The following is a 576,716-nucleotide window of genomic DNA, read 5'->3' as shown; positions in this document are numbered from 1 at the left end:
TAGAAATATTAATATCCTCCACAAGTGCTGTAGATACCGTAAGCTTACAGTCAAATATACTCTCTTAGGTTACTAAGAAATGTGTTCTTGTCTTTTCATTACTTTCCATCAAATAAAACTATTCCTAATGCAATATTTAAGAAAGGAGTATAGGAGTTCTATTCACTCTCAGATATTTTTGGGTGGGAATTCAATACAAAACAACTTTTATATCACTTTTTAGCAGGCATTCTTGTTAAAGTTTTCTATTTTCCTTTCTGCCCCTGCCTACGCATCACTTAGTAAAGTGCATATGTAGCACATTAGTATTTTCTTATTCATAACTTAAGTGAGAAAGAACTTTTTAAAAAGTCCCTTTTTCTTAAAGCAAAGGAATTATCTAATTACACACTGAACTTACAATACTAAGTTCAGATAATTTAATTATAATACCAAACAAATTACAGTACTGTAAAATGTTTTATTTTAAACTAGTTTTTCATTACTTGGTTTTATATTTATGATTTTCTAGTGCTTATTAAAAGACTTTATTATTCAATTATAAACACCATGAGAATATAATTTATACTAAGAAAATACTATTATATTTATGATCCATTAGACACTTTTCTGCTAAGCCCCAGTTTTATAGAATTATAGTAAAATATGAAAATGAGAATACATTTATTGATGACACTGAAATTCTGTATTCACCCTCTCTCTACCTTCTTCCTCTAACTAACCAGACTTGTTAATTAAGAGGTAGAAGAAAGATTAAAAAGAGATTTTTTGTTTCAGAAAAACCTGCTTTCCCTACTTTATCTCTGATTTTTAATCAGTACTCTTTCTCATCCTTAGGTTTCTTATTATAAGAATTGCATCCTACCCTCCAAGGCATCAGCAACAATCTAGACTTTTTTTTTTTTTTTTTTTAGGAATAGCAGAAAATGTATTAGGTCAATCAGTCAAATGACTGAAGACATTTGGTCTCACCTCCACACTCCTCCTCACCCACCATGCCCACCCACTGCCACACAAGTACATCAACTTCCAACTCTGAGTCCCAAAGACTGTATTGAGGCCCTTAATGCAGTAAGCAATTTGCCTATACAATGATAAAGGTCACTATGTTGAGGTATTAACCAGTAGGAAAAGAAACCCAGATGTCATTAAGGTTTTATCTAAACCTCACAAAGATTACCAGTTTAAAAAAATACAAAATTAATTAAATCACTTACTCATTTCCCCTTTTATAACAACAAATAATTGATTTGACCTTTGCTTTACTAAATTGGCTCTTTTCTCCAAAACACTGAAATAACAACTCATCCAAAAAAAACCAAAAAACAAAAAATCAAACTGGTTGCAAATGGTTTCATGCAGTCAAAATCTCTAACCTAAATCAACCATACACTGTGTATGCTTTGTGTTTGTTTTGTGTTGTTTTTTTGTGTTGTCATTGTTTGAAGTAAGATTCAGACTAACAATTTGCATTTAGTTACCTGGAGTACATTTTGAGGAATGTTGAAAACTTTAAAAAATTATTCACTGCTCTAAGTCTGGTCACCTTTGAGTCACAACTTCAAAAAAAGCCAAAATTCATATTTAAAAAAATGTGCTTGATTTACTCTTCTTACATTTCACAGACTTCTGCATTTAGCATTCTTTGCCACAACTTTAAATCTGTCTCAGGCTCACATTCTTCAACATACAAGTATAAATACACCTAATGCACTTAATTCATATTAAAAAAACTCATTCCCCATATAAAATTAGCTGATTCTATTCTAGATGCATACATATAGAGAACAGTTAATTGCATTCTCGATAATTATAATATGAATAACTAACATTACTTGAGATTGTTACACTCAGCTCATCAAAGCAACACTTGGAGGTGGGCCTATTTGTTATCTTAATTTTATAGTAAGAGAACTAAGGTACAGAGAATTTAATAATTTCCCTGTATTAGTAGTCTTCTTGAGCTACTACACAAAGAAATACCATCGACTGGGGGGCTTATACAACAGAAATGTATTTTCTTACAGTTTTGGAAGCCAGAAGTCCAAGAGCAAGTTTCCAGCTGATTCAGTTTCAGGTCCAGCACTCTTCCTACTTGGAGACATCTGTCTTTTCTCACTGCATCCTCCCATGGCCTTTGCTCTGTGAAGGGAAAAAAAGGGGGAGAAGAAAGAAGAGAAAAGGAAACTCTGGTGTCTCTTCTTATATAGGCATTAATCCTGTTGGATGAGAGCTTCACCTGTATGACCTCACTTAAATTTGATTACTTCCTTAAAGGACCCGTCTTCAAATACAGCCACACTGGGAATTAGGCTTTAACACATGGATTTTGAGAGGACACAAACATTCAGTCCAGAGCAGTCCCTAAAGTTACACAGTTAATAAATAAGCTGTAGAACCATGACCGAAACCCCAGCAGTCAGACTCTAGACCTGAGCTTTTAACCACATTCACCCTTAACTGAGCTCCTTATAACCAAGATGTTACTGCACATTGAACAGATTACAAATTGTAGGCATTTTGTACCCACAGAAAATATATACCTATAATTTAAATTGGAGGGAGGCAAGGAGAAAAGCAAGCAGCCCCTATACTTGGCCCTACTCAGTGGCAGCTTCTTGTTCCATAGCGTTAAAGAAGCCTCTGAAGAAATAAGTTGTTCGGAAAATCCAGGTGTACTTGCCTTGTATGTCGTGATGGGTAAAAGGGGTGATGTGAAGTGTGAAGGCCCCTCAGGCCCGCAGTGGGCCTCATTTCCAAATGTCAGCCTCAGACTACGTCCTGGATCCCCGGGACGGGGAAGCCGCCACCTGCATGCCTGCTTCTTGGCCCAGCTGACGCCACTTAGTGATAGAAAGACAAGCGGGAAGAACGATGAGCCCAGCACGTAGGCGAAGAGGGCGAGATGCTCTTCTGTGATCTTCACGATCAGCTGGACTCAATTCCCAGAGTCCGCCCACAAGCTGCAGGTACGAGACCAGGACCGGAAGTTTGCGCCTGAGCTCCAGGCTGGGCACCTTCAGCCCGTCCGCTCTGCGAACGGCCTCTCTAGCCCCACAGTCTTGCCTGCTCCGGCCCAGGGGCTCCCGCAAGTGAAAAGTACCAGTGCAACCACATCTTGTTAGATACTTCTCTTTCCGGATTTATTATCCTGAAGACACAATCATTGCTATATTCATTGCTATTTTGCCTAACTTCGAAACGATCCCACTTTTTCTTTCATAAATTCATAAATGTTCTACAGGTGTTACATTAAATCTTCTTTTCAGCACATCATAGGATACGTGCTATATAGATAATGCCCAACCTGGATGTTTTATTTTCAAAGTGGTGAACACTGAATCATAGTTTCTCAAGTTGACTGAAATCATTATCATTGGCAAATGCATTCCTTTATTAGAAGTATTTACAGTATTCTTTATTTAGAAGTGTATGATTGCCTTTATTTCTATCAGTTCCCTTGGTCTTAAAAGCTTACCTATTTCTACAATTAAAATATATGCCAGTTCTCTCATTTGTGGAAAGAATTTAACAACACACAAATAAGTTAATTTCCTATGCCATTATTGAAAAGCCCTAACATTCAATGGTCATTAATGTATAGTTAAGTCAAATTGCCCTTCATCCTTTATAAATGTTATTGGCTATCCTCATTTCCTTTGGTGATTTTTGACCTTCATAATTTTGAGATATCTTCTCTAATTTAATTGGCACTGACATTAATTCCATAAAGAGAACTAGCTAATTTAAGGCAGCTGAAATCTTAACATAATTTTGAAGCCATTTTATTATATCCTGTAAAACAAGCATATGGTAGTAGAGAAAGCAATAGATTGCATTTCGGCAAGAAGGATTTAGGATAAATATATTCCCTGATGGATATTTCCCATTATTTTAAATTTTAAATTATACAAGTTATAAATATCCTTTTATAGAAATGTTAAAAGCTTTCCTTTTCCTTGGTATATAGGAATCTACATAGTGTGAACTGTGGGTGTCAAAAGTAATACTTAAATAAATGTATCCCTAAAGCTGGCAGGCCTGTAGCCAACACAGAAATCTAACAACTATTTGTAGTTGTAGTAAATGCATATTTGGACTTTGTCCCCAGTTCCAAATCCTTGGAATTTACTGAATGGTGGGGGGAGGGGATAAGAATATCTTTTGTTATTCATAAGAAGCACCTTTCAATCAGTTAAGGAGATAACTCTTGGTAGGCCTTCAGATAGCTTTAGGAGGGGAATGGTTGCCAGAGAATGCAATCATGTGTTTAGAGGATTGGAACTTTTAACCCTACCCTCAGAGCTCTGAGGAGAGAAAGAGGACTAGAGATTGATGGCCAGTGATTTAATCAGTTGTGCCTATATAATAGAAGCTCCATAAAAAACCCTAAATGGTATATGTTAACTCTACTGAAATTAAAATTTTAAAACTACAACAACTAACAAAAAAAAAAAAAAAAAAAAAAACACCCTAAATCACAGAGTTCACAGAACTTCCAATCTAGTGAACACATCCAGATGCTGGGAGGAAGCATGGAAAAGAGAAGTCATGAAGCTTTGTGCCCCGTTCCCATACATTGCCCTGTGTGTCTCTTCCATTTGGCTGTTCCTAAGTTGTATCCTTTGTAATAAACCAGTAATAACAAGTGAACTGTTTTCCTAAATTCTGTGAACCATTCTAGCAAATTATCAAACCTGAGGGGGGTGGGTATGAGAACCCCCAATTTGTAGCCAAGCCGGACAGAGTGTGGGTTACCTAGGGACCTAACACTTGTAAGTGACATCTGAAGTGAGGGCAGTGTTGTGGGACTGAGTTCTTAAACTTGTGGAGCCTGACACTAACCCTGAGTAGTTAGCACCAGAAGTGAATTGAGCTGGAAGGCATCTAGTTCATGTCTTAAGAATCAGAGAATTGGTTGTTGGTGTTGGAAAACGCCACAGAGCTCTTCAAACACCTTTGAAGATGTATGTCGTATAATGGGGTTAATTATCACCATAGCCACCCTATAGTTATTGTTGTCCAGCCTGGTCTAGGCCACCATTACCTCTTACCTCTCAACTCTATTTTCTCAAAAATCTCTTCTCTCTGGAGCAGCCAGAGTAATAACCTAAATGTATAAGTCACCTACTCAAAATCCTCTTTCCATGCTAAGAATACAATCAAATGCCTTACCATGTCATAAAATATCACAGATTCTCGTTTAATCTGCTTTTCTTCAACTCCTCTCCTCTCCTCTTTAGCCACACTGGACTCTTGTTCTTCCTCCACAAATTTCACCTCAGGGAATTCAGCCTGAAATGTTCTTCCTCAAATGGACTCCCCCCCCATGTCCTTCAGGACTCTGCTCAAATATCACATCATCAGAGAGCTTCTTCCTGATCAATACTATGAAAAACAACATCCGCTCACACAGTATGTCTCCTATTATTGTTTTTATTTTTTTATTTTACAATGAAAATACAAAGTACAAGATGGTCTCTACCCTACCTTCACCTAGAACACAAGCTCTGTGCTTATGGGCACTTTATTTTGTCCTTTCCTGTATCTCTAGCTCCGAGATACAACCTGTTACACACATGAATGAGTAAATATTATTTGGCAATAATATTGGGCAATAGTGGAGGTAGACTCTTTATTACCATTTTTCCATACATTTAGATTTAGTAGAAGTTACAGGCACATGACAGACAATGTATTTACAAGACCTAAGTCAGTGTTCTTAAAAAGTTGTATGGAGACCAGCTATATCACCTGAATTTGTCATTGTTAGGAGGAAAATTCTAGGCTCTATCCAAGATGGAAAAATCAGGATCTCTGAAAATGAGGACTGGGAAACAAACTTCCTTGGAGATTGCTTGCAAACTGCTGCCTTAGAGAATGAATTTCAAAAGTAAGGCCTCTTCATCTCTCATTATAATCTAGTCCCAAGCCCATTTCTATTTTCTTCACTTAGAGCGAAATTCCTACACAACCAATTCCATGATTTCTCCTGAAGACATCCCAGCACATACATTTTACTTTGTTCCTGTGTTCATTTCAGCAGTTATGCCTTGAAAATATTCCCAATCCCAAAGGTACCTATTGAAATCCTATTCATCCTTAGGAAGCCATATTAAATGCCCCCCCTCTCCAGGAGGTCTATCTGGAAAAAATCAATCAGTGCTCTCATAACACTTTCATCATCAATACTGTATATATCTATAAATTCGTGTCAATTTATGTATCACTGATATCATAGAGCCAGAAATTCAATTCTCAATATTTTTGTAAGAGAATCCAAATATTGAGATGGGTTTATGTGAATCTGGAATGAATTTTAAAAGGCTTTTATCAAATATGGGCATGACCTAGATTTTTTCCCCAGAGTTTATGAAAGTATGGGAAAGCGTAAGTTGTCATGTCTTCATTGCTGTGCTGAGGCACAGTTTCAGTATTTGTGAACATAGGAACAGAAAGGATGCCACATCATCTGACACTGAGCTACTAAGTAAGCTTAGACACCCAGATACCCAAGAATTTGCATCTTCTTCAAAATAATTTCTATCTTTTTAAGAAGTTCTCCCTGTGAAAAGTGAAACTTTTCTTCCAGTTCAGACAACTCTAGTTTGCTTGCTTTCAAATGAACAAAAAACAAAAATATTCAGTCTTAGGGAAAAAAAAATCTGCTAACACAAACCATTGGAAAGTTTAATAACTATTATTGCTCTCACTTTTTCCCTGAAGAAATTCAACACAATTATCGCTAGAATTTGCCCTAGATTTTTAGTCAGCTGCTGCAAGAGAAAAATAATACTGTCAACGAAGTTAATTAAAGCTTGTGTTAATAAACTGCTGCAGAGTGTAGCAAAAAATGACCAATAGTTTTCAGTTATTTCTCATTGACAGCAATTATATTTATTTTTAAACATGTGTAACCACAGTGACACCATCCATAATTTCCATGTTGGGTTCTCTTTCTAAGAAGACCCACTCACTTACTTCCTGATGTTTCACAGTATGTCAATCCAGACCCGCTATGAAGACGTTCTTTCCATGTTAGGACCAAATGAAGCCTCCTTAGATGACGATTTATTTCTAGGTGATCTGTTATCCCCTCAGTTTTCCTTTATTAATTTCAGAGGTAGGATGCTCTTTTCTTCTTCCATTTTTCTCCTCACAAATATTCTCTCAGTCAGGTAGGGCTGCCATAACAAAATAACAGAGACTGGGTAGCTGAAACAACAGATATTTCTTTTTTCACAGGTCTGGAGGCCACCAGTCCAAGACCAAGTCAACATCAGGATTGGTTTCTGGTGACAGCTCTCTTCCTGGCTTGCCCTTTCTCCTGTGCACAAGAGGAGAGAGAGAGTGAATTCTGGTGTCTCTTCCTCTTCTTATAAGGACACCAAATCCTATCGAATTAGCGCCCATCCCTATGACTGTATTTAATCTTATTTGCCTCTTTAAAGGCTCTATATCCAAATACATCATATTGGGGGTTAGGGCTTCAATGTATGAACTCTGAGGCGACACAAATCAATCCATTACACTCACTTACTAGGTTTACTTAAAAATCTAGAAATAAGTTTTCCACATATTAAGAACCTCAAACAAGTTATATCTGAGCTTGAAAACACTCCTTTTATGAGCCTATAGAGTTTTCAGCAGAAACCAAATAATAGTATAGAATTGTATATTATCATATATTGGAGTATTAGAATTTTGAAAGTTATAAAACTACTTTCCAATACCTGGATTCATTTATAAGACCCTTATTTCAGAAAACAGAGTTTCTCCATTTGGAGTTTTCTGCTCCATTATTGAAGTCACTGCTAATATTCATAGTAGAAATACAAGAAAATAACATTCCATAAATGAAAGTATCTACAAAATGAAAGTCAAATCACTCTGCCCAAATTCAAGGCTACTACAGTCCTGATGTGGGAAGCCTCACCTACCACCCTGGGGAGTCAGAGTCAGAACTTCCCAGGTTCAAATCCCAACCCCATTTATTTTTAGATGAACAATCTGACTTCTAAGTGTCCTTCTTGCCCTCAACTAATATTTTTCCCTCAACCTCTCCTTTCTAGTCATGCCAGTATATACCATATCCTTTACTTTGCTCATATTGCTGCTCTCCCCAGAGTGTTTCCTCCCCTTCTCCTGCTCTACAACACCAACTTTCCTAAAGCATCAGTTGAAGCTATTCCAGAGTCCTTGATTACCCCTGGCCATCGATAAACAGTTTCTAAACATTTATTAAATACTTCTCATAAATCAAGCTCTCTGAGATTATCTCATTAGATTCTACTCACTTATTCTGGCTCATACCAGTCTGTGTTTCATGTATGCATGCATCATCTTCCTAGTTAGGTCATGGACTCCACTCTTTTATCACACACAGCACATAGCAGAGTACACAGTACATAACAGATGCTCAGTAAATATCTGGTTTTTCTGTATCATGTCCGGTTTACATATCCAATTTATTTATGAGCATTTTAACTAGCCTCCTCATCCCAGCTCCTAGCTCTCAGAAAATAAGAATATTCTATTTTTGGATATCTAGCATAGTGCCTTAAATATAGCAAACACTCAAAAAATTATGGAATAAAGATTTCCTTCCATTATCAACATCTTAAGCAGCAGGCTAAGGACTCCTGGGAAAATTGGTAAAGTTGATCAGTGAACAATGCCTTATGCACTTCAAAATGTGTACAAATTCACAGAGAGTGGCTTAATAGAGACAGTAGCAGTTCCTCTATTGAGGTAGCTGGGAAGAAAAGAAGTAAGGGGACTGACTGAAGGCTTCAAGGGAAGCTGATGAGAAATTTTAGCACAGGCTCTAAGCTCCATGATTTTTAGTCCTCTAACAGGAAAGTCAGTTGACTGCTTAATTGTGAAAAGTCTGATGAGAACAGAATTGTGAAAGGATTAAGGTTAATCATCACATTTAAAAGACACTGTGAATAAAGACTGGCTCACCAGTAAAACTAAGACTATTGCATTTTTGTTACAAAACAAAAATGTGTGTTTTATCCTTATGTTTCTCACACTCATTAATTGATTCCTGGAATGTTCCCTTCTGTCCAAGTAGCTCTGGGAGGTCTAAAAGAATCATGATCCCCATTTTAAGTATAATTACTCAATTGCTATGTCAGCTGAAATGTGAATTTTCTAGGCATTGTCATGTGTTATTGCCCCATGAAGGGCAAATTCAAGCAGAAAGAAGTAGTTAGAAGAATGTCCTCAAGCATGGTTATTAAAAATGTGTCCACAGGTGCCTAGGTGTTTCAGTCAGTTAGGTGTCTGACTCTTAATTTCAGTTCAGGTCATAATCTCACAGTTCATGGATTTGAGCCTAGCATATTCTGGCTCTGCGCTGACACTGTGGAGCCTACTTGGGATTTTCTCTCCACCATGCCCCTCCTCACCCCTCCCACACATGTGCATTTTCTCAATAAATAAATAAGTAAATAAAACAAAAAATATATGTCCAGTTTCTATGTGTGTGTGGATGGGGGGAGATCTACCATAGTAGATTCCAGCACTATTTTGCAACTACTTCAAACCATCTATGAGGTTAATATTCAAATAACAGCCATAGCTACAGCCACAAAGCTGAGAGCCGGCTTTAAGGGTAAGCAGTGTGGAAAGGTCAGGCTACCCATATATCAAACTGTCATCAAAGCTGTCTTGCAAGTGCTCTAGCCTCTCAGCCCATTTCTCCCTGTTTCTCCCAATTTTATATTTTGTCCTTCTTCCATCAAGTGTCCTGCTCTTCTCTTTACTCTCCTTCCACCCATCAGAAACTGCTCTTGGGAAGAGATCTTTATATTTTGGTCCCTGTCCCAGAGACATTTATGCGTCCAATTCTCTTTTCTCATTATAGAAGAGAAGGTTTTCTGACATGAAATTAATTTCTGCACTAATGAGGTGATATTTTCTTTACACTAAGTTAAGTAGATATATATGCATGTTAAGGCTTCAGAAGAAAATCAGCATCCTTTCAAACGCTGATTGGGGTGAAACTACACGTCTCAAACATCTTCCTCAGTGAAACCCTTCTAGAAAGCTTCCATCTGCAGAGATCATCCAGCACACAAAGATTCAGATAGACTCTGAAAAAAATATAGTACTTTTAATAAAAATGAAAATGTAATCCCTGGATCTGGCCTCCAATTTCTCTGGGTCAGTGAAGCTCCCAAGCAGCAGGTACTTTGCTGAAACACTAACACCGCCAGGAAACGTTAAGAAAACTTCTCAGGTCACTAAAACTTTTAGGAAGCCTGGAGGTGTCTTTGATCTTACCTCTGCAACCACACTGAAGGCTCCTTTCTTAAATACATTCTTCAGAATTTGAAGAAAACTTCAAGTATATAAAATTCCCTTTGCAGCGTATCACTGGGCTATTATGTGTCATAGACTGACTGGATGTTTTATTTTTTAGTGTGGTGATCATTGTTTCATACAAAGGAATTAGGTTTCATACCCTCTTAGAGAGAACCCTTTGACAAAGAAGACAACAGATTTGTTTTCCCTAAGTTTATTTTGGTTTATTTTTCAGGGAGACAAAAAAAAAAGGCATTTTAAATGTTTTCCCACTCCTCAAGTATAAGAAATTTATGACTCTGATTTACAGCCAAAAGAATTAAGTGTTATGGACATCACTTTAAACCATTGTAATTTTGCCATTTCTTCATTTTGCACAGGGATCCACCATCCACCATGCCCTACCCCTCCAGCCTTATGCAACTCTTCTCTATCACAAGTTCAACTGTGAAAAGAATACAAATGCAGAGGCTAAGGGCTAACAATGTAAGATAGCACTTAACGTTATTTTTTTCTGCAGCAACATGCAAAAATCTGTGTTGTCTTGAATACACACACACACACACACACACACACACAATGTTTATTAACCGCCCTATATAAAGCCACAATGGTGAGATGTTCATAAACAAAAAGACACATGGAAAAATGCATTGTCTGCCTTTCTAAGTAGCCTAAGAGCATGGAAGATATTAAACAAACCTGGCCTTCCTCCCTATGCAGTTCTGTTCCAGTGCAAATCCTTTAAAAAGCAGTTTAGAGTAAGGAGCTCCATATCCTAAAGATAACAGTACAATCATTTCTTAGAAAACAAAACAGTCCGCTCAAATCTGTCAAGCTTATAGCACATAAAATTGTACAAATGTGATTACCTTTCAGTTTATCCATAGAGAAATGTCTGGAGGTATACTGGCTTCTAATTTCAAACTGGAAAATGGTGTCATCTATTTCTAATATAAGAATGTAGTTTCTATAAAAAGAAAAAGGTTTTCAACACTTAGACTCTAATGGGTGTCAATTTTTTTTCCAGCTAGTTTCATAGTATACTCAAAACCATCACTAATGTTTAAAGTGAAATGTTACATAGTATACATTATCAAAAACTATACATATAATAAAATTTTACATGATATATTATGGAAACTAAAAAGCTTATCAAATTTATTGGATCTATAAAATAAAGTTTCTTGTTTTACTACCTGACTTCAGTTAATATTTAAATATATGGTTTCCAATAGACATTTTATATCATTACTGTAGACCAAAATGACAAGAGTGTGTTTTAAAATTTAGAATTGAGAATTTTCTTTACCCAAAGTTTTCTTGGCAAAATACCAAGAATGAACTCAGATTTACAAGATAGAGGTCATATAAACTACTTGAGAACAGTCATCTTCACAACCAGAGTAGACTATTTGGCTCAGGCTCACCACTGCCCCCCCCCAACCCCCTACCAAGAGATCATGACCTGAGCTGAAATCAAGAGTCTGATGCTTAACCAACTGAGCCACCCAGGCACCTCCTCATTTTCTTTCTGACTGAAGGATACTTCCTCATCTTTTATAATCTTTTTTAAAAAGATGCTGATATTTTTTCTCTGTGTTCCCTATTACCAACCTGGGCAGGCTAAAACATTCTCTCTTACTCCATAACATCTCACATATTTTATTATTATTAAATTCATCAAATTATATTGTGATTATTATGCCACTTTTCCTCCAGTAGAGACCTAGCATAATTACAGGGCCCAGTAAATGTTAAGCTGATTGAATATAAATAAGCGAATGCATGAGACATAAGAAAGTATTTGTGCTAGAGAAGAAAAGACATTCTGCTACCACTGAAATGTGCACTATTACCAATATATTTTAATTTGTCTAATTATGCTTGAAGCTGGATGTCTTTTAATGTTTTTGTTTTGTTTGGTTTGGTTGTTGTTGTTTTAAACAACTTTACTGAGGTATAATTGAGATACGAAAGATATGTACATATTTAATGTATACAATGTGATGAGTTCGGACATATGCATATACCCATGAAACCATCACCACAAATCAAGGTAATAGCCATATCACCCATCTCCAAAAGTTTCTTTGTACTCCTTTGGGTATTTTGTTTTGTTTTGTGTTTTGTGGTAAGACTACTTAATATAATATCTACTGTCTTAACAAATTTTTAAGTGCACATCACAGTTTTGTGATGCTCTACACCAGATCTCTAAAACTAGTTCATCTTGCATGTCTGAAACTTTATACCAAGTAAAGAACTGTCTATTTCTCCCTCCCCTTGGCCCTGGTAACCACTGTTTTATTCTATGTCACTATGAGTTTGACTATTTTAGGCACCTCATATAAGTGGAATTATTCAGTATTTGCTGTACTGTGTCTGGCTTGTTTCACTTGGCATAATCTCCTCCAGGTTCATTGTTACAACTCAATAGCACAAAAACAAATAAACAAAGGCCTTGAATAGACATTTCTCCCAAAAGGACATAGAAATGACCAACAGGTATATGAAAAGATGCTCAACATTACTAACCATCAGGGAAAGACAAATCAAAACCAGAGAGATATCATCTCATATCAGTTAGGATGGCTATTACTAAAACAACAAAAGATAACAAGGATAGATAAGGATGCAGAGAAACTAGAACACTTTTTATGTTTAAGGGCTATTTTTATTGTGAATTATCTATTTATGTCTTCTTCCTAATTTCTACTCATTCTTTTTTTATTTCCCCTCTAACTTTAAGAGGTTACTATGTATTAGGGATACTAGGGGCACCTGGGTGGCTCAGTCGGTTGAGTAACCGACTCTTGATTTTGGCTCAGGTCATGATCTTGAGGTGGTGATAGAGTGTGGAGACTGCTTAAAATTCTCTCTCTCTCTTCCTCTGCCCTTCTTCCCCATTCGTGCTCTTTCTCACTCTCTAAAACAAAAAAATTAAAATAGATTTTAAAAATTGTTGGGATATTAACCCTTTATTTTTTTTTAGTGTTTATTTATTTTTGAGAGAGAGAGAAATAGAACATGAACGGGGGAAGGGCAGAGAGAGAGAGAGGGAGACACAGAATCAGAAGTAGGCTCCAGGCTCTGAGCTGTCAGCACAGAGCCCAACATGGGGCTTGAACGCAGGAACCGTGAGATCATGACCTGAGCCAAAGGCAGATGCTTAACTGACGAAGCCACCCAGGCGCCCTGGGATAGTAACCCCTTTATATGTGATATATCTTAAAATATTTTCTCCAAATTTATCAAATTCTTTGATTCTGTTTGCGATTTTTCCATGTATTTAAAAAATTTTTGTATAGTCAAATTTATCAAGGTTTTTTGTTTGTTTTTGTTTTTGTTTTTGTTTTTTTGCTTATTGCTTCTCATTTTACAATTGTTAGACCACTAGTATATATTCTGTTGGACAGAAGACAAGGTACTGTGCTTGAAAACTTGACCAAAACTGTTAGGTAGAAAAAGAGCAAGAACCCCAATAAAAATACGCTGGGCAGGAAATAGCAGCAAATACCTATTACAGAATGAATAATCCCAGACTGGGGAGCCCCTGCTCCTCTCTTCCTTTCCTAGCCCACACCCACTCTAGTTCCTGTGCTTATTGCTTTCTTCACAGGTAACGATTTGTGAAGACCACACAAATCTTGTCATAAGACCAGCCTCCCATTTGTGCCAAATGGTAACATAGTATTTACACAGCTGTACAAAGGGATTCCTCAGTCCCTAGAGCAAAACTTCAGTGGGGAACAAAACCAACCCAGAATTTATGTTGATGCTTCTATTACTTGAAGTGTTACAAAAACAGCCAGTGAAACCAGCAGCTTTTGTTCTTTCTCAGTACCCATGGGCTGAAAATCTGTCAATTCCAAATCATCCAGACCCCATTTTAACGTCCCTTGCACACTTTTATGATCTCAAAAATTGCCTCCAGAAGAGAAAATGGCACCACATCAATTTGATATCTGAAAGTTGAAAGAGATACCAGAGTTGTAATGGCTAATGTATTCTGAAAAGTGAAATAGTGTGTGTGTGAATACCCTGACCTTTCAGCATTTAGACTTGTTGGCATTTCTTTTCACCCTTCATCTTTAGAAATAAGGCTGTAGACAAAAACAGTGAGCCTTAAGTGTGCAATACAGCAAGGCAGATAAGATATTTAATAGAAAATTCAAAACTTATAATCAGCAATATGCCTATTGTAGTAAACTAAGGTAGAAATAAATTAATTTTCATCTTGCATCTTTTAAATCTCATAAAAAAGCAAAATTAGGCTACACAGGAATTTTTAGTAGGAAATTTAGATAAAATGTTTTTCTTTGTTCATATCATTTTATTTTACCATAACTTAAATGCCAAAATTTTTCATGAAAACCAATATTCTTTATTTAACCAAATGGAATGTTACATCATTTTATTCCATTTTTATCACTTTTGATGTATCAATCAGCATACATCTCTAGTTTGCATTCAAAAAGAGGAAACAAGTTAAGGAATTAAAATGAATTATGTAAATAAATTCTTTTTCAAAAGAGAGGAAAATTAGTAATTATTAAGTAGTTAATCCATGCCTGGCATATATATGCATGTGTGTATTTGTATGCGTGTGTTCTATAATCCCATGAGTTAAATATGTTTATCTCCATTGTACAGATTACAATAATGAGTTGTGATAGTAGTAATTAGCTCTCCTAATATCAGACAGGAAATAAGCAGCAAAACTAAAACTATAACCTAATTTCTCTGATTCCAAAGTGACACGCCTAATTTGAAAGAGTGGAGGGAGTTTCTTTTAAAGTTTTATTTGTAATTATTTGGTCTTTAGAGATGAATAATGAGTGGTTATCCAGTATATTTACCTCAAGTAAATGCCATTTAAGGGGACGATAATGTAACTCCATATTCATTAGTAACTGTAACAGCCAAATTACACTAGTTCCCAATTGCATTACACACTTACTCCCTGCCATAGCCTGCCCCCCCAACTTCAACATGGCTTCAGTGGACAGTTTCATGCATAATGCCTGAGTCCCACCTCAAACATAAGCTGCAGCATCTCTGATTTTTCTGGTTCAGGGAGAAGCTGGGAGCACCACTTAAAACTGTGCACAAGTATACCCCCAAATTTTAGAAAGTTCATTTCCCCAAAGGCAACTGCTAACCAAGGGTGGTAGGAGTCCAGGAAATGAGACTGACCCCAGATAGAGTAAATCCCATTTACCTGTGGAGGTAACCGACCCTCTCTAGCTTTTCTCCCTTCCCTACTTCCCAGGATCTTCTCCCAAACAAGCTACCTGCATCCAAATCCTTACTTCAGGCTGTGACTTCAAAGAAACTCAAATGAAAACATAAGTAATATTATAGTTTTTGGCAATAAGAAATACCAAATCTGGCCAAAGAGAAACCTCCTTATGTAACAGTCTTAGGACTTCATGAGTCAATAAGATGCAAGCTGCTGCCTCTCCAGTGACAAACAGAGGAAAGATGAGCCATTCAAAAACAAACACTGATGCTTCACATTGATCTTGCCAATATATATATTTTTAATTTGACACCAAAAGCAAGGGCAAAAAAAGCAAAAAGTCATCAAGTGGGACTACATCAAACTAAAAAATTTAATACCCAAGGAAACCACCAACAAAGTAAAAAGATAATCTATGGCATGGAAGGAAATATTTGCAAACCATGTATCTGATAAGGGGTTAATATGCAAAATATGTAAAGAAGTCATATAGCTCAGTAGCAAAAACATAGGAAAAGATTCCACTTAAAAAAAATGGGCAGGGGCGCCTGGGTGGCGCAGTCGGTTAAGCATCCGACTTCAGCCAGGTCACGATCTCGCAGTCCGTGAGTTCGAGCCCCGCGTCAGGCTCTGGGCTGATGGCTCAGAGCCTGGAGCCTGTTTCCGATTCTGTGTCTCCCTCTCTCTCTGCCCCTCCCCCGTTCATGCTCTGTCTCTCTCTGTCCCAAAAATAAATAAACGTTGAAAAAAAAAATTAAAAAAAAAATAAATAAATAATAAAAAAAAAATGGGCAGAAGAATTGAATAGACATTTTTCCAAAGAAGACATACAAATGGTGAACAGGTACATGTAAAGATGCTCAACATCACTAATCATCGGGAAACTGCACATCAAAACCATGGTGAGATATCACCCCAAACCTGTTAGAATGGTTATTATCAAAATACAAGAGATAACAAGTGTTGGCAGGGTGTGGAGAAAAGGTAACCCTTACACACTGTTGGCGGAAATGTAAATTGGTGTACCCACTATGGAAAACAGTATAAAGGATGCTCAAAATTTAAAAATAAAAGCTACCATATGATCCAGCAATTCTACTTCTGGGTATATAGCTGAAGAAAATAAAATCACTATCTTGAAAAGATATCTGCATCCCCATGTTCATTACAGCAATATTCACAACAGCCAAGACATGGAAACAACCTAAGTGTCCATCAGCGAATGAATGGATAAAGAAAATGTGGTGTATCTGTACAATGGAATATTTTTCAGCCATAAAAAGAAGGAAGTTCTGCTATTTGTGACAACACGGATGGACCTTGAGAGCATCATGCTAAGTGAAATAAGTCAGATCAAATACTATATGATCTCACTTATATGTAGAATCTAGAACTCAAACTCATAGGTACAGAAAACAAATTGGTGGTTGCCAGTGGTGAGGGCTGGGGGTTGTGTTGAGGGGGAATGGGTGAAGGTAACCAAAGATACAAACTTCTGGTTGCAAGATGAATAAGTTCTGGGGATGTAGTGTACAAGATTGTGACTATAATTAAAAATACTGTATTGTATATTTGAAAGTTACTACTTTTAAAGTAGACTTTAAAAGTTCTCATCACAAGAAAAATATATGTAATTATGTAAGGTGATTTGTAGTGATCACTTCACAACAAATACATATGTCAAATCGTTATGATGTACACCCAAAACTAATGCAATGTTATATAACAATTATATCTCAATAAAACTGGAAATAAAAATGTGAACACTATCTCTTAGTAAGCATGACAGGTTAGGATAGAACCTTGGTCATAATCAGCAGCTACTTTTGTCAGTACGTTACATCTGCATGTTTGGATGGATCGTTGAAACCTGAGCCAAGTCCTTGAATTCACCAGAATATATGTTGTTGCCGAGGACACGCCAGCTGTCATAGTCAAAGAGAAATCACCATCATCACATTCACAGCCAACTAGATCCCAACTCTTGTAATACTAGCTGTGTGATAAAGGACGTATGCTTTTACTCTCTGAGCCTCGGTTTCCTCTCCCAAATAATATTGAAAATAAAGCCTCTTAATTTTGTCATGAGAATGAAATGATACACTTTCATCAGATACTTTTGGTTTGTCTTATACATATTGTCCATTCCTGTTCAAATCTTTCTTGCTTCCATCTCCTTTCTCCAATTCCTTAAAATCGGACTGCCCAGAGTTCATTTTTATCTTCTCTTATTCTTTCTTGATGATGTCATCCAGTCTGATCACTTGAAATACCATCTAGATTGGTGCTATCTAGCAGAACTGTCTTCCGTGGTGCAAATATTCCACATGTGCACTATCCAATACAGCAACCACTAACCACATGAGGCTGCTTGAGCGCCTTAAATATGCTAGTGCATGCGGCAAGATGCTACTGTGTTGAACAGTGCAGTTCTACATAATGACTCCTGATGTATTATTCCAGATCATATACCTATCTGCCTACTTGAGATTTCCAATTGGAGATACCAAATATACATCACAAATTCTGCATGTCCAAAACTGAATTAATCTCCCCCTCAGTCCATCTCAAGTGATACAAGTCCACTTTCCAGTAACCCAAGGCACAAACTTTGGAGTTCATCTTTTACTCCTCCTGTTCTCTCATACTCCAAAGTATATCTAGGTTCTGACCTGTTTGCACTATCTTCTCTGATGTCACTAGGGTTTAGAGTCACCATCATCTTCCAAGAAGACTACTATGATCAAATCCAACCTTCAATCCCCTCTCCCTACCTGCAGCTATTCTTAACTTAGTATGCAAAACTACCCTGTTTAAAATTTTTTTTAATGTTTATTTATTTTTGGGACACAGAGAGACAGAGCATGAACGGGGGAGGGGCAGAGAGAGAGGGAGACACAGAATCGGAAGCAGGCTCCAGGCTCTGAGCCATCAGCCCAGAGCCTGATGCGGGGCTCGAACTCAAGGACCGTGAGATCGTGACCTGAGCCGAAGTCAGACGCTCAACCGACTGAGCCACCCAGGCACCCCTACCCTGTTTAAATATGTCAGCTCATGACTCTCCCCTGTTTAATACTGTGCAGTGACTCCCTGCTTCAGAACAAAAGCCAAATTATTTATAATGACCTTCAATTCCTGCATGGTCTTTGTTATTCTACTACTATAAGCCAATTTACTTACTGTGTTCCTGTCACACTGTCTTTTTGTTTTCTTGAACATAATAGGAGACACCATTCTTAGCACCTTACCTGCAGTAAGCCTGAAATGATCCTATCTCAGATATCTACTTGAATAGTGCCTTCATTTCCTTCCAGTTTTTGCTTAAATGTGTCATTTTTAAAATGAAACTCAACTAACCATCCTATTTAATATTGGAAATTATCCTATTACTTCTGACAATACTGATCTCCCTTATCATGCTTTTTTTGTTTTCTTTTTCTTTTGTAACCTTTATCAGTTAACACCAGCTGAGGCTGGTAGAAAGCCATCAGTATGTTCAAATGAAGGAGACTGAAGGTATTATTAGGAAAATAAATGGAAAGTGAATAAACAATGAAGCATACTGGAGCTAGAACATCAGGATTCTGGTACCACTCTAGGCTAAAAGGGCAAGGGAAGGAGCACCAGTTTTCTTGACCCTTGTGAAACCTACAGGAGTTTTACAGAGGTTGAGTCAGTTGCTAGAAAGCCCAGCCATTATCAATACTTAGACCAGTAGGAATACAGAAAAACTCTCATGCTCTTCCCAGTCTCTGATCTCTTTTTGTTGCTTCTTATTGGATGAACTTAACTGGAGGCCAGAAGATAACAGAGCCCATTCATTCATCTGTAAAGTCAGACTCTCAAAGCTCTGGGAAAAAAGAGAAAGGTTGAAATAAATTTAGAGAAGCAAAAAGAATATCAATCACCTTCACTTCAATGGACTGTGTATCTTACTTGTGTACTATTGTTATTTCTTTTTGCTTGTTTCTCATCTACATTCACCCCTAAAATACAAACTACACAAGGGCAGGAATCTTTGCTTTGTTTACAAATACATCTCAAGCACATAGGACACTATTGGGCTCCTAGTAGGTGCTCAATAAATATTTTTGAATGATTGAACATCTAGAAATGATAACATCCAGAAATTTCCTAAAATATGGTAAAAACTTGAAATTCTGTTTCTCTCCTCTTCCCCCATTGTCTAAAACTTCAGTTGGTTATGAAGACATGTAAATTTTACTTGTGTTATAATTCTTGCATCCACTTCCTCTTTTCCACCCCTACTGCTGCTTCCATTATTCCAGGCCCTCAGGATATCATCCTTGTGTCATCATAGCTTCCTAACTGGACTCCCTACCTCTAGCCTTCATCCCTTCAATCCATATTAATTAATCTGCCTAGATTCAATGCAAAAGAAAAAACCAGAAGTGAAAAACATCAAAAGTCACCTGTCTTAAAATTGTTGAACTCATAATAGATATAACTGAAAACTTAAAAATAGAAAAATGCACTAGGAAGAATAAATGTCAAATATGACTTTTAATAGGACATAATATCTACATGATATGGAAAATTCACATGTTTTGATAATAAGAGTTTTAATCCAGGGAGAACTCAATGGAGAAAATTCAAGATTTTTTTTTTTTTACCTAAATGCACTTATTCAATAAATATTTTGACTCTCCAACCTTGATTCATCTCTACCTCACTGGTTGCCCTTTGCCTTTACTTCTTCCCCTTTCTGCCTCCTCCTTCTCCTCCTGCCTTATTTCTCAACTCTGTTTTTGGACTTCTCTCATTCTACACAATCTCCCTTGGTGATGTCATCCATTCAGATATTTTCAAAAGCCACATATATAAGTAACTTTAAAGTCTTCGGTTCTCTCCTGAGTTTGCCAATACATAAAACTCAATATTGTCAAAGTCCCTTTCACTTCCTACCTGAACTATTATCATAATGGTAGATTTCTCTACTCCAGCAATTTGCCACTCTCAGGTCTCTCCTCCTTAAGACTAACAAAAGATTCTTTCTCAAGTGGAAATCACACTGCATCTCTCATCTGTTTAAAACCCTTCAGTAACAATATGGTTGCCTCCATGACAAAATCTAGTTTGAAAACTGGGCACACAAGGCCCTTCATGATCTGAGCCCCATCTTAGCCTTGGAGCTGAGCCTCCTTCACCCTGACGTCTGGTTGTTCCTAATGACTGACAGTTCCCAGGATTTACCAGATCACCATGCCTTTGCATGTGTTCTTCCCTTTGACTGTAATTCCTTCTGCTTTCACATACTTGGTTATAATCTACACTTTTTTGAGACTTCATAACAGGATCACTTCTTTTATATATTAAAAAAATTCTGAGCCATCAGGAATTCACCATTGTCATTTTCTCACTGTATTCAGCTGCTATAGCAACTGTTACCCATTTGTTTTATTTCATGTCTCTCTCCACTAAAATATAAATTTCTCTAGGCAAGGGATCGTCTCTATGCTGTGCTGCTTTTAGAAGAAGGAAAAAATTGCATGTTACATCACTCATTTCAGTTGTGCTAATAGCAGAAAAACCTGGAAACTCACTAAAAGTGTCAAACAACAGAGCAAGTCTTAATATGTAATACATCCACCAAAAGAATATAGCCACTAATATGATCATTTATGAAAACTATTCAACGTGAAAAATACACCTAACATCAATTTTGGCATACAGTGGAAAACATAATTCTATCTACATCTTGATTAGCACTACATGGTATTTGTATGAACACAGCGTCTATATGAAAAACCTGAAAAATTAAAACATTTTCTACAATTGAGCAATGATAATTTGGACAACTTCTTTCTTTTTTCTTTACGTCCGAGTTGCTATTTTATGCTATTTGCATGATAAAATAAAGAAAAGAAAAAAATGCTGAAGGAAGCACCGCAAAAATACATTTCATGGGGGCAGAGCAGAGAGTGGGGGATTGCAAAAATTTATTTTTGTCTATAAAGACACGATCTTCCTTATATGGCAGTTCTGAAAACATTTGTCAGGTTCCTACAAGTCAGTGAACCCAAGGAAATTAACTTACTGCTCTCCAAAGCCACACGTTCTATGGTAGATTGACTATAGAAATCCATAATGTCTGGGTGGGGTCACTTCCCCACAACTATACAAAGTGAGGAAAAGGAAGGAAAATCAGTTGTGAAAGTTCTGGTGTAAACTATTCAATCCAGAACATACTTGAGCATCTCTTTCATATTGATAGTTGCTATCTTAAAAATATTCTTTCTTCCTTCATTACTGTCCAAAGAGATATGCACAGGAAACATTTCTGAGGTGCTGAGCAGAAAGATATTGACTGAGTCAGGTTGGCCCCAGGTCTGTGTCTCATGTTTCTGCTGCCACAGCGAACCCAGCTTCTGCCCAGGCTATAAGCACAAACAGAGCTGGGAAAATTGTATCTTTGGCAGCCATCCCATGGGGTTAAATCCAATATACTCTCTAGAGTGCATAGGAAGCCAAAATTAACTCTGTGCCACTGACTTGTCGTTGCTTTTCACCAACTCATGTAGAGAATTAAATCTCTCTACTGGACCAAAGAACAGCATTTGTTTTGTTCAACAAATATTTGTCAAGAACCCACGGTGTGCCGGGCCTTATGTTGAACATTCATTATTCCATTTAGTTGAAATGAGAGGGCAGGAGTCAATTACTGCTGAATATCATGTATATTGCCAAACGACTCCTTAATATGCAGGCGGAGAGCTCTTCCTGGAACATCAGAGCTTGAGCACTCACAGAGCTACTCTCTGCCCCAAGGTAAAGCCATTCTGGGCAAATCATGTTCCTGGCTCAGTGCTTTCGACTCAGAGGAACTCAGGGATCCCGTGAGCAGGTGGGATTCTCTCTAAGCTCAACTCCACTTTCACCTGACTCATGAAATGGGTTTCCTTCCATTTGCTTAGGAGGTTGGCAACTAAACACACACACACACACACACACACACACACACACACACACACACCAGCACACACACACCAGCACACATGCACACCTGGATCAAGGTTATTTCCTAAAAACATCTTTCAAAAATACAGGTCCCTTTTTTCCCCAGAAGTATCTTCTACGTTTAACATTAGGAAATTATTTATACCTCACCCAAATCTTCGCAGTACAACTTAAATATATTTGTTCTTTTTATGCCTTTAGTCAATAGTACATGTTGATCATCACAATTCTTGCTGTAAAATCTACTTATACCCTTCAATGCAGCTAACTATAAAGTATTTCATTAGCCTCTTTTTGTCCGGGCCAAATACTTAGAAAATCCAGGTTGGGTCTCATTTTCAGCTTTTTGGTCCCCCTTTGGGCTCTCTCTGCTTTCGGTTCTCCTTAAATTCATCATGGTGAAGTAAAACTCATCAAATTGAGAGTCAGAAAAGCCAAGTTCTGACCTGAGTTTTGATGGAAATTTAACATGAAGCATTTGGCAATTCAAAAACCTCTGTGGCCTCAGCTTTCCTACCTGCTAATAAACGTGGAACAGAGCAAGAACCCTGAGATTACTTTAACTCAATCTTCTGATTAGCTATGAACACCACGGAGACGGTGTATCTACCCATAGACGATAGGTTCTAAGACCAATAATTTCACCATCCCCTGATTGATACCAAGTTCTCTTAATAAATTCCAGTACCTCTGTGCTCAAATAAGACTTCAAAGTTTTTACCCCTGGAAGAGAAAGAGGTAAAGCTGGCTTGAGTTCACACTTGGGAACATACAACTTATTGCAGAGCCTTCCTCAAGGGCAGTTTAGGAAAGCTACAAGGCCACTTAAGAACCAAAACTGTACTTGGTACATTATAGAAACTCAAATAAATATCTGTCCATTAGTGATGAAATCAGAAGAGGGACAAAGATGAGGGAGTGAAGGCAGTGAATGAAAAATCTTATGAGGAAGCCAACAAAACAGATATCTGTGTTCACTGATGTAGCTGAATGACTTGGAAGGGGTCCTATTGAGTAAATAAAAGAAATATAGAGCTAAATATTTGAAATGTAAATTTCTAGAACTTTCCAATTTTGTTAAGGGTATGCCCTGCTCCTATTAAACATTTTCATGTCCCAGAAATACGGTCACAAAACTTCCAAATAGACTTCTAGTAAAAAAATCTAATTGTCTGATCTAAACAACTTACAATGACAAATACATACTGCCTAAACTAGGGCCCCACTTTAGATTGCCAAACAGCTAAATGAAACTAGATATTCAGAGGATTGAAAGATAAGACACCAATTGTCTCCTTAAAACAGTAAAATAAAAAACAATAGCACTGATACAGACAGGTATTAGTGATAAGATAAGAAATCATCACAGAACAATGTTTTGGCATAAAAAAATCTGGTTTTGAGTACCAAGTAAATAGAACTTTTCAGGTGCCATAATAACAAGAGACCAATTTCTAGATTTTAAACATGAAGCAAGGTCAACAAATGCTTTGAAATAAGTTTAACCCCTGACTGAGGTTGTCAGAGATAATTTATATGAAACTCCCCAGGGATAAACGTTTACTCCCTTAAGAAATTATAGGTATTTTTATTTCGTGGCTTCGGTTTGGAATGACAAAAATTCTAGTGCAGTTTAAAGGGTTAAGAGTGTGTATTTCTTTAAACAATCATATCAAGGTATTTGTCTTTGTAAACATCAAACTGGGACCATTTTGAGGATGTTTTGTATTTTTCTGACCTCTTATAAAACCTGTGGTCTGGTAAATAGAAGTGCACAGCAGGGTAGGAATTTGCTAACTGGTAATTATAGAATAGCTATAGGGCTCAGACAGGATCCCATGATGAAATCAGAGAGCTTAATTTTTATATGAGAGAGAGCCACTACAAACTGAATTTTGTTATTGCAAGGACAATATACAAAGAGCTGTGCAAGACTGGAAATTGGAAATAAGACTTTTCATTAGAATCGGTCTGACCAAAAGGCATCGTGAACAGCATTCTTTAAGAACAGCATTCATTTAAGGGGCGCCTGAGTGGCTCAGTCGGTGGAGCGACCCACTTTGGCTCAGGTCATGATCTAGCAGTTGACGAGTTCGAGCCCCACGTTGGGCTCTGTGCTGACAGCTGAGAGCCTGGGGCCTGTTTCAGATTCTGTGTCTCCCTCTCTCTCTGCCCCTATCCCACTCATGCTCTGTCTCTGTCTCAAAAATAAACATTAGAAAAAAAAAAAAAACTTTAAGAAAAGCATTCATTTTCCACTGCCTAAAATACTTTTTGTTTTCTTTTTCCAATGGTAATTAAGTAGGTCTGTCTAAACGACTATGGAGGCATGGCGCACTTGTACACTGTCCTCCATGTATGGGATCACTGTACTGTTATCACTGGGCCATAAAGAGTTTCATGTCAATATGTCAGGTCCATGGCTTCATCATGTCCAGCATCCTTACTATGAAGGCCTGCTTGAGTTATCCTGGTAGCTACACAGGCCCTGCAGATTCTTTTCACTCCCTTGTTACTGTTTAGCACATATGCATGATGTGACAGGAAAAAGCATAATAATAGAAGGGGAATATAATGGAAAAGCCAAGAAAATAAGTTTTAAGACTACATAGAAATGCAACCACCATCAAGACCAGTGTGACCTTAGAGCACCTGAGTGGCTCAGTCTGTTAAGCATCTGACTCTTGATTTTGTCTTGGGTCATGATATCACGGTTCATGGGATTAAGTCCCACGTCAGGCTATGCACTGAACGTAGAGCCTGCTTGGGATTCTCTCCCTCTCTCTCTCTCTCTCTCTCTCTCTCTGCCCCTCTCCTCTCTCTCTCTCTCTCAAAATAAATAAATAAACATTAAAAAAAAAACAAAACCTTGTGTGACCTTGCCAAAACAGAAGGCAGACTTCAGGCACTTACCAAAGGTGCCCACTGGCCGTAAACTACATTGGTCACACTTCTGTGGAAATGGGAGAGGAGAACTTGGAAGACCAACTTCAATCCTTTAAAAGCACAACGTTCTGGGGACACCTGGGTGGCTCAGTCGGTTAGACGCCGGACTTCAGCTCAGGTCATGATCTCATGGTTCATGGGTTTGAGCTCTGTGTCAGGCTCTGTGCTGACAGCTCAGAGCCTGGAGCCTGCTTCGGACTCTGTGTCTCCCTCTGCCCCTTCTCAGCTCACACTCTGTCTCTCTCTCTCTCTCAAAAATAAATAAACATTAAAAAAAATTAAAAGCACAATGTTCTATCATTAGGATTATAAACACAAGACATCCAGAAGTTACAGAGGTGGTCTTTGTTATCTCTTCCCATTTTTCCAAAACGTCTATGAGGTTGAGAAGAGCTTTATAGAAATATGAAGAAACTCTGACATTCCATTCCTTCTGCATACACTGGCTGGAACTCTGTGTGCTTCCCAGCTGCCCATACACCCTGTTGCCTATATGCAATGTCCATTTCTCCTTAGCTAAATAGATAATCACATGCACTTAGATATAAAAAGAATGCAGCCAAGCTATAGCAAAGCAATCTTCAGTCTGGCCACTAAAGCCAGACTACCTGGGGTTGAATCCACTTACTAGCCATGTATCCTTGAATAATCTCTTTAAACTTCTTTAAGCTTCAGTTTCCTCATCTATACAACCTTTCTTATAGCATTCAGTAGAGTATTTAGCAAGCAGTAGATTCTGAAGTTCTAACTATTGCTGTCATTAATGAAATGTTCTCACTGTATCCAGACATTATTTTCCAAAGACTTTTAAGTGATTAAATAAAAACTGAGAAGGATTCAGATATGATCTGTTTCATTCATGTTGTGAAGGTGAGATTAAATATAATCTAGTATTTTTTAAATTGTAGCTATTTAGAGCTGGGATAAAAAGAAAAGAAAAAGGAAATAAATAGAGGACTTTAGGGGCAGATAAAAATTGATTTTCCCTGAACTAAGGAAAAATAATGTGATTTCGGAAGCTGGGTTTGTGTCATTCAGCAATAACAACACTTTCAGACTGTCTTCAGCAAATCATTTGAATTAATCTAGAATACACACTATTTGAAAGAAAAATATCTTCATATTCACCTTAAAGAGATGTTAGGAGAAGAAAATGAAGTATATGACATTTATCAGAATGATCAGTGTGTTAAAAAGTCATGGGAGAAATATTATGAAAGTCTTTCATTGATGATTAGACAAATAAAAGAAAAAACTAAGCAAGTGATTTCAGAGGAGAAGACACATAAATTTGCCAGGTCACAGTAGAAATCCTGCTGGCTTTCTCTGGTTTATCATTTGCAAGTCATTTCGGATTAGGAGACCTTCTATTCTTTTGAGCCACATGGAAACATCACTATGCCATTAACACTATGCAAATTTGATCTCAGCTAGGTGTGCCACACTAATTGCCACAGTTGCAGGCTTTTGGTGTTTTGTGCAAAATGATTATTGCTTTGCTTGCTTCCATAATTACATGTTTTCCAGATTGTAATTTCAGAGTTTATTGAGTAAAATTGTACATAAAAACAAACCGAGTGCATTCATCCTTCAAGAAAAACAGAACAAGTGAGGACAACAAAGGACTCAGAAGATTTCTCTGGACCCCTGAGATGGTAACAAGAGAAATCTAAAGTAAAATGGTTCTGCTTTTCAGTAAATGACTAAGCTGGCACCGTGATTCTTACTCTTGTGTCCTGGAAATGTAATGAGGCTTTCCAGGTTTCTCATCTATTCTCAGAGCTTATTTGTGGATATACACTGGTCCACAGTACTCTGTGGTTAGAGGAACAGTGGAAGACGGGAAGAATAACAATACCAGGAAACAAACCAGAAGGAATCAATAAACAATCAGGAAATAGCTTTAGGTTATTTGAGACTATCAAATCATTTGATAATAATACTTCAGACTCCTGTTCAAAACTCATAATAATAGAACTCCAGTTCATCTTTAAAAATAAAAAAAAACCATATAATAGAAAATGAAATTCTATGCTTAGGCAAATCAATGAGCTATTCTGCTATATATATGCTAAACTAGTATATATGTTTAGCTACATAAATACTAATATTTTGTTAAGGGGCTGAGTATTTGCCCCAGTCAATAAATTCAGTGACCCTACTATCTATTCACTTCATAAATACGTTCTGAGCACATAAGTCCCCTTTAATAACTGATTATAGTATTGAAATATTTCATGGATCTCTGTCATTTTTTATTCTTCTCATAAAAATCTTTGAAGGCTAATACAGTCAGTAAATTCCTTATATTTACTACCCACTTTGTGAAAAAGCGATCTATTCATTGTTATCACAATTTGAGGCAGGCAGTGTTTGCAAGTCATTTACCAGCTGCTGAGGTTTCCTGTTGCTGGCTTTGGCAGATGTTTGGGTTCCCGTGACTCAGTCAGTACCATCCCAAATACAAATCCTCACTGTCTCAATGCAGTTCCCACAAGACATGACACAGGATTCAAACCAGCCAATGTGTAATTGTTACCACAGCTAGGACTTCTGTTCTAAATACTCACCTGCTCCTCACCCACCCAAGCTGAAGAGCATAGAATTCAAAGAGTGCTGAGACCTGACCCAGAGATAGCCAAGCAGCCTTCCTTCTTTCCTCCCACTGAGGCCTCACCTTGGCCCAGGTTATCCCTTCATTAAGCCCTGCCTGGCAACAGACACACTCAGAACTTAACACTGCCACAGAAAGACGGGGTCAAAAATGTAGGAATAAGAAACATTTTCTCATCTTCTCACAAAGGCTCAGTTCTCTAGAATGGTAGCCCCTAGCACATGTCCTTCTTGGAACCCTTCTTTCTGATGTAATTTGTAGGTAACTCAGGCCTTCTGCTTTGCTGTACTAACCTTTCTAGAGTCTCTTAGAGCAGTTGTTGTGGTTTGAATTCATGAATACTGGCACACAACAAAAGTTGTGTGACTTTTTGAAAATCATTAAGCTTCTCTGTTTTAGTTTCTTTACCTGTAAAACAGAGACAATAAGAGCATAACCACTCATGGGGGTTGTAAAAATTACATGAGATAATGCAGCTAAAACGTGAGTGCACAGTACAAGCTAGCACCTCCCCCCACCTCCAGGTGGAATATGTGTGATATTCCTCAGACACTCCTGGCTGGCCAAGAACAAAGGAAAGGGGTTTAAGTCCTTGCCATGGTGATGTGGGAAACTAAGGCAAATGAAAAATTAAATTCCCCTACTGCCTGTAGCCCATTGACAAGTCCTTAAAACAGGCAGAGTGATCTCCCTCTAGGAGCTCAGCTGCCTCAATGATGATGACACTTTGCTAGTTACAAAAGAGAATCTTGGCTTAATGTTATCCTGACCCCCCCCCCCCAGGATCCTGTAAGTCTACTTTAACATATAAAAATTCCTTTAGAAACTTCCTTTATCTCACTTCCCCCAAGACATATGCTGGCAATCATACACCAAGCTTATGGCCCCCTGATACACATCTGAAATGTTTCGTGACTGAGGTTTTACTAAACAGTAATAAATGGAGTTTTCTTAATAACACCTAGCCCCTCAAGGTCCTGGAAACCTTGCTTCCAGAATACCTTAGAGACGTACTCTATCCCTAACCCCCTCCCAACCTGAAGGTATATAATCAGTTATCCATCACAACCCCAGTACAGCTCTTTCTGCCCACAGGTCCTGTCCCTGTGCTTCAACAAAATCACCTTTTTGCACCAAAGACATCTTCAAGAATTCTTTCTTGGCTGTCAGCTCCAAACCTCACCACCACCCCCAAACCCCATCATTTATGCTCCCTCATCAAAAGCACTTAATACTTAGCATAAGGCCTGAGAGATAGTAAGCAAATCTGGATGCCACTGATGTGTCTCAATAATGACATTGAGTAGCTGCTACTACATGCCAGGTACTATGCTAGGCACTTGAGATTTATAGATAATAAAAGAGTCTGAACTTCTTGAGAACTCATAGTCTAGAGCAGGTATAAGCAAACATTTTCTGTTAAAGGTCAGATAGCAAATCTTTCAGCTTTGCAGGCCATACAGTCTTTGTTGTAAATACTCAACTCTGCCACTGTAGCACAAAGGCAGCCATAGACAAGACATAAGCAGATGCATAGAGCTGTGTTTCAATAAAACTTTATTTACAAAAACAAGAAGTGGCCATGGTTTGGCTTGCAGGCTGTAGTGCATCAACCCCTGGTCTGGAGGGAAGACACACAATTTAAAAACATCGATCTATGGCTACAATGCAAGTATGCACAAGCCTCAAATGCACGTATAGAGGGAAGATTACCTCATCTAGCTCCTGTCGTTAGTTATTCATACCATTGGTTAGCACTTCAACAAGGTGGCAGAAGGAACAAGAAATTCAATGGGAGTAAAGTTGGATTTTATGACAGTTTCAATTTTCTGAGCTTCCTCTGCCTTATATCATCCTTGCCTTCAGAAAGTTAAGCTGAAAAAATTCAACTTTAACATTATGTCATTTCATTCAGCTGGCAACCTGTATTCTTCAGAAAGATTGAAGACAAACATCATAAAAGATTTTATCCATTTGCCACGATTCCCAAAATTCAGTCTATGCCTGGTGGATCAAGACAACAAGGTCTCGAGAACTAACTATAATAAAGCATTTTGCCATTTACCGACTTGAGTTTTGGCTATAGTAGGATCTAACTTAGGAATCAAAATATGTTCAGGAAGAAATGTGGTAATGCTACCAGAAAGTATAAAAATATTTTGAAGATCCTTACATGCAAGACCATTTATTTTTTAAGTGAGCATCTCAGGCTTATTAAAATGAATATTTCAGGGAGAATAAGACTTGAAATGCAACTCACAATGGTAAACACAACTGCCGACTGCTTGTGGCTTTATGTAATTATACTGGAAAATAGTTTGTCCCAGCAGCTGTCAGAAATTGTCTGAAGTGTGGGTGTATGAGACTTTTGCATAAAGCTGTGTACACACAACCCAGATGCCCCATCCTAGTCTCAGCCCTCCAGCCCTGAGCTTAAGGAGGACAGGAACAACAATCAACACTCAACTGCAATGAAAACAATATATGGTGTTTACTCTTTACTATGCATTTTCCTGTACTCTCCAATGCAAATGAAGCTTCTCCCAGAAAGACAGAGTCAAGGCCCGTAACCTGGAGTCAGTCTGTCCAGTTTCAGGGAGAAACCAGACATTTGCTTTTCTTCTTTCTCTTTTCATCCCTGCCTCAGAGGACTGGTCAATTCATTACTAGTTAATGCCCTTCATTTAAGGGGAGACAAGGGAAATGAAATAAAATCAAGCTGGAATCAGTCTCATTTTTGCTACTTGCTAACCACTCTAATAAAGGTTGCTAATAGATAACGCAGAAATTATTGCCTAAATGAACATGCTTACTGTCTGTGGACTTTATTGCCATACTAGCTCAGTATCTCTAAGTAATATAATCATAAACTGGATATCAAACCTCACTGCTGCAAAATTTTCAGTAGGTGGATGGGAGCTTTGAGAATAACTTGCTGCTTCTTGGGAAACAGGCACCTAAGATTTTTATAGCCCATGCCTGTAATACCATGCTACCCACCAGGGCTCAAATACCCATCGCTGAGGGGTTCCTTACAACCTTCTGAAATAAGGGTTAAACAAACAAACCAAAAAATTGTGCAAAAACTCTTCATTTATTTCTCATGTTCCAACACTTCTTTCAAAAGAAGTTATCATGACTACAAAAAAAAAAAAAAAAAAAAAAAAGTAAGGATTTAAATAAGCCTTTCCCTAGGTATAACATGATGTCTCTTATTTTGTTTTCTGCTGTTAACTTCCTTCAGATCATTTGTAACTCTAGGGAAAAAAATATCACCATTATTATTTCTAAAAGTGGTAAAAATATTGGTATATTGTGGCCATTGTGCCAACTCTGTTCTTTTAAGGGTTAAAGTGATTTTTTAAGGCATACCATAGAAAAGGTGGTAGGGAGAAAATAAAATTGGTTAGGGATGTAGGAATACTTCTGTGAAGAAGATAAACCAGAAAACCTATCAATTTCTCCTGGGATTGTTTCCTTTTTTTAAATATTGTTACTGCTGGAGCTTACAATTTCATACTCTCTGCTTCCTTATGCTTTGTTTCCACCATCAAATCTAACAGATAATAACATCCTTCTTACTAACAGGGAAAAAACAACATTTAAATTAGGAACTAGAGATATATCAACTCTGTTGACAGAAATTCTCCTACTAAATAATGATGCAACTAACTACTCATTGAATCTAAGTCCAGAAAACTGCTAGGAGTGAATTTTTTTCCTTACTAATAACACAGAGGATCTTGAAAGATATTTAATTCTTTATGCTAAAACAACCCTTCATCCATGTCTCTCTAATACCAACAATGAAAATTAAATACCAGTTCTCACTTTATTGCAACTGTCCCCATATGCACCTGCACAGGAAGACCCCTGGCTTTATTCCCACAGCTGGGAGACGCTAACAAGAAATCACATCCCACCGTTCTCCACCTGAAGACAATTATCAGCCAATAGAGGCACAGGCAAGAATCACATTCCCTAGGCAGGAGCCTCTTTCCTTATTCATAGAGACTTGGAAATCAATTTCAGGTCTGCTGCTACTGGGAGGATTGAATTAGCAAACAAAACAAAGAATATAAACAAATACCCATATAGACTCAAATTCACATTCTCATCTATCTGCTTGTAGAAAGAAGGATAACTAGAGATGAAAAAGAAAGAACACTAAGCGGAGGCATGAGATTGGGAGGATTCCAAGGTCTGTGTTGGGACAGAGGGAATAGCATGTGCAATGAACCAGAGATAACAGAACCAGATGGCCCTGAGCTTGAAACAAATCCAGGTTAGCAGAGGCTGGGAGGGAAAAGTGGGCGTGGCAAGAGAGGACCCATGAAAGGAACTGGACAGGTCTTCTATGGTAACCAGTTGATAGTTACCCTAAGGGCAATGGGAAGTGATTAAGCAGGCAAGTGGTATAACTGGACACACCTTTTGCAAGTCTCCTGCTACCCGCTGCCAGCAGAAGGGAGAGAATATTGAGCAGGAGCACATCAGCAGGTGAGCAGAACCATTAACAAAATACCAGAGTCACACCTCCCTTCCTCACCCTCTGATTCCTAAAGAGAAAGATTTGGATAGAATACTAATACATAAAAGCCATGCCAAGAGAGACACTCCATGCAGACTAAATAAATAAATAAATAAATAAATAAATAAATAAATAAACAAAATAAAAATCTGTCTTGTTTATGCTCTGAAGCATCTGGAATACCTAAACATTTCTATCTATGGTGCAGTAAGGGTCTACAGTTCCTCAGGATGGAAATGAGAGGCATTATCAGAACCTCATAGGATTTAAGGCACTTGAGGAGAGGGTACAAGAGAAGAGCCAAAGGGATGTTGGAAGAGGAAAGAAGAGAGGAGATCAAAAGTGGAAGAGACTCTCACATTTCTACCTGAACCCATATCTGTGTGAACTGAAAGGTGACCAGGAAAGAAATATAAAGAAATGCTGTGGCCCATCCTATGGACCCTTGTTTATTCCAGTCTGGCTAACATCAAACTTCCTTCTTAAAATGTACTGGGACCCCCAGGTGGCTCAGTCGATTAAGCGTCCGACTTCGGCTCAGGTCATGATTTCCCAGTTCATGAGTTCGAGCTCCATGTCGGGCTCTGTGCTGACAGCTCAGGGCCTGGAGCCTGCTTCGGGCTCTGTGCCTCCCTCTCTCTCTGTCCCTCCCCCACTCGCACTCTGTCTCTCTCAAAATAAACATTAATTTTTTTTTTAATTCACTGTATCTGTTCTCTCTTTTAAACTTCGTACACTTACATGGGGAGTCACATAGTAATCTTGGGAGAAATGGTGGGAGTTGGATTAGGGTATTAGTAAGACAACAGAAGGATGTGAATATATTTTAAAATATTTTTGAGTTAAATTTCATAACTCTCGGTGATTAATTAAAAGTGTGGAGTATGCGAGAAAGAAGAGATAATAATGCTACACACATTTGTGGCATAACCTATGGGTTGGACACAGTACCATTCAGTAAAAAAGGCAAAACAGCAAATTTAATGAGGCAAACTTGTGGAAGGAGATGATGAATTTTTTCTTGATAACACTAAAACCGCAGGACCTGTGAGACAACAAAATCAAGATACCCAAAGGACAATCTAGTATATGGGATCATGTCTAGGTGTAAAGATTCAGATACAAGTGCAATTTAAGAGCAATCAAATATATAAGGAGCTGAATGAGAGATAGGAGAGTAGGGATTGCAGAGCCACTGGAATGGCTCTGTTTACTCAGGGGGGTTGGGGCAGCGGAGGGAAGAGAAGGGAAGAGGAGGGGGAAACTTACAGAAGAACCCTGAGAAACCTCAACATTTTAGGGATTGGCAGAGGAGAGAGAAACATGCTAAGCGCCAAAGGAAGAGACACCAGAGAGAAGTAGTAGGGAAGCTAGGTAGCATGGTCTGCCAGAAGCCAGGGAAAAAGCTTTGCGAGAAGGAGAAACCAGGGGCACCTAGGTAGAGCCCTGCGTTGGGTTCCGTGTGCTGACAGCCATGAACCTGCTTGGGATTCTCTGTCTCCCTCTCTCTCTGCCCCTCCCCTGCTCATGCTGTGCGCTCTCTCTCTCTCTCTCTCTCTCTGTCTCAAAATAAATAAACTTAAAAAAATAAAGAAGGAGAAACTAGATAGCATTGCAGAAAGCATCTGAGAGGTCATCTGAGATTAAGGACTAACGTTCTATTGAGTTTATCAAAAAAGAGGTCATTGATCTTGGCAAGAGAAATTTCCGTCAACTTGTAGGAACAGAAGTCATATTGTGGGAGGTTCAGGAAGAGTGAATGAGAGATAAGGAGACACCAAGCACCAGGAACTACTTCTCCAGGCACTTTGTAGGTTCTTGGGTGCCTGAGACATATTTAAGCACACACTGATTGATGAACACATATTTATGACAATGTTATACTGTTTCAACTTATTACACATGTATTATATGACATATAACAAATATTAAGCAGATGAAAACCTCAAAAGAAAAGAGATTGCCTGATAAACGTTTGAGTAATCATAACTATGGAGAAATCCATTTTTATTTATTCTTTTATTTTATATATTTTTTAATGTATATTTTTGAGACAGACAGAGAGACAGAGTGTGAGGGGGGAGGGGCAGAGAGAGAGGGAGACACAGAATCCGAAGCAGGCCCCAGGCTCTGAGATGCCAACACAGAGCCCAATGCAGGGCTCAAACCCACAAGCCGTGAGATCATGACCTGAGCTGAAATCAGATGCTGAACCAACTGAGCCACCCAGGCGCCTGGAGCAATTAATTTTTTAAATTTTTTAATGTTTATTTATTTTTGAGAGAGAGAGACGCGGGGTGGGCAGAGAGAGAGAGGGAGACGCAGAATCCAAAGCAGGATCCAGGCTCAGAGCTGTCAGCACAGAATCCAACACAGGGCTGGAACTCGTGAACTGTGAGATCATGACCTGAGCCAAAGCCGGACACTCAACCGACTGAGCCACCCAGGCGCCCCCTAAGAAATTCATTTTTAAAATAAGCAATCACATTTCCGAAGTTCCCACAAGGTTCTGGAAGCAGAAGAGAAGAAGGAAAAGAGAGGAAGTAAGAAGGCTTACTTTCTCCCCCGCCTTTTACACAAATATTTGCCTTTCCTCCCCTCTCTGCATAGTTGAAGGTGGGGGATAAAGGAACTTAACTCCCCTAAGCATCCCATCCTGGTCTGGAACCTGGATGCATTGATTCAAGATTTAGGGCAGGGCTTACAGTTTTTAACTCATCAGCTTCACATCCTGAGGGTTCTCCAGTTTTCTTGTTCTCAGATACCATAATACTAGAGGGTCCCTCCTCCAGTATTTTATGCTTTCTGAAGAGACTATGATTTCAAAAAGCATAAGATGAAATAAGTAAAGACACACCAACACGGGAAGGTTCATAGAATACTCAATTTAGAAGGCTCACCTCTGATTGCCTGCAGTAGAACGGAAGACTATTTGTCCTGTCACCAGGATCCCTACTGTCTTCACAGCTCCTCTGCTCTAGTAATAGCCTGCCTAAGTCTCCCACTTATTATGATAGAACAAAGAGAGACATTTACATTCAAACATACTAGACTGGAATCACGTATACTTATGTTTTTCTGTGTATATAGGGTTTTTCCTCCCCATCACCAACTTGCAATTTCGTCTACATAAGGCCAAGCATCTTGCTGATGAATAGGAGATTCAGTCAGCCACCGTGCCGCTTTGTTTATTCACACTGTGAATATCAGCAAGCATCTGGACCATCGGCTGAAACCTGCCCTTCTCCATCTTTTGCTGGTTGCTATGCAGGCACGCCCCTGCCTGTTCTGAAACAAAACTAATGAGTTTCATCTTTCTTCTTTCTCTGTAAAATGTATATGATCCTGACATTAGGCAAATTGGAATATGTTTGAAGGAAAAAAGAAAGATTTGTTTTTGTCTTGTTTTTCCTCTAGTTCTCCCCATTGTACTATTCTCCTATCTGTGGACATGACATCACTACCAAACTATCTCTTCCATTTGAATAGAGTGTTTGAGTTTCTCACAATAAATGTGTAAAGAAGGGTAGAGATTATGCACTTACTGATATAAAATCTTAAGGTCAGAGAAGTTAAATGATAAGCCCCAAATCACAGAGTTGTAAGGCGCAGAATTAAAATAAAAACACAAGAAAAACAGAGGAGGGCCAACTATAATTTCTTTTCCCCACAACAAATCCAAGAATTTCAGGAAAGGAATGTTGAGAGGATCTTTCCAACAAAGATTTGTTAACTTTCCAATTAACAAAAAGGAAGAGAGCTGGAACAGATATTTTTAGATTACAGACCAAAAATTAAATTTATACTAATATTATTTGTATTAGCAAAATATAAGAGCCCACAACTAACACTAGAAAAATTGTTAGGTGTGGGGTGCCTGGGTGGCTCAGTCAGATAAGCGTCAGGCTATTGATTTTGACTCAGGTCATGACCTCACGGTGGTGAGATCCAGTCCTCCAGGTCAGGCTCCTTGCTGAGTTTGGAGCCTGCTTAAGACTCTCTCTCTCCCTATCTCTCTGCCCCTCCCCTGCTCACATGTGCCTTCTCAGAAAGAAAGAAAGAAAGAAAGAAAGAAAGAGAAAGAAAGAAAGAAAGAAAGAAAGAAAGAAAGAAAGAAAGAAAGAAAGAAAGGAAGAAAGAAAAAACGTTAGGTAAATTTTTGTACATAGACAAGATGAAATATTTAAAGCTGCTAAAATTAGGTATATAACAGTGTTTTTAACATGAAGAATCACTTAAATCATGTTCATTGGTGCAGCAACCTATGAAATGACATTTTTGGCATAGTTTCAAATGTGTAGGAACTATAGATGCCCAGGTAAAAGGAGGGAAGGAAATATATCATAATAGTACCAACCATTAAAGCTGAGTGATAGCATTATAAACCACTTTTTATCTTTATTTTTACACTTTTTGTATTTTCTAAATTTGGTTTTATTTTTTATCTTAAGCTTATTTATTTTTGAGAGAGAAGGAGACACAGAATCTCAAGCAGGCTTCATACTGACAGCGTAGAGCCCAATGTGGGGCTCAAATTCACAAACTGTGAGCCGAAATCAAGATTCGGATGCTTAACAGACTGAGCCACCCAGGTGCTCCTATATTTTCTGAATTTTATGGAATAAACAGTCCAGGCTGTGTGTACCCCCCAGATTTGCTGTCCCCCAGTCCCATTGTGGGACTGAAGCACTGATGCTCCTTTTCCTGCCCCCAGTTACTAGGATACTATGTGGCCAGCAGCTCTCAGGTTGATGCTCCTTTTCTTGCCCCCCAGTTACTAAGATACTGTGTGGTCAGCAGCTCTCAGGTGAGCGTTTCTCTGCGAACTCTCCTGGCCTGAAGACAGCTGCCTCACCCAAAGTTGCCTCTTTCCCAGGGACAGCTGACATTCAGTGACTGACACATTAGAGCATACAAAAGCCCAGACCCTCACTGTGATTCAACTCTAAAGCGCCATCCCAACTCCAAAGCTCCCTGTAAGATCAGCTGAGACTTTTTACAGTGGTATCACATATCTTCCTCTGCACCATCTTCTTACTTCAACCCAGTAGGAATATTGACCCCAATAATACAACCTAATGAGCTTGCTGTGTGAACATCCTCTTCTCAGTACCTTTTTTCCTGGGTGAATCTGAATTGCAATCATTGATGCCAGGAGTGACTCAAAGAAACAATCTACAAGATGGGATTTTCCTGCTAAATCACCTGCTGATAAGTTAGCAACAAAAACTTTATCCCTGGTGGTAGATGGAACACTGGCAGCACCTAGCATGCAGTAGTGGGGCAATTACTAAAACTTCCACTAATCATGAACTGAAAGGAAACTGGTAGAAAAGAATGCATTAGTGGCTATAAAATCTCAGCCCTTATGACATATGGAAGATAATAATTATAAAGACTATGAAATCACATGGCTGTTCCTGGGAATAATCAATTGCTTTGGTCAGTAAACCTTGTTATCCACTTTATATGGAAAGAGAAATACCCTGCTGTTAGAATATATACAGATTCATAGACAGTGGAAGAATGGCTTTGCTGGTAGAATAAGGCACCTGAAGATGAACACTGGAAGGTCATAAATAAGGTCTGAGAAATAGGCATATAGCTGGACCTATGAGAACAGGTATGAGCGTGAATAACTTTAATCACATATTAACACCTATAGAAAGTGTTCACCTCAGAAGAGGCATTAAACAGCCAAACAGAAAAATCTGACCAGCTGACATGAGCTAGCTTCTGTCATCAACCACCTAGTGTTGACACAGAGGATACATGAACTGAGTAGCCCTCGTGGCAAGGAGAAGGTGATGCATGGGCCCAATAGCACAAGTCCCCACTCGCTAAGGCTAATCTAGCTACGGCTGCTGCTGAACATCCAACATGCTAACAAAGAGACCAAATCTGATCCCCTTATATGTCACCATCCCTCAAGAAGTCTGTCCAGTCTCTTGGCAAGTTGATCAGGTTGGATTTTTTTTTTTTCACACTGGAAGGGGCAGCAAGTAAACTTGGCTGAAATCAGCTGACATTCCATGAGTTTTGCCTTTCCTGCCTGCAGGGCCTATCTAGTCTCAGTCTCCAAGAACTAACACAGTGTTTGATCCACTGACACAGGATTCTACATACTTTTCAGTGATCACATGACCAGCCAATCCACTGGTTCTATCACTTACTGTGCCATCTGGAAGTTGCTGACCTAGTAGGCAATGGAATGGCCTGAGGGGGAACAGCAAAAGCACCAGCTTACAAATAATACCCTGGGAAAATAGGGGCTCTTCCTCCACATTGTTGTATTACACCCTAAATGGTGGGTGTTGTGGATGCCATGGTGCCATGCCGGGATCAACTTTCAGGACTGGCTTCATCAACTCATTCCCCCACCTCCAGCAAGTATTGACAACTAATACCTCCCATCTGAATTTATCATTCAGAATCAACCTGGGCTGAAGAAGGTTACCTAAGCTACAGAGAGCTTCCCTCTCCTAGGTCACTCCTCCAAACTGCCAATTTCCAGAGACAGCTCACATACAAGAATTGATCAATGTGGGAGTTGTAATTTATTTGGAATCTGAAAAAAATTACTTAAAATTTACTAAAGACATAAAGGATTTATAAAACTACGAAATGCAAATTGTCTTGAAGATACATAAGGTAAGAATTCAAACAAAAGACATCTGCTTACCATAGTTCCTGCTTAGTCAGCTAGCTGCCTCTTTTTCCCTCCACGTGGGTCAACTCCACAGGGTCATTCCACTCCAGATCGTTCCACCAGATCAGTAGAGACCTCCATTGTGACTACATTATGGTTCCATTTCTCCTTCTGCCCATCCTAATTTCCTTCACTGTCTCACAGGTATGAGTCCAAGAGGACTCCCAATAAATTTCCTGTGCAAAAAATCTCAATCTGAATATTTTCCCCAGGGAATCAAATCAGCAACATGAGGTATTACTTTAGAAAAATATATATTTAAAATTTGTTAAAAGTATGATACTCTATCTATCCTCCTCTTTATGAAAAACATCCTCACTCAGGATACTATAAGCTCCAAGGCTACTTCAGCGTAGAATATTGAAGAGAGGGGTTGAGCAAGGTTGTCTGGTTTAAGATGAATGAATGACTTCTGGGTCAGATGCAAAAAGCGAAGAGAACAACCTTAAGATTTGGAAGCAATGAAGATCATACTCATGGTAGAAAAAAAATGAAGATAATCTGTAAAATATGCATGACAGTGGAGTTTAATTAAATAATTATTTTTTTCATGCCGAGCAAGATCTTAATTGATGATAACTTCTTGACTTCGTAAGACTTTGTCAAGCTAAGAAGGAACAGGGAGGGGATATAGAAAGAACAAGCTCATTTGTGGAACAGGTGGATAGGCAGCTAGCTGACTAAGCAGGGACTATGGTAAGCAGATGTCTTTTGTTTCGATTCTTACCTTATGTATCTTCAAGACAATTTGCGTTTTGTAGTTTTATAAATTCTTTATGTCTTTAGTAAATTTTAAATAAATTTTTTCAGATTCCAAATAAATTACAATAATGTTTCATGATTAACAAGCAAATGTTTATCTTTCTTTATTGTAGATTGTTTTGTATATTTTATTTATTTTTATGTATTTTAATTTTATTTTTAATTTTTTTAATTTACATCCAAATTAGCATATAGGGCAACAATGATTTCAGGAGTAGATTCCTTAGTGCCCCTTACCCATTTAGCTCATCCCCCTTCCCACAACCCCTCCAGTAACCCTCAGTTTGTTCTCCATATTTATGAGACTCTTCTGTTTTGTCCCCATCCCTGTTTTTATGTAATTTTCATTTCCCTTCCCTTATGTTCATCTGTTTTGTCTCTTAAAGTCCTCCTGTGAGTGAAGTCATATGATTTTTGTCTTTCTCTGACTGACTAATTTCACTTAGCATAATACCCTCCACTTCCATCTATGTAGTTGCAAATGGAAAGGTTTCATTCTTTTTGATTGCCGAGTAATACTCCATTGTATACTTTTCTTTATCCATTCATCCATCCATGGATATTTGGCCCCTTTCCATACCTTGGATATTGTTGATAGTGCTGCCACAAACATGGAGGTGCATGTGTCCCTTCAAAATAGCACGTCTATCCCATGGATAAATGCCTAGTAGTGCAATTACTGGGTCATAGGGGAGTTCTATTTTCAGTTTTTTGAGAAACTTCCATACTGTTTTCCAGACTGGCTGCACCAGTCTACGTTGCCACCAATGATGCAAAAGAGATCCACTTTCTCCACATCCTTGCCAACATCTGTTGTTGCTTGAGTTGTTAGTGTTAGCCATTCTGACAGGCATGAGGTGGTATCTCATTGTGGTTTTGATTTGTATTTCCCTGATGATGAGTGAGGTTGAGCATTTTTTCATGTGTCAGTTGGCCATCTGGATGGGTTCTTTGGACAAGTGTCTATTCATGTCTTTTGCCCATTTCTTCACTGGATTATTTGTTTTCTGGGTGTTGAGTTTGATAAGTTGTTTATAGATTTTGGATACTAACACTTTCTCTGATATGTCATTTGCAAATATCTTCTCCCATTCTGTCAGTTGCCTTTTACTTTTGCCGATTGTTTCCTTCACTGTGCAGAAGCTTTTTATTTTAACGAGGTGCCAATAGTTCATTTTTGCTTTAGTTTCCCTTGCCTCTGGAGATGAATAAGAACTTGCTGCAGCGAAGGTCAAAGAGGTTTTTGCCAGCTTTCTGCTTGAAGATTTTTATCACTTCCTGTCTTAACATTAGGTCTTTCATCCATTTTGGGTTTATTTTTGTGTATGCTGTAAGAAAGTGGTCCAGGTTCATCTTTCTGGATGTCACTGTCCAGTTTTCCCAGCACCACTTGCTGAAAAGACTGTCTTTATTCCATTGGATATTCTTTCCTGCTTTGTCAAAGATTAGTTGGCCATACATATGTGGGTCCATTTCTGGGTTCTCTATTCTGTTCCATTGATCTGAGTGTCTGGTTTTGTGCCAGTACCATACTGTCTTGATGGTTACAGCTTTGTAGTATAGCTTAAAGTCTGGGATTGTGATGCCTCCTGCTTCAGTTTCCTTTTTCAAGATTGCTGTGGCTATTCAGGGTCTTTTCTGGTTTCATACAAATTTTAGGGTTCTTTGTTCTAGCTCTGTGAAGAATGCTGGTGTTATTTTGATAGGGATTGCATTGAATATGTAGATTGCTTTGGGTAGTATCGACATTTTAACAATGTTTGTTCTTCCTATCCAGGAACATGGAATCTGTTTCCATTTTTGTTGTGTCTTCTTCAATTTGTTTCATAAGCTTTCTATAGTTTTCAGTGTGTAGATTTTTCACTTCTTTGGTTAGATTCATTCCTAGGTATTCTATGGTTTTTGGTGCAACTGCAAATGGGATCGATTCCTTGATTTCTCTTTCTGTCGCTTCATTGTTGGTGTATAAGAATCCAGCCGATAGGGGCGCCTGGGTGGCGCAGTCGGTTAAGCGTCCGACTTCAGCCAGGTCACGATCTCGCGGTCCGTGAGTTCGAGCCCCGCGTCGGTCTCTGGGCTGATGGCTCGGAGCCTGGAGCCTGTTTCCGATTCTGTGTCTCCCTCTCTCTCTGCACCTCCCCCATTCATGCTCTGTCTCTCTCTGTCCCAATAATAAAAATAAAAAAAAAAAAACGTTGAAAAAAGAATCCAGCCGATGTCTGTGCGTTGATTTTATATCCTGCAACTTTGCTGCATTCATGAATCAATTCTAGCAGGTTTTGGTGGAATCTTTTGGGTTTTCCATATAGAGTACCATGTCATCTGCAAACAGTGAAAGTTTGACCTCCTCCTGGCCGATTTGGATGTCTTTTATTTCTTTGTGTTGTCTGATTGCAGAGGCTAAGTCTTCCAATACTATGTTGAATAACAGTGGTGAGAGTGGACATCCCTGTCTTGTTCCTGACCTTAGGGGGAAAGCTGTCAGCTTTTCCCCATTGAAGATGATATTAGCATTGGGTCGTTCATATATGGCGTTTATGATCTTGAGGTATGCTCCTTCTATCCCTACTTTCTTGAGGGTTTTTATCAAGAAAGGATGCTGTATTTTGTCAAGTGCTTCCTCTGCATCTATTGAGAGGATCATATGGTTCTTGTCCTTTCTTTTATTGATGTGATGAATCACGTTAATTGTTTTATGGATATTGAACCCCCCTGCATCCCAGGTATAAATCCCACGTGGTCGTGGTGAATAATTTTCTTAATGTATTGTTGGATCCGGTTGGCTAATATCTTGTTGAGGATTTTTGCATCCATGTTCATCAGGGAAATTGCTCTATAGTTCTCCTTTTTAGTGGGGTCTCTGTCTGGTTTTGCAATCAAGGTAGTGCTGGCTTCATAGAAAGAGTTTGGAAGTGTTCATTCCATTTCTATTTTTTGCAACACCTTCAAGAGAATAGGTGTTAAGTCTTCTTAAATGTTTGGTAGAATTCCCCTGGAAAGCCATCTGGCCCTGGGCTCTTGTTTTTTGGGAGATTTTTGATTACTAATTTGATTTCCTTACTGGTTATGGGTCTGTTCAAATTTTCTATTTCTTCCTGTTTCAGTTGTGGTAGTCTATATGTTTCTAGGAATTTGTCCATTTCTTCCAGATTGCCCATTTTATTGGCATATAATTGCTCATGATACTCTCTTATTATTGTTTTTATTTCTGCTGTGTTGGTTGTGATCTCTCCTCTTTCATTCTTGATTTTATTTATTTGGGTCCTTTCCTTTTTCCTTTTGATCAAACTGGCTAGTGATTTATCAATTTTGTTAATGCTTTCAAAGAACCAGCTTCTGGTCTCATTGATCTGTTCTACTGTTTTTTTGGTTTCGATAGCATTAATTTCTGTTCTAATCTTTGTTATTTCCTGTCTTCTGCTGGCTTGGGGTTTTATTTGCTGTTCTTTTTCCAGCTCCTTAAGGTGTAAGGTTAGGTTGTGTATCTGAGATCTTTCTTCCTTCTTTAGGAAGGCCTGGATTACTATACACTTTCCTCTTATGACTGCCTTTGCTGCGTCCCAGGGGTTTTCGGTTGTGGTGTTATCATTTTCATCAGCTTCCATGTACTTCTTAATTTCCTCTTTAACTTCTTGGTTAGCCCATTCATTCTTTAGTAGGATGTTCTTCAGTCTCCAAGTATTTGTTACCTTTCCAAATTTTTTCTTGTGGTTGATTTCGAGTTTCATAGCGTTGTGGCCTGAAACTATGCACGGTATGATCTTGATCTTTCTGTACTTACTTAGGGCTGATTTGTGTGCCAGCGTATGGTCTATTCTGGAGAACGTTCCATGTGCACTGGAGAAGAATGTCTATTCTACTGCTTTAGGATGAAATGTTCTGAATATATCTTTTAAGTCCATCTGGTCCAGTGTGTCATTCAAAGCCATTGTTTCCTGGTTGATTTTTTGATTAGATGATCTGTCCATTGCTGTGAGTGGGGTGTTGAAGTCTCCTACTATTATGGTATGACTATCGATGAGTTTCTTTATGTTTGTGATTAATTGACTTATATATTTGGGTGCTCTCACATTTGGTGCATAAATGTTTACAATTGTAGGGCTTCTTGGTGGATACAACCCTTGATTTTGATGTAATGCCCTTCTGCATCTCTTGATACAGTATTGTGAAGTCTAAATTGTCTGATAGAAGTATGGCTATTCTGGCTTTCTTTTGTTGACCATTAGCATGATAGGTGGTTCTCCATCCCCTTATTTTCGATCTGAAGGTGTCTTTAGGTCTAAAGTGGGTCTCTTGTAAACAGCATATAGATGGATCTTGTTCTCTTACCCATTCTGTTACCTATGTCTTTTGATTAGAGCATTGAGTCTGTTGACGTTAGAGTGAGTACTGAAAGGTATGAATTTATGGCCATTATGATGCTTGTTGAGTTGGAGTTTCTGGTGGTGCTCTCTGGTCCTTTCTAATCTTTGTTGCTTTCGGTATTTCTTTCTTCCTTCCTTCCTTTCTTTCTTTCTTCCTTTTCCGTTTCTTTCTTTCTTTCCTTTTTCTTTCCTTTTTCTTTCCTTTTTCTTTCCTCTTTCTTTCTTTCTTTTTTCTTTTCTTTCTTTCTTTTTTCTTTCTTTCTTTCTTTCTTTCTTTCTTTTCCTTCCTTCCTTCCTTCCTTCCTTCCTTCCTTCCTTCCTTCCTTCCTTCCTTCATCTTTTCTCCCTTCAGAGAGTCCCACATAAAATTTCTTGCAGGGCTGGTTTAGCGGTGACAAACTCCTCTAATTTTTGTTTGTCTGGGAAACTTTTTATCTCTCCTATTTGCATGACAGCCTTGCTGGATAAAGAATTCTTGGCTGCATATTTTTCTGATTCAGCACACTGAATATATCCCGCCACTCCTTTCTGGCCTGCCAAGTTTCTGTGGATAGGTCTGCTGCAAACCTGATCTGTCTTCCCTTGTAGGTTAGGGACTTTTTTTCCCTTGCTGCTTTCATGATTCTCTCCTTGCCTGAGTATTTTGTGAATTTGACTATGATATGCCTTGTTGATGGTCGGTTTTTGTCAAATCTCATGGGGTCCTCTGTGCTTCCTGAGTTTGATGTCTGTGTCTTTACCCGGGTTAGGAAAGTTTTCTGCTATGATTTGCTCACATAACCCTTCTACTCCTATTTCCCTCTCTTCCTCTTCTGAGATCCCTATGATTCTGATGGTGTTCCTTTTTAATGAGACACTGATTTCTCCTATTCTTAAATCATGCTCTTTTGCCTTAATCTCCCTCTTTTTTCTGCTTCATTATTCTGTATAAGTTTGCCCTCTATATCGCTGATTCTCTGTTCTGCCTCATCCATCCTTGCCGCCGCTGCATCCATCCATGATTGCAGCTCAGTTATAGCATTTTTAATTTCATTCTGACTAGTTTTTACTTCTTTTACCTCTGCAGAAAGGGATTCTAATCTATTTTCGACTCCCACTAGTATTCTTATTATCGTGATTCTAAATTCTGGTTCAGACATCTTGCTTGTATCTGTGTTGGTTAAATCCCTGGCTGTCCGTTCTTCATGCTCTTTGTTTTGAGGTGAATTCCCTCATTTTGTCATTTTGAAGGGAGAAAAGGAATTAATGAGGTAGAAAAATTGAAATTAAATAAATTAAAATTATAAAAATGTTAAAATTAAACACACACACACAAAATCGAATAGATGATGTTAGATTCTAGGTGTGTTTTGGTCTGGGTGTTGAAAGTGGTTTGACAGATTAGAGAAAGAAAGGGTGGGGGGAAGAAAAAAAAAGGAATTCATTTGAGAATTTGAAAAACTGAATACACTGAAGTAGACTACAATGAGATGATGGGAGTATAATAGAACTTGAAACAATTTACACAAAAGTAAATAAAATAGTAGAAAATAAATTTAAAAAATATTTTTAATAAAAATTAAAAATAAAAATGAATTTTTTTTCTCTCTGTATTCAAGAAAAAGGAAAGAAACTAAAAAGAGAAAAAGAAAAAAAAGGAAATCGTTTGAAAATTTGAAAAAGTGAATATACTGTATTAGACTAAAATAAAATGATGGAAGTAAAATAGAATTTGAAAAAACTTACACAAAAGTAAAAAATGTAGTAAAAAAATTAAAGAATATTCTTAATAGAAATTGAAGGTAAAAATGAAGTTTTTCTCTTGCTGCATTCAAGAAAAAGAAAAGAAACGAAAAAGGGGAAAAAAAAAGGAGATCATTTGAAAATTGAAAAGGTGAATACACTGAAGTACACTAAAATAAAATGATGGAAGTAAAATAGAATTGGAGAAAATTTACCCAAAAGTACAAAATATAGTAATAAAAATTAAAGAAAAATATTTTTGTTTAAAATTGAAAATAAAAATGAATGTTTTCTCTTTCTGTATTCAAGAAAAAGAAGTGTAAAAGAGAGGAAAAAAAAGAAAACTGAATAGTTGGACCTCCTAACAGATTGAAATGGGACAGAAATTACTTCATTTTCACCTAGAAGTCAGTCTGTGTAGTGCTTTATAGTCCATAAACTAAGCCAGCAGTGAGACTTGTGTTCTTGAAGAGCAAAGTTGGCCCAGTTGGGTGGGGTTTGGTGTAACAGCTCTGCTCTCCACTAGATGGCGCTGCTCGCCTACTGGGGTGGATTGTTGCGGTGCTCGTTGGTGTGTATGCGCATGTGCGGAGCGGGGAAAATGGCCCCACTCAGCTACCCATCTGTTCTCCCTGATCAGCAATCGCGCACCCGTCCTCTGTCTTCAGCTTTCGTCCACTCCCTGCTTTTTCACTCGCCATGACCAGGCCCCAGGCAGTACCTCTCTCAAGTTTTGTCTCGGATGCGGCCACTTTCCCTGGTCTCCTACTTCTGAAGGACTGTGGCTTTGACCCGTTCTGCCCCTCTGCGGGAGGATCTCACCGAGCAACGGCCTAAAGAGCAATGGCCGAATGTTGGCTGCACCCAGGAATGCTATCTGGACCCTGGTGCTGCCGGCGCCCCAAGACTACGGCCAGGTGCCAGCCCACCCCAGAAAAAGTTCACGAGATAGTGTAGCAGCCGCGTTCCAGGGATCATGGAAAATCACAACACACATCTGCCACCAGGCTTCACCCTCAACAACCTTGTTCCAGCAGCAGCGAATGTGGCCGTTTTCTGGGGTCTGCTGGGACTAGGTGGCTTCATCAGTCTCTACCAAATGTCCTTTCAGCAGTGGAACCGCGTTTCCCCGTGTGGCCCGAGAACCTCCCGGACCCCACTGTGTTCCTGGGGATTCACCCTTCCTACCAGAGCACTGCCAGGTATCAAGCTATGGAGTTGCAGACTCCCCTTTTTTACAGTCTTAATGGAATTTAAATGCTCTCCTTTCCTTTCTCCCTTTTTAGTTTAGTCCCTGCAGCTGTTTCTAATTTTCCACTTTCTCTCCAGCTGCTTTTGGGGAAGGGTGCTTTTCCCGTACTCTCCTCCACCCCCCAGGCTCCGTCCTCTCTCTGCTTGCAAAGCACCTTCCTTCCTGTGCCTTCTCGCTCCCCAAGTTCACTTCTCCGTGCCGCGTACCTCCTGAATTCTGTTGTTCAGATTGCGCAGATTGTTGTGTTGATCCTCCAGTCAGTTTTCTAGGTGTGTAGGAAGGTTTAGTGTTGGTCTGGCTGTATTTCATGGACACAAGACACACAAAAATCTTCCATGATGTTCTGCCAACTTGGCTCCTCCTCCTGTTTTGTATATTTTAATTTGATTTGTGGCACTAAAAGTCTATTACAAGTGCTTGATATTTTAGGGTATTTTAAGAGAAACATGTTCTCTTTTTCATTTGAGGTGAGGGTAAATCAGTCAAAAGATACACCAAGGGTAGTGTGGCACAGTAAGGGAAAACATAGGGCTGGTGCTCAAAGATTTGTGTTCATGTCTAACTGTAAAGCCTTGGGTAAGGCAGTTTACCTCTCCAGATCTCAGCTTCTTGACCTATGAACCAGATGAATAGGACTGGTTGATTTCTAAGATTCCTTCCCCTAAGATACTATGAGTGTGGTATTATAAAGTAAAATGTCCTGCTAGAAAAGCTTACTAACCTAATCTGTGTATATGCAACCTTAAATGATTTTTTTAGGAAAAGCGATCGTTGTAAAGAAAGAAAATTAACATAACATATGAGATATGGAACATGAGAGAAATAACATTTATACAACCAGTAGATACCTACAAGTTTAAAAGTAGAAGCTTGGTAAAGAACAGCATGGGCTTCCACTGACCTCCTCTCAGAAACCCCAGGTGGGATGTAGCAGGCCATGTTTTTGATGAAGGCCAAACACAGCTGCAGGCACCAGTTATGCCTCAAATTCCTAGGGTTTGAGCACATGAATCCCCTCCTCTTTATCCCCTCCAAAGAAATAAGCCTCACAGACTCATGGTCCTCAGATTTCCACTACTTCCAGACTCCTTTTCTCAGCCTAGTTCCCTACTGAGGTACACAGCCCTGAAGTTCTATGAGAAGGGATACAGGCATCAAAGAAGCAGCAAGGGAAGATTTTCTGAATGAGTGAAGAGATTTGGGCTTCAGAGAATTCAAAACCTAAGCCTTAGACAACTCAGGAAGGCTGTGGTTCAGACTTTCAGACTGGCTTCACATAAAAATGTGCCCAGGATCCATGACAGATTTTTAGCAGTATGTAGCAAAGATGATTTCCTATCTCATACCCTACCCCCCAAATTTAAAAATGTATCACATTACTGACTAAAAATTGACAAAATGTGAGCCATCTGTTCTTCAGTGTACCCATATTAGCACTACTGGCCAGGATTTCCTTTTCAGGATATTTAGTGAGATATTCAGAACTGGCACTTAACAAAGTGGAACTGTTTGTCTAGTGTCCCCGCCTGTCTCTTCCATGTTCTTCGTCTCTGTTCTCAACATTAGCTACCCCAAATCCTCCTGCAGTCCCTTCTGTCTCTTCCTCTACTCAAATCCTCTTAAATTAACTCACTGGAAATTCTCAATATTGATATGTTTATGTATCTAACTGAGAACCTAAAGGCCTATCACATTTTAACATTGATCAAAGAGCTTAAGAGAAACAGATGAGACCCCATTTGGTAGAATAGAATGTTTATAGACATCCATGTTTTACTGTTGTGAGATCCCTGAAATTACTCACAGGAAATCACTAACTAAACTTATAGATCCACTTTAGATCATTATTCTCCCTTCTGCCCCTTTCAATCATAATAGGAATTCCATTCCTTTTCGTATCAAAGATGTTTTTAGAATCTAAGAAATCTTACAAATGGGAACCAATCTCCCATTCGATGCCTTTAAGACACAATAAAGAGTGAAGATTTCTGTAGACATACATTTGAGAGTGGTAGATCACAAACACTGTGAAGAGAACACAATGAAATTAATTTGTTGACTAGAATAATAAAATACTGGTAGACCTCCTCTCATTTGGACATGACATTTAACAGGTGTATAGAAAAAGGTGAAAAGTAAGCTGCCAAATAACATAACAGAATAACCCACCTGGCTGTGAGTCCTCGCAATTTTATACTGACATTGAATATATGAGAGGAAAAAATAGAAAATAATTTTTAAATTTCCCTCAAATAAGCATGAATAAATGGACTGTTTAGGGAAAACCTCAAACCAGAAGAACAGTAACAGTTTAAAAATCCTAACAATACCCAGAGCGATGACAAAGGAACTTAAAGTTTCAGGTTTATTGAAGATATCACTTCGTACTCACATGGAGCCTTCTGTGAATGAATAGCACTTGGTGTCCACATATGAAAATGCCTCTTTTTTTTTTTCCCATCTGCTCATTGCACACCAAAATAGTCATTTCCTGCAGGGGCACAAATCACATGGCTTCTAGAGCCAGCCTTCACATGCAGACTGCCTCCATGGCTGGAATTTGGGGCAAGCCTATAGAACATAACAAGGCTCAGCCACTGTACCCTGTGGCTTTGGTGATTATCAGATCTCTATTCAAACAAACACAGAACAGCAACTTGGTCAACAGAGTCCCTGATAGAATCAGCTCCAAGATAGAATTCTGTCAGTTAGTTTATTCTAGCTAAAATTATAAAATGTGTTATTCCCGTACCAATAAAAGGTGATATTATACATTAACTTTCGAAAGTATAAATTTATTTAAATATAGCAGTAGATTTTGCTGTGAGTCAAATTATTAAGGTAATTATTCTTTCTTTTAATGTCTGAAATTATGCTCTCATCAGTGTTACCCAAATTGTGTTCTACTAAACAGATGTTCTATAGGAGAAAGAAATAGTTTTCATGGTCACGTAAGTTTGGGATATATCCCCCCTGGTTTATTCACCCTCCTCATTGGAATATGAATTAACTCTAGGGAAGATTTTTTTTTTTTTTTAATTTAAGGATTTCCTTGAACATCTGGAGACAGATGCTTGTTATGTGGAAAACTTGGCAATACTGGATGACTCACAGTAACAAAAAAAAATCATTTTCCTCAGATAAGTACATTCACTTCATTTTGTTAAAATTATTTATTCCTCGGGGCACGTGGGTGGCTCAGTCAGTTAAGCATCTGGCTTCGGCTTAGGTCATGATCTCACAATTAATAGGATTGAGCCCCACCCCAGGCTCCATGCTGACAGCTCAGAGCCTGGAGCCTGCTTCGGATTCTGTATCTCCTTCTCTCTCTGCCTCTCCCCCACTTGCACTCTGTCTGTGTCACTCAAAAATAAATAAATTAAAAAAAATTTTTATTCCTCAATTTCAAAACATTAAGCTTGCATTTCCAAGATTTTTGTAATTTAGACAAAGAATTGTGATAATAGATTCAAGTTGGAGGCAACCATGCTAACCTGAAGCCAAACACAACTGGAAGAATGGAAGGGCTCTCAGCAAGGGCTCTAGAAGTGATCACCTCAGAGTGAGGACAGCTTCCCATTTCTTTACACAGAAGATGGAAGGACAGGTTATAACAAACCATTTCCAAATAACTTACAGAAAAATAGAAGCCAGTTAAAATGGTTGAAACTACTCTAGGGCCTTGCTGCTAGTAACAGAATTATCACAATAATTTCTTTTACAAAACTTCCTATTTGCTCATTCAACTGTGGCTGATTGCAAACTGACTTGAGAGATAAAGGGAAAAGGATAAAATTTAGCTCAATAATGAATTGATCATCAAGCTCTTAGTAACTTAGTACTAATTCAATGGCCAAATGAATGTTCTCTGGTTTATATTCGGTTTATATTTGAAGGCGAAGTATTTTTAAAATAATATTCCTTCAAAGAAAGAAGTGAAAACTATTCATTTCTTTTTAAAACTTTGAAAACAGGGGCGCCTGCGTGGCTCAGTGGGTGGGGCAACCTACTTCAGCTCAGGTCACGATCTCACAGCTCCTGAGTTCAAGCCCCACATGGGGCTCTGTGCTGATAGCTCAGAGCCTGCAGCCTGCTTCCAATTCTGTGTCTCCCTCTCTCTCTGGCCCTCCCCTGCTGATGCTCTATCTCTTTCTCAAAAATAAATAAACGTTAACAAAAAAAATAATAAAACTTTGAAAACAAAGATGAATAATAGGTAGAATATCAAAACAGAATTCAGGTTTTTTCCTCTAGATACTTTCAGAAATTGAAATTTCAGAAATTCAAAAAGTATACTATTTATTTCTTTTCTTTAAAATGAAATAGAAACAACTATGGAGAGGTTTGATGTAACTATTGTTTATTCTGAAAGAAAAATCGCTATGGAACATTTATCATGAAGCTAAAAACACCCATGGTGACTTGGAAAAAGCCACTGTTTTTCAACTAAAGGAGCTTCATTACACTTACCTAAAATATGTCATTGTAGCAATGTGGATGGAACTGGAGAGTGTTATGCTGAGTGAAATAAGTCATACAGAGAAAGACAGATACCATATGTTTTCACTCTTATGTGGATCCTGAGAATCTTAACAGAAGACCATGGGGGAGGGGAAGGGGAAAAAAAATTAGAGAGGGAGGGAGGCAAACTGTAAGAGAGTCTTAAAAACTGAGAATAAACTGAGGGTTGATGGGGGTGGTAGGGTGGGGAAAGTGGCTGATGAGAATTATGAGGGCACCTGTTGGGATGAGCACTGGGTGTTGTATGGAAACCAACTTGACAATAAATTTCATACTAAAATAATATATGTCATTGGAATCATTTGGTATTCCACTAAAATAATAAACTGAATAATTTACCTTTTACGTGTTTCATATGGGTCACGTATAAAGTTACAAAATGAATTTCATATTTTAAAATACCTATCTTCAAAACAAAATATTAAAGTCACACAATACTCTAAAAACTAACACAAAATCAGTTTTATAGGAAATCAACATAATGCATTTAATTATAGGTATTGTAGTTTTTATATCCTTTTTATTTTCCCTTTAAATTCTACTTAATTTGACGACTTTAGAAATAATCAGCTATCAACATAGAATAGACCCATTGTGCAAGAGAACCATTATGCTTTGCTTTAAGTGAACATTATTACAAACAATGATAACAGGGATATCCTATTAGAAATTCCCTGATTTTTTTTTTTTTTTACAAGTAAAATCAATCTGTGTATACTCTCAGGCCACTTATTCACATGATAATGTGGTTTGGATATTTTCCCATATCTGTGAAAAAAATCTATCTCGTTTTAAATAAAAATGTTGTCATATAGTCTATTGTTTGTGGTGACTCATAATTGACAGATATTTAGATTGTTTCCAGATTTGTGTGTTTATGGTCTTTACAAATGTGTTGTGATGGTCATCTTAGTAAACTACCTCTTCATGTTTTTGTTCATATTTTTATAGGGTTGAACTACTTTTTCTAAATTAAATTCATTAATTTATAAATCCTTTACTAAAGATAAAATTAGTCCTTTCTTATATGCTTTTCCAATTACTTTTCCCCATGGTTGCCATTCATGTTTTGACTTTAGATTTTTGTTTTGACTGAATGATTTAACCTTTATGCTCTTAAATTGACCAGTCTCCCTTCATGATTTCCAAATTTTGCATCATGCTTAGAAGACTTTCATACAGCAATATTCTAATGTTTTACTCCATGGCTTTTATGATTTTATCTTATGTTATAATGTTTGATTCATCTGCAGTTCAGTTAGTATGAGAAGTGAGGCCGAGATCTCACATTAGTTCTCCAAATGTCAACCCAATTTATTAAACATCACCATCTCTCCATTTATCTGAATCCTACCTTTATCTTATCTTAAATATTCATGTATTTTCACTTCTACTTCCACACTTTTCAGTCTATTCTTAAATCAGTAACAAACTCTATTACTCTAGATTTATAACTTATGTTAATATTGGGGGGTGGGGCGGCATCTGGGTGACTCAGTCAGTTATGCATCTGACTCTTGGTTTCAGCTCAGGTCATGATCTCATGGTTCGTGAGTTTGAGCTCTGCGTTGAGCTCCATGCTAACAGTGCAGAGCCTGCTTAGGATTCTCTCTCTCCCTCTCTCTGCCCCTTCCCTGCATGTACTCTCTCCCTCTTTCTCAAAATAAATAAATAAACTTAAAAAATATCTTGATTAGGGCCAGTTTTCCCCATTACTCTTATTTACAATCTTTCATCTTAATCTATTTATTTTTCCAAATGAAATTTAGTATCACATTGCAAATCTTCTTAAAAACAATCTTTCTGGTATTTTGAAAGGAGTATGTTAAATGTACAGATTTAAGGAAAATATACATTTTTATACCATAGATTATTCTTGTCCAAAGCATGTCTTTTTCTTTGTTTAATACTTCCTTACTATCCTTACAAAAGTTTTTTCCCTGTAAGTTCTACACATTGATTATTACTCCCAGACATTGTATGTTAAATGTTTTATTCCATTATGTTTTATTTTTTTTATTTTTTTTTATTTTTTATTTTATTCATTTTTGAGACAGAGAGAGACAGAGCATGAGCAGGGGAGGGGCAGAGAGAGAGGGAGACACAGAATCCACAGCAGGCTCCAGGCTCTGAGCTGTCAGCACAGAGCCCGACGTGGGGCTCGAACTCACAGACTGTGAGATCATGACCTGAGCTGAAGCCGGACACTCAACCAACTGAGCCACCCAGGCGCCCCATTATGTTTTATTTTTAATGTTAATAATATGTTTTATTTAACCCAATAGGTTTAGATATAATGTAATTAATATCTAATTAATATCTAGTTAATTATATTATATCTAATTAATATCTATTACATAATATCTAATTAATTTAGATATTAATGCAAATAATATAAAATATTATTATTAAAAATTGTTTTTCATATTAGGTGTTCAAAATCTAGCCTGTATTTTACACTTACAGCACATCCCAGTTTGAACCAACCACACTTGAAGTGCTCAAAAGCCATATATAGTTAGCAGTGATTGTATTGGATAGCACGATGCAGACAATTCTTTATAGTTGAGCATGGAATGTTGCTTTGTAGAAGTCTGAGGTCTGTCTGATTTTTCTCTCTTTGGAGGTGACGACATTTGTCTGAGGCCTGGATAATTATTTCTTCATTCTTGAAATTCATTGACATAACAGGGATATATACCAATGTAAAGAGTTCTATGCCTCATTTTCATGTTCATTCACTGTGCGGGTGTAGTTCTTCATTTCAGGGATATCTACGTGTAATACATCTTTATAGTAACACTTTTCTTGTGCCACTGTTATGTAGAATATATTGAAACTATGTTTTCCTAAATTGATAGTTTTGTATATAGGAACTTTTTTGGTTATTTATTTTTAAGCTCCTATTTTACTACATTATTTTATAATATTTTTTAGTTTTTTTTATTTTAGGGCATATATCTATCGTTTGCAAAATAAAAATTTGGCCCAGACTTTCCAATATTTATATGTTTAATTTTATTTTTTTCTAATTTTACTGGCTGTACTTCCAGAAAGATAATAAATGATAACAATGTAAAAGAGCATCTTCCTGTTTCTCCTGACTGTAGCAGGAATATCTCAGTGTTTCAATATTAAGCATGATGCTTGCTTTTGAATTAAGAGATATATTTATCTCATGCTAAGGAAGTTTCCATTTCCATTTTAAGAGTTTTTAAAGTTTTATATTAAAAAATAAATATTGCCTTAAAGCAACTGCATCTATTAAACTGATCATACCATATTCTTCCATTTTTTTAATATGGTTAATTATATCACCAGTTTTCCAAATATTAAGGTGTCCTTCATACAGCTCTATTCTATTTGCCAATAATTTGTGTTGCTTTTTTGCTTTCATGGGTTACTGTAGTCTGTCTTTGTTTCTCCCTTTCTGTTATCATTAATCAGACTTTGATATCAGCTTAAACTTTCTTTTTTTTATATGATATTAATTATTTCACAGCTTTGGAATTCTTTCAAAGTTCTAAAGTATTTGGAAGACTTCACCTGTAAAATCTGCTGAATGTGATGTTTATGGGGAATAATGAGCACTTTTCTCAGTTTTCGCCTTGAACTTTTGGATCATTTAGTTTGTCTACATCTTTTTGAGTAAATTCTGATAATTTATGAATTATTTTATTAGAAAAAAATTCATTTTTGTCCAGGTTTTCAAATAGAATTAGAGAATATTGTAAGATACCTTTAATTAGATTTCTCCTATATGTGCAGTTGTTTATTTCCTAACTTTCATCTAAAATTAATTTGTTTTATCTGTTTCATTTTAAGAACCAGCCTTCAAACTTATTTCTAGGTTCTGTTTTGCTATGTATAAACTTCTGCTTTCATTTTGTTAAATCATTCCTACTATTTTCCTTAGTTCCTACTTGTTAATCTTTGTCAGAAACTTGATTTGAATAATTAATGTACTTGTTAATCTTTCTTATGTAAGAGTTTAAGACTATGGTAACTGTGCTGTATATAACTGTGAATATATTGCATAGGTTCTAAAGCTTATTGCTTTCATTTTCATTATTTTACAAACATTGCAGAATCAAGGTTTTGATTTTCTTTTTGACCAATGAATTATTTAAACACAGAAATCCCATGAATTGTTATCAAAACATTTGTTACATTTTGTTGGTTTGATTTTATACTTCAAGATTGTTGTACTGGAGTTTTAAATATCTCAAATACCCAAACCAACCTCTTTTTAAACCATTACTGAATTTCAGATAACATTAACATATTTTGGAAGTATAAAATTTCTCTCCTATAAAATGAAAATTATAATACCTCATTGGTATTCTCTGTAGACCTTATTTAAAACTGAAGCCCCACAGATAGTGGTTCATATCTACCTATTGTGCTTAACTTTTCTCTAAAGCATTTTTTGCCACCTAAAAATTCAACGTATATTTTATTTATATGTTTACTTACATTTGTGTCTCTCCCAACTATAATATAAGCTGAACTGAATTTAAGAACAGACTCACAGATTCATGCTTCCTACTTAAAGTTAGTATTATTTGTCAGATGTCTCACAATGTTGGTATTAAAATTGTGTTAGTTATATAGCTTAATTCAAGATTTAGAATCTTTGAAATTTGAGTACACAAAGAAGATAATCAATGTGTGTGTGTGTGTGTGTGTGTGTGTGTAGTGAATAAACTTTAAGTGAAAAATCAGAAAGAAACATTTTGTGGAAGCATAGTGTGGTGCTCCCCCACTCAGATATAAAAACTGTTAGTACGCAATCTGACCTATAGCTGTTCATCTCATGCAGTTGAAGAGCAGTTACTCAATTTATGTTGGTTTCCTTTTTGTCAGTCAAAGGAACAGAATTGGCCTCAAGAGGCTCCTATCTCTTAAGCAGTTTTATATTTATGTATTCATTATAGAACCCAAAAGGCAATAAACATACTGTTTTCAAAAAGACAATTTCTCTGACTAGTCAAATTTTATTTTGACCTTGAACAAAACTCATACAGAGCCTCAAAATACATGCATAATTTCATCACTGAACCAATCAGATTAACCAGATCAAGATCTATAACTTGGTCATTTTACTTAAGAAAATGGAAAGTAAAAGAGATGACTAAGGTTACAATGAATAAAGTAAGAAGAGCTACACATATTTATTGAGAATTTCCTTCCAATTATTATCAAAGTTGTTGTGTATGTCAACTGAAGCCAAATTTCTCTATTAAAGAGAAATGTGCTGGATTCATTTGATTTGAAGTAGTACAATCTTCCAATAAAATTAATGCGTTTATAAACATTCTGAATTCAAATACATAAAGATCTGAATTATGCTGATCATCTACTCAGACGGGTTTTAAGCAGTGTCTTCTTTCTTTCTTTCCTTTCTTTCTTTTCTTTCTTTCTTTCTTTCTTTCTTTCTTTCTTTCTTTCTTTCTTTCTTTCTTTTAAAATTTACATCCAATAGTTAGCATATAGAGCAACAATGATTTCAGGAGTAGATTCCTTAGTGCCCCTTACCCATTTAGCTCATCCCTCTTCCCACAACCCCTCCAGTACCCTCAGTTTGTTCTCCATATGTATGAGTCTCTTCTGTTTTGTCCCCCTCCCTGTTTTTATATTATTTTTGTTTCCCTTCCATTATGTTCATCTGTTTTGTCTCTTAAAATCCTCATATGAGTGAAGTCATATGATTTTTGTCTTTCTCTGACTGACTAATTTCACTTAGCGTAATACCCTCCAGTTCCATCCACGTAGTTGCAAATGGCAAGGTTTCATTCTTTTTGATTGCCGAGTAATACTCCATTGTATATATATACCACTTTTCTTTATCCATTCATCCATCCATGGATATTTGGCCTCTTTCCATACTTTGGATATTGTTGATAGTGCTCCCATAAACATAGGGGTGCATGTGTCCCTTTGAAATAGCCCGCCTGTATCCCATGGATAAATGCCTAGTAGTGCAATTGCTGGGTTATAGGGTAGTTCTATTTTTAGTTTTTTGAGAAACCTCCATACTGTTTTCCAGACTGGCTGCACCAGTCTACGTTGCCACCAATGATGCAAAAGAGATCCACTTTCTCCACATCCTTGCCAACATCTGTTGTTGCTTGAGTTGTTAGTGTTAGCCATTCTGACAGGTATGAGGTGGTATCTCATTGTGGTTTTGATTTGTATTTCCCTGATGATGAGTGAGGTTGAGCATTTTTTCATGTGTCAGTTGGCCATCTGGATGGGTTCTTTGGACAAGTGTCTATTCATGTCTTTTGCCCATTTCTTCACTGGATTATTTGTTTTTTGGGTGTTGAGTTTGATAAGTTGTTTATAGATTTTGGATACTAACCCCTTCTCTGATATGTCATTTGCAAATATCTTCTCCCATTCTGTCAGTTGCCTTTTACTTTTGCTGATTGTTTCCTTTGCTGTGCAGAAGCTTTTCATTTTGATGAGGTCCCAGTAGTTCATCACTGCTTTTGTTTTCCTTGCCTCTGGAGATGTGCTGAGTAAGAAGTTGTTGTGGGCAGGATCAAAGAGGATTTTGCCTGCTTTCTCCTCAAGGATTTTGATGGCTTCCTGTCTTACATTGAGGTCTTTCATCCATTTTGAGTTTATTTTTGTGTATGCTGTAAGAAAGTGGTCCAGGGTCATTCTTCTGCATGTCGCTGTCCAGTTTTCCGAGCACCACTTGCTGAAGAGACTGTCTTTATTCCATTGGATATTTTTTCCTGCTTTGTCAAAGATTAGTTGGCCATACTTGTGTGGGTCCATTTCTGGGTTCTCTATTCTGTTCCACTGATCTGAGTGTCTGGTTTTGTGCCAGTACAATACTGTCTTGATGGTTACAGCTTTGTAGTATAGCTTGAAGTCTGGGATTGTGATGCCTCCTGCTTCGGTTTCCTTTTTCAAGATTGCTGTGGCTATTCAGGGTCTTTTCTGGTTCCATACAAACTTTAGGGTTCTTTGTTCTAGCTCTGTGAAGAATGCTGGTGTTATTTTGATAGGGATTGCATTGAATATGTAGATTGCTTTGGGTAGTATCGACATTTTAACAATATTTGTTCTTCCTATCCAGGAGCATGGAATCTGTTTCCATTTTTTTGTGTCTTCAATTTGTTTCATAAGCTTTCTACAGTTTTCAGTGTATAGGTTTTTCACCTCTTTGGTTAGATTTATTCCCAGGTATTCTATGGTTTTTGGTGCAACTGCAAATGGGATCGATTCCTTGATTTCTCTTTCTGTCGCTTCATTGTTGGTGTATAAGAATCCAGCCGATGTCTGTGCGTTGATTTTATATCCTGCAACTTTGCTGAATTCATGAATCAATTCTAGCAGGTTTTGGTGGAATCTTTTGGGTTTTCCATATAGAGTACCATGTCATCTGCAAAGAGTGAAAGTTTGACCTCCTCCTGGCCAATTTGGATGCCTTTTATTTCTTTGTGTTGTCTGATTGCAGAGGCTAAGTCTTCCAATACTATGTTGAATAACAGTGGTGAGAGTGGACATCCCTGTCTTGTTCCTGACCTTAGGGGGAAAGCTGTCAGCTTTTCCCCATTGAGGATGATATTAGCATTGGGTCATTCATATATGGCGTTTATGATCTTGAGGTATGCTCCTTCTATCCCTATTTTCTTGAGGGTTTTTATCAAGAAAGGATGCTGTATTTTGTCAAGTGCTTCCTCTGCATCTATTGAGAGGATCATATGGTTCTTGTCCTTTCTTTTATTGATGTGATGAATCACGTTAATTGTTTTATGGATATTGAACCCCCCTGCATCCCAGGTATAAATCCCACGTGGTCGTGGTGAATAATTTTCTTAATGTATTGTTGGATCCGGTTGGCTAATATCTTGTTGAGGATTTTTGCATCCATGTTCATCAGGGAAATTGCTCTATAGTTCTCCTTTTTAGTGGGGTCTCTGTCTGGTTTTGCAATCAAGGTAGTGCTGGCTTCATAGAAAGAGTTTGGAAGTGTTCATTCCATTTCTATTTTTTGCAACACCTTCAAGAGAATAGGTGTTAAGTCTTCTTAAATGTTTGGTAGAATTCCCCTGGAAAGCCATCTGGCCCTGGGCTCTTGTTTTTTGGGAGATTTTTGATTACTAATTTGATTTCCTTACTGGTTATGGGTCTGTTCAAATTTTCTATTTCTTCCTGTTTCAGTTGTGGTAGTCTATATGTTTCTAGGAATTTGTCCATTTCTTCCAGATTGCCCATTTTATTGGCATATAATTGCTCATGATACTCTCTTATTATTGTTTTTATTTCTGCTGTGTTGGTTGTGATCTCTCCTCTTTCATTCTTGATTTTATTTATTTGGGTCCTTTCCTTTTTCCTTTTGATCAAACTGGCTAGTGATTTATCAATTTTGTTAATGCTTTCAAAGAACCAGCTTCTGGTCTCATTGATCTGTTCTACTGTTTTTTTGGTTTCGATAGCATTAATTTCTGTTCTAATCTTTGTTATTTCCTGTCTTCTGCTGGCTTGGGGTTTTATTTGCTGTTCTTTTTCCAGCTCCTTAAGGTGTAAGGTTAGGTTGTGTATCTGAGATCTTTCTTCCTTCTTTAGGAAGGCCTGGATTACTATACACTTTCCTCTTATGACCGCCTTTGCTGCGTCCCAGGGGTTTTCGGTTGTGGTGTTATCATTTTCATCAGCTTCCATGTACTTCTTAATTTCCTCTTTAACTTCTTGGTTAGCCCATTCATTCTTTAGTAGGATGTTCTTCAGTCTCCAAGTATTTGTTACCTTTCCAAATTTTTTCTTGTGGTTGATTTCGAGTTTCATAGCGTTGTGGCCTGAAACTATGCACGGTATGATCTTGATCTTTCTGTACTTACTTAGGGCTGATTTGTGTGCCAGCGTATGGTCTATTCTGGAGAACGTTCCATGTGCACTGGAGAAGAATGTCTATTCTACTGCTTTAGGATGAAATGTTCTGAATATATCTCTTAAGTCCATCTGGTCCAGTGTGTCATTCAAAGCCATTGTTTCCTGGTTGATTTTTTGATTAGATGATCTGTCCATTGCTGTGAGTGGGGTGTTGAAGTCTCCTACTATTATGGTATGACTATCGATGAGTTTCTTTATGTTTGTGATTAATTGACTTATATATTTGGGTGCTCTCACATTTGGTGCATAAATGTTTACAATTGTAGGGCTTCTTGGTGGATACAACCCTTGATTTTGATATAATGCCCTTCTGCATCTCTTGATACAGTATTGTGAAGTCTAAATTGTCTGATAGAAGAATGGCTATTCTGGCTTTCTTTTGTTGACCATTAGCATGATAGGTGGTTCTCCATCCCCTTATTTTCGATCTGAAGGTGTCTTTAGGTCTAAAGTGGGTCTCTTGTAAACAGCATATAGATGGATCTTGTTCTCTTACCCATTCTGTTACCTATGTCTTTTGATTAGAGCATTGAGTCTGTTGACGTTAGAGTGAGTACTGAAAGGTATGAATTTATGGCCATTATGATGCTTGTTGAGTTGGAGTTTCTGGTGGTGCTCTCTGGTCCTTTCTAATCTTTGTTGCTTTTGGTATTTCTTTCTTTCTTTCTTCCTTCCTTCCTTTCTTTCTTTTTCTTTCTTCCTTTCCTGTTTCTTTCTTTCTTTCTTTCTTTCTTTCTTTCTTTCTTTCTTTCTCTTTTTCTTCCTTTCTTTTTCTTCCTTCCTTCCTTCCTTCCTTCCTTCCTTCCTTCCTTCCTTCCTTCCTTCCTTCATCTTTTCTCCTCTCAGAGAGTCCCCCATAAAATTTCTTGCAGGGCTGGTTTAGCGGTGACAAACTCCTCTAATTTTTGTTTGTCTGGGAAACTTTTTATCTCTCCTATTTTGCATAACAGCCCAACTGGATAAAGAATTCTTGGCTGCATATTTTTCTGATTCAGCACACTGAATATATCCTGCCACTCCTTTCTGGCCTGCCAAGTTTCTGTGGATAGGTCTGCTGCAAACCTGATCTGTCTTCCCTTGTAGGTTAGGGACTTTTTTTCCCTTGCTGCTTTCATGATTCTCTCCTTGCCTGAGTATTTTGTGAATTTGACTATGATATGCCTTGTTGATGGTCGGTTTTTGTCAAATCTCATGGGGTCCTCTGTGCTTCCTGGATTTTCATGTCTGTGTCTTTCCCCGGGTTAGGAAAGTTTTCTGCTATGATTTGCTCACATAACTCTTCTACTCCTATTTCCCTCTCTTCCTCTTCTGAGATCCCTATGATTCTGATGGTGTTCCTTTTTAATGAGTCACTGATTTCTCCTATTCTTAAATCATGCTCTTTTGCCTTAATCTCCTTCTTTTTTCTGCCTCATTATTCTGTATAAGTTTGCCCTCTATATCGCTGATTCTCTGTTCTGCCTCATCCATCCTTGCCGCCGCTGCATCCATCCATTAATCCAGCTCAGTTATAGCATTTTTACTTTCATTCTGACTAGTTTTTACTTCTTTTACCTCTGCAGAAAGGGATTCTAATCTATTTTCGACTCCCACTAGTATTCTTATTATCGTGATTCTAAATTCTGGTTCAGACATCTTGCTTGTATCTGTGTTGGTTAAATCCCTGGCTGTCATTTCTTCATGCTCTTTCTTTTGGGGTGAATTCCTTAATTTTGTCATTTTGAAGGGAGAAAAGGAATTAATGAGGTAGAAAAATTAAAATTAAAAAAAATACAATCAAAAAATATTAAAATTAAAAATTAAAAACACATACACAAAAATTGAATAGATGATGCTAGATCCTAGGTGTGTTTTGGTCTGGCTGTTGAAAATGGTTTGACAGATTAGAGAAAAAAAAAGGGTGTGGGGGAAGAAAAAAAGGAATTCATTTGAGAATTTGAAAAACTGAATACACTGAAGTAGACTACAATGAGATGATGGGAGTATAATAGAACTTGAAACAATTTACACAAAAGTAAAGAATATAGTAGAAAAGAAAGTAAATAAAAATATTTTTAATAAAAATGAAAAATAAAAATGATTTTTTCTCTTTCTGTATTCAAGAAAAAGAAAAGAGAAAAAAAGGAAATCATTTGAAAATTTGAAAAAGTGACTACACTGTATGAGACTAAAATAAAATGATGGAAGTAAAATAGAATTTGAAAAAATTTACACAAAAGTGAAAAATGTAGTAAAAAAATTAAACAATATTTAATAAAAATTGAAAATAAAAATGAATTTTTTCTCTTTCTGTGTTGAAGAAAAAGAAGAGAAGTGAAAAAGAGAAAAAAAAGAAAGAAAATTGAATAGATGGGTGCTAACAGATTGAAATAGGACTGAAATTGCTTTGTTTTCCCCTAGAAGTCAGACTGTAAATCGCTTTATAGGTCATAAACTAAGCAGGTGGTTAGACTTGTGTTCTTGAAGAGCGAGGTTGGCCCAGTTGGGCGGGGCTCAGTGTAAGGGCTCCATTCTCCACTAGAAGGCTCTGTTAGCCTACGGGGGTGGATTGTTGTGGCGCTTGTAGGTGCATATGCGCATGTGCTGGAGCAGTGAAAAATCATCACCCAGCTACCCAGTCTCTAGTATCAGAACTCTGTTCTCCCCGATCAGCAATCACGCACCTGTCCTCTGTTCAGCTTTTGTCCACTCCCCGCTTTTTCACTGTCTGTGACCAAGTCCCATGCAGTACCTCTCTCCCCAGTTTTGTCTCAGATGTGGCTGTTTTTCCCGGCCCCTTACTTCTGGAGGACTGCGGCTTTTACCTGTTCCACTCCTCTGCGGAGGGTCTCACCAAGCAATGGCTGAGTGTTGGCTGCACCCAGGAATGCTTGCTGGACCCTGATGCTGCTGGTGCCCCAAGACTGCGGCCAGGTGCCAGCCCACCCCAGAAAAAGTTTGTGATATAGTGTAGCAGCAGCTTTTCAGGGATTATGGAAAATCACCACACACATCTGGCACCAGGCTTTAACCCCAACGACCTTGTTCCAGCACCAGCGAATGCGACCGTTCTCAGGTAGCTGGGACCAGGTGGCTTCAACAGTCTCAACCAAATGTCCTTTCAGCAGTGGAACCACTTTTCCCCATGTGGCCCAAGAACCTCCCAGACCCCACTCTGCTCCAGGGGATTCACCCTTCCCACCAGAGCACTGCGAGATATTGAGCTGTGGAGTTGCAAACTTCATACTCCCCTTTTTTACAGTCTTAATGAAATTTGAACGCTCTCCTTTCTCCTTTCTCCCTTTTTAGTTTACTCCCTGCAGCTGTTTCCAATTTTCCATTTTCTCGCCAACTGCTTTTGGGTGGGAGGGGTGCTTTTCCTGTATTCTCCCCCCCCCCACCCCCATCTCCATCCTCTCTCTTCCCGCAAAAGCACCTCCCTGCCTACCGCGGCTTCTCGCTCCCCAAGTTCACCTCTCCATGCCGTGTACCTGCTGAATTCTGTGGTTCAGTTTGTGTAGATTGTTGTGTTAATCCCCCAATCAGTTTTCTAGGTGTGCAGGATGGTTTAGTGTTGGTCTCATTGTATTTCATGGACGCAAGACACAAAAAACTTTCATGCTCTTCTGCCATCTTGGCTTCTCCCTAAGCAGAGGTTTCTTGATCCAGGCTCTCAATTCTATCAGATTCTCAGAAGGTGGTCAGATTCTGTGGAGTTGATTTAAACCAACCAAACTATTCACTTTAGATAGGACTTAACTATCTCAAAAACACAAAGTCTGTAAACCAAAAACATTCATGCTCTTCAGTGACACCATGTTTCTTCTGGGTTCAAGAGACTGATTCTTTCAGCATCCATATTCAGTAAAACCTTGAGTTACAAGTAACTTGTTCTGCAAGATGAGCAAACATTTCTAATAAATTTTAACTTGATAAATGAGCGACGTCTTGCAATATGAGTAGTACATGACGGTGAACATCACATGATCACAACTAAGCCAACGGTTCTTCTCTTTCTCTCTGAGGGATTGTGGGTGATCTCCCATGCTCGGATGCTTGGTCTCAGGCCACAGTGTTTGGCAGAAATCAGTGATTTTTCAGAACATTGGAAGGTGCCCACAACTAGCAACTAGCACTAGTGTATTTTTTGTCACTTCAGAGCACCTACGAACAGTCCTTTGCTTTCCCATGCAAGAGTAAGCTTAAGAATGCTACCTGGAGAAATAGACCCTTTCCTCTGCTTCTTTATTGCCAGTTACATTAAACACATTATATGACAAGAGTTTATTAATATTGTACTGTAGTCCACATCTGTGCGAGTGTATACAAAGACTTCATGCAGAAAAAGATTCCATTGAGCCAATACATAGCAGTGATATCACCATTAGTGATAGTGAAAGTCATCCAACACAATAATTCTCCTCTCTCTTGTCTCCTTCACACTATCCATGCAGGTTTTCAAAGGTAAGTACAGGTTAAGTTGTTTTTCTTTACATTTTGTATTTTCTTTATTACTTTGTATTATATTACAGTTTTGTAATCATTTTTATTTATTTTTTTAAAAATTTTTTAATGTTTATTTATTTTTGAGACAGAGAGAGACAGAACATGAACGGGGGAGGGTCAGAGAGAGAGGGAGACACAGAATCCAAAACAGGCTCCAGGCTCTGAGCTGTCAGCACAGAGCCCGACGCGGGGCTCGAACTCACGGACCGTGAGATCATGACCTGAGCCAAAGTCGGACACCCAACCGACTGAGACACCAGGCGCCCCTGTAATCATTTTTATATGAATATTTTGGGGTTGTGGAATGAATCACTGAGTTTCCATTATTTGTAATGGGGAAATTTGTTTTTATATACAAGGGTTTGGGATTATAAGCATGTTTCTGGAATGAATTATACTCGCAAACCAAGGTTTTACTGTACGTGTTTTACCTTTATTACTCATTTATTGTCAATTAGATTGAGAAGCATCATGTTTTCTAACTGGATTTAGGAAACATCTCAGGACTACTCATTAACAAAATATTTCATAAAATGATATACTCTAAATTTACTCACTCATTCATTTCTGTATTTTCTTATTCATTCATTTATTGAATATGAAATGTCTGCTACACCACAGAACTTGTGCCAGGCACTGATGAAATAGCAGTCAAATAAAACCTCTGTTTTAAGAAGGTCACAGCCTGGAGGGGAAGACAGACATATAAAAAGATAAGTTACAATATGGTGTGACAAATACTTTGACAGGGTGCTACAGAGCATATTGTAGCTGTCTAATCATGTTTGTGTTCATTTCACTTGTTTCAATTTAAGAGGATTTTTGGGGGGAGGGATGAAGAACAAAGGTGGGACTTTGTAAATTCCAACTCTAACCTGTATTACAAAAATGCACTTTTTTTACACAAGAAGAACTATTATCCACACATATTACATTCAGCTACAGGAATAATTCTTCCTCTTGGCAAAAAATAACCCAAAGTTAAAAGTGGACCTTAAAGCAGAGAAGCTCATATTCAATGGGTCATATATCTAAATCCCCATAACCCAACTAAAGGTCATCAGGATCTCTAGCAGCTCCTACTTGGAACCAGGATTCACATTTTCATGAAAAGAGCAAAATTACCTTGTGGAATTAGATAAAATGAATTGTCCAGTCCATCTGTATTTGATACCAAAGGTTGGTGACACTCTGAGACTTCAATGCCAAAGACTGAGGAGCTATCCAAATCTTCCATGATTTGTTTTAAGTACTATACAGCACCCAGAAAGATGTGAGGAGTAAAAAATACAGAAGTGATTATTAAAAGGCCAAAACGTGTGAGCCACAGACGGCAGCAGGTTTTAACTGACCATGGAGCCAGCGTTCAAAAGTTTCCCAGACAAAGCAAGCAACCAAATACTAGAGTAAGGACTCCAAAGGCAATGTATGATGAAATGGTAAAACACATATCATAGCTGAGAATATATTTGGGCTGAAAACTAAACTGCATATCTTTCTGACCTAGACATAAATGAACAAGTTCATTTGAAAAGGTATTATTTTACCAAGTTTCTTATGAAGTAAGCATTTTGAAATTACCCTCCAAAGAGAGCAAGAATGATGCATTATAGAACACAAACATTTTCAAGTTCTTATTAGGTATAAGTTTTTTTCCTGCTTGAGCATAGTTGGGAATTATGCACCATTATTGTTCACTAACTACTAAAAAGAACAGAGCAGCAATAATTCTTTTGAATTTCAGAGCTTCAAAGTAACATTTCTTCCCACCATCATTAGAGATACTTACTTACTCATCAGCAGACTGTGTCCTCATTCTAAAATATTGCCTCTGTAAGCACAAGAGTTCCCAAAGGACAGTATCAATGGTTATTGACTTCAAACCACTGACGCAGCAAATGACATTCATCTGTTAAGAAGGGAAGGTCGAGAGATTGGCACAAGGTCAGTTTCGCTTCACAACTTAACGTGTGTACCATTTGCTGTCAATTTATTTCCATTTACCCCAAGAGGTTGACTAGCAGCCTTCTTCATAATCTCTCAATAATAATTGGGAAGCTAAATTATTTTCCAATTTATGTCACTTTAAGAATTCTTATTGATGATGCTGAATTTATTTTCTGGAGAGGATAGAAAAGTATCGTTCCTTGTTATTTAAACGTAGCCGTATCATTTCAAGTTTAAATAACTCTTCTTATTCTTTGAAGAAGAAAAATGATAAACAAATGGGAAAATGCTAATTCTATAACGTGGCGCTTAAAATGGAAATTATTTTAGTTTATCTTCAGAAGGCTAATTTTTAAATTATTGGAATGACTTCTAGGAGGATAAAAGCATAGAGTTTTCACTGCAGCTGCATTAACTCTTCCTAGACACTTGGATCCCATTAAAGCTATTCATCTACATAGTCATTCTTGCCTGAAATCTGAATATTTTGGACAAAAAAGAAAGATTACCACATATAATTTTTAAAAACTCATCTTTAATCACAAGATACCTCCTTCTCTTTTAAAAATAGCCATCTCTTCCATAAGCTAGGCAGGTTCATGAACATAGCTGTTCTCCAAAATGAAATGTTTAATGGAATCACTCATTTGAAAATTTTCAAACACAAGATTAGTTCCTTGAGGAAGGAATTTTGTTTTAATTGTCTTTTAGCCCATAATCTAGCACAGTTCCTGACATGTAGTTGGGTGCCCAATAAATGCTTTTTTAAGTAAATGAGACAAAGTGATGTTCCTTTGTCAAGTGTTTTTGACATAGTGAATAATAATAGCCAACAGTTATTGAGGGTTTATTATGTGCCAGGCAATGTGACCACTTAACATATATTACCTATTTTAATCCTCAATATGGTGACATCTAAACTATTATTATCCCCATTTTACAGATGGGGAAACTGAAATACAGAGAGGTTAAGAAACTTGCTCAAGATACACAGCTCCCATTTAGGTAGAACCAGGATTCAAACTAGGCAAACTGCCCTCCAGTCTTCTCACATAATCATGACATTATAATACCTTTCTGAATTGATGAGATCAAAAATTGAAACACATTCCAAATATTTTTAATAGTAGGTGGTTACCCATGAAGATTTCATGTGGTTTTAATTTGTTCTTATGATCTTAAAATAGTTTTCATTTTTTTATTTTAAAAATTCATTTTATTCATTTTTTTTTTGAGAGAGAGAGAGAAACAGTGAGAAGAGGAGGGGCAGAGAGAATGCGGGACAGAGGATCTGAAGCAGGCTCTGTGCTGACAGCAGAGCCCGAAGTCACGAACTGTGAGATCATGACCTGAGCCCAGACACTTAACTGACTGAGCCACCCAGGTGCCCCATTAAAATAATTTTAAAATAAGACATTGTATATCCTGGAGCTGGCTTAAAATAAATAACATATTAAATCAGTCAAAAATAGTTATTTGAAATTTAAAATGTTTGAATAATTTTAATAGTATTTACTAAAGTTATTTTTATTTTTATTCTAAAAATAATCAAGTTGTTTTGCTCTACTAAACTGTTTTTACATATCATTTTCTGAAGACAGCCAAAAGCAGAATGCATTATAGAATTGAGGAAATAAAATACACTGAAATATCTACAGAAGTGCAAAGGAACATAAGAGGTTTTGACTTGAATCACATGGATTCAGTCTACTAATTTACTTAATATATAGAGACAATTAAAATTAAGATAAATTACAGATAGAAAGTACAATTGAGAAAATGACTCCTGTGTGTAGGGGTCACAGCTGACAGTAAAGCGAGGTCACTAAAGCTGTTATGTGGTTGAATTAGATTTTAGTCTCCACCCTTATCTCCATTGACGTTTTGGGTCCTACAGATTAGTTTTCACGAGGTGAAGTGTGCCAGAAAAAAGGTAGATTTGGGTGCACTAAGTCCTGGAAGAGAGATGAGAAATATAAGACCTTGAGCCACCTCAACCCCAACCAGCTCCAAGAACAGCACTTGAGCCAAAGGCAAGCAGGGGCTTTCTCTCCATTTCTGTGACAGATACGTATGGCATACTGAGGACTCTTCCGATGCCCCTGGATTTGCAGGTTTTGAGGATCACGTCCTGCAGTCAAGGCAAGAGCCTTAAAAACGATAGGAAGCAAAAGATGCTGTGGATAACATCAGTGATTAATGTCTATGGAACACTTAACACATGTCAGGCATTCTCCAACTACTCCAAATGTATTCTCTCACGTAGTCTTAAAACAATCCACACTTCCCACGTAACAAGCTAAAGTTTAGAGAAGTTAAACAACTTGCCCAAGGTCACACAGCTAAACAGTGGCACTGGGATTTGAACCCAGGTTGTGTAGTACCAGAACCCACTCTCCTAAAAAGAGAAATCTGGAGGGAGAATGGATCCCTGGTAGACATGGACTTCATGATCCCACATAAAATTACTCCCCAGGAATTCCCAAGAATACTTTCAGGGGTATTTTGTTGGCAGTGGTAAGGGAATTTTCTGGGATACTGACTTCCTGCTTGAGCAAATAGGACAATGTCTCAGCAGAATTTGGGCATAGATCCTAATTTGGGCATAAATTAGTCCACAGACTAATGAAGCCCAGGGATATTTGGACAGTACATATTTCAGGTGTTTTATATTTTGGGGGAAGAAAGCACGTAGACATATTAGCAGTCAATACTGCTGCACATGTTAAAAATTTCAGTACTGAAGTAGCAGGCTAGCTAGAAAACTAAATAATATGATTCATCTAGACTAAGGATCTAGCTTGAAAGAAATGGGGCCAAGTGCTAATTCAATAAAGCATTTGTACAAAAACATAATGAGAAAATCTAACGTAGAAGAATATCCAGTGAATTTCAGTTAGCTATTGACATGAAAAGGAATAAGGTAGTCCCCTGCAAGTCTGACCAGATTGTGCTCAAAAAAATTCCATCTGTAAATCATTGTTCACTTGGGAAGCATATCCCTTAAAAAATATATTAAAAATGGTGATTGGATAGTGGGCCAGCCCATCTACAGAAATCTATTAAACTTGTAAAAAAAAAAGTACTTGAAATTCAGTTTCAGAAGCGCTTTGAAGTTTACTGCCATGTACTACGAATCTTTCCTTTTCACCTTAAATCATATTTGGAATAAGGCAGGACTTAAGTATAAATAAGTAAAAGATTTCTGTGGGGAAATGCATTGGGAAATCCAAGTTAGTCATGCCCCAAACACATTTCTTTCCCATCTCTTAAGTAGTGAGTATGGAGATTTTCTTGCTCATAGGTGAGGGTAGATGAGCTTGTAGGGCAATGACTGAAGGGAAATTATTTTGCCTTTGTGTGTTAAAAAGAGGAAAGCAGTCTGATTAGCCAAGTTCTACAGTCAAATTTTAAGAGTGCTGGAAGAAGAGCATAAAATTAGAGAGAGGTAGATTTAAATGACAGACTATGAGCACCTGGATCAAACTGGCCTGAAGCCATTACTTTTGAACATTTCAGTTCTGTGACAGGTAATTAAGTACCTAGTTTTGTTCCTCACTTTGCTCTGAGTCATTTAATTTGCAGTTGAATGACTTCCAACTAATACAGAAGCCTCTAAGAGTGTAAGAAACTGGGTGGGAGCTTATGTTGGGGTGCCCAGGAACGGTGTAGGGAAGGAGAACAGTATAATGGGTGATAATTCAGCCTTCAAATGGCACTTGGAGGCAGGTAAGAGGAGCAATGGGAGCTAGGAAGGCTATACTTAGTGGTATATATTACCTCTTTATCATATATCCCTCACTTTCCCCTTTTCAATCACTGGGATTTCCTAGGAAAAACTGGCATTGGAAGGAAAGGAGAATAGAACTAGTTCAGGAATCAGTATGCTGTAGGCTCGGGTAATAGGGTTTCTCCAAATACTGGAACCAAGTTTGCAGCTACAGCAGTAGAGTAGATGAAGGCTGGTAAGAAAAGTCCCCCTTGCAGCTATATTCTTTACAGATAGTTTTGTTACAGGGGTACATAGACATAGATTATTGGTAACTCAAGGACTGAAAGAAAAAAAGGCATAAGTGTAACCCTATTAAATGGTCAAATTACAAACAAATATGCAAATGAAAGCTCTTGGCCCAAGATAACTTAAACATCTACAGACAACAGGATCTCAAGACCTGATGTTTCAAGACTTTAGGTAACCTCGTTTTGTGTCACTGACATAGCTCAAAAGTCCACAGAAAATATGTGAACTACACAGAGGGGAAACCTTACTTTCCCAAACTCAAGAAGTAAATAAACATCTAGTCATGGGTTTATTATAATCCAACAGGAAGTCATTAACTTTAAGCATGGAAGAAAGTATGTCAACAGCAGAGATTAATTAAATTTGCAGCACTATGAACAGTCTTATACCAATTATTTGGGAAGCATTTTCCAACTACAACAAAGTAACCTGGGGAATAAAAGGAATAAGGAATGGGTAGGGAAGTTCCTCTGTAATGTAGGCTTAAGGAACATCCAGCAAAAAGCAGACATTTAAGGGAGGATGGAAAATTCTCAAGGAACTCTATAATGATGGCTCAAGATGAAATTATTATGTTTGTGTTACAATAACCTGTGAAGGAATTTTCCAAAACCAGAGAAAGAGTGAAATAACCAGGAGGAGAAACTATAAACATTTTTTAAATGCAAATAGAAAAAATAGGAGAGAAAACACACACAAAAAGGATAATTCCCAAGAATGAATTTAATAGACTTACCAAATCAACTGAATTTACTAATAGGGCTTTACTTCTCTAGTAAGAATGAGAATCACCTGCAATTACAAATTAAATCTCAATATAGCAACATTGCAGCATTTAAAAAAAAGAACATGTGATATGTATAAAGATGAGAAGTCCATGCCTCTGTGTTTAACTGCTAATTTGATTTGGGAAACTTTTGTGCACTTAATAATTACCCCCTTTATCCGTGTTAATTGGTTCCCTATCCCCACCAGCACCTCCCAACAGAGGAATAAAATGAAATTCTTCAGCGCTATGTTTAGAATTGGTAACACCTCCTATGAAGTTATACTGTCCTCCACAAATAGGAGCAATTGGAAGAAGCTATAACTTTGGCATTCTTTGGGTGGTGGAGAGGAATCCCTGGCTTAAAGGCAAATGTTATTTTATCAAATTTCAGGCATGGTTGTAGATTAAATCAAACTTAACTGCTAAACTTACTACATAAAGAACTAAAATAGCAGGAAGAGGTAAAAAATATTAACAGATTATCTGAAAAGAGATAAGGAAGCTGAACTTAGGGTTATGTAGTAATAATTCCAAAGACTATATTTTAGCACCTTAAAGTCTGGTGAAATCCTTAAAACCCAGTATAGGTAATGTCAGCAAGATGGCAGAATAGGAATTTTATATTGTCATCTCCTCACAATGCACCAATTTTGATAAGCACCTCTGGATGTGAGTATCTTTATGGAAGAAGTTCAGCAGAGAAGTTCCAGCACATTATTGGAGCAAAAAGCCAAAGAGCAGACTCAATGAAGAAGGAAAAGGGATCCGTTTCACTTTACCTATAATCACTCTTCCCCCAAAATGGCACAGCTCAGAGTGTCAAGAAAGACCTTCTCAGTCTGCAGTCCCTCCCGAGGGAGAATGTGAGAGGATATTGAGTGAGTGCCCAGATTTCCCAGTTGTGTGGGACACTGCCTAAGTGACTCACCTCCTTCTCATCCTACCCAGAATATTGAGGGGATCAGCATGGTTGAGTGGCTGGGAGAGGTTAGGATCAGGGAAGAGTAGAAATACAGAAACCAGAGCTTGGAACACAATGGAGGGCCATGTATCCCACTACTGCTTTGTAGACTCCACCAAGAAGTGTGCCCATGAGCTACTGGGGATGCTTCAATTGTGGACCCCCCAACTGGCCCATAGACACTCCCAAAGCTCTGTACCACACCTCACATTCCACCCAAGGTCCATGGCCATCTCCCTGAGTGAATTCCTGCAGACAGTAAGTGTGAACATTTGTAGATAGCTGGGGGGCAAGTGTAGAAAGCCAGCCTGATTGGGAATAACAGACTCAAAAACTTGAGCATTTCAGGGCACTGCTCTAGGAAAATCAAATGGGAGGATCTCAGCACTCAGCCCGTGTTTGCAGGACCAAAAGAAGGAATGTAAACTTAACAGCCAACCCGCTGCCACACACACACACACACACACACACACACACACACACACACACGAAGAAACAAGAAAGGTAGAACAAAAACCCTTGTGATTACATCTGACCCACTCAGACAGCCAGGATAACTTCCCTAGTTCAAGCTTTATGTAAAACATATTCACAGGTTCCAGGGATTTGGATATGGGCATTATTTGGGGTGCATTTTACTTACTACAAATAACAAATCATTAGAGGAATCATAACGTTACACTAGGAAATATTCACTTAATGCAAAAGAAGATAGTAAAGGAAGAATTGAGGAAATAAAAAGATGAAATATTTAGAAAACAAAAACCAAAATGAGAGATGTAAATTCAACCGCAACAATAATAATGTTAAATGTGAATGAATTAAACAATCTGATCAAAAGCAGAAAATGTTAGATTGGATTTTTTAAAAATGCCAGAAAATATGTCATCTACAGTAAGCACACTTTAGGTTTTAAAATACATTAGATTAACCCCAAAAAGCAATGCTTTAAAGACATAACAGACATCTAAAAAACAATTCACCCAAAACAGCAGAATTCACATACGTCTTAAGTGCACATGAAATATTCTCCAGGATTGATAGGATGCTAGGCAATAAAAAAAAGCTTCAGTCAATTTAAAAGGACTGTAATCACACAAAATATGTTCTTCAACCAGAATGGAACGAAATTAGAAATCAAAACAAGGGAATTTGGGAATTTCAAAAATTTGTGGAAATTAAACAACACAAGCCTAAATAACTAATGGATCAAAGAAGAAAACAAAAGGGAAATTAGGAAAAAAAACTTTAATGAATTAAAATGAAATGCAACATACTAAATTTATGAGATACAACTCAAGCAATTTTCAGAGGGAAATAGATAGTTATAAACACCTGTATTATAAGTAGAAGAAAGATCTCAATCAATAACCTAAGCTTCCGTCTTAAGAACTAGAAAAATAAAAGAAAACTAAGCCTAAATCAATGAGAAGGAAGTAAATAACAAAGATTAGAGCACAAATAAATAAAATTGAAAGGAAATAAGACAGAAAAATAATGTAGAATGAAACAAGAAATTTAATTTTTTTTTTAATTTTTTTTTTAATTTTAATTAAATTTTAATTTTAATTTTAATTTTTTTAACGTTTATTTATTTTTGAGACAGAGAGAGACAGAGCATGAACGGGGGAGGGGCAGAGAGAGGGAGACACAGAATCCGAAACAGGCTCCGGGCTCTGAGCTGTCAGCACGGAGCCTGACGCGGGGCTCGAACCCACGGACCATGAGATCATGACCTGAGCCGAAGTCGGCCGCTTAACCGACTGAGCCACCCAGGCGCCCCAAGAAATTTAATTTTTGAAAAAATCAACAAAAATGAAAAACTTTACCAAAACTGACCAGAAAAAAACAAAAACAAACAAAAAAAGAAAATCCAGATAACTAAAGTCAGGAATGAAAGAGGGACATAAGTATATCTTGCAGAAATAAAAAGGATTAGAAAGGAATACTACAAGAATTATATGCCAACAAATTTGATAACTTAAATAAAATGGACAAATTCCTTGAAAGATAGAAACTGCCAAACTAACTCAAAATGAAAAACAAAATCTGAATAGACCTATAATAAATAAGGAGATTAAATCTAATTTAAAAATTCACCATAAAGAAAGCCCAGGTCCATAAACCTTCACTGGTGAATTCTAGCAAATAACGTAAAGAGGAATTAATATCATACTTCACAAACTCTTCCAAACAGTAGAAAAGGAGGAAACATGCATTACATGAGGACTGAATTACCAAAACTAAAGACATTAGAATAAAAGAAAACCATAGACTGATAACTCTTAGGAAAATAGATGCCAAAATCTTTAACAAAATACTAGCAAACTGAATCTAACAATATATAAAAAGATTATACACCATAACCAAATGGGATTTATTCCAGGAATGCAAGTTTGATTTAACTTACAAAAATCAATCAATGTAATACAATATATCGATAGACTAAAAGACAAAAACCACATCATCATCTTGATAGATTCAGAAAAAAACATTTGACAAAAATCGAGCACCCCTTCATTAAAAAAAAACACTATAAAATTAGAAATAGAAAGAAACTTCCTCAACCTAATTAAGGACATCTGCAAAATAACTACAGGTAAAATCATCCTGAACAGTGAAAGACTGAAGATTTTCCTCTTAAAATTAGGAATAAGACAAAGATGTCCAGTCTTGCCATTTCTATCCAGCATAGAACTAAAGGTTCTACCCAGGACAATTAGGCAAGAAAAAGAAGTAAAAGTAATCTAGATTGGAAAGGGAGAAGTAAAAATATCTCTATTTGCAGATGACATAATCTTTTATATAGAAAATTATAAGAAATCCACAAACAATATTATAACTAATAAATTAGTTAAGCAAACTGCAGGATATAAAAGCAATGTACAAACACATTTGTATTTCTTCTATATACTAGCAATAAACAATCTGACAATGCTATCAAGAAGTCAATCTCATTTACAATAGCATCAAAAATATTTAGAAATAAATTTAAGAAAAAAAGTATCAGACATACACTGAAAAGTATAAAATAGAAAAAACTAAAGAAATCTAAATAAGTAAAAAGACATCCAATATTCATGAATGGAAGATTTGTTATTAAGATGAAAACATTCCCCACACTGATCTGTAAATTCAATGTAATCTCTTTCAAAATCTCAAGTTTTTTGTTGTTGCAAAATTGACAAACTGACCCTGATATTCATATGAAATTGCAACACAGAATAGCCATTAAAAATGAAGAACAAAGTTGGGGAATTCATACTTTCTGATTTCAAAACTTACTACAAAGCTATTATAATCAAGATCTGTGGCAGTGGCCTGAGGATAGTCATATTCTATATCAATGAATGCACTTGGGAGTCCAAAAATAAACCTTTACGTTTATGTGCAGCTGATTCCCTACCAGAATGGTAAAACAACTCAAATGGGCTTGAGGGATCTTTTTAGAGTTAATGAAAATATTCTAAAATTGTGGGGATGGCTGAACAACCCTGTAATATTACTGAGTCATTGAATTGTGCACTTAAAATGGGTGAATACTTTGGTATGCAAATTGTTCCTCAGTAAAGATATTTAAAAATCAACTGATTGACTTCAAATATATAAATATTCCTTTTAGACTAAAAAGACAATGCATAACGTAATTTGTGATTTTTTAAGGGTGGAGAAAAGAGAGTTAGGGGTTTTAGGCTTCTGTTAGTTAAAATCCTGTATTCAAATGCATATTTCATTTGACAGATTAAGAAACTGAGGAAGACTCTGGGAGAATTCCTTGTGTGTCAACCCATTCCAATGAGATCTTGGTCAGTGCCAGCATTATCTGATAGAGAAAGCCAAGAAAAGAATCACTGTGAGAAGCAAAAGGCAAAGATTAGAAGCAGCCATTCTAGGTTTGTTTCAGATCAGCACACATTTGGGTGTTTTTAATACTGAACATTTTATTAAATGCAAGCAGCTCACTGGGCTAGAGAGAATCCTGAGCTATTTGTGGCCTCCAGCTCCCTGGTCTGAAAAATTGGAGTGAATATCAGTTCATTCTACTTGAGGCTTAAGAACTTCTCTGAATTTATGAAATTGGAAACAGATACTTGAATCACTTGATACCATTATTCATCCATAACATGGACATAAGTGTTTTCAGTATATTTTCCCTTGAAGTTGAGTATTGTAACAGTAAATCCCTTGCATATTCTAGACAGATTCACCTTTTTATGAACCTAATACATTTTGTGAGTTTGTTTCGATTACCTTATCTCTAAGTCCCACCAATTCTGAGCTTTATATGATAGTTGCGGCATCATGTTACCAGAACCTGAAATTATGCTTTACTGGGATGTTCTGATGGCAAAGAGTACGAAGAAATGACTCCTCTGGAACAGTTCCAGGACAGCATGCTGTCAGGGCAATCTGAGGATAATATGCATAGTCCAGTGAAGGCTGCATAATTGCCTATGTGCTATTTTTAACTCACTCTCATGAGTTACACCATTGGCACTGATAAGCTATTACAATGTGCTCAGATACATATTAAAAGTGATTAACTGGGGCGCCTGGGTGGCGCAGTCGGTTAAGCGTCCAACTTCAGCCAGGTCACGATCTCGCGGTCCGTGAGTTCGAGCCCCGCGTCAGGCTTTGGGCTGATGGCTCAGAGCCTGGAGCCTGTTTCCGATTCTGTGTCTCCCTCTCTCTCTGCCCCTCCCCCGTTCATGTTCTGTCTCTCTCTGTCCCAAAAATAAATAAACGTTGAAAAAAAAATTAAAAAAAAAAAAGTGATTAAGTGTCATGAACTTAGTGACATAATATCTCAAAGTTTGAAGGTTGAGTGCTGCTTCCACTGTTTTTGCCTACAGTGCTGTTTACTCATCCTCACATCACCTCCATCACTTGGAGAGATGACAGAAGGAATGCAGAAAGAAAGCACATCACTTAGATCATTGCTAGGTGCCCAATTCAGTACAAAGCAAATGACTGCCAAGGGTTCTGTAGGTTCACTCTGATAAAAAGGAAAGTACTTTATTTTCACTCTAAACAATTCATTGATATATGCTTCTCTTGCACCTACAATAGACATGGTAATATTTATTTCTTTCAGAGACTTTCCTTCTATGGCTATTAAAATAGAGCTACACTTAAAAATCAACACAAAGTTCATTATCTTTGAATGAGCAAAATTGTTAATATGTTATACTCCTGAGCCCCCAGTCTAACGTCCTTATTCTGAATTTCCCTCATCCTTAAACCTCTCCCCCTCTACTTCTTCTCCCTTCAAGCTGGACAAATTTGAAAGCATGAGCCAAGTGGATGAGCAGTTTTATTTTAAGCATGTATGCATTCCCAGTTTCCCCGAAAAAACTCAGACTTCTCAACAGCAGTGAAGGAAAGAGGTAGTGAAATACTCATGTGGTGTTAGAAGGAAAATGTCAAAAGTGTCATGGGGAGGTCTAAAGGTCTCTGTCATCACCTAGAGTCTACTTTGTAGCTCTCTAACAGGTCTTCATGTTGGGGATTGACTTGAGTGGTCACAACACAAAACACACTAACACTGACCCATGCATTTCTTCATTGATCTTTTACCAGGCTTTATAAGACTCTTTAAATTACCATGTTTGAGCTACTTAGAAGATATAAAACCATCTAAAGTCTTGAGAATGAGGATATCCTTGCAACATTGTGCCTTTCAACTAAAACAAACCTCCTCAAGGTATGTGGTATTCTAGGATAGGTTAAGTTCAACCCCTCTGCCCACTCAAGGCCTAATGGGTCCTGAGTGCAACTCCAGCCTGACAGCATGGAGTTCCCGGGGTGCTCTGAAGTTATCTTTGTTGACTTGAACATGTGGAGCTACTAAAGAGAAGCCAGGACATGTCTCAGTGCTAGCGTGGGTGCCCGCAGTTCTGCACTGAAGTCCTAGCATGAGTAGCTCAGTCCCAAGCGCCATTAGTCAAGTAGGCTTAAATACTTTGACCTAGAGTAAAAGGAAGTAAACTCAGATATTTGGATTTCTAAGAAGAAAAGAAAACCCTACAATGTTTGCAAAGGCAGTAAATTAAGAGTATCAGACTCTGAAATAACACTGGATTAAATCCTAGCTCCCCGACTTTATGACCTTGAGCAATTGTCTAACCTTTCAATACCTCCCTTTGCTCAGCTATAAAATTGTGGTAATACAATACTCTTCTTCATATAGTTATTTTTATGGTTAAATGAGACTTTGTATGTAAACTGCTTATCCTAGAGTCTGGCACATAATGATTTCTCAATAAATGCTCGTATGTATTAGTATGAGTATGAATATTTGTGTCATTTATATTATTTGGTGGTCATTTAAAGTATGAGATTCAAGATTCAAAAGAACAGATCAATAGCTCTTTGGAGGGGCATCTCAGATCAAGCCTGTCTGCATCACTGGGAAATAAATCCTATTGCCATGCAGTCTGCAGCCTGCCTGACTGCCCCCTGAGAAAAGTTTCTGTCCTCCAGCCACCAATAGCCAGTTTCTTGCGGTGCTTTAGGGAGAAGTTTTGAGATGGATTAGTTCACCTAGAATATTCCAAATTGAGTGAAATAGCATGAAAATGGTGCTTCTTAGCCAAGACAAGGAAATAACCTAAGTGCCCGTCAACAGATGAATGGATAAGTACTAGGTATACATACATACATATTGTACTGGTAACCACCAACCCACTATTTGTAAGAGTTCAGCTTTTTTAGATTCCACATATGAGAGAGATCATACAGTATTTATCTTTCTTCGACTTACATCACCAAGCAAATGCCTTCAAAGTTCACCCATGTTTTTGCAAATAGCAAGATTTTCTTCCTTCTTGTGGCTGAATAATATTCCATTGTGTTTATATATACACAACCACACCTTCTTTACCCATTCATCCATTGATGGACAATTAGGTTGTTTCTATCTCTTGGCTATTGTGACTAAGGCCACAATAAACATAAGAGTACAGGTATCTCTTCAATATCCTCTTCATTTCCTTTGGATATAAATGGGATTGCTGGGTAATATGGTAGGTTCTTTTCTTTTTTAAAGTTTATTTATTTATTTCGAGAGAGCCAGGGACAGCTCAAGTAGGGGAGGTGCATAGAGAGAGGAAAGAGAGCATCCCAAGCAGTCTCCACACTGTTAGAGCAGACCCTGATGCGGGGCTCAAACTCACGAAACTGTGAGATCATAACCTGAGCTGAAATCTAGAGTTAGATGCTTAACCAACTGAGCCACCCAGGTGCCCTGATAATATGGTAGTTTATTTTTAATTTTTTGAAGAACCTCTACTGTTTCCAGAGTGGCTGCACCAATTTTCAGGCTCACCAACAGTGCACAAGTGTCCCCCTTTATCCACATCCTCATCAACACTTATTATCTCTTGTCTTTTTGATAATAGCCATTCTAACAGGTGTGAAATGATATCTCATTATGGTTTGGATTTGTGTTTCCCTGATGATTAATGAGGTTGAGCATCTTTTCATGTACCTGTTAGCCATTTGTATGTCTTTGGAAAAATGTCTAATCATTTGTTCTGCCCATTTTTTAAACCAGATATTTTTGTTACTGAGTTATGTGAATTCTTGCTATATTTTGGATATTAACCTCATCAGATACATGGTTTTGCAAATATTTCCTCCCATATGATAGGTTGTCTTTTTGTTTTGTTCATTGTTTCTTTTGCCGTGCAGAGCTTTTTTGGTTTGATATAGTCCCACTTGTTGATTTTTACTTTTGTTGCAAATACTTTTAGCATCATACTCAAAAAATTATTGCCAAGACCAATTTCAGAAAGCTTTCTCCCAAAGTAGGAGGTTTATAGTTACAGGTCTTATATTTAGGCCCTTAACCTATTTCAAGTTCATTTTTGTGACTGGTATAAAATAGAAGTCAAATTTTATTCTTTTGCATGTGAATATCTGGTTTTCCCAACACCATTTATTGAAGAAACTATCCTTTCCCCATTGAGTATTCTCACCTCCCATGTCAAATATTTGTTGACCATGCTGGTGGGGGTTTATTTCTGAGCATTTATTCTGTTTCATTGCTCTGTCTATTTTTACACCAATATCATACTGTTTTGATTACTATAGCTTTGTAGTATAATTTGAAATCAGAAGTGTGATGCCTCAGCTATGTTCTCCTTTCTCAGGGTTTGTCTATTTGGAGTCTTTTGTGTTTTATATAAATTTTAGGGTTGTTTTTCCTATTTCTGTGAAAAATGCCATTGGATATACTGAATCTATAGATGGCCTTGAGTAATATGGACATTTTAACAATATTAATTATTCTGATCTATGAACACAGGGTGTCTTTCCATTTGTTTATGTCTCTTCAATTTCTTTCATCAAAGTCTTATAGTTTGCCTTATACAGATCTGGCATTCCTTGTGTAAATTTTATTTATTTATTTATTTATTTATTTATTTATTTATTGTTTTTTAGTGCTAAACAGAATTGTTTTATTTCAATCTTTTTCACATTGTTTGTTGTTAGTGTATAGAAATGCAACTGATTTTTGTTATGTTGTTTTAATATCCAGGAACTTATCTTTATATATGTTTTCTACATATAAAAACACATACCTGCAAATAAAGACAATTTTACTTTTTTCTTTTTGATTTGGATGGCTTTTAGTTCTTTACTTTTTATTTTTTTTAATGTTTATTTTTGAGAGAGAGAGAGAGAGAGAGAGCAGGAGAGGGGCAGAGAGAGAGGAAGACACAGAAACTGAAGCAGGCTCCAGGCTCCAAGCTGTCAACACAGAACCCGAGGCAGGGCTTGAACTTAGGAACCACGAGATCATGACCTGAGCAGAAGCTGGATGCTCAACTGACTGAGCCATCCGGGTGCACCTTTTATTTCTTTATTTTGCTTGATTGCTCTAGCTGGGACTTCCAGTGCTATGTTGAATAGATGTGTGTGTGGGGGGGAGGGGAGGGTAATGGGTGTGGGTGTGTAGTAAGAATTTTTAAGATCTACTATCTTAGCAAATTAGGGGCAGAGAGAGAGAGAGAGAGAGAGAGAGAGAGAGAGAGAATCTTACGTGGGGCTTAATCTCATGACCCTGGGATCATCACTTAAGCCGAAATCAAGAGTCAGATGCTCAACCAACTGTGCCACCCAAGCACCCCTGATCCGTTTAATGTACTGTTTGATTGGTAGCATTTTGTTGAGAATTTTTGCATCTATATTCATCAGGGACATTGGCCTATAGTTTTCTTGTTTGACTTTTTCATCAGGGTACTGCTGGCCTAGTAAAATAAGTATGAGAGTATTCCCTCCTCTCCAATTTTTTTGGAAGAGTTTGAGAAGGACTAGCATTAATTCTTCTTTTTTTATTATTTATTTTTATTTTTACTTATTCATTTTTGAGAGAAACAGAGACAGTGCGAGTGGGGTAGAGGCAGAGAGTGAGAGAGAGAGAGAGAGAGAGAGAGAGAGAGAGAGAGAATCCCAAGCAGGCCCTGCACTTTCAGTGCAGAGTCCAACATGGAGCATGAACTCACAAAACCATGAAATCATGACCTGAGCCAAAACCAAGAGCTGGACACTTAACCACGGAGCCCCCCCAGAACCCCCAAATTAATTCTTCTTTAAAGAAGAATTGGTAGAATTTACCAGTAAATGTTTTGTATTTAAATGTTTGGTAGAATTTACCAGTAAAACCATCTGGTCTTGGGTGAGCATCAGGATTTGAAAAGCTCCCTAGGAAATATAAATATGCAACCAGAGTAAAGAACCACTATTTGAGAGCCTTGATATTCAGAATGTAACAGTGCTTCTCTCCACTTCCTCCATTATCCTGCTGCTATAGTAATCTTTCTAAAATAAAAATCTGTTTGTGACATGTCCTTAGTTTTATTATGTTCCTATGGCTCCCCACATATCCCAAACATGGATATTCTTCATTATCCATTTCCCCATCATACTGCCTCCACCTCCCCATCATACTGCCACACTGGGTAGCCATATTGACCTAAGTAGCATTTCTTAGGTGAGCCTCATGCTTCCACGCCTGATATATCTCATTTCCTCAGACCATAATACTTGGTCCCATTGGTGCATTTGACTAACTTTAAATTGTCCTTCAAGACTCATTTTCCTCTACATAGAGAGAAGACTGAGAATGAGAAGAGGGAATATGTTCTGTAATTGTATGTAACAGGTTCTATTTCATTTATATTTTAATAAAATCTTCTTTTAATGTTTATTTCTGAGAGAGAGAGAGAATGAGCAGGGGAGGGGCAGAGAGAGAGGGAGACACAGAATTCGAAGCAGGCTCCAGGCTCTGAGTTGTCAGCACAGAGCCCGACGCGGGCCTCAAACTTGTGAACTGTGAGATACTGACATGAGCTGAAGTTGGACGTCCAACTGACTGAGCCACCCAGCGCCCCATGTTTTAATAAAATCTTAACAAAGATCCAACTCAGTCACCATCTGTGCTCACCTCCTCTTCAGTACTCCTTAAGCACAGTGTAAACAATTCTTTCAAAAATGAATCATGCGGCATAGTAACTTAACCTTGTGAAGTTAGGATCAGTGTCTAATTCATCATCTTATCTGTAACAGAATCAAAATCTAAGGCATATAGTGACTATGGAAAAATATAACTATGGATATCAAATGAATGAATGAAGCAATCACAAAAATGTTAAAGTGAATCTACCACGGCCTCATTCCATTCCTGGCAAGATCTCTTTGCATCCATGATTTGCTTCTGTCACATACCCAGTTTTAGATCAGGACTTTGAAAGCACTTGGGGTCACTCTGGATAATCACTGTAAGGAAAGAAATAGAGCTCTCAAATCTAAAGGTTTCAATCCATCTATGGTAGTTGAGGGCAAAGTAAGTGAAAGGCCTAAGTGTCTTCACAAAGGCCTCATCTAGTAAGTGAGAGTAGAACTGTTTACCTACCTTATATGAAATATATAGATTTTTTTAAAATGCCTCACTTTCTTCTTGGAATTATAGATTTGCCACAGGGTATTTCCTGCCATATTTCTGCCTGCCTTTTATAATCAGCCTGAACTTGGGGAGATCATTGCACTCCAATCAACTAGTAAAGCCCATATCAAGATACTGTGATCACACCAGCCCCTTCAGGAGTCATGGGTACACAATGGGAAATTAATCAGACCAGTGACCGTTTTCAGACACATTTACACTTTTTCTCTTCTGAGTGAATAGTTCCTTTGAGACCTGTAAGCACAGCTAAAAGTGACTCAAGTTAAACAGAGAAGTTTCTTTTAAAATGAGAATGTAGAAAGGCATTATTAGTTTCCTTCTCAGTGAATAAGAATGTCCATGAACATTTTATCCTAAACACTAAGAATCAAAGCCCAAAACACATCTGTCTCTTAAGAGAAAAGCCATAGACAGATCACCGGAAAAGTTTTATATTTTAAGGGTGATAATTTCACATTATAAATTTTGTTCCTTTATCCTTTTATCCAAATTCCTTTAATCTAAAAGGCATTATTTTCAGTCCATTGTTTCCAATCAACTTAAAGTACAATGTCTCAGCATCAAGCTTTAATTCTTTGAATTAAACAGAACCTTTCTTCAAAGGACATGATTTATTAAACCCAAATCTGTTCCACCTCTTTTCTTACCCTTGCAAGAATCCTTCCCCCAAGAAAATCAACAGACACTGAAATCTCAAGACCACAGGGCCAAAGAACCTGGTCTTCAAAATACTTTATACTTGTTTCATCCTTGTAGAAGGGCAAGAGGTGAAGGCTGGGTGCCACGTGGTCAGGGTCAAAGCTCTAGGCTGAGCCCTTGTCTCTAGAACTCGGTGTCTTTCCTAGATTATGAGTCATGGTTAATAATATCTTATCTTTATAATATACATGGCAAGAAGCAAGAACTCTCTAGTAATTCATGTTTTGCATAAAGACACAACCCAGCAAAGTCAGAATGTGCTGGAGGGACATTAGAAGATTCCCATCAAGAGAAAAACAGGCCAGTGGTTCACTATCAGGCCCAGCTTCCCAGGACAACTTTTGATGCCCTTTTGACAAGTCCGTCCATGAATTACAGCCTGTGCATCACAGCTACTGAATGGTGAGGATAGGACACAAAGATACCACCTGTTGCCCTCAAATCATCACCAACTCTGAATGCATTACAAAAAGTAACAACAACTTGATTAAATCCAGTGTTGAATTGGAGGAAGAGCATGGGTTTTGGAGTGTATGAAGCTCGATCCAAATCCTAGTTTTGCTACTTTTTATTACCTTTAACTTTAGGTACATCTATTAATCTTTATAAGTCTAGGCTTCAAGTCTATAAAATTGGGTCTAAGTGACATGACATATATAGACTGTCTAGGATATATTGCAGGCACACATTCCATGTGTGTGCACCTGATTCCACACCCAGACTTGCTCACACTCCTGGCACAGGAGTATCATAACTTCATGTCCATCTATACACATGAGTGTTTTCATACACACCCAAATAGGTAAACTTCAGATTTTCTTCTTAAGCCCTGCAAATCACAAATCATCAGTGTGTCTACATCACAAACCCAAGCCCAGAAGAAATGGTGCCACAAGGTTCACGTTCTCTTTATACACGAACACAAGTATAGTTTGTTACAATATCAGGCCCATATGGAGAATGGAGACCGGGTGATACATATTTTATTTGTAGACCAGTGACAGAGCTCTTAAAACAAATAGTATTGTCTTGCCAAACACCAAAAGACAAAAATACAAGTTTTCAGGCTGACTGGAATCCATTCCTTGAATTGCTCCGGGGTTTTTCCTCATCCACTAAGTTTCCTGTCAGGAGGCATTTCATGTGGGAAATCCCTATGTTGCTATCTCAGCTACAGGGAGATTCCAGCAGCAATGGCAGGAGCAATGGCACCCACCTGAGGCCGCTATTCATACATGTGTATGGTGCCCCAGCCCAGCTCTTTGGATATGAACCATTGTGGGATGTTTGTATTTGTGGGTCTGCTTTAACTTAGATAGTTTGGCTGCCAGCAGCCTCACTAGAATCTCTTTGAAACACTCAAATCATATGCCAAATAAACATATTACTCTTGAAGGTTAAGGAGGAGGCAGTACAGTTCCAGACACAGATCAACGTACTTTCACAAGGATTTGGCTGGGGTGCAGAGGATGGCAAAGACTGTCACATAGCTGCACAGGCTGTGTTCAGTGTTGCTATATGTCGTATGGCTCCAGTATATTCCTCAGAAGGAAGTATGGCCAGCAGACCTTTCCTCACTTTCCCAGGAAAACAAGACAGTGGGTGGCAAAGACCAGGTGTCTCAGGCTGCAGAAGCTTGCATCAGAGTCTGCTCCATTCTTGTCTCAGATGTGTCTTCTTGGGATGAGTTGACACCACTGGAGATGCTGATTCTTGTCTTGGCCCCTTCCTTTCAGATCTGTGATTGGTAGGTTGCTGAGTCACACTATGTGTAAACTAGAAGCCCAGTTAATAAGGGAAGAGAGAGACAGAGACAGAGACAGAGAAAAATGTTCTAAGGAAGTATATGAAGACTCATGCCCCATAGATAACTTGGTGACCTTGCAGCTTTACCGTGATTTTGCTTTTTTCCTTAACTGTGAAAGCATGCCAAGCGGGAGATGCTGGCCAGGATCAAAATGTAGGATGAATTTGCCTCAGCAAAGTTGTAAAGTTTCTCCCCTTCCTAATAAGTACAGAGGCATTTGAGAGAGGAAAAAAAGGAAAGGCAAGGAGAGAAAAGAATACAAACAAGGAGGAGCTAAGGTTTCTTCCCCAGTATCTGCTGTTGAAAGTCAGTGCCACTTACTACAAGCCATGATGGAAGAAAAACCCCTATACTTAATTTAATTTCTAGTTTATTTTCCTTCTAAGAATCCATTGTTACTTTCAAGAAAGACTCCTCACTTCTGTTCATGAAAACACATTTTCTGGGTACAAGTTAAACTTAGAAGTCCTGACCTCAGCTTTGGGAACTCAGCTTGCAGGGGGGTGGTCCCAGCATGGATTCCTTTATGAGGTCTGGGCAGGCCATTTTTACAATCATCTATGTCATATTAATGCCTCTGTCCTACAGGAATCCCATGAGAAGAGAAACAGCTGAGAAAGGAATAAAACTGGTGGTTGTTGACTTAATGGGAAGCCAGGGAGTTTGGCTCCCCATCCATCTTCACCAGCTTTAGTGTAGTGCTATAATAAAGGAGTGGGTAGGAGCAAACGAGAGAGCTCATTCTGCCTTCCAGACTAGATATCACTAAGTCTGCAATCAACAAAGGTGATATCAATCTTTTATATCTATATGGGACTGTATTTACAGTGCACAAAGAACACTCTATACATATGCACACACATACATATAGATAGAGACATATTTTTATATATATGTATGTATATACATGTGTGCATATATATGTATGTATGTATAAATGTGTGTGTGTCTGTGTATGTATGTATATGTGTGTGTGTATGTGTGATTGTACATATATATAATAAAAAAACAATAGAGGGGCGCCTGGGTGGCAGTCGGTTAAGCGTCCGACTTCAGCCAGGTCACGATCTCGCGGTCCGTGAGTTCGAGCCCCGCGTCGGGCTCTGGGCTGATGGCTCAGAGCCTGGAGCCTGTTTCGGATTCTGTGTCTCCCTCTCTCTCTGCCCCTCCCCCGTTCATGCTGTGTCTCTCTCTGTCCCAAAAATAAATAAACGTTGAGAAAAAAAAATTAAAAAAAAAAAAACAATAGAAACTCTTGGAAGCTTAGAAGTAGTAATCTATATTCCTTACTGCACAGATAACAAAGGTAGGGCTCAAAGAGGTAAATAAAAGTAGGGCTCAAATTATCTAATTTTAGAGAGATAGTAAGGAGTAAGACTGGGGCAGGAACTCAGATCTTATGACATCAAGTCCAGTGTTCTTTGCATTTGCATTATACAGGGGAAATTGAGCCATTGAAAGAGGTTCAGTGACTTATCCAAGGACACATGGCTGGTTGGGAGCAGAACTCAAACTAAACAGATTACTCTGAGGTGATAGATTTTAGGGAGGGAGAATGGGATTGATCGGTAAGGTATAGTAGACATTCCCCACTCCATGACACAGCCACCCTTTGGAAATTGAAAGGAACACAGGCTTAGAAAAGGAGAAAGAAGAGAACCTGCAACTGTTCACTCATCTCCTCCCCACAGTTTCTTTATACAGCTGTAAGGAAAATTCTTCCCAGGATTTTTAACACCTCACAGGTAAGGATGAATAACATAGTCAAATGATTCATGGTGAAATTGAGCTTCCCCCAGACAGTCTCACCCTGATCCCCCCTCACTAGCACCAGAAAGTGGGTGGGACACCTCAGCCATTGAGGCAGGGAATGTCACAGAAGTCCCTTGGCTTATAAACCCCTGCTGGCAGTCATAGCAGGTTTTTTAAAAAATTTTTAATGTTTTATTTATTTTTGGGAGAGAGAGAGACAGAGTGTGAGTGGGGGCGGGGGCAGAAAGAAAGGGAGACAGAATCCGAAGCAGGCTCCAAGCTTTGAGCTGTCAACACAGAGCCTGAAGTGGGGCTCAAACCCATGAGACATGATATCATGACCTGAGCCAAAGTAGGATGCTTAAACCACTGAGCCACCCAGGAGCCCCAGGGATAGCAGTTGTAATGCATTCCCACTACAGCTACTAGAAATAAATTGTGTGTGTGTGTGTGTGTGTGTGTGTGTGTGTGTGTGTGTCTGTGTGTGTGTCTGTGTGTATGTGTGTGTATGGAGGGGGCGGTGCCTGGACGTCTTCCATTTAATTTATGAGCCTTCATGGCTAGCCACACTCATAACTAAGGTGCTATTTCTGGGACCTGACCAATTTAATTTTGTGGTTGCCAGGTTTTTTTCATTTTTGGAAAAAGTAGTTGCAGCCTTATTTGGAGTTTCCCAATTTAAAGCTGAATCTGAGTTTTTACTCTATCTTTCTATAAATGGAATCCTAATCCTTTTGAGGGCCTAGGGAAAATATATAAGCATAAGACTCATCTTTTTACACAATTCTATTTGCCCTCTATAAAATGGGAACAATGGTACCTACTGTAACTCCTTGGCAGGTTGGAGGAGGAGTGGCATCTACCTATCACTGAAACTTGCCCTTCAGGTGGGATTAGTTTACAGAAAAGAATCTCAGACTCTTACTTCGGGAAGCTGGAAGACTTTCATGAGACAAAACTGCCTGGTGGTGAAAAGCCCTGTGTGGAGAATTTATTTCTCTGATTTTTAGTTTCTTTGCCCGTGTAACTGAAGTGATAGTATCTTCCTCATAGGACTGTTGAGAGGATTAATTATAATTATTTATGTTAATTATAGAGGTCCTCAAGTATTATAAGTGTCTACTAAAGTTTAGCTATTGTCATTGTTATTAATATCATGGTTACATGGCTGCTGGGAGGAGAAGATAGCGAGTTTACACTCGTAAGAAAAAACGCACTGTAAGTTCTGGTACATAAAACCTATTAGCAAATGCTCATCTAGAGGATATGTTAGGGGACCATCATAATTTGATTGTAATAAACTCAGATTTTCTATACTTCAGCTCCCCTTGAAGCAAAGAATTTAATGTTTGCTGTAGGCCAATGAAAAGATTGCTTTGTTGTGGATGCTTGCAGAAAAAGGGCCCAATTCTCTGGAGAGAACTTACTGGTGATTTCTCTGAGTAGAAAGACCTATAGGGAGTTGCTCAATATCTTAAGAATGGGAATCGTGGCTACTGAAGATCTAGTGACTTGGTTTGAGCCATTGTGAAGATTTAAGAGGCTCAGCAGCATTGGCATCCCACTTGGGCCCTGGTCCTGTGAAAATATAAATGGAGCAAGGGAAGGGTGAGCCTGAGGTGACTTTGCCAGAGTCTCACAACTAGCAGGGCATGCAGTCAGGAAGTAATGGAAATGCTCTGGTTTTAGAACCTTCCAAGCAAAACTGCCACCTGGACTTTTGAAACATGCTTTATGCTTTTGTCATTTTTTTTTTAGTAGAAAGATATGAGGAAAGTAGAGTTCTGATGTCATCTTACAGAAGAAAGGGGGAAATTGGCTATTATCCTGTTGTGAATCTGGGGTGCTCTCATGATGCAGGAATTGCTATGTAGAATAATTCTATAGATAATCATTTGTAGGCCTTCTTGATGCCTCAAAGAGTTTCCTGAGGTAAAGAAGGCTCTATTAAGAATTTTAAACTGTAGGGGCACCTGGGTGGCTCAGTTGGTTGAACGACCGACACTTGTTATCAGCTCCGGTGGTGATCTCACAGTCATGGGACATCACCGAGCCTGCCTGGGATTCTCTCTCTCCCTCTTTCTCTGACGCACCCCAGCCCTCAAGTGCTCTCTCTGTCAAAATAAATAAATAAACTTAAAAGAAGTTTCAAACTATAAACAAAAGCTAGAATTAATCCCACAGTGTGGAGGTAGACTGCTGTGCCCAGCACTGTTATCCCAACAAATAAATGTTCTATTGTTGTTCCCAGTTTTTGCTATAACTTCACTTCCTCAGAAGGGGATTTTGTTTCTCAAAAAACTACTTGTGAAAAACACATGATCTTGGTTGCTTGTTTATAGTGGGAAGTGATTCTAGAGTCATTGCATTCTCCCTGCAAGCTCCACTCTTCCTTCCCACAGAGGCAAAAGAATAGATTTTTCAACACAAAGTAGCCATGGAAAACTTTGCAATGATTTCCTGTCTTATTTTCTGATGCATAGGAGCAAAAGCATGTATCAAGTTGTATTGATTAAGATCAAGCATGAAATACGCAGCAAAACTTTATCACCATTTTCAAAACTGACAAAATCAAAGCAGCTTGTAAACGGATTTAATTGAGTTTAGGAAAACCTCGACATTTCCCCCACTAAAGAAATGTGTATTGTTTCCCTTCCATGTCAGGAAGGGCATATGTTTGACAAGTTTAAAATAGATCACCTCATACTTTTTCCCTTTGGAGAACAGCAAAGAGAAGCAGCAGGCACAGCATGGTGGGGTCCTGGGTAACCGTGACATCCCTCTCCATCCCAAGGCCATACCCATGGACTGCGCCATGGTCTAAGGGTTCTCAAAACTCTGGAGCATCCATCAGCGTAGGTTGGGTAAACATGTTCCCTATTTCCAGGGCCTGCAGAGGGTTGCTGAGCCAATTTGGGATGGGTTTATGTGGCAAGAAGAGCATTATCTGCAGAGAATCACATTCCAGGGCATGGCCTCTCACACTGCAAATATGTGTAAAAGCTACTCACTGGCCGGAAAACTCTTGAGGGTCTCTCAGTACTAGCCTGTTAGCTCTGCATCTTTTAAGCTACAGGATACCCTTGATTACATTGGATTTCTCTTTTTTCTCTGCCATGTGCTAAGCAGTTATAGCTGCTTCTGATTTTCCTGGCAAGTCTGCACCCACAAAAAGAACTTCATCATCCCCTGAAATTCCATCTCCTCAAGAACAAAGCAATCTCTCTTTATAAATATTAGTGCTGCTTCTTGAAACACAGATAGTTTCACTGGGAAAGGGAGTCTCAGATCATGTCCCTTAGACCCTTGGGTTCTCCTGGAATTTCAAGAGCATTTTATGAACTAATAGGTTCCAGTTTGTGTGGCAGTATTTCACTCAGCACTTAAATCTGCCTCTTGCCTTCACAGGCATGTATTGCTTTACAGTCTAATTTCACACTCTCATACTTTCATAGCCCTTCTTCTCCAATCACTCAATTATTTATTTAACCCTGATACAATCCTCAGGAGTCAGGCAAGCATTGTCCTCATTTTTGAGGCATGAAAATGGAATGGAGTGTGCATATGGATAAGTGTACATGTGCATGAGAAGAGGGGAGGGGATGCCTGTGCTTACTCATTCACTGAATCAATTCATTTGTGGAATCAGAATACATAGCCTCCTCAGTTCATTGTTTACTATGTCCCTTTGCTGATAAGCTGATAAATCCATCATATATATATATATATATATATATATATATATATATATATATAATACAGACATACACACACATACACACACGGACCATTTAAATGGTAAGCTATGAAAAACAGACACTAAAAAAACTTATTCCATCTGGCCACATACCTTGGAAACTCACCAGAGCCATATATAGTTCTCTGCAGATAAACCTTTCCTCCTAAACTTTTTTTATTCTTAATTTTATTCAAGGACATTAATGGGTGAAGAGTAAATTGGTAATAAGTCATTGTAGGAGTCTATTGTTCCATCATTAATTCTCCTGTGTTTTAAGCTTAGTGGTGTGTTCTTTGCCTCTTTTTTTTTTCTTTGAAATTACAGAGACAGACAATATGGAGTGGGTAACTCTATTGCATTTCAAAGAGTCACTTGGATTAATAATTCAGTCAGATACCTTCTTCATCTCTCCTCTTATCCTCAAATCCAGATAAATCCTATTGTATAAAATAATTAGACTGATTATGCCTTCATCCTATAACCACCTGGACTTATAAACTTGATTTGTTTTTAATTTCTTGAAAATATCTTAGCTCAAAGTTATATACGATATTTGATTCAGGACATATTTTAATGTTACTTTTTCTTTGACCTCTTTTCCCTGTGACAAGCAAACACTAACAGCTAATAGTTTTGAGTGAGTTCAGTCATGCACAATTTATCATAGAAGCAGCAAGGCTACACCCAAGGAAATGAAATGACACTGAATGACAAAAACCTTCTCAAACAATGGAAAGAAAGGACTTTTTTTCAGATGTTACGTTAAGAATGATTAATTAGAGAGGTGCCCGGGTGGCTCAGTTGGTTAAGTGTCCAGTTTCAGCTCAGGTCATGATCTTGCAGTTTGTGAGTTCGATCACCACGTTGAGCCCCATGTCTGGCTCTGTGCTGATAGCTCAGAGCTTGGAGCCTGCTTCAGATTCAGTGTCTCTCTCTCTCCCTCTCTCTCTCTCTGCCCCTCCCCTGCTTGCACTCTCTCTCTCTCTCTCTCTCTCTCTCTCTCTCTCAAATCAACATAAAAAATTAAAAAAAAAAGGATTGATTAGATTGGCAGATAAAGGACACTCTTAACAGAAACTAGATACCTTTATTGCAATTCCATAAAAATGGTCACCTCTATTTTCATTATCCTATATCTGTGTCATTTTTATCTGTGCCACCTCTATTTGCATTAGGAAGAGAAGACATACAGGACAGGATGGGAGTATTAAAGATGAAGGAATTTGAGAATGGCTGGATCCAGGGACAAAGCTGTAGGCTATAGAGGACATGTGGTTACTTATGGTGGAAAAGCAGCACTAGGATGAGAGAAAAGCACAGGGAAAGTTACAAAATGTTCGTGTCCTTGGGGAGAGTGATAGGTTTATGGACGAAAATATACATAATTGATTTATTACATATATTTTTGTATTATCAAATATTAAATTTCAAATTATATCAGCACCATCACAACTGACAAAAATAGGAAGTCAGTATTCTATGTAAAATTTCTACTATTTAAAAAAATTATTATTATGTTTTAGCTGGGATTATGAAGTGGAGGATTCCTGAGAACAAAGAATCTAGGGCAAGGCTGAAACATCCTAGTCTCCCTCTGACTCTGTAACAGAAAGTATTTTTCCAAATAGGCAGAGTAGGCATTTCATCTGCTTTACCAAGCCACTCTTATATCAACTCTTATATCAACTCTTACTCCTTCCTTTCTGTTATTACTTCTACTAGCCTGTTTCAATGCCAAAAATTTTACACATTAGAAACTAGGGCATTTTCCCCCATCTGTTACATACAAAATGTCCCATCTGTTGCATCCAAGTGTCGAGAACAATAGCTCTCAACAACTTCATCTGAATTGATCTAGCACAACGTTTCTAGTTTGATACCTAGCTGAAGACTCTTTAGGAATGGAACTTGAGATAGTAAGTTTTTTGTTTGCAGGCAAGAGGGAAATAAAAAATTAATAAGTAAATCTAAAACTGAGGCATTGCCCTGAAAAACAAAACTGAATTTTGGAACCTAACTGGATTATTCAATTTTCAAGTCAATAAGAGTTTTGGGATTTGGGACGAGGCACATGTCCCCAAGTCATGGAAACCAGAGTTGTGGTTTTGGTCCTTTTTCATCCTATAAAGTATACTACTAGCCTTCATTTGATGGCCCATTGTTGAAGAGTGAACAGAAGCAAAAAATATGTCTAAGCATGAGAGACACCAACACTAAGCAACCACAAATAAAGTGGTCAGCAAACTTACCTCAAGACAACACTGAAACTCTCTCTTAGGACAGCTGGGATATTCCTGGGCCCAGAAAAAAAATGGATTTAGGCATTTTAAGAGGAGCATGAAGATGTTAGGAGCAATCTTTTCTAGAACAAATTCTTCAGAGTTGCCTCACCATATTAGAGAACATCATGAAACTACCCAATTTCCCCTTCTGGTTGAGGTAACGCTTGGGGATGAAACCTAGGTTGGGATGCCCAAGGCCGAGGGACAGGTATATGAATGATCAGGACTGATTATCAGCTTATACGTGGAGAAAGAGAGAACTAGGTTACCATTATAAATAGAGACAGCTTTAGTGAGATCATTTATATCAGTCAAGATCCCAGAAGGAAAAAAAAATCCAACTCAGATGGCATGGGAAACTGTAATGAAAGGAATATTCATAGACATTACGGCACCACTAAAAACCAAAGGATGTTGAGGCACTCAGAGGCTATGAATAGCTAGAAGACATTACCGACTAAGATACAAAGGAGCAAAAAAGAAGAAACAATGCTCTGGAGGCTCACTGGAACTGCACCCTCCCCTATAGTATATGAACTGTACTGATGAAATGATATAGTTACTTCTAGAAACTTGGCCCAAAGCAAACACTGACCCTGACCTCTCTCTCCTCTTGCTTGTCTACTTCCATCATGTGCCTCCCCTTGGCTAAACTCCATGAGCCAACAGTAAAGAAGCCTAGGTGACACAGACTTAGAAAATTAGCTTGGGATCCAGAACAGGGTGACAAAGGATAGAAAATAGAATAGAGGTAGGAAGAATGAGAGGTCAAATGGAGAGTAACCAGCATATCATCTAAAAAATCAAAACATCAGGGCTGAAAAATGTTATATCATTAGAGATGAGTGGAGAACAAGAGCTGACTCTAAAGCATTGGGTCAAGAACTGATCATATAGAGGAGAGGCAGGGCCTGGAGAGAGTCCCCAAGGAACCGCGCACATCAGTGGGAAGGAAGCTGTTGGGGAGGGTGTACATTTGATCACTGACAAGACCAGAAAATATCAATCATCATTGACACAGAGTCTTTACTCCAGCCTCACTGGCTTTCCTTCTCAAATTTCCTTCTCAAAATTCTCAAAGGAAACCTCCACACCTCTACTTTCTCTTCAGAGCACTTTTCTCTTTTCACATTTGCAACTTAATATTTAATTATGTGATTCTTCAATTAATCTTTGTTTCCCACTCATTCAATAAATCCTAAGAGAACAGAAATCATATTAATTTTTGCTCACCATTGCAAAATTCAGGAGGTATTTTTTGAGGAAATAATTTTTTTAAATCAGAAATAAATGTCCCTAACTCATGGCAGTTGGGTGATTTAGCCAAGGGCTAGCTCCATAAATGAACAAATAATATCTAAGCTGTGCCATTGTGCAGAAAGAAAATGTGACATTCCAGGTGCATCATGTTAAAGAGAAATTGTATTCGATACATGTTAAAATGGCAAGACAGATTTTATCCAAGCTACTGCAGTAGGAGACAGATATTTCAGTACAGAATTCAGCTAAAGTCCAAGTTAAATGGGCAAGGAAGAGTATTCAAGGATATTTCAGTAGAGGTCAGGATTAATTCAAAAGGGGAAAGACTGGACTCAAATCTGTTAAAACAAAAGTCAGGAAAACTTTTAAGTACTACAGTGAGCTAGTGGGAAGGTACTAGAGAGGGGAGGATGTTCAATGTGATCATCCATCAGTGTTTGCCAATTGTCGCTGATCAAGGTTAAGTTCTTACCTTCCAGCAAAGACTGGGAAACAGGGACAGGTGTGTCTTGATTACATTTCAAAGGGCTGACTCCCAGACACCTCCTACCCCAAGAAAGATATCCCTGGGTTGTAGAAGATTTACATCTCGAAGGGGCAGAGAAAGAATTTATCATTGCAAGTTTTTGAAAGTAAATGCTCTAAGAAAACAGTGGTCAGGTGGCCTATAGTCAGGAAGCTACCTGTCTGAAGTTTAGTAAAGCTGAGGGGAATGTTAAGGCCCTCTTGGTCAATCGGTGATTCACCACTTTTGCAGGTTTTAAGCAAAATAACCGATGAGCAGAAAGAATCTCAGAGCCAGTACATGTTCTTATTTGGCATGAGAAGTACCTGGTACAAGTGAGTGGGAGGAAAAGATTATAGGATGATAGCAAAAAGCCCCTTAAAGAAAGAAAATAATCTGCCTCTGAGTCTTCCAATTACACCCTCTCAGCTATTGCACTGAAAATAGAATCATGCTTGGTAATTATGGAAGAGATATCTTGGAAGCAGGAGGTATTTACACTAAATGCCAAGTCAGCAGGCAGTGGCATAGGAAAATTATTCCACCCCCTTGTACTGACTTCCACCCCAGAGTCAGACATGCTGACTGCACACCTCCCTGCCCCCCAGCCTGGGAATCCTGGGGACGGCAGGGGGTCAGCAGCAAGCAAGCCCACAGTTCACTGCAGACTGAGAATACATCATGTCAGGTAACAAAATCGTGAAAGCTTTAAAGAAACCAAGTGCCACTAACAATATAGATCATTAGCTACGTAGACCCCTGTGCAATAATTGCTGCAGTGAAAGTTTCCTCTAAAACACAACCACTGGGATAAATAAAGTAGCATATTTGGAACAGGCACAGAGAAGCAAAAGTGCTGTGGATGGAGTATAAAGACCACACTGAGTCTCTAGACTACATTGCTGTCCTAGCCACCTAGAATGTTCACTCAGCTATGTGGAATCCAAGTGAAGACCTCTCCCTCAGATGCACCATCACCCCTCCTGGGAGAGGCCACCTCACCCCTCAGCTCTAGCCCTTCTGCATTGGCAGCTGTTCGCCAGATTCCTACTTTCCACTTGGAGAGAGCAATTCTGTTCATTAGTCTTGGTGCTCTGAGCTTCTGCTTATTTAGACTAATTAGCTCCTTGCCTCTGGTGAGAAAAGGGCATGAGCCCCAGGCTCACTCCTCTTTTCTTTCCTCTCCCTTTTCTGGAAAATGGACATCTAATTTCTTTTCTTTTCTCCCCTTTTATTTTTATTTTTTTACAGAACTATATTGATTGACATGGCTGACGATTCAGCAATTTTGATGTACCAGAAAATTTAATGAAGAGGAGAGGGAGACAATACTATTCATTAAGAGGACTTCAGCTTCTGTAAAATTGAGGTTCTGCGGTGCAAGTTTCATTTGATTGCTTAAATGGCGGTTCTCTAGTGTCTGGGTCTCCCTTGCCTCTCAGTGTGTCTTTGCTCCTCACATCCTCTTCCTCAACAGACAGTGAGTTTTCCCGGCGTCTCCCTGCCTGCCTCCATTCCTCCAGCTCTGGATGAAGCCCATTAACTCCTTTGACTCCTAGGCCATTCAGCAAGTTAATGATTGAGCCGCAGGGAACCCTGCTTACCTCAAACCTCACCTCCACTGACAGCAGGGCGTGTGTAGGGCATGCCTTAGCGCACGATAAATCCTCCAATTCCATAACGGACAGTTCATCTTCATGCTTTAACATCCAAAGATGTTAAAGAGATTGCATCAGCATCTCCTAAAATCCCTTTTGTTTCACTGACAGCTTTAAAAGATCGTCTTCCCTGGCTGCAAAATTACGGATGTCATTTTTAATGATCGATGTTATTTGTCATCCCAGAGGATGATCTCTGGTGAGAATTACAAAGATGCCTTTATGAGACGGAGCCAGGAGCCCAGAGTAAATCAGCGGATGGTTTTATGGGCGACCCAAGTGACAGAGCTGAAGTAATCGCGTGGAAAGTGACACCAGACTCTAAATAACACTCCCTTCCACATCGCTTCTGACCTACAGCTCATTTGTTCGTGTTGTCTCTAACCAAATATGTCTTCAACCCAAAGCGTGGGAGAATACTCAGTGAATCATTATCTGATGGACAGTGGCCTTCAGTCCCTGCTATATCAGGAAGCAGCTGTGTGACTTATCCCATATCAATTAGCCTCTCTGAGCCTCTGTTTCCACAAGTGTAAAATGATCTCTATTTTAGCGCAAAGGTTCTGTGAGGCTGTGGTATGTCCTTCATAAGAAAAATCAGTATGGTCTCCTAACTGTATCCTTCATTACCAGAATGAGAGCTGCCTGAGTATCTCAGATGCTACAAATCTACAGTGTCACAAACTATACAGTAATACCCTCTGGAAAGCATTACCCCATGGTCAGCTTAAGCAACTATTCTCTGCCTAGTTAAGGAAGTCTGACAAACACTAATTAATCTCATTAAGTTAATTTGGCTTCCCAGACTTTCTCTGATACCCAGAAATCAAAGGCTAACCCCCAAGCTGGAGTGTTCTTGGAGGAAACCAACAAATGAAGTTTCTAGAGCCCAACTACACATAGCTACCAAAATAATGGTTTTTTACTTTCCTTTTATATGATAGGAATGTATAATTGGGTATGAGATGGGTCAGACTTATCACATACCTGTGCAGGCTGCCTGTGACATTTGTGGAGCCTGGAACAAAGGCACAAATGAAGATCCAGCCACTATATTGTCAGTGTTTATGTTCTTCAGGGCCCTGTAAAGCTTGGAGTTCATGGCTGGGGCCTCTCTACCCAGACCTAAAAGCTGCTTTGTGTCTGTGTGACCTGTGTGATCCTTGGTGGGTCAAAGGAAGCTAGACCTCATTCCCAAAGGGTTGTTGCACTCCTACCTTGTATGTTAGTCTGGGTCCTCCAAGAAACAAAGAGATATTGAGACAGGACTTCATTTGAGAGAAACTTATTAGTGGAAAGAAAATGGGGAGAGTGATTAGTGGGAGAGAAAATGGAGAGAGATCAGGAGAGGCCAGAAGAACTTTCGGACAGCAGTGTAGGTCTGACTCCAAGCAAGGAGCAAGGGGAAGAAAGAAGATTGGTCAGAAGTGTCTTACACAACAGGGCAATTCTAAGGAAAGCCAGGATAAGGCCACTGGGACAAGCTGAAGGTAGTCTTCTGTCAAAGAACACCCTCTCCCAAGGGTTCACCTGCCTGACTATTCCTACCGCACTCAGTTACTGGTTGGGAACAACGCGGGAAGCATGGCATGGGTGTGAAAGCTGTGATGGGTTTCAGAGGGTAGCACCTGGAGCTGAAGTTCAAGTCTGTTCTCTGAAGTCATAGTTCCAAGGGAATGCCATAGTCTGTTTTATTCACATGGACATTCTCTCTGTGCTAAATGCAGGCAAAGACATTTCTCAGGATTGCCAAGCAAGCTACTGGTGGTGTGTGGTACAAACTCTTTTAGCCTTCAAAGGTCAGTACTGCATCCAAGTGGCAAAGTGTCTGTATTTCCAGAAGATGGCCTCCCTCTGTGTAGATTGCAGGGCTGATGATTAAAGCAATAAAAATCTGAAGAAGGACTGCCATTGGTCACATTGGTCAGAGTCACCTTTCTGTACTGCAGTGACTAGGTGGCTCTCCTTTGGTGAAGATGTGGGCTCTGACTCCATAGTCCACACCTTCACCCACAGTGATATGTTATCGGTGCCCTTGTGGAAATAAGAGCCCTACTGTGGGCATTGTGTGAAGTTTCTATTACTAAGAAAAACAAATTATCACAAATCCAGTGGCTTAAAACAACACCCACCTATTTCCTCACGGTTTCTATAGGTCAGCACAGTGTGGTACAGCACAGTGTGGCTTGGTTCTCTGCATAGGGTCTCACAAGGCCAAAATTAAGGTGTCGGACAAGCTGGGTTCTTGACAGGAGGCTCTGGGGAAGAAGCCACTTCCAGGCTCATTTAGATGATTGGCAAAATTCCGTTCCTTGCAGTTGTAAAGTTGAGGTCACATTCCCTTGCTAGAGTCAGTTGCAGGTAACTTTCAGTTCCTAAAGGATTCTTTGCCTTCCTTTGCCTAACTTTGCTTCCTTTGCCTAACTTTTGGTTCCTAAAGGATTCTTCCCCTCCCACTTCAAAGTCAGCAATTGTGCATCAAATGTCCTTCATGCTTCTAATCTCTGCTTCTCCTTCTGCTGCTTGCCAGAGAAAACTCTCCACTTTTAAAGGGCTTCAGGGAATGAGATTAGGCCCAACCAGATAATCTAGGAAAATCTCCCTTTCTTAAGGTCAATTAATTATCGATCTTAATTATATCTTCAAAGTCCTCTTGACATATTAACATACCATATTCTGGGTGTGATTTCTTTACCATACTTACAATCACAGGGATTAAGGCCAAAAATCTTGGGGACGGTTCATTTTTAGAATTCTCCCTACAGTAGATATCTGGACCTAAACATCCTCCAAAATTATCTTCCTATGATAAAAGCCTTACAGACATAACTCTTAAAAAAGGGATGAGAATATTGGATACTCTGAAGCCTATAGACATGCATGTCAAGGGGATGGATAGGGGATGCTCCAGGAAACTCATGCTCCCAAAGACGACTGGCATCCACACCAACTCTTAACTCCACAAAATGGATGCAGAGGCATCAATAAAACAACTCCACAAGACACTCTGCCAGGCAGAGAAAAATGCAGGAGAAATGATGTAGGATTACACTTTCGAGATTGCAACTTCAGGGGATTTGAAAGAAGCCAGTCAATTTGATAAATAAGGAAAAGTCGTGACAATTCAGGAATATGGAAAATAGTGCAACACCAGCCTATCCTCACAGCATTGACAGACAGCACACAGACACAAAAGAAAGATATTGAAGATGGAGTAGACCCAAACACAACCTACTTATATAAAAATAAGAGGCAATCCAGTGTTATAAAATTACATTATAGATTTAAGAGCCAAATAGTGGGGAAATGTACCTAATAAAATAACAGGTAAAATATAAGTGATGTTTATCTTCTGAGAAGTTGACAAAAGGCTTTTTAACTTTTTTTAAAGTTTATTTATTTATTTTGAGAGAGAGAGAGAGAGAACCAGGAGGGGAGGGGCAGAGAGAGGGGAAGACAGAAGATCCAAAGTGGGCTCTTTGCTGACAGCAGACAGCCAGACACAGGGCCCAGTGAGATCATGACCTGAGCTGAAGTTAAACACTCAACTGACTGAGCCATCCAGGCTCCCCAGCCAAAGGCTTTGAAAGATCAAAAGCAAAGAAGGAAGTCCAAAAGGAGCATGATATATTTACCATATACATTTCAAAACTCCTATATAGCTAAAAACCACAAGGAAAATTAAAATGGAGTATTATGGGGAAATAAAATATATGTATTTTATTGTATAGTACATAATAAACAGTGGCTAATAAGTTTAAAATATAAAAGCTCACATAGATTAATAATTAATAAAAGAATAGGAAAATGATCAGAGGATCCAGACTAGCAATACACAAAGGAAGAAATACAAATGATATTTCTTTTGTATCATTTGAAAATCATATGAAAAAAACCCTATTTTATCAGTAACCAAAGTAAATATGAAAATCGTACAAAAAATAAAATGCCATTTACTGCCTATCAAATGGATAATTAAACACACACACACACACACACACACACACACACACACAGTTACTAGTGTTAACCAGGATGTTAGGAAGTAAATGCTTTTATGTGGTGCTGAAGTGAATGTATATTGATCCAATCTTCCTATAAAACATTTTTGAAATAAAACCTTAAATGTGTACATTCTCTTCCTTCCAAAACATTTACTTCCTGAAGTTTATTATAAGGAAATAATCAAGGATGTGTGTAAGTGTTTATTTATAGAAGTATTCATCCAAGCATTAGTCATTAGAGTGAAAAATTTGGAACAACCTCAATGTCAAAAAATAGGGAACTGGTTAATAAATTATGGTGCATTTCATGTAGCCATGAAAAATCATGCTGTAGAAGAATATTAAATGGTGTGGAAATTTTGTGGCTCATTACATATTATAGAAGGAAAATAACATCCAAGGAAAGGAAAATATGTACACATGATACCACTTTGTAAAGAAAGATACATTACATGTAATAATAATGTTTCATATGGAAAATAGATTGAAAATGCAAGACAGTGATAACAGTTTTCATTGTTGAGGTCGGGATTATGGAAGGTTTTTTTTTGCTTTTGTGCAGTTTTCCAAGTTTTCTATAATGAACATATTGTGAAAATAAAAAAAAAATAATTTTGAAAACAGTTAAAACTAAATTCCCAGAATGGTATAAACTTTCCAATATAACTGGAAATGAAGACAAATCATTAGAAAGGAAGATGTACATCCCCAACAAGTGATGCGTGGAGGCTAGTTTCTGGGCAATTACCCAAAAGCAACAGGTATGTTCATAGTGTCCAAGAGGAAGTGATAGCACTCTGTCAGCTCTTAAAGCTGCCTGCTGGCCTGGCTGCCTCCTAGAAATTTATTCTGGTCATTTTATGGATGTCGTACTTTACTTAGCTTTTCCTTGTTCAACTTCTCTCTTTGGAAAATTGTGGTTCTTCTAAATCCTCTTCTCTACCTGGGTCTCACTTGAATAGTTTAAAGGCAATAATTGAAGGGACATGGGAGGTAAGCAATATCATGAGCCTTCGTACTGAACCAAAACAATCTGAAAATAATGTGCCCAGCAAAAAGCCTGGGGTTGAGAATGTCTGATTCCATAAAATTGCCTTTAAATCAAGTATCCAACACTCACCTGAGCCACATTTTTTTTCTTTTCAACAGACTCTTCCTGGAACCAATGTCTCCAAACTGCCTGTGGACAAGGTTTCGACAGAAGGTCTAGCTATCTTCCGAGAGTCAGTTTGAACAATAGAGGCAAAAATCTCATTACTAATGTTAATAATAGTAAATAGTAAAAAGAAAAATTGGCTTTAACTGAACCTCTCTAAGTCCAGGAATTATGCTTAGCTCGTCATAGGGATGATGTAATTTAATTTTCCTAAAACTCTGAAAATTAACTGCTATTATCGTCCAAGTTCAAAAATGAAGAAATGGAATTGCAGAAAGCTCAAATCTAACCATTTCCAGTCTTCTTAAATGTAAATCCTCTAGAAAAACATTTGTCTTTTTCATTTGAAAGTTTTCTACTACCTAGCACAAAACCTATTCCTGTTTTGGGCTTCCTCATCTTCTTTGAACCCAGCAAGCTCCATTCCAGCCGATGGAATTAGATGAAGTCCCATCAGGTATTTCCACTCAGTGTACCTGACTCTTCCTCCCTGCATACACAATGGGGGTACCTCTGTATTCTTACCTAATAACTTCTGGGAGACTCGAGTGTCCCAACACGGGCTCACTCTGAAGTCTGCTCACCCAGCAGTCTTTCTCTTCTTCTTTCTGTCTCTCTGTGAATGTCCACTGCCCTCAGAGCTACTGGAGGACAGAGTTTTGGCCCTGCAGCTTCCCTACCCACAGTTTCTTGGTGTTCCCCTTGTTGAAAGACCTTCCGTGTGGTAAACCACGCTGTCTTCACTTCAAGCCTCAAGGGGCTGAATCATGGCATGTTTTGCACAAATGCGGAAGAAAATGTGCTCTTGTTAAGGCTCAGATGTAGATTTAAGGAGTTCTTGCACTGACAGAGGCAGCTCCCAACCCCTTCCACTTTCCCAGGCATGACACTCCTTCCAGCCAGGTCCTTTTCCACCCACCTGCCAAACCGACCAGCTCCTGCAGAGTACCCTGAGCACTGCTAAAGCTCTAGGTCATCAGACAGCGGCAGACTGAACTTGGCTTACATTCAGTGACAGCCCTTCTCATCAAGAGTTAAAATACCTATCTCGTTAAAGCCAAATGTATACCATTATGTGGATTAAAAAATCTGGAGAAAAGGGCTTTGGTTCAAGTACCAAATTCTTGCTGGCAATAAAAAGTGAAGAACGTGTGAGACCTAGTTTACTTTGCCAATGCCTCCTGATTTCATTGTGGACAATTTCTGTTTTACATAATCGTCTCACTCTGTATTCCATTCACTTTTGTTGACATTTATTTCATATTCAAAGGTGTTATTAAAAAGGTAAAAGGACTCTGCAGGAAGGGCTTTATATAAATGGTGTGAATTCATTGATTTGACTCCTCTAAGCAGTAGGTGGCATTGAAAATGGTACTATAATTGAATTTTAATCATTGAAATATTTTCCCCTAATGCCTTTTTCCCTTTTTGCGACTGAAGAGCAAATATAATATTTGTGTTTAAGAGAAATTGTGTGTCTTTAATTCAGATTTGCTTAATTGGTGATTTACACATTTCAAAACACATCCAAGAATGTTTTAAGAATTTTAAGAAATTTAGAATTTTAAGAAAAATTAAGAAAAGCCAAACCATCCTGGAACCTACAGAATATTGATCTGGTTCAGGGATCAAAAACTGGGATTCACAGACCAAATTGAGCCTACTGCCTACTTTGTACAACCCACAAGCTAAGGGTAACTTTTACTTTTTACTTTTAGTTTTAAATATTTATTATTACGTATATATTGTTGTATTTATGATTTTAATTTTAAATATTTAGGTAAAAAACAAAGATTGACAAATGACACATGATAATGTATAAAATGGAAATTTTGCTGTCAATAAAATTCTACTGGAACACAGAAGGCTTATTTGTTTGAATATTATCTATGAAGGCTTTCACACCACAGCAGCAGAACCGAGTTGTTGTGACAGAAATATATGGTCCACAAAGCATGAAATATTTACTATCTGGCCTCTTACAGAAAAATTTGCCTATTTGTAATTAGGCATAAAGAAACAGAAAATAAAAACATGTGGATAAAATATCCTTCAAAATATTTCAGCTTAAAAATGAGGTAAAAGGGGCGCCTGGGTGGCACAGTCGGTTAAGCTTCCGACTTCAGCCAGGTCATGATCTCGCGGTCCGTGAGTTCGAGCCCCGCGTCGGGCTCTGGGCTGATGGCTCAGAGCCTGGAGCCTGTTTCCGATTCTGTGTCTCCCTCTCTCTCTGCCCCTCCCCCATTCATGCTCTGTCTCTCTCTGTCCCAAAAATAAATAAACGTTGAAAAAAAAATGAGGTAAAAAAAAGTCTATATATTTTTAGTATAACATTTACACAGATAACTATTAAGTTCTAAATTTTTAGAAAACTTGGGCAGATAGAAGCAAGAGAAAATACATAACAATATTAGAAAGAATGCCAACTTTGGATCTTGACAAGAACTGGGAGTAAAACCTAGTTTTAGTACTACCTATGTAACTTTAAACACATCACTTAGCCTCTCTGAGTCTGATTTCTCAACTATGAAATGGAAATAACCACCCCATTAAAGTTGGAGTGAGGATTATAAATAATGTAAGTAAAGTGCCCTGTTTCCATGACTCGAATCTACTAGACTTTCAGAGAATAACATATACAGTGCTGTGTTTTTGGTCAGTCCTCTTCAGTAACACATGCTCCTAAGAGAGGTCTTCAAAAAGAAGCTCAGATTAAAAGGGTAAACTTCTGAGTTGGTTACTTGCAAAAAAATTTCCAAGACCTTTTACTACCATCCACATGTACTGGCATGTATTCTGTTTGGGGCAATTATCTTGAATAATATAGGAAGAGAGCTTTCAAGAATTTCAGAATCTAAAGAGAAAAGCAAAGTCAAGAAAGTATAACTAATGCAAAGAAATGCCTCGCAAGTTGGCCGGCGGTGAAAGCAATAAAATGGTAAAGATTCTGAGCCCTGGAATTAAAAAGACCAGGGTTGAGGTTTTATCTTTGTTACTTACTAGCAATGTGTCATTGAAGAAGTCACTCAAGCTGCTTTACTCTGTTCCCTCATCTACCAACTGGGAGTCATATCGGTAGCTACCTCACTGAAATTTTAGAGGATTGAGAAAGATAATATGAAGTGCTTGAGATCATGGCTGACATACAGAAAGCATTTCATTCTTTCATTCATTCAACATACAGCTAGGGGCACACCTGTGTACCAGACACTGGGGCCAATGTTAGGGAGAAACCAGTGAATAAGAGTTGTGGTGTCCGTTCTCATGAATTTTGTAACTGATAGAGAAGCAAGGAAGTATACAAGGAATTGAACAAGTCAGTCAGAGGTCATAAGACATTCTCTGAGAAAACAGATAGTGCTGAAATTCAGACTTAAAGAGGGGCCTAATTAGAGAAAACATTCAAGTAAGGCTTCTCTAAGGAGACAACATCCTTCTGAAGGATAAAGAGCACTCAGGCATATAAAGAGCAGGAGCACAAGACAGAATGTGTGCATACTTTTCCTTGAAAGGAAGCTTGGTAACTGGCTGGAGTATGATTAGCAAGGGAGAAAGTAACAGAAGATCCAGTTGGAGGGACAGGCAGGAGCTAGTTGATACAGGATCATTGAAACCATCATGAGGAGGTTGATTTTGTTCCTACTGCAAAGGAAAATATTTAAATGACTTTAAACAGAGGAGTCATATGATGGCATTTATACTTTTAAAAGGGCTGCTAAGTGAATGGAGGAGGGCAAGAAGGGAAGCAGGGAACTATTTTAGGAAACTGTACAGAAGTCCAGGAAAGAGATATGTCGCTGTCATCTAGAGAGTCCAGAGCAGAGGAGAGCATGGAGATCATCTGAGTGGTTGAAATTGGCTGGACATGATGATAGATTGGATATGAAAGAGAGAGAGTATCAAGAATGATGGTTTGAGAGGGTGGGCTCCCCTGCCATTTCCCCCAAACTGGAAGACTATGGGGGAAGGAACAGTTTTGAGGGCGGAAGTAAAGAGTTCCATTCTGGATGTGTTCCTGAAGTTCATCATTTAGAAGTGGGGTGGAAGAAGAGAAACCAGCTAAGGGGGCTGAAATAGAAGGAAATTCAAATAAGTGTGGAACTAGGAAGTCAAAAAAGGAGTGGAGAGGACATCAAGAAGAAGATGGTAGCAAATGCCACCATCGTTATTCTTATTATGAAGGAAACATTGGTATGGGGGCTTACATGTCCCCTCCTTCAAGCAGTCATCTGACCATTAATTGTTAGTCCCTTTAGTTGGGCTCTATCACATCACCATACTCATTATATCCAAATAATTTGTCACAGCTGTTAAATACCCCATTTAATTGTTTATAGTATGGATCTTCTACTTAGAATTTAGTTCCACAAGAGCAGGGACCCTGTCCTTTTTGTCCTCACTGTATTCTCAGTGCCTAGAAGAGTGCATGGTGCATAATAAGTGTTCATTTAATACACACTGAATGAGTGAATGAATGAATGGATGTTTGGTATCTTCCTATTCTTTGCATTATCAGTATCTCCTTCTTTTCTCTTTCTCCATCTCTGCTCTTTCCTCGGTGGTCTCTTCAAAGTCACTTGTCAGGTGCACTTAATACATTATATTCAAATTATATTTTAAAACATGTATGATTCTTCCTTCTACCTTACAAGGATGGTAGGAGAGACATCCCATCTCTATTTTACAGAGAAGGCAGAAGAACAGTGGAAAGAAAACTGGATTTGGACTCAGGAATCCTGACTTCACATATAGGGTTACACCCTCATTATCTATGTAATTCTAAGCAGCTTCCTAAGTGGTTCTTGACCTCAATTTCCTCATTTGCAAAATGGCAGTAATAATACTATATCAACCTCAAAAGTTTATAAGGAAAATGAGCGTATATATAGCACAGTGCAAGGCATTTAATAGTGTTAAAGAGCAGGTGTGTGTGATAGTGGTAGTAATAGCAGCAGTAGCAGTCATAATATTTGAAGACAGTGTAAAGCAATTTCATATTCAGGTGAAAGAGAAATTTGAGCCTTGAACTTGGTATATTGGCCAACTCCTTTAACAAAAAACATTATTAAAAATGAAAATCTCCATAAAAGGAAGTTTTCAAGCCTCAATCAGTTACTTGCTTATTGTCTGAATTTTGCTTATCACAGTGGGGCTGTAGTGTTACAAGAGGTTTGGGATAATACTTCCTGGAAGTCTACTTGACCCAGTTCCATGAATTGTAAGCCACAGTATCTGCCACATTACTAGGAAATTGAGCCATATTTGGAATAAACTTGGGTTTATGCTGAACCATCATAAGGATCAAAATATGCTACCTCACGGATTAATTTGAACTGTTTTATCTTCTTTAAAAAAATAACTTGCTGAAACACTTAAAACTCTTAAAGCAAGCTCATGAAGAAAGTCTCCAGATCTTGAGACCTAATTTAAACTAGAGAGAGCAGGATCCACTTCATGAAACTTCTAGGCTCAAGAAACCTGGGCCACAGTTCTGAAATCATGCCCATGAGTATCACCTGGTTACAAGAATATTACCAAATGCACACTAAATGACATTTAATAATGTGACATTACTCTAATGTTTCTTTCTGTTGTGCATTTCTTTGCCTGTCCCTGTAAAAAGGAGTAAATCTTTACTCAACTTGTACATGCTTCCTCGGTTTTGGTCACACCTAACAGTCTGTCCCTTGAACATTACTCAGGGAAGTACTATGGCTTTATTTTGTCTTCTAAGGTATTATAATGTGTTTTTTCCCTGCAAACCTAAGTTTGGCTTCTGTAACTATAGGATTCTAAGCTTCTTGAGGTCAGGAACTCTAGATCAGTTCGCTCTTACTGCATAATAAACCATATCAAGACATAGAAGCTTAAAACAACAGTCCATGATTCTACAAGCCACCTGATAATTCTTCTGATCTCAGCTTGGCTCCTTTGTGGAGTTGCAATCAACAGCTTTGCTCTGGAAGTTCACGGGCTATGGGCTGGGGTCCTTTGTTTCTCCCTGTGTGCTCTCTCATCCCTCAGCACAGAACACCCAGATAGGATTCCAAGAGTGCAGGGAATAGGTTCATGGCCTCTTGAGACCTACTTTGGGACTAACTAGCATATCATCACTTTTGCTGCATTCTGTTGACCTAAATAAGTCCCAAGGCCAAATCAGATTCAAGAGGTGGAAAAGTATTCTCTGCTTCAGGAAGGGACCAGCTTCAAGGTCCCATTTCAAAAAGTGTGGATATAGGGCAGAGTGGAAAATGGGGTCAATTTAACAACTAATCTACCACAAACCATGACTTGTTTGTGACTATAGCTCCAGTGCCAAGCCCACCCAGTGTTTAGCTCATAGGAAGTGCTCAATAAATAATTACTAAAGGAGTAACGGAATGTTGTATTTGGTCCTGAGCCCTGAGCCTTCTCTTATTTCTCTGTGATCCCAGTTTTATTCATATATTTAAGCTGCTTGGTCTTCTCTTCCCATTATTCTCCGGTCTTAGCTCAGCTCTGATGTCAGCTAAAAAACCACCAACATAACCAGGACAATACTGAGTCAACATATCATTACTGAAGAACAAATCTAATGAAAATGTTTCCATTCTGAGCGGTTTGGGAACACTTAAACTGCTTCTTTACTTTGTATTTGAAAACGGGTGAGAGAATTAATTTCCACAAATTGATGTTTTACAAGGATAGAAGGAAAAATACAGCATTACACAGACAAATCAAACATATTTCTAGGTTGAGGACATATATTATCTAGTTTAATCCTCACAATGTTCTAGATATTATTATACCATTGTAAAGATTCAGAGGTGCAAAATAACATCCCAAAGGATACCCAGACAGTAGGCAGCAGAACTGACTTTCGCTCCTTTCTTTTATAGCACATGCCCTCTCAGATCTGATAAAAAGTCAGGTCTTGAGCTCTAATTTTTAAACAGACTAAAAGAAGGAAGGCCATGAAGCCTGTGATGAGGATGTTAAATTACGAATCCTTATTCTTGAGGCAATCCAATACTAGCTCTCTTTTAGTGGACATAGCCCCTGACAGTTTTGCAGCCAAAGGCAGAGGAAGATAGCTTCATCTCTGCAACCTCTGCAGCTGAGACAACAGTAGAGCTCATGAAGGATGGGCCGTGAAGGTCCCAGATTGGGTAGTAATGCGTTAAGGACAAAATGGTGACCTGAAGATATACCTGAGTTCCAGTGAGAATCCAGTCATAGAGCCATTAGCAGATTAAAAACACTTCCCTTTGGTCAGAGTGTAACTATTTTGTTCATGACATTGATGAAATTCTTTTTCCATCACATTTAGTCCCAAACACCAACACTATAAAAAGTCTCTTTCTTAGATCTATCATTACCTCCTTGTACGATCTAGAATGCTGTTTCATCAAATCTTCTTGAAAGAGGTAGAAATTGTGTGACAATATAGCATGAACACTGAACTGGGAAGTCAGGTGGTCTGGTTCTAATACCAAACCTCATATAACTTTGAGCAAAATCCTTCATATCTCTGAGTACCATTCTTTTCATATGGCAAATCAAAACTCAAAAACTATCATTATTGGACTGTACCTAAACCCTGAGTGCCCACCATCTCTAAACATCTCTTCAGACATATTAGCTAGTTAATTTCTTATGTAGATTTCCATGCTTTAGACTCTAAGATCACAGCTCTTTGGACCAGACTCAGCCCCTGACCCAAAGAGCAGCCATCCATAGGATTGCTGGTGACCTCTGACCAAGAGGAAAACACTATACTATACAGTGTCCTTGGCCACATGCCACCTCTTCTAATTTGTATCCAACTGAAGTCACTCCTACATCACAATGTATAAGCCAACTATTCTTTTTTTTTTTTGTATAAATTTCTCCAAAATACATGTAATAATTCAACAACCAATATACAAACAAACCAATTATGAAATGGGCAAAAGACTTGAATAGTCGTTTCTCCAAAAGATTTACAAATAACAAGTGCGTGAAAAGATGCCCATCATTTGTCATTAGGCAAATACAAATCGAAACCACAATGAGACACTATTTCATCCTCACTAGGATGGCTATAATGAAAATGATGGACAATAACAAGTGTTGCCAGGAATCTGGGGGGACTGGAACCTCCATACATTGTTGGCAAGAATGTAAAAAGTTACAGCTACTTTGGACAACAGTTTTCAGTTGCTTTGAAGGTCAAATCTGGGGTTATCATATGGCCTATTAATCCCATTCCTAGTTGACACCAAAAAGGATAAAAAACATATATACACACAAAAACCTTCATGCAAATGTTCATAACAGCATCATTCACAACAGCGAAAAAGTGAAAATAATCCTAATATCCACCAACTGATAAAATAAAAGGTGGTGTATTCAATAACTGTTATTCAGCATTAAAAAAAAGAATGGGGGCACCTGGGTAGCTCAGTCGGTTGGGTGTCCAACTCATCTCTGCTCAGGTCATGATCTCATGGTTTGTGAGTTTAGGCCTCACATCAGGCTCTGCACTGATGGTGCAGAGCCTGCTTGGGATTCTGTCTCTACTTCTCTCTAACCCTCCCCAACTTGTGCTCTCTCTCTCTTTCTCAAAATAAATAAACTTTAAAAACATTTTTAAAAAAGAATGAATTTTTGATATATTCTGTAATCAATAGACCTTGAAAACGTTATGCTAAATGAAAGAAGCCAGATGCCAAAGGCCATATACCATATAACTATGTTTATATGAAATGTTCAAAATAGAGCAATCTATAGAGAAAGGAAGTAGATTAGTTGCCAAGGGATGGGGGAAACAGGGAACATTAATAGGACCAGAGTTTCCTTTGGGAGATGAAGATGTACTTGAACTAGATAGTGAAGATGACTGCACAAATTTTTCAACATATCGAAAACAACTGAATTGTACATTTTAAAAAGGTAAATCTACAGCATTTGAATATATTTCAGTTTTTTAAAGTTTAAAGAAAACCCTTGTGATATATATATATTAGTATTATATTATCTTTTTGTATATTTTTGAGAAGTCTAAAATTATAAAGTTTAAGTGACTTACTGTAGGTCTCAGGTAATAAATGTACAGTTAATAAATACTCATTTTATGCCTCCAATGTGTGCAAAACAATATATATGCATGTCTGTATGTAAATATTCTTATATTTGTATGTAAAAATACATGTATGTTTTGCAGAAGTAGTATATCGGTCTGTTCATTTCTATTCAATGAACAGCTGTTATCGAGTTTAGTCTGTGCAAGGCATGGAGAATACAGAAAGAAAAAGTGGTGCTTGAAATTTTTTTCCTTTACTGAAATACTTTAGTGAATTACCTTAGCATGTTATCTAGGAATAAAAACAATGAAATAAAATCTACTCTGGACCCTTAAGTAAGCTCAACCTTCCCACACAAGACCAATCGACACAGACACCTCACTGCTATCACAGGACCTGTGTGCCTGACCTGTACTCCTTCTAACACTTTCTTCCCTTAACTACAAAACTCAGTTGGTCCTGGCATTAATCCTACCTCTGACTCTCTGGAAAGGGTGTCTTGAGCTCCCCATGTCTCCCAGGTGTCCCTAATGGCATTAGCCCAGTTTCTCTACTGCAGCACTTTTAACATTTAGGACCACATAATTTGGGAAACTGCCCTGTGCACTGTAAAACGCTTAGTTGCATCTCTGTCCTCTACTCACTGATGCAGTAGCAACCCCCTCCCCAGTTGTGACAACCGAAATGTCTCCAGACATTGCATATGTCCCCTCAGGGGTAAATCACCCTGGGTTAAGAATTGCTTCTCAGGCTGACATTTATTCTAAGGTTCTTCCCAGCCTGGAATGTTTAGAAAGCTGCTTCTTATACATGGCACCTCTCTAAATCAATCTAAGCAACAGTACACACCCACCCCAGAAACAGGCTGCTGGTGAGGGGCAGGCTAAATGCCTTTAAAACCTGTTTTCAGTGCTCATCTTCAAAAGCATCTAATGAGCTCTACATAGCTCTATTTAACCACAATAATTTGTAGTATGTCTTTTCCTAAAGACCCCTTTCTACCCCCAGAGAAATAAACCCCTGATGGATTATTTTAGTTTCTGGATCCAAACAATGTCAGCCTGGGTTCCTGTGAAAAGGAAAGAGGACCGGTCTGGGGGCTTCTACTCATTGGAGGTACTACCTGCAAGGGCCAGTTACAAGATAGCACTTAACTGGGAAGCTGCCTCAGCTGAAAAGAATGAAAGTGGGTAGGAACAAGGCCTCTATCAGGACCTGAATTTAGGTGTTCTGGGTCTAAATCTGGAATGCAACCGAGGAGCTTTCAATCCATTAGAGCAGAATAAATGTGAGGAACAGACCATAGAAAACTGCCTACAAAGGCAATAGTTCTGTGAACTGTACTACTCAAGGGCGTTCCTGTTAGGAGAGGCAGCCTATTCAAGGAAACTCTGAGGAAAAAATTCTATTGTTACTGCCCTGTGGAGGGCCAATTCTTGTCAAATTGTCAAATGAATTGTATTGGAGCTTTCTTTGTCGGAAACTCTATTCACCTTGCTTGGTCTAAAAAGGGAACCGAATGGCTCACGGTATTGGGAAGACCAAGGACAGGGCCAGGTTCAGGCACAGAGGAACCCTCAGGTCTCTCCCTCCCCTTCTCTCCTCCTTACCTCCATGTTTATTTCATGTTAAGGCATACCCTCAACTTGTGGTAGATGGTCACCATCAACATCTGGAATTCACTGTTGTTGGTTTTTTAATTTCTTTTCTAATGTTTATTTTTGAGAGAGAGAGAGAGACAGAGTGTGAGTGGGTGAGGGGCAGAGAGAGAGGGAGACACAGAATCTGAAGCAGGCTGCCGACTCTGAACTGTCAGCACAGAGACTGACGTGGGGAGTGAACCCATATGGTGAGTCATGACCTGAGCTGAAGTTGGACACTTAACTGACTGAGCCACCCAGATGCCCCTGGGTTTTACTGTTGACATTAATCCCCTAAAAAAATGCTGATAGTGCCTCCTTGAGTTACTTCTGTACCTCAGACAGGTCCACTAGCACTACCTGATTTTGGAGCCAGAAGAGGCAGGGCTGCTAGGAAGGTAGAACACCAACTTTATGGCTTCCCACTGCATTCCTTCTCCACCTGCCCTTTAGGCATGTATGGTCCTCTCACTGCCCAACACTGCCTTCAGCTCTCCTTGAATCCACAGGCACCCTATTTCCCTCCACTCCATACTTCAACTGTAGGCTTCAAAGCCCACCCTCCACTAAGGATCGAACGCATACATTTGGAGCCTGTGACAGAAATGTTTGGAGCCTCTTGTGGTGAAAGGGAGAGTCAGAGCGAATCAGAGTACATTATGGATGCAGTTGTCTTACCTCAGTGAATTTGTGCTGATTCAGCCCATTCCAAGCAAAAGGTGTCATTTCATTTATTTAAATTCATGTTAGAGCTTCAGGAACCTGAGGTGAGCCCTGGCTAAGTATAGCCACACGTCTTAGAAAGCTTCTAGAGAAGTCTGGCATTTGCCTTACCTATTCAGACAAACTCAAACTGAAAAATCCCTTAGGGTCACAGGAGTGGAGGCCAGAGCCTGGAAACAGAGCTTTCCCCAAGTCTAGGGCTGCCAGAGGGGCCCCTCATGGCCTTCACTCAAGGGAAGGTCCCCCAGAATTTAATCAACTTGACCGGGCCTATTCTGTGCTCCGAGCTGGACCAGGGAATCAGCAACCAGGGAAAAATAATACTGAACCCCCTAGTAACCCAAATTCATCTTCCCTCGCATTCAGGAAAATGTCTCCCTTACATAGCTCTCACAGATTTACTAGATTATTCTTTGTTGTTCTGTGTTTTTTAATAGAAATCGGACCAAGAAGATTGTGCAAAATCTCCCTCAAAACCAGAGATCACAAAATTCAGAACACTATGTTAGAGTCCACAGGCTAAAATAGACTCTTCAATACATATCTTGTTTTCTTGCTACTACATAATGACCTTGGCCTCTGGAGCACAAGCCAGGGACTAGTTAAGGCTTGACGCTATAGTGATTACCAAAGGTCTCTCTGCTGTGTCTCTGGGGAGGTCTATATCAGCTGTGTTGATCATGTCTAATAGTCATATGTACAAGGGAGGCCAAAAGAATCATCTCCTCTCTGATTTCTATGTGACACTTGGCAAATACCAGAGGTTCCCAACCATTGCCACATACAGAATCACCTGGGAAGCTGTCAAAATATACCTATGCCCTGACTCCAACCTCAGAAGTACTGATTTAATTAGTCTTAGGTGGAACACAAACATTTCAATGTGATAAAAACTTCCCAAGTGATTCTACTGTACATTCAGAGTCAAGAACCTCTGGCATAAACAAAAAACTAGTAGTTATTGAGCTCTTGCTATATGTCGAGCATTGCACTAAATTGTTCACAAGCATTATCTCATTTAAGTCTCATAACAGCTCACCAAGTAGTTACCATCATTATACCTATTTATAAATGAGGCAATTGAATTTAGAGGGCTTTAGTCACTTAGATAGCCAATAAGTTTCAGAAACAGCAATCTATATCTGGTCTTTCTGGTCCCAAAGTCTGCATGTTTAGGAATTATGCTATCCTGTCCCCTACTATATTCTGCTACCTTCTGAACACATAGGATTATGGTAACCAAATCCAGAACAGAAATAAAATATATGCTACCAAATGGGACTATGGGAAGAAAATGTCAAACAGGTGAGGGAGATTTGCTAAATCTAAAACAGATAAAGATTTTGCTACCCTACCAGCTGGGAACTCACTTTCTTGACCTCAGGAGCACTATACAACTTCCTCTTTGGGGAAGAAAATGATGATGATGACAATGACATGGCAATAATGTAGGAATATTAGTAACCTCACTTTCTTTGAGATACTCAGAAAAATTTATTAAAAGAAGACATTCGCACACAAACACGGGATTTTAAACAACCTATAATTATCTGGACCAACCCTCTAATTTTACATACGAAAAAACTAGGACTCAGAAAAGTGAACTGACTGGGGCACCTGGGTGGCTCAGTCGGTTGAGCATCCGACTTTGGCTCAGGTCACGATCTCGCGGTCTGTGAGTTCGAGCCCCGCTGTGGGCTGATGGCTCAGAGCCTGGAGCCTACTCCCGATTCTGTGTCTCCCTCTCTCTCTGCCCCTCCCCCTTCATGCTCTGTCTCAAAAATAAATAAATGTTAAAAAAGATTTTTTTTAAATAAAAAAAAAAGAGAAAAGTGAACTGACTTGCTCAATTTTACATATATACAATATATCTAAATACAAGTGTGGCCCCATGAGATAGGTTCAAATGCGTGTTATGAAGCTGTGCATCTGATTGCTACAGAGTCACATGACTCAAGTAGTTAAGGCTTATCACCTGTCCCAAGTGGGATAAGGACTGATGTATTTCCTCCCTCAGTCAGGAATTCCACCTGAGATAGAGCTCATATGTATGTTTGTCTGTAGAGACATTTGTGAGGATCTGGGGAAGACAAATATATAAACTAAGAGAGAAGTTGATGACAACAAGGGAGCCAACTTAGAGGATCCAATTATCCGTAGCATGCTGATGGCATCAGTCAGGTGGAAGAAAGGCTCCCATTCTTTTCCAGTTGGAAAATAATGTTCTTCCTTAAAGACAAGACTAGTCATTTTGTTCTAAGCCAACTATTTGCAATCACATTTTCTCAGATCTGAGGGTGCAGTGGAATTCTGTGGCTAGGGTGAGGCACCTGTCACTGGCACCGGCACAGGGATTTTTAGTACTTGGCCTGAAGAGTCATCTATTAAACAGCTGAATATTGAAGCCAGGACCATCCAGCTGGAAAGTATCATCTCTTTCCTATTCTTTTTAACATGGAGACACGTGGCTCCCCAATAACGTAGACATTTAAAGAAAATCTTGTCTTTAAAAGGCAGTGACTGTTAACCATGAAAATGATTTCATTCACTTTTGTTCTAGAAATATTTTAACATTTATTCATACTCAATAATATTTAATACTTACATGTGCCTCCCGCAATATCAGAACTCAGTAGGTGTTTTTTAAATTTTACTATAAGGTAATACGTTTGGTGGCAAAAAAGATGAACAAAACTCTGTTTGCTCTAAATGTGTTTACAAGCTACTACTAATAATATTTTACACATACAAACTGGTAAAATGAAAGAGGAACCCAATCTAGGGGGATCTGAGTTTGTTAAAGGCACATAAAGCATAAATACGTGTTTCTAACCATCTAGTGTTCAGTTCTTAGTATCTTCTTCTTTGTGTGGGAGGGCTGGAAACATGTATAGGTACTGGGGACATTTCGTATCTGGATCCAGTCTTTAGCTATTATTTCCTTATTTCTCTCAGCCTTTGAGCTTTACTGAGGATATGTAAAAGTCAGGGAAGAGATATAAGGGGTAATTCAGACCATCTTCCATCAATATATTTTTAAGTACTTGTTTTTACTCTGAAGTACATACTTTTTGCCCCACATTTTTCACAATCACCCTGTAAGATAGGTATATGTCTTACATCCATTTCATAACTCAGGCTTAGATATGCTATGTGACTTGCCCAAGGCTAGTCAGTCAGAAAGTGATAGAGGTGGGACTTAAGTCCAGCTCTGCCTCTCTCCAAAGCAGTACTCCGGAACATCATCAGATGTTACCTCCTGCTGCAACTAGCCGCCTACTGACTCCTTTGTCCTGATGTGGTATGAGGAGTGGAAGTAGAAGTGGAGAATTGTTCCAGTTTGAACCAAAAATTACAGAATTAGGATATTCCCCAGCATGTCCACAAAACTGGTGGGATGGGCACTCTAGACATAGATGACAGAAAGCTAATTTGCTATGATTATCGACTCTTGGGGGATTTTGAAAAGCCCCACGTTAAATTCACAAAATGCTTTTTACAAATTCACAAGGCTCAGATATCCACTGCAATGTGTTCAGGCCCAGGCAGGGCCCACAGACTCAGTTTAAGAATGTCAGTTCTAGGGGCACCTGGGTGGCTTAATTGGTTAAGCATCAGACTCGGTTTCAGCTCAGGTCATGATCTCATGGTTCCTGAGTTTGAGCACACGACAGGCTCTATGCTGCCGGTGCAGAGCTGTTTGGGATTCTGTCTCTCTCCCTCTTTCTCTGACCCTCCCCTGTTCATGTGCTCTCTATCTCTCTCTCAAAATAAATAAACAAACTTAAAAAAAAGAATGTCATTTCTAAGGGAAAAAGGCAAGCTTTACACATTAAGCAAATCTTAAGCATAGTGTGGTATCTCCTACTCAATTTTGTCTGCAGCCCCAGCTGCGATCCACTCCAATTCCATGGTAGTGGCTGTTGAAAGGGGGGAGAAGGGGGAAAGAGTAAACCCTTATAAGGAATTGGGATTTAACACAAGCTACTTTTGTGTAACAGAGAAAACCACACACATAAGATGAGAGTGCCAAAGCCTACCTCATTTAATCCTAAACCCCACAGAGCTTTGGTACATTAAATGAGAAATTTGAGAAGTGGTATTGGGGTTTTTCATCATGAAATAACTGACGTGATGCTAGACTTCCAGGAAAAATTTCAGAGTTGGTCCTATAGAAGGAGAGAAACACAAGAGCCTTCACAATAGTCACAACACACACACACACGTGTGTATACACACACCAGAAATAATAATAATATTATTTGCTGTTTGCACAACTTTGGAAGGGGAATTGAAAATGAAGAAGGCTTGACTTAGCTGTGAAAAAAGAAGTGGTTCATTCCAGGTAAGAAGACTGCTATGTGAAGAGATGAATGATATAACTGTTATCCAATATGATCAAAGACCAAAAGCACCACTTTAAAAATAAAAAGACTTGCGTATCTTCTAATAACTCCCCTTTTTTCCTCTTTTGTAGAGGACCTCTGAATTCGAATGAAGCTACACAAAATGCATTTCTCAATGGATTGCTTCTCTAAAACCGTGAATGTATCATGTAAGAGCCTCGTATTCTTTATTATAATTTGAATAACTGTCAAAATAAAATGTTAGTTGCTTCTATAGTCAGAACAGTCCCTTTAGACTGTGAAAGAAATGATAATTAAAGACAATCCCTGCTGGATGCCATTGATCTTTCACTCAGGATTGAAATCTTTCTGTAGGAAATCAGAACCGACATAACCAGTTAACATGTGCATATAAAGTGTCAGTATGCTATGAGTATTTAATTTCAAATGCTGATAGAAAAAATAGATTGTAGCATTTAAAAAAATTTTTTCATGTTTTTATTTATTTTTGAGACAGAGAGAGACAGAGCATGAACAGGGGAGGGGCAGAGAGAGAGGGAGACACAGAATCTGAAGCAGGCTCCAGGCTCTGAGCCGTCAGCACAGAGCATGATGCGGGCTTGAACTCACAGGCTGTGAGATCATGACCTGAGCTGAAGTCGGACGCCTAACCCAGGTGCCCCGATTATAGCATTTTTCAACGTTTATTTATTTTTGGGACAGAGAGAGACAGAGCATGAACGGGGGAGGGGCAGAGAGAGAGGGAGACACAGAATCGGAAACAGGCTCCAGGCTCTGAGCCATCAGCCCAGAGCCCGACCGGGGCTCGAACTCACAGACCGCGAGATCGTGACCTAGCTGAAGTCGGACGCTTAACCGACTGCGCCACCCAGGCGCCCCACGGATTATAGCATTTTTAAAAGCATTAGTACTTATTAATTTGTTCCTTCTTTGCTATAAATTATTTAATTTTAATGTATTTTCTTTTTTTAATGTTTATTTCTTTTTTAGAGAGAGAGAGACTGAGAGACAGAGCGCAAGTTGGGGAGGGACAGAGAGAGAGGGAAACACAGAATCTGAAGCAGGCTCCAGGCTCTGAGCTGTCAGCACAGAGCCCCATACGGGGCTCGAACTCACGAGTTGTGAGATCGTGACCTGAGCCAAAGTTGGACGCTTAACTAACTGAGCCACCCAGGTGCCCCTAAATGGCTTAAGTTTAAAATGAGTAGAATGTATAGCTGTATATAGATTACTTTCTTTTTTATAGTAATATATAGATATATAGATATAGATATAGATATAGATATAGATATAGATATAATCACCTGTATGCTACAAAATTTTATTTGTTATGTTTTTTTGTGGTCTGGGAGTAGTTCTGATGTTTTTATAGGTTTATATCATTAGCTAGAAATTGAACATCTTGCCATGGAAATATTTTCTATAGGAGAATTTACAATGTAAATCAACAGCTATAGTGATAAAACACTATGGCAGCACAACGATGGATGGAGTTTTGTTGTCCCTTGTTGTCGTTTATTGGTTTTATAGGATTTTGTTTCTGTTCTTCTTTATCAGTTTAGTTTTTTTGCTTTTGGCCACTGGAAAGGTTTTATCTAACTCCAGTTCCATTGACTTCTTTTGGACACACCTTGCTCTTTTGTCTGCTATGTTAATTTTAACTGTTATTTTGCAGTTGATATTTTAAAAAAATCTACTTGCAGACTACAATAATTAATTTTTCATCAAAAAACCCCACCTATTAGGCACCTATCACATTCCAGGCACTGTTTTGGGCACTCAGGACACAAACAGGAAAAGGCTGTTGAGTTCATGAGCTTATATTTTATATACAACCTAGTAAATAAAAAGTAAATGGTAGGTTAGTATGCAAAAAAGATGATTAGTGCTATGATCAAAGTAATAAAATGGGGCACAGAAAAGTGGAACAAGAGTGGATGCAGTTGCAATTGTACACAGGGTGGGGAGGAGAGGCTTCATCGTGGTGACCTTTGAGGAAAGAATCAAAGGATTCAAAGAAGTTAGCAGGGGGAATGCCATAGAAAGGAGCACTCTCAGAGACATCTAGTGCAAGTGCCCGAAGGTAGAATTATATCTCTGGAGCTCAAGGAAGATAAAGAAGTCTGGTGCTCCTATAATGGAGTGGACGAGGGGACAAGGAATAGAAGAAAGGGTCAGAAGATAATGGGGGGACTTGCAAGCCCCCACAAGTGGTTTGGATTTTACTCTTAGGAGGACAGAAAGCCTTTGGACGTTTTTGAAGCAAAGAGTGACGTGATCTAACTTAAGTCATAATGGCTTCACTCTGGCTGCTCTGTGGTGACAACAGAAAGGGCAAGCCTCCAAGGAAGGTCAGATGGAAAGCTGCTGACACGTTCAGGTGTGAGAACATGGTGGCACAGATCAGACAAGTAGCTGTGGAAACAATAAGTGCTGGGATAAGAGATACGTTTAAAGGTAATGCTATGGGATTTGCTGATAGGTTGAGGCAAAGAAAAAAGAAAGAGAAGTCAAAGACAGGCCTGAGGGTCTTGGCATAAGCAACCAGCAGGATGGAGATGTCATCACATGTACAACACGTAGCCAAAGAGTAGATTTCAATGGAGCAAGAAGTCTAATAAAAAGTGGAGATTGGGCTTCTGGTTTCTTTTTTTTTTTTTAATTTTTTTTTCAACGTTTATTTATTTTTGGGACAGAGAGAGACAGAGCATGAACGGGGGAGGGGCAGAGAGAGAGGGAGACACAGAATCGGAAACAGGCTCCAGGCTCTGAGCCATCAGCCCAGAGCCTGACGCGGGGCTCGAACTCACGGACCGCGAGATCGTGACCTGGCTGAAGTCGGACGCTTAACCGACTGCGCCACCCAGGCGCCCCGAGGGCTTCTGGTTTCTTATCTGGCATGTAAGAAGCTCAGAAATCAGCACTCCATTACAAGTAAAAAGCTAAACCAGCTGAAAAATCAACAACTCTTCTTATATCCACTAGAGACGCAAGGTCACAGGGCAAAGAGATGCACTCAAAATTGGGGAGACAGACAGATGAATACACAGAATCACAACTCACTGGAGAAGAAATCCATGAGCAGAAGCACCGTGGGAACCAGTGCCAGTGTAAGAAAACCTGACCTGCAATTGATGAATTGCTGGAGCCTCAGGGCAGGCAAGTTTGAGTTTAAAACATCAGGGGACCCAGTCATGGGGTACCCACACACTTGTGTGAGTTTTACTTCCAGGAACTTACCAGGTCCTCACAGTAAACATCAGAGAAAAATCCCTTTGTGCTTTCAGCAGGGAAGGAGAAAGGGAACATTTTTAAATACACCAGAGCATTCTGCTCTTAATAAGGCTTGCCTTTAGGGAAACTATTTCACTAGAGCCTAACCTGCTGGGGTTTTATCACAGCACAGCCTATTGGAGGAAGGGGAATACCCAACTACTCCCTCTAGCTATTCTGTCTCACCTAAGGGAAGAACTATGTTGAGAAGCGCTGGTAAAATTCATAGTCGAAGGCTCAGGCTCACTGTAAGTCTGAGACCTATTCATAGACCTGAGGCTGCTTACCCTCCCCCTCACACCTCACTACTACATTACTAAAGGCTTTTTATCTAGTACATCATGTTCAGCTTTCAACAACAAAAAAAGAATTACAAGACATACTAAAAGAAAAACAACAACAACAGTTTGAAGACACTGAACAAACATTAGAACCAGCCAGAAAGGACAGGAATGTTAGAAGTACTAGACCAGGAATTAAAAAACAAACAATGATTAGCATGCTAAGGGATTTAATGCAAAAAGTAGAAAACATACAAGAAAAGATGGATAATGTGAACACAGAGATATGGAATTCTATAAAAGAATAAAAAATAAATACTAGTTATCAAAAACACTGTAACAGAAATGAAGAATACCTTTGATGGGTTCATTAGTAAACTTGATACAGCTGAGGAAAGAATCTCTGTGCTTGAGAATAGGACAATAAAAATTTCCAAAACTGAAAAGGAAAGGTGAAAATCCAGGCCATATCACCTGGTAAGCCACCTGGACTAGCAGAAATACTAGTTAAGATTGAGAGGAATTTAAAATAGGTGATTGAGGAAAAAGATAATGAAAATCAACCACAGTCTTGGGACCTACTGCAGCCATAAGGGTGGTAGCTCATTCTGTTAATTCTTGTAAATTTTTCCCTAGAAATTATGATGACCACCATCTTGAAAAAGCTGTGACTTAAATGTTAGATGCAAATGATCAGAACAATGCAGAGGATGCAACACTAATGGAAATTGTTCATGTTATACCCAGATCCTGTTTGGATCCCTTTATCATTTCTGTCTGCCCACCTCCCAGCTTTTATGCAATTTCACCTCCAGTGGGCTGTACCTGTGACACTTCTTTGGCCTGCTCTCCTTGGGCTCCCAGCGTCACTTGTGCAGAAAGCTAGAAGTATCTGGACTTTACATTGTCCCCCTCACCATGCCTGCACCCTTAGTCCATATCTGCTCCTTCACAAGGGACAGATGGTGTGGCAGGATGAAAGCCCAGCTTACCTGCCTTGGCTCAGGACACACTCTAAGGTGTGATTTATACTCCAGAATTCCCCTGCAGCATTAGGCTAAAGGTACCTCCAGAAATTATGCCCTTGCTTGTTTTCTTCTCCCTTCTTCTCATGTCTCCTTCATTTAATTCCTGGTTACCCTGCAGAGCACTTCCTTTATACAACAATTCTTAGCTTAGAGTCTGCTTCTGGGATGCTTAACCTAAAACATTTTGCTGTAAGCTTTCATTGCACTTTGCACTTCTACTTCACATTACTCAACACATGGGCAATCGCTTAGTCAAAATCTATCTTTCTACTAGTGTACAAACTGCTTAATGGGGGGACTGGGTTGTCCCTACTGCTGCATTCCTGTGTCTAACCTAGTTTGTGGCACATAGATTCAAATACATGCTGAATTATGAATGAATGAACAAACCAAGAGGGTCAAGATTAATGAGAATTAATGACGTTTGTAAGTTTTTTAAAGGAAACAATGTCTTTTTAAAAAAAGTAGATTCAGTGAAATAAGATAGACACACAAGAGTTATTACTGAAAAATAGAAGGCCTTAGGAATATGCTTGTCAGTTTTCAACCTTCTCAGCATTCTTTATATTGTCTATTCTGATCACTTTCCTTAAAAGAGAAGACAGTATCAAGATAGGAGCCAATCACACTGGGTACCAAAGTTATTCTAGTCATTCTTCCCCTTAGGTTCCACCCTTATAGCTACAATAAACTAAAGGATGTTCAGAATATTTGATTATTTGAACAACATCAGCAAGACATAACACATGGTGAGAGCCCCAAGTCACCACTGCTGCTGCTCATGTCTGCTGAGCGAGGCCTCAGCAAATGGTTCAGGTCATTAGAGCAGTAAATACAGGAGAGAAAACGTGTATATTAACTGACACACAGGGAGCTCTTCATTGGACAGAAAAGGACCTGACAATCTCTTGGTGTGTGTTCTCAGTCACTTAATGACACCATATTGCTGCAAGTGGGTTTCCTGAATAATTTTAAGGCAAAGAATACAGAAGAGAAGGACACATGGAAAAAAAAAAAAACCACAGTTCTCTCCACTAGTCTGTCTAGAATTTTAACTACTAAACTAAGCCAATTTGAATTCTTTGTTTTTTAAATCTTTTTTCAAGTCCTCTTCCTCCTCTGTGAAATGAATACACTTCATGCAATATAAATGCCACTTTTGAGCTGTCACATGGAAAAAGATGTGTTCATTAATCATGGGGTCTTGGCTCCAACTTGCACCATCTTCCTTTGGAAGCCAAAGAAACTTTGCTAAGATAAAAGAAATTAGGGTCCCTGCTGCAAGTTGAACAGTCATTGCATATTGTCTGTGAAGACATATTCTTTATAAAAGCCTCACACTAACATTTTAGAAATAGCTATCCAGCTGAGAAAAGAATGAAGACTATGCTTGACTTTACCCACTAAAAGAAAAGACAACTCAGTTAATTTTTAACTCAGTAATCAAATCTTTATTCAAGTATAAATGCAAATTAATTGTATTAAAAATATATAATTTGCGTGTTCCAAACTTCAGATGAAATGTTTGTTCGTAGAAGCAAATGTAAAAAGGAAATAAAATCCTATAGTTCTTAGCAGTGCTGTCCTATTTTTGATTTGCTTTCATTGTGGTTGATTTGGAAGTTCCTTAATGTTGCTCCTGTGGCTTGATGGTCATTTGATAAAGGCAGCCTGATGTTTAAGTTTTTAAATTCTTGAATTTATACTACAGTTCTGTCAAAAATAGTCAATGAGCTTAAAAAAGAAGACACTGGAAAGGTTAATAGACATTAATAAATCAGGAGAGGAAAATAAGGATGAGAAAAAAATAAGAATTCAAAGATGCTAACAGTAGTGGTTAATGTTATATGACTGAACTTCTAAACTTGGATCTAGACTTCTTGACAGGCAAACAAAAGGTAAGTTTAAACACACCAAAGAAGAGAGGGGGAAAAAATCTTTAACTAATTCATTATATGAGACAGAAGCATCTTCCAATTATAAATTTTAGACTGAATTTTTCATCTGAGATTGTATATAAGAGATCCTATTTGATCAGTGGACATTATGGTTGGTAACATTTTTATAGCTAACACATTGTCATTTCACAAAACCATACTTGGTTAATTATTTAATGCAATGGAGTGAAGGTGATTCTATGAACCAAGCTTATATGGCAAGTTCTGGTGATCTAATTTGTCTTACTAACAGTTTAAAATTACCAAAAATAGAGAATATTTTATTTTTCTTAAGTGTAAATTTTCTCAGCCAGGCTTTTGTTTAGAGCTAGATGAGAGAAAAATTTGATTATACTGACTAGTGATTGAAAAGCAAATTTCTATACTGACTGTGCATTGAAGAAAGCTCCCCATTTTTTGGAAACCAAATGAGCAGGTGGATAAATTGATCTTTTCTTATAGCTACTGATGGACAACCTACCATTTGTCTTTTGATTATGTGATTAAGTGATGCCCACAGGTGAGCTTTTGTTAGAAAACCAATAAGTCTTGTTAGGAAAAGATTTTAGATCTCATCCAATACTTAAATAAGCCATGGAATTTGATGCTTTTACTTTGCAAGACATGATGTTAGCTTACAGCACTTTTTCTTTTTCAGAAACTACAGTGATGCCAGTGATAGCATCTTCCATTTCTACATGATCCTGTAGGCTTTAGCTATAACAACAATAATAGTAATGATAATAGCATTATTTATTGCAAACTTACTTGTGGAGCATAGTTTCCAGCATTTTACAAATAACTCATGTAATCTTCAAAAAAAAATACACGAATCAGACATTATTATCTCCATTATACAGGTGAGAATACTGAAGTAGGAAGCTCAAGGTCACTAAGGCTAATAAGGAGTTGGCACTCAGGCAGTGTAATTTCAAGACTGTGCTCTTAACCACTATGTTTAAAAAGAACAGCTATAAGAATTAGAATGGGAAAACCACCCTTATCATGTAATACTTATCATATAATCACATGACTGTCTACAATGGAAATTCAACAGGATACACAAATTAAGCATTCTCCAGGGCTACTTTCTAAAAGATCAACAGAGGAAAATAAATGGTGCTCTCATACCTCTGTAATAACCACCTAGAAAAAATGTAATAGAAATGAACATCTCATCCATAAAATCAACAAAAACTGTAGGGCATCTAGGAATAGATGCAACAAAAGATGTGTAAGACCTTCATGAATAAAACTGCAAAGCATTATGAAAAGATATAAACAAATCTAAATGAAATCAAGGAGTCATGGGTGGGGAAATTTAATGCTCTATTTTAGATGGCTAGATCAATCCAACTCAATTCCAATCAAACTCTGAAGCAGGATTACTTATAAATGTTGATAAATTAACCTCTAAAACTCCTATAGAAGAGAGTCAAGATTGAAGAAAAACAAGATATCAAGATATAAGGAAGATGCCGCAATTTTAAATAATACAGTGAGTATTGGAGGTCAAGGAGAGGATGTGACCTCTGGTTGATCCCAGAGCTGAACCTGGCAATTGGAGGCTCCTCCGCAGCCCCCCAGCACTGTTCCCACAGTTGGATCCATTTTCAAGTACTGTAGCTTTGAGAGAGAAATGTGCTATTGAGAGCATCTGGATGGAACACGTGACTCGCCCAATTAAGGCCTCTTTATAAAATCCTAAGAGTCTAGCAGGCAGGTGTGAAGATCTACCTAGTCTGCAGCCACCCAGGACAAGCCTTGTAAGTTCTCTTGCTTATTAAAATTGCCACTTAACAGTTTGAAGTGTCCTGCCCCTTTCTTCTGTCTTTCTGTGTGTGAAGCCAGTTTCAGATTTCACTCAGGGATTTTCAGAGACTGCAGACAAACAACTAGGGACCTGGCAAAGAAATCAGAGGAATGGGTCTTGGGGAAAAAGGGGTCTTGGAGGGAAATCCTGAGTTGGCTTTTGACCTCTGTGTAGGGAGGGGTGGCTGGTACGTTAGATGCTTATGGATCCTCACATGAGTAGAGGAATGTCTCAAAAATGCCAGCTGGTCTAATGTGCTAGTGTGAGGAAAGCAGAGAGAGTACTGTGCAGGGAAGGGAAACTAAGAGAGCTGGGCTGGAAACTAAGGGAAGCTGCAGCGAGCTGGGCTTTCCTGTGGGCAGGAGGCTGAAGCTTGGGTTGGAAAGCTAGAAGAAGAGCTGAGGTTAGAGAAGGACTTGCATACGTCCGCTACTTTCCTTTGGGGCTACTAGACAAGGTAGGAGAGCAGGATAACTTGGAGACCTTCGCATGCCATTTTGTAGAACGAGGAGGGTGCTCAAGCTGCCCCAGATTAAGGTCTGAGTGCTTGTGACAAAGACTGATTGGGCTGCAGAGAGGTGGAGCCCCTGGGAAAGTGAGGAGAGTGAACAGGAGGATGTTGTGTTGATGGTGAAACAGATAAAATGTGACATGCTGTCCCATCCCTGATGCAAAGGAAAGCAAGAGCAGCAACAATAACAACAACCCCAGCTAGCAGGCAACCCCCAATGCAGACACCATTCGTGTTGAGAGAATATATGCCTGCTGAACTTAAGGATACAGAAGCCAAATTCCAGCAAAAGGCCAGGATCTCACATGCCCAGAGAGTTCCCCTTCAAGGGTCAAACTTCTCTACAGGCTAGAATAATCCAATCCATAAGGAATGAGTACCTTGAACTCCCCTCTCCTCACCCCAGCACCCTGCAGACACTGCCTTCAGGAAGGATGTGTGGTCATTTTCTTGTCCTTCTACACTGTCAGAGAAAGCCCATTTTCCACCCAATATCCCACAGCCACACAAACCAAACCTGGATACACAACCTGGCCTTTTGCTGGAAATATATGTGAGGAAGGGGGTGGGCATTGAACTCACAGAAAATTCAATGTCCAGGCACTATCTTCACGTTTTGGGGAGTCATTAGGTTGGATAAGATGTGCATTGTTCCAGAAGCTGTAATTTGTTGATCAAGAAAAGAGGCAGAGCTATAATAAAGCATTTATTTTGGGGTCTCAGAATTGTAATTCAGGGAACACAGATTTTGGACAATAATCCAAATAATCCTCCCCCTGCCTCACGCTGGGGGAAAAAAAGTCAAGGGTTCTTAAAGACAAAAGGGAATGCTATGTTGTATGTTATTTACAAAGAATTTTGATTGGTATTGGTGGCAGAAAACTAATCTTGATTGAATATAATTGGTTGCTAAGACTATCACTAAGCAAAGTCTCCTACTGTAGCAAGTTGCTTTGTGTTTAGGCTGTGTCCTTGGAATATTTGCAGTTTGGCTTGGTTTGAAAGATCATGGTTCCTCTGGTGAGGATGTGCATAAAGCTCATCTTATTAGTGGTCTTCTAGCTCCATTTAAAAATTATTTAAATTCAAGTTAGTTAACATACAGTGTTGTGTTGGTTTCAGGAGTAGAACCCAGTGATTCATTACTTCTATATAACAACCAGCCCTCATTCCAACAAGTGACCTCCTTAATGCCCATCTGCCCACCTACCTCCCTTCCAGCAACCCTCAGTCCTGGCTCCATTTTAAAACCCCATGACATAAATGACCCCAAACTATCACCTTTCACATCTCCCCCTTTTGATCAAGATCTTTCTTGGAAAACGTCTGATCAACTACTTATTTAGTCCCATGTCACTGGAATGGACCTGCCTAAGGAAGTCCTATCCCACATCAGGAAGATTTTTAAACGTTGAATGGTTTGTTTTAAAGAGTCACTGTCATTAGAGTCAGACCACATTGAGCAACAAGGTGGTAGTCAGAAAATGGTTCTTTGGAAGTGTCCTCATCTGGGGCTTCGTTAAGCTGCCTGGAGGTTTAGGTGAATCAAATCATGGAGTGACCATAATCAGATCTTTCTTAGCAAGGTGATGAACATGAGAGCAATTAGCAATAATCTAAAAACACTGCGGACAACAGGCATCAATCTAGGGTGTTAAGAATGTTTGATTATTAAATATCTAAAGACTCAGTAGATTTCAGTGTGATAGAGCAGATCTAAGGAAGTAAAACGTCGTGTCAATTGCTGGCAAGTTGGCGAAGCCAGTACAAATTCATACTTTGCATTTTAATAAGATTCTGCCCAAAGTAAAAAATGGAGTCATTGGCAACTCTTTTCACATATTTTTCCTCTTTGCTTAAGATTTCCTGGAGAACACCTCAATTCTTTGAGGCCAGAATGGTTTCCTTACCAGCTCCAGTCCATTTAGTCCCTTGGTGGGGGTCAGGGGTGGGGCAGGGGGAGTCTTGGGGGAAAAAGCCAACTGCTAATTCCTTCAATTCTTTTGGTTCATATCCATCCTGATGAAAAGCGTTTAATTTGGTCATCTGTGTAAACATAAGCTGTGCAGTTGGGGGAGTTACAGCAGTAATTACAACTTTTAGTAAGCCTTTTATTAACCTAACAATACATATTAAGATTAATAGTAGTAGGGACTCCTGGCTGGCTCAGTCTGTTGTGTCTGACTCTTGATTTCAGCTCTGGTCATGATCTCACAGTTTGTGGATTGAGCCCCGCATTGGGCTTAAAATAAATAAACATTAAAAAAAAGATTAATAGTAATAAACCAGTTTGTGCCATCCTTCTTAACCATGATCCTATTCCTGATGATAATCAACTAAAAAGGTGGAAGTAATCTCCAAATCCTGGCATGTGCTTTGCCACAGCTAATAAGTTGATAATATCCGTTACAGTTTTTAGTTCTTGTGTTATTTTGCCAGATTAACATTAAAAACAACATTCTTTTTTTTAAGTTTATTTAATTTGAGAGAGAGAAAGAGCAGGGGAGTGGCAGAGAGAGGGAGAGAGAGAATGCCAAGTAGGCTCCATGCTGTCAGCATAGAGACCCATGTGGGGCTTGATCCCACAAATGGTAAGATCATGACCTGAGCCAAATCAGGAGTCAGAAACCTAATCAACTGAGCCACCTGAGTGGCCAAAAACAGAATTCTTCTAAAGGGGAACAAGTATATCTTTGTTGGGCCATTATGATAACAAGTGCACTTCTATTTTTTAAGACAAATTTTATAAGACAACTTCTGCCATGCTATCAATTTGAGTTTGTTGTTACTCAAATGGTTGAACAGAAACACTAAATGTGGCAGCCATAATTATGGATAGGTTGTATATTGCCTTTTCCAAGTTTTATACTCCAATCCAAGGAGAGAAGTCTTGGGCAGGGGCATGACCAAGGCCCTTTCTGTCTACAGTTGGGTTATTGGTTGACATCCATCCAAAAGTATAACCTTTGCAGCTTTTCCAAAGCCTTTTGGATTAATAAGAGAAGGATCTCCTATTTTGTATATGAGCAGTAGAAGGAAGAGTCTTTCTAATGATGGCATCAGGGGCAACCCCAACACACTTTTTCCATATAATAGAAAGATTGGAGTAAATATTGGTGCACAGAAATCCCAATAGAAATACCAGAACCTTTGGAGAACAAGGCATAAGTGGGTTCTTCTGACCACTCTTAAATCAGTTTCAAAGAAAGAAATGTCATGATCAAAAATGTAATCATCCTCATAGTACATAATAAGATTTATTAGAATCATGTGAGTGATTGTAGGAGCATCTTCTATTTCTATGTACTTGAAATAATAAATGAGTTTGATTCTTGGGAGTCAGATTTGGGGTAAGATATGGGCTGTTTCCAGGAAAAAGTTAAGTGGAATTAAGCTGCTACCATTTTTCAGATTTCTGATTAATTCTCCCTATTGTCCATTAAGGGGAGCACATCTGCTTCCCAATATCTAGTTCCTTTATAAATTTCATTTCTCCACCATAAGGATACATTAAAAGAAACTACATAGCAGTTGTGTAGACTGCGATGTGCAGTGAATTCATGATCATCTGAATTCTGTAAAAACCAACTGTTCAAGGGAAGATAACCTAATGTCCTACCAATGACATTTTTATTTTTAAAACATGAGGAAAGATCATTAGTCAATGTCCAGATTTGAGAGGTACTCTTATAAGCAAGGGTAACCCAGTGGAAGGCAATTATATCTGAGGCATGTTTTCCAGACAGAAGTTGGTAAGTATTTTCAAAGACTAGGGGAAAAGGACAGGCCACTCCAAGATGAGCCACTTTGACGTGAAGATTATTTTGAGTTGAAGGCAATTCACTCTGTAGGCCCAAGAGAAACTTTTTGTCCCCTCTTAACTACATAGAAGAAGAATCTAAATTGGGGGTATTCCACAGAATAGTAGCTATTACCAGAGATAAATTTTATGGATTACCCATTTGTATGGCAGAACAAACACCTAGTTACCACACATGTGTTTTTCTTATCATCTGAGAGTTGTATTCCTTACCTTCAAAGTCCTAGACTCCTACTCCCTTTCCTTAGTTCAGGATGACGTATGTATATTTCATTTTGCCTGACTATCTTTGGAATCTCCATGTCCGTCTGGATTCCCTGTACACGGGAAATTAGATTTTCTCCTGTTAATAGTCTTATGCCAATTTTATTCTTAGTCCAGTAGAAGGACCTAGAAGGGGACAGGAAATTCTTCCTGACTGTTAAGATACTTTAACCCACTGGACACTGCCACAACTGAGAGATCCTTGGGGCATCTGACATACAGCTTGCAGAAGGTAAGATTTCTTACCAAGTCAGTGTCCCTCAATCTGTGTGGAGTTTGATGGAGTGACAGTGTTGAGAGTCTTTTTCGCTACAGTTAGGTTAGCAGGAGAAAATATTTGTGGAACTAGTTCCTCGGGCTTAAAGACTATGGTTAAATATGGTAAAGTGCTCTCTGGCCACTGATCCATTTTCTTCCAGAGATGGTCTTTGTTTTTCTTTGTGTCTTCTAGGTTTGTGATAATGTGCATAGGAGATAATGGTCCTCTTGGAAGCCAAAGCCACAAAAGTGGTGAGCACTGGTTGAACACTTAAAAGGTGTTAGAGAACTTGCCAACTAACTCCAGTTAGTTAGGGTAAATTGGACATGGAAAGGATTAGATTGACACTAGGTCATCTGCCAACCTTAAGAAAACTTTCGTGCATAGAAATACACTGTGAAGCAACACACAATCCCCAACCCCACAGGGCATCTTTCTCGGTATTGGTTTAGCTCTGAGAGATGCAAGGCTTCGATAAAGCTGTTAATGTGTATATACCAGATGATAAGATTTTTCTTTTCGTCTCGCTCATGTTCTAAGAGCTTGGTTTTTTGACTACCGAAAATAATCTCTCTAGTCTGCACCATCTGGAGAGGGTACTTACTGGGGTGTACCTTGGTGGCCAGTTGAATAGAATGGAGGTCTGAGTCTAGCCATACTAGTTATCAAGAGACTGTCATGAGAAGTCCCAGCCCTTAGGAATTTTCATTGCCTGTTAGTGCTGGAAAATATCACTTGCCTGGTGCACAGCATTAGCAGGTGGGTGAGACTGAAGGTGTCTGACATTTTCACAGACCAGACCTCCATTTTCACTGCATCATCCTTACTGCCTGTATAAAAAGGGCCTTTGCTTTTCATATGTTGCCATGTGAACTGGGGATATCTTTGGCCCTGAGGCCTCAACGTAGCCCATCCCAAAGATGTTGGCAAAAGCCCTTGGAATCATCAAGATAAAGAATTCAAGGACCAACAAAACACAATGGATAAATAACACAAGCAGGAAAGTTTATTAAAATGAAAAGTACACTCTCTCAACCTTGCCTATTCTCACATCCTGAGAGCGTGAGAGCAAGAGAGAGAACAACCTCCATGCCCTGGGTTTTGAGTTTCTATCTTTTATTGACAGTTGTTAACTAGGGGATGGAATATTCACTACTTGGGGTGGTAATTTCTTAGAAGCAGGGTTTCATGCCTTTCCCCCCCTTATTTGGTCAGGGATTTCTGGACTACTTTGTCAGCCATCTTGTGCCTGTGTGGTTTGATCTGGCTTCTTGTGGCTCTGTTTGAGAGTGCTGCCAGGACAGACCTCTGACTTTCCCAATGACTGGCCATGACTTCTTCTTTGCTGGCTTCATGGTGTCTTGGGAGAACCTAACTACCTCTAACACAGACTAATTTTGGAAGTAAACTTTTGGATCATGGGGCTGCATCATCTATGCTCTCTCTGGATACTTCTTGTGGTTTTGGTTAAGTCATTAAAAGACTTAATGGTTTGAGTTACTATTGAAATTAATAAGATCCTACTCTTCAATGGCCAAATGATGGATCCTTTAAATTGGCAGTATTTAAAATATATATTTTTATAAAGAGCTCTAAATTGTCTTATTAGTACTATAGCTAGCCTTAGGGACTCCCTTGACAAGATAAAAGAACAGAAATTAAACTTAAGATAAAAAATGTCCATATCCAATGTAAAATCCCCTTCTTAAAATCTAGCCTCATCTTGCCTTTTCCTACAAGATTTGCAGAGATATTATTTGACTGTATTCACAATCTTCCCTTCACAGCAGAAATAGGTGACCAAAATTTCTCTTGGGCCTTCCTACAAAAATGATCAGTGGAAGACCAGTATTCATGGGGTAACAGAAGCTAAGTTTGAATTGTATATCCAAAAAAAAATGTCTTTTGTTAAAATGCTCTATATAAACCTGACAAAGGTACAAATCCTTTTGATTCTCATTTTAGGTAAAAAATCTCCCCCGCTATAAAGAAGCAGATCCAGTTTAAAAAGACCTGCCCCTTAATATTCAGGCTGTAATCCAGGTCTTTGGGGAAATAGAAACAACAGTGTTTTTCATAAAAATCCCTACACAACCAGAAACACAACTGTAGAAACTAATCCAAAGCCCACTTATCTTTACTAATCGCTAAATCTCACCTATTCCTCTCAAAATGTTTGAGGATATCATAAAAGATCAGGGTACTGGAACAAAATTGTCCTATTTTAGGGGAAAAGGATGAATTTTAAATAGAAATTACCCTGACTCCCTAGAGGGATTTTTTTTTTTTTTTTTACATTCTTTATCTGTCCCTTGAAATTATAAACCTCACCTTTGAAATGTAAACATCGCCCACAATTACCTGAGGCTGATGGAAGAAAAAAAGGTGGGAAGAGGCCTTACTAAAATACAAACTGCTAAAAGGGCTCTTGTGCCCAGGCTGGAGCACCTCTGATAAGAGGTAGATTTGTCCAGTTATGCACCTTGGAGAAAACTTAGATACTCTCTCTGTGCCTTGTGATGTAAATTTTCTACCCCTCCCCTATCTAGGACCTAAGAACCATTTCTTGAAATGCAAAGTTTAGAAGTTTTTCATCAGGGGAAAAAAAAGGTATTGGAAAATGGAGCCTGCAATGTCATCTCCACAAATTAAAACAAAAGCTCTAAGATTTTGTTTGCATTGTGCCTGTGTATTTGTATGTGTGTCCATGTACATACATTGTAAGTGTGATTTTTCTCTACCTCCAGATGGTGTTGCTAAAATTAATTTGGAAAAGAGTTTTATTTAGTTGGTTTGAGGGCAAGGTTACTTGTAAAGTTTGGGTATTCTAAAATTCAGAAAGATGAAAACAACCTAAATGTTTTTCAAGTTCATGTGATCTGAGAACTCAGCACTAAAGCTAATTGAAGGTTGTGGGTTTAATTAAAATAGACATGTTTGAGGGTTATCAGCATTAAATATAAAACTTATTCAGCATATGTTTACAGAAAGTCAAACAAGTTCAGGTTATCTCTGTTGTAAAATTTGTCAGGAAAAAATTTAGAATGTTAAACTGCTTAATGTCCAATAGGTTTGTGGGTAGTGTAAACATAAATAAGAACAAACAAATAAAACAAAAAGGTTCATAGGCAAACTTTTAAATGGCTTCCAAAATTCAAACTGTAAAGTTTTGCTGAGTTAAAAATCAGTAAGGTTAAATTCATTAAATCCTTTCTAAATAAGGACTTAATGTTTCATTATTTTATCTCAACATAAGTTTATCTACTTTCATCTTACTATAGAAAAACTAAAGGTAAATCTGTGTCTGCTAGTACATTCTTTCAATGTCCCATAAGACAGGTTTACTATGAAAAAGCACATGGTTCTACAATTTGAATGTATTTGTATATTTGCTAATCTAAAGAATTCTGATGACACATAGTTCACAATTGTTTATTTGGTTTTCTTTAGAAAATAAGGGTCTCTAAGCATTAATCTAATAAATGTAGTTAAGATTACTGAAAATAATAAAACTCTATGCAAGTAAAGTTAAGAGTTTATGGCAAGAAAGTATGAGGAATATATTTTTGAGGATCAAAAAAAAATTTTTGGTCCTAAAATGAGACTGATTATTTAAAGAAGGAAAACTTAGAACAAAATCTGAATGTAAAAAAAGTTTTAGAAGGTTTATGGAGAAAGTATATTTTGAAAGAAATCTTATGTGTGATTAGTACTGGCTAAGATTGGGAAAAATTTAAGTAAATGAGTTTTAATATCAAAAGTACACTGGTATAAAATTGTTTTTGTTAAAAGAACAAACTTGAACTATTGATAAGCTTTTAAGATATTCTAAAAAATTTTTTTCTTTACCTTTTAAGTTATCTGACAAAAAAAAAAGGATTCTATGTTTTTCCAAAACTTCCTGTTTGTCAGGTCTTTGATTATTTAAAAAACAAACAAACAAAAAAAACCTGAGTCTTAATATTAAAAGAACTAAAGTTTGCTTACAACTATGCAACCTTCTGTATTTGCCTTTGATATCTTTTACTGTCACTTTGGTTAAATGGAAAATTATTTCATAATCTGTAATCAATTTAATCAAATGTTCCGAAACTTCTAATATTTTTAACTGTTTTCCAAAATTCTAAAAGTCTTTTGACCACAATCTAATGTGTTCCAAAGGGCCTATGAAACATTTCAAAAATTTCATGATAGGGGCACCTAGGTAGCTCAGTTGGTTAAGTTTCCAACTTGAGCTCAGGTCATGATGTCACAGTTTGTGAGTTCAAGCCCCATGTCTGGCTCTGTGCTGACAGCTCAGAGCTTGCAACCTGCTTCTGATTCTGTGTCTCCTCTCTCTCAGCCCCTTCCCTGCTCATTCTCTGTCTCTCAAAAATAAATGAACATAAAACTTTTTTTAAAAATTTCATGGGAAACTAAATGAAACATGTTCTAAAAGCTGTATAAAAGTTTTTTACAAATGTGCTTCAGTGATACTCAAGGAGGAAAAAAAACTGAGCACAGGTTTCTGATAACATTAAAAATATAAAGCTCGGGGCACCTGGGTGGCTCCATTAAGCATCTTCTGGCTCTTGATTTCAGCTCGGGTCATGATTTCAGTTTGTGGGTTTGATCCCTGCATCAGGCTCTGCACTGACAGCAGTCTGCTTGTGATTCATTCTCTCTCCTTCTGCCTCCCTCCCTCCCTCTCTCCCCTTCCCTCTCCACCTCTACATCCCTCCCTCTGTGCGTGTTCTCTCTCTCTCAAAATAAATAAGCATTAAAATTATAAAACTCAATTAGGTAAAAAAAAATTTTTTCCAGAAGTAGTGGAAAAACTGGATTCAAACAAAACAACAATTAATAACATGGGACTTAATAAACTAAGGAGGATAATTCTAGTTTTTATGCTGTTTGAAACCTGGCAGACTTAAAAACAAACAAACAAACTTGTTTTTCCAGATTTAAGAACATCTTCTTTTAAGCTAACTTCTTTTAAGCAATTTGGTTAAAATACACCTTTGTGAATAAATTGAAATCATTCTGAGCCCTCCAGAATTCAGAAACTGAATATTCTTAGATTTTTATGGTAGTATATTTGTATAAGTTCAATAAGAATCGGTTTTCCTTATGACAGGACACAACTGAAAACATTATCAAAGTTTTGATTGCAATGTCCTATTTGAGAGAGACCTGTATAGACTCAGATATGGCCAGACAGCTTGAAGGAACTAAGGTTGACTTTATGAAGCTGATAAATCCTCTTGGAAGTATCAGTCTGATGCCTTTCTTACAGGGTTTCCAGCAGCCTTATTTGGTGCATAAAGAAGGTCAGTTCCTGGCAGGTGCAAGAACCTCGAGATATGAGGGACCTTGAGACAAAATGAATTTATGGCAAGTATTTGGCTTGGATTTTGGCCTTCAGAGGCTATTAAAAAGTTCAGTCTAGAGATTCCTTATGAAAAGTTCCAGCAGAGCAGGTTTGAAAGAGCCTATACGATCAATTGCTCTTCTTGCTGGACTCAAATAATCAAAGTGTTTCTTTTGAGACTAGACTTATTTTGCAAACAATTAATCTGGCTATTTTGGGTAGAAATGAGGATTTTAGGGAGAAAATGTAACACCTTTTGTCAGTATTAGATTTTAGTACTGTTTCTTATAAACTAGACTGGATCCTAATTTCTTCTAGTGTTTTCCGATGCCTGGCTACAACTCTCAATACTAACGTTTAAAATTTTTCTCCTACATTTCTGACTTGGAATCATCTGAGAACTAAAACTGCCCTTTTTTTCCTGAAGCCCTGCGAAATGAGTACTAAGTAATATAAACTTGAGAGAAATCACCACGATAGCTTAGTATAGGCCATCTTTGGGTTTATTGCTCTGTAGGCCACTCAAAGATCACCAAAGACCTTGAACTATAAATAAGAAAGATCACATTGCCACTGTCTGCCCTCACTGTAGCTGAAGATGCTTCAGGCTTGACCTCTACAAGCTTCTTGACTGGCTCCCCTGAGAACTCAAACTGGTTTATAATTTGAGCCAATCATAAACCATTGCTTTGTTTCCATAGAAATACATCTTATTTAATATCTGATTACTTGAAAACACACCTGAAAGGAGATCAAACTAAACTGAAGTATTGTCAATACTGTTTCATCTTACTGAACCAAGCTCCTGGTTTAAATTTTAATATGAGAAACTTCAGGAAAGTTTCATAGAAGGGAACTGTGGGGCCACAGGGTAGGCCACCTTTGACATTGGGATTATTTTGAGCTCATTAAAGGCAATGAGGACTCTGCTGTCTCAAGAGAAACTTTGTATCCCTCCCTTAACTCCATAGAAGAGTCCCCATTGGGGGTCTTTCTCAGAATTATAATTATTACCAGAGACAAATTTTACCTGAGTGACCCATCTGTATAGCAAGACAAGTACCGAATTACCCAACAACTTCTTTTCTTATTGCCTGGAAATTTTATTCCTTCTCTTCAAAGTCTCAGACACTTATCCCCTTAGTTTACAATGACCTACCTCATTTTGCCTGCCTTTGGAATTTCCATGTCTGTATGGATTCTCTATATGTATTAAATTAAATTTTATTTTCTCCTGTTAATCTGTCTCCTGGCAATTTGATTCTGAGTCCAATAAGAAGGAGCTTGAAGGGGGAAAATCCTTCTGACAACAGCAAAGGAGAATCTTACATTTTTGATGGCTAAATTTTCTATCCCTGTAGGGATTGAGGCCAGCCTATTATTCAGGCGTTTCATAAATATGATTTTTCTCTTGCACAAATCCAACATTTAGGTTTGTAAAATCAAAGTTTTTGTAGGGTAGGGACAAAAGGATGTAATAAGGTTTAACCATGAGTAATGAGGGTCACATGAAAAATTGTTAATCCAGTGACTAAAATTAGTCCTAACAACAGAGGCCTTTGTAAGAAAAACTTGAGGAAAAAGTTATGTTGACTAAGAGGAGTTCCAGGCAGGACAGAGCAACAAAAAGTATTAGATTCAGTTTATGGGGCAAATAACCAATAGGAAAGTAGTAAGTTCTTCTAATACTATAAGGCTTTATCAATTAAGGAGGCCTCATATGTATAATGTAGCAAAAAGTATTAGGATACTGATTAGGACAAACTCAGATCCATCAACAGTTCTTAATGACTAATTTCCCTAAGAATCTTAGGGTGCTCTCCAAGTTAAAATGCAAAGCACAAACCCATTCTTGGCATTCTTCATTTCAGGCAAAGAGGTCTAAAAGGAGTACAAGAATACATGTAACCATTGACATCCTATTTCTTCAGAGAAAAGCTGACTAAAGAGCTTTCCCAGTAAGATACGGAAAAAGGGTTATAAAGACGATAAGTTATTCTTCTAAAAAACAATATGGAAATACACAGGACTGGTCCATTGTTTTGGGAAAGGTGTGTGTAAGGAGGAAAATAGTCTTTCTTTACCCTTCAAAGTCTTCCAGATGGATGAAAAATTAAATTTAAATGAGACTGATTAACAGGAGAAAAACCCAAAGGTTTACTGTGTGCATATAGATGTCCAATAATGAAACTGAGACCTAAAGAAATGAGACAGTTTTTATACTTTTTTAGAGAGTGGCAATAAACCTTTGAAGAATCAACAGGACAAAGAATTTAATGTTAGGGGCTTCAATTGCTAAGAAATTCTAAACAGAATTTGGGCTGTGGCAGTAAATTAGTAAAAAGTAACAATTACTGCTTATACAGCCTTCTGGACCCTGAATTCCTTTTGTTTGGTGATAAGGATGTCCCTTTACCTCCTGGTACAGGGAGGGAAACTTATTTTCTGTTTTCAGGGGATATAGAGAAGGGTCTGATGTCCTTCCTGCACAGACTGTATCTTAAGTACTTTTACTTCAAATAATACACCAAAGTGGCACGTTTTAGGTGGCCTGCCTTTGGCCCCAACTTTCCTGGAAGTTTGAGTTGGTAGATTGTTCTGTCTCATTGAACCATTTTTTTAGTTCTCACAATAGGTAAGTTCCATTAAATTCATCAGGAAGTGGTGATAAAAGTGTGTTCTCAAATTTAGGCTTGTGGTTCAAATAATCAGGTATTAAATAAGAGGTATTTCTACGGAAACAAAAGAAAACCAATTGTTAATAGTTGGATTAAATTTAAAAACCAGTTTTGGAGTTCTGAGCATTAGCCAGTCAGGAAGATTTTTAGATGTCAGGCTTGAAACAGCTTCAGATAGATTTGGATGAATTCCTTTCTTCTCAGGTCCACCAGATATCCTGAAGTTCTTGCACCTGCTAGGCAGAGACCTCCTTTACACTTCTGATAAAGTTCCAGGAAACCCTGTGTAGGGACCAAAGGCAGACCACCCTAAGATGGGCTACTTGGGCTTGAACATTATTTTGAGTTAAAAGCATCCAAATGGAGCAGAATCAGGAAATCTCTTTACCTCCCCCTCAACTGCCTGCTTGTACCAGGAAAAGAGCTATTAACAGAGTCCTCATGACCTAAGAAACTTCTCTGAATAATAGAGCACCTTTGTTTTCCAAACATCTCCTTTCCTCTCTTGCTAAGGGTCTTTCTCCTCTCTGTATCCTCAAACCCATACCCCTCTCTTTAGCTTACATAGGATCATGTTGCTTCACTGTCTTTGGAATTTCCATGTATGTGTGGATTCCCCAATATGTCCACTCTTAAATTTGATTTTCTCCTGCTAATCTGTCTCATGTCAATTTGATTCTTTATCCAGCTAGAAGGACCTTGAAGGGTAAAGGAAGTTCTTCCTCCCCAACACTTGTAAGCAAGGTATAAGGTTGTTTTTCCAAGAGGATTTATTGATTCCATACAGTCAACCTTAGTTCCTAAAAACTGTCTAGTCATATCTCCTCAAATATGGCATTTATGTCAAAGCCTTGATAATATAATGAATGTTTTCAATTGTGTCCAATCATAAGGAGAACAGATTTTTACTGAAATATAATAAATATATTGTCATGAAAATACAAGAATATTCATGGAGAGTTTCTGAATTTTGGAGAGATCAGTTGTGAATATACCTATTCACAAAGGTATATTTTATCAAATTGCTGTAAGTCATAGTTAAGAGAAAAAGTTTTCTTAAATCTGGAAAACCAAAACATTAAAAAAATAAGCAGTATTTCAAACAAAAATGTTATAAAAACTATCCTCCTCCTTGGAGGATGTTACTCATGTTACTAATTCTTGTTCTGCTTGAGTTTAACTGTTTCACTAGTTTTAGAAATTCTTACCTACTTTAGTTTTATGATCTAAAGGTTATCACAAACCTGTACTTGGAGTTCTTTCTATAAGTCTCACTGAAGAGGAAACATATTTGTAGGAAGCTGTTGTAAAGCATCTCAGTGAAAGTGAAAGTATAACCATAAGTAAATGATAAAAGACTTAAAATGACCACACAGATGTGATTAGAATTCATCACAAAGCAATTGACAAATAAATTTGGTTATTTCTGTGACACAACTTATAAGATAGTAACATACCAGGAACTCTCAGATTTCTAGGAGTTGCATACAATTTTTAGAACACTTATTTTACTGCACTTACAGAAATATAATGTAAGAGGGTTTAGTATCACTTATTCAACAATGACTCCCTTGTAATTTAGCATAACAACTAAGCAGAATTATTTTAATATGTCTCTTTAATTATGAGAAACAATCTTCAAAATACTCAAGTGATCTTCTGGAATATTTCAGTTATATTGTGGTCAAAAGGTTTTATTTTAGAACATGATTTTGGAAAGTTTATTTAAAAAAATTGAAAGATTTGAACATTTGACTAAATCAGATCACAGATAATTATGAAAAAATGTTTATTTAACCAAAGTGCCAGTCAAGGATTTTAAAGGCAAAACAAAAGGTTATACAGTTGTGACTAAAACTTAGCTCTTTTAATATTAAGAAGACTCAAGTTTCTTTGAATAATCAAAGATCTGATAAAGACAAAAAGCACAGAATCCTTGTTTTCTAGGTAGATTACATTAAACATAAGAAAAGCTTTGTTCATAATTTCTTGTAAACTGAAACTAATAATCTGGAAACTTTTTTTAACAGAAAAACTGAGTTCTTATTTTGCACCAGTGTATTTTTTAAATTGTTTTTAACTTCAATTCCAGTACAGTTAACATACAATGTTATATTAGTTTTGGGTGTACAATATAGTGTTTCAACCATTCTATACGTCACCCAGTGCTCATCATGACAAGTGCACTTCTTAATCTCCATCACCTATTTTACTCATTCGTTCCCCCACCTCCCCTCTGGTAACTGTCAGTTCTCTGTAGTTAGGAGTTTATTTTTTGGCTTATCACTCTTTGTCCCCCCTCTGTTCATTTGTTTCTTCAATTCCACATATGAGTGAAATTGTATGGTATTTGTCTTTCTCTGGCTGACTTATTTCACTTACCATTATACTCTAGTTCCATTCATGTTGTTGCAAATGGCAAGATTTCATTCTTTTTGTGGCTGAATAGTATTCCATTGTATATATATATACACACCATATCTTCTTTATCCATTTATCAATTTATAGATACTTGGGCTGCTTCCCTAATATGGCTGTTGTAAAAATGCTGCAATAAACATAGGGATGCATATATCCTTTCAAATTAGTATTTTTGTATTCTTTGAGTAAATTCTCAGTAGTACAATTACTGGATCATAGGGTAATTCTATTTTTAATTTTCTGAGGAACATCCAGACTGTTTCCAATAGTGGCTGTACCAGTTTGCATTCCACCAACAGTGCACAAGGATTCATTTTCTCCACAACTTGTCCAATATTTGCTGTTTCTTGTGTTGTTGATTTTAGGCATTCTGACAGGAGTGAGGTGATATCTCACTGTAGTTTTCATTTGTATTTCCCTGATGATGAGTGATGTTATGCACATTTTCATGTGTCTGCTGGCCATCTGTATGTCTTCTTTGGAGAAATGTCTGTTCATATCTTCTCATTTATTGGATGATTTGTTTTTTGGTTGTTGAGTTTTATAAGTTCTTTAAATATTTAGGATATTAACTCTTTATCAGATACATCATTTGCAAATGTCTTACTTAGTAGGTTGTCTTTCAGTTTTGTTGATTGTTTCCTTCACTATGCAGAAGTCTTTTATTTTGATGTAGTCCCAATCGTTAATTTTTGCTTTATCTTTAGTTTCTCTGTAATAAGGAAGTCAAAAGTAGGTAAACCTATGTTAAGTAGTTAAAGTTTATGATTTATCTTGTTTAGAAATGATCTAGATACTCAATGAATTCAACCTAATTCCACCTAACTCATCACTTAGCAAAACTTCAGGATTTTAGGTTACCAAAATGATTTGGAAAGCTGTTTTAAAAATCTATCTAAAAATTTATTTCTTACTACGCCTGTTTGATTTACTTGTTCTTAACAATTATGCTTAGATTATCCATAAAAGCTTTAAGAGACCTCAAAGTCAGTCATCTTCCCATGCTAATATTTCTTTTAAACATTTTGTAAACATTAAAGTAACAATAGTAACTTTAAACATACGCAAAGTAAAAGGTTTTATTTAAGTTTTAATTTTAAGGCTGATAACTTTGAAGACATGTCTATTTTAATTAAACCAACAACCTTAAATTAGGTTTAATATTGAACAGTTTTTCAGATTACATGAACTTGAAAAACATTTGGGTTTGTTTCTTAGAGTTTTAGAATGCCTGATCGTTATTACAGCTTGCCTTTAAATCAACTAAGTAGAGCTCTTGTACAAGTGAATTTTAATAATACCATACAGAAATAGAGAAAATAATCTTACATTTACAACATATATATGGGCATATATGGGTGTACATGAAACACACGGGCATATACAAACCAAAATTTTATGCCTTTTGTTTTTAACTAATATTTGTGAAGACAGCAGTATAGATCTGATTTCCAAATACCTTTCTCTTTTTTCTAACACCTTAAGGTCCATATTTCAAAGAATGGCTCTTAGGTCTTAGAGAAAATAAGGGTAGAAAATTTGCATTATAAAGGCATAGGGGGAAAGTATCTGAGGTTTTTCCAGGGAGAATTTTTGGAACAAATTGGCTTCTAATTAGAGGTGGTAAGCCTGGGAATAAGAATACCTTTATCAGTTTGTATTTTAAAAAGGCCTCTCCTTCCTCATCCCCTTTTTAACTTCAGTCTTGGGTGGTTTAGGTTGTGTTTACATTTCAAAAACATGAAATAATGTATAGCGTTAAGCAACAAAGAAAAAAGATGCACTTTTAAAAAAAGATTTGGGATAATTGCTATTAAAATTTTTTTTCTCTTCAGTACAAGGTAATTTTGTTCCAATATCCTGATCATTTGTAATATGTATAAGCATTTTTGAGAAGAAAAGGTGAGGTTTTGAGATTAGTGAAGATGGGTGGGTCAGATTTGTTTTCAGAGTTACATTTCTGGTTTTGCAGAGATTTGCAAGACAAAGACTTGTTTTTCATAGTTTTGTTCAAAGAACTAGATTACGTGCTGAATATGAAAGGATTGACTCACTTTTTTTTTCCTTGGTGTAAGCATGTTATCTTTTTACTTCATTTTTTTCCCCAGTGTTCCATTAGTTTCAGGTGTACAATATAGTGATTCAATAATTCTATACATCACCTGGGGCTCATCACAAGTGTGTTCTTTTAAAAAAATTTTTTAATGTTTATTCACTTTTTGAGAGAGACAGAGCACAAGCAGGGGGCGGGGAAGAGAGAGAGAGGGAAAGACAGAATCCAAAGCAGGCTCCAGGCCCGAGCTATCAGCACAGACCCCAACGAGGGTCTGGAACCTATGAACTGTGAGATCATGACCTGAGCCAGAGTCAGAAGCCTAACCACCTGAGCCACCAAGGCACCCCAACAAGTGCGCTCTTTAATAGCTATCACTTAATTAACCCAACCTCCTACCCTTCCCCTCTGGTAACTATGAGTTTGTTCTCTGTAGTTAAGAGTCTATTTCTTGGTTTGCCTTTCTGTTGCTCTTTTTTTTCCTTTTGCTCATTTGTTTTGTTTCTTAAATTTCACTTGGGAATGAAATCATAGGATGTTTGTCTTTCTCTGGCTATTTTGCTGAACATTGTACTTTCAAGTTCCATCCATGTTGTTGCAAATGGCAAGATTTCATTTCTTTTTGTGGCTGTATACTATTCCAGTGTGTGTGTGTGTATGTGTATATATATATATATATATATATATATACATATATATATATATATACACACATATATATACATATGTGTGTATGTATATATATCTATATATCTTTTGTATATATTTGTACATTGTACATATATACATATTGTAAATATATACATATATAAATAGGTATATATTTATATATACATCTTTATCCATTCATCAATCAATGGACACTTGGGCTGCATTCATATCTTGGCTATTGTAAATACTGTTGCTATAAACATAATAAACATACGGGTGCGTGTATCCCTTTGAATTAGTTTTTTTATATCCTTGGGGTAAGTACCTAGTAGCACTTACTGGATCCTAGGAGAGTTCTCATTTTAACTTCTTGAGGAAACTCCATACCATTTTTCACAGAGGCTGCACCAGTTCACATTCCCATGAGGGTTCCTTTTTCTCCACATGCTTAGCAACACCTGTTGTATCTTTTTTATTTTAACCATTCTGACAGGTATGAGCTGATATCCCATTGTAGATTTGATTTGCATATCTCTGACAGTAAAAGATGATTAACATCTTTTCATGAGTCTGGCCATGTGAATATCTCCTTGCAGAAATGTCCGTTCATATCTTCTGCCCATTTTTTAATTGGATTATTTGTTTTTTGGTTGTTGAGTTGTATGAGTTATTTATATATTTTGGAAACTAACCCTTTATTGGATATATCATTTGCAAATATTTTCTCCCATTCTATAGGTTACCTTTCAGTTTTATTGGTTGTCTGCTTCACTGTGCAGAAGATTTTTGTTTTGATGAAGTCCAAATAGTTTATCTTTGCTTGTTTCCTTTTCCTCCAGAGACATATTTAGAAAAAGTTGCTATAGCCAATGGCAAAAAGGTTACTGCCTGTATTCTTTTCTAGGATTTTTGTGGTTTCAGGTCTCATGTATAGGTCTTTAATCTATTTGAATTTATTTTTGTGTATGGTATAATAAGTTCAGTTTCTTTCTTTTGCATGTTGCTGTTCAGTTTTCCCAACACCATTTGTTGAACAGATTATCCTTTTCCCATTGGATATTCTTTCCTGCTTTGTCAAAGGTTAATTGACCATATAGTTGTGGATTTATTTCTGGGTTTTCTATTCTGTTCTATTGATCACTGTGTCTATTTTTGTGCCAGTTTTATACTCTTTTGGTTACCACGGCTTTGTAATATAACCTGAAGTCTGGAATTGTGATGCCTCCAGCCTGGCTTTTTTTTTTTTTTTTTTTCAAAATTGCTTTGGCTATTTGGTGTTATTTGTGGTTTCATACAGATTTTAGAATTGTTTGTTCTAGTTCTGTGAAAAATGCTGTTGGTGTTTTGATTGGGATTGCATTAAATGTGTAGATTGCTTTGAGTAATATAGACTTTTTTTTGAGAGAGAGGGAGAGAGAAAATCCCAAGCAGGCTCCATGCTCAGCACAGAGCCTGATGTGGGGCTTTATCCCACAACCACGAGATCATGGCCCAAGCCAATAAGAGTCAGACACTTTACCAACTGAGCCACCCAGGCACCTCAGTGTAGACATTTTAACAATATTTGTTCTTTCAATCCATGAGCATGGAATGTCTCCATTTCTTTGTGTCATCTTCAATATCTTTCATCAGTGTTTTATAGTTTTCAGAGTACAGATCTTTTCACCCCTTTGGTTAGGTTTATCCCTAGATATTTTATTCTTTTTGATGTAATTATAAATGGAATTTTTTTTCTTAATTTCTCTTTCTGTTGCTTCATTATTAGTGTATAGAAATGCAACAATTTTCTGTACACTGATTTTGTATCTTGCAACTTTACTGAATTCATTTATCAGTTCTGGTGGTTTTTTGATGGTGTCTTTAGGGTTTTCTGTATGTAGCATTATGTCATCTGCAAATAGTGAAAGTTTTATTTCTTCCTTACCGATTTGGATGCCTTTGAATTCTTTTTGTTATCTGATTGCTATGGCTAGGACTTATGGTACTATATTAAATAAATGTGGTAAGAATGGAAATCTTTGACATCTTTGTCTTGTTCCTGACCTTAAGAGAAAAGCTCTGTTTTTCCCCATTGAACATAATGTTAGCTGTAGGTTTTTCACATATGGACTTTATTATGTTCAGGTATGTTCCCTCTAAACTTACTTTGTTAAGGGGTTTTATCATGAATGGATGTTATACTTTCTCAAATGCTTTTTTTTGCATATATTGAAATGATCATATGGTTCCTATCTTTTATTGATGTGATTTATCATGTTGATTGATTTGCAAATATTGAACCATCAGGGTGAATGATTTTTTAAATATATGGTTGGATTCAGCTTGCTAATATTGAGGATTTTTGCATCTGTGTTCATCAGAGATAAGGACCTATAGTTATTTATTTATTTTTTTTGTGATGTGTTTATCTGGTTTTGGTATCAGGGTAATGCTGGCCTCATACAATGAAATTGGAATTTTATTTCCTATTCTATTTTTTGGAAAACTTAGAGAAAAATAGGCATCAACTCTTCTTTCAATATTTGGTAGAATTCACCTGTGAAGACACCTGTTCCTGGAATTTTGCTTGTTGGAAATTTTTTGATTACTGATTTAATTTAATTGGTAGCAATCAATCTGTTCAAATTTTCTATTTCTTTCTTCTTCAGTTTTGGTAGGTTATATGTTTCTAGGAATTTATCCATTTTTTCTAGGTTGTCTAATTGTCAGTATATAGCATTCCATAATATTCTCTTGTATTTGTGTGTGTGTGTTTTGATGTTGCTCGTTATTTCTCCTCTCTCACAGGTGATTTTGAGTCCTTTTTCTTTTTTTCTTGATAAGTCTTGCTAGAAATTTATCAATATAACTGATTTTTTTCAAAGAACTACTGAATTCATTGATCTATGATGTTTTTACTTCCTGTATCATTTGTTTTTGCTCTTACCTTTATTACTTCTTTCTTCTACTCATTTGGGGTTTTGTTTGTTCTTGTTTTTCTAGGCTCTTTACATATAAGGTTAGGTTGTTTATTTGAGATTTTACTTGTTTCTTGACATAGGCCTGTATGGCTTAAAACTTCCCTCTTAGAACCCTTTTTGCTGCATCCCAAATATTTTGGACCATTGTGTTTTATTTTCATTTCTCTCAAGGTAAATTGTTATTTCTTCTTTGCTTTCTTGATATATCATGCATTCTTTAGCATGTTATTTACCCTCCATGTATTTGTGTTCTTTCCTGATTTTTTTTCCTGTGGTTGACGTCTATTATGTGTTTCATAATGGTATATTTGGAAAAGATGTATCTAATGGCATCCATCTTTTTAAATTTGTTGAGACTTGTGGCCTAATATGTGATCTCTATTCTGGAGAATGTTCCATGTGCACTTGAGAAGAATGTGTATTCTACTGTTTTAGGATAGAATGTTGTGGATCTATCTGTTAAATCTAGCTGGTCCATTGTGTCATTCAAAGCCATTGTTTCCTTGTTTCTGTTTGGATGATCTGCCCATCAACATTAGTAGAGTGTTAAACTCTTGTATTATTACTGTATTACTATCAGTTACTTCCATTGAGTTTGTTATTAACTGCTTTAGGTATTTTGGTGATTCCATATTTGGTGCATAAATACTTACTATTTTATAATTTCTTTTTGGCTTGTCCCCTTTATTAGCATATATTATCCCTCTTTCTCTCTTGTTACAGTCTTTTTAGTCACACCTGTGCCTTTGAATGGAGCATTTAGTCCATTTACATTGTAATTATTGAGAGGTATGTTTTTATTGCCATTTTGTTCTTGTTTTGTGGTCGTTTTGGTTGTTTTTGTTGTTCTTCTCCAATCCTTTCATCTCTTGCTTCTTTTATGGGTTATTGGCTTTTTTGGTGATATACTTGGATTCCTTTCTCTTTATGGTTTGAGATCAGTTACTGGTTTTGATTTTCAGTTACCATTTGGTTTCTATATAACAATTTCTGCATATAGCAGTCTATATTAAGTTATCATTTTTTCTTTTTTTAAATGATGTATTTATTTTTTAAATTTACATCCAAGTTAGTTAGCATATAGTGCAAAGATGATTTCAGGAGTAGATTCCTTAATGCCCCTTAACCATTTAGCCCATCCCCCCTCCCACAATCCCCCCCCCAGTAACCCTCTGTTTGTTCTCCATATTTAAGAGTCTCTTATATTTTGTCTTCCTCCCTGTTTTTATATTATTTTTGCTACCCTTCCCATATGTTCATCTGTTTTGTATCTTAAAGTCCTCATATGAGTGAAGTCATATGATATTTGTTTTTCTTTTTTCTTTTTTTTAAAGTTTTTTTTGTAATGTTTTTATTTATTTTTGAGACAGAGACAGAGCATGAGCAGGGGATGGGGCAGAAAGAGAGGGAGACACAGAATCTGAGGCAGGCTCCAGGCTCTGAGCTGTCAGCATAGAGCCCGACATGGGGCTCGAACTCACAGAGTGTGAGATCATGACTTGAGCTGAAGTCGGATGCTAACTGACTGAGCCACCCAGGTGCCCCTGATATTTGTTTTTCTCTGACTAATTTCCCTTACCGTAATAACCTCTAGTTCCATCCATGTAGTTGCAAATGGCAAGATTTCATTCTTTTTGATTGCCGAGTAATACTCCATTGTATGTATATACCACATCTTCTTTATCCATTCATCCGTTGATAGACATTTGGGCTCTTGTTATACTTTGGCTATTGTTGATACTGCTGCTATAAACATTGGGGTGCATGTGTCCCTTCAAAACAGCATACCTGTATCCCTTGGATAAATACCTAATAGTGCATTTTCTCAGTCATATGGTAGTTCTATTTTTAATTTTTGAGGAACCTCCATACTGTTTTCCAGAGTGGCTGCACCAGTCTGCATTCCCACCAGTAGTGCAAAAGAGATCCTCTTTCTCTGCATCCTCGTCAACATCTGTTGTTACCTGAGTTATTAATGTTAGCCATTCTGACAGATGGGAGGTGATATCTCATTGTGGTTTTCGTTTGTATTCCCCTGATGATGAGTGATGTTGAGCATTTTTTTTTTCATGAGTCAGTTGGCCATCTGGATGTCTTCTTTGGAGAAGTGTCTATTCATGTTTTTTGCCCATTTCTTCACTGGATTACTTGTAGATTTTGGTTACCAACCCTTTATCTGATAGGTCATTTGTAAATATCTTCTCCCATTCCATTCGTTGCCTTTGGTTTTGCTGATTGTTTCTTTTGCTGTGCAAAAGCTTTTATTTTAATGAGGTGCCAATAGTTCATTTTTGCTTTAGTTTCTCTTGCCTCTGGAGATGAGTAAGAACCTGCTGCAGTGAAGGTCAAAGAGGTTTATGCCAGCTTTCTCCTCGAGGATTTTGATGGCTTCCTGTCTTAACATTAGGTATTTCATCCATTTTGGGTTTATTTTTGTGTATGGTGTAAGAAAGTGGTCCAGGTTCATCTTTGTGGATGTCACTGTCCAGTTTTCCCAGCACCACTTGCTGAAAAGACTGTCTTTATTCCATTGGATATTCTTTCCTGCTTTGTCAAAGATTAGTTGGCCATACGTGTGTGGGTCCATTTCTGGGTTCTCTATTCTGTTCCATTGATCTGAGTGTCTTGTTTTGTGCCAGTACTATACTGTCTTGATGATTACAGTTTTGTAATACAGCTTGAAGTCTGGGATTGTGATGCCTCCAGCTTCGGTTTCCTTTTTCAAGATTGCTTTGGCTATTCAGGGTCTTTTCTGGTTCCATACAAACTTTAGGGTTCTTTGTTCTAGCTCTGTGAAGAATGCTGGTGTTATTTTGATAGGGATTGCATTGAATATGTAGATTGCCTTGGGTAGTATCAATATTTTAACAATATTTGTTATTCCTATCCAGGAGCATGGAATCTGTTTCCATTTTTGTTGTGTCTTCTTCAATTTGTTTCATAAGCTTTCTATAGTTTTCAGTGTATAGGTTTTTTACCTCTTTGGTTAGATTTATTCCTAGGTATTTTCTGGCTTTTGGTGCAACTGCAAATGGGATCGATTCCTTGATTTCTCTTTCTGTCGCTTCATTGTTGGTGTATAAGAATCCAGCCGATGTCCTGTGCGTTGATTTTATATCCTGCAACTTTGCTGAATTCATGAATCAATTCTAGCAGTTTTTGGTGGAATCTTTTGGGTTTTCCATATAGAGTACCATGTCATCTGCAAAGAGTGAAAGTTTGACCTCCTCCTGGCTGATTTGGATGTCTTTTATTTCTTTGTGTTGTCTGATTGCAGAGGCTAAGTCTTCCAATACTATGTTGAATAACAGTGGTGAGAGTGGACATCCCTGTCTTGTTCCTGACCTTAGGGGGAAAGCTGTCAGCTTTTCCCCATTGAGGATGATATTAGCATTGGGTCGTTCATATATGGCCTTTATGATCTTGAGGTATGCTCCTTCTGTCCCTACTTTCTTGAGGGTTTTTATCAAGAAAGGATGCTGTATTTTGTCAAGTGCTTTCTCTGCATCTATTGAGAGGATCATATAGTTCTTGTCCTTTCTTTTATTGATGTGATGAATCACATTAATTGTTTTATGGATATTGAACCAGCCCTGCATCCCAGGTATAAATCCCACGTGGTCGTGGTGAATAATTTTCTTAATGTATTGTTGGATCCGGTTGGCTAATATCTTGTTGAGGATTTTTGCATCCATGTTCATCAGGGAAATTGCTCTATAGTTCTCCTTTTTAATGGGGTCTCTGTCTGGTTTTGCAATCAAGGTAATGCTGTCTTCATAGAAAGAGTTTGGAAGTGTTCCTTCCATTTCTATTTTTTGCAATACCTTTAAGAGAATAGATGTTAAGTCTTCTTAAATGTTTGGTAGAATTCCCCTGGAAAGCCATCTGGCCCTGGACTCTTGTTTTGGGGAGATTTTTGATTATTAACTTGATATCCTTACTGGTAATGGGTCTGTTCAAATTTTCTATTTCTTCCTGTTTCAGTTTTGGTAGTCTATATGTTTCTAGGAATTTGTCCATTTCTTCCAGATTGCCCATGTTATTGCATATAATTGCTCATAATACTCTCTTATTATTGTTTTTTTTTTAATTTTTTTAACCTTTATTTATTTTTGAGAGAGAGAGAGACAGAGCATGAACAGGGAAGGGTCAGAGAGAGGGAGACACAGAATCTGAAACAGGCTCCAGGCTCTGAGCTGTCAGCACAGAGCCTGACGCGGGGCTCGAACTCACTGACCGTGAGATCATGACCTGAGCCTGAGTCGGCCGCTTAACCGACTGAGCCACCCAGGCGCCCCCTCTTATTATTGTTTTTACTTCTGTTGTGTTGTTTGTGATCTCTCCTCTTTCATTCTTGATTTTATTTATTTGGGTCCTTTCCTTTTTCTTTTTGATCAAACTGGATAGTGGTTTATCAATTTTGTTAATTCTTTCAAAGAACCAGCTTCTGGTTTCATTGATCTGTTCTACTTTTTTGTTTGTTTGTTTGTTTGAATAGCATTAATTTCTGCTCTAATCTTTATTATTTCCTGTCTTCTTCTGGTTTGGGGTTTTATTTGCTGTTCTTTTTCCAGCTCCTTAAGGTGTAAGGTTAGGTTGTGCATCTGATATCTTTCTTCCTTCTTTAGGAAGGCCTGGATTGCTATATACTTCCCTCTTACCACCACCTTTGCTGTGTCCCAGAGGTTTGGGGCGGTGGTATTATCATTTTCATTGGCTTCCATGTACTTCTTAATTTCCTCTTTAACTTCTTGGTTAGCCCATTCATTCTTTAGTAGGATGTTCTTCAGTCTCCAAGTATTTGTTACCTTTCCAAATTTTTTCTTGTGTCTGATTTCAAGTTTCATAGTGTTGTGGTCTGAAAATATGCACGGTATGATCTCGATCTTTTCGTACTTGTTGAGGGCTGATTTGTGTCCCAGTATGTGATCTATTCTAGAGAACGTTCCATGTGCACTGGAGAAGAATGTGTATTCTGCTGTTTTAGAATGAAATGTTTTGAATATATCTGTTAAGTCCATCTGGTTCAGTATGTCATTCAAAGCCATTGTTTCCTTGTTGATTTTCTGTTTAGATGATCTGTCCATTGCTGTAAGTGGGGTGTTGAAGTTCCCTACTATTATGGTATTATTATCAATGAATTCCTTTATGTTTGTCATCAATTGATTTATATAATTGCGTTCCACCACATTTGGAACATAAATGTTTACAATTGTTAGGTCTTCTTGATGGATAGACCCCTTCATTATGATATAATGCCCTTCTTCATCTCTTGTTACAGTCTTTATTTTTAGTTCTAGATTGTCTGATATAAGTATGGCTACTCCTACTTTCTTTTGGTGACCATTAGCCTGATAGATGGTTCTCCACCCCCTTTATTTCAATCTGAAGGTGTCTTTAGGTCTAAACTGGGTCTCTGGTAAAAAGCATATAGATGGATCTTGTTTTCTTATCCATTCTGTTACCCTATATCTTTTAATTGGAGCAGTTAGTCCATTGACATTTAGAGTGAATACTGAAAGAGGTAATAATTGCCATTATGTTGCCTATAGAGTTGGAATTTCTGGTGGTGTTCTCTGGTCCTTTCTAGTCTTTGTTGCTTTTGGTCTCCCCCCCCCGCCCCCGTCAGAGGGTCCCCTCAGAGAGTCCCCTCAGACTCTCTCCCCTCAGAGAGTCCCACTTAAAGTTTCTGGTTTACTGGTCATGGACTCCCTTAATTTTTGTTTGGGAAACTTTTAATCTCTATTTCTATTTTGAATGACAGCCTTGCTGGATAAAGAATTCTTGGCTCCATATTTTTCCGATTCAACACATTAAATGTATCCTGTCATTCCTTTCTGGCCTGCCACGTTTCTGTGAATAGGTCTACTGCAAACCTGATCTGTCTTCCCTTGTAGGTTAAGGACTTTTTTTCCCTTGCTGCTTTCATGATTCTTTCCTTGCATGAGTGTTTTTTTAATTTGATTATGATATGCCTTGTTGATGGTCAGTTTTTGTTAAATCTAATGGGGGTCCTCTGTGCTTCCTGGATTTTAACGGCTGTGTCTTTCCCCATGTTAGGAAAGTTTTCCACTATGATTTGCTCACATAACCCTTCTACCCCTTTTTCTCTCTCCATCTTCTGGGACCCATATGATTCTGATGTTATTCCTTTTTAATGAGTCACTGATTTCTCTAATTCGTAAATTGTGCTCTTTTGCCTTAGTCTCCCTCTTTTGTCGGCTTCATTATTCTCCATAAGTTTGTCCTGTATATCGTTGATTCTCTGCTCTGCCTCATCCATCCTTACCGCTGTGGCACCATTTGAGACTGAAGTTAAATTATAGCATTGTTTAATTTCATCCTGACTAGATTTTACTTCTTTTATCTCTGTAGAAAGGGATTCTAATCTATTTTCAACCCCACCTAGTGTTCTTATTCTAAATTCTAAATTCTGGTTCAGACATCTTGCTTGTATCTCTGTTGATTAAGTCCCTGGCTGTCATTTCTTCCTGTTGTTTCTTTTGGGGTGAATTCCTTCATTTTGTCATTCTGAAGGAAGTAAAGGAATTAATAAAATTTTATTTTTTTATTTTTTTTTTTTTAAATTTTTTTTTTTTTCAACGTTTATTTATTTTTGGGACAGAGAGAGACACGGAGCATGAACGGGGGAGGGGCAGAGAGAGAGGGAGACACAGAATCACAAACAGGCTCCAGGCTCTGAGCCATCAGCCCAGAGCCCGACGCGGGGCTCGAACTCACGGACCGCGAGATCGTGACCTGGCTGAAGTCGGACGCTTAACCGACTGCGCCACCCAGGCGCCCCGAAAAAAATTAAAATTAAAAAATTAAAAACACACAAAAAACTTAAATGATGCTACATTCTAGGTGTGTTTTGGTCTGGTTGTTGAAAGGAACTTGATAGGTTGGAGAATAAAGGAAAAGATAAGAAATGAAAAAAAAGAAAAAAATTTGAAATACTGAAAAAAATAATACAATGAAATAGAATAAAATGAAAAGATGGAAGTAAAGCAGAATTTGAAAATTTACCAAAAAAAAGTAAAAAATAGAATAGAGAAAAAATAAAGAAAAATATTTTTAATAAAAATGGAGAATAAAAATGATTTTTTTCTCTTCTGTATTCAAGAATAAGAAAAGAAAAAGCAAAAACAATTCAATAGATGGGCCAGCGTACAGACTGTAATACGATTGAAATCACACTGGTTTCCCCTAGACGTCAAACTCTGAAGCACTTTATACTCCATAAGCTAAGCAGGTGGAGAGATGTGTGGTGTTCCTGAAGAGCAACATTGGCCCAACTGCGAGGGGTTTAGGGTAACAGCTCCGTTCTCCACTAGATGACGCTGCTTAGCTTACTGGGGTGGATTGTTGTGGTGCTTGTAGGGGTGTATGCTCCTGTACGGGAGGGATGAAAATGGCATCACCCAGCTACCCAGTCTCTAGTATCAGAACTCTGTTCTCCCTGACCAGTAATTACTCACCCCTCCTTTGTTTCTGGCTTCCATCTACTCCCCTTTTACTGTCCATGACCAGTCCGTCAGGTTTTCAGGCAGCATCTCCCTCTTGAGTTTTTTCTCAGATATGGCTGTGTTTCCCAACTCCTCACTTCTGAGGGACTGCAGCTTTGACCCATTCTGACTCTCTTGGGGAGAGTCTGACTGAGCAATGGCCATGTGCCCCACCACCCCCAGGAACGTTCGCAGGACCGTGCTGCTGCTGATGCCCAGAGACTGTGGCTGGGTGCCAGCCTGCCCCAGAAAAAGTTCACATGATTGTGTAGCAGCAGAATTTCAGGGATTATGGTAAATCACAACACATGTCTGGCACCAGGCTTCCCACTTAACGTCCTTGTTCCAGCACCAGTGAATGTGGTTGTTCTCCAGGATCCACTGGGACCTTTGCCTGTGGGGTGGCCACACAGCCTCCACCAGATGCCCTCCCAGGAAGGGAACTGCCTCCCCCCTTGTGGCCCGAGGAACTCTTGAACCTCACTGTCTGCTCTTGGGGATTCGCCCTTTCCACAGAGCACTGCCAGGTATTGAGCTGCAGAGTTTCAGACTCTGCGCTTCCCTTGTTTATAGAGTCTTAATGGAATTTAAATCCTTTCCTTTCTCTTTTCTCCCTTTTTTTGTTGAGTCCCTTGTGTATTCTTTCTTTTCTCTCTAGCTGCTTTCAGGCTGGGGGATGCTTTCCCATACTCTCCCCTCCCCCATCTCCATCCTCTCTCCACAAGCAAAAACATCTCCCTGCCCTCTGTGGCTTCTCTCTGCCCCAGTTCATTTCTCTGTGCCAGATATCTGCTGAATTCTGTGGTTCAGGTTATGCAGACTGTGTGTTAATCCTCAAATCAGTTTTCTAGGTGTGCAGGATGGTTTGTGTTGATCTGGCTATATTTCAGAGACAAGAGACACAAAAAAACCCTTTCAGGCTGTTCTGCCATCTTGGCCCCTCCCTCTTACATGGATGATCATTTACGTTTGAACTCATTCTTTTCTCCTTCCCACGTTTTAGGTATATGGGGTCTTATTTTACATCCACTTATTTTGTGAGTTCCTTGGCTGATATTTTATAAAAATACTCATTTTGACTGCTTTTGTGCTTCCTACTTTCCTACTGTCATTTTTGTACCTTCCTTCCCACCCAAAAAGTCCCCTGTAATATTTCTTGCAGGGCTAGTTTAGCAGTCATGAATTCCTTTAGATTTTGTTTGTCCGGGAAACTCTTTATCTCCCCTTCTATTTTGAATGACAGCCTTGCTGGATAGAGGGTTCTTGGCTAAAGAATTTTTCCTATTCAGCACTTTGAATATATCATGCCACTTCCTTCTTGCCTGGAAACCTTCTGCTTAAAAAAAAATCCATTGATAGCCTTATGGCGTTTCCCTTTTATGTAACTGTCATCTTTTGTCTTGGTGCTCTTAAATATTTTTATCACTATTTTGCCATTTTAATCATAATATGTCTTGGCGTGGATCTGCTTTTCTTGATTTTGTTGGGGGCTCTCTGTACCTCTTGGATCAGTATATCTGCTTCCTTCCCCAGATTAGTGGAGTTTTCATCTATTATCTCTTCAAATAAATTTTCTACCCTCTTTTCTCTTTCTTCTTCTAGGATTCATGTAATGGTAATGTTATTATGTGTCATGGAGTCATTGAGATCCCTATGTCTATTCTCATTCTGTATAATTCTTTTTCTCCCTTTTGTTCAGCTTTATTACTTTCTATCACTTTGTCTTATAGGTTATTAATTCATTCCTCCTCTTCTTCCAGCCAGCTGTTTATTCCATCAGGCATGTTTTTCGTTTTGTCTATTAAGCCCTTTATCTCTCTTATGTTGCTCCTTATCTCTGTATTAAGGATCTTATTCATTTTTTCAACTCTTTCCTCAAATCCAGTGACTGTCTTTGTGATCATTGGTTTAAATTCCCTATCAGGCGTGTTAATTACGTCTGTTTCACTTAGATCTCTTGCCATGGCTTTGTCCTCTTCTTTCGTTTGGAACAAATTCTTCTGTCTTCTAATTTTGCCTAAGTCTCTGTGCGTGCTTCTCTGTGTTAGGAAAGTCTGCTAGTTCTTTTGTTCTTGATGGTAATGGCCTTATGAAGAAGAGGTCTTATTGTGCCCTTCAATGTAGTGTCCCCTATTCCCCAGGGCCTGGCACTTCAGGGAGTGTCTCCTATGCATGCTGGTATCTCGTGCTATTATGTCTTCGTTGCCTTATTTTTCAGGCCTGTTGTCTGCAGTGGCTGTCTTTACCTGTTGTGGGCAGTATTGGTCCCTGTGGTGTTAGTTGACAACACCAGGGCCACCTTGGGCTTCAGTTTAGTCAGACCAGTGGTTTGCCACAGATGCATTAGCACCAAATTGCAGGGCACTTTCCTCATGTTGCCTCTTGAGAAGTTTTCTTTGGTGAATAGGCCCTAATATCAGACTCCTGAAGTGCAGGAAGGCAGGGCTTTGTCTAAGCAATGTTGGGTAGTGAATGTTGGCACTCAACTGGTTCCTACAGGCGTCCATGTATTTATGCTTGGGTGGGGCATGGATGGGGGTGGTTAGAAGATAAATGGCACCTGCTAGCTCCTTTTTTTCCTGCAGAAGTCCCTCGGGGAACTCTGCCCCTCCCAGATAGGCTCTAAGTTTAGAAAATAATTCTCCCTCCCATATGCCCAAGCACTTTCCAAACTGCTGCTTCTATGCTCTATCTCCCATGGCTGTTTGTGATGCTGTCTCTTTAAGGGTAAGGACTCAGTTCCCTCTTGCCTTTTGGGCTCCTCAGAACTGAGCCTACTGATGTTTAAAATTCCCAGCTTAAGTCCCACTAGTTGTAAGAATTCACTTACACTTCTATTTGCCACTTCTAGTTTTCAAAGGCAAATGTTATGAGGATTTGTCTTCCCCTTGCAGGTTCCCTGGTGTGATGGTCTATTTCTCTCTCTTCTTTGTGCCTGTGTCTTTGTCTCTACTTTAGATGGTCCCACAGGTCCTTTAGCTCCTGACTGTATCTCTGTCCTTCCTATCCTCTTCTCTAGCTTTTTGGTTGTGGAGTTTGTACTGCCAGGCTTTGGGTCATTTTCTGGGTTATTTACACTGATGTGAGTGTTATCTACTTGTATCTATGGGACAAGGTGAGCTTAAGGTCCTTCTACTCCACCATCTTCCCAGCCTTCTCTAGGTCTTGTTTTTGTATCCATTCAGTTACCCTATGTCTTTTGATTGGAGCATTGAGTCCATTTACACTTAAAGTAATTACTGATCAGGATGTACTATTGCCATTTTGTTACTTATTTTCTGGTTGGTTTTTTTTTTTTTTTTTTTTTTTTTTGGTGGTTCTCTGTCACTTTCTTCTTCTCTTGCACTCTTCCCTTTTGGTTTGATGGCTTTCTTTAGTGCTATGCTTGGATTCCTTCCTCTTTACTTTTTGTATATTGTTGATTTTTGATTTGTGGTTACCATTAGGTTCATATGTAACATCTAGTATGTATTGCACTCTATATTAGTTGATGGTTGTTTAAGGTCAAATACAATGTAAAAACACTAAATTTTTCCTCCCTCTCCACATTTTATGTATGTCTATTGCAGTCTATATTAGTTAATGATTGTTTAAGGTCAAACACATCGTGAAAGCACTAAACTTTTATTCCCCTGTCCACATTTATGTATATGATGTCATATTTTACATCTTGTCATATGATGTATTCTTTGACTAGTTGTGGTAGATGCCATTGACTTCACTGCTTTTGTGTTTTAAACTCTTAGGATTGCCCTACCTTTATTACATGTTTGATTTTACATAGGAAATGTTTTCCTTTTATCCTTTTCTTATTTCTAGTTATGGTCTTTTCTTTTCACTGAAAGAGTTCCCTTAACATTTCTTGTAAGGCTGACTTAGTGGTGCTGAACTCCTTTAGCTTTTGTTTGTCTGAGAAACTCTTTATCTCTCCTCAATTCTGAATGATAACCTTGCTGGTAGGCATATTCTTGGTTGTAGATTTTTTTTTCCATTCAGCACTTTGAATGTATCATGCCACTCTGTTCTGGCCTGCAAACTTTCTGCTGAACAATTAGCTGATAGCTTTAATGGTGGGGGGGTGGGGGGGTTCTTCTCTTATGTGTAACTGTTTGATTTTCTCTTGCTGCTTTTAATATTCTCTCTTTGTCATTATTTTTTTCTGCCATTTTAATAATTATGTGTCTTGGTGTGAACCTTCTTGGCTTTACCTTGGCTCTTTGAATCATGGACCTGGATGCCTATTCCTTTCTCCAGATTAGGGAAGTTTTCAGCTATTACTTCTTCAAGTAAATTTTCTGCCCCCTTGTTTCTATTTCCTTTTTCTGGGATCCCTATAATGCAGATGTCACTATGTTTGTCATTTTTCACTTTTTTTTTTTTTCCTGTTCAGCTTGGTTTCATTACCCTGTCTTACAAATCACTGATCCATTCTTCTGCATCCTCTAATCTGCTGTTGATTCCCTTTAGTGTATTCTACATTCCATTTGTTGTATTCTTCCTCTCTGACTGTTTTTTTTTTTTTTTTTTATTTTTATCTCCTGTTGGATTTCTTACTGAGTTTATCTACTCTTTTCTCAAGTCAGGGGAGTATCTTTATGGCCATTACTTTGAACTTTTTATCAGGCATATTGCTTATCCCAATTTCATTTCGTTTTTTCCAGTGATTTTTGTCTTATTTCATTTGGGACATATTCCTCTGTCTCTTTATTTTGCCTAATCCTCTGTGTTTATTTCTGTGTACTAGATAGATAGTTATGTCTCTGATCTTGAAAATAGTGGTCTGGTATAGAAGAGCTCCTGTAATGCCCTGTAGTGCAAACCCCACCTTGTTTACCAAGACCAGATGCTCCAGAGATAGCCCATTGGTATGCTGTAGGCACCCTCCTATTGTGGTTAAGCACAATTCCTATGGACATGCTGGTGGTGTGGACTGGCCCTCAGCCCAGCTGGCTGCAATGATCTTCTTTGCTTGCTGTGGGCACACTGGGCAAGGGTTGATTGCTGAACTGTTGAGAGACCTAGCTGCAGCCTCTGTAAGCTTCCTGGTGGGTAGGGCTGGAATTCAGCCTAGCTGTCTACATTTAGCTCCTGGGAAAACTGTAGTATACCAAAGGGCAGGGCTTTCTCCCTACACGGCATGCTAGAAGGCTCAGCAACAGGAAATTCAGGCATATTGATGTGAGGGATTATCTCCCCTGCTCCCCAAGGTAGGTGTCACTTTGGAATGGTGCCATCCCTCCAGGGCTGTCTGTCAGGCCTGGTGGGGCAGGAACTGTTTTGGAGCCCACGTGTCTGGGCAGGCTTTTTGGGTGGGATGGGTCTGCAAGGAGATACCCAAGAGGGTCACTGAGGTGCTAGGAAGTTAAATAGTGTTAGAACTAGTTCCTGCAAGGATGTGTGGTGTGTGTGTGTGTATGTATGTGTGTATGTGTGTGTGTGTGTATGTATGTATGTGTATATATATATATATATATGCATATATATATATATATGCATATATATATACATATATATATATATGCATATATATATATATATAACTAACCCTTGGTTAGTTGTACTGGGGGTTTTGTTCCTGACCCTCTTGATGTGGCCTTCTCTTTTTGACTGGTTGTGGAAGATTTGTAATAGATACAGTTGTTGCTTCATTATGTCTATGAAACTAGGTGAGCTCAAGATCTTTCTACTCTTCCATTTTTCTTGGATATCCCTGTATACCTTATTTATAAAGCATTTTGTCTGATCATGAAACAAAACTAATCTTGACTGAATATAATTTGTAGCTAAGACTGTCACTAAGCAAAGTCTCCTATTGTAGAATTGTGCAGATTTTGCAGATTCTGGAGTCTTTGGAATACTGTGGTTTGGCCCATTTCAAAAATACATAGTTTCCCTGGTGAGGACTTGCATAAGGCCCATCTCCTTAAGGACCCCCTGGCTCCATTTTAAAACACCTCTTGCCATGAACGATCCTATTTCATTTCATCTTTTACATATTGATAAGGTACAAGCTTATCCAACCCTGACATAGAAAAGGTGCAAGACTGTAGGCTCTGAGTTCTTTGGATAACTTCCGTCTTCCACTTGGCACAGTGCTGTTTTACCCTTATACTGTCTGATCAAGTAAGAGCACATGTGGGACTGGGGATCATAGCAAGCCACATTTGAGAAGGCAAAAATACTTAAGAAGTAGATTAAAGTTCTGGGCATCCCCCAAGCAGGGCCACCCTCTGAGTTAGATGTACCCATGACTCTGAAAGGTATGGGTTAGGTACTGTGGCAGAGGACAACAGAAAGAGAAGAGTACCCTTAGGGTTTTGGTCCTGGCTTTGGAAGGGGGCAGAAACCTGGTACATCTATAGAGCAACATCTGTAGATGTATCCTAGCAGTGTGCATTCCTCCAGTAGAGCTACTCAGGAAGGAACAGGTAGGAAGTTCTCTTCCAATCAATGTGTGGGTTGAGAATATATTTTATCCACTCACCTCTCCCATGGCTCAAACCCCACTTTGACTATGTGGCATGCCTGTTTGTAGCAGGGGAGCACCATGTTTGCCAGCTTACTGTCTTTAGAAATGCTAGTGCTATTAGACACTGTAAATGCCCACACACCTATTCCTAATGTGGCCCCTATGGCCTGTAGAGAGAGAATAGGGGAAATTCCAACACATGTCGACAAATGGATTCAGTTGAGGCAACCTGACCTTATGGAATGCAGTTACTCTTCTGCCTAATACTGACACGATCTAGGTGGAAACCAGAATGGACCACAGCAGCCAGTGGGCTGAACTCAGAACTGTTTGGCTGATGATCACTCATGAGTCCTGGCTGTTAACGCTTTGCATTGATAGCTGGGCTATTCTAAGTGATTAATCCTATGGCTTGGACAATGGGAAACTAAGGGGTGGATGATAGTGATTAAGCCCTTGTGGAGTCAGGGTATATGGAAAGACATTTGAGTTGCCTGTAAGAGCCTAAGGCAGTCCTTACTGTGTCCTTACATAGTCCTTACTATGTCCTGGCTCATAAGGCACTGAAACTCACTGGCAATCAGAAAATTGGTGCCCCAGCCCAGGTATGAGCCCTAGGAATTGACATTTCAATAGACACAGCAAATACAGACATATAGAAAGTGTCCACCATAGCAGCTAGGTGGGATGGCATGTTACCAAGGATGCCAGATTACTGTTGAAGTACAGTGACTTGGTTAATGGACTAATAGCATGTCCAGTGTGTTCTAAATGATGCTCAAGGTAATTATCAAAAGAGTGTGAGTCCATCCACCAGAGTTCCCAACTGGTGAGGGATTGATAGATTGATTACATTGACTATCTTCCTCTAAGTGAGGGTTCTAAATTATCTTGGTTTGTGTGGACACTGTATCTGGCATAACCCAAGCTTTCTCCTATTGTCATACAAACCAGGCTGCCACTATTAGGGGAATAGACAAGCTGAGCACCGTGTATGGATACTTTCATCAAATAGACAGTGATCAGGGGCACATTTCAAAGTCATGATATATAAGATCGGGCAGTCTTCCCTTTCTGCTGAGATTTCGCCTCAGAACCATTTCACCATTTTGTCCAGATGAATTGGAGGGTGGGAAAGGTTTGGAAAACAGTGGAAAAATAGATGGAAAATAAGTAAAAGGAATGCTGAGGGTAAGAAGCTCCTCTTGCTAATTTCTTTTTATTCTATCACATAAAGAGAAAATAGAACTTCTTTATTTGTGACAGTAGTTAAAGCCTGTTTAAAGTTGTTTAGACACACTCTTTATTTCAGTAAAACTAAGCCATTGTTGTATTCTCTAATTTGCTGTATTAGGAGACCATATATCCAAGTCATGGCATATAAAGTGTACAATTTTATTAAGTCTGTAGCAGAATCCCAAATCAAACAATTTTATAAGAATAAGGAAAAATTGAATCTACTTGAGAGTCCAAACTCAGAGTGGACTCCAGACAAGGTATAATCAATGTTCCAGCCACCTTTCTCCACTATGCTCTTGACTCTACCTTTCCCTGTGTGTGTTCTCCTCAGGATGACTATTCTAATGATGCCCAATATGACTGGAGGCAATAGAAAACCCTTAGCACATCCAACACTAGACAGGAAAAAAACCTCTTCTCTACCCGTGAAATAAAATTTCTTCCAAGAGTTTAAATGAGTCTTGTTAGGTGTAGTTGCTACAACTGGACCATAGGCATGCCATATGTTGATTGGCTCAAGACTGGCTTCTTGAGCCAATTATTAGCAAGTAGGATGAGACGATGAAGGCAAGCTTGGAGTCTAGGCATTAATCAAAATGCAGCTTTGGAGCTGGAAATTGCTTCTCTAGATTCACTTGAGCAGTGTGTGTGTGTGTGTGGGGGGGTATGTTTCTAAAGCAAAGGAGGGCTTTCTTAGGAGGAAAAGAAAAATTAATCCTTGGTAACCAATCATTGTGTTCATTATTTGAACACAACGATTAGACTTAGCCTGGGGAATGGTGATGGTATAAAAAGAATACCCTACAGACTTATTTGGCCTGTCAGAAACCCATTCCTACATTTCCCACATTATTACAATGGGAAAACATTTTTTTTAATCTAAAATGCCATGTGAAACTTATGTAGCTTGGCCCAAATCCAACAATAAATCCATAGACTCAAAGGCCACTTCCAGATACTTTCTGCTGCTTTTAGCATATGAGTCTGTTGCTATGGCCGTTATGATGTTATATATTGTAAGCTATCACTTGAGAACAGGATCTAGAAAACTAAAAGTCCTGGGATAGGAAAGGGAAATTCTTCGTGGTAATGAGACCAGATGAAATAATTACTTGGGCATGAAAACTATGAAAAGCACTACTGTAAAAATGAGAGGATCTTGTGAGACTAGTATTTTATCCTTCCAAATGGTTTTGAGATAGCCTTTGACATTACAACTTAAAATAGGACAATTATAAAACAACTGCGGGGGGGGGGGGAAACCTGGGTGGCTCGGTCAGTTAAGTGTCCAACTTTTGGTTTTGGCTCAGGTCATGACTCACAGTTCATGGGTTTGAGCCCCGTGTTGGGCTCTGTGCTGATAGTGCAGAGGCAGAGCCTGCTTAGGATTTTCTCTCCCCCACTTGCTCTGCCCCACCCTCTCTTCCTTGCTCTCAAAATAAACTTAAAAAAAAAAAAACTAGGAAGAGAAGGGTGGAAGAATGAAGGGAAATGGTAGAGTAAGTGAGAGAGAAAGCACTGTGGGAACAATAGTCGCCATTTCTCTTAACTTTCAGATTTTTAAAATTCTGAATTGTGGCAAAATTTCTTGGCTTCAAACCTGCAAAATTGCTCTCAGTGGTGTCCTTTCCACTGTATAACCAATATATTGAGTTTTCACACTAACATTGTATTCCCAAGATGTGAAATTCTTTATAATGAATGCAATATTTACCATCTTTTTTGAGAATACTGGTCCTACTTCTGAAGTTCTCTTAATTATTTTCATTGGTACAGATTTAATTTTTGTGCCTCTGATTCAAAGTTGAGTGGCTTCCCTCCAATGTTGGGTGCTATTTGTATACCTTAGTATTGAAATTTCATCATGAACCGCCTGTGTTTCCCATACATCTTGCTTGAAGAAATAGGTCAGGGTGCTGGGTTTGTGAGATAGTTGAGTCTAAGGTGTAAGGGAGATGGTGGGACAAACTTGTAGGCAGGCTGTGTTAGTAGCTAATGATCTGGACACAGAGTATCCTTTCTCCTCTGGGTGTTAAGAAACTGAAGACTTTGTGTCTCCAATTCAAATACCCTTACTCTCTGCTCTGGCCTAGGAGAAATTATGTTTTGTTCTCTTCCTGATTCAAGGAGGAAGAGCATACGCAGAAGTCAAAATGCATAGCTACTCTAAGTCCCCCCAGGATCCCAGGCATTGCAGGTTCAAACTCTGTCTTGTTTGGAGCATCCTTGAAGCCATTCTGCATGTTCAACAATACCCTTCCTCATGTATTTTGAATAATGAATTCATTTTTCAACTGGATACTGTGTCTATCATTTTTTAAGAATTTATCTTAATTGATGGTCCCCAGAGTACACTATTTGTTGTTTTCTAGTGGGATTATAAATTTATTAAATCTCTTTTCAATCATTTTAGAGTTTAAGGCAAAAGGAGGGAGCTACAGCAGATATTCTGCCATTTTAAGTAAAAGTCTTTATTCTTATTTCTTTGTTTATTCTTGTATTCTATGTTTTCACAGTAAGTATTCTTGTATTCTATGTTTTCACAATTAAGTAGTTGTGGAATTTTTTTTCAAACATATCATTCCTATGAGAACCAGATCAATATCTTTTTGTTTTCCTCCATTTTCACAATTACCATCTGTGATTGACCATGATAAGGCCTGCAGTAGGCTGAGAACAGAGCTTGAAAGTGCGAACTATGCAGCTAGAATCTTTTTATGTGTTTAATAAACCTTTCATGTTGATGTAGTTCCCTCTCCCAGCCTAATGGTCTAATAACAGTGTCACAGCTCATCGCTGGCTCCTACGTCTTGGAAGACTTGCCATTGTTTCTTGTGGATTGCCAAGACCATGAGCTTTGGAACTATGGAGGCTCTCAAGAACCTTAAAACACTTCCATAGATGTTGTCTCCTTTCAGCATGTCAGGACACAGAGGCTCAGCAACATTAAGTTGTTCCAACTCGCAGAGGTAATTATAGTGTTGAATGTTGAACTTGCTGGCTCAAAGTCTGCTTTGCTAAGCCAAAGAACCTTTATTCAATGCCATACTTAGTAAAGATACTTTACATTGGCTCCCGCCAATGTGATGTATGATACCCTCACATCCAATGATGTATTACTAGATGTCACATAAGATCTGAATTTTCTATAATGCCTTGAGCATGTGCTAGAAACTTAAAAGGCATTCATTGGGGCGCCTGGGTGGCGCAGTCGGTTAAGCGTCCGACTTCAGCCAGGTCACGATCTCGCGGTCCGTGAGTTCGAGCCCCGCGTCGGGCTCTGGGCTGATGGCTCAGAGCCTGGAGCCTGTTTCCGATTCTGTGTCTCCCTCTCTCTCTCTGCCCCTCCCCCGTTCATTCTCTGTCTCTCTCTCTGTCCCAAAAATAAATAAAACGTTGAAAAAAAAAATTAAAAAAAAAAAAAAAAAAAGGCATTCATTTAAAAAGCTTAGATTCTGATTGTCTGTCATATTCAAGGCGGGAAAAAATACTCTTCCAAGATGTGTAAATTAACCTTTGTTCCAGAGAAAATAAGACCATAAACTGGTCACATGAGAGAATGATGCTGCACATTTTTATTGATAAACATATCAGGCAATGGCAAGACTCAGGTCCTGGACTATCTAGTGTGTCATTTAAAGTTGGGTCTAAAGCTCAGTGTAGGAAGCTTTATTCCAGAGTCTTATTAGTGGTTTCTCAGAAGTATGTGTGTTCTCTGAGCATGTGTATAATGTGTGTTTTCCAGTTTATGTCTTAGTCATATATGTATATTACATCTTCCCCCACTAATGTATGTTAACTCTACAGTATTTCCCCTTAGTATTTTCCCTCCTGATGACTGCTTTAACAATAGTTGAATTAAATTTAATTTTAATCTATATGAATTTAACAAGTGAAAGGTTTTATAACACTGATTTTTAAATATTCCTAAATACCATTCTAAATTTTTAACTACATTATAATGGAGAATGGTGTGAATGGAGGAACCTGAATATTAAATATAAAACAAAGGCATGTTTTTAAATATGCTCATAATGAGGGATTTAAAATAATCATCTGGATTACCATCATTAATACCATCATCTAGGAACAATGTGATACTTAGCAACTGACTATTAGAAATCTACTCAATTTAGGAAAAAAAATTTTGAAGGAAAAAACACTGAGATTAAATAATTTATTACCATTGCTAAGATGAACACATATGTGATACTCGATTTTATGCAGGACTTTAAAAAAATAGTTTTAATACAGTATCAAAATTTACACAAGTATTTTGTCAAAAGACCAGTGTTCCTTGTATTAGCTTCTGCAGTCTCTACTGCAGGCACAAAAACTTGTTTTAAATGTCTTCAGAGTGTAGGAATACAACAATTTAAGGATGAAAGCTTTTCTACGAGAGAAGGTGTAAATATAGCAAGCAATTTTCTTTTACAGAGTAATAATATAACATTTCAAAAGAAAGATAAGCTTAACTGGTAACCCAATTTCAATAATTAGAGAGATAATTCTATAGTAAATTAATTCTATAGTAAATTAATTCATAAATATTTTCTGAAAACAGAGGGCTGTTTTTTCATCATAGTAACATTTAAAAAAGTATAACGAAATACCTTCACATTCCTTGACCAATGACAATTAGTATACTATAATGAGTCCATTATAAAAACAACAGCAATGATGAATATCTGCAATGAATCCAATCTGAGTAATTGAGAAGAACTCTAAAAACTGGGAATTGTTGCATTCCTACTTTTATAATCTTAAACTACAATAAAAACTTAGCATTCTGTCACAGGCCTCTTGCACATTCATACAAGAAACTATCATTGCATTTGAAAAACACAAAATACCTATCATAGCATTTCCAATACACACAGTCTAATATTATATATATATATATATATACCAAAAATAAGAAACTAAGCAAAGCTAGCACACCTCTTTTTCAAACCTCAAGCAATCTGAACAAGAGCTTTTAGCCTCAATAATGAAAGACATGCGTCAGTTTCATAAAACGTTAGCTGCTGTAGGCAAAGAAAGCTTTTTCATAAATGCAGTGCAATATTTTAAAGTTTACATAAAGTTTATTAAATATAACAGCAGATCTAGAAACTAAATTGTAGAAATTGACATCTCACAGCTGGAAACACTTAGAAAAATTATGTTTGCTTGTTCTTTAATTGGAATTAATATTAACATCAATGGCTACATTGAATGAATATGGAAGTAGATATGCCCCCAAGATGTGTCTTCATGAATATAGCAAGATTAAAAGAAAAGCTATATTTATCTTGATCACTTGAAATAAATGGTACTGTCTGGTAAGCACTCTACAAAAAATGTTGCTACCCTTCTGGCTGGTAGAGAATTTATGGGGTAGTTTTAGCACCTCAAAAGTCAAAACAGAATCCCAGAAATCTAATCTTGCCTTACATCCAAATTAATTATGCATCAGGAACTCATAATTTTTTGACTATAATACAAGAAATAGGTGCCCAACTCTCAGATTTGGAAAGCTGGAAGCCACCTCTTCCTTAACACACCATGGTAGAAAACTCCCACCATTCTGTGCAATGAGTCAACTCTATGAAAACCTCTGAGGCCCTACTGGACTCTTCTAATCTTAGATCTTAGGAGTCAAAAACATTTTAACTCTAATGAAAATATTGGTACCAAAATGGTGATTTTCAAAGCTGTTTTAAATTAACTCGAGATGGGCTACTGTGGACATGGAAACCAGAGACATGACATACAGCATACTGAAGGTGTTAGAGGGAAAATATGTGCAATGTACAATCACTCCATGTTATTCAGAGTCCAGGTGTGCAGAAACCCACTTTTTTCTTCTTTTATCTCTCTCTGGCAGTGGTGACCTCCTGTTTGAAAGAGTGCCTTTCACATTGGTCCTTTGTACTGGTTTCCAGACAAATGTTGCCTAATTCCAGGACAGGAACCGGCAGCATCTCCAAGTTTCCTCCATACAACCTTAAAAAAGGTAAAAATAAAAAAAAAATAATAAAAATAAACATCTTAATTGCCTTTTCCACAAAGAGATTTGTGGTTTTTAAAGGGGGATCTATGAGAGGGGCAAAGAGGAATATGAAGACAAGAGACAAAATAACCCCATGAATGAGCTCAAACATGAAATGTGATGGAAGTTTCTAAATCACAAGAGTTACTCAGTAGAGGGAACTACAATGCTTTGTAATAATCAGGGCCAAAATTAAAGAATGATGTGCCAACTGACATGAGTGGTCCTCAACTTGGGCTGTACACGATGCACTTGAAGAACCTTCAATTCTCAGATTGACTGCATGGTAAAGGGGAGGCATGTTCATCTGTATTTTTTCTTAAGGCTTCCAATATAATTCTGTATAGCCAGAATTAAGAACATGTGAACAAAATCATCTTGGTTCTTCTATACATCTTGAACACAAGGGATATCAAAATGTTTAATCCACTAAGGAAAATGGAGTTTTTGGTCTTGAGTTATTATTAAGCCCTGAGCTGGTAGGACTTAGGGCCACTAGTAAATTTCCATAGCTTTCCCTACAGAGCAGGGGCCTCAGTCATAGCTACTGAGTTAGCTACCAAACTGTACTACCTCTCAGATTATCAAAGCAGAGAGCAACCAAGTGCAGAAAAAAGAGAAGAATAAAATCAAGAATCCCCCCAATAGATATAATACATAAAAATGGGGCCATTTTAGAGGGAAAATAGCAAAAGGTAAGGTTACGAAAAATGTAAAGTCACTGAATTCATCAGTGATACACCAATATGCTAATGTGAGCTGGAAAATGCACATACACCCCTCCCCCCCCCCACGTGGAAAACAGTAACCCTTCTTGTGTTTCACAATAAGGATTAATTTCGGATTGATTCATTCCCTAAAAATTTACATTGCTCTTACATGAACACAAAACTGTTGGTTCATTAATTGTTGATAGACTTTTTTTTGTTTTTGAATTTTTTAAAAATACTCTAGGGAAACCTAACACTAGTCATGGTAATATATAAGAATATAGGATTCTGTCTACCTTCATTTCTAAGCCAATGAAACCATTAGTCTCTCTTTTGATGGACACCACTAGGCAGTAGAAATAACCTGTTCTATTTGAAAAGAGTTGTACTGATGGTCTTTAAATATTAGAAAAGGAATGCTCTAGCAACAGATGCCTCAAGCTGTCCACAAGGAAGGTAGGAATGTCCCATTTCTTAATAAATAGACGGAAAAAATGCAAACACTGAATCAAGGGGTCCAAGGATGCTCTGGACCTTGCTTTCTAGCCCTTACATGGTATCTACACCTGCCCCGAATGTTTTGAATGTCTCATTGAGAAGCAGAGGATAGACTCAAAGACCTGAACAAAGCACAGACAAAAAGCATTAGAGGGTTACAACTCCAAAGTGCAAGCCCTCCTCAAGTACTCAAACATAGAATACCATGGGCCTTAACCCTGAAATTGCTATGTAGTGAAAGAGTCAGAGAAGGCAAAACTCTGAAACAAGCCAATGGTACTAAGGTGGACACAGAGTAGTGACTTATTATTGACTAAAAGAACAGAATAGGAAAAAAAACCAGAATAGGTGGGTGTCTGAGGTAACCAGTCAACTTGTTCAGCTCTTCTCAGGGAATTTACAAAAGCCAAACAGACCTAAGATAAATATGCTGCACTATAAGAAATAGTAAATGTATTTTTGTGGCACAGTTTGGGAAGAGAATAAAAGCACTTCTTACTAACCACTAATTACTAATCAACACGATGATGCTAACAGTCACTTCATTGTACACGGGTTGACAACTGATCTCCAGAAGGAACACCAGAAACTGAGACCAAACTTATTATCCTAAATTCTACCTGAGTCTTATAACTGATCTCACATTATAAGAAAACTTTACATTTCTATTAAATTGTTACAAAAGCACATAGTTTCTGGAATAGGTTTTATAACTTGAGCTAGTTTCTAAGAAATTATCTATGAAAATACCTCACAATTCGTATTTCTTGTTGCTCTCTAGTATGCACGGAGTTCAATGTTCATATAATTTATAATGGTGACACAAACATTTTTTCTCTTGGCTTTTAAATAGTTTCCAAATATGAGAGTGCTAATTATCAGATTTGGCCTCATTTGTATTTTTTTCTTCAAATTTTGGGACTCAGACAAAAGTAGATAAGTAAAAGGAACTTTTAGGAAGGCAAGCTTTTGGCTTCCTGAAAATATCTCCTGCATGGAAAAACACCACTACCACTGCATATGATCTTTTGAAGCATTTTTGAAACATTTTTGGAAATCTAGGCAAACAAAGATCAACACGAGCTAATCAAGACCCATTCCATTAGTATGTCTCTTGTGTGACTAAGAAATGAATTTTCTAGTTCAGAAGTCTTGTATCTAAAACGAAAAGACAAGAAAATAATCCTAGCATGTGTTTTTACAGAAATTCAGGCATTATGCAAAAAGGAGAGGGTCCCCTCTGGAAGATGCTTTGCTTTTAGAAGTCCCCAGATTCACCACACTTGGGAAAGGGGTGATTGCTAGGACTCAAGAGGAGATTGGGGTATCGTCCTGACTTCCTTAGGAAAAAATTGATCGAGCAATTTTATTTTGGGAATTCAGTCTCTTCTAATATAAAAGGCAAGTGTGGAGATGGTACCCAGGGCTTCCTATATCCAAATTCCCCAGGGGCTGGGGTGAAACCTAGACATCTGGATTACAGAGGACACCCATGTACTACTTGGGAGAATCGCTGTGGGAGGATCTTCTCTGTGGTCTCTTCTGGCTCTACAATTCCTCATGTCTGAACTTTAGTTCTCATTCCATAATCAACAGATGAGAAGCAACAGGCATGTTTAAGGTATGTAGCTTAAATTTTTGAATGTAGCTGAAGGAAATATTCAAACGTAAAACTTAAGAATAGGCTGAACAGCTACAGAAGGTGAAGAGTGGTGGGAAATTATGACTTCCAGAACTAATGACCTTTTGAAAATAGACAAAAATAGATATGCAGAGAAGAAAAAAAGCAGCAGACTAAAACTGTGGCCCCACCACGTATAAAATGCCCACAGGACTTAAAACATTTACTGGATTCCAAGAACATCTCAACGAGGTAGATACATGAGAATATTTGGTTCTAATAGCTTAAAGGTAATTCTAGGCAATTTTGATATCCTAATGGACAAAGAATAGGAGGATAAAAGTACAACATAGAGCCTATTAAAATCAGTGCTTAATCTATGATTTTTATTTGAACAAATGGCTTCCTCTATAATATTTAGCTTTTTAACAACTTCACCAATTATATTCTTGATTAAATGATATATCCATGCATATTACTCAAAATTTAGCCAGGGATTAATAATAAATACAAATCACATTGTTGATTAGATATGTATCATGAAAATAGCATGTCAATTCTTTTACTGTGTTTCTCTAATTTCATAGATTTCTATGTGTATCTCTTAAGTTCATATTTATTTCTTTTATACATTTCTGAGCTTTCATCAACACTGAAAGGTAAAGCTACTACTTTGCAAAACAGGCAGTGCACATATCATATGAAGAACCAAGCAAATGTTACCTAGTAAGATGATTTTTCCCCCAAGTATAGCTGTAAATAAGTCTGAAGAAGGCTGTGTTTTATCACAGGCTCTTAAACTGATTTTTTGGTACCTCTTAAAAGTATGAAACAGAAACCCATTTATCAAAACTAGCAACACAATATCTTCAACAGTAAATTATGTAAAAATGTTCCTGGATCATTCTGGAATACAGAATTGGCTGATTATCGGTTACCTGAATATTTTATGACTGTGTTAATAAAGCTGCAATAAAATATGTTAAAGATCCAAACAAGGGGAATTGGTTTTATTTTAATATAAAAATATCAAGGCATTTGGCCAGCATTATAAAAAGTAGGTATTCATAAAATGATAACTAAGCTGCAATGGGGCTTTCAACACAGAATACACAATAAAGCACATTAAACTTACATTGCACATTTCTCTGACTATAGCTTTTTCTGTCTCACTAAGGTCATTTTCATACTCTTTACCCTGTTGACGATCTATAGTTTCCTGAACATCCAAGACCTGGATATGTTGAAAAAGAAAAGCAAATTTCACATGGAAAAAAACTTGTTAGTTTAGTTTATGAATTAAACCATAAAGGAGGTCCACTTTGCAAAACCTTTTGGTTTTCCCCGTCTCTGCATATCAGAGTGGATTAGTACATGGCACAATCTTTTAAAATGATTGTTATGAAACCTACTAGGAATCAATTCTACTCGATTTTTAAATGGTCTTTAAAAGCAATCTATTGTATCACTAATAGTCAATTGAATTCACTAATATCTAAAATAATTAGATGCATTAATTTGGTCATTAAGATAACTTGCCTGTGTCAACCATTTGCAGAAAGTCAGTAATTCTTGCTCCATTGTAAAGATGAGCAATATAATTAATTTTATGCCAAATAATCCAAATGATATGTAGACATGGCCTATAGAAAAGACTAAAAGAGATTGTAGTCAAAACCCAGGAATATGTACGTAAGAACTCGAGGTAACATTAGCACTACTAACTTCACAGTTCTTGCCTGGACATGTTCCCAGGGACTAGAAAAGGACTACGGAGATGGTTCTTAGATAATATCAAAGAGAAAAACTGGCTCCTTGTGAAAATATTTGAGCAACACTTTCAGCATTTTTCATTAGAGCAAAGTGTTGGGATGAGATGCTTTTAAGCAATCTTAGAGGCATGAGATTCCACTTCTCTAAGTTATCTCTAAATGGATTCAAAATAATATTTATTGAAATATGCCTGTAGAATTTTCATGCCATACTTTCTATAGGTCAAAGGGGAGAAAACTTTGGTTTTGAGTGTTGTCTGTTATTTTTTTCTGTATCAGCTGGTAAGCCAAAGCACTAATGTAGCAAAAAGACAACCCAAAACAAAGGAAAAAAAACCACAGAAAAAAAATGCTTTTCTAAAAGCTCTTCTATGAATCCCACTGGACTGTGACATTGCTAACCTCCTTGGTTCTGTGGTCATCATGGTCAATGCTGATGGCCACACCTAAAGGTATTACCTGAGAATTGGCACTAATGAACAGTTGAGCCAAAATAAATGATTTAAACATGAAGTGGACCCTTCATGTCAAGTTCATACATACAGAGTCTATATGGATTATTTACTAGTATTCAATCCTGAAATAATCTAACTCACAAACTACTCCCTTATTAACTCAAAATGTCTAGCCATTATTACTATGTAGATACTTTAAAAGAGGATAACACGGTAGTAAATGAAAGCCTCATCCTGGTACTCAACGTAGAGTCAGTTCACATTCTTTATATACTTACAGGAAATCACTGCCTATGCTCAGTGAATATTCATAGAAAACTTAATTCCTGGAACAAGCTCATTTGCCTACAAATTCAATGTCTAATGCACCTAAGACAAGTGTACTTCAAATCAGTTAATTTCTACTAAATGAAGTGAAGCTCCAATTAATAGGATGAATTTTAAAGCAAGATAAATGTGGTGTTATTACAAGTGGGCTAATATCTCACAGTGATTTACAGCACTTTCCTCCCAAACCATGACCACAGAGTTTATCAAAGCCTAGAGATTTTTTTTTTTTGGAGATGTATCAGAAGATGAGAAACTGAACCATTGTTCTAATTAATCCTTTTACAACAGAAAAATTTTATGACCTAAATCAGCTCTAGATCTGTGGGCTTTTAAAAACAAAACATATTGAATGGCTCCGTTTCTTCTTTTGCACTGCATTTCCCACAGGCATTATTTCCCCTAGGCACATATTTCTGTTTCACGACACAGTTAACTCACGGAAGCAAACATACTCTGTATTCAAGAGCCTCCACTTATCCAAGAAAGATGCTTCAGTTGCTTGGTGTTACCCATCTGCCAACTGAGGGCACTTAACGTATTCTGATTATAACATAATATCTTTCTTTCTTGAGATAAAATTTTATATGAAAATTAGAAAATGAATTCAGAGAAAATTGAAGAGCTCCTCCTTGCCCTTCCCTTCCCTTCCTTTTAGGCCATAGGAACACAGCTGCATTGACAAATTTGGGAAAGATTGCAAGGCTGTCCTATATGCTGATCTGATTCAAATTACACTTGCCATTTAATAAGGCATCAGGCCGAAACAGTTTTCAGTTTGAAAAGTAGAGCAATGTGTTGCTTTTGGAGTATGTGCAGACACAAACACTACAGGATTGAAGCCACTCATTTTTTATTTCTAAGATGCTTTTCAGATAGCGTCTGGTTCATGCTCAAGTAACAGCATGTTTAGCATGCTGTTCATGCTTAACAGCATCCAAATGCTGTTGCAGAGAGCAAGATGTTGGTCAGGTGATAAATCAGCACCCACCAGATGCAGGGCGGAGCCCCTCATTCGGGTAGGCCTTCCCAGGTAAATTCCTCTTGGTTGTTCACTTGGTGAGTTATTCCAACCAAGACAGAAAATGCCAAGTGCATTGCACTGGCCACCAGCACAGCGCTGCTACCTTCACTCAGGAGCAATCAGTATGTGCTTGGGAGGAGCAACTCATTTCATTAAAGTTATAGCAAAATATAATGAGGGGGCTCAATCTTCTGCTAAAATCACATCAAGTAAATATTTTAAATTTCTCCTCTACTTGCTTTCTGCATGCCAGAGAAAGTGTGGCCCATTCCAAAAGAGTGAATCTTCAGGTTATTAATGATAAATCATTCCAAAACCAAAACACTTTTTAGTAAAGTTGTGAAATTCTTGTGGCAAGAGCAGGACTGAAGCATGCTACCTACTTTATGGCTCAGAAAGGTTTCACCAAGGCTACCTGTTAGGAATTACAGATAATCTGAAGGACAGGATTTCATACCTTGGAAATGATAAAACTTGAAGGGACTGTCTCAATTTTTAAGGTAATGTTTATTGCCTACATCAGTTTCTCCTCTTAGATAATATTTATATTGTTATTAATTTTACTTATGGCACTTATTTATTGGAAAGCTCATTATTGGTAAAGAAAATAAATGATACATTTCAGCTAAATCTTTTTTGAAATTATCGCAGAATCTGAAGTAAAAGATAAAAATAGCTTTATGAAGAAGACCACCTATTTTCTAATACTTTACGGAAGAGCATTAACTCAACTTTGAACATCTAACTTCTATTTAATGGAGGATAGAGTAGGTTTTTTATTTCAATGTCTTCTTTCAAGTTGCACAATGTACCTCAATTGCATAAAGAAAGAAAAATATGATAACCTTCCTTATTTTGCCTATTAACTTCCTATATTTGAAGACATGCATACTATAAACACCGCACATAAAATACCCAGAACAATATTTTACACAAATGGATATACATGCACATCAGACTTCAACTTCGATGCAGATTGATATGAATCACATTACTCAAGACAAAATGATAAAACCAGAGATTCAACCATAAGTACTCAAACCCGTTGTCAATTTAAAAACAAGTACACTTCAAAAATTAAAAGAGTTACACCATAAGGGGGTCAAAAAATAAAGTATCTATGGTTAAAACAAGACTGTGAGGACTACCAGACTAAAGCAAACAAGCCACAACACAACTGAAGTTCTGGATAAACGGTTGTACACAGTTGGTTACCTTAAGAGAATGTACCACAGGTTCAGGCTGCTGAGAAGGTGTGGTATGTCCACTGAAGCTAGCTGGAGAGGTGGGTGGACTGTTACTCCCATCAGCCCCTGATGACAACCTAAAAGAACCCTTAGTAGAAAATCAACAACTTTGTTATTAAAACAAAAGTCGTTTAGAACTGCATAGATGTCATTCAGTATTCAATTTCACTGCCAAATGAAAATTAGCTACTTTGTTCATTTTTTTCTAGCCTGTCCTAAGATGCTATCAACCTGTTAACTAGAATACACTCGCTGCTTGACCAGCAAGAACACTTAACCAAGAGCCATCACGATGCATGTCCAGATGTCATTTCCGATTTGCCAAAGAGAGCAATGCCCCCTAAGGAATGCCCATTAAGAATATTTCAGGAATGATTCTTGAAACTTAAAGATGCTCAAGAGTAGGGAATTTGTGAGTTAGCAGCTGAGTTAAACATGCTCACTCAGCAAGACAAATGCTATATTCCATATGTCTCCGAAAATTCGGACACATCACATTCTGGCATTGGAGAAATGGTGTGTCTTATAAAACCCTTCTTTGAAGTAAAGACCTACAGTGGAGCATTTTTCAAAGAGAATCATCCAAATTCAACATTTTCTTTAAGGAAAAAAAATATTTTTGTTCTTTAAAAAATGAAAAACAAAACAGGTCACAAATTAGATATTTGTACTTTAGTGACTCTTTGACTTAATTGCTGAAAAACCAGAACTTAGGCCCTATTAATTTGGCCTGTGAGGGTTGCAGTCACCCATACAGTAACTGGGAAAAAGTAAAACTTCAGTTACTTCCCCTCCTAGAAAAAAGCAGCCAAATGGAAAGTCTCCAAACCTGTTTTTAGGGTGATCATTACACCCAAAGGGCCTGAGAGATTTTAATTTCTGTCCATCAACGAATCTGATTTTTTCATGCCTAATAGATTAATAACTGCTCCATTTCACTCAATCCTAGGACTCTAATACCCTGAGGAGGAGACACTGAAGGTACATGTGTGGATTCACAAACGCAGGAAACAACTGCGATGAGACGTTTATTTTCCCCGCACCCACAGAAGTGTTTCTGTGTTGTGCACTTTAGTGATGGGAGGGAGAATCTGAGAGCAGCAACAGTGAGAAATATGGGTTTTATGCAAACCATACCATTTGTAGAGAATCTGACAATCCCCTTCAATTTTTACAAAAATTATAATCTATGCAATTTGGAGTACCTTCCCCCTTCCCTGGTCACTTCCTTTCTTCCCGTGTTCTTGAAGGCTATCCTTGCCACCTCATAAGCCAACTGAAGCCATGTTCTTTTCCTTGCTCAAAGAGTTATACAATCAAAGCAGGTCCTGCCCCCCACCCTCACTAATCAACGGGGAGAGGAAGCTGTGGGATATGACGTTTAGGGGACTTCCCCAGTCTGTCCTCCATTGCTACTAATGATTACATTAATAGCAGGTGATGACACAGGAAAGCCAATTATAATAGCCCTAACCCCCTCTGGGGATAAAGTGTATAGGTTTTCCTGTATTTGTAATTCAGATCAAATCAGACATAAGAGTACCTGAAACAAACAATAGAAGGGAACTTAGTAGAAACTTAAAGACGGTTAAGGGGCATACCATTCCCCCCACAACTTGACCACCAAATTGTGGTCATCCTCATCCTCTGTAGAGATGAAAGTTTTCCAAAATGAAGGAGTTATAAAGGAAGCTATTCTCTGAATAGCTCTGGTCCTCTACTATTCTCTTTCCCCACTGCTACCACCGTTATGAACGGTTTTGAAAAGGCTTCTGAGGTTATGCAGAGTTCACTTCGAACTTCTCATTTAGGACCCACTACTGCAGTACAGTTTTCCCTCTGACTGGTAATCTAACTGGGCAGCCTATAATACTCCCCCTCTGGGCTTCCCTCCTTCCAGTTCTTCCTTTCAAACCTCGTGCTGCCCAGCCCTTCTGTTTCAAATGTTAGCTTCCCAGACCTGGAAAAATGTCAGACATATAATCCTAGCATGCTTTTACTTGGGCAAGGGGCCTCTATCTTTCAGGGCTTTTGGTTTTAGAGAATTTCTGAGATCAATGAGAAGTAGCTTCCCTAAACCAAATCCTCTGGGCAATTTAGCACTGTTTAAACTTAAAGCGAGTCCTGCTCTACCTTTAAACACTCTTTTATTTCAATAATAATAATAATAATAGCTAAAATAGGAACTGCACAGTGGGGAAAACTCATTCACGAATTAAAGTTGTCCTTCAAATGTGCTTAGTAAGCCAAGGACTAGTAATTACAAGAAAGTTCAAGGTTCACATTTTATGTGGTTTTTGTAAAGTTGCAAAGGTAAGCAAGTGCCTGGTAAAGTTGTCCACCAACAGGTGCTCAATAGTTTTCTAGATTTTAACACAACAAGCACTTCCTTCTATCCTGTCTCATTTAGTTACCATAAAATAAAAGGTTATATATCTATGTGCTTAGTAGAATCAGACCAATATTTGGAGAGTTACCCAGGTTCAATCCATACATACTCTCAGTTGACTAGTACATTTTCACAGAAATGTTTTTTACAATGTGCCGAGTGAAATACTAGTAAAACAAATGATTTTAAACAGTCTCTTCAAATTTATTACAATAACATTAAGTCTGTTTATTTAAATTGTAACCTGACTGGCTCAGGAGATAGGGAACTTAAAAAGAAGAAAATCTTAATAAAATTGGAAACATGACTCAGGGTCACTGGTTTTCAAACCACACATGATCACACAGTGCATGCACCACCTCTTGGGTGGGCAATTGATTTTCAAAGGCAAGGAATAATTTTCTGGGCTGGTCTACAGACAGTTCCTTTTCATGGCCCTGGACCTTTTAAACTCCTTCTTATGAAAGGTGCAGGGTACCTCTCATCTTCTCCAATGCTTGGGGTTACTCAACTTTCAACCCCAACCATGTTCGGTGGGGGTGGGCAGGGGAGGGACGGACACTGACAGTAACCATTTAGGAAATGAAAGGCTCTATTCCCAGCTTCCCTTCCCAGACTTAGACACACACAACAACTTTCTTTTCTGTGTACAGACTTGTTCTCTCCCCCCAGCGTAACTTTGTCTCTAGCAACAGAAGCCATCTGTATGCACAAGCAAATGCCGCAGCTGGCTCGTCTTCACTCACCGGGAGAGTGGGCAGGCATCGTCCTATTCCTCGGCACCCTTGCCACCACTGCAAGACCCGCCGGGCTCTGGGCCCCCAGCCTTTCTCCATATTTGAGCTGTTTCTAGTTGGAGGTTGCCTTCTATTCTGGGTGGCCTTATATTTGGAACAATATAGTACAATCACTCAGAAAAATACTGTTTCCCAGGTCTCAAGAAAGCAGATAGAACAAGAAGCTTAATGAAATGAACCACAATGACCACAATGGCAAGCTGTAACATGCACCTCAAACTAGGGAAAAAAATGAAAATAAAAATAAATTGTCTATTAGAACTAATTCTTAAGCTATCAAAAAGAAGTAGATGATATTGCCAAAATTATAAGAAAAAAAAAAACCTAAGTGATTTAGACGACTTTGTTTATTGGTTTTACTTGTGAGAAATACAGAATTAACTGTAAGGCTTCCATGTATTTTAAATTGTGTAACCTCAGAACTTAACAGAAATTATTTGAAACGTAATTGGGAGCACTATGCACTTTTGTTAAGACATACAAGGTAGGTCGATATATTCGATAATACTTAGAAAAACTGACAGCATGTCAAATTCTCAGCAAAATTTCTGCACATTGAAGAGTATGTAATGAATTAAGAGGTCATCATTGCATTAAAATAACTGTTTTACAAGGGACATATACATCATTATCAAAATTTCTATTAAACAGTTAATCTCCAAATTTCTACACTGGTTAGAACTAGAGATAGCAGATAAATAAATTTTTCCCCTAATTTCAGTTTTTTCTGTGACTAAACAGCATAATTCTATTCAAATAATCAGAAGCAAAATGAACTTACTTGAACATAATTTCCTCTCCCTAACAACTTTCACTAAGACCTTTATCTAAGTGTGTCATGTTCTAAGGAATAAGACAATTTTTTTTTAACTATAGAGAGGCACCTAGGTGACTATTAGTTGAGTGACCAACTCTTGGTTTCAGCTCAGGTCATGATCTCACAATTTCATGGGTTCAAACCCTGCTTTGGGCTCTGTGCTGGCAGCATGAAGCCCACATGGGATTCTCTCCCTCTCCCTCTCTCTCTGTCCCTCCCCCACTCACACTGTCTCTGTCTCTCTCAAAATAAATAAAATAAAAAATTTAAGATATATAAAATTCAGGGGTGCCTGGGTGTCTCCGTCGGTTAAGCGTTCGACTCTTGATTTCGGCTCAGGTCATGATCTTGCAGTTCATGAGTTTGAGCCCCGCAATGGGCTCTTCATTGACAGTGTGAAACCCGCTTGGGACTCTCTCTCCCTCTCTCTCTGCCTCTCCCCTGCTCGCTTGCTCTCTCTCTCTCTCTCTCAAAAATAAATAATAAACTTAAAATGTAAAATAAAATATAGAAAATTCACAATAGTCCCAAAATTCTAGTGTCTGAATGTTTAAATTTAGGAGGCTGAAGAATGTTTTTCAGTCATAATTTTTCAGTTCTCACTATCTCTTCTCTTCCAAGTGTGTACTGTGTTGTGAAAAGCACTGGTCTGTCACTCTTCTTTAACATTTGGGAGCTGAGCAATAAAGAAAATGTGCCATGGTCTTAAGTAAAGTGAAAAAGAGGAGTGGTACTCACAAATCTCTCTTCTGAATCTATGGAATCAGTACCAGTTACCTGTTAAACAAGTCAGCTACACATATTCCTCATATATAACAGAGAAAATTATACATTTGGACTATGACAATCACTTCATTGTAGCAACACAGATTTGAACGTGGCTCTTTCAGTAATCATTTCATGTGTCAGTGTCTAATTTCTTTCCATCACCAAAAGAATTCTATCCAATTATTTATAATATGGTTTATGGCTTAAAATCCACCTCTCACCCCAATGTGTAGAGTTCTAATTCTGAGATGGTCATCAAAATTACCATAGATTTTTTTTTAATGTTTATTTATTTTTGAGACACAGAGAGAGAGACAGAGCATGAACAGGGGAGGGTCAGAGAGAGAGGGAGACACAGAATCCGAAGCAGGCTCCAGGCTCCGAGCAGTCAGCAAAGAGCCCAACGTGGGGCTCGAACTCATGGACTGTGAGATCATGACCTGAGCTGAAGCCGGAAGCTCAACCGACTAAGCCACCCAGGCGCCCCCTAAAAAGTACCATAGATTTTTTATGAACAAGTCCTATCTCCATTGGCTCCCTTCATGACTTATGCATCTCTCAGATCTTATGTTTTCGGATTCAATGACTGAGTAAGACATAGCCAGAGTCCCACTTTCATTCTTCCTTAATGTGTAGTGAGATCGAAACTCTATGCCTCTCCATTGTACTAAGCTTATTATCATAACCATGAAATCTAAGGTAACATCTCTAACCATATAGAAGCATGCTGGAAAGAGTAGCCGTTTCACTATAATATTTCCCTACTTTTGGAAAGTAGATACAACATGAAATAATAGCTGTGCCTTTTAGCATCTTGCAAAGGGTTCCTTTAAAACAAATTAAATATAGACTGCATAGTATTATTAATCTCATAGGAGGGAGCAATATACATGGACCAGATTTTTGTGGAAGTATAACCTAGTTGATGGTATAACCATTTTTAAGGGAAAGATACTCTTGGAATCAGGATTATTGACTTTCTACTCCTGTTGGGAGCTTTTTAAAAAAATTTCCAGGTCATGGAAAAATGTGTTCTGGACTGGCCATCATGCTAGCCTTCAAATAAACTGAATGGTATTTATGTACTAATGAAGGCTTGGCTCTTTGCTAGCTCTACAATTGTCAGTCGTGCTATTTTCTGAAGACTGCTTCATAAAACATAGTAAGTAAGCCTTCAGTACCTCCATAGACAGAGTTGTTTCTGGCAACTTCAGAGATTCAAGTGGGGGAACCCAGATCTGGCTATCAACCAGGACAATTCCAAACCTTAAAAAAGTCACTTTCTATTTTCTGACAAGTTCTCTTTTGCTTAATTTTGTTTGCTGTGGTTTCCCAAAATTCCAAATTCATAAACAATGCTTGAATGACCTTACTATTTCAGTAGAAGTCTGTGTACTCAGCAGCCACTTTATATACAGGTATGTGGGGTAACCCATAAATTAATTTAGGTATCGTGACAGACCACTCTAAATGCTATGGCAAAGTAATGCTCTGCATCAAGACTGTGTGGGAGATAGATTACAGATCACTTACTATGTGGTAAGTACTCATTATAGAAATCATGAATTCTAATGCTGTAAGCAAACTCCTAGATCAAGAAACAAAAATATCCCTCACTATCACTGAAGAAGATAAAATATATTGGTACTGTTATGCCTTTTATCACATGATATGGAAGACATTTTTCCAAGAAAATTGAGATTTGGGATATTTTCTAGTATTGTCCTTACAATAACAGACTTCTTCAGAATTAAGGGGAAAAAAGCCACTCAATTTTTTTAAAAGATCATCTAAACAATAAGAAAATGTATTACTTAGGACTTTGCTGAGTAAAATTATTATAATTAATAATATGAATTTTAAGAGCACCAGCAAGATGAAGCAATTGTGATTAAGTGGTCTTCTTGCTGTTTTCTGGTAATATTTTATATATTGTTATTTTAATTAACACTCTGGAAGTTTCTTTAAATTTTTTTTCCCAACGTTTATTTATTTTTTGGGGGACAGAGAGAGACAGAGCATGAACGGGGAAGGGGCAGAGAGAGAGGGAGACACAGAATCGGAAACAGGCTCCAGGCTCTGAGCCATCAGCCCAGAGCCCGACGCGGGGCTCGAACTCACGGACCGCGAGATCGTGACCTGGCTGAAGTCGGACGCTTAACCGACTGCGCCACCCAGGCGCCCCAACACTCTGGAAGTTTCTATTCTTTTGCTTTACAAAAGAACATATTAAAGTCTCTAACACACAAAACGTAATGTTTTTATATTTTATCACACAAAATGCAGGCTTGCCACTTAGATATAAATCAGATGCAATGCATTTGTAACAAACTTTGGAGCCCAACCCTCCTATCTATTATAGGAAGCCAACTATGGAAAGCTAAACATTGATCGGCTAAAATGGTTTCCTGTTAGTTAAAGATGTTCAATTTTTAATAAGTTCTGAAGCTAGGTCAAACTATCACATAGTGCATCATGCCTCATCAGAATGCATACCTAGTTTGGGAGGAAGGATGGATTTTCTCTCCTTATTATGAGGCAAGGGCGGCTGCTTTGCTAATCGCATCAGGAAAATAATTTGTTCAGTTTGACCAGTCTTTATTCTGAAATACTACAACATTTCACTAGCACACAAATAGAAGCTTACGAGAAACTGTAGAGGTAACCCTGACAAACTTTTTCTAAAACATTCCTGTGAATCAGTTTCAAAATACTAAGAGACCCTCAGCTTTGCTCTAATACGTGATATTCAGTTGACTGTATTCAAAGAAAAGCATGTTTTTAAATTTTAAATTAACTAAATAAGGGATCTATTCAATACTGATTTAAAATGTTATATAATTGCCTGGCTTTTTAGATATTCATTTATTCACTTAACTAATTTACTAAGCACCTACAAAAGGTAATAGCCCATGCTATGCCACGTAGGTATCTAATCCAGTAACTTTTTGTTTAAAGAGTTGCACAGTAAATTCAAATAATTGACTCTAGGGTCACACTGCCTGGGCTCAGAGTCTTGATTGGACACTTGGCAGTTGCATGACCTCTCTGAGCCTCAGTTTCCTCATCTGTAAAGTGTGGGTAATAATGGTACAATGGTCCCTCCCTCTATGAGGTTACTTATATGAAAAGAGCTCTTAAAACAGTATCTGGTCCACATTAAATGTTCTGCAAGTATTTGCTGTCGTTATCATGAATGTGTTTGCTAATCAACACATTTTATAACTTATTTGTCAATCGACTTTCACATATTTATTATTGACAGTAGTAATTCTCAACCTGGGGCAAGTTGGCCTTCCAGCGGAGACATTTGGCAAAAATGCAGACATTTTTAGTTGTTTAAACCTGGTGATTTCTTTTTTAATGTTTATTTATTTTTGAGAGAGAGAGAGAGAGACAGAGAGGGAGAGAGAGTGTGTGAGCAGAAGGGCAGAGAGAGATGGAGACACAGGACAGAAGCAGAAGCAGGCTCCAGGCTCTGAGCTGTCAGCACAGAGCCTGATGTGGGGCTCGAATTCATGAACCACAAGATCAAAACCTGAGTGCAAGTTGGCCGCTTAACCGACTAAGCCACCCAGGCTCCCCAAAACTGGGTGATTTCTATGGGTATTTATGGGTAGAGGCCAAGGATGCTGCTGAACGCCTGATGATGCACAAGACCCTCCCCACAACAAAGAATTATCCAGCCCCAAATGTCAATAGTGCTGAAACTGAGAGACTGATTTAGAGAAGAACTGTGTTGGAAAACTATAAAGCAAAATTTCTGGTGACAGCTCCATAGCAGACTTTGCATATGAGGACAAGTCGCCCATGTGATCTGGATGGAGCTTGTGATGATTTTAAAGGAAATTCACTAAGCTTCACCCCTCAAGTAGTCTAAGTATAAAGACATCCTTATCTCCACCCCAAGTAGGAAATTACTCTTTTTAACAAAAGGATAAGAATTAAAAATACCCCAAACATCCTACTGTTAACAACGCTAGCAGAAACAAAATACAAATGGGTAGCACAGGGCAGTGGTCCAAAGAACAAAGAGCTCCCTGAGTGGAGAGGAGAGCATGCTGTAAGCACCTTAAAAATCAAGACACCAACCCCACAGAGAGTAAAATTGGCAGAAGGTGCTTTGTGGAAATTATGAAAGAAGATAAAGCTTCCTTAGCAATACAACAGGTAAAGATTCTGCAATCAATTTTAAGCAGTCACACCAGGAAAGAATACAATTGCCAGAAAATAGGAATGAAAGCCCTCACACGTGAAGCATCCCAGTGCAGAAAAAAAGCATTGTGTGACGTGCAGAGGGAAATCAGAAATCCAGACATGAACGGCGACCATTTTTTCCTTCACACACGGCTAAGGGTTGTACTCTGTTTACATGTTTGTCTCCTCAGTAGGTAGAAGACTCCTTGAGGGTGTGTCTGAATCCTAACAGTACTTGGTTACTAAGCTCCTACTACCTACTACCTGCTGGGACTTTCCTAAATGCTGTAATTTACAAGATTATTAAGACTAGCTAAGATGAGCTCCTACTACATGTTAATACACCTATCAAGACACTAACTGTTGGCCTGGTGCTATTCTCAATAATTTATGTTCCATAATTTTGTTGTTGTTGTTGTTGTTGTTTATTTGTTTGATTGGGATCCTGGAGATCGCCTTCTGTTCTGTGTACCCACTGATTAGCTCCTGGGCTGCAAGGAGATTCTGGCGAGGATCAGGTTGTCTGGAATGGCCATGGTCTTGGCGGGAGCTGTGAATATAAATAACTGATACAGATGAACTGGTGTTTGCCAGCTGAACATCAGCTCCGTGTTCATTTGACTTTCTCCATTCAAGGTACGTAAGTGTGGCCACAACAGTTACATAAAATGTGCATCTAGAATAATATCCAAGGATTTTGAAAGTTGGGATTTTATCAAAGTCTCCTAGAGAATTTGTTGAGAATTACTGACAATTCACTTTGGAATACTACAGGAGTCATGCTATAAATGAAACACAGTAGGGCTCCAGATAAACACAGTTATTAAGAGAATAGTTTATTTCCTCTTCTAACTTTCTTGAGTTTGGGTTTCTGTAATACTTTTCTGGATCTGTCTTTCTTGTCCTATCCCAGTGTGATCCAGGATGTCACTCCCTTCATTCTGGTTCATATTCATTCATATTCATATCCTCTCTCCATCTCTAATACTGGAATAGGTATCTTGAAAAGTTGCTTAATTCTTGGCTCCACTAATGAACAAGTAATGACCATGTAACTTTACTTTCACTGTTTAACAGATGAGTATAAGTATTACTCTGACCACTCCCCTTCAGATGAGCTGACAAGACTCTTGTTCATAGCTCAATGTTAAGCCCTATCACATTTTACAGTACTATTTCATATATCTTGGAGCTCCTTAAGGTCACTGTACTTTGTAATCATGATGATTAGCACCCTATCTGCACACAGTAGTTGCTCAATAAACTTTGTGTTATAGGATGGTCAGAATCTATGTGTGAGACTGTGTGGCTTTTCCTTTGTCATTACAAAAATAAGTGTATAAATGCTTTACTTGTGTGTCCATACACTTGGTAATCAGAAGATACTCAACTACTTGTCAAGTAACTAAAGCACACTTGTAGAGTGCTAGCATGGCCTGAAAAAAGTGAAAGGCCATTTTTGTGATGGTCCGTATTTTGGCAAGTCAACACAAGTTAAACTCCACCTAACTTCCCATTATTTTCTTCCCCTCATTACCCAGTTACTCATATTTGAGCAAAATAAACTTATCCTGAAAGTATTAAATTACTTCTATTTCTAAAGCCACAGTAAAGCTCAAATATGTTAAAACAGTAACTGGACAGATCACTAGAGACACTTAGTAGACCAAAAGTAGAAAAAGACTTTATTACCAGGGCATCCAAAGTATATGCCTATTCTCACCAAAATGATTATGTAATGAGAAACATCAAGTGGTGAAAACAAAATATCATCAAAAGAGATGCTATCCTTAACTTCATTAAGTGTAGGCCAATCTGTAAGTATCCAAGTGTTCCCAGCTAGGGAAACCCCGAAGGTAATATGTATTCACTCATTCTTCATTTCTATGCCAAATAATGGCTAAGATTGAGGTCTGTGGAGTCACAGAAGATGTGACAAAGAACTTTAAGGCAAAGAGTCTGAAATTTTAGACATCACCATGTTCAGGGAAACAGAAGTGGTTCAGAAGGATGTGAGGGACAGAGTGGCAAGAACTGAGGCTGACATGAAAGGCAGGAGGTTCATGGAGAACCTTTTATACTATAGGAAAGATTTACAGTTTATTCCACACAGAGGCATGAGCTGTGACAAGACCTGATTTGTGTTTGATAGATCTCTCTAGTAATGACGTGGAGAATGATCTGGATGGGACAAGACTAGCTGGGATGAAGTCCAATTAGGACATTGAAAGAGCAGTTCAAGTGAAAACTGAGCAATGACTACTCATTGCTCATTAGCCAATAGCAGAAGGAATGAAAAGGATAATATTGACAGACTAAAGGGCAGGACCCTAGGAGCCTTAGTGTTGATTTGAATGTATGCAGTAAGACGAAAGAGGAATCAGGGATGGCTCCCAGCTTTCTGGCTGGGCACCAGCTAAATGGTCATGCCGTTAACCAGGCTAGAAAATGCCTGCAGAAGTAATGGATCTAACTCCCTCAGATTTGAAAATCAAGATCAAAGAGGTAATTAACAGTGTAAAGCCCAAAGACATCTTTCTCACAGATACTCCCACAATGTTTTTCTTCTGACATGTGAGGGTTTGTAAAATATTTAAATTGTAAAGGATTTTAACTTCATGTCAGGATGAGAATATCCCATCAAATGATATCATGTGCTTGGGAGAATAACAAAGTAATTTTTAAATACCTGTGACTCCAGGTGAAAGTTGCAGATATATAAATATAGTCCCTCCCCCCCAAATAAGTGAATGAAAGTAATTACAGAAGTTAACAGGATACTTTTTTACAAGAATCAGAGAGGGCAAACCCCAGAAAAAAGGGATCTTGAAAGGGCTAAGACAGCAAACACCCTGTGTCTCTGTACTCTGTAGCCAGAATGACGGCAGACAAAGAATAACAATGAAGGCCTGGTTTAAAAAAAAAAAAATTAGCTGTTGAACAATAGGTAGGAAATGTGAACAATTACATTTACGTACATTCGGTTTCTAAGTAATGAGCCTTATGCGCTTAATTTTTCTCTTTTTGTTAACCATACAATCCCCAGTGAGAAACACGGAAATTTCCAGGAAAAATAAGAATGATACATTTAAATGGCTTTTCAATCAGGTTGATGTTAATTAAACAGTGAAAATTGGCGGTATGTCTGTTGAGAAAAACATATCTGAATACTTCCAGGCATGTAAGAATGGGGGTCGAGGAGGCCCGAGTGGGACTGAGAGGGCACGGAGCTGAATTGCCAGGATATATGCAGAGGCTAAAAAGGAACGCTATTTGACACTGCATTTGGCTTGCAGAGCACAGCCAATTAATGATTGCGTTAAATACCTCAGCACTACCCCCTCAGAGCCCAGTAAAGACATGAGCAGAGCTAGGGCCCCAGGGACTAAACTATCTATTTAAGATAAATTCTTGTTGAGTTGACTAAGAAATATTACTCTGTGGGGTGATGCTTGCTGCCCTGCCTTTGGCAAAAGGAAGGATCTTTTTCTTCAAGGAGTCTTCCAGTACGCAAAGCTCACACACAAAGTGGGAAAGTCAAGATGAGAGAGAGGAGGACGGAGAGGCAGAGTCAGCTTCCTCCAAGGGCAGCTACCTCTCTCAAATCCATATTCATACTACAATAAGTGAGGCTGCCTGTCGGCCTGTGGTTCTGCGCATGCCATTTGTTGGAGGTTCTCTTGTGGAGTATTCACAATGATTTCATGCTTCAAGTCTTACAAAAACAAGACTGGCCACAATGAATACAGGCAGTGTAGCCTCTGCCTACATGGTGATAATAAAATCTCTAGCAGGGAGCAGTGAAATCTCCCATTAGAGAGAACACCATCAGAGCACAAAAGGAAGCATCTAGAAAGCATGAGCCCTTTTTCAGACACAGTGCTTACTAGGAAGAAAGATAATGAGGGACTTAAAAATTAGATTCATCTGTGCCCTACCTCATAACAGATAATTTATGGTGAAAACCAAGAGCTTTGGATTCGAATTATAAATGCTCATTTAAGTAAATAATATTCCAAAAGGTAGGTTGAGGAACCAACCATCATAGAGTTCAAGTATAAAACAACTTTGCAGAATTAGTATACAAGTCGGTTCACAAATCATCTGTAATTCTGGGAGATTAAAAATAGTTGAATGAGCCTCTCCTTCCAGTCTGCATTGTACTCTCTCCTTCCCTATCTTTAAACTTCAGAGTGTCCCAGGGCACAGCCCACAAACCTCTTTTTTCTCAGCACTCATTCAACAGGAAGTTCTAATTCAGTCCCCTAGCCACGTATTCTTACAAATTTGTATCTCCAGCCCTGACCTCTCCCCTGACTTTCAGATGTATACATCTAACTCTGCAGGTGACACCCCCTCATGGATGTCCATTTCAAATGTAACCTGTCCAACACAGAACCTGTTCCCCCAGTCTTCTGCACCTCCATAAACACCACCACCGATCATACAGTCACTTAGATCAAAATCCAAGGAGTCATTCTTAATTCTTCGTGGGGCTCCCACCCTGTACTACCACTAGGCTGCCAGTCACTGTACAGCCTGTGTAAACACTTCCTCCTGGGGTTCTCAGGGTCCAAACTATGAAGCCATATGCAGCCTCTTTCTCTTATGTTCCAGATCCAATCTATTGTCAAGCACTCTCAACTCCACCTCAAAATATTCTGTCAATGCAACGCTGCCTCACCATCTCCACCCTACCACTTAGTTCAAGCTGCCACTAGCCTCTTAGATTACCAACCTAGCTCACTAATGAGTATCCCTATGTCCTCTTCCCCTGCCTCTACCTTCTTCAGTCTGGTCTTTACCCAATATTCACAGTGACCTTCTGATAATGTAACTAGATATATCACACCCTTGCTCTATTCCTCCAATGGCTCTCTGTGAACTCAGACCCAAACCCAAACACTTGACTTTGGTCAACAAAGCCCACAGCATCTGTTACGTGCCTGTCTCTGACCTCACCTCCTGTTATTCTCGGTCTCATTCTGTTCTAACCACACTAGCTTTCTTGCTCCTGTTTCCTCATGCATGCCTAGCTCACTCCCACCGCAGGCCCTTGCTGTTCTTACTTCCTGCGATGCTCTCCCATACTCCTATTGGTCCCTCCAGATGTTATGTCCTCAAAGAGTTTTCTTCTAACTCCATGTAAAATACCCTCTTTCACTCCAGTTGCTCACCAATGCTGTGCCCTACTTTTGTTTCCTTCACAGCAATTATTACTTCTACATATTACATATTTATCATTTTTAAATAATATCCCACTAAAATGTAAGCTGCATGAATTTCTTATTCAGGGCTGTATCCCCATTGTCTAAAACAGTATCTGTATACAAGAGGTGCTCAAAAAATATCTGAGGGGTAACTATTGAAAGAATGGCCAATATGAGCAACCGGCCTTTCATGGCCTACAGAAATCCCATTCCATATTTGTTGGGGGTCATTTTGGTTATACTGAGAAAAGCAGGGGAAGCCCACTAATCACCTATCATTGAATGAATAACCCTGCATTAATCCGACAATAACTGTCAACGTTTCTCATTCCAAATAGCAAGGTCACTGCTTTTGTCTAACCTCTATGAGATCCTGGGGATACAAGATAGCATAAATAGCTGATATTGAAAATGGTTTCCCCTCATCCATGCATGCAAACTCTGACCACAGCTAATGCCACAAACCAAGTCTGCCTGGTTAAAAATTTTTATTTTTCCTGAAGTCTCTAGTCCCAAAATTCTGACAGCATCACCCAAGTAAAGGACTTGGCTGAACCTTAAAATGCATAGCTAACATTTCGGGGGAAGTCGTGAAAAGTGACCTCATGAAGCTTTAGAAAAGGCAAATTTTAAAAAGAAATTTTTAAAAGTTAGAATTTTTACCAGAGTATCATCCTGGAAAACAATCAGGTTAACCAATAATAATAATAAGTTTTACTAAGCTACCCAGAACAGTCTTGAAAAAAAAAAAAGTCAAAAGTCTTTTGCTAGCTCAAGAAATGACCCAGAGACTAATAAGCTCCATAAGCTACCCACTGCCTGACCCTCAGCAAGTCACTTGTCCTCAGTGGAGAGTCCTATCAATTAGCTTCATGTGGTGGCAGTGAAGGGTGACTAATAAACTTGATTGCAAGGCACTTGGAAAACATTAAGTGCTATAGAGAAGCTTCATAATTGCCAGATTGCCATCAGTTACCATGAAAGCAATGAGAATGCATCTGGCTTTTTTTTTAAGCTGCTTTCCACCCCTTGGCTCTTCTGATGTCAACGAATCCTAGTGACAAAGACAAAAGGATCAATGAGGATTCTTCTCACCTTCCTGTAGGTCTCCTCCTGATCCACAGGAGACATGATGGAGATGCAAACTCGCCTTTGCACTCCTTTGTTCCTTCCAAAGAACCTTGCAGATCCCCATGAAGAGAGACTGCATGAATGGCCAGTTGAAGGCCCTTCCTGTTTGTCCTTTTCAAGCATAACACAGACCATCATTAAAAACCAAGTATTTGACAAAGATCATGGAAGAAGAAAATATTAAAATACAGAAAAATACAGAATACACTTTATTCTTACTAGCAATCTCCCAATTTCTCATTCTATTATGCGATGTCCTCACTTAAAGAAAAAGGGAGATTAATTGGTTTCTGACCTCCTTTGAAGCCAAAAATGGTTTTCCTCATTCATGATAGACAGGGATTTAGAACTTCACTTGTCTGCAAAGGGCTATATAGCAATTCGTGTTCTTTCCAAGCCACCAGCCATGGGGTATCTATTTTAAAAGCAAGCCTGCTCCATATTATCTTTCCAGCAATCTAAGACATGCAAGGACACAAAAGTAATATAATCAATCACTCACCAAAGTACAGCTTCAATCATCAGACATATGTGTTTCAGAGTACAGACTTCCTCTCCATTAGTATCACAAGTGTCCTTCCTATAGGGGAGGGCTTGCCTTTTCAAGTCAAATGTAAACATCTTGATCTCCAACAAATTCTCCTTCCAAAACTAAGTGGTTTGTTGGAAAGAACATCTTTGTCTCTTCTCAACTGCTCCTCTGGTTTACTCACAGCACTTTTCAAATCCCAGATATTGATAACTTAGGGCAGGTTTGGGGCTGATAGGACAAAGGAACTTGAAACAATGAAAATATAATACTTAGAGGAAAAATTCTTTGTATTTAATAAACTCTTTATGTACAAGTGATAACTTCCATAACAAACAATAGGATAGACTAATTTAAAAAAATTTTAAGAAGGGCAGCTCCATAGGTTGAGCTTCTGCTTTCGGCTCAAATCATGATCCACTGTTTGTGGGTTTGAGGTCTGCGTTGGGCTCTGTGCTGACAGCTCAGAGCCTGGAGCCTGTTTTGGGTTCTGTGTGTCCCTCTCTCTCTGCCCCTCCCCTGTACATGCTCGCACTCGCTCTCTCAAAAATAAACATTAAAAATTTTTTAAATATTAAGAGATGACCCAAGCAATTAACAAGTGATTTCAGGGTAGTCCAGGGGCCAGCAAATTACTGCCCTTTAAATCCAGACTCTTTTACCTGTTTTATCAGTGGTTTATTAGAAGACAGCCACACCATTTAGTTACTCTGTTTTCAGCTATTCTGGTGGTACAGTGGCAGACATGAGTAGTTGCAAAACACCATATGGCTCACAACTTGGAAAATATTTACCAACTGGCCCTTAATTTAAAAAGCACCAAGCCCTAGTATAGAGGATAAGAAAGTCATTACAGATTGGAATAGTCTGGGAACTTTTTGGAAAAAGAGGCAAGTGGCTTACAGAGAAACTATAATTGAACCGGAAGTGATAAGTGTTAAGTAGACAAATATTCTTTCCTGACTAATCAGTTATCTGAGGACTAGAAATGTCCTTAAGATTAATAAAAGAACGAGATTTTCCCATGCTGAGAAAACCATTATCAGAGCAATGAAATCTCTCAGTGAATAGTAAAACAGATGAACTCATAACTCAACTGTGTTTCTTAGCTAATGCCCAATTCAGACCCCAATGATACCACACCAAAGGTACATTTTGGATGGTGATGGTGAAGTTAGTGGTGGTGATTGGTGGTGTTTTCATCACTATCTTGCTTCAGAAGAAACATTTGCCATGCAACGAGTTTCAGCAAAATGGGAAGAATGTTAGGCTAGTAGTAATGGACAATCTGGGCACAAACCTTGCCTCTGCCCATGAGTGAACATTCTCTTACCTGCAAAACAGAGGTCATCAGAGGGGCCAGGGTCAGAACGGGAAATCAGCATCAAGATGGACTCAGTGTTAGTCCGATACACAGGACCTCAGGTGACATTCGGGATGTGGTTACAGTGCTTGTGACAGCAACAAGACTCGAGAGGAGAATGGGTGACTCAACCATCCTCATCTTGTGTGCTGTCTGCACCGTGAAGCAGACTCAACTGGAAGGGTCACAGATTCTTGTAAATCATGCATTTTGCTGTGGCCTAAGCTGTATTTCTCACAGGAAGAAAGGTCCATTTTAGGCTGCAGCCCCATAATTTCAGAGCTTATAAAAATAAAAGAATAGGGCACTATCCCTTTCATGACCTACAATGTCTCTCCGTGGGCCCTGAAGATTTAAGATTCTGGACACTTAAGACCAATAGGATTGATGCCTTCAAACAGAATGAACAGAAAAGATATATCTAAAAAGCATAATTTAATAAGGTGATAAAGTATTAAAAATCAATGTGATAGCAACACTGGACATTTTCTAGGCTTAAAGAGCAAAGTTCTATTGATTAGTAAGTCACTATAACATCATTTACAGCCCTGAGAGACCACCCAGAGTTGAGAGCTGTCTTAGGACACTCTCATGACTGATTCTGAAGAACTTTGTCGATATCAAGATCATGAGCAGGGTGCTTGTTTTAAGTGAAAAACGCTGGAGAGGTAACTGCCTTTACTTGCCATCACATCCATCTTGATCTCGTTCTCAAATGTTAAAGGCTCAGTATAACTGGTTTCGCTCACCAAGAGAATCCTCTTCAGCAAATTGAATGCCCATGATGCCACATGAGCCAGTCTCTTCACAAGTGAGCATTTTGTGGGTCCAGTCTTAAATCGACCTCTCTAAAGTTCTTTTCAACTGGCAAAGAACCTGAGCTGCCGTGACCGACTATTGTACCATTTGCTGAACTCATCAACAAAGTGCGTGAATTTTGCTGGCTTAAGGGCTCATGCATTAATAGCAGTGGGACAGGAACAGGGAATGGAAAGTGAATGGGGCTGGTTCCAAACAAAGTAACAAATTTCCAAATGTAAAGTTGCTGAAGCCTCCTCCATCTAAAACTCTTTGTCAAACAGATGTCAGCCAAATTCAAATTGTCGCTTCTGTTAACTTTTGGCACTCAATACCTGCTTGCCACCCAAAAGGATAAAGACCTAACATTCCCACACAATTTATTTGCAATTAAGTTTACTGTAGTTGTCATTTATTTCTGAGTGTGTATTTTAGGTCTTTCTTGTATGAGACTCCTATAGTTATAGATATAAAATTTTCTAGCATATGAAAATAGTTCAATAAATTATCTTTTTGACATTAAGATACACCTGCCTTGGGTGTCAAAAAACAGCTGAAATATCTTGGCTATCAAAAAACCTCCTTTCTTGGAGCCAGCTTTTATGTAAGTCCAGGATGGCTCCCAGCTGGTCCTAGGTTTATTAGTTATTTGTTATCTGTCAAACATTAGAACTTATGTCTTGCATGTTGTTCTGTTGCAAATGAGAGGCATTTAAGGTCAAAAAAAAAAAAAAAGATGGTACCAAATTTATTTGTCACACTATATTTGAGTCAGATTTGTGTTTCTCTTTGATTCTTATGTTTCTATATGCAATCTTTTTTCCTAATAAACTGCTAAGAGTAGCAGCTAGATTCATAAAACTACAAAATAATAATTAGTCCAAGAGTTTTAAGCAAGGTGATTAGCGATCTCCTTTTGTGTTTAATTTTTTTTTAAATATTAATTCAAAAGTTGCTTCTATTCCACTATCCTACATTATGAAAGTTAGAAAAATCTTAAAGAGGGTAAAAATTCTGAAAGAGGGCTTGGTTATTTGTGTGTCTTGAGTAAGCGCTCCTGAAATCACAAATATCTAAGTTGAGTCCATTTTTGTGAGGTTACTGATAAACTTGAGGACAAGAAAGTCTCCCAAAGGAAAGAATTAGACCAGAGAGAGACCCTTGAGTAAAGAGTAATGGAGTACTTTGAGAAGGGAGGAACACTTTTTGAATAGATTGGTCCTTCATTAATAGTGACTCTTCTTCCCCACCTTCATTTCTGGGTTTAACGCTAAAACCTGTGGGGGTGGGGGAGTACTTTTCTCTTAGGCTTTGGGTCTGGAACAAGGTAGAACCCAAGCAGGAGTGGGGGGATTTTCTCAGCCCAGACATGTTGGGAGCCAGGGGAATGGCCAGGACATCACTATACCAGTAAGTCAACAAAGTCAGGAACAGACTTAGGAGGACAGGTGAAAACCCATATACTTGAAGGTAAGCTCAGAGACTTGGATTCCATCTGTCTGACCCCAGTCTGCGCTGGTGTGGCCTGAGGAAACATAATCTTCTGTTACTTCTCTTCAGTAATGCAGCATCTACAAATGTGGGTGGTTGTTTTCAAAACATTCCACTGCTTACTGACGTAGAAACCACTTTATAGAAGTTTACTATACAGAATGAATCCAATAATCAGATATCCTTTGAAAAAAGTATTTTTTTTCTTTCTCTAGACATTGTTCCTTCCATGTATCGCAAGTCTAGCTGACTGTGATTCATATGCAAGTCCTCTTGTTTTTCTCCTCGGCCTATTGTACCGCAGAAATAGTAACGTGTGATATATCAGGTCTCTGTCCTGTCTTTTTCACAATTTTGACTTATCTCAGAATTGAACTCCTGACAAGTAGGTTACATTTAAAAATAAAGCATACAGATTGTTTCTGCATAAATTGCAGGTAAATAAAAGTTAACTTTTTAACATTTCTTCTATTGGTATTCCTTCATCATAATTAAAAAATTCTCTCTGAAATGTCAGGTCTCTGTTTATTCTATGAAATCCTTGAAAATATTTTTAAATGTGATTTTGAAAAATGTTTACATTAGTGGATGTGCTCAGGAAAGAATATCCTAAGTTCAGATGATCTCTCACTATCACTTATACCAACTTTTTATTATTTTATTATTATTATTATTATTATTTTAATGTTTATTTTTGAGAGAGAAAGCGAGCATGAGCAGAGGAGGGACAGAGAGAGGGAGACACAAAATCCGAAGCAGGCTCCAGGCTCTGAGCTATCAGCACAGGGCCTGACATGGGGCTCAAACCCACAAACGGTAAGATCATGACCTGAGCTGAAGTTAGATGCTTAACCAACTGAGCCACCCAGGCACCTCTTTTTTGTACCAACTTTTAAAAGGTAAGTCTGCAAGTAATAATACGGAATACGTAAACAACACCTAATATGAATATTCATACTTTTGGGCTGTCTTCGAAATGTTGTGTTCACACAGTCACACACTGGATTTATTTATTTATTTTTAATTTTCTGTTTTTAATCTTTATTTTTGAGAGAGAGAGAGACAGACAGAGTGCGAGCAGGGGAGGAACAGAGAGACAGGGAGACACAGAATCCGAAGCAGGCTCCAGGCTCTGAGCTGTCAGCACAGAGCCCGACAAGGGACTCAAACCCACGAACCATGAGATCATGACCTGAGCCAAAGTCAGACACCTAACTGACTGAGCCACCCAGGCTCCCCATTCACACACTGGATTTAAAGTACAGCTCCACGATGCTTGCAGGAGAGCACAGAGAGCATGGCAAAGGAAGGGTGCTGTGCCCTCTGGAAATGACTGATAGTCCATCCATACCTCCTATTAGTTTCTCTATACAACTGGCAGACCCAACTCAACCTTCGCTGTATTATTTCTCCATCTGTGCTTGACTGAAGACCCCTTCATTCTAGGAGTGGGACACAATCTTTTACTTTTTCTCCCCCTAGAACTCAGAAATGATCAGGGCTGGAAGGAACCACACTTACCAATGAAGAAACACATACCTTTGTATCTGACCAGAGAGAAATCTATAAAGCATTTAAATGCTCATCTTGTTTATTTTTAAATAAATATACTGTTTGGGAAAACTAGTGCCTTTATGTTCATTATGCAGGGCTTATATAAAGAATAAAAATGAACACGAAGGGACACTAACGTATCTCATCTCTCAAACTACACCTAAGCTCACACAACTCAGACTGGTATGTGAGCTCCTCTATATGCATATTAATGTGATAGGAGCCTCGAAGACAGATACCCTTGACTATTACTTAAATAGCTATCTGATGAAATTCTATTAACTTTAGAACCCAATGAGGTAGAATAACCCACAGTGACATGAATATGCACCTATAAATAAAAGACCCAGTGTTGTAAAAAGTTGTAGTTTTAGGGAATTTTTTAAATCAAAATAAAAAGGACATGCCTATTTTGTGTATGTATTACACATATATGCAAACTTTCTCTGGATAAAAAGTCATGGATTTGCAGAGCTGAGCAGAACCTTCCATATCACCAATGGTAATACTCTGTTACTCAAAGCGTATTAGGTTCACAAAGGTTAAGACCTATCATCTTGGTCCAATGCTAATTATGCTGAGTCCTAGCTCTTCTAATTCCTATTCTCTGTTCTTGCATATTCATGGGGACTCCTTTAATTACTTGGTAACTAACAGAGTCCAAAGTCACAGCTGACTATATCTCAGCTTTCTAAAATTAACTCAGTTATGTTTTGCTTATTTTTCACATTATCCTAGCTTAAATATAATTTAGGAAAGTTTCAAATAACTTTGAAATTTATTTACTTAAACTGTCCTATTTTATCAAAGAACAATCATTTGCCTATACTAGAGTTATTATCTATATTCTAGTTAGGCAATATAGATATTTCCTGTATTACATTTCTATTTGTCTACTATACATTTACAAGATAATATTAAGAGGCACCAAGTTTAATTTTTAAGGTGTTATAAGCACATTGATCCCTTTGGTCAGGCTGCAGCAAAAACAAACAAATTAGAAGTAGAGACTTTTAAATGAAAAATGCCTGAATCCACCTGTAGGAAAGGTCTGCACCAAAAAGAAGGACGGGGCAGATGGATCCCTGTTAGAGAGGTAGTGACCTCCAGTAGGAAATGGAGATCAAAGTGAGGTTTCTCAAATGGGAATCTTCACTTCTTTACAAGCTTCAATTAGACTCAAGTTTTCACAATTTAATGTATTATATATATATATATAATACATATATAATATATATATATATCTCCACATTTCATTCCCATATCAAATACTACACAATTTTTTCTATCTTCTTTTTATTGAGAGAGAAAGAAAGTGCCAGCTAGGAAGGGGCAGAGAGAGAGAGAGAGAGAGAGAGAGAGAGAGAGAGAGAGAAAGTCCAAGCCGGCTCTGCACTGTCAGTGCAAAGCCCGATTTGGGGCTCTATCTCATGATAGAGCTCTATCAGATCATCACCTGAGCCAAGATCATGAGTCAGGTGCTTAACAGACTGAGCCACCCAGGTGCCCCTCTTTTCTATCACTTTCTAGGAGACTGTTTCCTTATCATATTAGGAAAGAAAAGACTGTTCCATCTTTTTTAATTTTTCACTTTATTTTGGATTAAAAAAAAAGAATAGAAAGCCATTTCTCCACGGCAACATTAATTTCTCTTATAGTTCCATCTCAAGTTTTCCCCAAATATTCTTCCATATTGCTTCTCATTCAAATATCTATGATTCTAGCTGATATTACTACACAGCAAAAATTTTTGCTGTGAGAGTCTTATTTTCTTTTGTGACAAATTCTGCCAAGGACAGGTAACCAAAATGCTGTTTTTATGGCTATTCCAAATTAAAAAAAAAATTTCCATATGCCCTAGTGGTACATCATGCCAGTATAGATAGAAAAAGGCAGTACTGTTAAATAAGAATGGATATCATAGTCCCTAATAACTGAGTGTCTTTTAAATTCAATAATTCTCTTAATAAGTTTAATAAGTGGCATAGCTGTATTTTGTTGCATTTCTATTTCATCTATTTTCTCTCATTAGCATGAAAACTTCTCATCAAATATCCAAGATTATCAAACAAGATCCCTCAAGCATGGGGGGGGGGGATCACAAAAGAATGCTATAAACCCCCTCCCATGATTTAGATGTTTTTCCTATGAATTTCACTCTCTTCAATATTTTCACTAATAGATTTTAGCTTTTCCCTAATCCAGGCTCTATTGATTCAGGTTCTCCAATGTGACTTTTCCCCTATAAATGTATTTTCCATATCTATTTGTCTCTTTTTTTCCAATACACCCACACCACTTGGGTAGCTCCTGTCTGTCTTCTGAAAACTCCATTGAACTATACATAAAAGCTTTTTTTCCCCTTTCTTTACTGCTATAAATCATGGTGATTTAGAGAAAATGGCAATCCACAAGCATTCTTCCTCTGGTGGAGTCCATTTTTTCCCAAATAGGACTCCAGCAGCAACCAAGCCTTAATGGATTTAACTAATTTCTTCTATCAGTAGCATCCAGATTCACCTCTGGTTGTGTAACAACGTACCGTTGTATCTATGAAAAAAAATTTTTTTTTTTGCACAAATTACTCCTCAGGAGTGTCAGAATGTAATTTCCATGCAAGTAGCAATGGAAGAACAGGAGCACCACTTGCTTTAAGCACCTGTAAAGCACTATTCTGTCAAAGCCTGTTTTTTGTGCAGTAGTGGCTATTTTTTTTTTTTTTGTCAGAACTCCAAACCCTAGAAGAGCCAGATATTTATGGCTCTAGAAGACAAAAATGACTTGAAAAACAGAGCTAGAAAATGTGAAAAAGAGAGCGAGCAACAAAATAAATATCTCCATGGCAAGAAAAAGGAAAAGCTTATGAGGGAAATCTCTGTGTCAGGAAGAATCCTCATTTCTGTCCAGGACACTGGTCCTCTGCATTGGCACACAGGTGAGGGAACTTTTCGGGGATGTGATGCTGGACCTGGGTCGTGTTGCCATGGAAGTGACATGCTCAATTTCTTTAGAGCCCTCCTCAGCACTTCTGGCAATGGTGACAGATTCTTTTCCTTTGTTCAGAAATTGCTCTGCAAACGGCCCTGCCTCCTTCCCAACGCATTGCATTGTGAAGCCACACTGTAACCAAATTACACGAGAAGATTTTTCATTTCCAGTCCTAAAATTAGACTCTTCTGTGTGTGCTAGCACAACAGAAATAGAAACACTTGCTGAAAGGAGCCCACACAGTGGTGATCCGAGTTGCCACGCCTTTCAAAACAGTTGCTGAACACACAGCACACGGACAGTCATCGGACATTAGACACGTCAGGGCGCCTTTACTGATTCTAGAAAATCTGTCAAAAGTTAGTCTCAAGAGGTGGGCAATTTGTTTTGCTGAGGAACTCTGGGGCACAAAGGATGCAGAGTGCTTTCCAGGTAGACGTTGGTGCCGAAGCATTTGATGAAAAAGAACAGATTTCCCAGTAGGATTTTTCACAAATGTACTTAATTGACTTTAGAATCACAGCAGACTGCTGGTTTCTTGTTCCTTCTTGATGCAAAATCCACGCTACATCCACAAGATAGATGAGAAGAGTTTAAAAAATAATAAATAATAATTTTTACCTGATGGTTATATCTGAATATGGACTGATTTCTTCAAAGGACAGTTTTATTTATAATAAAATCATCAGATAGGTGTTCTCTACCATTCACTTGAAGATATTTTCTGGCTGAGTAGACCTCATTGCAGATATAGCACATAAATATATTAGCTGGGTCTGGATTAAAAATCCTTATGACCATCAAGGACAATGGAATGAGAGATCCAAGCAAGATTTTTGAATTTGAGCTAAAATAATAAATTTCATGGGTACCTTCAAAACCACTACTAGAATTCTTTGTTCCCCTACCCACCTAGCTCCAATTCACTCTGAACAGAAAGGCCCTCTCTGATCACACTCTGTTACGTATGAATCTCTCACACAGGTATGGGTGGGTATGTCTGTACAAAACTACGATTCTGAAGTATTTTGGAAACGTGTCAGGGAGGAGAAGACTCTGTAAAAGAATAGAGTGTCTAATAAATCTTAGATGGCTAAGCAAATCCAACATTAATTTTAAAGTGTTTAAAAGAAGAATTTGACGATAAGACAAAAACAGATTTAGCAGCTTAATTACACTGGATGCCATTCATTGCATTAAATGATTAAAGGAGGTGCTACGTATATGCTAGAAAAAACACTGAATTGGCCTACATCTTAGCTTGAGTCCATCCTTTAATAGCTGTCTGATCAAGTACTCCTAACATTCTGTGACTCTTGTATGCTTTACTTAAAAAATGGGGTTGTCCAATATGATATATTAGGTTCTATCCAGCTTTGAAAATCTAGGATTTTTTTATCCACACAAAGTTTGTGTTTATGTATAAATGCCCATATGCAAAATAGGTATGTTCCTTTTAAATTTGATATAAAATTCCTTACAACTACTTTATACTACATGGGGTATTTTACGTGTAAGTATCTATCTATGTCATGTGGGTGACTCTACCTCATTAGATTTAAAAGGTATTAATAAAAGTTCATAGACAGCAGTTACTCTTATTTAATACACAATCTTCATATGGGTTTATATCATATTAAATATGTTCCCAGTGGAGATCACAGACCAGTCTAAGCAGTAGCATTCTGTGTATTATGAGAGGTTAGTTGCAACCCTATAGTTTTTATATGTAACCAGTAAAAAAATGTTCACATTAGTTTATTTGTTCAAGAAAGAATATCCCAAATTCAGGTGATCTTTAATGATCATTTATACCAACTTTCAAAAAGACATTTTTAAGATTCACACATGTTGTCACATATGGCAAGATTTCCTTCTTTTTTTAATGGAATGATATTCCATTATATGTATATACCACATTTTCCTTATCCATCTCTGGATGGACATTTAGGTTGCTTCTATACCTTGGCTTCTGTGAACAGTACTGCAATGAACATAAGAATGCTAATATGTCTTTGAGATCCCGATTTCAATTCTCTTGGGTAAATATCCAGAAGGGGAACTGCTGGATCATATGGTAATGATCACTTGGTAATATGCCAAGTGAAATAAGACAGTCATGAAAGGAACAAATACCACATGATTCCACTTACATGAGTTATTTAAAATACTCAAACTCATAAAAGCAAAGAATAGAATGGCAGTGGCGAGAGGTGGAGGGGAAGGGGAGATGGGGTGTTACTAATCACTGTGTAAAAAATATCATCAGATACGGAGGATGAATTAAGTTCTAGAGATCTAATGTATATCATCATGCCTCTAAATAATTGTTATACATTTAAAAGCTATTAAGAGGGTAGAATTCACATTGTCTTCCTACCAAAATAAAGACTTAAATAAAGACATTTTCTTTTCAAGTAATACCTAGCAAATAATACTGCATTTTCTGAAAATAGTAAGACTGTTATTACTTTACGATTCCTTTGAAATACTGTGTTCACTAACTAGATTTTGCTCAGTGATTCTCATGAGATATAGTAGAAACCATGCAGAGCAAAGAGCTGCATGCTCACATGGTGTCCGTACTAATATTCCAACCACACCTTCTGTGGTTCCTCTTCACCACTGGATAGAACTGATTCTATCTTCAGTGCATTTTTCTATTTTCTCTGGAATAAAAAAAACCTTCAGTCTGGGACTTGGTAACTTGGCTTGGATACAAAACTGGGCCCAAGCTTTGTTTATACTTAGGCCTACGAGAAGCTAGGAGCAACTGTGTCATTTATAAATTAAGAAATAGAAGGCTTTGCATCTAACCAGAGAGAAATCCATAAGCACTTATTACACTCATCTTGTTGACTTTTAAATATGTATTGGTAGGGTGAAGTTGTGACTCTCAGCTAATTACATACAATTTTATATAAAGAATAAAATAAGCATCAAGGAGATTTCTTCCTCCAGGAAAATGCTGTACATAATTAGTCTAAACACTCAACTATCAGCAAAGAATCTGGTCGCAGCCACAAAAGGTATCCGATACACTTGGAATTCCAATTGCCAGCTACGTTCTTACTCCTGTTTATCTAAAGTCAAGAGGATATATTTTTTATGAGCTTGATAGTAAAAAAAGAATACCGTCTAATAAAGGCACAGGGAGCAAGTTCTTACAATGGAAAAATCAAGTGTTCAGACTCAGATCAAGTGCTGAGACTAATTTATGCAGGGATGTCAGCTTGTCACATTGAATTGACCTTGCAAAGCAGCTAACATCATGCAGTCAGAAACAGTTTCTGCAGTGAAATCACGTAATTGTTTGGAATAGTACCAATAACATCCAAGAATAAGTTGTATATGCCTTTGTGCTATCCCATCCAAATCTTAGCCTGCCACAAGCATAGGATTCTCACTGCTCTGAGATTGTTTTGCTGTTTTCCGTCCTCACATCTCCTCCATTGTCTGCTCATTTCAGTTGTATTTATACAAGTACTTGCAACTGGTGGTCCTACCATATCTATCTTAGCTATAAATGAAGGCAACACTCTCAGATACACAAGTTTAACAGAAATCTTGTTTTTGAACTGCATTCTTTGCATATTTCAAACAATGGATTTTCTTTCCATTAAAGTACAATGGACATGTAAAGAGCCGTTTAATTATAAAGCATTGTCTTTCCATTTTAACATCTCTGAAATCAGCAAGAATCTGACATGGTATAATTGACAACATCTTTTTTCTTTCTTAGTGCCACATATGATAACGGTGCATCCCACATCAATGACATCTTAACATTGTCTTTCCTAGCCATTTCTTATGGAGAATAAAGAAAAAACCTTTTTTTCATAGAAAATAGCAATACATTTAAAAACACATGTTTTGACACTGAAAAGTTGCCGAATTTCTTCTACTTCTGAACTATGCAAGTACTATGTATTTAAATATGTATATACTTGATATAATAAGTACAGCTGAAGACTCTTCTGATTTCTCTTCAAGACCTCTAATAGTTTCACAGATTTTTAAAAATCAATCTTGCAATCATTTTCATATTTGTTGTGCCTCTTCTTAAATAAGATAGCACACATGCTAGCATTTCAATGTTTGACATGAGCCTCAATTCTCAGAGAGAAACTAAGACACAGATCTTTTTCTTTTCCCCCTCTTTTCATTTACATTCCCAGTTGCCTCAGAGATGGTATAACCATATAGAACACGCACGATAAACTAATTATATTTTTAAGTTTCTTGGAACAGAAGGAAGTTAGATGTTTTCAGTCAAAGGCCCTGGCGTCATACTGTGAATCCAATATAAAAGAACAAATGGCAAAGGAAATTTTAAAAATGGAAAGTAGAGAAGAGCAAAGAGAAAACTACCAGCAGTATCTTATTTTATGATGCAAATAATCCCTTCTGTCAACACGAGTATTGACATATGTCTCAATTGACATACGAGATGGGAGAGAAGTAGATTCATTTCATTTAATCTCATAATTTGTAGCCAGATGGCTGGCCAGTGGAAGAAAGAGAAAGGTATTCTTACATGCAGTACCTGACAGACCAAATCATCATTAATGAGCAAAAGTGGTTTAAAAACAAAATAAGATTTAAAATATCTTCGCAAAGCATTCATGTTTATGTATCTTCTCCTGAATTATAACCAGTCTCTGTTTTTTCATTTAAACTACTATTTACTTAGTTTTTTTAGGGTTTAATTTTCCCTTAGTCACTTATGAGATAGAAATAATCACCAGAATGTGGAAAGAACACTAGCGACTAAATGCTTAGAAAACTCCTTTTATAAGATATTAGATTACTGCCTACATGTCTGTAAAGAAAATCAACCTAGATTCAAGAAATTTGCTCAACTCCTCAAAATTTCCCACCGCCTCAACCGACATCATTCTCACCAAGATACTTCAGCCCATAGAAATAATTTTATAAGAAAAATATATGGCAAGGCATTAAATCCCAGAAAAAGTACCACTTCATATTCACCAGGGGAAACAAAGTAAGCCCCAAAGTAAAACTGTCAATTACTGTCATTGCGTTGTTGCACTCAAAGAGTTTAATCATATCATGAAGAATTTTAGCAAGTACTAATTTAATTAAAATGTGAAATCTTTAAAGTACCTGCAGCTTCCCTTAGCTCATAAATTAGCAAATTTTTTTATTTAAATAAGAGTCCCTTCCCTATATTCACCAACTACGTGCATGATGTATCTGAATAGTCCTATGCAAGCATTTTCTACTTCTCTTCATTTTCTCTTTCTCTTGTTTTGTTCTTTCAAAGTTACTTTGCATTCTTTTTTCAGACATCTGCATCCTTTGGTATCACACTTAAGAATCCAGAGAATATGATGGTCATTATGGAAAGCAATCACACTCTACATTGATGAATGACTATTTACAAAATGATTTCTATCATTTAAAGGAAAGAATGTAATTGAGACTTTAAATTCCGGATAAAATGCTACAACTCAAATGACACTGACTAGCTACGAGCTACTGGAAGTCACCCACCTGGGGCAGCATGCGATTTTCTTCCTCCAGCTGTCTTACTCTTGCCTCCAGCTGCCTAACATAGGACAAGGTTGATTCTAAAATTAAAAAGAAAGAACTCACATTATACACACAGGTCTTGTTTGGTGCACTGTCAGGATATTTCTGGTTCGATTTATTCACATCAGGCAGTGACTGCATAGTTTAAAAAAAAAAAAAAAGATTTCTCCCCAGAAAAACAGGAACACAAGCCATTGAAACCACGAGCACTTTGAACAATTGTGCAACGTTAAGGACAGTTAGGGGAAGTTATAGGCGGTGAGATGGCAGGCTTTTGCACACTGTGCAACCCTCAGAATGTTAGACATCTTGAAGACACTCCCCTTTCTACTTACTTTGTGCATTTTGAGCTTTCAGTGAGCTGTCCCCCATGTAAGACTTTTTATAATGTTAATTATAATCAAAATAAATTACAAGTCATATTGAAAACAAAATAAAAAATATTTCCAACACCCAGCTCCCTTCATTTTCCCAAATAAATACTTCAAGTCTTAAGAGCAACATTTATTCTTCTCACCAATCTATAGGTATTAGGACTATAATCCAGAGAACAGCTACAAAAGGGCTAAGTGGAATTGAGGCTACATTTTGACTTTGTTTGGCAGAGTGTGGCATAGATCCAAGCTTTCGCCAAATCTTTAGGTAAACCAGGGGGGCCGACTTTAAAACTCCTTCTTGTTTTCATTTCTTCACAAGCTCAGGTGTGTACTGAAAGGTAAGAATCAGCATCATGCTTAGAGTCTGTTCCATGTGAACTCCAAAGTTTATACCTTTTTTACCTCAGGAAAGGGCTCACAGGCAAAGGAAAGAGGAGTTTCATTCTGAGGAACAATCTGACAATAATTCTTCTTCATTAAAGCAAAAATATTCATGCGGATCATATAGCAACATAGTAGCCATTGATTCATGAACCAAGAACAAACATATTTCAGGTATAGTAAAATGTACCTGATGATAGAATTCCTCCAGCATATTTCCATAGTTAATGTGAAACCTCAGTGCATGTTCTTCAGCTTCAGAAACATAAAACGGCAAGAAGCAAGACCAAGACGGTAGCGCATTTAAACGGTAAATATTTGGTGCCCCTAACAATCTGAAGTTAGAATGGATATCGATGCAAATTAATACCTTGATCTGAAATTCATCACAGAAACTCTACTTTATAATTTTTATATGGAAATTGGTTCTATGAACTCAATTCCATTTTTGTGACCTTCAAAGCAGTAAGATAGCATTTAATTTTTCTAAAATACATAAGAAACTTTAGTCTTTAATTTGTAAATGTAACAATTAAGCTCATCCCTGACTGGTTTACAGCATGCCTGTTTTCACAAATATTTGCAGAAAGTCCCTATCACTGATGTTAATATAACAACCCACTGATTTTCCACCAATGGACAAGACTTAGCTTTAAGCATCCCTCACACAAGACAGAAACACAAGATAAAGGCAACTGAAGACATTCCCTAGAAATATGCTCTCATTTTTTTAGATCAATGAAATGTTAAATGTTTGCTTTATGGACTCTTCCAAATGGCAAATAAATAAATAAATACATAAAGCATAAATGAATAACAAACATATTGATTTCATGAATCTACGTTAGCAAATGAATAACTGATCTGCAGATCATCAAAATATGAATGTAAATTGCCTGATTTACACAGTTTTGTAAGCCTCACTCTCTACTCTAGAAAAACAACCACTTGAGAAGGGCTATCCAGGTGAAAGTTTGCTCAGAAATGTTCTGCTTAAACCATGAACAAGCATAATTCTTTTCTCCTTTGTTCATAATTTATACCTTATCTTTATTGTCCCTATACTGCACTATCCCCAAAGCAGCTAAAATGACTCTATACAGAGTGACTCAGGTGACATTTGAAAATGCCACTGAATAGATTTTAATTCAGTAACTATCTTCAGTCACTTTAATCTACTCCTCTTTTTAAGTTTTTTCAGTTTACATATTTGATGGCTTCACTAGGCGTCTACCTATATTATGAATGTCTCATCATGTCACTTCAAAATAAACAGGGTAGATTCCTGAATTTGGAAAACGGTCCTTAACTCCAATTTTTAATGTCAAGTTACAACAGATGAAGTTCACATCTTTGTTTCCAAGCATTCACTGCAAATATGGGCTGGGACAGGAAAAGGTAGCAAACATTTTTAGAGAGGTAAAATAATCTTCAAAAGTTAGCTGTATAAGATAAAGGCAAAGCTAAGGAGAGTTGGGAGTTCATTCACTCAACACATACTTACTGTGTCACTGATTTGTGTCAGGCACTATTCTAGGTTTGGGATGAAGAGAAGGCCAGTTATTACAAGACTTACTACATTTCTCAGAATACAAATTCTGTTTTAGGATTACATGCCCACATTGTTCTGTGTTCCAGAAGGCCCTGTTGTTCCAGGTGGTCTCTGTTACAATTATTACCTAACAGTGAGTGGATACCACAATGAGAAAATTCCTCAGGGGATGGGGGCGGGGTGAAAAGGAAGCATAGCTGATGTGCAGGCATAAATGAGAGAATTCGTGCTGTTAGTTCTTTCATTCATCAAAAACCTAATTACATAGTTCCTTAACGAGAATGGAATAGGCAAACTTTTTCTGGAGCATCTCTGGTCCTCAAGTCACTATATAAAAAGCCATTGAAGAAACTACCCAATCCTTCCACTGTGACATGAAAGAAAAATAAGCATTCGTTTTGTTAAGCTTTTAGGATGGCAAGGTTTACTTGTTACTGCTCCATAGGCTAGCCAAACCTGATTACTAGTACATAGCAAATACTGGGACAGTAAACATTTTAAAAATAAGACATATTAGGATAGAGTATAAGAAACTCCATTTTTTTTGAAACTCCATACTTTTAAAATACATCACATTCTACATCCCAATTCCAGCTGAGCACTAGGAAAAACACTATAATCTTATAAGAAAGAAAAGAAGCCCCTTTTATGCTACAATGTATTTGGCCACGTTGCTATAACCCCTTCCCCAGGCTGCTTCTTCCCTTTGCTTCCTCATTCAAGGGACTTCCAAAATGGCATCAACTATAAAATAAGCTGGTTTTCCATTACATGCAGGGAATGAGGACTATAGTTGAGTGTTGACCTAAGAGAAGTATCTGACAAATATTGGCATTCCTTTCTTTTCAATTGAGGTATAGTTGACATACGACGTTATATTAGTTTCAGGTGACAGCATAGTGATTCCCCAACTCTAGACATTATGCTGGGCTCATGGTGTTTTCCATCATAAAGTGATACCTGTATATACACCCACACACACCTGCATTAGAATGTACTATAATTTGAATTGATCACCCACATTTTATACCAGTGGCTGAGGCTGTTAGAACTTAGATTTCAGAATGTCATTTTGGATTTCAGAGCTCAGGAGGCTCCTGAAAAACAGCCAAGCACTATGCCATACTCTACACAGATATACAATGTGTTCCGGAAGGATCCTGCCTTTCAAAAGTATATAACCACTTGTGCAGGGGGAAAGAAAAATAAAGGAAATGGTAAGGTAATATGAAATTCAGTGCTAAATCATGTGAAACATGAACACAGAAAGAGATCAAAATTGGTTGCAGTTCTTACGAAAGAGAAACTTGAGTTTAATGCATCAACGGAAGTTTGACAGGCCAGAGAGATCCAAGTGTAGCCACAGGATGGACAAGGACCAGAAGCCAAGAATGACAGTGTTGTAAACAGGGAAGAGAGAAAGGAGTCACATGGAGGAAGAAAGAGGGACATACTGGGGAGAAGGAGGAAAGGCCAAGCTGCTTCCCACAATCAAGGATATGAAAAGCTAACATCAAAACAGTTATGCAGATGATGATTTGCTTTCAACATCCCCCTCCCCCCAAAAAAAGATATTTTCTCTTTGCACCGTGGGAAACCAAGTGAACATCTATACAGGAGAAAAGCGAGGTTAAGTAAATATACCAATGTGAAAACCCTATGACATTGTCTAGATGTTCTCCAGGTAAACCTTGGGTGTACTTCCAAGCAGAAACAATTTATTTCCACGTATCTTACTTTTCTTTGAAACTACATGTAAAAGTTCACAGGACCTCCTATGATAAACCAAGTGTAAGAACCAGTCAACAGTCACAAAACTTCCACCAAATTCTTATCTTCTAAATGGTTCCAATTTTCAAACTGGAATGTGCTGTAGAGGTTTCCAAGTTCAGCCTATCCCTGATCCCCTGACTCATTAGGCAGATAAGAGAACAAAACCCAGAGGGTAGTAAACTTGGCCCCTAACAATGGGGATTAAATACATTCAGAAGAATTTGTTCCATTGCTGGGGCATCACGGTGATGGCCATCTTGGATCTTCTAATTATTAAGTGATACCAAGCTTCTTACATAGATAAATTCCAAGTTCTCCTTTTTTCTTCCTGATTTTAAATATTCTAGATGGATCTTTACTGAAAATAAGTTGGTGTCTTCCTTGAACAATATCCTGGACTTGATTTCACTTCATTTTGCCTGAAATACATTCAATCATATAAAGTAGCTGGTCTTCTAGTTTGGAAATACGCTGATCCAAATGTTAAACCCTCTCACTTCCCCCTGCTTTCTAAAGCAGTGTTTCTCTCCCTAGGGGAACACCCACCCTTGAAATCACCCACGATTTGTTCTGATTATTGTACATAAAGGTTTATTGTTTGTAGTTGCTACAGTCTAAGGTTTATCAACCTTCTGAGTGGTTTTGATTAGATGAAGTGCCATTGTGTCTCCAAAATTTCAGGATAGAAAATAAAATCTAGTGATAGTCCATTCTAAGACAAATTATAGCATTTGGAAGAGTGCACACAGGAGGAAAATCACTTGGAAGACCATTGTGACCATGGGCAGATAAGATGGTAGCTTCTCAGAGGCTCTCTCAGACTTTAGCCCCTTTCAGCCAGAGAGTCAAACAGCCACGTGATTTCAAATCTGGAGGCAATCTCTCCAAGAAAACCCAACTTCTAAAGACACTGCTTGGATTAGTTCCAAATTAATCCACCATCCACAGGCTTTTGCACATTCTTAAGGAAATTACTTCAGAACAATATTTTTAAAAAATTATTACTGTTCTGACTAGAAGTGTTTCTCTTTCTTCCTCAGGCAAGCAAAGGTCAGCCTCCTACTTAGAATTCATATTAGCTCCAGAAGTAGAAGTGATTGCATTTCTCACTATAATTTGATGTTTTTCTTATTTAAAAAATCTTGTTGGAATCAGCATTTTTGGATTTGCCTGGATATTTCACTCCGACTACCTTATTCATGGGCAGAAACAGGATTTTGGTTTTTTGATTGGGAGGCTTAATTGTCCTAAATAAGTAAAAAATGATGTCAGGTCTTGTTCTACTCCGTTACCTATGAAGCTAATTTTACTCTTCTCAGACCCTTCCTTCTGTGCCAACCTGAAAGACATAGGAAATATTTTCTATCCTGTTCCTCCCATGTAGAAACTTGGTCACTGGTTATTCAATGGCCCCATGTTCCCTTAGGTCTGAGTCTCTGACACCTTCCCTTGGCCAATAACTCACTCCACTCTGCCTAGCGCAACACTCCTTATTCTTCTGTGCCTGATATGAAAAGTAGCTCTCTATTAGAATACCCCAAGATTGGAGTATATTGCTTTATATGATAATGGGCTTCATGTTAGTGGAGGTGTTTGGAGAAAGTAAGATGCCACAGAGATTTCTACCATTGGTTAGAAATCCACTGTTTGAAGTGGCTGTTTGAAGTTCAGTAATCCTAAATTGTTAAATTCTTCCCATTCCATGAATCTCTTTTAGTTTCACTTCTTCTCATCTCATTTGCTAATGATTCATGTATTGAGTGCTGTGTGACTTCTCTTTACCTACTTGCTTATGTTATTTCATGTTTTCATTTTTTGCCCAAATATGCTACACGAAAATATTCCCTAAACTTTACACAGTGACCAGTAGTCTTCCCTGCAGGGGTTTAATACAGACTTGTTGAGTTACTTCAATATCAAGACTTGTTTGCCTGTGCCAGATGCTCTCCTAGATACCGGGGATATGGCAGCCAGACAAAGTGCAAAGAGTCTGTGCATTCATGAAGTTTGCATTCCGGTGGGGAAGACAGGCAATGAAAAGCAAACGCGATGTTTTGTGAAGGAGACGTGTGCAAGGAAGACAAGACAGAGTACTGGTGTAGGGAGATTCAGGGATGTGCAGCTATGGTAGGGAGAAGGGCTTGGGAAGAGCTCTGAGGACCAGGACCTGTGAACAAACCAAGTATGCAAAGACCTTGGAGAAGAAAGTTTTAGACATGAGGTAAGTTGAGTACACAGGCCCAGGCTGGGAAGACCTTTGTTCTGGAACCTGGCTGTGAAGGGGGAAGTAATAGGAGAGGAGACGGATCTGTGTGTTTGGTCACCTTCCTCCAATGCCTAAGTTTTTCAAACCTTGTCCTCTTTTTGGCTGTTGACCTCTGAGGCCTAGACTTAAACCTTTTGGCCATCAGGCTTTCCCTGTGACAAAAACCTCTGCAGTGTGTTTGGTTCCATGCTCTCACACACCCCAGTTCTTACCTACTCAGAAATTCTATTGACCCTACCCTCCCCTCTGCCCCCAGAATAGACTGAAAACCCAACCTCACTGTGGTCTTTTAGCAAGGTTCCTGCTTCTACTCTTGCCTCCTCTCCCAGGTTCATTTTCATTCAAATTCTTTTTCAACCCACAGCAGCCAGGGTTTTCTTTCCAAAATGCTAAGCCTGGTCACCTCCACTTTGATCACTTCTTTCTCTACTCAAAACTCTGCAGTAACTCACCATTTTGCTCCACATAAAAGGCAAAGTCCTTAGAGGGGCGCCTGGATGGCTCAGTCAGTTAAGCGTCTGACTCTTGATTTTGGCTCAGGTCATGATCTCCTGGTTTGTGGGATTGAGCCCCACATTGGGCTCTGTGCTGACTACACGAGGCCTGCTTGGAATTCTCTCTCTTCCGCCACCCCTGCCCTCGCTCTGTGTGTCTCTCTCAAAGTAAATAAATATTTTTTTAAAAAGGGCTAAGTCCTTAGGAAGTCCAGCAGGGCCCCACATGATCTGGCCTGGCCACCTGGGAGCTGTCCCCTTCATGCCAGTACACCCTCTGTTCCAGCCATGAAGCTTCCTGTCCTGAACACCCCAGGCATGCTTTTGATTTTGTCCCCACTTTCTGGAATGCTCTTCCCCCAGACAGCTGCTTGCCTGACTTCCTCACTTCCCACAGGTCTTGTCCAAACCTCAGCTTCTCAGTGTGATTCACCCAGTTCACTGCATTTAATCCTGCCACTGGCCCCCACCTCCACCCCACATTCCTGATCCCCAAGCCTGTTGGACATTTTTCCAAACACTTCATCACCTTCTAGCATATAACTTAACTTGTACACATGTTATGTCTCTTGTAGAAGTTCTGTCTCTCCCCATCAGAATGTAAACTCCACATAGTGACCTTTATGTGTTGAGTGATGCCTTCCAAGTGCCTAGAATAGTGTCTAGTCCAATAAATATTTATTGGCTGTGCCAACCAGTTATGCAGACAGTGCCCTGAAAGGGAATTATTTCATAGTACAGGTCTACACTTTTCAATCACTCCAGGAGAGACAGGATTTGTATTTAATATCAATTAAATCAGAATCAATATCAGAAACAGAATCAATATCAATTCTGTTGTGCCATTTGAGACAACATATGGTATGTTGAGAAACATACCATAGGACACTAAACTTTGGATGAAAACTCTGCAGGGTTCTCAAATTATGTCATAACAAATCACTGGTGGGTAACTTCAATAAGAGGATCTGTGCTTTCATCAGGCAGGTAAAAAAGTGTGTGTGTGTGTGTGTGTGTGTGTGTGTGTGTGTGCGCGCGTGTTAGGGGATTGGAGAGGAAGGGAGAACAGGAAAGAGGAAAAGACGGAAAGAAAAGGAAAGAGAGGGGATAGAGACAAAGAATAGAGAGACAGAATGACAGCTGTGGGGATGTACAAAAATGGACCATGTCTACCACTAAAATCTTAGAATATAAATGTCCTTTAGCTGGAAATCTGCTTTAGTAAGTAAGGTTGCCTTTTGGTTAGAATGGCACCTTCCCAGGAACATCTCCTCCTGGCCCCTCCCAGCGAGGGGCATCCTGAGGGTGCAGGAGCACGCATACTTTGGAGGCACCAGCAGGTGTCAGCTGAGCCTGAGTGAGGGGCTCTGAACTGTCAGAGAGCAGCTGGAGGAGGGCGGTGGGCAGCGGTCCATATCAAAACAGGCTATGTTTCTTTGAGAAGGGAAAAACCTGTCATTCCAAAGTTAAAGCAAACAGAGCAACGTGCTCTCCTGCTTATTTCAATTAGAATGAAGGCTGAAAATACTGCATCTTTTTCCAAGAACGCTTTGACGGAAAACATCATGAGTGCTATTTTCCCAGTGCCATCTGAGTGCTGTGTTTTTTTGAACGAGTCCAGATTTTGTCATCCTTTTCCTATAAAAGAGTAAATAGTTAAATGGATATTGAAACCTGGTTATTTGTACATAAGTCAATTTAGAAATCAGAAAAAAATTATCAGGGGTCTATATCCTAACTTTTCTACCAGAAAATAATCACCATAAATTTGTTCTAGTCTCTCCTCTTCCCAACTGAAAGTGTCTTTAAAGTGGGAGAAAATGGCATTTGTTGCATATTTGCTGTCATTCACCTGGCCTATTCCTTGGTAATTGGCACCTGGTTGTTTCTGCCTCCATTTCTCTCTCAATAGAAGGTGGAGGCTTCATGTAGCAAAGTCTTGCCTTTATAGTTCTTTTCTGAGCTGCCTTATGACTAGCACAGAGCTATGTGCTACAAGACGTTCAATAACTTATTGCTCAACGAAAGAATGAATGAATGAATGAATGGCCCATGATTCTGGTCCCAAGCACTCTGGCTGCTACTCAAAGTTTGTGCTCCCAGGATAGTCTGAAGCAGTAAACTCAAAATGCAGTCAGATTTCCTCCTAGAAAACAGAATAATATGCAGGGCGCCTGGGTGGCTCAGCTGGTTAAGCATCCGACTCTTGGGTTTCGGCCCCACTCATGATCTCATGGTTTGTGAGTTTAAGCTCCACATCAGACTCCAAGCTGACAGTGAGTAACCTGCTTGGGATTTTCTCTCTCCCTCTCTCCCTCCCTCCTTCTCTATCTCTCAAAATAAATAAACACACTTTTAAAATATTTATAGAAAACATGATAACATGTAATCTAAGCTGAAGTCTGGCTCAGAGGAACTTTTTGTGCCCTAAAATTATTTTCACTTTTACTATTGCCTCTGAAAGCATCAGCCCCACAAAGGAGGTACAAGGTAAATAGCAGTAAATTGGGCAAAAGTAATGGGGACTACATGGAAAATATTTCAAACTCTAAAGAGCTGTTTAGCATGAGTACCATTTTAACAGCTATTCAGGGTTAAAACGTGTCTTACTTTCCATGTTACGTTGCTGCTGATCTTGTCATTTCCCAGAGAAAAGAACCACCTTTTCCCAATGCCAGAGGACAAAAAAGAATGTCATTTTAATAAATGTAACCACTTTCTTTAATGTATGTATTCCCCTTGTAAGTGTATCTTGTCAGTATTGTCAATGCATGCTCAAGGAAGTACATCTGTAAAAAAAAAATTTTACAAAAGACAGTAAAACCCTCAAAAATGTTCCTTTCTCTTCAAATAATTACTTTCCCTTTTTTGTGTATATTGAGATATTTTTAGAAGCCTATATATGGTTGTTTCCACTGTCACACTTGTCAACAAAATAAAATTTTTACCAAATTATACAGCAAAGCATCATTAATTTGGATCCCATCATTTGGGAATTCATAAAACCTTTATTCCATTTAGCCTATAGATGCTCTCCACCCTGGCTATGAAACAGCTGGGAAAACCACTCACAGTATGACAATTAAGGAATAGTGGGCTTACATAAGAAAAGCTAAGTTTTCACGATGTTTTGGCATTATCTATGCACAAAGTGATGCAGACAGATAATGGATGAATGTAGGTAGATAATGGATAGTTTAGATAAACAAAATTGGAAAGATCACATACTTAGGAACATTTTTTTGTATGTTAGCTATTTTGGTTTATTTATCAAAAAGCACTTTTTTTTCATTTAAACTCAAGTTAGTTAACATACAGTGTAGTCTTGGCTTCAGGAGTAGAATCCAGTGATTCATCTCTTACATATGACACCCAGGGCTCATCCCTAAAAGTGCCCTTAATGTCCTTCACCCATTTAACCCCTCCCCCACCTACCTCCCCTCCAGCACCCCACATTTTGTTCTCCGTATGTAAGAGTCTCTTATGCTTTGTCTCCCTCTTTTTATCTTATTTTTTCCTTCCCTTCCCCTATGTTCATCTGTTTTGTTTCTTAAATTCCACCTATGAGTGAAATCATATGATGTTTGTCTTTCTTTGACTTATTTCGATTAGCATAATAACCTCTTTGTATTCACAAGTCAGTTAACAGGTATTTGAGAACTATGTGCTAAACACTCATGTGCTACAGACACTCATTGAAAACAAACAAAAAGGGTTCCTCCTCTCAATGGACATTCTAGTATGGAAGACAGACTTGCATACACAGACACATAAATAACTACAATGTTCTCCCAGACACTCTCCATCATTTTAGCTTAGACCTAGATCATCATCTGTGGCATCGGAGCTAAAACTTGAATTTGCAAAGTCCCAAAGTGGATAAGAATTGGAGGTACTCAAAAGCAAAAAGAATGCTTGGCCAAAGCCAGGTGAAGAAGCTAAGGGGAGAGGAAAGAGTTTCACGCCGGCATAGAAGGAGACTGGATGCACAGTGTGCGTCAGGATTTTGTACTGTTTTCAGTGAGAAGCCATTACAGAAAGGAGCTTTGCAACTATAATGTTACACAACTGATTTACTTTCAAATGATCTTCCTGGCTGCTTTGTGGAGAAGAGAAAAATGTGGGTAAAGGTGGAATGATGGCAGAGGGGGCTTCTAGGTGTGTAGGGAGAGGACTGTGTGTTGCAAATGAGCTATAGCAGTGGTACAGAGAGTGCTGGCTGCATTCATCACGTCTCCTAGAGGCGGTGGCCACATAGCATGCTCATAGAGTAGAGATGAGGTATTATGGGAAAAAAGGGATCAAAGACATGGCTACAGTTTTGACATGAATAGAGATGGCAGTGGCAATCATGGGACTGCCTGTAGTAGGAACACGATTGGGGTGTTAAATCAAGAAGTTTATTTTGTTCATGTTAGGCTTAACATTTAAACCAGAAATTAGGTAAAATATAGAGTGGGTACTTAAATGCATAAGTCTGGAGCTCTGAGAAGACACTTGGGGTTTTGGTATAAACATGATAGTCAATAGCAGAGAGCCCTTGTCAAAAGGAAGCCTGAATGTTGGAGCCTGTTCTGAATACAGAAGCCTGGTAGAGGCAGAGCCACAGGGCAGACACCCCTCCACAATCCCCCCTGTCTCCCCAGCCCTTTGCCTCAGAAAGCTGAGCACCACCCAGTCTCCCTGGTAGACATGGCCTGATCTTCCACATGGGTACATTTTAAGGAAATGTCTTTATCCATCTTCACTCTCACCTCTGTTTGATTCCTAAATCATTCCTCCCACATTCTTTTTGATCTCCTTCAACTCCATTTAGCATGCTGCCCCTCATTTTTTTTTTTTTAACCATCTTGGCCCCTTGCCCTCCCACAGTAATTTTTGGAAGGAGCAAAGTAGAGCAGAGTGGCTAGGAGTGATAGCTCTGAGGATTTTAATTTTCCCTCATCAAACATAGATATTGAAGAACGTGATCTTTAAGACTCTTTAAGCCTCACCATTCCTTCGATCCCATTTGCAACTGCACCAAAAAACAAAAGATAACTAGGAATAAACGTAACTAAAGACAGTCTGAAAACTATAGAACACTTATAAAAGAAATTGAAGAGGACACAAAGAAATGGAAAAGCATTCCATGCTCATCGACTGGAAGAACAAACATTGTTAAAATGTCTATTTTACCCAAAGCAATTTACGTTTAATGCAATCTCTATCAAATTACCACCAGCATTTTTTTGCAAAGCTAGAACAAACAATCCTAAAACCTGTATGGAATTGAAAAGACCCCGAAGAGTCAAAGCAATCCTGAATAAGAAAAAACTGGAGGCACCACAATTCCAGATCTCAAGCTATATTACAAAGCTGTAGTCATCAAGGCAATATAGTTCTGGCACAAAAACAGATGCATAAATCAATGGAACAGAATAAAAAACCCAGAAATAGACCAACAACTATATGGTCAACTCATCTTGAACAAACTACTAAAGAATATCTAAAGGAAAAAGGACCGTTTCTTCAGCAAATGGCGCTGGGAAAACTGGATAGCAACATGCAGAACAATGAAAGTGGACCACTTTCTTACACCATACACAAAAATAAATTCAAAGTGGATGAAACACCTAAATGTGAATCACAAAACCATCAAAATCTACAGGAGAACATAGGCAGCAACCTCTTTGACCTCGGCTGGAGCAACTTCTTACTAGACACATCACCAAAGGCAAGGGAAACAAAAGCAAACATGAACTATTGGGACCTCATCAAGATAAAACGTTTCTGCACAGTGAAGGAAACAAAACTAAATGGCAGCCTATGGAATGGGACAAGATATTTGCAAATGATATATCTGATAAAGGGTTAGTATCCAAAATCTATAAAGAACTTATAAAACTCAACATCCAAAAAACAAACAACCCAGTTAAGAAATGGGCAGAAGACATGAATAGACACTTTTCCAAAGAAGACATTCAGATGGCTAACAGACATGAAAAGATGCTCAACATCAATCATCATCAGGGAAATACAAAGCAAAACCATGATGAGATATCACCTAATACTTGTCAAAACAGCTAAAATTAACAACTCAGGAAATAAGAGATGTTGGTGAGGATGCAGAGAAAGGGGAACAATTTTGCACTGTTGGTGGGAACGCAAACTGGAGCAGCCACTCTGGACAACAGTATGGAGGTTCTTCAAGAAACCAAAAATAGAACTACCCTATAATCCAGCAATCCAGTAAACACTATTAAGTATTTACAAAAATACAGATTTGAACCCCATGAACAGACATGCACCCCAATGTCTATAGCAGCATTATCCACAATAGCCAAACTAAGGAGAGAGCCCAAATATCCACTGATTGATGAATAGATAAAGAAGAGGTGGTATATTTATACAATGGAACATTACCCAGCCATCAAAAAGAATGAAATCTTGCCATTTGCAATGACATGGAGTTAGAATGTATTATGCTAAGCGAAATAAGTCAATCAGAGAAATACCATATGATTTCACTCATATATGGAATTTAAGAAAAAAACAGATGAATGTACGGGAAGGGGGAGAAGGAAGAGAGGGAAACAAAGGAAAAAAGACTCTTACTGATAGAGAACAAACTGTGAGTTGATGGGGGGAGGTGGGTGGGAGACGGGCTACTTGGTCATGGGCATGAAGGAAGGTATTTGTTATCATGAGCCCTGGGTATTGTATGTAAGGGATGAATCACTGAATTTTACTCTTGAAACCAGTATTGCATGGTATGTTAACTAAAATTTAAATTAAAAAAAAAAAGAGGGGAAAAAAGGTAGATTAAAGCTCAAAACAAATGAAAGTAGATTAGAGGTTAAAAAATAAATAAATAAATAAAAAAAGACCCACCACTCCTAGGTAACAATTATCCAGCATTTAAAACTAATCCTTACTAATGGTTTAACCACTAAAGGCAGACAAGGTAGGATTTCTAACAGTAGATGTGTATTTCTGTTGTTTCATTTATTCATTAAATACACATTTATGGAATATCTACCATGCATAAGATCTTGAAGAAGAAGAGAATATTTAAGGCAATGTTGTAGTGTTCTTTTTTTTTTAAGTTTATTATTTTTGAGAGAGAGAGAGACACAGAGTGCACAAGTGGAGGAGGGGCAGAGAGAGAGGGAGAGAGAATTCCAAGCAGGCTCCATGCTGTCAGTATGGAGCCTGACACGGGGCTTGAACCCACCAACAAACCATGATAAGAGATCATGACCTGAGCCAAAACAAAGAGCTGGCCACTTAGCCGACCGAGACATCCAGGCATCCTGACAATGTTGTAATATTCTGAGAAATGGAATAAAGCACACCCATGTGATAGATGCATACCAGTTCTGATTATGGCAGCTAAATATGCTTGAGGCTTGTTTACATTTTCAAATACTATTCTTTAAGAAGACCTCCTTACAGATTTCAATTCTAACTCTGTATACTTAAAAACTCCTTCTACTAAAGAAAATCAGCAGGTTAAGAAAAACCATCTTCACATAATGGAATATTCGTTGATGCCATTGATGAGAACAAAATACTGAATGCGTGCAAAAACAGGGACTCAAAAAACTATAAAAGCACTACTTAGTCTAAATAAAATGATAGTATTCTAGATAAACTTCAGATAACAATTTTTTCTGCCAAAAGTAAAATTGATATAGGAAATATATTCCAAAAATCCTACTGAATACAACCAATGCAGAGCAACTTGAACATATTCATCCTGTTTTTTACGTCCTTTTGATTTTAGATACACTTTACCATAATAAAATAGGGACCAGTAGGGCGATGGCATTCTAGCTAGGAATATTCCTGCTGACCTCAAAGTTCATTTGAGCTCTTCTAGATTCACGAGTATTCAATCATTTTGTCTTCACTAAACAGTTGCTAGGCAACAACAGACTAAGCGATTTGGTCGAGCAAGTAAATCAGATGATACAAATAATGGCTAATAACTTTAACTTGATTTATCATGTATCAAACACTTTGCTAAAAAGGCATATGTATTTTTCACATGCATTAATGCATTTAATCCTCCGGCAAAACTACAAAGCTGGTGTTATTATCCCCATCTTAGAGATGAAAGACTAAAGGCTTAATGATGTTTAGTAACTCCTCAAAGTCACGAAGCTAGTGAGTGAACTCTGGACCTCCACCTGAGATCTGCCCCAACAAAGCTCACATCTGCAGCATCATGAATACTCCTCTTTGCTGGAGAACACAGGTCCTGTGGAGACACAGAGTGAAGGCTAAATAAAGCAATTATCAAAGAATTTAGCCAGCATCAGTACAGTCTGATTTAAATTCTCTTATCATAATTGAGCACTACACCGTCACTCAGCTGATGCATTTATTGACAAAATGAAAGCTATTTTCCCTAAGATGCAAATAAGTGCATCACCTCTTCGGTTCATATGGTGATGCCTTCAAGTAAATAAGAGTTAGCCAAAGTGGAGACAGTAAGTTTCACAGTCAACAAAACCACCAAATCATCCCAAGCTAAGTGCCTGGATCTGCTAAGTCATCAGTGTACTTAATACATGCAGATGCCATTTACAATGCAATCTTGAAACTTTCACAAACTTCTTAAACTCAAAGTCTCAGAAATCTTCAGTCTTGGAAGAAAATGATGACAAACACTAAGGACAGTTTCTTCTGGCTTGTAAATTTCTAATTTTTGTTTCCTGAATCTCTCCTGGATCCTCTTCTGAACAGCTGGACAATCCAATAAAATGTTCACTCTGCTTAATTTAATGTAACTGCTATCAAAGCTGCTAACATTCTTCCTGGTGATAACAAGAGATAATTTGATATAAATCACCTAACAGAAGTAATCACAGGCATTTGAAGAGTTTGGTCATTCCTCCAAATCAAATATCTCAATGCACTGTTTTTAATGTAATAATCATTCTTGTCCACAAAATCCTATGGACTCTGGAATTATGTATCAATATTTATGGTACATGAAAAATGAGTTGGTACATTAAACTTCTATACCTAAAATAAGTGTAATCTTCAAATAGTGATTTCTCAATTTCTGTATAGCCCAAAATTATACATACCACAATCAAAGGGATATTTTAAATTCATCTTTTGCCATACAATGAATCTACTGAATTCTGTTCTGCTTACACTAATTTTCAGATTGATTATGTATTACCCAAGAAATGTTATGTACTGTATTATAAAATGACATTCTTAAGTCAATGATTTTTATTCATGCTCACAAAACACAAGAGTACTTCCTTAACCTTCAAAGCAGATAGAACTGAAACTCTTTAAGGTTTCACTGAGTTACTTCTTGTCAGTGCCTAGTCATTCTAACTGTTCAGGGAAAACCTTAAATTATAAATAAAAAAATAGACTTATTAATTAATAAAAATTGAAGAAGAAATAAATCCTAAAATGGACTGTGAAGTCTACGTTCCTCAGGGAAGGTACTGTGTGTTATTCATCTTTATAACTCAAATCTGGCACCGACATTAAACTCTAAATAGTTACTATACTAATGTGCATATTTCTTCAACATGGAAACAATGACCTTTGAGTATTTTGAGAGTTAAAAATGTCTCGGGGCACCTGGGCATCTCAGTTGGTTAAGTGTCCAACTTCGGCTCAGGTCATGATCTTATGGTTGTGAATTGAGGCCCTAGTCGGGCTCCACGCTGACAGGCGGAACCTGCTTGGGATTCTCTCTCTCTCCCTCTCTCTCTACTCCTTCCCTGCCTGCATACTCTTCTCATGCTCTTTCTCTCAAAATAAATCAACTTAATAAAACATATTAAAAAATTTAAGAAGCAATGTTTTTATACTTTTGGGAAAATTCTATTCAAATAAGAGATCTCAGGGCATGCTGGGTAGAGGGAGGTTGGCCAAAGAGGTATCTCCTGCCTGTGTATCCCTTCAGTTAATAATTAACATCACTCTATCCTGGCTCCTCTAGGAGTACACAGCTATGGGGACACCATCATTGTGCAAAGCGAATTACAAGTCTATTTGTTCTCTGAGAATAAAAGTTATGCAATAACTTAAAATGATGCATTAAAGTAGAGGGTCTGCTAACAGAATTGCTTATAAATACATCTCTCTCTCTCTCCTCCGTGTATGGCTCAGCTTTCTGCCATTAGCAACAAAAACCCAAATGGGACTTCTGTTTGAGGCTACTGGCTTGGCAGATTTACTGAGAAAGAACTTCTTTAAATCATCACATTAGACTCAAGAATGGGACAAGATGAATTGTTTTTAATTTCCAGTCCGTCCTTAAGAAGTATCCAGGAACATTAAGGTAGAATACAACAATATTCTGTACCCCATGTATATTCAAATCTATAAAAAATGATGGCTACCTCTTATATTTACAAATATATCTTTTCATAATGACCATTTTAATGAACTGATCTATAGGTAGATTAATCTTCTCTGTCTAAATAACAACTCACTTGAAATTTATTTTCCTATTGTTGTCTATGCAGGGATGACAGAGAAGTCAATCTATCATTGAGAGACATCAACTTCTCCTATTCTATCACTCCTATCAAGCTAAGAATTTAGCTCCTAATATACATGGAGAAAAATGAACTGCTTGGAAGGAGTGCATATAATAATTCTAAAGACTGTGATCCTCAATTCTATGTAAATAAGATAAAATCAGTCTTATTTTTATAGAGGCTTAGAAATATAATTGCTTTGTGATCACTACCATCACTGCATATTATATATATATATATATATAGAGAGAGAGAGAGAGAGAGAGATGCAAAAAAAACGTTTCAAAGCTTAGCCAACTCCTCCACATCAGATCAGAGAAGGTTCTAGTCCAGGAAGGGAATAGCAGATGGAACTTTCTCAAACCCACACAGGGTCAGGAAATGCCTGTTACTATCTTCTGCTCACTCTGATCTAAACAGCAAGAGGCTACACAGTAGCCCCAAAGTTAACTTCAAAACAGAGCCTCCCTGGAGCCCTGACCCAGCCTCCTTCCCAGTGGCTGGACTCGGTCTCCATTTCTTACATCGTCAAAAGCTAAGTTCTGTCTTGCTGTTTAGTCTCTCGGCACCGAGGTCTAAGCTCACTGCCCAGTGACTCTGTATGTGGGGTCCAGTGAACTCCTGAGCCAATTTCCAGTACATTTCACAGGGTCTGGTCTTTGGCTCTTGGGTCTTCTGCATGACTTCAGCATCATAGTGGCATTAGCTGTGTCCATTGTTTAATTTAATCTGTTGTGTTTTGCAAAGATCTTACTCCATTTTCATCAGCACTTGGAAAGTGCACACAATATTTGTTTTAAAACAGCATTTACCAATAATGCGTTCTTTTAACTGGCCTTTAAACAATTTTTTAATGTTTATTTTTGAGAGAGAGAGAGAGTGAGTGAGCATGGGTTGGGGAGGGGTAGAGAGAGAGAGAGGGAGAGACACAGACTCCAAAGCAAGCTCCAGGCTCTGAGCTGTCAGCACAGAGCCTGATGCTGGGCTCGAACCCACAACTGTGAGATCATGACCTGAGCCGAAGTTGGCAACTTGGCCAAATGAGCCACCCAAGTGCCCCTAGACTTTGAGTTTTAATCCTGGCTCTCCCAGCTTCCCTGTGGTCTTGATGGAGTTATTAAACTCTTGTGTCTCAGTTTCCCCATTTGTAGAATAGATTAATAATACCATCTACCTCCTAGGTGGAAGATCAAGTAAGTTACTGTGCGTGTGTAAGACACCTAGGACAGTACATACCCTAGCTGTTATTATTACAAGCCTCCCCTCTAGAGCCAAATGTGGTTGGCTGGCTCACCACCACTGCTCTCTCCAATGGAATCTATTACTTGCTTTGCTCTACCCTCTTACTTCAGTGCCATGATGGCAGAAAGAACTACGTTCAACATTTGTGTAATCTTCTATGCTAATGCAGTCCACATACATGATGTTCAGCCTAGCTTTCTCATCTTAGACCGTCATGGGCAGCTGTGTCAGCCATCCACACTAACATTGGCAAGTGATAGCAACTTTCATTGAGTGCACCCTAACTACTGCATCGAGCACTGAACATCCACAGAGGGAATCTGTGAAATGGGAGTGAAAATCACATGAATACAAATGGGTAAAATTAAAAAGAAATAAACACCTATGCTTTTGAAACAGCACTGATTAAATGGCTAAATGTGCCTGAAATTTCTTTGCCGATTGTTAGTGAACTGACGAATTACACCCTGGTTGTTAATGAACACTGTGTTTAGGTCAAAACAAAGGTCACATATAAGTAGATTTATCTATTCAATAAATAATTGACAGTTCCAGATACTGGGGTATGGGAGAAAGCAAACAATAGATAATAACAGATAAGAAGAGAATAAATGAATTAATGTCAAATATGTTAAGGGGAATGAAAGAATGATCAGATAGTCAAGGAAGGCCTCTCTGAGGAATGGGCATTTAAATTGACAAATACTAAATGAATGAGAGGCAGACATAGCTACAGGATAAACATTCTAGACAGAAGGGGCAGCATATGCAAAGACTCTATGGTGGAAATGAGCAAAGTTTTTTTTTTGTTTTGTTTTGTTTTTTAATTGAGAGTATAATTAGAAGAGTATTAAGCATGAAGTCAGCATCTGCCTCAAATCAGCTTGGTCATTAGGGTCATGTGATCTCTTCCACCTCTAAAGTTCTGTAAACCTCTATGAGAAGTGATGTATCCATAGGTACAGATTATATTGGCTCTAGCACTTTGGTCTGACTATGCAAAAATGCCAGAGGAAGGCATTTCAGTAGATGATCTACACAGCAGTCATCAGCCTTCATTAGAAGAATAAAGATGATGGACTGGATTTTAGAAACTTTGTGGTCTAGTCAGCCTGAGAGCACAATAGTATGAGAATCCCACACCTTCATCTCAGAAGGACCACAGGACTCAGGATGAAGGTGATGTGGATAACGTGGAACTAGAGATTACAAAGCAATAGGCAAGCAGATCCACGAACCACTTGGAATTTTATTTTAATTCCTTTTCGTCAGCTGAGAGAGATTTTAAAAAGTTTAAACTCCAAAGATTATTGAAGAACATCAGTCAGACTACCCTGCTGGGGGTTTGAAACAAACACCCTTTTCAAGTTCCTTCCGGAAAACTAATTTCCTATGATGAAAACAACTCCAGTATTTCAGGTAAAATTTCCTCTTAATGAGGAAAGAGACGAGTCTGGGGACAGATGAACTGAGTTGCTTGGCTAAGTATTTAATTTCCCACTTAGCTTTGCAAGTCAAGATAGACAGCCTTAATTCAAACATTAATATTCATGAAAAAATGGCATAATGTTTCATTTGGAAAAAAGATTTGGGGGAGATGCTGTATCCAGCAATGCCAGCTGACTTTCTGAACTGCAACATGCTACTATAGGTGTGTTCTTTAATACAGAAGGAAAACTCCAATTAACGTAGAATTTATTTTGTGAAAATATCTTTACAGATAAATTGCTCAAATGGATGGCGAGGAAACCATAGCAACTATGTATTTTAATTAAAGTTTGCTGCTTCAAAGGAAAATCTTATATAATTGGTACCTACACATCTTTGCTGAATTGGCTTAGCTATGGGAAATACAGGCTTTTAATAACAGGAAAAGAAAAATCTTGCACTTTACGATCTTCCATTTACCATGTGCATCTTTTAAACTCTTATGAGATAGCCTGAGTTAATTCTCCAAAATGCAAATAGCTAAAATTTGCCCTATGAATAGAAAGTCCACTTGAACACAAAACAGAAAAAAAAATTATAATTCTAATTTAAGAATGGATTTCCAGCCATGGATAACACACAAAAAAAGACATTTTAAAACCCTTTTGACAACTATTATTATTAATACTTTCAATTTATTGACTGTCAATGACATCTGCGTACTATAGAAAAGTGCCATTTTGCGAATAACTGCCTGAAACAGTGGTGGGAATCTTTAACCACACATTTATTTAACAAACACTTATGGGCAGTCAACCATGTGCCTGTACTGAAAAACACAAAATGGGTAGGATCTAGCAAAGATTAGTGACTCTTTCCAAGTCAAGTACGATGATTGTGTCTACACCAGCAAGCTAGTTCAAGCCTTCAAAGGAACTGAGCAGTTAGCTTCATTAACAGCTCTCAATTTTTGTCAATAAAAACAAAGCCAAAAACAAAGCTCAGGTGAATCACTGGGCTGATCTTTCTATGCACTCAGCAGGACCAAAGGGCCTTTGTGGAGGTCCTTGGACCCAGTCAAAAGCAGAACTACAATGCCAAGGCTTTGTCTAACTAAATATGTAAGAGAAAAAAATGCAAGATGGGATTGGATCATTTTGTCTCTGAAATCCAAGAACAGGTTATAAAAGATTCATAGGACTTGTCCATATAACTATATAAGTGTCCTGGCAAAGATTAACGGTTAAAAGCTACCCAAGCCAAATTTGGCGCGGGGACAGTTCTTAGGATGATTCCAAATGAAAACTGCCAACATTTTATTGAAGGGTATAATTTCATTAGCAATCAAGTAATCCAAATCTCTATCTATGTTCTTTTAGCAAATACATCTCAGGGATGTATTAGTTATTAGGATTACTTTATTGTCAACAGTACATTCCCCTGTCACCACTCAATTCTGGTCCCAGGTCTCCCAACACTGAGCCCACCACTGAGCAGGCTCCTTCTAGCTTATCTGCCCGAGTCCACCAAGTCTGCTTGTCCACCAAGCTGGGACAGTTCCAACTTAACCCTAAGCTGGGAAGCTGGATTTGTTATTCTTTCAGTCTGCAGTTACTCTGTTGACACACATTCATCTTCCCAGGTCCTACCTATCCACCTGCCACCTCAAAGAAGGAGTTCTCAGTATCCTCTCCAGGACATAATGCACTTCCTAGCACACAGCAGGGTTTCCAAAGTATTGTATTTGAGGAGGTTTGATCTGCTTATGCATTTGCCCATGTAAATATTGTCCCTTTTCTTTGCAAATCTACAAATTCCACCTAGTTTTCAATAGCTGGTTCTCAAGCCCTTTCATCTTAGCAGTGCCACCCTTCCCCAAGTTGGCCTGTAGTGGTCACTTCCATCTCTGAATTCCTACCACAGTTTCCCTTAACTCAGTGAAATGCTATGTCAATCAATACTGGATTCCATTCTAATGTATCCATATAGTGGTCTTACCTCCCCAATTGCATACATTCCTTGAGGGCAGGAGCTTGGTTGACACCCCACTGTGTCTGGCACAATGTTAGACATGTGGTATAAATGGCATAAGTGCTTGCTGAGTACATATTGTCAGTCTTTTTTTTTTTTTTTTTTAATTTTTTTTTCAACGTTTATTTATTTTTGGGACAGAGAGAGACAGAGCATGAACGGGGGAGGGGCAGAGACAGAGGGAGACATAGAATCGGAAACAGGCTCCAGGCTCTGAGCCATCAGCCCAGAGCCCGACGCGGGGCTCGAACTCACGAACCGCGAGATCGTGACCTGGCTGAAGTCGGATGCTTAACCGACTGCGCCACCCAGGCGCCCCCATATTGTCAGTCTTAATGTCATTACCGTAAGTAGATTCATTCACTAAAAAATAGTCACGTTTACTTCCGCCATTTATCTTATGAAATTTTCCCAATCCCAAAAGGCTGCTGGGAAAAAAAGTCAAGCTGTTCTTGAGTTATGTATACAAAATGCAGGCTGATGAAACAATTAGTATTTTTTCCTCCTCTTGATTACAAAATGTTTAACCAGATTGTATTTAAGGAATTACCTCAGCCAACCCCATGGGAGGTGGGGTGATAGGCAGAATTCCAAAAGCTTATTTGTAAATCAGTTGTTTAGAAAGAGGAAAACACTTTCCCAGTGAAAGAAATGCTCTAGGTGGGGGGTGAGTTTTTCGGAAGTCCCTAAGAGATGAAGTAAAAGGGGCTGGAAGAGAAGCAGATCTGGGGAGGCTGACTTTATGCCCAACACCAAAGCCCTGAGAGGGGAAGGAGGAACAATTACAGGCACTCTCCACACCCCTTCCTCTGTGCTGTGATCTGGGAAACAGGGACCAACGTTCCTCTGCTGGGGGACAGGAAATCCCTAACAACAGTGGAGTCCCAACATGAAGATTCAAGAGGAGAGAATGAAGGAAAAACCAAGTTAAAATTCAATGGAAGGAGTCATTTGTGGCTACCCAATTGGACAGGCCATTTGTGTTATCAGTGGCCTTATAAATGAATGGTAGACATACCTGAAGGTATGCTCAAACAGCAGGCATCTGAGAAATCACTGAGACCAGTCTTTCTCAAATTGTGAGTTTTCAAACTCTAGATCCCCTCACCAAGTCAACAGCTGCTCTGGGGAAAAGACATTCCACGGTCCATCAGTTTGAGAACCACAAGACTAAACAGAAATCAATCATGGGTCATCATTGGCCGCTTTAAGATAATAATGAACGTTGTAAATCTTGGCAGTGTTAGAGGGAGCTCTACTATGCAGCATCCTGCAAACTATTTTAACACAGAGTGCTTTTTGTAAAAGATAATACTCTGCAGGCCAGAGATTAGAAAATGCACATCAACCTATCCATCCTCTGCATTTTACACATGAGGAAATGGAGATCTAGAGAAGCAAAATAATTTCTTGACATGGCAAGGTTAATATGTGGAAGAGCAAGGGACCAGAACTCGGAACTTTCCTATTCCATGTCACTCCTCTTTCTCCTATAGCAGCACACAGCTGCTAACTCCAGGTCTGACCCAGGTTCACTTCTTGCAGGCAGCTGTCCCTCAGCTACATTTCTCTCCTTGTGATTGGAGGACCTGCCTTCCTCCTCCCTCCATGGCTAAATGCCCAAACTCATTCAAGACTACCCTTGAGTACTGTCCCTAATCTATTCTTCTTATACCAGATCCAGTCTCAACTGCCAGCTACCTGGATCTCTGCAGATTACCTGCCTCCAGAATCCCTATCACAACGTGGCTAATCATCAGCCAAAACACAGCTGCTGCCCTTAATGGACCTCTTCAGTAATGGTTACTGCTTGCAGCAATATGATCTCCTCACACTACACACTCCCTTCACAGGTCCAGCCCTAACTACCGGCCTAGAATGCTCCCTCCTACCCCCGTAGCCTCTGCTGGGTCCAACCAAAGTCCCTGCCCTCCCTGTGACTATCTGGTGCTCACATTCCACCCCTGTTCCTCTGCCACCCGCCCACCGAGCTATTTGTTGCCACAGGCAACATCCTGTACAGTGCCTGGAGGACAACCTTCTGCCATAGCAAGTATCCATGGCAACCAGATGGGGCCAGCAAATAGAATTCAAGTCCACAGACAATTCCCCAAAGTTAGCTTAGCCAATAGATGATTTATCAGAGCAGTGAATGTTTGGCAAAACTGAGCGTAGTGGCCTCCAAATCCCCTTTGTAGCACCATGGTCTGCTGGGCAACGACATGCTTTAAAGTGAGAGCCTGGAAAGGACAGGCAGCAGTCCTAGCCTTGCCTGGCCTGGAGAAAAAGACACCGCCTAGGAAAGGAAGCAAATAGGGCAGGATGCAAATCAGGTTATCAGTCCTCCTTATTCCCACTTCAGCTTCAACTAAATGTATTAAGGGTCTATGATGTGCCAGGTAATATAAGGAATATAAAGAAATATAACACACATGAGATTTGCACAGGCTAGATAGAAAAATAAAACCTGTATGGGCAAAAAGATACACATGCTTGAAATGACTGGCAAAAATAGAGGACAAAGTTATCACAAAAGGGAGCAAGATTAATTGGCTACTGGCTCGTACAAACAATAGCAGCTATGAATATTCAGAGAAGTAATGCCAATTCCTCATAGATGAACATAATAAAAGACTTTCAGAATGCAAAGGGCAATAAGATCAGCTGACGCATCCATCTTTCCTTAAAATGGGCATGTTAAGACCTAATGCATGAGAGGATGAAATAAGATGGTATAGAGGAAGCATTTTGGAAGCACAAAGAACTCTACAAGTTAGCCAACACACTTCTGTGTTTCAGGATCAAACCACAGACGCACAAGTCTATCTTTTTGGTACAATACTCCAGAAATAATACACTGGCTCCATTGAGGGACTTGTGAATACTGTCAGATTTTCAAAATTCAAGATGAATGTAATTAGTATGTAGAAGGCACTCAGTATCAAGTAAATGTTAAAATGCAAGGGCTGTGCAGATAGTCTTTCCTTTTGCAAAGTTAAAATCCTTAAAATCACTTGATGACGTGGATGCTCATAAAGCAAATCATCATTCCCACTGAGACTGTACTATAACTGGATGTTTGTTTCTGACCAAAGGTCTGGTATTACAGCTGTCACAAATAGGATCTACAGTCTCGTGAAAGCAAAGATAAAATAATCATAAATCTTGACAATCATGCAAAGTAATAAAGTTATTCTTCAAACCCTATGATATGAGCATCATTCATGGTACACACTGATTATACAAAGGGCCTCAATGCATTATAAATTGTACCTCCATCACAAAACACAATGCAGTGCTATTATATTATAAATTCAAACCCAAGCAACTGTGGTAACTACAACAAACAAACATTTAATTATCAATGCTTTTTCTTGCCTTTTCAGCACTGCCTCCAGGTATTCAAACATAGTCCTAGAAATTCTGATTTAGGCTCCCATTTTCTCCTGAACCATGCATGTCTCATAACAAATAGAGGCTTTTTAAATTTTAATATTTATATTTGAGAGACAGAGAAAGAGAGAGAGAGAGAGAGAGCATGCATGCATGAGCAGGAAAGGGGCAGAGAGAGAGGGAGACAGAGAAATCTGAAGCAGGCTTCAGGTTTTGGGCTGTCAGCACAGAGCCCGATGCAGAACTGGAACTCACAAGCAGTGAGATAGTGACCTGAGCCAAAGTTGGATGCTTAACTGACTGAGCCAACCGACTAAGCCACCCACGTGCCCTGTGAGGCTTTCTTAATCATTTTATCAACTAAGAGCTGTCATTGAAGAAAAGGGTAGCTTGCCACTGGTTGGAATGCAAACTGATACAACCACTCAGGAAAACAGGTTCCTCAAAAAGTTAAAAATATAACGACCCTATAACCCAACAATTGCACTACTAGGTATTTATCCAAGGGATACAGGTGTGCTGTTTGGAAGGGACACATGCACCTCAATGTTTATAGCAGCACTATTGACAATAGCCAAAGCACAGAAAGAGCCTAAATATTCATGGAAAGATAAATGGATAAAGAATATGTGAGATTTATATATGTGTATATATGTGTGTGTGTGTGTGTGTGTGTGTGTGTGTACACACACACACACACACACACACATAAAATGTGTATTACTCGGCAATCAAAAAGAATGAAATCTTGCTATTTGCAACAGTGTGGATGGAACTAGAGGGTATTAAGCAAAATTAGAGAAAGATAAATATCATATGACTTCACTCATGTGGAATTCAATATATAAACATAAGGGATAGATAAACATAAGGGATAAATAGATAAACATAAGGGAAGGGAAGGGAAGCAAAAATAATATAAAAACAGGGAGGGGGACAAAACATAAGAGACTGTGAAATATAGAGAACTGAGGGTTGCTGGAGAGGTTGTGGGTGCAGGGATGGGCTAAGTGGGTAAAGGGCGTTAAGGAAGACACTTGTTGGGATAAGCACTGGGTGTTATACATAGGGGATGAATCACTGGGATATATTCCTGAAATCATTATTATACTATATGCTAACTAACTTGATATAAATTTAAAAATTAAAATTAAAAAACATGTTAAAAAAAACTGAAGTGGACGGGTTTCAGGAGGATTCAGTAATGCACCCAGAACTGTCCACCTTGGAAATGGCTGAATCAGGATGTGAACTCTCTGGTAGGTCCTTCCTTGCTACCCAGGAGCTGCGCTCTATGTGTGTCAGACGCTGGTGCATAATAAGTACTCAATAAATGTGATTCTTTGATGAGTTAAAAGTAAATATATAAATAAAAATTTACTCCTTGGCCTAGCAAAAAAATAAAATAAATAATAAAGAGGAAAAAATGAAGAAAATGGTGCTCGGCAGATATTTGCTATTGATAAGAATAGAAATGGTGGTGTTTCTACACCTCATAAATTAGTCTATAGGTCACTGTTAAGGCAACACTGTTCTTCCTGTTCTTCTACTTCCTGCTTTCGTCAAGGTAGAAAAGCAGATGCCCAGCACTACACTTGAACGGTGCCACCAGGAAACCAGTGCCCTTGACCTCCTTTATGTCCTGCAGTCTCCAGTTTATTTCAGCTTCTGAGTAAAGCAGTGCTTTTCAAACGTGAACCTGTATTCAAATCACCTATGGATTTCCTTGAACTGTAGATTTTGGCTCAGTAGTTGTGGGCTGGGCTGGCACTCTTGCTGCTACTCTGCGGACTACCCTCTGAGAGGCAAGGGGTTAGGGTACCACGGATGCTGGAATCCCTGCTCCGCCCTGCAGCCGCTCTGAGAGCCTGATCAAGTAACACAGCCTTCAGATCGGTTTTTTATCTGCAAAAGGGAAATTCTACTGCTGCGTTTGTGGAATGATTATAAAGATAAATTGAACTCACATAAAAGCTCCTAACACAGTGCCTGACACATAGATTCTCATCAAATATTAGTTACCTTCCCTTTATTGCAAAGTCATTAAAAACAACCACAACCACAATGATTAGCAGATCATTAGCTTGAGCTTTTAGAAGCAGTCTGGAAGCAACTGTCAGCAAAATTGCTAAAAGCCACCAAATGTCAACATCTTATGTTTAAGAACTGACGAAAAGTGTCAAATGGGGAAAGGCATTGAGACCCACGGAATGGTATGAATTATGCAGATGAATGAGGGCAGGAGAAAAACAGGAAGCAGTCACAGAGGAAGGTTACGCCCAGTGACTGACACCAGAGTTTGGGACATTCAAGTTTGTGTTCTCTTTCTCGCTCAACCACATCACCAGAGATTACCAAGAATTCTGAAGAATGTTTAAGAGTGACAATATAAACCAAAATTATTCTTTCCTTCCTTGTGTTGCAAGTCAAAACACCGGCACGTAACAGTAATGTATCCATGGAAATGGATAAGGACACTACCACCGAACTTACAGGATATTTAGGTAGAAAAGGTCCTAGTTCACATTTTCTTCCTGAAAGTCACCAGCATTGCAAGGATCAAGAGTTCCTTGAAGATCTGAATTCAAGAGAGAGACCAGGGCTTAAGCTGTGGAATAGGGATTCTGTTGTCTTTGTTTTCAGTCTCTCCAGACCTACAGATTTGAAGTAGAAAATCAAATAGAACTAATCCTCTCTTCCTGAAAAGCATGGGCAGTTGCCCACACAAACTTGCTTCCATTTTGCTTCCTCGAAGAATTCCTGGCTGCTTCTTTTTCTCAGTGGTTTAGAGTGCTAGAAGTCCCTACCCAGTTAAACGTTATGGGGACAGTGGTAACAACAGAGATCCCATTTTTCTTTATCCATTGTTGGGACAATTCTTAAATGGGCATTCTCAGATGCAGTCACGTAAAGATTTAAAAAAATTAATAATCAGAGTAATGCTGAAATCAATTAATAGTGTGTTCAGATTATCCAATAAAATTGAAGAAGATCAATTTTTTTGTTCCTTTGCTTGATTAGTCTGGTTGAATTGATTTAGTTCTTAATATAGAATCATCATGGTGGTCCAACTTTACAAAGGCCTTGTTATAAGTTAGAATAGAGGAAATCCATTTTGCCTAAAAAGAATTGTTCTCAAGTTTCTGCTACATCCTAGATAAATACTGGGATTTCTTGTTGCTTCTGGTAGTGGCAGTTGACAGGAATAACAGAAAGCTATTTTCCACCCAAGAACACGTGTTAACCTCCTCAGGATCCTAACCCTGTCCTTGGTCCATCAGAAAACTGCTTCTTATATTTGGGGGTAGCCCTCTTCTCTGGACTTCCTTACCACCTTTGTCAAAATAAGCAAACACTGTTCAACACTCAGCTGCCCCTGTCTCCCCCAAGACTGTAAGTATGGGTTAAACTGGCTCAAACTAGAGAAAGCAAATGACTCTAACCCTGTCACAGTTGGATGGGACTAGAAGTATGTAATTTCTCCAGGCCTCTGGTTTTTCATATGTCATAAGGGACAAAATGAGACCAAAGTTGATGATGTGAATAGTACGACTTCTCCAGGGCTTTGTACAAATGTTTCAAGGGCCAAAAACTGAAGGAGAAAGAAAAACAGTATTTTTCTCTATTAGGCAAAACGCCCATTACGTTATAACAACTTAACAAGCAGCCATAGGGGTGCCTGGATGGCTTGGTCAGCTAAGCATCTGTCCAACTCTTGATTTCAGCTCGGGTCATGAGCTCACAGCTCTTCAGTTCAAGCCCCACATTGAACTCCAAGCTGACAGTGTGGAGCATGCTTTGGGATTCTCTCTCTCTCTCTTTCCCTGTCTCTGTGCCTCCCTCCTTTCCTCCCTCCCCCTCTAATACACTTAAAAAAAAAAAGGCAGCCATAAAGTCTAGGCATAGAGCTGACATTCAGCCAACTGTGGTACAGTGAAGCCAGCCTCAAACCCCATCACCATTCTTTTGGGCCCTCATCTAGTATAATGTTCAAAGTCAATGCCAACCTTTCACCTTGGGATACCCCATAGCTTCTTTATTTGTTCAAGTCCTTCCTGAAGCTGTTGTCTAAATGTGACCATCAAAAGATGAACCATTAACAAGCAGATTCCTTTTTCTAGTTCACCAAACTGCCCCCAAGTTTATTTTCAAAATCATTTCCGTTGTTAATCAGACGTTACACACAATCTCACTACCTCTCACATCAGCATTACTATTACTTTCTGAGCAATATCTTACACTATGGCATTAAGGAAGCCATCATGATAGAATAAAACATTTTAGACACCAAGCCCATAATGTCAACTAGGGTCTGTGAAGCTCTTGTGATAATTAAGCAGGCAGAGTCACTTTCTGGGTGGCAAGCTGAAGCTCTTAAAACATATTTACAAAAGTGCTATGCTATGATCTGTGTAACTGCCTATCAGATTTAAAAGCGGAGACTGAGGTCAAGAAAAAATTTATTTTTAACCATTATGAGGACTCATGTCATAAACCACTTATTTTCTTCTGAATAGTGCCTGAACAAGAAATAAAATCTAAAATCTTATGCTATAATTATTTTCCTATGGAAAAGTTTTGTTACATAAGTTCATATATTATGTTTTCTATATTTCTTTTATTCATAGAAGGAATGCCTAGGTACCCATCTGACCAAAACAAATCTCTAACTCTAAACACAAAATTATCATATTAATAATACTTTCTCAAATTCTGTAGGAAGCAGTTTTAAGATCCAGCTGACAGTTTGGAACTTTGGAAGCTAGGGAACCCGCCTTTCCATTCCACCCTCGAATGGAAGTTCTGGTTTCTACAGAAGACTCCCCACATTCTTCCCAAAGGTGCATCCTTCTTTCCCTCCCTGAAATAGCCTGTAAATTACAAGGCTGGATTCCATATTAAGTCTGTAGGACTCCAAAGCCATACAGAAAGATCCAGAAGCTGGCTTTGGAGTACAGTATGCATGCATAGAGATTAAATGAGACAGTGCCTGATGTATATCTGCCAAAAGACTCGGCTCAGTCAACATCCAATAAATACATACAAGTTTTGTTTCCTCTTGCTCACAAATCAATGCCATTCAGGCTGAAGCCCCTACTTTGCTTGCAGTAAATGTTAGTATCAACAAAGAGAGAACCTTACAAGTAACATAGTGGGTATTATTAAGTTCACTTTTCCAGCTGAGGGAAACTGAAGCTCAGAGAAATTTAATCTTTCCACCCCACATCAGTATTCACACAGCTAGAAGGAAGCACAGCCAGGATTTGAATCTAGGTCCTTCTGAGTCCAAAAGAAAGCTCAGTCTTGCTAAATCCCATCTTAGGTAGATCTTCACAGCTCCACAGTGCCCTAAGGAAAACCCACTCCCTAAAATGACATTGGTTGAATCCAAAACCCTTGGATAAATCTATTGATGAGAGTTCCCTCAACACTGCCCTCCATTTGAGTCCAAAAGTAGAGGTAGGGGAGTAAGGGGGAGTTCTCTTTACAGAGGTAGAGACAGCTTAAACTATGGGCTTCAGAAGAGGAACATTTTGATGAATGTAAATCTCTCTCTTGTGGAAGTAGGTGAGATGTCCATCAGTAAGTGAATGAATAAACAATCAGTGGCACATCCAGACAATGAAATAATACTCAATGCTAAAAACAAAATGAATTATCGAGCCATGAAAAGACATGGAGGAATCTTAAATGCACATTGTTAAGTAAAAGAGGCCAATCTGAAAAGGTTACATACTATAGAAGTCCTACTATAGGACATTCTGGATAAGGCAAAACAATAAAGGCAGTAATAAGATCAGTGGTTTCCAGGAGTGGGGTGGAATGATCAAGAGTCAGAGCACAGGATTTTTAGGACAGTGAAAATAACCCATATGACATCATAAAGATGGGTATCTGTCATTATACTTTTGTCCAAACCCACAGAATCTACTATACCAAGAATGGACCTAAAGTAACCTATGGACTACTCTGGTGAGGGGTATTTATAATGAGGGAAGCTATGCATGTGCTGGGGCGAGAGGTAAATGGGAAAACTCTATACCTTTCTCTCCATTTTGCTGTATTTTTAAAGCATCTTTAAAAAAATAATGTCTTAAAGTTTTGCTGAAAATAAAAAATGTCTGAAAATGGTGAACTACATTGGCTTCTCATGACTAGTTCAGGGAAATGTCAAGATGTACCCAAGATGGTCTGGCCTGTGCTCAAACTGCCAGGTCAAACATCCTCCTTAAATATTTAGTCATGCTACAAGAATACAAACAGGATGATCTTGGAGCAAATGAACTTTAGGATGGGAATGACTCATATAAAATGTACTTCCTAAAGACACTGAACTGTTTGCTGTTGACAATGATGTCATCACGGCTGTGTTCAGAAAGGTCTTTCTTTCCTGCACTGTTACAATCAAGCTTACCTCAATTGTCTATAGCCACTGCTCAAAGCACTCAAGAACTCAGTTCTCTATATGAATCCTGTCCACCTGTCTGTATAGAACAGATGTATTTGGAAAAGATTTGCCTATGTAAATCAAAGTTTCTATATGTCAAATCATTTTATAACAGGCTTGCTTTAGTCTTTTCTATTATATCTTCCTCAGCAATGCCAGAAGCAGATAGGAACATCATGGTATCGAAAGAAGTAGAACTAAGTATCAACCACTACAGGCTTTTCCATCAACTCTGCCCCCTGCAGGCCAATGCTGGAATACCCATTGGCTCTGTGTGCAACCTAAGCTATCACGGGATCCACCATCTTGCCTCACTAAGGTAGACAGTCTAGTGTGTGAACAAGGTATGGGCTTTGAAGCTATGGAGACATTGGTTCTATTCCTGATGCTGTTGACTCTTAGGAACACTACTTTGGGCAGTCTTTAGTGCCTTCAGGTTCCTCATCTGCAAAATGAAGATATCAATAGCTTGTAGAATTACAGTCAGAATAAGAAATGAATAACAGGCACAAAATAAATCAATGGCATGCCAATTATTATTACTTTTATATGAAGACCTTGGTAAAGAAGGACAAACTCAGTTTTCATACATGTCAGTCAATATAAGAAAAGGGGCCATTTATTCAATAAATACTAGTTCATTAAATTTCTATGCTACCTCTCATCATTGATTTAGGAACTAGGGTTACTCCTGTGAATTAGGCCTCCATGGAGCTTAACTCCAGGAGAAAACTGATCTGACTGCACTCTACTTGAACCCAGTTTTTGTTGTTGTTGTTGTTTCCAAATATAGATAATTTATGCACTATGGAGTTAATACATTTCATCATGGTAAAGTTCATCATGTATCATTTTTCTTGCTTTGCACACTTACAAGTAGGCAATCCTTTTAACTGGGAAAATTATAACAGGTAATAACATTAAGAAAAATGAGTTAAACATTTATTATGATATAGTATTTATTTATACAGACTCCAGTTTTAGGGCACGGGGTGGCTCAGTCAGTTGACCATCTGACTTTAGCTCAGGTCATGATCTCACAGTTCACAAGTTCCAGACCCACACTGGGCTCCATGCTGATGGCTCAGAACCTGGAGCCTGCTTTGGATTTTGTCTCCCTCTCTCTCTGCCCCTACCCTGCTCATGCTCTATCCCTCTCTCTCTGTCTCTCAAACATTTTAAAAAATTAAAATGGTAACAAAAAAAGACTCTAACTTCTTCTACAAAGTGCAAGAAGTAAATTATAAAGATAATCCCCTAGATTTCTTCGGTTTAGGCTACAGCTGAACTATTTTTGTTTAAATGCTTAACCTTATCTCCAGCTTAAAAATCTAAATTATTAAAAGAATTGCATACATTTTGAATCTAGCAAAGCCACTCCTGAATTTTCCATTAACCTGAGCTAGGCAAAATGCCTCCCTAACATAAGAACAGTTAGGAAAGGAAAAATACAACCTTTTTTGGGCAATAATCTCATTAAGTCTCACACTATCCCACTGTATATATAACATCTTGTCCAGAAAGACAGGAGTTAAACTTTGCTCACTGCCCTAACCCAGCACTGGGCCTGAGCCTGACACATAGTAGACATTCAATAAATATCTTTGCCTAACCAAGTGGCAAACATGCTTACTTAAAATTTTAGTATCTCTGGCAGATCTCCAGCTAGAAATGTATGGCTCATGCTATGGGTTGAATGTTCATGTTCCCTCAAATCCCTATGGTGAAGCCCTATCCCTTGAAGGGATGGTATCTGGAGGCAGGGCCTTTGAGTGGCAATTACGTCATGAGGGTGGAGCCCTCATGAATGGGATTAGTACCCTTATAAGAAAAAAACATGAGATCATCTCCCTCTCCCTCCATCATGTAAGGATATGCTAACCAGAAAGAGGGCCCTCCCTAAAACACGATCATGTGAGCATGCTCATTCTAGATTTCCAGTCTCCAGAACTGTGAGAAATAGAGGGATGCTATTAAGCCACCCAGTCTATGATGTTTTGTGAGAGTAGCACAAGCTAAGGCCACAGCAGGGGTGAATAAACATAAAGAAATCATTTCTAATTCATATCTTGTACTAACTTAAACTTATACCACCACAATGTTTCTGATTAAACTGGAAGTAGGATTGTATAAGTGGTTGCATAAAGAGTTAAACTTTGAAGATTTCTATATAACACTTTCTTTTTTAATTTTTTTTTTAATATTTGTTTATTTTTGAGACAATGCGAGAAACCAAGTGCAAGCAGTGGAGGGGCAGACAGAGGGAGACACAGAGTCTGAAGCGGGCTCCAGGCTCTGAACTGTCAGCCTAGAACCCCATGTGGGGCTAGAACTCATGAACCGTGAGATCATGACCTGAGCCAGTCGGACGCTTAACTGACTGAGCCACTCAGGGGCCCCAAAGATTTCCATGTAAAATTTTCAACCCAACTGAACAATTGTTGTTTAGGAAGATGTACCTTCTTGTTGTTCTGTAAACCTCACAGAACTTACAGTACATGGGAGAGGCTACAATCTTCCTGTTCACGATCATTGTTGCAACCATAACATTTTGTATAGCTCTGGCACCTGGCAAGCATTTAATACAATTTTTGTGAAGAAAGTGAAAAGAGAAAAAGAGCAAGAGACAGGAGGAAGTTTCTTTTTGGAAAAACGCTTTACTTCAATTGAAAAATTCATCAATCTTCAAATTGTCGTTTTTGGTACCTAATGTCATTATCTGGGAAACAAGAGTACTTGATGATTAGATCAGAAATGCTGATTACAGAATCAGAAGTACTCTATGCTGAATTAAATTCAGCAATTAATCAGCCAATGTGCCTGCTTGTAAATATCAATATTGAATTTTAAGCATATAAGCCAGCCAATCAATTAAAACCAACACCATGACTTTGATCAGTGAATGTTGAGATACACCTTGCTGAATTCTGCAGGTAATGAAACTTAAGTCATTGTTGCAGCCTGATAAAAGGTAAAACTGAGGCAAATTAAAATTTTGAAAAGTTTATTTGCGCAAACATCAACCGAAATCAGGCAGCATCAAACCAAAAGTGGTTAGGAGAGCTCCACCAACAGGAACTAGGAGTAAGGTTTTTATAGTGAAGATGTGGAAGCAAAGCAAAGAAGTTATTTGATTGCTTAAGCAGTTGCTTTATTTGGCCAATTCCCAGTTGGCTGTTTGTAAACAGCTGTTCTTGAGTTTTGCTTTCTTATATTCAGCTGTATTGACTCTGATTTAGGTTTTGGTTCACTTCTGTAACTGACCAAGGCATCAGAGGTACTTGAGTCTAATGGTCTCCTCCTTTAAAAACCTTAACAAGCTTGATCTTGCTCACTTTGAGACAGATACTGATATTACAGAATCTTTTGGATCATTATCTACTGGCTGTGCCCTTGGTTTTTGAATAAATCTGGAAGTAGAGGTTGTGTACTACAGAGATTATGCTCTCAACTGCAAACACAGAGCAGTATAGTTAGTGTTTAAAAGCACAGCAACCAAGAAACAAGTGTTGGCAAGGGTGTTGAGAAAAAAGAACCCTCGTGCACTGTTGATAGGAATGCAAACTGGTGCAGTCACTATGGGAAACAGTATGGAGGTTCCTCAAAAAGTTAAAAATAGAAATGCTATCTGATCCAATAATTCTACTACTGGCTACCCACCCGAAGAATACAAAAATACCAATTACAATATTATTATGGCATCATTTACAATAGCCATATTATGGAAGCAGCCAAGTGTCCATTGATAGATTGATAAATAAAGAGGATGTGATATATACATACAATGGAATATTACTCAGCCATAAAAAGAATGAAATCTCGCCATTTGCAACAACATGGATAGATCTAGGGAGTAGAGTATTAAGTGAAATGTCAGAGAAAGACAAATACCATATGATTTCACCCTTAAGTGGGATTTAAGAAATAAACCAAATGAACAAAGAGAAAAAAGAGGCAAACCAAAAAACAGACTTAACTCTAGAGAACAAATAAGTGATTACCAGAGGAGAGCTAAGGCGGGGGGGTAGGTGAAATAGGTGAAGAAGATTGAGAGCACACTTAGTTTGATGAGCACTGAGTAATATTGAACGGCTAATATAGAATCACTATATTGTACACCTGACACTAATTTAACACTGTATGTTAACTATACTGGAATTAAAATAAAAAAGTAAGTACATGAGAGAAGATGTTTTGTTGCAGCCAGTATTGGTCAATTCTTTGACAACTCTTTTAACGATAGGTGAATTAAACGTGGGAATAGAGACTGCCCAAGTTCAAATCCCAACTCCACTACTTACCAGCTGTGTGACCTAAGGCAGGTTACTTGACATCTCTGTGCTTCAATAAAATGGGGATAATATCTACTTCACAAACTTGTTGGAAAATCAGTAAGTTAATACCTGTAAACACTGAAAATACTATCTACTAAATTGTAACTGTTCAGTAAATGTTAGCCATTACTAAAAAACCTATGTATTCATTTCCATTCCTTAAAGTGATAATATGTCAGTAGCATTATGTACTAAATATTCATGACAACCATTATTATTTTCTTATTTTTTTTAATTTTTTTTAACGTTTATTTATTTTGAGACAGAGAGAGACAGAGCATGAATGGGGGAGGGTCAGAGAGAGGGAGACACAGAATCTGAAACAGGCTCCAGGCTCTGAGCTGTCAGCACAGAGCCCGACGTGGGGCTCGAACTCACGGACCACAAGATCATGACCTAAGCCGAAGCTGGCAGCTCAACCGACTGAGCCACCCAGGCGCCCCTCTTTTTTATTTTCTAAATAATCCTGAAGGTAATCTTCCATGGATTGTGAAAACAAACATTTAAAAACAATTTTAAACATTTTTAAAGGAAGCTTAACTGGGGCGCCTGTGTGGCTCAGTCAGTTAAGCATCCAGCTTTTGATTTCTGCTCAGATCATCATCTCATGGTTCATGAGATTGAACCTTGGGTCGGGCCTTGTGCTGACAGCACGGAGCCTGCTTGGGATTCTCTCTCTCCCTCCCTGTCTGTCCATCCCTTGTATTCTCTCTCTCTCTCAAAATAAATAAACATTTTTTTTAAAAAAGCTAAATTGAAGTTAGATATTTTCTTTAAAGTATTTGAGATGTGTTTCTATTTCATAGATTCCTAGATTCTCCCATGGGTAAAACTTAGAGTGAGAATCAGGTGAATTTATTTATTTTTTGTTTGTACACTTGCTATTTTAACATTTCTGAGTTTCATTTTCATCACAATGTTATTACGGTCATCCCGACAGTTCTTCTCATAATTTGAATTTCCTATTGTGCTACCAGCACAGATGCAAATAAAATCGCAAGTGTTCTTTCACCTCATAATTAAGTCTATGTGGCCTGGTGAACTCTTGTATAAATGCACCAGTCCTAGAGGAAATCAGCGATGCCACTGCACAAAAGTCAAGCTTGCTTGCATATCCTATTCCTCAGATTTAAAATTCATCTCAGAGCCCATCTCAGTGCCGTTGTTTAGTGTTGAGCATGATAGTGTTTCAAAAACATTATGTGTTTGAAAAATCAGTTTTATGCATTCTTCTGAAGTCTAAAAAGCCCCCCAAAAAAGGTGCTATCTTCAATTAAAACTGCAGAATCAAAGGTAACTCTTGCTATCAATGCACTGGTCATGAAATGGGATAGGATTCCCCATAACATGCCTATTTCCTAATGAGAATGCACCTACAACAGCCCAGTTCATAGCAATGCAAGGAACCATCACAACTGCTACTTAATTGAAATAACTTGTGTAACCGATTTCATTTGATGAAAACCATCAGGAGACAGAGATCTAGCATCCATGCTTTCCTCTTTGTGTTCCAATCTTTATCTCTTTCACAGCTTCCCCTGGCTTTACTTGATAGGATGAACTTCCTCAACTCTTAATAATGTCGGTTCCCCAAAATGTCCTTGCAGATTGTTAGCTTCTAAGCAACCTTCATTAGGAGAGACTCATATCAACAAACAGATTGCTTATCCATTAACGATGCCAGAACAGAACAGTGTAAACCATACTTTACACTTACCAAATAATTGCTCTTTGCATTTGACAAAGACAGTTCAAAACTTTTGTGGATAGAATTTTCTTCCATTAGCCCAAAAAAAAAAAAAAAAAAAAAAAAAAAAAGCTCATGGTGGTTTCTCATCTGCACTATGAACACATCAATCATTCAGAGGGGAAAAATAATAGCTCAGTTCCTATACAGACAAACTCTGTATTTTCCCAATTTTTTTGCTTAAAGCCATTACCACCCTTAGAATGCCTTTACCGCTTGCTACCCTTCAAAAAAAGCCCTACTTAATCTTCTGGGGTCAGGGATCAAATTGAGCTCTTCCCTACTTGTAGAAGTCCTTGCTGACCTTCCTTCTTGTCTTCATACAACAAATACTGATTAAGCCTGTACTCTATGTCAGGTCTCGAACCAAGAATTGAGGGTGCAACAGAGAGGAAAACAACTGATGCCCTCTGGGTTCCTGTAGTCTCGTATTGTGTCTTTTGAACTATTTTTAGCTTAACCACAAAAATCATGTGCATGCTTTCATCTAAACATTACATAATGATTACTTACTACGTGCCAGGGTGTGGGGGATACAGGGTATAGAGATGATGTAACCTTAGGCCTGAGGGAGTTTACTCTGAGTCTAGCACAGGGAATAGACAAGTAAAGAATTACAATGCGATGAGATGCAAACGTTTCTGTGTTGAGGAGACCAGAGATGACTTCACAGTGGCAGCACACAGACAAAGGTCAAGGGCCCTGTACTGTGATGAGAGAGCAATGGCAGAGACACAAGGGAGCAAAAGCAGTGCCAGGGAAGTGGCAGAGAGGCCAGCAATATGGACAGAGGCCAGAAGATGAAGAATCCCTGCCTCTCTTTACCAGGTCCTTTGGCCAGGGCAATGGAGAGCCACTGAAGAGTAATAAATGGAAGAAGACTAGACCAGATTGCAGGCTAAGGATACAGCAAGTTAAGAAACTAGTGCAAAACTTAAGAGGACAGTATAATTCTGTAAGTAGCTGATGAGAAGGAAGAGAAAAATATTTGGAGAACTGAATGATCTGAGGACAGAGTCCACACGAGGGGTGAAGGAGGAAGATACTGAGCATGAGAGATCTGCATTCCCATCTATGCTTTACCTTCCTTGATGGTGAGTGCCAGGTTTCAAACCACCTTTGTATCACTATGCTCACGGACTGCAAGACAGCACACAGAAGCAGGCTTCCTTACAGTTAGCCAATTGATTGTTTAAGAAAACAAACCAGCAAAATGTTTAACTGGTTTGAGCTAGATCTGGAGAAAAAAAACAAAAGAACTAAGATACGACGAAATAGAAATGAGGAAAATCAATTTTACTAATAAGATATTGAGTAGTAATATCACTTCCAAATGATTAAAATTTTATTTTAAATGGGGAAGAAATTATTCCCTGGAAAGTTTAAATCTCTTTCCCTATTTTTAGCCCTACAACATGTACATTAAAAAAAAAAAATGTTGTAAGCTTTTTGGGATCTGTGATTTAGAATCCTATATATGCCCTAAATGCCTCATATGTGGAAATTACTATATATACATACACATATATATGTATATGTATATATACATATAGTATATGTGTAGATATATAGTATATGTAGATATATAGTATATATATATGTATATATATATGTATGTGTATACACACACAGTATATGAAAAGAAACATTTCTTTGACAGTGCAATTATCAGAAAAATATTCAATCAAAAATCTCTAAGCCCACTAAAAATCACCCACTTTGCAATCATCAGCCTGTCCTATGAGTTAGATACTACAATCAGCCTCTCAGAAGACAGACCATACACTTCAGAGTCACACAAGAGAATGAAGGCCCAGTGAGAGTTCACATTAGTAATATTTTATTGCATCCTAGACAGCCCTAAACAAACTTCTTGGTTTTTCTTCACCTTCCCTGGGCCCTGTGCTATCTTCTGTGTTACTTATCACTTCTGGACTTCTGTTTATCTCCAAAATGAGGACAGAAATAGTTCTTACTTCATAAGGTTAATATAAGGATTAAATAAGTCAATATGTATAAGGTGATTAAAAAAACAGTTTAAGTGTTCAATACTTCCTATAATTATTATTATTTTTTTGATGGACCTAATCTTATGACAAAAGTCCAAAGAATGTTGAAGCTCTGAATTTTGTGAGAAATCTCTGACTGGGAACCCAAATGCCATTGTTTCTAGCAGTCTACAGGCTTTCCACTTGTGTCAAGGACAGAATATTCCTGGAGTTCCAGGATAGAAATCAGCAGGTCCACCCAAAGGAGGCATGGAGTGTGAAGAGGAAAAGCCCTGGCCTAGGAATCTGGAAGCCTGGCCTGACTCCTCCCATCTTAGCTATGCTTGACAGGGAGCACATGGCCGAACTTCTCCCCAGCTGGGGTTCTCAGCTCAAATGCTCTAACAAAGCCTGTTTGTTTCACTTACCTCACAGGGTTCATAGGAGCATCAAATGAGAGGAAAAGGATGGAAATGCAATTTACTAAAATTCTGTTCTTAGTTCTCAGAACTGGGCTGGCTACAGAGAATGGGGAAGAGGAGGGCTTAGGGGAGCTGACCTAACAGACACGGATAAACCTGATGCACACGCACACTGTGAATCTCACACATATTTGTAAAAACGAGCTTTATGGCCAAATTATGGTATTACTCTAAGATTAGGTTTACACCAGAGAACAGTAGAAACAAAGATGTCTTTGTATTGGAAAGATGGTATCGAAATACCTTAATCTCTGTCCAGATCTCTCTGTACTAAGCAAATGTACAAAACCAAATGTATTTCTCCCAGACTATTTTCCTCCTGTGATCAAGTGGTTAGTTTCTCTGGCCCAAACTTCCGGAGGCCACACCTTTTTTATTTTCTGACAGGTGGGAAAGAGGAAGGAAACCTCTATGGGCCGAAGTATCATGTGTTACTCTCAGTGGTTTTACAACCCTGTCTCCTTCTGGCCCACCACCTCAACAGCGGTCAATTTCTCTTGGTAGCCCCTCCTTATATGTTGCCTCATCTCATCTATCCAAGTATCTTCTTCTCCTGACCTAGGTGAAGCAAAGCCTTCATTCTGAAGGAGATCTATTTACTTTCTTTTAAATTCTACCTTTCGTGTGAGCCCTTCTTTATGCATAAAAGAGCCATCTTGTGTTTCAGCACCTAGAAAAATTCAGATTCCACACTGTCTGTAAAGTTTCCCAACACCTCGACCACCATCTCCAATGACCTTTCCCTTTCTCACTTCCTATTCACCTGGTGCTTGTTAGGATGTCCTTGGAACCACAGTAGAGGGGACGGCCATCTTGCCAGCGCAACCCAAAAGCCCCTAGTAGCGTGCCAGAAGGAATTGGAGGTCAACCAATCACCTAGCGACAGCACGACCTGACGCAAAAAGGCCCACCTGGACCTAAACCCGGAACCCTTGCAGCTTAAAAACCCCACCCCACCACACCTGGGGGCGACTTCCCTGACTCTCCTCCTCTCTCTCTCTCTCTGTCCCCCTGAGTCACGGAACCTCACCCAAGACCTTAGTTCCCAAATAAAGCCTTTGACTGCTAAAATTTTTTAGCCTCTGACTCCTATCTTTACCCTGCCTTACACCTGACCCTAACATTTGGTGCCAAAACCCGGGGAGAGGTAGTAGCTCGCTTCCCTTGGCTGAGCTTCCTCCTCGCCAAGCCAGACGCCAACCACCCTACTCCCAAGCGCCTACAGAAGCCGGTAGTAGGACAGACCCCTCCTTCCTTCCTCCAACTACGGCTGATACCCATGAGAGACTTCTCCCAAGTTAGTCTCCTTTCCTCCCCATGCCACAAGGCCCACGCGCCAATAGGCCCCTTATTGCAGAGCGAGGGACGCCTTGCCCTGACACGCCAATGGGGAGTAACGAGTCTAAACCGCATCGATCTCTTACCACCCCCCCGCCCCCCAATGTCTGTTAAAAAACTTCTAGCTCCTGGGCTTACGAGGCGAACTTTGTCCTAACCGACTCATCCGCCTTTGCACTGTAGCCTGGCCTCAGTACAAATTAGATAATGATTCTCAATGGCCACCCGAGGGGTCTTTACAATACCAAATCTTAACCGAATTGGACAATTTCTGCCATCGCCGGGGAAAATGGGGAGAAATACCCTACGTCATGGCCTTTTGGGACCTCAGGTCTCGCCCCAACCTATGTTCCTCCTGCCCCTCTGCACGCATGCTTCTTGCCCGCCCACAACCTTGCCTTACGCCTGACCCTAACAATGTTAATCACCTATTGTCCACAAAACGATTATTTAGCCAGATACCTATCCCTTGTGTATCAGAATCATGGGTGGCAGGAATGGATGGAGATTCCCAGACTCTAGTCTTAAGAAATTCAGATGTGGGAAGGTGTGGCCAAAGAAAGTATTTTAACCAGCACTCTAGGTGATTCTGTCTCAAGTAGGAGGACAGTCATACTCCAAGAAAGTGTGCTGCCACAAGTTCATCCTTAAACAGAACTTTGCACTCTCACATGTGCACACACACTCAAACACATTCAACACACCTACATAGCACATTTAGTGACCACTCAGTAATTTGATTTGCCTCTGAAAGATTTCATGCAGGTATTATTTTGAGTGGAAAATATTTTTAGTGTAGAACTTTTTATTATTTCAGTAAAAGCAGCATCCAAAGTCTATAGGTTCCTGATTCAGGACAGGTAGGACTGGCTATTGTCCTTTCTAATCTGCAAGGCAGCTGGAGCCTCATCTTCTGGGTCAGAGAGACTGTAACTGACCACCCTCCATTGCTAGGATTTTTTTTTCTCCTGTTCACGCTGCTCATCCAACCATCAGCCAAATTGCCAGGAAATTTGTTTCCAGTGGCAAAGCTAGAAAACAAAAGACGTCTTTTCGCTCCAGAAAAGAGGCAGCCTTGGGATACCAAGCAGAGATTATGAATTTTAATTCTCCACTGCAGCTCAGACGCTCTCAGGCAAGAACATTAGAAAAGGCTAATCAAGGAAGAAATCAGCAGGGGGCATGTGTGCCGTGGATCACTGATAGCACTCTAAACTTAGCACTGCCAAGGCTAATAGCCTCCTTATATCCTCTCCTCCCATTAAAGATGCCCTGAAAATAAGATACCAAAGACTACTGCTGCAGTTATCACAGTTAGCAAATTGGCAGGTGATATTCGCTAAGTGCACTAGGCCAAGAGTTGAGGATTTCCTGTGTACCCTTTACTCTTTCAAACTGAGTGCAGTTCTAAGAGGAGTAAGAGCAGAGGTACAAGCATAAATAATGCATGAGAACTATAGGTGTGGAAAGCTTGATTCTGACCCTCCACGCTAATGCATGCCTAAGCCTGGTGTTTGCTACAATGTGACTGGATTTGCTACTCTGTGCTTCCAAAAAGAGTAATGAGAATGCCAGAATTGAGAAAGAATCTGAACCTGTGATCCAGTCCTTAGCCTCTCCCCAGCTGTTCTGGACACACTCCATTACAGACCCTCCCAGGTCGCTCTTAGCCAGACCTTTGAAATTTGGCTAGTTAATAAAATCACAGCATTTCAAAATCCAAAAAAAAAAAAAAAAAAAAAGTAAATAGAACTTATTGTATGTGTTTAAACACTCTGCTAGTAAGATCTCAAATGTCCAACCTTGCAAAGCTTTGTTCCCAGTTAAATTAGTAGCCTCTCCTATTTTCCAACTGTCCTCAAATCTAGGGTAGTGATGTCACCACAGACCATTCAAGTGACCTCTGGACTCAAGTTGTTTCAGAAAGAGTTGAAGAAAATCTCAAACTGGAAAAGGGATGGTAGCCTTAAAACATTTTCCACCAACTCTTCACATCCTCAGAGAATGCATGATATCATATATATTGAATCCATTTTCCTTAAGGTTTCTGAATTAAGGAAAATTCAGCTGAGCTCCCAAACAGAATTCAATCTAAATACTGAAAACGGTGCTCCTGGGTGGCTCAGTCTTTAAGCATCAACTTTGGCTCAGGTCATGATCTTGCGGTTCACAAGTTCAAGCCCCACGTGGGGCTCTGTGCTGACAGCTCAGAGCCTGGAGTCTGCTTCAGATTCTGTGTCTTCCTCTCTCTCTGCCCTTTCTCCACTCATTCTCTCTCAAAAATAAATTAAACATTAAAAAAATACTTACTGAAAGTATTAATATTCTCCTTTAACTAAATGCGGACCAAAAATCACTTTTCTCCATAATGCAGCCTATCATGTGGTTGAAATGACAGCTCTCATGCATTTAGGTTTCTTTTAGATTTTTTTTTTCAACGTTTATTTATTTTTGGGACAGAGAGAGACAGAGCATGAACGGGGGAGGGGCAGAGAGAGAGGGAGACACAGAATCCGAAACAGGCTCCAGGCTCTGAGCCATCAGCCCAGAGCCCGACGCGGGGCTCGAACTCACGGACCGCGAGATCGTGACCTGGCTGAAGTCGGACGCTTAACCGACTGCGCCACCCAGGCGCCCCTAGGTTTCTTTTAGATCTGGAATTCCATGAGGCCCCCCAGGCCAGGGGGGGGTCTTTCTAGAACTTATTCACACACCAGAACCCTCACTTCTGTAATTACCTCTGTATGTAACTCAGAGCATTGGGTATCAGTTTGGTGCAACTCAGTCAGCTTCAAATTACCAGTAAATATCTCCTTAGCACAAGATGCAATTCAGCTACTGCATCCATAAACAAGGAATCATCTTTTCTCAACATAACATCAACCTCAGGAAGGTTCCATGGTTATGCAAGATGGTTCTGGTACCTGGGGCATGACCTTGTAAATCTCTTCTGCAGTCTGTGTGCAATGCCACAGCTGGAGAATCACAACTCAAACCTTTCCTAGAGAGGAGTATGGGGTTGACAGTACATCACAAAGTCTCAAATATGGAACAGGCTGGAAGGTATTACCATTTCACAACCCCCCCCCCCTTTATTTATTACACAGCCCTAAACACTTCCAGTGGTTGGTGCCATGCTCCAGCTAACCATCTGCCGAGTGCATCCCAATTTGGCCAAGTGGCTGACACTTAAAGTAGCTCAGGATCCAGTTTTGAGCACCATCACCCAAGGCCACCAAATTATCTCAAGTAGCAAGCTCTGACACTCACCTGGATTTAGTGAACACAGATTTTTCTAACCAGTTTCTGCTATTGAAATGGACTGAGTATAGGCCATACCCTTGTCCTTTGGGACGTCACTGCCTAACACAAAAACCCTACCCATCATGGGCCACCTTCCATGGCCCTCCACTTTGATTCCACTCTAAATATATCATCATTCAGTCAATGAACTCTTGTTTGTTAAGGAGCTACATCACAAATGCCACAACTCTTGGCCCCAAAACTTGAACAACTTGAATACATGCTTTGGAGACAAAAACATACCTACGTCATACAGAGGTCACAAATGGGAAACAGGCTAATACAAAGGCTGGTGTCCACAAGACCTAAGAGAAGAACATGGTTTTCTAAGCACAGAGACAGAAGAGAAGCATTGCCTGTCTGTTGTCCTGAGTAAGTTTCTCCAAGGCATCCACACTCCACTTAACATGCAGGTAAGAATCCAGTTCAATGAAGCAACCTCGTCTGGTGGGCTCCTCACTTCCCTTGATCATTTTAGTACCACTGTGGGAAGCATTTGTAATGCGCTTCCAGACCCAGGCCCCCACCTCTCAACAAATAAGTATTTCCTCCGTAAATCCCAGAGAGCGTGCACTCTAGGAAAAGCAGTGCTTGCAAAACATCTGTTCATTTTTCAGAATTCAGAATGAAGTGACTAACCCCTGATATACAATAAAAATGATTAAATGCAAACACTACTGAGACTCTGTAATAAATATTTTATGTATTAATATGTTTTCAAAAGTCTTATTTCATTTTTACTACTTTTCTGTACGGCATTATTCTATTTTAGAATATGCAATGAAATGATCTTCCATGAAAAAAAAAAAAGTAGGCATTTCTGTCCCATTTTAGATAAGCAAATGGATAATTATTGTGCTATTAATTTGTTATGTAAATTGTTTAAATTGCTAACTCTTTCCTCTTTCCATTATTAGATAGCATTCATTCCTTCCCAAGGAAAATGGAAAATTCTCTTCTAAAGTAAACTGTTTCCTCACTCATCCCCAAGATATACAATCCAAGTACTCAGGATTATTTTACAAAAGCAGCCATAAGCTTGAATAAAAGCATTCAGTATAGTGACTGCTTAATGTTCATTCAAAGTAAAAATCACCTAATATCCCTTCCCTTATCCAGAACTGCCCTCTTGCTTTAGGAAAAAGCACCGGGTGGAGACTACCTGAATGCCTCCATATAGTAACAACCAGTGCCTGGCGATCTTGAACCGCCTTCTCCTTCAACAGGCTTAGGTATGTTTCAGTATCTCTTTTTCTCATTTACATTTGCTGTTTATGGAAAAAGGGAAGCAGAAAACTACTGCATTCCAGAGAGTTCTCAGTAGGTAGGTTATAATTTCATAACATCCTGGCACAGTTCAGCAAAAATAAATCTTTTTCTAAACTATTAATGACTCCTCGGGATAAACCTTTTACACAGGTGCTGTTATGGTAGCCAAGGTGGCACACCTGGCTGTCAGACACGTGTTTAGAAGTTTCAAGTAAGTGGCAAATATTGAGGAGGAGAATAAAGAGAGGCAATGAAAACAATACCCATGAGATCCTGACGGTGTGCTAAAAGTTCCTGACGTTATTTTCACATAGAGGAAAGGAAAATTGCTGCCTGTAGGTTACACATTTTAGAAATTGACTTCTTTTTCATTTTTCAGGCTGCCTGCCTCCCCTTCCTTATTGATAAGAAAGATGTCAACACTTTACAGACTTAATTAGAAAGTAGTAGAATACACCGTCAGATTTGCAGAATCCTGACACAGAAATCCACAGCACCTGGGCAGTGACACCGGCACCTTTGCACCCCACCCTCTACCAGGCCTTTGCCTGAATCTAAAAGCTAGTATGGTGTGGGACTAAGAGATTCCCCCACGCACCTCCTTCTTATTCTATCCCTCAAAGAGTCCCCTGCCATTACATAATGATGCGAAAGTTCATGGGAACAAGTTGCTACACAGACACCATCTTCTTCATTTGGACAGAAATGATTTGGAACAAGAGTGAAGGGCAGCAGAATTCCTCACTCCCAGAGAGAGGGGTCACTTCTCTTTATTGGAGCCAGGTACTTGGCAAACACACTGATCACCAGCTCAGTGAGGGCCCTTAGGGTGGACTCCAGCAGCTTCCTTTAGAAAGAGGTCAACTTCCTTGCCTTTAACCACATGGAGGCTGAGTTTCTTCACCACAGAGAGTGCAAAGCTTCAGCGCGCTATTAATCAGTTATGCTTATGTTACTGCCCATGAGTAAGATCTGGCACTTTGTAAAGAAACCAACCCATCTTGGAAAATCACAGTTTAACAAACACAAAGGGAACCCTTGGTTTTAGGTCTCATTACACGAAAGGGAAAACAGTTCAGAAAAAAGATCAGAAGTAAATCTTAAAAATAAGTATAAGAAAAAAGCTAATTTAATAATTATGCTTATCAACTGACTTTTTTAGAGGCTATGAGGTTTTTTTGTTTTTTGTTTGTTTGTTTGTTTGGGGGCAGTGGCATTTAGGGAGGTATCTGTTTCATTCAACAACCACCAAAAGAAAAGAAGAGAAAACTGATAAATTTTTTAAAGCATGGGTAGGAAAAACAAACTTAGCAACTAATATCTGACACACTCCTTCAGCAGTCTGGAGACCATAAATATGATGTTTTGAATCCTACAGTCACAATAGATAATGCACATGATTCAATGACTCAGGTTCCTGCTCTGCTGTGTTTAGTCCTCATGACTGCCAAATTCCTGTAATTATCACTTCCCCAAATCCCACCAACCCCTCCTGGGTATTCCAGTACCTAGTAATTGGAGGTACTTCCTTAGGAACCACCATATATTTCCTCACAGCTCAAACTCTCTTTGAAACAAGTCTTATGTTGGACTTAGGGTCTTAACCGTGGGATTTTCCAGACGTTCTCTCCTCCTGCCCAGCAATGTGGACACATTATCACCCATTCATATATAAATCTCCACATATGGAAGATGCTTAGGTATGTGTTTTATCTGTCATCATCAGTCAGTCCCTGCATGATTATATAGCAAGTGACTGGGCAGGGGGAAAACAAAAAGATGTGAATCCTGAATTTTGAATAGTTACCTCATTGGGATGAGCAATTAATTCCATGAGGCAACTCCCAGATTGAGGTGACGTGTCAGGGACTGGATGCCACTGGCTATAACTAGGCCTACAGAATAAAAAACAAAACAAACAAAAAACAACAACAACAACAACAAAAAACACCATGACCTGGGAAACTAATTTTAAAGTTCCATCTCTGGTATACCCTTAGCTTTTCTCTTCATAGAATCCTCCAGACTACCACATTCCAACTGGTGCACCTGGTGGGCAGCAAATGGGTCACTAACACACCACAGATATTATTCCCCTCCCCCACTGGAGCAGCTGTCCAGTGCCCAAGGGGGCTAAGTTCTGACTCTGGTCTTCTCCAGCTAGGGGTGACCTGGGCCACTCACTCCACTGTGCTCTACAAATACTCATTTTCTATGTGTGCCATGACACCAAAAGGCTGCAGTGCTGTTCTGTTCTGCACTCCTCCCCTCCCACTGGGCTATCAACTGGGTTCATAGGGTTATCCGTGCTATTTTAAAAATCTGGGGAAAGATACACCTTTATAGACTTGCACACTACCTCATTTTTAGCTTCTTTTTATAGACAATTTCATCAATGTTAGCCATAATAGGATGGGAGAATATCTAGCCAGGAACCAAAATACTCAATGCCTATATCCTGTCTTCTATGTCAGTGACTCCACAGCTTTCTTTGGAAAACAGATGCATAAATGGCATATCTAAGGAAACTGTGCACCAAATGTGCACCTGGTAACACAGAATGGGTCACATGAAGTATTTTTGTTTATTTTTCACCTAGGCTTGAGGTGGGGTCATGTGGCCTACAACGACACAAGCAGGCCAGACCAGTTTCCTATTTCCTCATCCTACCTTAAATCCAACAGGTTATTCACATCACCTTTTCTTCTCAGGGGACTACGATGGAGTTGTGGAAAGTAGAAGGATCTGTAACTCCCTCTGAAGGGCAAAATGGCAAGGTTTAGACTAGAGGGAAATGAGAAAAAAAGAAGGTTGATCCTTTCTCAAGTTTAGAATTACACCGCAATGCAAAAATATGTCTTTGCTGCAACAGTAACTTATTACCGAGGCACTGGTTTTACTGAAACATGGCCTCAATCTGCCTAATCCTTGCCATCTCCATAAGCATCACCACAGTCTACGCTAGCTTTTGCCATCTCTCACCTGGACCTGCACCAGCCTCCAACTGGCCTCTATGCTTCTGCTCCTTCCCCTACAATTCTGTGTTCAGGAATCAGCGTGGGCTTCCAACATGCAAATCCGGTTATGTCACCCCTCTTCTTAAAACCCTGCAAAGGTTTCCCTTTTTGCTTTGAATAAAAGCTAAAGAGGGAACTCAGTCTGCATGGTCTGACATGTTCCATCTACATTTCCAACCTCATTTCATGCAACGCAACCATTAGTCTGCAAACCTCCAACCACATTGGCCTCTGAAGGCGCTTCAAATATTCGTCTCCACTTAAGGGCCATTGTACCTATTGGTCCTCTGATCTTCTCCCAGATTTTCAAGGGAATATCATCTTTTCATCCTTGAAGTTTCAGCCTAAACATCATCTACTCAGAGAGGCCTTCTGTGACCACACTAGCCAGAACAGCCCCACCTATTATTACCTCTCACAGTCATTGTCTCTTCACAGCACTTACCACCTGCTGTTTTCATTATCGTGGATGTATTCAGCCCCTTATATCTCTATCCCATTCATTAATGCCCTGTTGTTCACTATTATGTGCCTAGCACCATGCTTCAGAGTGAAGGACTCTCTCAGAACTTGCTGAATGACTAATACAGGGATAAATGAGTATCCACAATATGCATATTTTGTTGTTGTTGAGCCTCTACTCAGGCTCAAACTCAAGATTAAGACATCAAGATTTTTTAATTTTCTATTTTATTGTACTTATCAAATTTGTCTCTAAGAAAGCAATACATTTTAAATTTCAAGACAAGAATTTCCCAATTTATCATCAGTTGTGCTAATAATGACTACTATACAACCCACAACATTAGTTCTAACAATTATCCCCTCAAAAAGAGAGACATGATCAAAAGAATCTAGGAAACACTCCATGTTATTTCCTTTTTCGCCTTGGAAATTCACAATGCACATTAGCATATTAAAGGCTCCAAAAGAATGATAGTAAAGAAGCCTGATTAACTTTGTCTAACCCAAGATTTTCCATACTTACTTGACAGCAGAACCTTTTTTTTCTTACCACTACCAATTAATATACCTAAGAACTAGTATGTTTTTAATGTTTATTTCTTTTTTGAGAGAGAGAGAGAGAGAGCACAAGTGGGGGAGGGACAGAGAGAAAGAGGGAGCCACAGAATTCTAAGCAGGCTCCAGGCTCAGAGCTGTCAGCACAGAGCCCAATGCAGGGCTCAAACTCACAAGCCATGAGATCATGACCTGAGCCGAGGTTGTACACTTAACTGACTGAGCCACCCAGGTGCCCCAAGAACTAGTATTTCAAAGAAAACAACTTGCAAACAAATTTCAAACAAATATATAGAATAAAATGCTAAATGTAGTGTTTTTAAGAGACCTTCACTAGGTTCAAGATAAAGATACTGGTGATAAGAATTTGAAACACTAACAATGATAGTTAAAAGTCATGATCTCTGCACCAGAAGATAATTACATAATTATATACCATAATCACACGAAAATTATCTACACTATTTACTTCTTCTGTTTATCTTCTTGACAGTTAAATTGGTCACCTTCAGTGACATGTTACTAGTTCAACCCAGAGCTAAGTAAGTCTGGAAGCATTATACAGCAAAATTGCACCGTGAATGCAAATATAATTCATTTGACCTCATTTGCCATATCATAGCTGAGAGGCAAAGAGTCATGCATATTTAATCATAAACACAGGAAATGACAAAAAGCTTTTCTTTCCACCCACCACAAAAGATGGATTTTCATAGGGCCCCTCCCACCAAAACCAGAAAGAAAAGAGAGATGTCACGTTAGCATTAACATGGATTATATAGTTAATAATTAAGAACCAAAATAGCTAGAATGACAGAAAGATAATGGATTAAATCTAAGACCGATCTTTGAGTGATTATAGACAGAGAGATTAAGAACTCACTACAACTGAAATGTCAGCACTGATACAAGAACAAGAGAGGGTACCATAGAAGGATGCGACCCACAGAAATGCAAAGCAGAGCAGACAAGAGAGTAACTCAGAACCAGATAACAGCCGGGAATGAGGGTCTGGCTGAGAACCAGTTCAATCACTACTCCTCTGGAATAAGGTCTCATTGATAACCTGCTACAAAATAAGTTCTTCAACTTGATCTATAGTTGAAATACGAAATATTAATACAGAAAGCACCTGACAAAGAGATTATATTTTACCACTAGCATGTTCTTATAGGACTAAAAAGAATGTCATGGTTGCCTTTAAGCTTATCCCTTCAAAAATAAAATTGTTAAACTTTGCTACTTGAGAATTCGTGACAATTCACACAACAGAGCTGAAGTTTACCACAAGCTCTTTACAGAACATGTAAACAAACGAGCAGTGGGAAGGAAATGGCAGAGATGCCAGAGGAGGGTTCTTCAGGGTCTGGTGTGTGCTTACACCCAGACCCACCTCCCACTGTCCCGGACTGTCACCTTTACCCGTTTAGGACTTTATACTCTGAGCATCCCAAACTACATTGTTTCCCAAACATGCCATGTTCTCTCAGGATGCTTCCTCTGCTCAGAATGCCTTTCTACCATCCAGATCACCTCCTCTTGCCCAGCTAAATCCTACTTATCTTACAGGGCTCAGCTCACAGGCCTTCTATGAGCTCCCTTTTCAGTCTGGGTTAAGTGCTTCTCCCAGGCCTTACACAACTGTATCAGAATATTTATACTATGTTGTATCATCTATTTTACTTAGCAATTTATTTGTCAGGTGTATATCCTCAGTGTCTGCCATAGTGAATATTCAGTAGTGATTGATAAATATAGGTAGAATGAATACATGAAAAAATACATTTGTAAAAGAAGACAGAGAGTGATAATCTGAAACTGAATTCAGCCGATATTCAGAAATCATGGGTTCTGGTGACTGCTGACTTACTAATAAATATACTTCATTCGATATGCTAATTACAGTTTGGGCAGCCTATACCCAGGAACCCAGCTCTATATCCCAGGCCTCAATGTCTTCCCAGTGATACTCTTATACCATCTCTACTTACTACTGACACACTTAATGCTATGTTAGTGAAACTTTCAGCAACTAAAAGGTCACCATATATGGGCACAAGGCTCTTGGCACACAGACCATTAGAAATAATGATCACTTTTCCACTGCAAAGAGCAATGGCCCCCCACAAGTCACTTGAACTATTAGTGCAGACACTAAACTACAATTTGCAAGGTTCACTGACTAGGAAAATGGTGTTAATTGTGGTGCTCTGGTTTTAGGATCTACAATTTAGGCACAACCAGATTTGTCTTAAATATATATGTGTGTGTGTGTGTGTGTGTGTGTGTGTGTGTGTGTGTATTCCATATATACACATATATATATTTATTTTACTTTAATGATGGTAGGGGGAAGCAGAAACAGAGCCCCAGGAGATGAAATGTGTTTCTGTGTTTCTCTACCGGCGTGTTCTGCAATATGCCACTAAACTTGGTTCTGAAAATGTCATTTTCATGCCAAATTAAAAGTAAACATAATTATGTGTAATACTTCAAAAGTACCTAATTAAAACACTGAGGCTAAAATATGCAGACAGACATAACTAATTCTAACTTACTTCATAATAATTTCATTATTTACTTATTGAAAAGTGTCAGTCAAAAACATTAAACTAGTTTGTGTTTATAAAAAGAGCTTAAAAACTAGCAGTTATTTTCATTATAATTCATTCCTGATTTTCTGCTTTGGGAAATATATAAGCATCTGATTATTTTGGTACCAAAAGGGAGAAAAAAAACAAAGGCAATTTTAAGTATGGAAAGGTGGTGAATGAAGATAACCCTGGTGAGTCATGATGAGCTTGCTCCAAATAAAAACACTGATATTGTGACCAGATATAAAACTATCCATCACACTAATATAAAGACTTCAATCTCCCTCAGTCCACTCCATGCCTCCACAATGAATAATTACCATGGCATTAGTGCCCTCTCCCAGGTGTGAGGTGTCAATCATCCCCAAAGACACTGTATTCATAACTGAGGCTGACACCAGGCTCTGTAACAGAGTCTCCAAGAAGGGCTACAAGGAGATAGGGGCTTAAAGCTTCCACAGTGAATCCCTGCTATGATTCACGGAAGTTCTATGGGTAAAAGAGAAAACCAGAAGATAATAGAAAGGAACTTAAGAGGCTTAAAGTCCTGCTCCAAATTGGGAAGAAAACTTCACACTCCCAAAAGTATTTCACTTTTATATGCACACAACACTGTATGTTACATGCTACAATATCCCTTTTTAATAAAACCAGACAAACAATAAAAAATGAAAGAATCTGAAAAGGCAAGAAAAGGAGAAATAAAAGGAGAAATAATAGGGTTGGATCCAAGAAGAGCCACATAACTACTGGGTCCGAAAGTTGAGCTCATCATATATCTGGTAGAAGAGGAATGTAGGATGACAGAGAATCAGTCATAGAACTCTAACATGCTTTCCACAGGGAATGTTCCGTCTACTTCTAGTTATGACAGAATACATTGGAACTGGAGTTGTCCTCCTGGCATAAACTAAAATGTTAGATGGAATACTGGCAATTGTTTCCAGACTAAGACAACAGAAAATGAAAAAAAAGTAGTCTCTGAGAGAAGGGTAGGCCGCAAGGTGAGCTCATGTTTGCCCTGGCTTTATACCTGGGAGAACTTTCTGGAATTGGCACAGGGAGGCAGAACCCAAGCAAAGCACTATATCCCTGAGCTGAGGAGATGGAGATTGGAGCTTGTGGCCACTCAGGTAACTGGACTTTGTGGGGCTGGGAACTGGGGAGGAAGGTGCTTCCTAGGGTATTACCCAGAAGTTTGGAGGTCTCTCATCATCCTTGACTCACCACTGGGTTGTACAAGTGTGGAGTAAGGCAGTGTCAGGACTAGAAGAGAATAGTTGTTGCCAGGTTGAAACATGAGCAAAGTTTCCAGATGCTGGCCTGTGCTGAAAGACAGCGGAGCCCTGCTATGGCCAGGGCAGAGGAACCTCACCTAATGACTTAGCATTCAGTTAAGGCCACAGAAGGGCCATACCTGTGGAGAAAAAGAAATACTCCCTAAAGTAAGGAGTCAGGCCTGTTCTGACTAATAACAAAATCTAAACTAGAGCAGTACCCACAGAGAAGAAAACCAATTCCCACAAGATCTAGAGAATCTACCAGTAATTTAACCACTGGCCAGAAAAGAAGACAATCTCCTTCAAAGAAGACCATGTACTTAATAGCTCCTACAAGAATTATCCTAGTTGTGCAATATATATAATAAAAAAAATTACAAGTCATATACAGAAGTAGAAAAATGTGACTCATAATAAAGAAAACCAAGCATTCAATATAAAGACACCAAGAGATGACCCAGATGTAGGAATGAGTAGACAGGATTTTAAAATAGTTATTTTAAATATGTTCAAGGACTTACAGGAAACTATGGACATATGAGTGAACAGATGGAAAATCTCACCAGATATACAAAAAATAAAGAAAACCAATTCTACTACTGCAATGTAAGAAATTTAAAATTAAAAATTCACCAAATGGGCTTAATAGCATATTGGAGACTAAAGACTAGAGGATCAGTGAACTTGAAGATAGACCAATAGAAATTATCCAATTTGAAGAACATAGATAAAAGTACTGGAAAAATAAAATATTGCCTCAGTGGAGACAATCTCAATAATACCAATGGTCTAACGTGTAATTGTTGGAAGAAAAGAGAAACAACAGGGCAGAAAAAATATTTAAGGAAATAATAGCTGAATATTTTCCATTTTGATAAAAAACATCTACCTACAGATTCAAGAAGCTCAGAAACCACAAACAGATAAATACAAAAAAATTACAACTAGCTGCGCATGTCAAACTGCTGAACACCAAAGATCGAGCAAAAATTATAAAAGCACTCAGAGAAAAACAAAGACCCTACTTACACAAAGGAACAATGATTCAAATTGCAGCTGACTTTTCATCAGAAACACTGAGGACCAAACAACAATAAAACAGCCACCTTTACACTTTTTTTTTTTGGGGGGGGGGAGAGAAAACCTTGTAAATCCATAATTCTATACCCAGTAAATATATCGTTCAAAGTGGAGGTGTAAGAAAGACACCTGCAGCAAAGAGAAAATCTAAGAGGATTCATTCCCAAAAGACCTGCACTACCAAAAGATATTTCTGCAGGCTAAAAGAAAATACCAGTTCAAAACTCACAACACAGGAAGGGAAGGAGAGCACCACAAATGGTGAACATGTAGATAAATACAAAATACAACCTTCCTTTCTTAGTTTCATTAAAATAAAACTTTTTAAAGGCAAAATAATACCCTATGCCACATGGTTTACAATGCCTGAAGAGGTAAAATATGGGACACAACACAAAGGACAAGCAGATAAATTTAGTTATATGATCAACAATTTCTTACATTGTGCATGAAGTGTATAGTATAGATTCTGAGAAGACTGATAAATTCAGTAGGTATAGTGTAATTCTCAGAGCAATGATTTAAAATATAAAAGGGTAAAGCTAAACATTTTGATTAATGGTAAATTAAATATTAAGTAAAAATGAAGCAAAGGGAAAAGAGAAAAAAAAGTAATATTGTACAAATAGAAACAGTTATGGATTTGCAACTACATTGATGGAACTGGAGGGTATTATGCTAAGTGAATGAGTCAGTCAGAGAAAGACAAATATCATATAACTTCACTCATATGAGGACTTTAAGAGACAAAACAGATGAACATAAGGGAAGGGAAACAAAAATAGTATAAAAACAGGGAGGGGGACAAAACAGAAGAGACTCACAAATATGGAGAAGAGGTTTACTGGAGGGGTTGTGGGAGGGGGGATGGGCTAAATGGGCAAGGGGCACTAAGGAATCTACTCCTGAAATCATTGTTGCACTATATGCTAACTAATTTGGATGTAAATTAAAAAATAAAATTAAATTAAAGAAAAATAAATAAAACATAAAACATAAATAAATAAATACATACATACATACATACATACAAGAAAAAGAAAAGAGTTATGGGGTGACTGGGTGGCTTAGTGGGTTGAGCGTCAGACTACTGATTTTGGCTCAGGTCATAATCTCACTGTTCTTGAAACTGACCCCCACATCAAGCTCTGCACTGACAGTGTGGAGCCTGCTTGGGATTCTCCCTCTCTGCCCCTCCCTGCATGCTCTCTCTCAAAATAAAATAAAATTTTAAAAAAAAACCTTAAAAAACAAAAAGGAAACAAATGGTTTTTCTCCTCAATCATGTAAAAATACATTGAAATGAAATTAACAAAATATTTTAATTAAAAAGTAGAGACTTCCAGATTGAAAAACCAAAATCCAAAGATATGCTACCAGAAAGGGACTAAAATAAAAATGTATGAGGTCGAGGTAAAAGAACAGAAAAACATACACCATGCAAATGATATGCATTTAAAAAAGATGGTGTGAATATATTAACAATAACAAAAGACTTCAAGTCAAGGAATAATACTACAGATAAAGGATAATTCATAGGGATAAAAGGTAGGTTTGTCAGAAAGATAGAACAGTTATAAATACTTATGTGCACAATAATAGTACTTCAAAATAAGGGAAGAAAGATGCTATAGTACAAAGAGAGAGAGAGAGAGAGAAAGAGACAAACCCAGAATCATAGTTCAATATCCCAACACACCTCTGTCAGTAATTGACAAAACAGTAAACCAAGAATTAGTAAGGATTTAGGCATTTTGAACATTATCAACTAATGAACATTTAAAAACCATTATATCCATAAATGTCAGAATTCACATTCTTTTCATGTGCAAATTTTCCAGAAAGATCAATTAAAGTCCAAATAAATTTCAAATTGTTGAAATATTAAAGATATATATATCAAACAGAATTAAATTAGAAATCAATGTAAATATCTAGAAATTCCTCAGTATTTAAAAACTAAAGACACTTATAAATAACCTGTTTATTAAACAGAGTTTATTAAACAGTATCACAGAGAAAACTGAAATTAATGAATGATAGCACACACTATATCACCATGTGTGGGATACAGGTAAAGCAGTGCTTAGAGGGAAATGCAGAGCTTTAAATACCTAGGAGAGATAAAAGGCTTAAAGTCCATTATCTACATTTCAAGAAGCTAGACAAAGTGAAATAAAAATTAGACCCAAAATAATTAGAAGGAAATGATAAAGGTAACAAAATAAAATCAAAAATAAAGAAAAACAAGCTAAATGTTGTTTATTGAAAAGATTACTCTAACTGATAAACCTTTATCAATACTGATTTAAAAAAGAGGGAAACACAAATGGCAAACATCAGAAGGGAAAGATGTAAGATTCTATAGATCCTACAGATACAGAAACCACATACCAGTAATTTTAAAATTTTAGATGAAATAGACCTACTCCTTGAAAAACACAAATTACCAATATTGATTCAAGAAGTACTAGCATAACTCTGATGTCAAAATCAAAGAATCATTTTTTAAAAGTTGCATACCAAAGTTCTTCATAAAAATAGGCTAAAAATTTTTAAATAAAATATCCTAACCCAGCAAGATGTAGGAAAAAAAGGCATGCATAAGTAGGTTTATTCCAAATACACATTTGATTTAATAGTCAAAAATCAATGTAACTCACTTTAAGAGAATAAGAAAAAAACCTATCATCTCAATACACATAGAAGAAATATTTGACATAATTAACACCCATAGATGATGAAAACTCAGGAAACTGGACAGATAGGTACAGGATTATAAAGGACATCTACAAAAAAGTGACAAGGTGATGGAATAACTCAGATTCACATGCAAGAAAAGGAATCTAGACACAGACTTTACATCCTTCACGACAATTCAAAATGCATTACAGACCTAAACATAAAATGCAATACTATAAAACTCAGACCATTAACATGGGAAAAAAACTAGCAGAACTTGAGTATGGTGATGACTATTTAGATATAACATCCAAGACATGAACCACGAAAAAGCAATTGATAATCTGGACTTCATTAAAAACGTCTGCCCTGGAAAAGACGGTGTCAAAAAAAGACAAGCCACAGACTAGGAGAAAATATTTGCAAGAGACACATCTGATAAGGGGCTATGCTCTAAAATATACAAAGAACCTTTACAACTCAACAATAAGAAAACAAATAACCAGATTTGTTTTTATAAAGGGCCGAAGATCTTAACAGATACATCATCAAAGAAGGTAGCAAATAAGCACATGGAAAAATGTTCCACATCATATATATGTCATCAGGGAAATGCAAATTAAAATAATGAGATACTACCACATTCCTACTAGAATGGACAAAATCCAAGATGCTGGGACAACAGGAAATCTCATTCATTGTTTGTGGTAATGGAAAATGGTACAGCCACTTTTGAAGACAATTTGGCAAGTCCTACAAAATTAATACTCTTACAATACCATCCAGCACGAACAGTCCTTGGTGTTTGTCTAGGGAAGCTGAAAACCTGTTTCCACACAAAAACTTGCACATATATATTTACAGCACTTTTATTCATAACTGCCGTCACTTAGAAATAATCCATTACATCCTTCAATAGGTGAAGTGATAAACTGGTACGCCCAGACAATGGAATACTATTCAACACTAAAAACAAATGTGATATCTAGTCACAAAAAGGCATGGAGGAAACATATGTGCATATTACAGAGGGAAAGAAGACAATCTGAAAAGACTACATACTGTATGATCCCAACTACAGGACATTAACCAAAAGGAAATACAATGGAGAAGGGGAAAAGATTAGTGGTTGCCAAGGGCTTGGGGGTGGGGGAAGGAATACAGAATAGATGGAGCACAGAGGATGTTTGGGACAATGAAACTAATACTAATTTTGCTATCTGGTAATTCTATTACGGTTATGGGGTGGGGCGGTGTGGGGGGTGGGGGGTGTCCTTACTTCTCCTAGATCTGAGAGATACACTATATACATATATACTTTATACCAGGGATTTCCTTTAGAAAACTCTAGAATAATACTTCTATATAACTTTTGCAGTGAAAATGTAAAGGATAAAAAGACAGCTAACCATTTCAAGATTTGAGGTTACAGTCCCATAGGATTTGAGGACTGATAGTTTTCCATCTTTTAGAACTCTAAAAATCACCTCCTGTTATGTGGCAAAGTTTATTTCAGCTATGTATGTAACTGGCTCACACACACACAAAAATACTAGTGGTGAATAATAAATGTCACAAAACAGACAAAATTAGTTAAATGACAAAAGAGAAATTAAAAATCCTCAATCACACTAAAAAAAACAGTGACAGGTAGTAGTAGAATATTGAATGCTTTCCCTCTAAGATGAGAAAGGACTCCACCATTTCTTTACTTTTTAAAAAAATTTTTTTACATTTATTCATTTTTGAGAGACAGAGACAGAGCGTGAGCAGGGAAGGGACAGAGAGAGAGGGAGACACAGAATCCGAAGCAGGCTCCAGGCTCCGAGCTGCCAGCACAGAGCCCGATGCAGGGCTTGACCCCACGAACTGTGAGATCATTACTTTAGCCAAAGTGGGAGTCTTAACCGACTGAGGCATCCAGGCACCCCAGGACTCTATCATTTCTATTCAACATGATACCTGAATTCCTAGCATGTACATTAAGGCAATAAAAATGAATAATATAAATTAAAAAGAGATACAAATGTCTTCATTTGTATATCATATCTTACACAAAAATTCTAAATATTTTACTATACTACTAGAATAAGAGAATTTAATTGTCACAGGATACAAGGTTAACATATAAAAGTCAACTATATTTCTCTATACATACAGAAAAAAAAAGAAAATATTTTAATGGCATTAACAATACTATAAAAAATCTTCAGGAATATATTGAAGAAAAGATTTGCAAGACCATTATTTTGAAAAATACAAAAAAAAAAAAACTAAGAGAAATCAAAGAAGCCTAAATAAACAGAGGGTAAAAAGAGTGGCTCAGTAGCATTAAGATATATACATTCGACGCAACCTAAATCAAAATCCTATCAGACTTCTTTTAAAGATAAACTGATAAATTGATTCTGAAATATATTTGACTTCAAATGAACAAAATAATCTGAATCAAAACAACAAAGTTTAGAGAATTCACACTACCTGATTCCAAGACTTATTATAAAGCTACAGTTATCAAGACATTGTTGTATTAATAGAAGAATAGACAAACTGAACAGAGTCCAGAATAAGAACTATACAAATATTGTCAATTGATCTTTGACAGAGATGCCACAGTAATTCAATGGAGAAACAAAAGTCTTTAATAAATTGTGCCGGGGTGTGTGGGTGGCTCAGTCAGTTAAGCGTCCGACTTTGGCTCAGGTCATGATCTCACTGTTCACGAGTTCAAGCCCGGCGTTGGTCTCTGTGCTGACAGCTCAGAGCCTGGAGCCTGCTTTGGATTTTTCGTCTCCCACTCTCTGTCCTTCCCTGCTCGTACTGTCTCTGTCTCTCAAAAAATGAGTGTTAAAAAAAATATTTATAAACACACACATAAATACATAAATACATAAATACATACATACATACATGCATGCATACACAAATTGTGCCAGAACCTGGATATTCATATGAGGGGGAAAAGAAGAAAAATCTACCTTATGTTTTCTTTTATGACATAAGGAAAGGTTTAACTTGAAATAGATCACAGATCTAAAGGTAAATCTAAAATGATAGTTCTATTTAAATACATAGGGGATAACATTTGCAATCTCAGAGTAGGCAAAGATTTCTTAGAAAGGATAAAGTACAAACCAAAAAACATGTTTAAATTGATATACTAAACTTGATAAAAATTAAGGTTTCTTGTTCATCTATTAAGAATATTATTATTACATTATCGAAGAAAATGACAAGTCAAGGCTGAAAAAAATTTGCTATATATACATGTCAAATACACATGTCCTATATCTGTTACACACATGCCACAGAACTACAGACTATAAGAAGAACTACAACTCACTAAAAAAGATGGAACAGTCCAATAAATAGGGCAACATACACCAACAGACACTTCACTAAAAAGATACACAAATGCCCAATCCTCACAACGTCAAGTCTTTGACATCATTATTCACCAGAAGAATGGAAATGAAAACTGCAAGTGACGATTATAAACCCGCCAGAATGGCTACAACTAAGAAGCCTGAAACTACCACATGTTTATGAGGATGTGGAACAACTGGAGCTCTCAGACCCTGATGACGGTAGCATGAAAGGGCATAACTTCCAGAAATCATCTACCGATTTTTGCAAAACTAAAGTCCAACACACACCTACCCTATGACCTACAATTTTACTCCTAGGTATTTACTCAAAATAAATGATAACATAGGTCCACAAAACACGTTGCACATGGCTTTATTTGTGGACTATAACTGGAAACACAAAAACCAAAGAATACAATCATGTATAAACAGATTGTGTTATATTTATATACCTGAACAGACACATATTGTTTAAAAAAAAAAAAAAGGAGTGAACTGACGATACACACATCAACATGGCTTAACCTCAGAAACATGTTTAGTGAAGACTGCAGACGCAGGAGTAGATACTACATAACTGTACTTATTTGAAGCCCCTAAAAAGGCAAATCTAGTCTCTGGTGCTATAATAAGAACAGTGGTTGTCCAGATGGTTTAGGGATTAAATGTAAGGGGGGACAAGGTTACTTTCGGGGGTGATGGAAATGTCCTACATCTTCACTGAAGCATTGGTTCCACACAAATACCCTTTTTCAAAACTCATCAAATTACACACTCGTGATACATGGATTTCACTCTTCAAATTGTTACCTAACAAAGGTCAGAATATAGGACATCTTAAAAATACTAATTTTTAATGCTACAGGAAAATGTAAAGTTTCATTAGTTCATCATTGTACCTAGTTAATAACACAGCTTGATTAGGACATTGTACTACCTGTTCACCAAACATTTGTATGTCATGTGTGTGAGAGAATGAGAGAGAGAGAGAATGGACCAGAAACAGCTTCTCTGTTAGATGTATTTGCTAACATTATTGCCTCTCTCCCCCACATCATCCACATCATTCTTCACTGATAATGTCTAACACTTAAGAGGGAAACAAGGATCTTCTCAGTGGCTGCATCCCGATTCCTATTACTCTTGGCAAACTGCTTGGATCTTTAAGCATCTCACTCTCTTTGACAAAGAAGTGGCCCACCCAAAGCCATGAAACATTTTCAAACACTGCACTTGAGAGGTCTTTAAACACGATCTAAATTGCTCAGTCTATGGATGAGAAAACTGAAGTCCAGAAAGGATAATGACTCTAACTAAACCATATAACCTCGGGGTTAAGAACGAAGCGCCTTGCGCAGCTGGCTCAAGGCAGAGCCAATTCCAAATGCCAGGCCAGTGAAACTCCATGAACCATCAAATTCTGCAGAAGTGAATGGAAAATGCTGCACAGAGCAAAAAGGTTCTAAGAAAGGATGACAGACACCATGTTTTAAATAAATGCATGCCTCGTGTTAAGAGGGGTTGAAGACAGTTTGCAAAGTAGTTTAAAAGGGATTTTAAAACTTTGGGATTTATTTTTCTTTCAGGTTTTGGATTTAAGGTTTAGGGGTTGATATCAGCAAAATTGCAACATAGGAATTTCTAGTACTCATCCCTCCTCCCCAGAAATATTTATTTGAATTGTCTGCACAAGAAAATACCTTCACAGGAATGAAGGATTGCCAAGTGAAGGATTACAGCACCTGGTCAAGAACAGGAACAAGAAAAGCATATTCAATAAGGTAGAAAAGATAGATTCAACCTACCCACATCATCCCTCCTCTAAGCCCAGGCAGACCAACACACAGAGAGACACGCTCCCTGCAGAAGGAGAGTAAAGACAGTGCTTGACATCACCATGGATCCCAGAGCCAACCCACCTCAGCAACAGGTCAGCTCCTACAGTCACAAGTAGTATCATAGGAGCTCTCATAAACCCAGCACCCCAGCTCAACCCGAAGTGTGCATTCCTGTTCAATGAACAAGAAAACAAGTCATCTGAAATCACATCCACTCACAGGAACAAAAAGAAAAGAAAATGGAAAGAATGAGGGAAGCCTATGTGAATTATGGGATACCATTAAAAGAAACAATCTATGCATTACTGGAGTTCCAAAAGAAGATAGGGAGAAAGGAGCAGAAAACTTATTTAAGAAATAATAGGGGCACCTGTGTGGCTCAGCCAGTTAAGCGTTGAACTTCAGCTCAGGTCATGATCTCACCGTTTGTGTGTTCAAACCCCGTGTCGGGCTCTGTGCTGACAGCCTAGAGGCTAGAGCCTGCTTCAGATTCTGTCTCTCCCTCTCTTTCTGCCCCTCCCCTGCTCATGTTCTGTCTCTCTCTCTGTCAAAAATAAATAAACATATTTTTTTTTATAAAGAAAGAAATAATATCTGTGAACTTACCAAATCTGGGAAGAAATTCAGACTTCCAAGTTATTGAAGCACCCCAAAGACACATTATAATAAAACTGTCTAAAATCAAAGACAAAAACAATTTTAAAAACAGTAAGAGAAAATTAATTTCTCCCTCTTCAGGCTACAAGCATATTTCTCAGTAGAAACTTTGCAGGCTAAGATGGAACGGGATGATATATTCAAAGTATGAGACAGAAGACAGACACACACATGCACACACGCACGCACACACAAACCCTGACAACCAAGAATACCCAGAAAAGAGTTCTTTCAAGGATGAAGACTGATTGAGGCTTTCTCAAACAAACCAAAGCTATGGCAGAGTTCATCACCCTGCCTTACAAAACATGCCCGAAGTTCTTCAAGTTTAAATGAAAGCACGATAATTAACGATATGAAAACATATAAAAATATCAAACACAATGTCAAATGTAAGTATATAGTCAAATTCAGCATACTCTAATACAGGAATATGGCAGAATATTAATCACTTAACTCTAGTAAAGGTTTAAGGTACAAAGGAATTAAAAAGAACTAGAGTTACAATAGTTTGTTAGTGAATACACAATGTAAAAACAAGTAAATTATGACATTACAGAAGTAAAATATGGGAGGGGGAGAAAGGGTAGAATTTTTGCATGTGATCAAAGGTAAGTTGTTACCAGTTTAAAATAGATTGCTGTAATTTTAAGATGTTTTATGTAAGCCTCATAGTAAGTACAAAGCAAAAGCCTAAAGTGTATACATAATAGAAAGAGATGGGAAACAAAGCTAACCACTATGGAAAATTCACAAGAATGTCAGCAAAAGAGAAAGAAAAGAACAAAGGAACTATAGTCAGAAAACAATTAATTAGATGGTATTATTAGTACTTACCATCAATAATCACTTTAAATGTAAACAGATTAAATTGTCTGATCAAAAGCATCAAGTGGCGGAATGGATGAAAAGAAAAAGTCTCAACTATATGCTGCCTATAGGAGACTCATGTCAGCTCTAAGAACACACATAAGTTCAAAATGAAGGGATGGAAAAAGATATTCCATGCAAATGGAAAACAAAAGAGAACAGGGAGTAGCTATGATATTACCAGACAAAAATAGACTCTAAGTCAAAAACCATAATAAGAGATATGATGATAAAGGGGTCAATTCATCAAGAAGGTATAACACCATAAACATACATGCATGCATCTAACACTGAAACAACTAAATATAGTAAGTAAATATTAAAAGATCTGGAGGCAGAAATGTAATAGCAATGTAATACTAGTATGGGTCTTTATTATCCACTTTTAACAACAGATAGATTATACAGACAGAAAATAAGGAAACACTGGACATGAACTCTACCTTAGATCAACTGGACCTAATATATACAGAACATCCCTCCTAAAAGAATACAAATCCTTCTCAAGCAAACACAGAATAGTCTCCAGAATAGATCAAATATTATGTCAATAAAACAAGCTTTAACATAATATTAAAATCACACCAAGTATCTTTTTTTAACCATAATGGTATAAATTTCAAAATCAGTAACAGAATGAAAAATGTAAAATTCAGAAATGTGGATATTAACACACTCCTGAATGCACAGTAGATCAAAGGAGAAATCAAAAAATATCTTCAAAGAAATAAAATGGAAACACAATATACCAAAACTTATGGGATGCAAAAAAGAAGTTCAAAGTGACACCTGCAATAAGGAATGCAATAAGGAAAAACAAAGTTCACAAATAAACAACCTAATTTATACCTCCAGGAACTATAAAAAGAATAACAAACAAAGTCCAAAATAGGCTGAAGAAAGAAAATAAAGATAAGGCAGAAATTAACAAAGTAGAGATCAGAAAAACAACAGAAAAGACCAATGAAACTAAGAGCTGATTTTGGGAAAAGATAAAATAGAAAATCTCTTAGCTACACTAAGAAAAAATAGACAAGCCTCAAATAAAATCAGAAATGAAAGAGACATCACAACTGACAACAGAGTTAAAAATAATCATGAGATGACTATAAACAATTATATGCCAAAAATTTTGATAACCTAACAGAAATGGATCAATTCCTAGAACATACAAACTACCAAGAGTGAATCATGAAGAAACAGAAAATTTGAACATATTGAATATGAGAAAGGAGACTGAAACTGTTATCAAAAACCTACCAAAGAAAAGCCTCGGACTGGAAGACTTTATTGATCAATTATATCAAAGATTTAAAGAATTAACATCAATTTTTTCCCAACTGTTCCAAAAAAGTAAAGAGGAGAGAACACTTTCAAACTCATTTTACTACACCAGCATTACCCTGAGTCAAAAGCCAGAAAAGAACACTACAGGGAAACTACAAACCAGTATCCTTGATGAATATAAATGCAAAAATGCTCAAGAAAATACTAGCAAACCAAATTCAACAACACATTAGAAGGATTATATATCCTGATCAAGTGGAATTTATTCCAGGGATTCATGAATAGTCCCACATACACAAATCAATAAATGTGACACAGCACAATGCCAAAATAAAAGATTAAATTCATAGGATTCTTCTTAATAGATGAAAAAACATCTGATAAAATTCAAAAACCCTTCATGATAAAATCTCTCACAAAACTAGGTATAGAAGGAATGCACCTCAACATAATAAAGGCTATAAATGACAAATCCACAGCCAACATCATACTCACCAAAGGTCAAAAACTTGGCCATTAAGATCAGAAACAAGATAAGGATGTCCATTCTCTCCACTCCTTTTCAGCATAGTACTGGGAGTCCTAGCCAGAGCAATTAGGCAAGGAAAAGAAATAAGAGGCATCTAAATTGGAACAAAAAAAGTAAAATTCTGTTTGCAGACGATATTATCTTATATATAGAAAACTTTAAAGATTCCACCAAAAAACTGTTACAATTATTAAATGAATTAAGTAAAGCACAGGATACAAAATCAACATACAAAAACCAGTTGTTTCTATGCAATAATGAGGAACTCTCTGAGGAAGAAATAAAGAAAATGATTCCATTTACAATCATCAAAAACAATATTGAGGAATAAGTTTAACCAAGGAGGTAAGAGATGTATACATTGAAAGTTGAACATGACAAAAATAAATGGAAAAATAGTCCATGCTCATGGATTAGAAGAATATTGTTAAAATATCCACACTATCCAAAGTGATCTATAGATGTAATGCAATTATTTCAAAATTATAATGGCATTTTTCACAAAAATAGATCAACCCTAAAATTTTATGGAAGCTTAAAAGATCCCCCAAGTGATCCTGTAAAATAGAATGAAACTGGAGGCATCATAATTTCTGATATTAAACTTTATTACAATGCTATAGTAATTAAAACCATATGGTATTAGCTTAAAAACAGACACACAAACCAATGGAACAGAATAAACAGCCCAGAAATAGATCCACGTTTATACAGTCAACTAGTATTTGACAAGGGAGCCAAAAATACTCAGTGGAGAAAAGATGGTCTCTTCAATAAATAGTGCTGGGAAAATTGGATATTCACATGCAAAATGAAATTGGATGCCTTTCTTATACCACTCACAAAAATCAGCTTTGGGTTAAAGACTTAAATAGAAGACCTGAAACTAAAAAACTACTGGAAGAAAACACAGGGACTAAAGCTCCTTGACATCATTCTTAGCAAAAATTTTTTGGATAGGACACCAAAAGTGCAAGCAACAAAAGCAAAACAAACAAGTGAAAAGTGCATCAAACTAAAAAGTGTCTGCACAGAACAATCACCAAAATGAAAGTCAACCTATGGAATAGGAGAAAATACTTGCAAACCAACTGATAAGGGGTTAATCTCTAAATACATAGAGAACTCATACAGCTCAATTGAAAAGAAATCCAATTAAAAAATGGGCAAAGGGCTAAGAAAGCAGAATATGTCCCTCCCATGCCAAGCCCCTGAGACCGAGTGTTGGGCACTGTTTAAAAGGACAGAAATGAGATGAGCCTCAAGCCAAGCATCAGCTTGAAGAATTCAGCAGAATAAGACTCGAGTGCACTTTCTTAGATATCTCTAAGTGGCCAGAAAGCTCCATGATTACCCAAGTTATTATTAAAAGAGCAGTTCAACATAGCATGTTTGAAGGCTGTGATTAGAGAAAAATTAAACCATTTCATCTATGTACTCTGTCCTGTTCAACTCAAATAATCAGTTTATGTTACAAAGAAATCATTTTCTTGGTTTTCTTCTTCAAAGGTTGAGGAGAACAAATAACCAAACCAACAGAGAATCTGGAAATTGGCATGGTGGAAAAACATAAAAGATACAGAGGTTCTAATGACACTACACAGACAGTCACCTATTAAGCCTCTAGCCAGAGTGGATGTCCGGAGCTCCTGACTATATATCCACCTGTCTACTGGACATATCACTCCAGTTTTTTTTTAAAGCTCCCCACACTCAGCATACTCAAGACTGAAACTGTTGTCATCTACCCTCACCTCACATTCTCCTGTCCTCAGTTGATCCAAGCGTGTAGCTCCAGTGCCCTTCCCAGCCTTCATTAGCTCTCACCCAGCCTGCTGTTTTCCCTCAACCTCTCCCTCCTCCCAGCTGCTCCTCTCAGTCATCGTCCATGCTCCCATCACACTGATACTGCCCAAAGGCAAATAAGATTACATTATACCCCTACAATCCTTCAAAAACTTCCTGGTACCTTCTTCAGCATCCAAGGTCCTTCAAGATAGGGGCCATGCCTACCTCCCCAGCTGCATCTCCCACATGTCCTCACATGCTTCTCTAACCCCACCAAGCTGTTTGGATCCCCACGACCTCTTGTGAGATACTTCTCTTGTATGTTGTTGCCTCTCCAATGTCTTTTCATACTATCTTGTCTGAGTTACTTCAACTCACCTTCCTAAAATCAGAGCAAGAGTTACCACATCTCAGAAACCTAGCTGAGCTATGTGCCATTATCACTACATTACAATGTTTCCAAAGAAAAGACTATACAGGGTCGCTCCTTAGGAGACTAGACTGACAGTCTAGAACCTTTTCTTGCTCAGGTTAGCAGATTCTATGCTGAGCAGAGAGACTTGTACACTGAAGGTGCTTAATAAATGTTAGCTGAAAGAATAAAGACATGAATGAACCAACGAAGATATGGATTCTGTCAAGAATGTCTTCCAGAAAATTCTGAAATGTAATATATGAGGCAATTATCATTAAGCAAGGTAAGCTTTGAATCCTGCCTATGACTTTACACAGGTCACGTGAATTTTTTATGCTCCCCTGTCTCCACTGCCAAATGGAGAGATTGGTTAAATAATCTTTAAGGAATTATTCTCAACTTTAAAATTCTATAGTGCTATGATTCTGTGTTAACACAGAATCAATAAGGAATTTCAAGCAGGAGAGATTTCAGTTGGACATAAGAAAGAACGTCTTAAGAAAAAGGATTTTCTGTTCCCAGAGTTTTCAGGAGAAAACCAAAACAACCATCTGCACTTTTAAAAGGTTTAATCATGCCTTGAAAATGAGAAACCATGTGAGACGATTTTTAAATTTTACCTCCTTTCCCACTTTGTAATTTTAGGATACAGACATCAAAGGTACAGGTAGAAGTTCCCAATTAGGGAAGACCAGGGGAAATTTTATTCAAGAACTGCCACACGGGACCAGGATCCAGCTTCCTCATTTGAGCTGCTGAGCTATCATGAAAGAATCAAAACAGTCATTGAAGGCAGAAAGACATGTCAAAATGAGAGGACTGTGTGGCCTTAGAGCAACCTAGCAACTCAGAGCATTTGTCTGCCCTTAGAAGGTCTGTAGACTATATTCCCTGCTCCTTGGATTGTATAATAATTCTGAGACCTTACGGTTCTTTTGAAACAGGATGATGCTTGCCCAAGCGGTCACTGGTTTGGAATTGCAATCCAGATGTACATCAACCTTCAAGTTAAAATACACTCACTAAGACTTAAAAACTGCCTGGGTCTCTCTAATCACTTAGCCTCAGGATGCAGTGTATCAAGAGCCAGTAAGCAAAGTGAAAAGCACTAATGAAAAAAAAATAATTCCTAGGTCCATAACCTTGAAACCCAATCCATGCATATTCCTGGGAATAATTCTACATTTACACCCAAAATCTTAAGTTAAAAGAAAAAAAGAAAAAAAATTAATGAGTTTCTAAATTTACCTAATAGGAATATAAGAAGGGGAGGTGCCCTATATCTGTTTCATATAGTGTGAAATTGTCTCTAAGCTATCAATCTCACTAAACTGATTAAGTGTGAAATAGTTCTTTCCTGAACCAAATTTAAGGAGAACCCTACGGAGGATGAGGAAACATCATGAGGCTAGACCACAAGATCTTTGTTTTTCCATCCTATTGTCTCAGAGTCTTTTCTCCCAAATTGCAAAACTAGACATACATATGGTACCCAAACAGAAGGACAGATTTAATAAGAAGTTTCATGATGAACTTTTGCCTCCTGTTTCCCAGAAGGGAGAACCAACTTCTATTTTGTTTGCTACCAAGTGAATTGTGTTCCCCCAAATTCTTATATTGAAACCTTAACCACTCATATAATGGTATCGGAGGATGGGGCCTTTGGGAGATAACAAGCTTTAGATGAGGTCATACGGGTCAGACACTTATGATGGGATTCGTGCCCTAATAAGATGAAACTCCAGAGAGCTGGCTTTTTCTCTCTCCTTGTCCGAATGCACACTCCCAAGGAAAGACCACATGAAGACACAGCAACAAAGTAGCCACCTGCAATCCAAGGACAGAGATTTCACCAGACATCTAATTCTGTTGGCACCTTGATCTTGGACTTCTGGTCTCTTGAAACATGAGAAATAGGGGTGCCTGGGTGGCTCAGTCGGTTAAGCGGCCGACTTCGGCTCAGGTCATGATCTCGTGGTCCGTGAGTTCGAGCCCTGCGTCGGGCTCTGTGCTGACAGCTCAGAGCCTGAAGCCTGTTTTGGATTCTGTGTCTCCCTCTCTCTCTGCCCCTAACCCACTCGCATTGTGTCTCTGTCTCTCTCAAAAATAAACATTTAAAAAATTAAAAAAAAAAAAATAAAGGTATTATTCCTTTGTGTTCCAGAATCTAGTGTTGTTACTGAAAAATCTGACTCCAATTCCTTTCTGTTTTTCTTTCGTCTACCATACTGTGGAATTCCACAATGGTTTTCTTTGGTCTAGGCTTTACCCCCATATACTAAGGCACTCAGTGCACCCTTTAGAAGTGCATGTCTTTGTGCATTTTGAGGTGTTCAAAAACACAGGTCTTCATATTTTTTAAAAAATGCTTCTTTGTTGATTTCCTTCCCTCTTTTTTGTGGTCTCTTTCTAGAATTTATATTGGATTTGGCCTTCACAAACAGATCTCCTATCTCCCTACCTTTCATCACTATTTTCAAGGTTTTTCTTTTTATTATCGTCCAAATCTTCCTTTGACTTTATTTTGACTAAGTACATTTTTATGTATAAGATTTCTGGTCTATTCTTTAATTATTCCTTTATCATCGCATTCTTTTAATTCATAAATTCAACACTATCCCAATACTCTTTAGAGATGGTTATTTTGACATTTTCTTATCTCCATTTTCTCTATTTCCTTTTTTTTTTCCTTTTTTCAATTTGTTCGTATCAGTTTCTCTCACTCTGAAAGGTTTCCTCTAATGCTCTCTAAACTTTGCTGCATAGTCACACTTACAAGTTGAGGCACAAAAAATTCTCTGTGGATGGTTGGAATATATGGGCTGGTACTTTGCCTTGGAGTCTTCAATGAAGAGCAATCAACCAGAGACAAGTTTTTTGTTTGTTTGTTTGAGAGGCTCTCAAATATAAGGATCTGGAAACCTCTTCATCCAGGAATCATTCTGTTTCTGAAGACACTAATTTTCTACTCTCCTGCCTCAGGAGTAGAACCTTGTAGATTTATTGAGTCTCCTTGTTGTTCAGTCCTTTGACTTATCTTAGTCCTCTGTGTTATATGTGATATTCCTGAGCGTGGAGCTTCCCAGTTAATTTCTCCAAAGAAACCTCAGCTCTAGGGTCTAGTACATAGGGATGGGAGGCTGATGAGAAGAGTTTCATGTGACTATGTCATGTGGAGAGGTAGCCAAAGATCCAAGTTCACCCTCCCCCGGCCATTCCTTATGAAACTTCTGAATAAATGTATCTTGGTAGCTTTCAAACCTATCTCACTGCCACCTTCTGTGGTACCTGCTACTTCTAAGACCATTAGAGACTGTATAAGTTGCATGTACTTGCTATTGGTTAGTGGACCCCTCTCAAAGATGGTAGCTACCATAGCTTCCTTTGTTTTGCTAAGTTGGTGACCTCTCTTCTTGCTGCTTTTTAACTTGCTACACTTTACTGAAGGCTATTACCCACTGGTACCCATTTTCTTTAACCTTGGGGAGTGATAATGCTTAATGAGTTTACTATTGTTTGGTAGTATTTTGGGTAAAGAATGAGAGAGGAGAAAAGCAAGTGGTCAATTTGTCATATTAAATTATGTCCAAAGGGGTGCCCTGGTGGTTCAGTTGGTTAAGCATCAACTCTTGATTTCAGCTCAGGTCATGATATCATGATTTATGAGTGTGAGCCCCCCATCAGGCTCTGCGCTGACAGCCTTCAGCCTGGTTCAGACACTATCTCTCTCTCTTCCTCTCTCTTCCCATCCCTTGCTTGCATGCTCTTTCTAAAAATAAACATTTAAAAAACATTTAAATTATGTCCAAAGCCCCAGACTATCTTATTAGTCTCATGATATAGCCAGATGACATATTTGGAAGTGAACACTACCAACCTACCCCTACCTTCACACCTCTTGACTTTCCAGCAGGGTCCTTGTTCTAGGCAGACAAGAGGCCTGGAGGGAAGCTTACAAATCCAAATGCTGCAAAACATGAGCCTCTACCCTTCACCTCATGAATGCTGTAATTTCTCAGACAGCAAGGACTGGGACAGGTAGGGCCTGCCACTGACAGAAGAGCCAAGATTGGATATATTTCTGCCCCTGAGTGTACGATCTTTATGCTATATCTGAAGCAGCCCAGCCCTTGACCTGATCTAAGGCTTCTCTCTTTCCCTGACACAGAGGAAAGGCTTTTCCCTTTTTCTCTGCCTCATCTCCCATCAGGCATGGAGAGCTGTCCAGCAACACAGACCTCCTAATTAGTACAAACTTTTGGGATAGAATCATGAATCAGGAGCAGCCTGAAAGGGAGGAGGAAAGAAACTAAAGGACTTGATAACCCTGGCCTGTTTCTTAATAAGGCAACCTTTAGCATCTTTGCCCTGAAACTCACTCACATACATCTGATACCTGTTGTGCAATGTTGTGCAACCTGTTGTGGGAAAGCAAAGGCCGCATAAAACAGGGCAGGGAACAGTTCTGGCTCATATACGATACCTCCCACTTCCAGTGAATGCTCTTGCCTTCTTGGCATCTGAGCCCTGCCAGCCTAGCCCGTCAGACATGTCTGATCCTCTCCACCATAGCTTAGCTGTCTGGATCCAATCCTGTGCTTTCCCTAAACACACACACAGGGTCTACCAACTCTCCCACTGTGCACTGCCCAATGGTAATCCATTACTCCAATTCTTCTCTCTACTGAAGACCAGTTCTTGGCCCAAATCTATAGCTCCTCAGAATTGATCATCTGACTCTAGCCTCTTAACTCCAGTCTAGGAAATCCTAAAGGAGAGGCGATGTAGTATAATAGTAACAGATGACACACTGGAGCCAGACAGACTTGGGTTTAATGCCAGCACTGCCACTCATTAGCTGTGGGATCCTGGGCAAGTTATTGCATCTCCTTGAGCCTATTTCCTTATCTGGAAAATGGAGATATTAATAAATTCTAATTCAGAAAGTTGTGAGGATTCAAGGAAATAATATAGCAACTATCAATTAACAGAGTACATGAAACAGACCAAGGACGTGATAATTATTAATCCGTCCCATCAAAGCTAACTTGAAATAGTAGCAAATTCAGTGTTTTCCCCATGGTGGACTGCACAGACTGTCTGCAAAGCATCACATGGACCCTGCTTGCCTTGAGTTCCTAAGTTAATTACCTTTATCTTTAGTGCTGATTTCTGGATGCCTCTAAATCCCTCGACCTTCAAATACACAAGCAAAGTCAATCTTTTGGATCCACTACAATGTAAGATAGCAAAACATAAAAATGGGAGTTTATTAGTTAATTTGAACTTGAAAAATCACCACAAAAATAACTCCTCTAGGTTTAACAGTTCTTGATTTAAATGGAAAATCAGCTATGCTCAGGGGTACACAGTAATTGATATAATACCGCAGATATCCACAAAGTATCTATTCCATTTCATCCCAGGTGTTTAAATGGGTGTCGGATACTATTCCATTCAAAGCTTTTCTTGTTCTTCAGTATTTTCTGATCACATTTTCTTTGGAGATCTGAATAGTACCAACACTCTACCCAATCACCCAGGACTTCTTTTAAAAGTCAGCCTTCAAAGATACCTTACGAATTAATAGCATAAACTTTTTTAGGTATTGTTATTTGCTATCAAACTACACAATTATATGAATAATACTTAAGAAAATGACACTAATTCTTCCACAATTCCTAAAGTTGTCAATTTCCAATCAACAGAATAAATCAAACCTTTCTGAAACATACCTATAATAATTAATATAACAGAAATGTACAAATCAGACAATCTGGATTGACATAAATATGTGTATAAATTCACCAGCCAAGATCTTCATAATTCCTGCAGTGGAATGAAAACAGCTGGGGCATACATGACAGACTATTTCTGCACAATATGAAACTGCCACTCACTTAGTCTGACAATGCCATTACTATGGGAAAGCATTTAGCAGCTCAGGCTCCTAACAGCATTCCAACTGACAGATATGCATACCCCACGATGAGTATAAAATAAAAATCACCAGCAAAGCTAATGTGGAAGGAAAATATAATAGTGCTGTTTATGATAATGGATCCTCAGAGATAATACAAGGGAATGAATGGGTGTTAACTCCCAACTCCCATCTTGTACCCAGAGTCAGCATAACATTTGCATATCCTCACTTGAAAAAAAATTAATAACAGCTTTCTTTCCTGGTACCTTTTCAGCAAGGAGGAGGGTAGTGCTAATGGGGAGGAGTGGGACAGCCTCAATTAAACACAAAGGGACTTTCAATCACATGCTTAAATTATGAGAACTGAATGTGACCCTGGGGATAGGAGTTGGAGAGACAAAGTGCCACACTGTTTCTCTGGAGAGCACTCTTGGTGACAGATTTGATGAATCATCAATACATATTAGATAAGGCAGATTCACTGTGACTGTAACAAAGCTTAAGCTTTAGGACTCTCACTTGCATGGGCCTCTTTCAACAACCTGGGAGAAGTTCTACCCATGTGTTTGTTCAGATCTTTGTTTCTGTAAATTTTATACAAGTGAGATGCATTACCACTACCATGAAGATGGTTTCCTTCTATTCCTTTCTCCTCCAAACACCCTGTGAGACACAGGCACATACACCCTTCCAGGTGGCATGGTAACATCTATGGGCATTTGGAATACAGCTAAGGAGCAGTTGAGTTGGAAGTACATTTAGTTGGCACTTAACGCTTCTAAGTGAGCTAAGCTATTGCTTGGTTGCAGATGGAGAAATGGCTTCCAGGAATGCTCCTGTCCTAATTCTCCCTGTGTCATGACCCAAAGATACAGGGCCAGAAATGGCAAAATAAACTTCCCAGGACCAAAAAGGAAATAGAGTGGGGAAGGAGAAAACAAGACTTGAAATAAATGTTCAGAACCAGAAACCAGCCTATTGCAACGACTTTCAAATCTTACAGAAAGATAATTCACAGCGAAAGAAACTTGATGGAGTTTCCCAATTTAACAGCAATGCTGAAAAGTGTATATGACACTATTAATAAAATGTAAAATTTTCCTCAACTAGCAATAAAAAAAGTCCAATCAACAGAGAGAAAACAATTATCTTTCTAATCTCTCTGTAGAGAATATTACAGAAGCCACTGTTGTATGAAGTGATCAAAGACCATGCAGCCAAAAGTATTTTTTCAAATGACAGACAATGGAGCCATTTAATTAAAATATTGCATAATTTTTCTGGATATATATGATAATAGTATTTCTCAGTTTTTAAAAATATGTCATTTGCTGTGATTTCTTTTCTGATTCTAAATATTCTACTTTACCCAATATCTTTTGTTCTCCTTTAACATGCCCTCCAAAATTCCATGTTTTAGGCACCACAAAACCTGGGTCTGCCTTTGCATCTTAGATCTTTGTCTTCAACATTCCATAGGATGAGTAGCACTCCTGATACATATGTGGAAGCCCCAGGAACTTAGAAACTTGACTTGGTGTTAATCTGAATAGTTCATGTAAGTCTTCTAAAAACATATAATACAATAACCAAAATGTATTAAAGGCAAAATTTGATGTATATTTTTCTCTATTTTGCACATCAAGCTTCAAGGGCATGATTTAGCCATCACACAGAAGATGTCAAAGTCTAGGAGATTTATCCCCTTGAAATTAATCTTAAGAAAAATTATTATCATAGGCTTTCTAAGGCTAGCAAACTTCACACCAGACATTAGCTGTTACACCACTGCCCATTTAGCCTTTTTCCCTAAATTATGTTCATGGAGAAATTCTAGATGTTTCTAAACTCTGGTTATTAGATATTGGTTAATTAAGTTTATATCAGTGATTTGGTGGGAGGAGGGATTCAAAATAGTCCTGAATTACACTAAACCCAGCTCTCTAGTGTTTCTAGTGAAATATGGGTCTACTTGGCTATCTTCTGAGGTTAACATAGCCAGTTTTATACTTTATGAGGGTTGTAAGCACTCAAAAACCCTGCTCAAAAGCCCCCCAGGCTCACCCTGGATACCAGCATGCCAGAGCCAAATCCCATCTGGTCCCAGTCAGAATGAATGCAAGGTTCTATGCACTATGATGAACGCACCAATTACCTTTCTGAAGGAGAACCAAAAAAAGTACATGGATAAAAACAGATTAAAATTATTTAGGTATAGACCATATGTAAAAAAAAAAAAAAAAAAGCACTTGAAACACTATCATTCCCAAAAGGTTTAATCAATCTTTTTTCACAGATTTGAGTTTTTGTGTCAAAAAAAAGAAAAAAAAGGCATCAGAAATAGCAATACTGGTTGTTAACGAGCTCTGCCTAGGGAGCTGGCTTGAATCCTGTTCTGTAGCCTTGGCCAGGGATGGTGAGAACTGGCAGGAAAGTGGGGTCTGGGGGGTGGAGGAGTAGTTGATCTCTATTTTTAGGGCCAGTGAAAATCGTTCCATTTTAGAACAGTTTCTACTTCGCAGTTGGAAATACCACAGACCAAGCCCATGAACATATTTCATGGTCCGTAAGTACATACTACACTAAGCTTTACATGGCAGCTTAAAAAAAACCGGTATCTTCATGTGTGCAAGAAGATTCACAAATTAAAAACATCTTCAAAGATCCTGTTCTCAGCAGGGAATGTGTCCTACAGCTACTCACTTTTTCTGCATAGCTAACCATCCTCCAATGCCTGCCCCCACCCCTAATGTTAATGGCCCTCCATCGTGTTCTTCATAGAACAGCAGCAGAGAAGTTTTCATTAACTGCCAATATATTTTAAATATCCTCATTTGTAGAAAGTGCTAATAATCCTTCTTAATGAAGAGGATATCACTGAGGGTCAGGGCTTTAACTAGGTGACAATAACAGCCACAGAGAGGGAAAGGGACAGAGTCACAACAGGTATCAGGAAGCTGTTAACCCATGTAAGACTGAAAATATAAAGCCATGAAGGCTAAATTGTAAATGTTAAGGCTCTCTTCAATTCTTTTCATATAAATCATGGTTAATCTTTGCTAGTAGCTGTGTTGCGATGACTGTTCTCCACAGAAGAAATTAATAAGCTGGTTCAAGTGTAGGCAACTTTGACACTGAGGCAAAGAGGCATCAGAAAGGAGGACAGCTTTTCTTTCTATGGCGGGTCCTTCCCCCTATCAGGGGGTCCTTCCCCCTATCAGGCGGGTCCTTCCCCCCTTCTTTCTCCCTGTCTGGCTCCCTACTCCTTGGGCTTGTTGGTGGCATGCATGAGCAATGGTTGCCTGAGCCTCCCTCCACCCCCAGCAATGACACTCCGGTTAAGTCACACAGTGATATGCACTATGGAGAAAAATAAAGGAAATTAAGAGGCAGAGATAACGCTTGTATGAGGATGCTATTATTGTGCTATTTTATACAGGCAAGTCCGGAAAGGTCTCCTTAAAGAGGAGACATTTTACCAGAGATCTGAATTTATAATGGTCTAACCATACACCATACCTGAAGTTGAAAGGCAAGGGAACAGTAGGTGCAAAAGCCCTGAGGCAAAAGCACACAGGGTGTGAATGTAAGGATGACCTGGAGAAGAGGAAAGGGAAGCTTGCTGGGAGAGGAGGTCAGAGAGAAACAGGGCCAGATCACAGAAGGCTGACCTCTTTAGTCCTGTCAGGACTTTTGCTTTCAGACTGTAAGAAGGAAGCAGTTAGGAGGGTTGTGAATAGCAGTATGGCCCAAGGACAGGATCGTGCTGGGTGCCATGAGAAGGATGGTTGGGAGCAGAGGTTTCAGCAGGGACCCCAGGTAGGAAGCTGACACAATGATCCCAGAGACAAAAGATGGCACCTGAGATCAGAGTACAAGTAGGGGGAGGGGCGGGGAGCGGGCGGTTCTGGATAGGTTTTGAAAGCAGAGCCAATAGTGTTTGCTGGTATTTTGGTTATGAAATTTCAGAACTTGACATGATGTGGGAGTCATGGGTGACCTAGGTTCCCGGTCTGGGAAATGAAAAAGAGGACGTTACTAACTACAAAGACTGATTGGGTAATGGGAGAAGCAGGCTTTGTGGGGACTAGGATATTACAAGTTTGGTTCAGGACATGTTAACTTTGAAAGCCTACTGGATAGTCCAGAAAAAGTATCAAGTAAGCAGATATAAAACTCTGGAGTTCTGGAGGGAGGTGAAGGCTATAGACAGAATTTGAAAGTCAAGAGCACAGGCCCAATGTATAAACTCACTGTATAAACACGTGAGACCAGATGAAATCACCCAGCAACGAGTGGAATCAGAAAAGGGAAGAGCATCAAGGATTCAAACTCTGGGCAGTCCAATGTTTTAATTTGTAAGTTGGAGGCAATAAAAATAAATTGGGAAAAAGGGCTGAGAAGGAGTCCCTCATAAACTGTCCTGTTTACCCCATTGTAAAAGGAGAATGAATCAGTTCACGGTTTTCAAGAGCCAAACTCTCTACTGTAGGAAGAAGGCTGCTAACGTGTCTACACCGTCCCACTCATCACTTTCCAACACAGACTGCTCCCATACGCACAGGCATACTCTCTCACTCTCAAGAACACACATTCACACACACCCTCACATCCAGGTTGCACCTCTACAGGACAAGCCCAAAATACAGCTCAAGCACAAACTTAGGAGAACACACTAGGGGTTATTCTGGCTAGGGCTCCACAGAGGCAGGACACCCTCAGAGCAACACTTTACTCACCAGAGTTGGGGGAAGGGATAAGGGAAAACTCACTGGCAACTTCAAGGTCCTGTCCCAATTGCATTATACAGAATGTTTTTCCAAAGGGAACAAAACTTGAAAAGAAAATTATTCCATCTGTCCCCAAACATTCATTCAAGTTTAAATGAAGAATTTGTATCTTAATAAACTTTAGTACTTAATAAACTTTAGTACTTTAGTACTATCTTTCAGTACTAAAGATAGTAAAAGCCACTATCTAGAAGAAGCCACTATCTAGAAGCCACTATCTTGTATGGAGTACAAGACAAAGAAGTCCAGGGTATCAACTCCCCTCATGCATCAAGACTTCAGCAATCCCTGAGGGTACTGGGCCTCCATGAGGGAAGTCTGTACCTCTGGATTACACTGCATTTCTACAAGATGTCACAGTGCCCAAGAAAGGTCAAGTTTTACACACTCTAATTAAGTACTTGCACTTGCTTTGTGCTGCTTGCAGTATTCCTAGTGCTATTCTGATCTAAGCATTCATTTGGTCCCTGCTGGTCTCTTTGTTAATCAACGCTCTAAGTGGTCTTGAAAAAAAAAATGTTCTGAGGCACCTCTTATCTTCCAAGCAACGTAATTGAAGCTGCAGTCATCCTCTGCCAAAGTCAGAGAATGATCCAATGTGGGGAAAAGTGGGTAAACCAAATGCCCTGTTTAGAGGCATGTGGCTAAGCACTTAAATTTTCCATTTGGGAACTACTGTGCTGGCATCAGATGGATACTCTCTGTGCTATGGAGCTTGCCTGTGAGGACTTCATTGGAAAGCATAAAACTGAGAAGAGACAGTGATGCCCTGCCTTAACCTTACTTTGAACACAAGGTCTGGCCCTGCTGCAGTCTCTCACAAACACAACTGCTGCTAGTTACTAGACAGCACGGAGAACTTAATGAACCCTTAGCAACGTGTGGATTGTTTATTGATGGCCACCACTGGGGATGAGAATCTCCCTATGCGGTGAAGACAACTCTTGATTATCTGGAGATACTTGAGCTACACCAGTTTATCCAGCAGTACTTAATGGCCCAATCCCGGCCTTCTCAGCAGGAAGGGGGGGGGAAAAACCACACAAACCAACCTTACAAAACAAGGAAAGTGGAGTAAAACCAATTTTACATTAGACTGAAAGAGAGAGACTTTTCCAGCAATTAATTACAGGAAAGAGTCAAACAAGTCTTTATGAGCAAACCTTATTATTCGGTTTGAAATAAATAAATCCCCTATACATCTGATGCACTCCTTCATACCACATTTAAAAAACAAAAAATCCAAAATCAACATTAGGTTAATTTGGAATAACCCAAATTAACCCTTCTGTTATCCAAACCTCAAACAAGCCCTTAAAGAATCAGTTTAGGGGTGCCTGGGGTAGTTTAGTCGTTTAAGAATCCAACTTCAACCCAGGTCAAGATCTCACAGGTTCGTTGAGTTCGAGCCCCACTTTGTGCTCTCTGCTGTCAGCGCAGAGCCCCTTTAGATCCTCTGCCCCACTGCCCCCTCGTCCCTCCCCTGTTCTCTTTCTTTAAAAAATAAATACACATTTTAAAAATCCTTTAAAAAATCAGTTTAACATACAGAAGGGAATGGTCATCGCACAGCTATAGGAAATTAGCCCACACTTCCACTGACCCTCTCACATTTCCTCTACAGTCCAATTCCTATTCCTAGCCTGGGAAATTTCATCATTACAGTGAAACTGGGCTCATGCTCTTTTGTCTTCTCTTAGCTTCAAAGTACTCTAAAACTCTCCAACACATCATGTGGCAGATATTCACTAAATACATACTGAATGAGAGTATGGTTAGTTGATATCATTAGTTCTTTCCTGGTTGCCAAAGGAGCTAGGACAGTGGCTGCTGAAAAGTGGCTGGGAAAGTGTGAAGGGCCAGCACACTGGGTTGGGCTCTGGGCAATTGAGTGCTATAGCATGTGAATCACAGAGGATAGAAAGAGTTGACAAAAGTGCATGTTACGCACAACACAATTTGCCTCAAGTCACTAGCATTGATTCTACTTTTCAAATAGCAAATTTATAGCAAGCTCATTCTCATTTCACCAGACGGTAAATAAGACCTTAAGAACAGGGGCTGTCCCATGCACATGTCATACATCATACCTTGCATATGTTTGATGCTTGCTCATTAAATGTTGGGTAAGTTGAAGTAAAATGAGGCATAGATTTTTGTGAATACCACTAAAATGATCCTACTGGAGTACAATGTATGCAGAATTTCAGATGGCTCAAATGAGGTAAATCTTAGCATACGAATTTGGTTAACTGATGTATGAATGTTCAAAATGGCAGGACTATGCCAGAATGACTTTGGATGCAGTAGGATGTGCACACAACATTCACAAAGGAAGGAAAGAGGATGAAAATGCCGAGCTTACAAACGACCTATCTTGCTGCTCTATTTCTCTCTGCAAAGCTTTGGGTTTCAGTTCTAGCCTAAGAATAGCACCAAAATTTGTATAGCCCTGTGGTTTTCAAAGTGCTATCACAGGTTTCTCTACAATCTCCCTTATGATGGAGGTTTCACTTAAGACACAAGGAAAGCTATATTTCACAAATTTCCCCAATATCACCCAGAACAAGGCTGATCTGGGATGGAAATCCAGAGTCCTGATGCCTATTCAGGTCTGTGGCAACTTCATCATAAAACCAGATGCTCGTCTTTAAGATATGAAAACAGGGGCGCCTGGGTGGCGCAGTCGGTTAAGCGTCCGACTTCAGCCAGGTCATGATCTCGCGGTCCGTGAGTTCGAGCCCCGCGTCGGGCTCTGGGCTGATGGCCCAGAGCCTGGAGCCTGTTTCTGATTCTGTGTCTCCCTCTCTCTCTGCCCCTCCCCCGTTCATGCTCTGTCTCTCTCTGTCCCAAAAATAAAAATAATAAAAAAATAAATAAATAAGATATGAAAACAAAAGTAGATTTGTACAAAATAGTTTTTAACACTAAGTGCATTTAAAAAAATGTTCTTGTGAAAACCAGATCTATGAGACACAGATCTAATAAAGATTAAAAACCCTGGAACAAGATACAAAGACCATTTAAGCTAAATGAGATCTTCAGCCAACAAACTAAACCACTAGAGATGTTTTAAAAAGGACACTCATGTAGGTGTCCAAACACCCTCATCGTTATACTAAAGTAATAACTAGGACAGGTACGCTACATATACATGCAAAGCCAAAGGAGTTTATATCAACTCCAGGCAACCTCACTCCCAAAAGAGGCTTCCTGGCACTAGCACCTAGTGAATAGACTAGTCCGGTCATGAATGCAACACAATTACTAACACAGCCCTGTCCTGCTCATTAGGCTAAACTGTGGCACCACAGCACATTGCTACTCCCGCTGGTAGATAAGCTACCATGACATTAGAGCAACTCAAGAAAAATAGGACAAATTTATCATGTTCATGGAAGCCCAAATAAATTAGTTCAACTAAAGTTTTATTTCAAGCATGACTTCTCACATAATGGACAATGGCAAAACAGCATCTTGAAAAGAACACTGACCAAAAGAAATTCTTGTGATTCCTTGTCAGAATCTACCTTTATTTATTTAACCACTGCCCCCAGCCCAATTCTAATCTCCAGGAAAGCCAAACTCTAACTAATCCCTCTTCCAGCAGGAGGCCAAATGGTGTTTTAGGGAGAACATGCATTATTGGTCACCTTCTTTTGTCTGTTGCCCTATATTTTCCCTTCCTTTTTTTTTTTTTTTTTTTTTTTTTTTTTTGTTCCATACTATCTTACTAGACATCAAGATGCATACTGACTCTCATACTGGTATTTCACTGCTACCCATCAGTCATCCAGTTCTCTGACCCTCTGGTTCCCTTCACATCCTACTTCTCTTCTTGTCTTAAATGCTAGCATTTAAGCAGGCTTACCAAGGGAGTATTGAGGCCTCAGCAACATAGATTCTTAAGGAAGGTTTGGTGAAGACGATCCAGCTATCAAACTGGCCCCGAAAATGAGTAATGGGAAGTTCAGCATTCATTGTCCAAAGACACAAGGAGAAATCAGACCCTGTGCCATTTTAAGTACCTGAAGAGGCCAAATTTGGCAAGAAGGACAAAATAGCTTTGTGGTGTTTAGTCCATTAAGGGCAGGACTTTGGTCAATGGTGAGGCTTCTAGTCCCTAAAGGTTAGGCTCTATGAAGACCCAGGAAGGTGACAGAGGGCCAGCTATGCAGGCAGGGTTTCAGGCAATCTTAAGCTCAGGGACGAGCACTAAACAGTAGCTGAAGCAGATGCCCAGATGGAGTCTACACACGGCAAGGAGATTGAGTGAAGATTACCACTCTACAGACATGCAAAGGCCAGGATTTAGCATCTCCTTATCAGACATGGAGGTACAGAAGCAGAACTAATTCCACCTCCACCAGTGGACCAGCAGCTCCCAGTGTGCACATTCATCATCCTACTCAAGTTGGCTGAGGGATGGATGGGTCAAAGATGGAAGAGGGAAGCCTAAGAGGGCATGGCTGGAGAAGTGGTGCTGGGGACACCAGGGCACACCAGCTCTGTGGCCACAGCTGTCTCTTGGGACTCTTTTGTTCTCTACCATCAAGATATTAATTCCAATATGTCAGCATCTTGGAGTACAGAGGAATGAAGCAATGCGTGCTTGCTTATGATCCCGTCTATAGAAAATGAGCCTCAACCAAAAACGCTGTCAACAAGGTACCCCAACCACCCAGATTCCCAAATCCCTATTTGTTAATGTTCCTGCTCTGTGCATCCTCAGCATTACATAACCTCAACTGGTTAAGCCCACCATTGCAGGAAAAAGCCATAACCTAGGTTATTACAAATATAGGATGTCCAACCTCATCTGGCCTTCAAGATTACCCAAACTTTATTTGATTTATCTCACCTTGACTCTGAACCATTTGATCTTTAAGACTTCTTTTAGGGGCACCTGGGTGGTTCAGTGGGTTGAGAGTCCAATTTTGACTCTAGTCATGATCTCACGGTTTGTGGGTTCAAGCCCTGTGTCAGGCTCTGTGTGACAGCTCAGAACCCAGACCCTGTTTTGGATTCTGTATCTCCTTCTCTCTCTGCCCCTCCACCAGTGATGCTCTGTCTCTCTCTCTCTAAAAAATAAACATACATTAGCAAATTTTTTTAAAAGGATGACTTCCTTTAAACTTTCTCAGAGGCCTTAGCTCTACATCTTACCTATCTATTCACTCTTGCAGAGGACTTTCACATTTTGAGAATATTGAGGAAATCCAACTTCAAGTGCTCCAAATTTCCTTCCATTCTGCTCCAAAAGTTCTCAGTATTTTTACCTCCTCCCTCATATATCAGGAAGAATTATTCCCTGTTCTTGCCAAGCCAAACCCAGACCTTGTTTCTTCCCCCCTGCACTTTGCAAAGTCATAACTTTATCACTTAGTTCTTTTCTTTCATAATTCAACCTCATTTTTTTCTACTGACTTCATCTGTGTCTTACTTATATTCAAGTCTCTCCTGTCCTAGGTCCTATATTCCCTTTTCAACTATCATGCAATTCCACCAAAGTTCTGGTATATATACCAGAGTCTATACTGGGATGTCAGACAGTCTCTTCCCAGGGACACCTCTGTCCATAAGTCTCTATGGATAAGGATTCAAGCCAAGGCCAGGCCATGGCCAGTGGTGAATCAGGACGGAAGGCAAAAAGCACCGAGAGTGCTAGGCACAGGACCTTCATCTTCATCTTCCTTCTTCACCTTCATCTTCCTACCCCCACTCACCCCTGCATTTCTTAAAAGGCTCTTAATGAGATCCTAATGAATGAAACCAGACATTCTTTCATTCTTCATTTTCCTTGATGCCCTCCTTCTGCAAACTCTTCCACTGGCTTCTAGGTCACTCCATTGGCTTCATTCTTCTCCCTCCCTGGGCATTCCTCCTTGATCTCCTTCCACAGCCACACCTCCTCCCTCACCTCCTCACTGCAGGTGTGCTGCTGGAGCCTGGTCTCCACTTTCCTCTACATCCTCATACCCCACCTTCAGAAACTGATTCACCCCTTCAGTGTCATTTCCATGGCTCTCAGGGCAACATCTCAAGGGAGAACATCTGATAAATTCTAACATGTCTATGATTTAAGAATTATAAATCCAAACTTTTTACCTTAGCTGATGCCAAATAAAAGACAGCCCTTCCTCCTGACTTACCAATTTCTGTTGGTCAGAAGGATTTCAACAACTTATCACCATCTTGAATCCCCTTTCCTTTCCCTCCATCAGTTGCTAATATGCAAAAGTGTGACATCCACAACATCTTTTCTATCTTCTAACTTCATGTCGGGTTCAGAGCACAACTCTCTTTGGTCATGTCTTTATAATTTCTCATTTAGATAATCAGACCAGCTCCCTACCTCAACTCCTTGCTTCCAGTACCTTTCCTAACCTATCTTATACATACCTGAATATACACCTGATTAAACTTCTTAAACATAACTTAGCTCCTCCTCTCAGAAAGTACCAACTTCTCACTCAGGCATCTAAAAGTTGCCAACTTATGCTCAAACCTGCCTTCCTCCCACATACTTTTCCTGTGATTCTTCTACTCCTATACCTTGCTTCTTTCTGTCAGAATACAGGACTACATACACCTTGCCTTTTCATACCTCCTGTTTTCCTCCCACTGCTTTCTGTCCTCACCACTACCTCCCCATTTTCCTCTCTCACAATTCCACCATAATTTAGGTTCAGTTTATACTGAGGGCTCACTTAAATACTACCACTATCTCCCTGATACATACACATATATGATAGGTGTATATACGATACACACACACACACACACACACTCATATACTTTGCAATATATATATATTTAATATAAATATAAATGTAAATGTAAATGTAAATGTAAATGTAAATATAAATATAAATATAAATATAAATATAAATATAAATATAAATATAAATATACCAAAGTGAATAAAAGTCAACAAGAGATTCACCATATGGTAACTTCTTTTTTAAAAAAAATTTTTTTTTTCTCTCAACGTTTATTTATTTTTGGGACAGAGAGAGACAGAGCATGAACGGGGGAGGGGCAGAGAGAGAGGGAGACACAGAATCAGAAGCAGGCTCCAGGCTCTGAGCCATCAGCCCAGAGCCCGATGCGGGGCTCGAACTCACGGACCGCGAGATCGTGACCTGGCTGAAGTCGGACGCTTAACTGACTGCGCCACCCAGGCGCCCCACCATATGGTAACTTCTAAGGTCATGGGTCATTTGAGTTATTCTACATTCATGGTATGGGAAGGGTGATCCTATATGGCCTTCAGATGAATATTCTCCCTATAACTAAGCTCTCTCCTTTTCCTTCTCAAATATTTTTGACACATTGAATCTGGAGATTACTACCACTTTTTTTTTAAACTTTTAAGCACAAAGTGAAAAATAAATGGCATTCATCTAGCAACAATTTACAACTGCTGTCTGATTTAAAAAAAATATTTTCAGGTGAGTCTGCAGGGTCGTTAACGCTTTTCACTATTTCTGGAGTCACAGGGAGCTTACTAAATGTACGTGGCAGTCATTCACACAGCTTAGGCATTGGGCCAGGAGGTCTAGATTTATCTGGCTGGGCAAGAGAGTCAAATCCAGCCAAACAATACCTGAGTCACCTGTGTGGCTCTTAAATTGGGATAAAAATGGCCTGCCCTCCTTTGAATTTTTAAAGTGAACACAGAAGACCTAATCCTCTAAAAAAAAATCTGACTTAATGCTGCAAATGAATTCTAACAGGTGTAATTCATTCCCTCCTCATGCATGAGTTATTTTAGTCAACCACTTTATAATTGAATTTTCTTTAGGCAATTCACAGCTAGGCTGAATGACATGTTTTAAAGTGATAACACTGATCAATAGGCCACCAAGGACACAGTGTGCCCACTTAACAGTTACAATAAGCAGGTCCCTGACACGTGAAAGATCCCCACTAATTAATTCTCCCACACAGTCCTACAAGGTACCTTGACTCTGCTTAAGAAGATATGTAATCAATCCCACCCAGCAGGTTGGTTCTATGTTCCCACAAAAACAGAATAATAAATGCACAATTATTAAAAATGCAACATTTACTATTGTTTTAAATTTCCTAAAAGTAGACCTTTCACAGGGTCCTCAGTAGTTATGGCTTGTAATCAAGATATATTTGAATTCTGATTATCTTGAACTAACTTGAATATTTACTCTTGCTGTGCAACTTATTATGTATTTCAGGATTCTGAGCAGGAAACCTCTAAGGGTCTTGAATTCTATATAGGCTAGGTACATCTTTTCCTCTCTTCTACCAACCCCTTCATCACCTCGAAGATACCTATTTTCGAAGTCTCCTGCCATCTATTGCTCTTATCTGTAAGAAAGAAATAGCCCTCTTGTTACCAAGGCTAACCCAGGATTCTGTCTGCTATGGTCTCCCCCTAAATGCTTATCTTCCTGTGTTTTCATTTCCTCTTTGTCCATATAATCACAATTCTAACCAATCATCATGTCCAGGATTCACTCCCTTCCCCAAAAAACCCCGAACCCATGATGTTAGTAATCTTTAATAATGATGGAAATAATCCCTTCATTTCTTTCTCCTTCCTAGAAGATCACCAATGACCTCCTCCATTCCCCAACCCAATGACCTGGTCTCATTCTCCATCTTCTTTAATGTCTATAGCATTTCACAGTGCTGGCTACGGCTTCCTACTGAAACACCCCTTCCTACTGTTACTCCTTGTGCTATCCTTTGATTGCTTCTCTTCTCTCTGGAGGAGTCTGGGTTTTATGGTGTTTTGTTTTTTTTTTTTCCTGGTACAGCTGCATGGAATGGTTCCCCAAGGTACAGTTCTTACCATCTTTGTTTTTGTTTCACCTGTCACTCCTTTTTGTACTGCTCTCAAGGTGCCCTCTCCAACCCTCATTTTTACAAGCTCTGGTCCTGAATTTCCAGCTGCTTCTTAGACATTTTCTTCAAAAAAAAACCCAAACTAAACATGACCTCAACCAGACTTATCTTCCCTCCCCCTAAAATTGTCCATCATTTCCTTAACTTTGTAATTATACTTTAATTCTACATTCACCTAGGTGCTGAAGACCACCTCCTTCTCCTTGACTCCTTCCCCTTTTTCACCACCCACATTTTATAAGCCACCAAATCAATCTGAGATGTCATTTGCACTGTCACTGATACATTCTACTCCTTTGATATGCCATAATCACACAGTTATTATCACCTCACATAGAAAACTATACCTTCCAGTTCCCTGCAGCTGGTGTGCTAATGTGATCAGTCTGGCCAGTGGGCCATGAGCAGTATTTTACTTCTGAATGGGCAGAGAGAAAATCAAAGCATGAGAACTCCAAGTGTTCTCATGCCACAATGACTTTCAATGCTTTAGAAGGAGAAGACTCTATTTAGTGGGGCCCCTGATTACCTATGATTAGGACCTTACCATGCTATATCATTCATGTAGGGGGAGGAAGAAACAAACCTCTGTGATACTAGAATCTGGGGCTTAATGTGCTCCTCACACATAACCTGGCCTGCCTTCTCTCTCTTGTCTTTTCAACCTGCTCTACCAAGGCAATGCTTTTCTCACCATCCCCTCTTGTCCAAATGATACTATTCTTGCAACTTAATCATTACTTCCCCAGGGAAGCCTTTGCTGATGTCTCTTGTTAGAGCCAATTCCATTTTATATGTTTCCCATAACACTGTACATTTCTCCTTTATGGTACACATCATTGTCATTTGTCTGTTGTTTCTTTAATGTGCATTTCCACTACTAGCCTAGAAGGTCTCTGAGATCAGGGACACTGTACTTGTTTTAGTTCACCATTGAAACCCAAGGTCCAGCACAAATAAAGAAATTAATAAACACTTCCAAATTGAGTCAATGTTACTTTTCTTTTTATCTACAGTGTCTAATACAGCTCTTGGTAGAACACTTGGTTATTAATATGAGGTAATAAATCGGGATGGAATGATCACAAACAATAGACATTGGCATAACTGTGTTATCACCTCTACTCAGTTGTTTCAGGGTAGGATCCACATTTTTATCCTTAATACCCCTGCTACCATCACTAACTCAAGTAGAGAGGGAGTCACTAAAAGCTGCAGAGTCACCAATGGGATTGCAGGGGAACCTCTGAGAACTTGCTAAGAGTGCTTTATGAGCTGTGAACATGTATCAAGTATTAACCCTTCCATATTCATCAAATTCAACAGTTATCATCATTCCTTCACATGCTCAACTACTCCAGAGAACTCCTGCCTGATAAAAGGGAAAATACACATAAGCTAAACGTGCATATGTGCATGTGTATATATTTGTGTGTATGCCTCTCCTCCTCAAGAATAGAGCTGAGGGGAAGAAGTTAGGAGACACAGGAATTAATGCAACACATTCTTTTAATACTCAGCTTACCAAACTGTGACTTGGAGCCATCACAGCCAACATGTGCTTGGATGGGCACCAAACTAATAACATAAAACTGTTCTGTCAACTTTTTACCAAATCTATATTCTGTGAAGCCATTTTGGTTGAGCTGGCAGATGATCTCAGCAAACTGACATTACCATTTTTTCATGTTTCCAAGCCAGAAACATCAAAGTCATCCATGACACCTTCCTCTTCGGGGTTTCATGGCTGATCTAATAACAAGTCCTGTCAATCTTTGCTCAAAAATAGCTCTCAAATCCACCCATTTCCCTATACTGCTACCAGCACCCTGGACCAAACCACCCCCCTCCCCAGCTTAGAATACTGCAGTAACCTCCTAACTGGTCTCCTCATATTCACCAAGATCCGTCTTCAATCCATTCTCTACTCCACATCCAGAATGACCTTTATAAAACATATGTCATCCCCCAACTCCACTGTTTCTAGGATGAGTCAAAACCCCATGTGATGGCCCATGAGATCCATCATGGTCCAGCCTTACCTTCCTCTCCAGCCTTATCCTGTGCCCAAAAAAACCACTTCCCATCCCACGCTGCTCTTTTAGTTCCTCAAAATGCTTCCTGCTCCCTCCTGTCACAGGATCCCTTGCCTGGAAACTCTCCCCTCAGTCTTCACCTTAGCTCCTGCCCTACTCCTGCCTCAGCTCTCAGCTCAAGCAAAACTGCTTCAGGGCAGCCTTTCCTGGCTTTGTATTTGACTCCTGCTCCAAACCAGCCTGCAGTGTTAGAGGTGGCAATTATAGAAGTTAAAATCCTTCAAAAGGGGCTTCTAGGGGCTGGTAAAGCTCTGTTTCTTGATCTGGTGCTAGATACACAGGACCCTTGAGTTTGTGAAAATTCATCAAGCTGTGTACCTCTATGTGCATCCTCGTATATTATACTTCAGTGGAAAGCTTTTAAAAATGCCCAGAGCACCTTGATCCTAATATATTTCCCCTTAACTGTGTTATGCCTTTGCACAGTTGCAATTTTACATCATTAGATTAATGCCTAACACTAAGCAGGCTGGGCTCCCTCACCATAACCCTAAATGCCTGGTCTAGGAAAGCACTCAAGAAATACTAGATGATTTGGCCAGTGAAATTCTGATGGGATGAAGCTCACAGAAAAAATAGGTCAAACTGAAGGGCACAGGCTATCTGACACAAGAAACAATGGTCACTCTCTTCCCTATTGTGGACATTCTATTCTCTTGGGTCCCTCCCCCTCCCCAGTGCTCATGTGGTATGACAAAACACAAGTTCTTTATCTTAGAAAGATCAAGACCTGTGCCATTTAGGCAGAATGAAAGAATCAAGAGGCACCAAACGAGGGAGGGCAGTTGAGGAGTCTCTGTAATAAGAGCAGGAAAAGCGTGGCAAGGCAGGGCAGGCGAAGACTAAGAAAGGAGTGGGCACGGAGACAGCTGTGAAGGAACCAAGCCAGCCACCCACAGCAACACAGCCCAAGGTGGTTAAGCCAAGAGGAAGGTGCCACCTGATACAACATTAAGCATCAGTTTTGTCACAAGGACAGAGAAAGAAAAAGAAACAGCAGAACCCAATGAAAATGAGCAATCAGGAAAGCAACAGGGTGCCAATATGAACTGGCAGCCGGGACGCCTGAGCCACCATACCAGATGCGAAGCCACACGAAGCCTGCCCACATCTTCCCCAACAGCAGTCCTCACTTTTCACTCCTACTGGCCCAAATTTTTCAGAGAATACAGCCACTATTCAGTAAGTATTCACTAAGCACCTAACATATGCCAGGCAATGGGCAGACCCAGGCCCACAAACCATCTGCTACCTATCAGGAGGAGGCAGAACTGCCTGAGCTAAGGCATGCACTCTTGCCCTCTGTTTCCCCAAAGTCTACAACATACTGAACTGAGGCATCACTTCCGGGTTCCAGGGGATGCGCTTGGGGGAGGAAGTGATGAGACAGACACCTGGCACAAGTAATAATCAGATGACGAAGAGTTTGGGACCAAAAACATCCCATAAGGACAGACGGACAGATGGATGGACAGACGGACGGGGACACACACACACACCCGAGAACTGAACTAGAGTGGAAAAAACAAATAAAAAGGAATTAGTGTGAAAAACTGAACAGGAGACAGGAGGTCAGGGAGATGTACTGATAATCTAGCTGGAAAGAAAAGAAAAAAGATGACATTTACAGTAAGAGGATTCTGCAACTAAAATCCTTCAAATGCCCTTCTAATATTCTTCTATTTGCTCTGGTTCAATGGACCATCTGTGGCAATAACCAACGGTCACTCAATGAACAGAGATCTAACTGCTTATTAAACAGGGTCAGTTTTTTCAGGATAATTTTTTTTTTTAAGAAGCAGACTTTAGCAACTTGAAACACAGTATAACCCTTCTAATCCATCCACTTCTCAATCCCCAGAAAAGAAATCCCTAACTCACAGCTTCTGAGAAAACGTAAGACTTCTCAGTCCTCAGCCTCAATGTCCTCGCTGGTGGCAAAGCGAGGGAGAGGGGGTTACCTTCCATGATGCTCTCTTCCCTGGCCAGTGTCTTTCCTGGTTAGGCTGGCTGCCAAGTCAACTGCCAAGCCAGAAGTCCAAGGAGAGTTTTTCCTTCCCTTTTTCCCCTGGTGGGGCCTGTATCATCTTATTTTTGGTACACATTGTAACATTCTTTTCAACAACGTTCCCAACAGAAAATTTACTTTGCTTTCCAACTTCAAACTAAGAATATTTTCCAAAGGTTGCATATACACAGACCTGGGTGCATGAAAGTAATTGTAAAAATCCATTGTAGTCTTTACGCCAATTACACAATTGGGTCCAGGGGACATTCTATTGCTAATACCTAGGAAAGCATTCTAACTTAAAATCTTTCCATATTTTAAGTGGGCATCCCCAGAACCAACAAGTACCAAGCCCCTAATGAAGAAGTATTTGCTTCCAGAAGCTCCCCGCTATCCCACAGGCCCTTCCCATCTATCTCACTCTCACCATACTGTTAAGAAGAAAACCTGTGAATACACAGAGCTCATCTACACAGCCTGGCCCACCCTTCCTGGCTGCTGGCATGCTGACGGTACTTACTGCCTCAGAATCTCCAAAGCAGAGGCAACGCAAAGAATGAGTCAATGAAGCCATTTAAGTATAGCCATGGCTGGGCCTGGCAATGTTACAGCAAATTAAATTTTAATGAGACACAGAAAATGCTGAACCTTCAGAAAGTTTATCAAAGGAAGGGGCATCTGAAGGACACCAATGCCCCAGGGCCTAAGTGTAGACACAGAAGGATAACTACATGCCAGGGCCACTCAAGGTCAAGGATTTGCACACTACACAGGCATCCAGATGTGAGGACACCAGCCCTCTGCAAACATGCTGGCTTTTACTATGAAGGCTAAGCAAATTGATGCAGGCCTCTTCTGGAATGTTTAGATAAAAGATGTAACAAGGCCAAGTGAAAGATGCTATATATCCAAATGACCTAAATACAGGTGCTGACCAATGACCCAGTGACGTGGAAGCTGCCTCAGGTATATCTTCTGAGGTTGCTCTGCAGGGACAGATTCACAGATGGGTCGTGAGCAAGTTTCTTTGTGTGTGCTCCTCCAGATTCTCTCTCTACCCTCCTCTGCCTTGCTCTGTGCCCCGGAAGGCTGCATCACCCTAGCTCTCCCTGCTTTCTAGCTTCTCATTGGGCTCCACCATTAAGAGGCCCTGGGAAGAGATACGACTCAAGAAAGAATAACAAGGGTTCTCTCCCTGCCAGGCTGTGCTTTGGCAGTGGGTACATCCCTCTACCTAAGGTAGAGCTCATGTCTGCTGGCCCCTCTCCCCTGGTGACAGCCACCTCCTCCCATTGTTCCTGCATGTCTGATCCATATGGATTGTAACAGTGGGCTTGCCTGGTGTCTGGCTCTCCCCTGATCACTGAACAGCATTCACAGGACACTGGACAGAAGGAAACGAGTGAGGATCTGGTACTTACTACCTTGGTGCCCTCCCTCCAGTGCTACCTTGGGTTGGTGCATTCATCCCTTAACCGATGTTACAGACCCTGCCCTTATCCCTGTTGCCTAGAAACTCACCTGTTCTTTTGGGGCCCTGACTGATACAGGCACCCACCTGCTGTGATCTCCAGGACAACCACAAGAGCTTAAGAGTATGGGTTCTGCCATCCAACTCCCTGACATGAACTCTGATTTTCCCAGGCGTTAGTTAGCTATGTGACTTTGAACATGTGATCAGCCCTCTTCAAGCTTCCTCACCACGGGGATCCTAACGGAACCCAGCTCAGAGTATTGTCATTACAATTAAGACATGTATGTGACATTTACTATACTTCTTGTCATGTAAAAGTGCTCAATACATGATAGTCATTATTATTATCACAATTATTATTTACAATGATCACTCTCTAGCCCCTCCCTGATTGCTACTATTGCCTGAAATCCACGTTTCTGTGATGAGCCTCTACATTGTTAGAAGCCACTGTTAAAACAGAAGTGGCTTTGGGAGTATCTGGGAAATCTCTGTACCTTCTGCTCAGTTTTTCTGTGAACCTAGAGCTGCTCTAAATATATATATATATATATATATATATATATATATATATATATATACATATATATATATATATTTATAAATATACACATAAATATATATAAATAGACACACACACACACACACACACACAAAATCTAGGGGCATCTGGGTGACTCAGTCAGTTGAGCATCCAACTCCGCCTCAGGTCATGATCTCACAGTTCGTGGATTCGAGCCCTATGTCAGGCTGTGTGCTGACGGCTCAGAGCCTGGACCCAGCTTCAGATTCTGTGTCTCCCTCTCTCTCTGCCCCTCCCCATTCACACTCTGTCTCTCAAACATTAAAAAATTAAAAATAAATAAATACTCTATTAAAAAATAAAAATAAAAATACCTCAGGTAGATAGGACACATTCAGCAGCGAGGACCATATATCGATCTAAGCAGGAATCTGCCCAGAAGTGACCGGCATGTGGGCCTGGACAGGCAAGACTAAGTGGACTGTCACAATGGGAGTCTTGGAATGCCAGGATCTTTGAGTGGGAACGGAAACTTTGAGAGGCCAGTCACATGGCAGAGAAGCCGGCACTGGGAGGGAGATGGATAGGCACCAATGGCTTGTTATCTGCTTCCCTGTTTTTCCCAAGCCGTACTGGGCCAACAAGCATGTGAATCTCCTTCTGAGCGCATCACCCCACCCCAGCACCTGATCAGGAGGCCAGGGCTGTCTCCAAACCAAAGGTCACCAAGGCTGGAGATCTGAGCAAGAAAGCCCTTTATGGGGCCAGTCATGCCCAGGATAGGTCCTTCACACTAAATCCGTCATCCTTCCTGCCAGCTGGCAAAACATTTTCCCTCCAGAGCCAATGTTTCTGTAGAATATTTAGAGCAAAAGCATTTATCACAGTGATATAACTTGACTTCCAGAAATTGAGACATCTAGAAACAGGCATCTGAGTAATAGCACTTATATCCCTGTCACTTTCTGAAATGATCCAGTGAGAAAGACAAAGTTGTTCTAACTTTCTGCCAAGCAGGTAAAGCATGAGTACACCTGACATGTCTCCCTGTTCCTCAGCAAATGAAGGGAGCATTTCTGGAGCATTCTTGCTTTGTTCTCTCAATGGCTTGTACCTCTCTAAACAGCTTCTGGTATCAGCAAAACAGTGGCTGCAGTTCCAATATCTCCAGATTTTCCACTTATTTATTGAATCAATGCTTTCTCCCTTTCTCCTGTGATCCAAAGGAGAGGATTAAAAAGGGCTATATTTCACAAGACTGTATTAGAAGAGGAAATTCCTATCTTCGGTGTCCTTCATAGTCTCTCTGATGTCTTTTTAATTTGTTTATATTTTTTAATGGCCTGGTCTTTTCCATTTCATAGTTTTACCAAAGCATAAAAGGAGACACTTATAATTCACCATCAAAACAAGACATAGTTTGGAAATACTCAAACCAAACACTTCACATTTAAACAAGGTGGCTTCAAGGACCCCATTTCTTCCTGTGGATTCCTACTGCATTTAAAAGCTTGACCACTTTTATTGAGAAAAAGCAGGACAACACTCCAAATACTTTAAGATTATAGAGGAACATCCTTTTAGTCATACCAGCTATATGGTCTATGCAAGGCAGAATTGTACAAGAAAGGAGCACCTGGGTGGCTCAGTCGGTTAAGTGTCGGACTTCAGCTCAAGTCATGATCTCATGGTTTGTGAGTTTAAACCCAATTTGGGCTCTGTGCTGACAGCTTGGAGCCTGGAGTCTGCTTTCCATTCCCTGTATCCCTCTCTCTGACCCTCCCCTGCTCACGCTCTGCTCTCTCTCTCTCAAAAATAAATAAAAGTTAAACATTTTTTTCAAAATTAAAGAAATTTTAAAAAAGAGAATCGCACACACACAAAAAATCTATCAAGTTTCCTTGCTTTTCCTTCCAAAGAACAAAAAAAAAAAAAAAAAAAAAAAGAAAGAAAGAAAGAAAGAAAGAAAAAAGTACCTATTATATTCCATGTCTATAATCCCCAGGAAAGTATTAAAAACAAATTTAAATTTCTCAGTACTTACTCTCACTGGATACCAGTGGGTTACTGTTATTTCTCCCACGCAACAAGCTTTCACCAAAACAGTGCCAACCCAAATAAGGGATCATGACACGAACAGGAAGAGCTCACTATGCTCTGGTCACCTTCAGATTACCCCCTATTATTAGGCAGCCACACCACACCCAGGCCAATCTTCGTTCCCAGGAAGAACCTGAACTATGGCATACTACTGTTTTGAGAGGACATCATTTAACATGCAGCAGATCTGAAACCTCATAATAAAAACCTTATAGGGGTGCCTGGGTGGCTCAGTGAGTTGAGTGTCCAACTCTTGGTTTTGGCTCCGGCTGTGGTTCCAGGGTCATGGGAACAAGCCCCATGTTGGGCTCTGTGCTGAGTGTGGAGCCTGCTTGGGATTCTCTCTCTCCTTCTCTCCCTCTCTCCCTCTCTTTCTGCCTTCCACTCACTTGCTCTTTCTCTCTCTCCCCCCACTCTGCCCCTCTCCACTTGCTCTCTCTAAAAATAAATACATAAATAAAATTTCAAAAATTTAGAAAACATTATAGAGTAGAGCCTCAGTAAATTTTCATAGGAAAATATGGTTGAAAATCACAAAAATCACAACCATTTTAAGTCCCTCACATATACTTGGGTTGCAAGGAAGACTAGAATCAGTTGTTCTTTCTCAAAATAAATGTATATTCAAACCATAAAGTCAGAAGCAAAGGGCCTGAAAACATCAAACTTCAGGGCAGAAATAAATCCAGCAGTCATTGTTTTTATTTTGTTTTCTAATCTCAATGAAAAAAGTCTGTCTGTGCATTGAAAACTACAATGCTGAAATCTAAGTGAACTATCCTATCATATCCTGAGTCCCCTCATTCTCTTGTGTGTTTTCCTTCCTTCATTACTTTACACTGAATCTATCTTTCCAAAAAACTTAAAAAACAAACAAAAACCTTTTGTCCTTCTTTCCCCAAATGTCACCATTTAGATTTATTTTTACTTTATTTTTATTTTTTGCTTTAAAGTTTATTTTGAGAGAGAGAGAGAGAGAGAACACACATGTGGGGGGGGGGGGCGCAGAAGAGAGGGAGAGGGCTAAAGAATTCCTAGCAGGCTCCATGCTGTTAGCCCAGCATGGAGCTTGAACTCACCAACTGTGAGATCATGACCTAAGCCAAAATCAAGAGTCAGACACTTAACTGACTGAGCCACCCAGGTGCCCCACACCATTTAAGATTTAGATGTGGGTACAGATTTAAAAAGTAACACACACACTCTAGGGAAAAGTTTCTTGGCAATAGCACAATTTCTCTCTACCCTCAGGATAGTTTGGTTTTCCAGTGACTCATCTGGAATGTCTAAAACCAAATGAAGTAATTATCCTCTAAAACCTACCCAAGAGTGATGCTATGATTTGCCTTCAAATGCCCATTCAGATCATCGTATCTCCATCATCTTATCTCACAGCCCGAATTCCAATGAAACTGATTTTAAATATAAAAAGTATTATAAACAATGACTAAGTCAAATTTATTTCAGGAATGCAAGATTGTTTCAACATATGAAAATCAACATAATACACCATAGGAGTAGATTAAAGGACTAAAAACACATCTGATAAAATCCAACACCCTTTCATAATAAAAACACAACAAACCAGGAAAAAGCAAATTTGCTCAATACCATAAAAGATATCTATGACAAATCCACAGCTGACATACTTAGTAGTTAAAGACTAAAATTTTCCCTGTAAAGTTAGAAATAAAATTGGGATGTCCTGTCTCTCTACTTCCATTCTACCTTGTACTAGAGGCTTTAGCTAGAAAAAAATCAGGCAAGAAAATGAAATAGAAAGCATCCAGGTTGGAAAGGAAGTAAAAACTATCTCTCTTTGTAGATGGCATGATCTTATATTTCGAAAATCCTAAAGAATTTATAAATAAAATCTTGGAGCTAATTGGGCAGTTCAGCAAGTTTGCAGGATACAAAAACCAAGTGTGTTTCTGTACACCAGCAGTAAGCAATCCAAAGATGAAATTAATAATCCCATTTACAAGGTCATCAATAGAATACTTGGGAACAAATTTAACAAAAGACATGCAAAATATATACACTAAAAACCATACAACATTGTTGAAAGAAATTAAGGAAGACATAAATGCAAAGATATCCCATGTTCACTAGTCATGACTTAATATTGTTAAGATGGGAATACTTCCCCAACTAATCTACAGTCAACACAATCCCTATCAAGATCCTAGCTGACTCCTTTGAAGAAACTGACAAACTCACACGAAAATACATAAATTCAAGGGATTCAACCCAACCAAAATAATCTTGAAAAAGAACAAAGTTTGAAGACTCACCTTCCCAACTTCAAGACTTACAACCAGGCTCAGCAATTAAGACAGTACCGTACTAGCAGAAGAACATATAGAGCAGTGGAATAAAAAAAAGTCCAGAAATAAACTCTCACATTTACATGAGTGGTTGTCCACAAAGATGCCAAAAACAATTCAACGGAGAAAGAATCATCTTTCAATAAATGGTGCTGGGACAACTGTATGTCCCACATGAAAAAGAATGAAGTTGGAACTCTATCACATACCCTGTACAAAATTTAACTCAAAGTGGATCAAAAAACTACAAGAGGCAAAACTGCAAATCTGTTAGAATAAAACATAGGTATAAATCTGTATGACAATGGAGGAGACCGTGGTTTCTCAGCCAGGACACCAAAAGCACAAGGAACCTAAGAGCAGGTAAATTGGACTACATCAAAATTAAAATTTTGTTGTGCCTCAAAGGAACAATAAAAAAAAAATGAAGACAGCCTAAAGAATGAGAAAATATATTTGCAAATCATATGTGATAAGCAACATGTAAGCAGATTATATGAAGAACTCTTAAAAAGACACCCAATAAAAAATGGGTAAAGGATTTAAATAGACATTTATCCAAATGATACATGCAAATGGCCAATAAGATAGGACAAGATGTTTATTAGTCACCAGTGCTATGCAAATCAGAACTACAAGAAATACCATTTTCACCTACTAGGATGGCAATGATCCAAAGAACAGAGAGTAACAAATGCTGACAAAGATGTGGAGAAATTGGAACCCTTATATGTTGCCAGTGGGAATGTAAAATGGTACAGCTACTTTGGAAAACAGTTTGGCAGTTCTTCAAAAAGTTAATCACAGAGTTACCATATGGTGCAGCAATTTCATTCCCCAAAGAATTGAAAACATATGTCCACACAAACACTTGTAAACAAATATTCACAGCAGCATGATTTCTATAGCCAAAAAAAAGGAAACTCCAATGTCCATCAATGGATGAATGGATAAAATGTGGTACATCCATATAATGGACTATTACACAGCCTTAAAAAGAATGCAAGTACTGATGTGTGCTACGGTATGAATGAACCTTAAGCATTATACTCAGTGAAAGAGGCAAACACAAAAGATCACATATTGTATGATTCCATTTCTATGAACTGTCCAGCACAGGCAAGTTCTCAGAGACAGGAAGTATGTAAGTGGGTACTAGGCATTCAAGGAAGGGGAAATGGGGAACAACTGTTAATAGGTTTCTTTTTGGAGTGATGGAAATAATTCAATCTGGGATTACACAGTATTGATTGCACAATCCTGTCAATTTACTCAAAACCTTTTTTTAAAAGCTGATTTTTGGGGCACGTGGGTGGCTCAGTTGGTTCAATATCCGACTCTTGATTTTGGCTCAGGTCATGATCTCATGGATCTGTTCTAAGGCAGAGTCTGCTTGGGATTATCTGTCTCCCTCTCTGCCCCTTCCCTGCTCATTCTCTCTCTGTCTCTCTCTCTCTGTCTCTCTCTCTCTCTCTCTGTCTCTCTGTCTCTCTCTCTCTCTCTCTGTCCCTCACAAGTAAACAGACATTTTAAAAGGTGAATTTTGGGGAGCCTAGGTGGCTCAGTCAGTTAAGCCTGATTTCAGCTCAGGTCATGATCTCACAGGTCATGATCTCACAGTTCATTGGTTTGAGCTCTGCATGGGGCTTTTTGTCTCCTCCTCTCTCTGCCCCTCTCCCTCAGGAGCACCTGGGTAGCTCAGTCGGTTAAGCATCCGACTTCGGCTCAGGTCATGATCTCGCGGTCCATGTGTTCAAGCCCCGCATCAGGCTCTGTGCTGACAGCTCAGAGCCTGGAGCCTGTTTCAGATTCTGTGTCTCCCTCTCTCTCTGACCTTCTCCCATTCATGCTGTCTCTCCCTGTCTCAAAAATAAACATTAAAAAAAATTTTTTTAATAAAAAAATCAAGCAATTCCATTAAAACCTGGCCATGGAACAGACATAAGTAATATAAAATGACAAATTGACAAAAAAGATCATTATGATGGTCCTTGAAAGTATGATTCCAAAAGCTTTTGATCACATCATATTGCCAGTTGCTGTCACTGAAGGGTTAGAACAATATGCTCACTGAATGAGGCCAGACCATGCTGTTTGATAATGATAAACACCCTTAGCAAAGCAAAACTCATCCCCTCCCCCAAAATTTTTAATGAATCTTCATCATAAAAATACTTCCAATTTATTTCTCAAAATATGCTACATGTCTCAGTGTATTTCAGAGCTGTTTCAAACCTACTAAGTGATTCGAATGGAAATGCACTTGGCTACCTCCCAGTAACAGGTAGCTTCCTACCAAGTAATTTTAAAGATGAAACAGGAACATTCCAGAGAAAACCTACAGAGAGTAGTCTGTTAGCCAATACAAGGCATTAGTCAGCCTGGCTTCAGAAACATTATTGCTTTACGCCATTTCTCTTTTGGGCTTCATCATCCAAGGGTTTCTCTCTTTTACCCACTTTTGAACAAAGAAAATAGTATGACATGTACCTCGAGTCTCAGGACATTTAATTAACTCTTTTTCTCACCCAAACAGGCTGCCTGTGCATACTCCACAGCCATATAGTGACCTTGACAACTGGCTCAATAAAAGAGACAGTGAAATGTCTACTCGGGGAACCTCAACAGCACACTCTTCTCTTTCAACATTTTAAATTTCAGCAGACTTTAGGGAGGAAATCTACCTCTCATTTCAAGTTTCCTTGCATTTTTTTTTAGCTGCCAAGTAAATCTTTAAGCATAAGGATCCATGTTGTTCTTAGCTAAGTATCAAGCATATGAGTATGAGGCTCCATCTCATGAGGAAAACACAAAATAAAAAGATATAAAGTAATTACATAACTTATACCAAACACTCGTCTCAGAGCCACACAGCTACAGTTACTAGTGTACATGAGGACTTACCAAATGAATCAGTCCTTTGTGAAAAAGGCTGGTTTTGTGTAGACTGTGCCCATGACTCAAAATAATCCAAGTATATTATTCTTGCACAGCACCTAACAAGTGGTCTTGTACTAGGAAAATGATCAATACTTTGAAGAGAAAATGAAGGAGCATGGGCACAATTGTCACTCTAATGAAGCAAATATCCTCATGAAAACAAAACCTCCAAATAATTTTCAGAGATTTTCTCCATATTCTAAATGTTGTCTGTATAATATTCAACCAAATGAAAATACGGGCTACACAGACTGTGCCATGAATGAGTCCTAGACAATGAGCTTCATTTTTAATAAAAGGATATACAATGTTGTGTTTTTTTCATGACCAAGTTGAATGCTGAGTGTTGCTGTTATGAGCCTGCTACCTCATGACAGCATGGCACAGTGCATAGACAGAGGTAAACAAGAGAGTCAGGCAGACCTGGGTTCAAAGCCCAGCTCCACAACGAAGTGGCTGTGGGTAAACTTGAGTTTACCTCTTACTTTTATTCTTTTAATGTTTATTTATTTTGGAGAGACAGAGATAGTGTAAGGAGGAGAGGGACAGAGAGAGAGGGAGACATAGAATCTGAAGCAGGCTCCAGGCTCTGAGCTGTCAGCACAGGGTCTGACGCATGGCTCGAACCCACGAAATGTGAGATCATGACCTAAGCCAAAATCAGACGCTTAACTGACTGAGCCACCCAGGTGCCCCAATACCTCTTACTTTTAAAATCTCAGCTTTCAATTCTGTAAAACAGAAATAATACCTACTTTTTAATTTAATGTCCTTTTTTTTTTTATTATTATCATTCAATAGTTAGAGGGAAGTGTAGCATCACAGTTAAGATTTCCAGCAAACCAGGGATGAGATCGGAGCTTGAATCTTAGTTCCACTGTATACTGGTGGCAAGATTTGGACTGAATTTCTTACTTCCCAAATGCATCCTCTTTATCTTTGAAATAAGGATGAGATGTTCATGTAAACTGCTTAATAAACATTAGCGATTATTGTTATCAATTATCAAGATTCTTCTATAATTTTTTTTCTCTACTGAATTTCTTTAAGGTATAAATCTACTGAATCTCCATCATGGCAAAAAAGCAACATTATAGCAGAAACACCTGCAGACACCTGCTTTCTGCCTCCTGTACCCTAAACTTTCCAGTCAAAGTAGCTAGGTCTGCCTGTTATTTCAATTTTAACTGTGTAAATTACATGTGCTGAGTCATGACAGGAATCTAAAGAGAACATCTATCTGGCTTTGACGGAGTGCATAAGCCATATTTGAGCGAGTGGCTCTCCACATTGGGCAAGTCCTGTGGTTAGCCCTCTCAGCAAGGATCCAGATTATGGATCTATCCCCAGTGGGAATCCCAATATAAAAGAAATGTCAAAGTAAGAATCATTTAGAAATGCCCCTTTGCACCAAAGCAGCACTTTGTGTGGATTAGGAACCAACTACAATATTTTGATGAGCCATGTAAATAAGCTCATAGGAAATCTGGACAAGACAAAGATAGAAACAACATTCTCATAGGGGATTGGCCCTACTTTGTTCCTATCCTAAAAGACAATCTAGTACCTCATGCGTGACTACATCATTCACACATTCAGGCATGAGAATAGGAGTAAGAACGATGGTGACAGAAGAAGCCTGGAAAAAATTTGCACAAATGGAAGAACAAAATGCTGAAGCAGCCATTTACAGAGACAAAAGAACTCATTCTAAAGATCCAGGTTCTTTTCATTCCTCTACTCAACTGCATGCTTATTTGATCTTGTCTGCCCTAAGTCATCACCTCTTGTCCTGACACCATGCAGGACATTTTTAGATCCTGAAACAGAATGTGTAAAATGTGGAAGGAGAGTTGAGAAAAAAATGAAAATGAATCTTTAATAAACAGCTACTCTCTCATTATCATCTGTGCCTGAGTGTCAGCTCCAGGGACAGGTCAAGACCAGAAATGGATTTTAGAAGTCAGGCAGAGAACACACCTTGTTATCTCTCCTGGTCTCCCAAGTTGCCTCTAAGTCTCCCCCTTCTCCATTCCATCGGACACATAAATGTGTGACTTTTCTGCTCAGAGACCAGCCTCCTATTGTCCTCCTAATACCAAAGAGTTGCACGCTAGGTACCAGGGATTGCAGAAAGAATTTTCTTGCATTACTCCCAATGCTCACATAACCCTGGAAGGAAGTTATTCTTCTGTTATTGTTATTATATCTGATATCATTCAATACCATACTTGTATTTCCAACATGATTACTTGAACCCCAAACAAACTGAACTTCTCACGGTTTCCTATTCAAGCCTTTCTTTCCTTTTGGTTCTTGCTTGTGACATTCCCTGCAACAGAAATGCTCTTGTACCTCTGTTTTCAAAGGGGGTCTCAAACACACCTCTTCCACAAGGACTTCTCATACACTTAGCCAAAAACAGCAGTTTCTCTTAATTATTACAGATTTTTTTAAGTATCACCTTTATGGAATTTCCATGTGATTTTATACATCTCTCTCTCCTCTGCTAGACTGCCCATTTGTCAAGAGACTTAATATCATGTCATCAATGCCAGTGTTTAACATTAGGTGCACAACACATTTTCTCAAGAGACATCTGATATATAAATACTAACTTTGAGGAGAAAACTTCATCTCTTTTTTCATATCTTGCACATTCTGCTTCTCTTATTGATTAGTTCTGGCTTTTCCCTAATTTAACTTTTTCATTCATGTGTAAAGACCAGTATCAAATAGGCCTCCTATGGTATTATATTTCTTTTTCAAATTACATCTAATGATGGTTATTTCATCAAAGCTCTGGTTGGTTCTATAGTAAGTGAACCTTGACAAAAAAATCACAGGAGGAATCTATGCAGAAAACTTCCTGTGCCTACTCTATTGACTATTTCAAGTAATGAGATTATCCACATTTTTATTTAGATAAGTGTGCAAATTAAAAGTCCTCAGTATTTAGCTTTATATCTTTCTCCTATCACTCTGCACACCGTGGAAGATGGCATTTCATATAATTCCACCGAAGATATTTTTAGCTTGTTCACAGGGCTCCGTGGAAGTTTAATGGAAACTAATGGCCCCAAAACCTTACATCTGTTTTGACTTGTTTCTGATTTTAGTAAGCGGTTTTTCACAACCTGAGATCAATTCATTTATGTCCAGGCTTATAGGTATATGGGAACATTTACTAAGTTATTTCTATCAGCAGAGATGATAAAAACTGTTCAACCTTTCATAATATGGTAATTATTATTCACCAAATAATTAGAGCCATAATGTCTTCCCTAAGTCAGCAAACAGGCAGGACAAGAAAAGAACATGTAAATACTCCAGTGAAGGAAGATGAATACGTAATTAAGGGGTTAGAAAGATTAGATCAATTCTGAATATCTTTAAGAAAGGTCTAAGCTGGCTTGGGACCACATGCATACTTCAAAGGGAAATGAAACCCAGAGAAGAGAAAACAGTAGATGATAAATCATGAGTGACAGAAATGAAGCAGGCAACTTTGAGAAAAACACTGAGGAATTCCAAAAGAACCCAGATGGGGAAAAACATGAAACCCAAGAGAAAATGAAAATCCATGGAGGTTTAATGTTTTTTAAAATCAGTAAAATAATTGTAGCCAATACATTTTGAATAGGTAAGAGCAGTACTTGGAAAAGAAAGGCTAAGCTAGCTCAGAGGGTGGTCAGTCCAATTCAATGGCTATTTCCTGATATCCCAGTAAGGGCCAGATAGCCATGCTAAGAGCTGCTGAGCCCATAAAGAAAAGAAAGAAAGACACACCCTGCCCTTCAAAAGCCCAATGCAGCAATGGAAACAAAGTGAGCACCACACCTAAAACCCATGAGAGATGGCAGATTGAGAGGACTGTCAGGAGAGAAGCACAGAGATAATGAGGAAAAGGAGAAAGCTCGCTTATAAAACAAGGAACTCATGAGCTCGATTGAGCAGGCACATTATTCTCATTCATGGAGAAACAAGAGTTCCATGAACATCCAAAACAGCAAGATGTATTGTATTAAAAAGCAAGACAGCAAGACGCAAACTTCGCCATTTTAATGTGGTCAGGCTGGGAAAAAGGAATTTGCAAATAAAAAAGGACCAGAACAAGCAATACTTGTGCCTCAGTGTTAACCACACTATCAACAAATGAAAGATGTTCTAGTTAGTATTTCAGTGGAGAGCGCGCTTTTCAGGTGCTGCACCAATGAACTTTTAGAGTAAATTTTACCCCTCAAGATCTTAGCACCGAACTGTGAAAATAATACTTGAAAAATAACTCAGCCCTTGGTGCATTTCCAATCTGATTATGCATCAGCTGACTTTTCCCCTTTTCTTTTGACCTAAAATGTAAGGAGAATCTTTTTTTTCCTTGCAGACTGCAAAACAGGACTCAACAAAATGGGGTCAACTCAAGCAAGCATTGGTTAAAAAAAACAAAAAAAACAAAAAAAAACAAAACAAACAAATAAAAAAAAACAGAGCAACACATCCGAAAACCCTTCTCTCAAGGAGGTTAGAGTAGCTGCAATTCAGAGGTAGTCATTAAGACCATTCTTAGATTCACAAATACAGCACTTGAAAACTCTTATAATATCCTTTAGAGCAGAGATCAGCAAACTATGATCCTTGGGCTAAATCCCATTCACTGTTTTTGTATGTCCCAGAAGCTAAGAATGAGTTTTGCATTTTCAATGGTTGAAAAGGAAGTTCTTTAAACATATTTTGTGACACGTGAAATTATCTAAAATGCAAATTTTAGTGTCTATAAATAAAGTTTTATTGGAACACAGCCACATCCATTTGTTTGTATATTGCCTATCATTTGTTTGGCACTGTAATAGCAGAGCTGAGTAGTTATGACAGAGACCTATTGGCCCAGAAACCCAGCCTAAATATTTACTATCTAATTTTTTGTTGTTTTTTTTTTACAGAAAAAATTGGCTGACTCTTGCTTTAGAGCGTGCCAGGATTCCTCAACACAAATGTTTAACATGTATTCCCTCTGCTATTTTTCAAAAGGATGAGACAAGAAAGCTGTGTAATTTCATCATTGCAGAACAGGCTCTATAGTCAGAAAGACAGGATTCCAGTCCTCGCCCCTCAGTCACCAGCTATGTCATCTGCCAAGTGACAACTCATCAGAGCCTCAGTTTCCTCTTCTGTTCAGGAGAGTCCTCTCAATCCACACCAACCCATCAGAGCCTAAGTTTACCAAAAGCTGGACAGGTTGGTGAGTTCTTGCCCTTGCCTTCTCAGTTCACATGCAAGCCTTTCTTCTTCCATATGCATATTTCTTTATTTAATATTTATTTTGAGAAAGAGAGAGAGCACATGTGCACGTGCAAGTGGGGGAAGGGCAGAGAGAGAGGAAGGCAGAGAATCCCAAGTAGGCTCCACATACTCAGCCTGGAGCCCAATGAGGGGCTCAATCTCATAAACTACAAGATCACAACTTGAGCAGGGATCAGGAGTTGGACACTTAGTCCACTGAGCCCCTCCCCTGGCACCCCTACACATTTCTGACACATTTATATTTGAACACAACAGGCATTGGTCATACATTAACACAAAAGACAAATCCCAAACCACAAATCAACTGTATTCCTCTTAGAGTCATTTTTAATGCCTTTCAAGGCACAGAAGACTGTGAGTATAATCATGTATTCATTGCTCAACAAATAATTTAGTTCTCACGATGTGGCAGGCACACCGCCGACAACAGAGATAGAGCACTCAACCACCACATTCTTTGCGGGAAACAACCAACACATATGTGTACCCTTACTTATATTTCACATACATACACCTCCATTTCATATATATATAACATATATTTTAAAATCTATATATGGGAGAGGCAGAGTCAATGCAGTGGATGTGAGGGTGAGGAAGTGCAAGAAATCAAATCCAAATAGCAGATTTTTGGCTTGAGCAAGTGGTGCCATTTCTAAGATCAGCAATTCCATGGAAGCAGCAGCTATGGAGAAGAAATCCAGAGTCTGGATTTGGGCAAGTTTCAGATACCAACTAGATATCCTAGTGATAATGCTAATAGGGTCTTTATATATGAGAGTCTGAATCCTGCTGAGAAGTCATGGCTATAGGTATACTATATACAGAGGTATTTAATATTTAATGCTTAATATTTAATATTTATTTAAATATTTAAATCCATGCGACCAGATGAAATTACCTAAATATGTAGGTAAGAAAGGGAAGGATCCAGAAGAGAATCCTCCAACACAGAGGTCAAGCAGAAAGAGGGAGACCAAAAGCCCCAGTATAAGAGAAAGCCCAGACAGAGAAGTAGGCAAGAGATCATGCTTTGCAACTCACTTAAGTGCCTAAGTGGCTTTCAGTAGCTAAAGAATAGGAAAAAAGCACCATCTGAACAGGGAACAGTTTGTTCCTGCTCTTTTCTTATTTCCTCCAGCATTCCTCTACCCAGCACCAACCTTGCCCTCTCTGAAGGCTAGTGGAGGGTGAGGGGGGGCAGAACCAAGTACTGAGTGACAGCTGAGGTCCTTCCATCATGAAGCTGACATTTGAATAAATGAAAACACAATAAACAAGAAAAAATAAACAAATACACCAGAAATTTTCAAATGAGATTGTTGCTTTGAAAATAAATAAGTAAATAAACCAGAGTCAGAAGCAGAGAGGCTTCTCTAAAATTGGGCGCTCAGGGGAGGACTCTGAAACGTGAATGACAAGAGGTAGTAGCCATGGGAAGAATAGAAGAGGGTTCCATTTATGCCTTTAATATCTCATTTCCAACATCAAGCTTAAAACCACTGGAAAATAATGGGGGCTTTGCAGTTTAGCAGCAACATTTCTAATAGCAGGAAAATAAATATGAACTCCTGGGATTGCCTATAAAAGGAATGAGTCATTACTTCTTTTATGAGGTTTTCAATGACTAATTAAGAGAGCAGGGAGCACGGAAAAGTAACAACTGCTTGTACTTTTGCTGCCGGCGTCCAGGAATTACATCATCTGCCCTAGGTATCTAGCCCTAGAGTAAGTCTATGTTCCTAAATGATCACTCATGAGTTGCTAATATCGGAAGCAGAGATAGATTTATTCAGTTCCATTAATCTAAGTAATTGTGTAAATTTCATCCAGCCTCAAGAAAAGGAAACTAAAGATAAGCTACAAAGGGTAGAATGCTGAATATGTTGGACTCAGTGTTGCCTAAGACCTTGCTTAATTTCACTGGCTGATTCTGAAAAGGGCACTGTCCAGTATTTTTTTAAAAATTGGCCCCAACAATATGTAACTCAAGCATAATTTTACAGACAACATTAATATCTGTATCAACCTCACCAAAACTCTGACAATAAAGAAACAAATTTTCTTAGTGTAATATCAGAATCCAAATTCAGGTACGTCTTGCTAGAGCTAAAGCAAAGTTAGCTCAAGGTGAAAGCCTTATTGATTGCCTGGTGAAAACCCATTTGTTGAGACGGGTTCATCTTTGCCTCAGATAAGACACAAAGACCACGTAGGCTCTTTAAGTCAAATGTGTCCCATATAACATTTTGAGAAATTGATCACTTTTCATATTTCATTTGGAAGAAAAATCTACACTGATAGAGTTGGTTGTTTGTAACTGTGCTTCAACTTGATTCTTCTATCTTTAAAAACAAAGCAAACAAAAAGTTTATGGTCACTTTGAGCAAAAATCAGAGGTCTATGATAGCAGATGTGCAGCTCCTTTTCCTCTCTCTTACTTTCCTCCTCCTCTCCTCTATAGCCGGGGCTCACCACCAGTGCCCAACTTTTCACAAGACTTGACCAAACTAAGGTCTAAGAAGACTGGCAACCACTGACCCAGAGTTTTTGCCATGATTACTGGCTACAATGTTTATAGTCTCACCTAAAAAAAAAAAAAAAAAAAAAACCAAAAAACATGCTTCAAGGTCTTCTAGTTAAAAACTAGAGGGAACATTACATATGTCCAAAACACTCAGCCAATCAAAAGGAGAAAATAGCCTATCAAAAGGAGAAAATAAAACAGTTGTAAAATAGTACAGAAATTCACAGACATGAGTCTATCTCTTAATCTGATAGGATTAAGCTCCTTTTAAGCAAATACTGGAACACACACACACACACACACACACACACACACACGGGACACACGGGATATGAAACGGACAAATGAAACTTCAGATACACCCTAAGAAAACGAAATTTCAACAGAGGGGATAGGGGATAGGCCATAGGCCCCGAGGGCAAATTACAGCCTGATACACACACATACCCAACTCAATGGAATATGTGTGATATTCCTCGGACACTCCTGGCTACCCAAGAACAAAGGGAAGGGGTTTAAGTCCTTGCCATGGTGATGTGGGAAACGAAGGCAAATGAAAAATTAAATTCCCTTACTGCCTATAGCCCATTGACAAGTCTTTACAACCAGCAGAGTGACCTCCCTCTAGGAGCTCAGCTGCCTCACGGATGACATTTTGCTGGGGCAAAAGAGAACCTTAGCTTAACATTAGCCCATCCTCGAGTATCTTTAAGTCTACTTCCTTTATCTCAAGATAGATGCTGGCAATCATACTCCAAGTTTATGCCCCCCCTCCCAATACACATCTAAAGGGTGTCATTACTGAGGTTTTATTAAATGGTAATAAATGGCATTTCCCTAGCAACAGCTCACCCCTCAAGGTCCTAGAAACCTTGCTTCCAAAATTCCTTAGAGACTTACTCTATCCTTGACCCCCTCCCAACCTGAGGGCATATAATGAGTTACCTGTCATGACCCTAGTGCAGCTCTTCCTGCCCACTCATCCTGGTCCCTGCGCTTTAACAAAATAATCTCTTTGCTCCAAAGATGTCTTCAAGAATTCTTTCTTGGCCATCGGCTCTGGACCACCCCACCATCACCCCCAAAACTTCATCACTAGTTAAGTTGGTACAAGTATCCAAGCCACAGCAATCCTGGTCTTTAGTAGGAAAATCCTTTGCCATTGGCTTGGTTTTGCATAACACAGAATCCTAATGGGGAAGAAGTTTAAGGTCTTCAGAAGGCTTTGCAATCATCACAGGCATCCAGTTCTCTATTTCAGCTGTGCAATGGCAAAGCCTTAATATGAAAACTCATTTTTTTCAGTAATGAAAAGCTTAATATTACTGTCCAATGAATATAAAGTTTAGAAGGTATATAAAAACTTCTCTCAATTTGATTTTGCATCTCAATATGGAGAAGTAGAAAGGAAGTAAAGAAATAGGAGGAGAAAGAGGAAGATAATTTGTAGGCTTTTGTGTTATTGCCTTTTAATGCCTAATATTAATAATAAAAGCAAACGTATAGTTGTATACTTACTGTGTGCCAAATAGTGTGCTGTCTTATTTAATTCTGGGAACCTTATTAAGGGAATTACTATTATTATCCTCACTGTGTGGATAAGGAAACTAGGGCACAGAGATGTTAAAAATTTTGTTCATATCACAGAGCTTATAAGTAGCAGAGTCAGAAAGTAATATTGGGTCGGCTGGCTTCGTAAAGGAAGTTCTTAGCTACATAGTTATTCCTTGATGCTCAATGGGGTAACTTTAGCCCTCAGCTCTGCTCTGTGCCGTGTCCTTGAAAAAAGTAACTCAATCTGTCTGCAATTTGGCCATTTCTAGGATTCTGAAACAGGAAAGCACTGGTGGGCACAGTACTGAATCTTTCACAATTCTTAAAACCAAGGTGAGCACGTTTTGAAAGAGGCATTCAGACCATCAACAAACCTCATAAAGCCCACAGGATGGGGATGGAGGTAGTTCTGAAAAAGATCTTCAGGGCCTTGAACTCACAGGGGAGAGAGGTTAGATCTTGGTCAATAATGAGTAGACTGAGCAAGTCTTCAAACCAGGAGCCCAACTCTCAGCCAGAATGTCTACACAGCTCAAATAGACAAAAACCAATTCCTCCTTAAAACCTCTCTTAGAAGACAAATGCAAAAAAGATACTGATTCCATGGTCCGTTTTCTTCTCCCTCCAGGCTATTTTTCCACAAATAATGAAATCATTTTAATTAAAAAAAAATGAATAATAAAACCCCGGATTATTTTTAAAATCTGAAAACATTATATCTTTCCTTCTGTTGCCAAGCAACACACTTTTGCTATGATACAATTTGAGACCTTGATTAACATTCTCAGTTGTATAGAAAGGATATAGAAACAGGATATCTTGATTACAAAATGAAGTTAAAAAAATAAATGAAAGAAAGGAGAAAGAAGCAGGGCTCCTATCGAATCATTTGATTTTTATATTGGAAACAGTAAATCCTGGGTTCTTCAACCTCAGAAAACTCAGTTTGCAGAATAATAAAGGAGGATTCTGTGCAGCCACTTGCATTGCTGCAGCCATGTAAAAACACAGGAATGTCACTCTTCATACATGAGCTGTAATCATGCATTTTCAGTAACTGAATGATTTTCATTATTAGCTTTTCCACCTTTTAGTGCTAGGATTCGCCTGGTGCAATTATTCAGGATGCATCCCCTAAGTTAAGTATTCATATAACAACAACAACAACAAAAAAGCCACCAATACTTGGGTATAAAACTCCAAAGCTACAGACCCAGCCCATCCTAAGAGTCTTCTACTTGAGCTATCAAGTCAGGTATCAAAACCTTGGGCCAAACTTTTAGAGAGAGAGGTCAAAGTTGTGACCACCATGGTCGTTGCATTCCTTAATCCTACAAACCCAATGGGGAGCGTGAGAGGGAGGATTGAGGAATGATTACATTCAGGAGATACAATGAAGATACAAAGTTCAACAAAACAGAAGGAAGAAAGGAAATTAACAGTATCAAAGTTAACACCAAATGTAATGTAAGAGTATGCATTGAGGTTAAGATGTCAAATTGGGAAAATACGATTTCCTGAGTAAAAGATCTTGGACTTTTAGCTGAATGGAGGTTTAATATAAGGGGGACACAGTTGCTTAAAAACCATTTGCTAACTAAGTTCTGTGCATTGTGCTAAGTGCTTTCGATGCTGCCATTTCTATGTGACAAGCATCCATTCACACATCCATTCAATGCATATTTAATGACCAAGCATGATGGTCTACAGGCACTATTCTAAGAATTCAGTAACTGACATTAGGGAAAGCAAAATGAATACGGTTCCTGTCCTCATGAAATCCATAGGCTAGAGGAGCTCCCATGCTTATCATCCTTATTTTATGGATAAGGAAATTAAACACATTCAAGTAACTTCCCCCACAGAGCTAGTAAGTAGCATGCCTGGAACTTTAACTCCAATGTCTTTGACTCCAAAGCCTAAAGTCTTTTTTTTTTAAGTTTATTTAATTATTTTGAGAGAGAGAGACAAAGAGCAAGCAAGGGAGAGGCAGAGAGAAAAGGAGAGACAGAACCCCAAGCAGGCTCCCCATTGTCAGCGTGAACCATGAGATCATGACCTGAGCTGAAACCAAAAGTCAGATGCTTAACTGACTGAGCCACCCAGATGCCCCTGCAAAGCCTAAAGTCTTTTTTTTTAAATTTTTTTGATGTTTATTTATTTTTGAGAGAGAGAGAGAGAGAGAGAGAGAGAGTGAGCGCAAGGGAGGGGCAGAGAGAGAGGGAGACACAGAATCTGAAACAGGCTCCAGGCTCTGAGCTCTGAGCACAGAGACCGTGGGGCTGGAACTCACTAGCAGTGAGATCATGACCTGAGTCGAAGTTGTACACTTAACAGACTGAGCCACCCAGGTGTCCCTAAAGTCTTTTTTTTTTTTTTTTAATTTTTTTTTTTCCAACATTTTATATTTATTTTTGGGACAGAGAGAGACAGAGCATGAACGGGGGAGGGGCAGAGAGAGAGGAAGACACAGAATCAGAAACAGGCTCCAGGCTCCGAGCCATCAGCCCAGAGCCCGACGTGGGGCTCGAACTCACGACCGCGAGATCGTGACCTGGCTGAAGTCGGACGCTTAACCGACTGCGCCACCCAGGCGCCCCCAGGTGTCCCTAAAGTCTTAACCACAGTTCTTTACATATGACTTGGAAGGTACTAATTCCTTCATACCCTGCCATGATATCACACTTGGAAAATTATACTCAGTTCTGTATGACACATTTTAAAAGGGGTATTGAGTTCCTCTCGATACATTCCATTTTGTCAATCAGGAAAATGAAATATCTGGAAAATCTATCAGGACTCTATCTCTACGTTGCTTAACCAGGAAAGATTTAGGTGGAGATGTGATAAACATCTTTACATGACAGAAGATTTTTTACTTTGAAAAATTAGGACATCTACTCTATAAAGTCTTAAGCACAGAACCAAAGGACATAACTAGAAGGAGGGTAGCATGGGGGCAGGTTTCAGTCCTACATGAGGTACTTTTTGACAGAAAGTATGTTAAAATTTGATTATTGGTGGTTTTACAACAAAATAAGGTCCCATGAACTAAAATTCCTCAAGTGGAGAATGGCCATTCTCCATTCATGGTGGCATGGAGGGTATGTGTTAACTGGAGGGTAGATCAAATCATTTATAAAAATCCATCCACCTTAATATCCTAGCATTCTAAAACAAAGTCATATACTTTCTTTTCTGACACACACACACAATTCAGGTAGCTGGACATATTTCTGTATATAGAAGGAGAAAACCTCTAATTTTCAATTTTCTTTTTAAATTACTTTGACTGTATCAAGGAGAAAACCTCAATTAGGTATCAATGTATCCTTAACAACTCCCTTTAACACTTGTTGAAAATACCAATACAACAAAATAGTCAAGAAATGGCAGGAGTGGGATAAAGCCAACCCCAGAGTTGAGAGTCTAAGTGGAGTTGATAAATATAAATGAATATTCAAAACTAAATTCTCTACCAGCAAATCTAAAAGGCTTCCAATTCTGACAATATGTAATCCTATCACAAGGCCACTGAGCATAATGGTAACTTTTAGTCTATGTGAACTGCACTCCCTGGAGTGGTTCAATGCATAATTTGCTAGGCCATATGGCCCAACCCTGCCTGTCCTTCATAAACCAAGAGAACATGACTGACCCTCTTCCAGTTAGACACATTGAGTTCCATTACCACTGATGCCCAAGGCTTCATAAACTCAATTTATCTTTCACCAACACCTCATGACAGCTGATGGTACATAATTACAAGACTGCCTACCACAGTGATCACACTAATGATTCACTAGCCCACTGCTGAGTAAATAACCAAAGCAAGATTCTTGTCCAGTTAGGACAAAACCCCAAACCAAACGCTCACCATTAATAAAATAATAATTTCTTTTAAAAAGCTCATGCTACTATTCTGACAATTTTTTTTTAATAAACCAGCTACAAAAGGTAAATTTTTAAATTTTTTTCAACCTCTCCTTGACTTGCAGTTAACATCCTAATAGTGAAAAATTGCTTGAGATTTCCCACACGTGCAGTGGTATTTATCTCTCAGCATTTTGTCATCCTAGAATACCATCTGCTGAGATCAGAGGCTACACCTACTAGCAAGGAGACTTAACTATGGTGATGAAAATCTGAAACAGTTACAGAGGGCAAAAAAATTCTAATCCAATAAAATAGATTTTTTTTAATGTTTATTTATTTTTGAGACAGAAAGAGACAGAGCATGAACGGGGGAGGGTCAGAGAAAGAGGGAGACACAGAATCTGAAACAGGCTCCAGGCTCTGAGCTGTCAGCACATAACCCGACCCGGGGCTTGAACTCACGGACCTGGAGATCATGACCTAAGCCGAAGTCGGACGCTTAACCAACTGAGCCACCCAGGCGCCCCAAAATAGATTCTTTAAAAAAGTGCCTAATTTGCTACTGATATGATCTGGTATATGGAAAACTCTAAGGAATCCATTAAAAGACTATCAGAACTAATAAATGAATTCAGCAAGATTGAAGGAAAGAAGATCAATAAACAGAAGTCAATTCTACTTCTAAATAGCAATGAATAATCCAAGCAATCTAAAAATGAAATAATTTCACTTATAAGTGCAGCAAGAAGAATAAAACACATGAAAAAATTTAACAGAAGTACAAGACTCGTACAATGAAAACTGCAAAATATTACTGAAATAAATTAAAGATCTCAACAAACGGAAAGACATCACGTTAATCAGAAGACTTGATATTTTTATGCTGGCAATAAGCCCCAAATTGATCTACAAATTCAATGTAAACCCTGTCATAATTTCAGCTGCCTTTTTTGAAGAAATTGACAAGTAGATACGAAAACACACATGGAAATTCAAGGAATCCAGAATAGCCAAAATACTCTTGGGGGAAAAAAACAACAGAATTGGAGGATTCACATTTCCCCAATTTCAAAACTTACTATACAGCTACGGTAATTAGAACATTGTGGCACTGGCTTCAGGACAGATATAAAAAGCAATGGAAGTGAATCAAGAATCAGAAATAAAACCTTAATTAGGTTAGTGATTTCTTTATCTTTAAATTTTTTTTTTAATGTTTTTATTTATTTTTGAAGGGGAGAGAGACAGAGCATGAGCAGGGGAGGCGCAGAGAGAGAGAGGGAGACATAGAACCTGAAGCAGGCTCCAGGCTCTATGCTGTCAGCATAGAGCCCAACACAGGGCTCAAACTCAGGAACCATTGAGTTCTTGATCTGAGCTAAAGTCGGACGCTTAACTGACTGAGCCACCCAGGCACCCCAGGACAGTGATTTCTGACACAGATGCCAAACCCATTCAATGGGGAATAGTCCTTTCAACAAATGGCTCCAGAACAACTAGATATCCACACGCAAAGTATTAAATCTGTACCCCATACCTAACACTATACACAAAGATAAACACAAAATGGATCATAGACCTAAATTTAATAGCTGAAATTCTAATGCTTTAAAAAATAAAAAGAAAGAAAAAATAGATGTATATCTCCATGAGCTTGGTTTGAGCAGCGGTTTCTTAGGCAACAAAGGAAAAAAATAAATGTACATTGGATTTAACTGAAATTACCTTTTGTGCTTCAAAGGACACTATCACAATGAATACAACCTACAGAATGGGGGGGGGGAATAATTGTAAATCGGATAAATGTTTGTATAATAAAGGAGTTGAATCTAGAACACTTAGAAAACATTTAAAACTCAATAATAAAGACAAGCCAGTTTGAAAATCAGCAAAATACTTAAAGAGACTCCAAAGCAGATGCACAAATGGTCAATAAACATGAAAAGGTGTTCAAGATCATAAGTCATCAAAGAAACAAAAGCCAAAACCACAATGAGATACTTCATACCCATTAGGATGGTTATAATAAAAAAGCAGACATCAACAAATGTTGATTAGGATGTAGAGAAATGGAACCCTCACACGTTGCTAGTGGGAATGCAAAAATGGTGCAACACCTATGGATAACAGCTGACAGTTCCTCAAAACGTTAACTATATATAGGTGTCATAAGACCTAGCAATTCCACTCCTTGGTATTTACCCAAGAATTGTGAAAATCTATGTCCACACACGAGAACTTTTTACATAGACATTCATAGAAGCATTGTTTATAAGAGCCAGAATATGGAAACCCCAATGTTCATCAACTGAGGAACAGATTTTAAAACTATGGTATATGTGGGGTACCTGGGTGGCTTAGTTAAGCATTTGACTTTATACAATTTTTTCCTAGTGTTTATTTTTGAGAGAAAGTGAGCCAGCAAGCACACGCACAAGTGGGGTAGGGACAGAGAGAGAGGTAGAAGCCAGTCACAAACAACCATGCATTATAGGATTCTATTTATTTATAGAATCATATAAATATGTGATTTTTTATTTGTTCACAATAAGCAAATCTATAAATACATAAAAGATTAGTGGTTTCTTAGAGATTGTGGGGAAAATGAGGATGGATAAGGGTTAAATAGGAATTCTTTTAGGGGGAATGAAAATGTTCTAAAAGTGTTTGCAGTGATGATTGTACAAGTGTGAATATACTAAAAACCACTGATATGTATACTTTAAGTGGGTGAATTTTATGATGCGTGAATTTTATCTTAAAGATCTGAAGAGAGCGAGAAGAAAAATACTAGAGAGAATGGAAAGAAGAGGTGGAGAGAGGGAAGGAAGGAAAGACACGAAGTACTACCAGACAGTTGAGGTGAATTCTAGAGGACTTATTTAGGGGAATGGGAAGACCCATTTCGTCATGTCTCTCTTAAATCTCTGATGCAACCATTCCAGATATTTGTATGATCAGACTTTGGGGCAGCAACAGTGATGGTCAAAATAAGACCAGGTAGTGAGCACTTTCAGAATTAAATTCCCCTTTAGATTTCTGATTTTGGGTACTGGCTACAAATGTCAGATTGCAATTTATGTTAGTATGGTCAGAAATTTTTTCCTTCTTTGACCTAAGTAGCAATCCTTTAAAATGGTGATTATTGTATCAAAGATGGAAGCAATGATCTCAATCTATATCTTCAGAGGATGAAATGGAGACTAACTAATGAGGGTCATTCATTTTGTAGGGCTCTGTAGAACAGTGTTTGACAAACCATGGCCCGTGGGCCAAATTGGACTTGTTGGTCTGTGTTTGAAAATAGACAAAATAGAGTTGTATTGGAAAAGAGCCATGCCCATTTGTTTACATATTGTTTCTGACTGCTTTTGTGCATAGTTGAATACTTGTGACACAGACCCATGGCCTGCAAAATCTCAACTATTTACTGTCTGGCTCTCTGAAAAATTTGCTACTGGATGTTCTAAAGCAATAGGACCAAATCAACTTTTTAACAAATGATTTGCATATCCAAATTAACACCCTCTACTTCAAAGCATTCACTTAATTAGATGCTTTATGTTTATTTCAGTGATGCCACTATCGCTCAAGGCTTTTCTGAAACTCCACTTTGAGGGTATCTTTAAGACTTGAAATGCATGCTTTTTAATAATCTAGCAGTGGAAAACCTTGGCACTTCTAAGTAGGTAGGTAACTATCTGGAACCAAGATGGCAAATCAAGATGGGTTAAACTATCATTGGTATAAAATCAAGTGGAACTCTTAAACAAGTCAACTGACACTCTCAGGTAGCATGTAAACTGCCTTCAGAAGCAATTTCAAATGGGTTCCAAAAATGATTTTTGAGTAGAGACAGAATCTTTGGAATAATTATTGAACCTCCTACTGTCATTATTTTGAAAAAGAAAGCTCATTTGGATGTATAAATTCTGGTATATTGGTTAAATCAGTCTCTTCACTTCCCAGTCACATCTCATACTGGGGACTTAGGATACATTTATTATCAACGGGTGGGAAAATGTGTCTGATATGCCGATGAATATTATGTGCCAGGAAAACAGATTTACAAAGACATTAACTCTCCATGATTCAATTATCCTTGATGGGCTCCCTAATAGCTGGAAGGCCTGTGCAGCTTCTTCCCTGACTGGGTCCAGAAATTCATTCTTCTATAAAAGAAATGTTCCAGCTCAGTGATTCTAACAGGGAATACTCTTCTGTACATAACTGCAGGTTTAAAAAAGGATGTCCCTGCTTTCTAAGTCTTTTGCCTAAGATACACCATAACAAGGGTCATTTCATTAATTTCACAAGTTGGCAATCACTTCTAAAATGATAAATAGATGGGGTGCCTGGATGACTCAATTGGTTAAGCTTCTGGTTGTTGACTTCTGCACAGGTCATGATCTCATGGTTTATGGAATCAAGCCCTGCATCAGGCTCTGCATTGACAGCAGGGAGCCTGCTTGGGATTCTCTCTCCTTCTCTCTCTGCTGCTCCCCTGCTCACTTGGGCTTGCCTGCACTTGCGCGCTCTCTCTCTCTCTCTCTCTCTCTCTCTCAAAATAAATAAAAACTTTAAAGAAGTAAAATAAAATGATAGAGGCAAAGATCTTTTCTCAAGAGTTTATACTGCACTGTTCACCAAAGCCAATGCAAATGTATCACCAGATTTTCTAGTTTTGCTTTCCTTTAAAGTGTGGTGAAAAATAAACACAAACCTTTCAAGAGTGAGATATCTATAACCTAGCAAAATCTTTAATTTTTATAATTTTTTCCAAATATGTTACGATTTTCTCGCCCATCCCTAGTTTGACAGCAATTTTCACTAGACAAGTTGCCTTTACCAAATCTTTCCATAGCATATGATTTCCTTGTCATAAAAAAAAATAACTCTCAATTACAATTATAGTTCATCAATCTATGCAAGATTTCATTAAATTTCAAGATTTCAATAATAAGTGCAATGGACACAAACAGGCTTGGGAATACACACAGCTGACTCCTGGTAAGTAAACAATTCAACTAGTTGGGAGAAATACACAAGTTTACCAAGGAGCATCCTTCTAGCTGCAAGTGTCAAGGGCATCAGTATGTTTTACAGCAAAAATGGAAAGCATCAGTCTGTTAAGCAGGTTACGCGGAAGCTGGCTAAGTGAACATCTACTACATGGTAAGTGTATACGTGGTACAAAACTTCATGATAGGACATAAATGCCTTGGCAGCTGCAGGTTTACAATGCCAAAAGAAACTCTGCACATAGGCTGATTCTATTCTTGAGTGGCTGTCTGGGAGTCCAAACGCATCTGAGACTGCTCTATGAAACGATTTGTGGCTCATTTCTTATTCATAAGCTAGTGCTGGTTATTAGTGTACCAGGAAATGGAGTCAGAAAAGCAAAGAACCACAGAAAACATCATGAGAATGAAGACCTTAAATGTGTATGTTTTCACAGAATGCAAATTTGTTTGGGGAAAAGATCTGCTTCTCTAGCAAATTGCACTGTTAGAAGGTAGAGGAGAGTTGGTAACACATCCTTTGAACTGAGAAGCCACTTTGAGACTGAAAAACAAAGCAGGCCACCCCATAGTGTTTATGCGAAGTTCTGTTCAGAGTAACTTACTGTTGGGGCAGGGGGTGGGGGTGGTGGCCAAAAGATCCAAGGCTACACAGCTATTCTCCAGTCTGTATGTGGACTTTAATCCCCATGTTTTATAGATCAAGAGGCATAATGGTGAGATCAAACGGTAATTATCTTAAGTGATGCCTTCTGTGAACCACTTTAGGGAAGCCAAGAACAAGTCTTCCAGCCAGGGCTTGCATTCAACTCCAGGGACCTGAACAGGTAGCCCTGAGGAGGTCACAGAATGGGCATCAACACAAGGGAGAATGAAAAATGAAGTCAGTGTTGTCAGCATTTTTATACACAGAATCTTTAAATCTTAAGGATTAGTCTCAATGAAGTCTTCCCTCCCCCCTACATGATCCATTCCAGTGGACCAAATGTCCAGGGGAGCAGGAAAAGAGGTGGCAAAGGCTTTGGTGGGAATGGAGAAGCCATATAAGAACCAAGAGACCCTACATCCTTGGCCTCCTGCTAATTTCTTTCCTTCTAGATTCATGGAAAAAGTTACTACAAGCTATTTTTGGTAGCCAGGAGATCAAAGAAGTTATCAATGGAGATCAACTTTTATTGCTATTTTGTTAGATAAAGCCAGTCTTACTTAGCTTTTAGACAATCCATTTGTGGTTTGTCCTATCATTAAGCACACTGACATTTCTGAAAAGTGATCTTCCGGAATGCCACTTAGCTACTGAGAAGAAAGGATGAAATACAGCTACCTTCTCAGAAATGTCTGACCTGCTAAACTGTCTACAATGAAAGGAATATTAAATGATGGAGTTTCTGGAAAACAAAGCATCACTCCATGTGGTTTTGTTGTCTTAGCTTATTCTTTGAAATTACATTTATCTTTCTTCAGAATCATTATTAAAAGGTAAGCTGTTCACAAAAGTTTGGTGATAGCTTACGGACTAATCACCTTTTATTCTTGGATATGTCTGTGTTTTTAGATTATACAAGCTTGGCTTCATTAAAAGAAAAAAAATTCTAGAATGTTTATTCAGCACAGGGAAGTACTTGATTTACAAGCCTTTTAAGTGAAGAATATAATGATGGGTAGTGGAGCTTAAGATTAAATTTAAAAAAATGGAATTAAAAGGGATTATAGAAGGCAGTATTTGTATCTACATTGGCAAATATATTCACATGCAAGAGAGAATCTTCCAAGAACACAACATGTCAGAATTCCCTGTGTCTTGACTTCAGAACGCCATGCTTTCACGCATACATTCTGCTATACTCTAATGACCTTCTTCTTCTCGATGTAGCAAATCCCAGAATCTTTAACTCTTCGAAATTAATCTCAATGAAGCACTCTTTTGTCCCCCACATCAGTGACTCTGTACTCCTTGTTACTAGGAATCACAGTATTTCTATTACATTGCTCACACTGTATTGTTTCTGTCACCCTTACTGTATTTCAGTCCAATGAAGCAAGGGACAAAGTCTTAGTCTAAGTTTTATCTACCCCAGGATCTAGCACTAAGCATGCTCCATAATGGATATTGGAAAAATATTTACTAAATGGATGAAATAGGAAAAGAAAAAAAAGGTTGCTAATAAAAGGGCAAGAGTAAAGTTAACAAGCTGTCAGACTGGCATGGCAGTGTATTATGCACACTCAGTGTGGTCAACAGAGTTCTACACAAAGGCCTCAGAGCACAGAGAAGGGGTTAACAGCCAGCAGTGAGGCTAAAGGATGAGGACTGAATCTTGAGAAGCAAGTGGAGTGGAGGGCATTCCAGACAAAGAAAAGCAGCAAATGCATACAACATCCTGAACAGTCGGAAGGGCAAGGAGGAGGTGGAATTTGTGTCAGGCATCACAAGCACTCTGCTAGTGCAGCAGGATGAAGCAGGGGGTGGTCACAAAATAAGGCTAGACACTTGAAATGGGTGCACTTTATTGTAGGTAAATGATACCTCAATAGAGAGGATTTTTTTAAGTTTACTTATTTTGGGAGAGAGCGCGCTCACATGCATAGGGCAGAGAGAGAAGGAGAGAGAGAATCCCAAGCAGGTTCTTCACTGTCAGCACAGAGCTCAGTGCAGGGCTCGATCCCACGAACCATGAGATCATGACCTGAGCTGAAATCCAGAGCCAGGCACTTAACCGACTCAGCCACCTGGGTGCACCAAGGGGATTTTAAATACAAGGTCAGATCATCTTTTTTTTTACTGAGCCAAGAGTATCCTCTAACATTATTTCTTCATATTTCTGGCAGATCTTTTCTCCATGATTCCGTAGATATCCCTGAGAGAGGAGTCTGTTATTCATCTTTGTGTTAGTCATCTTTATCTCACAGAACATCTAACAAGGCATGGAACACTGTGGCACTCCATTCCATTGCTTTTAGCAGTGGACCTCATGGTCAGGGGAGGGGGGCAGACACAATGTACCTGTGAGGGCACACATGCATGCACAGGTAGATATACACAAAGTGAGCGTGAAGGCAAACGACAGTCTAAACAAAATCCAACAAAGGCACCCTGCTTTACTACCAACCTCTTCAGTAAACTGATGCTCACAATTGGCCTTGTTAATATAGTAAGAGATAAAGAGAGGGCTTGGTGAATTCCAAGCCTCACAGTTTGGGAGACGATGTCTCACAGACCAAAAATGTAAATAATAACTAGCATACCTTTGCAGAGAAAAGGATTTTATCAGTTCAGTGACACATTTAGGCCCTCCTTCTCCTCTTATTTCTGGTCCTCCCTAAAGATGTTAACTGAATGGGGGAGCCTGGGTGGCTCAGACAGGTAAGCAAGCATCCAACTTTGGCTCAGGTCATCATCTCACAGTTCATGAGTTCGAGCCCCACATCAGGCTCTGTGCTGACAGCTCAGAGCCTGGAGCCTGCTTTGTGTTCTGTGTCTCCCTCTCTCTCTGCCCTTCCCCTGCTAGCATTCTGTCTCTGTCTCTCAAAAATAATGTTGGAAAAAAAAATTTTTTTTAAAGTGAACTAAATGATTCAAGAAGTCAAATACAATTTCTAAAAAAAAAGTCACATTAAATACCACTGGGCACAAGACAACTTGTCAAGCTTCTTCAACAAATCAGTGTCACAGGAATAAAGGAAAAAAGGAACTGAAGGAACATGGCAACCAGATGCAATCAGAGAACTGAGACACAATCCGCACTGGACAAAGCAGCTCATGAGGATAGTTGAGGGAATTGTTCATTTGAGTGTGAACAGTAATATGTAAGACATAAATCCATTGGCATGAAAAGTTGGTGATTATTAAATGGGGGAAAAGATATTATAAAATGGCATGCAAAAGAGGATCTTTTTTTTTTTTTTTTGGCTAAAAAACAGGTACACAGAAACAGACCTAATAAAATGTATTGTTAACGGTAATCTCTGGTGGTAGAGATTTTCTTGTATTGTAGAATTTTCTAAATGTTTACCTATTGCTACTGTAATAAGAAGACTCTGAATTTTTAAAAAAGTAGGGAATGACTTCGCGCTTCTTAAACAAGTATAGTTTTGGCTTTAAATATTTTAGATTACTATATGAAGACTAGTGTTCCCATTTTCAAGTTAGTTTTTAAACTCTTCTTCCTCACAAATAGAGGATACTAAGCACTATATCCATAGTCCCAATGTACGATACATTTGCTGAGATTACTTAAAAGCATTTTGACTGGGGAAAATTTTACACTGCTGAAGTTTATTCTTATTTTTTGTTGCTTTTGTTTTGGTTTCTGAGCAAGATTTTTCACACAAGATGTTGTATCAGACAAGATGCCATATGTCCCCGAACCTCAGCAGGAACAACTCAGAGCCTGTAAAACAAATTTAATGATGCCTTTCCATAAATTGACTTCCCTATGATCCTTAAAATATGCACATATTTTAAGAAACCAATAATGAGGCAAACCTAATTAAGAAAGAGATAATTATGACTAACAAAAAAACATTGGCAAATCACGTTCAAAGATGTATATTAGGATGTTTGCCATGATTTTCATGTACAATGTAATAACTATACATCATACGCTTTAATCCTTGGATAATTAAGATACACTACATTAAGCTTTTAGAAAGAACATCATTATTTTCAGAATTTTGTTTTTACTCCATATAGAAAAGTCTTCTTTCCTTCCATTCTTGATGTTTATAATTTTGGGAAGAAAACACCTTACAAATGCTGGCTCTCTTTACATGGCATCATCACATGTGGATAAAAAAGCAAAATCATTACCCACTTATTTTAGCTTCTAACATCAAACATTCATCTATTTTTACAGCATCAAAAAAATGTCATGACTTCCAGTTGAAAATGGCTAAGCAAAGAATTCATCTTCAAAAACCACCAAAAAATTTAAATATAGAAGAAACTTCTTTGGGACAAGAACACAGAGGCAACTCCAAAAGGCAAACTACAAAGCACACCTCAACAAGGTCATATCCCTCCTCATCCATTACAGGAAACAGGTTACCCTAAAGCTCAGGTCAGACTAGGCCTCGGGGAGAGGCCCACCCAAGGTTTAGGGCAACTGGTGGAGAGGCGTAGGTCTGCAGGGGGTGGTTATGGGGAACATATCTGGAGGTAAGAAAGAGGCAGAAGATGCCACAGAATGTCACGGGAGACACAGCTCACACAAACCATTTTCACACCTGCATTGGTGTTACCCATGACCTACACTTACAGGAAGGAGCCAGTCAGCAGGAGAGTAGGTGTCATAGCCTCTAACTTCAGTGTCTTTGCTGTGAGTCCCATCACCTGTTCAAGGTTAAATCTAAGGGAGGACAAACACACATGGCAAAGGCAGTAACCTATTTGGTGAGAGGACTTTTGAAACAAAAACTAAAATGCAAACTTCAGATTATCCCAGTTCCTATTTCCCTTGCCCCGTGAGTAAAAATGAACAACACAAGAGAAAACACACACACACATGCACTGAAACAGAAGATTCTCTCAGGGAGATAGTTCCCCATGTCTGCTGAGAAGTTTTAGATAAAACTGCTCATGAAACAGAGAAACAAGCTCAAAGGTATGTGTGTGGTGTGGGAGAGGGGGGTGGAATTCAGATAAAAAAAAAAGACATGAAAATATTACTGAGATGAAAACATTAGGAAGAAATATGTGAAATAAATACAGTTAAAAATCACAATCAAAAACCAGGTGGATGGAATTAAGTTACCATAAAAGGGAAGGAGAGGGAGACAACATACATATAATTGGTGCTTTGGAAGTAAAGAATGCAGAAACGTACTGTACAATAGGTCCCACTGGTCAAGAAAGAACAAATCAACACATAAATTAAATATTAGGTCACAGCTATCACATTGACAAAAATGTTAAGTCCTACAAATAGTGGTTATCAGCAAGCATATGGAGCAATGGGAATTTCATCCACTGCTAGTGACAAGAGAGTATTACTACTAACATCTACTCTGGCATTACCCCTTACGGCTGAAGACAGACACAATCCAGGAGTTAGCAACGCCGCTCCAAAGTACACACCCAACAATGGCACACATGCTTGCATGCATGTGTATACGTGCATAAAAATGTTCCTAACAGCTTTTTTATAATTGCCAAAAACCAGTAACATCCTTAAGCCCATCAGTACAATGGGTACACATTTTGTGGAACATTCATGTAGTGGACTACTATACGGCAGGGGTCAGCAAACATCTCCTGTAAAGTGTTAGATGGTAAATATTTTCCACTTGGAGAGCCTAGGATCTCTATCACAACTACCCAGCTCTGCCACGGGAGCACAAAGGCAGCCACAGACACTACATAAACACATTAGCATGACTGTGTTCTAATTCAACTTCATTTATCGTCAATGAAATCTGAAGGTCATAATCTTCATGTCAAATTTTTCTTTAGATCTTTTCAAACAGTTAAAAACATAAAAATCATTCTCAGCTTGTAAATCATATAAAAATAAGCAGTGGGCTAGACACTGCCTGTGGGCTAGAGTTTACCAACCCTTGTTTATACAACGTTAAAAATATATAAATTGCAACTACCTATACAAGATTGGTGAGTCTTAAAACAAGATTCAGCTTCAAAAAAACAAAAAGTGAGCAAGTTAAAAAAATACATACTAATAAAAGGAAAATCAAATGATCACATAGAAAAGGATCAGTATAGAAAAAGCATTTAAACAAAACCCATTCTTGATAAAAAGTCTTAACAATAAGAACTTCCTTAATCTCTGAACAAAGAAGGGAATTTCAACTTGATAAAAACACACATCTACAAGAAGCCTACAGCTACTATCACACTGGATCCTTTGCCCCTCAGGGCCAGCACAAGGAAAGAATGTCCTCTCTCCCCAAGCCTAGGCAACATCACACTGGACATCCTACCTAGAACAATAAGGAAATGAAAAGTATACAAATTGGAAAGGAATAACACTATCTTTGCTCACAGAGGACATGATTGTCTATATGGAACATACAGAAGTGGAGGGAAAAAAAACCCTCCTGGAATTAAGCCAGCATAGCAAAATACAAAGTTAATGCATAAAAGTCCATTGTTTTCCTATATACCAAAAATGGACAGTTATAATTTGAAATTTAAACAATATCATTTACAATAAATGGAGATATGCTGTGCTTATAGATTTATAAAACTTAATTTTGTTTAGAAATCAACTGTTTCCAAACTGATCTATAGGTTCAAGGGCATCTCAATCAAAAGCCCAGTAAACTCTTTCATGGATATCATCAACAAATAACTTCAAGTTTGTGTGAAAATGTAAAGACCCAGAAGAGCCAACACAACACTGAACAACAAACTTTAGGGACTCACAAAACCCAATTTCTACAATTACAAAGCTACACAGTGATCAACAGAGTACAGAATAAGCAAAAGGACAGATGGATATATCAGTGTAACAGAATAGAGAGCTCAGAAATACATAAATATGGCCAACTGATCTTGGACAAGAAGCAAAGGTAATTAACAAATTACCAACAAATGGTGCTGTCTGTATGCAAGAAAGAAAGAAAGAAAGAAAGAAAGAAAGAAAAGAAAAGAAAAAAAGACACTAACCTTACACCTTTCAACATGGATCATATATCTAAATGTAATACATAAAAGTAAAAAAACCCTAGAAGATAACATAGGAGAAAAACTAGATGACCTTGGATTTGACTTTGAATTTTTAAATATACCACCAAAAGCAAAATCCACGAAAGAAAACATGTTAAGTTAGATTTCATTAAAACTAAAACACTCTGTTCTGCAAAAGACACTTAAGAAAATGAAAAGACAGGGGCTCCTCGGTGGTTCCGTTGGCTAAGCGACTGACTTCAGCTCAGGTCATGATCTCACAGTTCACAAGTTCGAGCCTCGTGTCAGGCTCTGTGTGGACAGCTCAGAGGCTGGAGCCTGCTTTGGATTCTGTGTCTCCCTCTCTCTCTGCTCCTCCCCCACTCACATTCTGTCTGTCTCTCTCTCAAAAATAAATAAATATTTTTAAAAAAAAGAAAATGAAAAGACAAGCCACAGACTGGGAGAAAATACTTACAAAATACCTATTGGTAAAGGAATTGTACCCAAAATATACCAAGAACTCTTAAAAATTCAACAATAAAGCAAATAAAACAAATACCTCAGTTGTAAAATGGGTTAAAGATCTGAACAGACATCTCACCAGAGAAGATTTTCAAATGGTTAACACACACAAGATGTTCAATATCATTTGTAATTAAAGCATACATACGGTATGAGCTCAAGTAGGCTATACTTACCACCAGCAATCAGGTCCTGAATTGGTACAGACTATAAAGAAAACCAGAGGGTGGGACCTCTCAGTCAGGACACAGGCACCTCCATGGGAAGAAGGGGCTGGAATGGGGAAGGGGATAGCCAGGATCTTCTAGGGAGGCAGATAGGATTTGTGTCTTCACCTGGGTGGTGGCTACTTGAATTCTTTGAACTGTCATTGTAGTTTAATTCCATTTAATTCTATTTCCTCTGTTACATGTTATAATAAGAAAGCTAAATATTTTAAAGATGTAATAAAAGATAATTTCTGGAAATTAAAAAGTGGCCACATCAACAGTCCCTCTCCATCCCAGGAAAAACTTCTGAAGCATCAACAGCAAGACATACACAGGGGAAGTTCACTGGAAAATTTCCAAGGCAGAAAAGCAAATCACATTTATGGGGAGGAATAAAAATCAGGTTGCCCAGGATTTATCCACAGCAATCCTTTCAAAAGGGTGGGGGGTAGATTTATCTACGTTTTGTACAATAATTTCTATCCATCTGCCTTTCATCTATATTAAGTGTGGGGAGAGGTATAGAAAGTTCACAAAAATGAATGTTTATTTCTGGATAATACAATTTGAGGTCTTTTTTGTTTTTGTTTTTGTTTTTTTTTACTTTATTCTTTCAATAAATTTTGTATTATGATAATGTGCCACTATTGCAAAGATAATGAAGTCATTATTCTTGGGGGGAAGAAGGAGGTATACCACTTTTCATGTTGATGAGGTTAGAAGTCCAGACTCAAGGCTCAGACTGTCTGAATGTGAATTCAGGTCTACCTTTGATCCACAAATAAATTCAACGGTTAACTATGATTTACACAAATTCTTCCTTTCCCATTTTTTTCTTTAATTGTGTCATCTTCGGGTCACCTTAGATACTAGCTATCATCTAGGGAATAATACAGGAATTTGGCCAGCAAATTGAAAGTTCACCCACTGGGTAATTAGCATGCAGATAAAGGCTTTCCCCTTTGCTAGACTGATTCTCACATACAGTTTCCAAGTAGTGTGGCCATCAGTGGAAAATCCTAATAATTCACCAGAGACATTTACACTACACTTACCAATGGCAGATATCAATCTAAACGTTTGATATATGTGGACTCTTAACATTCCCAACATCTGAAAGAAAGAAAAGAAAAGAAAAAAGAAAAGAAAAGGAAAGAAAAGAAAAAAGAAAAGAAAAAAGAAAAGAAAAAAGAAAAGGGAAAAGAAAAGGGAAAAGAAAAGGGAAAAGAAAAGGGAAAAGAAAAGGAAAAGAAAAGGAAAAGGAAAAGGAAAGGAAAAGGAAAGGAAAAGGAAAGGAAAAGGAAAAGAAAAGGAAAAGAAAAGGAAAAGAAAAGGAAAAGAAAAGGAAAAGAAAAGGAAAAGAAAAGGAAAAGAAAAGGAAAAGAAAAGGAAAAAGAAAAGGAAAAAGAAAAGGAAAAAGAAAAGGAAAAGAAAAGGAAAAAAAAAGGAAAAGAAAAGGAAAAGAAAAGGAAAAAGAAAAGGAAAAAGAAAAGAAAACTCAGGCCCAAAGAGGATATGTAATCGGTCAAAGGCCACATAAGTAGCAAGTGGGGAAGGCAAGACTGAAAATCCTGTCTGACCTCAAAGCCTATACTCTTAATATGTGACATATACACTAATGTCAACTTTTACATAGGGCACTTTGCCCAACTATATAGTACTGTCCTAGGAGAACATTCGCAATCACCGCATACTGTCAGTCAAGCCCAGTTCCCAATGCCTCTCCAGCTTTATGGGACACACCTAGTGCCACATCTCCTTCCACCCACCTGCCACACAAGCACGCTCCTTGCCAAAATTCCAATTGAATACTAAGGGTTGCCCCACCCAAAATGGGTCATTCGTGATCAGGTCACATTTATGAGAACACACAATTTTTGGTTTTTCTATTTTCAGTTATTAGACTTTGCTCCTACTGTGTCTGAGTTGAGGCAAGAAAGAAAAATCGCTTCCACAGCAACTTTTTAATACTTGATATAAATACTCTTTAATATCCAGTCATTAAAAGTGCATTAGTCTCTTTTCAAGAGGTTCCTAGAGAGCATAATAATAAAAATTTTAAGAGGCAGCTCAATCCCTGTTTGGCCTAGATCCTAGAGTCTGAGTATTCAGACAAAAGTCATCTATCTCCCCTCTTCCTCCAATCTCCTAGAAAAAGGCAATTCCTAGAAGAACTTTTGTTTGAAACATAAGTAATTTTAGCTTCAGCTCTTGGCAACACGAAGAACCTGCTGCCAATCACAGCCAAATCTCAACTCTTCATAAAACAAGATTGTGGGTCCCAGTTGTTACTGTACTGCCTTGCTACCCAAGCCTGCTGAGCTTGTATTCACAAGGTGGGAATGAAATACAGGTAAATGTGAAATATTGGCCTAATACCCTAATAGCAGGCAACAGGGGCCCAGACTAAGCAGGGAGCTTGAAACGGAAATTCTAGACATACTTCAAGCACATTCAAGTACTCATTTCTTCTCTTATAGAGAATAGTGACCAAGGTGATCCATTTGAAAGTTGTCATCTGATAAAAGGGTAGAGCCTTTTTTTTTTTTTTTAAGGGTAGAGCCTTAACCAAGACCGTAGAGTCAGTTGAGAGGTCTTCTCATTTCCTTCCCTTGATGCTCTGATGTTATATCTTCTTTATATTCAGTTAGCAATGATTAACTTGCAATATGAGGCTTACAATTTCCTAAGATGCTGAGATTAAAATGACAAAATAGGAAGGGGCACCTGGGTGGCTCAGTCGGTTAAGGAACTGACTTTGGCTCACATTGTGATCTCAGGGTTCAGGCCCCGCATCCAGCTCTGTGCAACAACTCAGAGGCTGAATCCTGCTTCAGATTCGTGTGCCCCTCTCTCTCTGCCCTGCCAGCTCACACTCTGCCTTTCTCTCTCTCTCTCTCTCTCAAAAATAAACACTTTTCAAAAATGACAAAATAGGGAGCTAAGATGTGAAAGACAGGGCTATCCAGCTGTCTGTTTGACAAACATAAAATTAGGTGCACTATTATTTCTCCTCTGGAGGAAGGACAGGAACTAACATTTATCAACTGCTACTCTTATCTGGTACCTATAAGTTTGTAAGTAAAGGGAGGCTCTGAGAAATGAAGTAAGCTGTCCCTTAGGGTATGTACCTTAGGAAGAAACTAGAACCAGTATTTGCAGAGCATGCCAGGTTTCCCAATCCGTGTCCCACCTACTATTCATGATGATCCCAATAGAAGTTTTGGTAGAAATTCGGGCTGCTCACTTAAGGAACTAAGAAATGTGCAGGTGCACACAAAGGTTTTTCCTGACATTTACCAGGGAGGGCTAGATTTACCACTTTCTACTTTTGTAATATACACAAATATATCGTCAAGACACATATTTAAAAGATCTTCATTGTTCTCCTCCCAAATACATGGTATACGATCCCTGTCAGTGTGAAAGGCACAGACAAGGATTCCTTCCCTGTCAAACACAAAACTGGAATAGGGTCCTCTATCCCATTTTAAATAGAATGCTATTCAGCAAGAATAATTCTGGCAGGAGATCACCAGTAGGTGATTGGTCAGTGAGCCAGGCATTCCATAAACATTTACCAAAAGTCCTACCTATGCCCAGCATGGATACATGGAGACAAGAGATGGTTTTTGCCTTCAAGAAATCTGAATTCGAATTGGAAAGCTAGGTGGAAAATAATTATTACAATGGATAACAGCATGCTACAGAAACCCAAATATGGATCATTTGGCACAGAATGGGAAAGACAGATGCCAGCAAAGACTTCCAGTCTAGGATTTAGCCAGGAGTATCCAAAGAGTGCCTGAAAACAAGTGGCCAGTTATGACTGGTGCACTGGAGTGGGGAGGAACAATTTGGAAATGAGATCTAAGAGGTAAGCTGGTTCCAGATCAGATAGGACCACCTGTGCCATTTTACAAAAAGGAGAATGTTTTATCCAGAAACATAGTGATGACACAGTCAGTTTGTTAGCAGGGAACTAACATGATCTGATGGAGGTTTTAGGAAGATCACTCTTAATTTTATTTATTTTTTTTTCAACGTTTTTTATTTTTATTTTTGGGACAGAGAGAGACAGAGCATGAACGGGGGAGTGGCAGAGAGAGAGGGAGACACAGAATCGGAAACAGGCTCCAGGCTCTGAGCCATCAGCCCAGAGCCCGACGCGGGGCTCGAACTCACAGACCGCGAGATCGTGACCTGGCTGAAGTCGGACGCTTAACCGACTGCGCCACCCAGGCGCCCCAGGAAGATCACTCTTAAAATACAGGACAATTTGGGGCACCTGGGTGACTCAGTTGGTTAAGCATCTGACTTTGGCTCGGGTCATGAGTTCACAATTCATGGGTTCAAGCCCTGCTTTGGGTTCTATGCTGACAGCTCAGAGCCTGGAGCCTGCTTCAGATTGTGTGTCTCCCTCTCTCTCGTCCCTTCCCCTGTTCATGCTCGCTCTCTCTCTCTCTCTCTCTCTCAAAATAAATAAATAAACTAAAAAAAATAGAGGACAATTTGGAATGGGGAGAGATTATAGATAAGCAGAATATCTAGGTAGGTGGGCTACTAACAGAAGTCCCAATTATGTGGGTCTGAGCTAAGAGAGTGACAGTGGACAAGGAACATATAGAAGAATATTTAGGAGAACAAATTGCCAAATTGACTGCCAGTGTAGGATGATGGGCAAGGAAGAGACTGAGAGGACACCCAGTATCCATCCCAACCAGGACAACTGTGATAGCTTCACTGGAAGGACAGCATTAGGTGAACATGAAAACATGTAATTTTAGATACTTTTCCTGAAGTATCTTTTTAAATTTTTTAATGTTTGTTTATTTATTTATTTAGAGAGAGGGGCACATACACAAGCAGGGGAGGGACAGAAAGAGAGGAGAGAGAGAATACCAATTAGGCTCTGCCGTGTCAGCATAGAGCCCTACACGGGGCTCGAAATAATTAAGAAAGTAAACAAATGACTTGGCCCATAGTCTCTAGAATAAGGAAATGCAGGAGGAAATGCAGGAGGAAATGCACATATCCAAGGTGAAGAAATAAGTTAGTGACTACTTGAGTAAGATAGCCCCCTTCTGCAAGTGCAAATACAGAACATGGCCAACATGACCGTGAATCATACCTCAGTGGGTTATCTCCCCCCAGCAAAACCTCATACACCACTTCCCAAAATAAGTTTGCAGTATGAGCCCACATTGCCTTCCACTCTTTCCCTAAAGGGAATACTTAGATTTATCATTATAAACGTTGACAGAAGATGAACTCTAAATTCTAATTTTAGTTAGAGTTCATCTAAAGTTGCAAGTACCAAGGAAAAGCAATAATCCCTAATGCAAATGTCCTTAGGGACAGATAACAGAAATCAGTAAAGGGATGCCCAGGTGGCTCAGTTGGTTGAGCATACGACTTTGGCTCAGGTCATGATTTCACGGTTCGTGAGTTGGAGCCCCACATCAGGCTATGTGCTGTCAGCACAAAGCCTGCTTTGTATCCTTTGTCCTCCTCTCGGTGCCCCTCCCCAACTTGCATTGTCTCTTTCTGTCTGTCTCTCTCTCTCAAAAATAAATAAGACATTTGAAAAAAGAAATCAGTAAAACAGCCTGGATGCAATGTAATGGGGGGTGGTGAAGACTAGAACAAAAGAACCAGTTTGCTCCCCTAGTTGGTCTGAAAACATGGTTGCCAATGTTTTGTACAATTAGCCCATCAAGAGGCGGAGTCTCTGGTCCTTCTGCTTACACCTTGTTGGTTTGAGATTGCTGAAATCAATAGAATACAAGACAAGTGACGCAGTATGATCTCAGAGGCTAGGTGCTAAGAGGCCAGGCGGCTTTTGCCTTGTCCAGCTGGAACACCTGATCTTGGATCACCGTGTCACGATCTAGGCAGACAGACTACTCTGAGGCTGCCATGCTGCAGAACGCACATAGAAAGAATACGTGGAAAGCCTGGAAGCTGCATACCTATCTGGGGGATTCCCAAGAAGCCTCAAGCCATCCTGCCCAGGCACATATGTAAATTACTACTCCTTCAGAGGGTTTTCCCCAGCCACTGTGGAATAGAAACAAACCACCCTCACTATGCTTTGTCCGAATTCCCAACTCCCAGATGCCATGAGCACAGTGAAAGGGCTGCTATTTCACAATACTAAGTGCCAAGATGGTTTGTCACACAACAATGGAAAACTAGAACATCTCAAGAGAAAGGTAGCCACTGCTCTATTGCCACTGACTGCTGCCATGTGGGAGCTGAGGGTCATGTGTCAGGAGACCCTCCCATTTATTAAGAAAAGTCAGAAACTCGGGGCGCCTGGGTAGCTCAGTCGGTTAAGCATCCAACTTTGGCTCATGGTTTGTGAGTTTGAGTCCCGCGTCGGGCTCTGTGTTGACAGATCAGACCCTGGAGCCTGCTTCGGATTCTGTGTCTCCCTCTCTCTATGTCCCGCCCCCACTCGTACTCTGTCTTCCTCTCTCTCTCAAAAATAAATAAACGTTAAAAAAAAAGTCAGAAACTTGTAAGTGATTTTTTCCATTGTTAGAACACTGCGTGGGCCAAACAAAACATGACTGTGACTGGATTCAGTCCTTGGATCACCAGCTTGTAGCTTCTCAGGTCCTATATAGAGATGCGTCCTTGATGACAGCCACTTTTAAAGGGCACACGGTCAGTGGTTCAGACCACCTTGCCATTGCCACTCTGCACCATACCAGCTTTTGTTGCTGCTTTTCCTTAGACAACACCAGGCTGACAGGCAGCCCTCATAAAGGCGGAGAAATTCCAAAAATATTCCTAAAGACACTCCAGGATTTGCTTTAGTTTTCAATCTCCAACAGATCAGAAGATCCTACTCTAACACCTCAAGCCATGGTTAGGACAACAAAAGCCAGAGGACAAGTTTGGAAGGCACAAATAGGAGCTCAAGCAGCATGGCTGGGATCCAAGACCTACAAAGCAGAGCAGGAACTCAGTTATGGAATCAAAGGTGAGCACAGAGCCTGGAACAAAGCAGTAGCTCAATCAAAAATAAATGTATAAGTGAATGATGGATAAATACCCATTTTGACAGATGACTTATCTAGCCTTTCCTTATGCTGCATTTTGGCCTCTCTGAATACGCAAAGCAACCATCTGATCTAGATTCATGTAAGGTCGTAAACTAATGTAAATTGTTAAGAACCTAGAATGGAAATAATCAATTCTCCTAGGTTGCATCCAGTATAAGTAGTTCATTACAGTTCACTACAGGTTAAAATCTTTGCCCAAAATAAAAGTATTAACCAATAAAGGCCATTTTCCTCTAGACTACTTAGTAGGGAGTCCTATATCCAAGCCAACATCTAGTTCCAAAAGGTAGGGGGGGAGGGGAAGAACAGACTCTTATTTGTATCTTTGTAATTTTTACAAAGTATCACCCAGGCCTAAATTAATCTTGTAAATGACTAGGATTTTGTTTGTCTGTTTTAATTTTCTTTATAAGAAGCAGAAAAAAAGACAGCACAAGAGACTCTGAAAGATTATTTACTTTCAAATAAGTTGCATTCAATAAATTAGCATTCTATTTACTTTCTGTGAAATCACTGTACCACAGCCATCTGTACAAGTGAGCTAGGATATAATTACCCTATCAAGACTGAATATTAAAGATGACTTGGATGTGAACTCAGAGAGCACAGTCAAATCTGCCACCTTCATTCTGTGATCTGGTCAGAGGGCCTTCAGAGGATGGCTCAGGAGGCCGAGACTTTGACACCAAGGTCAAAAGATTTCTTCCTCTCCTTTCTGCCTGCATTAGACCCCAGGCCTGCATGCCTAAGAAACCCCTTGAAACGGGTGAAGAATGCCTACTATCTCCTGCCTGGGTTATAAATGGGGGGTTTTGAGATCTGATATGGGATATCAAAGGAAATCCTAGTTTCTTCAGTATTTAGGAGTGGATGCTTGAAAACCATGAAGTGTCAAGAGTTTACAAGAAGACCGGAGGAGACATCCTGGAGACTAAGAACCCAGGCTGCCAGCCGTCCTAATAATGACCCCTTCTCCTCCACATCCCTTTCATCAAGCATTCTGGGTGAGCCTGGAGGAGAACAATGGGAAACCCTGATTGTCATCCTGAACCTATAAAACACTGTGAAGGTTTCTCTGAGTCAGGCTGAGCTCAAGACCGTTGCTTGATTTCATGGCAAGTGCCTCACCACGGTGCCCAATAAATTCTAAGATTCAACTCATCAAACCAGGCTTTTCTCAATCTACATTAATCTAGGATTCCAGGAGTTGTGACTGCAGGAAAGTAGGGGCTGCTATGTTGCTCTAACATAGCACGGCTCCAAATTACTCTGCTCACTCTCTTCAGGGAGTTAAAGTAGGTGTTGGTTAAACTTCAGAGAGTTAAAGTAGGTGTAGATCAGGCATCTGTTTGTGTGTGTATATGTGTGGAAGATGGAGAGGAGAGACCCAGAACAGAACTTCATTTTACAGATAAAATTAGCAATTTATTTTTTCTGAGCTAATCAAATTTAGTATCCTGAATATTATTCAAAACCTGCTCTTAAATAAATAAATCCTCCTAGAAAAACTCAGAATTGAGGCAGACAGGCAATTAAAGGAACCTCAGACTCAACCTTTTTGAAAGGGAAACTACTGAGGTCATATTTACCTAATTAAGCTATTAAAATGGAAATTCTGCTCAGATAGTTCCATAGCAAAGGAAGGAGAAGGAAGATACAACAGGAAACAACTAGGCCTTTGGTGGATTCAAGGATAAACATTGTCATCCTTCTGTAGCAAATTGTTATTCTCTAGGAAAAAACATTAAAAATCATCAGCACCTCAGCAGTTATGGGTAGAAGTGAGCAAAAGCTTGGTTCCCTTTAAAGCATTTATATTTTGTTCCTCTCCAGCCCCAGAAGGCACCACAAAATAAAGACATGGTGGAGACTAAGGAAAAGAAGCTAAAGGTCAAGGCTTTCGAAGATGTGCCAATTTGAATGTTTCCTTAAAAAAAATAAAATCCCCATGCCTACAAGCTGATTGATCATGTGTCTTTATAACATGCCTATCCTTACAGGTGTGACCAAATATGCACCCTCTGTGACAAGAAGAATCCAGAAATGGTGTTATCTGGGACCATCTATTCACTAGTCCAGAAATCTGGCTGGTGTGTCCAAAATAATTGCTTTTGGGATCTCCGGATTGGACCAAAGGTTTTCAAACTTTGTAAAGTCAAGTTTGTTCAGGTAAAAGCTTAAGCAGGAGTGTGAACAAACCAGGTGAATGCAGGGTTGCCCTGGGGGGAAGGGTACCAGTGGTCTGGGTGAAGGGTGGGGGGCAGAGCCTGCCTAGTCCCCCTCGTTCACATCAATCGGTCCCCAAAGAGGCTCCACAGACCCACTAGGGCTCGACAGAGCCAAGTTTGGAGATGATCTGAGACTTCACAACCCCACAAGCTAAAAGGAGGTCAAAGTACTAAAGCAGAAAGCCATCAAAATGAATATGACATGTAAAGGCTAAATTAGGTTAAGTTAACTCTCTACACTAAGCAAAGGGTCAACATGTTTCAAGATTATTTTGCTCTCTTTATTGTTTTAACAGAAGTAGCTTATTGATTTTTACTTAGCACTATCTTTCTGCCTTTCAGGCAATGAGGCCATATTTCCCCCCCAAATCTTATAACATCTTTATTGCTGACTCAGAAGATAGTATTCAGGAGATGGATTTTCTTAATTGATAACCCTCATAGTAAAACTCCTCCACTAAAAAGCAGTAGTTCAGCATAATTTTTTTTTTACTTTACTGGAAATATATATATACATACATACATACACATATATATCAGAAGAGGTTGATATGATGGCATAAATCAGGGTACAGAGATCCTGTAAGCCCTGATCATTGCACAACTGCCTAGCCCTGGAACCCTTAAGGAATAAAAAAAAAAAAAAAAAAAAAAAACCTATTAGAATTAAACTGAGTTATAAAATCCCAACAAGAGTTTAGTTTGTTTTGTTTTGTTTCAATGCTAAGAAACTAACTCTCTAGGTCCACTTAGTTTAATTACAAGTTCTAGAGAATGAAGAACATTTCTCGTTTCTCCCCATTTGGAAATGCTGCTTGTAGGAAGCACCCATGCACAGCATTTAACACTCTGTCTAGCCCCTATTTACTTTCTGAAACCATCTGCCACCACCTAACAAAGACACCAGCACAGATCTACTCATGTCCTCATGCCTTCAACAGCATCAATTCCATCTCTCAGAGACATCCCCATCTCCTGGGCCAGCCTACCCAAAAGCAGGCACTCCCTAGGACTCAAACTCAACATGCCTCTGTAAGTGGCCAGCCCTGTCATGGCAGCCGGTGAGCCATCTCCCAGGCCCACAAAGGCCCACAACACCAAGGGTTCAGTCTGTTTGTTTTTTGGCTCTGGGGTTTTTTAGTTTTGTTTTATTTTTAACATAGAGAGAATGTGTACCAGTTGGGGGGGAAGAGCAGAGGGAGAATCTTAAGCAGGCTCCACACTCAGTGCAGAACCTGACTCAGGGCTCAACCCCACGAACCAGGGATCATGACCTGAGCCGAAATCAAGAGTCAGACTCGCAACTGATGGAGCCACTCAGCCTGCCCCCCCACCCCACCCATTCTGTCTATCAGGTTCCTAATCATATACCTTCATTGTTATTTACATCCTCCCATGGTTGTGTCAGACCAGGAACTCCTAGCATGAGGGGGCTGTGGCTCATTTGTCTGCTCTACCTCATGGAGTATCCACCCACACAAAACAGACAGTGCTTGTTGAACAAATGAATGTGGTTAAGCATTATTTCCAATCATCTCCCATCTACACTGTTCCATGTGTAGAACTATACAAAGTAAGTGAGCCATGAACGGACTTTGGTTTTCTACTACTGCCCATACTCATGAGTCTTTTATCAACTCGTGCTTTCCCCTACTGTCACTTATGTTTGTTTTACCATGTTGTTTATCTCAGGACACACTCTGATTAGCCTTTAATTTGTTGTAATAAATCTCGATTATCTCTGGCATTGTTTAGAACTTGTAGCTGCCTCATGAGTCAAGGCAATGATTTACAATGAAATTGCTATAGATTTTGCCCTTCCTCTCACTTAACGTTACCCTCCCAATTACATTCAAGAGCCTTACTCCAAACTAGTTCAAACAGCAGCTACAAATTAATAGGATTAAAATGAAGAAAGAAGAAAAGGTCTTCATTCTGTCCAAAGGTTTCAGAAAAAGACCACCAAAATCTGGTTAGGTGGGACATAACAACATCATACAAAGAGCCTGGTGCCATGTACCTGTCATTGGTTTACACTCCTCTAAACTTTCATCGATAGCCATACTCTCCCATCTGGTACAGAGATGGACAAGAAACTTGAGAAAAATCCAGTCTATAGTAGAGTAGAAAGTGAAATCCTTCACTCCAACTTTCCAGAGCACTATTCCAATAAGCGACATGGGAAAATATGTAAGTATCCAAACACAGGCTCATGTTTCATTCATGGCCAGTGCACGTGCAGTCCACCCTCTATGACCTGCCCAAGCAAAAAAAACTGGACATCAGGCTGACTCTAGAACTGTACAAATTCCAAGTCACCTCCACTACAGCCTCCTTAGCTCCTTGTTCACCAACAAGGTGTTCAGACTCATCAGTGTGGCCACTTCAAAGGGATTGGGTCTATTCTGACACTGCTAGAAGAACTTCTGCAACCGTGACAAGGTGCCTATAAGATGATGCACAGATTCCATTTATCTCAGTGTTCCTCAGGTTGCACCATGCACAGTGAACTTTCTTCCGAGGCACAGAATCCCTCTCAGATACCATCCTTGCTGCTTTCCTTTAGGAGCCCAGCCCCAGCAGCACAACCACTAGACGAAGTTGGATGGGTTAGCAAACAGAGGAAGGCACCCCCAATCTAAGCTGGCCAGACCCACAAGCTCATGAATCAACTTTCTTCCTGCCCTGGGGGGAAAAGCGGCAAGAATAGGGTAATGATCCGTGGATCGTGATTCCTGGCTTCCACCGGGCCACACAGATCACGCCTAAGTGAAACGAAGTGAATGCTGAGAATTCTGTTTACCAACATACATACCTGGTAAAACCAGATTTCCTACAATGGCAAGGATAAAAATAAAGTCCCAGAATGCATCAGACACTAGAAATGTACTTTGTGTTACATTATTGAATCTGAACTCTGGGCTACATGTTTCCAAAAATGGTTCAATAGAGATGCATCAGTACAATGATGCATCTATTTTTCTTTTCTTTTTTTTTTTTAAGAATGGGAAAGTCCAGGGGCGCCTGGGTGGCGCAGTCGGTTAAGCAGCCGACTTCAGCCAGGTCACGATCTCGCGGTCCGTGAGTTCGAGCCCCGCGTCGGGCTCTGGGCTGATGGCTCAGAGCCTGGAGCCTGCTTCCAATTCTGTGTCTCCCTCTCTCTCTGCCCCTGCCCCGTTCATGCTCTGTCTCTCTCTGTCTCAAAAATGAATAAAACATTAAAAAAAAAATTAAAAAAGAATGGGAAAGTCCAATTTTTTTTTTTTTTCATTTTAGACAAAGAGGCTAAATGGAGGGGAGGGGTAGGAATCCCAAACAGGTTCCATGCTCAGCACGGAGCCTGATGCAGGGCTCAATCCCACGACCGTGGGATCATGACCTGAGCGGAAACCAAGAGTCAGACGTGCAACCAACTGAGCAACCAGATGCTCAGGTGCCTGTTTTAAATGCTCAAATGATCTTTTATGAAATGGTGTTAGATGAGGATTATTATTTTACAGTTCACACCTAACAGAAGTAAAAAGTCGGCAATTCCAAGTTTATGTTTAGGTCTTACCTATCTGGAAAATTTAAATTCTGGGACTACTTGCTTACTCCATCCAGAGCCACTTAAGTGAGGGAGAAATTATTTTGCCCACAGAAGCTGGGGATGTGTTAAAGGTCACACAGCCAGAAAGTAGCAAAGTCAACTCAGTGTATCCAAATCGCCAGCTAGGCACATAGGCCAGGATGCCTTTTTTTAACTTTTACAATTATTTATATTGAATTGGTGGTGACTCCAACAATCTAGAGGACTCCATATGAACAACTCTGAGGTCATTTTCTCCAGGAATGTACTTATGTGATCGATTTTTTTCCCCAATTGTTTAACATCCTTTTGATTATAGTTGACACACAGCATTACATTAGTTTCAGGCGTACAAATAGTGATTTAGCCTCTCTACACATCATGCTATGCTCACCAGAATGTTGTCACCCTACAATGCTATTACAATACCTTTGGCTCTATTCCCTATGCTGTACCTTTTATCTCTGGGACTTATTCATTCTTTAAATGGAAGCCTGTATCCCCTCCTCCTCCTCTTCATCCATTTTGCCCCTTCTCCCGAACCCCCTTCCCTCTGGCAACCATCACTTTGTTTTCTGTATTTAGAGGACTGGATTCTGGTTTTTGTTTTTTCATTTGTTTTTAGATTCCACATATGAAATTACATATTTGTCTTTGTCCATCTGACTTATTTTATTTCAGTAGGTTTTCAACAGTGGCTGCACCAGTTTGCAGTTTGCATCCCCACCAATAGTGCATTAGTGTTCCTTTTTCTCCACATCCTCAGCAGGACTTGTTATTTATCTTTTGGATAGTAGCCACTCTGACAGGCGTGAGGTGATCTCATTGTGGTTTTAATTTGCATTTCCTTGATGATGAGTGATACGGAGCATCTTTTCACATCTTTTGATGCCTTTGAAGTAGTGCATTATGCTACATAACTCCATGAGAGTTTATTTTTAAAGGTTTTTAAATATATTTTAGAAGACCTATCACTTCTACTCACAATTAAAATAGAATTTAGCTAAACGAGGTTTATAAAATTGTTTCACTGTTTTAAAGCTTTAAATAAAGCTTAAATGCCATATGCCAATTTAAGGGTGGGTATCCATTTCTTTAATACATGGGTGAAATTTGATGCCTACAATATAAAAATAACTAAATAAGCTTTGTGAATAGGTTTAATAGTACAGGCCTAGCCCGCTTTTTAAAATGAATGCCTATTGTGCACATGACTGTATAGGCTCTGGTGCGAATAACGTTTCCATCAAAGAAAAATTTTTGTCCTAGGCCAACAAACCCCAAAGTGGGCAATTTTGAGATTGCACCAGGAAAAGTCAAAGACATTAAGGGTGAGGACCATGTGGCACATGGTTTTATGGTAAAATGAAGACCAATACTTGTGTCCTTCTTAAGTGTTAACAGGACACTAAAAATGAACAATTTTCAAGCCTGTTCTTCCACAGATTTTGAAAAGCTTGAGGGTGCCAAACAGTTTCTCATGAATGTCCCTATACTGGGGGAGCTATTCGTGGCAAACCACCTGGACAATGGTTATTTCTAGACCCCTAATTGATCATAATGCTAAATGTACTCTCTTCCAAAGTACCCTCATATGTAAAATCTGCAGCTAAATTCAGCCAATTCCCCCCATAGCGCCATGACCACAATTCTGGTTGGTTCTTGTAACAAGGAAGTGGCCTGCCCATTAATAAAAGACAGGTGCCTGTTAATGATGTGTACTGGCAAACAAATCCTTTGAAATTCTTCATGGCTTTGTCCCCCTCACACCACCTTGGTCTGCTATTTTCACGTTCTTTCTTATTGAAAGTGGACTCTTATCTCACTTTCCTAGTAGCTGCATCTAATCCATCATTTGCCAATAGGACTCGTAACTTGCCTTTCAGGATCTTCTTATTCTGTTTGAACTGGCACTTGCTGTCTAGGGAACTAGAAGAGATGCTGAATTAATGAGCATGGTTAATTTGAATTCTCAAGAGTGGTTCAACAGACCAGGCTGCTTCGAACAGAAATCTGCAACTCAGATATTCTGACCTTTTAAATGCCATCAAAAGTGTAATGTAAGTGTACTTTACTTCTGCCTATAGTAGCATAAATCAGAATAACTGGCTTAATTAGTTTTGTTTGCAACAAGCTGAGTTATTAAAAAACACAGCTCCTTGAGAGCAGTTGGTGTTACCATCTGGTCCATCCCCTTGCTCCTGGTCTCTTTCCCTTCTGTTACTTGCAATCCAGAAGCTGACACTTCTCTAGACACACAGCCATTTGGGCTGTGAATGCAAGTGGATATGTGAGGACGGGACTAAGGTCAGTCCATCTTCACAAGATTATTTATCTGGAAGGAATATGGCGTTGAAGTGGGGAGGAGTCCACGTGGAAGGAAAAAGGGCAGTAAGGTTTTGGCCTCTTGGCCTAGGAGCAGACTACTCCTTCCACTAGGACTACACTTCAGTAGTTGTCCATAGAGCTATGAACACTCTACCCCGTGTGGCCTCAGAGTTTCCCCAAACAGATGTGAGGTCACCAGCTACACCACCAGGTCTACTCAGTCTACTGATGTTCATCTAGTCTCATTCTTATCATTGCAGTGCTCTCATTTTCTGGAAAACCTATTCACCAGACTGGAGTGGAGAACCATTCTTCCTCCATTTAGGATCATCATTAATATTACCCCTACTTCAAGCGGCCTCTCAGTCTAGAGGATTAAAAGTCTTTCTTATAAAATGAATTCTGTGCCTTTGGGAGTCAGCTTGATGTTAGCCTCCTGCTAATCAACAATTGGCCTTGGACAACTCATGGAACTTCTTTGGAAGTCATTTTTCTCCCTCAGAAAATGGGCAGTTGAACTGGATAAAATACAGAGTACTTTACAGACTTGTGTTCTATGATTTTCTGACTTCCTGAACCAAATACAACTATAGTGTCCTAATTTCTTTCTGTTCATCAGCATTAGGAGATCTATTCTCCATTGAATAAATACACATGCATGTATTTTTGTGCTTATGTTTGCATATAAGTATTCATCACTAATTAGGTATTTCTAATGGAAAGAGCACACCTACCATGCCCCCAAATGCAATTCATGCTTCTCATCATTTTTGAACCAGCTAGCAATTATGGACCCTCAGGAAGCTATAGCTATATACAATCCAGATCAGGGGTTTCTTCTAAAAGCCAATAATTGTCAGGAAGAGAAGACCTTTCAGTTTCTTTAAAAAAAAAAAAAAAAGACTCAAAGACAAAATTATACTTTTAATGCAATAATGAACACACTGGACTAGAGAAACCAACTCACTCAGGAAGCATCAGAGACCTTTGAATTCAGGGCCAAAAGTTAACCAAAACATTCCATCCCTGAACTATATTAGCAGGCAAAAATACTTTGTTTGCAAAATTTTGAAATGTACAGATTCACCCCTTTGTTTTATGTGGCCGAAAATGAAATTGACAGATAAAAGTCATTCAATCTTAAATTCAATACATTTAATGTTCTATTAAATACACATACAAGAATACTAAGTACAATATGGGCATGTGGGTATATGTACAGACAGTACAAATAGAAATAGTCTTTGAGCAATTACCAAACCCAACCTTTCTCCCTAACATAGTCCATCTTATAGAAAAGCCTACAGTAGGCCTAAGTAAGGATCTGCATTAAAAAAAAAAAAAAAAACTAAAATATTATTGCTGAAGTTTTTATTTATCTGGTTATTGAATGTGTGCCTAGTTTCAATCCAGGTCCAATCCAGGTCACATCCCAGAACCTTCTGCACCTTTCTATAAGGATTCAGGTACACATGGGTGCCTGGGTGACTCAAGTTGGTTAAGCATCCAACTCTTGGTTTCAGCTCAGATCATGATCTCACTGTTCGTGGGAGCCCTGTGTCAGGCTCTGCACCGACAATGCAGAGCCTGTTTGGGACTGACTGACTGACTGACTCTCTCTCCCCCCCTCTCCCCCCCCCCACCTGCTTGTACACATGTTCTAAAAGTAAATAAACATTAAGAAAAAAAGGGTTCTATAATACAAAACTCTTTGTTATGTGAAAACTGTAAATGGCCACCCAACCATGTGGGAATACCCAGATATGGTCTTTTATCTTGAGGACAAACCAGTATTGCCTTCACAAGGGCAATAATGCAATCTGCTATTCCTCTGCCACTTTCTCGGACACCTCTCCTCTCTCCTGATTAAAGATTTTCTGGCTCAGAAAGAGCAGCCACTCTTGTTATTGGCAACTCTTGAACAGCGCTCTAAAGATGAGGTCATTTATATCAGAGGCAGCAGTAACCTGAACCTGACTCTTCTGCAGATTAGAGTCTCTTACAAATTAAGAGCTGAGATTTCATGCTTGTATTGTCAAGTGTCCTGTGATCTAGATATTGAATGCCAAATTTCCTAGAACTCTTAAAAATCAACTCATTTCGGAGCATGAAATAGTCTTTATTTCTTAAGTATTCAGAACATAAAATATTCTTTATATTTCCTAGAATCAAATTTAAAATAACTTTAAGTGTACACAGTTTTTCCCATGAACATTACATACTAAAATATTATCAAGGGCAACCTGGTTGTGCCCAAATACCCAAGAAGCAAATATTTCTGAGTTTTTATATTACAGCAGTATCTTAGTTATCTTAAGTATAGTCAAGACCCAGAAAATAAGAGAAGACTTGAAAAGCCAAAGTACTTACTGATGCATGGCAAGTGGCCCATGCACTATAGCTCACGCATTTTACTGCTAAAAGGACACTTTAAGGTCACTCACTCCTACTTTGAAAACAATTCTAATCAATGTGGTTATCCACTTTCCCAAGGTATGACCAGCCATTAGAGAGAGAACAAAACTCAGAAACAGCAGTGAGAAAAGAAATTCAAGTCGGGCCAGCAAACGGCAGCAAGGACTTCTGCTGGTACTTGATGTGACTGAAAATCCATTATTTACAAGCAAATATTGAGCAAGAAAATAATAGTCATGGGGGGTGGGCATCTGATGTAAGAACTCCCACTTCCACCTACCAGAAGAGTCTGATGCCTCTAAGCATCAGAAGTGGCTAACATTTATGAAGATTTTAGACCTTAAGGTAATAAGTTTGTCTGGAAAACTTACTCTATCAAGTATACACTGACCCAATAGGGCTACACAAACTTTGTTATTTTTAAAACTCTGGCAAAGTTTATCTTCACATTCTTTTTTCCAACCAGTGGAGTTTGACTGAGATCACTACATCAATGCCTCCAGAACCATCTATTGTTGCTGTGAGTAGATGTATATAGCCTTATAGAAAAATCACTGTATTTGTACTCATTTGAAACCTTTGAAAATTTATCTGGTGAAATGGAATACTCACCCTGACTTTTCACTTTTTCATGCTTTTTAAAAATTATTTCAATTAAAAAGATAAATGCATCACTAATTCAATGATTTTTTTTTTTGCAGTTTTATCTTCTTGCAATGAACCAAAAACACATTCAGTTGACTTCAATTGGGTCTAAAGAACATAACTATAATCAGCTCATAGCAGCAATTGGCTTACATGACTAGATGCCAGGTGCATTTGAACACTGGTTTGACTAAACAGAAGCAAACTGAATGTTTGGCACGGTTCACATACAAATTTACTTATTAATATAAATATATACACAGATAATCTCCTTTGTGGAAAGAAAAATGGTCCCCTAGATCTAAAGAACTTCTATGACTTTATTATTGCCAATGGAGTTAAAAACCTTAAATTCTACTAGAAAATACCTTTCTAGGTTTTCCAATAATAACCTGCCTCTCAGCAATTTCTTAAACTAGATTTCCAAAACCAAGCTTTCTCTGTCACTAAATCAAAACGTATTCTCATGAAAAATGCACTAAGCTTTGCACACACAAGTATAGTATGATAATTCATTCTATTTTTCAAAACTTCTTAAACTATTGTCTTATCAAAATGTGTATGAGGCTACCAAATTACCATACCTAAAGCTTAAAGATCAAAAAACCTCATCTACTCCTTTATCCACATACATGCTAGTTCACACAATAGAAAATACATTCAGAGATCCTAAATTTAAATCCTTTGTGAGTATTCTGTAACTGTTGAAATTTTTCTCCCAAGAGACAATTTCTATTGTCCAAATTCATTCATAAATGATGTTCTAACTTTTTCTAAGCAAAATAAAAGATTTATGAGAGCAATTACTCATGCCATAGTGCACCACTACTTAATTTACAGACAACCTTGCTTCAGAGGATTCCTGCTGTCCTCTTCCACACACAGGTTATCTTACCCCTCATAGACAAGGTCATTCTGTGTTATCAGCGTTTTTCGTTTGCTCATTAATAACCTCAACAGAGAATAAGGAGAAATCTGAAAACTCAGAGTAAAACTTATGAGCTAGGAGATGTGAAATGCAGCAGTCTCGGTGGGAAATATTCATTAGCACTGCAGGCATTGCGTGATCTACACGCACCATCGGCTTCCACTATACAAGGGTTAGAAATCCACGTGCTTCTCTTTCAGTTTGGATGTGAAGGCTTTAAAAAGTGGTTCTGGGGGCGCCTGGGTGGCGCAGTCGGTTAAGCGTCCGACTTCAGCCAGGTCACGATCTCGCGGTCTGTGAGTTCGAGCCCCGCGTCAGGCTCTGGGCTGATGGCTCAGAGCCTGGAGCCTGTTTCCGATTCTGTGTCTCCCTCGCTCTCTGCCCCTCCCCCATTCATGCTCTGTCTCTCTCTGTCCCAAAAATAAATAAACGTTGAAAAAAAAATTAAAAAAAAAAAAAGTGGTTCTGAACTACTCAGACGCCAGAGTCTCCCCAACCTAACCTAATAATCTCATCCACCAGAACCACAAATTTTCAACCCATACCCCAACCATACCTGAGAACCTTGAGAGTGGGGGGGATGAAGTTTTACAGAACCGGCTGGGGTCAGTCCTTCTCAATCCCCGAATTCAACAAAGGAAGGGAAGATGTTAACTTTCTTATTCCCAAAAAGCTTGAGCTCTTCATCACTTGTCTCGCTCTCTCTCATTCTCACTTTGACTCCCACACTCACACTCACACACCCCTCTTATACAACACACACTCGCCCAGGGCAATGGTTTTCACCTGGTCTACTCATTAGAATCACCTGAGAAGCTCTTCTTGCAATGTACCCAGACACAGGGCAGACCAATTCAATATGCATGTGGAAGTGGGGCCCATGCACTGGTAATTTTGCAAAGCTACCACAGTGATTGTAATCTGCGGCTAGATTGAAAAACACTGTTTTCTCTGAAGGAGTGGTTTTGAATCAGGGGCAATTTGACTGACTCCCTATCCCCTGGGGTCTGGAGACTTCTTTGACTGTCATGACAGGGGGATGCTTGTGGGTAGAGCCCAGAAGGCTGCTAAACCTCCTGAAATACAGAAGACAGCCCACTGCAACAAGGAATGATCCAGGGTCCCAATGTGAATGGTATTGCTGTTGAGAAGCCCTGCTCTAGAGAAAGAACTGGTAGAGAAACGGGGAGAAATAGTCTGCTCTCTCTCTCTAGAGATATCCTCACAAAAGAAGTTAGGATGCCCTTAAGAAGGTTTCAGGAGGGAGACCACAACCCTGACTCTCCATCCAGCAAGGCTGAGGGTAGTTCTAAATGGACCCTGCCCAACACAAATGAACAGTTTCCTTGGGGGTGCTCTCATTGACCAGGCTGTTGTTGAAGGAGAGCATGAGTACTGTTCACTGAAATGTGCCCTAAGACCACAAAGTAAACAAGACCTACCAGGATAATTATGCAATTTTTTTTTAGAAGAAAGTAAACAGAGGACCGATTCTCCATTCCTTCTCAGTTGGTGATAACCAGCAATACGTTCCCCTAGAATTAAAATAAAACTACCTTTATTACTTTTCCAGCTGGATTCATAATGCCCATGAGGTGAACTACTTGTATGGGCTTCTGAGCACCAGAATCATCTTTGCCTGGAAAGTCAACAACAAACAGCTATTGCTGGAAGGACCCTGAATCATCCACAACAACCATGACTTAGGCCAAGAAGCTACCTATTCAAAAGCAAAGATCTGCCAGCTGATAACTGGAAGCAAAACCACTTGGTTTCATTGTGGAAGGGAACATTTTCACCTAAGAAAGTTTGACCCAACCTTGGATTTCAATGGGATCAGGGAAGTGAACGCCCCCATTCGCAAGAAGGCTATCCATGTGTGTACAGGTCTAGATAAAAGTGGCTCTACAATTACTTTAATTACAAATCTGGTACACAGCAAATAACCAAAATGAATACACAAATGCCTTAATGTCTACATGTAATCGTGTTGAATCTACTTCCTCCGTGCATGGAATTCTCTGCAAATTGAAAAGAAACAGTTGAATAAAGAACTTCTAAAAAAGTAAATGCATTCATGAGGTATTTTTTTGTTTTGTCTTTGCTTTTGTTGTTTTTCAATCATCTAATTTAAACACGGCTATATAGTCTTGGATATTTTTAAGAGAGGAAAAATCCCCAAAATTCATTTTTGTATCCAGTTGGAATTTAAATTAATTGTCTTAACCAAAGGAACCTCTTGGATACCAAGTTCATCAACTACTGGGTTCACTGAGTTTGTAATAAGATGTAAAGATGTCCAAGGCACTGTTAAATAAAACAGTACAGTAATTGTTTTCACTGATGTTCCATTAGCATGTGTATGTGTGTCTTTTGGAGGGAAGGTTACAAGTAGGACAATATTCTGCATTATGTTTCATTTCGGTTTCATTCTGCCATAATGAAGACACACTTCCCACCTGCTTTCACCTACTACTTTTTCTTCAAAAACATGCAAGTGATAAAGGAGCATAATGCAGGCTGAAGGCAGAGTGCAAGTTAGCACATCCCTCCCCCCAGGTGGGATATGTGTGATATTCCTCAGGCAGTCCTGGCTGCCCAAGAACAAAGGAAAGGAAAGAAAACAAATGGTTAACTGATAAAGATCACAGTCAGGCAGGACATGGGTCTCCATCACTTTACAAATATCTTAGTAAATTACAAGAAAAAAGGCAATCTTATCAATAGCCTAATCTCCAGAAACCTGTAGACTCAGTTTCCAGGAGCCTCCACATCACTTTTCCATAGTGATTTGGGGAACAAAGGCAAGAAGGAAATGGCAGGTAAAATTATATTTCTTTATAACCTGCAGCAAATACTTGAGGCAACTATAGAGTAGAACATTGCTCCAGGAACTCCCTACTGTCTTAATGTTAATGTTTTGCTAGAAGGAAAAACAACCTTAGCTTGACAATAGCTAGGCCTCCAGTATCCTTGAGTCTTCTTTAGCATACGAATATCTCTTTGGAAATTTTCCATTTGCCTCTCCAACTCCATAGTATAATAACCAGTCACTCTTCACAACTCCAGTGCAGCTCTTTCTTGCCCATGGGCCCTGTCCCTGTGCTTTAATAAAATCCCCTTTTTGCACCAAAATGTCTTCAAGAATTCTTTCTTGGCCCTTGGCTGGGGAACTCCCCACCACCCCAGAACCTCATCACAAGTGCTCACCCAAAACACTCATTATCTCACACCAACTCCAAACAGAATGACTCTATAAATGACTCAGCAGATCTGCAATTTGGGATTTACCTTGTGAATGGTTCCTACTTGTTTCTATGCCAATGATTCAACCAAAGTGTGCAGGGATTAAGAATATGAAAAGTCATGTCTTACCATCCATATCAAAAATTAATTTGTAACAGCAGGATAAATTCAAGCTACCAATGCCCAAGTTTATAGGCTGACGATCCATAAACATCTCAATGTGCCACTTATTTTCCAACTAATTATTGAAATAAAAATGCAATGCAAATGCACTACAAATATACTTTGGTAAGGATATCAATTGTCAGAAGATAACTCACATAAGAATGAGAAAACCTGAAGTAAACATAAGAATTAAATACAGTGTTACTCTAAATACTGCATCTATGTCACATCAAATTTTTAACTAAATAAAATGGTTAAATATTAAAAATCATTTGCCGGACCATAAAGTTTATCTGAATCCGGGCAATAATAAACCATGGTGTGATGTCATCCACATCTAGAAATATACCTTACTTTATGCAAGGCATTGCTTAAAAATTGCACCTGAAACCTCTTCTTGTGAGTTAAATCGTGCCTTCATTAAACTAGAGGAGTTCTTTATTTAAAAGAGCACACTGGGAAAGAAAAGAATTGTTTCCTAAGTGAACTACCTGCCCCCAAGTAATTTGGGGGGGGGGGGGAGGGTCAAGATACAGAATTTCCCTAAAATAGTGCACATGTTTACTTCTCATGCTCATTAAAAAGTAATTGAGAAATGGAAAAGCCATTAACTTGACCTTCCCATTAACCCATTACTCCCTGAAGACAAGCTTCCTGGCCAATGGCTCACCTCACCAGGGTAACACAACTAAGATATCTTTTTAAATGACTTTCCTCTTTTGTGAGAAGTGCACAGCTGAGGCTGCCCACAGCAATCAGGGCAGCATCTGGGTCGGTCCTGGAAAGAGTGAGGGGAAGGCGCAACTTACAGAGTAAGAGCCCTGGCCAGCCAGCCAGGAGGCCTCAGCACCCGGAGGTGGCTTCTCCCAGCTTCCACCTTACAACCCAACCCAGAAAGCAGCAGCATTTCATCTTCCCCACGCTTTCCATTCCATTTGCACTTAAAAGAACACTGGATGCATTAGAAGCCAAGCTTCAGGACTCAATTTTCAGCACTAGGAGAAAAGGATTAGGATAAAATGGGATCCAACAGGTAAATCCCCAGGTACAGTATTGAAAATTTACCCCTTCATGTCACTGTTAGCATTGCCCACGTCCACCACTGCTCAGAGCTCACTGCACGGAGACTCTGTAGCAGCTTTCAAATAAAGCAAAAAACCTCAGGTATTTTGGATGAAAAAAACCCCACAGTTTATAAAACCAAACATTTTAGTTCTAACTCAACCATAAGTAACATAAAAGGATTGGGAGGGCATTTTGGTTTTGTTTGTGTGTTTGTTTTCAGAAACGATTTTTTTTTCCTCTCTGGAATTCAAAGTGATTCTAGAACCAAGATGCAGAAAATGAAACCTCTTCCAAAAAGGTTTAGGGTCAGGTTTAGAGCCACCTCTGCAAATGCAGTGGATGTTACACTTTGAAAACCAAAGGAGAGTCTAAATACATCAGGACCTTTTAAAGAGGAACGTTTAAAAAATTGGGGAGACCACCTCACAGTGTAAAAGAGCATGCTATTCAAAGTACGTTTAGGGGAGTCTGGCGGGGGTGGGAGATTTTAGAGCATGGAGGGAAATCATTTGATGTGTTTCTCATGCAACCAACAGGAAAAAAATTCTCCAGGTAAAGTAAGATCTATAGGCATTCAGAAAACATGGCCCCAAGCCTGTTTGGGGACACGGTATTTCTTTTTCATTGTTATTGTTTTTCATAATAAATACTCATTTCTTTATGCACATAAGCTGTTAACTGGATTCAAAACCACTCTGGGTCAGCGGCTGGATGAGAACCCCAGTAGGAAACTGCACACAACTAGAAAAACATTCAAGTTCAAGATGGAAGAACCTTAGCTTGGTTCTCTGTTTATCTTCAATAGGCACACATCTCCTCCTGACCACTCAGGGTCCCATGGAATTATTATTCCTCTCCTTCCCCTAACTCCTCATCCTCTGTTCTTCTCCAGGCTTATTTGACTGATAACTGTACAAACTACAACAAATGGAAGGGAAGAAAGACAGCGAGACTCCTCTCCCCAGCCCATCCCCGTCCAGCGCCTGCACTTCCTAATGTGGCTGGAAAGCCCTTCACGGTTCATAACTCTCTACTGAGCTGTCCCAGCCAAGGCAGCTCCCCGGCACGTACTGACCCACCGTTCATGCCACTGTAGACACTCCGGTGATGGGGTGACACGTCCTCCTGCGCCTGCCTTCGGAGGGTGCCCTCCCTGCTGCCTCCGCCGCTGCCTCCGCCCACATGTTTGTGATCAGGGCTCCCCCCATAATGCTGTTTGAGGTGCTCGGGGCTGGTGCCCCTGGGTCTGGGTAGATGCTCCAGGCTCCCACCGAGGGCGTGTTTCTGAAGATGCTCGGGGCTCCCTCCGCTGTGCCTGGCATGTTCAGGGCTGCCCCCAGGCCTGTGCTTCTGAAAGTGTTCCGGGCTCCCGCTCAGCACATGCTTGGGCAGCGTCTCGGGGCTGCTCCCGGGGTGTGGGTGCCTTTGCTGTTCGGGGCTGCCCTTGCACAAGGGTTTGTGGTGCTCGGGGCTGGGTCCTTTGAGTGCTTTTGGGTGATCCGCGGTGCCAGAGGCTCTGGGTTTCTGGAGATGCTCGGGGCTGGTGCTCCTGTGCTTGGAGTGCTCTGGGCTGCCCTCGCCCCGGGGCTTCTGCAGGTGCTCCGGGCTGCCGCTGCTCGCGTGCTGCTTGTGGTGGTCGGGGCTGTCGGTGCTGCCGGTGCTGGAGGTGCTGCTGCCGTCGCCCACATCCCGCACGTAGGGCGCCGTGGAGGCGGTGAGCTGGCACAGGCTGGCCTGGCTGTCGATGGAGCAGCGGCTGCCCGCGCAGCCCGCGCCCTTTTCCTCGTCCAGCAGCACGCAGAGCTCTTTGAGCTCCATGTTCTCCTTCACCACCTCCTCCTGCTTCACCTCCAGCTCCTTCAGCTTCTGCAGGTATAAGGCCACTTCCTTGTGCATCACCCCAGCCGTGTAGCGGCCCAGTCTCTGCCACTCCCGGGACACCCTTTTGCCTTTCTGCCGGTCATCGTCCAGGAAACAGCAGAGGTCTCTCAGCTCCTGGTTGTCCTCCTGGAGCTTCTGGTTGATATCCTGAAGAGAGAGACACAACCATTCAAGGGAGGTGCACATCTGAGGCATCATCAGGCTCAGACCTGCTGGGAGGGAGGCTGGAATTAGCGGATTCTCTGTGATGTTAGGGGAGGAGGTGAGAAGAGGAGAGGAAGCTGATGACCTGTAGCCTTGCATAAAAATAACAATAATGGGCATGGGTTATGCCCCCTGCCCAAAGCTTACTTGGCATCCTGTCATCAAATTGTCACCAAACACTTGGGGCGATAATGATTATTACGGTTCTTTTACAGAGGGGGCGACTGGCCCTCACTAAGCTTCACTTGCCCAAGGCCATCCCGTCAGTATTTAGGGAGCAGTCAGTTAATTAACAAGAAACTAGTAAAAACCAAGGACCCCCTGTACTGCCGTCAAGGAAGAAAATGGCTGCTGTGACCGGTGATGCTTAAAAGCTCTGAGGCAACAGGCCTTCCATCAGCACAAATATGCACTGCCTGGTGTTCAGCCCTTGACATGGGAGCAATGGCCCCATTCCCTCAGGGGACCAGCACAACCGCCCTCTAGTGGCATTTCCATCCTGCACCCCCAAGCCCTACTTCCTGTACCCACTGCATGTCTCCCAGGCATTCCACATGAAACACAAGCAACACCAAGCTCTTGTGTCATAGCCAAGCTCTCCTCCCCAAATTGCACCTCTCAGCAAATGCCACCTCCACCCATCCTGCTGCCCTTTCTAAGAACCTGTGGTCATGCCAGCTTCTCCTTCTCCCTCACCTTTCACTTCTGAGCTAAACGGGTCTTTTGGACCTTACCTCTGACATTTCGCTCGTCTTGTCACTCCCATACATAACATGCTTAAAAGCACCTCACTGCCCTTAGGATAAAGTGCAAAATCCAAGTCTCCCAAGACCCCCAATCCTCTTAACCCGGTCTATTTCTCCTGCAAAAATGGTGGTCCACTCATTCAGTCACAAGTGTCTAGTAAGCATCTATTATGTGCCAGGTATCAGTCCAGGTGCTAGGGACGTATCAGTGGCGGCAGCAAAGACTTTGACATCCCATGGTGGATGTCAAATGTCAGATTTCATTCTGGTGGGAAAGACTGGCAAAAGGCCAGTATAGAGCACAATACCATGTCGTGATAAGTGCTGGGCAGAAAACTAAACTAGGCTAAAGAATACTATCCTTTAAGAGAAGGCACCTCACCGACAAAGGAGAACATTTGAGCAAAGACCTGGGTGAAATGATGGAGCAAATGTTTGAGGGAAAATGATCCCAGGCAGAGAGAAGGGCAAGTATTTGCCCTGAGACACATGTGGCTGACGTAACAGTGAGGCCAGTGTGCCTAAAGCACAGGGAGCGAGGGGGCAGAGCTGGGAGAGGAGGTGGGAGAGATGAGGCCCAAGGGGGTGAGTGTTGTGGCTGGGTAATGCTGGGCCTTGGCAGCCACGAGGACTTTGGATTGTTGGAGCCCTGAGGATAGGAGTGAGAATAGGGTTCATTTTGTAAAGAACCACCCTAGTTCAGTACAGAAGACAGACTGATGGAGGCGGGCGGTGGATAGAAGAAAGGGAAACAAGATAAGGTAAAAGCCAGGAGAGATCACGAGGAGGCCACCAGGCTGGTCCAGGTAGAGGGAGACAATGGCGGCTTGCACACATGGCAGCAGCGGAGGGGGAGACCTACCCCCCACCCCCACATCATGCACTGAGCCACACCAACAATGGCCCGGTTTCAGGGCCCAAGGAACAAGCCCTTCCCCTCTTTCACTTGGAATGTACTCCCCTAACCTTCTGTACAACCTAAAGGTCTCACTTCGTAAGTCACTTCCCCAAAGAAGCCGCCCCTGACCACAACCCCCCTATCTAAAGGAGGTCACCTTGTACATTACCATCACCTCTTCGATTTCACCTCTGTGGCACTTATTACACTTATTGGTTTGGTGGCGATGGACCGGGGGCAGTTACGGGGCTGCTACCTAATATCTCCCCTGCTTTACAAAGCCGGAAGACCCCTGGTCTTGTGACTTGGTCACCCAACCCAGAACTAGAGGCACTCAGAGTGGACACGCAATCCCCTTAAACTCAGATTCGCTCCAACAGCTCGCCTGCTACTTGTGAGAAAATAAACTGTAAAACAACCACACCCTGCACCTCCTAACAGTCTCGAGGTCTAAGATGGGAGTCATTTTCAAAGCCTGAGGAAGAAAAGGATCTTGTGCAGCGTGGTTCCAACTCTGATTCTAACTCTTGGCATCCTGACTACTCTGTCTCCGTGTTTCTGATGCCCGTCTCTTCTTTCGCTTCTCACTGCCACTTCCCGACCTCAGGCCTGGCCGTTTCCAAACACCTCCACCTGGCCTCCCTGCCTTGGTCCGCCCCGTCCTCGAGCTTTCCTCGCCCAACGGATCCAAGCTCTCCTTGGCCAGACTGCTCTTCAAAATCACCCCCTTAATGTTATGTCTCTCCTGCGGCAGCCCAGCACTTCCCCTTCACCAGGAAAATGAATAAACCCTTTGGCCAAGCCGGGAAGGCTTCCTCTCACCTTTCCACCTTTAGCTCCACCTACATCAGCTAATTATGAACCCTGATTATATCTAACTTCTCCACATATGAACTTGCCTAAGAGAAGAGATTCCTCTGACAAGTCTCCCCTCGCACTAGAACAGCCACTGCTTGCAGCAGCAACAGGCATACATGAATGAACGAAGTTAACTTTCCCACCCACTGCTTACTGCCTGTAAGACACTAGCTGGAGAACTTACTGGGCATCATTTTTTTTTTTCTTCAAATGTAGAGGTCTTAGCTTCTGGGGGGACAGAGTCCATTCCAAAGTCTTTTTTGTGTGTGTAGTTGACATGCCTGGCATGGTGCCTTGCGTACAGGAAACAATATATGTTTATGGACTGACCAACCTTTTAAAGCCCTAGGTCAGTGGCCAAAACAGGATATAACCCCAACTACTGAGAAAGGATTTCTTATTCTTGTTTCAGTAGGCCCCTGAGAGGTTGGAGTCTACGGTTTTAAGGGAATAAATGATCTGTTGACACTGATGCTTTAAGGGAAATCAGAAGCTGTGGATATTCAGAGAAAAGAACACTAAAAAATTAATCTTTCTAAGCTTCAAAAATTATTCTACATTTAGTTGAATCCTGGTATTTCATAGGAAGTTCAAGCCATGTTCTTTTCCATTTCCAAATGAACTTCCAACTGCAAATACTTCCTTTTGACTACACACAACTACTCCTGATTTCTCCAGAACTGGGAAATAAACAGGACCTATATTACCATGAGCTTCATGGAGTTAATGCCTTTCTAAATGGAGTATGGCATATACTGCCCAGAATTCCAGTTGGGGTAGAAGGGGTATTGGCCCATTTCATTTTCTTTATCAGCACTCCTTCTTCCAAGAGTAAATAATAGTCTTGGGAATACAATTTTGAGCTATTTCCTTTTCCTTCTGTGGAATAGCTAAGCAACCAATTTGATAATAATCTTATAAACCAGCTTCTTCAAATCTGCCACATTAAGATCTGGGCTTTCTTTTTCAAAACACGAAGTGTCCTTTTAACATTGCCACTGGCCACAAGATGTTATCCATCTGTCTAAAGTGGACTTTTAAAAGATTAAACCCACCTTACGGCATACCACTCAAAGTTTCAAACATAAGACTCTCAAGTACTATATCTTTGGTGAAAGAATTGTTATAATCTGTTATTTTTCTTCACTACAGGGAGGGGGATTGGTATGTTGGGGAGCAAAAAGGAACATTTATGTGATGCAGATAACAAATCTACAGATTCAGTGCCCCCAGATCTGCCCCCTGTCCCCTGAAATCCCAAGTCAGAGCAAGCTGAGTGTTGGTATGTGCACAGTAGTGCATAGATACGGTTCTCAGAATCCAATTCCTTATAACATCAGAACCAAAATCTCCTTTCTTCACCCCTTTCAGGATCACATGCTCTAACTACATAATGTCAACTCGCCCAAAGAAAAGAAAGCCAGCCTATTTTAAACGTTTTATATCTATGTGACCTTGAGAAAGCTATTTAACCTCATCTATGTATCATTTAATCCTTGACAAACCTTTTGTGAAGTTAACATCCCCGTTTAGCAGATGAGAAAACTGAGGTTCAGAGAAGTTAACAGGTGCCCAAGATGTCAGACTCCAAATCCTTCATCCTTCCGCTGCCCCATCCCGTTCTGCCTCTTAAATGTTTAAACACAAACAAGTCAGCCAGTGCTTGGTTGGACCCAGTCTCATACCCCTCAAAGGAAAAGAATGAGTGCTCGCATCTCCCTATCTCTATAGCTGCAGTATCATCTAGTAGCCTTGAAAATATTTAGATGCAATTGCAAAAGCGGATCACAGATAGGAGCATAAAAAAAAAGAAGTGTTGTGGCCTTAATTACCCTAAATTTACAGTCCTCAACTGAGAATCCCAAACCATCAGAGCCAAAACAAAACCAAAAATCCTTCCTACTAGTTAAGCTGAAATAAATGAGTGCACATATCATTTACTCGGGCAACCACATTAATGGATCACTAGGGTGTCAGGGATGTTCAGAAAGTAACCAGCCCCATCTCTCTGAACTTGATAAGGAGATGGACAGGAAAGCCTTTTTAAGCCAGGTCATGAATCTAGACCACCAGGAGGGTGGGATGAAACTGCCTTTAACTGGCCTAATAGGTATTTTTCTAAATGAGGCTACTAGAATGAAAACCAGGATCCCCCACCACTCACACATAGCACACCCCCCAACACACACACACACACACACACACACACACACACACACACACAGGCAATCCATACAACCCAAAAGAACCTACAAGTATTTCTGAGTTATTATGTCAATGCCCCATACTATTCAAATCTTTAGGAAATTAATTGATTAATTACTTAATTAAAAACTCTTCCAAGTTACATTATAGTTCAAACCATGGAATAAGATTAAATTGGAGAGTTATGAACTATACCTTTGTCCAGCTTTGCCTAAGAAACCCAACCCTGTAACCCAACGGCTACACATTTACACGCCCTTTCCTGATGACAGTATCTACCATTTTTGTAGTCAAGTCCAGTAAAACTTCCCCTACATCATCATAACGTATTGTCACAACCCCCTAGGAGATGGTTATTATCACTTGCATTTTATTGATGAATAAAATGAGGTTCTGATAAATTAACTACTCAAGCTCACCGTCCTGGCAGATGAGGATTCTGGATGCACACCCACCTCTGAGATGATATTCCCACTACGCTAGCCTGCATCTAATCCCCCAAGAGTGTGGTCTGGTGCTTAATAAATACTCCGTTAGTAATGAATTAAACCAAAGGAGAGTGTAAGCCTTGGGATTTTTCTGACTGTGGGATTTTCCTAACTGCACCCACTCTAGGGATACAGGACAGTGACTTGGGGCCCAGGAAGAAGGCCATCTTCACCTGCACCGGGCCCAGCACCCAGGTAAGCATCTGGGATCCGCCCCCTGCACTCCTTTTGGCCCCAGAATCCCAGAGCTGGAGCCCTGAGGTAATTAGGAAAGTGTCTACTGCCCGAGAAGTGGGGTGGGAGTGGAAAGGGGACAAGAACAGCATGTGCCTGCAGGAATTTTCTCCCTGACGTCCCTGTAGTGTTTTCGTTTGTGTCAGGCTTCCTATAAACAAAAGCTGAACAATGAGAGGAAGGAATACCAGGAGGCACCAGTGCAAGCATCGAGGAGAGGAAGTTTGCGGTGCTCCCTGGCAGGGCGGATCCCGGCCAAGGGTCTCCCGCAGCCAGGCTGGCCAGCACACTGCTGTCACACTCAGAGCTCTCCAAGGAGAAAAGAAGTTGGTGGGGTTTTGGTGTTCTTTTCTTGCTTTTTTATTTATTTATTTATTTTGTTTCTAATAGCAAAGAGGGAAGGCTACTTCAAAAAGAAAACATCATTGGCTGACACTTGGGGTGGTACCTTTCAAATCCCCTTGTCCCCTTCAATGCTAGATGAAATTATAATAAAGTTGGGGGGGGGGGATGGGGGACAGGACCCCGGATGACGCCATCTAAACTGAGAGGAAGGAAAGTACTGAGCAGGTAGAAAATGAGAAGACAGAGCTTAAGCTCCTCTGCACTGGATGACACACGCCAGCTCCGAAGGTGGCGCCTGCGACTTTTCCCCAGGCACCCCGCCAGTCCTCCCCAGCATTGGCGCCCTTTCCTCATCTGCTGGAGAAGTCGTGGTTCCTGAGCATCCGTACCGCTGACTCCCAAGGACAAAGATGCCCTGGACTCGCTCCCTCGCTCACCTTTTCCCTTGCCTACTGTGACCCGGCTCCCCAAACCACTGATTTTCCAGGCTTCCTAGGAAAATAAAGGTTCTGCATGCCCATTACCTCCCTCCCTACTTTTCAGCATCCTCGGCGCCCACTCCTGCCACAGAGGTCAAGTGGGAGCTCGACACTGGCTCGCCCTATATAGGGAAGGGGAGACCAATCGCTTCCAAAGTTTGGAAAAGTTTCCAAAGGGCTGGGGATGGGGAGCAGGGGGTGCTGACCGGAAGAATGGGGAGGATCACCTGTTGACGGAGGGAGGGAAAGTTTGCCTGGACCCACCTCCCCGGGGCGCCCCGCTCCCTGCCCGGCCCCGCGCTCACCTTGAGCCCGCGGATCTCGCCGAGGTGCAGCTGCAGGCGACGGTTCACCTCGCGGATGAGGTTGCTGTGGTCCAGCATCGCGCTCACCTTCTCGGCCTCGGCGCGCCGCAGGCTGCGGATCAGCTCCTCCTTGCTCCACTGCAGCAGCTCCTCGTCCGACACTTTGGACAGGTCCTCCACGGCGGCGGCGGCGGACGGGCCCGCAGAGGCTGGGGGACAACTTTCCGCCGCCGCCGTCGCCGCTGTGCCTCCGGCCGCCTTCGACATGGTATCCGCGCGGTGGCAGGTGCGAGTGGGTGGAAGAGGCAAAGCGACTCCCGAAGGCGCGGGCGCGGCGGGGCCGCCTCCGCCCACACCCCTGTGCGCTCCGGCGAGTCAGCTGCACCGCCCGGCGGCCGCTGGGTTGGGGCGGCAGGGGTCGCGCTGAGCGGCCATCCTACCTCGCCATCCCGGCGCGCGCGCCCGCGCACCCCCAGGGCCGGGCAGTCACCCGCGCTCTGCTGCCGAGGCGCGTCCCAACTCGGCGCAAGTCCATGGTGAGGGGCGCCGGGGAGCGGGCGCCGCCGCAGGAAAACCTCGGCGAGCGGCGGGGACGCCGAGGGACCGCGCCCCGAATCCCCTGCCCTCTCCTCCGCCCGGATTCGAGACCGTCGCCCCCCACACTCTCGCACACACGCGCGCACTTTCCTCCCCCTTGCCCAGCTGCAGCTCCGTCTACACGGCGCTCCTGGGGGAGTTAGGGCGCTCCGGGATCCGCGGCGCCTCCTGGGTTGCTCGAGCGACGCCGCCGCTGCTGCCCGAAGGCTCAGCGCGGCTAGCCTGCCGCGCTCCTCTCGCCGCCTTCGCTGCGCCCGCCGCCGCTCCTTAGGCTGCTCGGGAAAGCCTGGGATTTGCAGAGCCGAGCCGAGCCACGCCGAGGTAAAGGCTGGACCCGCAGCAGGAGAAGCCTGCAGCCGGGGCCATCTGCAGCCAGCCGCACCTCCCGCGCGGGCCGGACGCAGCTGCTGCTAGATCGCCTCCCGGGCTCCCGAGGCGCGCTCCCCGCTATCCCGCCGGGGAAGGCCGGGGGCGCGGCTCCTCCAGCGCTGGGGCGCGGGTGGGGCGAGATGCGGGAGACGCGTGAGAAGCTGTGCCACCCGGGCTCTGGCAGGCTCGCGCGCGCCACCATGTGGTGGAAGGAGCTCCTTCCTCCGCCCCCTGAGCGCCAGGCTTGTCACCAGGCAAGAGAAACAACAGGGGGCCAAAATGAGAGAAGCGTGGTATTTCCAAGGACTGGAGGTCAGGGAAGAGAGACAGGAGGACCTAGCCGTCTGTTTCTCCTTTGGAGAATGGAAGAAGAGGTCAATGGCAGAAAGGAAAGAAGGAAGGAAGGAAGAGCGGGGGTGGGGGGTGTGGGAAGGTGGGAGATAGGTAGGATGGGAAAGGAAGCTTTAAGAAAATCCCAGTGCTCTGAAAAGGGGAAAGAAAGGCTTGGGGCACTGCTCTTTAGGGACCACCCACGCCCACCCCAGGCCTTTGTCTTTTCTGAAAATCCACTACTTTGTGAACAAGCTTCAGGGGATGGTATTGGATCTTTTAAAGTTTTATTTGAAAAACAAAAGCCTTAACTGGAAATTAAAATACCTTCCCCTCCTGTTTCCCTAGCCCTGGATTTTAAGGTCTGCACAATCACCTCCCATCTGAGCAAAGGACAGCCCCTCAGGGCAGCCCGAACTGCCTGGCAAGGAGATTTCCATTTTCCTCCTGCAGCGGGCTGTCAGTTCTTACTGGTTTGGCTTTTTGTGATGGTAATTTTGAGAAGGGGGTATTCTGTGTCCCCTGGTCAAATCTTTGGGCTACAAAATTCCCCTTCCCACCCCCACTCCCCAATTGTACCCTCTTGTTGCATGGAATCGAACCTAAACAAAAGCAAGTGATTTTTGGTTTTGGTTTTGGTTTTGGGTTTGTTTTTGTTTTTGTTTTTGTTTTTGTTTTTGTTTTTGTTTTTGTTTTTTGCCTTGAGAAGTGGATGCATTGGGTCCTAGGCATGTCATTTTAGATGAATACTTTCTCCTCCAGGATGGAGACAGAGCCAGAAAACCGTAGGGACTACCCCCACAGGGCTTTGGTAAGCCTGGGTGCGGAGGGAATAACCACCTGGTGGGTTGAGGCTTTAAATCTGAGACCCTCCACCAACAGGTCACTGTGTGTTCCTTTATAAAGCTGCCACCTTTTAAAAATCACATGGGAACTTCTGAGATTTAGCTTCCTGCAGAGCAAAGGAAGGTGGTGCTAGAAGAGGGTCTTAAAGTTCCCCTTAGCTTGATTACACTTTAGACCTGTTTCTTCCAGAATGTAGGTCCCTGACCTCCCTTTTCTTATAGCACTTACCTTGTGAATTCTTTCTCTGCTGCTTTGAGATGTAAATCACCTCCCAGTTTCACCACCCAGGAATGTCCTTCTCCAGGACCTGGGAGCCATCCTGGGAAATGTAATAATCAAGGAAAATAGCGCCCCCCCCCCCCATCTCTCTTAAAGGAGAGAAGCCTAACTTTACTAAGCGCCAATCAGCAAACATCAATGGTCAATCATACTGACCAACTCAACTTTCCCTTCCCTGGCCCACTGATAATGTCCTCCAGCACTTTCCCAGTAGCCCACCCCAGGGCTGAAAAACCCTCTTGCCTCTTATGCCAGAGGAGTGGATTTCAGGTGCCATCTCTCTCTCTCTCTTTCTCCCTTTCCTATTACAATAATCTTGCATAAAGTCTTCCTTGGGTTTAACTACATCGATTGAAATTTGGCTTTGATCCCTCCCCTTCTCTCATGTACACAGAAGGCTTTCCTCAACACAGGTCCTGAGACTTCTTTTGGCACAAGAGGAAGAAATGCAAGTCAGAAAAATATGAGTCCTGTCTCTGTCACTGGTTAATTCTTCTCCTTGAGCAAATCATCTAACCTTATTGGGCCTCAGGCAGCTAATAAGATAATGTACATGAAGTGCTTTATCAAGTTACCTACAGAAATGCTACTTGGTTGATAATTTGGGCAGCCCACCTTCTGGAAATGGGAGCCACCCACCACATCTGTGTGGTTTTTTGTTTTTTTGTTTTTGTTTTTGTTTTTGTTTTTGTTTTTTCCTCCATCAGGTTTGTTCTTTAAGAGTCCTGTTTCAAAATAAAACAACCAGCACCCTTCACCACTAACTCTCTCAGACATTTAACACCTATGCGGCTATTCAAAGGCAGATCTAGATGGCTGAAAGGAGTAACTGGACCTATGTTGAGAGATCAAGGAAGCAAGAAACCAAAGAAAAATTTCACCACAAATGTATATGCACTAGCAGCTACTTAACTATTGGGCTATATCACCTTGGTGAAGTTTTATTGTTTCTAATTTTGGTCATGGAATCAGGATAGTAATTGAATGAATAATGTTGCTTCATGTTGTTAATGTCATGTGTGGTATCAGGAACTTGGCTGCTAAAAACAGAAAACTCAAAAAACAGTCACTTAAAGAAGGCACTTATTTTCTCTCACATAACTGACATTCAGTCGAGGGTTGGTATGGTGTCCTTATATCATCGAAAAGACTCCTTCTCTCTGCTGAGCCATCCTTAGTATGGTTGCCTCCTGGCAACAAGATGGCTGCTGGAGAGCTGGCCATCCTTCTACATTTGGGGCAGGCCAAAGATATGAGCAAACGGCAACAGTACACGTGCTCCCTTAGAAGGTTTTCCTAGGGCACCTGAGTGGCTCAGTGAACTAAACATCTGACTCGATCTCAGCTCAGGTGATGATTTCATGGCTCATGAGTTTGAGCCCCATATCGGGCTTTGTGCTTTTGTCACCAAGCCTGCTTGTGATTGTCTCTCCTCTCTGCCCCTCCTCTACTTGTGCATACTCTTTCTCTCTCTCAGAATAAATAAATAAACTTTAAAAAGAAATATTAATTAATTAAAAAAAATAAAGCGTTTTCCTAGTAATACGACCCAATGAATCTCATTTATATCCTAATAGCCAGGGCTTGCCATGTAACCACCTCCCACCTGTAAGGGAAACTAGGAAACACTTTTAAAGGTAGGCACATTAATGCCACAAGTAAAATCAGAGTTGTTTCAATAAGAAAACAGATATGTGATGGAAACAGTTTTGCCTGCAGTCTCAGCAGTAGACCCTGGGTATAGTAAATGGAGGAATCTAAAACCCAGCCCTAAATGGCTGTAAGTCCTTAAGCCCTGATGACTTTATCTCCTCTGTTGTTTTGAATTACCTCTGTTCCATCACTACTCACTATTGCCTCACTAGGTCTCACCTGACCCTTCTCACTGGTCCCCCTGATGCCAGTATCACCTCTCTGAAAACTGATTTCCACACAGCTGCCTAAGTAAACTATCTACAAAGTCAAGTCCACTTGCTTCGCCCCTAACATAGATTGAATCATTGCTCATAGTTCTTCACAGCCTCCCAGTGTAATTCATACCACATGTGACTTTGTGGTAGCTCCCACGGAGCGGGTACAGTTTATCTTCCCGCCCCAGGGATATTGTGCTTGACCGTGGGCTTGCTTTGCTAATGGAATGTGGGTGTATCTGAGGGGTATGCCTTCTGTTTGTCCCCTCATTGCCCTGTACTTCCACAGGTTACTGACAGAAGAACTAACTTTGGGTAGCTGCTGTTCCTTCAGTCTGGGCCCCAGCCAGTGCCACCCCAGGCATTTTATAGACCTGCACCCTGATGTAGAGCCTCCCTCCCATCACAAACCCTTGCATCAGTGTACAAGAATATATAACTGTTATTTAAGCCATGGGGTTTTGATGAGATACATTATGTGGCATTAATGCAATAGTTAGCAGATACACCTCCCCTACCTAAATCTCTTCAGTGGTATCTCAGTACCTCTCCATAGAATGAAGCCATATTCCTTAGTAGAGTACATAAGATGGGCACAGTCTGGACCTTGCCTCCACCCCATCATACCTTGCCTCATATCTCAGACTTCACCAATGCCAAACTGCCCATAGATCCTGCCAGCACTCTCCATCCCTCTGTGCCCCCTGATGCTATTCTCTCATGCTTGGAATGCCTCTTCCCTCTGGACAACTCCCACTGGATACTTCTACTGGCATCATCTCCTCCAGATCCCTGGCATCAGCCCATTCTCTGATAAAGGCAGAAGGCAGAATTCCTCTCCACTCCCATAATCTCCAGTGCATACCTCTAACCTAGCACCTAAAACAGAATATGGAACTACAGGAAATTATAGGTGAAAGCTCATATTAACCCAGCCAATCCCAACAGAATAGTTTAGCTCCAGCTAGAATTTAATGTAATCTCTTTTTCACTTTCTCCAAACCCTGTGAACTTATGTCACACCCTATGAAACTTCTTGATGCAATTAGAAATGCTGTCGAGGACATTGCTGCGTATATCCCATATGCCTTGTTATGATGTGGTACCCTAATCCTTGGGGTTACTTGGGACCCATTAGTTTCAATCTCACAGACACTGTGAATTATGCAATTGGTGTGCATTTCTCTTTGCATTGGCTGCTGGGAAGTCAGATATAAATTGGTGGCCCACCCTCAGCAATTTAGATAAGACTTAAGGAATATGATTTGTTGACTAACCTGACTTCTATCATTTTCTTACTTCCAAATTTCTCCCTCTTAATTTCTTCTATCTTGTTCCTTATGTACTTTTGTAAGTTACCTGATACACACATACATATACACGTACATACATGCATATACATATATGTATACGTATATACACATGTATACAAATATACATACATATACACATGTATACATAAATATATATATACATATATCCAGAAAACAGAAGGAAGGGGAAATAGGAGAAGGGAGGTCCTGTCTCCAGTCATAGACCTTATAATGTTTTCTCTTTCTCCTTTACTTTGAGGTCTTCTCCCCCTAGTAGCTCCTAAACTCCATGAAGACAAGCCCCACTTCCCACCCTAGAGTCAGCATTCAGTAAAAGAGGGAAGGGGGAGGGAAACAAGCTTGCTCAAGGCCTTTGTTCAATTCTTTTATCCCCCTTGTTTGGAAAGCCTCGTCACCTGCATCACATATATAAGACCTCTTCCTTTTGAAAATATTAATTACCATTTAGTGTATGCTATTTTAGAAGTCACATTAGTGCTATGCAGTTCAGAAAATTCTTTTAAATTGCCTAAATGTAGAATAATATCATGTTTTAATGAGTTAGCCTCAAATAGCTGTAAGATGCTCTCAGGTGATGGGTTTATTCATTGATGATGCCAGACACAAGTAACCGTATTGCATGAACAAGGCTGCGGTTTATCTCTTCGAATCTGTGTTTTGTCAGGTAACAGGAAGCTACTGAAACATCCCATCTTGCTCCACTAAGAACTAATTTCCCAGGGAATACTTTGAGACTCAATGTAGTGCACTGGATTTTTGCTTGGTGATCTAATTCTGAGTCCAGATCCAGAGAACACGATCATTGTGTGGAAATGGGAAGTAGCTGGGAATCCCAGCAGTAACAGGAGCCTCTGGTGGTGGTGGATATTACTGATGGATGCCTGCAAAACACACTGTCACTGTGAGCCTCTGTGAAGGTGCTTTGCCTCGGTCCAGCCCCACAAACCGAACATTTAGGAGCTTGCTGGCCTTTACTGTATCTTGTTCTGTCAGCTACGATGGCAGAAACTGACTGCCAAGGGAAGGTTGATTTGACTGCCAGAAGCACCCAAGGGAGAGAGGTCCATTCAGCCTGACCCTCAGAGTGTTGAGATCTCAAGAGTGTTCTGAGTCATGAAAACGGCTGCTCTGTCCCCTCCCCCAACAGCTTTCTGTGGGTGCGGTGGGGCATGTGTCTCATGGAGGAAAACAAAAAGCAGGGGATACTTCAGGAGCCCCTATTTCTGATTGTTTGTAAAGAAAATGAATAGATCCATCTGATAGTCCCTGGACCATTAATGCCATTTCCAATCTTAGCCCTCCTCTGGGTGTCTTCCCCACAAATTCTCAACTTTGGCTGCATATTAGAGTCACCTGGGGAGTTCAATACATACCAATGCCTGGGCCCCTCCCTAGAGATTTCTGATTTAATAAGTCTGGGGTGCAGCCTGCCTATTGGGGTTTTGTAAAACTCCCCACGTGGTACTGCTAGGCAGCCGTTTGAGAATTACTCTTGTAGATGGTGTAGAGCGCTGTCCAAGAGAAATATATCACAAACCACAAATGCATGCCACAGATATAATTTTAAATTTTCCAGTAGTTGCACAAAGCAAAAAGAAACAGGTGATACTAATTTTAATATATTTCACTTAATCTAATATATTCAAAATGTTATTCAACATGTAATTAACATAAAAATTGTTAGTGAAATACCTTGCATTTTTTGTCGTAAGACTTGATAATCTAGTGGGTATTTTACATGTAAAACATATTTCAATCCAAACAAGCCATGTTTCAAGCACTCAGTAGCCACACGTGACTACCAATATTGCGACCAGCAATAAGTGGCTACCGCATTGGACATCACAGCTGTAGACTATTTGGTTGGGGGTGGAAGTGAAAGAATAAATAAGAGTGGGACTCATGGTGGGCTGAATAATGAATGACCCCACCTCAGATATCCATGTGCTAATCCTCAGAATCTGAATATTACCTTTAATGGCAATAAGGGACTTTGCAGGTGTGATTATATTAAGGCTCTTGACATAGAGCAACCATCTTAGCTTTATCCTAGTGGATAAATGCAATTACATGTATGCTTGCAGGAGGGAGGCAGGGAGATTTCACAAACGGAAGAGGCATGTAATGTAACCACAGAGGCAGATTTGAGTGGTGAGTCAAGGACTGCCTGATCCTCCCCAGAGACTCCAGAAGAAACACAGCCCTTCTGATACCTTGATCTTAGCCCTGAAAGACTCATTTCAGATTTCTGGCCTCTTGTGAGAGAATAAATTTCTGTTGTTTTAAGCCACTAAATTTGCAGCCTCAATGGGAAACTAATACAGCCCATTTAATAAAAAAGCACTTCCTTTTGATCTGTATTATTGTAGTTATCGCAGTCTTTCTTCTTTTATTGCTGGTTGGATACCTATTGATTTTTTTTGTTTGGAGGGCAGGGACCTGTCTTATTCATTGATGAACCCTCCACCACTCTGAGCAAGTAAAGTGTTGCAGGAGCACAGTAAAGCGGCTGAAGCTCAGCCTCAGAAATGCCCAGATTCAGGTGCGCATTCAAGAAAAGCTTGAAAGGGAGGCCACCTCCTGAAGAGGTCTTTATTGGGGAAAGCGACAGATCACAAACATCCCAGATGTCCATTGGAACGCCTGCCTGCCTTAATCAGTTGAAGTGTCTTTGAGAAGCTGTGACCCTGGAGTAGAGAAAAGGAAGAAAGTGCTAAAATCAGGACTGCCTGACAGGTCTGACCTTTGAGGCCAATTCCCATGGAACTGCCTACACTTGCCTGTCCCCATGCAGACCCAGCTCCATGTGACCTGGGAATTTCCGGCCCCTTTCCTAAGCTACCTAAAATAGACGTAGTTAAGAGTCTCACAAGTGAAGTTGCCCCTTCACACACTTGCTCAATAAGATAGCTTTCCTCCTAACACCGAAATCAGCTGCCCTGAGGGTGTGCAAGTTTGATTAGGAAGTCCCTCTTTGGCAGTTTCTCAAATAGCCAGTCCCTGGCAGCATGCATAACACCTGGGATATTGGCTTATAATGCCCCCATTAATTAAAAATGACAAATGATAGAGGAACGTGGGTGATGGACATTGAGGAGGGCACTTGTTGGGATGAGCACTGGGTGTTACATGTAAGCAATGAACCACGGGAATCTACCCCCAAAACCAAGAGCACACTGGACACACTGTATGTTAGCCAATTTGACAATAAATTAGATAGAAAGAAAAAGAAAGAAAGAAAGAAAGAAAGGAAGGAAGGAAGGAAAAAGAAAAAAATGATAAATGACAGGCTTAAAATTGAGGTACGCTCATTGCCTTTCAGAATGGAACTTTCCAAGATGCCATAATCACATTGTGATTGAACAGGAACTATCATGGATGAGGCACAGCACCTTAAGGAATCAATGCTGGGACAGACATTTGTATCCTGTTTTACAGATGGGGCTCAGGCCAGACCCACACAGGCAATGTGGAGCATCATCCTGGTGATCACCTTCACCAGAAGAGACAGGAGGGGTTTGAGGACACTGCAGAGGGCTCTCAGGCCCCCAACCTTCCATGCAGCCTTCACGGAGTGGTGTAGAGGTCTTCGTTGGCATGTTTGATGAGACCCAAGTTATTGGCATTAGTGGTAGAGCAAGCAAAGAATGAGAACAGGCTCCGAAGTTGACAGAAATGGAGTCTTTATGCCTTTGCCACCTAAAAAAAAAAAAAAAAGAAAAGAAAAGAAAAAGACAAGAAAAGAAAAAAGCCCTAATTGCAGAATAATTTGCAAGGAAGGGAGTTGTAATTGTTTCTTTGGTTTGTCTGGGAGCATCTACAGATGTTCATAAAGCAGGCTCTTTCCCAGGGGAATGTTCACATGTAATGCTCTCTGCTGGAGCACCACTATGATGCTGGGTAATTCCTATCCCTCCAAGTCACAGCCTAATGTCACTGCCCCAGAGACACCATCACTAATCAGGTCATCTAAAGGACCTACTCCTAAAAAAAAATTTAAAAAATAAATAAATAAATAAATAAATAAAGGACCTACTCCTTCATCATGAGTTCACCACTCTCATAATACTTTCATCCTTTGCAGTTATTTCTAGTTTGTTTACTTTCTACTTTGAGCTGGGAGAGGAATGAAGGAAGGAGCTGTGTGTGTTACACCTGACCCGAAAGATACTCAGCAACTCTGTGACTGGATAATGGGCAGATGTTTAATATTTGTTCATCAGCACAGCAAGCCACTAACTGCTCTGTGCTTTGTAACAGTACAGATTCCCCTCAGGAATGCTAATTCATTTCACCAGGGAAGAGGCCTTGGAAATGTGCATTTGAAGGTGGCTTCTCGGCTGATTCTGATGCGATCAGTCAGTACAACAGCATGTGGAACAGACCCCTGTGTCTGCCTCCCTCACACCATTTCTATTTGATCTCTTTACAGTGAGAGTCCTGGCAACAAGCTCATTCACACACTCATCTCAGGGTCTCTGAGATGCTTGAGAGCATCCTATATTCCTATTTGCATCGAAACCACTTGTCTGTCCATGAGAAGCCATGAATTCGATTATAAGGCTAATGTTACCTTCTATACACTGTGTTTGACACCGCTTGGGGAGAATATTCAGGGAAGTGGAGGAAGTGTGTGTTCTGGAAAGCTCATTCCAAGTTCCTTGGAAACTGAAAGTGACATACATCCTTTTGGGGCTTGTAAAAGAACTGGAAGCAAGAACGCCTAAGTTTGACCAGACGAACTCTAAGCAGGCTTGCATGATGGAAGAACAGTCTTAAACACTCTTTCAGCAACAGATGGGCAGCAGTAGGGCATTCCAGATGCATGGTGGTGGTGGTGAAAGTCTTGTTTCCTTGAGGAGGGTATGAGCTAACTGGGGTCAAGGAGTGTTCACTAAACTCCTTTTTTTTCCTCACAGAGTGCAGCCTTGGGAACTCGAATTTGGTTTTTGGTAGGCAGTTACATCAGGTAAAGGTAAGTCTGACGGGTTGACTGAGATCTGCCTCTGCCATTTTCTCTTTAATACTCTTGGCCTAGAACCTGAGCCAACCCTCCTAGGATGATGTGTGAATATGAAGATCAAAAATTTTAGAAAATGGTTTAGGAATCTGTTATTCATTCTTATAAACATAATGTCTATTCCCATGAGCTACTCTGTCCAGAGTTGAGGTTGTGGCTGACTGTGTTGCTTTAATGTGTATTAAATGCCCCAGAGGCAAGGTTACATAAAAGTATGAGAAATCATGAAACCAATTTGGGTAGCAGCTGAAAAACAAAACAAAAACAAAACATTGGTTCTCTAGTTCATTGACTTTCATCTTCTCCCTAGGGCAGAAGGAACTCTCAAGTGTATCATAATATCACTGGTACTCTTTCCCCTCTCCCCACCTCTTGCCCCACAGATAATCACCAGCAATAATTCTTATTTTGAGGGCAATATGTCAGGTACTACCAACATGACCTCACATTTAGCCTCTACTGCCTTTATCTGTGTAATACCACAGTGTCCTGAGAATGTGCAGTTTGAGAGCTTTTTTTAGAAAATTACTGAACAAAACCCGAGATACATGTGTGTGATGTGAGTGTGTGTGCATTTGTATATGTGTGGGTTCTTGACTGTACAGCAATTAGAAGAGACTTTGGACAATGAAAGTAGAAAATTAGATTAAAATATATAATTCAGCCCAAATAAATATGGCCATTTTCTCATGAAATTAAAAAAAATAAAGAAATCTGTACCAGCAGGGATCTCTAGTATTTGTTCTTTAAGGAAAGTATGTTCCCGATTATACTGTTCTATTTTTTTTTTTAGTGAAATGCTTAGAAAGAATTCACTAATGTTCTGAGAGTTCCATCAGGCCCGCATGAAAGGCTAGAAAGAGTGCAGGAGCCTGGACAGCTGCTCAGCTAGAGGACAAACTTCACCTCTAGCCACCACCTAGCCACAGGGACATCCGGCTGTCCGTTCTGCAGCTCTGTTTGCACACCTTTAAAATGAGAATGATAACAAGCATCAGTCATCCTTTTTTGTATTAAAACAATGAGAGGAGCTTGTTTTGAAAAGTGTAAATTGTATAACCAAAATGCAAAGTTTGAGTAATTTCTGTGGATACTACTCATCTCTGTTTTGCTAAATCTCCCTCCAGCAAGCAAAGGCATCCTCAGGGTTCACCACTAATGTAGCAGAGAAACTAAAGCCCTTAATTGCTTCTATTCCTCAGGAAGAATCACCCGTATTCTAAAATTCATGCTGAGACCAGGAGCTTTACAGCACAGCCAACTCTAAGCTACATGGAAATGGATGGGGCATTTTTCAAATTATGCCTTTCAGCCCCCTTCCCACCTCTCCTTACCCAACCCCATGCCCATTACCAGAGCCACTGGAAAACTGCATGTGAATTAGCAAAAGGCACCCCTTTCTTGAGTGGTATCTTAAGTAGTGTATCTCATCTTGTATGTAACATAAGGAATTAGCCATACAATTATGGAGGCTGAGAGGTCCCAAGATCTACAGTCAGCAAAATGGAGACTCGGGAAAGCTGACAGTGTAGGATTCAGTCTGAATCCAAGTCCAAAAGCAGAAGACCAATGTCCCAGCTCAAGACCTGTCCCAGTCAGGCAGAGAGCAAAGTCTCCCTTACTCCACTTTTTATTCTAGTCAGGCCTTCAGTGGACTGGATGAGAGTCACCCACATGAAGGAGTGCAATCTGCTCTACTCAGTCTACGGTTTCAAATATTAATTTCATCAATAAACACCCTCACAGACACACCGAGAACAATGTGTGGCCAAATATTGGGACACAATGACCCAGTCAAATTGACATATAACATTAACCATCACAAGTAGGGTGCATGGTGGACCACAGGCTGCATTCGAATCCCCATCTGCCCATCACCTGGGCACACTGGTGTAGAATACAATCTACATTAACAAACACACGGTGACCCTGCCCTCCATGTTAAGGACTGCTGTAAGAAATGACCTCTTCTCCAGAATCAGGGACATTGTAGTCCTGCCTTTGTGGTTCCTTCAATCCCAACAGAGTTTCTGGACTGATCATGTTTTGGGCTCCACATAATAAACCCACTAAGGGTATTTTATGTTACAGTTTGTTTGAACACAGCCTCTCTTTTTTACCTGGGATCACCCACACAAGCCTCTGAGTTACATGACTACCATAGGTCAAGGATACAACGTTGAACCCTTCCTTTCATTGAGAGAAGCACAGCGTCCCCCAAGACTGGCGTGTCTGGGCAACACTTTCAGCTTTCCCTCAGCAAAGAATGAGAGAACAGAGGAAATCTAAAACAGCAGGAAGAGGACTAAGAAAACACAAAATAAGCCCGCAAAGTAAGGAACCATGTAAATGAACAAGGAGATAAACAGAAATAACAACTGACAAAGCATTCGATGAGTACTGAGTCCCAGAAATGGCACTTGTACAGAACTGTAGCATATGGAGTGAATCATTGTTTACCAGCCTTGGACAGGCTGCTGTCAAGTTTCAATGCATGTGCAACAATTAGGAGTAGAATGCTCAGTGCGTGGAGAACCATGATATAGGACCAGCTTCGGAAAACACACAAAACCTACCTTTATCATGCCTCCAAAAAGAAGGGGGTGGCATGTAAAATTCCCCATTTAAGGCTCACACGTACAATATATAAATGTTTCATGAAGCAAAGGGTTGGAATACATGGCAGTTCCAAGTGAGTAAAAAAAAAGGTTTAGATGTTGTTGGCTAAGAAATATAAACAATGCCACCAGGGAAAGCTGGGAAATACAGTTCTTGCTATGGTAACAGGTTTAGAACATGACTCTGATGTGGAAATGCAATTTTTTATGCTGGAAGAATAAGCAGAAATTGCTTTACCTGCAAATATATTGTCAGTGTCCACCCCCGAGATCTGAAAACCTGGAAATGAACGCAGACCCAAGGAGGCAGAAGCTTTGAGAATGGTGCTTTCAGGTGATTTTCTAGGCTCAGAGTATAAAATTCTGGCCTTCTGACTGCCAAGTGGATCACTGTCATATGGAGATGTATGTGCTGCTACATCAACAGCTAGTCTTATAGAAGCTCAGCTTAATCACCGTGGTTGGGAAACTTGGTTCCAGGCCAGCCTGCCCAACAGAAATCATGGATGGGGCTCCTGAGTACCCTTAGGATTCAGGTCTCCAGTTGGAAAGCTTGGACCTCAGTCTCCTAGGTAAAGAGTGTCACCATCCCTGTCCTCCTCACCAGCCCAGCCGCCTTGCCACTTAGGCTGGCATGCCTCCCTTCATGCACACTTGTGTGTCCAATGGCTACCACCAACCTCACCTGTCTGGACCTGAACTCCTGACAGACTCCCAGTCTCACTCTCCCCACAGACTCCCTATCTTAGCAAATGGCAGCTCCATTCTCCCAGCTACACAGGCCAAAAGATTCATCCTTGACTTTTTCTCCCACACCCCTCCTCTAATCGTCTGTAATTCTAATGGCTCTGCCTTCAAAATAAACCCAGAATGTGGCTGCTTCACATCACTCCTGTTATCACCCTAACCCAAGCCACCAATGCCCCTTGCCTAGATTATTGCCATAGCCTCCTAACTGCACAGCCTGCTTCTTCCCTTTGCCCCTCTTGGTCTATTCTCAACACAGCCTAGATATAAATCACATCATATCACTCCAATATGCAGAACTCTAATGCCCCCAGGTCACTCAAAATGAAAGCCAGAGTCATTAAAATGACCTATCTGGGCCTTAGAATCTGTTCTGCCAGCCTCTGGTTGCCAGTCTTGCCTTGTCTCTGTTACTTTCCCCTTTGTTCACTCTGCTCCAGCCTCACTGACTCTGTCCCACTTCTTTTAAAGCACCAAACTCAGTCCCACCTTCGGGCCTTTGAATTCGCTGCTCCCTCTGCTCATCTGTCCTGGGTGTCTCACTCCCTCACTCTTCAGGCTTTCAAGTCCCAACTTCAACATCACCATAAGGGCCTCCCTGGTCACACTGCTTAAAATGTAACACCCTCTCTCCAACACTTCCGAACCCCCTCACCATGTGGATTGGCAAAGAGAGGGAGGCGGGCGGTCTCTCCCCACACTACCCCTGGGGTCCAAGGCTGTTTAATGTTTTGCCACCTTGTAGCTGCACTATCTGGAACATGTGACCTCCTAGACCAGGGAAGGGAGGAGAGAACTTGGAAGTGACACACTGGCTCTAATGTGCCTGGAAGTAGGAATGGCACATACCAGTTTCCTGCATAGTTCATCAGTTTCAGTTACTCTGACAGTTTTACCTCATTACAAGAGGGCTAGGAGATGTAGTACTCTACATGCTCACGAAGGAAAGGAGACCAAGACATGGGTAAATTCTATGTCATGAACTATGAGCTCTTTCCTTGGAAATCCTGCATTGCTTGAGCAGTAAGGACTTTTGTCTCCTTATCTTATTGGCCTGAGATTCATCCTAGATTGATCCGTTTCATTCCTTCATTCAACAAATATTTTTTAAGTGCCTCCTATGTGCCAGTCATTGTGAATGATGCTGAGGATACAAGACGTGAGGTTAGCCTTGTGTTCCTAGCTGCAGTGCCCCATGGAGGGTTGGAGAGGCAAACCCCAATATGACTCCATCTTCCCCCACCTAAAGTCAATGGATGCTGCACATGCCCCATTGGGTGTGTGTGCAGGATGGACAGAACAATCTTAATCTTCCCAGGAATGCTGATATTCTAAGGGGGTGCTATCAATGTAAGCATGCTAAGAGTTCGTGCAGCCCTTTCAGAAACTTACAGATGGATTGTAGATGTATGTAGCCACATAAGTGATCATGAAGTCCTTTGTTCAATAAATAACAACACATAAATGTGCATTTGATCTTCTTCTCTGGAAGTGAGCACAGGTTCCTTCTTTTCTGGACCTCAGGTAGACACTATGGAATTTTTTGCTGCAATTACAGGCAAAAATCTAAACATGATTGCAACACAAGGATAGAGTTTGTTTTTAGTGTAATGTTTAGGAGTGGAGAATGTAAGATAACACAACACTTAGGAATGCAATTTATGTAAGTTAAAAACACATATTCTCAAAACCACAAAACACTATATATCCTTCAAGGAGCATGCATATACAATATGTATGTTAAACATACTAGAATAGTTGCTTATGGAAGAGCAGGGGAAAAGAGTGGGGATCCAGATGAAAGGAGGGGAAATGAGAAAACAAGAGTGCATCCTAGGATGGACCATGGTGCTAATGTGCCATCAAGTGAGGAATATTACTAGGTTGTCAAATACAAATTTTATATCTCATTTTCCTTTCTTGAAGGGGCACTCAAAGAAAACATTTGTTGAATAGACTAATGAAAAGGCACCAATCTAAAATTCATCTTTAGAGCCATAAGACAAATGGACAAGGCTTCCTTCTATCCTTCCATATTCTATTTTCTGATCTCAGCCCCAAGTTAAGTCTATAAGTAGAAGACAATAATATAGCATGCCTTGTCTAACAAATGAACAAACAGAAAAAATTGTAACCCTCTGTGTTAGCAAAGGTGTGGAGATAGGGGCACTTTCAAGTTACTGATAGGAATGTAAAATGGTATATCTTTCTGAAAAGGAATTGTTATTGAGATCCAAAAAAATATTTATAGCCTTTAACTCACAACTTCCACTTTCAGGAATTTATCATAAGAAAAGTAACTTATGTACAAATTTTATGAGCTGATGTTTGAGGCAATATTACTTAAAATAACAGAAAACTGCAAATAACATACACGTTCAGCAGTAGGGGACTGGGTAAATAAATTATTATATTACCTATTCGATAGAGTTGTATATAGTTAAAATGTAACAATAAGGAGGAACCTGGGTGGCTCAGCTGGTTAAGCGACCGACTCTTGATTTCTGCTCAGGTCATGATTTCATGGTTCATAAGAACGGGCCCTTCATTGGGCTCTGTGCTGAAAGCATGGAGCCTGGTTGGGATTCTCTCTCTCCCTTTCTCTCTCTCTCTGCCCCTCCCTCACTCATGCTCCCTTTCCCTCTCAAAATAAATAAACATTTAAAAAATGTAATAATAAGAAAATTTTTGTAACAGATTATTAATCAAATACAGCCTTCTAAAATATGCCATAAAATTCCAATTTTGAAAATAGGAAAGATGTACATAAAATGTTCATGGCAGGTATCTCTATTAATATATTAATTGAATGAACATTGAGTGGTGAAATTATATATGGTTTTTATATTTTTTTGTTCTTATCTATAGTGGGTATGTATTTTAATTGGAAAATACTATAATAACAAACATCAATGAGTATATCAGATTATAATTCCACCTGTTATACTATATCTCAAAGGCATGAAAGGATTTTTCCACACTGAATTTTTTAAATTGTATGCTTTCCTATTTACAGAATTGGCAGGTCTTTTTCATGTGTGCACTTCAATCATTACTCAGTCATACTTCACTGTGTCACCCTGAGCTACTGCATTATTCCCACGTTAATAATTAAAGAGAAAACCATTTTGAGATAGGACTGTGGATAAACACAATATTCTTGTCAATTTTCTAAATTGGAACCGAGAATTCATTAAACATTTTATGAAGGTTCTGTTTGTGATTAAAATCAAGGGAATCCATCTTATCATCAGTGTGATTGTTGTACAGTTCAGTCATGTCAGGACAAAAAAAAAATGACAAGGCATTATGACCCATATGAAGCTAAGAGTTATATTAAAACCCAGTTTGGCTTTTACTTTACTAATGAAGAATAAATGTAATTCAAACATTTTTTTTACTCTGAAATATAAAACCTTGAAGAGATAGAGGGATAAACAAGAGCTGGATGGGGTAAAAATCCAACACCAATATATTCTCTATTTTTCTTGAGATAATAGCTAGTTCCAGTAATTTGTCACGTCAATAACTGAATCTTCTTGAGGGGAAAAAAACTTCCCCCACAAAACAAAAACTAGCCTGGATCCAGATTTAAATTTTACTGAGAGTAGATGTTACCTTAAGAAATCATATTTTTTAATTCTACTTTATGGATATAGCAATACAAAAAAATGTGATCTTTTCAGTCTACTAAGCACACATCAGTACAAAAGCAAAGCATGTTGGTAGAGGAAAGGTGTCATATTCCAAGGCAAAAAGTTTGCAGTTAACATCATTTGGAGGATAATATTTTGTAATGTCTGGTTACTATTTTAAGGTGTCACTAAGGTTTAGAAAAGTACATGAGTTTTTGTTAATTTGCATTTGCAAATCCTTCGACCACCTGTTCCTTTGAACTACTAAGTTGTGTTATATAGATTACTTGAGTTATAATGAACAGCCTATAAGGTCAGATATGTTTAAAACTCATAAATGCAACTAATGTGAAAAACATTAAGAAATCAATTTTTAAATCATGCTTTTTCAAAAATAGTACCAATGTGTAGATCTGTAGCTCCTATGATATCCACTTCTCCAAATCTGAGACCTAAATCTCTTATACGACACACTGTTATGAACTGAATGTGTTCTCCCAAATTCATATGTTGAAGCCCTAACCCCCAATGCAGCAATAAGAGTATACCCCACTATTTGAAAGTTGTTATACCACTTTTCTTTTATGAAAGACCTACAATACTACAGTAACTGCTTTTTTAGTAACAGTGAAAATCCTCATCAGATTTTTTTCACTTAGTGAAGACAGGCAATAATGTAGGTCTTTTGTAAAAGTGAAGTGATGTAACAAGAACTTTCCAACAGCAGGCAATAGTCTTGGATTTATACCATTTCAGGATAGGAACACTCTACTTTTGGACAGCTGGGGATTCCTATATTTGGCAATGGGGCCACTGAGGAATTAATTAAGGTTAAATGAGGTTATAAGGCTGAGACCCTGATCCCATAGGGCCTTATCACTCTTTCTCCTCCATAACACAAAAAAAGAAGTCATATTCATACAAAAGGCAGCTGTCTATAAACCAGAAAAAGAGCCCTGTAAGAATTGAACTGGCTGGAACTTTGATCTTGGACTTCTAACCTCCAGAACTATAAGAAAATAAATGTCTGTTGGTTAAGCCATCTAGTTTATGGCATTTTGATATGGTGACCGAAGCATACTAATAAATAATTATTTCACGTAATTTATATATTTTATTGGTGCTTTGTATACAAACAGATCTGATTAAGGTATTAATTGATTGGATTCTACTAAATATATAAGCTTCTTCTACTATCTAGACTTTGAATCCATTTTGCAAACTGGTGATTGCAAATATATGGCATTGTGCTACCATTCTCCATTCCTAAATAAATGGTGGATTACTACTTGATTACAGCATTCAGTCCTACTGAACCTAGACCAAACTTTATAATCCTTGTCAACAATCCAAGAAGCCACCATCAATAGATATATATATTATCCGTTTGCCATTCATGTATTAAACTATAAACTCATTGAGTGCTTGGATACTATCTTATTTCTTTTCTATAGTCTATAAGCCTTCACGTGGCAGAAGCTGAGTAAATTCTCACTGAGTTAAATAAACTGCATTCTAAATATAAGCTTTCTATAAAGAAAGTTCCCTACACAGGAGCTTTGAGTCCCAAGTCAAGATAAACTTGTCTTGACTCTAAACAAATCCATGGGAAAGAAAGTATCTTGTGTACTTTTAACTTCGACTGAATTTTCATCAAGTACAAATAATGAGTCATAACAATGATCATAATCATAATTCATAATAACAATGTATAATTCATAATAATGATTAGTGCATTAGGCATCATTATGTATGAAGTTCAAAGCTGGAAGATGCAAGGACACAAAGGATTAGAAAGCTGAGTCCATTGCCTTGAGGAATGTCCCATCCAGTTGAGATAGGAGATTCTTACACATGAAGATCCCACTCACAATAGGAACAGAATGTGACAAGTACCACTGCCAACTATATGGTTTTGATCATAGGAGCATAAAGATTCAGAAGAAAGAGGGGAAGATTTTCCTATAAGGTTAAAAGGAAATTTGATAGAAAACCAATTTCTGCAGAGTTCATTTATTCTTCCTCTATTTTCTCATAACAAGTTCCCCTGTGGTCTTCTGTAGATTTATCAGATTAGCTATTCAGGATAGTTGCCTATTCCCCAAATAAAGTCATATTCTCGATACTGCCTCACCCCATCATATACAAAGCAGATGGAGGAGAATGATTTTCTAAACCTTTAAGCTGCCTGGGAGACGTAATATATCCTCTCTTTGAAGTATCAGTGCACCATGGTCAAAGTCTGGCCATCCTGATTTAAGGTGTCCTCACCCTCAGGGTGCCTGGATGGCTCAGTAAGTTGAGTGTCCAACTCTCAGTTTCGGCTCAGGTCATGATCTCACATTTTCGTGAGTTCGAGCCCCGCATCGGGCTGTGTCCTGACAGTGCAGAGGCTGCTTGGGATTCTCTCTCTCTCCCTCCCTCTCTACCCCTCCCCAACTCACACTGTCTGTGTCTCTCTCAAAATAAATAAACTCAAAAAAAATTTAAGGTGTCCTCACCCTCAAGAGCAGTTTGCAGGAACAGAAAAGATGTGAGGCTCCAAAACCATCTTTTTAAAAAAAATTTTTTTAATGTTGTTATTTATTTTTGAGACAGAGAGAGACAGAGCATGAATGGGGAGGAGCAGGGAGAGAGGGAGACACAGAATCGGAAGCAGGCTCCAGGTTCTGAGCCATCAGCCCAGAGCCCGACGCGGGGCTCGAACTCACGGACCATGAGATCGTGACCTGAGCCGAAGTCGGACGCTTAACCGACTGAGCCACCCAGACACCCCTCCAAAACCATCTTTGAGGCCCAAATTCTAAAAACTAACAAATTGGTTGGTTTCCTACCAGCAGGTAGGCACTTCTTAGGGTTATACCTCAGTTATTAAGTCAGTAATAGAATGTTACTGTTATTAAGTCGGAGCAGAATGTAAACTTTAAGAATTTGGTCTTGTTGGACTAGTGATAGTGAATCATCACTATCCTCTGAATTACCAGGAAAATAGCCTATCACCCATCACACCATAAGCAATAAGCAAATCAGCAGTACATTTTGCTGATGTGGATTATTGGTCAGCATTTGATTACAGAAAGATTCTAAATCATTCTCTGAGTCTTGATTTTTTTTAAGTGAAAACTAGATGAAGAAGACAAAGTATCAAGCTTGAAGACTCAAAATACTCTGTGAGGCTCTGAAACTCATACCAAGCGGCATCCGGAATTTTCAGAGTAATTCACTATAGGAGACACTAAGAGTCGTGCCCCACATTACTTTTTGCCTGGAAGTCATCCAGTTTATTTATAGAATGAGATAAAGGAAAAGACATATCCCCAGGCTCCATGCTGGGTTCCATAAAGAGGCATCTCCTGTTTGCCTCTAAATTTAAAAACACACAGAGAGAGTCTTGTTTTCAAGAGATAGAACCACATCCTCCCACCTCCAACCCTCGAACCCCACTGCCCAAGGAACCTAGCTCTTAGGATACACGCCAGACCCTGGCTGATGGAGCTACATATTTTCAAGAATGTCAAAATGACTTCATTGCTGAGAATAGCGGCAATTGGTAGAGCTTCCTCTGCTTAAAGAGGAGAAATGTTTCTATTACCAAGTGAATCACTTTCTCCAGCTGCAAACAAACAACTAAAACAGCACTAAAGGACAGAAATACTACAAGATGGGAGAAGGAAGGGGCGAGGACTGCTGCTTTTACTTTTAGTTTCGAGGAAGTAAAGAGGCAAAGGACTCTTTCTGGCCCCCTCCTCCACCTATCTCTCCCAGCCCCCAAGTGGGGGGAGAAACAGAAGCAAGAGCATGTGCCCAATCATCTCTACCACCAGCTCTCCCTCCCATCACTTGCTCAGCTCGAGAAATCACAGTGTCAGTACATTTCTGGCTGTTCTCAAAAGAGAAATTCCCAACAAGTAAACAGTTATTTGTCTAGAGTCCCAGGATGAGAAGGAGGAAAGGAAAGAGAAAAGGAAAAAAATTAACATTCTTGAGCTCATAGTTAATGCCAGACACATTATATTCTATTCAATTCTAGCAGTTAGATATGAAACACTGGAGTGAGATGAGACCTCGATTTGAATTCCAACTCTGCCACATACTAGCTCCTCAACTTTAACCTCTCTGAAAGTCAGTAGTCTTGCCTGTAAAGGGGGATTGCTAATCATCTTCTATGCTTACAGAGAAGATTACATAAAGTACTCTAAACCATGCACATAAAGTAATGTATAAATGGTAGCAAGAATTCATCAAAATTTAGCACCATTTTATATGTGAAGCATACGACTGAGAGGGAGAAGTGACTCTCTCAACCAAGTGATTCCCAGAAGACAGCACATGTCCTCCTGAGATGATGTTTGACTGGTTTAAAACATCACACAAGAATGCATGTGGCTTTTACAGGCACATGCATTCTCTATACGTTCAGGAATCACTTATTACACTGCCTTCATAGTAATGTGCAAAAATGACATTTGAAAGTTACTTTCAGGGGTGCCTGGGTGGCTCAGTCGGTTAAACGTCTGACATCCGACTTCAGCCAAGGTCATGATCTTGTGGTTTGTGAGTTCGAGCCCCTCCCTCATCAGACTCTCTGCTGTCAGTGCAGTTCCCACTTTAGATCCTCTGTCTCCCTCTCTATCTGTTTTTCCCTCCCTTTGTCTCTATCTCTCTCTCTTTCAAAAATAAATTAACATTTAAAAAAATAAACAAAATAAAACTTAAAAAAAAAAAAAAAAGAAAAGAAAGTTACTTTCAGATCCTGCATGTCAGTACTGACCCGGGCCATCCTCACGGTCAGGTTGAGAACTCAGCTAGCTGAGTTCCTGGTATTTCCTCCCAGACCAGGCTCTCCTGTTACCTTCCTCCACCTCTCTTTTGGATGGATTCCTTTGTACTTACTTCCCCAAATTTCTGGCCTGTACTTCATCAGCAGCACCCCTGCCTACCCCTGAGGGGATTCTCACCCACGGATCTCACGGTGGAGACAGAATTCTCACCAAATATTATACTTACTCTTCTATGTTTCCTGATGCCCCTAAAATTGCAGGGCACTCTGACTAGTTCTAGCAAGTAAAATGTGACCAAAAGTGACAAATATCACTTTCACACTGAGGCAGATAAAGGCTATGCCAGAGTCTCTGGTCTAATTTCTCCTGTTGTGGAGTACAAAGTCTACACCACTCAGATGTTGCAGATACTAAAATAGCAGAGCCCTGGTGAGCCTGGGTTCCTGAGTGACTGTGTGAATCAGATCATTACACCTCACCACACTAGATAGGTTGTATAAGTAAACTTCTAGATGTCAAAACACTTATTCCGGGCTGTGTGCTATTACAGTGCAACCTAGCATATTCTAATTTACATAAAATTCAATCTCTGCCTGTAAATTAGAACTGGGTCTCTTACTCCTGTCCAAGTCTCCAGGATTCCCACATTGGTCCCCATCTTGTCTTGCCATCTCTGATCCTAGCACACTCTGCAGCAGGTGCAGAATGTGAAGTTCTAGTCACCTTCCAAGAGTTTGTGATCTGCATCTCTCCTTCCCTTTCTCCCCCAAATCCTACCTCAGCCCCCAAAATGTCGGGAGGTAACCCAGCTGGAGATTAGCTAAGTCACCAGAATAGAGAATGAAGCAGGGACTTTTCAGCTGATGCAGAGAGTCACTGGAGCAAGGAAGGGTAAAGTAGAGAAAGAGTTGAGATTTCAGAAAGTGGGTTAAGTGAGCTAAATCTAAGAGTTGCTCAGAAGTAGGAATTGAAGTCTTATAGTCTTAAAGCCAATGCTTCAGGATAGAACAATGAGGCCAAAGGGAAAGTGCATCATGATCAAAAGCATATTGTCCTGGGAAATTCCCTCTAGCCCCGGTTGGTGTATGTAGCTCACCTCTACTGGATCAGTGGGTAAATTTGCATGGGTAATTCTGGCTGGCCTCAAGGATCAGGTGTTCACTAGCACAGAAGCACTGACCAATCTACTGTACCAGGTGATCTGTTAAATCCTATCTTGCCTGTAAATGCACAGGATTTATTCCATGCTCCTCGGGTCAGGGTTCCTCTTCCCCCCACAACCTACCACTTCACACATTTGTCACCAGCGGGCTCCAACCTAACACGCTTAATGACTTGCTTCTTATTCTAAAAGTTTACAATCTTCTTCACTTGTGTAATGCAATTTCCCCAGAATAAGCACAGAGCTAATTGAGGAACTTAATGACTAATTTCTCAAGACAAACAAGATGTTCACATTACCTTTTTTACATTTGGGTTTGTGACCAGATTATCTGATTTGTCTGTGAAAGCAATAATCACACCTTACACCCCAAGTAGCATCAAAAATCAATGTGCAGTGGAAAATGTAATTAGGATTATGAAATATTAATTATCCTTTTGATCTTTTCATTTAAAAAATCCATTCTTCCTTCATTTGCTCTACATTCAAAGCTGAACTATAGATGATGTATCTCTGAATTTACAAGGCTATAAGCAGTGATATTTATAAGATAAATCTGCATATCACACACTGAATATTCAATGAGAAGTGGCAGACTGCCCAGCAGCCCCTCTATTATTGATACCTCACCTATCTGGAGAGATTATAAATCTTTGCATATAGACTAAATTAAATTTGCAATTAAATGTAAACTCAAAAATCCTTTTATTCCAGGTCTTGGGAAGTAGTGATAAGAGATATCATCACCAATAAGCTTTCTAAAATGATCCATATTAAACAAAGCTAAAAGCTTTTCCCATGAAGGAACACTGACTCACCTCCAGAGTGACTCTCATATCACTAAATTCTACCGGACTTTATTTAAGAACAGATTTATCTTTCAAAAACTGTTTTTTTCACTTTGTGCACATGGGACCTCATATATCCCATTCACCTTCTGCCAGCAAAATACTGCTCATTTCTACTGAAACTGGAGAAGGCAAGTATTTATGAAAATGTGTGCATTTAAAGTTGGAAATTGTAAGAATCTTCAAATTCTAAACCCCTTTCCTTTACACAAAGCTGGTGCTACTGTTAGAACCTATAGTGGTTTCAATTTAATTTTTATTGTGCTTTTCAGACCACATACAAGTTTTATTTGATGTTCTTATTGAACGGTCAGTATATTACCTAACAGACAAATCAAGTTGAAATGGGGTAGCTTATCAGAGATGATTCCCCATTTTACAATTACAAGCAGATTCTGTTTCTCTTGTGAGACACTTCTGGGGGTGTCATCCATAGAAAGGAGGTGCGAGCACCCCAGAACCAGTTAAGGCAGCCAGTCTTTATAGAAGGAAGTATGAGGACTCCATTGTCCAGGACCCTGGAGCATGTACCGTCACCCCTTATTCACCTCTATGCTCCAGTGACTTTTTAAAAAAATGTTTATTTACTATTTTTGAGGGAGAAACAGAGAGTGATCAGGGGAGGAGCAGAGGGAGAGAAGAAGACACAGAATCCAAAGCGGAATCCAGGCTCTGAGCTGTCAGCACAGAGCCCTACATGGGGCTCAAACTCGTGAACTGCAAGATCATGACCTGAGCCAAAGTCAGATGCTTAACTGACTGAGCCACTCAGGCAACCCTACATTCCAGTGACTTCTTACTGCAAATTATCGTAACTCTGCCTAAAGTCTTTCTTCTGGCAGTGGGAACACACTCTGCCACCCTCAGAGCATGCTGAGAGTGCTGGGAGGTCATGCCTGCAGGAGAAGGCCTCAGCAAATGACCAGTGGGGAGTGGGTGGATACAAACCATTTTATTCGCTGAGCTAACTCTGAACCATGTTTTACACTACCATCTAGAGTTCCCGAGGAGGGTTGAGCTTCAGGTGCCTGGGGAAACTGATACGTTATCCTTCACCAGCTTTCTTCACCTCCCTATTTTACTTCTCGACCCCTTCCTGATATTTCCTCATCACCTCCTAAATAAACTCCTGATAGCTGAATCCTTGTTGAAAGGTCTATGTTTGGAGAAATCCAAAGACAAGTCTTTTGTTCTTCTGAGGATTCAAAAGGGAAATCCATCTGCCTCTAAGTAATGGATACCTAGACAAAGAAGGGTCTGTAATTCTGAGTCCATGAGATGATAAACAACTGAATCACCTCTGTTGCTGACTTGGTTGCTTCGAGTCCTGGGTGGTAGATTTGCACAGAAACATGAATAAGAATACTACCAGCCTTGGAGTCCAACCATGATCAGTGTAGCCAAGGTTAGCCTGAGGGAGTAGGATCATACCCCCCAAGATCTGCAGTAGGAAAACAGGGTTCTATTATATCTCCCTTCACAGCAAGTGACCAGCAACCATAAGAAGGCAATGCAGCACTGAACTCCACTAAGCAACCTAGTTGGTGATGGGAAGCATCAGCTACTGTGGTTACTGAGTCCAGTGATATTCCACTTGGGTACAGAGGTTGGATGAAACATTGTAGCTGTTCAAATTTGAATCCAAATTAATTAAAATTAAAAGTTGAGTTTTTAATTTCGATGAGCCACATTTCAAATGTTCAATAGCCACATGTGGTTACGTTCATGGCAGAATGTTCTATTGGAACTAGCCTTCCTAGTTATTGGGTATTTCAGGAAGAGCGGAAGTATCAAGGAAGACATACCAAACTCTTGACAATAAAGGACCTAATGTACAGTGTGGTGGTTACAGTTAACCATATAGTGTTATATACTTGAAGGCTGCTAAGGGAGTAGATAGTAAATGTTCTCATCACAAAAAATAAATAGCAGGGGTGCCTGGGTTGCTCAGTTTGTTAAGCGTCCAACTTCAGCTGAGGTCATGATCTCACGGTTCATGGGTTTGAGCCCCACATCAGGCTCTGTGCTGACACCTCAGAGCCTGGAACCTGCTTTGGATTCTATGTCTCCCTCTCTCTCTGCCCCTCCCCCACTTGTGCTCTATCTCTCTCTGCCTCTCAGAAATAAATAAAACGTTTAAAAAATTGAAAAAGAAAAAGAAAAGAAAGTATATGAGGTGATGGCAGTGTTAGCTAATGCTCTAGTGGTAATTGTTTGAGAACAGTAAGTATATCAAATAAACAAGTTGTATATCTTAAACTTACACAATGTTATATGTCAATTATGTCTCAATAAAGCTGGAAAATAATGAGAGATAAGAGGTATTATGGTAATCATTAAAAATATAAAAAGATGTGCCTTATCTGCACCCTAAGTTTGTGAACAGTTATAGAGTTACTGAAATTACAGAATTACAGAACTACTGCAAGAGTTTAGAAATTATATAGGCCAGGGGTGCCTGGATGGCTCAGTCGGCTAAGCATCTGACTCTTGATTTCAATTCAGGTCATGATCTCATGGTTCATGAGACTGAGCCCCAAGTTGGCTCTGAGCTGACAGCTGAGAGCTGCTATGGGATTCCCTCACTCCCTCTCTCACTGCCTCTCCCCTACTCATGCTCACTCTCCCTCTCTCTCAAAATAAATAAATAAACTTAAAAATAAAAAAAAAAATTATAGGGGAGAGGAGCCAAGATGGCGGAACAGCATGGAAGTTTTTTTTGCATCTCGTGTCCATGAAATACAGCCAGATCAACACTAAACCATCCTGCACACCTAGAAAACTGATTTGAGGATTAACACAACAATCTGCACAACCTGAACCACAGAACTCAGCAGGAATTTACCCCAAAAGAAAGAAGACATCCAGGGACTTAATCAACACAGACACAAACAAGATGTCTGAACCAGAATTTAGAATCACGATAATAAAAATACTAGCTGGGGTCAAAAATAGATTAGAATCTCTTTCTGCAGAGATAAAAGAAGTAAAGCCTAGTCAGGATGAAATAAAAATGCTATAACTAAACTGCAATCTCAAATGTATGCCACAGTGGCAAGAATGGATGAGGCAGAGAAGCAAATCAGCGATATACAGGACAAACTTATGGAGAATAATGAAACAGAAAAAAAAGAGGGATACTAAGGCAAAAGAACACGATTTAAGAATTAGAGAAGTCAGTGACTCATTAAAAAGGAACAACATCAGAATCATAGGGGTCCCAGAAGAGGAAGAGAGAGAAAAAGGGGTAGAAGGGTTATGTGAGCAAATTATAGGGGAAAACTTTCCTAACCTGGGGAAAGGCACGGACTTCAAAATCCAGGAAGCACAGAAGCCTCCCATAAGATTCAACAAAAACCAACCATCAACAAAGCATATCATAGTCAAATCACAAAATAGTCAGGCAAGGAAAGAATCATGAAAGCAGCAAGGGAAAAAAAGTCCTTAACCTACAAGGGAAGACAGATCAGATTCACAGCAGACCTATCCACAGAAACTTTGCAGCCAGAAAGGAGTGGCAGGATATAGTCAATGTGTTGAATCGGAAAAATATGCAGCCAAGAATTCTTTATCCAGCAAGGCTGTCATTCAAAATAGAAAGAGAGATTAAAAGTTTCCTAGACAAACAAAAATAAAGGAGTTTGTGACCACTAAACCAGCTCTGCAAGAACTTTTAAGAGGGACTCTCTGAGGGGGAAAAAAAAAAAAAAGACCAAAAGCAACAAAGACTAAACAAAGACTAGAAAGGACCAGAGAACACCACCAGAAACTCCAACTCTACAAGAAACATAATGGCAATAAACTCATATCTTTCAGCACTTAACTCTAAATGTCAATAGACTAAATGCTCCAATCAAAAGACATAGTGTAACAGAATAAATAAGAAAACAAGATCCATCTATATGCTGTTTATAAGAGACCAACTTTAGACCTAAAGATACCCTCAGATTGAAAGTAAGGGGATGGAGAACGATCTGTCATGCTAATGGTCAACAAAAGAAAGCCAGAATAGCCATACTTATATCAGACAATATAGAATTTAAAATAAAGACTGCAACAAGAGATGAAGAAGGGCATTATATCATAATGAAAGGGTCTATCCACCAAGAAGACCTAACAATTGTAAACATTTATGCTCCAAATGTGGAGCACCCAAATATATAGATCAATTAATCACAAACATAAAACCTCTTTGATAATACCATAATAGGAGGGGACTTCAACACCCCACTTACAGAAATGGACAGATCATCTAAACAGAAAATCAACAAGGAAACAATGGCTTTGAGTGACACAGACAAGATGGACTTAACAGATATATTCAGAACATTTCATCCTAAAGCAGCAGAATATACATTCTTCTCCAGTGCACATGGAACATTCTCCAGAATAGACCATATACTGGGACACAAATCAGCCCTCAACAAGTACAAAAAGATCGAGATCATACCGTGCATATTTTTAGACCACAACACTATGAAACTCAAAATCAACCACAAGAAAAAATTCGTAAAGATAACAAATACTTGGAGACTAAAGAACATCATACTAAAGAAAGGATGGGCTAAGCAAGAAGTTAAAGAAGAAATTAAAAAGTACATTGAAGCCAATGAAAATGCTAACACCACAGCCCAAAACTTCTGGGATTCAGCAAAGGCAGTCATAAGAGGGAAGTATATAGCAATCCAGGCCTTCCTAAAGGAGGAAGAAAGGTCTCAGGCACACAACCTAACCTTACACCTTAAAGAGCTTGAAAAAGAACAGCAAATAAAACCCAAAAACAGCAGAAGATAGGAAATAATAAAGATTAGAGCAGAAATCAATGTTATCGAAACCAAAAAAAACGAAGAACAGATCAATGAAACCAGAAGCTGGTTCTTTGAAAGAATTAACAAAATTGATAAACCACTAGCCAGTTTGATAAAAAAGAAAAAGGAAAGGACCCAAATAAGTAGAATTAAGAATGGAAAGAGAGATCACAACCAACACCACAGAAATAAAAACAATAATAAGAGGATATTATGAGCAATTATATGCCAATAAAATGGGCAATCTGGAAGAAATGGACAAATTCCTAGAAACATATACACTACCAAAACTGAAACAGGAAGAAATAGAAAATTTGAACAGATCCATAACCCGTGAAGAAATCAATTTAGTAATAAAAAATCTCCCAAAAAACAAGAGTCCAGGGTCAGGTGACTTTCCAGGGGAATTCTACCAAACATTTAAGGAAGTGTTAACACCTATTCTCTTAAAGCTGTTCCAAAAAATGGAAATGGAAGGAAAACTTCCAAACTCTTTCTATGAAGCCAGGATACCTTGATTTCAAAACCAGAAGGAGACCCCACTAAAAAGGAGAACGATAGAGCAATTTCCCTGATGAACATGGATGCAAAAATCCTCAACAAGATATTAGCCAACAAGATCCAACAACATTATAAAAATTATTCACCATGACCAAGTGGGGTTTATACCTGGGATGCAGGGCTGGTTCAATATCCACAAAACAATCAATGTGATTCATCACATCAATAAAAGAAAGGACAAGAACCATATGATCCTCTCAATAGATGCAGAGAAAGCATTTGACAAAATACAGCATCCTTTCTTGATAAAAACCCTTAAGAAAGTAGGGATAGAAGGATCATAAAAGCCATATATGAAATACTCAACACTAATATCATCCTCAATGGGGGAAAAAACTGAAACTTTCCACCTAAGGTCAGGAACAAGACTGTTATTCAACATAGTATTGGAAGTCTTAGCCTCTGCAATCAGACAACACAAAGAAATAAAAGGCATCCAAATTGGCCAGGAGAAGGTCAAACTTTCACTCTTTGCAGATGACATCATACTCAATATGGAAAACCCAAGAGATTCCACCAAAAAACTGTTAGAACTGATTCATGAATTCAGCAAAGTCACAGGACACAAAATCAATGCACAGAAATCAGTTGCATCCCTATACACCAACAAGGAAGCAACAGAGAAATCAAGGAATTGATCTCATTTACAACTGCACCAAAAACCATAAAATACCTAAGAATAAATCTAACCAAAGAGGTGAAAAGTCTATACACTGAAAACTATAGAAAGCTTATGAAAGAAATTGAAGAAGACACCAAAAAATGGAAAAAGATTCCATGCTCCTGGATAGGAAGAACAAATATTGTTAAAATGTCGATACTACCCAAAGCAATCTACATATTCAATTCAATACCTGTCAAAATAACACCAGCATTCTTCACAGAGCTAGAACAAACAATCCTAACATTTGTACAGAACCAGAAAAGACCCCAGATAGCCAAAGTAACCTTGAAAAAGAAAATCAAAGCAGGAGGCATCACAATCCCAGACTTGAAGCTGTATTACAAAACTGTAATCATCAAGACAGTATGGTACTGGCACAAAACCAGACAGTCAGATCAATGGAACAGAATAGAGAACCCAGAAATTGACCCACAAACGTATGGCCAACTAATCTTTGACAAAGCAGGAATGAATATCCAATGGAATAAAGACAGCCTCTTCAGCAACTGGTGCTGGGAAAACCGGACAGCGACATGCAGAAGATTGAACCTAGACCACTTTCTTTTACCATACACAAAAATAAACTCAAAATGAATATGAGACCTAAATGTAAGACAGGAAGCCATCAAAATCCTCGAGGAGAAAGCAGGCAAAAACCTCTTTTACCTTGGCCACAGCAACTTCTTACTTGACACGTCTCCCGAGGCAAAGGAAACAAAAGCAAAAATGAACTATTGGGACCTCATCAAAATAAAAAGCTTCTGCACAGCGAAGGAAACAATCAGCAAAACTAAAAGGCAACCAATGGAATGGGAGAAGATTCTCGCAAATGACATATCAGATTAAGTGTTAGTATCCAAAATCTATAAAGAACTTATCGAGCTCAACACCCAAAAAACAAATAATCCAGTGAAGAAATGGGCAAAAGACATGAACAGACACTTCTCCAAAGAAGACGTCCAGATGGCCAACTGACACATGAAAAAATGTTCAACATCACTCATCATCAGGGAAATACAAATCAAAACCACAATGAGATATCACCTCACACCTCAGGCAACAACAGATGTTGGCAAGGATGTGGAAAAAGAGGATCTCTTTGGTACTGCTGGTGGGAATGCAGACTGGTTGCAGCCACTCTGGAAAACAGTATGGAGGCCCCTCAAAAATTAAAATAGAACTACCCTATGACCCAGCAATTGCACTACTAGGTATTTATCCAAGGGATACAGGTATGTTGTTTGAAAGGAGCACATGCACCCCAATGTTTATGGCAGCACTATCAACAATAGCCAAAGTATGGAAAGAGCCCAAATGCCTATTGATGGATAAATGGATAAACAAGAGGTGGTATATATATATATATATATATATATATATATATATATATATAGTCTGTCAGAGAAAGACAAATATCATATGACTTCACTCATATGAGGAATTTAAGATACAAAACAGATGAACTTATGGGAAGGGAAACAAAAATAATATAAAAACAGGGAGAAGGACAAAACATAAGAGACTCATAAATATGGAGAACAAACTGAGGGCTACTAGAGGGGTTGTGGGAGGGGGGGATGGGCTAAATGGGTAAGAGGCATGAAAGAATCCACTCCTGAAATCACTGTTGCACTATATGCTAACTAATTTGGATGTAAATTTAAAAAAATAATAAATTAAATGAAAAAAAAAAAAAACAAAAAGAAATTATATAGGCCAACATCCTAACCTAATGTTTTACAAACTAGCATGAGAATGAGTACCTGTGACTACTGGAAGAGGTAATACATAAATGCTAAGGGAACTATAAAATCCCTATTGTAAATTAAGAAGGCAGAGATTAGTTTTAGCTGGATCAATAAGATTGGCTTCATAGAAAGTGTGTCATCTTCAATAAGCTTTGAAGTATACATAGGATATCAGTAGGTGTAGAAGTGAGGGAAGTAGGGGAACTCTGTTTTAAGACAGAGGCAAGAAAGCAGAAGCCATCTTCAGGGAAAGTTTCAGTAGTCAGATTGTCTCAGTAGTGAACAATAAAGATAGGCCAATGGACTGGGGCCGCTTGAAGGAAAACCAAGAGAGTTGAACTGGTCTTTCCCCCAGCACAAAGTCAGAACTAAACACCCTTTCTGGGGAGACAGACTCCAGATCATTTCCCCCATTTATCCCTCCTTAGCTAGCTATCATTAGGCTATAAAATGGGATTTCTCATCACAAGACCTGTCCCAAGTGTTCTAGTGGCGTATGCTCTCAGGGACAGCCCCTGTCTAAAATTCTGAATGCCATGAGGCTAATTCTGATAAACTACATGAAGGTGGTGCCTCCACTCATCCATTCAGAACAATCAGAATAGATGACTGTTTTGATGGTGTGACTGTGGAAGAATACTTTATTATGATGCTTGGTCCCATACTCCAAAACCTTATAAAATGGCAAATTAAAGAACCTCAACTCTAAATGTCTTAAGCAAACAAGAGATTTGCTGTAAGATTCAGAGAATCAGAGAATCAAAGAGAAAGCTTATCTCCCCAGCTTTGAGCAGAACAGGGAGAGCGGCCCTGAAGACCTCAGCAGAAAACAGATACCTGAGCATCCCCTGGGCTCCCCCGGCCCTGCCTTCATGCTTTTCTCCTGGGGCGCTCCTCATCCTCTCTGTCTGCACACAGGCTCTTGTTACCCAGCTGTGGACAAGGCACAACCGCTGCAAACTTGCCCCTGTTCTGTCACCAGAGTGGGGCAATTCCCATTTAAAAACCTACAAGGGAAAATTCATGGGCCATTTCTGGACCCATCACTGTGGCCAGGGAACTAAGGACTTGTAAAATGATGACAGTCCTTGTTTATATCATAGGAGGAGGGGTTGTGGGAGAGGAGGAGTTTCCTCCAAAAGAAGGGGACAGGAAAAGGAAGATATAACTTGGCTCAGACATGACCACTGGGGGCAAATTGTAAGGGTCAGCCACCCTAATGAGAATATAGGATACAGGGAGGTTTTAGAACAGACGTTTGAGGAAAAGGGAGGGCAAGAATTTATAAAAAGTCTCCGTATGCTAGACAACTATCCTAAAGTGTATAAGAGGCCTGATGTTAACTACACCTGTCCTTTTTCTACCCCAGTTTTCTAACCCTAGGGCTGCATCAAAGAGTACAATTGCCCCCCAGTTTGCCAAACCCACCCACAAAACGCAAAGCACAGAATTCTGTAAGAACCATGCTGCCATCCGAAGCAAAGCCACACCCTGATTCCCATCCTCTGCTACAATAGCTTCAGGTTATTTTTCAGGCATACTTTGCATCTTATACTAAATAAATGTATCTTCCAGGATTTAAATAATAAACAAATGCAAAATGTATCAGTGTGATGGATAGTAATGTATTTTAAGACACAGATATGCTAAAACTAAGGGTGACCCCAAATTGGGAAAACCACTCCAGGAGACAGTTTTCTTTGGGGAAGACAAGGCGTCCAAATCACATGTGGCATCTGGTGATTGGTGCTCGCTGCAGAGAGCCAGAAGCATTACTGACCTTTTGTAACAGAACCAACATAAGTTCACTCCCTTGGTGAGTCAGAAACTGCACCAGGTTGAGTTGTTGTACAAAATAAACTTTATTTGCAGCAAATAAGGAGAACACAGGGAATGACTGGCTGTGACTCCAGGAATCCAGAGCTGTGATTCCTTGAGCAAGGGTGAATGGATTCATTTTATTTCGGGTAATGATGAATATTCAGATAGGGAAGCCTTGTCATCATATGTAGAGGCGGGCATAAGGTCACACATGCATCTTAAGGAAACATGCTTATATACACATTGTATGTTATGTAAACGATGTTTGTGCTCCTTCCTGGGCACATATTTTAATATTATAATCAGGTAAATGTAGTCATTAGTCATTCTAGAGGCCATTCCATGTTCCTTCTATGCAGGTGTGTGTCAGAGGTTAAGTTCAAAGTGATCTGGGTGGTCTGGTCTGGCAGGAGGTCTTGTCAGGGCAGTCCTTACCATCAGAGGGGTGGTTTTGCTTTTCAGGAAAAATGTGGGACAAAGGTTGGTGAGTATAAGCAGGTGGCCAGTAAAGGTCAGGTCTTAGAGTCTAGGTGGTGACACTTTCCGTGGCCTCTGCGATGGTTTTTACCACATTTACTCACACACAAATGTATCCCTGTAAAGAGAATAAAACTTTCAAAGTCCTTTCGAGAGGAGAGCATTTTTTCAGCTGAATCTTTACCTTCCAGAGAGTGCCCCTTAATGGTAAAAGGGACAGTCATATCATAGCCATCTTGTGGACCAAATCAGAGAAATCACCCCGCCTTCAAAAAGAGACAAGGGATCCAGTACACAGTTTGCTCACAACCTGCATGAGCCTTGGATATCATTTCCAACTGCCAGACTTCTGGATGTTTCCACACTGGCCAAATGCAATTGAAAATTTGGTAGAAACTGTGTAGAAACTAAAAGCAAATGCATAATTTGCCTCTAAAAGCAGCTTTTGGTCCTGATTTCCATAGAACCACACTACTGCTAATAATAATGCCACCATTCTCTGTAACCGAGGCTTTAAACCCCATCTCTAGAAGCCTTCCATCTCAGCTCCTGTGTGGAGTCATGAAGCCTCACAATTCACCCTAGCTCCTTCCTGGACTATCTTTGCTCTTCATGCCCACTGGCACATCTTTAATGCCCTGGGGTCCCAGAACCAAATCTGGCCCCCCACCACCTACTTTGGTAAATAAAGTTTTACTGGAACACAGCCACACTCATTTATTCCTGGGTCATTGGTGGGTACTTTCATACTATGATAGCAAAGCTGAGCGGTTGAGACAGAGACTGGCCTCAAAGCCCAAAATACTTGCTATCAGGCCCTTTACAAAAATGTTTGCTAACATTTTTAGCAAAAGTTCTGACTACCCAGCCTTAACTTCTTTCCAATTCTTCCTGCTTTTTACAAAATGCCCTAATCCAAACCTTGTACTGAGTTATCAATGGATCTTAACACACATGCATGCATGCACGTGCACACACACACACACACACACACACACAAAACACACACGGAATTTTCAAAAAGTCTGTAAAAAGCGTCTCCTTGCACTTAGAATAATTCATTTAAAAAAAAAATGTTTTCATTTATTTTTGAGAGAGAGAGAGAGAGAAAATGGGGGAGGGGCAGAGGGAGAGAGACAAAGAATCTGAAGCAGGCTTGAGGCTCCAAGCTGTCAGCACAGAGCCCCACATCAGACTCAAATTCAAATTCATGGACTTCGAGATCACGACATGAGCTGAAGTCAGATGCTTAACCGACTGAGCCACCCACGTGCCCATACTTAGAATAATTCCCAGTCAATACTATGTTTTCTACACGACTGGGTGTGGCTTACCTTCCCATCTTCCCTGTTGCTTCCTTCCTCCCTCACCATATTCCAGCCTCGCTGGTCTTTCTCCTTCCCTGAGCAGTTCCCACTCCAGTGCCTTCTCAACCATTGTTCCTTTTTGCACCAACACCCCTCCCCACCTGCTTCCACCTCTCATCCTTCAGGTCTCTGGCTCAATGTCATCTCCTCAGAGATGAACTCACCCTTTCTAAAGATTTCTTTCATTCTGTTCTCTCCTAGCAACCAGTTCTTTGAATCCAAAGGGAGAACGTAAGTATTTCCTTATTGGATTTTACTTACTAGATTATTATCTGTCTCACTGGTCATAATAGCTCTAGGGGGTCAAGCATTATGTCCATTTATTTGTCACTCTACATCCAGTACCTGTCAAAGAGTAAGCACTGAAATCATATTCTTACAAATGAGTGATGTTCCTTTTATTCCCAGATAACATCCATTCTTTGGCCTGTATTCAATACATGTGTATTCTATTTTCCAGTCCTAGTTGTATGCCTCATTCCAGGTACACTGAGATAACCATCACTTCCCATGCACACACTGTACTTTTTCACCTCTAATGCTTCCTTGTCCCTCCCCAACACTACATCCTCTATCATTTTTGCCCAGGAAAACCTCTCTTCCAGGCTTAATTCAAACAATTATTCTAGGAAACCATGTTATAATGAAAAAATGTTGAATAATATAAAGTCAAAGACATACCTCATAAGGTTGCTTCCTACAACAATCTTTAATATATACAGTTTGATACTTTCATGCCAAAGTCCATGAAATCATAGCAATTCCACATGAAACACACGACACTGCTTTCCAAGTCTAACTCTCTCATAGGCTTCATTCAGGGACAAATTTTAGAGTGTGGATGGATGGATTACATAGCCTTCATGTTAGATTTCCATTAATATTATTTCTCTTGGTTCCAGTTTTTAAAGAAATTGAGTACTAGTGAGTTCTAACAGGTACCCTTGTTCCATGTTTCAGTTCAACTGGGCTGAAAATAGGATTGATAACTTTGTATAAAATCTGAGGAGCCTAAGTCTTATGCCTACAAAAAAGGCCAACTCCCATTCAGTGATAATTCAGTGACAGGAGAATGCATCCCTATATTAATCATGAGGACATGCTGTACCTAGGATACAGCAACCTGTCTGCTAAGAGCATAAGAAATAATACGCTTATCATATTCATAAAATAGATTGTTGCCTGTTGCTTGAGGGTCTGTATCTAGTTTATTAGAAGAAATAGTAAAATTTTCCCCTCAAATGCTGCAAAGGGGTGAAGCCACAATACACCTCTGTGTGTGCCTGTCCCCTTCCTTGTTCCACACACAATGATTGTACTTTCAGATTGCTATTGTTTCTCAACCGTTAATTCATAATGAATTTATTATTGGCAAGAACCCCTAGAATTTTTTGTGTTGTTGCAAATCACCCATTTCTGTTGTTTACTTATGCAGTTGTTATTTTAGGACCCAAGAAGAGGAATGTGTGTACACAAATACATACCTACCCAAACTTTGTTCTCCCACATAACTTTATGACAAGTGCAAATTTTATAGGTGTATGCTCCACGACTTTATTTAAGCCATGTATAACTCTGTTAATCCCAACAAGGGCCAAGCTAGCTTCATCACACCTCTGGTCTCTTCTAGTTGGCATTCATTATCAACCAATACTCTAATCAATACCTAAACTAGCAGTTTGTCCTTCAGTCCAGTTCTTTGACATGAAAACTTTAAACAAACAATACTGACCTCCTATTATGGACCAGGCATTTTGATAGGTACCAAGCTTTCAGCAACAAAAAAAAAAGAAAGAAAAAAAATCCCATTTCTAACCTCAGGAAGCATATAGTGAAGGCTATAAATACAAATAAGAAATAACATTTACTGAATCATACATTATTTTAAGCACTTTACATGTGTTGTGTCACTTAATCCTCACAGATAATAAACCCTAAAGAAAATACTATTATTTATATAGAAGAAAATTATTTTTTTAACTTTTTAAAAAATGTTTATTTTTGAGAGAGATAGAGACAGAGCATGAGCAGGGGAGGGGCAGAGAGAAAAGGAGACACAGAATCCAAAGCAGGTTCCAGGTTCTAAGCTGTCAGCACAGAGCCCAATGTGTGGTTCGAACTCAGGGAACTGTGAGACCACGACCTGAGCCGAAGTCAGCCGCTTAATCATCTGAGCCACCCAGGTGCCCCAAATAGAAGAAAACTATTAATTAATTAGATTAAGTAATTTGCCCAAAGCCTCTGAGAAGTGGTAGAAAAAGGATTCAAACCCAGATGGTCTGTCTCCAAAGATGGCACAGTTAACACATCTGCTATTTAAGATCTCCACCATGTTTGCCCACAACTTGTGCACCACATAACTTAGAAGAGGATAGCTCAAATCATTACAACCTGCACAATCCCATACAGAATACTGAAGCCCAGACACATCACCATATTACCTTGACCTAGATTTTTCTACTCCTGATGTCTCGGAAAAATAGACATAAATGGAAGGAGATGAAATGGAAAATTTCCTAGAAAGACACAAACTACTGAAATTAACCCAAAGAGAAATGGAAAATCTAAAGAGACTTATAATAAACAGATTGAATTAGTAATTGTAAAACTACCCACAAAGAACAGTGCAAGCCAACATATCTTCACTGGTGAATTCTTTCAAAACAATTAAACAAGTGATCAAAACAATAGGATATTGGCACAGAAATAGACACATTCATCAGTAGAACAGAATTGCCAGAAATGAACCCACAACTGTATGGTCAATTAATCTTCAGCAAAGCAGGAAAGAATATCCAATGGGAAAGACCATCTCTTCAACAAATGGTGTTGGGAAAACTGGACGGAAACATGCAAAAGAATGAAACTGGACCACTTTTGTGTTTGGTAAAAACACAAAAATAAATTCAAAATTAATTAAAGACCTGAGACCACAAAAACCCTAGAGGAAAATACGGGCAGTAATCTCTTTGATATTGGTTGTAGCAACTTCCTTCTAGATATGTTTCCTAAGATAAGGGAAACCAAAGCAAAAATAAATTAATGGAACTTCATCAAAATTAAAAGCCTCTGCACAGTGAAGGAAACAATCACAAAACAAAAAGGCAACCTACAGAATGGAAGAATATATTTGCAATGGCATACCTGATAAAGGGTTAGTATGTAATATACAAAGAATTTATAAAAGTCCATACTCAAAAGATGAATAATCCAATTAAGAATGGGCAGAAGACATGAACAGACATTTTTCCAAAGAATACATACAGATGGCCAACAGACACATGAAAAGATGTTCTTGCTCAACATCAATCATCATCAGGGAAATACAAATCAAAACTACAATGAGGTATTACTTCACACCTGTCAATATGGCTAAAATCAAAAGCACAAGAAACAACAAGTATTGGTAAGGATATGGAGAAAGGAGAAATCTCTTACACTGTTGGTGGGAATGCAAACTGGTGCAGCCACTCTGAAAAAACAGTATGGAGATTCCTCAAAAAGTTGAAAATAGAACTACCCTATGACACAGCAATTGCACTACTAGGTATTCCCAAAGAATACAAAAATACTAATTCAAAGGGATACATGCATCTTGACATTTTAGCAGTACTAACTACAATAGCCAAATTATGGAAATAGCCTAAGTGTTCATCAAGAGATGAATGGATAAGGAAGATGTGGTATATATATACAATGGAATATTACTCGGCCAAAAAAAGTGTAATCTTGCCATTTGTGATGACATGGACAGAGATAGAATTATGCTAAGTGAAATATATGAGCCAGAGAAAGACAAATACCATATGATTTCATTCATATGTGGTATATAAGAAACAAAACAAATGAACGATGGCAAAAAAGAGAGAGATAAACCAAGAACTCTAACTACAGAGAACAAACTGATGGTAACCAGACAGATGTCAGTGGGAGAATGGGTTAAATAGGTGATGGAAATTAAGGAGTGCACTTGTGATGAGCACTGAGTGTTGTATGGAGGTATTGAATCACTATATTGTACACCTGAAACTAATATTATACTGTACATTAATTAACAAGAATTTAAATAAAATTTTTTTTAAAAGAACAAGGAAGAATTAATCCCAACTTATTACAGTTTCTTCCAAAGAATAGAAGGGAACGGGGCACTGGGTGGCTCAGTTGGCTAAGTGTCGACTTCAGCTCAGGTCAAGATCTCGCAGTTTGTGGGTTCGATCCCCGCGTTGGGCTCTGTGGTGACAGTTCAGAGCCTGGAGCCTGCTTTGGATTCTGTGTCTCCCTCTCTCTCTGCCCCTCCCCCACTCACTCATGCTCTGTCTCTCTGTCTTTCAAAACTAAATAAAAACATTTAAAAAAAAGAGTAGAAGGAAATACTTCATAACTCATCCTATCACACCAAAAGCACAAATAGCCAAAGAAAAAATAGGTAGCCTGGACATATTTGGTATTGCAAAAGTACTCCACCAAGAAAATGAAAAGACAACACACTGAACGGAAGAAAATTTGCAAATTATATAATGAAGAAGGCACTAGAATGCATTTTACACATGCATGCATATATATATATATATATATATATATATATATATATATCACATGCATATATATATATACATATATATGTATATATATCACATGCATGCATATATATATATATATATATATATATGTAATCACAACCCAATAATTTAAAAAACAAGTAGTCCAATTTAAAAATGGATAACGTATTTGAATGGACATTTCTCCAAGGAAGACACACAAAATGACTCACAGGCACATGGAAAGATTCTTGATATCATTATCTGCCAGGAAAAAGAAAATGAAAACCACAATGAGATATTACTTCACATCCATGAGGATGGCCAAAATGGAAAAGATAGACAATAACAAATGTTGGTGAGGACGCAGAGTATGTGGAACCCTCATGCACTACTGCTAGGAATATAAAATAGTGCAGTCACTTTGGAAACGAGTCTGGCAGTTTCTCAAAAGATTAAATATAATTACCCAGCAATTCCAGGTATAGGTATATACTCAAAAGAAATGAAAGCATGTATTCATACGCAAACTTGGACACAAATGTTTACTAGCTGCATTATTCTTAATAGCCAAAAAATGGAAACCACCCAAATCTCCATCAATGTTATATCAATGGATACAATGTGGTATATCCAGATGGATGATATTAATATTATCGGAAAATGGATTATCCCATTCCAATATTATAATGGAATAACATTCATTAATAAAAAGAAATGAAATACTGAGACCTGTTACAACATGGATGAATCACGGAAACTTCATGCTAAGTGAGAGAAGCCAGTCACAAAAGACTGCGTATTTGTCTGATTCCATCATATGAAATGCTTGGATTAGCAAATCCATAGATATAGTAAGTAGATTCATGGTTGTCTAGGGCTGGAGGGATTGGGGGGGGGGGGTAGTGAGCAGTGGTTGCCAATGGGTACAGGTTTTCTTTTGGGGTTGACAAAAACATTCTAAAATTGATTGTGGTGTTGGTCGCACAACTCTGTGACTATACTAAAACCAACTGTATTGCAAACTGTAAATGAGTGAGTTACATGATATGTGAATTATACCTTAATAAAGTTGTAACTAAAAAGTGATGGAGTGAAGGAAGAGGAGGAACAGGGAGCATTCTCTTTAAATATGTAATATTAAGCACACTCTTTTATCCTTCCCCCAAATTCCAATGAAATGGTGATAAAAGATTTTTAAAAAAAGACATAATCCCATGTGGACAAATACTATGAGAAAAGAGAGCACATCAAAGGGGAGATGTCAACACAATTTTGGATGCTGGAAACTAGAGGCCTTAGTGTCACCTTACCCTAGCAGACTGAGGAAAGCTGAAGACCAAGCCTACAGGTAGGAAGAGACAAGATGGAATACTTTCACTCCAGAAACCTCCAGAGAGCCTCAGAAATTGGAGGCATCAGTTAATTCTGAAGAAATTGGAGGCATAAATTAATTTTGAAGACCAGGATATGGAATAAGGCTGGAAACTGGAGTGCTGGTTGAAAGGTTACATAGGGGGGAATTAAATCTGCTTCCTAAACCCATGAAGGTAGGCTACACAGTCCACTCCCAGCCCCCTTTGTTGACTTTGCTCAAGAGAGACAGATGGTTTCCTCTTTTTATATTTTTTTAATTTTTTAATTTGTTTAATGTTGATTCATTTTTGAGAGACAAAGAGAGCCATAGACTGAGTGGGGGAGGGGCAGAGAGAGGGAAACACAAATTCGAAGCATGTTCCAGGCTCTGAGCTATCAGCACAGAGCCTGACGTGGGACTCAAACCCACAAACTGGGAGATCATGACCTGAGCTGAAGTCAGACACACAACCGGCTGAGCTACCCAGGTGCCCCATTTTTATTTTTAATTTTTTTAAATTGAGGTGTGACACACAACATTAGATTAGTTTCAGGTACACAACATAATGATTCCATATTTTTATACATTGTGAAATAATAACAATAAGTCTAGTTAACATCCATCACCTTGCATACTTACAATTTTTTTTTCTTCTGATGAGAACCAATAAGTGGTTTCCTTTCTGCAGAAGTGGCAGGTCTCAGACTCTGGGCTCAGGACTTGGGGATCTAAGACCAAGAATAGGGAGGAGTGAGATGGTCAAATGAAAACAGGAGAATTGAATACAATGTCAATATTAAAAGGTAAAATCTAGAAATCTCACAGAAAATAAAACAAGATGGCATAGAGATGGAAAATAAGAAAAAAGACAAGAATATTGGAGGATCAATCCAGATGGTCAAACATCAGAATAGAAGTTCTATGGAAGGTGGGTGGAAAATGAGATCAAAGAAAATGGAGAGAAGAATATAAATATAAAAGAAATAATGCATGAAAACTTCCCAGAACATAAAAGAATGTGTTTCTAAATTGAAAGGACCTACCAGGTATCCATCACTGTGAAATTGTATAACTCTAGGATTATGGAAGACAATGGAAGAGTGCCTTCAAAGTCTAAGGAAAATTCTGTCTGATACAGAATTCCATACTTAGCAAAATTATTAGTTAAGCGTGAAGGTAGAATGTAGACCAAGAAAAAGAAAGTCATGTCATCTAAAAAATTGGGATTCAACACCAGAGAGAAGCAAGCAAAATACCCAGGATGCTAGTGAAGGGGAGCTGAGCTCTTGGTCCAGAGAGGAGAGAGAAGATAGCTACTTGACAGACAGGAACAGGGACAGGAGGAGGCCCAAAGTTAGAAAACGGTGAAAGGTCAGAGGGGTGTGGAGGAGGGTGGCTGTGCAAGAGATTACTTGAGATGACTTGATAGAGGGTCTTCAGCCTTCAGTCCTTTAGGGATGAGCTAAATAAATAAACAGAGCCAGTTAATAGCTCTACAGAAAACAAAGGGATCTAGAGGAGAAGAGGGGTAAACTTAGAGAAACATAATTGTAATGGTAGGGTCCTTCCAAACAACCTCATAAATCATTTTCCTCTTCTTCACCCAGGTTTTAAATAATTTGATTAAAAAAAAAAAAAAGTAAAGAATTCAGATGAAGGACAAAATATCACTTTGTTTTTCTTCTTCATGACAAAGGTTTATTTGGCTAATGTAGTTTAGTTTTGAGAGCCAAATGGGCTTTGAACTTTAGAATTAGGCAGATTTTCCCACCTAGACAGGGAAGTGCTCCAGGGAAAAGTTGCTCCTTGGCAACAAACAGCTTCCAGCAGGCAGAAGGATACAGGGCTGATCCAAGTCTACCACCCAGAGGAATCTGCTCCTCCCCTAGAGAGAAGCAAAGTAATAACCGAATAAAGGGGAAGAAAGAACACAGAAATATGTAGGGGAAATCCCACCTCATTGAAGAAAACATTAGGAGCAGAGAACAGGCTCCCCGCCACACCCTTCCCCACCCCCCCAACCCCGCACTAACAATACCAACATAGCAATTTCACCAGAAATTATAATAGAGCAATGTAAGAAGTATGAGGGACTGCAGGTGTTTATTTTAGTGAAGACATTAAGACAGCTAAATCCCCATCTTTTTTAAAAAATAATTTTTTAATGTTTATATTTATTTTTGAGAGACAGAGCAAGAGGCCAAGTGAGGGAGGGGCAGAGAGAGAGGGCGACCTAGGATCTTAAATGGTCTCTGTGCTGACAGCAGAGAGCCTGATAAGGGGCTCAAACTCACCAACTATCAGATCATGACCTGAGCCGAAGTTAGACACTCAGCGGTCTGAGCCACCCAAGGGCCCCTAAATCCACATCTTTATAATAGAAATTCAATACATACAGTGTTAAAATGGCAAGTCAAGAAATGACAATAAAACGTAGTAGGTGGCAATAAGTAGCCCAAAAAATAGCTAAAACAGCTCCAAGAGTTGAACAAGACAGTGTTGGGGAGGAAAGTCTGGGATGAGGAGATGGAGAGAGAGAACTCCTGTCTTTTGATATCAAGAGTTGTTAGTGCTGCTGTTGGACTTTTAAGATGTGGGTTAGGTTGGAACATATGAAATTGCCAGTATTTGGATATTTATGGCTTTTTAAAAAGGCAATTCCATATGTTCATATAATTCAACCTAAAAATTTAACAGAAATTTAACTCAAAAAACCTTTTTAATGAAAGGAAAAGAAATTCAACCCCCCCCCCCCCAGGAAACTTCTCTGTCCCTTTCTCTTAGTCTGGTTTGTGTGCTTCCCTGGGCCCCCCTCACAGCTGTGCTCATGTGCTCGCACCTACCTGGTGTTTCCACAGCATTGCAGTCATCACTAATTTGAGGGGAGGCCTCTGTTTATCGGGGGGGGGGGGGTCTGCCAAGCAACAGGCACAGGATAGGACTCCAGTATTTTCTCGTTTTTAAAAAATTTTTTTTAACATTTATTTATTTTTGAGAGACAGAGAGAGACAAAGCATGAGCAGGGGAGGAGGAGGGGCAGAGGAGAGAAGGAGACACAGAATCTGAAGCAGGCTCCAGGCTCTGAGCTGTCGGCACAGAGCCCTATGCAGAGCTCAAACCCACAAACCATGAGATCATGACCTGAGCCAAAGTCGGACACTTAACTGACTGAGCCACCCAGGTGCCCCAGGATTCCAGTAGTTTCTAAATGACTGTGTTAACAGTGCTTGCTGAGTGCCTGGATCAGTGGCATCCTTTCCCAGGTGTTTAAAATAATCCTTTAGTAGTCTATCTTAGGATTTCACTCAGAATCACATAAAGCACACTACTTTGAAGTTTATAGAATCCATTACTGTATAGTCTTCTTTTTTAGGAAAAAGAAAACAAGTTTAAAAACAAAAACCCATTTTCCCATCCTTGGATCTCCAGCTGCTCACCATGATGCACAGTACCTCTGCAGGTTCTCGCAGAAGCTGGGATGTCCTGTGTCTGCGTCAGGAGACCTGACCTCCCTGGGGAGCTCCACAGGCAGTTATTGAGCAGCTCAACTCTGGGGCTGCAGATCTGGAGACCAGGATGTAAATGATGCCCTGTCCCCTCCTACTAATGACACAGAACTTCAACAAATCAGCTTTGCATCCCTAAGTGCACGGTCCATAGTATCTAACTAAATAAGATAGTGCCTGAAACTGTAGTGTTAGTGGACAAATTAAATGAGATCATGCAGGTAAAACACTGAATGCAGGAAGCATTCAGATGTGTTTCTGCTACTCTCTGACATACATTTTCTCCAGCCTGGACTTTGTTTTCCTTTTATCAATGTTTGTTCTATGATTTTCAGCCCAAAGATCATTTTTTGTTCTATAAACAATGAAGATGAACAGAAGTGAGGAGCTCTGATTTTGTGTGTGTGTATTATTGGCCAGAACACAAGAATCCCTCCACATATCAGACCCACACATGCCCCCACCTGTTGCAGGACTTAACTCTGAAAGTAATTTTATGGTTATTGTTGCCCCGAGCTCTTCTTATAAGCTCATAGGAATTAAAGCCTGCATAATACCGGTTTTGCCTCCCATCTCTGGCTTCAAGCACTCATTTCTGTCTTTTGTAAGTGTCTTTTTTTTTTAAGTTTATTTATTTATTTTGGGAAGGACGGAACACAGAGAGGAGAGGGAGGGAGAATCCCAAGAATCCAAGCCCTGATACAGGGCTGGAACCCACAAACTGTGAGATATGACCTGAGCCAAAGTCAAGAGTTGGACGCTTAACTGACTGAGCCACCCAGGCACCCCTCTGCTGGTTATGTTCTAAATAAGCAGCTAAAATAAACAGCTAATAAATAATAATAATAAAATAAAATAACAGCTAATCAGAAAAACCCTGTGTGTGTGAAGGTGTTTATGGAAACATAGTACAAAAGAAGAAGCACCAGCTTCCACTCAAAGGAGCAACTCTAATCATGAGACTTTCTTACAGTCTGCCTAGCCAGCAACAGAGATGATGGTTTGGGCCCTGGATAACTTCTGGACATCCCTTCAATCATAATGTATAACCAAATGGCCACTCATCTAAGTGGACCATCTGGATAAGGGAGGACCTAGAGCTCTGCCATTCCCTAGCTGGGGAGCATGGAGGCATCCCTTCTCTCTGAACCCCTGCTTCTCATCTGTAACATGAGGACATTGGACTAAGTGATTGCAAAGGTCAGCTGTTTGACAAAGGTTTACCATTTTAAGTATAGACTTAGGGCTTCTCCTGACAACTAACGTTTGATCTAATATAAAACACAGTATCTTATTAAAAGAAGCACAGGAGAGTTCAAAAAAAATTTTTCCAGATTAAGCAAAATGTAAACTTTCCATCTCTTTCCATGTTTGCCTTTACATATTTATCAAGTTCTCTTTTTCTAAGTATTCATTCCTCTGCAATGAGACCCCCATCAAGTCTTTTTTTAAATCTATTGTTCTCTTTCCCCGGTAGATGGCACTCCATTGCCACTTTAATTACCTGCTGCCTACAAAGTGCAGATAGTCTAGAAAATAAACAGAGTGAAGAGCATGTAGGAACATTTATCAAACACCGATAAATAAGAGGAACTTGATGTTAAGCATCCACCTAAAATATTCACTGATTTTTCTAAAATTTAAACAATTAGGTTCTACATAGAAGGTGTAATGAAATTAGAACGTTTTGATGTGGACATGTCAGATTGTGTTGTACGTTGGAATTGAGTACTATCCTTCAAAATGAGGAAACTTTGAAATTACAGCTGTTCAAATGATGCTGCCACCCTGCTATTTTAAAAAACATTTAGAAAATCGTTCTCTGGCAAATAATCTCATGATCAGTTTCTAGCCTACATGAGAAAAAAACTCTTGCCTGCTTTTAACAATCCCTTCCCAATAGCACCATCTTCCTTGATAATCCTCACATTCAAGAGTTGTTTGGGGATTTTTTTCCCCCCTTGGAAAGGCTATTTCCAAATATTCCACACTTGATGAAATTTGACCATTCACTTTTAATTATTTTGGAAAAAATAGAACTCATCCACTTATTGCTTCATTTTCGGCCATGTGTTCTGTCTCCCAGCTGGCTGCTTTTGCCATGGTGTTGGGGCTGGAAGGTAGAGCATGGCCCATATTGTAGGAAGAATTTATTCTAGTACACTGGCAAGCAAAATCCAGTAAATGAAACGGGAAAGTCCTCTAGCAGTGGGAAACATGAGCTCAGAAATTTGAGTTTAACTTCTGAGAAAAGTAAGAAGGTGAGCAAAGATCTCACCAGCCTTGGGTCATGAAGACCCAACCCCTGCTTCAAGCCTGGCAGTGGAATAGGAACCCCGTTACTATCCATATAGGTGTTAACAGGATTGGCCTTGATGCCTTAGCCCAGAGTTCCTGGGACAGGCCTGGCTATCTGATACCCTTGGAGCTAAAACCATCCCTAGCTGTTACCTGAATGCATTCCTGTATCCCTACTGGCAGCGAAGCCCTGAACTGTTTCCCTGGGAAATCCATCCCTGGTTCTTTACACATTGCCAGCTAGCCCCTTTAATGCACGGGTTAATGCACAAACATGTAACACCCAGCCCAACCAACAACCACCTCAAATCTGACTGACGTGTCCTTACCTGCTCTCATCTCAGATGTTGGATTCCAAAAACTTTATACTAAATCTACTAAAATCTACCTCAAACCCTGCTTATTATTATGGTGATATTCTTTCCCCCACTGCTGTTAGCATCTGTAAACTCCTGGGATTGGGCACCCTGGCTTCTCCAGGTAAGAGATGGACCCCACAGCCCCTATGCCCACCCCATTAACCCACTTCCCTGTGCCTGGAGAAAGGATCAACATCTTGCCCTAACTCCCTTATTTCTCACAGCTGAGTTCACCCTGAACTTGCATGATCTTCTAGACTTCTGGTTACTGTGAACGATTAAGTTTCCGAGTTGCCTAATCCAGTTTGAGTTGGGTTTTCAGTGATTTGCTCCTGTAGCTCCCTCTGGTGGTGGAAGCTTCACCCACAGGCCAGGATACAAACGTAGTTTTGATGGTCTACTGGTTTATGGGCCCGGTTCAGTGGCTTTCTATGGCTATGGGATGCAGTTTCAGTTAAACAATAGGGGAATGCCCTGACTCCCAGGTTAGGCTTCCTTGGACAAACATTCACTGACTCTGAATGACTTTCATATTAATCTTCAACATGTTTTCTCCACAGCCTGATAGCAACTGCCATGGGAACTGGCAAACTAGGATGACAAGGGCAATTCTATCAAGAGCCTCTATTTCTACAGGATTATGTAAAATTTTCTTTTTCCTAATATTTATTTAGCAGATACTCTATGCTGGTCCCTCTTCTAAGCACTTTTCTTATAATAACTTATTTAATTCTTAAAACAACTCTATGGGAATATTATGATTATTATCCCCATTTTACAGAAGAAGAGATAGCCATAGGTTGCCTCAAATGCCACAAGCCAGAAAGGACAACAAATATTCATCTTTTAGTTTCATGCACACAAGTTGGTGAATCAAATGAGCTGTTGAGTCCATAAAGAGGCACCAGACTTACAGCAGTGGCCAAAGCAAGTCTTTTTGCAGGAGCTATGGAACCCAAGAAGAGATGTTTGACCTGTGGGGGACACTGTCACCAAACTTCAGTCAGAGATTTTAAGCCAGGACTTCTAGGAGGTTAACCAGTAACATATGGATAAGGACTAGCTTCCAAACCAACTTAGGAACACAGAAGAGAAAGGATCTAGAAATGCATAGAACATCTGAGATGGACCAACACTGCGGTCTTCCAATAGACTGAGCAACCATACCAGTTTTTCTGGGACTGAGGGGTTTCCCACCATGTGGAAATTTTAGTGCAAACACCAGGGAGCTTTCAGAAAAACAGAGACATGCTGGTCACTCTATTGTCCAAAGAAGTGAGATTTACTTTCAACTACTAGAAATGCCAGGGGCCTCCTATATCTCCTCAAAGTTCACAATGCTCCTGATTTCGTTGGCTTCCATCTTCCTTCAATATTCAAACAGGGATGGGGTCTATGCATCAAGCTATATGTTACCTTCTGAGGGCTTCTCTGGCTGTTTTAGGACAAAAGAAGGAAATCCTTGGCTTCTTACAAATAGTAATAAACTTGTTACCCCCAAAATGGAACTAGCAGGATTTTTTTTTTAAGTTTGGATATAAAGGAGTTCAGAACACGCTACCCCAAAATATGCCACTTTGGCATATTGATTATTTTGAATTAAAGGCATTTGAAAAACAATAGTTGCAAAAAGGCACTCTGACCTTCTTTCTTCTTCCTGAAAACAGGGGATTAATTTCCCATGTGAAGGGTGCCTTCACTGTACCAGAGGAAGAAACATTCTTATCACCAGAGACAGGGAGTCAAGGCCAAGAGAAATCTGTAAAAACAGACCTTGTTAAAATAACTCTTATTTTCCTTTTCTCCCCATATATTTTAGTAAACTTCCATATTTTCCAGTCGTTGTTCAAGCCAGTATATGACCATTTCTTTGGATCTTCATTTTTCTTGTGATAGTTCCTACATATTAATGAAATCCTGTTTATCTGTCTTATGTCAATCCTACCTAGGAGGGTGGAGGAAATTTTTATGGCCCCAACAGATGACAAATGAAATTCAGATCTCTAAAAGATTGGGAACACTAGGATGGGTGTGAAGGAAGGAAGTAGTGTCACACTGTGAATGACCCTCAGGTCCCTGTTAGCCAATAAAATGGTAGCCCAAGTGGACCATGAGTCTGAGTTGGTACAGCAGTTGTTATACACAGCAATGCTTATGGGTACTTTTAGAAAAAACAATGAATAAATAACTTGACTAAAATAAATACATGACTGAAAGAACTGAGAAACAGAAAGCCAATTTGATATAGCCAAGTGGTTTATTTAGCTTTTCTTCCATCTTGCCAAATCTAAAATACTCGTAAGAACCAAGAAGAAAAATAACTAGTCCCTGATTTTCTTATCTCCTTTTTGTACCTTAACTCATTAGATTTCAAATGACAAGCCTCCCTGAGTTTGGGTAGACACAAATAGTCCTGTAAATGAAGGGACCTGCCAAGGACTTGCCTCCAGGAGAGCCAGTCCTGGTCCTTCATTAAGACCTACCACCCATGTCCCACCCAGCTGCAGTTTCAGACAACTGTCCCAGAACCTGAGCATTTTCAGTTTGCCATACTTGAATCCATCTTCTTCTGAATCTTGACTTTTGGCTTTGATCTCTTCATTTAATCCTGTGTTTAGCCCCTGTAGACATGATGTTTAAACATCTTCAATCATCAAGGTTTTAGCTTCAGACTTTGTCTTGGTTTGTCCTTTGGGTTCCTCAGGTCCCCTATGAGCTCTGATAGGCACTCACAAAATCAAGTCCACTCCCCAGTAACTCAGATGGACAATATTGGCCAGGAGTCAGGCCTGAGATTCAGACAATCTAGAAACTGGCACTAACTGTTCAATACCATGGGCCTCAGTATTTCCATATTAAAATGGAGTGATCCCTGCCCTTGCCCATCATTAGGGTATTCAGACTCCTCAGAACAACCTCATAAACCTATGAAGAAGAGTGTTGTGATACTAAGAACCTCTTTCTATATAACATTACCCTTGCCTATGTTTAAAAATAGTCTCTTTGATTTCAAGCTTAAAAAACAAAACAAAGCAGGCTCCTGGCTGGCTTACTTGGAAAAGCATGTGACTCTTCATCTTGGGATCACGTGTTAGAGTCCCACGTTGGTTACTAAAAATAAATAAACTTAAAAAAAAAAAAAAAGCAAAAAACAGGCAATGCTGAGCCAGACAAGTAAAGCAATTATAAGGATTTAAGTAAATATTTTGAATTGTTAAAAAGAAAGATACTGTTTAAAACTGATTCCCACATTTGATTTATATTCATGCCTCCAGCCTAGAACCAATCAGCAGTACAGCATTAAGAAACCACTGATAAACCCCATTTGGTATAATAAAACGATGACCATCATTATTACTCCAAGAAAGAGGACACAGGAAGTAAAGACATCACTGCCTAGAGAATTGCTAAACAGGATTAATAGGAACGATCCAGGCAATTCCATTTTTCTAGTATCAGTGAAACCATATCTCTTGCTTAGCACTTTCTCCAGAAGTGTCTGAGTCAGACTTTGGTATCCTAGAGGTCTGGTTTTGTGCTAGTGCTCACATGCTCAGGTTCAGAAATAAGCTTCCTGTTGGAAAGAGTCATCCAAGCAATGAGACAAGCTTTTTGATTGAATACCCTGTATAGCCGCCTGTGACTCTTTCTTCCATTTGCTTTGCCTCCTTTATGTCTCTTTGAGAATAAAATTCATTCAATCTTTTTAAATAGAACACATCTGCTTAACCCTGCCCAAAAGAAACTTCTACTGTCCTATTTATTTTAATAGCCATGTGATCTACTAATGCACATTGAACAGCAGATATTAAACAGAAGAAATCTCCCCCTAGTCGTGCTTTACCCATTAGACATATGTGAATCTGTGATGATCTCGGCTTTCCTTGTGCCTGATGACTAATTGAGTTTGAGACAGTGGCTGTCAAATACTGGAAAAGGAATGATTTATGCTAAGGATATTTTTGGTTTCTGATATACCCAGCTTCGGAGGGAAGAAAAGAAGCCGTTACTGTATCAGGATTGTGACAATAGGCAGTTTCTAACAATGGGATCACCCTCCTACAACCCGCCAGTCTATTAACTGAAAGCATCGAGTTCCTATCTTTGCTTTCACCCCCTGATCCTGGGCAGGCGATTTTGCAGATTTTTATTTGCATTTGTTTCAGCTGCAACATTTATTCTATTCCCAGTTATCCTTTCCTGAGATCTTCCTGAAGCTGCCACTGGGAACCATGGAAATAAGAGATAGCCTCTGTGAAGAACCAGCTGCTGGGCCCAGCCCACCATTCAGATGTTATGTGTCCCAGCCTGGCCCCTCTCTCAGCAACAGCAACTCAGGAACACTCTAGCTATTCACGGAGGAAACCCATTTCCTGCCAGTAACTTGATTACCCTTGTTCTCACTTGGGACTCTGAAATGGCAGTAGGTGAATAAAAATTGGAGGCTGATGTGTATGAACTAGGTTTATAATACCACCCTCTTGGGGTGTGGGAGTGAGTAGAATAGGGCAGGTGGGACTAATTTTGAATTGTTTTAACATACACAGAGTGCACAGCTCAGAGCCAAAACTATGTTGACCTGTAAGTTTTAGAAATACTAGTAACATCTACATGATGAATTTTGGTGACTGTATATCTGCCTGACCACTTTATCACAAGGATAATTTAATCATAGCCAGATTTGAAAGACTAACATGGGTCACAGTGGGAAGAGACTTCTGACTTTTTTTGACATTGCTTCACTGGATCTTCTGCTGCCTCTAGGAGTTGTCTGTTTCGGGTTCAGGCACAGCATCGCCCTCTGCCATCTGCAAATCTCCTCCAGGCTCTACTGCTCTCCGGGGCGGGGGGGGGGGGGTCAGTCTTGCCCCAGGTAACCGTCAGAGTGCCCTCTAGTCAGCTCACTGTCCATACCCCACTCACTGGCACTCACAGCCCCAGACACTGACTCCTACAAGGTTTTTCTGATACCGTGTTAGATGGGTCTTTAGTGATGTGCATAGAAATGGAGGCAAAATGCCTCCATGGAGTTATATACCCAGGAGTGAAGCATTCAAAGGACAAGTACTCACATTTAAGGGTAAGAGTGGGAAATAGTTTTCCTCTCACCTGCCTCTTCTTTCATGCTCTACCCTTCCAGTCTGCCATCAGGTGGCCAGTGCCTCCAAGCTGCCTCCACAGTTCTTCAGCTCCTCTCCATACTGTCTGCTCCCTATGAGGGGCCCCACTCTTTTCCCTTTCCCCAACAATGCTGCTCAGAACATCTATCAGCAAGAATCATGTGATTGGGTTGTGACTCCCAGCTGTAAGAGACAGACACTCATCTCACACTTAAACCACAAAGGAAATTCACATAGATGGGAAGTTCAAGGGGAAACTAACTCCAAGAATAGCTGGATCCAGGGGTTTAGACAGTGTCTTTGGAACTCTAGAGCCATTTCTCAGCTCTGCCATTTTTGGTCTCAGTTTCATTTTAAGATGCAGGCTCCCTATGTGTTAGCAAAGAGGATCACAGGAAGCTCTATACTACCTTGTCCTTCCAGCTAGTGGTCCAAATACAAACCCCAGGGCCCACTCTGGTTGACCTAACCTAATCATGTATCATCCCTACATCATTTCTTATAGCCAGGTGGATTGCGGATTTTGATTAGTCAGCCTTGCGTCCTATACTGACCCTAAAGCACTTGGAAAGATCTCCCCACTGAAAATAGGAGTTTTGTTGCCACAAAGAGGTGGGTCAAGAGGCATGCAGGGCAAAGACAATGATAGCTATGATAATAGTCCTCTACACTGATAACAATGCTTCCACTCAGATGAATAGGTCCATAATTGAGAAATCTCCTCCATTAATAACAGGCTAGTAGGATTCATGACCTTTTAGAACCATTCCAATCATATTTTGTGCCTGTGGCTGTTAATTGCAGCCATATATAACTCCCGCAAAATACAATTATAAGTGTAATCCGTGGACTATTCCTTTTAGAACTGACCCTGCTTGGACATCATCCTTTAAAGCAACAATGTTCAAATTTGTTTTTCAGTGCCATGACTTTCTTCAAATACAATTGTATGTAAATTCTGATGTATAAAATAGAAGCAAGCTGGTCTACTTACAGCTGACAGTTGGAAGTGCTGAAGCCTGGAGAGGCAGACACAGATATGGGGCCCAGCCCACTCCCACGCTGTGGCCCCTAGATTGCATCTTTGGAACCCTTGGGACTCCTAAAAGAAAAGTTTGCAAACAATAGATCCAACTGCTCTGGGCACCAGGCTCTTAGCTACAAATGTTAACTATCTCAGTTTCCTTACCATAATCTTATGTGAAGGAACTCAATTATCACACCAACTCAGCTGAAAAACTGAGTCTCAGAAGAGTTAAGCAGCCTTCCCAAAGCCATACATCTGGGTCTTAGTGGTAAAGCTAAATTCTAACCCAGTATTGCTTACTTCCAAACCAGTCCCCTTATCTCTATCCCATTAGAAACTTGGCACATAGGACAGAACACTAATTGAAAAAAGCAGGACACAAAGTTATATATGTCTAATATGATCCTACCCATTTAAAGATATAAGTGTGTGATTAAATTATTAGAATATTGAAAAGGAATATACTAAAGCATATTTTAACAAATCATCAGGGTTGGTAATTACATTGATTATGAGAATAATAGCTAAAATCTGAGTGCTTACTACATGTCAGAGACTTTGCTAAGGACATTACATAAATTGTCTCATTAAATCCTCATAGCAACCACTTGGGGCAGGTACCGTAATTTTTCTCATTTTACAAAACAGGAAATAGTAAATGACTTTCCCAAAGTCATACAACTTGTGAGTTGTGGGCTCAAACTCAATTTCTAAAGACCTTGCTCATAACAATACACTCTGGTGCCTTTCACTAATAAAGAAAATGTACTTATTTTTTTAATCAAACAAAAAATTAAAGATTGAGATAAAATCAGATCTGAAACCAAATTTTCTTCAACACATGATTACCTAGCAAGACATGGGAGCTTCCTGGTGCATTGTCCACCATAAGGGTTAATATGGGTTTCCGAGCCTGTCAGCCTTCTTTGGGCCAAGTGCCTTCAGGACACATCACCCTGCAACTATCCAGCCATGAGAGGTACCTTCCTTCATGCTGGCTCAGCTCATGGCCTCCCTGGGAACCCTCACTGGGTGGTCTGCTCCAGAACTAAGGTTATATGACAGGGATCTAATCACTGTTGGTTTGAAACAGCCTGTCTATTTTCCCAGACTCTGATTTAGTACCCACTTCTCTTCTATCCCCCTTTTGCTACCAAGTCTCTGGTTCATCTGCAGGCAGAGCCTACATTGCTCACTTGTAGGTAGTCTTCAAAGGATGGGCTGCAGAGGTCCACAAGTCACAGCCACAGCTTCAAAAATGGGCAGAAAAGGCAAAGTTGCCAGCATAATTTTCTGTTGACCAGCTAACTAGTCAGCTCCTGCCTGTCTCCTGAACTCAAGTCTGTGCCCTGACCGAGGCCCCAGCACCTCTTGGCAGAGTTGATTTCCCTGTAATGTGTCTCCTCTGAAAGCAGGTAGCTGGTGAGGTGCCTCTCTGGCACCTCCTTGTCTCTGTCCTTGACTGTAACAATCCACGTGTCTTCAATGGGACACTGAGTTGATTACGCCTCCCTGAGATAGTCAACATTGTCCTGTAAGCTAAGCGATTCTGAGAGCTGAATTTCTTTTTTTATTTTTTATGCTTATTTATTTATTTTGAGACTGGGAGAAGGGGCATAGAGAGGGAGAGAGAGAATCCCAAGCAGGCTTCGCACTGTCAGGTCAGAGCCCAACGTGGGGTTTGAACCCATGAACCGTGACTTCAGATGTGAACCGACATCAACAGCCAGATACTCAACCGAATGAGTCACCCAGGCGCCCCATGAGAGCTGGATTTCTGCATCCATCAGGAATGGGGCTGACAGCTACTCTGTCAGCCAGCTCACAGCTGTTTCAGCCTGGCTTCTTTTTCCTGGAGTGGTAACACTGGTCCACCTGGAGCCCAGCTGTGGCACCTTAACTGTCAGAGATGGCTGGTCCAGAGCAAGTCTATGTGATTGATAACCCTCTGAGGATTCTAGTCTTTGGTGACTATGGACTTTCTCTGTCTCGTCTCAGGGCAACACAGTGTATTACAGCAATCCCCCAAATAGTATCCCTTGCAATAGTGTCCACTGAGACACTAACACATTACAAAGGTGAGGAAAGTGTCTGTTATTAAATGGGTTTGGAAAATTCTGCCTCCATAACATTTATTGGAGAGTCACAACTCTCATTAGAATATTCAGGGGCCTGTGAAATCTTGCAATAAAGAAATCTGCTTAGTATGGCTACATCCAGTGTTGCCCAAACTTACGTATAAGGCCACAGCTCACTCCTTAGTCCCCCAGAACTCCTACTGACCTCACATTGGACACTGGTGTTCTAATGAGCACGGTCTGGAAAACCTCGGTGGCCTGAGAGTGGATCCAGTAATCATCCGGTTATGTCTCCAGCTAGCTCTACAAGAGTCACTTCCCTTATCTGGGTCTCAACTTCTTCACCTGCAAAATGGGGGTTAGATTAAAATTGTTTTCAGGGTGCCTGGGTGGCTCAGTTGGTTAGGTGTCCAACTCTTGGTTTTGGTCCAGGTCACGATCTCACGGTTTGTGAGTTCGAGCCCCACACCGGGCACTGTGCTGACAGCATGGAGCTTGCTTGGGATTCTCTCTCTCCTTCTCTCTTGCCCCCCTGCTCACACACGCTCTCTCTCAAAACAAATAAGCTTAAAACAAAATTTTAAGACTTTTCCAGTGAATCCTGAAGGAACCCTAAAGGGTCCATGGATCTACCTTAGGTACTTTCTCAAGGGATAAAATGGAAGAGAGGTCAGCTTGGAGCCCTTGAAACCCCCTCAGCCACAACTAGCACAGCTTTGTTGGCAGCTATTTTATGTATAATCAAATTTTCTTGGAAGAGATCCTCTAAAGAATACCTTTTGGAAGAGAAAGCAATGGGGAAGTGATAGAAGGGGAGGAAGAGTGTGAGGGTGTCCATTGCCTTCTCGTTCACCGACAGTGCTGACTTTCCCAGTTTGGTTATCAGTTTAGCACCACTGTGCCACCCACCACATACGCACACACTCCCAGGTCCTCTGCTAACCAAAGGCTTGATGTGACATGATCTGACACCCTCATGCTACCGGCAAACCTCTATTCCCCAAGTGAAGCATACGAACTACCCAGCTGCTCATTAAAATGCAGATTCCTGGGCTTCACCTCAAACCTACTGAATCAGAATTCACAGAGAAGGGACTTAAGAATCTGCATTGTAATAAAATCCCCAGGAGATTCTTAGCTACTCTGAAGTTTCAGATCCACTGCTCAGATCTTGAGAGCTTGGAATTTTCCATCCCATGAGATATTTGATCCCCTCCCAGCTCTGGCACGATGCTAGAACTCGGTGACCACCCTTACCACAGCCGGGGTGCATGGGCCCAGGGAGAATCTCATAAGCATGCCCAGAGCATGCTAAGAGTGAGGCCTGGGGATGAAGGGCCAATATCGTTTGTTAGGAAAAGGAAGTCTGAAATGAACACAGAGAACTAAAACACTGCAGTGAAGGAGGTTGGAGCTGGAGAAGCAAAAAGCAAGCTAGGGAAGGTCTGTGTGGCCAAAACAAGAGAAAGTCTGGCTGAATTCCAGAGATACGGGGCAACACGTGGCTGGCTTTTGTTTTGTTCTTTTTAACTTGTTCTGGCTGGGTATTCGTGTATTACCAGCTGGGGTTGGCAGGGGCAGAACAGGTCCCTTAGAGAGATGACAGGGAAGTGGCAGATGGAAGTAGGCTCAGGATGAATTGTTTTCCTCCTTCCCTCCCCCTCCCCCAAAGTGCATGTTACCCCAGAGGTCACTGGGAAAGGATGAGCAGGCTTTTGGGACAGATCCTCCCTCATCCCCAAGTGCACTCTGTCTTTCTGAAGCTAAACAGCAGTCAGATGGAACCCACTGAACAAATAACAGCTAGAGAGCCTTCTGGGGTTCATGATCATGTGACAAGGTTAAAAAGCAGAGCAGGATGAAATCACCAGGGAAAGTCCCTAAATCCCAGCACCCAGTTTCTCTCTAGCAGGTTCTGGATTTTCTACCTTAGTGACATCAGTGGTCTCAGATTTCCATCAATCCTTCCTCCTCTGTCACATAAAGTATATGGCTAAGAGAATGGGCTTGGGTGTCAGACAGACATGGGGTTGAACCCTGACCCTGTGGCTCACACTCTGGGAAGGTTAGATAACTCCTAAAGCTAAGGGTGGGTAAGTGGTCTCATTTGCATGGGGTATGATAATGGCAGTGCGTGCAACATTAAGATCCTTACAACGATTCAGTGAAGCAGTGACTGGACAGTCCTGAGCACCAAGCTTCTTACGCATCTAGATTTTTATTATAATTTTTATTATATGCTGCAGGCCTCTACACAGGCTCTTTCAAATTCATGTAGCAGAGAGGGTTCCAAGCCTCCCGTGATGGTCAGAAGTTATTGAACTGAGCTGAAGGACAGGGAAAAGACAAGAGCCTGCAGAGAGGGGAAATGCAGGAACTCACATCTGCATAAATCAAAGACAGCAGGGATTTGAAAGAGACATGGGTGCCTTTCACACTAGTTCCTATACAATTCAGAGAGAGACGGGTTTTCTCGTTTGTTCTACTGAACCTGTAACACAAAGTGAAAAAGCAATAGCACAAACCAACCAATTTTCCTCATAAAGAAGAAACAAACAAATACATATAGGATTCCAGGGTGCTTTCTATGAAAAGTTTGTGAAAAGGCACCCAGAAGGTATGTACCTTCTCTGACCCCATCACGCTGCTCCTGCCCATTCATTACTGCTTCTCTGCTACTGCTGGTGGAGCCTCTGCCTTCCAGCCTGAGGTTCTGACAGGTTAACACACCTCAGAATCACCTGGGGGGCTTGGGTCAACAAAGACCTCAGGGCCCACCCCCGAGTTTTTGATTGGGGGCCCAGAAGTGGCACCCAAGAGTTTGTATTTCTCACAGTTCCCAGTGGGGTTGCTGGCCAAGGTTCTCATTCTGAACAGCACGGGTCAAATTCCATCCCTCCTAAGCTACTGAACCCTTTTATGCCCCAGGTGGTTCATCTATGAATTGGGGATAAGCACATTTACTTCACAGGGTTCTTGTGAGGATTAGTTACCCCTCATAAAGTGCTTAGGATGCTTTCTGGAATTTATTAAGCCCTCAATAAATGTGAGCCATGTAAGCCATAATCCCAGAGAAGGGACTACAATCAGGATGCACTTTGCTATAAAATCCTTCATATTTGCTTTACAGAACTCAAGTCGTCCCTCAAAATGGGTTCTTTTCTCCTTGTGTTCATCACTACATTCATTCAAGCTCTATTAAAATTAACAGTACCTAAAATGTACTGAGCACCCAGTATGTACTAGGAACTAAGCAATTCACATGGGTTCTTTCTGTCACCTTCATAACAATCCTGTGAGTTGGGCCGAACATCCTGCATTTGCAGATGAGGAGAACGAGAATGCCAGAGTACTTAAATATCTGAAATATCTTGCTCTGGGTCCCATAACTTCTAAGCAGCAAAACTGGGATTTGAGCCTCCTAATCCCATTTGACTACAGAGCCTATACCCTTCTCCACTCCAGACATAGCAAATAGGTTTCATCGCCCAGTCATCCCATCTGCTAATAGTCACCTGGGGTACAGCATTTTGAGGCGTAAATATTGTGATTCAAGGGGACGTTTTGCTGGAATTGATTAGAAATGTCTGGCTGCCATGCAGCTAGAGAAGTGGGTGTCAAAACATAGACCGGATGTTTGCTGCCCCTGCATTTTGCTATGGCAACACAGATGGTGGTAAAGTTTTCCTAATTTTATTGGAGATTATATTTAAATACATGCAAATCAGGTGAATGCCCCCAGGAGTTACTAATGATTTCAGATCTGTAGTCGAGCTCCTCTGCCCACTGTAATTTAATTTACATGGTATTTCAGTGCACAATGAAGCAAATAGCCATGCGACTAAGCCACATCTGTAGATGGTCCAAAACCATTTTGTTGTTGTTGTTGGAGTTCCAGAAGGGATACAGTGCTTTAAAATTGTCAAGAGATTATGTGACATGATTGATAGATATTCTAGCAAGTTTCTGGAAAGTATGCAAGGATTTAAAGAGGAAAGAGACACTCCATCTTCAGGTGACACTGAAAAAGCACAGCTTTAACCTTCTGAAGTTGATTCCTGATTGTGTGAAGGTATTTTCCAATTCCCTTAAACCCATGGTTCTCAAATGTCAAGGCACAGGAAAAATTGGCATTAGGCAATCTGTTTAAAAAGCAGATCTCTTGGGGCGCCTGGGTGGCGCAGTCGGTTGGGCGTCCGACTTCAGCCAGGTCACGATCTCGCGGTTCGTGAGTTCGAGCCCCGCGTCGGGCTCTGGGCTGATGGCTCAGAGCCTGGAGCCTGTTTCTGATTCTGTGTCTCCCTCTCTCTCTGCCCCTCCCCCGTTCATGCTCTGTCTCTCTCTGTCCCAAAAATAAATAAACGTTGCAAAAAAAAAAAAAAAAAAAAAGCAGATCTCCAGTTGCCCTGGGAGATTCGAATCCAGACCATCAGGGATAGAGCCAGGCAACCTGCTCATTAAACAGGTACCACAGAGTCTTAGGACCACACCTGGGAAGCCCTGCCTTAAGCAATGCTCTAGAATAGCAGCTCCCCTTGTTTTTCAGTGGGAGGCAACCTTTTATTCAAAAAATTTCTCAGACGTCCCTTGATAGCAGCTGAGAAAATGCAGGATGGCCAAAAATTACAATTCATTTTGTATGATTATAGATAAATAGGTGTTTTATTTACCATAATGATATGTATATAGATATTTGAGAAAGAATAAGAACTCTGTATAAAAGATAGTGTTTAATCCATCTGTATGCAATGCTCAGTGCACATAGGGATTTCAAAGCTTTTGCAGATACTCTGCTAACCTTCCAGCCACCCCTGCCCCAATCCTGCCCACCCTGCCTGCAGATGTTCACAGGCCAAAGTGGAAAACCAATGACTGAAGTTTTGATTCCTGCCCACTCTTTAGTACAATTTCCCATTGGCATGTGGAAGAGACATCACCTACTGAGTGGGAGAGAAGAAAAGTCATATTCATTGAGCACTACCGTGACAGGAGTGGATCCATATTGGCCGATTTATATACATATTTTCATTTAAAAGCAGGAGTCCAATTCTTTCTTCCATCATCTGCATCAACAGAGTAGAAACCCAAATATGATTAATAAATTCTCATTTTACTGTAAAATCAGATATCACCACCTCTTATATCTCCATTCCAGTTTTTATGCTTTTTGTGGCTAAAACTCACATTTGAAAATAATAGAGAACAAACTGAGGGTTGATGGGGAAGTGGGGGAGAGGGGAAAATGGGTGATGGGCATTGAGGAGGGCACTTTTGTGGTGAGTACTGGGTGTTGTATGTAAGCGATGAATCATAGGAATCTACCCAGGAAACAAAGAGCACCCTGTATACATTGTATGTTAGCTAACTTGACAACAAAGTATATTAAAAAGAAAAAGAAAGAAAGAAAATCAGAAGAAAGAAAGAAAGAAAGAAAGAAGAAAGAAAGAAAGAAAGAAAGAAAGAAAGAAAGAAAGAAAGAAAGAAAGAAAGGAAGGAAGGAAGGAAGAAAAAGGAAATAATAGTGAACCAAAAAAAAGTGTCTGGCATCTGTCAGCAAACACTATGCTGACAATAATGAAGATCTCACAGGAGCGCCTGGGTGGCTCAGTCGGTTAAATGTCCAATTTTGGCTTAGGTCATGATTTCACAGGTCATGAGTTTGAGCCCTGCATCAGGCTCTGTGCTAACGGCTTGGAGCCTAAAGCCTGCTTCGGATTGCGTCTCCTGCTCTCTTTCTCTCTCTGCCCCTCTCCAGCTTGCACTCTCTTTCTCAAACAAAACAAAACAAAACAAAACAAAACAAAACAAAACACCTCACAAAAATCAGGTTGGGTTGAGTACAGGAGATTCTATCACTAAAGAGGTACTCATTCGGATATTTTTGAATGGTCCTTATTCTGTTTGCCAAAATCAAAACTCTTCTCAACTTTAGACACTGAGAAACGGGAAGGCAGGATTGTCTTTCTTTAATAGAGTAACTGGGTTCTAACAGATGTGGCTTAAATAAGATTATGATCCAAATTACATTTTGCTTCAACTCACATTCAAATTGGCTGAGAAATCTCTGGGTAGATGGTGGGCGATGCTGGTCTAGAATTCAAAATTTGCAGAGAAAATCTATAAAGCCCATGTGGACAATGACAAAATGGAGGTATGTAAAAGACAAAGGGAAACACAGCACAATTGTCAGTAGCCAGGAAGTGCTGGCCAGGGCCCCAGTCCTGCCTGGCCCTGAAGGACCAGCTTGACATGACCATGTGTTCGTTTGATATTGTCCTAAGTCGTAACAATGAGGACCTAGATTGTGGTGAAGACCCAACCTTCAGAACTCAAGGACAAAAACACTCAGAAAGCTGGCTTAATCAACTGTACTCTGATCATTTCTAGCTGGGCTATGCTTGCATTAAAAACCATCAGGCTCGTAGATGATTGAGCTGTAGTTCATTAAGAAATGCTTGGAGGCTGATGAGAAAGGAGAAAATGAGAACTGTTTCATCGGGAGAATTTTTTTTTTAATTGCTATTTGTCTTCTTGACACCAAGGAGAAGCACAAGGAAGATTCAGCAGCTGCATTTAGTTTGCAATGACCTTTCCCCTCTGTTGAACTCTGACCCTGCTGTTTCAATCACCCAGACACGAAACGGGCAAGGAGATGGTTTAAGAGCATTTTCCTTTGTAGTGTGGTGGGAGGGAAAGAAGTTGAGAAGAAAATCTCTCCAGCGAGACAAATTGCCTCTGGGCTTTGGCTGACAAAGGGTTAACAGAACATCAGGTCCAGTTTCCTGCTCAGCAGTTTAATTGCTGCAGCCAGGGAAACATTTGAGGGAGAGAGGGCTGTTACTGGGGACCTCATTTTTCAACGCCCTGTCAGAAAGCTAGTCCACTGAATGGGCTGGCTACAGAAACCAGGAACTGGGTCCCTTTTCCAAATTCAGATGACTCAGATTCTATTGACTTGTCCCTCAGGAGAAATTCTCTAGTTGCTGACCACCCTGGTGTCTTCCATTTGTTATTAGATTATTTCCCTGGAGAGGCAACCCACATAGAGGAAGAGTGTGTGTGATTTCAGAGCAGGGTTTCCAAAGATGAACATACGTCAGTCACTAGGAAGGCTTATTAACAGATAGTAGGCCTACTGTTAGAGTTGTTTCAGTAGATCTGGGTGAGGCCCAGAAATTGCATTTCTAACAATTCCCAGGTTGTGCTGCTGCTGGTGGTCTTAGGACCACTTTGTGAGAACAAATGTTCTAAAATATACTTTCCACTGTCTTCTTTCTGCCTGAATAATTACACCACACACACACACACACACCAGCATAATAAACATTACAGGTGTTTAAAATGCCAATTTTTGTTATCATTATTAACAACTACATGGAGTACCCACTGTGTACCAGTGTTACCGATTTTCTAAGGCAGGTATTGTTGCCCATTTTATCAGAGTAAGTCCTGATCCAGCCCAAGTCTGACTCCTAAGTTCATGCTCTTTTTTTTTTTTAAATGCTTATTTTTTTGAGAGAGAGAGCATGTGCACCAGCAGAGGGGGTGGGGGGACTTGTTGAAACACACAAGGCTACCTCCAAGTTTGTGCTCTAGTAGGACTGGTGTGAAACCCAAGAATTTGCCCTTCTAACCATTTCTCAAGTGATGCTGAAGCTGCTGGTCCTGGGACCACACTTTAAGAACCGGTGTTTTAGAACAAGCCTTCCTGGATTAACTCAGCTTCTCTGATTCGTCTTATATTCACTGATTCAGCAGACATTGCTGGAGTGACTACCATATGTGAAGCTCCTTTTTTGTTCTGAGGATAAAGCTTTAATCTAAGGTGAAAACATTTCTGCCCTCACAGAGCTCACTATCTAGAAGGGACAACCAAGCAGAAATAATAAATATACAATGTGACAGGTGGTCCAAAGAGAGACAAAAAAATAGTGGGCAGATGGAGGGATGCTATTTTAGTAGTGTGTTTACCTCTGAGGAGACAGTATCCATCAGAGCAGAGACCTAAAAGGTGATGGAGCAAGCCAGTGTGGACATCTAGATGAAGAGTGTTCCAAAGAGGAATTAGCAAGTACAAAGGCCCTGAGACAGAAACGTGCTCAGTGTGTTCAAGGAGAACTAAGGAGACTGGTGGACTGGTGGCAGAAGGGGTGTGTGCAACAGAAAGAGAGGTAAGAGGTGAAATTCAGGTTTAATAGATATCTGCATTAAAAAAAAACTCCCCTGGAGATTCCAACACACATCCAGGTTGGAGATGACATCTAAGTTGCCCTTATTTCTAAAGCTCATCCAACTTTTCTCAGTTCTCATTAACAGTATTTTGGTGTGCAATCTGAGAGTAGATACATCCCTGGAACACAAAATAAGGACTGCATCCTCACAGGGTAAGGTTTATTGGGCATGCCAGGCACTGAGCTTTGTATGATTGTCATTCAAAGAAATCATTTCTCCCTCTTTTTAAAAAAATTTTTAATGTTTATTTTTCAGAGACAGGGACAGAGTACGAACAGGGGAGGGGCAGAGAGAGAGAGACATAGAATCTGAAGCAGGCTCCAGGCTCTGAGCTGTCAGCACAGAGCACAAGGCAGGGCTCGAACCCACAAACTGTGAGATCATGACCTGAGCGAAAGGCAGATGCTTGACCGACTAAGCCACCCAGGCACCACTCATTTCTCCCTCTTATACAACAGCCTGAACCAAGCTTATATCTTGAGTGTGGAAATGGAAGAAAAAGGCTGAATCCAAAGAGGAAGGGAGAGCTTTTGGTGACAGACAAGATACAGATACATAGGAGGGAAAGAATGGATATGCGTGGCTACCCATGGGGACTTGGAGAGGGAATGGAATTTACATCAGGACAACAAGGGGCCTGATTTTATATAAGCCTATGTGAATCAAATGGAAGTATGTGTGGGGTGGGGGGAGGGAAGCTGGCCAGGGAAGAAAGAAGAGACACAGAATCAATCTATATACCTGAGACTGATACTACACTGCATGTTAACTAACTGGAATTTAAACAAAAACTTGAAAAAAGTTGTTGTTTTTTTTTAAAGCAGAGTATAAGAAAAGTACACTACCCCACCAGTCTATTACCCCAAGCTGCTATTTCCAACAGAGCTGCAGCAAACACAAAATGGACAAAGGTCAGTTCTCCTGTCCTTCAAGCATATGGGTATGTAACCAGCTGGCTTTGTAAGAGGGATCTCCCATTATGGAGAACACTTTATCCCATAAATAAGTCAGACTCAATTATTTTATATCAAAACAATATCTTAGCTTTTTAACGAGCACAACTGCCAATACCCACAGTCACGCATTATGAATCACTATTTGCTCCTTCCTACACTTTCTAATTTCCTGCTAAGGAGACAGGGCTGAATGGGGTCATTAATCTGAATTAGAAATACTGTGACCTGCTCTGCACTTTGCTCGCTAACACTGTGTGGCAGAGCTGGATCTGGAGGGGGGTTTACTTTCTATACAGTTCTGAGGAAGAGGTGGGGCCATGAGGGAGATACTGAGCGAGTTTTCACTTTTAAGCCTCCTTTAATTCCGGGTGCATCTCACACTGGGCTTTGAAATCATTGCTGTCATTCTGATGGCTTTACTGGAGCTGTTGTTAAAAGGCAAGCTTTGCTCAGCCTCTGTCTGGAACTCTGGAAGACTCACCTAAGCAGCCTAAAATAATGTGCTCCCTTTGTTAGAGAAGGGGGACTTGTGTATTTTTCTGGCTAAATTGACATAGCTCAATGGATGTTTCACTGGTGATGCCATGGAGGGCAGACTCTGAAGAAAGCAGGACCATCTGAAAGGCAGTTGGTTCAATAAGTCTCTCTTGCAATTGCTTGCTTATTTCAGAGGGAATGCAATGAATGGCCCTTGGAAAAGCTTAGCTGCAAAGCATGCTGACTTTGTGGGCTGAGAAAATACACAGAGAGAAAACTCAAGTTTATTACATTACCTTCTTTTTAGGACTCTGGTAAGAAATTTGATGGACTTTCTGGGGCTAATCGGAGCTGGGGACTCTCTTCAGAGGGTTAGAACCAGCCTTGTTCTCCCCAGGCCTCTGAAACAGAACCACAGATTAGAACAGACACCTAGCACAGCGTTTGGCCAAAGGATGCTGTTTTTGACCTACCCCACCCCATTCTGACCCCTAATTGGTTACACCCTGTACTGCTAACAATACTATGCACTAGAAGTAAAAAGTGAGCTCCAAAGGGTTGGAAAAATTCCCGCAGGCAGGTCTGTGAGGGTCAGTCTGCAGGTGCAGCCCCAGTGTTCTGAGGCCATCCAGAACAGCTGCATTCCCTCAAGTCACTTCTGGCTGTCTCCCCCAGACCCAGAGTGCACAGCTGAAGGAACTGTGGTCTGAGCTGAGTCATTCATCTGTCCTATCTGCTGGGCCCCACCGCATTATCCCAGAGACCTTGGAAGCTGGGAGGAGGGGACCCTCAAATTTTCTTTATAGCTGGTACATGGAAACTTTGCCCTTTCTGACTCATCTCCTGCCTCCCTCACCCCCTTCCACAGTCCTGGGTGGTGGGAGGTTCTTAAAACAGCCCCAAATGCAGCTCTGCCCCGAACCTCCTGAACTGGCCAACCTCCTACCGCCCCCTGCACGTGCCCCACAGCCTCCTGAGAGACCCAGAGGTGACCACAGCCAACTGACTTCGGAGCCTTGGGCATTAGGGGTTTTGTTGCTGCTCTAAGCTATGGAAAAGTTGAGTAATTTTCTGTGGTCACAACCCCAGGGGCCCTAGTCAGTGTAATTATAAGTCAATCACTTTCCTTCCAACTCTGGTTCCTCTTCCCTTTGGGCAGGTAAAATCATTACCATGGCTCCTTTCTCCTCTCAGCCAGACATTTATACAGGCCATTTACCTCATGGCTCATGAATCTTCTCAACTGAATGTTATTTGGTGGTGGTGGTGGTGGCAGGGGGGTTGTACTTATTTATTTAACTCAGAGCAGCAGAAGGCCCATCATTGATTTCCCCGCCCTCCACAGCATTGGGACGCCTTCTGTTTTCCTAAGTGTGAGTGAAGGGTAGATGATCCCCACAAAGAAACCTTCCTGAGGCACAGCCCCAGAGGGCCCCCCAACATGCAGCCCTCAACCCACACCACAGTTTGACCTGGAGATGCCCCCTTCATACAGCAAGGCCAGGGGAAACAACACTCTGTCCTCAAGGGAGGCACTGGGGCTGGATGGGGAGAGAGATGGGTTTTTGTGCATCTAGAATGCAAAGAACCCTTTCCAAATTTCCCTTACTACACTAATTACAAATAAAGAAGAAAAAATACCTTCTTGAGTCTGGTAAAGCAATTCCAAATACAGTATGGTCATTTATGAGAGTTTTGTTGAGCCAGAATTGAAGGGACTGCTTAAGTTCTCCCCAAAACACCTCCTAATTATCTCTCCCTCCTAATCCATCAGCAACCTTACCAAATAGCCTTGCAGAAACTGTTCATATTAAAACCTCTCCTGATGTAGAAGGTGTTCCCACCTCAGGCTAAACCCAGCCCACAGACCTCAGATCTGGGGAAGCTTTATCCCTGGAGGCACCCACATCTCAGAAACGGTACAGTTCCCTGAGTGATGTGCATTTCCAAGGTTCTGGATTTACAGCTTCCCTCACGGGACAGCCCGGATTTTGTAGTCCAACAGCCAGATTCGCTGTCTGTTCCTGCCCCTGTGGCACATACTTCAGAGGCCCTTGCTGCATTTTTAATTATGTAGTTGAGCTGTTGTCAGCATTTCCACAATCGTTTCTTATGGTCCTTCCTTCAGCGTTTTACAACATAGCAATTCCCTAAAGTGGATGTCAATACAGCAGCATCAGTTAGTAGGAGAATGTGCTCACAGAGTCTAGGGGACCTGGGTTCAAATCCACGGTCTGTAAATTATTAGCTGTGTGGCCTTGGACAAGTTATTCAACCTCCCTAAATTCTAGTGTCTTCATGAACAAAATGGGGGTGATAACAACACCTACCTCATGGAATAGTTCTAAGGATGAAATAAGACAATGAACAAAAATGTCCTGGATCTAGAGGCACCTGGGTGGCTTAGTTGGTTGAGCATCTGACTTTTGATTTTGGCTCAGGTCATGATCTCACAGTTTGTGAGACTGAGCCCCATGTCAGGCTCTGTGCTGACAGTGCAGACCCTGCTTGGGATTCTCTCTCTCTCCCTCTCTCCCTCTGTTCCTCCCCTGCTCACACTCTCACTCTCTCTCAAAATAAATAAATAAATAAACTTAAAAGAAAGAAAGAAAGAAAGAGAGAAAGAAAGAAAGAAAGAAAGAAAGAAAGAAAGAAAGAAAGAATGAATTGTCCTGGGTCTAGAGTGACACTGTCCAATAGGTATATAATGAGAGACACATGTAATTCTAAATTCTCTACTAGTTTCATTTTTAAAAACAGGAAAAGAAACAAGTGAACTTAATTTAATGTATATATAAACATCATTACCAAACAACATCAGTATAAAATATATGAGTTATCTTTGTCATACAAAATCTTTGAAATATTCTATGTATATTATACATCTCAATGACAACAAGCCACGTGCCAACTGCTTGCAGAGGGTGGCTGCCATATGAGGTCTAAAACATGGTAAATATTAGGTAAAGTCACATTCCTTTCACTAAGTGTCCTTCCATGCCTTGAGGTTTATAGACATTTGGAAACGAACTCGGAAGCCACCTTTAGCCCCATTGCTGAAAGGTAATTTTTGAGTTCTAAAGCCAGTCTTTTCCTGTAGGGAAACAGGCAAGGCCTTGGTGCTCAGCCACCTGTGCACAGGTAGAGAGTTTTATGGATTCCCAACTCTACCATTCTGACTTCCTGGAACCCTACACCTCAAAGTTGCAGAGGCCCTCAGTAGTCTAGTCTAATCTCTTACCATTTGCTTGAGCACCTCATATAATGCTCATGCTAATCCCTCAGCCTCTTCTTGAATGCCCCCAACAGTGAGCAGCTCACCAAGCTCCTGGGAGTGCCTGGTCCACCCTCAGATGACTTTGGCTTAGAAGCCCACCTTTCTTCTCTCTAGCTTCTGCCCATTGGTCCTAATACTAACCCCTGGGGAGAGAATAAGTCAAAGCTCTGTTCTGTATGTGAAGCTGGTTCTTAGGTCCCCCTCTAGGTCTCTTTTGTCAAAGATAAACAGGCCCAGTTATTTCCATGGTTGCTCATATGACAGGATGTGAAACTCCCTCTCCATACTATGTGTATGTATCTTTTGCAAAGTGCAGCTTCCAGAACTACACATAAGATAGTCAGTGTGGGCCTCAAAGACAAACATTCCTGTTTGTGGGCAGCCTCACCACCACTGCCATCTTTGCCACAGCCACACCACACCCTCAGCATCTTGTGGCAGGCAGCCTCTCAGCCTATAAGGCCTCCACATGCCCAGCTCCATGCCGGACGCCAGGGGCTCTCCACCTACTAACTGAGTGTCCTTCTGATGCTGGCCTCTCTTCCTTCTAGTCTGGATGCAAGGAGGCCCAGGAGCTCTAGTATCACGTCTCCTCCTACCATGCCAGGGTCTATGAGCCCTTGCCAGCTCCCTCACAGCCTCATACACAGAGGCAGAGAGCCCAGAGATGCCTTGGCATATTGTTTCTCTGGGGGATTAAGGTTGCTCCCCTTGTGCCCCTCTGGCAGTAGGGAAACCCTTGGCTAGCTTTCCTCTTGTGTGTTATGGAAATTCCTGCCAGGATCCCAGCACTGGGGCTGCAGTTTCAGCCTCTCCCTTCTAGATGTTTCTTTGCCACTGATTAACCTCACACCAAACTCCCATTAAGGCCCTGTTCAAAAGAGTGGGGTGGACAATGCATGGGGCTGGGTGGGAACAAATACACTTCTCCAGAGATAGGGAAGGAAAGGAGCAGCTGCAAAGGAAGATTAAGCTCGGCCTCACTCCCATCGATCAATAAATCAGTCAATCTTTATTGAGCTCCTCTGCCTGCACATGCTCATTAGCCAGCATGGACCCAAGAGTTGCAGCTCTGAGTCTGGGATTTGAGGGGGAGGAGAAGGCTTCTGTAAAACATTTTCACCTCATGAAGTTCAGTAGATTCCCTGTAGGGTCATTAGCTAATTCATGCTAAGGTGTTAATGACTTATCAGCTTTCTTTCTTTCTAAAGGGACTCTAGCCAGGGAGGGCCTGGGCCGGGACCTCCTAAAAGGGTAAAAGGTGGAGAAGTAAATGCTAAAGGCAAACGTGTCTATCTTGCCATTTTCCCCAGGGCTCAGGATGCTGAATATTCACTAGGCTCAGGAAAGAAGGTAGGAGCAGAGCTCTGGTGACAGTGCTGCTTTCATTCCCTGGTTCTTCCCTTCACTAAATGTGACCTACAGCCAGTTACTTGGCCTCCTGAGCCTCTGCCCAAGTAAAAGAGGAGCATCCACCAAATACAGATGGGAGGATAAAGAACTTGGTATAGTTCTTGGTTTAAAGCAAAACAAAACAAGAAAACGTGGTAATTACTTTTGTTCATCTTGAAATAAACCCAGACTGACAAGAGCTGTGGCCTTCCAAAAAGGGGATTGATGGTGAATCTTCCTTGGCCTTCAACTATAACAATTCCTGCCATCCAGACCTCATCTGGTGGCCTTCTATAACACTATCTTTTGCAAATTTCTCCAATCCTTTTTGATATTTATTCCCATTCATTTATATATCCTCCTTATATTACCTCTTAATTAATGAGTCTCACAAGTTTTTGTTCTAAAATCACATCCCTGAAGCATTAAAGGCAGGTTCCTCAACCCAGTGTTTTGGGATTTGATAACCAAGCTGCACTTTCCTTTTGATTCATCATTTTATAGATTCTGCCCATGTCTTAGCTCAGGCTTTTCCCTCTGCAGAGCCTGTACCGCATCTTTATACCTCAGTCTTGCCTGCTTCACAGTATTCATCCATCCATTCATTCAACAAACATTTATCAGTTCCTTCTAAGTACTGCTGATAAGAGCAGGACCACAATCATGGTCTCTTTCCTCATAGTCATTATATACCACCAGGAAAATGGAAAGAAATAGGTAAACAAGCAAATGAGTAAAATAATTCCAGTGTAATGGAATAGAAATAAGTATAATGAAGAAAATGAACAAGAGGTTGAGATGTGGACTACTACAGAGGTCATCAAGGAAGGAAGGAAAAAGTCCTCAGGTGGGAAAGAGGTCAGCATGAGACCCTGAGATACTGAGAGTGGGGGGAATAGGGAATGGGTGGGGGGTGGAGGGACAGGGTTGAGTCAGACCATGAATAGCTCTGTAGCCCATCAAAAGGGGCCTGGACTTTGTTAAACTTGTTGAGAAGCTGATGATAGGTTTTAATCATGGTGGTAACATAGCCTGATGTTTGTTTTAAAAGGTTAACTTTGCCATCACATACAACATGAGTTAGGTTTGGGAAGAAAACAGATTGCAAATTTGGAGACTGTTGTTTTAACCTAAATGAGAGACAATGGTGGGTGAGACCCATGGAAAGAAGTAGATAAATTCTAGGCACATTTACAAACTAGAGGTAAAAAAGAGCAGGGGGTAGATAACCAGGTGTCCTGTTTCAGGCACACATTCATTTTGTGATGTCTGTGAGGCACGGTGTGTCAAAAAGTAGTTGGACACATGAGACGGGAGCTCACAGACCTGACCAGACATGAATTTGGAAATTATAGCATAAAGATGACCTCTCATCTGTAGGACTCCATCCACTCGCCTCCCTCCTGCCAAGCATTCCAGTTCCTCTCCTGGGGACACAATCTGGTGCTACTGCATTTGCTGAATAGCCACTAAGGCTGGACCCACAGATTTCCAGGAGGACCAAGGAGTCCCAGAAAAAAACCAAAACACAAAAGAAGCAGTAGCCATTGCTATTTGCTGTGGAACCACACATTCTCACTCAATTCTGAGTGTTGTTCATTGCTCTGTATTATTCTGGAAGGCGTTGCTTTTCTCCCCCAGGATCTTTGCAAGTGTTATTGTTTGGCAAAATGGCCATCTCAGTAGCATTCAAGCAAATACTTGTTCTGGTTCTGAAAGTGGAGCTAAATGACCATTCCTATTTATAAAATCCTCTTTTTTTAAAAAAATTTTTTAAAAGAGAGAGAGGGTGTTGGGGAAGAGCAAAGAATGAGGGAGAGAGAGTGCCAAGAAGGCTCTGTGCTGCCAGTGAGGAGCCCAACACGGAGCTTGATCTCATGAAGTATGAGATGCTTAACCAACTAAGCCACCCAGGCGCCCCTCAAATCCTCTTATTCTGATTGGTACCACATCTTTTGGGTGGATACATTTATTTTCCATTACTCATGGCTTTTTGAGACAAACATATTTTAGACTTTAAATTAGCCCATGGTTACAGCCTCAAATGAAAGGAAATGTAAAGTTTGATAAACACAAGAAAGAGCAAGAAAAGGGACCAGGGCATCTTTCATTCTGTGACTACATCTCAGAAGGCCCAGATTTCCACAGTGATTCTTCTGAATGAAAGTTTCCATGAATCATGAGCTACCAGAAAAGAGAAACATTATTTATGATATCTAATTTTTTTTCTAGCTTTTGCATTTCTTCCATTTCAACATCGAAAGGAAAGTTGGATTTTCCTCTTCTAATGTGTATAGAATCAACTCCTAGGCAACGTTTCACAAAATTTAAATTTTGTGTGCTTTTTAAAATATTTCCAGAAGGCAGCAATTTATAAAGGAGATTCTGGTCAGTAAACACCTTAAGCAAAATCACTATGCCATTAAACATTTTGCATGCTGTTGTAATGTTTTCCATATAAAATTACCAAAATTATCTGCTAACTCTGTTACCTGCTCTCAGCCTAAGGAGAATAAAACAAAGCCATCAGCATATGCCATGCCAGCAACTTTTTTTTCTGTTTTAAATGGCAGTAGGGAGCTTGAATTTGCATGCTAAAGTAAATGAAACGATTTTATTATATTTGCTGAAACAGCCCATTACTGTATATCATTTCAGAAGACCACAAAATTTAGCACATGTAATCGAAATGGATTGCCTCCTTCTAACTGTGAGGAGAAATGTAAAAACACTGAATTGAGTTCTTATAAATGGAAGTGGTTAATTATCTTACCATAATCTTGTTATTACTTGAATACAGTTTAAATACCATATACGTCTTAAGTCTTTGCATCTTGCCTTTGAATATGTTGGGTATTTCCCTTAGAAAGACTGAATTGTGCATTTATTTCTTTGTACCTCATTGTCTCAGCTAATTAGATATTTTTTAGTTTCAGATGCCAAAAGAAGTATTGTCAGATGCATGAAGTTGCTTATCCTATAGAGAAGATTGCCAACAATTTAAATTTTAATTTAGAAGTTTCTACTGTATTTATTTTCTAGTTAACATACAAAGAAAATGTGGTTTAAAGGAAGGTTTTTTCATCTTTCTCTGTGGGAGTACATGTGCTTAAGCAAGCCAGCAATCTAAAATTAGAAATGTTCTCTTGCAAAAAGCACACAAAGTCTACAAGAGGCCTGGGAATTGAACAGAGTGGGAAATAAAAACTAACAACTCGTGATAAGGAGATACTTGGTGACCCAGTGTGAGATTTCTATGAGGTGCTTGTGTTCACCGTGGTTAGGTACAAAGCCCTTTTGCTCTCCTGGTTTCTGAGAGTTTGGTTAGAAAATCAGAATGAAAAATGCAGATGTCTTGAGATAATTTGGGGCTTTTTTGTTTCAATTCAGTTGGGGAAGACTTTTCTCCATGATCAGAGAAGCAGCAGCTTACTGTTCAAAACATCAAAAAAAAAAAAAAAACAACACAAAAAACAAAAAACTAACAAACAAAAAAACCCTTGAAGAAACGTGTCTCAATAAACTTTTCTCACAAATGCTTCTTGATACAGAATATCTTCTTAACAAGGATAGAAAGTCAATATTGAGCCAAAGATAAAATGGTGAAACAAGAGTATTATTAAAAAAGAAAACTTTGACCAATGGAAACAAATTAGTACAAAATAAATACCACTGATAATCAAATTACTGGCATAGAATAAAGGTTTGAGATCATTAAAGTACATGTACATTTAAAAAGATAAATTATAGCAATGAAAAAAAAAAAGACAGTCGATATGGAAGGCAGGATAACTAGTATTCCTGAAAAAAGTCTGATATATGGACTAGTTATGTATTCAAAAATATCATACAAGAAAATTTATCTGAGTTGAAGAAAAAAATTTTTAATCATCTATCATTGGAAAGAACATGTATTCTGAGAAAATCTGATACAGGACTACACTAACACAGATTCCAGTCAAGTTCCTAAAATTTCAGGAATAGAACAATTTTAGGCAACTGGACAGAAAAAGCAAATAGCCTACAAGAGATTAAAATCAGACTTCGTTAGATCAATCAGTGCTGTAAGACAATGGAACAATTTTTCTGATGTGAAAATTGCATGACCCAATAATGTTACACCCAAGGTGGCAGTCAAATAGGAAAGCATTATGAACCATGGAGGGACAAGGGAGCATGCTACCCATGAGCTCTCTGAAAAAAAACAAAAACAAAAACAAAAAACTAGACAATGAACACCTGCCAATTCATTTTCAATTAAAATTAAAAACTCAGAAATGGAGAAGGTATGATTTTTTAAAAAGACTAATGGTGGACATTCCATTAAATATTAACTCTTAACATAATGTAAATTGAAGTTACAGGATAAAATGCAATGTTATAAACCCAAATTTACAAATAATAATAAAACACAAAAAAATGGAGGCAAAGGAGACAGAGGTATGAAGATGTGTGGTAGTATTAGGGCCCTATTCTTTCATAGCAGGGAGTAAATTTACAATGTTGAAAATGAAAACCTAGAACTTTTAAAATCTTGATTCCAACATTAATATTTTTCATGTTTTCTTAAATTTAAAAAGTTCTTTTAGGGTACCTGGGTGGCTCAGTGGGTTAAGCCTCCAACTCCAGCTCAGATCATGATCTCATTTTTCATGGGTTTGAGCCTTGCGTCAGGCTCTGTGCTGACAGCTTGGAGCCTGCAGCCTGCTTCGGATTCTGTGTCTCCCGCTCCCTCTGCCCCTCCCCCGCCCATGTTCTGTCTCTCTCTCTCTCAAAAAATAAACATTGACATATTTTTTAATTAAAAAAGTCCTTTCATGGAACAATATTCCTCAAGATGAAGAAATATGTATTTGAAGTTCAATAGTCCCTTTAATCTTCTATAATTTCAAGTAACATTAAACTTAATACATTTTACTTCCAAAAAGCATTTATAATTTTATGAACATAATGATAAAGTACCTTCATTTTTTTTAACTTTTTTTTTAAGCTTATTTATTTATCTTGAGAGAGAGAGAGAGAGAACATGTGCATGAGTAGAGGAGGAGCACAGAGAGGGAGAGAAAGAATTTCAGGCAGCTCCACACTGTCAGTGCAGAGCCCAATGCAGGGCTTGATCCCACTAACTGTGAGATCGCGACCTGAGCCTAGACCAAGGGTTGGATGCTTAACCGAATGAACCACCCAGGTGCCCCAGTACTTTCATTTTAAAAAAGACTAGAAACAGACATGCCACGGTGTTAATAATGGCTCATTTTAAGTCATGGAATTAACCATTATTATAGCTTTATCTTTGTTCTTCTGCAATTTTTTTAAATTTCAAAAAAAAAAAAAAATTTAGAGCAAAGGTTGGAGCTGGACCAGGGAGGGATATCTAATAAGAATTTTTCTCAGATCTTCCCAGCTCTAGGTTGGTCTTTAAGAATTTTTGTCTTGGGGAGCCTTGGTGGCTCAGTCAGTTGAGTGTCTGATTTCAGCTCAGGTCGTGATCTCACGGGTTCATGAGTTTAAGCCCTGCAGCAACTTTGTGCTATCAGTGCAGAGCCTGCCTCATATCCTCTGTCCCCCAGCCCCTTCTTCTGCCCCTCCCCCACTCGTTATCTGTCTGTCTCTCAAAAGTAAATAACTTTTAAAAAGAATTTAAAAAGAATTTTTGTCTTGAGCAGCTGGGGAACTTGCATAGCTGTTTGTATACTCTATCATGCACACATTAGAATGTATCTATTTGCTGGGGCACCTGGGTGGCTCAGTTGGTTAAGTGTCCAACTTCGGCTGGGGTCATGATCTCACGCTTCGTGGGTTAGAGCCCCATGTCAGGCTCTGTGCTGACAACTCGGAGCCTGGAGCTTGCTTCAGATTCTGTGTCTCCCACTCTCTCTCTGCCCCTCCCCTGCTTGCACTCTGTCTCTCTGTCTCCCAAAAATAAATAAATAATTTAAAAAAGAATTAAAAAAAAGAATATATATATTTGCATAAATGCTTTCACTACAATTAAGTAGCCCCTTCAACTTTTCATTTTATGTCTACTCCTCTAACTCTCCCCCTCCTCAGGCCTGGCTTTTCTGCCCTTCCCTTGTCTCCTGGGTTGGAGGAAACACAGTATGGTGTAATGCAAAGGTCTGCTTCTGGCTCCTTCAGTTAGCCTCAGCTTAGTAACTTCCTTTTCCAGGCCTTGCTACCTCACCTGTGACACATTATCTCCTGCTTGATGGCAGGACTTGGGTGAACTAACTACTCAGAGGAGACACCAAGGCTGGCAATGGGAGACATGGAAGAAAACCAAAATGTTCACAGTTGTGTCCCCATACCAACCAGCTGCAACAGGAGCTCCAGGAGGATGGTGGGTAGAGGAGGGCAGGTGGGTCGTGGCTGGACCAAGATGCTCGCTCAGCCTTGGCAGGTGAAGGCCAACAGCACAAATATGCTGGTGAGTGTTTTTAGTCCTTAAACTTTCCTATTCTTTTTTACAGACTTAGGATGGGTAAGGTTAGGAGGAAATAGCACAGGAAACAAAAGAACATATCCTATAAGTTCATTAGTATCCAAAGAAAAGAGAATTCAGTGAGCGACAAAGGTGCAAAGCAGTTGTATGACAGCTCTTTCAGTAAAATGTTGGGGCAGCTCAGGACTTCACACCCGTGCCTTCCTTTACCATAATGACAATCCTGGATGTTAAAGGGAAGTGACATCACTGTGCTCCCCACTTTAGGGATGACAGGGGCTCAGCCCAGTCAGGGATGTCCCCAAGGTCACTAGGTTAGTGAGTGGGAGAGTAGGGATCCCAAGCCAGATCTGCTCACTCTATAGATGATGTTTTTTCTGGTACTGCAGTCATTCAAATATAAAGCCATCACAGACCTAAGTTCATTTAGCAAACAAAGCACAGAACCTAAAGAAACACAGAAAGGGTAAAAGAGAAAAAAGCTCTCCAAATTTTCTGGTGCCATGTAATGAGACTTGTTACTCCTGACTTACCTTCTTCCCTGTGGACAGCATTCCACACAGATGCCTCAGAGCTCTCCACATGCGGTACACAAGGCTCAGCTAAAACCCCAGACAGAGGGAGTGAAATAGCACGTGGGGAGGCTGTGTGTGTCACATGTACACTTGCTTGTATTTTATTTCCCCATATCTTTTCTTTTCCATATATGTATGACTTTATTTTATTTTTTTTTAATTTTTCAACGTTTATTTATTTTTGGGACAGAGAGAGACAGAGCATGAACGGGGGAGGGGCAGAGAGGGAGGGAGACCAGAACCGGAAACAGGCTCCAGGCTCTGAGCCATCAGCCCAGAGCCTGACACGGGGCTCGAACTCACGGACCGCGAGATCGTGACCTGGCTGAAGTCGGACGCTTAACCGACTGCGCCACCCAGGCGCCCCTGTATGACTTTATTGATCCACCGGCAGCCTCACTGAGTTAACTGGCAGGTGCCATGCAATTCCTCTTATGTCTAAAGAAAAGAATAAAGTTTTCAGAAAACATTGGTATGCTATAGATTTCTAAGCCCCCGGGGAGACTGCAGTTCTGTCAGTCCTTCCAAGTATCTCTTTTACACAGGACACCAGTGGCTGATTTCCTCACCTCCTTTACTAGTGTAATCGTTAGTAGTTTGCAGCAGGATTATAATTGTAATAATAACGGCTCACATTTCTTGAGCACTTAAGGCTCAGTGCTAAGTGTTTTGTTAGCATTATCTCATTTGAGAGAATTACTATCTTGATATTTTAGATGATGGAACTGAGAATTGGAAAGGTTAAGGAACCCATTCCTGATTGCCCAGCTTTTATGTAATGAGGAGGAGAATCAAGCCCTGGCCCAGCTGATCTCAGAACAATATTCTCAACCACCAGACTAGCATCCTACACATTTCCTCTGGTTAACACCACAGCTGAAGAGCACAAAACACCTGCTGAATGCCTTAGCAGCCTCTTGAGAGTAGACATAGAAAAGCTTTCCGGCAGCATGGCTAGAAGTTGGGGCTTTGAACTCAAGTTCAAATCCCAGCTCTGATACCTACAACCTGGCAATATGTTGGAACCCCAGATTCTTTAGCGAGTCAAGGATAATGACGGCAGCAGCATCACAATTAAGTAATGATTAAATGAGATTAATATCTAGAAATGCTTAGCTTGATGACTCTTGTATTGTGGACTCAAGAATATTACTATTATTTGCATTAAGTCAAAATAGAAACAACTATTCTTTCTTTCAGCCTCCAATGGCAACTTATTGAAGGTAAAACTAATAAGAGTTTGCATATTTTATTTATTTTTTAACGTTTATTTTTGAGAAAGAGAGAGAATGCAAGTGGGGAAGGGCAGAGAGAGAGGAAGACACAGAATGTGAAGCAGGCTCCAGGCTCTGAGCTGTCAGCACAGAGCCCGACGCGGGGCTCGAACTCATGAGATCATGACCTGAGCCAAAGTCAAACGCTTAACTGACTTAGCCACTCAGGCACCCCAAGTTTGCATACTTTGAAACCATTGGCTAAAATGAATCAATCACCTGTCAGAGACCCCATTTTTCTAACATTTACCCTAAAACAGCACTGCAAAGACTGTCCAGTAGGTAAATCAACCAACTAATATTCATGAAGTACCTAATATTTCCAAAGCATTGAGACATACTAGTGAGTATAAATCCAAGTGCCTGCCTCCGAAGAGTTTTCAGGCCTTGTTATATAACAACAGAATGTTACAACACAAAGACAATCCAAACTACAACTGCAATACACAGTTGTAGGTGAACTTGCAAAGCAGTATGCGATAAATCCCACTTGAAGGGGGTAAATAATGACACTCTTAGCTCAAAGTAAGTGAGCCAGAAAATTTGTATGGGTTAAGACAGAAAGAAAGAATTTAGAAAAGGTCAAAAGATGGTGAAAAAGAAAACATAGTACCTGGTGGTACAGAGACAGGGAAGGGAGGATAGAGGTGGAAAAGCAGTGTGATGTGGGTAGCTATAGTAGGGCATAGATGAGGATGGGGTAAAATAGGAGTCAAGTAAATAGTGAGGTTCTTACACCCCTTCTTCTCTACTCATGAACACACTAAGGAGTAGAAGAAAAATAAAGCTCTATCATAAAAAGAAATTCTTTTTTTTAATGTTTACTTATGGGGGGGAGGGGTAGAGAGAGAGGGAGAGAGAGAATCCCAAGCAGGCTCTGTGCTGATGTGGAGACCGATGTGAGGCTCGATCCCACAAACCATGAGATGGTGACCTGAATCAAAATCAGGAGCTGGACCCTACTGAACCACTCAGGAACCCTATAAAGAGTAATTCTTAAAATGACTTTCTTCAAGGAATCTCAGCATCACTGTCTCTTGGAGTTTTAGGGTGATGACTGCTCACCTCCTTAAGTCTGCTGTGAATTTGGAACTCATTAAAAGAAAGAAGACCCAAAAGTCAAAGAGTCATAACAAGAGTATAAACTCATAAACTGATAAGGCTGGGTGGAAAATGGGGTTAGATCTTGGCCAGAATTTTTTTAAACTAATTTGTTGGTCCAATTAGGGACAAAATTGTATAACTGCGGCCTCCCCACACATACCATCCAGGCAGATCACTGCACATTGTAGGAAAGGAGACAATGCACATCAGGATGGGCTCAGTGCCCTATCCTCCTGCCACTCCTACCAGTCAGTTGTGCAGCGAAAAGATGCTTCCCTCCCAGTTGTGGACCCAAATACATCGATTGGTAGATTGCTGGATTGATCAATAGATAGACAGATGATAAATACCAAAGTATAAATAACAACTAAGAGAAACATTTTATCTTCTGTGTTTTCCCTAGGAACATATTACTGAGATTTTGTCTGTATCTATGAACTGGTACATTCTAAAAATAGCCTTCTGTGTTTTAAGGATGTTGGATCTATTTCTGCTGTTTTGAATAAGCATCTCGATTTCACTTTCTGGGAAATCCAAAGTAAGTGGAATTTCAAGATTTGTTTTGTTATGCCTCCAATTTTGCAAACTTAAACACGTTGAAATTAGGGATAAAATATAAATTTTGTACTTTATAAAGATACATTGGAAAATAAATCATGATCTATTTGAAGATTATTGTCTAAACTTGAACCAAATTTATTTATTTATTTTTCGATATAACTTGAACCAAATTTATTTTTTTTAATTTTTTTTTCAATGTTTATTTATTTTTGGGACAGAGAGAGACAGAGCATGAACGGGGGAGGGGCAGAGAGAGAGGGAGACACAGAATCGGAAGCAGGCTCCAGGCTCTGAGCCATCAGCCCAGAGCCCGACGCGGGGCTCGAACTCACGGACCGCGAGATCGTGACCTGGCTGAAGTCGGACGCTTAACCGACTGCGCCACCCAGGCGCCCCCTTGAACCAAATTTAAATATCCCTCCCAAAGAATGAAAGGAAGTGACATCTATCAGTGGGAAGCAAGTATATTAATTGTTCTGTTTGTGTTTTGATTTTGTAATTGGAGACCTAACGATGTGACTGATTTCAAAAGCCTATGCCTTTTTCTCTTCTTTTTCCTTTCTTTTCCCAATCCAATTTGAAACTCCAGTATCTTAATTACCTAAGCCAAATATTGATCTGATTAAGGCAAATAGTATCAAGATGACTAACTACTAGCCCCAAATATCCCAATGTGCATTAATATTCCAGAATGCACTTGTTCACTCAGGTGACTCTGATGGATAGAATGGGGGTCACTAGACTGAGCAAAGTTCCTTCCCAGTCTAAACCACAGTGACTCTTCTAGTCATAAACCCTCTAGGAACAACAACTCTTCTTTTTAATGTACCAGTTGCTCAGGCCAGCACCATGGTCATCTAAGGCAGAGGAGATGATAGTGCCACTTCAGGCACAGGGACTGTGACCTGAGACCCAGATGGTTCCAACCATCTGGAAGGGGCTGGGGAATTTGTCATGGTCTAGTACACATGATCTTCAAGCTTCTGAACACAGCCTGAGAAATTTAAGCATTTCAGGTGCCTGAGAGGCTCACCACTAAAACTACACAATTCCTCTTGGAAAGAGACGCTTATCCAGTTGGCATAAAGTTTCGGGTATCCGAAAGAATTCACAGCAGACCACATCACCAAGTTGGTGAACTCAACATTAGTCCCGACATGCCAGCTATGACAATAAGAACTGCTTGATCTCTCTACACACTCAAAGCAGAAGACACTCAATTTCAGATTTGATATTTTTTCTTCAGATAGCTTTTTTCTGCTGCCCGAGACCCATCTCTCTCTGATGTTACAGACATTATCACCCCACAAACCAAATGCCTCTAGCCACAGTGCTTCTACATCATCTCTCAAGCAGACCATAGATTCATCATTTACCCTAAGTTTTCTCACACTGAAAGCTCTTTTTTCTTTCCTATATTACCAAACACCTACAAATTATCTCCATGTAGTTTATCCCACAAACTCATTATGAACTCCAAAGGAGAGGTCCACAATTAGACAAAACTGTTTATTTATTTTTTTTTTATTATATGAAATTTATTGTCAAATTGGTTTCCATACAACACCCAGTGCTCATCCCAAAAGGTGCCCTCCTCAATACCCATCACCCACCCTCTCCTCCCTCCCACCCCCTAATCAACCCTCAGTTTGTTCTCAGATTTTTAACAGTCTCTTAAGCTTTGGCTCTCTCCCACTCTAACCTCTTTTTTTTCTTTTTTCCTCCCCCTCCCCCATGGGTTCCTGCCAAGTTTCTCAGGATCCACATAAGAGTGAAACCATATGGTATCTGTCTTTCTCTGTACGGCTTATTTCACTTAGCATCACACTCTCCAGTTCCATCCACGTTGCTACAAAAGGCCATATTTCATTTTTTCTCATTGCCACGTAGTATTCCATTGTGTATATAAACCACAATTTCTTTATCCATTCATCAGTTGATGGACATTTAGGCTCTTTCCATAATTTGGCTATTGTTGAGAGTGCTGCTATGAACATTGGGGTACAAGTGCCCCTATGCATCAGTACTCCTGTATCCCTTGGATAAATTCCTAGCAGTGCTATTGCTGGGTCATAGGGTAGGTCTATTTTTAATTTTCTGAGGAACCTCCACACTGCTTTCCAGAGCGGCTGCACCAGTTTGCATTCCCACCAACAGTGCAAGAGGGTTCCCGTTTCTCTACATCCTCGCCAGCATCTATAGTCTCCTGATTTGTTCATTTTGGCCACTCTGACTGGCGTGAGGTGATACCTGAGTGTGGTTTTGATTTGTATTTCCCTGATAAGGAGCGACGCTGAACATCTTTTCATGTGCCTGTTGGCCATCCGGATGTCTTCTTTAGAGAAGTGTCTATTCATGTTTTCTGCCCATTTCTTCACTGGGTTATTTGTTTTTCAGGTGTGGAGTTTGGTGAGCTCTTTATAGATTCTGGATACTAGCCCTTTGTCCGATATGTCATTTGCAAATATCTTTTCCCATTCCGTTGGTTGCCTTTTAGTTTTGTTGGTTGTTTCCTTTGCTGTGCAGAAGCTTTTTATCTTCATAAGGTCCCAGTAATTCACTTTTGCTTTTAATTCCCTTGCCTTTGGGGATGTGTCGAGTAAGAGATTGCTACGGCTGAGGTCAGAGAGGTCTTTTCCTGCTTTCTCCTCTAAGGTTTTGATGGTTTCCTGTCTCACATTCAGGTCCTTTATCCATTTCGAGTTTATTTTTGTGAATGGTGTGAGGAAGTGGTCTAGTTTCAACCTTCTGCATGTTGCTGTCCAGTTCTCCCTGCACCATTTGTTAAAGAGGCTGTCTTTTTTCCATTGGATGTTCTTTCCTGCTTTGTCAAAGATGAGTTGGCCATACGTTTGTGGGTCTAGTTCTGGGGTTTCTATTCTATTCCATTGGTCTATGTGTCTGTTTTTGTGCCAATACCATGCTGTCTTGATGATGACAGCTTTGTAGTAGAGGCTAAAGTCTGGGATTGTGATGCCTCCTGCTTTGGTCTTCTTTTTCAAAATGCCTTTGGCTATTCGGGGCCTTTTGTGGTTCCATATGAATTTTAGGATTGCTTGTTCTAGTTTCGAGAAGAATGCTGGTGCAATTTTGATTGGGATTGCATTGAATGTGTAGATCGCTTTGGGTAGTATTGACATTTTGACAATATTTATTTTTCCAATCCATGAGCAGGGAATGTCTTTCCATTTCTTTAAATCTTCTTCCATTTCCTTCATAAGCTTTCTATAGTTTTCAGCATACAGATCCTTTACATCTTTGGTTAGATTTATTCCTAGGTATTTTATGCTTCTTGGTGCAATTGTGAATGGGATCAGTTTCTTTAGTTGTCTTTCTGTTGCTTCATTGTTAGTGTATAAGAATGCAACTGATTTCTGTACATTGATTTTGTATCCTGCGACTTTGCTGAATTCATGTATCAATTCTAGCAGACTTTTGGTGGAGTCTATCGGATTTTCCATGTATAATATCATGTCATCTGCAAAAAGCGAAAGCTTGACTTCATCTTTGCCAATTTTGATGCCTTTGATTTCCTTTTGTTGTCTGATTGCTGATGCTAGAACTTCCAGCACTATGTTAAACAACAGCGGTGAGAGTGGGCATCCCTGTCGTGTTCCTGATCTCAGGGAAAAAGCTCTCAGTTTTTCCCCATTGAGGATGATGCTAGCTGTGGGCTTCTCATAAATGGCTTTTATGATCTTTAAGTATGTTCCTTCTATCTCGACTTTCTCAAGGGTTTTTATTAAGAAAGGGTGCTGGATTTTGTCGAAGGCCTTTTCTGCATCGATTGACAGGATCATATGGTTCTTATCTTTTTTTTTGTTAATGTGGTGTATCACGTTGATTGATTTGCGAATGTTGAACCAGCCCTGCATCCCAGGGATGAATCCCACTTGATCATGGTGAATAATTCTTTTTATATGCCGTTGAATTCGATTTGCTAGTATCTTATTGAGAATTTTTGCATCCATATTCATCAGGGATATTGGCCGGTAGTTCTCTTTTTTTACTGGGTCTCTGTCTGGTTTAGGAATCAAAGTAATACTGGCTTCATAGAATGAGTCTGGAAGTTTTCCTTCCCTTTCTATTTCTTGGAATAGCTTGAGAAGGATAGGTATTATCTCTGCTTTAAACGTCTGGTAGAACTCCCCTGGGAAGCCATCTGGTCCTGGACTCTTATTTGTTGGGAGATTTTTGATAACTGATTCAATTTCTTCGCTGGTTATGGGTCTGTTCAAGCTTTCTCTTTCCTCCTGATTGAGTTTTGGAAGAGTGTGGGTGTTCAGGAATTTGCCCATTTCTTCCAGGTTGTCCAATTTGTTGGCATATAATTTTTCATAGTATTCCCTGATAATTGTTTGTATCTCTGAGGGGTTGGTTGTAATAATTCCATTTTCATTCATGATTTTATCTATTTGGGTCATCTCCCTTTTCTTTTTGAGAAGCCTTGCTAGAGGTTTGTCAATTTTGTTTATTTTTTCAAAAAACCAACTCTTGGTTTCGTTGATCTGTTCTACAGTTTTTTTAGACTCTATATTGTTTATTTCTGCTCTGATCTTTATTATTTCTCTTCTTCTGCTGGATTTAGGCTGCCTTTGCTGTTCTGCTTCTATTTCCTTTAGGTGTGCTGTTAGATTTTGTATTTGGGATTTTTCTTGTTTCTTGAGATAGGCCTGGATTGCAATGTATTTTCCTCTCAGGACTGCCTTCGCCGCGTCCCAAAGCGTTTGGATTGTTGTATTTTCATTTTCGTTTGTTTCCATATATTTTTTAATTTCTTCTCTAATTGCCTGGTTGACCCACTCATTCGTTAGTAGGGTGTTCTTTAACCTCCATGCTCTTGGAGGTTTTCCAGACTTTTTTCTGTGGTTGATTTCAAGCTTCATAGCATTGTGGTCTGAAAGTATGCATGGTATAATTTCAATTCTGGTAAACTTATGAAGGGCTGTTTTGTGACCCAGTATATGATCTATCTTCGAGAATGTTCCATGTGCACTCAAGAAGAAAGTATATTCTGTTGCTTTGGGATGCAGAGTTCTAAATATATCTGTCAAGTCCCTCTGATCCAATGTCTCATTCAGGGCCCTTGTTTCTTTACTGACCGTGTGTCTAGATGATCTATCCATTTCTGTAAGTGGGGTGTTAAAGTCCCCTGCAATTACCACATTCTTATCAATAAGGTTGCTTATGTTTATGAGTAATTGTTTAATATATTTGGGGGCTCCGGTATTCGGCGCATAGACATTTATAATTGTTAGCTCTTCCTGATGGATAGACCCTGTAACTATTATATAATGTCCTTCTTCATCTCTTGTTACAGCCTTTAATTTAAAGTCTAGTTTGTCTGATATAAGTATGGCTACTCCAGCTTTCTTTTGGCTTCCAGTAGCATGATACATAGTTCTCCATCCACTCACTCTCAATCTAAAGGTGTCCTCAGGTCTAAAATGAGTCTCTTGTAGACAGCATATAGATGGGTCTTGTTTTTTTATCCATTCTGATACCCTATGTCTTTTGGTTGGCGCATTTAATCCATTTACATTCAGTGTTATTATAGAAAGATACGGGTTTAGAGTCATTGTGATGTCTGTATGTTTTATGCTTGTAGTGATATCTCTGGTATTTTGTCTCACAGGGTCCCCCTTAGGATCTCTTGTAGGGCTGGTTTAGTGGTGACAAATTCCTTCAGTTTTTGTTTGTTTGGGAAGACCTTTATCTCTCCTTCTATTCTAAATGACAGACTTGCTGGATAAAGGATTCTCGGCTGCATATTTTTTCTGTCTAGCACACTAAAAATCTCGTGCCAATTCTTTCTGGCCTGCCAAGTTTCAAAAGAGAGATCAGTCACGAGTCTTATAGGTCTCCCTTTATATGTGAGGGCACGTTTACCCCTTGCTGCTTTCAGAATTTTCTCTTTATCCTTGTATTTTGCCAGTTTCACTATGATATGTCGTGCAGAAGATCGATTCAAGTTCCGTCTGGAGGGAGTTCTCTGTGCCTCTTGGATTTCAATGCCTTTTTCCTTCCCCAGTTCAGGGAAGTTCTCAGCTATTATGTCTTCAAGTACCCCTTCAGCACCTTTCCCTCTCTCTTCCTCCTCTGGGATACCAATTATGCGTATATTATTTCTTTTTAGTGTATCACTTAGTTCTCTAATTTTCCCCTCATACTCCTGGATTTTTTTATCTCTCTTTCTCTCAGCTTCCTCTTTTTCCATAACTTTATCTTCTAGTTCACCTATTCTCTCCTCTGCCTCTTCAATCCGAGCTGTGGTGGTTTCGATTTTGTTTTGCATTTCATTTAAAGCGTTTTTCAGCTCCTCGTGACTGTTCCTTAGTCCCTTGATCTCTGTAGCAAGGGATTCTCTGCTGTCCTGTATACTGTTTTCAAGCCCGGCGATTAATTTTATGACTATTATTTTAAATTCACTTTCTGTTATATTATTTAAATCCTTTTTGATCAGCTCATTAGCTGTTGTTATTTCCTGGAGATTCTTCTGAGGGGAATTCTTCCGCTTGGTCATTTTGGATAGTCCCTGGCGTGGTGAGGACCTGCAGGGCACTTCCCCTGTGCTGTGGTGTATAACTGGAGTTGGTGGGCGGGGCCGCAGTCCGACCTGATGTCTGCCCCCAGCCCACTGCTGGGGCCACAGTCAAGCTGGTGTGTGCCTTCTCTTCCCCTCTCCTAGGGGCGGGATTCACTGTGGGGTGGCGTGGCCCGTCTGGGCTACTTGCACACTGCCAGACTTGTGATGCTGGGGATCTGGCGTATTAGCTGGGGTGGGTAGGCAAGGTGCACAGGGGCAGGAGGGGCAGGCTTAGCTCGCTTCTCCTTAGGTAATCCACTTCAGGAGGGGCCCTGTGGCAGCGGGAGGGAGTCAGATCCGCTGCCGGAGGTTTGGCTCCTCCGCAGAAGCACAGAGTTGGGTGTTTGCGCGGAGCGAGGAAGTTCCCTGGCAGGAACTGGTTCTCTTTGGGATTTTGGCTGGGGGATGGGCGGGGGAGATGGCGCTGGCGAGCGCCTTTGTTCCCCACCAAACTGAGCTCTGTCGTCTGGGGGCTCAGCAGCTCTCCCTCCCTTTGTCCTCCAGCCTTCCGGTTTTCCGAGCAGAGCTGTTAACTTATGACCTCCCAGACGCTAAGTCGCGCTTGCTGTCGGAACACCGTCCGTCAGGCCCCTCCGCTTTTGCAAGCCAGACTCCGGGGCTCTGCTTGGCTGGCGAGCCGCCCCTCCGCCCCGGCTCCCTCCCGCCAGTCCGTGGAGCATGCACCGCCTCGCCGCCCTTCCTACCCTCTTCCGTGGGCCTCTCGTCTGCGCTTGGCTCTGGCGACTCCGTTCTGCTAATCCTCTGGCGGTTTTCTGGGTTATTTAGGCAGGTGTAGGTGGAATCTAATTGATCAGCAGGACGCGCGGTGAGCCCAGCGTCCTCCTATGCCGCCATCTTCCCTCCGGCCTAGACAAAACTGTTTAAATAAAGTACATGTTTTTTAAAGGCATGGGGACTTCAAAAATGGTCTGTTCTTCCTGAGCCCTAGTTGGGCATGAGTGTCCTTACCTCTGCAGTGTCCAAGTTATTGGTGACCCCCATTGATGGCATATTGTGGACTTACAAGTACAGGCAGCCTGAAGGCAAATGGACTCAACTTTTCCTAGAAGAGGAAGGTCAAGGAGGCACAATCTTCCTGATGCTCAAAAGAAACAAACTGTATCTTAAAACAAAACACTAACAAGTAGAAAAATGGGGGAAATGTATTTATAGTAAAATGATAGCATGCAAAATGAATCAACCTTTCTCATTATGTTGTACTGACAGTCCCACTCCTCCATTTTTCCTTTTCATATCCCTCTAGACTTGAGACCAATGCTTCCCATTGGTTTTCTAGACCAGCATCTCAGTCTCTCTTGGAAACTTGTTAGAAATGCAAACGCCTGGGTCTCATCTTAGACCCACTGAACCAGATACTTTGGGCATAAGGGCTAGTGATGGGTATTTTAAGGAGTCCTCCATATGGTTCTGAGGCTCACTTAAGGTTGATACACTGCTTTATTCTTTTTTTTTTTTTTTTAATGTTTATTCATTTTTGAAAGACAGAGAGAGACAGAACACAAGCAGGGCTGGGGTGGAGAGAGAGGAGGACACAGAATCCGAAGCAGGCTCCGGGCTCTGAGCTGTCAGCACAGAGCCCGACGTGGGGCTCGAACTCACAGACCGCGAGATCATGACCTGAGCCGAAGCCGGACGCTCAACTGACTGAGCCACCCAGGCGCCCCGGTTGATACACTGCTTTAAGACATCTTCCAAGCATCCCCCCACTTTCTACTCAAGTTGTATTTGACAGTCCCTTTCTTCATCCACAACGAGGTACTGTCTACTCTTTGAGCAACTCAAAGGGTCCTTACAAGCAAGAAATACCATAACAGTTTATATTCAGGGAACAGGATACTAGGAACAGATTTTTATTTACCCCCTAGGGATATATATACACACATATACATCTATATATACATACATATATATGACATATATATACACATATATATGACTTATATATACACACATACATACATATGTGTGTATATATATACACACATATATATGTGTATATATATATACATATATTTATATTTATTTATAAATAAATATTAAAGGCAGGCCATAAGAGGACAATACCAAGCTTTACTCACACCACAGTTTTGGGAGATAAAAAATAGCTTATATTAGTTTTGACTCCCCACAAATAAGTTTTTTTAAGAAATTAAATACCTGTTATTTAACCTGTAGTTGAATCCCAGGTGAACAAGCGACTCTTGACTTTTATTTTAGCACTTCCATCACAATTAATTTAAACCGTACAATTTTAGAAGCTCATTTATTCTTCTAAATGTTCTCCAAATATTTAAGAATCTGATAGTAAACACTGTTTTCTTTATTGCAATTTCCTTCTCTCTACCTTTTCCTACCATGTTTGTAACTTGTGGGCTCATCTCTCAGCCAGCAAAGTGTCTCATGCCCAGAAACACCCAGAAACATTGAGAGCCCTTTTTGCTACCCAATGAGTGAGGAAAGGTCACTTGGAAAAGGCAATGGACTCAGAACTCAAAGAGGATGGGTGAGATTCAAATTGAGAAAGGTGATAAAGGATAAAACAAAGTTCAAAGGAAGGCCTGAGCCTTCAGCAGGGAAATCTGGTCCAGATATAGGCCTTGAGCTCAATATACTGAATTAGCATCATTAGTAATCTGAGCGGAAGATGAGCCTAGCTGCTTAAAACTCTGCTCCAACGCAAACTTTTTCCTTCCCTAGATAAGCACAGGCTGGTTGAGACTGCAAGAAGATAGATAGGTCTCATTCTCTCCATTTCTCATTTTCTAGGTAATTACTATCTCTTACCAATTTATTTCTAAGAATTGCTTTGGCCATTTTCAAATAGAGAATGTTGTTCTACTGGGTCCTATCCAATTTTTCTATGAATGCTTTGAAAGGAAAAGGGCTGGTCCAAAAGTTAGACTTTGGGTTGATCTGGAGACCTTGGACACATAATTGTGATATTTTGGTCAGGGTGATGTCGGAGGAGACAATGTTCTCTGACATACAAAAAAGGAGCTTTTCTATCTTTACTGGACATGATTTCTAAATGCCTATCATTCATCAGATGTCTAAAGACTAAGCCTGATGAATGTTTTATTCTCCTGTAACAAAAAAAAAGTGAGTATTCATAATAAAAACTATAGTTTGCAAATGTCATTTACTAACAACAGTACAACCTTATAATAAGAGATTAAGAAATGAACAATGTCTTTTCTTTTCTCAACCTTCCAAGAATAATACAAAGATGTTCACGTTTGTTTTTGCTCCCTTAGAGTTCTGAAATGATTCAAACGTCTACCTAGTTTATAGTCCCCCCACCTGAATACCAGCATAAATATTGAGAGGAGAGTCTGTTTACCTTTGATTTATTTAGAATATTAATTGTTGGTCTCTAGTACCATAGTATTGCATACGTGACCCCAAATATTTTTGTCTGATATAAGAGAAAAACCATTAGAGAAAGACCACTAGCAGAGTACCCAGTAGAGATACAAAGTCAAACAAATCTCATTTCCTATTTTACTTAACAAACAAGTAAACATTTTACAGAGGCAAAAGTTATTGTTCCCTTGGATGGCATGGGCAAGCTACATATTCAGGGAGGGATGCATTTATATAATGTGTGGTTAGAGGTTAATCAATATTTCATTTCTATTTCGAGGCAACCAAATGCTCACATAGGTTGGTTCTCCTTTGCATTTTATTAGTTAAGTGAAATTAATTTATTTCACAAATATTTATTAAGTGCCTACAGCAGTTCTTGTTACATAGTAGGCATTTAGGGACTATTGATGCAGACAATATTTTTTGAGAATTTGCTATATGCAGACTCAGTACTAAGTTTCTTGGCTGAAATGATTCATAAGCAGAGATGAAAATTTCTTCCTCTCAGAGCCCTGAGTCTATGACTATGAAATCATTTGCATACCAAGCATCTCTGACCTCTTCCTTCCTCTACCCCTAGCCATTCCCGCCACTGCTAATGAGACAAGTAATCTAAGAGCTTGAGCAATGTGCCCGTAAATCCATCTCTAAGGCTCTGCTCAACAGTATGACCTCCCTTGGGCCCACTGCAGGAAAATATGCACCCTTTGAAACCTGAACCATCCATTACCATAGAAAAGTACATGCATCAAATGCCCACAGCAAAGTCTGTCACTCACTGGCTCATCCTCTATAGTAATTCCAATCATTGATACCATAGCAGTTTGCTAAAAAGAGTAGACTGATCAAAAGCTACTGCTCAAATAGCTCCTGTACTACTGGGGAGCTTAGAGATGAAAATCACCTAGTACTCCCCTCCAGGATCTCCCCACCTGGGGGCCTTCTCTGACACCCTCACCCCTCTTCTGTAGCAGGAACCCCTTTGTTCTTTGTGCCTCCTTCCTATACTTTGAAAAACTCTCAGTAATGCCAATAATCACATTCTACTAAAATTATTTGTTTGCATACTTTTTAAAAATTTTTTTTAATGTTTTTATTTATTTTTGAAGGACAGAGAGAGACAGCATGAGCGGGGGAGGAACAGAGAGAGAGGGAGACACAGAATTTGAGGCAGGCTCCAGGCTCTAAGCTGTCAGCACAGAGCCTGATGCGGGGCTCAAACTCACGAACTGTGAGATCATGACCTGAGCTGAAGTCGGACGCTTAACCGACTGAGCCACCCAGGTGCCCCTGTTTGCATACTTCTTGAGAGCGGGAACTCTGGCTTCTTCATCACCTTACATGGACGGCAGTGAATAAATGATTTTCAAGTAGATTTTCTTTGTTCTTAATGAGTCACTGAACAAATACCATTTAGTCATAGTCCACAAGCTATACAAACGCTGGAAGCATCTATTCAACCTGCTGTCTGCCCACCTCACAGTCCTAAAAGGTCCTTGCCATAGTTCATCATGATATGCAAAGCCTAAAAAATATTTTGCCCAAATATGTTATTAAAAAAAATCACACAATTTTTGAACAAGTGTGATCTTGCATATCTAGTACAAATCCCTTCATTTCATAGATGAGGAATCTGAGATTCCCAAGAAGTTAAGTCCAAGCCAGTGAATAAGAGAGAAAGAATAAAACCCAAGTCTCCTTCCTTCCTGCCCAGTGCTTGGTTCACCAGTCCACAATCTAGATTCAGTTTGTTGAGGTTCCACTTCTTCCAGTGCTCATGAGGGAGGTTTGAGAAGGGGCCTTGAAGTTGAACTGGATTCAGAAAGAGGGAGACAACCTCCACCAGCTGCTCTATTTTTTTTCCTCCCCAGACACACAAACACAGGCCAAAATGCTGTCTTCGTACAAGAAATAAGAAAGAGAAGAAATGATGGACCTCTACATAACTTGCAGCTAATGAGCTAGAAGGAGACCCTATAGGACGGTTTCAGATTTATATCTAGGATCGTGATAGGCGGTCCCTAGGTCAGATGTTCTGTAGTAGTTGAACTCTAGGATTAGAGTCTTTGGGTCTGCCCTGGTCTGAATCTCCATCCCTGAGATGGACTAAAATGTGAATAGCGCATGACTTTAGAATCAAAGGAGAAGGCTACACTTCCTGAAGCTTTCTTTTATCCGGCAGTGCTTTATCTACTAACTCACCAAATGCCCATTGAGCATGTGCGAAACATCAGGCACGGAGCTGAGTACTGTGGGTACAAATATGAATGAAACAGAATCCCTGCTCTCAGGGTACTCCCTGGCTATGTTATCTCTGAACCAAGAACTCTTCCTTACATACAATCACCTGCACACGTACACCCACACCAATACCCCCACCACACACACTGTATTAGAAACACATGAGCACATCTGTCACAACTCAGGATTTGACACTCGGTAGGTACTGGCATAGTACCACCCAGACCCTGAACTTACTGTCTCATGACTAATACCATTTACGCTTCCCCATATCTTTTGTCCTCAAAACAAAAGGCAACAGTGTCCAAATGCTGTGAAGGTTTATAGATTGTGACATCACTAAGGCACAAATGTACATTGCTTAAGAGCAAAATAGAATTTGAGCAACAAAATCACTTAGGCAAAAAAAAAAAAAAAAAAAGGACAAATTAATTCTCTTATCAAACCTTCCTCTCAGATAGAATAAATGTGGTAGATTGAATGAAGAGTTACTTCTCTTCAAGTACCAATCTGTGATTTGGAAGATACAATTAATTAGTGCTATATTTTCAATAGTTGCAGACAGAGGTTGAAGAATGTTTTACAATGTTAAGCGATTCATGTTACTCTTAAATTTATCTTTATGTAGGTCTAAACATAATATGTGTAAAGAAAAATAAAAACTCTTTATTTTAGCCGCCATATGAATTTTCAACATTGGAATCATGAGTAGTTTTATGTTTAGAAAAATGCTCAGAATTTAAAAGTAAATTTTAAATGCCACTTTTATTTAAGAATTGTTATATTTGTAAAATACAATTTACAAATTGTATTTTTAACTTACTTTTAATAAATCTTGAATTTAAGTGTAACTTTTAAGACATAAATGAATTTAATGTTTTTATTTTTTTAATTTAATTTAGATTTTTGACAAAATATAATCAATTGTACACTTTTGTGTACAAATATATTTTGCTTTTAATCCTTTAGCTCATTTCTATAAATAGCATTTAAATCATAAACAGTATTAGTTATAACAATATAAGTAGTGATTTTGCTAAAATAAAGAGAAAAGGATATCTGACAGAATAAATTGATAAAACCACAATTGATAAAACATGTATGTATTTTATTACTCATCCAAACATCATTAGCCCATACCATAATACCAAGGCATGCACAATAATTAAATTTAGTCATCTTTAACATTTGCCAACTTTCTATCATGTAAAAAACATGGCTTTACCCACATTATTTTTTATTTCTCATGATAAAGGTACATAGCAGACAGTAGAAAGAAAGAACATATTTAGCAGTATGTTAGTCTCTTATCCTGGGTGCTGAAGTGTTAGGGGTGGCCAGTGTCTGAGTCACCAAAAGTTAACATAAAACAACTGAAGCCAACAAGGCATGTATAGGAAAATAAGCCCTTTCAGTCTTAAAGTCAGAATTTGTTTCTTCTTGAATGCTGTCAGTCTCGGGTGGAATCACACGGGTACATGAGTCCATGGAGATGGTTTCCACCTACGGAGCCAGCATCAAGAAAGACCGATTTGGCTTTGCCAAATGTTCCTGAAAGGACTGTTCTGTGTGGATGAAGTTTTGCCTGTGTGCAAAGTACAAAGGATGCAAAAATAGCAAAGGGAATTTTCAGGTTCAGAAGCCCTGCCAGGGGCTGCCATGTCCCAACAGTACTGAGGCTTAAAGCCAATCAGCTTTGCAATTCCCTGCTTGGCTGGAAGGTCTTTGTGGGTCTGGCTCAGTGCAGGGTATTCACAATGGTCTAAGCAAGGCTATGGTGAAACATGATTCTGCTATGTTTAGTTTTCACTTCAGAGCCCTTGGAGAGAGATGCACTAATCTTTCACTTATACATTAATGTCTAACTCTTTCTGTACATTTTGTCAATCTTTTGATACGTTTTTTGACTTCATTTAATCTTCCAAAACCACGTTACTCTTGGATTTTATCTTACTCCTCATAAATACACACTGTTTTTTTTTCTGTTTGTTTGTTTTTTTAGTATAGTTGACACACAATGATACATTAGTAAACAAAAATTATTAAAGTCCGGTAAATCTTCTCTTTTTGGCAATTTTTACAGTTATTTTGAAGTTGGCTAACATTTCTCTCATTCATCACAGAGCTGCCTGCCTGTGTCTATCTTTACACCTTAATCACCTTTCACATTGTAGAAAAAGGTCTCAAATTATCAGGCACCCATTGACCTTAAAAACTTTTAGATAAACAAACAAAAGATGAAGAGAGTGACAGCATGATGAGAAGGAAATCCTATTCAAATAGTTCAAGCAACACCCTCCCCTGTGCTACCTCTCCCTCTACTCCACCCAAAGAACACATGACTGAGTGAGCCTGAGCTGGGAGCCTTGAATCTTCCATGTCCTGGGCACTGAATATGATTTCAGTATTTAAAGATATACGTTTTTCAGACGTTATCCCTAAATGCAAGCTAGCCACACGTGGGACTCAACTGCAGAAGCAGCATTCTGTCCCAGAGTTGGAGAATGGCCTATGCTGTGTTTTGAAGACAACACGTTGGTCTCCAAAATGTTGCCTTCCTTAGTGATTTTTCTAGTTATGATTTTTACCTATACTCATAACCAACTTTAGAAGTAAACCTTTATGTAAGTTATGAATTGTAGTTTCCTGTTTGGCCCCATCTGCCTGTAGGTTCTTAGTGAATAGCATCTCATGTTTTTTAAAAAATTTTTAAGTTTATTTATTTATTTTGAGAGAGCGCGTGCGCACACACACACACACACACACACACACACACACACACACACACACAAGGTGGGGGGTGGGCAGAGAGAAGGAAAGACAGAATCCCAATCAGGCTCTTCACCATCAGCGCAGAGCCCAATACAGGGCTCGAACTCACCAACTGTGAGATCATGACCTGAGCCAAGATCAAGAGTCAGACATTTAACCAACTGTGCCACCCAGGCACCCCAAATAACATCTATGTTTGATTCACCCTTGGTATCACCTGCAGCTCCAACACAGTGCCTTGAACTGAAAGGTGTTAGAGAAATTGTTTTGAATGAATAAGTTAAAAAATTAATTTCCAAGTATGGAGAAGTGTGGTCCTCTGGTGGCTTCTAATCCATGTAATAGGGTGGTCACAAAATGGTTACTGCCACATTGATACTAGCTGTTTCTAAGATACTATTTAAAACAGCATTTCTCAAAGTGTGGTCAACCAAATCACCTGCTTCAGAATTATTTACAAGTAAATGTGTGGGCTCCATCCCATGTCTCTTGGTTCAGTGAGGACCAGAGCCTGCATTTCCTCATGTTTTCCGTGTGATTCTGGTGCACTCCAAAGTTACAGAACCAATGTACAGGTGTCTCTTAGCAGTGTCTGGGCATTAGAATCACCCAGGAAGGTTTTGCTAAGTAACAAAACCTAGCCCACCCCAGATTCATCGATCAGAATCTCTGGGATGGGCTTGGCCATCGCCCTGTCTTTAAAGCTTTTAATGTGCACTCAGGGCTGAGACTCACAGGTTCAGATGCTTCTCTCCCATCTCAGCCCACTTACAATCTGAAGTATCAGCTACATTCAGCAAACACTGGGCACTGGAAAGAATGGGAAAGGATCAAAGACAATAAAACAAATGTCAGCGTGTGTGGGAAAGCTAAACTTTGGGCAAACTGCCTGGCAGCACAAGCTTCTAAAAGCAGTCAGTGTCATAGTCAAAATCACTGGCTCTCACCAAGCAGTAAGACAGTGACATTTGATGGGGGCACCATAAAGAGGTTCTTTGCTACCTTATGTTGTGTTACCTAAAATAACTCAATTGAATCCATGAAACTACTCCTAGGATTGGCCTATGATAACTCCTCACTGGAAATGGAAGAGAGGATGAATTAATCTATTGTGTTTTTTAAAAGTATTTTTTAATGTTTATTTATTTTTGAGAGAGGGAGAGAGATAGAAGGTGAGTGGGGGAGGGACAGAGAGAGAGGGAGACACAGAATCTGAAGCAGCCTCCAGGCTCTGAGCTGTCAGCACAGAGCCCGTCTCAGGGCTTGAACTCACAGACTGTGAGATCATGACCTGAGCCGAAGTTGGACGCTTAACTGACTGAGCCACCCAGGCGCCCCTTAATCTCTTGTTTTAAAAAACAAATATTTGACTGTTATCTGGGAAAAAAAAAAAGTCTGAGATGCCCAGGTGGCTCAGTTGGTTAAGCATCCGACTCTACTTTGGCTCAGGTCATGATCTCATGGTGCAGTTCATGAGTTTGAGCCCCGCATAAGGCTCTGCACTGTCAGATTTTAAATTTTAAAAATTTAATATTTTTTATTAAAAATATATTTTATTAAAAATATATATAAATTTTTATTTTATTAAATATATATTTATATTATATACATGTGTGTGTATATATATATATATAACTTTTTAAATACCTTTTAAAAAGTCTATTTTGCATAAGCCATTTATAAAAAACTGTTGTGGGGCGCCTGGGTGGCTCAGTTGGTTAAGCATCCGACTTCGGCTCAGGTCATGATCTCGCAGTCCATGAGTTTGAGCCCCACGTCGGGCTCTGTGCTGACCGCTCAGAGCCTGGAGCCTGTTTCAGATTCTGTGTCTCCCTCTCTCTCTCTGACCCTTCCCTGTTCATGCTCTGTCTCTGTCTCAAAAATAAATAAACGTTAAAAAAATTTATAAAAAACTATTGCTATTGTCTCCTATGAGCCCTCTATGCTACATGCAGGAAGAGTAATTTTGTCCTTAATTTAGAGATAGTAAAATCTGGATGGAAAAGATTGAGTAGCTTCTCCAAGGCCACATACTTAGGAAATGTAAGAAGCAGGACATAACTCAGATTTGGATTCTGATCCAAATCCAATTTTTTCCCTCACTTATTCACATTCATCAATTTTATCCTTCCCCTAAAAGAAGAAGTGGAATTTAGATTATATGGGAAAATCTCACCTACCTGTAGCTTTCCTATGATACTTACTACTTCCTGCTTTATTTGTTGTAATAATTTGAGAGCTAGATTTCTCTTATCTAGCTCTCTCCATATCTCTCTAAGAGGGATTGTATGTGTTTGATTCATCTTTATATTGTCCACCACGCCTAGCTCTGAACAATGCTGCGTAGTCAGTGTTTCTTAATTAGATTAAAATAAGATATAGTTTAAATTTAAAATTATAAAATGTTTAACCAAAGAGCAAACATAATCCCTGTAATCACTAACTGACATGATCTTTTCCAGAACATCCCTCTGTCTTCCTCTTAGAGTAGCATTACAACCAACACCATTACTAACCTTGCTGCCATCAGCCCAAATCTTAACCAAAGATGGGACTTATATACCAGGACTCAATCACAGCTTAAGAAATCAATGTTTTAGGGGCACCTGGTTCAGTCGTTCAAGTGTCTTGACTCTTAATTTCAGCTCAGGTCATGATCTTATGGTTTATGGGATTGAGCCCTGCATGGGGCTTTGCACCGACAGTGTGGAGCCTGCTTGGGAGTCTCTCTTTTCTTCTCTCTCTGCCTTTCTCCTGCACACGTGCACATGAGCTATTAAAATAAATTAAAAAAAAAAGAAACCAATGTCATAATTCCAGGCCAAAATATTTATTTTTGAGCCTAAATGTCCATAAACTGATGAATGGGTAAAGAAATTGTGATTTGTATGAACAATGGAATACGACGTGGCAATGAGAAAGAATGAAATATGGCCTTTTGTAGCAATGTGGATGGAACTGGAGAGTGTGATGCTAAGTGAAATAAGTCATACAGAGAAAGACAGATACCATATGGTTTCACTCTTATGTGGATCCTGAGAAACTTAACAGAAACCCATGGGTGAGGGGAAGGAAAAAAAAAAAAAAAGAGGTTAGAGTGGGAGAGAGCCAAAGCATAAGAGACTCTTAAAAACTGAGAACAAACTGAGGGCTGATGGGGGGTGGGAGGGAGGGGGGGGTGGGTGATGGGTATTGAAGAGGGCATCTTTTGGGGTGAGCACTGGGTGTTGTACGGAAACCAGTTTGACAATAATTTTCATGTTTAAAAAAATAAAAAATAAAAAAATTATTTATTTTCTTTTTATACTTCAAGTTTACTGATGTATAACTGGCAAAACTGAAATATATTTAAAGTGAACAACATGATGATTTGGTACACATATGCATTGCAAAAGGATTCTCAACATTGAGTCAATACATGCATCACTACAGATACTTTTTTTGTGTAACACTTAAGTTCTACTCTCTTAGCAAATTTCAATTATATAATACAGTATCATCAACTGTAGCCACCATGCTATACATTAGATCCTTAGACCTTATTCATCTTATAACTGAAAGTTTGTACCCTTTTACCAGCCTCTCCCTATTTCTCTCCTCCTCCCCAGTCTCAGACAATCATCATTCTACTGTTTTGTTAAATTTGACTTCTTTTTTATTTTAAAATTCCACATGTAAGCAATACCATGCAGTATTTGTCTTTCTCAATCTGACTTCTTTCACTTAGCATAATGCCCTCCAGGTTCATCCATATTGTTGCATGTGGCAGGATTTCCTTCTTTTTTTTTTAAGGCGAAGTAATACTACATTGTGTGTATGTACCACATTTTCTTTATCCATGTATCCATCAATGGATAAACAACTTGCTTCCATACCTTGGCTATTGTGAATAATGCTGTAGTAAACATAGAAGTACAGATATCTCTTTGAGAGAGTGATTGCATTTACTTTGGACATACAGCCAGAAGCAAGATTGCTGAATCAAATGGTAGTTCTATTTTTTTTTTATTTCCTGAGAATCTTCACACTGTTTTCCGTAGTGGCTCAGTTTACATTCCCACCAACAGTGCACAGGTGTTCTCTTCTTCACAGAAGATCTTCACAGAATCTTCACCAATTCTGATGTAGAATCTTCACCAACAGTTCTTATCCCTTGCCTCCTTGACAAAAGACATTCTAATAAGTGTGAGGTGACACCTCATCATGGTTTTAATTTGCATTTCCCTGATGATTAGTGATGTTGTGCACCTGTTGGTCACTTATAGGTCTTTTTTAGAAAAATGTCTAGTGAGGTCCTATGCCCATTTTAAAAATTGGATTGTTTTTTTTTCCTATTGAATTAAATGAGTTCTTTGTATATTTTAGATAACCTTTATCAGATGGGTTTGCAGATTATTTTCACCCATTCCAGAGGTTGCCTTTTCATTTTGTTTATGGCTTCCTTTGCTGTGCAGAAGCTTTTGAGTTTGGGGTAGTCCTGCTTACTTATTTTTGCTTTTGTTGCCCTTTGCTTTTGGTACTAAATTGAAAAACTCATTGCCAAGACCAATGTCAAAGAGCTTACTCCCCTGTTTCCTTCTAGTTTTATGGTTTCAGATCTGTGTTCAACTCTTTATTCCATTTTCGGTGGATTTTTGTGTATGGTGTAAAATAGAGTTTCATTCTTTTGCATTTGGACATCCAGTTTTCCCAGCACCATTTATTGAAGACTATTTTTTCCCATCATTTAAATTTGGCTCCTTTGTGAAAGATCACCTGATCATATATGCATGAGTTTATTTCTGGGGTCTCCATTCCGTTCCAATGACTATATGTCTGTCTTTGTGTCAATACCCTTGCCACTTTTATTCAACATAGTTTTGGAAGTCCTAGCTAGAGCAATTAGGTAAGAAAAAGAAATAAAAAGGCATCCAAATTGGAAAGGAAGAAGTGACACTGTCACTATTTGTAGATGACATGATATTATATATATATATATATATATAAAACCCTAAAGTCTCCACCAAAAATTCTTAAAAGTAATGAATGAATTCAGTAAAGTTGTAGGATACAAAATCAATACACAAAAATCTGGTGGATTTCTATACACTAATGACAAACTATCAGAAAAAGAAATTTAAGAAAATTCCATTTACAATTACATCTGTTTCTTGATTTCAGTACTAGGTACAGAATGTGCTCACTTTGTAAAAATTTACTGGGCACTTTATTTATATTAAACAAATAAAAACTTTACTTAAAAGGAAGATACTGTTGGCACATTTAACTAGTAGTGTACTGATTCAAACAAGCTTCTAACTGGTAGGAGTTGGGGAGTGATTTCTCCCCAAAGGATTTTAATAGCAATATTTTACATCAAGTTAGAATTCAGGTGCTCACAGTGTGTTTCTTTGATTTGCAGTTTTTGTACATTCACACCACGTATTAGTCTGGCTTTTTGCCTAATAGAGTCTGTTGATGTTATACAACCTTAGTCCTATCATTGTTCCCACCCACCCACCAAATATTTTTCAGAGATCTTTAAGGGCATGGGAAGAATCTCTGTCTGTAGAGAGAGGGTCTTGGTTCTTTGTACCTAGGCAGCCAAGAGAGGCATGTTAGGAGGAGACGCATCAACAACATTGATGGTCTTTGCTTCGAAACCTCCTTTTAGTCTATGCCACCATTACCCTCTAGAACTATCACTGGTGAGGGCATATATTTCATAAAAAGCTCTTCAGCTTTCTCCAGGCACCACAAAGCAATTTCAAAGTGGACAAATAAAAGAGTTCTTCCAAGAGCACATAAATAACATTCCTATTCCAGTGGGTCTTGGATCCACCTCCCATCACTTCTGTTTCCCCACTTGGCTGCCACACACAAACTTAATCTCCAGACTTCCCAAGGCATCATTTTAATCAACTGTCTCTGTCTCTCCTTCCCACACTCACTCTTTAAGGAAACAATTCTTACACTTGAGAATGGAGGAAACAACCTCCTCAACAAGCTTGAAACTCCTTTTAGAAATGGCCAGCCAATTTGACAATAAATTATATTTAATAAAAAATAAAAATAAAAAAATAAAACAAAATAAAACGCTATCAATGATTAACTCTACAAAGTAAGACTGGGAACAGAAATTTTTAGCTTTCATTGCACATTCATTTTTCTGTACTATTTTAACTGTTTACCATGTAACAGTATTTTTCAAAAGTTAATTAAAACAAGTTTACCATAAATTACAAAAAAAAGGAAAGAAAGAAATGACCAGCAGCAACACATGCTCCTTTTTTAAATACCCCAAACTCCTTGGCCCTATATAGTGATTTTCAAAATCCAGTAAACTCACATGTTGTGTTTAAAGGCCCTATCAGGAACTGTACTCTGTCCCCAGACAACTCTGGAGTTGCAGTCATTGAGTCTCTTTTATTGATGAAATGAGTCCCATTTCCAGGACTTAGGATAATAATGCCTGCAATGGGCCAATGCATACCAGCAATCTTTGCAGCTCCATTAATTTCAACTGGTGTCTTAATTCTAAGCACGTTATATGAGATCACATACAGGGAAAGGGTACTCCAATTTTAAAACAGAACTTTCATGCACTTTAGAGGAAATGCTTCCTCTCTAGGTTACCTGCTGGGGGAAATCTTTATAGTTTAGGCATCTATTTTCCCTTTTGATATCAATGTTTGCCAGTAAATCAAGAATTGGGGAGCTCCCAATACAATGTATTGAATCTGGAAAATACTTTTACCTCCCCTCATTTCTCAAACTAATTGAAATGACAGTTAAAATACTAAATATAAATAAATAAATAAATACTCTAAGAAGTGAAGAATAGAACATATGTGGGCCAAAGGTATAAAAAACTTTTTTGAGGATGAATGCATATGAGATTACACTCATGGTTAAACAGAAGAGAGGAAAAGGTACTAAGAGTACAAGAGGAGGATCAAGAGAAGCTACAATGAAGGTGAGAGGTGTTATTTCACAACATGACCCCTGGAACTGAGCAGACACCAATGCAGCTGACTGAAAAACATGTGGGTTGGCTTTTGGGTGGTGCATAATGAAGGAAATTTATGTTCCTGATGTCAATAAGAAAAATTAAAGGAAACTAGAAATTCAGGAAAAATAAAATGGTATATAAAAATTCATGGCTAAAATATGAAGCATGATTATAATAAATTTACAGAGTCTAAGAAAAGAAAATCTTGAACTTGGAACCTAAAATATTCTACACTTCAAGCAGACTTGATTTAAGAACATAAGTTACATCTCTACTGAGATGTACAGTTACATCTGGTTCTGAAGTAAATAATATCAAGCAATAGTATAATATTGTCAATGATGTTTATTTCTTTTTGGTTTTCAGAATCAATATATAGGCAAAAGCATGGAAGACTTAATTAAAATTACCACTCAGAATGTAAATGCTTTAAATTTGGAAATGTAAAAATGATAGAATTGACCAGCAGTAGAGCAATTGAGAAGAGATGAGAGGAAGTGTAGGTGTGATCAACTCTATCATATTTCATATTATGGCTATGTCTGAGATTGATGGAACAAGAAATAAAAGCCAAATACATAATTGAAAGTATAACCAATAGGAGGGCAAAAAGCAAAGAAAGAAAAAGAAAAAAATGGGAGAATGAAAAAGAAAGAGGGCTGGTGAATGTGAGCTGAGATAGATATTTTCCTATAGTAGAGTTGCAAGACAAACTTGAACTTATAAGCTAAAAAATAGATATTTAAAGTTCTATAAAAGTGATAACCATTGGAAGAGCTAAAAACAGAAAATATTGTGGGTGGTCGCCTCTTGGGAATAGGGCTATGTCTAAAGGAAAGAGACATACTTTTCATTTTGCATTCTCACCTTTGACTGAAGTTTTACTTCCATAAGCACACACTTTTAACATTCTCATTAGTATCCTGACTTATAACATCCCAAGTTCTCTACCTTTTCAACTTTCTTTTTTTTTATTTTTAAATTTTTGTTGTTAATGTTTATTCACTTTTTGAGAGACAAAGACAGAGTGTGAGCAGGGCAGGGGGCAGAGAGAGGGAGACACAGAATCAGAAGCAGGCTCCAGGCTCTGAGCTGTCAGCACAGAGTCCAACGCGGGGCTGGAACTCACGAGCTGTGAGATCATGACCTGAGCTGAAGTCGGGCGCTTAACCGACTGAGCCACCCAGGCGCCCCTACCTTTTTTAACTTTCTAATCCTCAACCAGTGAGGCAATGACTCCATACCATGATCAAAGCCTGACAGCAGGGTTACATTTCCATGGTTTTCAGCTTTAAGGTCAGTAGCCACCTCACTGGCACTCTCCAAGTCTGGCATGTATTACCTTGTACACTGTAAAAGCAGATACTTCTGAGCTGTCTCCAACAGCTTGCTTGTCTTTCCTGCCAGAATCACCAATTTTCTATGAATGTCATCTTATCTTACAACCAAGCATCATAAATCTCTCAGTAGGTCTCTTCAATAAGGTGCGCTGATTAAATCCAAGGATTTCTCATTTTGGAACTACCGGAAAAGAAAAAGCTGCCAGAACTGAAATCCTGATAAGACATTCCAACTATGAGCTCTAGCAGAGGGTACTGATTACACTTTGGAGCACTTGCAATCTTAGATACTTCTAGATTCTAATGACAAACATGGAAACAACGGTCATTAAATCCTAGAAATATTCCCTTTGCCCACTTTAAATGCCAAAGCCAAAGCTAAATCACTAGAGGATAAAAGGTAATGCTGTACAATCTGCTTTGGAAGATACAAGGTTACCATATTTTTTCTCCACTCTCCATCTTTATCCAGTCTCTAAACACACCATTACCTTCACTCGACTTTGCTTGGTTTAACATACCCCTAGCATTATTTCGCCTTGCCTGGTTTAACATGTCTTAGCATCACGTCATCTTATTTGGTTTAACCGAAAGAAGAACAAATACTGAGAGAAGGACAAAGTGCAAACTGTAACTGAAAAAATCAAAATTTCTTAAAGGAAGAGACATTCAAGTTTGATAATAGCTTTTTTTAAAAAAAAAAGCACATATATTTTTAAGTAATATAAACCTATTGTAGAGCTTCAAATTTGAAAATTTAATTAAGTTGGGTAAGGTCACATGGCTTGCAATATTAAGAGTCCAGTCCAGAATTGTTGTTTTATTAACTAAATGATTAGGCATATGGGGAGATGATAATCCTCACACCTATACATCTACTTCAAAACAAATGAATATTTCCTGAGCTAAAAACTGATGAGTTTTATACAAACTTTTTTCCTATATATTAGCAAGTTTCTCTAAGAATTTTATTCTAAACCTTGAAGGGGTTCCTAAGTTCAGGGAAATAAAAATTTAGATTTTTTTTTCCTTCAGATTAATCACAAAGAGACTGGGACAAAATCTTTCTGTCTGATTATACCAATCTCAGAATATTAAACATAGGAGTTTTATTTCTGAATAATAAGAATTTTTTAAAGGCTAACCTATTTTCATTCCAATATTGCAGAGTTAGCATAAAGTACCTTTTTAAAATATATACATATATATATATATATATATATATATATATGTATATATTTTGTCCAATTGTCCTATTTATATGGCTAAATGTGAAATGTAAAATATCTTAATTACTATGGATTGTAGTCAAAAAAATTTTAAGAGTGCTAACCTAAATCTATTCCAGCCATTTCTATAATACAGCTCCTGTATTTTATCGTAAAAAAATTCTGGTATAGTTGACATACAATGTTATATTAGATTCAGGTGTACAATACAGTGATTCAACAAATCTATACATAACTCAGTGCTCATCATGGTAAGTGTATTCTTAATCCCCTTCACATATTTCACCCATTCCCCACTCACCTCCCCTCTGGTAAACATCAGTTTTTCTCTATAGTTAGGAGTCTATTTTTTGGTTTGCCTCTTTTTTATTTATTTTTCTTCTTCTTTTTTTAAATATTTACTTATTTTTGAAAGAGAGAGAGATAGATCAAAAGCATGAGAGGGGCAGAGAGAGGCAGGGACAGAGAGGATCCAAAGCGGGCTCTGTGCTGACAGCAGAGAACCTGATGCAGGATTCAAACTCAATGAACCATGAGATCATGACCTGGGCTGAAGTCGGACACTTAACCAACTGAGCCACCCATGCCGTTTTGCTTCTTAAATTCCACACATGAATGAAATCATATGATAGTTGTCTTTTTCTGACTGACTTATTTCACTTAGCATTATACTCTCTAGACCCATCCATGTTGTTGCAAATGGCAAGATTTCATTTTTTATATGGTTGCATAATATTCCTTTGTACATATGTATACTTACCACTTCTTATTTGTCCGTTTATTTATTAATGGACACTTGAGCTACTTCCATAATTTGGCTATTGCAAATAATGCTGCAATAAACATAAGAGTGCATGCATCCCGTTGAATTAGTGTTTTCACACTATTTCGGTAGATACCCTGTAGTGGAATTACTGGATCATATAGTAATTCTGTTTTAATTTCTTTAGGAACCTCCACACTGCTTTCTACAGTGGCTGCATCAGTTTGCATTCCCACCAACAGTACACAATGGTTCCTTTTCCTCCACATCCTTGCCAACACTTGTTGTTTCTTGTGTTGATTTTAGCCATTCTGACAGATGTGAGGTGCCAGCTCATGATGGTTTTGATTTGCATTTCCCTGATGATTAATGATGTTGGCCATCTGTATGTCTTCTTTGGAGAAATGTCTGTTCATGTCTTCTGCTCATTTTTTAATTGGATTATTTGGGTTTTGTGTGTTGAGTTCTATAATTTCTTCATATATTTTGAATACTAATGCTTCATTGAATATATCATTTGCAAATATCTTCTCCCATTCAGTAGGTTGTCTTTTAGTTTTGTTTATTGTTTCCTCTGCTGTGGAGAAGCTTTTTATTTTGATATAGCCTCAAAAGTTTATTTTTGCTTTTGTTTTCCTTACCCTCAGGAGACATATCTAGAAAGATGTTGTTATGGCTGATGTCAGAGAAATTACTGCCTATGCTCTCTTCTAGGATCTTTATGGTTTCAGGTCTCAATTTAAGTCTTTAATCCATTTTGATCTTAGTTTTGTGTTTGGTGTAAGTAAATAGTCCAGTTTTATTCTTTTGCATGTAGCTGTCCAGTTTTTCCAATACCATTTGTTGAAGAATCTTTTTCCCATTGCATTTTCTTGCTTCATTTGTCAAAGATAAAGTGACCATGTAATCATGGGTTTAGTTCTGGGCTCTCTAGTCTATGCCATTTATCTATGTGTCTGTTTTTATGCCAGTACCATACTGTTTTGATTACTACAGTTTTGTAGTGTGTCTTGAAATCTGGGACACCTCCGGTTTTGTTATTCTTTTTCAAAGATTTCTTTGGCACTCCAGGGTCTTTTGTGGCTCCATACCAATTTTAGGATTATTTTTTCTAGTTCTGTGAAAGATGCTGTTGGTATTTTAATAGGGATTGCATGAAATGTGTATATTTCTTTGGGTAGTATGGACATTTTAACAATATTTGTTCTTCCAATCCATGAGCATGGAATATCTTCCCATTTCTTTGTGTTACCTTTAATTTCTTTCATCCATGTTTTATAGTTTTCAAAATACAGGCCTTTCACATCCTTAGTTAAGTTTATTCCTGAGTATTTTATTATTCTTGCTGCAATTGTAAATCAAACTGTTTTCTTAATTTCTCTATTTTATTATCAGTGTATAGAAATGCAATGGATTTCTGTATATTGATTTTGTATCCTGTGACCTTACTGAATTAATTTATCAGTTTTAGTAGTATTTTTTTGGTGGAGTCTTTAGGGTTTTCTCTATATAGTATTATATCATTTGCAAATAGTGAATGTTTTACTTCTTCCTTACCAATATGGATGTCTTTTTCTTTACTTATTATTTTCTTTCTTTTTTTCTTTCTTCATTCCTTTATCTTGTCTGATTGCTGTGGCTAAGATTTCCAGTACTATGTTGCATAAAAGCAGTGAGAGTGGACATCCTTGTCTTGTTCGTGATCTTAGGGGAAAAGCTCTTAGTTTTTCACCCTTGAGTATGATTTTAGCTGTGGGTTTTTCATATATAGACTTAATTATGTTGTGGTATGTTCCCTTTAAACATACTTTGTTGAGCGTTTTCCCTCTATTTTATCTTGAACTTAGGAATTTATATTTCTTGCTAGAATTAATCTGAAAATAGATTACATTTTACCAGTCAATACCAACTGGTAATAGCAGTTGCTTGGAGCACTGTGTGAAGAAGAATTCTGGTGTTGTGTCCAAGTTCAGCAGTAAGGGAGACCCTAATTAATTAACATATTTACTACAGAACCAAAAAAAGAAAAATAACAGTATGCGTTTGTTATCTCTGTCAGATGCTCAAATTTAGCACATTTTTAAACTCTGGATAGTTTTATGTTTTCTAAAATAAAACACCATTTCATAAGTTGAAATTCTGTAATAGAAAATGTATGTTAAGTGTTTAAAAACTACCAAAATTGCCAGGGTTACCCAAGCTGCCTCAGGAAGAAGATGGAAGTATTCCAATATAAATATCAACTTGTCATTCAGAGTCTGGAGGGTAAAATCATAAGAATAAAATGACCTGATAACATAAGTCCTTTAATTTAGCACCATTCTTCTCTAAATCCAGTTGTTTCTCCTGGGAACATTACTGCCCACAGACTAGAAATATTTTCTTTATTTAAAACAAACTTTCTTGGGGCGCCTGGGTGGCGCAGTCGGTTAAGCGTCCGACTTCAGCCAGGTCACGATCTCGCGGTCCGTGAGTTCGAGCCCCGCGTCAGGCTCTGGGCTGATGGCTCAGAGCCTGGAGCCTGTTTCCGATTCTGTGTCTCCCTCTCTCTCTGCCCCTCCCCCGTTCATGCTCTGTCTCTCTCTGTCCCAAAAATAAATAAACGTTGAAAAAAAAAATTAAAAAAAAAAATAAAACAAACTTTCTTTTGAATAAATAACATAGATCTCCTAGTAAGAGACCCATGTGGAATATATGTATTTCACATATGATCAAGGAGATAACACAAATCAGTGGGAAAGGAGAGGATAAGTCTGAAACAACTAGTTAGCTATTTGCATTTTTAAAAGATGTTTCAGTTACAGCCTTGTGTCACATACACACCAAAATCAATTCCATATGGATTAGATTTGAATAAAGGTGCCATCGTTTTTTTCAAATCTACAAAAAAAAGTAGGGGTGAATTTTTACCTCATCTCTGATTAGAGAAAGCATATTTAAGAGTAAATGCAATGGAAATAATGACAAAGGAAAAGATCAACAATATAACTATCAAAATTTGTAAAGCATATGTATTTTTTAAAAACACCAAAAGCAAAAATTGGGGAAAAAAATCTTAGGGCTTAAAAAAAGTTAAATAAGTTGCAATAATTAAGAATGTTTTCTGTTGAAAGTAATGGGTGTCTATTTAAATGACTTCCTGTGAAAAATTGATGAAGAATATAACTGGAATGAAGTACAGTAAGCACAGGTAGATTCATGGGAATAGGAAGGTGATTAGGCAGCTTCCCCTCTTCATCTTCATTTCTCTCCGTTCTACATGGTCTCTTCTCTGGCCCTTGCACTCCTCCTCTACTCTCTCTTCTGAAAGGGAACCATACCCACTACTCCTCTACAATTTTAGTTTGCCTGTGATTTTAACAGGCTTTGTTTGGTGCCAAATCTGGCTCCAGAATCCAACACCATTGTACTGACTCAGTCTTTCAGTGCCTTCATTCTAATCTTCTGAGAAGAATATATAACAGGCCCAGCTTGGGTCAGGTGTCCATACATAGTTCAGCCAGGTATGGCCACTGGGCATAAAAATGTCCAATGGACATGGAACTGGTGAGACCTAATTGTTTCTGGGTACAAGATAACTCCAAAGACAGGGACATGGGATAGGCAGACACCATAGACCCATCTACTACACATTTGATGGTATTGTGATGTGAACATGGAGATTCATTAAATAAGAAAAGCCTACTGCAAAGTTTCATAGTCAAAATTAACTCCACTATGTGAAGAAAAAGGGCATAGTGTGCTGGCAGTACTAGACAAGGGTGACTTTTTACTTTTATGATTTATTACACCTGTTTGTACTTCCCAGAATTTCCCCCACAGACATGCATAAGTCCAATAATCAGGAATGAAAGAGAATAAAAGACCAAAAGAAGGAAAAACAGAGGTGTTGGAAACTAAGTGCCAAGTATTCAACATTGAACTCTTAGGTCCCTTCCCATGACATGTTCCAACTTTCAATCTCACCACCACCCTCCACAGTCATTGCTACACTCCAGCCTCAATAAGTGACAGACATTTCTCTGAAAACCACGCCCACTCGCATCCTCTCCACCATTCTTGTGGTCATGTTGACTAGAATATTCACCAGACTTTCTCTGCCCTGTGGATACCCCTCACCCTTCAAACCATGGATGAAACGGTCAACCTTCCTTAACTGCCATTGTCCCAGAAAAACCTCACCTGTGCCTTCTGGCCGTGAGTTTGTAGCTGCACTACAACCCTCATACCAGCCTTGTTTTCATAGGCTGAATATACCTTTGTCCTCCCAACTACACTTACAGCTCCTTTTAGGGAGGTGTTCTGTCCTACTAATGCTGTTGTACAGCCGATAGTATAGGACGCGAGGAAGAGTAGGTTCTTAATGAATGTATTGCTGAATAAATGTTGAAAGTTCAGGGGATTATTTCTGAATTAGAGTCAGACACTTCAAATTGTTCTCATACCTCCCCCAATTTTTAAATTTTTATTTATTTATTTTGAAAGAGAGAGAGAGAGAGCGGGGAAGGGGTAGAAAGTGAGGGAGGGAGAGAGAATCCCAAGCAGGCTCCATGCTGTCAGTACAGAGGCTGACAAGGGGCTCCATCCCAAGAACTGTGAGATCCTGACCTGAACTGAAATCAAGAGTCAGACCTTTAACTGACTGAACAACCTAGGAGCGCCCCCAAATTTTTTTACTAAGAAAAATAAGAAGTTTGCAATATACTGGAAAAAAACATGAACTTCAGAGCCCAATAGGCCAGTTTTGAACTCCCACAAATTGTTGAGCTTTTCTGAGCCTCAGTTTCCTTATTTTGAAAATAGGGATGACAATATTTCATGCAGAGTTTGTTTAGGATGAAAAGTGAAATACATATAAAGTGGCTGGCACATTTAATAAATGACAGCTATTATTCATATTGGGATTATTAACTTGATTGATGAAATAGGTTTGAAATACCCAGAGGGTTGTGTACTCATGGAAAATACATGGTACTTGAATTATTTCTCAAAACATTAAGAGGGATTTTATCACCAAAAATAACCATTAGATTTTTATAAAAGTATAGAAAATCCATTACCTCTGGAATGTACAGGACTGGAAAATTATGTGAAATCCTCAAGACATTAGAATTAACGGGGATGTCCAATCAAATTTTAGCACCCAACCCACCATTTCAGAAGCACATTATTTTTCACTATCTATTTTTCAATGTTATAATTAATTTAATAAAAATTTATTACATAAATTCAACCATTACAGAAACTCATAATGTAGAAAGTGACAACTTCCAATGCAGAATACCTTCCTCTAATTTTTTCCTATTTTTTAAAAATTTACATCTAAGTTAATTAGCATATAGTGCAATAATGAGTTCAGGAGTAGATTCCAGTGATTCATCCCCTATGTATAACACCCAGTGCTTATCCCAACAAGTGTCTTCCTTAATGCCCCTTACCCATTTAGTCCATCCCTGCACCCACAACCCCCTCCAGCAACCCTCAGTTCTCTATATTTAACAGTCTCTTATGTCACCCCGCTGTTTTATATTATTTTTGCTTCCCTTCCCTTATGTTTACCTGTTTTATATCTTGAATTCCACATATGAGTGAAGTCATATGATATTTGTCTTTCTCTGATTGATCTTTGCTTAGTATAATTACTCTCTAGTTCTCTCCACACTGTAGCAAATGGCAAGATTTCATTCTTTTTGCTTGCCAAGTAATACACCATCATATATATATATACACACACACACACACACACACACACACACACATATATATATATATATATATATATATATATATATATATATACATACACACCACATCTTCTTTATCTATTCATCTGTCAATGGACATTTGGACTCTTTCTATACTTTGGCTATTGTTGACAGTGCTGCTATAAACACTGGGGTGCACGTGCCCCTTTGAAATAGCACGCCTGTACCCCATGGATAAAGGCCTAGTAGTGCAGTTGTTGGGTCATAGGGTAGCTATATTTTTAATTTTTTTGAGGAACCTCTACACTGTTTTCCAGAGTGGCTGCACCAGTTTGCATTCCCACCAGCAGTGCAAAAGAGTTCTCCTTTCTCCACATCCCTGCCAACATCTATTGTTGCCTGAGTTGTTAATTTTAGCCATTCTGACTGGTGTGTGGTGGTATTTCATTGTGGTTTTGATTTGTATTTCCCTGAGGATGAGTGATGTTGAGCATTTTTTCATTTGTCTGTTAGCCATCTGTATGTCTTCTTTGGAAAAGTGTCTATTCATGTCTTTTTCTCATCTCTTCACTGGATTATTTGTTTTTTGGGGGTTGAGTTTGATAAGTTCTTTATACATTTTGGATACTAACCATTTATCTGATATGTCATTTGCAAGAATCTTCTCCCATTCCATCAGTTGCATTTTAGTTTTGCTGATTGTTTGCTTTGCTTTGCAGAAGCTTTTTTTATCTTGGTGAGGTCCCAATAGTTCATTTTTGTTTTTCTTTCCCTTGCCTCCAGAGATGTATTAAGAAGTTGCTGCGGCCAAGGTCACAGAGGTTTTGCCTGCTTTCTCCTCGAGGATTGTGATGGCTTCCTATCTTACATTTAGGTCTTTCATCCATTTTGAGTTTATTTTTGCATATGATGTAAGAAAGTGGTCCAGTTTTCCCAACACCATTTGCTGAAGAGATTGTCTTTATTCCATTGGATATTCTTTTCTGCTTTGTCAAAGATTAGTTGGCCATATGCTTGTAGGTCCATTCATGGGTTCTCTATTCTGTTCCATTGATACAAGTGTCTGTTTTGTGCCAGTACCATACTGTCTTGTTGATTACCGGTTTGTAATACAGCTCGAAGTCCGGGATTGTGATGCCTCCTGTTTTGGTTTTCCTTTTCAAGATAGAAGCACATTATTCTAAACAGGCCTCAGGTTGTCAAACTCTGCTATTGCAATGTGCTGGTAATTGGGGTCAGATTTTTCCTTGTTTCTTTGTTGTGACCAAGGCAAAACACAATGGACCACTTATCAATAAGAACATTCTAAGAGGAAGGAATAGGTCAGACCTAGAAGGCAGAGAAATTCATCTTCTTGTCTGGCATGTGATGTGCCAAGGAAAGAGTAAAAAACTGGTTCTGGATCAAATGAAATCCTCTCAAAAGCATGGCTCTGATGGGACAGCACTTGCTATGGGTGCACTCGGGTGGGAAAGTGTGAGGGGGGGCATGGAGTCAGCTTGGTTGTGTGCTAAATACTTTGTTTTATTATATTCATGCACTTTCAAAATACATATTTATTGAGCACCTATTGTACAGAAGACCCCACACTGGCAAGTGGACAGGATACAAAGGTGAAGATGGGGTCCATACCCCTCAGGAGTTTCCACTCTAGCAGGGAAGCATGATAAATCCACAAAGAACTCCAACATTAGGTCATGCAGGATACATGTCACAAAGCATAAATTTTAAGCACCCTGAAAACATTATATGGTATCGAAGGACTCTTGGCAGCTCAAAGATTATCACGTAAGAAGAAAGTTCAGTATGCTTACTGAAAAACTATTCAATAACAACCATAGCCATCCTAGGATTGGATTAATAAGATTTATACAGAAATGTCTAATACTTATGCATGCAGTAGATATTTTTCTCCCACAAAGTAAATACTTTTTTAGTTACTACAAAAATACTATTAAGTTGCTTACACTAATTTTTAAATTATAATAGCTAGCTTGGGGCCTTTGCACTTCCCATTCCTTCCCCTTAAAGACCTATCCCCAGATTTCACATGTCTTGGCCCCTCATACTTTCAGGTCTCTGCTCAAATGCCATCTCCTTAGAGACACCTGTCCTCCCATCCTTCTCTCTCTCTCTCTCTCTCTTGCTGTCTTTGTTTTTCCCATTGGTATATATTATTACTTGACATTTTATTATATTTCATCATATATCATTTTCTGTCTCCCTTTCTGAAAGTCAAGAGCTCTTCTGTCTAGTTCACCACTGTAACCCAAGAGTCAGAGTAGTACCTGTTCATAGATGACACCTTCTAAACATTTGTTGTTAAATAAGAACAACAACAACATTTGTTGTTAAATAACAACAAATTTGTTGTTAATTAAAAAAGAATGAAGAATGTGCCTTCTTAGGAACATTAGATTCCTTCAAATAGTCTCAAAAATGGTAAATCTCCACCAAGTGGATGCCAATTTAAATTTTTGAATCAGCCAAGTTCACATAGAGCTTTCTGGTTATTAAGATTAGTGGAGGAAACTGGGTTCATTCTTTCGTTCATTCCACAAGTGCATATTGAAGACAGCTGTGTGACAACCATTCTAGGAGCTCAGTTAACTGGTTGGTCCAAAATTGAATGTGGCTATTAAGACCATGGGCTTTATTAAGTGATGGTAAGTTAATTCTGAAGTGTTCTGGCAATGTCTGTCACAGTACATAGGAGCATAACTGAAACAGAAGCAAAGTTTTCAAAAATGACCACTCATGACTGCATGTGGAGGTTCTGGTATGTTTGTTTTTAAAAGATGGTTTTGGGGGCACCTGGGTGGCTCAGTCTGTTAAGCATTCAGCTCTAGGTTTCAGCTCAGGTCATGATCTCAAGGTTCCTGAGATTGAGCCCCATGTTGAGCTCTGCACTGACAGCATGGAGATGCTTGGAATTGTCTCTTTCTCTCTCTCTCTCAAAATAAATAAATAAATTAAAAAAAATAAAAATAAAAGATGGGTTTCACCTTCTCGTGATTCCATTTCCTAGAAATGGGCTCTCTCTGGTGCCTACAGTGGGTCTTGTGGAAGCAGCCTAGGGAGGGATTGTAATGAAGTCTCCTCTAAATTATTCTGAGTATTCTACTGTGCAACATTCACCTTCCATAGCTGTTTGTGGGTGGAAAATGTGTAAGCCTGCAACTTGAGGCATAGACATTTTGGGGGTTCACAGATACAGGGGAAAGTATTTTCAGATATAAATAAAAATCCTAAAGATATGCATGTGAATAATGTATGCAAACAAACCTACCTATGGTTGTGTTTCCTTTTTTCCCCCCCTTTGGAGTCCAGAACAGAAATTATTTGGTAAGTAAACATGGCTTATAATAGGGTCCGTTAGAGCAAGAATATCTACGTCCGATCTTCCTCATGTCAAAAAACACTTGTCCACATCTAACCATACTGGAAGAATCTAATCCATTGTGTATGTGTTATATTCTACAGCCAGGCTAACTCAGCATTTACCTAGAAGACATTATTTTGCTTTTCTCTAAATGACCGTCTTTACAAGTTCTTCACTTGCAACAAAACTTTGCACTTTGTGTTCGGCCATAAGAAATTTTTTCCCCCAAAAGCTCTACAGGGTAGCCTTTTGATGTAAACCGGTGTGGGTATCTCTCATGTTCAACAACCCTTTAAGCACACCGGATCCTGAAGAACCACATGTCCAAATTAAAATTGTTAAATCCACAAGGCTGCAGGACCCATACAGCTGTGGCTTCTGTCAGTTCTTAAATAAAATATTAGGTTGTGTCTATTGTGAGTGAGCTGTCCACGGTCCCTTGTTCAGCTGGCTGGGGTTAAAGGGTATGTAGATTAGTTGGCCAGCTGTTTGGTAATTGTCACAGCCAGTTACTTGGTAACCCACAGAACAGCATTCTCTAGAGGTAGAGGCTTTGTTGCTAGGCAATAAATTCAGGTAAAACAACCTTTCCCTGGTTCTTATCGGTCCAGTTTTATAACACAGGGTATAGGCTAGGTTGTATCCTTGACAGGCTCCCAATCCTCTTTTGTTTTCTCTCCCAGGCCATGAAACGAGTGTGATAACTTGGACAGCCCTTGCTTGCTGGGACTTATGTACTGCTCCTGCAGGCTGGGAACAAGCAAATGACTGGGGAGCAGGGTCTATCGGGGTGCGCTCTCTCGTTGCCACTGTCATAACACACCTTCTGGATCTCAGTCTGGGGACTGACCAGTATATCAGACAGGCACAAAGAAGAGCAAAAATAATAACAGAGATTTCATGGAAAGAAAGGAAAATGTGTGCCTGATGATGTTTTGCCTATATCAGAATCAACTCAATATTATTGTCATTATTATGTTATATCTTGAAATACTTCCTCGCCCTCAAAACTTGACTGAAAGCTTTTTAAGTAAATCACTGTGTGTTACAGAGACCAAGAGCTCTGAGAAGGAGATCCAGGCAGGCAAATCTCAGGTCAATCCCTTCAGGACAGGTTTGAACTGGCTTCTCTCTCTAATGGATTCGTTGCAAACAGCCTAATCAGCCTGCTCCACAACCACATTTCTTACTTACCTCAAAATTTGTGAGGAGGTCAGGAAACATCACAGGTGAATATCAGAGGCAAATTCTACTCACTATTTTTATAGTCTCACCTGTTAGTGCTTGAGTAGAAAAGAAATGAGTCATGTCCTGGTTCTCTTAAAAACCTATGAATTCAACTGAGCATACTTGCCAGTTGTTCTGGAAAGTCACTGTTCCTGGGAAGCCATGTTTGGATTCTGCCTGGGATTTGCCTTTGCTGGGCCCTGTCACTGTCACTTCCATGGGCAAGCCTCACCTTAGGTAAACTCCATTCACAAATATCCAGACCTGTCTGTCAGGACAAGTAAATATTTTCTTTCCCCAAAGGTCCCCTCCCCTCCCCAAAATTCCTTGTAATAGCAATCTCCACTAGCAGATTTAAAATAGATTTCCTTTTCGTTGTTTTTTCATAGCGAATCAAAGTATATCTATAGGGTACAAAATTAATGGGATACACCATGCCTCAAGGCCAGCACAGAAGCCATTCCCTTGGTGACACCTTCTCAAGACTCTCAGCCAGAATTTAAGTGCCTCTGCCAGCTGCCACTGCTCCTCCACAGTGAGTAACAGTTAAGAGCAGCAGGAGTCTGAAACTTGATTCCTCCATTTATGAGCTGAGCAATCTTGGGCAAGTTATTTGACCTCTTTCTGCCTCAATTTCCTTATCTTTAACATGGGCGTATGGGGCCCCTGGGTGGCTTAGTTGGTTGAATGTCTGACTTCAGCTCAGGTCATGATCTCACATCTCCTGACTTCGAGCCTGGCATCGGGCTCTGTGCTGACAGCTCAGAGCCTGGAGCTTGCCTCTAATTGTGTCTCCCTCACTCTCTGCCCCTCCCCCACTTGCTTGCTTGCTCACGCTCTCTCTCTCCTTCTCTCTCTCAAAAATAAATAAACACTAAAATAAAATGGGCATAAAATAAGGTTATTTAAGAGCAGGATTATTGTGAAAATTATACAATCTAATGCACTAGTACCCTAACTGCACAATAAATTGTTAGCTTTGATTATCACTCTCTCACCTTTTGGACCCACATTGTTTTAAAATACTACTAATAAATTGCCTACTGTGTATGGGCAAAGCTTTATGCTGGTCACTTAAAATCTTCCTGGAGTTTAACGAAGAGCAGACATTAAAACAAAGACCGCTCTGGGTGTTCATTATTTAATGTAACTATATGACTTTTCTAGAGAAACAGGCCTATTGAGAACAGAAAGCAGTGACAGAGCAGAAGCCTCACCGCCCAAGTGACCTGCCCCTGCTGGGGAGCAAGGTGGACACTTGTGTGTTTGCTCAGCGGGTTCCCTGAGCTGGGAGCCAGCACAGGCATTCAGCTTTGCAACTTTCCCTCGCCCCAGTAAATCACCAGTCCAGAGTAAGTGGTCCGTAAACATTTGCTCAAATTGTTGAAGCAGGAAAGGATGAGGCAGAGAAAAGAAGAGGTCATGTTCAAAGGGTTTCCTAAAGCTTCTGTTGTTGTTTTCTTCTCTGTTTTCTTTTTAAACCTAAAATGTACAAAGTCCTTTATGGACTTCTTCACCCTGTAGGTAGATAGATAGGCAAGCTTACCATCCCCATACATGGATATGAAATTGGATTGCAGCCCCAAACTCTACCAGCCACACAAACAAAATGAAACAAAGCAGCAAAACATTTATTTGGACAAAATTCCACTCAGGCCTCCTCCTACACCTTAAGTTGCAGAGTTTCCCTTGAAAGGACAGTTTAGATGCAAACAGAGATGTTCAGAGTGTTTCAGTAAAAAGAACTTAACAGTGAGAAGCAGCAGAAATATAAATTGTGTGCACCGAAAGGGGAATCACCCAGATAGGCTGGCCCCAGCTCCACACGGACGTGCTCCTTAGAGCTCTGTTCCACAGAATCTTCGTTGGGCACCCTGTCACAGACATGAACCAAGGGCCAAGGACCACACAGTAAACCGATAGATGAAAAGGACAAAAAGAAAAAAAAAAGAGAGAGAAAAGAAATGGACAAAAAGAACTCCCCAGCACAGATTGTGTGAGGCAAATGAAGAGAGTTCTTTAACTTTGTAGACTCTGTTCATACACAGAGTGTTTGGAGTAGAAAAGAACTGTTTTTAGCCATAAAGTAGGCTAAAGAAGCCTTTACACTGCTCCTTTACAATTTGTGTATGATAAATTTCTTATTTGATGGCTCTAAGTAAAAGCTAAAAGAAAAATATCCTGTCACCTGCCGTCACATGCTGACTTATTTTTGTTCCTAAACTTCACCCTTTGTTAGACTGATAATTGTTGCATAAGTTCATAAAACTTAAAATGGGCTTTTTACAGTCTTTTCAAGCCATATAGTCACACTATAACCTTCTTATAACGATTTCCTCATTTTAACAATCTCCTTGTATATTGGACCAATTCTTTAGATAGCATTACTTCATAAAGAAGTCATTTTGATATTTCAGGAATATAACGTTCCTTTGGATAGAGTCCAAGAGCCACTCCCACTTTAAAACAAATTGGTCTTTGTGACAAGTCATATATTAAGATTCCTGTGTGTTTTAAGTTGGCTTCTGAAGAACACTGTATCTCTGATACTCAAATGTCAGAATCCTACACTATGATGCATTCACTTTTTTTGCTCTGTCCTGCCTCTGAGTATTAAAAGACACAATATTTTGACAGCTGAGGCACATTCTATGTTGATACTTGATACAAACAAGTCACACTTGCGCATTTTATCATCGCGCAAAATAAATCTAGATAAACATCTCTTTCTTCCTGTGCATGTCATCTGGCCATGAGGCATTATTGTTGCCTTCTTATTCTTGTTCTTTGAGTGAGTGGTGTCTTAACTAAACTTTATTTTTTTCCTGGAGTTAGCAATCAATTAGGTATCGCCTTGCCCTGCATGATTACAGAGGGAGACTGTGTGTGTGGTTCCTACTTTCTGAACCCAGAGCTCTTGATGACTGGGAACAATTCTTTCTTATTTTGAGACAGGGTATATACCATGAGCACATGCAAACAAACAGTAAAAGACCACCCCAAAGTATGTTTTTCTTAGAACATGCTTCTCATTAGCATGATATAAATCTGCTTCATTATTTTTTGTCCAGACCAAAATCTGGTGAGGATTTTTTTGTTTGTTTGTTTGGTTGGTTGGTTTAGGTTTTGTTTTGTGGTCTGTGTGTGTGTGTGTGTGTGTGTGTGTGTTTTCTGTCTCACAAAAACCAAGTGTTCTCCAGCAATGAGGCAACGGAAAAAATCAATACTTGCCATGTACCATGTAACCAATAGAATAAGGGGAATGATTTATGTATGGATGGATGCAGCCTGAATCAGCTGGGGCCTCGCACAGAGAGCGAGAAAGAGAGAGGGAGAGACAGAGAAAGAGAGAGTGCACAGAGGGAGGTGGGGGGCGAGCTGAACTGCGGTGATTATTTCTACAGTGTGGCCAGATTTTTTTTTCCTGCAGCAATAATCCCTTCTCCAGCACCGCAGGACATAGGGAAAGCCTGCAATTTGAGGACTATATGATGGCTCAGCTCTCCTCCTTCTCTCCTCAGAGTCATGATGCCATGCTCACGCTAAGGTATACTGAGAAGGGGAGAATGATGCATGGCCTGCAGTCCTTCAACCTTCCAGCCATCTCAACCCTAAGCAAGGCTAGTAATGAGTCAACTAGCACTAGTTGACAGAGAGTCCAATTATCAGACGGGATTAAAAACATAAACGTTCCAGCACCGCTTCCCGAGAAGACCTGCAGGAAGGGCTTACAGACGAGAACTACTCAGTACCTCAGGACTTTCTGCTGGAAATAGAGTTTGGTTAACTGGAAATCCAGGGCGCGGCAGCGTTTAAAGGTATTTAATCCTGCAGGTAACTTTTAGGGTAGCCGCTACTCTTGCTCGAAGCTTAGATGCTAACTGTAGTTATGTGCTTGTGGTGTGAAGGTGCAAGCAGCACCAAACCCAGCTACTTTGCGGCTGGATACGTGCTACTATTGTATATTGATTTCTGGTGGTTGTGACTTTAAACCGGGTTAATCATTTGCTTTAGAATGACATGACATACATTTTCAAATGGAATGTTTTATAAAATTCCTACTCCTGCTTCAAACTCAGAAGGAACCATGCAAGACTTTGTGATAGGCATATGTGACCATTTCTTTGCAATACCTTTGTTTTTGATATGTCTTTAGATAGACCTAATTTTCTTTTAACTTATATTCTTTCGGCATTGTACTTGAAACCACAGGAAGTTTGAGAGCATTGTATTTCCATCAGTCTGTTGAGGAAGACTGAATTGTGTCCATTTACCAGGAAAACTGATGCCAAATAATTTTTTATAATGTTTTTGCATCCTTTAACTCATATACAGTTAGGTGTACCCCATAAATATCCTGTATTCTATATACGATCCACTACACTGAATCATAATACATGGAAAGATATTTTAAATACTGAGTATGGCAGAATAATGCCATGCCATTAATGTGTGCTTAATTTGGAGCTGGTAGTGTTAACACCCATAAGCTATTTAAGTAGTTTTTTCCCCCTTCATTGAAATTATCCATTCAAGCTAACATTATTGTAAACTCTTGTGACAAAATGCCATGTTATTTTAAAATATGTATGTTTACCTTATTCAAAGTATGCTAAACTCTGTTGACAAAATTCCATGTGGTTTTTAAAATTTGTATTGTAGCCCTATAAAAATTACCTTAAACTCTGCTAACAAAATTCCATATTGTTTTTCAAATTCATATATTCAAAGTGTACTGGATGGCAATTTGTAGCATTTTTCCACATATATATTTGCCTAACTTTTTCTTTAATTTATTACATACTTATTTTTTTGGTTCCCGGCATATCGTATTTAGTTCCTCATATACAATGCACAGTTTGTACATTTATATTGCATCTGAGTATGCATACATAAAATGAAGGATTCGAAGAGTAGAAAATTAGAAAAATATAACAAACTATTCTCAGTCGTCCTCTTTTAAATGACTCTTCCTACTTTCATACCATTTTTATGGGTGTTATTAAGGAGCAGCTGAGTTGAAGCACTGTTAGTTTTAAGTCAGTACGTGTTCTCATGTCTTCATTAAAATATCTAGTCATTGAGAGATTTTGTCTATCCTTTTCCTTGTAAAATAATTTTGGAAAGCTCTCTATGCAAAGTAAATAAAGCCCATGGTATCTTTCCTCTAAACAAAATGAGAACAATAAAAATGCACTCCCCAAGTAAACTATATGTAATGAAATATCTTTTGGTAATTGTAATACCCAACTGATTACCCAAATCAGCAGAAACCACGCATAATCATCTTGAATGGGAGAGACCAAGGAGATATTTGCTGCCTCCACATAGGACAGATGAGCCTGTTTTTACATTTGGCTCCAGGCCTTCACTATCTCTCTCTCTCTCTCTCTCTCTCTCACTCTCTCTCTCTATCTTCTATTGGCCCAAACAGGTAAAACAACAGAAACCCCTTCCCATCTTCACTTTTTGTTATGCTGCTTCACTCAAGCTGTCCAGCTGAGGGTTAATAAAAACAGAAAACCTGGATGTGATCCAAATACAGTGAGGGCTGTGAAGACCAAGCACAGCGTGGCACGTACCACAAAACCAGGAGGAATGCTCTTAGCACCTACAAGCAGGTCTGAACTCACCCCAACACCGAAGCACATGGAAATGAAGAAGCACCATGACAAGCAAGGTGCTGCTGAACTCCAAGGTAAGTACAAGCAGGACTTTGTTGCACGTTTATTTTCAGGGATGTTTGCTGCCACTTAGGAAAAACTGTTATCTACAGCAGAGAAAAAGATTAAAAGCCTGCAAAAGGCCACAGAGAGTGTTTAATGAGTCTAGCCACGTCTATTACATTGTTTGAGATGGGTCTTATGACCAGAGGTACCTGGTGTGTTAGGAAGCAGAAAATCCTGGTGCTAACAATAGGAGCAACGCACAAAATGAGTGAAAAACTAACTGCAGGTGGGAGGTCTGTAAACAAGAAGCCCAAGAACTGGATTTCATTGTCGGTTAACAGAGCACCAAGATGGTCTTTTTGTTTTAGAAGTTTATGTCTATTAAACGTAACTTTCCAGTTTCTAATAAAAGCCAAATAATCCCTCTGCCCAATAGGAGATTAATATCCTAAAACATCTGGAGGTAAAAATGTATCAATGAAACTCAGGTTGGCATCTTCTGCCGTGACAGAAAAGCAAATCTCATTGTAAACAGGGTCTTCAGTGAACACCTGCTATGGTTTATTCTCTTTCATTGGTGGTTACAATTTCACTGATGAAATACTCATTAAAGAGAAAATCAATATCTGAGCTTAACCACCTGCTTTGTTTTAGTACCTCAAATTATTTTAAAAACTGATTAATGTAAATAACTCACTGTTTAGGAAATACAGCAAATGAATGTTTCACATCGCTATTCCAGCATCCACCAAAAAAGGAAAAAGAAAGATGAGGTGATATCGAGTTCTCATTTACTTAGCAACTCCTTTATCCACATAATAAAAAAAATAAATGAAAATTCCACATTTTTATTTTCTAAAATCTAATTTCACCCTTGCATTAAGGTAAAAAGGAAAACTTCTAATATTAAAAATAAAATGTTATTATTTCTAAATAAATCTGCTATGCCTAAGAGATAACTTGTAGGTTCTCCATAAAAGAGACATTTCTCACTCCCTTTATTTCTTTTTCCTTCAATTAGTCCACAGCAGCCAGAGCGTCTTGGGTTAGTCTAGTTTAATCTGCACATAATTGGGTGGCAAATTTCTATTCTCTAATCTAAATGAGCTCACCTTGAAAGCACATAGAGGGTGGCTTCTATTTAACACAAAGTTTAAATAAGGACAACAAAATGTGGCATTGCCTTTCTGCTCACTGATACACTATTAAATGTTCGTACCTGTCCTTTGCAGACCTCGACAAGGCAATAGTCTACTGAAAATATTAAAAGACAGATGCCCAAACCCTCACTTCAGCCAATTTTCCTGGTAGCATGAGCTTCCTAGGCCCTCATCCTTGTTGTCTGCATTTGCATCTTTATAGATTATGTGGAGATATAGATCCTTTCATCTCTCGAAAAGCTATCTAGTCCTAGCCACCACTTAGATGGCTTTACTGTATGGGTTGCCTCATTTATTTCAACAGAATTTTTCTCCCCCAAGATCTAAATGAGAGTGCATCTTCCCTCCTCCCCAGGGAATAATCCAAAAGATGGGAGGTTCTTAATAAAACAATTAATTGTGATAAATTTCTGATTTTTGCTCCTTCGTCCAGGGCTATTTCCATGGCAACAACCTCTCATCCTTTTGTTGGGTTGCTCTTCATTCACACAGCAGGGTAAGCCCAGGGCAGCCAGGGCAGGCTGATGGTCAGCCTTTATTTTCTCTGGCCCTTCAACAAAGGTTAGTTGAGGTCACCAGAAGCCAAAGGGTAATTACTTTTCCTCCACAGGGTTAAAGGTACACAGATTGCTATTGGGACAACTGTATGGATGACCTTCAGCTTTTAATGTTCAATCTTCTTTTCTTTCATCAGAGTGAATAAGTATGATAGAACAGTGGTGATGCCACCCCCATGCCTGAAATTCAGAATAGAAAGCCGAAGGTCTTTTTATTTTGTAAGCTACTATCTATTAGCATAATGTACTCTTGGAAGCAATTTGGAAAATCCAATGTGTAAAAGGTTTCCTATCCCTTAAATTAAAAAAGAAAAAACAAAAACAAAAAACTCATGGCAGAAAATTGCAGCTGTCCACTGGTTTTCTGAGTCAGTTAATCTGATGCTCATAATTTCCCAGGCTTCAATCATTTTCCTGAGGGTGTGCTCTATAAAGATGAGAAGAAAATGGAAGCTTTCCTGGCTCCAAAGAAGCATCTGGGGCTCTATTTCCCACCCACCCCCCTTCAACTACCAACTGTGGCCCTGTCCCTCTGAACTGAGAGCAAATCAGATTAAAATGAGTTTCCGTTCTTTGCTTCTCTATTCTCAGAGAAAGACAGCCTCTAAAATAATTTGGGGGAGGGAGACTTTTGACACTGAATACTTAAAACACTTTGCCCCTTGTTTGAAGAGCCACTTTGAGATTTTAGCTCTTTGTTTCAATTTTCAAGAAATGATTCTTTTTTTTTTCTACTTACCAATCTTCTCTTTTTTTTCAAACAATGATTCTTATGGACTCCTCCAAAAATGGAGCCAAGGTACCAGCCAATTTGATGCATTTGCAATTGTTTTACTATCAGACAGAGACTTTCAGCTCCTTGAACATGATGGCTTTGCTGGTGGTTCATCTCAATAGAGATGCACAGAAGGGAGCCTGAGCCCCTTCATAGGTGAGGGGTTAAGATCATCTATCTGAAAGAGCCACTTGACCAATTCTCAGCCTTAGCCAAAGGCTAAGACTCCCCCTGAGTCGCATCATCTTTTTCTGAGAAGTTGCCTTGATGAGGAGAGCATCAGGAGAACCTAGAGCAGACCCCTGACTCCAACCCCAGAGACAGGTGGAGACATTGTTTCTGCCTGGTTTTTCAGATTCACCCATGTGTGATCTGAGAACAACCAGACATTTTACTTCCCTCCAGTCTGCTACCTCCATGTTAGCATTGACCTAGCTGCCTCTCCAGCCCTTCCCTCACATTCTAAATACTCAGTCATCCTTCTCCTGAGCTTACTGGGCACCCTCCAGATCTGTCTCCCAAGGCTCCCGCTACAGGTTGCTCCATGAGCTGCTCCCTTCCTTTGGCTTGAACTCCATGTCTCAGCCTCCTCTCACAGGACACTCTGCCTGAGATAAGCAGCCTATGGCCTCCTGTGTGTGACTTCACCCTCTGGGGATTTAGACCATCCTCAATAAATGCCAGTCCTCAGGGGCAGCTGGCAGCTCAGTTGGTTAGGTATCCGGATCTTAATTTTGGCTCAGGTCATGATCTCACAGTTTGTGGGTTCAATCCCCCCATCAGGCCCCTGCTGACAACACTGGGAGCCTGCTTGGGATTCTCTCCCTCTCTTCTCTTTCTGCCCCTCCCTCGCTCTCACTTGCTCTCCCTCTCTCAAAATAAATAAATAAACTTAAAAAAAAATAAAATAAATCCCAATCCTCTCTAATTCCTGATTCTTTGAAAGATTGGTTTAAAATTTAGTTCCTTCAAGGCGCCTGGGTGGCTCAGTCAGTTAAGCGTCCAATTTCAGCTCAGGTCATGAACTTGCGTTTTGTGAGTTTGAGCCCTGCGTCGGGATCTGCTCTGACAGCTCAGTGCCTGGAGCCTGCTTCTGATTCTGTGTCTCCATCTCTCTGCCTCTCCCCTGCTCACGCTCTCAATCTCATTCTCTCTCTCTCTCTCTCTCTCTCTCTCTCTCTCTCTCTCTCTCAAAAATAAATAAACATTTAAAAATATTTTTTTAATTTAGTTCCTTCAGGAATTCCTCCACATTTTATCCTCTGCTACATATAAGTAAATTAAATACATTTAACCAAAAATATGTTGAATATCTACTATATATATATATATCATATACATGATTGTACAATGAAAAAGCTGTAGAAAATGCATCTAAATATCAAATCTTATTACTAAGCAACTTTTTACAAATCCAAACCTTAAATTACCCCCATTTACAAATTCTGGGGCCTCTTACAACATTACTGTTCTACATAAAGCAATTTATCACATAATTGCCCTCAGTATTTATCTTGGCTGGTTCTATTTTTTCACTTTTCTTTATTTTCTGTTCTTTCTGCATGTCTACAAAGTCCTCATCACTGTCATTCTTGAGAACAAAACATTTTGGCATCATTATATTACAAGCTCCTTGAAATAATCACCTTCTTGTTCTCAATGACTGTCAACTAATTTCTATTGATTTTAACTGATAACTAAGAAGTTAACAAAAAATAATAAAGTATAAGCACACCTAGGGATATTTTATTTTAGAAGGGATTGCTGACATCTTTAAGACCCATAGAGCACATGTTCTGGATGTGGAATGGTCAGTGGTGGAGACAATATTTGTAAAAGGAGATAAACTCAAGGATGCATGTGGCAGCATCTGGCATGTGACCTGGTGACATATAACCAGATGAGGGAGGAAAGGAGAAAATCTATCATTGCCCACAGATGGTTGACAACAATGTCCCCCACTAGTCAAAGAAGTTGTCCTTTCCTCAATTATAGACCAAAGCTAAAAGGACCAGCTGCATTCTCTGGTCAGGGCTCCCCGGTCAAGGGCACTCAATGAAGGTAGGGTGGTCGAGTCCTAAAGCTGACTCTTAGCTGGTTCAGTGGGACTTACAGAAGCATTAGGGAGAGTGATGAGTTCTCACCAGGTCAACCTTAGGAAAGGTGTTTTTCTTTCCTTTTTTTAATGTTTATATGTTTATTTATTTTTGAGAGAGAGAGAGAGAGAGAGAGAGAGAGAGCTTGCATGCGCATGAGTGGGGGAGGCGCAGAGAGAGAGGGAGACACAGAATCTGAAGCAGGCTCCAGGCTCTGAGCTGTCAGCACAGAGCCCCACACGGGGCTCAAACCCATGAGCCATGAGATCATGACCTGAGCCGAAGTCAGAGGCTCAACTGACTGAGCCACCCAGGTGCCCCTCCTTTCTGCATAATTTCTCCCCCTTTCTAATTTCCTTGCCATCATATGTCCAGACACCTCAGCTCCTCAGAGTCCCATCTCACACAGGTTTTAATGTCAACAGGCCATATTTTGCCCTAGATCTGTAAAAAAAAAAAATGCCTGGATGAAATACATAAGCAATGAATCTCTAATGAGGGCATTTCAGGCAATTTGGATTTGGGTGAGGGAGATACCTAGAAGTAAGTGTTGCTTTGCTAGATCCTGCCAGATTACCCTTTGAGAGCTCTCTGGGCCAGTGACAAATTGAAAGGAAAGTGTCTGGGATGTATAAGGTCAAAGCTTCCTGAAGAACAGCAGGTCACACGCTTTCATTCAGTCCAAAGTGGACACAAATATTCTTCCTCATTAGGCAAGAAATTCAAGCACTTGCCCTTAGCGTTTTCTTACTAGTTCTTAAAGCTCTTTTACTTCCTCTTGAAATCCAGGGCCCCTGGGTTCTGTGTCCTACACTGACTTCTCTCTTACCCATTTTGAGGAGAAAATGTTACTAAAAGGTTTAACATAGAGGAATCTTCACAATCACAATCGATTCTTCCTCACGTGCCAGAAAAAGATGCTATTTGCCATCTCCTCGAATCGATGTCTTCAGATGTGGGATGTAAGGCTATCTCCTACAGAACCTGCAGCAGACATTTCTCTAGCGGCCGTTGAGTTGTTACAGAGACTGAGAGGGGAGCGTCACGGTCCAGAGCCTCAGGCCTGGGTGCCAAATGAGTGAGGAGTGCTCAGGAGTCCAGCATTGACAGCTGGGGGATGTGGTGTCCTAAAGCTGGGAGCCCTTCCAAGGCTAACACAAAATGGGACCTGGGAAAAAGATGGTAGCACAGGGCTGCTCACATTTTAGCATGCATAGGAGAGAGATTTCCCTTCTCTGGATATCACTCTTCTACCTCTAAAATGTACCACAACCTTTGCACTGGTCTAACGGTCTTTCACTTGTTCAGAATGCTAACACTAGTGGTCTCTACACACCACTCTGTCACTTTCCTGCATCTCTGTTCTGGTTTTCACTTCATTTTCTCATAGCCTATATGGATTATGTAGGCTCTTAAGAATAATACTTTTCGTATTTGTATTCAACTTCAAGGCAACTCCAGTTTCCTGCTCTAAGGCAGAAAAATATCCTTGCCTCCATTAATCTTCTGTATCTACAGAACCCCCTTTGACGTATTCCAAATCTTCACATCTCTACAAGCCCGCAGGTGATGCTTTCTCTTCTCCCATTTTAGATGAGCTAAGAGACTGCCAAGATACAGAAGGTTACATAATCCTTTCTCAGGAAGCTTGTACTGTGGGGTGGCTACTTAATGTAGTGGGGAAGTGCATGGGCCTTAGTGCCAGACCGACAGGTTGGGTTCAGGTCTTTTATTAGCTGACAAATAATCTAGCCCTCCTTAGCCTCAACTTACTTTTCTGCAGAATGGGAATAACAATACACACATGCATACCTCAGAGAGTTATGACAATATTTTAATAACGTAATGCATTAAAAAAAAAAGCTTAGCAAAGTGCCAGTAAGACCTGGATAAATGGTAGGTACTATTGTACAAAGCCCATGTTATTAACAAATGGCACAGGCTTTAAAATTCCATCCCAGTTGCTTCTTTGTTATGTAATTTTGGACAAATTAATATATCTTTCAGCCTCAGTGTCCTCAATTTTAAACAGGGATAATTCACCCACCCTCCAAGATTGTTATGAGACTTAAAAATAAAGATACATAAACTTCCTAGCACTCTTCAAGAACATATTCAACCAATGACTACTACAAACAATATTAATATAGTGCCCTTTATGCAGGTCTGCCCTATGGGGTTAGAACATAAGTCTCGCCTTTGACTTTGAACTCCAGACCCTTAACAGCTCCTTAAAGAGACCCCCAGGGCTTTCAGCCTCCATAAAGTAACAACACTACTTAATATCTGTGTTCATGGAGACCTAGACAAGTTGTTTCCATAGGTGGTACCCAGACTTTGGGATTTCACACACCAGGAAATTCATATATATATATATATATATATATATATATATATATATATATATATATATGATTTTATTCATATAAATTTTAATACATATAAATATGTATTATATATATTAATTATATATCCCCCCAAGAGATTCAAATCAGGCACCAACTTTTTTTCTCAATAAAGTGGTTTTGATTTTGTTTTTGTCTACCATCTATCAACACTGACATTCCATGAAATAAAAGACATTTTATCATTAAGAAGTGAGAACACAAATCAGGAGAATAAAAAGCATGCTTTGCACACACATACACATATCCGCACACTGCACAGGCTTCTCGTTATACTGTTAATGTGGAAAACATTACCACGGAATGCCACGTGGTACACAAATCTGAGTGGGAACCCCTGACTCACATGATCTTGGAGCTGGCCTCCCCTGCACTCTAGAGGGCTTTCGTACTGTTTTTGGGATAGGTAAGCAGGGCAGGGATATGCCTGTTCCAGGTCCCGGATCCCAGGGCCACCTGCCCTTCCTGAGTTTCTGGGGAATGGAAGAATCAAAAGTCCCTCCCAAGCCCCACTTGCTCTGCAGTTGAGCAGCGTCCTCACATCCTATCTGAGGTGGGCATCCGGGTCCAACCAGGCCCCAGCTTCAGGCTCCTAGGTGGTGCTTCCCAGCATCCCCTTGCCTCCCAGCATCTCTCACCTCAGCTGGTTAAGCATTTTGCAGACGATGCTCATTTATCTGTAGGATGTTGTGCATATTGTTATTTCCCTGTCAATTCCCCATGGGCATTGAGGTCCCAAGGGGTCAAGAGGCTCTCCCTAGGGACCCAGAAATGAGCTCTCACTACCTCCTATTTGAGTCCCAGGACAGGGTAGGAATAATATAAAACGAATGTCTCTACCAGGCAGCAATGAGGCTGTACACAGAACTCTCCAGTGTCACAAGCTGAACACTGTTTTGTTCCCTGTCAATTCAGTGGACATTTGCTGAGTCCCTATTAGATGCTGTGCTAGGTCTTAGAATACAAGCATGAAGAAATGTAGACTCTACTCTTAAGGCAACAGCCCATAATTTATTTCTTCCTATAGCCCAGGGAGAACCTTGTGTAATCCTCATTCATTATGCCAGAGACCCAGACCAGCAGGTGTGATGTAAGGGCCTCAGGCAGGCAAGAAAAGGCAACACAGGGAGCAGATTCAGTATGAAGGGCTTTCAGGGAACTTATGCAGGGTTAGGACATGATCTTACAGTTCTTTCTGACAGGCTCTTCCTTCTCCCTAAAGATATGTGATTTTTTCCTCCCTTGAAAATACCTGAAAGATTTTGGTAGATTTGTCTTCATTTCAAAATGTTCATGAGAAGCAAGTCTTGCTGACTGAAGAATAAACAGAAGACAATGGGAGGAAGTAGAAAGACACTGACCTGGAAGTCATGTAAACACGTTCAAGTCCTGGCCTAGCCACCAAACAAATAAATGCCTTGAGCAAGTCACTTCCCTCTCCAGAACTCAGTTTCCTTCTCTGAAAAAGGAGTCAGTTGAACTAGCCCTAACAGTGCATACGGTACTCTCTCTGTCCAGATTCTCAGGGCTCTGCACATAATCGCTCACTTAATCCTCACAACCAGTTTGTGAGATAGAGAGCATTGTTCACACCCACTTTACAGGCTGATAGGCACAGAGAAGTAAAAATAGTCTTGCTTAAAGTTGTGCAAATAGTACATAGCAGGGATGGGATTTGGACATAATCTATTTTCAGCATCTACACTCTGGAGAGCATTATAGTGGGCCGCCTTTCAGCAAGTAAGGAGATAGTACTCAAGTCCCTCTTAATGTTTAAATTCTATTGATCTAGGAGTTTCAAATGACCCCTGAGGGCTCAGATTCTGTATTTTAGACCAATGGAGCACAGAGTTTACGAAAATTTATAATGTATGAAGCAAAACTACTAGCTCATACTAGCATTAAAATAAAATTTTTCGAGGTGCTTTCACAGATGTGATCACTTTAGATTTTAATTGGACCTTGCATACGTTGGTAGGGTCATAGCATCATCTTCTACACCCGAAAAAGGAAGATCAGAGAAGTCAGGACTTGATTATGTCACTCAGTAAAACCAGCATCTAAGCCAATGGATGAGTCTTACTTCTCCAGCAAGACCAGGGGCCTCCAGGCTGGTATCCTGCAACCTTTCCAACCTGACTCACACATTTTTTCTAGGATGGCCTCTTAGGTTTGAAGAGAGACACCAAATTCTGAGTAGTGACAGAGAAAGGAAGCTCTTTCTCTGAGGCTCTCCTCCATGCCTCTCCAGTGCGGGGTCTCTCACACTGAGATGCCTGGCCTTGCAATCAAGGGAGTCAGGTCGCACCTCCTTCAAAATTTAGATGCATGTGGTTGGGGGGGGGGGGGGTGGTCACTGCAGAATGAGCTACTCTGTCCTTGAACTCCATTTGGGGCATTTTTTTGCTAAAGTTTATTAATTATTTATTTTGAGAGAGAGGTATACAGAGAGCAAGTGGGGGAGGGGCAGAGAGAGAATCTCAAGCAGGCTCCACACCATCAGTGCAGAGCCCAAAGTGGGGTTTGAACCCATGAACTATGAGATCATGACCTGGTAGTCTGATGCTTAACCACCTGAGCCACCCTGGGGCCCCTCTATTTGGGGTCTTTTATTTTTATTTATTTATTTTTTTAACGTTTTATTTATTTTTGAGACAGAGAGAGACAAAGCATGAACGGGGGAGGGGCAGAGAGAGAGGGAGACACAGAATCGGAAGCAGGCTCCAGGCTCTGAGCCACCAGCCCAGAGCCCGACGCGGGGCTCGAACTCACGGACCGCGAGATTGTGACCTGAGCTGAAGTCGGACGCTTTACCAACTGCGCCACCCAGGAGCCCCTATTTGGGGTCTTTTAAAGAGCCATCAGACCTGGCAGCCTCTGCCAACTCAGTTCCTCCTTCTTCCTCCACGTTTGTAAGATAACGTCTGCCCTCCACTCAGGGAAACTGTACTCTCCAAACATCACCAGTAACTTTCCGGTCCCAAAAGCAGCTGTTTATTCCCTTAATGCACCTGCTACTTTCCCGGCAGTGACTTCTGCCCACATCCTCCCCTCCCCCAGAACACGTTGCCCACCGTCTCTCCTTCAAGTCCTACTCCTATCTACAGGCCTACCCGACACGCCACCTCTTCCAGGAGGCCTTGCCTAGTCCTTCCAATCAGATGTGGTCTATTTTTCTTTGATAACCCACAGCCTTTTTGTTGTGCCTTTCTTATGACACATACACTTGACTTCTTTTGTTGTTTTGTTTTTGTTTTGTTTTTGTTTTTGTTTTTTTTTATTGCAGTTGGCCTTATACTTTCTTATCTCCTTCACACCCAGACTGCTTTTTACTTCTTGGTAATGCCGGGAGCATTGCCTGGCACTGATAAATATCTGCTTGACCTTAAATTAATCTTCTCCCATGCCGTAAAAGGATTCACTCTGCAAAAACATATGGCAAAGAAAAGAGATAATTATACTCTAATGTCTTTCATGAATTTCACCAAATGCTTTTTTTCCTTAATCAACTTCTGACTGACAGAACTCAGCCCCAGAGGTGAGAACATCCTTTTGGTAACTGCCATGTGGCCTGCCTCCAAGAGGTGTCTGAGTGTGAACACGTCAGTCCGAGACTCTGTTAATTGGACCTTAGGCTGTTCAAGGTCCACATGGCACAGCTGCTGTTTTACCCAAGAAACAGAGAGCTGGGATGACTTGGAGCAAAGGAGACAGGATTGGGATAATGTCCCCACTGTGGGGCACTCAGTTTTCACTGAAACTTGTCATCCCCACAGAAGGAGAAGGTTGGACCAGGGAATGTGTTTATTCTTTTTCCCCTCCCATATCAGAATTATGGAATTTTGACAATTACAAAAAAGTTTAAATTATTCTAGTGAAAAGGAAAACCCCAATCATTTCCTCTAAGGATAGCAAAACTGGTCGGCATAAAAGTGCTCCCCAGATTTCCAAGTCTTATTCAGACTCTCCTTACAAATGGCTCTGTGTAGGCCATGGGAAATGGTAGCTCAGAACACTGCAGCTGGTATTCGGCTGGTTTCTCAGGCTACTAGCACATGGGTCTGGAGAAGCATAACCAGAGGATACTATGGGTAGACCAGTACTCTGGGGATTAGGTCTGGTGGAGAAGTGAGGCACTAAGCTTCTCTCCCTCCCACATCAAGACAGACACAAAGAACTTCTGAGACTTAGACACTGAGACCAGCAAACGGGTGGCCATTGTTCACTTGATCAAACCAGGTGATTTGGGAAGGTTGAGCAAAAAGGTGAAAGGGACCCCCTCCTTCTTCCTCACAGAGCAATTTCTTAGCCTTTTTTTCATTATCGCCTCACTAAGGATTCTTTTTAGACGTTTCTTCCGAATTGCTCCCCCTTGACATTTTAATGTCACAGATACAGAGTATATTTGTGTATGTACTGTGACCCCTTGGAGAACACAGGTCATTGTAATGCTCCCAATTTTTTGTCCCTCACACAGTGACCCCCGCCCTTGCCAGGGGCAATACCCCTCCCTTAAGAATGCATGTCACAGACCTGCCCCATGGATTGAGAAGCAACAGGACAGTTCCTGGGCACCATCTCTGGATTCCTTTTTCTTTCCTTTTTCTCACTCTCCTTTAGACTCCATATGAGTCTTGCAGGCAGAATGCTCTAAGGCCCAACATGACTGGGTGACTGCTCCATGAAATGCCACAGCAACATGAGGGCATCGGGGCAGAGACACTGACAAGTCCAGAGGAGTGGTGGGTTTCATTCAGTGTAATCTCAGATTCCACAACAGCAAGTGTTGCTGCTATAATTATATAATTATAATTATAAAAATTATAATATATGGGTTCATGGGTAAAACTTTCTGTAATAAACTTATCCAAATAATAGCATTACGAAGTTCAGAACTGGTTATCCTATTACCTTTTTTTTTTTTTTTTTTTTTTTACCAGCAAAAGGGTCCAAAATTGGATTTTCCCTTCCTTCTATTTTTCCCATATTATAATTAACTTGAGAAATACACCTTAACTTCCGGGCTTTCCCTTTTACTTGCACACTTTATAGACACGACATAATGATTCTATTTAGTAGCTCACTTTAGGCCAAAAATAAGAGGGCTAATAATACATTAACATTTCCATTATCATCAGAAAATTGCAGGTCAGCTCTTGAATGATATGTTGCTCAGCACATTATATCCTCGAACTCAGCAAAAATGTATAAATACTTTTACTCCTGAAATTATGGTTTAAGAGGGACATGTGGCAGGGTAAATGGGAGATGAGGAGGATAATCAATTTAGATTGGTCTAAATGGAAGAACAATGGATTGCTATTTTTTTCCTTTATCTAATATAGAAAGTGAGTGTCCATGGTACCCATTTTGATATCCATTTGATACCCATTTTGGTATTAAAGAGGTGGCAATGAGTAACCAATCAAAAATAAACTTCACAGCCTTTGGCTTTGTGCTGGAACTTAACCATCTCCTCCATACACATCACCTTGAGAGAGCAGCAATCCACATTTACCAACAGATAGTACTAGAATGAGGTTAAGAACAAAATTATCTTCCTTTCATCTGGGCACTGGAGGACCTAATTTTTCTGTTTGAAACTAGTGCCAACTGTGTCCCTGCAGATTCTGCAGATTTTATTATTAATCTCCTAAATATTCATTTATTGCCAGTATTTTGAAATATTTCACATGACTCTCCTCTATAACACTTGTTTTTGCCACAAAATAAGCAAAAAACAAAAAGTGTCTTGTTTTTATTTTTTATTATTATTTTTTTTTTTGCTTGACATCCATTTCACGGTGCCTATAACGGGTATGCAAACTAAAGCCTGTGAGCTAAAACCAGTCACATCCTTTGTTTCCATATTGTCTATGATTGTTTTCCCTACAAGGACAGTGCTGAGTAGTTGAACCCAGAAACGGATTATTTGGTTTGCAAAGCCAAAAATAATTACTGTCTTGTCTCTTTACAGAAAAAGTTTGATGAACTGTGTTTTCTAAACTGGTGGGTTTTTTTGTTTTTGTTTTTGTTTTTTACTAAATTAAAACCTTTTTCTTCTTTAATTTCAGAATTCAGAATTTAGGATTCTTTTTAGAGCAGAATAACATCTGGTTGTCTTTCTACACTTAGGAATGAAATTTGGAAATATAAACCCAGAAATGTAGTAAAAACATTATTGAAAATGATATAGGTTGTAGATCAGTTACTTTTGTTGAAAAGCAACATTAAGTTTTCTCTTTGAGCAATAATAATGGATACTCATTATAGAACAGACTGGCATTTTCCCAAAGGACAGATGTTTTTCTTCATAAGTGAGGAAGCATGTTTGAGAAATGAATATATAGAATTTTTTTCATGTGTATGTAACTTTAACATTAATATCCCAAATGACCTCTTAAATAATACCAAAGCAAAAAATACAAGGCAAGCAATGCTATATTGTTGCTGAATGTGATCTTAGTTAAGGTGAATCAGAGATCTGAGAACAATGAATATAGCAATCAATGACTGTTCTTAGCTGTATAATAGTATGTTTGCATCTAAATTTTTTGAGGATATCAACATACTCATTAAATCTACTAGAATTTGTTAAAGGTTACTACTACTATTGGGACATCAGAGTGGCTCAGTTGGTTGAGCCTCTGACTCTTGATTTCGGCTCAGGTGATGATCCCAGGGTCTTGGGATCAAGCCCTGCATTGTGCTCCACGCCGAGCAAGGAGTCTGCTTAAAGTTTTCTCTCTCTCTCTCTCTCTCTCTCTCTCTCTCTCTCTCCCTCTGCCTGTCTACCCAAATCACGTTTTCTCTAAAATAAAATAAAAAATAAATGTCTACTATTAAACATACTAAGTATATTAAATATCTTAAATAGTACTAAGACACAAAGCTATCAAAGACATAACACCTACTCTCAGAGAACTTAAAGTCTAGTAGAGATGCTAAGAGGTGCTGAGTACCCAAATTCTATTTTACATGTATATAAATTTAATATATCTAAATTTCAACATATTGAACAGAGGTAAGAAAAGCTTCATGTTTGATTTAGGCAATTGCTTATCATAACAAATGGTATGAAAAAAAGTCAAATTCATGTACCCCTAAAAAAAAAATTCTTTCCTTCCTAGGTGTCATAGTGACTGAAATTCTACTATATTTTAGAAATTCATTTATTTTGGTTAAGCACTGCTCCAATTTCCTTCCAATGCTAATGAGTCATTATTTAGATTTTCCTAGGCATATTTAATTGCTGACATTTTAAATATAAGAATCACTTAAATTACTATAATAGATTGCTTTTATTTTTTTCTGACCATCTCAGTTAAAATGAAATCATTTATAGATGATTTAACATGTTGTCATATTATTTACTTATCAGGTCACTTTCCACTATGATAAACAGGACCCCCACCCCATAAAGGCACTGGGAATTTTGTGTGAAGGATCATTACAAGGGAGACAATATGCACAAAGGGCGGGAGAAAGAATCCTATAAAATAAACTTACACTCCTCACAATCAATCAAAACTGGGGGTATATAAGGAATTAATGTTATCAAGAAAACCAAGAGTCAGAAACAGAAAGGTGGTCTTCTCAGTTAAAATCAAAATCACACCCTTAAAAATCAATCTGAGTCAATGGTCATATCGAAGTGGGGTGATGGTGATAAAGGGAAAGAGAAAAAAAGATATTTTCCATATTCTGTTATTGATGACTGACCACACAAAGGCTAATGTCCACAACAGGAATGAGCATTTATAAACTCATGCAAAGATTTCTCCATTCTACTCTAATGCAAAAACAAAAAACAAAAAACAAACCCTTTTTGAACTTAAGTTTTTATGCCTTGATCATAGAGCCACGTGAAATTATTAACTAAGCTCAAAGCAAAATGCAAGGTACTGAAATTATAACATACTTGTAGGCAACTCAAATGCATTATTATTCATTAATAGGTACTAAAAGCTACAATAAAGCAGACGACTTCAGAGAAACAATTTCAACTGACATTGAGTGTAAATATGACCTTGTTAAACGTGTTCGTTTGCCTGTCCAGCTACAGCCAGTACATCTGCTCCACATCTTAGCAATACATGTTTTATTTTCTTTCTACTTTATTTGTTGTAGTTATATATATTTGACTTGATGCATGTTATAACACATAATCATCTTGTTGGGATTGTTTTTCTTTTTTTTTCTTTATTTGTGTGTGCGCGTGCATTGAATTGTGTGAAATTTTGTCACATGTAAACATTTGTGTAACTACCACCACAATCAAATTACAGAACTGATCCATACCACAAAGAATTCCCTGTCTTATATATATTTCCCTTTTTTATATATATCATGTAAAATACATATATTTTATATAATTATATATATATATATATATATCTCCACATTCATAAATTTACATGGTATAATCTTGCCTCGAATTTTATTAAAGTGTTTCTAAGTTCAGTTTGATTCAATCTACAGCAGGACATTAGAGACAGCCCTGGGGACAAAATTGCCAGAGTGTGGTCTGAAGGGTGAATCATTCCCTGCCAGATAGCAGAGCTCTGTGCTTTTTAAATGGCTCAAAATAAATAAATAAATAAATAAATAAATAAATAAATAAATAAATGGCTCAATAGCTCTGAGAGCTGGATTCTATGATGAAGCTGAAAGGCACCTAATATGAATATTTGGAGCAAATCTCCACAGCCTAAAGCACTTCCTTTGGAAGGCACCACTGGGGAGAATGCACTATAGGAAGAAAGGCAGCTGTGCTTCCCAAATGTGATGTTCATCTCACCTTCATTACTATTTTCTAGAAACAGAGAAGCCTCATGAGTGATTTTGCTGAATAAGGTGAAGATAAAGAGTTAATGACTTCTCATCAGGCCATAAATTAACCTGTTTTTCTACAATCTGAGGAAAGAGGTGCTCAGGAGGACTAATGAACATCCACATCTAAAAATAACTCCTTATTTAATTAACAGCACACTCCACAGTCATTCTAATTAAACTGGCCAGGCTGAGGACTCTCAGTTCCATGTTTTTTCACCTTAAAAAGTTCCCCAAAACACTGAAATCATTTGAACTTTATGGGGAAATAACAAGTAGGCAACTGAAAAGGGTGTCAGAGGGGGAAATTAATTTCATTTTAAATAAGATAGAGGCAGTAGGCGGGAAGTCAAGCTGTGGCAAGGTCAGAGTGAGAAAGGGAGGGAAGAAAGTTGGAACCAGAGTGGCACAAGCCACCAGTTCCAAGCAATTTCCACAGATGGTCTGTGAATAGGGGGAGGGGGCCATCCGACACCAGAAATATCCATCTCTACCTTTGGGAGGCTAAGCCCAGATCTACCTGGAGGAAGGGTAGACAGCTGTCCAAAATGGAAGTAGTTAAGACTCTACTTTAAATAACAACAGCCAACATTTGTTGAGTTCTTATTTTGTGCTAGGAATTGAACTAACCATGCTAACACGTATTACTTCATATAACACTCACAACAACCCATTTTACAGATCATAAAACTGAGGCTTAGAAAAGTTATGTTACTTGCTCAAGTTTCCAAAGCAAGTCAGTAGAGGAACCAGGAAATGGACCTTATTTAACAGGGACAGTACCTACTTTCAGGACTCCTGTGACAGAAGGCCTTATAGCTACTAGGAGCTCAATAAATATCCCCACCAAATCTTTCACAATGGCTTATGTCAGGCCCTAAAAAAAATAATCTACCAATGAAATTTGTTCCCTTTGGGTAATGCCTTCTGTGTCAGCAGTCCTCTAAAAAACAACAACACGACAACAACAAATATATATAGTACATACTCTATACAATGTCCCCTAAAACTTCTTTCAAAACTTCTTGAAAAAGAAAAAGGGGACTAGGACTTTGATGCTTTAAGAGCAATTTCATGCTCAGAAATCTAAAATATTAGAAAAAAAGTTCTCTTCTTATAGACCTGGTTTTTGATGATATCTTTTTTACATTTGACATACCCTCTCTCAGTTTCCAGCTTAAATCCCAATGTGGGGCTGAACCAGCCTAACAAGTATTGCACTGAATGATTCAAGCTTTCTAACATTAGTATTAGCACTTTTAGGGTCTCCATTAATTTTTATAACATTTTAAATAGAAAAAGTAAGAGTTAAACAAAGATTCATATATCATCCAAATGCTGATATAGTAGAGACAGTAATATTCCCAAGTATAAACTAGTGGATAGTATCACACTACACATCAGCTTGAAATGTTTGTTCATTATCTTAACTCAGCATGAAAAAGGCAGTTCATATATACTGGTGTCAAATATACGGGGAACACTGGAAAGTCATGTATTTCATTTTGCCAGTTCACCAGTTATTACCCTTGGGGATTTAAATTTGTTAGGTTACAAAAGCAAATGACTCTTGAGTCAAGAAGAAGGCAAATAATGAGGCAGACTAGGTTTAAGGCATTAGGGATGGGTAGAGACTGTGGTGAACTTGAGTAGCACCAACCTGTCTAAAGAGGAGCTGCTGACTGCCATTAGGAAGGGTGGGCCCCATGACACCTAACATTTCTTGGCTTTTATATGAAATTTCCTGACTGTTAAACCTCAGTAATTTTTTTTTTAATTAAACACAGGATTCCTGGGTGGCTCAGTTGGTTAAGCATCCAACTCTTGATCTCGGCTCAGGATATGACCTCATGGTTTGGGAGTTCTAGCTCTGCATCGGGATCTGTACTGACAGTGTGGAGCCTGCTTGGGATTCTCTCTCTCTTCCTCTCTCTGTATCCCTCCCCCATGCTCATTCTCTCTCTCTCTCTCTCAAAATAAATAAATAACCTTAGAAAAAATTTTAAAAATTAAACTGTGCTGGCCAAAGAAAATAATTTTGAGGCTGGATCCAACCTACAGACCAGGAACTCTATCTGCTAGGTGAAAGGTATCTATGGATAAGTTTTGATTGGTTGAAAAGGGGGCCTGGGGATTTAAATAGGCAGAGGAGTGCCTGGGTGGCTCAGTCAGTTAAGCCTCCGACTTCAGCTCAGGTCATGATCTCGGGTCATGGTCAGCAGGTTCAAGCCCTGTGTCAGGCTCTGTGCTGACAGCTCAGAGCCTGGAGCCTGCTTCTGATTCTGTGTCTCCCTCTCTCTCTGCCCCTCTCCTGCTCATGCTCTCTCTCTTTCTCAAAAATAAATAAACATTTTAGAATTTTTTTTTAAATAGGCGGAGAGGGTGGTGCCAAAGACCCAAGAGTGAGCATAAACACCCCACCCCCGACACCAGAGCATCTCTAAAGTAGGGCAGGAAGGCAGAAGAAATACAAGGTGAAAAGACAAAGCAAAGAAGCTTTGCTCTCTTTACACTGTGTATAATGTTAGCAAGAGCTGAGGTTGTGGAAAGAGAAAACTAGATAAAAACGGTGGGAGAGGTCTCTGAGCATATTAAATACTGTGAAGCACAACTCAGACAAGTGAGATATGAAGCACTTCATTTCACCTCTCTGGAGTGCTAAGCTGATGACAACCACAGCAGCCAGCATCTCTAGACATCACTATGTCCAGCCCCACGCTTTGTGCTTTACAGGGATTATCACATATTTAGCTCTGACAAAACCAAGTAGACATTATTCTCCCCACTTTACAGATAAGGAAACTGAGGATTGGAGATGTTAAGTGTCTTGGCCAACGTCATAAAACTGGTAGGTGGCAGAGCAGGCATAACCCAGGACTGGCTGACTCCAGTGCGGAGTTCTTAATCAGTGTCCACTGTTGTCTCTCTTACGGGGCTTGAAATGGGGCCAGAAGACAGAAGAATAAAGTCATGAAATGCTGTGGGTGCACAATCCTTCCAGAACTTAAACAGAGAGAGTGAGGGAAGCACATGTTCTCCTTTTCCTGACAGTGGTATTTTATGGATGGCAGAATGAGGTATTGACAAGAGCCGTGCATCAACATGCCAGCATTCCCTTCACCCTCCTCTGCTACTTCTGTGCAGTGTGATGCTGGCCACGTCACTGGAGCCCTCTGTGAGGTTCTCTTTAATTCAGTTTTTCATCTATACAATGAGAACATTCTTACTTTAGCTGCCAAAAAAGAGACCCCAAGAGGATTTCCCAAAGTCCATCCCTGCACGTTTTCATAAAAACACTTTTCATACAATGGCAGCATTGCCAAATTCCTTCATCATCCTTCTGTTAGTCTTTAATGCCCAGAAGAATTCACAGCAGTGTGCCGATTCCCAGGCTCCTTGGCTATTTGAAATGCCCATAACCCAATCAGTAATCACCTCTGAATCTGTGGGAGTTAGTGTTACCTGTTTTCAACCAAAGAAATGGCAGTAAGTTTTACAGAGACCATAGCATCCCAAGATCCATGCCCCTAACCTAAAAATGAAGATGAATGATAAGGACACAAATATAAAAGTGGTTTTCAAAAGTTCTTCAAAATACTGTCAACACACCAACCCACACTGACATATCCACTTAGTCACCCTTTCTTGAGGTAAGAGAGTGAGATTTTCAGAAAAAATCACTCTCAAACCTTCACAACTAAAGACCTCAATAGAAACCCAGGACAGCGATATAATCTGAGTATCCAAAGGTAGGAAAAGCTTAATAAATGCATGTTGGTAGTGATTAGGATGACAACACTGTAGCTCAATCAATGTAATATGTATTGTGTTGCATTTAATGTTGATTTGAGTGAGAGGTGTTGAGTGGAGTCACACAAATCACAATGAGATGAGCCACCCTGTCCCTGTATGTGAACTGTCTCTTGCCCACCTACTCTACTTCGTGTGTGGAAAAGCTCCCCATCTACAGGCACCTTCCCACTGCCACATGATTGTAATGCCCAGTTGTACTGCTGGGCTTAGGAATGGATGTCCTTGACTCCCACTCTTTGAAACTCTGAGACACTGGCTTATTTGAGAGCAGCAGCAATTTTTGAGAGCCATTTGTATTCAGCACCAAAATTTATAAACTGCTTATATTCTGGTTTTTTCAACACATACATTGGAAGAAACAAAGGAGTCATGGAAAGGGAAACCTATACATTAAAAGAAACTTTGAGATATAGCAATAGATTACAATGTATGAACATACTTCATACTAATTTCAATAAATTATAACTTTTAAAAATTATGAGACAAGGAGTGGCGCCTGGGTAGCTCAGTTGGCTGAGTGTCTGACTCTTGATTTTGGCTCAGATCGTGATCTCGCAGTTCATGGGATTGAGCCCCGCGTTAGGCTCTGCGCTGACAGTGTGGAACCTGCTTGCGATTTGCCTCTCTCTGCCCCTCCCCCATTCATGCATTTTTCTCTCTCTCTCTCTCTCTCTCTCAAAATATATAAATACACTTTAAAAAGAAATTATGAGACAAGTAAATTTAAACACCCCTGGATATTTTACAATATTAAGGAATTATTCATTTTTAGATGCAATAATTATATATTGCTTGGTTTTTAAAATACATTTTTATCTTTTAGAGATAACATGCTTAAATGTGTGCAGATTCAGTAGCACATACAATGTCTGAGATTCGCTTCAAAATAATCCTGGGAAAAGAAGAGAAATGGGTAGAGTGGTTGAGGCATAACCAGTTAGGGCATGAGTTAAAAACTAGTAAATCCAGGTGATGGTAAGGGGGGGAGGTCTTTACACTAGTTTCTCTCTTTTGTAGATGTTTGAAATTTGCCGTGATAAAAGGGAAAAGAGATTGTGGTATCGGCTTCTGTCAGCTAAAAGTGACATCTGAGAGGGATCTCTTAATTAATGAGGATGCTCACACATTCCACACAACCTACACTGCTTTCCTGTAATTTTTAAAGAATTCGTTTTTAAAAACAAAATAACTTGAAGGCACAGACGCTCCCTTTGAGCAGTGGTCCTCTAATGCCTTACCTATACTGAGCTATAGATCTTCTCTCCAATGGCCTCTTGACTGCATCCCCACTGAAGGAAAATCTGAACACAGAGCAAGCTCATATCCAAATTGAACTTCTCATTTTCCTAACCCACCTACTTCCTCACTCTTTATCTTGGTATTGCAAGCCCCATCGACTCCGTATCCCAATCTATAAGCCTAAGAGTTATTTTCAATTTCCCCGTCTCCCTCATCCTCACATCCATCTACTTGTCATATCCAATCAATTCTAGATCAGCAAGGGTCCATCCACAATGAACTGGCATAGATTCTGAGAATTGCAGAGCTGAAAGAGGGAACAAAGGGCTTGCCGGTCACCTGGTCTCATCTGAACAGCCCAACCCAGTGAAGTTAGCTGCCAAGACATACGGCCACAAGGAAGGGCAATAGCGATGAGAAACCTGCCACTTTGAGTGAAGTCACCTGTAACTTCTCTGAGGACCCGATACAGTAAGAATGGGTTGGGCATAACCTTATTACTCTCCATCTACCAGGGAGCTCAAGCATGTGATCAAAGTGTGAATCACGCAGAGGAAAAAAAAGAAAGCCCATTCTATAGCAGGTCCAAACCACAACCTGCAGACTACCAAAATGGGAGAATGAGAAATGCTGAGCTGTTCAAATGGCAAAGGAGACATTAAAATACAAAAATAGTAGGGAGAGTAATAGAATTTAATTGCTGTCTCTGAACAGCCTCTGAATCTATTGTAACAATGCTACCATGATTCATTCCCACAAGTCAAACTCGAAGCCCAGTGGACAAAAGGAAAAAAAAAAATGGTATTTGACAAGAAAGATGCTTGCAACACATTTAATTTTGCATAAGGAATGTAAACTTCCCAAGGATTTGACCTAAAGCATTAAGCCAGCCCATATATTGTTCTAATCAATTAGGCCTTCCTGCATCAGCACTTTTTGCCTTGCAAACAACCAAAGCCATCATGTTCTCTAATAAGCAAAAAAAAAAAAAAAAAAAAAAAAAAAAAAAAAAAAATTCATACAGATTGGTTTATTTCCATTTGTTTCTTATTATATTTCTAGAAAAAAGGGAATAATTCCTAAAACAGATCTGAAGATCTCTGCAAGTGAAACGGATGAGGTGTCATTAAATTACACCCATCTGAAAGGGAGAAATGGCTAGAAGCTACTAGGTGTTGGTCTTAGGGCTTTTCAACATTTTGAGATTTTAAAAGTGTGGATTTTCATATTGAGAGATGTCATTTAGAATTATCCAAATCCAAAAAATGGAGCCTTCAACACTATTCTGGTACTTATTATCTTAGATTTACCAAAATTGCAAAAGTGTATATTTTATAGTTAGAATGAGCTTAAAGATAATCTGTTCCATCCTTTTCAACCTCTGTATGGAAATGCAACAGCCTCTGTGGTAGGCAGGCTCTTTATTAATGCTGATTATTATTATATTATTGAATATATATTTTATACATTATATTATATTTTATATATTATATTATTAATATTATATAATACTAAATCAAGTATTTCTTGAACACTTACTATGTGGCAGGTGCTATGCAAGGCTCTCTATATACTTTATCTCACTCAGTCCTCACTAAATCCTATGAGGTTGTTATACTTACTAACCCCATTTCACAGATGGTAAGACTGTGGCTACCAATCAATGAACACAGTATGGGCTCCTTTGTAGATACGAGTGTAAGAGCAATGAATAAATGCCCCAACACAAAATCTTCAGAAAACTGCTTTAGTTCTCTACCTCAGTGGAGTAATAGCTTTCAATTTTTCACCTCTTCAGCTTTCAGAAAATATCTTCATAAGGAACAAAAGTTCATATGCAAGTATTTTCCTGCAAAACTTCAATGATATTACCTTGAGGCTTAGTCAGTATCTTCTTCAGCATTTAGGTCATTTCATTTCTCATTAGACTCTACAGAATGTAAAGATACAAATCAGACCGGTGTTTTCAGAGTCCACTGTGTGCCAGATAGCATGCTGGTGACTGTGAATTATTTTATTTAACTTTCACAATATAACTATGAGACAGTGCCTTTCATCGTGTACATCTATAAACCCAGAGCAAAGAGACACACAGCTGATAAGAACAGTGACTGGGATATAGCTCTACTTCTAATTCCAAAAGGAAGATAAGAGAATAGGACGCCAGTTAACCAGCCTGCACCTGTGGGGGGAAAGTATTTTGCAATATACAAATACAAGAATATATTGAATATATTGAAACAAAGAGCCAAAGGGTAGATAGTTTATTGAAGGGTTTTAATTATTTATTCAATTCCTGGATCTAGATGGCGACACAGAACATGGTGTCCTGGTCCCAAGTTTCTTTTGAAAATTTCAACATGGGCAATGTGAGTAGTGAAATGTAAAGACTGTCAGCCCAGCGCTCTTGCTTTCTGCAACACAGAGTCATTTGTTCCTCATATTTTTATCCAGATCAGCATTAGGACATATATATATAAAAAAAAAAGTACCCTAAATTCAAACAAAGAGAAAGAGGAAATGGGAAATCACACCAACGGAAACACTCACGATTCCATTGATCGGTTTTTGATTTGGGACTGAGCCCGATACTATTCTCATGAACTTAAGTTTCACCCAATGAAGTCAATAATGCAGGGTGACCTACATTGTTGACATTTTATGGCAAACGAATGCGTCATTCTGCCATTCTAACAGCAGTAGCCGCAAATACCTGCAAGTGGATAGTACAGATGCATTTGCTAGTGTATTCTCATTCTGAATCCCCTGAATTGATCTCCCAGTTTCAAAAAGTATCCCCGAACCCCAAATACCAAATGAACCATACAATGTAGATCAATAGATTTCTCTAATGCAATAATTGTTTCTCTCTGGGAGGTTCCCATTAGTCCCAGAAGAAAGAATATTTTGATTGACCTCGAGGAACACAGCAGATGTGGATAAACTGTGTATGCTGCTGACATTATCAGAAGAAAGCCAGGCCTTGAAAATCACAGGGGAACACCCTGGGCATGTGCATGTTGGCTGTGGGAAACCCAACAGCTGGTCAAGTGTGTGCTTTCTTTAAAAACCAACCAAACCCCAAACTGCAGACCATGTGAGGAGAAAGAAGTGTTTAAATTAACAATACCTCTTCATGTGTAAAAACAATGTCAGGAAATAATAATATGAATGGAAATAAAATGAGGTAAGCTATAAGCATCTAGGAATCTTTAACACACTAGTAAAAATATTTTCTACATAAAATGCTGAGGGATTGGTTGCTTCAGCTCCTGGGAACGGAGAAATTTACTATGTTATGTTTTTTTATTTTATTTTAGAGACAGAGATCAAGGGAGAGGGGCAAAGGGAAAAGAGAGAGGGAATCTTAAGCACACTCCATGCTCAGCATGGAGTTGGACTTGGGGCTCCATCCCACAGCCTTGGGATCATGACCTGAGCCAAAGTCAAGAGTGGGACACTCAAGTGACTGAGCCACCCAAGTGACCCTACTGCATTACTTTTCAGTGCCTCATATCCTGCTCTTTTTAGGGGCTCTATAGCCAAAGAAAATGGCAGGAAGAGGGTGGAGAATCAGCAAAATTGATTTCTCATATAGTTCCAAGACAAAGGAACAGGTTAGAATTATGAGAGAGGGAGGAAAGAAGGAAGAGGGATGGAGGGAAAAGAGAAGGAGAAAAGGAAGGAGGTTAGGACGGGGAATCTAAAAGACACTCTGGGAAGTCATGACTTTGAAGTTTTTATCTCCACTGAAATCATACCCAACACCAATGAGGCTCATTTGCCTGGAACAGAGGCAACTGCTACTCCCCTGCCATGAACTGGAACAAGAAACTGAGCACATTACTAGTACAGAAGAATCACAAGCCACTGCACCTTCACATATCTGAGCGAGCAGGATGTGACCCTGGGCAAAGCACAGCAATGAGAGCTCATGAGACGAGTTTTTACAATCTCAGGTTTACATTATTCCAATTGTGCAGCAAAACCAGTGCATTACCGAACAAACAGAACAGATGCAGGGACATGAAAATAACCCCTTGTCCACATGCCAGAAGAAGACATACAGGAAACCCAGATATGCCTAAGGATGCACAGCTGATGTGGACTAAGGGGAAATTTAAAATATCAATATCACTCATAAACGCAGAAATTGGTTGAAGGCCGAGAATAATTTTCTTTCATTCATTCATTCACCCACCCAACTGGTATTTAAGACAGCCTACCATGTGCCGAGTAGTACTTTATTTTTGTTTTAAATATATGAAATTTATTGTGAAATTGGTTTCCATACAACACCCAGTGCTCATCCCAAAAGATGCCCTCTTCAATACCCATCACCCACCCTCCCCTCCCTCCCACCCCTCAATAGCCCTCAGTTTGTTCTCATTTTTTAAGTCTCTTATGCTTTGCCAAGTAGTACTTTAGATGCCGGAGTTACAGGGCCAGAGTTAGACAGGGGCCCTCAAAGAGCTCCCAGCTCAGCAGAGAAAAATGACATTAGTGCACTACAACACAGTGTAACGGGTAGACCATGGTTAAAGGAGATGGTCAGGGTGATAGAAACAAAGAGTGGGCAGATGGAAAAGCAAAGGCTGGAGATGGAAGGGGTGAGGTTGACACACTGAGAAAAGCTGCAAGGAGTTAACGTCTATTCAACTTTCATTTTGAACACCTCTAAGCAAACCATGCACATTTCTCCAGCAATCCCAGAACACCTCTCCCTGTTGCCTTACATGGGGCCAGATTAACACATTTATGCTATGTTAGCCTCTGGCATGTGTGTGAAAGATTCCTGAGCTAGGTCATGGCCAGAGGATATATTACCAACCCCTACAGGTCTTTTGCAAGGAATGAGGATGTTTTTGGTCATCACCGTAACTGGAAGGTGCTACTGGAAGTTGTGACCCAGAACCCAGAATGTTCCACATCCTGCAATGCCTGGGGAAGCTGTTCATAAGGAAGACTTGTTGATCCCTGGATGCCTGTGGCACGTCAGATGAGCACCTCCAGGCCAGACTGTGTCATGCTACAACATTTGCACTTTAGCCTTAATATTTATTCTCTGATTCATAATACCAGCTCCGTTTGAATTATTAACCTTTCTAAATTACTAACGAGAAGACACACACGAAGAAAAGGATGTCACCGAGAATCTTTATGTGTAATGGATGCTGAGAAAGAGAAATATTTTGCTACATTTGAAAAGAGAGCAGTATTTTCTTCCCTGAAATCGTAGTGGTATCTGGCTTCATAATAGAGTCTCTGTAAAAACAAAGTGTCCCTTCCCACTACTGTTTCAGGATTTCATACCAACGTTTCGTTAGAGAGACCAGAGGACTGCTACCCAAAACCACCTACAAAGGGGTTAGCTTTTACATGTGACATTGCTGGTACTGTCCTTTTGATGGCAATTAAGTGCTAGGGAGGGGATGAGGGGCTACTTAATGCACCCATTAGGAACTAGAACAAGGTAATGGAAACATTTCTGGTTGGCGGTGCAGGGCACAGACCAGAGTGGGAATGGTTTGAAGCCACTCATGTAAGCACTCACCATTTCTATGGTCTCTTTCCTGGTGTAAAGTCAAGGAAAAGAAGTAATTGTAATGTTCTTGGCAACTTCCGAGTATGTAGAAAAGGATGAATGACAAGCCTACTGGGATTCAAAGACACATTCCTGGTATTTTATAGACTTGATGATGACACAGAAAGAGAGGAGGGAAGCTCTGCTACCCCAAGGATAATCCTGGGAAATGACTGCCCAGAAGTGCACCGGCAGTGAAATGATGCCAGTGGACAATAACTGCAGTCAAACCATTATTTCAGTTTTTCAGCTGGTCATACTGTTGGGAAAATGAGACAGAGGCAGGTCTTCTTATACCTGTAATCATTAACGAGCAGTGCGGGGGCATTCTTCAATTGCAAGGGTGGAAGTTTCCTCCTAGGTTTTCTGACAAAAGCATAAAACCACTGTTGCCATTTAGCACCCCACTGCCCTCATTGCCAACCTTCTTGAAAACTGAGCCCATCCTTGATGCACGAACTCACTTATTCCCACTCTCATCATTCTGGCTTCTGCTCTTGGGAGAAACCTCACACCACACTCGCCAGGGAGTCAACCCCCAGCCCAGAGCCTCTTCAATTCTCACTGTCTTGCTGCCCTTTCTCAAACTCATCCATTCACTTACGCAGTATTTATTGAGAAACCACTAGATTCAGGGATTATTCTAGACCTGGCTGAAAACAGCAATAAATAAGAGAGCTAAGGTCCCAGTTCTCAGGGAACTCAGAGTCTAATGCAGTGGAGGGGAGATAGATCATAAGTGAGAAAAAAAAAATTGAACAGGATCATTTCAACTAGCAAACAAGCATACCTCATAGGGCTGTTTTGAAGGTTGAATGAATTAATAAATACTTTCAGTAAGTGCATACGACAGTGGCTGGCATTAATTAAAAGCTCAGTGTTCGCGACTGGTTCACTACTTCTCATTATACTGACATTGGGTGGTAAACAAAGGCCTATTTGAAGAAATGGCATTTGAGCAGAAATCTTAATGGTTATAAGAAACCAGCCAAGGAGAGATTTGGAGGAAACTCATTCCAGGCTGAAGAAAAGCCAAGATGGGAAAGAACCCAAGAGGGTCCTGGGAATACAAGAAAGGGCAGATGATGGGGAAAGGGGCAAGAAATGAAGGCAAAGCAATGAGCAGGACTGAATCAGGTGGGGCCTTATAAGAATATAGAATGCCTCCCCATTTTGCAAGTAACTAAAAAAAACTTGCCCATCCTCATGGACTTTTAGCAAGCTGTTGTCTCCACAAAGGCAACCTAAGTCATAACATAGTTACTTATATCTGTAAGTAGAGATTTGCATCTAACTAACAATAATAAAACACTAGATTGGCAGTCAGGGAACTCTGAAGTGGTCCTTATAGTTTAAGGGACAGAAGACCAGTACCTTAACTTGTCTACATTTGTCTAGCCATCTGCGAAATAAAATGGATTTAATTAGATATCTTTAAGGTCCCTTCCAGCCTGTGATTTTATATTTCTATTCTTGAATTTCTACTAGGTATGAAAACAGATCTAGGCCAGTAGAGCTATTGCATCCTTTCTATAAAGCCATATCTTTACTTATCCTATTAATTGGTCTGCTAATTAGAAAATAGTAATTTTCTGAAGCTATATTGCTACCTACAAATAAAAACAACATCCCAAATCCACCTTCTGTAAGACTGATTTTACAAGAAAATCTCATCTACCGGTAAATACAACATCCAACCGGGAGGCTTTTCACTCCTTCCTGTATGCAATTAACAGCAAACACCTTGTCATAAACATTTTTGAAAGGTCAGAGATGGCAACAATTTTGCTAAAGAGATAAATAGTCAAATAAAACTCTGCCCTGGTAATTCCCAGGCTTCAAAAACCAGCATATGTCTGATCAATAATGAGACACACAAAGGGGATTGTGGGATAAAGGGCGGGTCCAATTTGAGGTATTAAAAACTTGCCTAAGTCATTTTTTTCCCAACACATCTTGTGTTGCAGCAGATAGTGGAGCCGTTAATGGGCAATGTTAGGGAAATAAGATTCTGGCTATGAAACAAAAGATTGTTTTAGATTGAAGAAGTAAATAATAGTAAGAATAAGGACTTTTGCAAAAGCCAAGGTAAGAACATTTTCCCTCTGTAATAAATCAACTATTGAGCTCAAATTTCTAATGTTCTTTTGAATTGTATTTATTATTATTGCCTTTTGCCTTTGCCCTAGCACAAACTACAAGAGCTCAAAGGATGCTAATTTATTCCTAAATGGGTATGTTTATACTTTCAATGTGCCTTAGAAACAGCACGCTTTATTTATATGTTCTTATCTATTATTGTCATCTTAAAAGTAAATTTAACTTCTTCTACATTGAAGAGAGGTTTACTTTCTAAAATTTTCCTTGTAAATTTTAATTCTTTAAATAAGGCATTTCCAGTCCTTGTGGCAGATTTTATATTCCTGGCAAAAGTATTTCATCACTTAAACTGCATTACACATTGATTATCTATTATCTGCTCATATTAAGAAGGCTCTACCATCAGTTAATGTTTACTAAACAATCAATAAAATCTAAGTGAAACCAGAATAAACTCAAACAAATAAGTGGGCTGAAATTCAGAGAAAATTGAGACCATGTCCCCTTAGAAGGGCAGCCTTTGTGAGAACTCATTTCTACCTAAAAGATCTAATTTATCTTTTTTAATGCCATCAAAGTTAATAATGGATGACATGTCTTATAGCTTCAGTGATGCAGCAACTTGTCGATAACACAGAGAATTTAGAAACCAATTCATCAATTCATGATTTTTTAATTGGACCATGGGTGGTTAATTTTAAGTCATTAGACTCTCCAATAATAAAACCTTAGAAAGAGAGAGTTAATTAATACAGAAGTGGGTAGCTATCTCCTATCTCCTCAATGAATAAGCGTTCCTGTTTTCTGCCTCAATAACAGGTGGCACTTTTCCCTTGCAGCATTTTTGGAGTGGGGTGAGGATAAGGTATGTAGAATGGGAGAAAGTGAAGCAGAAAAAAAGAGGGGCCTATATATAATTATAGGTCTATGTGCAACTATATGCATATAATTTCATATATATATTTGTGAGGTGTTTATATTTATATATTTATATTTATTTTATGTATATTTATGTTGAAATATATTTTTATGTATTTATTTACATATGCTTATGCTTCTATGTATTTTGTTATGTGTATATTTACGTCACAAATGCCTCTCTCCCAGACACCCATAATGAGTCTACTCTATTCTGGGAAAATAGGAAGGAATGCAGTTTTCCCTTATTTCCTTATTCAGAGGCGGGGGCAAGGTGGTTGAAGGATTTCCTCACATCTCAGTTTTGCACTTACTGGTAAGGCTGCACTGCAACTGACATATTTGCATATTGATATTCCATTACTTGTTAAATGTCCATGCTGGAAGCAACCTTAGTGATTATCTGGTCCACCTCACCGCCTTCACTGTTGCGGAACCAGAGGCTCAGGGACAGTAAGAGACCTGTCCAAGGTCACAAGTGGGTCAGAGATGGTCCCATCCTCCCAGCTCCCACACCCAGCAATCATCACCCCGCGCTTCCCTGGTCTCCCCTTGCCCAAGAACACATCTTCTGACACTCACAATGGAGAAATTAATGAGTCTGCAACTTAAAGATTCGTTTTAAACAAATTGGTTCATTACTATTTAATTGAGGAGGCTTCAGAGCAATAAAAGCCTTGCTTACCAAAACTAGATAAGCAGCTCATGAAACATTGAGCTCAAGAAATTCAAAAACTGTCACAAGTCAATAAGTGCTGCCTCTCTGTTTGATAAATGCCACCCAGTAGCATCAGAAGTATCAGAAACTAATGGTGTCCCGGCACTCTGTAGGCATACATTAATGGGATCAGGAACATAAAATATAAACAATAATGTACATATCGATTGTTCCGGACACTTGAAGCCCAACAAACATTTGAAAGGTCATTGTACTTGCATCACATTACAGATAAGTCATTTGCTTAAAGCTGGAAACTTGGCTCTCCATGTAAATTTATCTTGTGACCTATAAGCTTAATCATGCCATACCTCTGTTCACTTCCTTAGGTTGTCTCGCATGAAAAATATACCAGAAGTGCTTAACCCCATAAAGCACATTCAAATAAATGACAATATACACATTGCCAGGATACTGTGTGGGAGAACTCTATTCTATAGGCTGAATAAATGCCATGAAACAGGAATTTACCAAAGACCATATTCAAAGGTCTCTGTAAGTCAATTACTACGTGAGCTTACAAATGAATATGTGTGCTGTCCAGATGTTTCAAAAATATACAAGTTTAGGAAGTACAATATCATAATTATTTTCACCTAAAAACTAAATTTGGTTTGACTAGCGCACACTGGAGTATAGGCACTTCTTCCTACGACGAAAGATTTATTTCTTTTCAGAGCTTCTCCAAGAAAATCAAAAAATGTGAAGGTTGTCTGGCTGCCCATGTAGAAAAGACATCCCTTTACTGGGGCTTTTGCACCTGAAGGCACCTCTCCCCCAGAATCAGGCTGCACCTGAAGGCACCTCTCCCCCAGAATCAGGCTGCCGGCTAGCAGCAGTATCTCTGGAGCTCCCACCTCTGGACAAAATGGAGAGATGCTTCAAAATCCCACAGCCCCAGTTCCTTCCCCAAAATGATAGGTCCCTTTTTGGAGTCAGTATCCCAGTGCTAACTCTAAAAAGGGCAAGAGGAGCTTGGAAGCAAAGCCTGCAGTTTATGCCCCCTAGACAAGAGCAAGCAAGTGCTGGAAGTATTTCACATCTCCTTTGACAAGGGCACCGATTACCTTAAGTTTGGAGAGCTCCTCCATTTGCTGCCAGGTAACCAAGCTTTTAGCCATGACTCCCACCCAAAAGGATGGGGAAGGAGAACTGAAACAGGGCAATGTCCTCTGGAGGAAGCCTTGCAAACAAACAAACAAAAAACTTGCTACAATCTCCTCTGGCAGAAGACATTCCTGTGTCCGTAGAAGAGTGAAAAGGCACAGGCCTTTAGGCAGACCCCTTTAATCTTATGTATTCCAACTGTTTCCTATGAGGAAGGCAACCAAATTTTCTTATTCTGAATTTTGCCTTGTATGTATCTTTTACATTGACTTCTCAAGATTCTACAACAGCTAAAACCAGCCATTTTGAAAATCAGACATGAATCATACGAGTTTCAAAAATACTTTTTAAATTAATATTACATTCACTAGCAATTGATAACCATCGTAAAATCATAGATTTATAATTTACATTAAAATATCATCATTCTAAGGGTGCCTGGGTGGTTCAGTCCGTTAAGCATCCCACTTCGGTTCAGATCATGATCTTGCGGTTTATGAGTTCGAGCCCCGTGTGGGGCTCTGTGCTGATAGCTCAGAGCCTGGAGCCTGCTTCGGATTCTGTGTCTCCCTCTCTCTCTCTCAGCCCCCCGCCCCCACTCACACTCTGTCTCCTTCAAAAATAAACAAACATTAAAGAAAAAAAATTTTTAATCTCATTCTAATAACACAGAATTTTAGAACCACAAAGGAAAACAGCAGTGGTTTATTTGGTAGCCAAATGACCTGATTTTAATGTTAAAGACAAAATTTTATAGTTTCCTAAAGAAATAATTATAGAAGAGATTATTTTAAAGTGTATGTAAAACCTGACATAGACCGAAGGGATTAATAAATATCGTTTAACCAAAATCCAGTGATTAACCTTGGACGAAAGAGAAGAAAATTTCAGACAGAGTTTTTGCTGCCTGCTTAAAGCAGATTTACTCAGAATATAGGTCTAAATGTAAACTGTATTAGATTAAATAGAGTAGATAAGTTTGTAATACTGTTTTCCTGTTATTTAGATTTTTAAAGCCTCCAAAAACCAGTGTGGCTCAAACACCTTTTTATTGCAATCAAAGTTTAATTAAGACAATCATGTTAATATTTTGAGTTCACTCAAAATTCAAACTTTCAGGACCCTGAGAGTGATTACGTCTTTTGATGAATAAGTTGTATTCTGAAATACAGGTTGTATCTCCATTTGTCCTAAAGACATTAGGATGAGGGATGTTGATGTAAAACAAAGGCAGCATTTTTTTAATTGTAAACACTATCTTTTAGCATGCCAAAATGTATCTTTTACTGAGTTAACTTTTAATTGCATAAAATCTGCTGGCTAAGAATCCTCTTAAAAGTTGTTCTCTGTATTTCAAAAACCATTTTCTGTGCTCTAAATTTTTTATTTTACTGTTTGTTTGTTTGTTTGTTTGTTTATGTTGAAAGCGAGAACAGAGGAGGGACAGAGAGAGAGAGGGAAAGAGAGAGAGAGAGAGATTGAGAATCCCAAACAGGCTCTGCACTGTCAGCACAGAGCCAGATTGAACCCACAAACCCTGAGATCATGACCTGAACAGAAATCAGGAGTCCAAAGCTTAGCTACCCAGGCACACCTGTGCTCTAAATTTTAAACTGAGACTTTGATGATCAATGGACAAGAAGAAAAACTTTTGAGACAAAAGAATCCTACTTGTATACTGCATAAGATAAATACAAAAAATGTTCAAAGTTCTGTCTTTATTATATCAAAAACTGTTCACACATCCTAAGACGCAGACATATAATGACATTTAAGGACAGAGCCATTTGCACTATCAAACTGAAGTAATTGTGCAGTTTTCCCAAGGAGGCCTTGAGGGCAAAAATTAAAAATAAAAATATACTTATTTTATCCTCCCTCTGAATGTTTGTTCCCTCAAAAGTTACAATAATCTTTCAAGGCTCAAGTCTGATTTGCAGGTGGACTACTTTTTCCTGTGCTGTGACCTCAGAGTCTTTCTTTCTTTCTGGAAAATGTACCATACAGCTCTGTACGCAGTAACCCCACAAGGCGGATGGCTGTGTACCTGTAGGTCCTGCTCATGACGGTTCAGGTTTAGAAAAATGGAACTAGGCTATCAAGATCACCTGCGTTTCAAAGCAACGTTCTCTGCCACAGTACCTAAACTCAAAAGATTTCCTTTTGACATGAGGCGTGTGGTGATGTGAAAAGAGAAATGAGAGTCCCTACTGGGACTGTGAACATCCTCACATTTGTGAGGCCAACTGCCACACTCCCGGCTTTTCTTATTCCCTGACAAGGCTCGTCCCAGCCCTCTCCTGGGATGCTTTTGACAGCGACTGCAAACAACAGAAGCCAGCAGGAATGTGTAAGAACAGGTGCTGGAGCCTCCCAGGGCAGCCTGCTTACAGAGAAAGGGCGTCCTCAGAGCAGCCCTGGGACATCCCACTTCGGAGATGCCCTCTTGCCCTCAGCCACTGCAAGATCTTGCTTTTCTTTTTCATGCGGCAGATGTGTGGAAAGATTTGTAACAATGCATTAAGGCTCCTAAGTTGCTGCTGGCAAATTTTCTTGGCCAGCTTTTAAGGGGACTTTGGTGGGATCACCAACAATATAAAACAAGGATGGGAAAACTCATTCTTGGGTTTGTGTTCAGATAAGGGAAATAATAATGAAAGGCTAGGACCTTTCCATATTACTCCATTATTCCAGGTTACTGCTTTCCACTTCCTACCGCATGTCAGGAAAAGGGACATTCCTATGTTCAGGGGCTCTCCAGCATTCAAGAGGAAACAGATCAGAGAATGCTTCCTCCCAAAACAAGTCAGGAATATTCACACACCACACACTCCAGCATGTTAGACCCCACTTCAGGAACATCTAAATATTAACTCTCATTCTTTTCCACTTACTAAAATTGTTCTGTGGGCAGGGTGCTCCGCACAGTGGGCACAGTCACCTGTGTGAGTGAACAACCACTCAGTGGCTGTTTCAGCCAGCTTCTCAAAGTGTGGACCCTGGACCAGCAGCAGCAGCAGCTGGAGTCACCGCCTGAGAGCTTGCTTGAAGTGTAGAATCTCAGCCCTACCCCAGACCTATTTAAACTGCTTTTAACCATTTAACCAGATCCCCCAAACGATTCATTGTAGATTTGGGTCTGAGAAGCACCTTACTACAGCTTCTTAGGGCAACTCCGTGCTCAGGATTCAGAGAGCAAGATGCTGCCTTTACACCAACGCAATGTTTACACTGTTCCAAGAGCACTCTGGGGCATTATGTAAGCCTCAGAGTTCCCAGGAAACAGGGGCAAGAATCAGTGACTCTATATTACAGTTGAGAAGACCAAAGTCAAACAGAAGGTGACTGGTGGTTGCAGAACTCAGACTCAAATTTCCCAAATCTTAGATCTCTGCCCTTTCTGCTGCTTCAGATAGTCCCTAAGGAAGGGCTGGTTCTTTCATACTTGGGCCACGAGAGTTTTCCTTCCCACTGGCATCACTGGTAGAATGGAAAGAAGCCTTCAAGTACTGGTTCTACCTTTATTCACCCTCATGACTTTGGACAAATCACTTCTTTAAAAAATAGGTCAGAGGCCAAATAAAACAAAGAGCATTTATAAAATAAGGTTATGAAACTAAAAATAGAAGGGTAGGGCCATGATTTAATAATAAGTAGCAAATACTACAAAAATATTCAAGCCCTAATTTAATTTGTAATCTAATTTCTGAAAATGTATCCTAAGAAAATATTCCCAAAGAAGAAAACGTTACATGTACTAAAATGATCATGAGACTATTACTTAGAACAGAAAAAAACCTGGAAGCAACCAAAATACTCTCTGTTCAGGATATGGCTAATGAAATTACAGAACATTTGCTCATTTAACATGATATTTGCCAAGACTTGGCAGCAGCATGAAAAATTCTGTTATAATGTCAAGAGGAAAAGAAAGTTATAAAACTGTGGTACATTACAATTCCAACTATGTTGAGATGGGTACCCTTCTAGAAAACAATGGAAAACATTTGTGAAACCTATCAGGTTTTATCAGGATAAAGGTGGGATAAAGGTGCCAGCAGTATCTGTCCTAGAAATCAAGAGACATGAGCTCTGAACTTGGTCGTGTCATTTCTCAGGCCTCAGCTGCCCCATCTGTGCAATGGGAACACATGGTTGGTACTGATAGCCCAACAAGCAGGTCAGCTCCTCCTAGCCTAGGCTCCACTCTTACCCAGTCAGCTTTTTCCCACACTGCTGCCAAAGTGGCCTTCTCAAAACCCAATCTAGTCAGGTCACCACACTTCTTCCCTGCTGCAAACCATTTGTTTCCAGTTGTCCCTAGGATAAAGCCACATCATCCCTAGTACAGTCCATAACCACCTTGTGGGGTCTGGCGCTCCCTGTCACTCTCCACTCTACATTCCAAGCTGCCCTCATACCAGCTTTCTCTCAGATCCTCACACTGACTTGTGTGCCCTCTGCTTGGGTATCTCTCTCCTTTCTGCCCTTCCCTGGGATGCTTCAGCTCCCTCACCACTTCCTCAGGGAGCCTTGAAGATCCATCTGGCAGGAAAAGCTCACCCTGTGGCACCCACTCGGAGCTTCATGTCTCTTTTCCTTCAGCTCCTTAGTGCAGTGTAATTTTATACTATTTGCTTGAGTCTCTAATTAATGTTTCTGTGTGTCCTGTCATTTCCACCCTACCTGCTATAATGTAGCCTCTATACAGAGGCTTTTTTTAGTATCCCCAATTCTTAGCACACGGCAGGTCTTGGAAAAATCTTTGTTGCATGACTGAATATTATTCTGACTACCCACCCCCAAGACTGACACAGAACTGTGTGACTAGCACATGCTCCACGAATCCAGTAGACTTGAACTAACTACAGAAATAATAAACATGACATTTAGATTCGTCTCTCCCACCAAAAGGAAAAAAAAAAAGGCTTTTATGCCAGATCAACTAAGAAAGCAAAAAAAAAAAATCAATGTAAAAAGGCATTTCGTAAACTCTAAATTTTAGTGTAGACTTGCCTCTACACTATAGGTACAGTATAGAACAGTACTTTTTAGAAACAGGTACAGTATAAACATATGCATAAAATAGAAAATACAAGGTATAATTGTTACTGAGACTGTACAGCAAATTATTAAGTTAAATTCTCTGGAAGGATTTAAACAGTCAAATCACATCGAAACAGCTTTTTTTTTTTTTTTTTTTTTTTTACCAAGTTTTGGATAAACCATAGAGTAGGCATGTCTGTGTTTCACTTTCCTCATCTCTATTAATGTAGAATTTCACCAAATGATCCTTAACATCCCTTGAACTCTGAGATTCTGATACTATGACAATTTAACAGCCTAACAGTGAGAATCAAGAAAACCTACACACGTGTGATGCCAAGCAAGGTAACTCTATGGACACTTTAACTGGCCCTCCCTAGGTAAAACCTTGAGAAAGCCCAAGTTTGCCTCTCCTCTTGTCCATCTGGAGGGCCTCCCCTCCTGCTCTCCTCTACTTCTTTTTGCTCTCAGAATAATGGTCAGCCAAGGTTAATTTAAATCCACATGCTTTTCCCTCGAGGCATTGGTCTTCGAATTTTCTTCCTCAGTGTGGTCAAAGTTGTTTCCTGCCCCCAGGAGAAAGGATTTCAGGCTGAACACACTGGTAGCAGAGGTATTTACTGAACAGGGACCCAGGCTGCCTGCAAAGTTGACTTCCTTTCTCAGCCTCTGAATGAGATCAGCACCTCCTAGGAGGAAGGGCCTGTGAGGGAAGCTCAGAGAAGGGGAAAAGTCCCAACTCAACTATTGCCTATTCAGACTTTGTTCAAAAGCATTTGTGCCTATGTTTACCAAAGCATGCATATACAGCTACAGGGTCTTGCAAAAAGGATGCACAAAAATTCAATCTAGTAATAATTAGAAACAATTTGTTATTAGTTAACTAGTTTTGACATTGCAAGGCAAATCATTTCTTGGTCACTTTAAATAACAAAATCACCTCTGGGTGTGTAATGTATTAAAACAGTTTTTCATAAAGCATTTCAAGCATTTACATATTAAGGGCTCTTAAATCTCTGCAAAACATACATATGGCACATTGAGCAAAATATAAAATGTAAAAAGTACATATTCGTGTTAATATAAGCAATTAATTAAAATACATATTTTACAATGTCTTCTTGACATTGTAATTACCCATTAAACTACGAATAATTACCATAATATAGTATATCTAGTACATATAGTATTATTATCATGACACATACTATCTTAAATTATTTTTAGCATTTCAGAAAATTGGAAGGAAAATCAGATAAAACAAAGAATAAGTCAGAATAAAGCACAAAATTTAACTGAACATTTCAATTTGGAATAATTTGCTTAAAAAAAAGACCTTACTTTTTTCAACTTTTAAACTCAAAACTTCTATTTTATGATTCTGTGCTCATGGAATCTTTCGAAATCCCTGATGAACCGTGTATGCTAGAAATGGTATACTAAATGTAAAGATTTTAAATAGACATCTAAAATTATTAAATATGCACAATTTTAATGTAATGCAAAATAAATTTGTACTTCAAAAATTATGTAGCATTTTGGTAGCACTTAATCAAAAGCAATGCCATTTCTAACTTCTTTATATTATCAATTGATACACCATTTTCTATACAAGTACAGATGAGCTACAGCACACATGATTTAATTGATTTTATTTTGGTTAGGCTTGTTAATTTTTTAGAATTGATTATGCTACAGAGAGGGGGACAAAGAAGATGTGTTCTAAGATTTTATTTATGAAGCAAGAGGTTAGCCCATTAAAATCTCTATTTTTTGGAAAGAAGCAAATTTGTTGTTTCATACAGGTTTAATTAAACTAAATTAAGAAAAAAAACCCCACAAATCTTTAGAATGGAGAACTTTCCAAGTCATCCATGATTTTTGCCACAGAGTTGGCAAAAACCATAACTATGTGCAATTTCCTTATTTCATAGTGTTAGTTGTTTGGAGGGCAGTTACACAGTTCCTCAAACCACACTTTTTTCTGCAGATAACCATTAGAAAAGGACATAGCATACCTAATTCTGTTCAAATTTGGCAGATCACAGGGTGAAATTCTTACACCAACATTAGTATTACGATGCACACAAGTTTAACTGTAGGTAGCAGACTTTCATTCAGTGCTCTTTTCAGCATCTTCTAGTAAAGGCCTGGATAAGAAGGAGGGGGAATAAAGCTTTGACAGATGGTACTCAGCGCTTGACTCCTGCTGAGCTCAGCAGGACCTGTGGTTTCCAAGGTTAGGGCTGTCAAAATGGCTCTGTCTATCAAGTGAATAACAAAGTGTAGACCGCCTGTCCGTTTCCTATACAAAACTTAGATTTCATATGCCATTATTGTGAGTCTTTGTGCCGATTTAATAACTTCCAAGGGGAAGAACTGAGGGTTCCAGTGCAGCGTCACTATTTGAGGAACTACCTGGAAAAGGAATTCTCAAGGGCGAAAAGAGGTAGGCCGAGATGTGATCTCTTTCACTTCAGTTTCTCTCTAAGGCTTCATGACTTGAAAAGGACTGGAAAGCCACCAAAGTTTCCCTTTTGGCTAAAAGCTAAATGTGAACCTTTCAAACTGTACTTAATGATGTCTGGCTCTCAAAAGGGTAAAATGTTTCTATTACAAATCCTTGTAGTGGTGGGTACTTATGCAACTAGCAATACTGAGAATGAAAAAGAAAATGTTTCTATTGTGAAATACAAGCATGTGTTTAGATGTGTTTGTCAGAGTCCTTTTCTCACCTTTTGTACCTCTTAATATTAAAACCACCCCCTTTTTTCCCCACCTATGTCTAGAGCCTTCAGATGGTCAGAGAAAGTAGTGGATGCTGAAAGACTGTATAATGTCATCAAACTGGCCTTTTGTCTTGCACCATTACAGCTATTTTTCTTGGTAAGTCTTATGTTTTTCTTCATGTGTATTTTGTGATTTCCAGATTGTTACTGACCTCTTTGGATTCCAATAAATGGCCATTTGGTAGATTCATAAAGCCAGGCTTTTTATTAAGATGATACAGAAATTGGGACTGTGCTAGTGTGTCTGAATAAGCTAATAATTGTATGTTAGTGTTTAATTTAAACATTTAAAGTAAAACTTCCCATTTTTTATTCCAAAAGTACAAAGTAAAATTAAAATGTGGCATTCTGAAAGTGATGTAGTAGGACACACTTTAGTGATGTCCTGTTACTAAGCATTTTCATTGCTATTTTTGACAAACTGATAAAAGCATATCTTGTCCCTTTTTTGAGCTGGTTTGAGCAGACCCATCCACTCATGTGGTGACTGTTTCTTACTAGCATTTCTGAAAGAAGATATTCTTGCTACAATATAGTTGATGAATTTTCCTCCACAAATATTTAGTTTATATAAGTCCCATGATCATAATAGAGATATTATTTTGAAGGATGATTATTATTTCTAGTATATTCAGTTACTTTGAACATTTTTTTAAAAAAGGTTTAAGTTTTATTTTAAACTCCAACCCAGAAGTCTCTTGACACACTATACTCAGTAAATGTTACTGAACTGAAATTAAAAGGATATTAAATATTGATTAAAAGGAATTTACGAATTGAAATAAAAGGGATACAACTTTTACATCAGATTCTTACAAGAAAGGATCAAATATTAATTTAGCATAAACTTGTTTCTGGTTGTGCTTTTTATCCTGGAACTATATAATGCTTTTAATCATCTCTGTAGATGATAATTAAACAAAAGTTTTGAAAAGAAGTCCTAAACCCAGATGAAATTTTCTTCTCTTTTCCTCTGCCTTTGCTTTTTTCAATAAGGTGATTTCTAAGCTTCTAACAGCCAATGCTCCCCCCCACTCCCACTCCCGTCAAGACATTTTTGTTAATGGTAAACTTATTAAATCAAATTTGCTTTTCATGTGTCTGCATTTTTTGAGGAGTCTCTGTGGGGTTTCTTCATATGTCTGTAGGGAAAGTATGCTTCTGTAATTTCATCTGAGTCCATGAACTATAAGGCCCTGGAAATTAAGCCCATTCTTGGCAAGAACTCTGGGAGCAAGAAGTCAAAATATCCAGGGTTAACTAATGTAACTAATATGTTCTAATTGCACTAGACCCTTCGGTTGTTTTTGTTTTTAAAATTTTTAAATTGTGATAAAGTAAAGCTAACATAATCTTTACCTTCTGAACCATTTTTAAATATACAGTTCAGTAGTATTAAGTACATTCCCATTGTCAAATGCTTTTCATCTTGCAGAACTGGAACTCTGTACTCCTTAACAACTCCACAATTCGCTTTCCTCCCCAACCCCAGCCAATCAGCATTATACTTTCTAGCTCTTTGAATTTGACTACTCTAGTTACTGCATATAAGTGGAATCATACAGTTATTTGCCTTTTTGTGACTGGCTTATTTCACTTAAAATAATGTCCTCAAGATTCATCCATGTTGTAGCATGTGTCAAAATTTCTTTCCTTTTTATGGCTGAATAGTATTCCAGTATGTGTATAAATTACATTGTATTTATCCATTTATCCACACATGGACAGTGGGGTTGCTTCCACTTTTACTGTTGTAAATAATGCTGTTACAAACACGGGGGTACAGTCTTCAGTTGTTTTAGAAAGTGAATACTGCATGCTACAGAGTAAATGAAGACCAAAGCACATACTGGATGAAGAATGGCTGAAAAATACAGTAATAAAAATAGCCAATGTTTACCAAGTGCTTACAATATGCCAGGCACAGTGCCATGCCTATCACTGGTATTAATTCTAAGAGCAATGCACTATTATTAGCCTCATTTCGTAGAAGTGAAAACTGGAGCACAGAGAGGTTGGTTAACTAGTCTAAAGTCACTCACCCAGTAAATCACTGGTATGCAAATCTGGGAAATGGTAGGTGGAAGAGTATGTGCACTTGGAGGAAGAAAGAAATCACAGAAGTCCTATTTATGGAGCCCCAGCCAAGTAGTAAAGAACTCCCTGACCACTGCAAAGGGTGTGGTTTGGCCAAAAGAGCTCTCAGATATGAACAAGTAACAAATATTTGTGTTACCATCTCGCTGCAGGACCCTTAGCAAGACAGCTACCCATTCTGGGCTCCATGGGTAGGGAAGGAGAGGTTGAACTGGGTGTAGTATGGTCTGTGGTTTCCGACAATCTCTCATTCCAAATGAAATTTACCATCTAGTACTTTATTACTTGGAACATCACTTGAGAGATGAGGATGTAACTTAAAATGTTTAAATGGATGCTTTAGTCTCCCAATACTGATAATCAATAGTTTGTTGATTTTCAATCCACTACGCTCAAATCATTCCTTAAATCCCTTGAACGAAACTAAAACAATGACCTGATACCAACAGGAATGTGTGAAGGAAAATGAGGTTTCTTGTTCAGAGGGTCCCTAGGTATGCCTGCCCCAACAAAAACAAAGTGGAGAATTGTGAAGCGTGTTCACTTCATATACATTCATATGATTAGGGTCATATAATCCCCAAAACTCTGCCACTGGAGGGACTGAGAGGGGTAAATCTGAATGAATCGACATTTTCCTCTTCACAGTCAAAATTGATCACTTCATTGTATCTCTAGAAACAAATACTGTACATAAGTGCCCTCATCATCATAATTTATTAGCTCTTTTGGTTCTATGGTTATGAGTTTAGGTTATAGATCTTTCAGTATTCATTTTCAGAGCATAACCCTAACTCTTGCCTATAGTGATTAAACTGGACCCAAGCAAACAAATATTTTTTTTAAATACTTGTTTTTAAAAAAGCCTTTTAAACATGGTAAGGTCCTGGAGAAGAGCATTTGAATGCCACTGATCTAATTTATAAGTAGGTACATGTTTGCATGTACCCTGAAGCACATTTCCAAGAAAAGGCTGCAAATTAGGCTCAAGAGAAGACTTGAGTTGCAGTACTGTTTGGATTCTTTGCAAATCAAGCGACAAATGCTCATTTGACCAAATCCAGGTATTTCAGAGTTCATACTAGTGATCAATGAGAGCTGCATTTTTTTTCAGGGCTATCTGCAGATAAAGTTCAATATTAACTTAAAAGAATGTTTCATTTACTTTCAGCCAGCATTTACAAGGTGTATGACTTTATTTTAAACCAAATAATTACAATGGAAACACCCTCCATATTTCTATCATGAATTTGCTATTGGATAGACAGTAACTCTATTCAAGCTTCAGCCAAGCTACAGAATTCTATGATACATATTTCATCTTCCATCTGTAGTTTCAGAAGATGCAAATTCTAGAAACCAGACAGAAGAGGGAGCTGTCCATCTGGAAATTAACTGATCCTTTCAAAAATATGTCAAATATAGAAGGAAATCCTCTAACATGATCAAGTCTTAGCTTATTTGGTCTTGTATTTTATGGCAACACAACAAACTTTGTGGTGCATTAAAATCAAGAAAGAAAAGTACCAGTAAAGCCAAACACATTGAGCTAAATTAATGAAGAGGCAAAATACAGAAACCATTAGAAATCCAGTTTAAAATACATTCAGATTGTATGCTTGGATTTCCCCTTTTATAGCAAAATATAGAACCAGAACACATCCCAAAAAGGCCAAAATAATATTCTGCTGCCATACACATCACTAATATTACCTTCCTATAGATCCTGATCATAAAACAGAACTCTGACTTTAAAATTGGTAACATCTGGAAATAATGGCAAAATAGAAAAACTGTTGGGCTGCATCTGTCTTGAAAATGCTATGTAATAAGATTTACTTAATATATTTGAAAGAGAAAAAAATGTTTTGTTCCCCAATTTGTTGCAACATCTGAAAGTTCACGAGGTTATGACCCCTCTTTAAGAAAGCATCTCCCACCACCTGCAAATACCCCAGGAAAAGCAGTTGGAAACAATAAAACACGTGCTAGTTAACGGTTACCAGGGAAACGGTTCTGGTTCACCAATCTGAGCGCCTGCGCTTCCCAGTGGCTTTGTCCGAGGGAGACATGCGCCAGCTGTTAGTGAATAACCATTGTTATAGATCATCAGGAAATCACAGTCAGCAGGCAACCCAGCCCCACTGGAAGTTTATTTCTCATATTTGTTCATCACCAGGGCAATCCTCCACCTTTAAAACATCCCTTTAGGCCGGGTTAACTAAATAATACCCTGCACCGGCAGGAATGTTTAAAGGGGGCAAATTGCAAAAAGGTCTCTTTGCCCAACAAATAGATTTCTAACTTCGATTCCAATCGCATCACCTTCCTACCCTCTTCACTTTCCAATGGCAATTACAGGCCAAATATCTGAAGTCAGTGCCCCTTCAGGTGCTGTCCCCTCCTTGCCTTGATAGGAAACTCAAATTCACACATGGAACCCCCTCCTCCTAGAGCTTTCAGAGATCATTGGCTTATTCCAGACTGGAAAGAGCCATATGAATGGTAAATGAAGGACTCTGCAAGGCAGTTTGAGACTGCCATTAGATAAGGGTCTGAGAGCACAAAATAATGGGTGCCTGTCTCACCAACACACACACTTCAACCAGAACAGTGTCCACTTTTACCAATTTTATATTTTATATATTTTTTAATAAATTTATAAATTCATAGCTATTCTCTGAAACAAGATCATATTGCTTTTTTGAAGTTGGCTTTTGCCAAGGAGCTCCAAACCCAATCACTCATTTGAAAAATTTCCGGACTTCCATATTCCCATTTGGCATGCACAGAGCTCAGAAGTCACCAATGCATCCCAACAATAAAAAGGTGAATAAACTGAAAAATCAACAACTCTTCTTAGACTCATTAAAGAACTGAATTCACAGCACAAACCATTGCACCCAAGATTGAAGAGATGGGTGAATACAGAAAATCACAACTTACCACAGCAGAAACCTCCACGGGAACCAGTCTGAGGGTAGGAAAACCTGAACTGCTATTGAGGAATTGCTGGAAGCTCAGCGTGGACAAGTCTGAGAGCTAAAAACTCCAGTAGGACTCAGTCATAGAGGGGCCCCAAATTTTTGTGAGTTTTACCTCCAGTTGCTTGACCTGGTCCTTATGTTTTATACCAGAGAAAAACCTCCTTGTGCTTCCAATTAGGGTAGGAGCTAAAGGAACCATTTTGAAATATGCCAAAGCATTCTATTCTTCTTAATAAGGCCTACCCACAGGTGAAACTATTTTACCAAAGCCTACACTCTACTGGGGTTTTATCAGACCTGGGAGAAGCTCAACTCCAGCTCCTTCTAGCCATCCTGTTCCACCTAAGGTGAGGTTGGGGGTACTGAGAAGCACTGTTGAAGTTCAGGCTCACTAAAAACCTGAGACCTAATCATAGGACTGTAGAATGCTTCTCCTCCCCCAACATGTTATCATCATATTATAAAAGGCCAGTTATCACAGTTCCGTTACACCCAGTACATTAGGTCTATCTTTCAACAAAACATGACAAAGCATACTAGAAGGGAAAAACAATTTGACAACACTAAACAAACATAAGAACCAGAGTCAGAAATGGCAAGAATGGGGGCGCCTGGGTGGCACAGTCGGTTAAGCGTCTGACTTCAGCCAGGTCACGATCTCGCGGTCCGTGAGTTCGAGCCCCGCGTCGGGCTCTGGGCTGATGGCTCAGAGCCAGGAGCCTGTTTCCGATTCTGTGTCTCCCTCTCTCTCTGCCCCTCCCCCGTTCATGCTCTGTCTCTCTCTGTCCCAAAAATAAATAAACGTTGAAAAAAAAAAAAAAAGAAAATGGGTAAGTGAAGGCAAAATAAAAACTTTTGTTTTTCTTATTCTTAATTGATCTAATAAACAACGGTTGTTCAAAATAATAGCAACAACATATTAAATTATATACATTTATGTGTGTTATATCTATGTAGATATATATGCTTATGTATAAGTAAAACGAATTACAACAATGATACAAGGGATAGTATGTAGGAATTAGAAATATTTTGTTATTATAAAGTACTTAACCTACCTGAGAAATGGTATATTGTTGTTTGAAAGTGGGTTTGGATTAGTTGTATATTGCAAATTCTAGGGAAACCATGAAAAGTTTTTTAAAAGTATAGTTGATATGCTAAGAAAGGAGTAAAAATGGAATCATATAAAATGCTCTATTAAAACTATGAAAGGCAGAAAAGGTGCAGAAGACAAAAATAGCAAAGAACAAAGGCAGCAAATAAGAAGTAATAGCAAATATGCTAGACATTACTCCAACTATGTCAAATCACTTAAAATGTCAATGGTCTAAATATACCAATTAAAAGACACTTCAAAGTGTAACAAAAAATAAGAACCAACTATATATTGTCTACAAGAAACCCAGTTTAAACATAAAGACACATGTAGATTAAAAGTAAAGGGATGGAGGTGCCTCTCGGCACCTGGGTGGCTCAGTTGTTTGAGCATCAAAGTCTTGATTTCAGCTCAGGTCAGGATCTCAGGGTCATGGGATCAAGTCCAGTATCAGGCTTTGTGCTGAGCATGGAGCCTGCTTAAGATTCTCTCTCTCTCTCTCTCTCTCTCTCTCTCTTTCTCCCTGTGCCCCTCTCCCCTGATCATGCTCTCTCTCTCTCTAAAATAAAAAAGTAAAGGGATGTAGAAAAATATACCGTGTTAACCCTAATAGAAAAAAAGTGGGAGTAGCTATATTAATTTCAGACACAGCAGTCTTCTAAATAGTATCCAGAATAAGGAGGGATATTGCATAAAGATAATGGCATTAATTTTCCAAGAAGACACAACAATCTTTTAATGTGCATGCACCTAACAATAGAACATTAAAATATATGATGCAAAAACTGAAAGAACTGCAAGGAGAAATAGATGAATCCACTATTTTAGTTGGAGATGTTAACTCCCTTCTATCAGAAACGGATCTAGCAGCCAGAAAATCAGTAAAGACATAGTTGAACTCAACAGCACCATCAATCAACTGGAAATAATTGACAACTATGGACTACTCCATGCAACAATGGCAAATTACACATTTTCTCAAGTACCCACTGGAACATTCACCAGTGTAGACCATGTTGTGGGCCATAATACACAGCTCAACAAGTTTAAAATAATAGAAATGTGCTTTCAGACCACAATGGAATTAAAGTAGAAATCAATAACAAAAAGATAACTGGAAAATCACAAAATACAGTACATGGAGATTAATCAAACACACTTCTTGGTGACACATGGGTCAAAGAAGAAATCTCAAGAGAAAATTTTAAATATTTTGAACTAAATTAAAATGAAAACACGACTTATCAAATTTTGTGGGATGCAGTGAAAGCAGTGCCTAGAGGGAAATTTATAGCATTGGATACATATATTAGAAAGGAAGGAAGCTCTAAAACCAATCATCTAAACTTCCACCATAGGAAACTAGAAGAAGAAAAATTAATTCCAAAGTAATCAGAAGAAAAATAATGAAAATTAGAGCAGAAATCAATGAAGTTGAAAATAGGAAATCAATAGAGAAAGATCAGCAAAACCAAAAGCTGTTTCTTTGAAAAGATCAATAAAATCAATAGGTTTCTAGCTAGGCCAATGAAAAAAAAGAAGAAACACAAATTACTAATACAGAAATGAAAGAAGGGACATCAATACAAATCCTGTGGACATTAAAAGGATAAAGAAATATTATGAGCAACTTTATGCTGACAAATTTAATAACCTAGATAAAACAGACAAATTCTTTACAAGGTACAATCTTCCAAAACTCAGAAAAGATGAAAAAGACAATCTGAATAGACTCTGTTGATTAAAGAAATTGGATCAGTAGTTAATAATCTTCCAAACAGAAAGCACCAGGCACAGACAGTTTCAATGGTAAATTTTACAAAACATTTAAGGAAGAAATTATGCCAATTTTTTACAATCTCTTCCAGAAAAAACAGGTGAATACTTTCTAATTCATTCCATTAGGCCAGCATTACCCTAATACCAAAACCAGACAAAGACTTAAAAGAAAATAAAATGATAGACTAATATCTCTCATGAACATAGATACAAGATCCTCATGAAAATATTAGCGAATCAAATAAACAATGTATAAAAATAATTATATACCATGGCCATGTGGGATTCATCCAAGGAGTGCAAGACTGGTTCAACATCCAAAAAATCAATTAATGTCATCTTTCACATCAAGAAACTAAAGAAAAAAAAATCACATGATCATTAATTGGTGCAAGAAAGCATTTGACAAGATCTTACACCAATTCATGATTTAAAAAACTCTCAGCAAGCTAGGAATAGAGGCACTTCTTCAACTCTATTTTAAAAATCTACAAAGAACTATAGAAAATGTCATACTTTGTTGAGAACAACTTGAAGCTTTCATGCTAATATCAGAAACACAGCAAGGATTGGGGCGCCTGGGTGGCTCAGTTGGCTAAGTGACCGATTTTGGCTCAGGTCATGATCTCACACTCCGTGAGTTCGAGACCCGCGTCAGGCTCTGTGACAGCTCAGAGCCTGGAGCCTGCTTCGGATTCTGTGGCTCCCTCTCTCTCTGCCCCTCTCCTGCTCATGCTCTGTCTTGCTCTGTCTCAAAAATAAATAAAAAACATTAAAAAAATTAAAAAAAAAAAAAAGAAACACAGCAAGGATATCTCTACTTACCACTCTTTTCAACATTGTATTATAAGTTCTAAATAATGCATGCAAGGGGCGCCTGGGTGGCGCAGTCGGTTAAGCGTCCGACTTCAGCCAGGTCACGATCTCGCGGTCCGTGAGTTCGAGCCCCGCGTCGGGCTCTGGGCTGATGGCTCAGAGCCTGGAGCCTGTTTCCGATTCTGTGTCTCCCTCTCTCTCTGCCCCTTCCCCGTTCATGCTCTGTCTCTCTCTGTCCCAAAAATAAATAAACGTTGAAAAAAAAAATTAAAAATAAATAAATAAATAAATAATGCATGCAATAAGAAAAGGAAATAAAAGTATACATAGTGGGAAAGAAGAAATAAAGCTGTCTTTGTTTACATATAACATGATTATCAATATAGAAAACCCAAAAGAATTGATGAAATAACTTCTAGAGCTAATAAGCAATTAGCAAGGTTGAAGATGTAAGGTTAATATGCAAAAGTCAATTGCTTTCCTGTATACCAGCAATGAATAAGTGGAATTTGAAAGTAAAAACACATTGCCATTTATATTAGCACCCCTCAAATGTAATATTTAGATATAAACCAACAAAAGATGGAAAATATCTGTGTGAGGAAAATTACAAAGCTCTTATAAAAGATTTCAGAAAAGAACTAAATAAATGGTGATATATTCCATGGTAATGGATAGACTCAATATTGTCAAGATGTTTGTTCTTTTCAACTTGCTCTATAGAGAAAACCCAATCCCAATTAAAATCCCAACAAGCTATTTTGTGGATATCAACAGATTCTAAAGTTCATATGGAGAGGCAAAAGACCCAGAATAGCCAAGTCAATATTGAAGGAGAAGAACAAAGTGAGAGGACTGACACTACCCAACTTAAAAGACTTACTGTACAGCTACAGTAATCAAAACAGTGTGGTATTGGTCAAAGAATAGATACATAGAAAAATGAAAGAGAATAGAGTCCAGGGACACCTTAGTGGCATAGTCAGTTAACTATCCAACTCTGGATTTCAGCTCAGGTCATGATCTCACAGTTCATGAGATCAAGCCCCACATGGTGCTCTGCACTGGGAGCACAGAGCGTGCTTGGGATTCTCTCTCTCCCTCTCTCTCTCTGCCCCTCCCCCACTCTCTCTCTCAAAATATAATAAACATTTAAAAAAAAGAATAGAGAGTCCAGAAGTACACCCACATAAATACAGTCAACTGATGTTTGACAAAGAAGCAAAGGCAATACAGTGGAGCAATAGAGCAAAGATAGTCTTTTCCAATAATGGTGCTAGAACAACCAGATATCCACAATCAAAAAAAAAAAAAAAAAAGAGAGAGAGAGAGACAGACAGACCTTACACCCTTCACAAAAATTAACTCAACATGGATCACACACCTAATGTAAAATGCAAAACTATAAAAGTTCTAGAAGGTAACACAGGAGAAAACCTAAGTGACCTTTGGTATGGCAATGACTTTTGAGGATACAACAGCAAAGGCACAATCCATGAAAGAAATAATTGATAAGTTGGGCTTTATTAAAATTAAGAATTTATGTTCTGCAAAAGATAATGTCAAGAGAATGGGCAGACATGCCACAGACTGGGAGAAAATAGTTGCAAAAGACCCATCTGATAAAGGACCAATATCCAAAATATGCAAGGAATTCTTAAAACTCAACAGTAAGAAAACAACTAAAAAATGGGTAAAAGACTGAACAGACACTTCACCAAAAATGATATACGATGGCAAATAAACATATGAAAAGATGTTTAACATCATATGTCATGAGGGAATTACAAATTAAAAGAATAATGAGAGACTTCTACACACCTATTAGAAGGGCCAGGATCCAAGGCATTGAGAACCCTAAATGCTGACAAAGATGCATAGCATCAGGAACTCTCATTCATTGCTGGTAGGAATGCAAAATGGAACATCCACTTTGAAAGACAGTTTGGCAGTTTCTTGGAAAACATAATATACTGCTACCATATAATCCAGCAATCATGCCCCTTAGTATTTACCAAAACAAATAGAAAACTTCTGTTCACATAGAATCCTGCACAGGGATGTTTATTGCAACTTTATTCATAATTACAAAAACTGAAGCAACCACAAAGTCCTTCAGTAGGTGAATGAATAAATAAACTGTGGTACATCCAAACAGTAGGATATTATTCAGTGACAAGAAGCAATAAGCTATCAAGCCATGAAAAGACATAGAGAAAAAGACATGGAGGAAATGCATATTACTAAATGAAAGAAGCAAATCTGAAAAGGCTGCATGCTGTATGATTCTAACCCTCTGACCTGGAAAAAACAATACTATGGAGACAGTAAAAAGATGAGGGGTCGGAGGAAGAGATGGATGAATAGGCAGAGCACAGAGAATTTTTAAGGCACTGTAACTATTTTGGATGATGCTACAATGCTGGATACATGTCATCATATCTTTGTTAAAACCCATACAACACTAAGAATGACCCTAATTTAAACTATGTATTTTGAGTGATAATGATGTGTCAATGCAGGTTCACTGATTGCAATGAATGTATCACTATGGTGCATGAAGTCCATAGTAGGGAAGGTGTGTAAGATTAGGGAGCATATGGGAGCTCTCTGTACTTTTCACTCATTTTTCTACATGAAAGTTCTCCAAAAAATAAAATTCTTTTTTTTAAATAGAGACTTCTCAAATTCACATCTGGGAAATTCAGATTCAGGAGGTATTGGTTGGGGCATAGAAATCTGTCTATTCCATAAGTTCCAACATGATTCTGATATGCAGTCAAGGTTGAGAACTACCGGGCAGATCTTGGCCTCCTGATCTTTCAAAATGTAACCATATTGTTTGATTTTTTTTCAGACTTTTAATCTCTGGTAGGTGTGGTATTCTAAATTCATCTGTAATATCTTACTGTCAGATAATGCTTATCCATCAAATATTTGCATTTACAAACGAGTTTTTCTCTGTGGAAGTGTTTAACAGGAGTGCTGTATTATAGGCTGGCTATATCTTAAGAGCCTAGTTATGGGGTTAAAATGATGATGCTCTTCCAAAGGTCTGTTATCACAGAGCAAAGAAACAAACAGGATATCAACAATCAGGGACATGGCAACTATGATTCCATCACTTACAGCTTCAATTTTCCTTCAAAAGAACAAGTGATACTGTTAACCAGTCCCTGCAAATACATATAAAACAAAAAGCAGGACTAGAAAAGAAAAAAATGAAAAATGGCATAAGAAGTCTTATCCTCCTTCCATGATCAAGTATACTAGTCCCACCCTTTGGAGCTTAGATGAACAGAATGAGGATCATGGAGTTCCTAACACTAGCCCTTTCTTTCTACATAACCCAGAATGATGTAGCTCTCTAAAAAGCAGTAAAATGGATGGAAATGTTCTCCTTTGAAACCAGATGTTTTTTATCTTTCTAAACTCCAATTACTTCAACACATTATTTAGCTGCACTCACATCAGATCAGAGCCACCTGTTGTATCCTCTGCGCACTTATGAGAGATTTTAGGTTAAGTTTGTTAACCTTATTTATGGTTTATCTAGAAAAGTCAGAATGCAATTGATAGGATGCTTTTAAAGTCATCTTGAGGTCAAAGGATGTGTATATTGCAGATTAACAGATAATCGAGACACTGTGCTGTGTAGTATAAACAAAATCAAACCTAATTTCGTGATTCATTACATAAATTTGGATATAATCCAGGACTAAAAACTAATCATCTGAAATAAAACTACATGCCAGAAAAACATAATATAACATTGTTAGACTATCAGGGAAAAATTTTAAGTTCCATTAGACTATCAGGAAAACTTTTTAAGAGAGAGCACGAGTAAGCAGGGGAGGAGCAGAGAAAGGGAGAGTCAGAATCCCAAGCAGGCTCCACACTTTCAGTGCAGAACCCCACGCAGGGCTCAAACTCACGAATTGTGACATCATGGCCTGAGCCAAGATCAAGAGTCAGACACTCAATCAACTGAGCCACTCAGGCGCCCCAGGAATATTCTTCATTACCAAGATAGATTTTTGATATTTAAATGTTTTGGTTTTGTCTGGTTTGAAGTTAAATATGTTCACTCTGATATTAATAAAATGTGACTTGATGTATATTTCTATTGCCTTTCTAATGGTAAATAAGCATTTGAAAAAAAAAAAGTAAATTGATGTCCATTCATTAAATAAATGTTTATTGAGTACCTGTTATGTGCCAGGATACAGAAGGGAACAAAAATATACAAAGTCCCTGTTGTAGTCAAATGGTGAAATAAATTTACATCTAACATTGATCAAAAAGTATGTTCTGACAAATGAACAACATCAAAAAATCCCAACAATGTAAATAAACTTTATGATATCATGATAGTCACAGATTATTGAGCCTCTGAAGTAAACATTGCTTATTACACTTTATTCCACCATTTTAAAAATTAGCAGCAGGTAATGTTACTTATTAAAACAGCTATTCTAAGTAGAAGAGAGATGGGGAAAATAATTGAGAAGCACACCCCCTCTTTCCACTTATCTCTCATGTGATTAGCTAGGCATGTGTGCAAATTAAGAAAGACTGAGAAACCCAATTGCACAGTCTAACCATTAGATAAAATTGCTTGAAATTCAAGGATATTCACTTGGATTGACCATAAAGATTTCAGTGTGGCTAAAACACTGTTACAAATGAGATTGGTTGTGGTTTGGGAAGGTTCACTTTTCCATTTTCCTTCATTCTCCATGGAGATGTGTGCCAGAATCAGAGAGTATCTATTCTCACTTACTCCTATCTGAACCCCAACCATAACTCTGTTTTCCCATTCAGTTTTAATCTTGGGCAAATTAGTTTTAAAATCTAGCCTTCCTGGAAAGATCACTGTAGAAAGAAGACAACTTTTTTCCATCTTAAATACAACTTCAAAAGTGACAGACTGGAAAATCTCTGCAGGCAAATGTGATGTCACTAAAGAAATCACACACTTACCCGTAGAGATTCTACAGTCTGACATCTTCAAGCAGCGAACTGTTCATCAGCTATGCTTTTCTGTATGCAGTCCTTTGACTTGAAATAAATCTGGAGTGGCCAAATAACCAAACTATAGATAACTTACTGAACTTCAGCTTCTTCCAAACTAAGGGGACATACATGCTTCAGGATGACTGAATCCCATCAAATTAAGTTGTAAGATAGGAAGGTTAAATGGTATAAAGCTGCTAGTAGCAAAGTGTGATCCCCAGACTAGCAGTATCAGTGCCACCTGGGAACTTACTAGAAATATACATTCTCGTGCCCAGCCCAGGCCTCCTGAATCAGAAACTTTGAGAATGAGCACTTGTCATTTATGCTTTAGCAAGTCTTCCAGGTGATTCTGATTCACACTCAAGTTTGAGAACCACAGGCTTAAAGAGAAAACAAAGGATTATTGCTGAAACACTGAACTCAGAAATCGTCTGATGTTATGTAATATATAAAAAAAAAAAGATAAAAGAATATGTATTCACAAAAATAGTATTGTCTAGGATACATTTCTTTTCTAAAGTGATTATCTTAATAACAAGCTTAAATATTAACAATGGAACAAAACACCTTCCTTTAACTCTTACTTTGCCAGTAGAATTGCAGAGCTCTGCAATTTTCCTTAGAAATAAAGAGTTAAGAAATCTTATTTAGGAGAAAACGTTTTCATGTTTGGGAGGATTAAAAGGGTACTGACATCATTCAAGTCATGAGCCATAATTCTTATTAGATTTTATTGCTACATTCTTTACACAGCTTTGGAAAGTTATTCCTAAGAGCACAAAATATGCACTTAGACTGCACACAGAGAAGGAAAATGCTCTCACAATGAAATTATTTTAGCCTGACCCAATAATATCTTGAAAGACTCAAGACTTATTCTCTGTGTAACATATCTTTTCAAAATAAGAGATGAGTTTATGTGAAATTTGTATTTTTCAGTATCTTTGATCATTTCCCATCTTAACAGTTAAATTTGTCTATAAAAGATCTAATTTCTGTATACTAAAAAAATGATTTTTCTTTCCTCTCTGATATAAGAATCGTATGGCAGAAGGGTAAAGAAAAAAATACAAATTAAAAATTATAATTGAACTTGGCCTTTAATGACAATGAATGAAATACACAAATTAGTTCTTGTATATCAGAATGGAGTATCTGAAGTGTCAGTATGCCTGTTAATCAGTAACTTCTGGTAGCGTGTTAAAAATTCATCTTCAGTTTCATTCATAATGAATTCATTTTTATTATTTCTGGACCACACCAATTTCCCATGATGTGATGGAAAAAATTGTAACATTCAAAAACTGAATTAGATCACACATAAAACGACAACTTACTCAGATTATAATAATAAGATTTGGCTTATTCATTGACAAGTGAGAGCCCAGCTATGTCCAGAATCTGCAAAGACAGTGCTGGAGAACAGCAAGATGTTTCAGAGACTTCAAACAGCCTGAAAGAAGTACATTTACTTAGATGAGGATGAAAAGGCTCTCTAAATACCAGGTTTCTTTGCTTTTATTAGAATTAAATCAATTCAGCATTGATGGAATTGCAGATCAGGGAATCCCAACTGGCAATCTTAAATGCCTTTGATAATAAAAAAATTATTAACCAATATAAGCAATTTGATATGCAAAATCTTTCAAAACATGGGCTCATTGGAGGAAACAGTAAGAAGTGATGCTAGGAATTTAGCATCTTCTTTGGCGGTAGGAGAGCTGGAACTGTCTGATAGCAACAACTAATAGCTATTCCTACATGAAACACTCTATACATATTGTCTAATTTAGTCCTCGCACAAACCTGATGAGGGAGGTATTATTAACCATCTCATTTTGTGAGCAAAGAAACTAAAGTTCAGAAAAACATAAATGGAAAGAAAAGAAATACCTGAACCTGCATGACTGTACATCTGAGACAAAAGAGTATGGAGAATGAACAGGGAACTACAGGTCAGGAAACTGGATTTGGAATATTTGACTCCCTTATTTATGCCTCTCTGGGTCTAAATTTCCTCATCGTTAAAACAAACTGAGTATCCACTTTTCCTGTTTACTGCCCACGGCTTGGAAAACACTTGCCAATGATAAAGAACTGAAAAATGTAGGACATTGTTATTATGCTTGGGGTGAACTGGCAAGCTTTGGGGATGGCCTGGTCTCTTGCTATTTCCCCCACCATAAACTACATCCTTAGCTGTGGAAACTGCAAGAGAAAGGATGCTGCTGGAAATACTAATTTGCCCCTATCATTAGCCCCTCCCAAAACTTTGGCCTTCTGTCTTTGATCATTCTCCCTCCCAGGCCCAGCCATGTTCCTTGTCCCACTCTGGTGATCCCAAGGCCACACATCTTTAAAGCAAGCAAGCAGCCTCTCTTGAAGGCTGTGCCAGGCAAGTTCACATGGTCTTTCCTTCCTTTTAAATTAATTAATTAATTAATTAATTAATGTATTTATTAACATTTATTTTTGAGAGAGAGAGGCAGACCGCGAGTGGGGCAGGGGCAGAGAGAGAGGGAAACAAAGAATCCAAAGCTGGCTCCAGGCCCTGAGCTGTCAGCACAGAGCCCAGTGCTGGGCTGGAACCTGTAGACTGTGAGATCATGACCTGAGCCCATGTCGGACACTTAACTGACTAAGCCACCCAGGCATCCCATAGGCTTTCCTTCTTTTGACAAGGGAGCAGATTTCCTCCTTTTTGCTTTCAAGGGATGTCAGGATTTTCAATAAACGTATAACTGAAAAACACCAGTGCCTAAAAGCCTATGCACAAGTAGAGCTTGGCTGCAACATGGTACAACGTACCCCCCCTCAGGAACCGGTAATTGCTAACACATCCAATCCTGACAGACACTTTACAAGTTCTATCATAGACTCTTAATATTTTAGATCTGGAATGGAAAATAGCGACCATTTATTCCAATTCTATTATTTATTGAGCGCTGATTGCATGCTGGGCCTTTCACATGCACTGTCCCATTTAATCTTTCTAACAATCTTGTATTATTAATGGTACCATTTTGCAGATGAGAAACTGAAGCTCTTAGAGGTTTAATAAGGGCCTTGAACTGGATTTGTTCGGCTCCAAAGCCCATCATTTTAACCACCCAATTTTAAGGCCCAGAGGCGTTCAGTGGCCCCAGGTCACACAACTGGTTAGTGGTAAGCCTGAAGCTAGACTTCAGTTTTCTTTGTACCATATGACACTTGTTACTACTTGAACTGTCTATATTCCTAGAAAAGTGTCAAACTATTCAGTTTCTCATACAAACCCAATGGCTGACTCGAAATCAAAGCTGCTAAGTTATAATTCACCACTAGAGTGGGCATCAAGAAAGAAAGTTTCATATGAATTCTGCATCTATTTATACTTTAACCCCAGTGGGTAAGTTGTAAAAGCATGCCTTTATATTCCTGAGGACATGACAAACCATCAAATTCACACATCATTATGAAACAGATGCTTTTCCTAATTTCTGTTGCTAACCTAAAAGGCATGGCAAAACTAATCATTAATAAAGATGGTCCCTAACTTACAATGGTTCAACTTAACTATCTGTCAACCTTAGGTGGGGTGTAAAAGTGATACACATTCAGTAAAAAACATACTTTGCATTTTGAATTTTGAGGTTTTCTCAGGTTAAGGATACATGGTACGATACTCTCCCATGATGGTAGGCAGTAGCATACGATAAATGAGGATAAACAACCTAAATACTTACAACCATTCTGTACCCATTCAACCATTCTATTTCTCACTTCAGTACAGTATCTAATAAATTATAAGATATGTTCAACACTTCATTATAAAATAGGCCTTGTGTTAGAGGACTGTGCCCAATTGTAGAGCTAAATTTAAGTGTTCTGAGCACATTGAAAGTAGGCTAGGCTGAGCTACGATTTTCTGTAGGTTCTATGTATTAAGTGCCTTTTTGACTTATAGCAGTTTCAGCAGACAGTGAGTTTACTGGGATATAACCCCATCATAAGTCAAGAAAGATCTATCTGTAGCACAGCAGGGATCATGTTGGGGTTTTCTAAGACCAGGCTTGAATTTGCACTCCTAAACAGGTAAATGTTACCAATTCATTACTCATCTTCCAATTTCCATGTCACTTGTTAACTCTGTCTTCTGTAAAATTTCACCTGAAGGACCCATTAAGGATATTACAATATGTAAAAAATAGGTAACCTTTCCATTTGACAAATGGCTTTTATGTCTTAGTGGTCACCCACAGCAGTGGCTGCTGTGGATAACTTCCTTCATCTCACAAATGACTACCTACCAAAATTAAAGTAGCACGTAATGAAATCTGATCTAATAAAAAGTGTGGTTAATTGCTATGCCAAATTATAACATTAATTACTTGATGCAAATAAAAGTACAAAGGGATATTTCCTGAGTGGTTTTAGTTCAGCTTTTGTTTTTCCCTCCCATACTTGTTGCTCACCACCTTGCTTCTCATTTTCTTTCCTTCCTTCTATCTTCCCCCTCATCTCTGCAAAACTCAGAGCTGTGTTTGGTTGTGGGAAAGGGGGAAGGTGAAGGGCAAAATAATTTCAATTGGGGTTAAAACATATCACCAGTAATTCATAGATTATTCTTTCTCCTAAAGCTTCAACCAGGAGCTTCAGAAGAACTAAAAGTCATATTTCTTTGCCCAGTTATTGGTTTAAGGAAACCAGGGATCACCATGTATTTTACGAAAAAGGTAACTTACCACCATTATCGTTATTGATAAATATTTGTTGAGCATACCATGTGCTTGCAACAGTGCCAAATGCTATATTTTTTGAAGGCTTCAGGCAAGGAAGACAGGCTATTCCTTTTTCTAGTGGGGACTCCCCTCTGAAACTTAATTTTCAGTGTCCCAATGGTTTGAGAGGGTGCATAGAATTATCCCTTATTTAAAGATATAATTATACTTCATTTAGATTTTATTATCTCACTTTTATGGAATTGTATGGATTTTAAATGTTTTGCCCAACGTGCTTTTAGAACAAGCTCTCTTTTCTCACTTTATATACAAAACATCCTAACTGGCTGCATTTGACTTTAAATATCTATGTTAGAAAGACCCAGACTCATTTGAGAAACTAAGCATGTGAAAACTAGGAGTAGTAAATATTTATGAATATGGTAATGTTCTCTTTCTTGACCTGGGTGGTGGTTACATGGGTGTGTCCACTTGGTGATAATTCATCAAGCTGTACACTCATGATTTGCACATTTTTCTATAAGTGTGTTTACCTCAATAAAATAACTTAGACATACATATTTATGAAGAGTCCTGACATCCCCTCCCCAAACACATGCAAGCCCACAATCAGAAGAACTGATTTCACAGGAGAGTATTTATTTTTCCCTTTCCTGGAGTCCTCATTTCTCGCCGCAGGGACTTTAACTCTTCAACTTCAATCCAAGAGATTGTTTGTAGGGCCTCCCTCTCATCAGATATTCTCCCTTTACACTTTTTTTTTCTTTTTCTCAAGGAATTTATTCTGTTGACTGGGCCTCTGTCTTCTCTAATAGGTCCCTATAATTTCTGTGTTCTTCCTTTTTTGCTCACAGTATGTTATCCGGCTGCCCTTGCCAATGCCCACAAAGCTTCAGTTGTCCTTTCCCGGGTGCTGGCTGGGTGGCTTTCTCAGGCTTGTCTTCAAGATGAGCTCATGGGATTAAAAATTACTGTGCCTCCTACTTTCTTTCTCTCTTTTTCTCACTATACCTCTGGAACTTGTATTTCCAGCAGATTGAATCCCATGTTTCTTTGGAACGCCATTGAAAAGTACTACTATTGGACATTCTCCCATTTTCAATTGTTTCTTTTTTTTTAATGTTTATTTATTTATTTTTGACAGAGAGAATGAGACTGAGTGGGGGAGAGGCAAAGAGAGAGAGGGAGAGAGAGAATTCCAGGCTCAGCATGGAGCCTGATGTGGGACTTGATCCCACGAACTGTGAGATCATGACCTGAGCCAAAATCAAGGGTCAGATGCTCAACCAACTGAGCCACCCAGCCGCCCTCAATTTTGTTCCTGTAAGAACCTCCCTGATAGGATTCTGTCAAAATCAAATGAAATAATCTACATAAAATACTTAGTACACATACTAAGTAAAATACTCAGACATATGGTAATCACTCATTAAATAGCAGCTTTTGTTATTGTTAGTAATAGTATGATTAGCTAAGGATGTTTTTTGTTTGTTATAACAGTAGAGTCAACTCAAATTCTTAACCTGTGAAAATTGTAATGCCGAGGGAAAAATACAATAGCAGCTACCATTTATTACATGTTCTGTATCAGGCATTGTTAGGCACTTTACACAAATAGTCTTATTGAAGCCTCTAATAACAGTATGAAATAGATTTGGGGATCCCATTTTTTTTTCAACGTTTATTTATTTTTGGGACAGAGAGAGACAGAGCATGAACGGGGGAGGGGCAGAGAGAGAGGGAGACACAGAATCGGAAGCAGGCTCCAGGCTCTGAGCCATCAGCCCAGAGCCCAACGCGGGGCTCGAACTCACGGACCGCGAGATCGTGACCTGGCTGAAGTCGGACGCTTAACCGACTGCGCCACCCAGGAGCCCCGGGGATCCCATTTTAAAATGAGAAAACTGAGTTTGGTAGGGGTTACACCATTTTGCCGGGTCACTTCCAATTAAGCTGAACATGGAGATGTGTTTCTTCTGAAAAAACCACCTTCTTGCAGGATGTGCATCCTGCCAGATTGTGGCATGACACTCGGCCCCTCAATAAGAAGCCATTGGGTTCCAACTACAGAAGAAATCTCAAACCTGACCCTTGCCTCTAAGGAGCAGACAATGGGTAAGTCAACCTTGTCCCAACTTTGTCCAGCGTTTCATCTTTGAGACCTAACGATTTGCAGGCTTCAAGGACCTAATCATCTTCTACTCTTTTGTGTTTGTTGCCTTTAGCATCTCCTCCATCATCCCAAATGAAGAATCATCTTGGAAAATTGTGACAAATTTATAGACTAAAGTTTCTTCTCCGTTGTAAGAATCTTGAGAGGTCTGGAATTCTAGACACTGTCTCCTAAAAATTTCCAGCATAAACTTCCCTCCTTCTTTTACTATAGGTGCACTCTACAAAAGAAGGTAGGTTTGAAATGATTCAGACACTAAGACTACAACCCCACTGAGTCATGATCAATGCCTCATGTCTTTGGTCTCCAGAAAGAGGACCTTCAAAATATCCTTTCTTTTTTAAGAAATGGAAGGTGGCATACACCAAGTCTTAAGAGTTACACCCAATTATACACAGGCAATCCTTAGTGAATATTCTAATAGCAACTAGTTTATTTATTTCTCTCCAATTACTCATGTCAATATCATTATCCAACTTGCTAATGGCTTTCCTTGAAGAGGTTATTTATTCATCTGCTTTGCTTCAGTTATGAAAGATGTACTGTGTCCCTTGAACTAGGGCTGGCTTCTTTTTAAGACTTTCTAGAAGCTTAAACTAGAAGAGTATGAAAAAGCCCTTTTTTATGAGAACCATTCTTTATATCAATTACACTTTTGCTCTGTCATTAATTGTGACTACCTATTTAAGAATGTCTCCACCATTCAGAATGTGGAAAACATGCCAATGGGAAGCTCAGCTCAATGGCAGTTCTGGCTTTGGCTTTGGGCTGGACACCCACTTATGCACAGTATGACTCAGACTCCCTTCTCGTAACGCCTTATCTCTAGACACCATTCTCCATGAATCCTTTTCTCTATTCGTAATCACTTCTAATCCTCATGCTCCTCTGTCTGACCTTCTCTTCCCACAAAAATCCAGAAAGTATGCACTTAATAAACAAACAAATCCATTGACAAAGATAGATGTATTCAGGGCAGCTTTACCAAAATTCAGCTTCAAACTGGTATTTAGCAAAATTCCAGCCAAAATGCTCATTTGTAACTCCAGCCAACTATTTTATTGAAACCAATTCAAAGCCAAACATTTTTTGAATGCCTACAAAGCTACAAAAATAATAAATAATGTTTGGCTATCTTTCAAGCCTTGGGGGATTCAGAGTCCCGATCCCAAAAAGAACAAGAAGGCAAGGTAAAAAGGAAGCAGACATGAAAAAGATTATTGTCTGGAGAGTGACTCCCACCCAGAAATCAGAGAGAGGAAGTTTGTTTGAAGAAACTTGAAGTGGTCCCCACATCTGCTAGGAAATTGGGATATAGAACAGAGCCCTGTTGAAGGGGTTCTTATAAGTCCTCTCACCCATCAGCACCTTTTCAGTTGGTTTTCATAGACTTTTCTGCCTTTGTTTTCAGCTAATTTCCAAAAGAGGGATTGCAAAAGACACTCAAATGTAACAAAATTAGTACCACTCCAGCACCAGTGTGAATCTGAGTACCCAAAGACCTGAGCTGTTTCAGAATTCTGACCTGAAGGCTAAGGGAGAACTAGATTTCTAAGCAGCATGTCTCAAATGACAGAACACTTGTATCCATAAAGAAGAGAAAACTGAATTATAAAATGGCTTATGTCAACTCTGGATACCATTGGTTCAGAGAAACCATAAGCATCATGCAAACTCAGAAGCCCCTCAGTGTAGAAATAGATACACCTCTTGGCCAACACCCTAGAGCACCCTGGTACATCATTAATAAGTCAGTAACTTGAGCAAGGCACAGAAGCAGATTTTAAAAGCTTCTGGGAAGGAGGCATCTGGGTGGCTCAGCCAGTTGAGGGTCCGACTTCAGCTCAGGTCATGATCTTGCAGTTCATGAGTTCAACCCCCATGTCAGGCTCACTGCTATCAGTCTGTCAGCGCAAAGCCTGCTTCAGATCCTCTGTCCCCCTCTCTCTGCCCCTCCCTCACTTGCACTCTCCCAAAAAATAAATAAATATTTTTTTAAAAAGAAAAGAAAAACTTCTAGGAAGGAAGATAATAACATAAGCATAAATATAAGAGTGGAATTTGGGCACCTTTTCTAAAATCTAGAGGTTGGAAAGAAAAAAAAAGTAATTGAGTTAACCAAAGGACATCATGGTAAAATTAAAATAAAACCAGAATTTATTGAGTAATTATGTATCAGATTTTGTATCAGTTGGCATTTCCACAATATTATCTCAGTTAGTTGTTAATAATGTCACCCACAAGTATTAACAATGCACAAACTGAATCTCCAAGAAACAAAATGATTCACCTTAAAGCACCACGCTGGTAAGTGTAGTACCAGGAATCACACCCTGCTCTACCTCACTCCAAAGCTCATGTGCTTCCCAACCCCTTATGCCATCTTCCACAGTCAATTGCAGGAGGGTTAATCCTTCCGAGTTTTCAGAAGTTATCTAAATAATTCTGACTCTGAGTAAATAACATGATCTTAAGAGAAATATTGAAATTGCAACTGTCTAAACAGATCCAATGACCTAACAGAAACTTCTGTTACATCCAAATACAAATCTATAGAGAGTAAGATCTAAGAGTTTACAGAATTAAGATCACAAATGCATACATTGCAATGCCCCCAAAGATGCCTGCAGGAATACTTTACTATGGATTTAGAGTCTCCCTTCCTTTGGTAATATCCCTAAAATCCTTGAACAGGATGTATGGTTTTAGAAATAGCTTACTTCTTGATACTTTGCTACTATTTTTTTAGTTTATCTGGCCTATGGACTAACCAGCCACATTAGCATAGCTTTGTTACCAAAACTTCTTTATATCATTGCCCTCCTTTTCCCTTTTAAATGCCCATCACAACAACCCAGTAAGGTGGGCAAGGCAGCAAAGTATGTGTCTATACTTTTCCCCTAGTGCCTTCCCCACTGCAGTTGCGGGCATGATATACCCTATGTCTTGGGTTCACCTGCAGCTCTTTATTTTCCTCATCAATGTACAGTACTTCCAGTTATGACCTTTTTCTAATGTTTTCCAGTAGAGGGAAGAAGAACTACATCTTTATTCTTGCTATCTCTTAACAGTCACTTTCAGTGTTAAACCTTCTAGGAAGAAAGGGAAATCAAATCTAAGGTTAAGAGAAAAGAAAAAAAGAACAAGCCTGCATGTTGCTTTGGAGTTGGATCTGATTTATCCTAACCCCTTGAGAAGAAAGACATGAGAAATGATAGGCCCTTGTTTTTTGCTTAGGATAAAGTCCTCTATTTCTTTTTGATCCTGAGCAATTTGACTCCAGAAAATAGACATAGACTGTATTTTAAATGCTAAAGTTCAGTGAGAAGACATTTTTATTTCTCAACAAGTAGCCTTCTACTTAGGAGTCCATATGAAAAGCAAGATTATATTCTCTTGTTCTTTCTTAATTGTTTTGTAACTTCATATCTGCCTGAATTTTTTCCTTGAAAAGCCTTTTTTCTAACCAAGCAAATTATCATTATCCTAATTCTGTCAAGTCTCAGTTATTTAGGGACAAGTTATGAGCTGGAATCTATAATACTTTGCTTCAACAAACATTTCATTTAGCTCAACAAACGTTTATTGTGTAACTTTTAAGTAGTAGAGGCCATACAGAGAATTGTATGGCTGAGAGTATAAAGATGAATAAGGGTGGTCCTTACATATAGGAGGTCATAGTCTAATGAGGAAGACAACATGTAAGCAAGAAAACATCATCGTGTATAGCAGGTGTGAAAATAGAGAGGGTACAAATTGAACACAGAGAAGGGAGACAGAAGAGAGAAAGTGTCTGGTGTTGGTCTTAGATTGAATGTGTGTGTCAGTCACACAAGGTATGTATGTATGCATATGTGTGTGTATGTGTTTGTTCAAGGAGGGAGGGAGGAGAGGAAACTGTCCCAAGTATGTCCAAAGGCATAATTCAGCTCATTGGATTATGGAACTTCAAGCAGTTTGTTATAGCTTGAGTCTACAATTTAGGGGAAGAAATGGACTAGTATGAAATGAAACTAGAGAGAAAGGCAGGGCAAATCCCCATCAAAATGCAAATCCTTGCCCTAAACCAGACATACAAAATCAAAATCTGGACACGGACTCTGGGGATCTGTTTGTAACAAGGTCCTCTGATGCTTCTTATACTCCCTGAAGCTGAGAATCCCCGCAGCAGATGATGGAGAACCTCTGCAGTCTCTCCCTCCTTCCTTTCTTGATCATTATCCCTATGATTGATCAGCCCCACTCAATGAATTAGAAGGGCGGAGGCTCATGGCCCAATCCACTGTAACTGAATAAAGCAGCATGAGCAAAGGGAAGGACACAGAAACTACCATCTAAAAAAGGTGAAGACCTGGACCCCCATTATCACACCTGCCCCTTTGGTGAGTATATATATGCTCATTACCTTTTTCACTTACATAATTGTTGTTTGTTGGTTGTTGTTTTTTTTTTTTTTTTACCTGAGGAACTATTTTAGGGTGTTGTTGGTATTCCTAAATTCCTTATAAAGCTTGCTTATAAATGGTTTTTGAGTGATTGGTTTTATATCCTCCTATACTTACTTGTGTTCCTTATTATGTAAGGATTAAATAGAATAAATCCGTTCTAAATGCAAAAATTAGGACATGATATGCAATGCTGCACATACCAGCAACGTGTGAATATAGGTTTCAATTCACCAAGAGAAGTAGCTTGATAATGTCTCATCAAGAAAAAAGCCAGGAGACATAACTCTTCAGCCGATGTGCTCAGTGAATAGCGCCATGCTTTTACCCAAGGCACCCATGTGCCTCTGCTCACATGATGCTCTTCTTGCAGGTCTAACCTGGATGGCTGTGAGTTGGCTTAATCTCAGCTGGCAACTGTGAGATGTTCATACAATCCCCCACAGTGGTCTCTGGGATTATGCTAAACAGAGCAATTTCCTTGCCCTCATGGATCAAAAGACTTGTAGACAACCCAAATTACAGTACGGAATTACTAGTTCATGACAAAAAAAAAAAAAAAGCAAAGTTGCTATGGTTACTGTTTCATGTTCAACCTCTTTTAATCTTACTAAAGTCTTTTCTGAAGTCCTGCTCTATGAGAAAGGCAACCAGCCTTGGGAATTAATTTGTCTTTATTGGATTCATGTTCCATTTATAGCACTCCTTTAAGGCTCCTTGGTTTTTTGTTTGTTGTTTTTTTTTAAAATCAACCAAGGGAGTTTGGTGTTAGAAGCTAAACCTAAAATGTTTTCCTTCTGAAAGCTCCTCCCACTCTTTCTGGGGGTGCTGTCAGATTCCAAGCAGTCCGAAAGAGGATAATCTGCCAGGCCCTACTCAAACTTCAACTGCCCAGATTCTCACACTGAAAGTCTCTTCCTCATTCCTACTTTGAATGTTTCACATTCAACTGTCCTAATTGATACTGAAATTTAGAATCAACTGTGGCTCTGGCCTCCAAGACTTTTTTGAGCCATGCCTAACTCCAATTCTTGGTGACCCCTGGAAACAGGGGCAGAAGACTATTCTGGAAAAAGATTGAGAACAAATGTGATTCCTCAGGATAAAAAAATCAAGGCCAGTTCTCTTTCTCATTCACCCAGCAGCACCAAACCAATTAGATGGAACAAATTTGTAATTAATGTAAGATTAACTTTAGCAACAAAATGTATTAAACATGCTATTTCAAAGGTCTTGGCTGACATGTAGTTCCTTGGGTATCTTCAGGAAGAGAAGAAGCCTGTGTGTCTATCTGATTAGATTACACATCTGTTATTGTGACCTATTAGGTTTCCTTGCCAGAAAGTGATGTTGGGTAGTAGGAAGTCAGTTTGAGGACCAGTTATTCCCACACTAACAGGACAAATACTGAAATATAAGCCAGAAAATAACTTACCTCTGATAAGAAGAGGGCTTCATATTAATCTGCATCACTCATTAGGGCCCTTTAAAGCTATGAAATTCTCCAGATATCATCTGTATCTTCCTGCTAGTTGAAATAGCCTTTTTTCCCCATCAAACATTAAAAAATTACCAATTCCAATTCTTGGTGACAATTTTTCAAAAAAGATACATTCTTTTTTCAAAAGGAAAGAAAATTAATGTAATTAAATAGGACAAGAAAAAAATTTTAAATAGATGAGCACATACTATGTTTCAAGAATTGTGTTTGTGGTCATGTTGGTATATGCGGTAAGTACTGTAGATGTTTGCAGTACTGTCTACACATCTAAGCACCAGGGGAGCTTTCAGAAAGGCCAAAGGCAAGGGCTTCATCACAGATGAATTAAATCAGAATGACTAGGTGTGGGGCCTGAGCATCACTATTTAAGAGCTGCCCAGCAGATTCTAATGGGCAGTCAGAGGTGAGAATCAGTGTATGAGTCCAACGAGAAGGCTGTGGATGGAGTGGAGTGGAGTGAAAGAGAAACTGGTAGGAGATGGAATTGGAGCAATAACTGGGTGGTCCATGGTAAGGATTTGGGGTTTTAATGTGAATGACTTGAGAAGCACTGGGGGAGAGTTTTTTAATTAGAGAAGTAGGATGACTTGTTTACTAGGTAACATAGATCGAATAGGATTTTCTCAGAACTTAATAACTTATAAACTCTAAGGAAAAACATGTGTTGTGGGCTCCAAATAGCAACCTTGCAATTAAACTTGAGAAGCATAGACCACAGGACAGGCAGGTTCCTACCAAGAGGAGAGCTAGTATAAAAGACCAAAGAGAAAACTGGCTCTGGAATTAGGAGTCCCAACTCCTTTTGAAAACTAATTAGCTTTTTTGCTGCTTTATGGGGGAAAAAAAATCACGTATCTTTTCAGCCACATAGAATCTGACTTGAAAAAAAAAAAAACTTAAAAATGTTATCACCCTGGTGATAATCAGCATCGAAATAAGGGAAGGCTTTGGCATATCTGTCAATGAGACACCCAAAATATTGTTGTTGGATGGGATTAGTTTATGACAGTGCTAATAGAGGATAGAGTGCAACAGGGTTCCCAGCCTTTTCCTATGGAGGCTCTGTCTTGCTCACTATATGAGACCTTGTTAGGGCTCCTGGGAACCAAGTCCTCACCTCAATCGCCAGCACCTATAGTATGGCCCTTGTTCTTCCTTGTTACTACCTATACCGTGAAGACTATCTACATCAAAGTGGAAGAAGCTGGTCTCTCTCCCAGAGCAAGCAAGCAGAGCCTACTGCCAGTCTGCAGGCCTGCACCTTAAATGTGTGCTGAACCTGTGATCCTGATCTGCTGCACTAAACCTGAACTCTATTTCTGCTCAGTGCAGCTGACCATGCTCTCTTCATCCTCCAGCCTGTGTGTTCCTGTCTGATCACAGATTGCAACTCACTGTGGCTCTAAGCATTACTCAGGTCAGACCTCACCTCTACACCTGGATTTGGCTTTGCACATAGGAACCATGGTGACCATGTGTCGCCTACAGTCTTCACTATTTGGGGCCCCATGTAAAGGGCATCCCAAGGCTGCTTCTTTAGATCTTGCCTGATTCTTCCCTGACCAGTTGTGTCCCAGCATGTACTGCACATAAACCTGTGGTGCTTAAAACTTGCCCTGAGCGTTCTCTAAGCATCCCTGGCTTTGTCCTCAGGTGTACACTTCGAGCTTGCAGGTGTCCCACCACACCCAGCCCTGGCTTCTACCAGAGTGACAGAAGTCCAGAGATCCATTGATTTCCCCACTGATTTCCTAGTTTTCATACTACCTTCAGTTCCCCAAATGAGCGAAGGTCTCCTCCTGAGCTCATTCCCCTGGACAACTCTTGACTGAACCTTCTTAGTGCTAGAAATCAACATTTCAGTCCTGGCCCAAAAAGTGAAGTAAAGATTACCAGCCTTCCTTAGACCATTAGTGCTAGCAGTTCAGCTGGCCCAGGAGGCTGACCTTGGCTTTCAGGTACTGCAGGGAGCCCCATGCTGTAAGCCCAACTTGACAGCAGGTTTTATTTATTCCATTAATGAGAACAAGCTAGCTAGATGGTGGTCATCCTTCTGCCTTCAAAGGATTTTATCATTCTCTGCTTCTGAATGTATGTAGTAAGGAATGTGGGCAGGCTCAAGTCAGCCAGCAAAAATTCCATCTGCCACCAAGAAGGCCTCTGAAGTCACTGACAAAGTCAAAAAGCCCAAGGCATCCTAGCAGCACCCCTATGCAAGCTAAAAGTGACCCAAGGCTCACAATGTCTGTCTTCTCTGTACATCCAGATTAGAACTTTCTGTGGCCCTCTCCAGGCTGTACTACTGGAGAATAAATAGCCGTCGAATGCCCAGAAAGGCCATCTTTGTCTTCCTTTGTCAATTAATTAAATTCCTTTAATTAATTAATTAATTAAAAAATCAAAACTAAACAACAGAACAAAGAGGGTTTATGTGTCCAGTGATGATTGCAAGATCTCAGGAAGTCTACAGCTGTCCATCCTATCTAAGACAGAGCTGTCTTCCATGAAGGTGGAGCAGGGTTAAAGAAACCTTTACTGGTTACAGATTCAATCCTCTATTGGCTAGAGCACTTTGATATTAGTAATCTTGCCAGGTACCCAATTTGTACCTGTATAACCCATTCTTCTGAATCATTTTTGAAGCCCAAACTTCTCCTTAAAAACACACTTTCTTTTGGGGGTTATGGCATTATTTAATTTATAGTCTCAAAACCTGCTGCACTTGTATCCCACACTCTACTAGCAATGAACATTGATAGTCTGGAGGGGGTAAGGATGAAGAAGGTTCCAAGCTCAGCCAACATGCTTGACCACAAAACCTGGTTTCAAGTTCTCTCTGTAAGGTACAGCTGCTTTTCATGTTTCTTTCAACAAGTACTTAATGCCAGTGAGGTACCAGGCCCTGTATCGGGAATGCAGCAGTAAACAAACCATCCCTACCCTAGTGGGGAGCTGGTTGTGAAACCAATCATGTAAATATCTCCATTGTAATTATAGATGGTTACCTGCTATGAGCAAAGGATGGGGAGACCTCATCTGAACAAGGTGAGGTTGAGATTCGAAGAATGGGTAGGAGTTGTGGGAACAGCATGGTGAAAACCTTGGGAGAAGGGAGGAGTTTGATCAACTCTAGGAACAGATAAGTCTGCCACTTAGCTGTACAACATTTTTGTCACCTGGAATGGACATACCAGGAGGCTCTCTCTAAAAAAACCTCTGGGAGATCTTCCAGAAAAAGTGACCCTCTTCTTTTTGGTTCTATTAGAGACGCCTCAATTACTGGGAGATGCCCTTGACCTATACAATGCTCCAAAGATTGCTCAAAACTGTGGCCTAGATTTTGACATTCTCCTGTTTCATAGCAGCCTGTCTCTGAGTTGTCTTTCCTTACTATCACTTTGCTCCATCTACAGGCAGACTAGCTCTATTTCCAAACTCAAGTAATCCAGAGAACTGAAGAGTTTTTAATCTATGATTTTTTTCTGGAGTGAAAGGAAATGAAAAGAGAAAGTTGCAAATGTATTCCTAAAAGATCTGTAGTAATATGATGTCTAAAGAGCAACATTCCTGAACTCCAATAATTACTAGGATTTGAATTTCTGTAGATGCTTCATTCTGGTCCTTTTTCCTTCTAGATCATCACACTCATTTTGTCACAGTCCTGGTTGATCACTTGTTTCCAATAGCCCATATAGTCTCAGACCAGGATAGAGCAGTTGTTCTCAAATTATAGTTTCTGAACTATATCACCAGGGAACTTGTTAAAAGTGCCAATTCTTGGGCCCCATCCTAGAGCCATTAAATTAGAAACTGATTGTATATCCCAGCAGTCTTTTAATAAACCTCTGGACAATTCTGCATGCTCAAGTTTGATAACCACTGGCCTGTATAGGAGCTTTTATCCAACTCCATGAATCCCTCTTTCCCCACCAAATTCCTTGTAGCAGTTTGTAATTAAAGATGATACTCCCATAGTCAACCATCCCAGCCACCATGTCCCAGTACTGAGGGGTTTCAAAACCTGTTGCAATACTATACTAGGTACTCCAAATAACCAATAGCCTAGAATCATGACATGTGGGCAAATGGACTTATGTTACTTTTGATAAATGACGCTATTTGAAAATTACAGTGGATATTTGCAACAATCAAATCTTGAGGGATCATGTTCTTCACCTATTTTTATTTCCTTATTACATTCCTTCTAGCTCACAAATGACATAATACCACCTAATTTCCCAGACACTGCTAGAGTTGTTAACTTAATTCCCTAATCTGTCAAATCTACCTGCTAAACCAAAATTATAAGAGACCATGAGAGCTATAGGAAAATATGGGCTGACTTTTCAGGTCCTGGTCCTGGGATCGCTTCTCCAACAGAAGTCTTCAGGGTCCCCAGAACCATTCTGTTTACAAGTTCTTTGGCTTTACTGAAATACTCTCTATGAAAATATATAAACCTTATATAAACCTCTATATAAACCTTAAGGAAATGCCTGTTAAACAATTGAGATAACGTACTTGATCATAGATAAGAACTCCGGAAAGAGAATAAGATGGAACTTATTTTTATGATAAGCTAGATAGAGTGTTTTAGTGTATTCCAAAATTAAACCACTGATAGAATTAAAACATGGTGAAGTATTAACTCTTAGGCCTACTTGGTATTCAGATAAATGAAGACAGAGAGCAATCAGTGGACTTTCCAGTCTCCATTCTGTGATCTCCACTTTGATTCTATTTCCAAATCCCCTACCCTTTATGTCTAAAATATCCCATGTAAACCGAAAGTTCCACTGACAGAAGGGCAGGATTTCTAGGTAATACTAGAGCCCTTCATTAATTCTATATTTGGAGGAATTTTAGAAGACTAATTAGAGTTTTCTGATGAGATCATCAAAAACTGACCTGCAAAATGATCAATAAGATAGGAAACCAGTAACATTCTTGAAATTGTGTATCTGACCATTATGTTCTTCTTGGTATCCTATGCCTCTTATATCTATTAATTCTAATTCTAACCTTATCATTTCAGTGAGCTAGAATTCTAGAATAAAAGACATGATAAATCTATCTTGAACATGTACATGCAACTTATCCTAATCAATGAATCCAAAACTAAATGCTCACCAGGTTGTCTCATTCAAATCTCCTTAGGATTTTAATATTTTTAAATTATCCTTTAAAACAAAAAACAGAAACAAGTGGCTTAAGACAAGCTGTTTTTAAAATATCCTCTCTAAGGGGCGCCTGGGTGGTGCAGTTGGTTAAGCATCCGACTCCAGCTGGGGTCATGATCTTGCGTTCAAACCCGGCTTCAGGTTCTGTGCCGACAGCTCAGAGCCTGGAGCCTGCTTCAGATTCTGTGTCTCCTTCTTTCCCTGCCCCTCCCCCACTTGTGCTCTGTCTCTGTCTCTCAAAAACAAATAAACATTAAAAAAAAAAAAAAAAAACTTAAAATATCCTCTCTAAAAAATACTTACCCACACTAGTTTGCCATGAAATACATGATTATACTACACGAGTCTTCTACACATCGTGTTTGCAATGTGTCTCTTGGTAAACGGGAAATTACTCCTTAGTGTGACATTGGATTGATTGTATCAGATGACAAGAAGCATTACTTAATGGCAAATTTTATATGTAGGAACAAAGGGAACAAAGTTGTTGCATTTGGAAATAAATACTTTACATATTTCTTATAGAGTTTTTGATGTCGTAGATACTGCATCAGGAACTGATCGGATAAGAATGGGTCACCATCAGTTCCTAATGCATTGCCTTCAGCATCTAAACAAGCATCAGCGAACACCTCATGTTAGATGTGCATGATGTGTTTATGGCTAGACAGTAAAATAAGCACTCTTAATTGACCCCTGAAGAGAAATGTTTCTCAGAGAAGTGGTCCCAAAATGCTAAATCACCTATTACTAGCCTACTACTCTTACAGATTTATCACTGAAACCAAATAACTTAATCTGGTTCTGTGTTATAACACACTGGTACTTTCCTTGCTAAATATAAACTAAAGAAAGCAACCTAAAGTGGCTGATCATTTTTATAACTTGGGGAAAAAATTAAAGACAAATTTTGGGTTTTCTTTGCTTTGTTTTTAAACTTAAGGGTCTATGGGGTTTAAATAGGTATTGCTATTTGAATTGGGATTATTTCCCACAGCTACCACTGAAATAAATGTAATTATAGGAAAAAATGCTACCAAGAAATTACTATAAAAGATAACCTGTTAGTTACATTCTACTTTTAATTAGCCTAAAGCCATTTGTACTTCTAGCATTTTTTAGTTAAAAGGTTGAGGCAGTTTGACAAACTAGTTCATTTTACTTCACTTACTAATTCACCTATCAAACATTTGCTGAACATCTATTGTATAGAAGCTACTATCCTAGGCACTTGTGATATAGGAATGAGTAAAATCATTATCCTAATGAAGGATACCTTCCATACTAGTGAAGGGAGTGGACTAAAAGTTAATTTATGACATTCTGTGTGAAATCAAGAGTTTCCAGAAGAGGGGTGCCTGGGTGGCTCAATTGGTTAAGCATCCACTTCAGCTCAGGTCATGATCTCGCCGTCTGTGAGTCTGAGCTCCACATCAGTCTCTGTGCTGACAGCTTAGAGCCTGGAGCCTGCTTCAGATTCTGTGTCTCCCTCTCTCTCTCTGCCTCTCCCCCACTCGCACTCTGTCTCTCTCTCTCTCTCTCTCTTTCTCAAAAATAAACATATATATATGTGTGTGTGTGTGTGTGTGTGTGTATATATATATATATATATATATATATATATATATATATATATTAAAAAAAAAAAGAGTTTCCAGAAAAATAACAGTCTTGAAATAGATAGGCTTTAACATGGTTGGAACAATATTGTATACAAGCAATAATGCAAATTTTGTGGATACATACTTATTAAATTTCAGAAGCAATGTAATAATGTAAAATTCATATGTTCAGCTGAATATGTTCCCCAAAGAGAAAAAAGGCTACTGCATAGGATCTCTGAATAGTGTGAGATATAAATTTAACATTTATTACATTAAAAAAAGAAAACAAATATGGTCATACAGCCCACTTCCAGTGGAGTGTTCTATTAAAAGAAACACAAGCTAATGGCCATAAGTAATTATAAAAATAATCCCCAATTCTAGTCATTAGTCTGACAAAAACCATTAAAGGAAAAGCAATTTGGGGCCCCTAGGTGTGTCAATTGGTTAAGCGTCTGACTCTCAATTTTGGCTCAGGTCATGATGTCACAGTTTGTGGGTTCAAGCACCGCATCGGGCTCCATGCTTACAGGGCAGAGCCTGCTTGGGATTCTCTCTCCCTCTCTCTCGGTCCCTCCCCTCTTTGCTCTCTATCTCTCTCTCTCAAAATAAGTAAATAAGAAAACATTAAAAAATTTTAAAGGGAAAGCAATTCATAACCTTGAGCCATACTTATAGGAATCTCCTCTCTTGTTCTTACTGCCCCACAATTGCTTGAGAGCCTCTGAATCTCAACTCTCTAAGAGCTGCCAACTGCAGGACCCCAGCCCTCCTGGCTTTTTGTATCTTTCTTCCTCTCCTTTCCTCCCATCTCCAGTTCTCTCCCTCTGCCTCCCCATTTCTACCTCCCTTCTCCCCTCCCCTCTCCCTCTCAAGACCCTACAGAACCTGTATTCTCTTCTAGTTCCTTCCATTCTTCCTTGCTTGCTACTCCATTCCCCACCACTCACATAGCTAGCTCTCTCACTTCAAGTCTCTACTCCTCTTCAAAAACACCTTCCCCAACTACTCTATTTTAACTAACATGTGTGTCTGGCTGACTCAGTCGGAAGAGTCACAAAAGTGTGACTTTTGATCTTGGGATTGTGAGTTCAAGCCCCACTTTGGGTGTAGAGATGACTTAAATCAATAAATAAACTTAAAAAAAAAATAAGATAGCAACTCTAATTTCTGTCACTCCCTACTTAGCTTGATTTTTCTTCATAGTATCTATCACTACTTGACATTTAGTGTATTATATTTTGTTTGTTTGGGTTTTTTTATTCTCTGTCTTGCTTATCAAAGTTTAGGTAGCTTGAGGGCTGGGACCATGTAGTGTTCACTGAGGTATCCCTAGCATGTAGAAGATTCCCTGGCATCTAGTGGGCTTTTAATAATTGTTTGAATAAATCATCAAATAAATTTTTGTACTGGAAATCATCACTTCTTCTTTTCAGAACAATAGTGCATATCTAAATATGAAATTTTAGAAAGACCCTTAATTAGTCTCACCTAAGGGGTGGTGGGAGGGTGAGAGGTTTTACAATCAAGCCCTATACCTTTAAATACAATCCATATGCTGATGAGTCACAAATTCGTATCTATAGCCCTGACTATTCCCTGAGCTCTAGACTAAAATATACAACTCTTGGATTGGATAGATTGGACTTTTAAAAAATTTTTTTAAGGTTTATTTATTTTAGAGAGAGAGAGAGAGAGAGAGAGAGAGAGAGAGAGAGAGAGCATGAGTGGGGGAAGGGCAGAAAGAGAGGGAGACACAGAATCTGAAGCAGGCTCCAGGCTCTGAGCTGTAAGCACAGAGCCCTACATGAGGCTTGATCACAAACCACAAGATGATGACCTGAGCCAAAGTTGGACACTTAACTGAATGAGTGACACAGGCACCCCTTGGATTGGATAGATTGGATGCAATGGGATCCTGAAAGTTGAAATGAGGACAGATCGGAAGTCCATGATGAAGCTGGGGACGTTGAACCTCTAAATTTTGAGGAGTTTGGTAGTGAAAGTGGCTTCTCTACCTCCTCTTCCTTCCCTCCAACTTGAGGGAATTAACCCTGCACTGCCTGAGAAAATTGTAATGACCTCTACTACAGTAGTTTCCATGCCAGACAAAGCTGAGTCTCCTCAGGACCCAATCCCCACACCCTTTTTTACTTCTAGACCTGTAAGAAGACACAGTCCCAGCACCCAGCAGGCCCTTAAAGGTGAAGTACAAAATGTGACCCATAAGGATATGTGCTCTACTCCAGAAGAACTACTTGAGTTCTCTAACTTACACAGATAGAAATCCAGAGGATAGGGTAGAAAAGGATAATAAGAGTGTGGAAAAATGTTGGAATGAACATAAAGCTGAATCAGGCCAAATTCATTGATATGAGCGCACTAAGTAGAGATTTTGCATTTAATGTTGCAGTGTAGAGAGTTAGAAAGGATCATAATAGTTTGGTTGGTTGGCTGATACATGGACCAAAAAAGGTGATCTACAATGAGTGAGTCAGAAATGCCAGACTTACCTTGGTTTAATGTAAAGAAAGTGTCCAAAGCCTTAGGGAGATTGGAATGTTAGAATGGATTTGTCATTTAAGACTTGCTCACCTACCTTAGGAGGGTCCAGGAAGACATACCTTGACCACAACTGTGACATACAAATTCACGAGGGAACCATAGATCCTTGAAAAGCTCCTCTAGAAGTCAGATCTTATAGTGGGAACTGCCATCATTGAATTAGGGAACCTAAATATGAGGGGAATGATTGGATCCTGAAGGGGTTGCAGTGCTCAACCAGCAAAGGTGAAGGGGGCATGGTTTGCATAAGCGACAGTGGATTCAAAGCAGCAATCAGAACAGTCTAACTCACGTGGACTATAACACTGGTTAGTCAATCATGGTGTTCCTAGAAGGAAAATACGTAGGAAGCCTACTAAATTCTTATTTATCTGTTTAAGCAGAAAAGTTCTAGGTCACGTGAACAAAAGTCTAATCTGAACCATAAAAAGTCACCACTCTCCATCAATTCCCAGACTTGAACCAGTTTACATACCCAGAACTCCTGGAGTGAATGGGAGACTGAATCCCCTTTAGGCAGAACCCCAGGACAGTTAAAACTTATATTGTTGGAGCATCTAGGTGGCTCAGTTGGTTAAGCGTCCAACTTCAACTCAGGTCATAATCTCATGGCTACTGAGTTCAAGCCCCGCATGAGGCTCTGTGCTGACAGCTCAGAGCCTGGAGCCTGCTTCAGATTCTGTCTCCATCTCTTTCTGCCCCTCCCCTGCTCACACATACTCTCTCTCTTAAATATAAATAAACATTTAAAAAATTAAAAACAAAAAACAAAACAAAATTTATACTATCTTTTTCCCAGTCATTCCCAAAGAGACCTATAGCCTTTTACCAGGGTAACTATGAATTGGGGAAAGGAAATAATCAGACCTTTGGGGACTATGGACACTGGCTCTACACTAACACTAATTCCATAAGGACCAAAATGTTACTGTGGCCCACACATTATGGAGGTCAGGTGTTCAATGAAGCTTTAGCTCAGGTCTGTCTCACAGTGGGCCCAGTGTGTACCCAGACCCAAGTTGTGGTTATTTCCATTTTCCAGAATACAGAATTGGAGCAGATATACTCAGAAACTGGCATATTTCTCACATTAGTTCCCTGATCAGAATTGGCTACTATTGTGGAAAAGGGTATGTGGAAGTTACTAGAACTGTATATACCTAGGAAAATAGAAACCCCAAGCAATGCTTCACTCCTGGAGGAATTGCAGAGATTAGTGCCTTCATGAAGGACCTGATAGAAGCCAAGAGTGGTGATTCCTACCATATTTCCATTTTCTGCCAATTTGGCCTTTGCAAAAGACAGATGGATCTAGAAGAATGACTGGATTATTTCAAGCTTGATCAAGTGCTGTACCAGATGTGGTTTCATTGTTTGAACAAATTAACACATCCCTTGGTACCTAGTATATAGCTATTGATATGGCAAATGCTTTTTTTCCATACCTGCCAATGGGGACCACCAGAAATAGTTTTCTTTCAGCTGGTAAAGCTGGCAATACACCTTCACTATCCTACCTCAGGGATATATCAAGTCTCTGGCCTTCTGCCATAATTTAGTTCACAGAAATTTTGATCACCTTTACCTCCACAAAATATCATACTGGTCCATTATATTGATGACATTATGCTGATGGACCCTAGTAAATGAGTAGTAACAATTAATCTAGACTTATTGATAAGATATTTACTTGTCAGAAGGTGGAAAATAAATCTGAAAAAAATTCAGGAGCCTTTTACCGCAGTGAAATTTCTAGCGATTTGCTAGTATAGAACATGTCAAGAAAGCTCTTCTGAGGTGAAGGGCAAGTTGTATCTGGACCCTCCTACAACAATGCACAGGCACAATGCCAGTGAGCCTTTTTAGATTTTGGAGACATCTTCCTCTTTTGGGTGTGGTACTTAAGCCCATTTACTAGTAATTGAAAACGCTATTCATTGTGAGCAGGGACCAGACCAAGATAAGACTCTGCAATAGCACAAGGCTGCTGTGCAAGCGGCTCTTCCACTTGGGCCATATGGTCCACAGATCCAATGGGGCTTGGAATGTCAGATAAGTATGTTGTTCAGAGCCTTTGGCATGTCTCTATAGGTGAGTCACAGTGCAGACCCTTAGGATTTTGGTTCAAAGCCCTACCAACCTCACCAAATAACTATTCTCCTTTGAGTAACAGATCTTGGCCTGATACTGGGCCTGAGTGGAGACTGAATGCTTTACCATGGACCACTAAGTTATCATGTGACCTGAGATGCCCCTCAAAAAGTGAGTGTCATCTGATCTAGCATGCCATAAAGTTGGGCATGCACAGTAGCATTCCATTATCAAATGGAAGAGGCATATATGTGATGTGGCCTAAGCAGGCTCTAAAGACACAAGTAAGTTATATGAAGTGGCCCAAATGCCCTTGGTCCCCCTTCCTGCTACACTGCCTTTTCTCTCCCAGCCTGCTCCTATGGCCTCATGGAGAGTTCTCTAGGACCAGTTGACAGAGGAAGAAAAGATTCAGGCCTGGTTTACAGGTTGTTCTGCATGATAAGTAGACATCACCCAAAATGTACAGCTGCAGCAGTACAGCCTCTTTCTGGGATATCTCAAAGGATGGCAATGAATGCAAATCCTCCAGTGGGCAAAACTTCAAGCAGTTTACCTGGTTGCTCACTTTGCTTGGAAGAAGAAATGGCTAGAAATATAATTATACATTGATTCATTGGTTGTGGCCAATGTTTTGGCTGGATGGTCAAGGATTTGGAAGGAACATGATTAGAAAACTGGTGGCAGGGAAATTTGGGGAGGAGGTATGGGAATAGACCTTTCTGAATGGGCGAAACAACCGTGAAGATATTTGTGTTACATGTGAATATGCACCAAAGGGTGACCTCAACAAAAGAGGATTTTAATAATCAAGTGGATCAGATACCCATTCCATGGATAACAGTCAACCACTTTCTCCAGCCACTCTTTTTATCCTCCAATGGGCTAATGAACAAAGTAGCCATGGTGGCAAGGATGCAGGGTTTGCATGGGCTCAGGAACATGGATTTCCATTCATCATGGCCAATCTGGCTACTGCTGAGTACCCAATCTGTCAGCAGTAGAGACCACCACTGAGTTCCCAGGATGGCACCATTGCCTAGGGTGATCAGCCAGAACCTGGTGACAGGTTGATTACATTGGATTACTTCCACCATGAAAGGAGCAGCATTTTGTTCTCACTAGAATGGACATTTACTCTGGATATATATTTGCCTTCCCTGCATGCAATGCTTCTGCCAAAACTACTATGTGCATGGGTTATAGAATGCCTTATCCACCATCATATTACCCCACCCAGCATTTTTTCTGAGCAAGGAACTCATTTCACAGACAAAGAAGTATAGCAATGGACCCATTCTCATAGAATTAAGTGGTCTTACTATGTTTCCCACCATCCCAAAACAGCTTTCTTGACAGAATGGTGGAATGGCCTTTTGAAGACTCAGTTACAACATCAGCTGGTAATACCTTGTAGGATTGGGGCAAGGTTCTCTAGAAGACTGTATATACTCTAAATCAGCATCCATATATGGTATTGTTTCTCCCATAGCCAGGATTTGCAGGTCCAGGAATCAAGGGGGGGAAATGGGAGTGGTACCACTCACTTTTACCCCTAGCAACTCACTAGCACAACTTTTGTTTCCTGTTCCCATGACCTTAAGCTAGAGGTCTTTGTTCCAAAGGGAAGAATGCTTCCACCAGGAGACACAACAATGATTCCATTGAACTGAAAGTTAAGACTCTTGCCCAGCCACTTTGAACATCTCATGCCACTGAATCAACAGGCAAAGAAGAGAGTTACTGGGCTGATTGGGGTTATTGATCCTCACTCCCAAGGAGAAATTGGGCTCCTACTCCACAGTGAAGGAAAGGAAGAGTATATCTGGAAAACAGGAGATCCTTTAGTGTGTCTTTTACTATTGCCATGCCCCATGATTAAAGTCAACGGAAAACTACAACAATGCAATCTAGGCAAGACTACCAATGGCTCAGACCCTTTAGGTGTGAAGATTTGGATCACCCCACCAGGTAAAGAACCATGATCAGCTGAGGTGCTTCCTGAAGGCAGAGAACACAGAATGGATAGGAGAAAATGGAAATTATAAATACCAGTTTAGCCACATAACCAGTTACAGGAATGAACACTGCAATTGTCATGAGGGGTTCTCCTTATTTTTAATGAGTATGTTTGTGTATGTGTGTGCACACACATACACAGCAAATATCTTTGTTTTCTCTCTTGTTCCCTTATCATATAAGTATTGCTAATTTTAAATCATAGTACATAAGTTATAGAATATCAAGAAGAGTAGACTTTACTCGAAGACCTCCTTCTTCTGGGGAAAGGATTTGTGCATTTTGGGTTATATGCAGGATAGTCCTATCATGTTAGGTGGAATGATAACCTTGTTATTATATTTATTTGGAGATTAAGTATGGATTAAGGAGATGCTGCTGGGTGGCTAAGATGACAAAGAGTGGACTGTGATAGTTTTATGTGTCAACTTGAATGGGCTACAGAGTATCTACATATTCGGTCAAACAGTATTCTAGGTGTGTCTGTGAGGATATTTTTGGATGAGATAAACATTTGAATCAAAAGACTGAGTGACGTATATTGCCCTCTGTAAAGAGGGTAGCCCTCATCCAATAAATTGAAGGCCTGAATAGAAAAAAAGAGGCTGAACTTCTCACATGAAAGGGGGAGCTCCACTTGCCTGACTCCCTTGAGCTGGGACATCAGTCTTCTGCCCTCATGCTGGAACTTCCACCATTGGTTCTTCTGGATCCCTAGCCTGCCAGCTATAGATCTAGGGACTTCTCAGTCTTCATAATTATGTGAGCCAATTCCTTATAAAAAGCTCTCTCTTTCTCAGTAGGTAGATAGATAGATTAGATAGATACTTTTGGTTTCATTTTTCTGGAGAATCCTAATGTAGTGGACATCCCCATTTTGATGTACAACCTTAACACACCAGAACATAAATTATTTTTTTGAACTCATAAATTTGCATTTTGCCTATCTTCACCATCTCAGCTAAAAGCACTGGCATCTGTCTAATTGCTCAAGTCATGATGCTAGGATTCACTTTGATCCCTCTCTGTATCATTCCCTCCAGCTCATCCCAACTATAGACCATATCTGACAACCTTCATCATTACTACTGTTTCCATCATAGTCCAAGTTCCCCTGTCTCCTGTATTTCTGTAAAAACTTCCTCCATGTCCCCCTTTCCATTCCCGGGGAGACACTGCTTAATTGTTAAGAGTAAAGACTCTAGAGTCGGAATGTTCCACTAACTACTGAGTGTTATTGAGAAAGTGGCTTGACTTCACGTGCCTCAGTTTTCCCACCTCCAAAATGGAAATAATAAACTCATGAGGAGCTTATGATGATGAGAGAAGAGTATACATTTAAGCACTTAAAACAATGTCTGGGATAAAATAAGCATTCAAATATTAGCTATTAACATAATAATTATTCATTTATTACTTTATTACTATTATGTGTGTGTGTATTTCTAAAAGCCATTTTCTCCCTAGATAACCAGAATAATCATTAAAAAAGGGAGGGGGGACAATGGAATACTACTTGGCAATGAGAAAGAATGAAATCTTGCCATTGGCAGCAATGTGGATGGAACTGGAGGGTATTATGCTAAGTGAAATCAGTCAGAGAAAGACAGATATCATATGTTTTCACTTATATGTGGGTCTTGAGAAACTTAACAGAAGACCATGGGGGAAGGGAAGGGGAAAAAACATAGTTACAGAGAGGGAGGGAGGCAAACCATAAGAGACTCTTAAATACAGAGAACAAAATGAGGATTGATGAGGTTTGGGGGAGAGGGGAAAGTGGGTGATGGGCATTGAGGAGGGCACTTGTTGGAATGAGCACTGGATGTTGTATGTAAGCCAATTTGACAATAAATTATATTTTAAAAAAGGGAGGGGGCATGACTTAGACCTACTGTGGTGATCATTTTGCAATATATATAAATATTGAACCATTATGCTTTATACTTAAAACTAATATAAAATAATATGTCAGTTATGCCTCAATTTTTAAAATACAGAATATAATTCAAATATATGTAATGATGTCATTGCTCTTGGCTACCTAGAGATGAGGCTTGACCACAACTGAGAGAACCTCCATACACATATGAACGATAAATATTTTGAAGAGGAGTGGAGAAACAAGGGGCATGATTCCCCTGCCAAAAATCCTCAACTTCACATTAACTGCAATACAATAAATGCTGGTTACTGCTGCCTACTTTGCATGTTTTAATTAATACCTACCCTTCCCAGGTTATGCCAGATAATTTGTTCCCTGTATTTAGGAGTCCAGGTTCCAGCAGAAACCTGATAGACACTCTAAAAGGTAACTTAAGGAACTTCACAAAGGCCTAGACAGGGTTAAAGGACTCAGAGTCTTTGAAGGACCCAAGGACTTTGTGGCAGTAGCAGAGATCCAATACCACTAGTCTTGGAGGGATGAGAGTAGAAAGAATGGTCACCAGAATTGGCCCTAAGAAAGGAGCCACTGACAAGTATATATATGTCTTAAGGCAGAGAGAAAAAGTCTCTATGAAATCATAGCCTAGATAGGTGTGGGAGTTCAGAAAAAAATATTCTAACTTCTTTCCTCCTCTTGCCTTTTGAGCTCCATCTAGTGTTTCCCATTGGTTAAACTCACCTGGAAGACAAAAGGCAAAAGAGCCCAGATTATATAGTCTGAGAGGTGAGCCACAGAAGAGTAGAAAGTATATATGGAAAGGTAAATGCAAAATTTCCAGTACAATTCATCACTGTTTTTCCTCAACATTCTCTTCTGTCCTTTATCTGTATGAAAAACGCATGTACCTTGAAACAGAAGATCCTGTACCCATTTTATTGACGTTGGGTATGATGTCAATTCAGTTACACCTACCTCGAACCTAAATTGCAAAGTTAGTCATCACCAGTGTTCTTCAAATGTGGCAGAAGATGGGAAGGAAAAGAAACAATTAATGTTCAAACATAGTTCTATTAACTGAGACTCCTGTGAGCTTTTTAAACCACTACACCAACAGGCACTTCTTTGTACTGTCCAAAGTGATTGGCCTCAATTACCAAGGGGAAATTGGGTTGCTGCTACACAGTAGGGGCAAGAAAGGTTATGTCTAGAACCCAGGGATTCATTGGAATACACCGTAGTACTCCCAAACACAGAAATACTGGTCAGTGGAAATAGTGGTGACCCAATAAAGACAAGACCACCAGGGACTTTTATTCTCTAGGTGCAAACATTTGATTTGCTCCACCAGGTAAAAATTCCTGATGAGCCAAAGTTCTGCTAGAGGGTCAAGAATACAATACAATTGATGTTATGATTATCAACATAGGCCTGTGACCAGCTACAGAAGCAGGAACTACAGCAACCTCCGATTTCGCAGAATTCTGACTTCGGTGCCCTGGTGGAAGTGGATATTCTCTTGGATACTAGGATCTCCAAAAACACCCATCCCAAGGCTTTAAGGAGAGGAAGTAATTCCTTAGGTGGAATATTAAGTAAAATGTAAGAGAGGCAATTCCCATCCCCCTATCTCAAACATGAAGAGAATAGTGCCTAATGGATTAAACAACCTGCTCTAGAATGTTATTCCTTCGGTCTTTACACAGCTGGCTTCTTATTTCCAAACTCAGCTCAGATGTGACCTCTTCAAAGAGGTCATCCGTGACCACCTGTTTTCTAAAGTAATGCATTCTCCCCACCCTTATAATCACACTCACTCTTAGGTATGTCTTATTTCCTTCCTAGCATTTCACACACTCTGAAATTATTTTTATCTCCTTGTCGACTCTATTTCTTCCTCACTCCAACAAGCCTATGACTTTGTCTTATTTATTCAATAGGTAGAACAGTGCCTGGTGTATAAAAGATGCTCCAGGGGTGCCTTGGTGGCTCAGTTGGTTGAGCACCTAACTTCGGCTCAGGTCATGATCTCGTGGTTTGTGAGTTCAAGCCCCACATCGGGCTCTGTGCTGACAGCTCAAAGCCTGGAGCCTGCTTCGGATTATGTGTCTCCCCCCCTTCTCTGCCCCTCCCCTGCTCACGCTCTGTGTCTCTCTGTCTCTCCATAATAAATAAACATTTAAATTTTTTTTAAAAAGATGCCCCCAAAATACTTTTGCATAACATAAAGACTGATGACCTCTAAGATCATAAAGCAAGAGAGAACCTCATGCCAGAAGATTTCTAGAGGAGTCTTTTCACTACATGGAGAAACTCAAAAGTATAGTTCTAGGACTGACAAGAGCATTGTAAGATATTCTGTGATTATTCATACTATTCATACTCTCTATCTTAAAGTGACAATGATGGCATGTGGATTCAGAAGGGAAATATTTAAGTAATGCTTGGATTTATTATGAGGACAAAAAAATATGGATTTAGGGGGAACAGAGCACTAGATGTGACCCATATTTGTCCTGTTATAGTCTTTCTTTAAAAGAGGCAAAATGCAGTTTGGAATGTGTAGTGTGATAAGGACTTGCTTACATTACAAGGACTGTGAAGAAATTTGTGAGGTCCATGAGGACTGTGATTTATTCCTCTCTATCATGCCATCACTTAGAAAAGCTACTGGCGGTAAGAATGGGAGGTGGAAGGGTTTGAGAAACTTTGTGAAATCCTTTTGTGTCCATATCACAGAAGTAAAGTCAGGCACACCCAGCAACCAAATGCCACCATGGAAAATGTACCATCTGAGGTAACCTTTCATTTCCTTAGGAGGCAAGTGACAGACCACAATGCTGTAATTTCTCATCTGTTTAACTAAACAATCCCAATCCTGTTGTGCTTATTTGGACCAGAGACATAGACTGGACGAGTCTGTTCCCCATTATTAATTCACTGAACTGGACTTACGAACAATTTGGGAATGGAGACCACGGCCCATATCATATCAATCACAGATTTTAAACACACACACACACACACACACACACACACACACATACACACACACACACAAAGTACCCTAGTTTAATAGATCATAGGCCCTCTGAGAACCCACATGACATCCCATGTGCTGGATGGTATTTCCGAAAGCTCTGAGAAAGCTAAAAATCATACACAGCAAGCAAGTCCCTGTTGAATACACATCTGAGGAGCTGTGCATGCCTTGTTTATTCCAGCAACTTTATGGAATAAATCACACAAAACAAATTAGTTTCAGATGGTAGGATATGAAGAGCTGATGTACAGTATAAAGGAAAGTGAACTCCCACTTTTGACCCAACTACTTCCCATCTCGAGCATCTCAGAATCCAGATGCAATTCATGCTGAAAATGCAATGAAGATCAGAAAGTTAATAATTGGTAAGGATTGGAGATTTCAAAAAGCAATCTATGAGTATTGTTAACTCATTGTATTGTCTTATGATTTTCCGTTGTTTTACATGAAACTATGGGTAAAATTGAACCTATCCTTTTTTCTTCCCTTCATTATGGGTAGTAATAAAAAATAAATCTCTTTGTGACGTTTCTTACCTGTACAGTAATTCCATAACAGATTCAAATCAATACACACTTAAATACCTCACTGCATAGCACACTGGGACAGTCTTTTGTATTCCTGAAAGAGACATAATGTCTTTCCCCCCCCTCACCAATCTTTTTTTCTTTTTTAATGTTTATTTTTTATTTTTGAGAGAGAGAGAGACAGCGCATGAGTGGGAGAGGTGCAGAGAGAGAGAGAAACACAGAATCGAAACCAGCCTCCAGGCTCCGAGCTTTCAGCATGGAGCCTGACACAAGGCTTAAACTCATGAACCATGAGATCATGACCTGAGCCCAAGTCAGACGCTTAACCAACTGAGCCACACAGGCACCCAATCTTTTTTCTTTTTAATTAGCTTAGTAAAATTGACTTGTTTTCATGTATAGTTCTATGAATTTTAGTACATGTATAGAGACATCGAACCACCATTGCTCTTCAGGGTACAGAACAATTCTATCACCCCCTTAATTCTCTGGTGCCACTAATTTATAAACTAGTACCTTTAACCACTGGCAAACCACTGGTCTGTTCTCTGTCAGTATGGTTTTATCTCTTCAAAAATGTCATATAACCTTTGTTCTCATCTAAATGAAACTTTTCACTCATCTAAATGCTGTCAAGATTCATCCAAATTGTTGCCTCTCTTAATAATTTGCTCCTTTTTGCTGCTGAGTAGTATTCCACTGTATGAATGTATCACAGTTTCTTTATCCATTCACCCACTGAAGGATACTTGAGTTTTTCTCAGTTTGGGGACAATTATTAATTGAACTGCTATAAAAATCTGCGTACAAGGTTTGTTGTGAACATAAACTTTCACTTCTCTTGGGTAAATACCTAGGAGTGGAATTACTGAGTCACATGGTACATGTACGTTTGACTTCATAAGAAACTCCCCAACCTTTTCCAGAGTGGCTGCACACAATATCTTTTTCACAAGTAAACTACTAAAACCAGTTAAAAGCGACCCCCTGATAGCTTGCTCATTCACATCTAGGTGATTACAACAATGTTATTCACCATGATGAAATATTGTCCCTAAAATAATCAGAAGCATTTGACTTCGTTTTCTTTCTTTTCACTTTTAAGGCATCAATCAAGTTTTTAATACTTTAACATGATGTTTTAAACAAAATTAGATGCTTGAAAGTTGTAGCAATGTAAAGCCTGAGGAATCTACTTTTAAACGAGGAAATTTTAATGAGAGAGGAAGAACTGAGGGAAAGTTTTCATCATAGCTAAGTTTGAGCAATTTAACCCAATGTCATATGTATGAAGTCCAATTTTCAATTCACAAATAAACCTCCCCCTCCCTTCCTTCAAAAACTTCCACCCTAGGCTAATTGCAAAAGAAGAAAACGGAACATGAGCTCCAGCCAGAAAAGATTCACAGCTGCCACTCTTTAGTTGCTACTTTAATGGAAAACACATGTGCAAGATACCACCCAGGAGACAACTGTGCTCTGACAAAAGGAACGTCACCAGAAAATGAGCCACGTGAGAGGACTTATTCTCTTGGATAGGCCGAACCCAGAAAGAAGGTTGATAGTATTGTTCTTATATAAATATGTGCTGGTCCAAAGATGAGATGTGGGACAGAAATTGATCTGTAGCAACCAAGTTGAAAGGCAATGATGTAAATTAGCCCTCAACAATTCTCACTCTACAACAATTTTACCATCAGATTTGAGGAGTTCTTAGAAAAGTTAACATGAGGAGAAATCCTGCAAAGGAATTGGAAGCCAGGGCACAATGATGAGTGCAATTATTAAATAGTACCATTAATACACATTAGCTTCCTCCTATTACAGATAGCCAGCCAGCACTGTTCCAAGTGCTGTACACATAGCATTATGTGTGTGTATATATATATATATATATATATATATATATATATATACATATATATATATACACACATTATGTGTGTGTATATATATATATATATACATATATATATATATACACACATTATGTGTGTGTATATATATATATATGTATATATATATATACACACATATATATATATATACACACATACACACATCTATACATCCCTAATTTACAGGGTAGGGATTATATGCATTAGCTTAGGCTGCCATAACAAAATACATAAAATGGCTTGAAAACAGGAATTTCTCAAAGTTCTGGAGAAGAATGAGATCAAGGTGCCAGCCATTTAGACTGATGAGGGCTCTCTTCCTGGTTCGCAGATGACCACCTTCTTGCTATGTCCTCACGTGGTGGAGAAAGAGAGTATGTGAGCTCTCTGGTCTCTTCTTATAAGAAGACTAATCCCATCATGAGGTGCCACCCTCATTACTTCACCAAACCCTAATTATCTCCCCCTAACCCCAACTCCAAATACCGTCACATTGGAGTTAAGACTTCAAGATATGAATCGGGGGGGGGGGGGCGGGGGATACAAGTAAGACCATAGCATCCACATTACAAATGAATGATGTTTTGAGAGGTTATGGAGTTTATAATGGATCATTCAGTCAACAATCAGCACTTGAGCTTGAATCCAGGGCTGTCTGATTCTGGAGAATAATATCTACTATTTATTGACCGTCCATTAAGGTCTGGGTGAATTTACACAATATCTCTAATCTTCACAGAAAATCTTGCAAGTCAGTATTCTTCCCATTTACAAATACAGAAACTCTGGCCTAACTCAGGAACCATCTGAACCTAATTTATTGCACATAATGTATCCTGGTGCTTCTAAAAGTATGGTCGTCCTCAGACCAGCATCATTGCCATATTTACATGGAAACGAAATAGAAATGCAACTTCTTCGGCCAAACAACAAACCTACTGAATCAGAAACTCTTGGAATGGTGTCTACAATTTGTGTTTCAACATGCCTTCTAGGTGATTCTGGGTCATGTTAAGGTTTGAGATCAATTTGTTCCATAAATTAATTAGAATAATTAATATATTCAAAACTCAATAATAACTGGTATATCTGAGATTCAAATAC

The 576,716-nt window shown here is 39.3% G+C and overlaps 1 protein-coding gene and 3 long non-coding RNA genes across 11 annotated transcripts; 2 read left to right on the top strand and 2 right to left on the bottom strand.

Annotated features, from left to right (window-relative positions):
- Positions 1-167,334: 167,334 nt before the first annotated feature.
- On the bottom strand, positions 167,335-367,505 carry CCDC85A (coiled-coil domain containing 85A). 6 transcript variants are annotated; one of them, XM_045446114.1, is made up of 7 exons: positions 367,235-367,505; positions 359,671-360,619; positions 206,409-206,485; positions 179,995-180,129; positions 176,828-176,947; positions 173,170-173,268; positions 167,335-169,159 (listed from the first exon to the last, which is right to left on the bottom strand). In XM_045446114.1, exons 1-7 carry the CDS (start codon positions 367,499-367,501, stop codon positions 169,070-169,072), a joined length of 1,737 nt encoding a protein of 578 aa, XP_045302070.1. In that variant the 5' UTR covers positions 367,502-367,505; the 3' UTR covers positions 167,335-169,069. The 6 variants fall into 6 exon arrangements, with proteins under 6 accessions (XP_045302070.1, XP_045302071.1, XP_045302072.1 ...); XM_045446115.1 differs by lacking the exon at positions 173,170-173,268; XM_045446116.1 differs by lacking the exon at positions 179,995-180,129.
- Positions 244,485-247,959, top strand: LOC123580809. Its single transcript, XR_006703468.1, has 2 exons — positions 244,485-245,512; positions 247,666-247,959. It is a non-coding gene; the product is annotated as an uncharacterized LOC123580809 (long non-coding RNA).
- A 7,818-nt stretch (positions 367,506-375,323) lies between the features above and the next one.
- On the bottom strand, positions 375,324-444,862 carry LOC123580807. Of its 3 annotated transcripts, XR_006703467.1 has the most exons (7): positions 444,749-444,861; positions 433,401-433,505; positions 410,823-410,936; positions 409,691-409,779; positions 382,677-382,830; positions 376,292-376,598; positions 375,324-375,586 (listed from the first exon to the last, which is right to left on the bottom strand). It is a non-coding gene; the product is annotated as an uncharacterized LOC123580807 (long non-coding RNA). The 3 variants fall into 3 exon arrangements; XR_006703465.1 differs by lacking the exon at positions 375,324-375,586 and having other exon boundaries at positions 376,133-376,598; positions 444,749-444,862; XR_006703466.1 differs by lacking the exons at positions 375,324-375,586; positions 382,677-382,830 and having other exon boundaries at positions 376,133-376,598; positions 444,749-444,859.
- A 100,231-nt stretch (positions 444,863-545,093) lies between these two features.
- On the top strand, positions 545,094-575,413 carry LOC123580806. Its single transcript, XR_006703464.1, has 5 exons — positions 545,094-546,672; positions 548,678-548,793; positions 548,904-549,083; positions 553,004-553,233; positions 575,069-575,413. It is a non-coding gene; the product is annotated as an uncharacterized LOC123580806 (long non-coding RNA).
- The last annotated feature ends 1,303 nt before the right edge of the window (positions 575,414-576,716 follow it).

Source organism: Leopardus geoffroyi, chromosome A3, assembly GCF_018350155.1.
Source record: "Leopardus geoffroyi isolate Oge1 chromosome A3, O.geoffroyi_Oge1_pat1.0, whole genome shotgun sequence".
NCBI lineage: Eukaryota > Metazoa > Chordata > Mammalia > Carnivora > Felidae > Leopardus > Leopardus geoffroyi.
The sequence above is the reverse complement of the archived record's forward strand: the minus strand, read 5'-3'. Positions and strand labels throughout refer to the sequence as shown.

Bases quoted from the DNA above. Each gene is read 5' to 3' on its own strand.
- CCDC85A (XM_045446114.1), bottom strand. From the start codon at position 367,501: ATGTCGAAGGCGGCCGGAGGCACAGCGGCGACGGCGGCGGCGGAAAGT. The intron at 360,620-367,234 runs GTGAGCGCGGGG...CTCTCTCTTCAG, and splicing joins GCGAGATCCGCGGGCTCAAG to GATATCAACCAGAAGCTCCA. The intron at 169,160-173,169 runs GTAAGTTTAATG...ACCTTTTTTAAG, and splicing joins TAGTCAGAGAAATGTGCAAT to GTTGTATGGAGGAAACTTGG.